This window comes from Camelus bactrianus, chromosome 20 (genome assembly GCF_048773025.1).
Source record: "Camelus bactrianus isolate YW-2024 breed Bactrian camel chromosome 20, ASM4877302v1, whole genome shotgun sequence".
Taxonomy (NCBI): domain Eukaryota; kingdom Metazoa; phylum Chordata; class Mammalia; order Artiodactyla; family Camelidae; genus Camelus; species Camelus bactrianus.
In genome coordinates this window covers 36,046,730-36,594,608 of record NC_133558.1, presented here as the reverse complement: position 1 = coordinate 36,594,608, position 547,879 = coordinate 36,046,730, and the positions used below count along the sequence as shown (strand labels likewise).

Below are 547,879 nucleotides of genomic sequence, written 5' to 3'. Positions count from 1 at the left end.
TTGTCCAAACAGCAGATTTGACTTTCCTCGCTCCCTGGAGTCGAAGGTGTGCCAAGACCAGCCAGTGTCCCCAAGGGGAGGATCTCCCTCGACACCACAATTCAGGTCAATTGGCAACCAACCCTCAGACCCAGGTCCCACGGTCCTGCAGGACCACGAGAATAAGCCTTACTGGCCACCAGGGTCAGGCAATCTGGAGGTGTCCCCTGGCGACAGTGGCAAAAGTCAGGGCTCCAGTTGGACATTTGAGCTCCTTTCTGGGCGAGCTGCGTAAGCTGCAGCCGGGCAGATGGAGAGCAATGCTGGCATCCCCAGCCCACGTCCCACGAAGGCGCTCCCGTAGCCTCTGGATATGTGTTCAACTGAATCCCACCCCTCAGGGTAAACTCCAGGACTAGAAAGTAGGGCTTTCCCAGAAAGGCTGGAGGTGCGTTTCAGGCTGCTGCCCTGGCGTGGCAGCTGGCCACAAACTCTCACTGACTGTCACAGTCCCGTGGGACCCAGGAACTCAGGGCCCCCGGGGCACCCGAGCCGGGTGATGTAGAGCTGTTTCCTGGCAGCAGCTGCTAAGCTCAGGGCACCAGATGCAGGAACAAGGGCACCAGGCACGGATAAGGGCTCTCTCCCGAGCAATGCCAGCTCTCTGAAGCGTGGCAGAGGCGAAACTGGTACCCACCCTCCAAGTCTCAGGAAGGGTTTTCCGTCAGCCCTCAGAGGTGTGTTTCACTGGGAGCCTGCCCCTCAGGCTGCAGCTACAGTGATAAGCTAACAGGTTTCCTTCGCGGAAAGACAGCTCCTGTGTCAGTGGCCTCTTGCTGTCCCTGGGAGTGGTAGCTGTTTGGGAATATTTCTAGGTGGATTCCTGTCCTATGGGACCCACAAGTCTAAGACTACTGGCCACCAGAGCCAGGTGATGTAGAGGTGACCCTGCAGCAACCACAGAAGCCAGGACAGCAGACGAGCTCCTTCCTGGATGAGCCGGAGCGAGGCAGAAAGGGAGCGCAGAGACAGGGCCACGGTCTCCATCCGCAGGGCGCACCTCCGGGGCCCCCAAAGTGCTGAACTGGGAGCCGCCCCTCAGCCTATGCTGCTGGACAAGCAAATGGGGCTTTTGCTCAGAGGGGTTGGAGCTGTGATTCAGGCTGCTGTCTGGGCGGTGGTCTGGGGTGGCAGCTGGCCAAGAACGAACTCTCGATTGTCACAGTCCCCTGGGACCCAGGAACCCAAGAACCCCTGGGCACCAAGCCAGGCGGCCAAGGGGCATCCCCTGGGTGGCAGCCACAGACACCTGGTCACCAGACGCAAAGACTGGGTTACCAGGCATAGGAGATACTGGTGCTCTGGAGGGTGTGGAGATGGTATCCAGCAGCTGGGTGGGGATGGTGGGTGGGGGGAGCGTGGGAAGGTGGCCCCCAATGGGGGAAAAAAAAACAGTAAAAAGAAGAAAAAGAATAAAAAAGAAAGACAAAGAAAAGAGGGGAAAAAGGATTTTTTTTATTTTAAGAAGAAAGGAAAAAAGAGAGAGAGGAACTCTGCAGGCGGAGCCAGGCAGAGGAGGGCAGGAAGATGGAGGTTCCCAGCAGGCCCTGCCCTAGACCAGTGCTTTAAGATGAGCAAACAGTCTCTCTCGCATCAAGTCTGGGCGGTTTTCTAAGGCTGCCTTTGCGGGACCTGGGCTGCAAGCCTTGCAGCTGCCTGGAGGAGGCGGCTCTCAGCGCGCCACAGGCCGTAGGTCTCCGTGTAGGAGCCCCTTGGTCTTCAAAGCCAGCTGCCCCGGGGCTTCTCCCTCCGGGGCCCGACGACAGGGGTAAGAACACTTTGCTCCGCTGCGGCCAGGCCTGAGCCCCCCTCCCTCCGCGGGTCCCCGCGCCTGGGGCGGGCTCACGGACACGCAGTGGCAGCCTTTCCTACTCCCTTCCCTGGGGTTTCCCTCTCGTTTGCTGGCCGTGAAGAGGTCGCCCTACCAGTTTCTAGGTCTTTTTCGGAGGAAATTGTTCCTATACAGCTGTAGATTCAGCGTGCCCCGCCGGAGGAGGTGAGGTCAGGATTTTCCCCATCACCATCTTGAACCCGGTCTTCTAATTCTTTTTAAACTTATTTTTCCTTTTCAAAAAAAAATAACATTTTTTTTTCCTTAAAGAAAACTTTTTTTTCCTTTCTTAAATGGCAGTGCTGGGGATTGAACCCAGGGCCTCATGCATGCTAAGCAAACGCTCTACCACTGAGCTATTCCACTGGGGCTCCGGGATGATTTAGTACCACGCAATTGAAGAGGGGGAAAAAAGCCTCCTGTAAAGGTAGGAAGTGCTGCCTCGTTCCCACGGGGAGATATGGAACTGGACCCAGAGACGGAAGGAGTGATTTCTGCAGGTGCCTGTGGGAAGAGCGGTCCAGACAGCTGCAGAAGTGAGGCTGGCATCTCCGAGGGACAGTGTGTGGGGCGACAGGAAGGACTTGAGTTCAGGCTGGTAGCTGGATCGTGGAGACTTGTCAAGGCCACAGTAAGGACTTTGCATTTTTACCCTGAGATGCAAAGCCCTTGGGGAGGTTTTGAGCAGAAGAAGCCAGGACTTGTAAGGAGAGTGCTGGGTAGGACAAGAAAAGCAGAAGCAGAGAGGACAGTTGAGGGGGTACTGAAATCATCCGGTCCCAGAAAGGATGGAGACTGGGACTGGTGTGGTAGCTGTAGAAGCCGGGAGGAGTAATTAGAATCTGGAAGTAATCCGGAGACAGAGCTCCTAGGATTTGCTAATGGGATGTGAGGCAAGAGTTAAGAGGGCGCCCATGAAGGTGGCCCGAGTACGTGCAAGGAAGGGAGGGACCATATACTGAGCTCCAGCGTAGGAGGGATTCCACGCCAAGGACTTGAGAGCTGGATTTGGGGCAAGTTAACTTCTGAGTGAAATGTCCAGAAAGTGGTTAGAAATATGAGTCCTGAGATGACAGGAGAGGTCCTGGCCAGAGACAGAAATGCATAAGTCATCCCAGCAGGCGATGGTGTTTAAAGCCATGTGGTCAATGAAGTCACCGCAGCGGGAAGGAGATGCTGTAAATGAGACCCCTTGCCCTGCATTATGACCCATCGCTTCTTCATGCCCAAGGTCTACCTGTGGGAAACAGGTACCGATGTGGAGACAGCCACAGCTCTGCTCCTGTCTGCTTTATAAATCACGTTCTCTCTGTTTGCTGAGAAAGGGCCAAGGGAACTTCCCTCTATGTCGTGCAGAAAATAAAATTGAAGTATATTCATTTACTAACCATACTTGTGTAACTTTGTCATCCTTTATTGCTGTACCTGGAAAATAGTCCAAGCAGCTTTGGGAAAGTAAATATGGCAGTGAGACCAAATAATAGATGAAGCCAGATATCTGGGAACATTTATATAAAATGTCATTGATAGAAATGCTTTCTGCATATGAGTTCTTAATAAAAAACAAATTAGAAAGTAACACATTATTTTCTATCCATTCAATATATGTAATGAGGGGGAAAGAAGAGCCTTAATGATCGTATGAAAGGGGAGACATAAAGGAGGCATTAAAAACATTACTGAACGTTAAAATGGTTCTTCAAGAAAAGTCTTTGAAAAACCTTCCACAGAAGTGCTGTTGAGTTTCTGATCATCGCTCTCCCTCACCTTTGGCGAGGTTCAGTCCTGCCTTGAACATCTTGGCTGTGAGCTCCTTTGTATATTATTAAAATGTCTTTCACTTACACAGCTTTATTTTGAGCTAGAATTATAGCTGTTTTCTGTTTGGAAAATTGAAGCCTTTTCTGCATTAGGATCTACTTAGTAAGAAAGTTTGTTTTAGAGAACTGTATATATTAATCCAAAATAATTTATATCGCAAGGAAACAATGTGACTATTAGTCCAAATTTGTTCTAGATGTAATATGAGTGTAATTATTCTGTAGGTGGACAACATTATTATTGGGTTAAGATGTGTTATTTATTGTTAGACATAATCATGTATCTTGTGTTGATATTAATTCTAAAAATAGAATGTATGGATTATTTTCTGATATCTTTCTTTACTCTTTGCTGGTTGCTCTGTTTTCAATTTTATTAGCTTAAAAAAAAAAAATTAGTGCTTCAAATTTTGTCTCCAGAGTCTGAAGAAGTCTTTTAAATATGCTCTGTATTTTATTTGTTTTATTATTCAAGGTTTCTTTCTCTGTTCTCTTAGGGAGGGCTGTGTCCTGGATGATGTGGTGGGAGTTGGTTTAGAAGAGCTTAGCTGAGTCCGTTGTGTGTTTAACTAGAATGAACAGTTTGAAGACGTCTGTTTTCTTACTTTGCCTTTTAAGTGTCTCCTCAGAAAGATGCGGAGCACACCAGTCAAATTAGAAAGACAAATGCTTAATCTGTTTTGAAATAAGTATACTGGTTAACTCTAATATTATCCATGAAAAAGAAATTGAAATTAGGAAAAATCTTGTCCGGAAAGCTGTGTAAATTGAAATGTGTAATTCTTGCTAGTCTAGGAAAAGTAGTTGCCCTGGTTGAAGGTTCTGAGTTCCCACTTATCCAATTTACCTGAAACACACTCTAAAGATAAGAGAGAAAAAAATTAAAACGATGGCTGAGAAAAGGTATAGGAACAATCTAATAGAAAAGTAAGTATAAGTTTGAACAGGCATTTCCCCAAAAAGGAAAAAGTTACGGTCAAGTACTATGTGAAACAGTGTTTACCCTCACTAACGTTTATAACAAGGCAAATAAAGACCGCAGTGAGATCACATTTCACACCAGATTGGCAAATTGTTTTTATCAAAAAGTATTTTAATATTGACCATGGGAGCAAATGTGGATCATTACGCTGCTAACAGGAGTATAAATTGGTAAAACAATTTTGAAAACAATCCAGCTCAATCGTGTAAAGAATATTCACATACTTTACCATCTAATGATTCCCTTCTTAAATATTCACCAAGGAAACTTCTGGAGATCTGAACTAGGAAACTCTACAAGCACGTTTATAACAAAACTGTTTACCTCAGCAGAAATTATAAACGTACAAATAAATATATGTATGTTATTACTAAAAACCTGGACACGACACAGATGTTTATCTGCAGAAAATGGACAAATAAATCGTATTGTACAGCAGGGAAAATGAATAGGCACAACTCTATAGATAAATCTCACACACATAACATTGAAAAAATAAAGTATCTTGTAAAACATTATATATGGCATGATGTAAATTTTATAAATCTGCAAATAAAACAAAATTGAATGATATATGTGTAGGCTTATATATGGGGAAGTCCATTAAAGATTAGCAAGGGAATGATAAAACACAAATTCAAAATTCAAAAAAGATTGTTATTCCCAAAGGGATAAGAAAATGAATGTAATTGAGGATGGGGCTATCTTTAATGTAATTTTTTAGTAGAAATGGCTGAATTTATTCATATTTTAAAAAAATGTATATATACATTGTACTTCAGTTAGCTTTGCTGGATGAAAGGTCAGATGACCTTGTCAGAATTTTATTCTCTAGGAGATAAGGAGTAATTGAATAATTTTAGGGAAGGAGGGTGACATTATCAGAGTTACATTTTTTAAAAATGTGCTTTTATTATTTTTAAAACTTTTTAAACAATTTTATTGTGGCGTAACCTCTGTACAGTAAACTACACATATTTCAGGTGTACAATTTGATGGATTTTGATAGGTGTCTACACCCATGAAACCACCACCACAGTCAAGAGAGCTCACATTTCCAGCTCCTGGGCTTATATCCGGAAGGAAAATATAATTTGAAAAGACACAAGCCCAGTGTTCACAGAGTTACATTTTAGAATAATCTATTCTAACTAATCTGGTGACAGAACACACCTTTCCCAATATAGGAGAATTTGACATGCGTGTAAAATTCTTTCTGTTGTTCTTTCTTGCCCAGATGCATCTCCCACCAGACCTTCTTTGCGCTGTTGCTTATAATGGTTCCAACAATGGCTAACTTCTATAACCAACAGAACTCACAATACAAATAATCTCTCAATGCCCATACATTGGTAAATGGTTCCCTGGAAGATTATTTGTTGAGAAGGGTCTTACGGTACGTTGACACAAGGTTTAAAAAAAAAAAGGGAGGAGACTGTAATCCACCAGCAACGCCAGTGCCTTAGTTCCAGACCTTGTGATTGTCCGTCACTCCTGCTGTGATGATTCTCTAACAAGCCTCCATCTCCATTCTTGTCTGTGAGAAATCGACTAAGGGTTAGGTAAGGTGAGAATAAAATCCTGGGTCCTTGACATGCTGCACAGTGTCCTGGAGTCTGTCTCTTCATTTTTAATTGGGAATAATAAAAATAATGATCTGGCTCTTCTTACGAATATCGGTAGGAGAATTTTCAAGTAATGTGGCATAGTTTCTGGCACAAAGAGAGAAATTAGTAAGTGGTAGCCATAATTCTTGTGGCCAAGAATCCTGAGGAAATGCCATTAAAAATTACCAGGATGTTTGACTGTTGGAAGCAAGACGTCGTAGGTGCAGACAGATTAGCTCCCAGAGTTCATTGCACACAAACTGGCCTTGGAGAGAGAGAGTTTAACCATGGACAATAATATAAAAGCTGTTTTAAACAGCATCACATCTGTAAGATGGTCTCTGAATCAGGAATCTGATCAAGTTTCTGGAATTTCTTTGTTGATCAGGATGTGATGGTTTTCTTAAGATCAGTCTGCCTCTTACATCCTGAACATGTTCTTAAAACTTTCCTTCTGTGCCCCTGAGAGTCCAAGTGTCTCTTAAACAGGCCAGTGAAAAGAAAATGAGGCTGATTCTTTATTTCCTTCAAATGAACCATCCTGATCCTTGAGAAATAAAGATTACTTCAGGAGACAAAACTTGTGCTTTGATGGACGTTACATAAAACAATGCATGAAAGGGTAAGAAATTAGAAAAACCTGATATGTGTTTTTATTCATGATGATTGTTAGGATTGGGGGAAAGTCATAAGCTGATAATGAAAACTGTGAAATTGGAATCTAAACACTTTGAGGGGGGAGTTTATTATTTAGATAATTGGGGATAAATATTTAAATTTCTCCAAACTAAAAGTAATGGCTAAAACTATTGATGTTTGTTCATCTTCACTGTTTACTTTCTGTCAGATCAAATATTTATGGCTCATAACAAAGAATTTTAAAACAAATGAGGAGACGTATTACCTAGAAAAGATTACATATCGAGATTATCCAGCTGCAATTTAGAGACTGGCTGGGAGGCAGGAAGGAGCCCAGGTGAGAGAAGATCTTCTCCCCAAGTTGTCAGCCTTTGCTTCCTGTATCACATTCATGCTGTTGTGCTTTGGTGTCTGCCTGGTCCCTCATTAAAGGGGATGCCCAAGCGTTGGCCTTTCTCCAAAGAATGAACCTTAGTTACTACTTTCTCCTAAATCACATCCCCAAGTTGGCTTTTTGGAAGAGGTGTTTTCTCAGTGGTGTCTTTATGGGTCAAAAGGGGTTTGATTCTGTCTAAATTCATTGTGAGTGGCTTAAGTGATAAATGATATTATATATGTTCAAAAGCAAGAAAATCACCAATAACAAATGTGCATGCTCTTGGGTCCCATGGCGATCAAGATGAGAGAAGAAAGTCATGGGAGAAATTGGAGCAGATTCCTGTGTGTGACAGTGGGAGTCATGGCAGACTGTATCAACAGACCCATCCTCCCCTGTACCCACACCCCTTGTCATTGGCCTTTGAATTTCCTCTCACTAAAAGATGAAGTGTCTCTCTACACTCCTCGCCTTAGAACTTGACCCCTTAACTTACTTTGCCCAATGGAAGATTGGTGGGAATGATATGGAGAAATCCTTGGAAAGTACTTGCATGATTGGGTGTTCTCGACTGCACCTCTACCAATACCATGAAGATATATTTAGGTTAGCTTGCTGTTCTGGGAGAAGGATAAGAAACTCTTGAAGTTCAAGACCTATGGGAACATGAAGGAGTCCAGTCAAGATCAACAGAGCTGCTAAGTCCTGCCCAGCTTAGACCAGCTAACCCACAGGTGACCTGAAGTCTTGTGAGTAAATCTATACTTATTCCTGCATGCTGTTTCGATGTTTGTGGTTGATTGTTACGCAGCATCATTGAGGACTTAGCTTACTGATAGAGCTCTACAAACATGGGGTTGAGTTTTGTTCCAAGGTCGCTCTTCTCTTTTTCAGTGGTGGAACATGCTTGGCTGACAGAACAGAAGCCCTGAGAGTATCACTCTGTTCTAGTTTCTCAAAAATGTTAGTTCTGAGAAAATGGAGGGCTTGCTTTATATAGCTATTTCTAGAAGGAATATAAATGTCCAATATCTCTCACGTTTATTATTTCTCCAAGGGAATTAAACTCAAGGTCTACTCTTAGAATCACATCTTACATTACATTATGATAAAAGTGAAAGAAACCAAAATTGTTTTGTGTTGTACGTGTTAATTTTCAACATGGTTATCAAATCACAAAGGTAATTATTATTCTTTAAACAAACAGCATTTACTTATAGTTGGAATTATTTTCACAATTTCTTTTACTTTAATTTTGCAGTTGGGGTGTGTGTGTGTGTGTGTGTGTATTTCTATATCATATACTTTATTTCCCATTAGTCCTCATGGCAATAAAGAACAACTGGTGAGTTTCTGCTGGAAGTTCCCAAATTCCAAATTGTCACTCTAAGAAGCTGAAGGTCAAGGTATTTCCCAAGAATAATGAAACTTTTTCCTCTTATTTTGTGTCAAGAGAATAATGACTTAGTCACAATTCTTTTAAATCTTTTCTTAAAAATTTAAAATTCTTCAAAAAAGGGGGTAGTTTAGAGTTTAATTATATGATGGAAGGATCCTGAAACTTAACTATTGTCTCTTATCGGCAGATATATTTTGTTTTATGAGTATCTGTATACTATTGGCCATTGATATTTATATGTTCCTCTAATGAACACATGATAATTTTTTTGACAACCATGGTTCATTATTTAGTCTCTGATGGGAGATATATGATGAAAAGTTTCATTTAAAAAATCCTTATAACTGGAGACTTCTCCAAAGTTACATACAGTGGTGACTAAGATACATTAGGAAAGAATCTTCCATGTTATGTCCCTCAAGGGTGGTTGATCTTGGAAATACCATGGAGTAGAAAGACTCCACTTCTCATCACCTGTCCCCATACCCCTTCCTGAATATTTCCTTCTTAGAATAGCTTACCAATTCTGGTCGCTTCTCTCCTTCAAGAGTCCAGCGGAGACATGACTGCCTGGGTCCCTGACACCAGAAATCCCTCCTGTCTCTCCTCTGCTCCACTTAAGCAACCAAATGCCATGTATAACCAGTTACCATTTTTGTTTGGTTCTGTCCTTACTCTATTTATGTCTGGGAAGTGTAAGAGTGTTAATTGAATGTGTGTGATTGGAATTATTCTGTGAGCTTATCATTTAGTATTTAGATTTTTTTTTCCTGTAAGCTTTCCAGATCCAGAATTACTTACTCACCTCTCAGTCTTTGATTTCCTTATATCATTTATGTTGTTCCTTAGTACCAGACTCACAATACCCTAGATCTTTGCCTCCGATGGTCACTTGATTACTGATGATCTTGGATAACACCTTTACTCAGGTGCCATCACTTCCTCACTTCCTGTTGAGCCGTTCGATTCCTGTCTTAAACTATTAAGGAGACGTTTGCTGCCTTCTACTCCATCTCAGTCAGATGACCAATGCCAAATTCCTTACATTTTCCTGAAGGGTCTTTCCTGCTATGTTGTTCAAATCTTATGTTGCAAGAAATAGAAACTGATGATATCTTAGTAAAAAAAATAAGACTTTTCTAGATAGAAAACTAGAAATCAGTGCCATAGGAAATCAATTGATTGCTGGAGACCGAGGCTTGGAAAATGGGCATTTAGAGAGTACTTACCTCTCTGAAATCCTGAAGACAGAATGGCGGGGTTTCTAAAAGGAAGGTGAGGTGAAGAGAGGTCTGATGAACGATGTCAGTGCTTAGCCAAGAGCCCTTTTTATGGTTTTCTGTTTTCCTCACCTCAGGCAGAGAGCCGGAAGTACCTGGGGATTACCTGTAACTAACAATCAGCGGGGCAAGTACGCACCTGCAAGCTGCAGACCCCTTCCGGTGGGCAACTCCAAGGCAGTCCTAGCTCTGCAGGGTGCCACTGTGGGGCTGGGCCAAAGATGCTCCCTGATGGGTTTCCCCCAGTCTCACCCATGCTTGATGTGTTCACCCCCATTGCTGCTGTAACAAAGTACCATAAACTCAGTGGCATAAAGCCACACAAAGAGAAAATCAAGAGTCCAGAATTGGTTCCTTCAGGCTAGTAAAGTGTTTTAGTGTTGTCAACCTTCTGGAGGTTCTATGGGAGGATTGTGTCCCTGTCTTCTCTAGATTCTAGAAGCTGTCTCCATTTCTTGGTTTGCAGGCCCTTCCTTCATCTTCAAGGCCAGTCAAGGAGCATCTTCCAATCCCCCTCAGTCTCTGACTCCTGCCTCTTGTTTCACTTTCAAAGGTCCACTTGGATTGTCCAGGGAATCTCTCTGTCTCAAGACCCTTCACTTAATTGAGCTGCAAGATTCCTTTTGCCATGTGAGATAACATATTCATGGGTTCCAGGGATTAGAATGGGCTACATTTTCTTGGGGGGGGGGGGAGAGTATTATTTGTTTATCATATTTGGCAACCTCCTTCCCTGCCTGCCCCACTCCCTTACTAATTCCCCTATCAGCATTTCCTCAATAAATCACTCACATAAGAATTAATGTCTAAGTGTATGATTTTAGGGAACATGATCATGTACAGGGCATTTGGAAATAAAAAATGGTGAATATCTATTAAAGCCAAGGTCTGTAATTGATTCGGGGAAACTTCCACTTTGCATGTTCCTCCTACTCATAGTTTCATTAAAATCATTGGGACCAATATTTTAAATAAGGAACCCAAACACAATTGTCTTGGAAAACAGGAAATAGAGCTACCAGTGGACCAGAAAGTTTAAACAAACCCTGGAAGCTAAAAAACAGGTGGGATGGAGATTAATGGAGAAAACAGAACAGAAGAATCGAAGCCAAGATTCCAGAAGTGAAAGCAATCAATCCTAATGGAGCCCAAGAGAAACCCTAAGATCAGAGACAATACAAAGACTGCGAGAGGGTCCTGGGAACCATCAGGGAAATTAATGAATTAAATAACTGCTTTAGTCATAGCAGAATCTGAACAGTCCTATTCCGTCTCCCTCCTCCTTTGCCATAGAAGCAGATAACATGACTGACGGCAGCAGCGTTTGCCTCCAGGCTAGAACCTAACACCTTTCTGGGGAGGTATTCTAGAGTGAATGTGGACCCTGTGAGACAGTAGGGAAGGTTCTGAAATAACTCCAGACCTTTATACGTCACACACTGAGAAAATGCTAACAAAGAGAGATCGAGAGAGAGAGAGAGAGGAAAAAAACAAAAACAAAACTTTGATCTGGTAGTGGGATACAGTACATTACTTTACCCCCAGAGTAAAAGTCTCTTTAATTTGATAATTTAAGGGATCTCTAGTCGGATTGTTCCATAATTGAGCGTTCGACCAGGTAGTGATCTGTTGACATGACCCGACTGTCTAACAGAAAACAATAGTTGGCTCTCTTATTTGAGCTCTTGGGAAAAGAGACAACCCAAGCAGAGAGAAAATCCATGAGTTAACACTGTACTTTTTGTGTAAATGTGAACTAAGAACTAAGATCACACATACAACATAAACAGAAGGCAGAAAATATATCCACTCACTCCAAAGGAATTACAAGTGATATATGGAACAAAGGGAATTTTAAATTTCTAACAGGTATATCCCTGAGTTTCCCAACTTTGTACTATTGACATTTGGGGCCATGTAATTCTTCCAGTGGGTGTTCCTTTGAATTGTAGGGAATGTAGCAACATCCCTGACATATACCCATCAGATCAGTAGCAAATCTCATAACTGTGACAAGCAAAAATATCTCCAGGTGTTGCCAATTGTCCCTCGGGAGGCTAACTCACTTGAGAAACACCAGGGGAATTCAGAGAGATTTGAGAGACAGTATATCAATAAAGAAAGACTAGATGGCTGCTGAAGAATGAACAATTAAAAATCAAGACAGAAACTATAAGTTTTTTTTTTTTTTTACAAAATTGAAACAAATCAAACGAATGGACTAAAGGATAAAATGGGTTAGCCTAAAAAACCAATTAGTGATCTCTCTATAAACAAGAACTAATCCAACATGCAGAATTAAAGACAAATGTTCAAATGACATGAGAAGAAATGTGAGAGGCATGGAAGATAGATCTAGGAGGTGTTTAAAAACATGTCCAGAAGCAGAGGGAAGGACAAAAAAATGGAAGAAACCAATCAAAGAGATAATAAAAGAAAATTTCTCCATGTGACAACAAGACACAGTTTCTTCAAACTGAAAGGACCCATCATTGCCCGAAGGGGCAGACTAAGAAAGGCGTACACATGCACGTCTCCTGGTGAAAAATCAAAATCCCGATGAAGAGGGAGAACATTCCAAAATTTTCTCAGTAAAGAGATTAAACTCAAGAAATAGATTGCACACAAATGAGTTAAAGATGAACCAATGGATCAAAAATAACATCGGACACAAAGAATCATACCACATTATCAAGAAAGGAGGAGGGCAAAAAAAAATCATTTAAAATTGCATCATAATCAGAATATTTCCTGTTTATGCATGCCTCATGAAGAGAAAATTTCTCAACTGAAATGGAAAGGAACACTAGAAGAAGAGGATGTCTTCAGATAAGAAGGGTGACAGCTGATTATGACAGCTGATTAATAGAGCTTATGGTGGACCCTGGTGTTTGGGACATTCCCCTGTGGGTTTCAGAGACTTAGTGACATAGGCATGCATTTTCTTTGTTATGGGTTCTATCCCTTTTCTCAATTCTGCATTAAGTTACATTTATATAATCATGATACACTACATTTTGTTTTTATTCTTTATATACTATAATGAATAGGATCATGTCATCTGCGAACAGTGACAGTTTTACTTTTTGTTTTCCAATTTGGATTCCTTTCGTTTATTTTTCTTCTCTGATTGCTGTGGCTAGGATTTCCAAAACTATATTGAATAAAAGTGGCAAGAGTGAGTATTGTTACCACATGACCCAGCAATTCCACTGCTGGTATATATCTGAAAATGGCCAAAACACTAATTCAAAAAGACACATGCACTTCAATGTGTGTAGCAGCATTATTTATAGTTGCCAAAGTGTAAAAGCAAACTGTGTCCATCAATAGATGAATGGACAAAGAAAATGTGGTATATATATATATTTCATGGAATGGAATACTGCTCAGCCATAAAAAAGAATGATATTTTGCCATTTACAGCAACATGGATGGACTTAGAGATTATCATAGGTAGTGAAGTAAGTCAGACAGAGAAAGGCAAATACTGTATGATATCACTTATATGTGAAATCTAAAAAATACAACAAACAATGAATAGGACAAAAAAAAAGCAGACTCACAGATATGGAGAACAAACTAGTAGTTATCAGTTGGTGGGGAAGGACAATGTAGGGGTGAGGGACTGGGAGGTAGAAACTACTGGGTGTAAGACAGGCTATTAGGATGTATTTTACAACACGGGGAATATAGCCAATATTTTGTAATAACTCTAAATGGAGTGTAACCTTTAAAAACTACAAAAATTAAAAAAAAATTAAAATCAGAAAAAATAAAATAAAATGAGCTATTCTTCAAATCAAACAAAACTATCATTGAATTTCTGACCAGAATCCTGAGACAATAAAACTTAATATAAAATATAGATATAACTATTCCAGTTACCTGTTGCTGACCCAAAACCTAGTAGCTTAAAACAACAACAATCATGTTATTATTCTCTCTCACGGTTCTGGGAATTGACTTGGCTTAACGACTCCTGGTGTCTCGCGTGGCTACAGTCAGGTGGTGGCTGGGCGTAGCGTCATCTTCAAGGCTTCCCCACAGGTCTGGGGCTTGATGCTGGCTCCTTGCAATCTGGGTTTCTTCAGAGCGTGGTGGCTGGGTTCCAAGAATGTACATCCCCAGGGAACCATGAGAAAGGTGTGCTGTCTTTTAAGAGCTACCCTCGACAGTCAAGTTACATCACTTCTGCTGTTATCAGGAGCACTTGAGATTCAGGGGGAGGCAAGGGGCATCCCACATGTCACTGAGAGGAGAGGCGACACCATTCTGTAAGGGGGGAGTGAAAGGTCTTATTTTGGAAAATAAAATCTGCCTCAGTCACCAACACACTTGGGATGTAAGTGGAGGAGGGCAATGGAGTGCAGTTTTGGTAAATTCCTCATCTTTTACAGCCACTAAGCAATAGTACAGTCTACATCAAAACAGAGAAATTGAAGTATTACTTAAAGTTATAACTATAACATTGAATGATGTAAATAGCAGAATCTGCCAGTTCTGGGAGTAGGGAACAGGGCAGTGGAGTGGTTTGTTTTTCAACTTTGTCACTATGACTCTTAAATTTTTATATGAGTTTTTATTTAGGTATATAATAGAATACCATAAATTACATAAACTTCTATTACCACAATATAGTTTTATTTAAAAAAAAAACAAAAAATGAGACAAGGTCAATAGTCACCAATTTTATGGCCATTTATTTCATCTCAAACAGCAAAATATTCATTGGGCACTAACTGAATGCTTGTCCTTTGCAAAGGACAGGAGATTTTAGGTGTAGAAACAGAGCTGGAAAGAAAGTTAACATTTATGTGGTCTAATTTCTTAATTTTGCACTGGGAAACTGTATCTCAGGGGAGGCGCTTCCTTGTCCAGGATCACATGATGTTTTCCCTAGTAAAACTGTTACAGGCAGAATTCCAAAGGTGCCCTCTCCAGCCAAGCTTTCCTGCCCTGGGTGGTTTAGTCACAGATGAATTTAAACCCTACAGTTAAGGGACTTTGCAGATGGGACTCTAAGATTGCTAGTCAGGTCACTTTAAAATAGGGAGATTATCTTGCACTATCTGGGTATGCCCAATGTAATCACATGAACAGAAGATGGAAACAGATACGGCAGAAGAGAAAGGCTAGGGAAGGGTGGCGGGAGGGGGACGTAAAGGGTGAGAAGATCTTGACCGACATTGTTGGCTTAGAAGATGAGGAAGAGGGCATGAGCCAGAGAACATGGGCAGCCCTTTGAAGCTGTGAACAGTCATGGCTGACAATCAGCAAGGAGATGGGAACCTCAGTCCTACACCCTCAAGGAACAACCTAAATGACCCTGGAAGCAGATTCTTCCCTCAAGCATCCCAGTAAGAACCTGTCCTGCTGCCTTATTGATGACAGCGTGTGAGAAGGAGAAACCAGCTGAGACTCTGACTTACCAAGCTCAGTTAGTGTTGTTGAAGCTGCTACATTGGTGGTGATTTGTTATGGCATAGATAGAAAATAGATACAAACACTAAAGCTGGAATTAATTCTTCTGACTTTCATTTTATTGTCTTTTCAATGGGCTAAAACTAGTAGAGACAGTATATTTTCTCAAATTGTTTAGTTTGGTTTGCTGGAAAAAAAAAAAAAACAAAAACACATAGACAGCCGAAAAGGAAATGTCCAATGAAGCAGTCCAGCTGACAGTCCTTTGCCTGCCAGACTTTCTCTAGGTCACTCCTTGTAAATTCCTTAAAGCCAGCCTGGGCAACAATACATCCAATACCCACGTTAGGGGACCACTCGCAACCCTGCCTGCTTTGTGTCCACCTACTGTCCCACTCTGGTTTCTGTGCATCTGCATTCTGATATGTCCTCTACTCTCTGGATTTTGACTCACTTCTAGAGCTTCCTAAACTCAACTTCCAGCTCCACTCTTGACCCCTTAAACATCTCTTGTTTCAGTATCCTTCACCGCTTTGGTGATCACTGACTCTCTCTGCCCATCCTCTGAGATCCAACAGATGACCAACCCACCTCCCTCCCAAGTGAGACTATTTGGTCAAAGCACCGAGTTTGACTAAAGCAGTGCATTTTATGATTAGGGCCAACAGTGTGAAAAACAAAAAAAGGCTAAATGATAGAATGGAACTTTAGGTCAGTAGGATATTTTTCACACAGATTACATTTTCCTTCGTGAACTGGCACTTTCTTAATCAGAGTCATACAACATAGATCACAGATACTACACTGAAGGTCATTCTCTCCTCACATGATTTATAGTCAAGTCTGCATGTTAATACTGTGCCTGTGTGTGCAAATGTGCAGAATTAATATACAGTGTGATTTCAATTCTTCTAAATTAAAAAAAAAAAGTAAAACTAATCTGTTTGACTTACATCAAAAATCTGCATTGTGGAAATTTACACAATGATAATGCTGTGTATATAGAAGTAGGAAGTGGCTTTGGATTTTATTACATCCAGAGTAAATGCCATTCATAAATCATTAAAAACAGCTGAGCAACTAAGGATTAAAATATGTGTGTGGAACTCCACTATGTTTGAAAAAAAGCGTTTAGCATCTCCTAGCATTTAGAGACAAGCTTGTCCATCCTTTTCTCTACCCATAAACATCATTTGTTAACTATCCTACTCCAGTCCCAGTCTTTATTTTTATTAATCATATAATCGTTATTAATAACGTTTGTACAGGAAAGAAAGCTATGTGGAAAGCAGTTGTCAAAAAGCCAAAGTGTGTGGTCCAAAAATCTGTGCAAAGGTAGAGTTATCTGTCTGTTTCCCGTTCTTCTTCCTTTATCTGTTAGAGAGAGTTCCCTGGACAGAATTCAAAATGGAAAGGGTGCCTGGTACTTCCTCCTAAGTCATGGTGATTTGATCGTCATTCGTGTTGTAACTGGATTGATTTCAAGTAATTTAATCCTTTAGAAAGGGCAGAGAAAACAAATTCGCTCCTCATTATCAGAGCTGTTCGCCTCAGTTCTGTTGCTTCTTTGAATGGAAGTGTCCTTCCCTTTGACCTCCTCTCCCAAGGAAGAAAACAAGATACACAGAAAATCGAAATGTTCTTCTTCCCTTTGTAGGATTGATGCTTTCCATGGAGTAAAGAGTTTAGAGTTTGCAGAATCTACATGAACACATTTGGATTTGGTCTCAATCAATAGCATAAAGAATTCTAAAGCAGTATGGATTGGATTCTTATGTTTTTGTGTTTATTTTTGCCTGTCTCACCTGCCATAAATCACATTGTTGAGACTGAATAAAATAACTCATTGTTTTTTCATGTGAAAAAATACCCGTCAAATAACATTTTCTGTCACTAAAAAGAGTCAAATTTTAAGCTGGTTTGTTATCCACACATAATGTCTAAGAATTAATCTTCCACTGATATCCATTCTGTTTTGTTATGTAGATAACTGATATCCTTTGAAGGAAAAAATAGCTAATTATTTGCAATTTATTTCTATATTCTATTCACCTAAATGGTATTTTTTTTAAATACTCTCTTTGAGTTAATAAAATCTGTAATCTTAGGAAAACCACAAATAATTAACATATTCATTGCTAAATTTCTATAGAATCATCTCATGGCAACTATATAAAGGAATGAGAGTGATTTCTAAATGTCAATTTTTTTTCAGGACAAATGTCATTAATTAAAAATGCTCATTTACCCAATGAAGTCATTTTCAGTAACTTCCGCAGTTAAAAAATTACACCCTTTGAGAACAGATTTTCTTTAGGATAACAGAATAGGAAAACTGAAATCCAAAGTTGAAAAATAAACTTGATGGTCAAATGCATAATGCCATTGAGGTCATATTTAAAAGATGGTGAGGATTTGATTTTTGTGGTTGGTGAACTATCCCGAGAGAGTTTTAACGCCATGGGTTTAAATATGGAGACTCTGGGAAGCTGACACTACAGAGGGCAATTGGTGGCCTGGATTTATGAGTTCTGTTGATTTAATTGATTTTAAACAACATTTTTTTTTAGTTATCATATTATAGTCATTTTTAGACAAATCAAACTACAAACCTGCTACCCAAATGTATACAAAATAGGATTTACCTCTCAATTAACACCATGTGTTTTTAATATAAACAAATGACATAGTTCTGCATGGGTCAATAATTTAACCATTTAGAATTCATTTCCTTTACTTTAGCGGCAAACAACCCACCGAATTACATGAGTATAATGATAGCTCTTCCTTTTATCTGCTTTTTCTGCATGCGCATCTAACAACAGAAATGTTGTCACATAGCATTGCTAAGAGTATTATTGCATAGGAGATCAGTAATACACGTTCTAAAAAAAGAGAGATTTGACATATATATTTGGGAAATACTGAGTTAAAGAAATTTAAACAGGCTTATTTATTGTAGGGATTCTCAGGACCTTTTGCACAATAGATTGATGTGCATTTGGGGTTTCCAGTAAGAAAACATACAAGAGTATTTGGCAGTGAAATTCTCCTACAAATAGGGACTTTCAAGGGGGTACTTTTCTTTTGAACACTTGTTTTGAAACAGTGACATGAGGAATATGAGTGTATGACTAATTCATTTATTCAGAAATAATTCTTGGACCATCTTGGACCAAAAATAAAACTTGGACCACAAGTTTAGATAAGACATAGTCACTCTCCTCAAAGAGTTCGTGTTCCCCGATTGAGACAAACACACAAGCTCTTAAAAATCATCGTAATAAAAATAATAATATTTTAAAATCGAGTGAGACTTATACAAGAAAGAAGTAGAGAATCAGTAGAAGAAACATAGCCTAAGGCTGCCTGAGGAAGACAAAGGAAATTTCATAAACAGTTGGTGTGTCTCCTGACTCTCAAATTACTTGCCAGAAAAAAAAAAAAGAAAGATGTTTCATGTAGGCAAATATAAAAATGTTTTGCAAGGTTCAGAGCATACAAAGGGTCTAAAACCATAGCTGTACACAACAATAGAAAGTATTCATCCTTCTAAATTCATTTCCTTTCTGCTTAGAAATTCAGCCACTCTTATAGTCTGTAAAACATACTATTTAATTGTTGGTATGTTGAATATATTGAAAAACCAGAAAACATTTGCAAGCTCTAGGCAAGTGATTGGAAACTTAGGTTAAAGAAAGAACCAAATTGTATGACCATTCCAAACAATTACCTTACAAAGATGGTATGAAAATACAGATTTACATGACAAAGGATATAGAAATTTCATACTTGTTTAATTAATTTGATGGCTAATACTGGCCTTCTTACCACATGGTTAAAGGCAAGAAACCCAAATGGAATATTTCATGTGCTGATAGGAAGATTTTTAGACCATTGGTCTTCAAACTTCTAAAAATTGTGCACTCTTATTATTAAAATTTTGTAGTGTGAATGCATATATTGTATATTTATTCATATATAAATGACAAACATAAACCACTGGAACAGCAGACATTAAACATTATGCAGTACACAAAATATACATTTAACAATAAAATAAAATGATCATTTTAAAATAAATAAGATTCTAAAATAAATTGATAAATTTGGAATAAATGTATACATTTGAAGTAAATATTTTAGTAAAAATTTACTTTATTAATGGTGAAAAATAATTTATCAATGCTAATATTGCAATAAGGGTAATTGAATTAATTTAATTATTTTTAGAATCTGCTTAAAAAAATGGATTCTAGTAATTTGAAAATCTGTTCTGATTTCAAGTTTTTTTTTCTTCCAAGCTTGATTTTACAGCTTTCAGCTAGTAAAGATAATTCAAAATGACACATAGATCTAAAAATTTTGACTGTAATTTGGTTATTAAATTTCCATTTTCTTTGATGTCAATCCGTTTTCCTTGCAAACTATTTTGAAGTTGAGCCTTTTAACAATTTTCACAAACTGATTAAATTCTCACTGAAAATCTTCATTTGGAATGTTTTAAAAAGACTTAATAACTACCTTTCATCACAAGTTTTAAAAAATATGTACATATACAATTTTACAGATAATACACATTATTTTTGGCCACAAAATGTAGTAATGATAAAAGCATTTTTTAAAATGAATTTTCAAAATTCTCTCTCATGTTCTTTTAAAAAGCATTATCTTTATCTTGATGGTCACATAAAACAGTTTCCTCACCATGCCCTCTACATATACCATTAGTAACGTATAAATGCTGACCAGTTATTACAGAAAGGGTCAGCAAATTTGGAACAGTTGTCTTTTTTGGGGAAAAGAAAAAACCTAAACCCACACCCAAAATGTTATTCACTCTCACATTTATTTTTCTCTCTCTCTCCTCCCTCCGTATTTGTTTGTGGGGGGAATACATTTTTTTAAAATTGTAAAACATATATACAAAAGTGAGTGAGTACATTTTTGAGATTCCAATCTATGGCTGCCTATTGTAATTAATCAATTTTCACTGCTATGTTGTGTCCCATTGAATAAATACACCACAACTTATTTGTCTGTTCATTCATCTGTTCAATCTGACCTTCATTTCAACTCTATCCCACAAAACCCTACGCTTTCCTAGAAAAAAGTGGCTAAGGGTTGTCGCCAGTGTTCATTAAGGGAAAATACCTATAGGCCTCTATTAATTCAAACCTTGTTAACTAGGTTTTTTTTCACTATCCTTTCACAATTCCTCTCAAATCCCTAAGGTTTCTGGATAAACCAATGGACAAATAAAGTTTACAGTGGCATATGCTTAAATTTTTAAATATGTTTTCTTATTCTTCACTAGTCTGACATAACTACACTGAACACTCATTCATCCTCACATATTCTGGGAAATGTAACTCCTCTTTGTGACTCCATCTTGGTTCCACATGGCTGGGTCAAATCAGACAATTTCATCACCTGGTGCTGTTGCCTTGACTACAGTTGATTGGTACCAAGGAGGAACCCAAGGTAGGCTGACTGGCTGGAAGAGAAACCTTGCCCAGGTTTAACCAATTAGAGCTCTTCTCTCTGCACGGTGGTTGTTGGGAGGGTCCCATTCTTTCCTCAGTGAGTGACTGTGTAAGATGTTAAGCTCCAGATATCATGGCAGCCATGTGGACCAGACCGGCTGAGGCCTTTGGTCTCCAGAGAGAATCGGAAAAAATGAAGCAGTGAAGCAATAAAGATAAAAGGAACAACGCTGTGGCATGGGCTATGACATGGAGGAACCTTGAAAACATTAGGCCAACTGAAAGAAGCCAGATGCAGAGCAGCCACATGTTATATGATTCCATTGACATGAAATGTCCAGAACAGACAAATCCACAGGGGAAGAAAGATTATTGGGCGACGAGGGCGTGTGGGAGAGGGGAGACTGGGGAACTACTGCTAAGAGGTATGGGGTTTGCTTTGGGGTAACGGAAATGTTCTGGATTTAGATAGCAGACAGGGGTTCACAACCTCAGAATTATACACTCTAAAATGGTAAACTTTCTGGTACATAAATTATATCCCAAGAAAACTGCTATTAAAAAATAAATGAAGGAGAGATCGGGGAGCAAGAGGGAAGAAGAAAGATTAATGGAGTTGTGATAACGAACAAGTGGCTGGTTTTCGGTGTGAAAGACTTAGGGACTCTTCTGATTCAAGATTGTGCTGCAAACTGCTCATAAAACAGAGCTGGTTTTCTTTCATTTCAAGTGAAAGACTCTAAGTCATATCATTTTTATTACCCTGGTTTTGCATATGAGGAAACTTGACTCAGGATACTGAATACACTAAATCTAAAATTAAAGGGGAATGTACTGCAACCCATAGCCTTATTTCAATTTATTTTTATTGCTGTCTTTACAAGTTTAAGCCTATTGTAAGTATATTTTTTCACATTTAATATTCACCAATAATTTAATTTAATTGCTCCTTCCACTTCCCAATGTGGAATTATTCCATTTTGGGGTGAGTTTTTCCTCCCTTTTTTCTTTTTCTTTCTTTCTTTCTTTCTTTCTTTCTTTCTTTCTTTCTTTCTTTCTTTCTTTCTTTCTTTCTTTCTTTCTTTCTTTCTTTCTTTCTTTCTTTCTTCCTCTCTTTTTTCTTCTTCTTTCTTTTTTCTTCCTTCTTTCTTTTTTCTTCCTTCTTTTTCTCCTTCCTTCATTCTTTCCTTCCTTCCCTTCTTCCTTTCTTTTTTGCTTGTGCATTAAATCAGTAAACCTCCACTTAACATTCTGCACAAAAGATATGTTTTCTTGGAACCAATTCCTAAAGCACAGGTCCAAAGAAAGACCAGGTAGCAGAAACCAACTCTGACTCATTTCAGTGGGAATTAATACAAGGATGCTTCAGTGCCTCGTGGAGCCAGAGGGAGCCATGCAGCCATTCTGTCGAAGTGTAGAAACCAAGGACTAGGAAGCTCTTGGCATTCCTGTGTGTATTTCTCCTGAGAAATTGTTTCTTTCTTCTCTTCCACTGTAGACCAATCACCCCTGTTCTCCAGTCCACAGAGAACACAGATCTCAGCCATTTCCAAAGATTATACACTTCTTACCCTAAGCTAGAGTTTCTCAACTTTCATGCTATCAACATTTTGGACTGGATAATCTGTTTTTTTTTTTTAAATTGAAATATAACTGACATATAACATTATATTAGTTTCAGGTATTCAACATGATGTTTCAAAATTTATATGTATATATAACAAAATGACCACAACAATATGTTTAGTATCCATCATCATACATCGTTACATTTTTTTCCCTTGTGATGAGAACTTCTAAGATTTACTCTCTTAAGACAGAAACAGACTCCCAGACATAGAAAGCAAACTATGGTTACCAGGGGGAAAAGGGGGTGGGAAGGGATAAACTGGGAGTTTGAGATTTACAAATATTAACTACTATATATAAAAAAGATAAACAACAAGGTCCCACTGTACAGCACAGGGAACTATATTCAATATCTTGTAACCTATAATAAAAAATATGAAAATGAATCTATGTATGTCTGTGTATGACTGAAACATTATGCTGCACACCAGAAAGTGGTGCAACATTGTAAACTGACTGTCCTTCAATAAAAATTTTTTTAAAAAATATTTACTCTCCTAGAACTTTCAAATATACAACACGATGTTATTAACGATAATCACCACATTGCATATTACATCTCAAGGACTTGTTTATGTTATAACTGAAAGTTTGCACCTTTTGACTCCCTTCAGCCATTTTGTCCATCCGCAAACCCTTGCCTCTGGCAACCACCAGCCTGTTCTCTGTATCTAGGAATTATGAATTCAGGCTTTTTGTTTGTCTGCTTTTACATTTCACAAAGCAGTGAGATCATATGGTATTTGCCTTTCTCTGTCTGACTGTTTCACTTAGCATAATACCCTTTAGGGTGACTCATGTTGTTGCAAGTGGAGAATTTCCTTCTTTTAATGCTGAATAATATTCCATCATATATTTATAATGCTATATATATACACCACATCTTCTTTATCCATTTGTCGATCGATAGACACTTAGGTCATTCCAGTATCGTGGCTTTTGTAAATAATTCTGCAATGGACATAGGAAAGCATATATTTTTTCTAGTTAGTGTTTTCATTTCCTTCAGGAAATACCCAGAGAAGATTGCTGGATCACATGGTAGTTCTATTTTTAATTTTTTGAGAAATCTCTGTACTCTTTTCTGCAGCAGCTGTACCAATTGCCATTCCCACCAACAGGGCAGGAGAGCTCCCTTTTCTCTGCATGCTCGCCAACATTTGTTATTTGTTGTCTTTTTGATAATAGCCATTCTGGCAGGTGTGAGGTGATATTCAGTTGTGGTTTGGATTTGCATTTCCCTGATAGTCAGTGATGTCGACCACCTTTTCGTGTATCTATTGGCCGAGAATATGCCCTGTTTGGAAAAATGTCTATTCCGGTCCTTTGCCTAATTTTTAATTGGATTGTTTGGCTTTTTTTTTGCAACTCAGTTTAAACTCTTTGTATATTTTGGTTATTAACCCCTTATCAGATGTACAATTTGCAAACATTTTCTTCCGTTCTGTAGACTGCCCTTCTCATTTTATCGGTGGTGTCCCTTGCTGTGCAGAAGTTTTTCAGTTTGTTGCAGTTCCCCTCATTTGGTTTTGCTTTTGTTGTCTTTGCTTTTTGTGTCAAATCCAGAAAAATCTTCGCTAAAACCAGTGTAAAGGAAATTATCCCCTATGTTTTCTTCTAGGAATTTTATGCCTTTTTTTCCTAAATAAAAGGGAATATTTAGAGCCATTTCAAGATCTGCTTGTAAGATACTGGTTCTATAATTGTGGCTCATCAATTATCACCAATAATTCTGTGTCTTCGAAGAATATGAAACCCTGTAAATTCAGTTAAAATGGAGCAAAAAAGCAAAAATATCATAAGAAAGTAGGCAGACTTAAAAAAGTTTAATATAGGGAAGGCAGAACCCAAAATATTAACTGTGGTTATCTCTGAGTTGTGGAATTCCACGTGAGATTTGTTTGTATTTTTTCTGATTGTTTTTGCAAGTTGTGTATTGGATTTCAATCAGCATAAAGTTATTAACTTTGGGAAGCTAAATTAAAAGAGTATTAATTTAATGAATTCTGTAGTAAAATGCTATTGATTTCTTGGGGAACTTATAACTTGAGTTTAAAAACGATGTCAATCACGAGCTAGTTTCAAGTAAGGCGTGACCCCAGGATGGTTATTGCTCAAGTGAGGAAGAAGTGGGCTGAGGTCTGGTGAACAACCGAATGAAAACAATAGAATTCCTGAAATACTGCAAATTTATTTAGTCTGCATCTGTGTGATACCCAAGTCAAGTCACTTCTGGCAAATCAGACAATCCAGGAGCCAAACTCAATAAAATGTAAAAATCAGCCCCAAGAGGTTTTTGACAGTTGTGAAATCTAACCTGAAATTTCCCTTATCGCTTCGTGTTTGACAATAGCCTAAGGAAATAGAAAAAAAAAAAAGATTTGGCTGGATTCTATATTTCTTTTTCAGAACAAGAAGAGTCTGTTAAGTGATTTTTTAAAAATGTTAGAATAGGTCTCACTGTACCTATTTTTCTTTCTTATCCATTAACTTATAAAGCGAAAGTTCTAGTCTTTCCATGCTATCAATGATCCTTAGGGGAAAAGATTCAAAATATGCTTAGGAAAACCCAAAATACATGTAAAATAAAGTCAGATCTCCTTACTGAAGCCTCTCAGGTGCAGTGAAAATCGGTGCCTGCGAGTCCCCTCAGCAACTGAGCTCTGGTTTGCTGGCTGGCTGGCTGGCTGTTCCTTAAACACATCACGCTGATGCTCCCACAGGGCCTTTGCACTTGCTGCTCATTCTGCCTAGACAGATTTTAATCCCAGTTCTCTCGTGATTGATTCTTTTACATCATTCAGACTTGCGCCAGGAGACACCAATTTCAGGGAGGTCCACCTGGATGGGTAACTTACTTAACTCAGGCTGCCCACCCACCCCAGTCACTCTCTCTTGTTACTCAGTTTTGGTGTTACCCCTGCATCAATCACCACCAGAAATTAACTTGTTTATAAATTCGTTTACTGCCTGTCTCTTCTCAGTAGAAGCTGTATCCCCTCTGAGCTTGTGGACTTAAGCTCAGTATTGTCCACATTGTTGTCCTCAACTGCCTAGAACTGTGCCCTGCACTTAACAGACCCTAAATAATTCTTATTGAATAAATGAATGAATAATCTCTGAATAAATGAACATATTGAGGTATCAATAATAAATATAAAACTGCACATGGGATATAGTATTAATGTGGATATATTTTCCCTAAAACTAAGATTAATAACAATATGATGCATAAAAAGGAAAGGAAGAAAAGCCAATTTAACAATAAAGATTAATTTCGTGAGTTAACACCTTTTAAGTAATTTCCTTCTTATTTAAACTTTTGGCATTTTATCTGACTAGTATTCTCCCCATGAAATCTATATTAAAATAATGTGTGTGTGTGTGAGGGGCTGTGTGGTGGTGTGTGTTTTTTCAGTCTTCCTTTTCTGATAACACAACCGCTCGATTTGGACAGATGGGAGATTTCCTTTTTGCATTCCGTCCACGTTCAGCCCCGGTTTGTTATGGTTTGAAATTCTGAGAATGTTTTACACACGTTTACAAAAGAGAAACATTTGGCCTGCGATAAACGAATGACAAGCAAGATATAAACGCTCGAGGAAGATCCTTTAGGATCCGGGCGGGAGACCTGCACATCTGTCTCCAGCTGTGCAGCCCCTCAGAACCGAAGTGACTAATCCCGCTTGGGCCACAGTCAGTAATTATTTTTACTGTTGATCTGAAGATCAAAGGTTATTCCCAGGAAGTAAGGCGAGGGCACTGGACTTCGCTATCTAAGGACAGTGAGATTTATGAAGCCGTCCCACGGCTCATGGCTTGCGCGTTAACCTGGCGCTAATGCATGCAGATGACAGCAGAAATGTAAACAGCCTTGATGGGATATTCACTGTAATTGGCTAAAAGTAAATTAATCTACTGGTTTGGAATCATCTTTGCCCTTTTGCCTGGCCTCACATCCTGACCCCAAATGTTAGGAAAATCTACAGCCCTGATGTCACACTTTTAAAAGAAAGTTGTGTAACTCCAAATCCTCGCTACTCTTCAGAACTTTTCTTGACCTTCTCATTACAATCATTTTCCATTGAAAACTCTTCCTTTCAGTAACTTCCACAGGTGAGGACGGTGTAATTATCCTTGTGAATTCATGAGAAATCTTAGAGAGGTAAGTGTTCAATATCATGTTTTCATCAAGCAGAATATTATTCCTTGCTGTTGGTTTGTGCGTAATTTTCATTGCTCTCTGATATTACAAGAGACCTTCGTGCAAGGGATGCTTCAATGAGAAATAATAAAATATCGAGGATCTGCTCTATTGGGGCAACTTTTTGAAACATATTCATATACTGTGTCATGCCTGTTTTACAGATAAACACACTCCTTTAAAATTATTTTAACCTTATCTTGTGTTATACACAAGAGGAAAATCATTTATGGCTAAGAACAGATGTATTTAAAATTTAAGAGTGTGTACTTTATATGCAAACAGCAAACTCCTCTTAACTTTAGCAGGAATATTGGAGTCTACGTACAGACTGAAAAGAACGTAGAGATTTGGGCACGTACCTTGGTTAATAGGTATTTTATTCACTTTAATAAATTGCCTTAATGAATTCCTATTTTATTTTGGCATCCCTGAGGAAACACAATCTATTTTTGTCCTCAAAGTTTCATTGCATATTATTTAAAATTTACTTTTACACAATAGTGAATATGCTCTTGTGTGTATTCAAAATATCTCTATTTACCTATCCCCGAAATGATGTCAATAGTATTTAGTTCTCATGAAAACTCTCTCCCTTTGAAATAAAACACTATGACAGTCAGCACTCATCTTGGTGTTTATAATATGTTCAAGGTACCAAGTCGTAGAGGTATTTTTCAGCCTTGTAACTGGCCAGAGCTATCATCTATTTACTATAGTCACAAAACCAATCGAAAAGCCCTCTCCTCTCTAATAGTAATTTACCAGTCTTTCTAGCTTTATTATTCAAACCAAAAAGTCATTTTTTGGAGGGAGAGGGGATAGCTCAGTGGCAGAGCACATGCTTAGCACGCACAAGGTCTTGGGTTTGATCCCCAGTACCACCATTAAAATAAATAAATAAACCTAATTGCCTCCTCCCCCTAAAAAATTATTAAAAAAAAGAAGATACCACAAGCTTTAAAAAAAAAAGTCATTTATTAATGAAATAGGTAGGGAGAAAAGAAACAGCCAAGCAGTTAATTCTCTGAGTTCACCATTTCAGCCATAACATTTGCTCCAAGCAAGGCTTAGCTTTAGAATGTTTGAAGGATTTCTAGCTACTTTCAGGCATTTTTGTCCCTTGCTTGGCAAAGTGCTACCGGTTAAATGGACAGCTGAATATTTATTTTTCCAGAATTAATGACATTTAGATGTATTTTATATTTATTTCTCTTGGACTTGTGTTTCTTTTTTTTTTTAAGCAGAGGATGTTGAAAATCTTTTAAATGATTGCTAATGATTTTTGTGTGTGTGCTTTTTAATTAATTTATTTTTACCAATCCAGAGTTGTTTTTATTTTTATTTGTCGTTTTTTGGCTAATGTAAGAACAGAACCGTCCCAGCAGCTCAGCTTTACAACCCAGCAAGCCCAAGACTGATCTACTGGTGGAGCCCAGAACAGACAGAAGGTCTCCCTCCACCAGTGACTGACCTCTCCTCGAAGCATCAGGACATCTTCCATAGGGCTTGCGGGGTCCCATGATTTCCTTCTCAGTTTGCTGATCGGCAGTAATATTATTGATGATCCCAGATTTATGATCAGTGATTTAAATGTTAATGGGTAGCCTGTATTTAAACACTAGCATGCGGGCATGGAGACACCTTCTTGGAATGGATGGTCACCAATACATGTAGGTGGTGGGTCTCCCATCCACCATTTCTCCCAATGTGACTTGTTACAGAGGATCTGAAATATACGGGTCCCTCTTCAGACAGAGAAGCTTAGTAGCAGATTTTTAACTAAATATAACAGATATTCTGCAGTCCAGAATTTGATTCGTAAATCTGCTTTTTGACTCCTTAATACCCATGATTTTGCGATTTCAGTGGATCATAATTCAGAGGGACTGGGTCTTGACCACAGCTGCTCTTTCTTTGTTGGGTTTCTCTCTCCACATTCCCAGCACAGCTTATGTTCCACCTCAAGAGATTGATCAGCGTCATGAATGTTGTCAAGTAGATGCTCTGTGATGATAAATCCAGGGCAGTCTTCTCTTTTCCATTTCTCCCAGCTCTCTGGACAAAAGGGAGTTAAGGCAACGTGGAGAGAGGAGATGGGACCTGCGGGCTCAGTCATACTTTCCTGGGTGTTAGTTACATGCGTCACCGCAGACCTGAGGCAACCAGCTGCTCTCCGTGGGTTCACTGGTCCAAACTTTCCAAAGTGCCTGTAACTGATGCCATGTATCACAGAATGACAATCCCTATTGGTTGGTTGTTTTCAGCCCTTGTATGTATTAGAGATGGTCAGTCTTTCTGGCTTCATTTGGAATGTCATCCACTCCCTGATTCTTCCTCCCACCCAAGAAAGAAATCTCTATGGGGGAATGACACTCATAAAAATGCAGCCCACTCTGACCACCCCCTTCTTGTTTCTCCACCATTTCTGGCATATTTCCCCAAAATCCCGCATCCAGCTATAATGTGGACATGGCTTACTCTGAAGGACCGTGGCTGAGGTCTCAAATACAGATTTAGTTTTGGATCTACCTGTCAGTCTGCAGATTCTGGCTAATTGCTGTTGAGTGTTAAGCATGATGCTAGACATTTAAGGTGCATTATTTTCTTCAATTCTTGCAACTGAAGATGAGCATTATTGTTCTTCCTTAGAGATAAGTGAATTGAGGGCTCCCCACTCCCCAATAAATAAAGGACAGGATTAGATTCTATATCTGCTACAATTCAAAATGAGTCTTTATAAATGAGACAATATGGTCTCTTGCAAAGTCATAATGATGATTTTAGTGCTTACTTCTGTAGTTCTACTGGCTTAGAAAATCTAGACCACTCTTCAACAAATCTTTAGATTTTTTGTTTGTTTCAATATAAAAACTGCTTTGTGATTGGAAACATTGCATGAAGTATAGCAGACGGAAGTCATGGGTGGCTATATTTTTTTCTTCAAGTCATTAGAATATAAAATTTATTCTTATAAGCTTACACATGAATTTCATCTTCTTGAGAGGGACATTCTTTTATTTGGAATAAACATTTTATTTTTATTTGTGTAGCCCTTATGGAAATTGCATATAACAGGCACTCAATAAATTTAACAAATGTTTATTCAACAAATATCCACTCCAGTTGACTTTAGAAATAGGTCAAGTAATCAAACAACCATTTGACTTTTTTCACAAAATACATCTAACTGCTTACACAGAACGAGTGTATGTGAGCAGAAGATTCTACTGTTCATTCTGTAAGTCACAAACTGAAATCACACTTCCAAAGGACTTCTCTCTATGAGGATTTCTTTGAGTTTATTAAGTCCAGTGAAATACAGAATCTTTTGTAAACGTGAGGAAGTCTACTGCTTACTAAAGGTGGGTGTGGGTGGTGACACGAGGGGACAATTGATTTAGGTAGAGGTAAGGCTGCAGGAGAGAAAAAAAAAAAACAATGCCATGGAACTCACTGCCTAGTGTAATGATTTACTAAGCAGTCAGAGATGACTTCCTACAGAAGGGAGGTCCGCCTACCTCCCCGCCTCCTGCCAAAGGCTCACACACCCGCAGACAGCAAAGCTCCTCACCCAAATGCACATACATCTCAGGTTTTCCCACGTTCAAATTTGCTTGAGCGAATTAACTACACTTGTCCATCCAATAGGCACTCAGCGTCCATGAAGTAACGACTGGCGGGCCCTGTTGGAGCCCTGGAGGTTCCACGACAGATGGCAAGTGGCTCTCAGAGAGCCCGCGTGCATCAGAGGAGACAGGACAGTAAAAGGCTATTCCACACAGATGATGCTGAACGATGCTGTGAGGGGTGAAGACCAGAACACTGAGCAGGGGCGCCTCCCCATCTCACCCAGGATCATCGTTCAGGGAAGGCTCCTTAGAGAAAGTGGCATTTAGGCTGACTTTTGAACTGGATTAAATGAGCCATTTCTGCTGCAGTGTTCAGTGGCTTTCAGGGGCCTCAGCAGATGATGGAACTTTTGTGAACGTGAGTTTTAGTTACAGGAAAGTGATGCTTTAAGGAAAGGCTCCCCGAAGCATCTCTTCATTGTCATGTGACCTTCCTGGACCCGGGAAACTGTCTCTCCTGTTAGACTGTACAAGCCTCCTACCTGGTTGTCTGAGAGCCACTCTGCCTCCTGAAACCTGTTCTCCATCCTGCAGTCAAGTAAGAATCTGGCACATCTGTTCATGGACTTCCCTGGTGAAAAACCTCTCAGTGACTTCCCAGTGCCCTAGGATAAAAAAGAAAACGCCTTCGAATGTCTGACGAGCCCATGTGGTCCACAGCCTTCCCATCTCCCCAGCCCCATCCGGTCACTGTCTGCAGTTGGCAAACCCGCCCTTGCGATCCGTCGTGTTTATCAACCCAGCAGATGGCTGGAGTCAACGCCCTGCCCCCGGCATCTGCCAGCTGCTGACTGTGGGCAAGTTGCCCTAACTTCTCTGTGCTTCAGTTTCCTGTCTGTGAAGTGAGGATAACGATGTCCCCATTTACCTCATGGCGCGAGGATTATACGAGTGAAAACGTAGACAGACACACGATAGGAACTAAGTGTTTTAAACTATCATCATTTATTGAGAGCCTGTGATATGCAGGGCACTCCGTGAGACACTTTGTATATTCTATACATTGTTACATTTAATCTCGATCCAAGCTTTGTTCCTTTGCTAGGTCTATGAATGCCAAAGCCTCCTAGGCATTGCACCCCTCCAAAAAAAAAAAAAAAAAAAAAAAGAGAGAGAGAAAAGAAAAAAAATCATATGCATTTCCCTCCTCTCCAAAAAAAGCAAAACAGAACAAGACAAAACAAAAATCAGCCATGTTGTATTTTATCTAGTCAAATAAATCCCCAGGCATTAGACAAAAAAGTTACTCAATGTATTTCTTCCCATTTTAATTTTTTAAATCACATAGATGGTCTAAAGGTATAATAAATCAAAAGTTTTTAAAACCACTGGCTTCCGAATCAAAAAGCGATCATTGGGCCAATATTGGCGATGGTTCTTGGCAAATTTAGAGAATGCTTCCAAATAATTATCAGCATTTTCTTCCAGAAATGTGTTAAGTACTTTTCTTTTTTTTCTTTTTTTCTTTTTTTTATTTTAACTTTTTTTTTTAATTGAGTTACAGTCAGTTTGCAATGTTGTGTCAATTTCCAGTGTAGAGCACAATTTTTCAGTTATACGTGAACATACATATATTCATTGTCACATTTTTTTCGCTGTGAGCTACCACAAGATCTTGTATACATTTCCCTGTGCTATACAGTATAATCTTGTTCATCTATTCTACACATGCCTGTCAGTATCTACAAATTTCGAACTCCCAGTCTTTTCAAATGGAGAGCCCACTGTTACCCCAAACTTCATCCTATGAAGCTTCTTCAAATCTCCTTGTGGCCAATGTCTCCCTACGTTTCTGAGAAATAATCACAGTTCCTTAATTAAGGATCAGGAAATTTGAAAGTTACTGTCTCACTTTTTAATTAAAGAAAAAGAAGTCCTACTTACAAACCAATCTACTTACTGAAAAGTATCCTGGGGCTTATGTGCACTCCTGAGTTTAACTGGAGCACTTCTCGGAGAAATGCCCTTGTACCTGAGATACAGCAGAAGGCAAAGCTCAAATAAGCAGAGCATCCTAAGAAGGAGCTGTTAAAAAAAAAAAAAGTCACATTACTCAGCATCAATTTCAAAGCTAATTTCAAAGGGGCTAAAATCATCCTTAAGAAATCTTACCAATCACCGTGTCAGTGAATTCACAATCTTCTCCTGATTTTGTCTGTGTGTGAATGTGTGTGTATGTGATTGTGAAGTGAGCTTGACAGCTACCTACAGGATTCTAGAGAACAAAAGCACGCACATCCAAGACATCTCTGTGCCTCTGACTTCCTGCTTCAGCGTCACTGAGCCCAACAGAGTAGGTGCCTATGTTACTCAGTGCTGAAGTGGGCTTGATACCCGGGAGCATTTTCTTCCCCTTTTCTGACATTTGAATCACAGCTCCTGCCTCCTCCCAGTCTTGCTCTCCTGCTTTGCCTGTAAACCTCATTCCTTTAACTGGCCTCAGGGGAAGTCTTCTTGCTGATGTAATGGGGAGGAGGCATTGATCAAACTCCTTAAATAACACAGAAGTTTCAAAATCAGAAGCATGACTTTAGCTCTGTCCTTGCTGTGGAAAACACACACACACACACACACACACACACACACAATCAGGAGAAGACTGTGAATTCAATGACATGCTGATTGGTAAGATTTCTTAAGGATGATTTTAGTCCCTTTGAAATTAGCTTTTGAATTGATGCTGAAAATGGTAGAGTAGGAGGTTTAACATAAGTCAACGCGGACATAAGACAAGAGGACTTATGAATGGGGACCTATATCTAAATTTCAGAGAAGTCTCCTCGCAAGCACTTTTCAAAAGCATCCGTGCATGACTCTTCTCTCTAAAAAGATGAGTAATCCACACATACCATGTTTTCCAACTCCTTTAACGTGGTGGTGAGTGGCCTTTCTGATGTGATTCCTCTTGCGGGAGAACTTCATAAATTCTCCACAAAATGCATACATAGACCTTTAAAAATTGGACAAAGTCTGGAGAGAGTTCCTGTCTATCACTGCTTTTATAACCAGAAAATCCCTGTCTCTTGTTCTGTGGGATTCTTCACTGCCGTCTTGTTCAGGGAGTCATTTCTAAGTTTGAAGACTATGACACCAGTCTTTCCTTTTCTTATCCTCTCTTGGCTTTAAAAACCCAGGCTGAATTCCTGTTCTTCAACACATTGAAAATATTTCAAATGAAAAGGACTCTGTGTTAAATTGAATTTTATCAACTTACATGGGAATACATTACCTGGAAGTGTGCTACAAAAATACTTTTAAAAAGACTTAAAGTTTTGAAAGAATAACAGATTAGTTAATAGATCAATAGCCTTAGTAATCAGAGAAAATATTAGGTCACTATGGAAGAAGCTTCTGAATTTATGAGGCTAAACTGAGGGCTCGAATAAGAAAAGACCAAGAACCTTGATATACTATTTATGGGTGCTTCTTAAATAAGTGATCTGGGAGGTTCTCGTTTGATGAATGAGAATGCCTGTTGTCTTCTAATATAGTTTCACAAGGTCTTTGAGATTTGCAAAACCTACCAAAATACCTCTAAAAGTAGAGATTTTGGTTGAGTGTTAGTGGCAGGATGGATGCTGAGAAAGGACTCTATCAAAGGCAGGGGAGATAGATATCGGACAAGCAGAAAAAGGAGATTATTTACATCTTCTAGCTCTAGAAAGAAGGCTTCCAGGAAGAATAATACTGTCCTACAAAAGAGAGCACTTCCATGGCATAGAAATATTTCTGGGTTCAATGATCATCTTCAAATCTGGTCTGTTTCACTGCGGTAAAGGAAAGGGTAATCTCTAACCTCCACCATTGCACAGAGGCAGAGCAGCCGACTGTGGGAACCGACAAGCGATGTGAATACTGGAAGTACCGCTAATACAATTGATGTCTTCTTGTTAAGTGGTACCTTCTTTGGAAACTCTCCTTTAAGTCATAAATGATCCTGAGGAGTCCATGATAAGGAGGGGGTTCTGGGGGGATCCGGAAGTGCTGAAGTGCTCTGAAGGGGACCATGTCAGCTCCAGCCACTTGCCCGGAGGTTTTAACGAGGCTCTCTCTCCCCTGCTAGTAGGTGTGGGAAGTTACGGTCTGACTCAGAGTTCGATTTTACAATCCCTATGCCTGCTCAGTAGGGGAAGGTGTACCTCCATGTAGCCTTTGAATTGCAATTAGAAAAACCCAATGTCTGCTAAACAGAATGTTTATTAATGTACCGTTTTCAAGTTGCAAATACGGAATCAAAGCATTGAATTCATCTGGGGATCGGAAGACACTTTGGAAATATCCAAGCTAGGGAAACTTTTAGTCTTCCCAGGAAGAAAGATATTTTTATAAAGGAAATGTTCAGCGCTCCATAGCTTTTAACCTGGGTAATACTAAACAGAGAGTTGTGGTGGTTTGGTACTAATTCAATAGCTGAAATGGAAAACAGAGGGAAAAAATAGCTCGAGTTCCAGAGTTTGGGTGTTTTTTCAGTTTGTGAAATGGCCTCAAACCACGTGGGTAGGAAAACCAATACTCTCACTACGACTTCTGTGGAAAGGAAGGTTCTCAGTGAGCTAATTTTACTCAATAACACAGCTCTATTTTTTAGTTATTATCATCAGCCAGCCAGCCATCCATTTTCTTCCCCTTCACCACCTGAGGTTTATCGATCGCAGGTATAATGGCAGTGCTTTGTTCTCTGGCGCATTTACCTTGACATCTTTTATTATCACTGCAGCTCTTTTTATTCTTTTGAAACCGGTAAGAGTTCTCTCTTAACGTGTCCTGCAAGAAAGAGGTGAGATCTTACGTTGGCTGAATTTCCTCGTGTCGTCTGAGTTTTTGTGCTGTTTCCTCTTTGTCGTGAAGTCAGTTTCAGATAATTTCAATGCTGCTTTCTGTAGCTGTCAGTCCAGAAATCAAGACTGAATACATTTGAAATCTTCACACATTTGAAGATTCCAGAGGAAGCCCTTTTTTAGCTGGGCTTTCAAAATGCTTCGTCTTATTACGCTTTGGGAAATGGAAAAGCAACTTGCGTTGGCATTCTACGTGGTGTAATTTGGAGCCTTGATTTTCTGGCTGCAGTTTGCATGCTAAGGATTTGGCAGGGTGAGGCCCAGACCATTATAAATAGACCCCTGGCTTCTGAAATACTGGGAGCATTATGTTCATAACGCAAGAAAGCTTAAAAACCTTGCTTTCATTATAATTGGAGCTGCTCTAACAATCCTGTAGACAGACTGTTTATATGTGGATTTATTTTTCTCAATATTTCTTGGGAAAAGCCTTACATTTTTATTTTGTGGATGGCTGAAAAAAAAAATGGTTCAAATGAAATCAAGATGCGTCCATGCCAGAAAGATGTGTAGGCAATGAAATCTGATGACTTAGAAAGTAGGTTTTGTTCCTCCATCATCTTGGCTTACCACTTACACTATTCACACACACTGGATACCTGCCATATTTCTACTTTGCAGTAGGACGAACTGGCCCAGAAGCTTCCTCTTTACATACTTATGTGGGTGGGAAAGGAAATCCTCTGGAAAAGTGACTCTGGTAAAAGTTTTTGTGATTTCTGTGCAACTGAATCTCAATACTCAGAGAAAATTGTTGTATAAACGGATTTATTTTAAACTAAACTGAGCTAAGGATGGGATATCACACGGACATACTCAGTAACGAATCTGGTCTCCCTTTTAGGTACTTCCCTGAACTATCATGTTTCCCCAGCGTTTCTGCCACATGAGTCTGCACTCATCAGTATTTACATAGTCTGTCCTGATTGCAATTCTCTGACACCAACTAAGTGTCCTACAATTCAGTATAATTCTGACGTTGGCCACCCAGAGTTAGTGCCGACCCCAAAGATTATGGGCAAAGTCCGTCACAAGGCTGCACCACACCCGCCCCCGACCCCCACCCCCCAACTTCAGATCTGCAAGTCTCAGAGTCAGCTACATATCTGACCCACCAGCTAAGAAGATTGAATTTCCCACAAGCCCCACGCAGATGGGACAATTTGCTAGAATGACTAAGAGAACGACCCAGAGCACTATGTTTACGATTATGATTTTATTATAAAGGATACAGATCAGAAATGGCCAAATGAAAGAGAGACATAGGCAAGGTCTGGGCTTCATTGTGGCATCCAAGCGTGTCACCCTCCCATCCTATCTGTATTTCATCAACCCGGAAGCTCCTCTGAGTCCTCTTGTGCAGAGTGTGTATTTAGGTTTCATTAGGTAGGTGTCAACTGAAAAAAAAAGCACAATGTGAAGCCATGAGTTCAATTCTACTGGGGGACTTACTGAGAACGAGAGCCCAGGAGACAGCCTCTCAGAGAGCTCTGAGGATCTGCTCTAAATAGGTTGGGAGTGGGGTCAGGGAAATAACAAAAACTTGGCAAAAGGAGTGCATGCAATGAAGCACACATCTTGGTAGAAGACGGCTGCTGTCACGAGGAACATATGTCTTCATTAATGGTTTCAGTGCTTTTCTAAGTATGGGAAGATGCGAGAAACTGGGTGCATAAAATCTTCTTCTGAAAATGTCTATCTGACGTCTTGTTCTTCCAGTTTTCCCGGAGCACAGGATGCCTCATTCTCAGTCTCTACCCTGAACTCCTTTCCTGGTGTGTTGAAGTTCAACAAGGGCAGTGGTTGTAACCCTTGTAGAGCCTTGAAAATCATCTATAACGTAACGCAAATATCGGTAGCCTAGTCTTCTAGCCCTGATTCAGATTCCAAGGTTTTTAGCCTAAGCCACTGGAAGGATGAAACTGTCCCAAGATGAAGAGGGCTGCAGCGGGCGGGTGCTGAGGCTGAACATCTCAGATCCCGAGATGTATGAGGTTTGAATTCAATAGTGAATCTCGGTAGACACAGAAATTGGGACCTGTCAGCATTTATCTGGCATTTATGGCCTGGGCACTGGATGAGATCACGCAGGGAGTCAGTGTGGATGGAGGAGAGATAATGAAGAATGAGCCCTGGATTCCAAACACGAAGTGTCTGGGGCTGCGAGGTGAAACCAGCAAAGGGAGCTGAGAAGGGAGAGCTGGTGAATTAGGAGGCAAACGAAGAGACCGTGACATCCTGGAAGCCAAGAGGAAAAAGGGTATCAGGGAGATCAAAGTGTCCGGAGAGGCCGTTTAGGATGAGGACCTAGAATGGAGCAGTGGATTTACCTGTGCGGGGGTCACGGGCACCCTTAATGGAAAAGGACGAGGGCAAAAGCTTACTTGGAGCGGGTTTAAAAAGAAGTTGGGCGGGGGGGGGAGACAAGTGTAGACAGCTCCATCCATCACTGCTCCCTAGTGTACATCCTTGTGGGGATGGAAGTTAGAGTCATCCTTTTAAAACGGAAGTCAGAGGTGCTCACTCCTTACTACGATCTTTCCCAACTTCCGGAGGCTGAGCGCCTACGTCCTTGTCTGGCTCCTCCAGTATCTTTCTGGCCTTAGCTCCTACCTTTCTCTCCTTGCCTTAAGCCTCAAGCTTCAGCCCCTTTGTTCTTGCTCTGCCTTGTAGTCGAGATGCTCTTCTTCTGAACGTTGACTACCTTCCATCTTTCCATGAATGTCATTTCAGGGAGGCTTTTGGGGGGCCATTCTCTAGAAAATCGTAATCCCCTCCATCACCTCCCACACAGATACTCACTTTTTGGACTTAACTTCTAAGCACTTATCACTAGCGAACATACTTTATATTTTTAGCATCTTTATGATTTGCCTCTCTGTCCGCCAAGGTTAGCCCCCTAAGGGCGGGGGTATTTTATACACTAGTGTATCCCCTGTATTAAGAACAGTGCTCGCCACCCAGGGGGAATGCAATAAATATTTGTCAAATAAGTAATTGAGAGACATGCCGCTCATCTCTGTATAAAATCAGGCAGATCTCTGTTGTAGTTTTCCCGTAGCAAAGATAAACACCAGCAAATAACATCACCGTCCATTTCCAAATCATTAGGCGAAACATTTACAAATACCTTAAATGGCATAGATGTAAGTAGTAATTGATGAACTTAACACACACAATTGATGTTTTGCAGGAAATTCAAAGGAACATAAAGAACAGATTAATGTTCCTCGACATAAACGTATGTAAAAATGAGAAAATAATACAATTTGAAAATATTTATGTGAAGTGAAAAGCTGTCACAGCATAAAACACGTGATGATTATCTTTGTTTCCATGAAATTAGTAAACTAAACTATTAGCAAGTAGCATTTTTTTTTTAAGAGACAACACTCAGGTACACACTTCCTTGGACTAAAAATGACCTGAAATGCTTTTTTTTCAATCCCGAGGACTGCTGTCATAAAGAAATGTTATTGAATGGTATTACAATATATAAAACAGCAAAAAGAGTTAGATTCCAGGAAATATAAAGATTTCCATAAGTCAGTAAGAAATACTGAAAAAAACCCCAAAACCTAAAAAAAAGTACATGAAGAATATTATAGGCAAATTGCAGAAGAAAAAAGCAGAATGGTTACTAAACTATTGGCAAAATTCTCACCTGTCCTAGAATTCAGAAAAAATGTTTATTAAAACAATAATGAAATACCACTTTATATTCCGATTGACACATATTTAAAATCTGGAAATACCAAGTATTGGTTAGATTATGGAATAAAAACTCTGTGGAAGGAAACTAAACCGATCCAGTCAATTTGACTATTTCTACAAAAGCTGAAGTCACATTTCTATGATGCAGCTTTTCCATGTAAATAAAGTGCTGTGGCCACACTTTAAAACTCCCATTAGGTTGACTTGGTTATAATCTTAGGAAGACAGGACCCAAGGAAGCTGAAATCTAATTAACTGTGTTGCAGCCTGTTTGGAGGCTTTGAAATTAAGAGATGAAAAAATGGTCAGCAGGGAGGTTAGAAACAGGGAGCATAAAGGTAAAAAAAGGTATCAGTGTGCCTCCAGTGCTTCCTGTGAAAGAAGATAGGTGGTCAGTTGGAATAAATTGCTGGCATCACTGGGCTAGGGTCAGCTTCTATTGCACAGTTTTAATTTTGTTTAATTAAAACAATTTTTTATTGAAGCATAGTTGATTTACAGTGTTGTGTTTGTTTCAGGTGTACAGCAAAGTGATTCCATTTGATATATATATATATATATGTAAATATATATATATTATTTTATAGATTCTTTTCCATTATAGGTTTTTCCAAGATACTGAATATAGTTCCCTGTGCTATACAGTAGGTCCTTGTTGTTTATTTTATATATAGTAGTGCATACAGGTTAATCCCACACTCTTAATTTATCCCTCCCCCACCCCACACCTCTGCCCTTTGCTAACCATAAGTTTGTTTTCTATGTTTGTGAGTCTGTTTTTGGTTTATAAATAAGTTCATTTGTGTCATTTCTTTTAAAGATTCCACATACAAGCAATATCACATAATATTTGTCTTTCTCTGTCTGACTTACTTCACATAATATGATAATCTGAGGCCATCCATGTTGCTGCAAATGGCATGATTTTATTCTTTTTTATGGCTGAGTAGTACTCCATTGTATATATATGTGTGTGTATATACCACATCTTCTTTATCCGGTCATCTGCCAATGAGCATTTAGGTGGCTTCCATGTCTCGACTACTGTAAACAATGCTGCTGTGAACACTGGGGTTCTTGTAGGGCTTTTCAGTCTTGTCTCTTTGGACTTTGGGGCTGAATCATTCTTTGTCATGGGGTGGGAGGCTGTGTATTATGCAATGTAGGACGTTTAGCTGCATTCCTGGTCTCCCCTCACTAGATGCCAGTAGTATACTTCTGTTGTGACAATTAAAAAATGTTTTTAGACTTTGCCAAATGGCCCTGGGAGGTGGAAGAATTTGACTCCTCTGTAGAGACTCCTGGATCAAATACTATGATTATTTCATTTGCCATGAAGGTAATAGTTCTGGTTCCATAAATTGGCATTCTTTTCAAAGTTGATATTGTTCTTCTGAATCTTGTGTTCACTAATGAAAATTCAGTGTCTTGATTTTCAAAACTGGGGGCCAGAATGTGACATCCATGTATGGTCACCCTTTCAAGCCCTCCCTATGTAGCTGGCTGGTCTCCTGGATAACTGTCATAGTTCTTTTAATTGTAATAGTAGCCAGTGAGATTTTGACACACTCCGTCCCTTCTAGGAATCTCCTATAAGGAAACAGGAGAAAATTAGGGTGAAGATTTACGTACTGAGAATTCATTGCTATGTAATCCATAATAGCAATTATATTCATTCATAACAATTATTGCCAAAGTGGATTTGAAAATGTTGTTCTGACTTAAACTTTCGCCAGTATCGTGTGAGAATGATTTTATTACTATAAATCTGCTAACAGTAAATCTCATAATTACAATTATTTTTGCCAACTTGACAGATTCTTTGATTTGTTTAAATAGTTCTTCATGTGTTTATTACCCATTTTGGTATCTTCTTTTGAGACTTGCTAAAGTCTGTGTTTGCCCACTTTTTTGGGATGCTTTTCTTTTCTTTACTGATTTGAAAAATAAATTTATTAAGTAAAATTAGGAAGCCTTTATCATACATGCTGGAAACGTTGTTTTCAATGTGTTTTTGCATTACACTTTTGTGATGTTATTGATATAAAACAATTTTGGATTCTTATGTAGTCAAATTATCACTTTTTGCTTTTCTATTTACCACAGTCACCAATACCCATTGTCATATTTAGACATTATTAAAACTGCAGTGCCTGCATAAACCTAATTACAAGTGTACTTTCATTTTCAACTTCTAACTCTCTCCCACTAACACTCCAGCTCCAGTCACTCTCCTTCCTTACGTGACTTTCTAACCATCAACCCCTTTACCTTTCACTCTCCTTTAAGTTCTGTTTTCCCTTCTGACCCAGCAAAAAGCCCATCAACATGATAAGCCTCTAGAAGACACCCTAAGCTCCCTGACCCTCTTATTACATCTTTTGCCTGTTCAAGAAAAACCTCTTGATTGGATTCAACTCTAGCCTGTTTGCCACATGACTCAGTATGATGGGAGAAAAATGTGGCCCTGTTAACTGGTTTCCCAATAAGTCAATGGCCATCAGCTTCAACGGGGACTGATTTCAGCTTACTGAGTCCAAGCTTGAACTGCTCACCTCATGGTAGGCCAATAAACTGAGCAATAAGTTGCTGGGGCAAGGAATATCGACTTTATTCAGCAAGCCAGCAGGCCACGAAGATGGTGGACTAGTGTCCCAAAGAACCATCTTACCCAAGTTAGAATATAGTGAAGCTTAACCTATTTCCAAAATTTAAAAAAAAAATCCTTATTTTCTCACAAAGACATTGAACATTTTTACCTCTGGAAGCAAAACTGTCCTTCACAGATATTTTAAGAAGGAAAATATGAACCTAATTCAATCATCAGATCATTATAATGAAATTCTAAATGAACCTTTGAAAACGTTTCTACCCTGGCTGGCTTTTCTAATTTAAATATTTACTCTACATAATGAGTATCTTTAAGGAATTTCACTCTTAGAGGCTCTTAAAGAGTAATGGCTAAAGTAGTTGTTGACAGTGACTTATTCTACATAACCTGATACATTCTGGGTGTGTGTGTTTGTGTGTGTGTGTGTGTTTGTGTACGTGTGTGTGAGTGCACATTTCTAGGCAGAATTACAGTTACAAATAGTTTTGGCTTTAGATTCAGACCTCAGAAAATGACTTAATTCTGTGCCCTGACACTTTCTTCTGTTAGAGGTTAATCTGTAAACTTCTTTTGGGAAGGTGTGTTGTGGTTATCCCAAAACTTCTTCAAGGAGAGATATTTCAAACGTGTCAAGTCTTAAATCACAAGAGAGCTACAAGAACATATCCCTTTTCCCTAGAAAATTTTGGTCAGTCATGAAAAAGCCAAAGTGTATTCCACAAAGTGCTGAAATCACGCATGGAAGTGATGTGAAACTAAAACCACCACACAATCGGAGTGAGAGGCCCACATTTCTTCAAATAATGGGACTCACCTGCAGTGTGTAGGAGACACCTTTATCGACCATTGGCTTCTCGTCTGGAGCACCCCTGTGTGGCCTGTGTTCTGCTGAGTTAGATGCCCGGGGCGCCTGCCCAGGTGGTCCAGGGTCTGATGGAGCGAGCTGACGTCAGATGAGCGGGCAGGGCCACCTGCTAGCTCCGCTCTTGGCTCTGTGGGTGCTTTGCATTGCTGCGGCCTGTTGCTGGGCATGACCCCTCTCAGCACTTCCCAGCCCAGCCTGTGGTCTGTTAAACACCGAGGATGCCTTCCAGCCACAAAGCCTCTCTTCCATATTCACATCAACTCACAAAATAGCGAGGGGCTCCGTCCGTGATGCCTTTGCTCGGAGTATGATGTTTTCACTTGATTGAGGCCACATAAAAGACAAGGAAATGCTTTTCTACAGGCTGTATTGAGATAAAATACACATCTTCTCGCCTAAAATCATTAACAGATCGTGTGTTCTTTCATGAAGATCACGCTCCTCATTTTAATCTGCAAATCCTGTAAGTTAGACCAAAAATATAAATCCTGACAGTATTAATATCCACCAAATGTTTCACTTCTGTTTCTTTAATTTTAGTGTGGGAAGATCAGACGGCAAGGGCTGTGATGGGCTCCGTCTACAAACCTAAGACATTTCATGTTTCAGAGAGGAGACATTGTAGGCGGCAACAGTGGCGATGGGATGATTTATAACACTGCCGTGTAGAGGATATTAAGAACACAAAAAGAGGAGGCTGTTATTGAAGGAACTTGCCAAAGAGTTGATTTTAAATTACTTTCACAACAGTAAAACTAAAGGGAATGTATGTCGGTAGATTTGGTGCGGTGCCCGTGAGAAATTGAAACAGCTTTCAGCAAGCACTAGCAGAGACGCTGACATTGTGTATGAGACACATTTTTGTGGGGTTTTTGTGAAATAGTTAAGGCTTTATATTAAAATGGAAATTTTCTATCTAATTCTGTACTCATCTGTTAAAATAAAAGATGTTGGATTAGCAAAATATCTAAAACATTTTGTGTATATCTGTCTGGGTTTAGGATACATTTGTTTGAACTGAATCAACATTTCTTAAGCTACAACAAATTATTCATGAGGGAAAGATTTCACTATTTTGGGGTTCTTTAACCTGTCAGTAGTTTTCCATATATGAACCATGGATCCAGGATTGAGAATTCATAGGTGAAAGAAAATGACATTTCCATGCAACGCTTAGACCTGGTCGGACCTTGATTTTAAATAATGTCACCTGGGACCTAAACAGGCACAGATGTTCTAACAGAAAAATGTCATAATAAATGTCATACTTCAAAATATGCTTATAATATTGTTTTTAAAATAATCACTGCCATTTATTCCAAAGATAACTCATTTGAACTTTACCAGTAATGGGGTGATTTAAAAATTGTAATATAATTGAAAATTTTAGGTTATGTTATTACTTACAATTATTCCTTAGAATACGATGATATTTTTAATAATCAGATTTATTTTTCAATGGATTGCACACTTATTCAGATCAAGAATTACTTAAAAACTTTTTACACTGAAGCATTTCATTATGATTTAGTCACATATTTTTCCTTTTTGAAACACTAAGTGGTTTACTTGCTGTCTTTTTGTCTTTCCTTTTCTTTCTTTTCTTTACAATAACTATGAGCTTGGAAGAGGTATTTTTAAGTAATGCTATCGAAAAAAAAAAAGAATGACATTTGGCCCTAAAAATGATTTCTTCTTCTCTAGTTTAATTCTGTCTTTCACTTATGTCTTTATAGGAGCTTGTTTTTAATCTACAGTGTCGCATAGGAAACCAAACTGAATTCTGCACACACGGTGTAATGACCAAGGTGGATGGGTTTCCCACTTCTACAAATACAAGAAATGTTGGATGAACTAAAGTTACTTAAAGGCATAGCTGAAACTGCTACTTCCAGCCAAGATGGAATATTAGGGACTGCATTTATGCTCCAACCTAAAATAGCCAAAAACAGATGAAACATATGAAACAATGTTTTTTTTTAAGACAGTAAAAGAAAGAGAGTGATCTCTGAGCTCTAGGGCACAAACGAGGCAAGTCCTGTGATTTCTCCAGAATATTCCCTTGAGAGAATTTCCAAGTCATGATGCAGGGTGTAGAAACCCAGAAATTTATACCCAGCTAAAATATCTTTCAAAGGTGAAACAAAGACTTTTTTGAAATCTCAAAGCTGAAAGAATTTATTGTCAGCAGGTTCACATGACAAGGAATGTTAAATAAAATTCTCCAGAGAGAAGGAAGATGACTCCAGATAAAAATGCAGATGTACACAAAGGCATTAAAGTTCCCAGACAGGATTGCCACATGGGTAAATATACAAGAATTTTAAAAATTACATCTCTTGAAAGGTAACTGACTGTTTAAACAAAAACAATAGCAATATAATACAGAATTATATGAATAAGGTAAAATGTATGAACCAACATGGTCTGATCATGATGGAATTAAATTAGAAATACATTAGAAGGGATGAACTTAGAAAGACATGTGGAAGATGTCTTAATATGAGGAAATTAAATAATGTGCTACTAAAGAGCTGACATGTCAAATAAGAAGTGGAAAGAAAAATTTGAAATTATTTTTGTCTAGAAAAAGTGAAAACACAAGATGTCATGATTTGTGGAATGCTGCCTCAAAAAGGAGAGAAATATAAAAAGGGACATTTATTGTACTAAGGTTCTCCAATTAATGACCTCAGTTTTCACTTTAAGATACAAACAAAAGAGAGATGTGTGAGAAAGTCAGTAATCCCACAGTAAGATATTACTACACACACACACACACACACACACACTTACATATAAGTAAAATATTTAGCAAAGTACCTGAGACTTTTCATTTTATAAATTTTATGTGTATATATTCATAGAAATATATTTGGAAGTATTTAAAAGTTGGTTGCCTTTGTAAACAGCTGTGTAACTTTTTAATTTTTTCTTGTATTTGCCAATTTTCTAATAGTTATGATTGAACTGTTGTATTTTGCTTTATTTTATGTTTTAGTAATTTGGTCAGCAGCTAGAGTCATTGAGTGGAGTCAATAACCGAAATAATAAAAAATTAAATGATAACAAATCATCTGTTATTTGGAAGGATTATCTTATCCAACCCCTCCTTTCTTCTTCCTATTTTACCATCTATTGTACCCACTCTGATAGTGAGCTAATATTTTTAAAATGTATAAACTTTCATTTTATTTCTATTGAGTTTGTATTTGAGTACTCTTCTATATAATACACATGTTGATTTATAAACAATCATATCTGAATGAAAATGAAATTGAAAAAAAAAATCAAACAAGTGTAAAATCCTTCAAAGTCAACAAAAAAATCTGAACATAAAGCCAAAAGAGATTATAAAACTTCTCTGTGATGCTTCAAAGTAACTAGTTTGTGATTTTAAAAAAAGTGACTTGATTCATTTCTTACCAAATAATCATTTTGACAAAAAAACTTATCGAATTATATAATGTCTTCTAAATTTCTTTTGACTGAATTGCACATTCTTATTTTAGAGTTGGAGACAATAAAACAGAGTAGTCAAGAGATTTGTGTCAGAGAGTCGGTTAGAACGCATGCTTAGTTCCAAATCTTGAGTCGCTTTAATGAAAATGTGCCGTTTTTCTAAAGCGGTAGAAAGCACTGAAAGTTTCATCGGGCAGGAGGGGAACCTTAGAAATGGGATATTTAAGCAAAATCACTGTTGGCAGTGCAGTTGATGGACTGGAAGGGAGACAGTTCATGGAGCTAAAAGCCATTCTTGAGGAGCAGAGACTCATTTTGTGGTTTGCCTTCCGTGTGAGGCCCGAGCTCCAGGTTGGATTTCAGGCAGCAGGGCATTTTTTCTCAAAAAGTTTAGTTAGGGGAACTTTTTAGCCTCTTTATTACAATCGATTGTGCGAAGGAAGGCAGGTGCTGTCAGGACCTTCAGGTAAGCTCGTGTGGGTTTCCTGAAGCCGCGCTGCTTACTTGTGATGTCTGGCCCAACACAGGCATCTCCTGGCAGCCTGGTCCCCTTAAACCAGGGCCTGTGTGTTAACTGGATGCCCACCTGGCCCTGTGCCCCTCAGGGTTCCACGAGCAGGGCTCTAGAGAACACACGGGCATCCGGGTCCAGGGAGTGAGATGCGTGTGTGAGCACTGAGCGCCTGCGTATTAACAGGAGAAGCAGCATCCAACTTACCGTAGAAAATACTAATAAATATTTAGTGATTCTTAGTATTGAGGATCTGTCCCCTCTCTTCCTTTTCTCCTTTCCCCCCTCTCCCATTTCTTTCTAACTTGTTAATACAGAGAATTCTATCAAAGCCGTGTGTCTCTTCTCAGACTTGTACCTTCTAACGGCAATAACACATTGAAAGTCAATGAGATGATTGTTTTTCTAAATTATATAAAACTAAGACTCTTTTTTTCTTTTTCCACTGTAATTTTTTCTTTTATTTTTCAAAAAATTTTACATTGAAGTATAGTCAGTTTACCATGTGATGTTAATTTCTGGTGTACCGCATAGTGATTCAGTCATATACATACAGATATATATATATTCCTTTTCATGTTCTTTTTCATTATAAGCTATTACAAGATGTTGAAAATTGTTCCCTGTGCTGTACAGTAGGACCTTGCTGTTTACCTATTTTATATATAGTAGTTAGTGACCCGGAGATTGTAAAACTAGGTAGGTTTTTGTTTTTTTTTAAACTAAATGACAGTGAATGAGATAGCATCCCAGAAAAACAACCACGTTCTTTCTGCAGCTTCTCTTCTTTTTTGTTCAGTATCACCAGGCAGGTCAGACTTCACAGGCTCGACACTTAACAACACAGGTCTGTTTACCATGACCTCACTTCCAGCCATTGCATATAGGTTGGTCCCCATAAGACCATAAATCAGATTCATTTGTAACTTATTTTTTCATTTAGCCCCTGTGTCTCCTTTCATTCCCCTTGTGGTTTTTCTTGTGTGTATAATAATATGCGTTGAGGCTCTAAAGTTTGTGCCATTGGCCCTTCCCTGTGCCTAGTCAATTCAAAAGTCTTTTCAGCTATATCTTCATTTTTAATTTAGGCGAGGAATCAGGTTAAAAGATTCAGAAGAGGAAGGCAAAGACAGAACAGGAGTGACCTTCCCAGAGTAAATATATTGGATCCTGCCAAATGTTTAAATCCTTGCTTAATATTATCTCAGTTGGAGCTCTTGTATCTCAAAATACCCTCCATCTGTGAGCTGATGCCCTGGCCCAGAGTGGTTGATAATTCTTCACAGGTGGTGGCTTTCTGGCTATTAACATGCCACGTAGGTGTTTTCAGCATGGTATTGTGGGAAAAGTCAGGGGGCCGGAGTGTGTCCCTGAATCTGTTCTGTAGTGTAAGGACAGTGTCCCTGAGTGCCTGCAGGTTGTCTTCATCACCATCAATGATGGTGATCATTGTCAGACCCGAATATTAAGTCCTTACACATGACAGATGGAGGTGTCGAGTCAGCCAACATGCACAGAATATATGCCTTCTGTCACCGCCTTATAGCATAACTGTGAAAACGAGATGGTATGCATGTGGATGGACTTTGGAAACAGAACGTTGCCTCTGTGATATTATCATTTGAAACTTGCTTACTCTCAATTACTCTCAAGGACTGAGCTGTAAGGAGATATGATTAAGTTCTTTGGCAGAATAAATACCTCTCTCTGGGGTCATTTGATGGGTTACCAAATGGGTTATCAAAGTAGGGCTGTCACATTCTGGGACACATTTAAGACAAGTTTTAGTTGAAGAAATACTGTATGGAATTCCCAATCAGAAAAATTTCAGAAATTCTTTTTGGCTTTAAGATAGCAGCCCATACTAAGCAGTTTTTAGTATTGCAAGAAAAAACCGTCTTTGGTTTAAATATGTGAGGTGTGTTTTTGTTTGTTTGTTTTTGTTTTTTCAATTTTTTTTTGGAAGGGGGAGGTAATTAGGTTTGTTTATTTACTTATTTTACTGGAGGTACTGTGGGTTGAACCCAGGACCCTGTGCGTGCTAGGCAGGCACTGTACCACTGAGCTAGACCCACCCCTCCGACGTGTGAGTTTTAACCGAGTAAATTTCTCTTCATGGTATATTTCAGCTTGTAAGAGTATTACATGGGACGTATTTTGTAAAGTCCTATCATCGAATTTTTCTGTTATCTGGGCTTGATAAAACCTAGAAGATAACAATTAGATGACATTTGCTAACACTCAGGCTGTATCTACCACAATCCCACCTCACTCCACTATTGTAACTATGTGCTGACTTTTGCTGAGTCCAAGTACATGAAGTAATAAATAGGCCCCAAGTGCCAAGCAAATACAGACACAGGCACAGCATTTTCCCTGCATATGGGAACCATCTCTTATGAACTTAATTTCATTCGAGATCGGCAGTTTGAATTGTTTCTATATTTCCGTTGTTAAGAAACGATTTCTATCCTGAAAAACAAGCAGCATTCCTGTTTGGTTCTTGCATAAAACCAGTGAGCAACTCACCGAAACATGTTGCAAACTGGAGAATTAAAGTGCACAGCGTTTGCTTCAAACATGTTTTGAGAGAGGGTGCAGGAGGATTGTTACGACCTGGGATATTTCAGGTGCTGGAAAGATTAGTTTCCACATAGGGTCCCTGCTCTGAGGTTATTAAGTGGAGGCAAATGTGCGTAGTGAGTGAGGGAAATATTTGGAAATGGGCCGTGGAGGGGGGTGAGGAGCAGGCAGCCACGCGGGCTACCCTCTCACCAGCAGCGCTTGCTTGGTGCAAGGCTATTTAAATGAACTTAGCCCTCACGGATTTTTAGTGATGTGTTGAAATTTTGGAAGGCGTCTGTTTGAATATTCACCCTGCTTTGCTTTTCTCATAAAAAAAGAAAAAAAGAAGAGACCTGAAGGAGTAGTTGCTTCTCCCCTCTCTTGCCCGTACTTCCCAGTAGCGAAGATGTCACAGCTTGGTATTTTGTTTATCTTTGCCTGTTCTTATGTTGCTCATCAACTGAGCGCAAGACTGTCGTTTCTCTGATGTGCAGAATTGTACTTTGATGGTCATTAAAAGTTTGGAAATGAGTGGTGTTTAGTGTTAACCAGCTGTGGCCTTGAGTGATGAAATTCTAAAAATATGTAGGGCCTTCTCAAAAAAGCATATGCCTTAAATATGGAGAAGTAATTAAACACAGAAGACCAACCTTTAGGCAGAATTGGCTGAAGGTGGTACAAACATCCCGTTCTTGATTCCAGGGATGGCAGTTCAATGCGCTGGAGTCTTTGATATGGAAATGGGAATAATTGCATAGCTAACAATCCTTGAGTGAGCAATAAAATAGAAACATTCCTATTTTATTTTATATTCGGATATCATAAAAATGAGCACACGCACACACAAAGGATGCTGTAATCAGGTTGGATCTATTTAAGGAGTCTTAAAGATTTCAAAAAAAAAAAAAAAATGACAGGAGACAGGCCCAGTGACCGTCACTATGTATGTTTCCTGCCTAAATTTGTTTATTGCTTGCTGTTTCATATTGTTGCTCCTCCAAATGCCTTAGGAACCTAGGACTCCAGGAATCACAATAAGGTAGCTAGCTAGTCATTACAGCCTGAAAAAACAAAACAAAACAAAACAGTCCTGGATCCCTTAGTCAGTTAGAACAGGTCCACCGACACCTGGGAGGATTCCTAATTCATTCCAAGAACGGAAAAAATTCTTTTAATGGTTTCAAGTAGTGTTCACATCAGTCTAATCAGAAAGAATAAAAATAGGCCAGATAAAAATGTGTTTGCATTTTTTTCATTTGCCTCTGTGCAAACAGAAAATTTGTTCTTTTTTTTTTTTTAAATTGAAACACCATCAGTTACAATGTGTCAGTTTCTGGTGTACAGCACAATGTCTCAGTCATGCCTATACATACATATATTCATTTTCATATTAAAATTTATCCTTGAAACTCCCTGGAAATAGTTTTTAGTACATTCTATACTAATTCTAGTGACTAAGTTCTCCCTTACACCTCCGTTTACATGAAACTTTTAATTTAATCAAAAATATTACCTTTGGTGATGCCACAAAAAATACTTCTTAGGCACAAGTAAAATGTTTCTGTTTCCTTCCTGGAGAATGTGTTGGAGTGACTGGATTTTTGTCTTTTATGAAATTGTTTAAAAATATCTTCCAACATTAACCCGTGGATTTCTTCTTTTTTTTTTTTTTCACTTTCAAAAAATATGGGGTCATTATATCAGCCCTACATAGGTCAAACCTAAATTTCTCTTCTTGCCGCAGTTCAAGCCTGTCTCCCCTTCCTCTTGGTTCACTGGAAAAAGAGAACAGCTGTTGAACATTACCCTCTTATAATAATAAGCCTTTCCCTAACTTTCTCTTTTTCAGTTCATTTGAAAACCCCAAGCGCAAATTTTCCTCATAGGTCCTATTATTCTTGCTAAAATCGCTGGATGCAATCTCATTGTCACACTGCCATGGCTGTGCCTGTGTGTGGAGCCCAAACTGGGAAGAGCAGCCTCAGAAGGACCACACTTCATCACAAAGGCATGGTTGCCTCCCGAGCTCACTGGCATAGCATTTCATGCCATTTGTGATAAAAACAGGGGAAAGTAAATTTACAGATTCCGTGTGATTCATTGTGTTTCTTGATTTAGTACTTCCGTGTGTTTTGTTTCAATTAGTTATTCTTATTACTCATGACCTAGATCAAGCTAATTTTTTTTCATTCATTCCATTTCAGGTTAGGTATCTCACTTGTAAATAGAAGTCAGAACGAGTCATGGACTTTCTCACTTTCCCTGAAAATACACCCCATTGATTCACTAAAGTCCTTGTAGGAGTCAGGATATATAAAAATAATGGTATCCATTATTGGTGATCTGTATCCACATCATTTTCATCTACAAACACTGAAAAATGCTAGTAACTTGTCAAGCAATCTTTGCTCCCTTCCTGCTCCCAGACTTCTGGTTCTCCTCTTACTCTGTTTGTATTTGTATTCATAGATGTCAACTGTATACACATGCGTGTGTGTGTGTGTGTGTGTGTGTGTGTGTATACATACATATTTCAGTAGGTAAGAGTGTGGATGGGTCTGAGTTTTACCTTTGGCATTTATTACCTCTCTGATACATGTGGAAGTTCTGAATATTTTTAAACCTCAGTCTCTTCATCTATAAAATGGCAGAACCGAAACTGACCACAATATCACACGGTGGCTGTGAGAATTAAGTGGGATAATACATTTGAAATACTTTGTAAAATATCTGACACACAGTAAGCATGCAGTAAGTATTAATATTAGCACTGCAATTCTTATTCTTATTCTTATCAATACTTATTTGATATTATCACCAAAATAGAGCTCTCTGCTATGCATTACTCATATCTAAGTTGTAGCATAAGAGACCTCAAGGATATTTTATCATGATTTTTTTCTAATCATATAATTTGGTTGTGTTACTGAGTCCAAACTCATTCTGCTCCCTGTAAGACAGGCCAATAAATTGGGAGATGAGGTGCTGGGACAAGGAATAATGACTATATTTGGAAAACCAGAAGACAGAGAAGATGGCAGACAAATGTCCTGGGGAACCATTTCACCCAAGCCAGAATTCGGGCTCCTTTTATACTAAAAAGGGAAGAGGGTCTGGGTGGTTGTTGCAAACTTCTTGGTGTGGAAATCCTTTGTTCTTGCAGCTGTCCACGCGGGTCAGGTCATGATGTTCCTGGAAACCTCCAACAAGACAAATGTTATTCTTTGTTCTGTAACTTTTTATCTCAGTATGAATGGAAAAGTGTTATGCCCTTAAAGGTCAGAGCCTTGAGAAGGGGCTGTCCTGTCTATTTCAGGCTCTAGGCAACATTCTTTTACAAAAGGTGCGGAACCAGCATGACTCAGCACAGAAAACAGAGCCCAGGGTTAGAACCAAAGGAACAGATCTAATATGGAGTCAGATTTGTTCTTCCCCATTACAACTGTTTGCTTATTTAATTCTGTTCATGGTTGTTTACGATCTTCCCACAAATTATTTGTTTGCATTTGTGCAGCTTGAAACACTATCTCTGGCTTGGTTTACTTTTTTTTTTTTTTTTTTTTTTTGGTCACCTTGCATCATTTATCTTTATGTGGGTAGTTTTGGTTTTGTTTTTGAGTTTGATAATCATAGATCACAGAGAGAGGACAATCACCATGTAAAACGACAGATACAAGCTCAGGGAAGCTCACAGGCAGAGGCTGGCAGGATGCCCACGGCTCTGCACAGTATGTCTGCTTTGTTTCTAGACAATGCACTTAGGCTGAGTATAGCTGGATTCCCTACAAAGAGAGGGACCAATTTCCTGCTTCCTTTGATATTATACAGGAGCTGTGAGGAGGCTGAGCCTCCCCAACCAGGGCTGGAAAAATCTGGACTTTCAAATTGACTTTAAAATCTTGTTGGCATGAGAAACACCTTATAATTGGACAGTGACTCCCTAGGAAGTTTGCATATTAGTATTTACATCAGTGGGGGCCTTGAAGCCAATCCTGCTAAGCTACCTTTTTCTAGATCTTCTGAGGAAGAGCTGTTAGGGTCCTCCAGTGCTGAACTGAGTTGTCAGTGATGACTGTCAATTGAGAAAATTGGAAATTTTAGTTCTGCAAAACTTAAAAAAAAATTCCAATATTGTGTACCTAAAAGTTTTCCAAGTTAATGTGTAACATGCACTTATAATCAAATAATGCTGATGGAAAAAATCAGCCGTTTTATGTTTAGCATGCAGAAAAACTTCTCTGGGTCACAGTGGGCTAATGCTTCCAAGACTATGAGCCTGCCAGGGAAAGACGGTAGGGGGTTTTATAGTAAACATTCAAGGGGTGTTGCTGGTTCCAGAGAGATCACATACAGAGTTGTTCTTGTTTTTGCAGATGCAATGGTTCCTTTCCCTCTGATAAGTATGAAGCTCACCTCCAGCTTTGGAACTTTTCTGATTCTTGTGTCTAGAACAAAGGATGCTTAGGGTGGGGGTCCATAGAAAAGAGCTCTAGACAAAAACTGGTGCAGTTTAAAGTCAGGCTGATGAATTCTTCCAGCATTTTAGGCAGCCTGAAGTCTGAGATCTCTTGCTGAAGGCTGGGACCTGCACCTCAGACAACAGAACACAAAGAAACCACAAGGAACTAAAAATAACTGCAGGTATGTGCAGTTAGGTGAGTTATGAACAACGAGATGCACAAAACACCCAACTGCCAATTTTGAGGGGTTGAGAAGAAAAGGAGGGAGACGGGCAGATCACCCAAGCTACCCCCTCCCCTCCAGCCTAATCCTGGTCAGCAAAAGCACAAGAAAAACCCTTTAAACTATTATCTGATCAAGCAATTACAAATACCACATGGTCACTGATGACAATAGGTCCCTTCTTGGTTACAATTGGATTACTTTTCTGTTGCTCATAACAAATTACCACAAACTTCATCATTTAAGTCAGCTTTCACTTATTACCTTGTGGTTGTGTAGACCAGGAATCCAGGTGGTCTCTACCTGGTTCAAAAGAGAAGGAGAGCAATTGTCAACTCATCACAGGTTGGGTGATACTTTGCATTCCGGTGCATTTGTTTCCTCTGCCCACCTGATTCATCCACTTTTCAGAGCCCTCCAAGTGTGGCGTGTTTAGCCTGTGCAGGTTTTATAGCTGTGCTCAGGGAGAGAGACAGGGTGGTGTGTATTTCCTCCCATCATATCCAGAATCAGAACTCCCAACTTGGAGTTCTTAAACATGAGCAATAGAGCTGACTCTGGCTTTTTTTTTTTTTTAAGGTTATTGGATAACATGCGAATGGTTGGGAGTGTTCAAGAATCAGGCTAGAGGCCATGCTCTGGCAACAGTGCTGCGAACGCTGTCATAGAACCTTCTTGATCAGGGACCAGTGGCCATACCACCAGGGCACTTACCAGAAACTCAGATTTTCCACAATGGCTCCTGCCATCAGTAGGAAGTCAATCCCAAATCCAGACCCCAAACCAGTATTCTTCTTAACCTCCAATATCTTTTTGCTCAGGCCACTCCCTTCTAAATCCACACCTCTCGCAGGTGAGTATAGTTTAAGAACATTATGTCACATGCCGATGTGTGCAAATCAAGTCCTGTGCCTGTGTTTTTAACACTGAAAGGCTACAGAAGTGAGTCCCATGGGTTCTACCTCATGGAGGAAAATCCCTCGAGGATCCTCAGGGAGTTCGAAATGTGCTGGGCAACCAGGAAACGTGACAAATGTCTATTGCATTTAGAGTGTATCGTATGAGATGAAAGAAACTGATCCTGCTTTATCTACTAAGAACGTGTAATTGATTTTGCTGGTTAAAGTGCTAGTGTGTTTTACACATCTAGAAGGTTTAAGGAAATTAACTGGTGTTTTTAAGTGCTTTTATTGTGGCATGGAACATAGGTAGGTAAGAAGCCCATTATGTGGACGCTGGTACCATCATGCTTAGAATTCATAATGTCATATGTTATAATACATGACACTATAGTACTGTGCTATAAACCAAACAAACAAGACACACACTCTGGATTCTTGCCCTCTGAAGTATTTATGTCCTAACTGTTGAAGTGAAAAGAGCCTGTGTTGTACCCTCCCTTGTTACTTAATAACTGAGACTCTTGGGCAAGTTACTTAACTTCTCTGCATCCATGCGTTGTATCTATAAAGTGAGGGGGGGTACTATCAGTTTCGAGCTCATAGAATTAGTGAGAGGATGAATCAACATAATTGTAAACCCCGGTACATAGTAAATGCTCAGTCAATTTTAGTTATGCTTAGAATTATTAATGCTTCTTTTTTCTTTAATATGATAATTAATTGTATTCATTTGATTTTCTAAGATACTCAAAAGTACCTTCCATGTTGAGTAAAATTAAAACACCGTTTATAACTAGGGGATAGTTCCTGATTCGTTGTGCCCTCTTGTTTTGTGATTAGTAAATTAAAAGGACTCTGAAGATTAGACAAGTCCACCTTCTTGTATGTGATGGTCTGAGCAGGTAGCCAGAATTGGAAACATCTCTACTGGAACCCTCTTATACTCATCTTCAAACACAAGTCACAACGCTCTTCAAAGTTAAGAAGTGGGACAAATTCAGCTCATGATTTTTATAATCTAGTCTGTGATATGCAGAGGTCCAAAGTTTTGAAAGAGATTGTGAATATTTCTTGGCTTCCATGTATAATGTTATAAAAGAGACTCAACTGCAGTGTCTTTTGGTCCATCCGCCATGTCTTTTTAAGGGTGTTCCACGCAGCTTTGGCAGAGAATGTCACCCAAATTTGAAATGTTGAACTGGTGCAGCTTTCTGAACTGGCTGCTACTCATGCAGTAGGATTTGTTTCCTTTTGGTATAAATCAAACGTGGAAGATGATAACTCAGAGAAATAATTTGTTTTATTGCTTTGGAAAGAATGTCTGTGTGAGTCCTTCATGCTTCGTTAGTAAGAAAATATTAACTTAAAATGAATGAGTCTTTCTATGAATTTATGATCATTTGTGGCCTGATCTCCAATAATAAAAAAATAAAAACTCTAATCTTTACAAGGCTTTAGCATGCGACATTAGATGTAATAACATGCAGGGTTTTTTTTTTCTTTTCACATGGCAACGAGTGAGAAAAGAGAATGTTAACAGCTTTTGCTTAAGGTCTTAGAAAAAGTGCCTTCCCTAATAACTCAGGCACTTTGCAAAGTACAGTAACTGATTTCTGATACTTTGAGTGGATGAAAATGTGGTTTTCCATGAAGAGGGTTAACTTATTACTGAGGACCCTGTGGGTTAATTCTGGAAAGGGGATCCTATTTCTGGCATATCACACAGCTTAGTTAATGCTATTTTAAGGCTCTGTTTGTAAAAATTATTTGCACGGTTGGGCCATGTAGGTTTCATTACTTTTTAGCATACAATTGGGGCTCTGGGGCGTGTGCTTAGAACCAGAGAAGAGGGTTTATAAAAGTGTGTTCCTGTAGAGGGAAATCTTGGGGACTAAAAATTTATGTGCGTAGGGTTTCCTTCATCCTCATAAGTGTATGTTCTAGTCAAGGGTGTAGTAGCTTCTCCAATAGTTACTATGGAGTCACGTGGCCCTCCCTGCAGTTTTCAGTTACATAACTAATAATTTACCAATTTGCCCAACTTCATGGTAGCTATATTATATTGTTTAGTCTTTATAATAAAATATAACCTAGAGCTCAGGAAAACAAACATTTCAATGAAATGCTCCATCAGTTGACCTTGAGAAATTTGAGAGGATTTTTACATGGAGGATTTTTTTTTTTAACAATGATTTCTACAGCTTCTTCATGTAACTAGATCAGTTCAGATGACAATCCTTTGCACCGCGGCCGAGATTTGAGACCGATGACTTTTCAGTAAGTTTTAATTCCAGTGAAAAGCTCAAGAGGATTTCCCAACACAAACAAAAGGAAAGTGTTTGGAGCCAGCCTTGGATGAGGAAGCAGATTCTCCAGCTGCAGAGTTGTCGTGTCGGGGAAGCAGACAGATCATGGGCTGGTGACATTATCAAGAGAGGGCCACCACTTATTTCTGGACTGGGATCCCCTCCTAAATTTTATATTTCCCCAGTCAACTATAATCTGACTAACATCTCCCTGTCTTCAACATAAAGGAGCAGCCTAATTAAGAGAATGTGTAAACTCGAAAATTACTTTGTGGTTGCTGTGATGAATGAAAACATAAATGACTTAATGAGGGAGTGTGTTCTTACTTCACAGTCACACCCTTATTTGAAATAAATCACATCACCTAACTTGACTGTCCACTATACTTTTCAGATTTTATTTAAAAAGATAATTGTCTGCTTCCAAAAATCATACTAAAAACATCAAAAAAACATTTCCCATGAAGGCAAAATGAAAATTTTCGTGAATGATTTAGATACATGTCTATCCTCTTAATACAGACACGTAAAACCATGTAGTAGGCAGCTTCTAAGCAGCGCTGTACGATTCCCGTTTCCTTGTTTTCACTGTTGTGTGTAATCCCTTCCCCTTGAGTATGCTCCATACCTATGAACTCACTTCCAAAGAACTGTATATGGTAGAAATGATAGGATATCACTTCTCAGTTTAACTTCTAAAAGGACCATGGCTTTTACTTGGTCTCACTCAACTCTGATCATTCACTCTGGGAGATACCAGTTGCCATGTAGGTGAGGGGCTGACATGTGTGTGGAGAGACCTACGTGGAAAAGAACAGAGAGCTGCCAGCAACTGTGCAAGTGAGCTGGAAGTGGATCCTTAGCGCTGGTGATGCTTTGAGGTGGCTGTGGTCCAGTGAATAATTTGTACTCATTCATGAAAGACCTTGAGCCAGAGGTGTTCAGCTAAGCCTCATCCAGATTCCTGACCCACAGAAATTGGTAAATACATGTTTATTGTTTTAAGGCTCCAAGTTTAGGGGTGATTTGTTACATGGCGATAGACAGTTAAATCAAAATACTTGTTTTAAATATGTTTTAAAATATGACACTTTACTTTATAGACATAGTTTTAATAGTATATTCACGAAGGCATATGTGCAATTTATCTCTTTAGATATTTGAAGAGTAAGTTTTGCTCTCATTTTTTGCTCTCCAGTCTCCAGTGCCCCTTCCCAGATGTAACCACTGTTACTGTTTCATGTATCCATCTAAAGATAGTCAGTACATATACAGGTAGGTATGGTATACAACTATAAAAAATACATAGGAGCCATCCACATAACTATTATACATGTTGCTTTTTAGCTTACTGACATTTGACTTTAGAATCAAGTTATTAATTGCCTTATTTTTTAATGGCTACAAGCCATAATTTTTTACTATTTATACATACCAGAGTGAAGTTGCTAGAATATATGCTATGAGCATATTCACCTTTGTGAGGTACTGTAAAATTCTTCCTCTTCTCTTTCTTCTTCTTTTTCTCCTCCTTCTCTATTTCCATTTTTGTTGTCATCGTCTTCCATTTACCTGGTTTGTACAACTAGTAAAAGAAAACTGAAAGAAAACAGGGAGTAAGGAAAGATTATGAGATCATTTTTAGCTCCACTGAATGCATGCTTCACAATTCCTTTCATGTAGTATCCTTGAAACATTTATACCATTCTTAAAAATGGGTGTGAATTGAAGACATGGCCCAAATGGCAGAGTGGGAAGACCCTATTCTCACCTCCTAGGTGCACAACAAAATTACTATTTCCAGAGAAAATTACTATTTACAGAATTCTTTACAGATCAACTATCTATGAGAATGGCCTGAAGATTAGCAGAAAAGATGCTCCAGAACTAAAGAAAGAAGGAACCACAATGAGATGGGTAGAGGCAGTGGAGTTGTGGTATAGTCGGGACTCAGTTCAGATTGAATTTTTCTTCTTCTTACTTTGTCATTTGGTTTGTTTGTTTGTTTCTAGGTTTACTTTTCTAGTTTTGAACTGCCCTATGTCATTTAAGTTAGTTTGGAGAGCCAAATATAGATAAACTCTTAATGGATAAATTTCCTGTGTCTAAATTACTTTTTATTTCTAATTTCTAATATTATTTTGCGCTACTCTATACTCCTAAAGAAAGTGGAGCAAAATTATTGAGATTGCAATATTTCCTTAATTGTATCAGTTTTAAGCATCAAATTCTAGGGCCACAGTTACTGAGAGCATGTTTGAGGTGAGTTTTGTAGTTTCAACATTTGGCAGTAGTGTGGGCAAAATAAATCATGCTTTGGAGAGCTACCATGTACCCTTCTCTATAAGCTTCTCACTGCCCTTTGCCTTGGACTCACAAAGCCTTTGTTGTTACAAATGGTTTAGTCTTAATTCTCTACTGGGCAATCTTGTCAACTATGCCATACATTTATGTACATGTGCACGTCAAATTTTAGAAGAAAGATCAGGGGAACAGATGTGTCATTTTAATATTCACCCTGTGCATTCATTATTCTAGGAAGGATACAGGAGTCTAGATGGTCAGATGTGGTCTCCACTCAGAGGGGCGTTTATGAGTTCTCCAGCTGAAACATTTTAATGAGTAACAACAGGAGGTTCAGAGAAGAGATTTCTTGAATATGTATATTTTAAAAAGAGAATTACGTCTGTTTTTATTTTTCAATTGAGTTCTTTAAAGTCACTTTTCAAATGTGTTTCTGTGGGACATGTAATGTCATTATCACATTTATTTCAACTTTTGATGGACAATCGGATCAGGGTTTTAAAAGTTTATATCCCTGTAGGAAGCTCCTTACAGCATCCCTGACTCCAGGGAGTCTGTCAGAAGTGAGTAATGGTGCCGGCAACCCTCTTCCATTCTCCTCCTCTTACAGCTCTTGTTTTCTTTTATTAAATTTGTTAAACAGTTCATCACCTTGGTCCCCACACTTTCTTTCTTTACTATTGCACAGATTTTAAAATGATATTATTTTGTCTGTGATTGTAATGAGAAAAATACATGGGGGACGGGGTGTGAATGCAAGGCACCTCTTTGGTTTGAACTCTCCGGAGGGGTATTACGCACATGTTAGTTTAACACGTCCCCACAGGCAACAACTCATTGCTAAAACTTAAGAAATATGAATCCGTACGCTGAGCCATAAGCTATTTAGCTTACGAGCAGTTGAATTTAAAAGATGTAGACCGAGAGTCCAGCTGTAACACTGGAAACAAAGCATTTATAGTAAGAAGGACAGATGGAAATACCATGGAGCTACCAAGGGCAAAGCCAGGAAACGCCAACCCTCTGTTCTTAGTGAGAACACGTTCCTGTGCATTGTATTCCTAATTCATATCATCCTTCAAAGGTCCATTGATATCCCTACCCAATTGCATCAAGATCTGTGTTGGAAGACTTGTGTGTCCACTATGCCTAGTATTTACAGAATATCATTGACACATCAACCTTTTAGAAATGTTCAAAATGTTTGTTTCTAATTTTGAATGTTTTTTTTAATGGAAATACAGTCAGTTAACAATGTCAGTTTCTAGTGCACAGCATCATGCCCCAGTCATGCATATACATACGTATATTCGTTTTCATTTTCTTTTTCATTAAAGGTTACTACAAGATATTGAACATAGTTCCCTGTGCTCTACAGAACTTTTTTTCAAAATCTATTTTTATATATAGTGGCTAACATTGGCAAATCTCAAACTCTCAAATTTATCCTTTCTCACCCCCTTTCTCTGGTAACCATGAGATTGGCGACTATGTCTGTGAGTCTGTTTCTGTTTTGTAGATGAGCTCATTAGTGTTTTTGATCACTTCTCACTTGTATTCCCCTTTGAGATGTCTTGGTTTTATTTGTATGTGAGGAGGTTCTGAGACATCCTGAGTCACATCACTGAGCAGTCGTGGAGATGAAACACACCTCCTAAAAGCCAGTGTTGTGTTTAGTGATGAGATTTACAGTTCCAGAATCTCAGAGTGGAGTCTGGCTCCACCCAGGGGTTCAGAACACCGTGGAAGCACTTCTGGGTGCCTGCTAGCTGACTAACATCTGGGTCGGGTGCCAAGAGATGCTAGCAAATGAGCTGGATTCCCAGAGCAGCTTCTGTGCTCGGTCCTCTTGGCCACAATCCCCCAAAATTTCAACTTTGCTGCTCTGGTCACACCCCTTGTTACACGTCCCCGTTTCTCTGTGCTTAGGATCAAAAAAGCTGGGTCACAGAATTCTTGACTCAGACCTTCTGCCCTAGCACATGACCTCCCCTTTACTCCATCCCTCCCCATTCCCCTGGAGGTGTAGTAAAGAAGAAATCCTCGTGGGTGCCTGGCAAAGAATTCAAAATGAGGCCTCTTCTCTATGAACTTGAGCAAAAGTGAAACTTGACCCTCTGTACAGATGACGTCTGATTAACAACTGGTATGCATTTTGGGAAGAAGGTACATCATCTTAGTAATTTGATGTGATCATCAATTCAACCACGGAAAATTAAATACAGTACATACGAAATTTAGCTTCTTGTCTTCAGTTGGTATATTCCAGTAAGATGAAGGGAGTTTTCCTAACAGAAGACTCTTGGCTGGGCTTGTAACACTGCGCTCTTGATCACATTTAACTTCCGATGGTCTCTAGTTTTCTGATGTTTCAGACTAAGTTCTGGGTTGGCCTTCACCTAGTCAGTGTTCCCCTGAGCTGACTAATTGTGTGACTTCAAAGCTGGGGCTCAGTTATCTGTTTACCTTTCTATTTGTACATGGACAGAGAGAAATTTGACTTGAAAAAAGGTTCTGTATATACTTCAGTGTGTCTATTTTTGTTGTCAGGTCATATGAATTTTTTTTCTGCACGTTACAGATCCCTAGAATGATGTGAAGACATGTATATTAGAATCAGATCATTTTGTCCACGCAGACAACATAGTTTTAAGTGTTTGGTCTAGGTCGCTTTCTTTCCAGTTTGTAGGGGCATCCAACTGTCCCTTAGGGAGGGTTTGAGTTTTTGTATCGGAAGATTTGCTTGCTTAGAGACTCAGGATATGTGTGCCTTAACAGAAAACCAACTGGCTTGGTTATTTTTAGAATATGCAGAAATCCTCACTGCCAAATTAAGGTTAAAAGGATGCAGAGTTTTCCACTCTCACATTAAACAGTGTTTGATTATGTTCATAAAAGGCCCAATTAGGTGGTGAGCAAGGGAAGTAAAACATACTCAAGGGACTGAAATGATCTTCCAAGGAGTCTTTCTTTTCCAGGATATGAACTATGGATGTGAAATTACCACCTATGGAGGGAGGTGTAACTTACTCAGAGTGCCATGAGGGTTCCCATTATCCCCACCAAGCCAAGCTCTGGAATATCAGCAGATGGATCTACCTGGGGAAGAGGTGTGATGATTTTTACCTTCATTAACTCAGTCATTTGGCTGAAGAAATGTTGAGAAGAATCATATTCATCATTTTAGAGATGTCATTTACCACTTCTGGCTGCATGGATTTAAGACGTCCCAAGTCATTTCTCCAATTCCTTTTTTGTCTTAAATTCCTGCTGGCTTCACAGTAGTGGTCTTGAAGAAAGAGTGCTAAAGTCAAGTAGCAAAAATGTACTCAGGGATCTGGAGGATTCAGACATCAAGCTTCTCTTTGATCTCCCTTTCCGTTCCATGTCTTTTGCTCTTGCTGGGAGTTGCAGCTGGATAGATGTTTCAGCAAACATGGCGCCAACACGCACACACATTTTTCAGCAAAATCTGCATCTACCTTGCTAATATCTGTCATCTCTCTAATGGCCTCCCTCCTCTCAACTGCTGGTAGACCCTGAGTCAAGGACACTGTGAAACTATGAGTCTCTCTCGTGACACATTAACTTTGCTTTCTGTCTTGGACAAGGCAGCTTCAGTGTCATTTTCAACAAAACATTTCACCTTCTTTCAGCTAAAAAAAATAACTGATGGTCAAACCATAGACAAAAACATTAAACACAATTCTTTAATAAGTGGGAAAGGGTGGTCAGTCATAATATATGAGAATACGTAACTGATTTGAGTAGAATGTTTGCTTAAAGACTGGGTGAAACAATTGTCAAAATCAGATAGGTTGATATTTGCAGATTTGTTCAGAAGATAGTGCCAACACCAAGAAAACTGGTTTAAAAGCAAAACATGGTTTTTTTTTTTTGACATGTTTGCTTTTTTTTTTTTTTTCATCTCTCCTTCCCCAAATCCAGTCACCAAGTTTTGGCAATAATATAATTTTAACGTCTTTAATGTTCATACATTCCTCAACCACTTCTAATTGCCTATCATTTAATTAGTCATTCCAGAGCTTTTTAATGGTTATTCTTGCTGTAAAATTTTAATCTCTTTTGTCTGCCCTGCTCACCAACATTGACTTACTCCTTCTAAAACACTATCTGCTTGCATCACTTTATCTTGCTGAAAAGCCCAAAGTTGTTCCTAATGCCTGCTGTATCAAGGTTGAATTTCCCCAATTAACTTTAATTTTTCTTTACATAATATAGTTCTTTTACAGTTTTCTGCCTCTATTTTCCATCTTTTCATCCATCTACCTTTGACTTGCATTCACTTGGCTTCGTCATTGTTTCATGGTCACCATTCTCACTTTACTCTTCATTCGTAAATTATTGCTACTTTATGTACTTGAAATTCTCTGACTGTTGAAACACACCCTTCCTCTGAGGTTAAATACATCTCCTCCATGAGCAATCAGTGACTTGACCAACCCATTTGGTACTACTCCCTTTTTTTGATTCCTGTAACTCTAGGGCACACTCAACCATATATTAGACCGTAGACATTCTTTTATTTCCATTAGTGGTTTTGACCTTTGCCAGATCACAGGAGTCCATGTAATTTTTCCGTGTAATTTGTTGAAGCATACATCTGAATCACACATGCTCCAGGCTGGTGTGGGCTAGTGAGTCACTTTACTAGTAAGCAAACTGGCCAACGCTTCAGTCCTCTGTTTTATATTCACATCATGGTCTTTTGTAAAGTAATAAAATTCAACACCTCCCCCCACCAAATGCAAATCCTTGCCAATATGGAGATTCAAACAGGACTCTAGGTGACTCTCTCAGAGATGTCAAGAGCCTGTCTGTTTTATGTTGTTTCCTCGTTGGTCCACGTGGAGCTATGTGGTTTCCCCAGCCAGTCAATAAAATTCAGGGGAATTTTTTTCTCCAGAAATTTCTAGAAGATTCCAGAGAAGAATATAATATACCTTTACTAAACCAAAATGTATTGATTACCTACCAGGCATGGAACCTGTTATGTATTTTTCTTATCCTCAGGACCTCAGCATCCACTGTGACATGATATGTGCTATAATGTAAGTATGTACAAAGTTCACCTGTCTCTCAATTGATGTGATGAAGAGATCCCTTAGAAAGAAAGGTTAGTACTTACAAAAAAATTAAACTGACATGAATTTTATTATAAAATCTAAAGTGGAACAAGAAACCTACTCCGGTATGGTGCTTCAAAATGTCAAGTGTTTTTTTTTTTTTTTTTTGTATTTTGTATACAAGAAAAATAAATTTTCAGTTATTAATAAATTACATACATTATATAGAGTTTTATTTCAAATTTAAATAGAGATACTAATTATTATTAATTACCAGTAAACTACATATATAATATAAGCAGGTTAAAATATGTTCATTTAATTAATAAAAATGCTATCATCGTGCCCTGATTACTTTAGCTTATTATGAGTAGCCCTATTATTCTCCGTTTCCTCCAATTATAAAAATTCTTAGATGTGATGGAGTAGAACTTTATTTACTTTTCTTGGAATTACCAACATATGGTATGTTTTTGCAAAACTGAAACATAAGGCAAGTCAAAATGGTCCTCTAGCCTTTTTTTTGGTTTGTTTTAAATGTGTCCTATAATAACCTTCATCTTGGCTCAAATGTTGTTAGACAGGTCACTGCTTCTTTACCTGGGGGCTCCTGGACGTACTGATCTATTTCAGTCGTGGCCACAGTGGAAAATTTTAAAAACAAACAAAAACCTCAATGCTTAGGAAACACAGGAGTTCATGGAGATTATTCTCAGTCCCTGGTGTGAGAGCACAGAGGAGGCTAGCAGAATACATTTCCTTGACATGGACTACCCTTTCCTTTGCTACTGGTCAGGATTTCCAAACTACACTGTCAGCCTCACACCTGGCATAGGATGGTGGGGCACATATAAACATTATTATACCACACTTAATTTGTGCATTTAAAATGCATTCTTTTGCTTAGCACATTATACTCAGAACACATGACTCAACTCCAGAGTGAATTGTGCAGGTGGTGCCCAGTAATGGCACAAAGGAAATCAACATTGTCACTTTTTTTTCATAAGAAGTATTTTATTTTATTTGCAATTTACGTTTTTAAATTTAAAAGACAATTGCACTCACAATAGCATCTTTTAGTTCTCATTTAGAATCGGGGAACTTACTGGGAAATGCACTGTGCTGTGAGAGTCCTGGGTACCAAAGCCAGGTCTGAGCTCTCTGTGGGATGGCATCACTTTCGAAAGACAGTCTGTCGCAGCAACTTGGCTTTTGGCAGACCACCCTGATCATAGTGTCTTTACAGTATTATGTCTCTCCTGGGGAAATTGAGCTAAAGCAGTATAAATAGTTCATTACAAGGTACTCATTACCGCCTCGGCTTGGGAGGAATGAAATGCATGTAATTGACCAAATTTAAATTTAAATAGCCCACAGAACCCCCCCCCCACTCTTTTAGTATAGGTTTGCATTTGAAATCTGTGAAGAGGCGTTAGAATTGGTTGCCTTATTAACTCTGTAGAAATATTTCCAATTTATCTTACAAGCAAAATCACGTTTTTGGAGATACTATTATAAGAATTTGATGCATTTACTCACAGTTCTTCTAGACCAAAACATTTTCCGTACAAGCACTACAAGTTGTCCACTGCATAAAACATGAATGCATGGAAGGAGGCATGAAAGCTCTCTCCTCCCCTTCCCTGTATTCCAAAAGCATCCGGTACCCAATCAAGTTCGTCTTCTCCGTGACATCCCTCTTTGAGTCTCCATCCTCCCACCTCCGTGTTGCTGGCTTGCTCTGGAGGCTGCCGATGGTCTCCATCATCCTGTAATAGATCCATTGTTCCTGGAACCCATGTTCTCTGTTTTTCTGGTTTTATCTTCTCTTTGGAGGAAACACCTCCTCTGGTAACTTCCTGACAAAAGTGGAGTGAGAAGTAAAAACTTCAAAACCTTGGGCGTCTGAGAATACCATTAGCTCCTCCCACGTGATACAGACTCCTGGGGTGTATGACTCTGGTAGAGAATTATTGCCCTTCAGCATTTTAAACGCATGTAGCTTTCAGTGCTTTTAAACTTCCGATGGTTTTCAGCTTTTTAATCTCCAATACACTAAAAAGTTACTTTTGTTACTAAAATTAATAAAAAGGTAAATAAAAATTACTTATTTAGCAGTCCTGTAACATTCTTATTCCCAATCATTTGCATATGAACATTTTTTTCCCTTTCCTCTCCTCTCTGTCAACTTTCAAGGTTTCAAAATCATATACCCTCTGTCAGCCTTTTTTAAACTACTGTGCAGTAATCTGGCATGTTAATGTTCTTAATTTCTAAAAAAAAAAATTTGGAGTTACTTATTTGAACACTCCTCTGTTGTTTCTACTCTCTCTTACTTAAACGTCTATTATCGATAATTGATTCTTCAACGGATCCTCCAGTTTTGTTATCCTTTCCTGTCTATGTTTTTCGCTCTGTCTTACTGGTTTTTCTTCTGGAGGATTTTCTCAGTTGTATCTTATAATGTTTCTATTCAGTTTTTCATTTCTGTTACCATATTTTGAATTTCCAATAGCACTTTATTTTCCTTAAAGATTCTGTTTCTACAATTATATCTTCTTATTACATAGTGAAATAGCATCTCTCATGTCTCCAAAAGGTTTTAATCTTTCCTCTTTACTGGTTTTGTGTTTTCCTCCTTAAAACCATTTAAAAAAAAAATCTGTTTTGGTCTCAGTTTTCTAAGTGCTTTTTTCATATGTGAATTAAGATTGTTCTTGACTTTTCTCCCCCCTTGTTAAGAATCAGGTCCTATAAAGTTAGTAGGAATTTCCATGTTCAAAGATGAGTCTTATTCCAAAGTAGGTGTTACAATAGATTGATCAGTTAATGTACTAGTTAGTTTTTGCTGTGAAATGAATCAATCTCAAAAACAAGGAGCTTAAAATCATGAGCCTGTGTGGAGCTCATGATTCTGTGGTTCAGGCGGAGTCTAGACTGGCCCAGCTGACCTCTCTGAGCTGGCTCGCGCCGTTTTGATCAGCTGTTGCACTGGCTGGCAGCTGGATGACTTAGCGCGCCGTGTGTGGTGGCTGGTAGGCGGCCGGCTGAGCATCTCTGTCTTCTCCCTCTCATCTTCCCGCAGGCCAGTTGCTCTTGTTCACAGGGTGGGCTCAGGACTCCCGGTGCAAAAGGATGTGCCCCAGGGCACAAGTGGTTTTAAAGCATCTGCTTTTATTTATTTCTTTTTTAATTGAAGTATAGTCAGTTAATCAGAAGAAAGAAGTTTAACACAACTTTAATAAACTAGACAGATTCTTCATGTGCATGTGATTAGAATTAGTTCATAGTATAAACGTTCTTTAAAATTACGGTGTCTTAGTTCAGGCTGCTATAATAAAATTATCATACTGGGTGGCTAACTAGCAGACATTTATTTCTCACAGTTCTGGAGGTTGGGACATCCAAGGTCAAGGTGGCAGCAGAGTTGGAGGCCCTTTTCCTGGTTTATAGACAGCTACCTCCTCGCTGTATTCTCCACATATGGTGGGGAAGGAGGAGGAGAGAGAGACAGCTTGTGTCTCTTCTTATAAGGACACTCATATTATCAGGAAGGATCCACATGAGGTTCAAATCTCATGACCTAATTACTTTCCAAGGGTCCCATCAGCAAATACCTTCCCTTTGAGGTTTAAGGCTTCAGCATATAAATTTTGAGGTGAAACAGTTCGGTCCACAGCATATGATCATTTTAAATGAAATCCATTTGTGTAATACATCTGCATGTGTCCACATATGAGGCTGTATATACTATTAAATGGAAGAACAGCATGGAGAAAATGTGTATATTTTGGAAAAATTGGATTTATTAATGTCATATGAGGATTTAGTAATATATACATAGAAAGCAACATCTTTTTGTCCACTAAAACAGAAATACTAGTGCTTTTCAATACACTTACGTGCAACTTTAAAAATTGTTGTTCAAGCAGACTTATAATACTCTAGGGTTTCCACAATGTGGGTTTCAGAAATTATTTTAGGTGAGAATAGAAAGAAGACAATTATTTTTCTTTAATTTTCACATATGCATTGGATGAAAAAAAAAAAAAGATAGGAAAAGAGGAGTTATCTTACCAGAATGAATTAGGCTTTTTTCCCCGCCTCTTTCTTTTGATGCAATTTTTCTGACTGGTGTTCTTGGCTGCCCTAGGAACAACTTTGGACTGGAGTCAGCTTGGTGTTCCTCTGACTTCTTCTCCACTCTCAGTAGCTTTGTTTAAATTATCTGATTCTCTAGCAGAAATACAGAAACGTTCTCAGCGTTTCGATCTGGGGCAGGGCAAGGAAGAAATGAAACACCCACACATTTTCTGGAGCCACTGACTTATTCACCAGTAAACTTAGAATTTATCTCTGGCAGAGACAAGTGCAGGGCACTGACTGTCTGTAAAGATGATGGATGTGACTATATATTAATGGGAGCCCATGGAGGAGGTATTAAAAGACACACGATAAGACTTTTGAAGGAAGGTCAGAAGCTAAGTGGTAGCAGTAGATTTCTAGTTGACCAAGGAAATGGTTTAGAGGAGGACCAACTCTGGGTAATAATTGAGAAAACCGGGGAGACTGCCATGATTTACACCCTAGCTGTTTATCAAAATGAGAAGTAAAGGAATGTGTACTAAGAAGATAGGAAGGGATCTTGGTCTGGCAGGCAGAGGGACTGCGTTAAAAGAACAAGAGCATTTTTCAAAATATTGTTTTGCATGTGAAAGGGGAAGTCAGAATTGGAGGGGGCAGGAAGACTTACTCCCTTCAGCTCACAAAGATTGATTGGCAGAGATAGGACCAGATTTCAAAGAATCTTCTCTCTTGCAGGTTGGGTTTTGAAAGCAGCAGAGTTTTGAGGCGGAGTTTAGCTGCAGGATGTTTGTTAAGGGCCCTCCAGGCTGGGGAGGGTATATCTTGGTGGAAGAGTCCCTGCCTAGCGTGCACGAACGAGGTCCTGGGTTCAATCCCCAGTACCTCCATTCAAAGTAAATAAATAAACCTAAGTACACTGCCCCCTCAACCAAAACAAACAAGCAAAAGAAAAAAAAAAATTATCTAAGAAAAAAAAAAGAGTGCTCTTGGGATGAACGCATAGAAAAGGGAAGACATAAATACAGGACTGAACAGAGGGAAAAGCCAGGCCTCCTGACAGTCACAGTCAACCCAGCAGGGAGCTCTGGTCCAGAACGGGCTTTGCTTTGTCTCCAGTTGGCTGAGCTGTCTTGTTAATTTGATGCAGAAATATAAATCAGCCTTTTTAAAAATTTTTTTTTTAGGGTACCTGCCAAAAAATTCTTAGAAAAATTTGCTTAACTCTTAGTTTATACAGTGCAGAAGATGAAATTGTGATTAGGTAGTCCATGAAACACAGATTGACTAATAAAAGAACATTGGACCAGGAATCAAGATATTGGGGTTCAAACTTGACTCTGTCCGTAACTGATTGTGAAAAGTCATGGTTCTTAGTTTCTTTTTCTAAATGTAAGGTGGTCCATTAGAGATAGAAAATATAAAAATGATCTTTTTCTGCACAACTTTTATGGGTTATGTCCCAGTGATGGAGATACTTGTATTGAAAAAAACCACCCAGATAGCTCAAATATTCTATTTTTTTCTAGTTGTAATATTCTTCAAACAAAGCTTTTATATAGAGAGATGAACTTCATTCAGTAGCTTGAATTCTCGTTTCTTATTTCCTTTACTCTTGTCTTAGCTCACCATGAAGCAGAGGCCTTACAGAGCAATGGAATACCCAAGAGGCAGTCCCAGAAACATGTAAAAAGTGATCTTTGTACAGGGTGACAAGCCCATCGAAAACTGGGACCTTTTCCGTCTACCTAATAAGAAAATTATAAATTAAAGAACTTATGCTATTTCATCTCTTTCAAAAAAGTAAACATTAAAAGTGATTCTGCATTATTATTTTTCTGGAGGAAAATTGCAAAGCACATATGATATTGATGAAAACATAATCCTAAATTTGGGGGGCTGGCGGGATAAACTGGGGGTTTGGGAATTGCAGATACACACTACTATACACAAAATAAACAACAAGGTCCTACTGTTTAGCACAAGGAATTATATTCGATCTCTTGTAATAGCCTATAAATGAAAAGAATATAAAAAGATACATATATATCTGCTCATATATAATGAATCACCATGCAGTACACCAGAAATTAACACAACATTGTAAACTAACTCTGTTTCCATTTAAAAATACGTAAATAAACATAATTCCAAAGTTTATATAACACTTAGGAATGATTTCTGGGAAAAAAAAGAAACAATAGTATAACATTTGGAACAGATTTCTAAGTCAGGGACTTGGGCAGATGATTCAGAGAATTGCTCCAGTGATGACAACTGCAGAAACTGGCACTGTAGGGAAGAGATAAGGAGATCATTAATCTTGAAAGATTTACTGGTGGAATTGGTGGGGAGATTTACAATAGAGAGCCACGGTGACTTCTGCAAATCAAAGTAGGATCGTAAGTCTTCAGGATAGACTGGAATTCCAAACTGAAGCAAAATTAGCCATCCAATTAAAAACAATTGTATACATTTGGGAAGGAATTTTCACTATCAATACCTACAAACACATGCACAAGGATGTTCACTGAAACACTGGGGAGGGTCATTGGAAGTGGGTACCATACACAGATGTGTTTCCTTAGGACGCAGAGATAACGTTCCAGGCTGGGGGCTCTGAGCAGCAGATTTTGAAATGGAGCTCAGCGCCTAAGAAGTGATCTTGGAATCATCGTCTGGGGAGGGGCCGGGAGGGGAGGGGGCAGGACTGAGAAGAGACAGCAGTCAAGCTCCAGGGCAAGCCCCATTGGAGCCTCTGGGGCTTATGTGACTAGTGAAGGCTGGCCCATCTCTGACGGACCGGCCAAGTCTTACCTTCGCCCCATCAATCACTGGGCAGAGCTGCCCTGGGGAGGGCGCGGATCCCCGCGGCTCACCCGGCTGCCAGCTGCCCGCTTCCGGCCAACAGCGCTTCCAGCAGCTGGGGCTCCAGATTCCTGGTCGAGAGGAACTGGATGGCAGGTCGCCTTGGCGGCCGCATACACAGCACGTGATGGGTTTAAATATAAACAAATTAAATAATGTATAAACAACAGACATGCTCTATGACGGATTGACCCTTGAGTTTTCCTCTTTTTTTTTTTTTTTTTCTTTTTTCAAACGGTTACTTGTACCCAAGAGGGCTGAAAATGAATACAAGTAAAAATTCTCGGAATACTCTCTGCGATGTCCCCTCCCCATTGTTAAGAAAATAGCAGTTTGAAAATAATCATCTAAGTGCCTGCATTCAGAGAGGCTGAAACCGTCCAAAACTGCCGCAGCTTGTATCATCCTCATTAATTATTCTGTACATTTAGGTTTTCTGCCATTGGGATGCTTTCAAGGAAAACATTTAATTTATTATTAACTTAAAAACCAGAAAAATAAAACCCTTCGAACTGCCAACTTTAGATGCCGGTAGCCCTTGAAAATTCCACTGACTGGTCATTTAGATTTTGAATATGTGCCCCTGGTATAAGTGCCAATGTTTCTATATTCATATTTTAAAATTTCCTTTGTAAAATTACTATAACTCAATAAAAAAAGTTAAAAAATAAATAAAATTATAAATAAAATGTCTTTTGTCTCAATCCAAAGGTTTAGGAAACTAGATGTATAGTCTATGAAAATGTCATTTAAAAATTATGACATATAAACCTGGATAACTTGAACAACACCGATGTTAACTGAAACTTAGCTGAAAATATAAACTCAGTCTTCAGACTTACAACGTGGCTAGTGATTGTGTTTGTTACATTCTTTGGCAGAAGTAAAAGGGGTTTGTTTTATTTCAAAATAACGGTGGAAGTAAAGAATGTGTGTGATTTTCTTTGCCTCAAACTAATTTATATGTAATATTTGTTTTCTGATGAATTGACTTAAAGGTTCATATTTCAGGGTGCCTTTGTCAGTAGGAAACTTGGCAAAGGGATCTGCAGATAAAGCATTCGTTGGTGGTGGAGCCCGCCGCCTCGGGGCCAGTCCCCTGATGCATCTGACTTTTCTTCTATTTAAAAGGAAAAAGGGGAAGGAAAATTTTGGAGGAGAAACTTTTATGAATGACCTGTCTCCCCACCAAACTCTCTAGACACTCCCACAAACTACTTTTCTATGGAAATAGATACTGAGTAAACAAAACTTTTGTATGTACTTATGGAATAGTACATACTCTTCCTATCAAGTTATATTTTTTACATTTTTTTAAACTATTACTATCAAGTTACTTTAAAAAAAATGCTTCTTATGCTTCTGCTCGTTAGTTTACCTCTACTAAGAAAAAACAGAATATTCTTGTTTACCGTGTTGTGTTACGTGTTGAGTCAGTTTACCGTGTTGTGTTAATTTCTGGTGTACATCATAGTGATTCAGTTTTATATATACATATTCCTTTTCACATTCTTTTCCAGTATAGGTTATTACAAGGTATTCAATATTGTTCCTTGGGCCATGTAGTAGGACTTTGTTGTCAATCTATTTTGTATATGTAGTGTGAATCTGCAAATGAATGATTTTTTAAAAGTAAAAGAGAGATTAAATTTGCTTTATAATTTTTGATTTTTCAAGTTAAGCAGGCAACCTAATCACTTTCAGACTGGTGGGATGTAATAAAAGACCAAAGTTAATGATGGGTCCTACGAAGGATGCCACCAATTCTTCTGAAAGAAGACACAAAAGTGGAGTAAGCTGGTGGCATGGCCATTTCTGGCCCCCAAATCATGAAGTGAAGGAAGCAAATACTAAGACCACTGAGAAGGGCTTACTATTCAGAATCTACCCATGTTTGTGTTGCATGAACACAGGAGATGATGTCCACTAAAATGGCGAACTATCTACTTCACTCAAATTGAGCAATGAGAACCCCCGATAAGAACAGAGAAACACAGGAAGCAAGAGCACTCGCTCACAAATGTCTCCCTATCTGATGTTTTAAAATGGAGTTTAATTCGAGATAAAACCTAAAACAAAGTATAACCTAAATAAACTTGAAATAAAGCAGTGCCCAGGACAACACCAAGTATCTGAAATTATCAACTAGGAATGAGTTAGGGACAGGGTATCAACGTTGGAGATGGGAAAAAACTTTTAACTTCTCTTAGTCAGATGATCCCTAATTGCGGCATCTGCAATTGGCTTCATCGTATGGTGATACCAACTGGTCATCCTCCTCATGATCGTTTCTTCAACTGTATGGAAGCCCTTGCTTGTTTTCTTGTTGAGTCTGATTATTCTCGTTGCATCTATTTGCTTTCTTGTAGGAAGAATGAAAAATACCAAATACCCAAGGGCTGATATTACTTATTGAAAACAGAATTCTCATGAATTTCATATAAATGAAATAATACCTGAAATGATTAAGTGCATGGGAAGTTACAAATTTTTAGATCCAGTTGGATGATTATGGACTTAAGCTTATTGATTCCGTGTTTAATTGTGGAAGAAAATACAAACAAGTCAAGAGAATTTACGAATTGTTGGAAATGTATCATCAAAGATTGTGATTTAAAGGAAAATATAGAGGAAAGGTATAGCTCAGTGGTAGAGCGCATGCTTAGCATGCGTGAGGTCCTGGGTTCAATCCCCAGCACCTCCATTTAAAAAATATATATAAATAAAAGAAAATATAATTACAGACTGTATAAAATTTTGAGGCTCTCTGAGAATGGAAATACTCTTAAAACATATCCTATTTTCTTGTATAGTTTTAGTAATTAATTTTTGTGTGTGCATGTGAACAGTGTTCAATCACTTGTTCTCAAACTAAAAGATCTATGAGATTTCTTTTGGTACCAGAGAGTCAGATATAAAATGTCAGTTCTGCACTATTCCAAGCTCTGCACACTTACTTTTAACTGATTTTATTATTTGACCAAGGATGTTTGTAAATTATAATCTTCATGTATCTCATTAAGTAAGCCAGGAGACCTAGTGCCAAATGAAAAAAAAAATTAGATAACATAGCTAGTTCATTAATTAAATATTATTACTCTTATTGATCCTATTTTGAAGTGGAGAAGCTTTCATGGCAGCTATAAGGGAAAGCCAATCGGGGGGAACATTAGGACTTAACAGTTTCCATTTGTCTAGACTGAAAAAGGGTGTGTAGGAAAAGAATTGCTAAAAATAGGAAAACGTACAAAATTTAAATCATATTACTTATGGTTTACATATTTATATTGTATAGCCTTCATTTAATATGAGAAATTAATATTATAAAGCACATGAATTCTGAAATTTGATCAAAGTCAGTGACTAACAGCCAAGTCAATTTTCTTATGCATCAATTAATATCCAGTTCACGAAGAACGTTTTACACTTAGAAAGTGTGCTGACCTACCAATAAAAAAAAACATTTTAGAGTTAAACTGCTTAAATCCCTGAGTGCTGAGTGTTGCAAAAAGGGCCACAGTGAATGGAAATTCATTCCTGTATTCAAATTCTTTGCAGTGTGACTCAGTAGCTTCAAGAAGTTAGCACAGGGAACTATATTCAATATCTTGTAACAACCTTTAATGAAAAAGAATATGAAAACAAATGTATGTATGTGTGTGTGCATGATTGGCACCTGATGCTGTACACCAGAGATCGACACATTGTAACTGACTGTACTTCAATAATAAGAAAAAGAAAGAAAAAAAAAAAAGAAAAAAGAAAAAAAGTCTATTTCTTTACCCTCTGGGTTTGGATTAAACTTGGGACTTGGTCTGGCCAATAGAAGGCCGTGGACTTGGTAGCGTGCCAGTTAAGAGACTTTGTATGCATCCGCTGTTTCTCTTGGAAACTTTCCCAACTGCTATGAGAACAAGCCAAGGCTGTCCTACAGAAGGACAGGAGTCTTGTGTCCCAGCCACTCCAATAGCCCCAGTCAACAGTTAGCAAACAGCCAAGCAGAGGAGTAAGGCCAACCTCAGACAGCCAGCCCTTAACCTTCCCATCGACTGAATACAGAGCCCACTTAAAATTAGCAAGCCCTTTTCGGATCAGCAGAGCTACCCAACTGACCTGCAGACTCAAAATTCACGTTCCACAAGTGTATGGCACTGAAATTTTGCTATTTGTGGCCATTCCATCTGAGTTGCCAGATTTAGCTAATAAAGATCCGAGATGCCCACTTAAATGTGAATTATTTCTAATTACATGTATACATGGCTCCATTTACATTGAGATAAAAATAAAATTTGCATGGGACATATCTATGCTAAAAGTGATTTGTCTGCAGTAAATCACGAGTATCTACATGACGTCCTTCTTTCTTTAATTCTATTTCCCTGATGATTTGGCCCTACTTAACACTTCGTTTTGTTTTGTTTTGTTTTGTTTTGTTTTGTTTTGTTTTCATAATTTGCTTATCAGATTCCTTGCAGGGACAGCCCATGTTTCACTTCCATGTAACATAGCATCTGCGATCGACACGTCCAACTTTTGTTCTCTGGTTAATTCAAGGTCATTGGAGTGAGACAGAGGCAGATTGGCTGTTGTCTACATTGGTCACTGGTCACTGGTCACTGATTGGCTGACTTTCAGAAGCTCTGGGCTCTCATTCATTTGCTAACTTCCAGAAGTTTGACTGGTGGATTTCAGGGACTGTGTGCGGATTCAAAGTTATCTCCATGCAATGGCGGCCACTCGCCATGACTTTGAGCTCAGACCCAAACAGAGTTCTTTTCTTTCACTTCTTTGAACATGGAAAGGAAGTACTTTTCATTCTCATTCCCCTCGGTTAATCTTCCCTTGACCAAACTGCAAGAAAAAAACCTAGGAGATTGTCTCTTAATGGAAGTGATTCAAGGGCCAATTACTGCGGCAGAAAAATAGGTGTGTCATATTTTTGTAATTTTTGGACAAAATCTGAATAAAGGGCATTTAAGGTATCCTATCAAATTTAGTACAAGATAGAAAATAATTAAACGCAAGACACGTTCTGTACATCAGGACACTGGGTGACCTTAATGACAGTTAATAACTGATAGACCCTTCTGCAGCCAAAGGCGGGTGTTTTTTTTTTTTTTTTTTTTTTTCTCTGTGTTTGAACACATCCAGGGAGGAGGCTTTATGTGTCTCATACGTCCTGAAGTCCTGGGGGTTAGATGACCATGCTCCTACTGTGAGAAATCTATTCTTCATTACACAGAACCTTGACTTTGACGCACTGATCCAAATTCTAATCTTTGTTGTCACACCCATCAGTCTCCAGTCTCACCCTCCCACAGTCGATTTTCCCAAACATACCCTCTTAGTCATCTTATTCCTTTCTGAGCTTTGCCTTATGAAGGTGAAATATCCAGATATTCAACTCTATTTCCTTGTCTTACCATACCAGGCTAATAATTCTGAAAAAAAAGAAAAAAAGAAAAAGTGTTTAAAATGCCTTATTTTTGTGAAGTTGTGCTGGTCACGATGATCCGCATTTCCATTTTCGCTACTTAAAATTAGTCCCATTGATAATTGCCACTAGAAATCTTACCTGAAATTAATATTTTAAGCCTGTAGTTTCGAAGGTCATTACTTCATTTTCCCACTGTCTTTGGTGTTCCTTCCCACCATTCCTCAAAGATAACGGAATAAGTGGAAGGATTTGTATTTTTGGATTTCCATAGAATCCAGACATGTAATTTTCTGGGCTGCGAGCCCTGAGCTTTTACAACATCTTCCTTTTATGACTTTTTAATATATCTTCTATTTCAATTCCGTCCTAACAACTTCTGTATCCTTTTCAATCGCAGCTTTGAAAATCTGGGATTAATTCCTATGTAAGAACTGTTTTGTTATGGAAGAAGCTATGTCTTCATAGGTAGAATGCTGCCGTAAATCACATTTAACCTTTTATTTTCATATGTCTTTAGTACTCATGTGATGAAAGGGAATGCCTCACAGAGGCATCATATTTTGAGCTTTCTGAAATAATAGTGTGAATGATTCCAAGATTTTTTTCCCCAAAATTTCTTTATTAAATTATCAATAAGTTTATTGACATGGTGTTTGTAATGAAAGCCAAAAATCACAATATTATAACTTTCTGGTATTAGGGTCCAAGGAACGTCTTGCATTATTCATACCATCTAAATATTGCAGTTTGACCTTGAAAAAAAAACTTGAAAGTGGAAAAGCAAAAGACACTCACATCGTGTTGCTTATCAAGAATCATTGCATTTCACGCATAACATTGTACTTTTTATACATCACATGTTATTTTGATATATTTTTCATTTGGTTGGTCGTGTTTAATTTAAATATTTTTCCGTATTGATAAGTGAACAAGTGGCTTTAGTTACTGACCATGTGCATTTTAGTGTTTGTCATTAATTTTCAATGTCTACGTATGAAATAGAATTGTCACAGCTGTTTTAAATGTATGATTCTTAAGCTGGCAGGGAATGGTTGAATGCAAAATTGAGCTTCTAGTGATACAAACTTTGTGAACTAACGGCTGATAACAGATTTGAAAGAAAAAAAATTTTAAGTACGTATGTCATGTATTAAATACGTATGTAGATACAGAGGACAAACGTGTTTGTGGGGATTTGGGGGTAAGTGAAATAGGTGAGGGAGATTAAGAGGTACAAACTTCCAGTTGCAAAAAATAAATGAATCACAGAATGACATGTACAGCATGGGGAATATAGTTAATGATACTGCAATATCTTCGTAGGGTGACAGATGGTAACTGTCATGGTGGTGATCGTTTTGTAACGTATAGAAATATCAAAGCATTGTGTTGTACACCTGGGACTAACAGTGGTGTAGATCAGTTATGTCTCAATGAAAAAAAATATGTAGACGCTGGGAAGAGATGCACCCAATTAATAATGATGGTTATCTCTAAGGGGTGGGGATTTTGACTCTATGCTTTCATGTGTTTCCAGTTGTCTGTAATGAATATGTATGACCGCAAAAGTTAGGGTTTTTGTTTAATTAGAAAGAAACCAATAAATGTCATTAAAAATGAAGATCAAATTAAACTAGTTTAAAAGTAAGTATGAACGTAGGTAAACAATATGTTTCTACTGTAGAGCACAGGGAACTCTTTTCAATATCTCGTAGTAACCTACAGTGAAAAAAGATACGGAAAGAAATCTATGTATGTACGTGTATGACTGAAACATGATGCTGTACACCAGAGATTGACACAGCATTGTACACTGGCTATACTTCAATGAAATAAATTTTTTTAAAGTAAATACATAATTGAAATTTAAATATATGGGGAAATGTACTTGAAAGGATTTAAAAATGCAAATCTATGCAGTTCCCAAACTTCTACTAGGTCTTTATTAAAAGTCTTGCCAGACATTTTGAGTCACGTCAGAATTTCCTGATCTTATGGTTTAAACAAAAATTGCACGTAAGCCCTCAATATAAATTCCCATTACTATTGCTGGGTTAAGAACCACCTCGAACTTGTAGAGCTGTAAGCGACCATCACTGCTGCGTTCGTGGATTCTGCGATTTAGGAAAAGGGCACAGAGAGGACAAATGTTCCTTGCGCCACAAGGTTGGGAGCCTCAGCTGGGAACACTCAGGGATGGCTGTGGCCCTGAACAGCTGCGGCTGGGAGATTTACTTCCAAACGGTTTCTTCACTCATATTCTGGCATCTGGGCTGGATGTGTTGACTGGAGCACCTGCGCATGGCCTCCCCACGTGATGGGGAGTCCTCGGAGCCTGGGGGCTGGGTCCTGAAAGGATGTGTCCTCTCAAGAGCAAGTGGTAGAAATGAATCAGGCAAAAACTGGGTAGCCTTTTCTGACCTGGTCTCTGAAGTCACAGCGCATCCCTTCCACAGGGTCCTATTGGTTAGAAAGGAGGCAACTCAGGTTGGCCCTGAGTCAAGGAGTCAGGGCAGACCCCACCCCAGGGCTGGGGTGTCAGAGAACTTATTTTAAAACCGCTGCAATATACAAGTAATAGGCAACTGTACACCAGCAACATTCTTTTTTTTTTAAACTTTGAAATATCTAATACATCTTTGTTATGCACAAACCCTAAGATGACATCCAATGGTTCCCACCTCCTGGGGCCACATCTTTGTGCAGTCCCCTGTCTGTGAGTGTGGGCAGAATCTGTGACTGGCTTCTAACAGACACAGCAGGTGATAGAGTGCCATTCCTGTGGTTACATGATGCTGTAGGAGGCGCTGTCTCTGCAGACAGCAGAGCGCCTTCCCTGCGGGCTCAGTAAAGTGGGCAGCCCTGTTGGAGATGCTCTCCTGGACTCTGGGACCAGGGCAGCCTCCAACCTCCAGGCAGCAAAGACCAGGGCTTGTAATCATTTGACCATAGAGAAGTGGGTTCTACCAACAATCCAAACAAACTTGGAAGTGGGTTCCTCCCCGGCCAGCCCCCAGCTGAGAATACAACCCATGACCTTGCTCACAGCTCTGTGAGACCCTGAGGCAAGGACCCAGTTAAACGGTGCCCAGAGCTGTGTGGTGATCAATGTGTGTTGCTTTAAGCTGCTTAGTTTCTGGTAAGTTGTTCCGGTGCCACAACCCAGATACGATCTTATTGCAGGTTCCCACCTGCGCTGTGCTTTTCAATCGTGTAGCGTGGCTGTACGCTTTTCCAAATTGAGACCCTTTTGAAAGGTGCACTAAAAGTAATTCAAATTATATTTGTGTATTGACCCATAGATTGGTCACTTACAAAATAGCTTTTCAAAAAATAGTTCCAATTTCCTATAAAAATAAAAATATGCATCCATAAGTATTAAAGCAAATAGATTTCATTGTCGTGATTATCTGACCATTAAAAAAAACCCAGTTTATTCATGAACCTAATCGATTTGTCAGTATATCTTTCTTTAATAGCATATAACTGATACTTTCTGAAATGTGTGTATATGCTTTTTCAATAGGGACTTAACGTCAAAATATTCCATAACGTTTCTACATTCATTTCCAAAGTTATATATTTTGTTCAGTAAAATAGAAATTTTAACTCTTTATGAGATTCTTCTCAGTGGGACATAATACTTCTTTAATTGAGAAAATATTTTTGTACAGTTGCTGCTTGGTGAGCCCAGAAAAAGATCTTCCAAGTAGAAGATATCCCTAAAGCCTAGTTTTGTTTGAATTTTAAAATATTTTAACCCAACTAACTATAAAATACTCTTTTAAATTGCATTTAGAATACTTTTGCTCTGACAAAATAATTTGCAAAATAAAACCATCAAGCAAGTTGTCTCTCTGAGTATTTGTTATTCTTTTCAAATTCACCATCTTTCAATATAAATATCAATATCTGATTCAATATCTATTTTGTTGAATATTTTCCAAATTAAATGTGTGAACTTCCCATTTAATTTAATTCCCATATAGAATATGAATTTATCCAAGAAAGCATAAGAATTTTATCAAAAGATTCTTCTCCAAATTCAAGACATCACAAAACTCAGTTAAATGATTTCAGTTTTAAATCTTATACATCATTGAACTTTCACCACTTAGCTTGAAGTAGTCAAGATAAATATTAAGGAATTCTCTTTGCAAGCTTTATTTTCTCTAATTGCGATTTCCAAAATTTTCAAAAGTTGTAGCCTTGGGCACTCTATTAATTGGACATGAGTCTTAAAGTTTTCCAACTCTTTTTGAACAAAATGCTGTCACAATTTAGAGGATTATTTCACAAAAACACTCAATACATATCAGAGATTGAGACTGATGTACAGAGTTGTTCACAAAGGTTCTAAAATTCTAAAATCAGATCAAAGAGCATCAGTGAAGAAGGAATGTTATATTGTTGTACTGCAGTGTTTCGGGTTTTTTTCCAACATTTACTTCATTGCAAAAAGATTGTGTTTCAGTGGTTTATTTCCTAATATGTGAATGTTTTGACATCTATATCTTCGATTGTGATTAGTAGAATGTTTCCTCAGTTTCATGAATTATTTGCGCTTCACAACCAATTCCAAGTACATTTTTTTCTCCGTAAGTTCTTTAGTAAGAATACTGCTTTTGCTGTACTGTTGCGCTCTGCCCCACTTTTTATTTGTATTATCACTAGAAGAAAATTATCTTCAACGCTGAACTTTTAGCTGAACTTACAATAGCATTCACAGGAAAGTCAGATCTGTTCCCTTGGTGGAGTAAATTTCAACAGCTTGGCTTCGATTCTGTGAGTCCCGCGAAAAGCAACATCAAATGTCCGTCAGACTTAGCTGACCTGCTTTCTGTTTGAAATCTCTGAAGACAAGGTAACAATGTAAGGTGTCACTTACAGGTTCTCTTCCTCATGGAGTTAATACATCAACAGTCCTCTCTTTGGTATCTACACGTGCCAACACGCACGCACAGAAACACTAAAAAGTCTTTCTATGCAAATAGGCAGGACTAATTTAGAGGAATAATTTATCTAAACGGAAAAATCATGCTTTATAGATGGATAAATGCTCCACTTCTGCGCTTGCATGTGGTTGAGATGTTGTCCCTGGGTATCCTCTTCTTAAAATGGCAATGCTTCTGTTGTAGATTTATGTCCTCTGATTTTCATACAGTCCTCATGGTAGACAGTAACTACTGAAGCACATCTTGTTCAAATTACAAGGGCATCCTCAACTTTCTTGAGAAATGGAAATTCAGAACAGATTCATTTAAATGCACATTTCTATTTTCTCAAGCAGTTGCTCTCCAAAGATTTTGTTTCAAAATAAAAAGTCCTAGCACAAATTAAAGTCAATAAACAACTGTAAATTTACATTGCACAACACATTTTTTTCAAACTCTCACGATATCTAGAGTGTTTGCTACCCCACAGCAAGACTGCCCAGCCTCTGTTTCCTTACACGATTTACGCAGGCTACGCTTAGCCTTTAATTTTCAGTATTTCCCTCTGACCCAGGTGATTGGTATCCTGACAGCTTCAGGCATCTCCCAGCTCTCGGATGGGGTCATGGGACAATGAACTAGCCGTTGAGACTAAGGGACCACCAGGGGTAGGTCGGTAGATTTCTTCTCTCAACATCGTCATCCAAGACCAGAGAGGATTCGCGGTCCACAGCTGCTTCTCACAAAGCACATTTTACTTTATCAGCTGGCACCCTGCATGCTGTCCTTGAAAGGGAGATATCTCAGTTATCTGTTGCATCTGGAAAAGATCAAATAAAGGCTTGTGGCCGGTCATCTTACAGATTTAACCACGTGTTAAAGTGAGAACGCCCGTCTCGGAACAAATGTCTCACACACTGCGAGATGAGGTTAAGGAAGACACTTGGAACAAAGGAGGAGGTTGACGTAACTCACTCTGGCTTATTTTAATACAATTATTAAATAAGTTCAGGGAATTCTAAATAGTAAGGGACACCAGGACAAGCATAACCCAGGAACTGAACGAGGCAAACTGGGAAAATTGGTCTTACTGTCACAGATGCTGTGAAAGGCTTGGGGTACCAGAGATTCGAGCTAGTGCGAAAGGAAGAATGAAAAGAAATTAGCTGTCTAAGTAATAATTTAGACTCACTGGATTCAAAACCATTTTTATAACTATTAATTCATTTCTTCGTAAGTCTTACTCTCGGTTGCCAAGAATTACGTAGGTGGTACAAAATTTAAGTGACCAAGTACATCTTTCCTACTGTGTCAGATAAGATAGATTTTCTCATTTAATGCATCCATCTACATACGACAAAGATGAATAATATATGTGGTGATAATTCCACCACTTCACAAGGGCAGTATATGTAAGTGATACCAAGACAGTTTTGGTGCCAAAGTACTTGGGTTTATAAACCAACTAAATAATTTCCTAGCTATGTGATTTTCATCAAGGTCTTTAATCTCTCTGTGGTTTTGAGTTTTCACTAAAATAGAAACAGTAAAAGGACCTTCAGGGCTTGTTATGAGGAATAAATGAGTTAACATACGAAAAACTGTTAATATATTACATGGAGATAATATATACCATGTATTTAATATTATATAAATTAATTGTGCTTGATTAGATTGGTTACTATACTATATTCCTTTTAACAATTTATCGTCAGCCTGAAATAAATTAAAAGAAGGTTTTAGAGCAACAAAGGAATCACATTTTATGAAGACACAAAAGCAAAACTTTTATAAATTATGCTGTAGGATAATTTTTATTTCAGGTAAAAAAATAGTATTTCTAACACACAGTTCAGACGGAGGGGTGGAAAAAGAAATTCAATTTTTGCTGACTATTATTTGTAGTATAAATACTGTAAATAAATAAGATAAAAATGATATTTGAATGCTAAGGGAATAGGGTCAATGCTACAAATTTTAACCATTTTCTCCTAAATTAATTATAATAAAAATAAATGGATCCTCGCTATTTGAATGATGATTATAAAGTAGTAAAATGTGTAAGCAACTTATGCTATTCATGGGTCTCATTCTCATGACTATGATTTTGTCAGCATGCGCTCTCAGGAATCTAACTCCTGACTCCTATATCTCTATGCCTGGAAATCTGGTCTTTGATAGAATTTCAACAGCTCAGTGAACAGGACTAAGGGAATGAGGAAACTTACTTATCTGGAGAGATTCTGAATGCCTCCTTTTCTAAAGTTTAAATGTTTCAAATAAGGGAGAAGAACTTAAACCCCAAATGATCCATGATTTTGATGGATTTCATTCTATCTTGTGTGATTTCAGCAAAGCAGCTGTAATCTGACAATTTAACATCCAGGCTCCGAAGTCAGACTGTTTGAGTTGGAATCCCAGCTGTCTTCCTAACTAGCCATGTGATGCTAAATGACTTAGTTAAATTCTCTGTGCTCAGACTGTCTCATCTGTAACGTGGGAATCTCGGAACCTTTCTTGTGAATTAGATAATATGCACTTAAAGTACTTAGATGAGCTCCTGGCCCCTGATAAGGTCATGTTATCAACATCCTTGTCATTTCAACCACTGGTGACTTGTGCCTCCCAGGGGACATTTGGCAGTGTCTGGAGATAATTCTGGTTGTCACAGCTTGGGGAAGACTACTGGCACCTAGATGGCAGAGGCCAGGGATTCTGCTAAAATTCCTACACTACACAGGGCAGCCCCCCGACCCCCAACCAAGACTCATCAGGCCCCAAATACTAGTAGGGCTGAGGTTGAGAAATTCTAATTTAAGTTATTCTAATCTGTTGAAGGTGAAGTTTAAAGGCCCCCCAAAATTTACAAAATGTTGCAAATAATGCCAATTAATCACAACATTAAGACTTCCGCCATCATGTAGGCTGGGTTTGGCCAACCCACCCAAGTGTGGCCCCTTCCTCGTGTCTTCTCTTGTGCCTCAAACTAAACGTGGAGTCTGCTCCCTTCTTTTCTATGGTTCGCAACTCATATGATCACTTGGCCCTTATCAACGTGCTCCTCTGGTGCACATATTTGAACAGCATCATATTTCACGCTTAAATTAGAAGTTTTTTTTGTGTGTTAAAGCCTGCCTTCTTTGTCATTCATTACTTTCCCCTTACAATGTCCTATATTCACTATGCAGTTACTCAATAAAAATTTGAAGAATATGCAAATTCTATAAATAATGTTTTCTTATCTTACACTTTCTGACCAAGATAGATCTGTGGCATCTAATATTTATAATTAGTTCGTTTCTTCCAGTTTTTGCCACTAGAACATGAGATCTTTAACATCCAGAAGACATATGTACTTGTCCATTTTTATTTTCCCATCAGCTATTGAGTATTAAATAACAAAAAACCCCCCAAAATTTCTTTAGTGAATTGAACTAATGCTCTATAAAGGTCATTACATTTGGGTTTGACAGATCCCGCTAACCGAGGCAACATAATATATCCATTCTTAACAGTGAACTGATTTGATTTGTAAAAAGGAAAATGATAGGAATCTAAGATTAATTGAGCACCTACTACATGCAAAACAAAATGCCAAGTGCTTTGTACTTGCAGTCAATGTTGACTTGCTGTTCATTCAACAGTACTTGATACAGAGTCAAAGGCTGATACACCCCACGGATAGGAGTTAATAAAATTTACCTGTTAAGGTCACATTCACTATACTCCATCAAAATGTATCAACTGATTGATAAAAACATTTTTCAAACAGGGTCTGAGTCCGAAGGTTGTGTAATAAAAAGACACATATCTATTGGCAAAAATTCTGTGCGCTGCAGCCATCTATTGAACTAATAACAGTTAACGAACAGTTCATGTCTGTATCTTTTATTTTACAATGTAGTTGCCAGACTTAAAACTTTTGGATCCTTTTGAATTAGTGAAAGCGTAAATAGGCACCTACATCTGGGGAAATGTGGTTTGCAGCTTTGTTCTGATTTCTGTAACTTATGCCAGGTATCCATCACCTGGGGTGGGGTGCTACTTTGGTAAAATAGAGCTCATTACTTATTCTCAAAAGAATGCTCTATTTCAGAACAAGGCTATTGCTAGCAGAACTTTGATTTTCGGGACCAAACGCCAAGAATGTTTTTAAACACGCTGTTATCCTTCCCATCAATTTAGATCAGCCAGACATAACATATGTGAGAAGTTATCCAAATTTTTCAGCAGTAACACTGAGATGATGAAAGCTTTCCTCCCCCTTAGGTATCATTCGAGTATCAGTAACCAAGTTGTTTTCATTCTTTCTTTTTTATTGTTTAAGTCTGGAGCACATTACCCTCATGATTCTTGCCAAAGTTCTATGGCATCAGCGTTGGAGACTCACCATATGTGTTTCTGTTCCCTGCCCAGTAGGTACCATGGCTACACGCCAGTTTGCCAGTTATTACTATTACAGTTTTGGGTTTTTCACTTGCTTCTGATTCTATCCATCCTGGCATTTTATAAACCCTTAAATGGCTGTGTTTGAGACCAAAGGGACTCCCAGGATTACCTCTTTTAACTGGCCCTTCTCTCCTGAGAACTTGCCACTGTTTTTGAGAGGCTTTGCTTAGGAGATAAGCCATGAACGACTCTGTAATTTATTGCTGTCATTTTATATGGACAAGAGGTAAGGAGAAGGATGAGAATCTATGACTTTGCTCTAGTTTTCTCTCTTGTTAATTAATCAAGATGTCAGAACTATATTGTAAGAGTCTCAGGCTCTCTGAGTTAAATTGAATGTTCTTGGTTCAGTTCAGGATCACTTGGTTTCTACCTTTACTTTCTTAAAGGCTAGAGGAATTCCAGAATGTATTGAAAAATACGTGGAAACAGTATAATCCCAGAAAACTTTTCAAGTTAGAATTCTGATAAATATGGAGGACTCCACTGCGGTGAAATCTACCTCTCCCTCCCCTCACACACTGTCATCAAGGACATACCTGGGGGTGTAATACTGCCAAGAGGCTCACAAGAGCTCACAGGTCCTGATGATCAGAGACTGGGGCTTTAATCACATGGGAAGTTCCTTCTAAATCAATTGCCCTCTGAGGGTAGGGAGTGCAGTGAGCCAAGATCATGGGCCACTGGGGCCCCAAAGGCGGTTCCATGAATGAGAAATGGAAAAAGTTCACCCGAGTCTGCGAGTGAGAAATTAAATCCCTGCAAGAAAACTGAAGTCAAGTTACCTTGTGCATGGTTTTATGTTCCAGATTCGTAATAGCTTATGGTACCCCAAGCGAAGATGTTAACAAAAAAATAAATCCTAGAGCCGTCAGACTAAATTCACTAGAAATTCTGGCCAAGCAAATGTAAAACCATTCTTTAGGGGTATTCCAATTATCCAGACAAGATTCCCATAGAACTACCCCTCAATAAGAAACAAACAAACAAAAAAAACCCAAACCAAAAAACTTTCACCAAAGATAAGGTTATGCAAGCAAATCACCAACCAAGGAAATAACTGTATAAATAAAGCAAAACTTGGTTAAAAATATAAATAGAAATTGGCAGATGTACAACTGTAGTAGAAGATTTCCACTGCCATGTTATTTTTGGAAAATTAATTAGGTAAATATTTATACAAACATTCCCAAGGTCACAGTCTAGCTGCCCATCTCCCTCTCAAAAATAACTAAAAGGCTTCATAATAATAATAATAATAACTTCAGAAGATTATTGAAAAATGACTTCTATATTCATATATGGTAATATTGCATTGTCATTAGTATCATAGTTTTAGAGAATTTAAATCAATGTTAAATAAAAAAAGCAGAATAGCATGGATAGGAAAATACTAATTCCTTTTTATTCTCTAAAAGAAAATATATTAAAATATTTCTAGCATTAGAATGGTGGGTGACTTCACTGACACCTTTATACATCTTCTGTATTTCCCAAAGTGTTTATAAACAAAGAAAGAGATTAGAATCATAGAACAGCATGGGAAAGACTGAAACTCGGGGAATTACACATAATTTGATATTTCTGGAGTGAAGAATGTGTTTAGAAAATGGGCAGGAGGTGAGGTTGGAAAGGTAACTAAGAGTCTCACCAAGAAGAAAAAGCTAAGTATGATTTCAGGAAACAACTTGTCTGCAAAAGTTGTGGGAAATCTCTAAGAATGTTAAGCTTAGAAGTATTGAGCAGATACGTATTTTCAAAAATTTCTCAGGCAGTACAGTGTAGATTTGTGAATGCGAAATAAAACCCAAAACCAGGCTACAGTAGAAATAATAGCATTAACTGGGTGTCTAATATGCATCAGGGACCATGTGTTGAGTACTTTATTCTGGCTCGTTTAATCTTTGCAGCAGCTTTGGCAGGTAGGAACTTTTTATCATTGCCCCTTTATGGATAAGAAACGCAGGCTAATGAACTTGCTGAAGGTCACTTGGTTGGTAACTGGTAGAACCAGGCTCCTCCCATCCCAGATAGTTAACCAGCACTTAGATTTCCCCCACTGCACTGGGGTGGTGCCTTTCCAAGAGGAGGAGAGCAGAAAGAGGTCCCTAGAAGAGAGAGCGACGATGGGTGGTTCCCGGATGGTAACTAACATCTCTGGTTGACAGATCAGATTTGGGATAAGAGGCTAAGGAGGAGAAGGGAGTCCAGAATAATTAAGGAGAGGCAGGTAAACTTGAATGTTCTGGCATGAAACATAAAAATGACTTAAATTCACCAGCAAAAACAGGCAATGCAGTTCCTTTGAGTGTGCAATGAATTTTGGTATCTTCTTTTATTTGAGTGATTGAGATGCAGTGACATAGAAATATCTGAGTCCAAGGATGCCCTGGAAGTGATACTGGGTGCACATCAGGATATGCCGCAAGCTTTTTGATTTCTAACAAGCGATCCCTTGGCTGTTCTGACGGAGCCCGGGTTTCCTTGGTGGCGCGTGGGGACAGAGAGCTGATGGCTGGCGCAGGGGCTTGCTGGATCAGTTCTCGCTTCACCTAGAGCCTCTCAGACTTGCACCAAGAGGGGTATGCATTGAGAATTTTCATCTTAATCATTAAAACAGGAAATACGTACGCGAGTACTAATGGTTCACACTTCTAATTTAAAGCTTTTTTGGATTTATACATTTTAAGCATCCATAATTAGCTTTAACATCAAACTACCGTCCAGCGAAAGCACACCTATTTTCATTCTTTTTTATTTAGGAGATGAAACGTTCTTAAGACGGTCCTTTTATGGTCACTATTGCTAATGGTTTTGGTATTTATAGGAATCATAGTTTAAATTTTTGAGATTATAGAACTTTGTATATGAAATGCATTAAAATAAAACTGTACTAATTATTTTCATGTTAATAAGGTTTCTCTGTTAAAAGACTATATTACCATGGCGGACTAATTGAGATATGAAATTTTCTTTCTTTAAAAAATATTTTCATGTTTATAAGGCTTCTCTGTTAAAAAAAACTGTATTACTATGGTTAAGTAATTGAGATATGATTTTTTTTGTGGGAGGAGTTAATTAGGTTTATTTATTTATTTAATGGAGGTACTGGGGATTGAACTGTTAGCAAGCACATACTCTAATCACTGAGCTATACCCTCCCCTCTGAGAAATGAAATTTTCTAAAGGCCTTCCCCATTTAGAAAGCTATTAAGCAGTAAGGTTTATTTCTAAGTGTTCTTTTTCTTAGTAGCAGAGGATCAGACAATACTTAGCTTACCTCAGAGGTCACATTCTCCAAAAGTTTAGACTGCAATATTAGCTGTCAAAACTTTTTCAAGTTTTGAACGATGGACTCCATGATAAAAGTTCCCTTGTTAAATTACCATTTTGCAAATTGGGTCCCTTTAAATTCTCTCAGATACCAAGTTCCCTCTTATAGAATTAGAAAAGGGAGAGAGAACAGTGGTCCTGGGCATTGATGCAGCCTCTATGCTGTGTTCCAACTGTGATGGAGAAACAATTAACAGCAGAGTTCTGCTGAGAACAACTTATAACAGAGATTTAGCCATATATATCTATATCAAGATTGATCGATCGATCTATCTATCTATCTATCTATCTATCTATCTATCTATCTATCTATCTATCTATCTATCTATTTATAAAACAGTCATGTTCAGATAAAGAATAACCAGAAGTTTGGGTGCATTAGAGAGGTTTAAAGGCTTCCAATTGCTGCATGACCTCACTTTCGCAGCTGAGATCCTATCCTCCACGTAAAGCATCCTTGATCTAAGAGGTCTAAGATCCCCCATCCTCTCTGCCTTTCCAGTGCTGCTCCACTGAGGACCCACAGCATCTCTCCCATTCTTTGTTTTTTCCTGTCCTTTAATGGCTTTATTTCTGTGGAAGTCTCACCATCCTCACAAGTTATTAATGATGCTTTGTTTATTCTGGGTATTAAATTCCTCCCAAGTGTGTTTATACTATGTTTTACAAGGTAGTTTAAAATTCTTTCATCTGGTAGTGCAACCACGTAGGCGTCAGTCAGCTCCTAATTTATATTTGCTGCAGCAACCAGTCTGGCTGACAGGTACCCTAGCCGTGCACGTGTGGCTGCACAGGGCTACTCTTTTTTTTAAAAAAATTTGAATAGTATATTTTATTTAACCCCATATATCCAAAGATGATTATTAACATGCAATCAATATAAAATATGATTAATGAAATATTTTATATTCTCTTTGGTACTACGTCTTTGAAGCCTGGTAGTTTTTTCACACCTACAGCACATCTCAGTTTGAATTAGCCACATGTCAAGGGTGCAGTAGACACATCTGACTTAGATGAGACAGGTCGAGGGCCTTTAATCACTTGCCCTGAGAGTGTTATTTTTTAATTGAAATATAGTTGAATTACAATGTTGTGTTACTTTCTGGTGTACAGCGTAGTGATTCAGTTATAGATACATACATAGTCTTTTTCGTAATAGGTTATGGAATGTAGTTCCCTGTGCTATACAGTAAGGACCTTGTCATTTATCTATTTTATATATAGTAGTTTGTATCTTCTAACCCCAAACTCCTCATTTATCCATCCTCCTTTCCTCTTAGGTAATGATAAGTTTGTTTTCTGTATCTGTGAGTCTTTTTGTTTTGTAAATGAGTTCATTTATATCTTTTTTTTTAGATTAAGTACAAGGCTTTTCTTGATGACTGCCTGTTCAGTTGCAGGTGCTGAAGACTGCTTGAGTGGGTCAGTGGAATGGGTGCAGGTGTGCTTGTGAAGGGCGGGAGGTGGGGAGATGGTCTGTTCCAGGACCATCTTCCCAAGCCGTCCCTACCCAAGACTAGTCCTATTCTAATGACATAAGGATGTGTTTACAATTTTTAGTTGGAGTGACTTGAACCCTTATGGTTTCAGTAATTTTGTGCCATGTGTGTCTTTAAGCAACTCAAGTCCATTTCCGTGCTTAACCTGAGGTACCCACTTACCAACTCACTGACTCGTCAAGTTATGCGTGCTATCTCCCTTAATTTACCACCTTCTGGATTTTCTTTATTAGACTGGTGTATATACGTGTTTTAAACCTTGCAACCTGCCTCATACTATTTAAAAATCAAGCTTGTTGTTCGGGAAGCATAAACTCGAGTGAGTTCCACGCAACCTACACTGAGCAGGAAAGGCGGTAGCTGGGAATGAGCAAACTGTCCACGACAGGAAAACACAGGCCCTCTTCCTTTTATTTAGACTTAACCCTTTCCTCCCCGGGGCGATCTGAACCAGGTGAGAAGTCTCAGAGGGGCGTGCGCAGATGCGATCAGCCGTGCGTGCTGGCCGCCGTGCGGAGAAGGCGCCGCGCCCGGAACATCCTTTCTCCGGGCGCGCGCGCGCCTCCCCTCCGGGTTCCCGGGGCTGCGCATCCGCGCAGGTGCCTCCGGGGCGCCCCGCCGCTCGCGCAGCCGCAGTGCGCAGAGCGGGGTCCGGGCTAGGCGCGCGCGGGAGGCCGGCGCAGGACCGCAGCGCGCGCGCGCCCCGTGTCCCTCTCCTCCCCGTTGCTCCCTGTCGCCGACTGCAGCCCCGGGCCCCGCCATGGGGAACGTACCGTCCGCGGTGAAGCACTGCCTCAGCTACCAGCAGCTTCTCCGGGAGCATCTCTGGATCGGCGATTCAGTGGCAGGGGCGCTCGACCCCGCGCAGGTACCACCTCGCGCCCAGGGGGTCCCCACCCTCTCGCCCACCGCCGGCCGGCCTCTTCCCGTCACCGCCGGGCCTCCTCTCCCAGTGCTGTGTCCCCTCCCACCCCAGGGCCCTTCCTGAGGCGTTTCTATCCTGTCAGGCCTCACCCCTTAGAAGGGTTCCCATCACCTCTGTGCTGTGAACTTGCAGAGCTGATCCACTGAAACGCCTACCTTGGCCATTTGCAGGTCGCCCGAAGGAAGCTGTACCTTCTCTGTTTTTCCCTTGGAAAGGCTGCATGATAAAATATCCAGCACTCCTCGCAGGATAGTCCCTTTATTTTCAGTTCCCATCCTTGTTCTTGTGTGACGAAGAGGACAATTTTGTCAAAGTGTGAGGCAGAAAAAGGAACAAAGCCAACACTAGGTTAGGGAAACACGGCAGGATGAAATCACCCATCAGGTCATTAATTATCTGTTATGTATTTATGCTGCAACACACTTGACCAAGCTGGGGGGAAAATGGTGAATAACAGAGATTCCAGACCAAATTTCTTCCCATATGATTCCTGAAAACCCATTGTAAGACAACTATTAGTTAAGGTAATAGGATCCACATACTTGCGGTTTAACGCACTCTCAACCAGAAATGGTGGGTAAATCAAGAAAATACAATAATAAAGAAATTACTCTTCTTTTTAAAGAGTTTAAAATGTAGAGATTCACAAAGATTCCAATAACAGTGATAATTGTTAAGTGAGTGTTAAAACATGGGCAAAGCGAGGGACACTATGAGGGTTTAGCCATTTTTGTTTTGAATTTGCTGGGTGCAAAACTGTTTATTCCTGATGCAATCATGAAAAAGTGATATCTTGTATTAGTTGTACTATTTTAGTGGGTAAGCGTAATTTAACCTTGTGACTTTAAATCAACGATTCTAATGTTAGGTATCCAGTTTCCTGTAGTTTTTACAGTTGGTGTATTTTCAGTTCGGGTGTCAATAGGCGAAATTGTAATCTTAGTTCTGCAAATTAGAGTCGAGCATTTGTGGCTTCTTTCAAAGTTGCTTGGCTCCTTGTTACTTCAAAGATGGCCGTGATTATCTGACTTAAAGCCTGTTGCTGACAGTGTAAGAAAAGGCAAATTATTCTTTGACATCTTCTATGTTCACTTGTCTTCTCTTCAAATTTCCTGTCTTCTGATTTGATCTTGGTATCATAACTTTTCTTTTAATTTCCATATTCATTCTGCTACGTAATCGGGAATCCTTACCTCTCAGCCCCCAAGTCCGAGACTCTGTATGACTTTGTTGTTGTGTTAATACTTCTTTCCCCACCCCCATGTTCTTATGCCATGGATTTTGGGGACAGTGATAGAGGCTGGGCTGCCAGATGAGGATGTCGACTTTGTCCTGTTTGGATGTGGAAGCAGGGTAATTGAAAATGACTGGGATGACGGATCCAGGAATATGAGGAATAGGACCTTTGGACATTCATCAGCCTAATGAACGCCCTTTTTGGAGAAATCATTATATTTTCTCTAAGTATTGCCTTTTAAAACCTGGACTATTTACCTGAGAAACTCCTATTTCATTCCTTAGACACAGGTGAATATCACTTCTTTTGCCCAATTCTTTTCTCCTTCCAGAGTTACTACTAGCCTTTTTTCTGTGCTCTCATGGCCTTTTATGCATAAGTCTGTTTTAATTCCAATGGTGTTGAATTGTAATGTTTTATGTCCTGTCCTTGAATTCACAGCAGCATTGACACCTGATACTTCACTGTTTGGAGTTATCTCATTCCTTGGCTTTTTCTTCTTCTTCTCCCCCTCCTCCTTCTTTTTTTTTTTTTTTGAGGTTAATTTGTGCTTTCATTTGCCAGGGTAACTTAACTATAGTCGCTTGCAAACTTTTTTGACCTAAAAAATACATTTCACATCACAACCCAATAAGCACACACATATAATATGTATATATGTGTGTGTGTGTGTGTGTGTGTGTATATATATATATATATATATATAACTGAAAACCAAAGTCTTGCCCAAAATGTCTACCCTAACACTGAGTGTTCCCGTTTTTAATTTTAAGACTTTTTTGGGGAGCAGTTTTAGATTTCCAACAAAATTGACAGGAAGGTACAGAAATTTCCCATATACCCACCCCTACACACACGTATGTGCGCAATTGTTATTTTTATTTACCAGAGTGGTCATTTTTTTAAACTAAAAATGAGCCTCCATTGACACATCATAGTCACCAAAGTCCACAGCTCACCTTAGTTTGGACAAAAGTTACATAGATGTCTACCAAAGTATTTTCTTGGCTCTACAAATCTTCTGTCCTCCAGAATGGCCTGTGGAATCTTCTTCTTTCTTCCCTTGAAAAGAGGTTTAAAGCCTTTATGTCTGTAAGACCACTCATGGCCCACCCACGCACGGACCAGACAAGCGCTAGGTGGCAAATTCCCCCACTAAATACTGTGGCTTTTCTTCCAGTATTGAGCCCTGTCCCACTGGTCCTGGCCAGCAGGCATGCGGAGGTGCAGGGAGACACATGTAGGGTATGTGTTCGTAGGAGAGCCCCAAGTTTGGTGCCCCTTGTCACAGTGAACCCACATTCCTGTTGGGTGTATTGTAAAGACTGGAGCCATTTCTGCAGCCCCCCTGCTCTAAGTACACCCCTCCTTGGTGTCTGTTTAACACACCCTTACTCCCTAAGCCCTGCCTCTGTTTCTTCAGGCTGGAACTGGACTGGCTCAGTGGCCTGTAACTGTCTGGTAAATATTCAGATCCCTCATGACTCTTTTATCCACACTCACCGTTTCCCTTACTATTTGTGGACCCATGTCTTCCAAATGTGTGTTCACATCTGTCTCTTAATTTCCAGTCCTTATGTTCAGCTGCTCACCAGACATCATTATTTGGGTATCTCAAAAGCAGTTCAAGCTCAATATCTGCAAAATTGGATTCATGGTCTCCCCTTGCCAACCCCAGACCGTGTCGAGGATTTCCTGTCACAGGGAATGCCAGCACAGTTCATTCAGTCCGGGAAGCGCAAACCCAAAATTCCTCTCCTTCCTTCCCCCATATCCCAAGTGTCACAAAGTCCTGCAGTATTACGTCTTGAATTTTTCTCAGCTCCATCTGGTTTTCCAACTTTACTGCTGCTTTCAGTTTTATTATATTTTATTTTATTTGATTTTATATATATATTTTGTATCTGGCTTTTTATTAAGCATGTTTTCAAGATTCATCCGTGTTGTAGCAGGTATCAACACTTCATTCCTTTTTGTGGCTGAATAATACTCTATTTCATGGATCGACTACATTTTGTTTAGCCATTCCGCTATTGATAATTGGATTGTTTCCAACAGGAAATGTGGGTTTTCCAACTTTGTTCTTTTTCCAGAGGGCTTGGGCTCCTCTGGGTCACTTGCATTTCCATATTAATCCAGGATCAGCTTGCCAATTTCTGCCAAAAAGGGCACCTGGATTTTTTTTTTAATTGAAGTAGAGTCAGTTTATAAACAACAAGGTTCTATTATATATAGCACAGAGAACTACATTCAGTATCTTGTAGTAACCCATAATGCAAAAGAATATGAAAACAAATCTATGAATGTAGATGGATGATTGAACTATTAGGCTGTGCACTGGAAACTGACTTAGCATTGTAAATTGCTGTCAATTTTAAAATGGCATTCTCTCTCAAATAAACTGCTAGACTCTTGCAAACCTTCAACCCACTGTTTCTACAGCTACTTGGGAGATGTCCTCTGTTTCAAGTAGCATCTTGCTGTTCTCCTGTTTCACAACCTTTGGGGAATTCTCACTGCTTTTCGGAGTAGATAGACAGCAAAATTTCTGGTGTATTCTGGGAAGCCTCACATCACGTCTTCATTGCATTTCTCTGCAGCATCACCTTCAGCTCCGCTCTCTTGCTCTTGCCACAATGCCCTTCTTTGAGTTTTCTGATCATCTTTCCTCTGGAAACATCGTCTTTACTTGTTTTTCTCTTTGCTGGGAAGATTCTTTTCAACCAACGAACCTTGAGATCTCAATTCCAACGTTGCTTTCTCATGAGATCTTTCCCAGACTCTCAAGATAACATTCTCTGTTATCTCCTATTGCACAGTGCACTCTTCATGATGTATAATATGAATATATATTTATTTTCACGACCATTTTGTGTTTAATTCCCTACCTGACCCCAAGCATCGTAACAGCAAGACAAAATGCCACCATAGGATTCTCAGCAAGGACCGAAATGTCTGATTAGTCTTTAATGGCCAATAAATACTTGTTGAAGGAACAGATGACTGAATGTTTACCCCTCTAGGCCATAAGCATCTCAGGTTTATGAGGACCGTGGAATCCTTCGTAGCACTTTTCAGAGTCCAAAACAATGATTGGCACATAATAGTCCAGTGCTAACTATTTGTCATGCGAGTGGCCAAGGTGATGAGTATAAAGACAGCTGTCAATCAATTTGGTCTTAGGGCTGGTAGATGGATGTTATGACTGCTTGTGTCTTGCCTGTTTAGCTCATGGAACCTAGTCATACTTTGATGGGGAAGAGAGTTGAAAATGGATTGTAGAGGCTGTTGAGAGATGAACTGGGCTTAACCATTTCTCCACTGTTCAGTCTAGCCGAGGGAATCATGGCAGGACCCCTAAGATTTGAAATCATTGTGTTGAAGTTGGGACAGACAGGATGGTCTATTTAAAAAGAATCTTGTGCCAGACAATATGAGATTTAAAATCTAGACCTTTTTCTGCCCCAGTATATTATTAAGATAAAATTTAATATTGTGCATGCACGTGTGTGTAAGTACAAATACACACGTTTGAAGTTTAACATTTTATTACCAAGTATAAAATGGGTCAATGTGAGTGAAAGGCTTTTACTACCACAGCTCAGCTAATTAAATTCTTTAGTTCTGTATTTCTTTTTTTTTTTTGCTAATGATACTGGTTTTGCAGAAGATTTCCTTAATAGAGTAGGAGGTTAAAATTGATCCTCCTGTGATTTAAGCTGTCTCTTAGGGCCAGTTTTACTTTCTCTGTTTGTCACTGTTAAAATGAATATGATGAAGTTGGCTTAACTGATTGATTTGAACATTTTGGTTGAAATTGAGGTTCCTTGTAAAGTAGCCCTTCTTTGATGACCAAGTGCTGCTTAAGCAGTGGCTGAACCTCTTTGCAGATGGATACGCCATCACGACAGTAAAATCCCCAAAGATCTCGATTCTGTCATAAACAACATTTGAAACCTATTAGATCTGAAAAACAAAATTGTAGATCGCGTGAGATTAAATTTATAGTCATTTTGCCTTCTATCCTGATCCTTGAAGTTCCATTTGCTTGGAAAAATGATGATCCCAACTAAAATGTCTCTTGAATTTAACCTGGATGTGTAATATTTTTGCTCAAATTTAACGAAGAGGTTAAAGTGACTGTATACTTTACAGTTTGGATCTCTGCCGCTGTTAATACATTTACTGACTACCTTAGGATAAGTGGGGAGGAATTTTCAGAAAGGGACCAAGCTACCATCCACTGTTTTCTCTTTGCCTCAGGTGTTCTTTGGTCCCTGCCCTTCCCTTTTTCCCTCCTTTTCTCCTATAACTTCTTTTGAAATTCTGTAATTCTATCATTATTATTATATTATTTTCGCCTGCATTAGCTTGTTAATTATACACTGTTTTTACAGTACAGTTGTTGCTACCTATAAGATGTCAATCTACAACCTTGACTTATTAAAACAGTATATAAATTAGTACATTGCAACTTATTAAAAATGTGGTAATTTAACTCCTTTTACTGCCTTCTGCTTTTTACATTGTTTTTGTTGTACATGTTAATTCATTATATGGTATATTTGTAATATATATTTATGCAGTCACTATACATTCATATTTATTTACCTATTTCCCCTTTCCTTAGTTCTTCAGTACTTTCTTCACCTTCCTTCTTTCATCTGCAATGACTTCCCTTCAACTAGAAGTATTTGCTCTAATATTTTCTTTAGTAAAAATCTGGTGGTGATAATTTCTTTCAGTTTTTCTTTGCTTGAAATTATACTTATGTATAGACCCACATGATGTGCATAAATATAATGAATATTGAGTATAAATCTATATTCCATAAAATGAATATGTTATGGCACAATGGCGTAACAGCAGTACGAAATGCAGGTTTCTCAAGGAAGACAATGGAAATCGGAGACAAACCAGAGAGAAGTCAGCTGTTAGTTTTATTTTTGGTTCTTCGCTGATAATTTATCTTTCCTTCCTCTTTTCCAACAGTGTGACTATGACGTGTCTGGAGGTGATTTTCTTTCTATCTGCTAATGGTTCATAGCACTACTTCCATCTGTGACTTGATGACTGTTGGCTTCCATGTGTTTTGGAAAATTTTCAACCAGTTCTATTCAAATATCACTTCCATTTTCTTTTATTAATTAATTAAGTAATTATTTTTACCCCCACCCTCCTTCCTGACTTGGACCGATGATTTGAAGATTCTTAAAACATTCTTTGTGCCCTGTTTCTTAGACTCATTTTTAAAATCTTTTCTTCCCCTGTTCAGTCTGAATTTTTTTCTCATCTGTATTCTGTTTCGCCAGTTCCCTCTTTAGCTTTGTCTAACTTGCTGCTAATTTAATTTGAGTTTTACATTTCAGTTATATTTTTTAATTAATGCATTTCTGTGTGTTTTTAAAAACCAATTTTTAGGTCTCTGCGACAATTCTCCCTCTTATCAAGAATTCTTGCATATTCATCAGTTATTTTATGTGCCATGTTTGATAACTCCAATATTCAGATCTCCAGTGTGTCTCTCTCATGTGTCTTCCCTTGGAATGCTTACTGATTTTTCAGTTTAGTTTAGCCCCTGACATGAAAATACTGTAGACATTATTTGAAGCTCTGAGTGATACTGTCCTTCTCCAGAAAGGATGACCTTTTTTCGCCCCCAGTTTGCCCACCCTCTACATCCTGCCTCTGTCAACCACCAGTCTGTTCTATGAGTTGAGATTTTTTAAGATTCCACATATCAGTGAGATTATACAGCGTTTGTTTTTCTCTGTCTGAATTATTTTGCTGAGCGTAATGCCCTCAGGGTCCATCGGATAGCAGATGTCAGGATTTGCTCCTTTTTGTGGCTGGATAACATGCCTTTGTGTAGACGTACACCCATACACCACATCTTCTTTATCCAGCCATCTGTCAGTGGACATTTAGGTTGTTTTCATATCTCAGCTGTTGTAAATAGTGCTGCTATGAACATGGGGTGCACATATCCATCCAAGACAGTGATTTCCTTTCCTTTGGATAAATAGTTAGAAGTAGAATTGCTGAATCATAGGAAAGTTTTATTTCTGATTTTCTGAGGAACCTCCATACTGTTTTCCATAGTGGTTGCACCAATTTAAAATTCCCATCGACAGGGCACAAGGATTCCCTTTTTGCTACATGCTTACCCCCATGTGTCATTTCTTGTCATCTTGATGATAGCCACTCTACAGATGCAGGAAGGCTTGATTATCTTTGCTTCCAGCAGGGAGTCAGTGTAATGGTGGCTTACTTTACGTCAATCAGATGTTTAGCTGATTTGAGGCTGGACCTGCTTCATTTGTGTAGGCTTGTCTTTTCTCGTCACTCTTACTTTTCCTTTTGTCACCCTTCAGGGGTCCTAACTAAAGGACTTGAACTCAGAACATGCCCTCCCCAACCTCTCGGCTCCTGGAGGAGCTGATGCTTGTTCTGGCTTCTCATCTGATGGTACAGAGTTGGCCAGTGACTCAAGAGGAAGAGTCATGCCGAATGTTGGACCCACCACTTTCTGTTTTTCTTCTGTTTAGTCGATTGGCCCCTGAAGTACACCCTACCTTGACAACCCCTAAGGCTATCGAACAAGTGTTTTTCATTAATATTTGGACCAGATTTTCTGGTTCTCAGTGAGACATTTGTCCTGAACAAGCTAGTTGAAAGATTAACAACATAACAAGGAAAATATTTTAAAACACCAAATTTGCAATATAATTTGAATTGTAAAAATACATTCATTTGCCATATTACAAAGCTTTTGAAGTGGTTACATTCCAGGTAATAGGCAAACTGTTGAGAGTAACACTTCATGTATTTATTTTTCCAGCTTTATTGAGTTATAATTGACGTGTAACATTGCATAAGTTTAAGGCGTACTGGTTTCATACACCCATATATTGCAAAATGATTACCACCGTAGCTTTGGCTAACATCTGCATCACATCACATAATTACCATTTCTTTTTGGTTATGAGAACATTTCAGATCTGCTCTGTTAGCAACTTTCAAGCATATAATATAATATTATTAACTGTAGTATAAATTAATCACTATGCTGTACATTGGGTTCCTAGAACTTAGTCATCTTATAGCTGGAAGTTTGTATAAAGTAACACTTTGAAGTTCAAAAGATGAATAAAAAGATTGGCTGCTTCACGAAAAAGTAATATTTTATGGAAAAACTGACTTACAGTGGTTTTCACTGTAAGTACAAATTGTGAAAGATAAAGAAGATATAATACATAAAAATTAATCTTATGCTTAACTTCAGAATCTGGCTTTAGAGAAACAATAAACTATTTACTTCCTCTTTATGTATGACGTGGTTCAATCAAATTTGTTGAATGAATGAACCAATGAATGATTAATGCATAGTTTCTTTATAATATTTTATATCTATGGTTGTAAGATTATTTCCGATCTTTCAACTTTTATGGGCATGAAGTTGGTAAATATATTTTCTTCTTTTTGTTAACCTTTTCTTTATAATCTTATCTTTTGCTTTGCCTTGATTCATTCCTGGTTCATAGTCAGTATGGATTAGGCACTGCCTAACTGCCTTAACTGCAGGAACTCACTCAGTCCCTGTAATCCATTTTATAGAGATAGTAACTGGGATGCAGAGAAGTTAAAGATCTTGTTTGTGGTTAGTGGCTCATGATCTAGGAATTGAATTTGGGCTGCTAGAATTCCAGAAACCCCAGTTTTCACCACCGTACCAGTGCTTCCTGACTTTTCTGGTGATACGAATCAACTGAAGTGTTCATTAAATGGGGTGGAAATCCAGATTCAGTATCTCTGAGTTGGAACCCCCTCTCACTGCTTTCATTTCACCTAATTTTGGGAAACGCTGCGCTGGGCGATGCTGTATCCGCTTCTCCCTGTATCTGCCGTCAGAGGGTCTGCTGTCTGCTCACGTTTCCTCTGGTCTGTCTTTCCAGAGCTCCTGGCTCCAGCCCATGAAAGACTCCTATGAGTTTCGACTTCCCTTCTGTCCTCTTTGAGGGTGAGACTAGAGTTCTGCCTGGACGAGAATTGCATTGGATACAAAAGGAAAAACAACTTGGTTTCCAATAAATTTCCTGTTCTCTTCAATCTCCGATACTCTCTGTCCTTGGGTTTGCTGTTGGCTCCCCTGTCCCTTGCTTTCTCTCCTTCCAGCTGGCTTTCGCATCCTTCTCTCCCCCCACCCCGTGTTCTTGTTTTTTCATTAGCTCTGAGCTCCTCCAAGTCTTCCGGCTTCTCTTATGATTATTCACTCTGGGCTGTAACTTTCTCTGACCCTTTCTTCTTTCGCCGTTTTCCCCGTCCAGGTTGAGCTTTTATGTCTGTTTCTTTTTATTTTTCCCTCATCATCAAGGGGCTAGACTGCACAGACTTGGTGGGTCACGCCTGTGTAGCAGGCGGTGTTCAAAAAAGATAAAGCAAACTCATATATTTGGGGAAGATCATTTTAGCAGAAGTTCTGACCCAAAAGTGATTGTCCAGCATGCTTAAAGACCTCACAATAAAAACAACACAGAGAAGCCCACTTTCCACCCGCTGGTCCCCCTTTGTCAGCCTAAGTAGGCGACGCGAATTGGCTACTCTGCAGGTGAGACATTTTTAACCTCTGGAAATGTTTTGTTTGGTAGAGATAACACTTAAAAGAGAAGTGCCTATGAATGCCCTAAACAGGATTTTTCCTCTTTACTCATAGATTTACCCATGTCTGGATATTTGGTTCTGTGACCCTTGCTGGACAATTACGTGGGGATATTTTAATGAGACCCATTAGGACATTTCTGAACATTGGCCTATTTTTCAACAGCATAGAGCTTAATCATTGTTCAGCAGGCAGGAAGGTGTCTTGATAAATTACCAGGAGGTTGCCATTTTCCCTTTCAGACCATCTTCCTTTTCTTAGTGATCAGAATTCATTCCTAAATGAACACAGGTGTTGGGGGATTTTTTTTTTCTCTCCTGGATCTAAGCATATTTATGAGCCAATTTTCATGCTCTTTTCTTACAGAAAATAAATATTGATGACCAGATCTTTTTCCTAAACACATTCATTTGAAAATCAGACAGATTTTTTTCTTTGAATTTTACTCGGGGCTCATTTAAAAAGTTACTCAGCTTTGTAAAGGTATATATTTTGAACTGCTTTTTAAAAATATAACTTATAGAAAAGCCAAGTAATAACAAGAGGAGAGAAGCTCTCTGAAAAATACAACATATAAGCAAAAGCTGTTGTTTCTAGGCATTGATGAAGGGGCCAGAGCTGTGAGTGCCATCGTGCTTTTGAGAAGAGGAGCTGGTATTTCTCTCGCTGGTCCAGAGGGCAGGAGCGCTGTGCTGCAGCGCTGACACTTGGTGGTGAGGATACGGCGGGACAGGAGTGTGCGGTGTCAGGAAAGGGAGAACCAGCGTAGACACTGTCTCAGGAGCGCAGTCCACACCACGGTTTCATCCTTCACTGCTGGCCTCCTCTGAAAGCTCGTTTCTTCATTCTGCTGTTGATTTGGGTCGCTTTTTCCCCTCTGCAATCCCTTCTCACAGTTCAATTAAAAATTCACAGGCCTGTGCATTTGTTCTGATTCAGTGCCGGGGGAGTTAGTGATGCTGATCATAGACGTTATGGTAGAGGTGGATTTCAGGTCAGGTGGGATTTGGATAGATAACAAGGCATTCCTGGCCAGAAAGAGATGATTGAAGGCAGAATTAATGTAGTGAAATTATGGAGAATTATTCATTTAGTTATACATATACACGTGCCTGAGGTAACATATGAGTCAGTATGTGCATCACCGTCTGTATCAGTCTGTCTGTCTATCTGTCTGTCTATCTATCTTTATCTATCTATCTATCTATCTATCATCTGTCTCTCATATGTCTAATCTAATCTTTCTTACAGGAAAAAAAATAACTTAAAGGCCCCTAATCTTAAACATTGCCTTATTATTACTTCGTTGATTTGAAGAGGGGTGCTCACTTTTTACTAGTGGGGAAACTTTTTTTTTTTAACTATTTCTCTTACGTCCTTCACTGCAGCCCCAATTCTTGAATAGTGCTTAGTGGACCCATTTATATTTTCTACATTGAAGCAGAATTCTAAGGTTGAACAGATTGAAATACCTCTTTGTTAAATACATAATATTTGCAGTGCTAAACTGAGGGCTTCTCAATGGGTGAAACTGTATTTTATTTATGTTTCCATTATCTGGAAGGCTTAAACGCTTAGATCCTGTTAAATGTTTGTAGGATAAAATAGTCTTGTATATGCTAAGTAAAGCAAATATTCATAGTATAAACTTCAGGTGGTTTTAGCCAAATTCACTGACTTTCTGGTTGGCAAAAATATGTATTTAATTATGTCAAGATTTTTTTTTTTTTGTAAAATAGAATCAGTAGCTTTCACTCGTACTGTTTTTCATATTGAACTAAAATGTCTATTTTTAAAATCCTGTATGGATTTGGGAAGTTTGAAAGCCTCTTCTTCTCTTTCACGGCTGTCGTTGTAAAGATCAAAAAAAGTAGAATCTAGCTTGCCATTCACTTTCCATATCTGTATTTTTATTGAGTTAATTCACACAGTGTAGGATATGCCTCTTCTCGTAACTCTGTTTTACAGGAGAAGGACCAGGGACGTTGGGAATATAATGATACCCTCAGGGTGAGGCGGTTTCTCTATTACAGGGTGCGAGCTGTGGTCTCTGGTTTTGGATTCAGCCTGGGCTGAGCATCCCCACTGATAGTAAGCGCGTCGAATGTCACCTGTTGCTTGTAACTTTCCATGTCATGCTGCCTTGGGCTTGTGAAGTAGGGAAATGCAGATGGAAGGAAACTCCAACTACATAAAAACGCCTTTAATGTACGTTTCCCTATGTGAAATCAGCCTTTCAGAAAGTCTCCTTGGCGAACTTTATTAACAACCAATGGGGTCTAGGAAGCTTGGCAAACGAGGAGGCAAGAAACCCCAAGGAGAACGTGTCCGTCAGACGTCTTTCCTTCTGCAGTTTCCTTCCAAATGGTTTTGGATCTTGAAGGAAGTGGAGTGGCCCCCTGCCACCACCTCCTTACATCTGTAACCCACGGGGTATGCAGAGTCTGGCATTCGCTTTTTAAATTCTTTCCTTGATCTGTTTCCATTTCACTGTGAAATAGAAGCCGATCGGAGGTTAATGTCGAAGTCAAAATATGAATCTTATTTTAGTTAGACATAGTTTCTGCCTTTTGAGAATTTTTATATGCGTGCCAAGGATTCTCTGATTTTTTTTTTTAAATGCTATGTCACAGTTCAGACCTCGTATTTTACAGAAAGCCAGGGACCTGGTCAAACCAAAGCCAAGGGCAATTTGGATCTCTCTGCCTGGGTAGGAGGGCTGTGTTCAAAAGACATTTGCAAGACCCTTGGAGAAACAGATGTAGTTATTCTGAGTTTCACCGTGAATGTCTGCTCTCGCTTAGTCCCCATTCCCTTACGACAAGATTTTAATATTTAATTCAGTATAATTCTGCCAAATGTATTAGGAAATATTGAAAGGAACACATCAGCTAAAGGAGATGGAACGTAAGCTTGCGAAAATACTCCTCTCTTGAGAGCCGGATCTCCTAAATCGATTTGCTCTCTGAAGAATGTATACAGATGTTGACCTTTTGATGGAAATGATGTAGTAATAACTTGTTAAGTAGAATATCAATCATTTGTCTTAATGCAAAAGTATGATTTAGGGGCAGGAGTATTACTTTAGCATACCTGCACTAGATTTGCAACTGACTTATTACGTGGGACACATTTAAGAATATAGGAGAGGCATAATATTATGTTAACTGTCAATAGAGTATTTTTACCAGGAGTTTGGGAGATTATATAATGATGACAGCCGTGTTGGTGGTGGTGATGGTGGTGGTGATGACACCAACCTCTCTTCTTCTTTTTTTTTTTATTGAAGCATGTAATCAGTTACAATGTGTCAGTTTCTAGTGTACAGCAGAACTTCCCAGTCATGCACATACATACATATACTCATTTTCTTAATCTTTTTCATTAAAGATTATTACAAGATATTGAATATAGTTCCATGTGCTATACAGAACAATTTATTTTTTAATCTATTTGTATTCATAGTGGCTAACAGTCAATAAATTTTGTCACCCGAAGGGAGCACAGCTGGGACCCACACTGTACCGAACAGGGTTTCATACACTAGTAGACTGCTCAATTCCTTCCCCAACCTTCTATTCTCAAGGAGAACAAATGAGCAGTGGGATACTTGGATCAAAGTTGTATCCAGTTGGGGTCAGTCTGCAACACTCCTGCCTCACTCAGGATTTGGTTGGGACCCAGCTGGGGAATAGTCCCACATCGATCTCCTTTAAAAGAGGCAAATAACTTAGAAAAGGTCTGCAAAGTGGTTAACATATAGCAGCTTCCAGAAAGGACGAAAGAAAGTGAAAAGTACCGAGAATATTTAGCCTTGAGTGTAGAAAGCAAAGGGGCAGTTTTATAACCCATACAGAAAGGGTTATCCTACAAAGATGAGTGTTTCTGTTGCTTTTTATTTAACCCAGGAATTAACTGAAACAGGAGGTTGAGTATCAAGGTGAAATTTTCTTAAAGGAGGGCTGTTAAATACTTGGAAGGGTGGTGATTAGATAAACCCGTTATCGTTGTCTTAAATGTACGGTGGCCACACATCCCCTTGGCTTGAGGTGGTCCTGATTCACGCCTGTGGCCCTGGGATAGTGAATACTGTCCCGTTTACTTTCAGCGCACCCTTGTCTGGATCATACTATGTGACCCTCTCGCTGAAACTTCCTGCTTCATTTACTTTGAAGAAACACAGACTTAATCACACACCGCCTCCCTTCTTCCCCGACCAGAACGCAGACTTTTCACACTGAGAACCCAGGTTCCCATCTCTGCCCCTGCATAGATTTCTCATGGTGCCTCCAAGTGACGACAGTGACCAAGAGCAGTCACAGATAAGCAAAGCCAGAACCCCCCAGATCCCAGGACGTGGACCCCGCCTAGAGGCTAAGCCTTTTCCAGCTTCTGCGTTTCTGTGGAACATTTCTGTGGAAATGAGGGTGAGGTCCAGGCAGTGTCCTGGACCAGGAGTCCTGTTTCCAACCTGGCTTCCCCTCCGAGCAGAACATTTAAAAATCTCCTATCCCTCAGCGGGCCCACCATCCTCAGAATTATCCAAACCGCTGCTCCTTCCCAAAGCCCATCAAAGCTCGTTCGACCTTGTAGACCATCTGTCAGGACTGCGATCTTGGTCATCCGCGTGCTACCTCCCTTCACCTTGAGGGAGCCCTGAACAAATCTGGGGCCGTATCTTTCACCTGCCGATGGAACCACCCCGAAGACGCATTTTAGCCACCTGGGGTTCCTCAGAGGATGAAATGATTGTCCCAAGGGAATGCCAGTGCAAAGAGCCAGACGCTGGCCAAGACTGGACTGGAGGAGAAGCCAGCGACATATTTCAGTAGCATTCAATGGGGCTTTTTGTTCCAAAGTTTTATTGTGGAGCACATACTACTTATCTGGCCCTCCATTTTTAAAAAAATTTATTTATTCACTTGTTTATTTTTTATTTTGGAGGGGAGGTAATTAGATTTATTTATTGATTTGTTTAATGGAGGTGCTGGGGATTGAACCCAGGACCTCGTGCACTCTAAGCACGCGCTCTGCCACTGAGCTCTGCCCTCTCTGCCACAGCCCTCTATTTAATTTGACCAGTTAGCTTGTCCTTGAATGTGCCCCCGCAGATTTACATTTTTTTTTTTAAAATGCAGAAAAAGAGCCTGTCTAGAGAGGTGGTGGGAAGGTTAAGTGTCTGTGGTGGGGGCTGTAGCCCCCAGTCCCCGCCCCCTCTCCCCTCTGGGTGTGACCGTTCCAGTGAATTCTGGACAACGGAGCAAAGGAAAAGGTGTCACTTCTGGAGAGAAAGGGCACGAAGCAGGCGTGTTTCTCGCATGCTCTCTCTCCCCCTCCTCTCAGTGGGCAGGACCAAGCAAGAAGGAGCCTGGGGCCCTGAGTGGCCAAATCCTCCCGACCGGACTTGGGCAAGAATTCATCTGTGATGGTTTTAAGGCACCGACAGTGTGAAGCTATGTGTCACGGTGATTACGCATCCTGCCTAATCAAACCCAGTTCTCAGACTTTGAGCCTGGAGTGGAGGTTGAGCCTTGTGTTTGCAGAGTTTCCACAGACTGAGACTCAAGGGGCTTTAGTGGGCTGCTGGGAAGAAAGACTGGGGATAGAGTCGGGCACTTGTTCCCAAAGTGCTGCCTTATCTTTCTAACTGCTAACTTTTCCGGATGCTCAAATAGCTGGCATCCCGAAGAAAAACTCGTATTCAAAGAAAGCTTGGTTTTGTGTTTCAGGATAAACTTGAGTCTTCTGGGGGAGAAATAAACTAGCTTAGAGCCCGTATCCTCTAAACTAAATAGAGAATCGTATTTATTCACTCCTACCTTCCTTCCTTTATTCATTCATTCATTCTTTGGCAGTGGGGAGTGGGGAACTGTGAGTAGGTGTGAGGAACGGGCAGGAAGATGGGATCGTGTGAACCAGTGGAAAGCAACACTATCTTCCACATGATGAACGAGTCACCATCGCTGCTGAAGTCAAACCACTTGCTTGATCAAAGCCTTGGATTTCCATTTCCAAAACCCAGAGCTTTCTCAGGACTTTAAAGGACGGCCAGTATGATCAGGATGAGCCTATAAACGGATAGTAGCAGGATGTCTTTCCAGCTCTGAGAGACGCTAGCCAGTGGCTCTGAATAACCGGACGTCGTCACTGTCTCTTCTGTTCCTCACGGCCACGTCCCAGTACGTTCCGTCTTATGTGAGTTGCATGTTCCGTTTCATATGATACCTGTAAGCTGCTCTGTCCCATTTCCAATTCCAGCTTTTTTTATACGTTCAGCTGTGATCTACGGTTCATTCTGTTAAGTCCTTGCCATAATCCCTCTGTTCCATTTTATATATCCACCTTCAGTGCTTTGTCCCCTCCCTCACATCCTAACACCTTCACTTAATCGCCTTTTAATCATTTGCCTGAAAAGCAAACCCTCCGGCACTTATTGTTTCCTTCCAGATGCTGCTAAGGAATGACTCCCCAGGCACCTCACCTACCATTCCATGCATGTTCTGTTGGCGGGGCAGACTGGGATTCCAGCACTCCAAAGCTTTTAAGCTCTTTCTTTCCAAGAAAACTCATGGCTAACACCATTATTTCCTTACAAAAACAGCAAACATCTGCAGACTGAAACATCAAAACGAAGAACAAAAATTGTGCACTGTTCTGCTCAACTTGGATGCACCCTTTATCGGACATTTTCGGCAATAAATCAGTGCTCTCCCTTTCAATTTCTCTTAAAAGAGGAAAAAAAAAAACAACAAAACACAGTGGCCATACACAGTGGCCGATTTTCAGTTTCCCCTCAGAGGAAGAGTTAACGAACAGGTTACACGCAATGACTAATTATTCCTTATGCCTTCCAGCTAAGCAAACTAACCTTCTATTTGGAAAGCTAACTTCTCACCGAATCCATCAGGTTGCTCAGTAAAGTTGCCTTTTCTTCTGTGTGTAAACAGTTCATTTCAGCTGCATTGCTTCATTTTAGTCAATAAACCGAACTATCCCAACAAACTGCTTACTCTAAACACACAGGATGCAATGTTTATGAAAATCGTTCATTTCTTCCACACTCTGATATTAACAACTTTGGGTATAATTAAACTGTATTATCTAATAACCTCGTTTTTAAAAGTTTGCTCTCAGTTCTACAATCTCAGTTAATGTAGGTTCCTTTTTAGAAATAAGAAAAGAAGGTCCCTACAATTTAAGACTGAGCCAAACCTCCTAATTCCAGCTGTTTCCTGCATAGAGCATGATGGCCTTAAGTCATCTTTTGTTTAGACTCTTCCTTTAGATCAGTATTTCTCGACCTTTAACATGCCTGTGAATCCCCTGTAGAGCTTCGTGTTAGCACGGTTTCCTGGGACCATCTCCAGAGATTCTGATTCCCTGGGTCAGGTTGGGCCATGAATTTGCAGGTCTAACCAGCTCACAGATGATGGCGGCGCTTCCGTTCCAAGGACCGGAGTTTGAGAACCACTGCTCTATCTTACGCCAACTTAAAAAAAAAAATCTATGTGATTATGCTTAAGTATCAGTCCACCGTCATCAACTACAAAATTGATAAGATATATCACTCCCTACCCACTTCTCCCACTGGTAACCATAAGTTTGTTTTCTATGTCTGTGAGTCTGTTTCTGTTTTGTAAATGAGTTCATTTGTGTCATTCTTTTTTTTTTAGATTCCACATATGAGTGATATCATATGGCATTTTTCTTTCTCTGTCTGACTTACTTCACTTAGTATGACAATCTCCAGGTCCATCCATGTTGCTGCAAATGGCATAATTTCATTCTTTTTTATGGCTGAGTAGTATTCCATTGTATAAATATACCAAATCTTCTTTATCCAGTCATCTGTCGATGGACATTTAGGTTGCTACCATGTCTTGGCTGTTGTAAATAGTGCTGCTGTGAACAATAGGGTGCTTGTATCTTTTTGAATTAGAGTTTCCTCAAATATATGCTCAAGGGTGGGCTTGCTGGATCATATGGTAAGTCCGTTTTAAGTTTTTTTAGGAACTTCCATACTATTCTCCATAGTGGCTGCGTGAAACTACATTCCCACTAGCAGTGTAGGAGGGTTCCTTTTTCTCCACACCCTCCCCAGCGTTTACTGTTTGTGGACTTTTCAGTGATGACCATTTTGACTGGTGTGAGGTGATACCTCATTGTTTTGATTTCATTACCCTTATATTTGAATGTCCCAACTGATGTGGTTTCTAAAAGTTCTGACAGATTTTGAAGTCAAGAAGCTTCTACATTTCATTAAATATAGTGGCACTTAGAGTAACAGTGTACTCCAAGAATAATGACAAAATGAGTAATTGAGTTACTTGAAGGCATTGCAAAATCTCTTTGGCTGAAGGGTGGGGGTCAACTGAAACCTTATTGCTGAGGGATGAATGTCTAACCATTCATCTGCCAGCTCTGGATTCCACAAGATCTATGTTAAAAAAAAAATGTAGATCTTCTATAACCCCAAACTACTCTTGGAATTTGAAAGGAGTCTCCCTGGGGTGAAAGAAGAAATTAAGATCTTGCTTGTGAAGAGGAGAGAGAGGGCTGTTTCTGGTACTCTGCTCTCTCAGCCTGTGATGCCAATCAGAATTATTACTGTATTTAATTTGCCTTTTACATTCATATTTTTTCCATAAAAACATTTCCAACAAGTAAATAGCTGTGACCGCCACGCTCATTTATAGCACCAGGCTGCCAGGTTTGAATATGAGCTCTTATTTACTCTCCTGATGAAGTGAGTACCTCTCTGTTGCCTCTTAAAGGTCCAAACTGAGGTTGACAGTGCCAAGTGGAACAGGATGGGTGGAGTCGGGGGTGTCGGCTCTGGAAGGGGATAAAATTGTTGGCAGGCTCCAAAGTGGGCTAATGTCTCTTAAGTATTTTGAGCTCCTCGCTGAAAGACCTTGAATAATTTCCAGGGATTATTCTGATTATGTCAGGTAATCAGCTATCAACAATAATTCCTTTCATTGTACATTTTAGACAAGTAGGTACATTGTAAAATGATAAATGGGAAACTTTTAAGCTAGCCTGCTTTCAGAGTATTAGAAAATGCTTCTCATGTCTTCAGGGGAGCCTGAAGAAAGGCAGAAGGTAAACATTGGTCAAGCACTGTGCTACATAAATGCTTTCTATTTTCAGTCTTATTTAATCTTCACAAAAAAACTAAACAAAAACAAAAAACAAACAAAAATACTCAGAAAAGAGTCAAATTCCCACTTTAAACAGAGGAGAATGAGGACGAGTAATTAAGTGATTTTCTCAGTTCTGAGCATCAGAACATGGAAGAGCCCAGTGGTTTGTCTCCAGGATTTTTTCGCCACCACGTTGGCTGACTTACCGTGCTTTCATTTTTTTTTTTAAATTCTTATTTTTTATTGAACTGTAGTCCGTTTACAATGTTAGTTTTGTGTGTATGGCAAAGCGATTCAGTTATACATGTACATATGTGTACACCATCATTTTTTGTAGTTTTTTTCTCTTTGCTTTTTGTATTGACGTATAGTTGACTTACAATGTTGTGTTAATTTCTGATGTACAGCATAGTGATTCAGTTATATATATACATGTAAATATATTCCTTTTCATATTCATTTTCATTATAGGCTATTACAAGATATTGAGTATAGTTCCCTGTGCTGTACAGAAGAAACTTGTTGTTTATCTATTTTATATATAGTAGTTAGTATCTGCAAGTCTCAAACTCCCAGTTTATCCCACTATCTTCCTCCTTTCCCCTCTGGTAACTATAAGTTTGTCTTCTGTATCTGTGAGTCTGTTTCAGTTTTGTAAATAAGTTCGTGTCTTTTTTTTTTTTTTTAAGATTCCATGTATAAGTGATATCATATGGTATTTTTCTTTCTCTTTCTGGCTGGCTTCACTTAGTATGATGATCTCCAGGTCCATCCATGTTGCTTCAAATGACATTGTGTCATTCTTTTTTTATGGCTGAGTAGTACTCCATTGCATATATACCACATCATCTTTATCCAGTCATCTGGCCATCTGATGGACATTTAGGTTGCTTCCATGTCTTGACTACACCTTCATTTTTTAGGAGACGTCTAAGATTTACTTCCATAATGGTGTTAGAAACAAAGCTACTCGAGGAACTGAGGCTTTATTTTGGGAATGTTTTCAGTAGAATAACTCTTTAAAATTGATCTGTGTACCAAAATGGGCTTTCTTTTCTTTGACCGAGTTCTAGCATATGGTCTTGCATATGTTGTGTCCGGTCAGAACTAAGTGAATGAATAAATGAACAGAACAATGATTACCAGCACCTCTGATTTGCCTCATGGCTATTGTGTGTACAGCACTATGCTTATCTTTGCCCACGCTCTGTGTAACTATCATAAGCTCCATTTTATAGAGGAGTCAGTGAAGGCTGGATTTTTGTCTTGGGTGCTAGGTTCAGTCATTGATGATAGTGGATCCTTAGAGATCCTTAGATAGTGGTACCTCCCTGGATAGTCGTATCTAACTGATCTATGTACCTGGGGAGGAGATCCTGGAGGAGGTGGCTGTGCTGTGGAGCCAGTCCCCCATACTTGGACTCACGGTGAGAGACCGCCATGTTTGATTCCTGTTTGTCCGCCCTGAGTCTGAAATGGAGGAGTGGTCGTATTCATGCTTGACATTTTGGCCAACACAGTGTCCTACAGAGGTGGCTTGGCTGTGGTGTTCATCAGACTGTTTGGTACTTTGAATTGTGTATGGAGTATTCAGCGATCATTTTTACTTTGTTTTGTTTGTTTTTAGATGTCTGCATTAAAAACATGACCCCAAAGTCCCCTGAATCACTTTTATAATTTCTTAAGTCACATTCATTGAGTAGCTTTTCATCTCATTAGAATTTTGGTGAACTGTTCTTTGATGTGGTGGATCAGTGTGATGTTCTGCAGAAAGTCCAGATATTTCAGATCCCTTGAAACATTATGGTGGATGGTGGGAGAGTTACTGTAGCCCTGGGAAAATCCTGTGAATGTGTGATGTTGTTTGTCCTAAACAGTGGGAATTGTGTACGTTTTCCTTCCCGTTAAGGTATAGAAAAGAATGGACTCTCTCGATCAGTGGCTACATGCCTGTACCTGAGGCAGAGTTAATTTGTTTTCGTAAAGATACCACCTGCCGGCACAGACACTACCATTGGGATTGAGTTTGATAGTCCACTGTCAACCTTCAAAATCTTAACATCTTTCGAATTTGGTAGAGGTTGTACTGGTGATTAACATGGATTTATCAGAGAGCAGAAAAGTGGTGGCCAGGGACTAGAGGGTGGGGAGAATAGGGGGTCAGTAAAGGGTACGAACGTTCAGTTATAAGATGAATCCAGTCTGAAGATCTCATGTGTAATGGATGACATGGTGACTGTAGTTGATATCGCTGTGTTATGTAATGGAAATTTGCTAAGAGGGTAGGACTTAAATATTCCTACCAAAAAAAAAAAAAAAATGAGAGGTGATGCATGTGTTACTTAACTTGATGGGGGAAATCCTTTCACCATGTGTACATATATCAAACATCACAGTGTATACTTTAAATGTCTTAAAATTTTGTCCGTTCAAACTCAATAAAACTGAAAAAAAAATGGGTTTATGATGGGGTCATCATGCCTGCATCCAAGTACCTAAGTACTTGAGGATGGCAAAAATCTCTGCCGGTTTTCCTAGTTCTCCCAAAATTGCCTTTTGCGTCTTTTTTTTGTTGTTTCTTTCTGTTCCTTTCCTTTTCTTCTTTTGTTTTCACTTTTCTTTTTTTTTCCTCTTTTTTTCCTTTTCTTTTCTTCTCTTTTTTCCCCCTCCCTCCCTCCATCCCTTCCTTCCTTCCTTCCTGTCTTGGCTGAGTGGGAGGAATGAACAGTCTCAGAAGCCTCCACTTGCCCCCACGATGTGACAAAAAAACTAGCTCCAGGATAGGCCTTGTATTATAGGTCAAAGAATGAGTGTGTGGTCCAGGATGATCTGGCTGTCAGATATGTCTGTTCCAAAGATACGTTCAGGGACTGGAAAATGACCATAGGGATGTAGGGCTCCAGGGCTCCGTTTATTATGTGGCCCTCCTACTCTCCATGCTAACAAGGGGTGTAATGACACTTTGCACCCCAAGTATTAATGTCAACTGGGACCTTGTGTCCAGGAGGCTGGAATGTTTGGTATCCCCTTTGCACAGTGTAGTCTTACTCAAGTGATTGACTGCAGGTCCCTTGGAAACTTCCTCGTGGGAATCAGCTTTTTCTAGGTATTTGGTTTTTCGGTCTGAAAATGGGTCAGATATGTACACCAGGCAAGGGGATTTCTGCAGAGGTGATGAACCTCGGCTAACTCATAACTGCCTCCTTGGTTCATTTCAATTGTATTTTTCAGCGTGCCTGAACCTCGAGACGTTTTGGGCGGCATAACTCCGTTCTGGAGGCCTGTCCTGTGCACTGTAACAGGTCTAGTGGTATTCCTGATCTCTTCCAGCTAGATTCCAGCAGTGCCAGTGGTTGTGACAACCAAAAATGTCTCCAGACATGGCCACATACCCCTGGTGGGGCAAAACTACCCGCACTGGGAACCAGTACATCTTTGAATAATCTAAACATGGCTGCAGGTTTCCAGGGAGTGGTAGCGTCCTCAGCTATTTCCAAGGATGAGAATCAGCTGAAAAATCACCAGCAAATGACCTAGCTCCCGAATCCCATTTTAGAGACTGCTTCCTCAGTTGACTTCTGGCCCCAGCTTCCTTAGGTCTGGTTCCCAGGAGACAAAGTCTCAGATGCAGATTTGTGTGCAGGAGGTTGTGGCCTTGATTCAGTACCTCTGGGGAAGGGAGGGAGGTGGGACCAGCAGAGGGAGAAGCGGGCTGTGATGTGGTCATCCCCAGAGGCCTCCGTCAGTCCCCCAGGCCTCTCCTAGGCTGAGTTGTCCTCCCTGGGGAAAAGGAGCTGGGCTTTTATGCCACTCCATCAGCCACTCATTGGGTGATCACCGGGATGGGACATGACTTGGGGTAAGGTGGCTTTCTTTAGCTGAGGGCAATTCCTGAGGAAGGGTTCAGGGAGATGCCAACAGCTGCCCAACCTCTAGCTTCTGGAACATCTCAGTCCTGGAAGGGGTATCTGAGCAGCACACCGCAGCAGCACACCCCCATGCATAACAGAAGTCAGCATTTCCAGTGGTGCAGACTTCACCTAACCTCGCTAGCCTTCGGCACCATTTCATCAACCTCTTATTCTGCCATCTTTAGCGCACATCAGTTCATTTGTAACAGATATCGAAAACCCTTTACACGCGGTGAGGTGTGAGGGACCATCATTTATTAATTAGGTAATCTGTTTTGGTACTAATGTGTATAACCATGCCAGTGCTCAGGCATTTTGACTGATTTTTGCCAATCAGAAAATGCACATTACATAAAGGAGTCTTTTGATGGAGAGGCTTCATTAAGATCTGAACATTTTTATTTGGAGTTTGAATGGATTGGGTGGATGGCTGAATAGCATTATTGAACTTCAAAGAAGACTATTATAAAGCTGAAAACTCAACACATCTATGATGTGATTTTCCCATTTGCTATTGTTATACAACCAACATAGCATAACTAAAAAGTCATGTATTGCTTTTTTGTCAGTAATAACAACCCCACTTAAGAATTTAAAGCAATGAATTGTGTCTTCTTAACCAAATAATAAGCCAGGCTTCTCCAGCAAAAGCACTGCTGTAACATTTGCGAGTATAAACTCTAAAACTCTGACAAATTTATACATCCCAATAGTTTTTTAAACTTTGTGGTTATAAGGTCATGCTGCCTGTATAACTAGCTTAATATAGTTAGTGGCATTTTCTATTTTAAACCACTCTTTTCAGAAATTTATTCTAAAAATATTTCCGTGATGGAACTTGGCATATTATATATCACATTTTATCCTGGGAGATTTAGCCTTCCCAAATATATATACACATATTTTCAATCAATTTGACTGCTTCTGTGTTTATGGAAAGCAAAACAATCTTAGCGGTTTCATAAAAATGTTATTCGTGAAGACCCTGAGGAAAAGGAAACTTTTCATATATAAAATATTTCAAGTCAAACTTTTTCTCGTGATTTTCTAATTAACACTTTCATTACTATCCTACACTTTAATACAGTAACACTGATAATAGTAATGAAAAATTTATAGATCTGGTTGGCGGACTTTTCCATCAAGTTTATTTTGTTTTTATTCTTAAGTTGCCTTGAATGCAGGAATAAATAATTTCATTTCTTGAAACTCAATAATGTCAGTTACAGCCACCATTTAAAGAAACATAACTGTGCATGCTCTGTCAGTGCGTTGAAGTTGTTCTGTTTTGAACTTCTATGTTTTTGTTGATGCCTCTGCTGGTTAGTTTATTAAATTCTTCCATTAAAAGTTACTGTTCTTGAATTCTTCTATTTGTTTCTCCTTATATGTGCTTCGTCTTACTTTCATTTTGTTTCTATTATTTTATCACCATATTCATTTCCTAAACTGTTCACATTATCTGTTTCAGCATTCTCTATTTTCAGTCCTCATACACTATTTTCTTTAAATGCAGCTATGTTCTTGTGTTAAAAGAATAATTAACGGATAATTATGAAATATATATGTATGCATTTATTACTTCAAGACACCTTTAAAAGTGGGACTTATTTAGCTGGGAAGTGGCTTTATGTGGTGCAGATGTTAAGAGCCTTATTTTTTTTATTTCAATAAATACATTTCAATCTGCCATATAGGATAGATGATCCTTTTATAATATTCTTATGCTTTTTGTGTGACTCCTCTGGATTCATCTAAGTGTTCATAAAATTTATAGATTTCCAGAGGGAATTCATATTTAAGCATGCTGTATTTCTACATGGACACCCAGCACTAATTTTCCATCCAGTGCCAAGAACAGATTATTACGACACATACGTACAGAGGAGTGTTCACATTTTAGAACTTGATGTTAATCTCAGTTAAAATGCTGACTGAATGCAGCTGGGAACACAGTAGTGCACATTACCCTTCTGGATGTGCAAAATTGCTGAAAGGTGAAGTGGACACCTTCCTTTACCTTTTGATTCAGTAAAGTATGATGTGTTGTTCAAGGAGTTTAAGATGGCTTAGTTGTATATTACAAACTTATTTTCACTTGGCCACAAATCAGTTCTTCTTAAACTGCCCAGGATTGCCTTTGAATCAACGTTGGGGCATGAATATTCCGAAAGAAATGTTCCAAATATCAGCTTTGCTGATTCAGCCCTTCATCCCAGAAAGGCACCAGAGAGAGAACCATCTTTAGATTGCTCCAGAGAACCAAGGTTCCGGTGAACATCCACTCCATCAGTGCATTATGTGTTTCCAACTCTGTTTGGTTAAAAGAGAAATTAATACTCTAGGAAATAACAAATAGCACAGTGTGGAGACTTTACTGGAAAATGTGCATATTTCAGATGAGATGGCAGAGTTAGATTCTTTCAGAAAAATGGACGTCCCGTGCCCCCTTAAAAAGTCCAGTTTAATTTCAAAAGCAAATCATGCAATTTCCTGATTCAGACTTTTCCTCTGTGTAGTGGGAACATTTGGTTTGGCCATGGTAGCCATTTTCCAGGGGAATACTGGCTATGAAACAAGATATTTCAATATCCATAAAGATTTTATTTGCACATAGAATTACTCCTCAAGAAATGAGGTGAGTAGAACATAAAAGATTCTGTCTAGAAATTTCTACTGTGGATCGTGTCATTTTCCTAGGGGAAGAAAAGTGTTTGTAGACTGAATAATAAATAATCATATATGTCACCACCAGGAGGGTCAATTGTGTATATAGAAAGCACCCATTATGACTCTTGGGAAATTATATATATATGTGTGATATAGTATATATAAAACACATATAATATAGTAACATACACACACACACACACACACACACACACACGTGTTCCTTAACGATTTCAGAGAAATTCCCATCAAAATACACCTTCCATTTAATTTTATGTAAAATTGAAAAATGTGAGTTGAAGGAGTCCATTTATGTTTTGCCTAAAAGAATGGTTCATTATTTGTTTTTTCAACCAAAGCTCAATAGTTGGTGATGTATTTAATCTCATCCTAAAGAAAATGAAAACAGGAGCCGGGGGACGTAGCTGGGTAACCTTAGAAAGTCATTTAATTCCTCTTTCAGGCTGCCTGCCTCACAGAGTAGCTTCGCAGATGAAACGTAGATAGAAAAGTGCTTTGCAATAATAAAGCGACGTATAAATGCAAGATCGTGTTGCTTTTGCTGCTCTTCTATGGAAGTGAACCATTAGAAATTTGATGCCAAATGCGGGCACACACTCAGCCCCTATAACGTGGCTTTTTGAAACCCTCACTCTGGATAATACAGCTTTTGTGTTTTCACTAGAATCACACACTACTCCACGTTACACAGGATACAAGGAGCTCAGTGACGGGCCTTTTAATGCCATAAAAATAAATTGAGACCATAGACCTGTTTAAAGATGGTGGTGCCCATTTCTGCAGACTACTTTTAACACTTGCAAATCTCAAACTTCCAAATTTATCCATTCCCACTCCCTTTCCCCGGTAACCATAAGAGTGTTTACTAAGTCTGCGAGATCGTCATTCTAAGTGAAGTCAGCCAGAAAGAGAAAGAAAAATGCCACATGATATCACTCTTATGTGGAATCTAAAAAAAAAGGAAAGGGAAAAAAGGACATTATGAACTCATCTACAAAACAGAAACAGACTACTTTTTAAAAATGCAATTCCTTGGAACTTAAAATACAAGTCATTCGTCAACTCTCATATACTCAGTGTGTAAGAAAAATGCCAACCCCTCACTGCCCCCACTCTCAGAAGGCCGCCCGGAGATCCCTGTGTTTAGATTTACTAAACTGTAAACTTGTTACGGCTAGAGATTTCTGTTTGCTTGGCTCATTTCCATATATTCAGTAACTATAATAATGCTGGCTAATATGTGTTTTATAGAGGAAAGGTCAACATTACTTCTGTAAATTTTAGATGTGAATTCATTCATTCATTCATAACAGTGTTAGTCAAGTGCTTACTATGTGTCCATTCTGAAGGTTTATAATCAAAAATGGGAAATTGGCAAAGAAGGAATTACAGATATATTTTAAAAATCTCTACAGATGTTATGGGGCCATAGAAATGAAATGACGGTTGACCCTTGAGCAACACAGGTTTGAACTGCCCGAGTCCACTTACACGTGGATTTTTTTCCAGTAGTAAATATACAGTCCTGCCGGATGTGATGTGCAGTTGGCTGAATCCGCAGGTGGAGAACCACAGCTAGGGAAGAACTGTGATAGGAGGGAACTGCATATACACGGGAGGCCAGCTGTATGTTATACACACATTTTTGACTGCATGGAGGGCTAGTGCCCTTAACTGCCGTGTTGTTCAGGGATCCACTGTACTTAATTCTAGATGGGGAGGTCAGAAAAGTCTTTCTTGAGTAGATTGTCAGTTGAATCTTGGATAATGAGGAAGAGTTTTGATTGCGGACAACAACAGTTTGGAGAAACAGCTCTTCGTGGCTCTCTCACATGTCTGCGTGTCTTATTAGCTCCCTTTGGAAGTACCTTCTCAAGATGTTTGTGTAGCCAGCAGCCGTGGGTATTAGAGGTAGTGTGTCTTCCTGGAGCAAAGGGCAGGCATGCTTACTGCCCATTATGACAGGCTCAGGTTCCCCAAGCACAGCTCCTGCAAGGCTCAGGGAATTTGATGCAAGCAAATGGTGGTGGTCCGGCTACTGCTGTGAAGGTGAAAAGGTCTCTGATTCAAGAGTCGCATATCTTCCGCCTGCTTCCAGGAAACAGTGGCAGTGTTCCTTACTAGCTAGCGTGTGGGGTAATACCCCATGGGTTCTGACAATTTTGTGGATGAAGGTGGGATGCTGAGAAAGACATGACTTTTGGAAGAGGGAAGAATGAGGGCTTTTCAGGTGGCTAAAGGAATTTGAGGGAAGTCCAAGGGGATTGGTAATGAACAGATTGGCCAGATTTTCTAGTCAACTGAGCAACAGATGGTCTTCTGCTTTATTGCCTGATAATGATGAGGAACTGAGAAGATGGTTACCGTCTGGTTTCCGGGAAGGCTGAATGATGCCCTGGTAGTGGTGACTTTCCTCAGGGAGGGAGGACTTCCTTGGCCACCCAGTGGTCAGCCTCAGGTCCACCCATTGTGAATAACAGCACTAAGATGAGTCTTATGTGGGCAGAAATTTCTCTTTCCTCCGTCCCATAGTTACTGGGAGTATAGAAGGAAGAAATTTGGCCAACCTTATGGGAGGAAGCCAGGTGAATCCTAAGAACTCTGATTGGCTGAGTTGGGAGGTGAGGGGGATGGGGTAAGTAATGCTTGCTACTAAAGAAGTGTAGTGGGCTGAACGATTTGGGTCACGGAAAACCAGGATTAGGGAGAATATTTGAGGGAGCTAGAGCAATAGACTGGGTGGGAAAAGGTGACAATTTTAATGAAGCCAATGATGGAAGAGATTCAGTAATACAATCCCCAAGTAATTATTTAGCACAGGCTAGGGCTGGGTATTGGGTATACGCCAAAGTAGAACCCGCGATAAATATACCAATTAGATGGAGATGGTAAGAGAGTTTGGAGCAGACAGCATGTGGTAGGGGACTGTCTGAGGAGAGGCATGAGGTGGGGGAAGAGTCACTGAATTCTATGTGCCTGTACATGTGGGTGGATTTGTGCAGCGAGCATTGCATTATTTACGTAAAGCTGAGCTGCTTAGAAAAGTCAGTGCAGAGTAATGCCCAGAAAGAGACTAAAGATACCAAGAGAGGGCTCTTATGTCACAAACACTCAACAAGTCTCTCTTGACTCTATTGTTTATTTATTTATACGGCGTTGAAAAGGGGAAATTGTTACTCTTGGAATTTACTGAACACGTTTTAACTTTCTTCTGATTTCTCTGGTGTTTGGGTAGAGGGGATACATACCCGTGTCTAAAAAGACAAAAGAGTAGCATTAGATTCAAGAAGAAATCTAAAATATTATCCAGTGAGCACATATTCTGCTTTGACTGAAATGGCCGTAAGTTGGTGGGGGTTTATGCTGTAATTTCTTTGCTTGTCACTTCTGCTAGCTACAGCAGTCATGCAGACTGAGGTCCCAGGATCTTTCATTGTACTCAGGGTATTGTCATCACCTTTAAAAAAACACTAGTTTTATTTTATTAGACGGGGTGAAATATTGCTGTTTAATAAAGCAGTATTCTTCATCCATGGATGCCCCAGACTAATTGCTGTTGAAAAGGCACTTACAGGAAATAATCCACGATATTGAGACCTTATGGTTTAAGATTGCCTCGTTTTTTTGTTGGTTTTTTCACTCCTGCAGTTTTAGGACTGGAGGAAAGAAGAAAAAGGAATGAGCATGTCTGATGTTCTCTACCTTCCCCTGCCATTCTGGTCCTTTATTGCCAGGTTGAAATGATGTCCGTCCTGTAAACGAGGCATGATTTCGTGATTATCATCCAAAACTGAGCCTCAAGCTGAGGAACCCTATGCATCCCCGCTCAGCCCTCCACCCTCCCGACCACATGTATCACAGCCTGTTGAGGAGATGCTGGAAGGAGAAATTCTGTTTCTCCTTGGTTAATTTCTGCTTATTGAATTGTCCGATTTCATGGAAATTGGGGAGGGTGGTGTGTAAACACTGTAACAGGGACCATCTGGATTCCTTTTGCTGAGTTCGTCAGCACAGAATGCTCTGAAAACTAAATAACAGCTCTGGACCCTAAAAGGGCCAAGGATCATTTCTCTGTGTGATGGAATCAACCTGGGTCCTGAATCCAAAACAGCACTTTATCACTATATGCCCGTGATTGTTACGAGGACAGTGAGACTACACGAACTGGTTAGCCCAAGTTCATCATCCCTTATGGAAGGCAAGACAAAAAAAAAAAAAAAAAAAAAAAAGCACCTTGAAAGTATAGTTCCTGCTGATCTAGGTCAATCCCATCAGCTTTCCATTTGAAGACTTTGATGATCGGTTATCCACATCTCACTGGGCTCAGAGATACCTGGAGGTTTTGTTTGTCCAGTCTGAAATTATGGAGCCTCCTTCTAATTTTAACTGCAATGTGAAGTTGAGAACGTCAGTGTCTGCTTTTCTTGTTTTAACCTAGTGTCCTTCTAAAGATGGTGTGTCCATGGTACTTATTTCAGGGACAGAAGTTCCAGAGTTCATACCCTCTGTGATTTCAGATTTGGCAGAAGATAGAACAGTATGTTCCACTGGGCTGGAACCAGGCTCTTCTCAGGGAGTTCAAGAATTAGGTCCTACAGCACAAGGGCATCTGTCCTTTAGGAAGCTGTATATAGGTGTTGGTTTTGCCGTGTAGCACAAGAAAGAAAGAAATGACACATCTTCCCTAGGACATGCCAGGAAACTGGATTCACACTCGGCAATTTCAGGGCATGGAGTGTGGCATCTGTGTGACTGTGCTTGGTAGAAGCCTGTGAATACAAAGATCTGATCTTTTGAATTCTAATAACCATGGTGAGTTTATCATCACAGGCAGAATGACTCAACAAATGGGTTCTTTCGACTCTGAGTGAGGCACCTTCTCCACGGTTCTATTAATTAATAAAAATTTATGTTTTGGATTCTGATCATCATTAGACTGAATATGATTGGGTTGTAAGAGAAAGATGACCTCACGTTGCTTGTAACGTAAACTTGATGTCTGGATTACGTCATTGTATTGATTTCTTGCCTTTCTTAACTTTCTAGGCTGAGGACTTAGTCCGACAACATGAAATTGTTTGAGTTTTCAGATAAGCCAGTTTGATGATTTAACAGTCATCTATTTTTCTTGCCTTGTGTTTTCCATTTCAGGAATCGTGCCAGTTATCTGGACTTCCTGAGTATGTTAAAATAGTAGAAGTTGGACCTCGGGATGGGTTGCAGAATGAAAAGGTAGTTTGATACTTGTTTTACATAGTTCATTTAAAATGCTAAATCTAAATATTAGTATTTATTAAGATTCTAGAGACGTCTATGGCGTTCACATATTAGATGATTATATTTGTTCTCAGTTGCTACTTGAATTTATAAATCTTAAAGAGTATTTGGTTTCAAGTAGGAATTAATTTTCTATTTGTGCTTCAGTAGACCTTATGCAAATTACTTATAAAACCTTCTTTTAATGTTTTCCTAGGTTATAGTTCCTACAGATATAAAAATTGAATTTATCAATCTACTTTCCCAAACTGGCTTGTCTGTAATAGAAGTGACCAGCTTTGTGTCTTCCAGATGGATACCACAGGTACGTAAGTCCATAATTCCTTAACTGGCTTCTTAATTCGACATTGCCAAGACTTATTGAACAGTGTGATAGACATTATGATATTAACTTGATAGAATACTAATTTGCTGTGTTCTTACAAAGTATTAGCCCATGCAATGAGATACGATTAAAGAAAAACTTCTTTAATGAAGTGGATCAATTACGTCCTGAAAAGTTATTTGGAACTCCATCCTAACCCGACACGGGTGTATGGTCCAGGGTAACGAGTAGAGGATAAGACTCAATAGCAGTGTGGATTCCTGTCCTCCGTTAGCCATTGTACTGATTTGATGAGTGGTCTGAATATCCCCAGGTGATTTAGCTTTTTTGTCTGTTGGAAGGAAATGATGATGAGTGTGACCTGATACCTTCCCCATGTAATCCCACATTAAGTAGTGAAAAATATAAATCTGCACTGTTTTTTAATGCTTATATTTGCTAGAGTTTTATATATATATATATGAATATATATATAAAAGATAAGATAAAAGAAGTCATCTAGACTCTTCTCTTGAAGAGGATAGAGGTGTATCCAGAGGTGGCTGGCATGTGGCAACAATCATCACTACTGAGACGTGGCTCTGATCCTAGAAACGTGATTAGTAATTAGCAAACAGTGGCACCTCCCCACCAACTTCTCAATCTGGTTCCCACTCCTTGGATCGTTGGATTCCATGGACCCTGTTTTTATTCCTTGGACCCCGTTCTTATTCCTTGGACCCCTCAGTCTCTCCCCAGGACTTCACTTCCCTGATTACTTTTTCATCCTGTTCCCTTGGTTGCCATTCTTCTCTGTGGCCCTCCTTCCCTGACTCCCCTGTTGCTCTTTTCCTGCTGTCCCTGACGTCACGTCACCACCACCAAGTTTAAGGCTCTCTTGAGATCCTGCAGTAACCTTCTCCACCCCTGCTCTCCGATTTGCCGACCCTTCCAAAGTCGGTAGCCCCTGCTGAGAGGCTGACAAAGCTGTATTTCTAGTCATGTCCTTTCTCATAAGCTTCACCTGGACATGCCACTAGCGCCTGAAATTCAGCAGTTTCAGAATCAGACTCATTAATGTTCATCCTACTTTATGCTAATAGCCCGATCCTTCCCTTTGGAATCTTGGATTTGAATTCTCCAAAATCTGTCTTTTGTGTCTAGTCAGACTCAAAAATTCTTCCTCCTCAATCTAGCCTATACTTGGCTCTTTATTCCAACTCCATTGACGCATTGGTAATCCACACCCTTAGTGACTAATTGTTGTGATAGTCCCTTCAGTGAAATTCGTAAGCACCATTTTCTCCCTTACTTATGTATTTGCCCCATAGTCTCCCAGAGACCCCCACCTCCTCAAACTCCCATCCTCAGCTCTTTTGAAGCTCCCTTCTCCCTGTTGAAAAAGTCTGGAGACCTGGCCTGGTGATGGAGGCCTCTCTACCCGGCCCCTCCTCCCCTTTCCAGCCTTCACTCTATTCCCCTACTTCCTTCTGCTGAAGCTCCTGTCAAACCAAACTGCCTCGTGTTCCCTTGCATCCTGCCTCGTTATGTATACTAGCTTATGCACAGCTCCATTTCTGCACTGCTCTGCACTTGTAACAGGATGATGTAAAAATGCTTCAAACACTAAAGCCTTCTTAATTGCAAGGCGTGGGAAGCGACCGAATCCACAATAGGATTGGTGGTGCTAATCATACATCACTTTTCAGAGTCAGTATTCAAACATCAGGGTCGCTCTTACTTATCCTCACAACAAATTTAACTTTTCTTTTTCTTTCTTTTTTTTTTTTTTGTTAGGGGGAGATGTAATTAGGTTTATTTATTTATTTAATGGAGGTACTGGGGATTGAACCCAGGACTTTGTGGATGCTAAGCACGTGCTGTATCACTGAGCTCTGTATACCCTCCCTGCTCTCCAAATTAACTTCTCTTCATCCCAGTTGTCACTGTTTACAATCATACCTATTTTTGGTAGATGTGTTCCAATTATCTGCTTGCTAGACTAGAAGAGTTACGGAGGCAGTGACCCTGTCTTTCTTGCTCATCACTGTATCCTCAGTCTTTGGTACCTAGTAAGGAGGTGCTCAATAAATATTGTGCAATGGATAATGAGTCCGTCAACCTGAAACAGCAATAACCCATGGCTGAATTCTTTGGCACACACAAGTAAGTCTTACTTTTGTCCATGTACTTGGTCTTGTGTTATAAAGGCCTCTGATATTTCCCTTAGGAAGACACAAGTAGCTTGATGAGATTAGACGTGTCTCCTTGACATTGTCATTTTGTAGAATGACATTATTATTATTTTACCCGTGGTCATGTGAGACCCTTTAACATCTTTACATCTTAATGACACTGCCTCTGTCTTTGATTTTGTCAGGGCTCTTTTCACGTATCTGATCAGTGTTGGAGAGAGACACTGGATAAGCTGGTATAACTTTAGGAGAGAGGACAAGGTAATATTAGTGGTGACCCACCAAAGCTATATTTCAGATTTTACATTTTGCTCTTCCTCTTCAAGATACTTTTATTTCCCCATGGTTTTATACAGCTGCCTAGAAAATCTGCCTCTTTACTGCAGTGATGCTGAGGGTCACATTCTATTATTCCACGATACCAGAAAGTATTTGATAGATAATTCTTCAGACTGATCTAGGACACCCCCAGGGCCGTTTCAAAGGATGAGGCTGGAACCCTTTGTGGAGGGGCTTCTCTTCTTTCATGGCTACTTAATAGAAAGAGGGACAGAACAGAGGGAGGGCCGTCCCTGTGTGAGCAGTAAGAGGAACATGCCTTCTGGCCTCACATTAAGTAGAAATATGTGATGGGACCATAAAAGAATATGATTCTTTCTGGAGCTTGGTCCGGAGGTGAATGCAGGACTTAACTACTGAGATGCACTGAAGTCTTCCTAGGCTCAAAGTATTATCGAATACATGATGGAATTCCCCACTCAGCTCGTGAGGACAGCTGTGGTTGAGGCAGAAGTACCTTTGTGCTATGTTCCTGTCAATATTCTGCCTGGAGCTAGGGTAAGTGGCTTCGCCTCTTTGATCCCTGGAAATTCCAGCCGTGATGCCTGCAGCATGGGAGGGCTTAGGGCGGTAAAGCCTGTGAATGGGTCCCTGTGTGTGAGCGCCCGGAGCCCAGGCTCCCAGACAGGCTCACCAGTGTTATCTGAGTGAATGCTGGGCTGATGGATGACTGACTGACTGATCGTGGGCTCCACGCAAGTCAGTCCCCTTTTCCTTAAAGACTAAAGTATATGTTTAGTTTAAATATTGGATCAGGCCCCCATCTGAATAATTAAAGGTATTCGTTCTTCAAATACTAAAGAATATGCTATATTCTGCTGGCCTCATGACAGGCCAATAAATTGGGAGACGAGGTGTTGGAGCAAGGAATAACAACTTTATTTTGGAAAGCTGGCAGCCCGAGAGGATGGAGGACTAATGTCCTGGAGAACCATGTTCCCCAAGTCAGAATTCAGGCCCTTTTTATACTAAAAAGGGGAGGGGGTGTGGTTGATTATTGCAAACCTCTTGGTTTTGGAATCCTTTGCTCTTGTAGGTGTCCATGTAGGTCAGGTCATGGTGTCCCTGTAAACCATCAAGAAGACAAATGTTATTTTCTGTTCTGCAACTTTTTATCTCTATGTGAATAAAAAGTATTATATCCTTAAAGGTCAGAGCCTTGAGAATTGGCTGTCCTGTCTATTTCAGGCTCTAGGCAACATTCTTTTACAAAAGGTGCAGAACCAGCATGGCTGAGCCCGGGAAACAGAGCACAGGGTGAGAGCTGAAGAAACAGATCTAATATGGAGTCAGATTGGTTCTTCCCTATTACAATCTGGTTACATACATTCCAAACCAAAAAAAAAAAAAAAAAAAAAAAGTGTTTTAAATAAATCCCTAAGCCAGAGATATTGTCAGATTCAGCTTCCAAAGTTATCTGGTCACCTACTCCATAACACATCAAGGGTTTTCCAAAGGGCAATATTGAGAATATCCCATTTCTGCAGCTGGATTTTCTTTTTTTTAAATGTTTTGTAATTTTAATTTTTTTTTATTGTAGTCTAGTCAGTTTACAATGTTGTGTCAATTTCTGGTGTATAGCATAATGTTTCAGTCATACGTATACACACATATATTCATTTTCACATTGTTTTTAATTATAGGTTATTGAATATGTACTTATTCAATAATAATAATACATTAAAATGAAATAAACATAATAAATTAATAAAAATAAAATAATAATATGTATTGAACATGGTTCCCTGTGCTATACAGAAGAAACTGTTGTTTATCTATTTTATATGTAGTGGTTAGTATCTATAAATCTCAAACTCCTAATTTATCCCTTCCCTTTCCCTTTTCCCCCCTGGTAACCATAAGTCTGTTTTCTGTGTCTGTGAGTCTGTTTCTGTTTTATATATAAGTTCATTTGTATCTTTTTTTTTTTAGATTCCACATATAAGTGATATCATATGGTATTTTTCTTTCTCTTTCTGACTTACTTCACTTAGAATGACGATCTGTAGGTCCATCCATGTTGCTACAAATGGCATTATTTCTTTTTTATGGCTGAGTAGTATTCCATCGTATAAATATACCACAGCTTCTTTATCCAGTCATCTGTTGACGGATGGATTTTCTGTAGCAGTGCTTGGATTCTAGATTTCACTGAGCTTGCCTGAGCGAGCATTTTCTATTGTTGTAGTAGAGGTTATTCCATCATGTGACTGCTGATTTCATTGTTTTATACTAAAAAAAAAGGCCTTACATCAGCAGAACTAACTCATTATGTTAATTTCTCTTTTGAAACGTTGTTATCAAAATGTCAGACACCAGGCTCATCTAACGTAACATGTGACATTTGTGCCAGAATGACGTCAGTGCGTCAGCTGACGTGTGATTGTCTACAGTAGTTTCTACTGTTTCTAGGCATCGCGCGTGTGGCTCTCAGTTGGGATTCTGTTCACCCTCTGCATCTTCTTCTGTTCCTTTCCTTTAAATGTGGGTCATGGGAAGAGCCCCCCAGTTTATGTTTAGATGGCTGCTAGCTCGCTTATTTCTTTTCTTAGCTTTTTAAAGCGTTTTTACAGCTTCCCTCCTACTGTTTGGTTTGGCAGTAGCTTTCTAACAAAAGCGGCTGAAGGAGAAGTTCTGTGGTAGCAGGGTGCCATATAAAACAGGATCCCGCACCTATAATCTAAATGGCCAGAGATGATAAAATACCTGCCGTTAAAAAACACGTCTTCTTTACAGCCTATCTGGAGAAAGATTTCCTTAGAGTGACATATAATCTAAGAACATTTGAAATGAGTCCAGAGAGCCCTTCCCTTCAGTGGAGTGAACACCAGGAACAGCAGAAAGAAAAGGTGTTTGTAAAACTTGATAGGTTTACTGCCACTTTGGAATGTGGCTCTCCCGTCATAAGCTGTTGAGATCGTTATACATAACAATAATTTCTGACCGTGAACTGGGGTTTCACATTCACCTTGAATGTAGCCATTTGGTTTTAAACAGGTCCATTCATGTGCATGATTCAAGTGAATGTCGTTGATTTAAAAAGAAGAGTACATGAAAGGTACAAGACACTATGTTTATGTCTGTCCCATGCAAAGTCTCAAATTAATTTTAATTAATTTTTAACTGTTGGAATGGGTGGGGTCCCAAGTCTTGGCAAGTCAGCAAGGGGCAGAAATAGATTTTCTCTATAAGAATAAATAGAAATATACATAAAGGTGGTGACAATTATTTACAAATCAGTGGCACACTTAATAAAAATACGGCGTAAGCGCAGCGTAAGCAAGAAGGAATGTGCAGACTTCACCCTGCCCTCCTTTTAGTGTGTGATACAATTAATTCTCTATTGGTAATGAAAACACATTTACTGGGTTGGAGTTTAAGACGGAGCTCTATAGTGATGAGTTGCAGGAGGCTGTAGCTTCTGCTCCCTGGGTCCCTTCCTGGCTTCTCTTCCTTGCTCTGCTCTTTTGAAGGGGGGTGGGTGTGCGGGGAAGAATCAAAGAAGGGGGTAATTTAGCAGAGATGTTGATTGTGTGTGTGTGTGTCTATGAGCCAGGGAGGGAGAAAGGGAGTTGGAGAGCTTGTGTGTGCACACAGAGAGCCCCCAAATTCTTTTAAGTGTCCTGGCAGGGTAATTCCATCATCTGGGCAGTGTTCCAGACTCTCATCCACTACATCCCCGATGAGCTGGCCTCTGCCTCCTGCCCCAGGAGGATGCTGGTGAAGTTTACAAGACCGCAGGTCCCATCCTGTGGGGTTCCAGGAGCCCGCTCTCCCCGATAGGTTAGTCTGGATTTCCTGATAGCACTGCAGTCTGACTTTTGGAACATGGTGGTTGAGAGTTGCAAAGCTGAGGGTTCCACGAGGCAAAGCAAAAATGGTCCGCCTTTTATAACCAAGCCTTATAAATTTTATAGCATCGCTTTTCCATCATGTATCAGCTGATGTAGTTACAAAGCCACTCCATTTCACAGGGAGGGAGTGCATGCCCCCTCTTGACTGGGGAGGGGCACACGGCTGGGGGAATCTCACTGGAGCTGTTTTTATAATCAGTGACACCCATGTCTTTAAAGATGACCTAGTAATTCATCTAGTTATGTATGCGCTTTTAATTGAAGAATAAATACAGTTCATAGAAAAGCAAGATCTGTGTTCTGAACCCCCAAATTCCAAAAAAAAAAAAAAATAGATGCTTTAGCACTGTCAGGGCTACTGATATTTACCTTGCTCCTACCCACCCCCTGCATAAAATTGTGTTGACCCACACGGAATTCAGGCTGGTATTTGAGTGATCAACCTAAAATGCAATATTTTAAAGTTGTTCCGTCCTACAGTCACATCATTGTAATCACAGAGGACAGGCAAATTGCCTAAAGCATTTTCACACATTTTTAAAATCCCTTTGTCTCTCTCTCTCTCAGAAAAGAGCATGGATATATGAGAACTTTTTTTTTTTTTTTAAATTGAGGTTGTACATTTACAATGTGTCAGTTTCTGGTGTACAGCATCATGTTTCAGTCCATAGATTCCTTTTCATCTTCTTTTTCATTATAGGTTACTACAAGATAGAAAATAGTTCGTTTGATTAAGATTGTGGGCACTACATTTTCTTTTTCTTTTTGAACTTGTTTAAGGTTATGCTTTGCAATAAAATTGAGAAAAAAACGAGTTGCTAACATTTGTACATCATTACTTAGCATTCAGCAGTAAATTATTCTAAGGTAGTTCCCCTTCTGTAAGCGGAATGCAAAGCTTATAATGAAGAGCAATAATGTCAGCAATTCTGATTAAATTTTCCTTTTTTTTTCACATTGAAGGTATAATTCAATATTTATTAGACATTTTTCCCCATAAGGTCAAAACCTATGATTATAGTCAATGATTTATTATACTTGGTATGCACTGCTTTTCTAATGACAATTTGATCAGTTACATTTTGACTAAAAAATTGGATTTTTTTGGTTCTTAGATTTATGGAAGGTACCAAAAATGTTAAAATGAAACACTTTATCTCACTTTTTAATTCAGTTATCTTGACTTTATCAAATTTTCTCTAAGTTTTCTCATGAAAGAAACTTTCAAAGGCATTTTGATCATCTTAAAATTCCATTTTTGTGTCCAATTAAAATTCTCTTAAAATGTGGTCTTGTAGAGTTATCAGTGTGCATCAACAGTTTGAAAGGTCTGCATATGGTATAAATGCATAAAAGCTGGCTAGAGATACAGTTTGGCACAAAAAGCCTTGATTCTAACTTTTTAATGGTGTTTTCTGCATTATTCTGATTAGTTTCTTAATAAACATGGTCAGTTTTATTTTAGTATGAACCCATTCTCTTGATACGACTCCACACTAAGCCACATACATGCAGTTCACTTTAAGGGAAACAGAGTGTGTCCCGTGGACTAGACTCCCAGGAACCAAAGTTCTTCTGACGTGGGACAGTTAGGACCTGCTCATGTGAAGAATCACAGACAGCCATTCGTGAAAACCAGGTTTAAAGTGTTAAGATCTTAAATGTGGACTGTTTTCGTTAGTTTTAAGTACGTCAAGTTTTCAAGAATTCAGGATCCTTGTACATTGAACGCTGAAAATGAAACTTCATACTCATGATTTTTAAGTAGATGATGATTTTAAAAGACATTTTTGTTAATGTTTGTAAAGAATTATGATTTCCAGTTAATTTTCTTAAATAAAAATATTTCTTGCTAATTTCTAGATACACACACACACTAAATACTGCCTGGTTAAATTGCTAGAAAGGTCTCTAGGAGTAATGTGTAGTAAACATAGGAAATTAGATAAATCTGAATACTAAAAGTACCATTCCATTCCAAAATCACATTAACAGTAGGTAGGTTTTAGATTTCAAACTGACACATTCATGAGACATATACATGCTCACATTTCCTGTCTTCCACATTTGATAAAATAAAAGGAATATAAATTAATATTTTTCACTTGGAGTAAATATAAAGCATGTAATTTTTTACACTTAAAATTTTTTATCCAAATTCATTTATCTTGAATATTCAGTTTATCAAATGAAAGGCTGATGGGAATTACATGTTTAGGATAACACTTGTGAATTTTAGCTCTTTGTTTCTTGTCACTAAATGGGACATTCTTTTGAAGAATGCTGCTCATTTCATAAACATCTTGGACAACTTCAAACTTGTTACTTCAAAGATTCATAGGTTATAGTTGACCCACTTTAATTGTTCTAGGTTTGACATTCATGTTTGCTTTGTAAACTCCCTAATTAAGTGATCTTTGACATGTCAACATGTTGAAGCAAATTTATGCTAAAACCTGGGAACACGAATACTGTTTACTCCAGATCTTGTACTGCTGGGATGTGGGGCCCACCAACTGCTCTTAGAGCAAGACGGATGCATCTTGTATTGAATTCAGCTTATAGTGTGTAGTAAAAATATATATTTCTTAGTAATCCCCAGAAAGTTATGTCTTCCCAAGTCCTCCGCGTTGCAAGTTTCCTGAGCTTGTACTGACATCGTGGTACCTGATGTTCAGAAACCCGCAGCCTACACATTTACTGATGGAACAAGAGAAAATCTGAGACCTGACTCTTATTTATGATATGATTTGGCAAAGTATTTGCATCTCTTTCTGCCTTGGAGTCTTTCCATTTATTCACTCACCCATTTTCTGCTTTCATTGTGTCTGTATTAAAAACGACATTGAACTCTATCTGTTGGACTCAAAAATTGAGTAATGTGTGGTTTTTAGCAATAAACTCAATATCTATTTACTAAGCCTACTGTAGAGTCAAAATGGGGAATGGGAATGGAATCACTAAAAAAAAATTCAAACTCGGATATTGGGGTTTTAAAACCAAGTGAATTATCTGTAAATGAGATTTTATATATATATATATATATATATATATATATATATATATAATCAATATAAATAGAAGCTAGTAATCAGAATACATTGAACAGTTTTAACTGCCCAGCCTTTCAGAGTTTTGTCTTCTGTACTGGACCAGACAGAGATCTTCAGATGCATACGATGCCAAATCATGACGGTTTGACCTTCTAAGCTGTTGTAGTGATGGCATCGCTTGTCAGGGTGATAGGAACCTTTTTTCTGTGGCGCTTTCTTATAGTCAGTGAGCTAGTCTCCCTTCCTTTCCCCTCCTCATCAGTGCAACTCTTTACTGTGGGCAGGGGAGCTTCCAGAAGGAAGTGTTAGTATGGAGGGGAAACTCTATTTACAGCCACTTAGAATGAACACAATTAGGTCCTGTATTTAAAAAAAGAAATCACTTCGGCTTCCATGCATGAGAAATAATGACGCTGACAGTGTTATTATCAAACACAGGAGCATGATATATGAGAGGAAACACAGCTGAATGGAAAGAAAGTTAGACTGGGAGCTTTGAGACTTCTTGCCCCGACTGCGGAGTGATGTTGGGAACATGATTGTTTTGACGTGGGAAGACCAGGCGGGTGGTCACAAAGGGGACTGACCTGAACTAACGCATATTTGTTGTGTTTGCCTTAGGAAACTGGGAATTGTTACCGAATAAGATGGCTTTGGTTTCTCTGTCTGGAACGTTCGTCTCCCAGTTTATAAGCCACAAATCCATCGGGTAGATTGGGTTTAGTTTATAATTTAAAAATGAATATCTGTAGACACGCATAGGTGACGATAAATGTCTTTCAGGTATTCGCAGTAAAAGAGTGTGGGTCAGATGCTGCTGGCTTTGGTCACTTGTGAGAAGCCTGAATATGCCTTCCCATACAAGGCAGCACAGAGGTCCTTAGAACACAATGGTGATGTTGAATAGGGAAGCACGGGAAATTAGACACCAGCCCAAATTAGTTTTAAGGCTTCTGGACTTAAGAAGTTTTGTGAATAGGGTGTCAGATCACTTAAGCAGTGGCAGCCGAGACAGGGTATTGGGTAGGGAAAAAAAAAAAATCAAAAAAATTAGATGTTCAATTTTCCAGAGATTTCCTGTGTTTATTATTGTAAGGCTGTGATTTATTAAAACTGTCTTACTTCTTCAAGCAGACCAAGATTTCCTCTGTGCTACTGAGGCTAAGATATATGAGGTTCGTGTAGACAGTCTGTGAATGAGACGGGGTTCTGGTACCCAGGCTGCAAGGCTGTTCGTAGCTGGGTAGAGCGTTTTCACCCATGGTCGTCAGGAAGAGCTCGAGTCCCACTTTTTTTTCTTTTTACTGAATGTTTTACCTTTAAGAGGAGTTACTGCTCAAATTGAGTTTTGGGTTATAGAGTCTGAAACTACATTATGTACATTTTTATTGTGATCTGGGGCATGTGTTGAAGAAATTGCCCGTGCTGGGTCCACCCTTCCGCTGTACTTCTGCATAAAGAAACTTTAACCATAGGTGATGTCTCATCTGGCCAGTGGTGAGAGTAGACAAACTCCCGATGTTGTTCTGAAGGTGACAATATTCTGCTGAGTATTGTCCCGGGTGATGGTGGGGTTAAAAAAAAAATCCTTCAAAAATGTATTGTTAAATTTATTTATTTTATTTTTTTGAGGTGGGGGAGGGAGGTAACTAGGTTTATTTCTTTATTTACTTTTAAAGGAAGTACTGGGGATTGAACCCAGGACCTTGTGCATGCTAAGCACGCACTCTACCACTGAGCTATACCTTCCCCGTCCTTCAAAAATATTTTTAAAAAGTTATTCAGCAGAGTGTATTAGTGAGCAGAGGAGAATCAGGGTTATAGGTCCATGAGTGGAAATTTATTTCCTGGCAAAATTTTAAGTGGTTTATTAAGAAGAGACTTTGAGTGGGGGGGTGGTATAGCTCAGTGGTGGAGGGCATGCTTAGCATGTACAAGGTCCTGGATTCAGTCCCCAGTACCTCCTTTCAAATGAATAAGTAAAACGAATTACCTCCCCAAAAAACAACAACAACAAAAAAAGTGGAGACTTTGTAAAGATAAATATACCCGTAAATATTATGGATATACCAAGAATAAGACACGCCAGACTGACCTCCCTTGTTTCCTGAGGGTATTTCTCGAGTGATGAGGAAGGAAACACTGTAGGTACCATGGATGTTTGTTTCTGACAGGTCCTTGACCACTTTGATGATGCTGCTAAGAGCAAGGTAGGAAATTTCATCAAGACTGGTAGTTTCCAAAAATTGTATTTTTTTTTTTTAATCCGTTGAACTTTTTCACCCCGGAAGAAACTTTATTTAGAACCCCGATATTTCACACAGGCAGGAAAGTGACCATAAAATATTTGTATAAGATTCTTCCCAAGGTCCTGGAAGGGGCCCTAGCAATGTGCTTACCTGGTCACGTGTTTTAGTAACATTTACAAAAGTTAGATCCTTTGAGTTATTTTTCTTAAAAAGGCTCCCTCCGAAATTGCAATCATTCCAGACCCACAGACCCTGGGGTCACCTCTGAATAAAAATAAAATGAGGCTTCCCATATTGAAGCATGGGTGGAGGGCTCAGATGCATCAATCTGGCCTCCCTCCAGTCCAAAGGCAGCCTTTGTGACTGAGTCCACTCTGATTCCCAGACTTCGATATCTAACATCTCCCTAGAAGTTTGGGGAACAACAGATTCCTGGGTCCTTCCGCAGAACAGAATCCAAATGGGTGCGGAGGAGTCCAAGAAATCTGTATTCATGTTAAAGAACATCAGATAATTTTGATGATAAGTCCAGTTTGGGAGACACTGGATTGGATGGTAGATAAAACTTTGATATCTCAAAATTAAGAATTACTATAAACATTCAATTAAGTATCTGGGGTTACTTCGTAATACTCTTTTTATTAATTGCGGTAAGAACATTTAACATGAAGTCTGCCCTCTTCACAGATTTTTAAGTGTATAAGTACTGCTGACACAGGGAGAATATTACACAGCAGATCTAGACCTTGATCCTCCTGCATTATTGAAACTGTACCCATTGTCCCCTCCACCCCCAGGCTCTCACAACCACCGTTTTGCTCCCTGCTTCTGCGTGTTTGACTATTTTATGTAAGTCATAAGTGGAATCCTTCAGGCTTTGTCCTTTGTGACTGGCTTATTTCACTTAGCATAGCGTACTCAGGGTTCATCCAGGTTGTTGCCTATGGCAGAATTTCCTTTGTTTTTTAAGGCTGAATGGTATTCTTTTTTTTTTTTTTTTTGAATTGAAATAGCTTCAGTTACAATGTGTCAATTTCTGGTGTACAGCATCATGTCTCAGTCATCCATGTATATATATACATATATTCATTTTCATATTCTTTTTCATTAAAGATTATTACAAGATACTGAACATAGTTCCCTGTGCTATACAGCAGAAACTTTTAAAAAATCTATTTTTATATATAGTGGCTAACATTTGTAAATCTCAAACTCCCAAATTTATCCCTTCCCACCCCTTTTCCCCCATAGCCGTAAGATTGTTTACTGTGTCTGCAAGTCTGTTTCTGTTTTGTAGATGAGTTCATTGTGTCCTTTCCCCCCTTTTTTTAGATTCCACATATGAGTGATATCATCATACGGTATTTTTCTTTCTCTTTCTGGCTGACTTCACTTAGAATGATGATCTCTAGTTCCATTCATATTGCTGCAAATGGCATAAGTTTACGCTTTTTTATGGCTGAGTAGTATTCCATTGTATAAATATACCACCACTTCTTTATCTAGTCACCTGTCAATGGACATTTAGGTTGTTTCCATGTCTTGGCTCTTGTATATAGTGCTTCTGTGAACACTGAGGTACACGTATCTTTTTGAATTAGGGTTCTCTCTAATTATGTCTAGGAGTGGGATTACTGGATCATATGGTAAGTCTGTTTTTAACCTTTTGAGGAATCTCCATACTGTTTTCCATAATGGCTGCACCAAACTGCATTCCCCCCATCAGTGTAGTTGGGTCCCCATTTCTCCCCACCCTTGCCAGCATGTATCAAAGGCTGAATGATGTTCTGTTGTCTGCATATGCCACGTCTTCTGTATCCATTCATCTGTCCATGGACATTTAGACTGTTTCTGTATCCTATTGGAAAATAAATTATGCTGTGATGGACGTGGAAATGCAAATATCTCTTCGAGATTCTTATTTCAGTTCTTTTGGATACATACCCAGAAGTGAGGTTGCTGGAACACAGGGTATTTCTATTTTTAGTTTTTGGAGGAGCCCCTATGCTGTTTTCTGTAGCAGCTGTGCCGTTTTACTTTCCCACAAACAGCGCACAGGAGTTCCATTTTCTCCACATCCTTACCAACACTTGTTATCTTGTGTGTTTTTATGCTAGTCATCCTAACAGGTGTGAGATAATGTTACATTGTGGGTTTTTTTTTTTTTGAGATATAGTTGATGTATAATATTATATTAGTTTCAGCTGTACAACATAGTGAATCACAGTTTTTAAAGGTTGTGTTCCATTTATAATTACTATAAAATATTGACGATGTTTCAATCACAATGTGATTTTTGAATTGCATTTCCCTGATGATTAGTGATGCTGAACATTTTTTTGTGTATCTTTCAGCCATTTGTGTGTTGTCTTTGGAGACAAGTCAAGTCCTTTGCCCATTTTTTGGCTGGGTTATTATCATCATCATTTTTTTTTTTTTTTTTTTTGCTGTTGAGTTGAGGGTATTCCTTATACATTTTGAATATTAACCGTTTATCAGTTATATGGCTTGCAAGTTTTTTCTCCCAGTCTGTGGGCTGCCTTTTCACTCAGTTAATGCCTTTGCTCTCTAGAAGCATAATAGTATACTATTCAGATAATGACAGAGCATTAGTAAGATGTCTAAATACGTATAATGTGGAGTGTCCATATATAATCACCCCATGATGGAGTTAGTAGCAAGTGAAATAAAACCTCTAAGTATATGCCTTTTACATTCTAAATTTTGTGACCCTTTGCATATCTTTGAGATGCTTCCAGATTGTGCACTAAAATTGTGATTATTTGAATCTGTATCAGTGTTCGGATACCTGCGAAATTGATTCACCCAGGGTACGTACAGTCTGTTTGGTTAGCTAAGTGTTTCTGTTCCCATATCATGGCCAGATGATGGCAAATCGTGTTACCAACCAAATAATGGGGATTTTTATGATCTTAAATGAAAAGTCACAGCAGAATCTTAAATATATGTTAATTCAAACCAGATGTAGAAAGGTTTTCTTAAAATGTCAAAATGAAACTGTAAAGGGATAGTCCTGTTATTGTTTGAATAATAGTTAAACTTTAGACATTAAAATAATACCAAGATGGAAGTATAACATAAACTCCCTAAGAGTTAGAAAAAAGCAGAGATTTTGTACCTTTAATTGAAACCTGCTCTATTTTTATTTTATTTTATTCATTGTAACAAAATTATATCCTATCATGATTTCCTAAAGCTCTTTACATAATTGTGTCTTTATTGATCAAATTTAAACAGAATACTGTTATTTCTTAAATAACCTCATTATACTGTGGCTATTTTTTTTTTAAAAGAAGGAAGTACTGATTGGTTGGATTCTAATGAATGTATTTATCATCATTTTATTAAGATATCTTCAATGATTATCAAAGTTTAGCTTTCATGACCTGGGAATTTGGTTCCTACCATTTCTTCTTCTTCTGTATTTCTCCTGATTGAAGCATCCATGAAGTCACTGTTTCATTACATAAATTTCTACATAATGTTTCAGAATTTTTGTCAAATGACACATAGCATGAAATCATCACTTCCGTGTTAGTATGGCCTATATTTCTTGAAGATTAAAATATGCCTTGTCCCCTTCATGCTGGGATAACGCTTTCAGAGCTTATCCACATCTGTATGTTGGTTAGAGAAGCAGTCCTCCCTGATTTCTGCTATCCTATTCCTGTAAATGTGTCTCATAAATATTTAAACATATTATATTTATTTAGATGTAAGTATTAGTTGTATCAGTGAGTGTTATTCTCTAGTAAGAGAGTATTGTTTGAGGTGTCATTACGGTGTCCTAAAACTGGTAGTAGCTTGGCTTTTCTTTCTGACTGCAGTTAGGAGTCAGTGCTCCAAACTTTTTATGGTGATTTGTGAGTGCGTATTTGTGTATCCATGTGTATGTGTGAGGAGGAGAGAGAGACAGAGACAGAGCTCACACTCTACCTTCAGGCACAAAGGCTAAATTCATAGATTCATAATGAAACCTGTGTTGAAATACGCACAAATGGCAACTGTCTTAAAAGAAGCTATAAATTAGTGAAGATTACACATTGAGTGGAGTCCTCTCCCTTATACCAGCCACAGTGCCCTATTGGTTTTTCTCTGGGAGCTCTTCTCCCAGATTTGTTTCTCTCCAGTGGAACTTGTCGCAGTCTGGATTGTCAGCATGGCCTGAGAATTGCGTCTCTTCTCTCTAGACTGCCCTCGGCACCTCTCCTAGGTTAACTTTCTGAACTACTGCATCCGTGCCAGTCTTCTGCTAATTCAGCACTCAACTCTTCATGGCTCTCTAAGATCTTCACAATAAATCCTGAGTTTCTAACTCAAAGACACATCACAGTGCGTGGCCCTGTCTTAATCTGTAATCTCTTCCCAGATTATTTACCAATAATCTTTCCTATGGCTGCACCCACCGCTTCCTCTTTTCCAACCCTGTTGACTTCCCAGTGTGTCAGCCTTTGTGGCTTTGTGATGAATCTCTTGAGGATATAGTGGTGTACATAAACATTTGCCACGTTCACAAAGTCTTAGGGTTGGGATTTGGACAGGGTCCAGGCCAGGCTTTCCTAGTCCACGATATCTGGGACCGCAGGCTGACGTCATCTGAAGCTCCTTCAATCACAAGTTTACGGGGTGCTGTTGGCTGTTGGCTGGGGGTCTCACTTCCCCTCCACGTGTGCCTCTTTCTGTGGCGTCTCTGCTGAAGCCAGTTCTTCTCACAGCAGATCAGCTGACTTTCCAACGGTGGCTTCCCCCAAGAAGGAAGCCATATAGAGGCTGCTGTACCTTTCTTCCTAAGCTAGTCGCTGGAAGTCACGGGGTATTATTTCTGTGTGCTCTGTTGGTCAGAGCACCCACAAGCCTGCCCAGGGGCAAGTGGAAGGAAAAGATAGTCCATTTCTGGATGGAGGTTCTCAAAGTGCATGTGGGATTGGAAGTACTGTTGTGGCCATTTTGTAAAATTTTAATGTGCCATTTCAGGGACGGTAATTTGTATCCCATATAGTCATTTCCACTTCCCTGGACTGTTATAGTTATACTTCAGTACACTGCCTACCTTTTCCCCGCTGAAACCCTTTAAGCTGTCCTCTCAGTCTGTTTCATTGAGTTGTGAACTTTTCAAATGCAACTGTACTGCAAATCATTCAGTGCAAGGACTTTATTTTTCCTGCATTTTTATTTCCCCCAGGGCTTAGCATAGGGCGTTAGACATAGAAGATGGTCAATAAACCTCTGGATTAAAGTCACATACGCTTAGACTAAAAGGAGGCTTGGCTTTCTTGCAGCGTAGATGACTGTGGTGGATAATCTTTGTAAAGGATGTGGCTTTGGGATGGAGGATGGTGGCTATAATCCCTAAGAAATAAGTGAGTGAGAATCACGTTTTAGACAGAATTAAATGTGTCTGGGCCGAATGAAACACAGAAACTTAAATGTCAGCGAGGCATGATGGCAGGTACTTTTTTTGCATCTTAAATATTTAATTTTAAACTTAAAATGTATTAAAAATTTATTGAATTCATTGAAATGATATTCACTGAAACTATTAAGTTGAATTCTACTGGCATCTAACCGAGAGTCATGAAGACCAATGGACCGATAAGAGTACATACATGCTGCAACATTTCATTTCATATTTTAAAAAATGTGTAATGGATTAAGAAAAGCATTTATACTTTAATTTACTTTTATTTCACCTTAAACTAAAAACACTGTGCTTAGTTTAACAAGCCAAGGTGTATAGAGAAAAAAAAACCAAAACAAGTCTTTCCTCAACCACTCCTGTACGAAGATACAAATGTTGGTTCGGTACCTGTTTTTACAGCTTTCTCCATGTCCATTTTATGTGCTTTTCATTGCTTATATATTATTCCTTATATTTATTGTTCATGGCATAATTTATTATTCTTCGATATGCAAAGCTCATGGTTATATCAATGGTAATCTCTCAGTGTGATGATTATGGGGTTTGATCGTCAGTTACTGCTCCAGGAGGCTAAATTATAGACTTTGTGGCAAACTGGTGAATTTGATATTTTAATCCAAAGTGGGTTTTTTAAAATAAATTCATAGAAAATATAGAAAAAAGAAGTCTTGGCAGGATGAGTTAAATTTTTCCTGTAGTGTGCTCTGTTGTATTTATTTGTTCACGTTATGAGAACAAAGAGTAATTCGATAAAAGAACCACATAAAGTGTTATGACTATTACTAACTAAAACCAATAATGTCATAGGATCTCAGACTTGTTCAATTATTCTAATGGATATGTGTAATTTACATTTTACTAAACATTGTAAAATTTCATAGGTTGAAAATTATTTGGACATAAAATTTTCACGTGGAAGGAAAAGGCATAGCTTGTTGCCTTCCAAACTCCCCCCTCTCTCAGGGGTGTTGCAGGCTTGGCTGTGAAATGAAAGGAGGCGAAGAGAGGTCAATTAAGGGAAAACACCAGAGTTCAGAATTCCTGACTATCTGTAATCCTGCACTTAACCAGATGCTGTTCTGTGAATACGTTAAACCCAGATTGAGTTATTACGTGTTTATGACATTGAGAACTCCTTAGCTCTAACTACATTGGCACGGTTTTGTTATTTCAAACATTAATTTATAGAATATAGTTGCATGCATAATTATAACCTTCCTGGAAAGCTAAAGACACGCTTGACAGAATGCTTAAGGTAACATTTCTTTCTGTAACTATGGTGTATTTAAGATGGCTGATCACACAGAAGTGATGAAAGGCATTCGTCAATATCCAGGAATCCGGTACCCCGTCCTGACTCCTAATCTTCAGGGTTTCCACCGTGCTGTAAGTATGCTACGAAATTTTTCTAACATTGATATGCTTCTTAGTGTTGTAAAGACCTTTACAAAGTGAAAACGGTGTTATACGTGACTCCCTTGTTATCTTGTGTGAATGCTACCACTAATATACTCACATGGGTTCGTGGAGTTGGCTGACCTCATGGCATTGCTGGGGACTAAAATGCTCCACACACGTGGCTCTTCCAGCCTAACCATTCAACAATCAAAATACAGGAATACAATTAACCATTTTTTAAAATGTATATATATATATACATTGTAAACTGACTATACTTCAATTAATTATCCATTTTGATAAAGTGCTTTTGCAAGTGTATTTTGTTCTTCCCTCTTAAAAAAGAAATACAAAAGATAACACACATTTCTCAATAGGTATTATGATCATTAATATTATAAAGTAGCAGGTAGTTATTTTTGTCTCCTTTTTGGGGTCAGCTTCCCACTGGTGTCGTCCCCGCCATCTCCGTGAAGCTAATCACTGTCACTGGAACTGCCTCTAACAACTCTCCTTGTTTGTCTTCTGCCTTGTTTCTCCCAATCTTTATGTGACTTAGGAATTTAGAAGCCAAAGAGCTTTAATACTTACGCATGCTAGAAGAAACAACGCAGTTTTAAGTAAAGGCTTGAGGTGTTATGCTTACATGACTTCATTGTAAAAGTTTGACAGCAGCAATTTCTGGTGTTAATGGATGTTTTTCACGTTTGTATTTGGGACTGTGTTCCATGAAGTTGGGGTTGGGGCTGCTCGTTGATGAATCTTATTAAATCACTTTTCTGTTGTTTGAGTTGATGCATTTTTACTGCACTATAAAGAAAAAAAAAGAGGTCTTTTAAGAAATTGTAAATGCTAGGAGGAGGGTATAGCTCAGTGGTAGAGCACGTGCTTCGCGTGCACGAGGTCCTGCGTTCAATCTCCAGTACCTCCATTAATATATATATAATTGGGGAACCTAATTACCCCAATTAAAAAAAAAAACAAAAAAAAGTTTTAAAAAATTGTAAATACTGCTATCACCTGCTCCTAACACAGTAGGAAATGAAAGATATGAGAGGACATCCTAAGGATATCGTAGGAAGTAATGAAACAAATCTTGGCTTGGGTGCCCGGCAGGCAAGCCTGTGTCTGAAACGCAGCTCCAGAACTTTTCCTCGCTTTGGGACTTCCTGCTAGCAGCTTAGCCTCTTTGGGTCACAGTTTTCTCATCTGAATATCAGCATAATAATACTTAGCTTACAAGATTGTTTGTGGATTAGAAATAGGGCATGAGAAGCCCTGGCAACAGCACTGGCCCTTCGTAGGTGCTCAATAAATAGGATTTTAATTTGAGAGGCTAAAAATTTATTTTGGATGGAGGAGTGGAAGCTAATTGTTTTTTAAACGTTGGAGGAACAATAACAGATTTTTTTTTTTCTTAATGTATGAATAGGGTATCAGAGAGAAAGGGGAATCCAGACACTGTGCTAGAGATACAGTAATAGAAAGTTTTAAAAATCCAGCTGGAAAACTGGGAGGCTTATCCTTTGAAAACAAGTCACTGGGGAAGCCTAGGGGGAGGAGGGAAGAGGGCGAAAGAGGCAGAGAGAGAATTGATTAAGTCAACATTTTGGATTTCAAGACGGGCGAGAGGATTAGACACACAGGAGTTTGGTTGTAGCGGTCAAGGTATGAAACAATGGAAGTTGGGTTAAGAGAGAGGTATAAAATTCGGGGAACAATCTAAATGATGATTTGGAAAAACATTTCTCTGTTGGATTGTAAGAAGAAGAGAAAAACAGAAAGTGTTTACTACCTTTTATTTTAATAATTGGTATAAAAATAATGTTTTCCTTAGATATTAAGTGGTTTTATTGGGGTGTTAGTATTTTCTATAATTAGGGTTAAAGTATTTCCGAGGATAACTCTGAGGAAAGGCAAAATTAAATTGGAGCATCATCATTGTGTTTTTGTGCCTCATAGATTTATGAATGTAGTAGTTTGTGGAATTACTCTGTTACTAGAAAATATTTTTACATTTCGAGAGTGTTCATGATGGTTTTACCTCTTCTCTTCCCATTTGGATCCCTTCTGTTTCTTTTTCTTGCCTGATTGCTATGGCTAGGACTTCCAAGACTATACTGAATAGAAGTGGTGAGAGTGTATGTGGCAAGTTGAGAGAAATCTAATTCTCAATTCTAAGGGAAATGTTCAAGAATACAAGTATCCCGTTGTAGAGTAGTTAATATTTCTCCTGCTGCTCCATTTATGTGCTTGAAATTATTAGCTTTTGCCTTAATTATATTTTTCAGGTTGCTGCTGGAGCCACTGAGATATCAGTTTTTGGTGCTGCGTCTGAATCCTTCAGCAAGAAGAATATCAACTGTTCAATTGAAGAAAGCATGGAGAGGTTTGAGGAGGTCGTGAAGTCTGCAAGGCACATGAATATTCCAGCACGAGGGTACCTATGAAATCCCACAGATTCCATTTAGTTAATTAACACCTATTTTTTTAAACTTGTTGCTTACCTATTTTATATATATTAGTATCTGCAAATCTCAAACGCCCAATTTATCCTTTCCCACCTCCTTCCCCTGCGGGTAACCATATTTGTTTTCTATGTCTGTGAGTCTGTTTCTGTTTTGTAAATAAGTTCATTTGTTTTTTTAACATCTATTGTTAGAGCTCTTTATGGATTACGTAGACACTGCTTTACCACTTATAATAATATACATAGGATATCTTATTCAAACTTTATGTGATCAGGGCCATCATTATTTGCATGACTGTAGCCATTTCATTAATATCAGTTGATCATCATGATGGTGTGTCTAGCCTGGGGGGTAAGATGCATTTGAGATCAGAAGGACTAGCACGACTGACATTACTCATTTTATTAATACTGAATTATCCAAATGCAGCCATTTTTGAATCTCAGCCTAGTATAAATTGATAGATTGGCATAAACTCATACTAGCGTTTAGAAAGGAATCATCTAATGTGGTTTCCAAAAAAAAAAAAAAAATTTAAGAACCATGATTTTCTTCAAAGAATATTTTTTGTGTAGAAATTCAACAGAGTACGTCAAACGTAAAATGAGCTGCACTGGGGCATTGGGACCATCACTCCGCCCATTCACCCTTCCCCCTTGACAGCCAACTTCGCGCTCTCTCTGTGTGGCCCCAAAGCAAAGGTAGGTGGGGAAGGAGACAAGGAGAAACCTGATGCTGCCAGGCTGGCAGGTGAGCATCCCGTGCAGACAGGCTCCACACCCACGTCTTGGAAATGTGTAATAAATTCATTGTCACTTAAGAAAGAAGTTGTTTCTATGGCATTAGCTAATTTTCTATTTTTTTAAATTATGGAGATACGATAAACACACTATATATCCTCTTCATAAATTAAAATGCAGAGCACGTGTAAGAGAAGGCTGAGCGCTGTAACGGGGTTTAGATGAAATGGTGCTTCCCTTGGTTGAGGTGAGCAGCGTTCACGGCGGTGAGAAAGATCCAGTCGTTAATGAGAAGGACAGGCGGATCCAGTTTGGAGTGACGGCACTGGCAGAGGGCTGGCATTCAACCAAGGTCATCTGGAGTGCGAGCAGGGTTAGATTACACCTTAGTTAATAACCATCTTGTCGGTTTGCTTACTTTTTTTTAACTTCATTTTCTTCTCTCCTTAGTAAGTTTCCAATGTGCGTTTTTAAAGACACAAAATTATTTTTTGTAACTAACATACATACATAACATGCAGAGCACATACAAGAAAATCTAAAAACCGAGATAGTGTATTTCTGTAGACAGAAAATAAGGGATGTCAGTTCTTAAGGCAAAAGGCACATGACCACTGTCAAAAAGGAGAGATATACTACAAATTCCTAAATTCAAACATCCAGCAGTGGTTTTGTCTCCCTTCCCTTTAAAAGAAAAGGAAAAATGAAAATACTGTTACTCTATTTCTATTATTTATTCTATTTAAATGTGGAATGTAGGTTTTTAGAGTTAAGTAATTCTCATTGGAAACTTGAAAGAATACAAAACTATAAGAAGTCAGGTGCAAGGTGCAGCTGGGACATTCAAATAGGAATTTTTTTTTTTTAATGTTGAAAGATGGATGTGCACAAATTGTATAATATCAGGTTTTATCATTTTCATTTTTATAAAATAAAACAGGTAAAGTAACAAGGCTAGTAGAAACCCTGACTCCTAAATTCTGATCGCTGACCATTTACTATTGTCCTGTCAATAAAGAAACTTCTAACCAGGGTACAACTTAAGAGTTTTCCAGGCTTTGGTAAGAGTTACAAGATGGACAAGAAGTGACCCAGAGTCAAATGAAATCAGCAGAGTAGAGTGGAGACTTACCATAGAGTTATCCTGTAGACAAATGTGTGTTTTCCAATGCAGATTTCCCTTCCTTTGGAGCATGAATCCTCGATTTTCTGAAAGACTAGTCAATTTTAGAAATACGCCTTTGGATGTATGTAAGTTCACTATTTGTGCAGTTGAAAATTATCTTCTTCTCCCCCAAACTTTTACAGAGTTTAAATTAGATTTTATTTTTACTGGCAATCTAGGTTGTAGGCACTCATGATTAAAAGCCATACGCAAAAAAAAAAAAAAAATAGAGGTGGGGAGAGGCTAGCTCAGGGGTAGAGCACATGCTCAGCATGCATGAGGTGTTGGGTTCGATCCCCAGTACCTCCATTAAAAAAAAAAAAATCACAGGTCATTAGTACTTGTTTAAGAACCATTCTCAGCCGACCAAGACCGAAGTCGATGCTCCAGCTTGTCTTATCATGGCAACAGCTGCATCGACAGGGATCATTGTTCAGAAAAGGTAGGTCGCCAGCTGTCAGATCTGAAGGCCATACACCAGGATGCATTTTATAAATGCTCACTAAAGCCATTTAAGCTTTTGTAAAAATAGTAAACTTTCATATGGTCTAAATAGCAGCCTTTATGAAAGTTACGAAAGCTTTTGTTCTTTCCTCTCCTCTCCCGAACACACATGTGCACATGTGTATGTGCACATTTTTCATACGTGTATGGAACTTTGCATAACATCTGGGACACATTGGGGAGAGACGCCAGGCCAGGTCGTGGACATAAAAATGCAGAGTCAGCTGCACAGACCTGCACAGTGTGAGTGAGCAATGAAACGTCTACAGTTCGGACTTCATTCTTTAATGTGTAACTCACAGAACACATGTTTAAAAACTCTAGGTTATTTTTCCCTTATCCGCCTAAATTTTTAAAACATGAAAAAGGCAAATAAAATCCTGTTATACAGGGAATCGTTTTCTCTCTTTTTTAATCAATGGTATTTATTGAAAGAAGTATTTCCTGGTTTGTCAAGATCCTTTTGAAATTGAAATGCCTCAGAGGTGAAGTAGGGCTGTAATATATCATGTAAGATATTTAGGTTTTATTCCTTTTCTGTTTGAAGTGGCTATCAGCTTCTCTTTACTGAAGTCACAAGAATCACATGCTCTCTCTTTTTGCGAAAATATGAATTTAAAAAGGAAACTATCAATAAGGTGATATTATTGATTATTACTAATTATTATTAATTTCACTGTTAAGACGCTTATAAGTATGTTATAACTTCACAAGGTCAGCAGTTGTATATATCAAAGCAAAATGTTTTTACACGTTTACATCTTCGGTTTCATCTTTAAAGCAGCCTAGCATGGTTTGATCCATGCTTAAATTTCTGAAAGTCTGAGCCTATCAAAAGTTGAAAGAAGTGTATTTGTAGCATTTTCTCCTAGGAGCCAAACAAAACTAGCCATCCAGTGTTTAAAAAAAAAAAATACAAAGTGCAAAAATGTTTAACTGTAAACCGTAACTGCTGAATTTCTTCTCAAATTCCCAGAAAAAGTAGAGGTGCAAAATCATGAGAACAAGAAAAAAAAGGCGAATCGGTAATTAAGCCAACGTAGATGACCATGGGTAACTTTTAGGTGTGGAAAAACAAGGACAGCTTTAGGATGCAGTCACGTTTGCTTTCATCATAAATTCTTTACAAAAGGTGATGAATATTTATCAGTATTTCGGGGGAGATAGGAATCAGGTTTTCGAGGAGGTAGAATGCATGGAGAGGGTGGATTTCATACATCTCTTCATTTACTCCTTCCCTCCTCACCTACTTTCTTCCTACTCAAAACCCATGGAAACCTAATTGGTGTTTTAACGCTACTGAATAAAATTGTATCATTTATGTTAGTGACCAGTTTTTCAGATGAAGGTCGTCCAATGTTAGGAAATCCTTCCTGTGCGTAATGATTTTTTGACTGGTCGCCTAGCTCCATGGGTTTTCTAGCCTTTAAAATGGCAATTATTTCTAACTGCTGTGAAGCAAGGACAGTCTTTCTAAAAATGGTCAGTTTTCACTAGTGTTCCCTTTGAGAGAGAGGTTCTCTCTCAACACATTTCTTCAAGAACCTGCAACCTACTTGTTTGTTAGCCAGAACATCCCCTGCCTCGTGCAGAATGTCACTTTGGACCCTGACCGTGTCACAGCAGCCTTACTGAGTGAGAAAGTGAGCCTCCGTGTATAAGCCTGTGTTTTAAACACACAGTGATGAGCAGGCAGTGTTTCCATGGTGATGACGCGGCTACTTTCCATTGGATGATCTACCCCAGTGGAGTTCACTGGCCCACATGGTACCATCTTTTTATAAGTGGACAGCTTACTGGTCAACGTTCCTTTCCAACTCCTACTGTTAAGCTGAGGCTTTTGCATTGGTCTGGAAGAGCAATTCAAACCATCATCTACCAAAATGTGGCCCAGGAAACTCTAAAAATGAGACACCTGTGAAAATTCTTTCCTTTCATACATATGGCTTCTTTGAGTTACACTTTTCTTAACCTTGCATGTTACTCTGTCATTGCTGTGTGGCAGGATAACATGTACCCCGCTAAAGTTCACATGTGTGAGTTGTGTTTGTGCGGTCACGTCTAAGTCGGCTTCGTGGAGAGCTTTTGAGGAAAAAAGGTGTTTTGTCATTTCTCATGAAAGTCACATTTTAGAGCCAAAGGAGAATTTTAGCAGAATCACCTCTTCAGACCAAAAGACAGTCATTTTTTCTTAAATTATCCATGGTGAAAAGTGCATAATAGGCTCTCAAAATTTATTTTTAATTGGCTTGTTCGTAAAGGAATGTTATCTTGCATTGTTCATAGGTTGATATATTTTGCACGAGGGCATCAAACCCACTCCTCAATTTAAATGTCTTAATTACCTTTAATTGACATCAGGTGCCATCTCATCACCCTTGGCATTGTTTCTCTCTTCTGAGGATAGCAGCCGTTGACTCTCCACTTCAAACGTCTGTGACATTTAGTCAAGGTCTTTACTCATTCTCTTGGTTTCCTTTTGCCTGATTGATCGGAGGAAATTGGGCAAATTGTGGGAAGGTGGCCTGGGTACAGCCTAACTATAGGTGATTTTTCATGATTCGGTTCAGCTAGGTGAAGTCGTTAAAGACTTGAATGCTTAACCTTTTTTTTTTTTCTTTTTGCACAGTATTAATAAATGGCCTCAGCAAGCACAAATAAAAATAAAACTGACATTTCTACCCAGAGTTTATTGTAACACTGTGCTTTTTGCTGATTTTAGTACAGTTGGCTTCAATATGGTTGGTGATTTCTTTATTACTCTGTTATCCTAAATAATGTTTAAAACAGGGCTCCAGGTGTGAACTCCCAAATATGTGCTGTCATCCTGGCTACAGAATTGAGAACATTAATAACTTAGATCTAGCTATCCATTTATTGTAAAGATTAGGAATGTCAAAGAAAATTTTCCAGGAGGTTAAAAATGACATGTTCACTAACGTTTTCTGCATTGATTCATTCAAGAGATGTTAATTGCTTTATGTAATGCCCTGTATTGTGATGTTAAGTGGAATATGAAAATCAGCAAGTAGCCTAACTTCAAAGAGTTTCCAGCAGGCTGGGGAAGTAAAAGGTATACAAATAATGGTTCTGTGATCACAGAAGCCAAGTACTTTAAAAGAGATACAGATAAATCCTATTAAAGCACAAAGTGATACTGTAGGAAGTTTCTGTGGCGTGATTTGTAGAAACTTCATAGAGAAGATGTCCATAAAGTGACGTTATTACAGACGGGTAAAAATACGGAAACATAAGCTGAAATAATGACCTTTCCAGGCAAGGCAGGAAATCTACCAAGAGCAAAGGCAAAGTGAAGAGAAATCTCTAGAAATGTTTGGGTAACATGAGAAAGTTCGCAGTTACCGCAGTAGGAGCTTTTGAGGCTGTGTGATGAAGAGAGGTGGAAAGTAGAGGAGGTTTCAGACATTGCTGAACTTGAGCACCAAGTTTAATATTATTTTGGCGGTTGACACGGGTGTGCAAATGAGTGAGTGAATGGCACGAGACCAGAGGCCGGGAGAGCATGTAGGAGACGTCTGCGCTGTCCTGGAGAGGGTGCTCAGGCACCATTCTGTCCACCATGTGGGTTGGCACTGGCAGAGCTCACACGCTGTAGAGGCTGCCGGGGAATGTTAATGAGTATGTTCTCAAAGGTGACCTTCAAGTGATTTAGCAGCTGAAAATTACTGTATCTTTTTGGTTTTTTTTTGCATACAGTTTCCTGTGCTATATAGCAGGTCCTTGTTTTCTGTCTATTTTATATCAAGATGGCAAGTGTAGGGGACCCAGAATGGAATATATTGAGCTTAGTTAATATGCCCTGTGAATGTGTCAAGCAGTCAATCAATTTGTAATGTTCACAAGAAGATTGGGAGTTGTGTTTCTGGAATTATCTGTGTAATAATGAGAGAGAAAGAAAGAGACTGTGAGGGACTGAGCTGACACAGAGACCCCTTTTCTGGTCCCATTATGAACACATAAATATAGCAACTTGTAAAACATATAGCCAAGCTCGGGAGAGGAAGTCCCCAGATTTCATCAGGAACATGTGGTAAGGATGCTGGTTGATGCCACTGGAACACGGGGGTATCTATTCCAGATATAATCCCTGGTGGCTTGGAAATGGGATTTTTAAAGTGTACACAGGAAAAGATAGATGTTCTGCTAATGCTTGGATTTAGAGCTGACTCTTCTTGGAGTCTGGAAGCACCTCCCTGCCAATGCAAAGTCACTGAAACCTGTGCCAGTGTTGTGGGTTGTGGATTTATGACATATGAGGATTGTGGAAACCCAGATTGAGAAATGAAGGTAGAAATCTGTCTGGGAACTGGTAAAGTCTGCAAGGCAAGGGAAAAACGAAATTAGGTCTCCTTTATAAGAACATTTAAATAACTCAGGCTTCTCATGGAACATCCAGAAAAACTAAAATCACCATGTAAAATGTACAGATTACAGACCACATGAAAAAACAAACTACCCTAAGACAAATTAGCAAAAAAGAAAAAAAAAAAAAGAAAAAAAAAAGAAAGAAAAAGCAGAGGGACTTTAGCAGAAAAGTAGGCAAATAGAATAATCTGAAAAAGAGATTGTAAATTAACCCTTAAAATATTCATAGAGGCAAAGGAAGAACACAATAAAAGAACAGGGCTTTATGAAAAAAAAGAATGAAGATTTGACAAAAAGAAAAGGAAATGAAAAAGACGTGTTAAAAGCAGTAATTGCATTGAACAGCGTATTACGTACAGTTGAAATGGAGATTAGTGGTCTGAAAGTAGGATTTGAAGAAATTGCTCTAATGAAGCACAGAAAAATAATAGAAATTTTGACAGTGAGATGAAGAGACAATGCCTAATAGAATTCCCAGAAAGAGGAAGCAGGAAAAATATATTTCAGAGATAGGTTTGATGAACCAGTACCTTGAAAAAAAGAAAAGCATTAATGTCAATATTGAGGAAGTACAGCAAGTCCTGACATACTTATGGTAAAAGACAGAATATTAGATGTAAACAAATAGTCCTAAAACATAAGAGGGAAATTACTATAAAATTGCTTTGAAAGTATTCATTAGACAGCAAAATAGTCATCAGCAAAAACTGAGACCTGGAGAGAGTGAAATAATATGTATAAAATGATAAAACTAAACCAAACAAACAAGCAAAACAAAACAAAACCCTGTCAACCTAGAATTCTATACCTAGCCAAACTATTACAAATTAATAAGGGTGAAATAAAACCGTCGGTTGACGAAATAGTCTGCAAAATTCGACCCTTGCTGAAAGAATTACTAAAGGATATAGTTCAGTGAAAAGGACAATGAATCAGGAGTAAGGAATGAAATGAAAAAATAAACGGAGACATTGCAGGCTGGGGCTTAGGCAGAATGCATACTATTTGGGATAAGTCTGAGAAATTTAACCACCAGTCAATTAAAAATGGATAAATGCTGTGAATGTCATGAGTCCAATCAAAGGTAGAGGCTTTGGGGCAGCAGTGAGGACGTTCCTGAGATTAGATACTCTCATGTCTGTGTAGTTTCACTTTTACATACAGGCATCAATCAAACGATCCAGGTAAGGAAGTCTTGCTAATAGTTGCATGGTTTTCAATTTTGGTAGCGTAATGGAACTTTGAAAATTATTTTAATATGTCAGTGGTTAGAGTCTTTTCCCCAAGTTTCTGATTTAATTGGTTTGGAGTGTGCTCTAACCATTGGTGTCTGTTTTGTTTTTTAAGCTCCAGACAGCCAGGGTTGAGAACCACTGTAATGGATGATTAGAGAAGAGAAGTCTAGAAACTTGACTTTCGCCACTAGTCTAAGCAGAGTTTGCAGCCTGTTTTCTTCATGACAGAGGGCTTATCACACTCATGAATGTGCCTTGCTTTTTACCAGCCATTGACAGGCTTTTTCTGTAAAGAGCCAGACACTAATGCTTTGGGCTTCGTGGGTCAGACGGTCTTTGATGCAGCTACTCAGCTCTGCTGTGATAGTGCAGAATAGCCATGGATAATAGGTGAACAGATGGGCCTGGCTTTGTTCCGATAAAATTTTATTTGCAAAAGAATGACGAGCAGGATTTGGCCCATGGGCCATAGCTGGCCAGCCTCTGCTCCAGAGTGGTAAATTAGTCAATGAACATAGCTGAGAACCATCGTGTTCCCTTGGGAGAAAAGTAGCCCCATGCATGAATAGGTTAAAAAAGGGTGGAAGAGAGCACATGAAAATAAAGATGCAGTGGAGAGTGAAGACCAGGCAGATCATAGGCCCGGGGAGGATTCAGATGGGGAACTTGAGCGAGTGAAAATGCACGTGGAGAGTTGGGGTCATGGCATAAAGGGGTAGCTGGGGCCAAGTTTTCACGTTCCAGTTTAAGAGAATGCAGGAGAGATATGCTTGTTCAACCGTGTCTTACATTTGTTATTGGGTTTTTGTTTGTTTGTTTGCCTTTTTTTGGTTTTCACATTAGGAGGGGCAACATGCAAATGGATGGCTTGAATTTCCTTTTTTAATCACATTTAGATATTTGGAGTTCAGAGTAAATGCATTCTCTTTGCAACATGTTATCTATAATCATTGTATCTGAAGTGAAAATATTTATCCGTTTTCACCCCTAGCCACCTTCTCCAGTGCTGTGTCCACTTAAGAACATTTTCTTTTCACGTATCTTGATTAGATTTATACAAATTATTCCAACGTTAAGCTCAGATTATATAATTGGAAGAGGAGAGAGATGGATTTGTTTTGTTTTGTTTTTCTAAATATGATTTATGTAATCCAGACTTTCTTAAACAAAGACAGGTTTTAGGAACATGATGCATGCAGTCTTACAGAAGTGTATATTCCAATAGAGATTTTCTTCCTATTATGATATGACAACATAACCCTTTTCTGATTGAAATTTTATGTTAAGGCTTAAGGTGTAGACACTTCAGAAGGCAAACAACTTATTGAAGAAATTACCGTTTGTTAAAAAAATGTGTATCATCTCATAACAGGCTCTTGAATTTTCAAATTCACACATGAGAATATGTTTACATCTTAAACTTCTAGGAAAGGCACAAACTTTATGTAAAAAAGCAACAAAATTTTAAACCTACCAATTTATTGAAAAAGCCATTCATTTTATGAGAGACCGAAGAAAAAAAATGCTTCTCAAGAAACTCATCAAGAGATGGGTTTCCTGTTCAGCACGGCTTTCAAATTTTACTTGAATTTATCCTCTTTTTCTCCTTCTCTGTGCTCATAACTGCTTTATGGCTGAATGGAACTGCTTAGTTATTTTAATTCCAAAACCTAACTTTTACTCACATTCTAATACTTTGAAATCAGGTTATATCTTTAGGATCAATTGTTATGCATTGAGCTACTGAATGTATATTTTAAGTTTTTACTCCAAAACCTGTTGTGAAATTCATAGAGTGTCTTCCAGTTGACAGCATCTTAAAATCAAGGAAACTCAGTAGTAGTTCTGCTCATGTTTTTGCCTCCATCTTTCCTTTGACAGCCACTTCTGGAGTTCGCAAAGGGTGACATTTCTGGAAAACAAATCTGATCTTGTCACTGCCTCACTGAATGATTATGAATGTCTCAAAATAATTTTGAGTGAGCTCAGTATTTAAGCTCCATGGTATAGCATGCAAGGGACTTGCTTGCTAAGGCCATCATATTCTGGCCCAAAGAACTGAGCCCAAGTCTCCTTTCCAGCATCCCTCTCTCCCTCATGCAAATTGCTTCATTCCTGACAATCAGACTCACGGTGCATGATTTTAATATAGGTGTTGTAAAATCTCTGAAAAGAGTTTAATAAATTGGGATCGGTGTTGAGCTGAAAATAACTAAAGCAAGCTTTTTCAAAAGCTGAATACTTTAAGATGGAAATGCATCATTGTCCTTGCAGGAAAGGCTTGACTTTTTAATATTGGAGTAAATTGTAGAGGCAGCTTGTGAAATATCTGTCTTGGGAGCCTTTTAAACACAGACTAGATGCTCTTCTGTTTGGGGTGATTTAGGTACATCCACGAGAGATAAACAAGATGAACTTTGAGGTTGTGGCCAGTTCTCGGGGTTTGGGGGTGATTAATGGCTGTGTCTACATGGGGCCAAAACAGCCAGACGGAAGTGAAGAGAGAAATTCAGTTAGTCATCTACATGGTCTCTCTGTGTGATTCCAAAGACCTGGAGATTTCACAGTTGAATATAGATACTTATTTTAAAAAAAACAGTATATTTCACTGATATTTTCTGCTTTGAATATTCATCCATTGCTGTAGTTTAAGCAACCCTACAAGATAAACACTTATCTTACTCCCATCTGCCATCAAATAATACATATAGCATCATAATTATTAGAAAAATTAAAATGAGTTGAATTGAAGTATGGAGATTCCTCAAAAAAGAAAAAACAAAAAGTAGACTTACCATATGATCCATCAATCCCACTCCTGGGCATGTATCTGGAGGGAACTCTAATTTGAAAAGACACATGCACCCCAGTGTTCATAGCAGCACTATTTACAACAGCCAAGACATGGAAACAACCTAGATGTCCATCAACAGATGATTAGATAAAGAAGTTGTGGTGTGTTTATACAATGGAATACTACTTAGTCATAAAAAAGAATAAAATAATACCATTTTCAGCAACTTGGATGAACCTGGAGTTCATTATTCTAAGTGAAGTAAGCCAGAAAGATAAGGAAAAATACCATATGATATTCATGGGAAATCTAAAAAAAAAAAAAAGACACAAGGGAACTTAATTACAAAACAGAAACAGACTCACAGACATAAAGAACAAACCTATAGTTACCAGGGGTAAAAGAGGGTGGGAAGGGATAAACTGGGAGTTGGTGATGTGCAGATACTAATATATATAAAATAGATAAACAAGTTTCTACTGTATAGCACAGGGAACTGTATTCAATATCCTATAGTAAGGTATAATGAAAAAGAATATGAAAAGGAATCTGTGTATTGTACATGTATGACTGAAACATGATGCTGTGCACCAGAAACTGACCCAACATTGTAAACCGACTATACTTCAATTTTTAAAAAAATGAGATAAGTTGAAAATGTTTCAAATGGTTTTGGCCTAAGAATATGATAATAATGAAAAGACAGAGTAAAGTCAATTTTCTTGATGACGTTTTGGCCATTTCTTTATTTTTATAAAGTGAAAATTAGGAAATGGCTTACCCACTGTACGGATACTTACACGGCTGTCTGTTTCACTTTAGGTACGTATCTTGTGCCTTGGGATGCCCGTGTGAAGGAAGCATCACGCCGCAGAAAGTGACTGAAGTAAGAGATTCATCCAGTTTTCTAGTTCATGGTAAAATGATGTCTGTTATTTTAAAAAGTGGGCTATTTTTCTTCCCACGAATTGCGTCTGCACCACAAAGACTGTGGAGAACTGTGTATTGGAAGACACGTTGGCTCACTTGGTGAATAGTTTTATTTTAACGCTCAAGACCTATATGTTGACTATCACTGATCAGAGTTAGCATTCAAGTCTTATCCTTTGGGTGCTCAAAGTTGGAGCGAATAAAAGCATCTCTTTCGTCTTCATGTGGGTAGAGCGCACTGAGTGACCTTTTCACCTTCCGTCAGAGTGCTGCCAGGGCAGCTGGTACACACACTTGAACTTCTCCTTGGGTGCTCAGGTGGCCTCCCTTGTTGTCTCCTGCGTACGCTGGCATTTGTGTGTGTTCCTTCAAGATCCCATAGCTCTCACTGCCGAGAGCTTGCTAAGTTGCTGTTACTCCAGAGCAATTTCACAGCAATACATGGTAGTCATGAAGGACCTGCTTAGTGAAGTTCATTTTCTACTCCCTGTTCCTGTTTCTTAATTGATGCCAATGAATACAAAACTCTCGGTCTTTGAGATTGGGTTGGATGCTCAAAAACTCATTTGTACATCATGTAGCGTATTAGTGTGCACCTGTTGTTAAGGTTAATTTTTATAAGCTTAGTAATGTGCTTCTGAAGCCATGAAGAAAGCATTGTGAGAAACTGAAGGAACTCTCAGGTTGGCTAAAGCCATTCGTCTCCTGTGCATTTATTTGAACAGCAGATTTTTCAAATGATAGCTACCCCGTGGTCTATCAACGAAGCAGGCGTTTGCACGCAGAGGCAGACGTACTATAGAGTGAGGAAGGTTAAGCTCTGTAGTCCTTTGCTGGTGTGGGACCCTTTAAAGTCTCTGCTATTATTTTGTATTCCCAGTTATATGTTCTTTTCTTAAAGAACATTTCCAAAGTTGTGGAACTGCAGGCTCCCCAAAACCTGAATCCAACTCTGCCCACACCCGCGAGCCCTTGCTTCCCAGCCTTGCGCCTCCCACCAACTCTGGATGCACCACACGTGCAGCCTCGGGCTCTCCACTCCTGCTCCACGATGCCTGGGGTGTTGCTTCAAAAGAAGTCATGCACCAGGTGGATTGGAAGCATCAGGAATTCATGACCAGTGACCTCGCCTGGGCTTTCTGTGCTGTTCCACGACACTGTGTGGCCAGCTCCCTGTCTCACTCTCCAAAATGACTATTGCAAAGTCTGTTCCCTGTGTTCAAGCCCCTAACCCTTCCCCTTAATTACCCCCCTCCCCCAATGCATGCAACTGCAGAATCCTCCCATTAACCTTGAACATGTCCAAGCCTCTATCATCTGGAAACTTCCTTCCTTAAGTCAGCATCCCTGTCTAGTTTTTGGACCGTCTCTCTCCATCCTTTCACGTCTGAACCTCCTTCAGAGGGCTGTCTGCAGCAGTGGAGGGGAGGTCCCTCTCTCCATGTGCCACCAACTTTCCACTGCCCTCCAAGATGACATCTAGACCATTCTCTCAGCTGAAATCCCTCTTTGTAAGATCACGACTTGGCACTTGGGGCAAGAAATGCGAGATCATATTCAATCCTCATCTGGACATCTCAGCAGACGTTGGAGCTGGTGACTGTTCCCTGCTTCCTGATTCCTGTAGCCCTTGCATTCCCTTAGGAATCTCCTCCAACCTCTTAGCTTGTCGCCTCCTCCTCAATCTGACCGTTAAGAAATTCCAGTATTCCATAGGCAGTAGGTAGGGGAGAATCACCATTATGCCTTTTTAAATCCAAATTTCCATCCAATGGTAGTCTCCTGCCAGGAGTGGGTAGCCCTTCTGAGTGCCCTCCATCCTGTTTTTGATATTGGATTGATACTGCCTTTCTCAAATAGAAATCCGATTGTATCTCCACTACCCTACGTTTTGTTAAGGCTTTCTGTTGCTCTCATGATAGAATCCTCAACCCAAATCCTAAGCCTGGTTGGTCTGCAAGGCTGTGTGTGCTCTGCCCTGAACCTACCTCCCAACTTTATGCAGATCCATCACCCCTTGGTTTTTGCTTTCTTGTCACGGCTGTCCTTTGCGTTTGGCCCCTCTGCCTACTTGGATGCCCTTGGTATTTCATATTTCAGCTGCCTGGAGCACGTTAGCCTCTGTATTTGATGCTCCTCCTGGAACCTTCTTCCTATACCTTTGGCCTGCAACCTCTTCAATCAGTTAATGCTGGCTTAGTCTCCAGCTGTCCCTTAGGTTCCTCCTGCTCGATAGATTGAGGTCAGTTTGCTCCGTGTTCTTAGAGTCCCATTTCTTTGTCCCCAAATTATCCTTTTAGCGAGGTTGACACATTCCCAAGTGGAGCGGATCTGTCCGCGCTTGACTCCTGGCTCCTTCACAGCATGACCCATCGTGACCTCCGTATACCTCTCAGTCCCAGCACCTCGCATGACCGTGGGCATCAGACAGGCACAGAAGAAACACACCAGACGGGAGTTAGCGGTCGAGCATGTGACAGATTTTGCACCAAGTGTTATGTATAGATTCTCATTTCATTTTCACAACCAAACCTGCCCTTGTGAACATCATCATGATTACTGTAATTAAGAAAACTTAAGTAGTTAGGCTTAGAAAACGTGCTCAGTGACGGTGTGTTAACGTCTTTATTTTATGTAGTAGGGACTGAGGCTTAACAGGGTTAATCTCCTCCCCAGTATCACATGCCTAGCCTGGGTGGCAGCTGAGACTGAAAACCAGGCCTGTGTCTGATTCCAGAACCCACATCTTGGCCAACACACTAGGCTGCCTTCATGCAAATTCATGCTGCTCTTTGAAGGGAACATCAGTTATTTGGCTCGAAGGAGACTTGAAATTTCCTCAGCACAAGAGCATCCATTTGTGAGCCAGAAAAAAATTAAGCCAGAAACCTTAAGTGTCTCTACCAGCTACAGAGCTGTGTGATTGCTATCTCTTGACCACGAGTCTAATGCCTTGAGAAATACTAGTTCCACAGTATATTTGCGATGCTTCCATTTGATTGAAGGGCTGAGAAAATAAGCCTCCCAGAACTGAAATTGTAGCTTATAATTTCATAATTGAACATGTAGATAGATATGACTCCAAGGCACACTTGAATATGAGAAAAGGATAATTAATGTCCTTCAAGGTTTTGTGTAATGTCTGGGATTTAATGAGCAAAGAACAGGACTGGAAGACGAACATACGTGTTTTCCGGGGATCTGCAATTGATCTGAGGTAGTGATGCTTATCTCTGGATGACGTTTGCTGAGGAACAGCAGGATTGGAGTCTGTTCCTGTCCTTTGTCTCACTAGCTGCTCACTCTTCCCGATAGGTGTCTAAGAGATTGTATGGCATGGGCTGTTACGAGATCTCCCTGGGAGACACGATTGGCGTGGGGACTCCGGGAAGCATGAAGAAATTGTTGGAAAGTGTCATGAAGGAAATCCCGCCGAGGGCTCTTGCTGTTCACTGTCACGACACATACGGACAAGCCTTAGCGAATATCCTCACGGCCCTTCAGGTACTTTGTCGTGGTTGTGTGTACGTGTAAAGGTGGGTGGACTTCTTTGTCACCTAAACGTATGAAGACCTTTGGTGAAACGATCTTGATAAATTGCTATGACTGTAACGTTGAACCAGTGCCTGTCACATGCCAAGCCCTCCGGAAATATTTGTAAATTGTGCCTCTTTTTAGAGCAAGGATGTCTCATAGGACCATTCATCTGATTTGAGAAAAATCCCCAAATGTGTTCATTTTGGAGGATTAATCCTTTTAGAGCTATGTCTGCCGTTTTTGACTCCCACATGCTCTCGGCCCTAAAATTTAATAACTGAACTCTGATGGCCTTTGGGGAGGGCAGAGCCCCGAGAAGGCAGCATGAACTGCTGTAATCACGAAGCTGAAGCTCTTTTCGATAATCTGGTGCTCTGTGATGAGACCAGATGGTGCTGAAATGTAGAATATTTTGTTTCAGATCTTTTCCTGATGTTGGCCAGCACTCTTTTTGGAAGAACCCCTGGTTTTTATCAAGTCTATTCTGTGAAATGATCAAAATCAAGAGATTTAAAAAGTTGGGGGGATTAAGAATTGCTTCTTAAATGCTCGTGATCACGCAGTTCTTTTTAAGGTATTTTACTTCAAAGAATAGATAGAAATTTCATCTTAAGGTTATTATTTTTTTAATTGATGTTCTTTCTTAAACTCGGCGAAAAATAGATTCATTTGATGTTCTTTGAACCCAAGATTTTGACAACTGAAGATAAGAGCGTCTGAAAGCTTTTCGGTGAGGCTGAAAACCAGTGTGTGAGGCTGAATGTCACAGTCCCACCGTGTACAGCTTCTTGGCAGAAGTTAAAAAACATTGTGAAGAGACACCCCCACAAGGGCTTATTTTGACTTTGTAACATATGTGCACAAATCCTTATTTATCCTCTGGAAGCAGGCAAAGAACATCGTATTGAATTAGGAAAAAACCCCGATATCCCACGGACTTTGGGGCGTGGGAGTTTTTGCAATGTTCCTTCTGGATTCTAGTTTCTAAAACAATAGGGAACTCGGCATCACTTCAGGATTCTGTGTCCAGCTGCAACTGTAACTTAAGTGTTCCTCACCGGCAGGTTCCTGCAGAGGCCTGTGTGTGTGTCGGTGTGTCTTTGTCTGTGTCTGTCTGTCTCTCATTTCTCTCTACGGCCATATCCTTTATATACGGTAACACTTGGAGTAATATTTTATTCAAGTAGCGTATTTATTATCTAATGAGTCATAGTTTAGTGTTTTAGGGATACAGAGCTACAGTGCAAAACCTGGGAACCCAGACGTCTGATTCTGGAAACTTTTCTGCCTCTTGAAATTGCCCTGGTGCCAAATATTGCAGTTACCCCACTATGATTGTAATGGTTAGGGAAGATCTATCTGAGGAAGAAAGGTTTCAGATCAGATATAAAGAACAAGGAGAAACTAACCCCAACCAAGGGTGTGTGTGTGTGTGCGCACATCAGTGTGTGAGGATGAAACACCAGTTGGGCAAAAGGCCTTGGGAGGGGAGGATGCTGTCCCGGGGTGTCTGTCTGTCCTGTCACAGCCACAAGGAGCAACCTGGGACCCCAGCAAGATGGGGGGCCCAGGTGAGAACCTGCATAAGGCTGAGACCCCGCAGGTCACACACCCTCAGTCAGAAGGGTGAACCAGCACACACGCCACCTCACAGAGGGAGTGGCCGGCCAGCGCGGTCATCCTCACAGCCTCGGCTGTGGGTGAGGGAGAAAGAGAAAAGCTCCCTTCAGACTTCATCACTTTTGGTTGATGGTTATGTGGATTTCAGGTTCAGATTCTCACTGCCAGCAGAATGGGAAGGACCCAAGCAGACAAAATATTTTCAAAGGGTTGTGGGTCAGTGGCGCCTACAGGTGTTGGGAAGGATATAAATCTTTTCTGAAGGAACATATCTCCAATTTAAGCTGAACTGTTTGGTGTGCATGTGTGCATGTGTCTATGTGTTTGTGGGTCTGTGTATGTCTGTGCGTGTATACGTGTGTCTGTGCGTATATGTGTGCGTATGCTTGTGTGTCTGCATGTCTCTGTGTGTCTCTGCATGTCTGTGTGCGTGCACATGTGTGTGCACGTGTGTGTATATGCGCATGTCTCTGTGCGTGTGTGTATCTATACTTGTGTGTGTCAGGGAGCTCCTGCACGAGTTCACAGGAAGTGTGTCCACAAGCACCTGTCACTGTGTCTTCTGTTCCTTTACTATGTGCACAAGCTCTAAGTATGTATGGGGGTGCCGAAGGGTAGGGGGGTGCGGCGGAGAGCCTGGGGAAGCAATAGTCCCCCCAGCGTGACCTTGTCACGCTGCCCGGACCTGGGGTTGTAGTCACGGTGCAAACAGGAGGAGGAGAAGGGGGTGCCAGCGGCTTGGAGCGGAAGCGCCATGACCTGGTGCCCAAGAGGCCAGTTTAAAGGCACGATGGAGGAAATGGTCAAAGAGCAGAGACCACGCAGGGAGCTAAATGCTGGAGCTCTGGGGTTTGTCTTTTCTGCCATCTGCGTTCAAACAGTGTCAGCCACTTCCGTCCAGTTTGATAAGCCGGTGACACTGTCAGGGAGAAATAAAGGAATGTATGCTGCTCTCTCTTTGGAAACTGTGTGGAGCTGAGACAATCTTTAAACGTTCTGGAGCTTTTCTGCTCAGACAGACCGCTGATGTGTGGACAGACCGTGGGATGTCCCTGCAAACACACGCGTGCTGGTCGCAAGCAGCCTGAGTGGGGCAGAGTCCTCCAGCGCCCCCTCCCCTTCCGCATCTCCTGTCCCCTCTCTCCCATGACAGCAGCAAACACAGAATACCCAGGTTTACCTTGAGCGGAAGAGGAAAGAAAATTATCTTGGGAAAAACTGCCAGTGTTGCAATTGGAGGGAAATTGCAGAAAGTCCCAGTTCATTACGAGCAGGGCTCACCTTGGCTTTGGGAAGCAGTGAACAGACTTCATTCTTTCAAATGAAATCTTTGAAGTGGCTTCTAGTAAAATTGGTGGTGGTTGTGGGGTGGATATCATTTGCTCTCATTTAGGGGTTGAGAAACAGTTGACTGCACTCCCAACTGGAAGTTAATATTAAGGCGAGGGGACATGTAGTAAGTGGAAACTTGGCCACGATGCTAGGAAACAAATGAGAGTTATAAATGGAACATCCCCACTCAGTCTGGAAAGCGCACGCTAATCGTCTAACAGAGGGATCTTTCTTGGGTTCTGTTGGATTTTTTTTTTTTATTACTTAAACAGATGACTTATGGGACTGCACGTGGTTGTATGGAAGTCAAAGATTCATAATTATCAGATATTGCTTAATATAGAGAAACAACTCTGAGCCTATAGATTGGAGTGTGGAATATTTATAACCACGCCAACCCAAAAGAGCAAGAAAATTAGGTGACGCAACATACAGCATTTCAGTGATGGAGGAAACGTACACGGCCAATAGACTTGTCTTAATTTTTGATTTAAAAATTGAGTCTCACCCTCCTGCGTATTCCCAGGGACCCACCGGTGAACAAATTGTTTAATCTACTTAAGACCAAACAATTGCACAGTCTCTGTTTTTCTCCATTCCGAGTCTTCGTAACTCGGTAAAAAAACAGAGTTGAAACAAATGAGAGCCAATACCGCAAATAACAGCCCTGCATTAATTGGTAGCAAAGAGACAGAGCAGAATAGGCAATATTTAGCTTTTCCCTAAAGAAATACCATGTGCCTTTTTTTTTTTCTCTTAAACGTAACAGACGGTTAGCTAATGTGCCTTTGCTCATAATGTTTTCCATATGTTTATTATTCTCTTTTGGAAAAATAAAATTATTTACCTAATTTTTACAGCAAAGCTTTCATTTTTTAATATTGACTCTTACTAAACCATGTTTAAATGCTACCAAACAGCACGTATTTCCTCGTGTGATTTGTGTTTGAAGTTCTCAAAGAGTATGTTCCAGAATTCCAGTCCTGTTCTCAATTCCGTATCTGTGGAATGGGTACAGGGAAGGCTGCCTCCTTAGATCTTACAAAACTGACATGAGCTGTGGTGCTTCTAGAACATTTGTCTTGGTAACAGTGAATTTGGTGAGTACTTAATATTATTACAGTCATTGCAATTAATACTGTTACTACTGCTGATACACTAATAGCAAAAATAGGAACGCTTATTATTCAAAGTATTTGTGAAACTTTATGACTCAAAGCATTGCTTTGCAAATGTGTTAATTTGTAAATACATGCATTAGATGTTGCTCATTTAATTCAACATCTGTTATTAAAGAGCTATGAAATCGATGAGCAAGAAAGAAAGCAAAAAGTTAAAAATTGGATGTCCCTACAGAGGTTTTTACAAAATGCATCATTAATTTATTCAACAAATATCAATTTTATCAGACACAGTTTTAGATGGTAGGTTCAGATGTAAAATCTCTGAGCATTCCAGCTGCGGAAAAACTGTTTTAGTTTAACTTAGTATTTCCAGAAGCTTTTTGATTATGAGATAGGGCTTGTTTTTTTTTGTTTGTTTGTTTGATTTGGGTTTTTTTTTTTTTTTTAGCTACACAAGTAACTTCCTCCAGCACAGTATTATGTTAGAAAATGTTCTTATAGAAAGTTGGACTGAGGTGTGGGTGATCATCAAAAAACAAAACAAAACAAAACAAAACAAAAACGAAAGAGGGCAACTAACACAATATTGTAAATCAACTATATCTCAATTTAAAAAGTATTTTAAGACAAAAATAAATAGTTAAAAGAGAGCAAGGAGTCCATTAGAGTTAGACACATTCCAGTTTTCAAGTGCATATGAAAAAGGGCTTCAAGCCACAAAAGTCAGTGAGAAAAAGATGAATCAAGTTCCTTTCTATTAATTTTTTTCAAGTGGCTGGATCACTTTTTACCAGTGAAGAAAAATGAGGAAACCCTTGAATAATTTGGTTTGCTTTTGTTTATCTCCAACCTCTTTTATTAATATAATCTTCTCTCTAATTTTTGACAACAGGTAATCAGTTAGTTTTTGTGTTCAGAGATAATATAATTTTTAGTTCTTCTACATATCTGTAGGTGTTGAGGACAGTTGGAAAAAAAAAAACTGCTTCTGAGCTAGACGACATTTTAAAGTGGCATTCAAGTAACCAACATTTAAAATACCACACATGAATTTGATGGTAGGATGCTAAAATTGGAAGTATTTAAATCTTTCTGTGGTGGGTTATGCTTAGATCATAAGCTTGAAGCTCACCAAATAAGAAAACATACCCCAGATGGCTCTGTCTCTTACACCGCAGTTAATCCATGAAGGTCACTAGGCAAATGTTACAAAAATTGATCTTCAGGGTTTTTCTTCCTACTTAAAAAACTCGGTTAGGCAGAAAAATAGAGTAGAAAAAACACTGACTTGATCTGCAGAAGGTTTTGTTTTGTCTGTTTTTCTTTTTAATGATGGTTTTTGCTTTCAGCTTTTCACCATTGTGTATAGTGTTAGCTGTGGACTTGTCATATATGGCATTTATTATGTTAAGATATGCTCCTTCTATATCTAATTTGCTAAGTATTTCATTTTTATCATGAATGAATGTTGAATTTTGTCACATCCTTTTTCTGTAAATATTGAGATGGTCATATCCATTCTTTTCTTTCATTTCATTAATGTGATGTATCATTTGATTGATTTGCTGGTGTTGAACCATCCTTGCATTCCAGGGATAATACTCACTTGATCTTGGAAAATTGTTTTAATTCTTTTCAGCTGCTGCTGAATTTGATTTGCTGGTATTTTATTGAGAATTTTTGCATACTTATTCATCATGGATATTGGTCTGTAGATTTCTAGTAATACCCTTTTCTGGCTTTGGAATCAGGGTCATGCTAGACTCATATGGTGAGTTTGGGAGTGTTCCCTATACTTCAGTTTATTGGAAGAGTTTGAGAAGGATTGATGTTTATTCTTCTTTGAATGTTTGGTAAAATTAACCAGTGAAGCCATTTGACCATGGGCTTTTCTTTATCGAGAAATTTTTTTATTATTGATTCCATCTTCTTAGAAGTAGTTGGTCTATTCATATTTTTTATATCTTCTTGATTCAGTCTTGGTAGGTTGTATTTTCTAAGATTTTTTCCCTGTTTCTCTTAGGTTGTCTAGTTTGTAGGCATACTACTGTTGTTCATAGTAGCCCTTTATGATCTTTTGTATTTCTTGTTATCGGGTATAATGTCTTCTTTTTCATTTATACTTTTGTTGATTTGAGTCTCCTCTCTTTTTTGTTGGTTAGTCTAGTTAAGGGTTTGCCAGTTTTTAAACTATTTCCAAAGAACCAAATCTTAGTTGGCTAATCTTTTCTATGATTTTTCTGTTTCATTTATTTCTTCTCTAAACTTTATCATCTTTTTGCCTTCTGCTGACATTGGGTTCTGCTGACATTTTTATTCTAGTTTCTTGGGTGTATGAGTTAGGTTTTTTAACTTGGAATATTCCTTGCTTCTTAATATAGGTGTTTATCACTAATATTTTTTTCCTAGAAATTCTTTGGCTGCCTCCCATAAGTTTTGGTATGTGGTGTTTCCATTTTTGCTTGTCTCAAGATACTTTTTTTATTTCCCCTTTAATTTTTTTTTATCCATTGGATGTTCAGGAGAGTGTTGTTTAATTTCCAAACATTCAAGAGTTCTGCAGTTTTTCTCTTGTTGGATTTCTAATCTCATACCATTGTAGTGAGAGAAGATTCTTAGTATGATTTCAATCTTCTTGACTTTGCTGACTTGTTCCGTGGACTCACACATATTCTATCCTGGAAAATATTCCATGTATGCGTGAGAAGAATGTGTATTTTGCTGTTGTTGGAGAGAATGTTCTGTATATATTTTTAGGTCCATATGGTTTATAGTATTGTCAAATTCACTGTTTCCCTTTTGATAAAAGTCTCCAATTATCACTGTATTGCTGTCTATTTCTCTTTTACCTCTGTTAAGTTCTGCTGTATATATTTAGGTGCTCTGATGTTGGACACATAAATACTTAACAATTGTTATATCATCTGATGGATTGACCTACTTATCATTATACGAACTTCTTTGTCTCTTTTTACCATTTTGGTAAAGTCTGTTTTGTCTGGTGTAACGATAATTATCACTGCTTTTGTTTGGTTACTATTTGCTTTAAATATCTTTTTCAGTCCCTTCATTCTCAGTCCATGTGTCTTTAACTAAAGTGGGTAGAAGACAGCATGTCATTGGATCTTTTTTTTTTTTGATTAAAGTAATTATTGATAGATGAAAATTTACCTTTTTGTTAATTATTTTCTAGTTGTTTTGTAGATTCATTGTTACTTGTTTTTCATCCCACTGGCTTTTTTTGTGTCTTGATATCATGTAGAATTAGAACACTTAGACTTCTTTATCTTGTTTTTTTTGTGTTATTATTACAGGATTTCCCCTTGTGAATATGATGAAGATTACATAATATCTTAAAAGGTTAACACTCTATTTTAAACTGAAAACAGCTGATTGTCAGTTGAATTACTGTGCTTTACTCTTTTGCTTCTCCTTCCCTCACATTTTTATGTTATTGATGTTACAGTTTATATATTTTTATATTGTGTGTAACTAATAGCAGATTATTGTAGGTATGGATATTTTTACTACATTTGTATTTTAACTTTAGAGTTGTAAGTGAATTACACATCAGCATTACCATATCTAACACAGAGTCCAACTTTGATCATATTTTTGCCATTACCAGTAAATTGTATCATGCCTTTTTATGTTTTTGTGATGTTAATTAGTGTCTCATTACTTCCACTTAAAGTATTCCCTTTGGCTTCTGCCTTTGGAATTTTGCTGAGAAAGACCTTCAGTACTTCAAAATTTACCTGTCTTTTCTTTGGCTTCATTTCTTATAATCCAATCTTTCATCCAGCTGTACTGTATTTTTATTTATGCTGCAAGGTAGGAATCTAGATTTTACACAAACACACTGCTATCCATTCAATACGTAACCTGTTATTTCCTCAGAAAGACAAAATGTTCAGCTGTGACACATGCTATGTTTTTATATTTTTGAGTCTATCTCTAGAGTTTCTATTCAGTGATAACATTAGCAGATATTTATTAAATTCTGTGTTTAGCATGAATTGTTTTGTCTTTACCACAATCCTAGGAAGTAAATTTTTATAACTTTAATTTTTTATGGGGTGCAACTGTGACTTATCAAGGTTAGGTTGGTTGCCCAAGGCCCTCTGTTTGAAGCATAGTAGAGCAAGGATGCCAACCCAGTTTATCTTCTCTCTTCCTGTCCCTTTGGTCATTTGTTTTGTGTAAGTACCATACTTTTACTTAACATGGCTTTATATTAGATCTCAAATCTAACATGGCATGACCCTCTTATTAGTCTTTTCATCAAACCCTTTTAAATTATTTTTATATATTTGTTTTGTCTAATTGAATCCAAACTACATTTGTCCAAAACTTCTCCTCCCAATATCCATTTCATTCAATACTGTAGGAAAATGTAGATGGGATTGACTTAAGAATACTGTCTCCCCATCCAAGAAATTGGCAGGTTTTTTTCCCTTTATCCAAGTTTTTGTTTGCATAAAAATGAAATTTGGTTATTTCCTGCAGGAAGAAGGCCAACAAATTTAGGTTTCCTCCCTGGTTCAGAATGATTGTAATATGTGCTGCTGTTTTTCTTCTTGGTTTTGAATTGCTTCTTCCTTGATTTCTATCAGTCTCTCTTTCTCCCTTCATTCAGGAATTATGTCTCCTACTCACCTCCTACTCACCTCCAGGCTCATTTCCTCATTAATCAGTTATATCTTTTCAAATTTCTCAGAACATGCTTGTATTGAGGTGTGTTTAAAACATTTAAATCTATTTATATGAAGTGTACTGATACCTTGAGCAATTTCTTGGGGAAAAACTTTCCTTGCAGGATATGGAAAGTAAGTTTGTGACATCAATTTCCTGAGGTTAAAAAAAAGTTGAGGTTTGAAGAGGTTGCTTTGAGAATTAGATTCTTCTACTTTGATCTCATAATAACAACAGATAACTAAATAAAGCTCACATTTCTTAGTAAAATGATTTCAGTTCAGTAAACATTCTTAAAGGAAACATTTGCTTCAGTAACCAAAACCCACTGTTTTCACTGAAGGTCCAAATTAAAAGAATACTGTTTCTATTCTGTAGGGAAAGAGAATCTTATTTATTTTTCTACACAGACATTTTGGAACATTTCCCTTTGAAAATACACAAGACTTTATAGATAACAGACCTTAGAGTGAAAAGTATTAAGACCCACTTCAGCTGTGAGAAGGCCAACAGAATTATCCATTGCAAATGTACTTTAAAAAAAAGAAATATTAAAAAGAAGGGGAGGTTTTGTTTTTTTTTTTTTTTGATCACTAAGACATAACCTCAACAAAGAGGTAAACGCAACCTTCTAAAATTGATCCCACTTTATTGTTGCCTCATTTGCTTAAAAATAGAGAGACACAACTCTTCAGGGTTGAGGGTCCCCAGAGTGTCCAAAACCATCTTAATTTAAAAGTTCATTGTGATTTACAAATGTTACTAGCCTGGCCACTGCGGTTATAGTGTTTATTTAAAACTACAGTGTCTTACTGGAAGATCAGGAAACAAGAAATGTGTTCCTATCTGAAATTCTAGGTGAGTGAGTTCATGTGTGGTCTAGGTGGGAAGACACAGCTGAATTAAGATGTGACAGTGAAACCACTGTTTCTTTAAGGAGATTTTATATGTGTGTTGAGCAGAAACGGAAGAGGCAATAGGGAGGAGGCAGCAGAAGAGGAACCCCTCTTGGCCACTTGACTTGAGATGTGCAGTTGAGAAGAGAACGTTAGTAAGGAAATATCTCAGGTTAAATACGTATATTGTTTTTCCCTTCAGTCTTGATGCACCAAGTTAGACAAACAGAGAAGTAGGTAGAAAGGCATTGATTGTTTACTTTCTTATGTTGTGAGAAGCTACATGAAAGTTTTGCTTTGCTGTGGATTTTAATGAAGTGCTAACTTGTTTATCAAAGTGAGTTCATTGTCTTGCCTAACAAAAATAGGCTGGAACTAAGTTACAAGGAGCCTTGAAACCAGCCCAGGCTCTCCAGCTCGCACTTACAGGTGTGTGATCTTGTTTGCACCTTGTGTCCTGCTTGCTTGTTTCAGTCTGCAAGCACTGAGTCTTAGAAACCTGATCTAAATTTTTGAAGGAGGAGACAGTGGTAGTGGGGTTAGGTAACGATAAACCACAATGATATGTTACAGTACATTTTAGAATGGCTCGTCTATTAAAAAGACAAGAAATAGCAAGTGTTGGTGAAGATGTGGAAAAAAGGGAACTCTTGGGCACTGTTGGCGGGAAAGTAAATCAGTGCAGTGACTAGGGAAAATGGTATGGAGGTTCCTCAGAAAAATTAAAATAGAGCTATCATAGGATCCAGCAATTTCACTTTCTGGAATTTATTAAAAAGAAATGAAAACACTAACCCCCAAAAGATATATGAACCCCCATGTTCACTGTGGCATTATTTACAAGAGACAAGGCATGGGGACCTGTGTCCATCAACGTATGGATGAATGGATGAAGACATTGTGGTATGTGTGTACAGTGGAATGTTACCAGCTACAAAAAAGAATGAAACCTTGCCATTTGTGACACTGATGTAACTCAAGGGAATTATGCTAAGTGACATAAGTGAAACAGAGAAAAACAAATGCCGTATGATCACCCTTATATGTTGAATCTAAAAAAAAAAAAAAAGAAAAGAAACAATGAAAGAAAGAAAAAGAAAACAAGCCCATAGATACAGAGAAGAATTTGGTGTTTGTCAGAAAGGGGAGAAATGGTGAATAGTTTTGTTTTTTCTTTTTTTTTTTTCTTTTTAGTTAAAATACATGGAATAATTTATAATAAAATAAAATGATATCTTTGATCCTTTTTTGAAATATAAAAGAGAAAGCCCACAAAGAGCATCAGTGGCCGGCACTGCCTCCTGCTGAGCCCACGCAGGGATATTAATTCACTGCCGAATAAGCCTCCGGTCTGCCTGACCAGGGACCCTTATCAGAGCACCACCCTGCAGCCATCTCTTGGTGGCCCTTGAACAGAGAGCACAGCCTGTGGCTTTCCCAGGCTGCAGAGCAAAAACTGTGTTCTCACCTGACCAGGGAAATTAGAGCACACTCTCGGTCCCCAAACGATGAACTTTACAGACCCTGGGTCTTCTTCTGCTACCTCACAAGGGCAGGAAGTTAATTCATAGCCCCGCCTACTGGTCACGACCATCTGGTAAGCCTGATCAGGCAGCCTGGCAACCACTGGGTGCATCTTATGGCCTCTCTTGGACAGGGAACCAGGCCTGTGGTGGTGCACACCACCTCACTCCCAACCTCAAGCTCAAACAGTTGAGTCACCCCAAAATAGACATTAATAGCAGGTCCCACCTGGCCAAGGATGTTACCAGGGGACAGGCACAGAGTCCAGACTGAGCCAACTGGTGAAGAATTGTCTCTGACAAAGCAAACTGCAAAGTCTGAAAGAGGAGCCCACTCGCCCAAATGCACAGATACCAGTGTAAGGGATCGGGGTCAAGAAAAATCAGGGACATATGACATGACCCAAGAAAACTAATAATGCTCCAATAACTGTCCTTAAAGAAATGGAGACCTGTGAATTTTCAGACAACAAACTCAGAATAATTCTCTTAAGGAACTTTAGTGACCTTAAAGAACATATGGACAACTACATGAAATTAGGAAAACAATGCCGGAACAAAACAAGAAGTTCAACAAAGTACTGGAAACCATCAACACAAGAAAGAAAAACAGAAATCTGAGAGATGAAAAACACAGCAACTGAACTGAAATATTCAGCAGCGAGCCCTCAGATCATACTTGAGCATGTAAAAGAAAGAATCAGTGACTTGGAAGACAGGACACTTGAAATTATCCAGCCAGAGAGCAAAAAGAAAAAAGAATGAAGGAGAGGATGAAAAAAGCATAGGGAACATATGGGACATGATTAAAGAAACAATATTCACCCTATGGCAATTCCAGAAGAAGAAGGAAAAGAAAAAAAGGACAGAAAATGTATTTAAAGCAATAATGGCCAAAAACTTCCATAGCTTGAGGAGAGAAATAGACTTCCAAATCTTAGAGGCCCAAGGACCCCAACTAGGTTGACTGAAATAGATTGACTGAAATAGAGCTACACAAAAATACATTATAATTAAATTGTCAAAGGTTAAAGAAAAAAAATTTTAAAGCAGCAAGAGAAAAGAGAGAAGTTGCATATAAGGGAACCCCCATAAGGCTGAAATTAGTGGATTTCTCAACAGAAACTTTTTAGGCCAGGAGAGAATGGGGTTATATAGTCAGAATGTTTAAAGAAAAAAAAAAATGTCAACCAAGAATATTATACATGGTGACGCTGTCCCTCTGAAATGGAGGGATAAAACTTTCCCAAAACAACAGCTGAAGGAATTCATCACCCCAAGTCCTGCTTTACAAGAAATGCTAAAGTGATTTCTTCGAGGGGAAGTTAAAGGACTCTAATTAACACTCAAAAACGTAAGAAAGGAGTGTAAAAATCACTGGTAATGGAAATATGTAGTCAAAGTTGGAAATGAGGGTGCCCTATTCACTTATAATGCTAGTTTAAAAGTTAAAAAAACAGTAGAAATAACCACAAGTACAATAATCTGTTATTAATTACACAATATAAAACGCATGTAAATTGTAACATTTTTAACCTAAAATGTGAGGGGGAGAAGTGTGAAGCTTAGGAATTTTATGGCAGTTACAATGTTGTTAGCTTAAAATAGAGGGTTATAATTTTATGTTGTTTTATGTAAGCTTCCTGATAACCTCAAGGAAAAACCTGTAGTGATTACACAAAGGAACATGATAAAGAAGTCATAGCATACTGGGACTAGCGACCATCAAAACATAAAAGAGCCAGTGGGACAAGAGAAAAGGAACAAAACAACCTGAAACAGTGAAATGGCAATTCTGAGTCCTTACTTATCAATAGTTACCTTAAACATAAACGGATTAAAATCTTCATTCAAAAGACATATAATCGTCGAATGGATTTTTTTAAAAAAGGACAACAATATGATGATTTGGAAGAGGGTCACTTTAGCCTCAAAGACACACACGAGACAAAACAGCCTTTACATTTTAAATGGTTAAAAGAGACAACAACGTACATTATATAATAGTAAGTGGGTCCGTTTGTCAAGAAAATATAACAGTCGTTCAGTTGAATATACAGGTAGAAAAAAGAAGTCTTAACACTTGCCTAACGGTGTACACAAAAATCTAATCCTGGTGGATTGTATACCTAAGTCAGGAAAAATCAGCATGAGAGAAAATATTTTGCATAAACAAATTTATTACAGACAATATAATAAGGGGCTAACAAGGTCAAAAAAGATTGATACACAGGATAATTAAAATTAGAATTGTCTGTCCGTAAAAAGGTACATTATGAAATCCTCATGTTAACTCCACATGTAAAGAGCTTGGAAATGGTTGTCCTTATCTTTAAAACAAGAAAAAGTTGGGCAAACTGAAACTAAATGACTTTTCTTGACTTTTCCTGGACCCATCAGGGAACTGAGATTGCAGGGCAGACTTTGACTCTGAAATCTGGAGAGGCAGATGAATCCCAAGGTGCACAGTGGAGCTCTCCTCACTGGCTAGAAACACTTAAATGATAATTTTGACAAATTGCTGAAGGTTGAGCGTGGGTAAGCATGAGAGTGAGAAACTCCTGGAGCCAAAGTCTCAAAAAAGTCATCACTCTTTTATGAGTTTTTACCTCAAGAAACCGCATCAGGTTTTCACAGGGAGGATCTGAGAAGGATCTTCTTGTGGCTCAGGCAGGAAGAGGGGAAGAAAGCCATTGTGTGATGTCACCAGAGCACTCTCCATCCAAGGCCTATTCTCTAGAGGAGCAGACCTTATCAGAGCCTTGTCCCAGCTGCAGCAGAGCACTCATCCCACTTCAAGCTCTGCTAGACTTCACGTCTCACCAAAGCAGTAGGAAAGATCGATACTGCTGGAGGAACCCTTGTGAAGTTTACCTCCTAAGACACAGGTCACACAAAAGCCCGAGATTCCCTCGTGAGATTATAGAATGCTTCCAGTCCCCTGTGCCTTGTCACTGCGCCAGCATGTCTCCTGTATGGAGAATGACAGCTAAAAGGGCTGCAGGCTCTCCCTGAGGAGGAGCACTTAGGGAAGCCCACAGGGGCGGCGGAAGGCAAAGTCAGGGAAACTTGAGACATCTGAAGCTTCTGGCTGTTGCAGCTACAACAAACAGTAAACACAGCCAAACTCTGAGCCAGAATAACAAATTCTGGCACTTATACTACCTCTTTACCTCGGGTCCTATCATTGGAATCAGTATGTCTGACTTTCAACATTAAAAAAAAAATCACAAGGCAAGCCAAAGGCCAAGAAGAAAATACAGCCCGAAGAGACAAAGCAGACATCGGAACCAGACTCAGGTCCAACACAGATGTTAGAATGTCCAGACAGGGAATTTACACTAACTGTGAGTAATATGGTAATGGCTCTAATGGCAAAAGTAGAAACATGCAAAAAAAAAAAAAAAAGAGGTGGAAATATAAACAGAAAGATGGAACTTCTAAGAAAGAATTGAAAGGAAGTGCTAGAAATATAAAAAAAATTTCATAGCAATGTAACTGTAACAGAAATGAAGAATGCTTCTGATAACACTCACCAGTAGACTGCACATGGCCAGGGAGAGGGCAGCAAGGTTAAAAATAAGTCAATAGACATTTGGTAAAATAGAAATGTAAACAGAAAAAAATGATGAAGAATCAAAACAGTCTATACCAGAACTGTGGGGTGATTTTCAAAGGTATAACAATTCTGTCACTGAAATATGAGAATGAGAAGAAAAAGAGACCAGAGTAGAAGAAGTATTTGAAGCAATAATAGCTGAGGATATTCCAAAATTAATGACAGACACCATGGATCCAGGAAGTCAGACAACACCAAACAGGATAAATACAGAAATATCGATAGCTACCCATAGCATATTCAAACTGCAGAAAACCAAAGACAAAGAGGACATCTTGAAAGAATTCAGAAGAAAATTAACAGCTTACATGTAGAGAAACAGAGATGAGAATTCCACTGGAGTTCTCATCAGAAACCATGCAAGCAACCATGGAGAGCAGAGGGAAATATTTAAAGTGTTCAAAGAAAACCCACCAGCCTAGAATTCTGGAATCAACAAAATTACTTTTCAAAAGTGTTCAAGTGGATGTGGTTAATATGAAAACTCTCTGTACTATTTTCACATTTTCAGAAAATCGAAAGCTACCCTAGCAGTAAAAGTTTATTAATAAAAACAAGGAGAAAACCATTATGAAAGTGAAAAGACAAACCACAAGGTAGGGGAAAGATATTGGGAGTTCATGGACCTAACAAAACAGTAGGTTACTGAATATATATAGAACTCCTATTAATCTATGAAAAAATAAAGATTAGTAACCCAACAGAATAATGAACAAATGACTTGAAAAGACATAAAAGGGTGTGCTAATGGCCATTAAGCTATCAAAAGTACTCAACTTCATTTGTCATCAGAGGTGTAAATTAAAACTGTAGTAAGATACCACTATGCGACCACAAGAACTGCTAAAGCTTTCAAGTCTGCTCAGGGTTGGCAAGAATGTGAAACAGATGACACTCTTGGGGATGCCACGGGAGTTTCAGTTGGTGTCACCACTTTATTGTAACATATGCATACTTTAGAAGCCAGCAATTCTGCTTCTAAATCTATGCCAGCAGAAACGTATGCACACATTCACCAAAAGATATGTTCAAGAATGCTCATACTACTACTATTTCTAAGAGCCCAAACTGGAAGCAACTCAAATGAACATCAGTAATAGGATGTATATATTGATGATGGTATCTACATTTATCACTTACGAGAACTAACAAAGCACTGCTACATGCAACATGGTTGAGTTTCAAAAAAAAAAAAAAAAAAAAAAAGATGATGAACAAGAGAAGCCAGACCTGCCTGAAAAACTATATCTTAAATGGTTACATTTATATAACATTCAGAAATATGCAAAACCAATCCATATTGATAGATATTAAGATGGAAATAAGATAATTTGGGAAGGGCATGAGGGGGGCGTCCGGTGCTGCTAATCTCTTTTCTGATGCGAGTGGTGTTTTCACTGTGTGAAGTCATTGATCTGTGTACTTATAATTTGTGCTCTTCTCAATATGTATGTTTTACTTAATGAGTTCCCTTAAAAAAAAAACAAACACATGTATGCAAACTGGAAAAAAAAAAAGCAGGAAAAGGGTCAAAGGACTTCATTAAGTATAACGTATAAAAGGAAATACAAATGCCACATAAAATATATTTACCCTTGTAATTAATCAGAAAAAATGCAAATTAAAACACATGATTCCACTTCATGCTGGTATATTGGGAAAAATTTTAAAGTCAATCAGTATTAAGTGTAGGAATTGATGTGGATTTACAGAAAATCTCACGTGCCGCTGGTGAGAGTATGTGGTGATGTGACCACTTTTGAACAAGTTTGCCTCTTTATAGATTTTTGTGTGTACCCTGCAATCCAGGAATTTTCCTTGGTATATACTCAGAAAATCTCTTGTAGATGCACACAGCGGGAGACATGGCAAAAGAGTTTGTAGCAAAATTGTTCGTAATAATAAAAACTGAATCAGTTCCCATTTCCATCTCAAATTAGTTCACACAGTGAAATATTCCGTAATCAGCAATATCTAGAGATCTCTGCAGTCACATGAGTGATCTCAAAATTGTGCGTGGAGAAAAGCAAATTATTGAGGAATACATAAAGTAATATTCCAGATACGTGAAGATTAAAAACAGACAAAATTAACAATCCTACTATAAAGCAAAGCAAAATAATGAATAAAAATGCAGAATTTTCTGTGCAGCGGGGAACATGCTGTCAAGGAGAGCTTACAAGGGGGATTAAAAATATTGGTGATCCTCTATTTCTTAAACTGTGTGCCAAGAAGAAGTATGTTTTATTTAATTATGTTTTAAACTATCTACTTTAAATATACTTTTTACGTTGACAATCACAGAAATTAAAGAAAAAAGGAAATATGTCAGCATAACCACATTTGGACTTCTGGCCATGATTTCTTGAACCAAAGCAATCAATTGGAATAGAAAAAACATTATCGTTTTGACTCCTAGAGTTATTTTAGAAAGTGGTCGTCTGATATCTTTCAGCCCATGGTCATTTGAGAACACAGTGGAGGGACCCATCCGGTAAATCACCAGGACTTGTTTACACAACAAAAAAATGTGGCTGGTAAAATGGTCGCGACTGATGTCTCTGAAACCGGAGACCGGAAACATACAGTGGAAATGAGACCCTTTACTTTTCTTGCGCCAACACAAACAACAATTACAGCACCATGTGAGAAAAGTTGTAAGAAATATTGCTGGGTTTCAGTGGTTCAACCAACTCAGCAGATTTCTGTAATTGTGGCAGATTGGACCCCCAAACTTTACAGTCTTCAGCAAAAAATGGCTCTTAGATGTTAAACTGATCCCTGATAAAACAACCCCGGGGTCATGAGAAGGCTGCTTTGCCAATTTCATTTCACTGTGGGACCCGCCGACATCTGGCTCAGCTGCGGAAGCCGGAAAACTTCTTTAAAATTCTCTTGACAGTAAGAATGGACATGTGGAAAACATTCTAATCTGTTAATCTTTGGTGCTCCTGAAAAAGGAACATTTGGCTTGATAATTTGTGATAAATAGGAAATCTCCCGATCTAGTTGTTAAATAACTTAATGGCATTGGAGTAAAGGATCGAATTTTCATGTCCCAAATGTACCCAAAGACGGATACGCACCTGCATCAAGCCCATAATGTAAGAAGCCCCCTGGATTCTGGGTTTCCACTCGGACCTTGTAATTTGTCCCCTTTTACATTTGTTCCATTTGGCCAGTGAAAATTAGTGAATGGTAGCAAATAATCCTTTTCCGTGTCCTCTCCCTCCCCCCTTCCCCTCTGCAAATTTGCTGTCCTGTCTTATCACTGACTCCCTATTTTCCTCTCTCCCTCCCTTCCATCGCATTAAATATTCCAAATAATCAAGGAGGTACAACAACATAAGAACTATTTTCATATATTTATTTATTTGCCTGTTGTCAGTAAGTGACCTTGTCATCTGGCTTCAAGGTCAATGGAGTGTAGAGGCTGCCTCTGTCTTGTAGTGACCACAAGGTGCATAGAACAGCAGTGCAGTGTAGCTACAATTTAGATTTGAAATTTCTCCCTTCAGCTTCCATGATGGTTCAGTCTACCTGCTGCTCCAGGTTTCATGTAAGCACATTCCCTTGCTTTGAACTGATATATGAGGGTTTTTTTAAAAAATTTTTTTAAAAACAGTTTTTTGTCTTCTTTTTCAGTTTTTTACTTTTACTAAATCCTTTTTTTCAGCATTAATATATATTTTTTCCAATGACGAAAGTTATTCTAAAAGCCCCAAATTGAAATGCATAAAATGAATTAGTGGATAAAAATGAATTAGTACACACAACTGCGTATCGGTCCACATAATTTCCCATTTGATCCATGGTACTCAAGAAGTTTGCTCTTGCTGTGTTGACATCCTGTGTGGTCTCTAGTCAAAATAAATAGGCAAAGAGATAAATACACTAGTTAATGTAAAATAATAAAGCACGGTTATGGCTTCTGATAAACTCATATTTTTTTTTTCTGGTCCTTTCTGTCTCAAGTATCTCTGCCCCCAAATGGGAGAGTGGAGCGTACTGGTTGCAGGCATGGTGTCTCAAATCTAAATGTCTAGGTTCCAATTTTGACTCTTTGACCTTGGGCAAATTATTTAGTGTTCCCATGCCCCGTGTTTTCTCACATAAATTTAAGGCATTAGCAGTATTTGCTTGTGAGTGGTTGTGAGGATTAAATGGATGTAGGTCCACAGTAGGCACTGGGCACATTAGCTTTTCTCACCCTCTTCCTTTTTTGGCTCCGTTCCTCACTAACCGTCAGTCCAACCTTTATTCTAGAGTCAGGACCATCACTGAGCCCCTCCACCTTTCCACTGGAGCTTGGCTTCTCTCAACCCCAAGTCTAAGATTTAGATAGATATTTAACTGGATGTGGCAATGTCACATTATGAAAGGACTTTTCTGCATTCCCCGCAGGCATTCCAGGAATTCATCAGACATCTATTGAGTACCCTCTGTGAGACACTTTTCTTTGCTAGGTACTAGACTTGACTGGCTGTCTTGTAACTTTGTGGTGTGTATAGGTGTATGTTTGTGAGATGATATTGGGACATTCAGATAATCCCCTAACATTAAACTTGAATCCATTGTTATCTTATAAAGCATATTGTCAGACACAAGAACTCAGTTCTGCTTAGTCTCTAATGACTCCATCGTGCCCTTAATATCAAGTCCTCAAAGTGGATCCAAACCCTTTGTAGGCTGCCCCAGCCTCATCTTTAGTCTGGTTCCTCTTCAACCCCAAGTACCCGATGGCAGAGTTTTTCTCATAGGCTAATTTTTACAGTACACATCTGGCCCTCTCTACCTCTGGACAACTTCTATTCATATTTCAAATCACAATTTAGAAACACTTCCTGGAGAAGAAGCAAGATGGCGGAGTAGAAGGACGCTCGTAGCTCACCCTCTCCCACAAATACACCAAAACTCACATCTACAGACCCACTCAGCCAACCAGAGCACCTGCTGAACTCCAACAGAACATTGCCCTCTTCAAAAGACAAAGACACCACGAACCTGATAAGAAAAAGGAAAAAAGAAAGAAGAAAAAGCAAAACAGTGCAGGACCAATCCCGCAGGGAGGGAGCGGCAGAGGAGGACTGGCGCTCATTTGCTGGGTCTCCCCTCTCCAATGGAGAGGCCAGCAGGACAGAGGGGGAGCTTCCGAGGCTCAAATATGCCCTGAGCACCTCTTGACCGACAGAACTGCATTAAACGGGCACAAAGGGTCCCCGTGACACCCAGCCCGAGATGCGAGCTGACAGCTGGGGGCAGGGCCAGGCTGCCCAAGCCAGGCAGAGGACGGGGGCGGCTGCACTGAGGCAGCCCCGGGGACTGCAGGGGGCTGTGCAATGTGGCTGGGAGGGGATACGATGCAGAACAACCTCGGTCCCCCATAAATTGTGAAAAAAGCGAAGCAACACTGCTGGTGTGCCCTGGGGGGAGGGGCGCCACAGCCTTTGTCTCCTCAGACCTTCATCGCCATTACTGGTGCTTCTCTGGAAACAGCCAGTGAGTTCAGGAAACCGGGTGAAGAAACAAAGACCTCTCAATAAAATCATTAAGAGCACACTGTTTCCAGGAGAACTAGATAACTGATGCTCCTTAAGCCACAGTGCCAGAGATATGAGCAATATGAAGAAGCAGAGGAACCACTCCCAATTAAAAGATCAAGAGAAATCCCTTGAAAGCACAATCAAGGAAATAGACATTGATGGCCTACTAGATCAAGATTTCAAAAAAGGAGTGATCAAAGTACTGAAGGAAGTAAAAGAAATAGTGTTTAGAGATATAAAACATGTCAAAAATGAAACAGAAGCTATAAAGAAGAACAAAGTAGAATTAGTAAACTCAAATTTGCTGAGATGAGAGCTGACCTAAAGGCTGTACAAAGCAGACTAGGTAATGCAGAGGAACGAATAAGTGACCTAGAAGACAGGACAGCAGAAAGCACCCAATCAGAAAAGCTGAGAGAAAAACAAATAAAAAACAATGAAAACAATATAAGGGACCTATGGGATAATATAAAGCATGCCAATCTACACATAATAGGGGTTCCAGAAGGGGAAGAAAGAACAAAGGGGATTGAAAAGGTATTTGAAGAAATCATGACTGAAAACTTCCCAAACCTAAAGAAGGAGTCAGATATCCAAGTACAGGAGGCTCAGAGGGTCCCAAACAGGAAGAATCCAAACAGACTCACACCAAGATATATCATATCAAGATGACCAGAGTCAAGGATAAAGAAATGATCCTAAAGGCAGCAAGAGAAAAACAAAGAGTGAGTTACAAGGGAACCCCCATAAGGATTTCAGCTGATTTCTCTACACAGACACTACAGGCCAGAAAGGAGTGGCAAGATATATTCAAAGTCCTGAACGAAAAAAAGATGCAGCCTAGGATACTCTATCCAGCAGGGCTATCCTTTAGAATAGAAGGAGAGATAAAGAACTTCACAGACAAGCAAAAACTAAAAGAGTTTAGCAACACTAAACCCATGCTAAAAGAAATATTGACAGGTCTACTTTAAATAGAAAAGAAGCAGGATGCTACAAAAATGAGAAACTCATAACTGGAAAGGAGATAACTGCCATGAATTAAAAAAAGAATAAACACAAAATTGTAAAAGAAGACATCTAAATCATTAAGAGTGGGAGTGGGAAGCAAGGAAAACCACTGTGGAAAACAGTATAGAGATTCCTCAAAAGACTAGGAATAGACTTACCGTATGACCCAGGAATCCCACTCCTGGGCATATATCCAGAAGGAACCCTACTTCAAAATGACACCTGCACCCCAATGTTCATGGCAGCACTATTTACAATAGCCAAGACATGGAAACAGCCTAAATGTCCATCAACAGATGACTGAGTAAAGAAGATGTGGTATATTTATATGATGGGATACTATTCAGCCATAAAAACCGACAACATAACACCATTTCCAGCAACATGGATGTTCCTGGAGAATGTCATTCTAAGTGAAGTAAGCCAGGAAGAGAAAGAAAAATACCATCTAAGATCACTCATATGAGGAATCTAAAAAAAAAAAAAAAAAAAGCAAAAAAAAGCAAAGCATAAATACAAAACAGAAACAGACTCATAGACATAGAATACAAACTTACGGTTGCCAAGGGGGTGGGAAAGGACAGACTGGCATTTTAAAATGCAGAATAGATAAACAAGATTATACTGTACAGCACAGGGAAATATAGACAAGATCTTGTGGTAGCTCATAGCGGAAAAAAGTGTGACATGAATATATATATATATATATGTTCGTGTATAACTGAAAAATTGTGCTCTACACTAGAATTTGACACAACATTGTAAAATGACTATCACTCAATTAAAAAATGTAAAAAAAAAATTAGAAACACTTCCTGAACGGGTGTTTCTGGTCCATGTTCTTGTACCACGTGGTATATGCCCTGTTTTATTGCTGTCCACACAATATCTCTATTGCTCATCTTTTAAAATTTTAACCTTATTGAGGGATAATTGAGAAATATTATTGTAAGATATTAAAAGGTACATCATAGCAATTTGATATATGTACATATTGTGAACGGATTTCCCCATCTAATTAACACATCCGTCACCTCGCATATTTACCTTTTTTGATGAGAAACTAAGTCCTATTCTTAGCAAATTTCAATTATATAATGCAGTGTCATCAATTATGGTCACCAGGTTTTACATTAGATCCTCAGACCTTGTTCACCTTACTGCTGAAAGATGTTTTACTCTTTTACTAACGTCTCCCCATTTCCCCCAAACCTGACCCCTGATGACTACTTTTTTACTCTCTGTTTCTATGAATTCGATTTTTTTAAAAAAAAGATTCCACATATAAGTGATACAGTGCAGTATTTGTCTTTCTCTGACTCATTTCACTTGGCATAATGCCCTCAAGGTCCATCCATGTTGTCACAAATGGCAAGATTTCCTTATTTTACATGGATGAATAATTGTGTACCTACACCATTGTGTACATCATGTGTATGTATACCACATCTTCTTTATCCATCGAGGATGTGGAGAAAAGGGAACCCTTGTGCATTGTGGGTGGGAATGTAAATCGGTTCAGCCTCTATGGAAAACAGTATGGAGGTTTTTCAAAAAAGTGAAAATGGAGCCACCATATGATTCAGCAATCCTACTTCTGGGTATATACCCAAAGGAAAGGAAAACAGGATGTCAGATAGATGTCTGCTCTCCCACATTCATGGCAGCATTATTCATCACTTATTCACATGCTGATGCTCCATCTACTGCTAAGGGGAAACTATGAGTGTCGCGGTTAGTCACAGCTTCTACACAGGGTCTGGCCCATAGTATAGGCTTAATGTTCAATGTCTGTCTTCAAAGATGGATTACATATTGCTAAAAACATACAGTTTCAGTGGAAATACTCTTCCTGCCATCAGTGATGAGGAATTGTTTTACTTGATTCCCTTGTAAACAAGAAGATGACCACTTGGTACCACAGTACTCCAGGATACAAATTAGCAAATTCTTGGAGAGTCTTTGAAAAAGGCATACAATTCAGAGGCTGTTTGTTTTTAGGTTGGCTGATTGTCCTTAAGCAAGCTCTGTCTTTAATTCAGCTCTAGTTGGTGTTGGACGTAAGATGGAGCAGGAATTAGGTCATATCCGTTCAGTAGCATGGCCACTTAATCCTCAAGGTCTGTACAAGAAACTTGAACTGCATCTTGGTTGAAACGCTTGCCAAAAAAAGGCTGAAAATATTCCCATAGAGAAAACATATCGCATATTATATGGAGGTGATAAGGTTGAACTACAGGCATGGGAAACCAAAGAATAAGTGTTTTTTTTTTAATATGTATGTAAGAGCTTCTTAAGATGAGTTGAAGCAATAATTTTATTCTAAAAACATGGGTTCTTGGGGGAAGCAATTTCTTCTAAGGAGAAAGAACTAGTAACTGTAGAGGCAAATCACTAGGCAGAAAAGACATAGCTGAAGGAGGTCAGAAACTGGGGGAATCTACAAGAAGTTTTGTGTTGCCAAAATACTAAGTTCAAGACAATGGTAACATAAGGACAATGGTAACATGAACATAATGTAAGATGGTGATAACAGATGAAGCTTTGCAATGTTTCCTGATGTCAGAACACAAAAGACCTCACCAGTAATGGTAGGAATCTTATCCAGTCAGTGGTGGAGAGCCACAAAGGATTTTAAGCCAAGAAGTGATGTTTGTACTATAGATCTATATTTTAGAAAAATCTTTCTGGCTGATCTGCAAGGGTGGATTTAAGGGACATACAGCAAAGCAGAATAGATCATAGACTCAGTGAACCAAGCAAATTTTCAGGTTAAAAATATTCAAAATAGCAATGTTCCTACCCAGAAATAATAACTAACCAAGATATAATTTAAAAAGTACAATATTAAAGTTGGCAACAAAAATACAAGTACTGAAAGAAACCAAATATGTATTCAAATATATATTAAAATATTGATGTAAAATGTGTATATCAAGTTAACAATGGTATTGAAAGAAATACAATAAATAAACAGCTAGATATATCTCATTTTCAGAGATGAAAGAATTTAATCCTAAAATGGCAATTGATTCAAGTATTGATTTCTGAAGTTTGTGTTAATTTCAGTGACCCTAATTGCCTTGTTCATGAAACTTGATAATGGAATCTATAAAGACCATACATGATTAACTTTCTCCAACATCATCCTTCATGATGAAGTTGGACAGTTTTTCTTCATAGAATAGGAATAAGTCACAGATGTCCACTCTCACCACTCCCATTCAGTCTAGTGCTAGAAGTCTTAGCCACAGTAATCAGGCAAGAAAAGAATAAAAAGCATCTAAATAGGACAAGATGATATGATCTTTTATATTGAAAATCCTAAAGACTCCACCAAAAACCTTGCTAAAACTAATTGACAAAAAACTAGGATACAGAACACAGTTGCATTTCTAAACACTAACAAAAAAAAAAATCTGAAAAAATGAAACAATCCCATTCACAATGTCAAAAACAATGAAACACTTGGGAATACACTGAACTAAAGAGGTGAAAGTTCTGGAAACTGTGTGACTTTGATGAAAGAAATTAAACACACACACAAACAAGTGGAAAGATCCTGTCTTCATGGGTTGGGAGAATTAATATTGTTATAATGTCCATACTTCCCACAGCCATCTGTAGATGCAGTGCAATCTCTATCAAGATTCCAATGGCATTTTTCACAAAAAACAATCTAAAATGTGCATGGAGCCACAAAAGACCCCAATAGCCAAAGCAATCCTGAGAAAGAATAAAGCTGGAGGCTTCATGCTTCCTGACTTCAAAGTGTACTGTAAAGCTATAGTAATCAAAACAGTGTGATGCTGTCATAAAAATAGACACATAGACCAATGGAACAGAACTGAAAGCCCAGAAGTATACCCTCACATATTCAGTCACCTAACATTGATAAGGGAGCCAAGATTACTCAATGAAGAAAGGATGGGCTCCTCAATAAATGGTGTTGGGAAAATTGGAGAACCACATGCTGAAGAATGAAATTAGACTCCTGTTTACACCACTCACAAAAGTTAACTTGAAATTGATTAAATGCTTAAACACAAAACCTGAAACCATAAAACTGCTAGAAGAAAACAGAAGGGAAAAGCTCCTGGACGTTGATCCTGGCAGCAATTTCCTGGGCATGACACCAAAAGCATAAGCTACAAAAGAAAAAGTAAGTACGTGTGGCTACATCAAACAAGAGAGCTTTTGCACAGCAAAAGAAGTAAAGATGACAAGACAATATGGGATGGGAGAAAATATTTGTAAATCATATATCTGGTAAGCATTTAGTATCCAAAATATATAAAGAGCTCATACAACTCAATAGTAAAAAACAAAGCAGCTCAATTTTTAAAAAATGAGCCAAGGAACTGAATAGAATCTTTTCCAAAGAACTGGAATGGCTATCATCAAAAAGACAAAATATAACAAGTTTCAGAGAGGGTACAGAGAAAAGGGAACCCTTGTGCACAGGTGGGACTGTAAATTTGTGCAGCCACCATGAAAAACAGTATGGAGGTCCCTCAAAAAATTTAAAATGGAACTGCAGTATGATCTAGCAATCTTACTTCTGGGTGTATATTTGAAAGAAATGAAATCATTATCTCAAAGAGATAACTGCACCCCGTGTTTATTGTAGCATTATTCACAGTAGCCAAGATAAGGAAACAACCTAAGTGCCCATCTACAGATGATGGTATGCGTGTGTATGTGTTTGTATATGTCTGTGCATGTGTGTGTGTGAATGGAATATTATTTAGCCATGAGAAAGCCCTGCCATTTGTGACAACTTGGATGAACCTTGAACTTTGAGGGCATTATGCTAAGTGAGATAAATCAGAGAAATACAAATACTGTGTGATGTTACTTACTTGTGGAACCAACCAAACAAACAAACTCAGAGAAACAGAGTAGAATGATGGTTACCAGGTGCTGGAGGGTAGAGAAAATTTGGAGCTGTTCATAGCGTACAGAGTTCCAGTTATAAGATCAGCAAGTTCTGGGGATCATTACCCATCATGGTGATGATAACTGAAAGTACTGTATTATATACTTGAAAGTTGCTAATTGAGTAGATCTTAAATGTTCTCAACACAACGGTAATTATATGATGAGATGGAGATATTAGCTATGCTATGGTGGTATTCATTTTACAGTGTATAAATGTACCATATCAACACATTGTAACCCTTAAACTTATGTAATGTTACATGTCAATTACATCTCAAAAAATCTGGAAAAGAGAAAAAAAAAAAAACCCGCAGAGGAGTAAAAGGCAAAATTAAATAAGAAATATATTAGAACGAGATAGGAGACCGTGCTTTGTCAAGTTTTTCTCAGCAAAGACTTCATGATACAGCTGTCTCCAGGACAAATTCTATCCAGAATCTGAAGCAGGCACTCAAGGAGTGGGATGATGACCAAGTCTTCAGAAGACTAGCAAGCAGGAGAGGGGAGGGGAGGGCCTGGACTCTCAGTGTCAAAGCTCCCACTCTGGTAGGAATTTGGTTTCATGGAAACCACACAAGGGAAACTTACTTTACCGTTAATGCTGACTGGGTTATTAATCCAAATGAATTTGCCTTATGGTCAGAAAAGAATTTGCCTTACAATTGGGCTCATCTATTACCATATAATTTGTTTCTGTTTGGACAACAGAAAAGTAAATAAATCACAAAAAATCACATTAGTCCGTATCATGGTTGCAGAATTGGACTTTTTCATCTTTCATTTGGTCCTTTTTTGTTTGAATTCTTCCTGCAACTAGGAGTTTAATTTTTTTCTTTAATAATCTTGTGAGATTTTTTGTTGTTGTTGTTACCAGTAACTCATCTTCATGAAAATATAATGAAATAGATAGATTTGATTATGTTTTCAGTTAATACCACATGTTAGCAAATTAAAAGAATTATTTTCTCATGGAATTTAATATTAATAGTGTTCGTGGTCATTGTCTCTAGAAATATATCTCTGGACACAAATCTTAATTCTAGGTGATCGTACAAAAAACCTTATTACAATATAATATTTATGCTTTAAAGTATATAAAAGAGTGAGGAATAAACAAGCTAAAATAAAAATAAAAATAAGACATTTTGGTCTAAAGCTTGTGTGGTTCCTGATTTCCACCCATTTTGTGTTCTCATTTTTTTTATGATCCTATCCATTAGAGTATCGCCCTGGAGGTGAGACTCACCTTTTGAGTATCCTCGTGTTCTCTCGGGGAAGCAGGGTTATATGGAGAAGGAAAATGAACGGCTCCATCAGAAACAGCACAAAAGACAACACTCAACTCTCTTTCAGTGATGATTCCATCTGGAGAGGTGCCTGGGTGTTACCACATTTAGGGGGGAAAAGTAACTGTTTTGTTTAAGATACTTGAAAGTCTCCCATTGTGCAAATGTTTCAGTCCAAAAAAAATTTCTTTTTAATGTTTCTGTTGTTCTGTTTTGAAGTACTTGTATCAGAATATATTTCATTGTCTTTCAGGAGCATGTTGAAAGTGTGTATATTCGAGCATAGCTGTTCTGGAATTTTCTCCTCAGTGGAAAGTTCTAGAGTGAGGAAACGAAGGCATATGCATAAATAAATTATGATTGATAACATCCCTTTTTTATTTGCTCTAAAACAGCTACTTGAGAAGGAGGGTATATAGCTCAGTGGTAGAGCCTGTACTTAGTATGTATGAAACCCTAGGTTCAATCCCCAGTACAGCTGTTAAAAAATAAAAATAAAAATAAATAATTTAAGTAAATAAATCGAATTCCTCCCCCCAAAAAAAAAACCTGAAAAATAAAATTAAAAAAAAAGATTAAAATAGCTACGCAAGTTTTCGCATTATAAGGACTACTCGCCACCCCCCCCCCCATATCCTTTTCCTCCTCAGGCAAAGATTGCATGAACTCAACACCCCAAACCTAGCATAACTGGTGAATTTTGACCACACATACTGTTCTAGTTAGGGAGAGATTCTTTGCACCATCCACGTACAATTTCGCTCCTAACCAGTGTTTTTAACTGTGATGGAAACGTTGTTATGTCTACCCATTCTGCAGTGCACCACTCCGGAGAAGCCTGTGGGCTGACATGTGCAAGCTGCGACACGATGTATAGAAACCTGATCCACCCCAGCCATGCCCACCACGAGGAAAGCGCGCGCCATCAGTTCCATCTTAGGTGGTCAAAACAAGCCTGAGACCATTCTGCGGCAGCTTATCCAAGCACAGATCACAGTGGCTGGCATTTTCGTTGATCAATTGCTTGCCAGTTTGGATCAGTTTAAAGGCTTTTTATAAGATTCTGTTGGCACCACATTATGGATTGTATTTTGAAACTTAAAGCGCTAGATAAAATTAAAATGGCCGTTGTTACTTGAGGCAGGGGTTGAAAGCGGATGTAAGGGGGAGAGAGGATGGTTCACAGGCGGAGAGGAGGAAGCTATCATGTGGTGCAGTTGACAAAAGGCGCAACACAGATGAGCACACGTGGTCAGCACAGGAAGACACGACGTGATTTGGTAGACGGTTGCAACAAACAAATGTGGGGGTTTTGAGAAAGGCCAAGTCCCAAGAGAGCAGATTCCAGCATTTGAGACAAGAAGTAACTCATGCTTTAGAAAAGCAAGCATGAAAAAGCAAAACAGTCTTTCTTACCACACGTTTTAAAATATATATGTTATTTTCATATAGTTTTCCTTTTGACAGAGGTTTGCATGAGGATACCCTGAAGGCTCCAGAATCACATGCATTTAGAGCATATCTGATGGGGTCGAAAAATTGTCTTGATTTTCATTCACATGGATGGTAATGAATCATCCCAACTTTTGTCCCGTAAGTAAACAGCCAGCCCAAGTGATATTCTTATTTAATTTAGCCACTATTTAGCTTCCTTTGCCAGAATTAGAAATATCATTTAATGATTAATGTGCTGTAGAGTAGTTTTGCACAGTTGTGTATTGTGGAGCCAGAATGGGCAATTTCTTATTGACTATCTGGAGGACTTCAGTTTATTTAAGGCCAAATAATCCAATCAAGGGTACCTACATTTAAAATGTATAAACTACTTTATAGGATATGTGCCAAAACAAGGCAGTTTTCAATAAGTGAATGTATTAGTCACAATAACATGAAGGAAACAATTAGTTGTGTTCTTGTTCTTACCATGTTCCAAATATTCTCCCCAAACCTTACTGTATTTCAAAATTAGAAAATCTTCCCATATTTGGTTTCAGCACCCTGCCCCCTCCATGACTAATTAGTGGGCATCAAAACACGAGCTAAACCTTTTGTGATAGCAGCCATATTTGGAAGATAAGAGTGTTGTTTATTTGGAGAACTACAATGTGGTTTGCCTTTCTTGGTTCATTGTTTTGAAATGTGTCACTCACAGTTGGAGATTTTGGAAGGCTGGGGGATGAGTTCCACATTTCTTCTTTGATCTCTTTTCCAAAAATCCATTTACTCTCAAGCAAATTAAAAAAATCTTTACTGCTTTAACGAATGGCTAGATGACTAAAAAATTTAGTGGGTCATTATTTTTAGGATGTTGGCATTGCTTGCTGACAAAACAGAACAGAATAGAGTCTACAAATTAGCTTGTATTTAAAAAAATTTTTTTTTCATATTCAGGGTATAGAGTGAAATGGTTTTGGTCCTAAACTCTGTAGCAGCGCCATAAAGATGGAAGTCTTCATAAAGCACATTAAGTTGTTTCTCGTGAGAAGGTACTACATCTTCTTTCTGTTTTACATGTCTCAGAAATGTCCTACGTTACTTGAAGAGCTAAATGTTTAAATGTTGCTATGTTGTAACAATAAATAAAGAATGCTGATGTATCTTCCTACTAAATTTCAGAAACTGCTGGGTTAAAAAAAGACTAACTGAAACAAAAATGTTTCAACGGGCAACAGAGCTCACAAAAGCTAAAGATAGGAAGTTCTCCCACCTGGTGGATAAGTGTGACAATGAAGCGAATTCAATATATTTCTTCTCGAAAAGTGTTCTGCCCGTGGATCAGATCGACATAGACAATTTCCAGTGTGGTTTCTTTCTTTCGTGAATTTTTTTTTCTCTAGCAAAAGGATACAGTGTTTTCTTCAGATTTCTAGAGGAATCCATGACTTATGAACTATTCAGAACTTTGACTAGAAGGGTTTTCTTTGTAGGGAGAAGTGTGACAATTTACAGCACAATAAACATGCTACTGTACGTTAAACATACATCTTTAACTGTCATACATTGTATCAGGAGAAGAATACCTCAGAAGGACAAAATATATTCATTGAATCAACAAACATTTACAGACTGCCTGCCCACCACGTGCAGAACTGTGCCATAAAAGTATGGTGTTGGGCAGGTGTAAATATTAGCACCTAGAATGCCATCTTGTTAAAACTTTACAGGGAGCTTTTAAGCATCTCTCGTTTCCTTTATAATTAAGAGAGTAACCATGAACTCTGATCTGGCCCTTTTTTATTTTTTGAGAATTTTTTTTTATAGACTCTAAAAGTAAGACTTCAAAAGGAATTACTTCAACAGCTCATTTTCTGATGTGGAAAGTAAGGCCCAGAGAAGTGAAGTGACTTTTCTAAAGTCAAATATCCAGTTAATCAGGAACTAAATGCAAAACCAAAGGCCACTTTCGTAGGATTCCACCCAATCTTGTCTGGTTTTGAATAGTGTTTGTAAGTATGTGTTTGGTGAAAGGGACGAAAACTTGGGTAAAATTACACTTATGTGCTTTCTATGAATTTCAGTTGTCTGGTATTCATCTCTGGTAGAGTGAAAATGACTCTTTGTATACATAAACGATTCAGTTTAGAGCTAAATACCACCTTGAAAATAATGTTTTTGGTTTTAAATAGATCGAAATAAAATAGCTAGCCCCCTTTTTTTTGGCACAGATAGCTTATACTATGCTATACGTCTTTCTGTGTAAAGTTTTGGATTTCTCTCATCCTTAGTGAGATCTGATGCCTGGAAGTGGTCGTCCCTGTGCAGTCTCTAATACAGCTGTATCTTAGGGACGCATGCACGTGTATGTGGGATGGCTCACAAACTTTGATATAAATTCCTCCTGGACATACGAGATGATGTGAGTAATTGATACAAGATTAGGTACTGGCCTGAAATACTGAGCAAGAACAGACAGACTTCTATTAAGAAATGCGATAGTATTTGCAGATGTCCTGTAGACATTCGCTGTAACGAAAGTGGGAATTCTAAATTAAACTGTTATTGTGCAATAGCCCTGAAATATAGCTAAATATAAATATGTGTATCTCTACATATATTTATATGTAGCTATAAACATACTCAATAATGTAACAGACTAAAATCTTATAATAATATATAAATATAAATATATAGCCCCTTATATATATATGACACATATACATCATAATGCTGTCTTAAAAATCCGTTCTATCAAACACTTAGAGTCAATTATAACACCACAAACTTTTCTTATTTTTGTCCCCCATAATAAGTTGTCCATAGAAATCACTTAATAAATATGTTTTAATAAATAGTGAATAAATAATATTTGGGATACTTCTTAAGTTGGTGTTACCCAGCAGGAGGGCTCCAGCATCGTATCAGGGCCAATGTTGAATATCAGTAAATAGGAAACTGTTATTAACAAGTTTAGTCACTGTCATTGTTGTTTTTAGGGTTTGTTTTTTTTTTTAAGGACTGCTCCCCCAAGCCCCACACTCTGTAGAATCTTCTTACTCTTCAAGGCCAAGTTCAGATGTCATTTCCTCCATGAAACCAGCTCTGATCAACACAGCCTGAAATAATTTCCTCCCCCCTTGAACTCTTGTAATTTTTTTTTCTAATTGACCTGAATTAGACTAATTTCAGTTTGTCTTCCTTTTAGTTTAAATATTCACATATACGTCACGTCTTTTCTGCTAGGTCATAAGTGTTTCCAAAGACTGCATCTTACGTGGATCGGTATGCGAAGCCTCTTGTGAGTAAATAATGAGTAAATGTTGGCTCGTTGCCTGATTGATCTTTTTTTGACAACTGAATGTGCTCCACGGTAATTTGGACAGAAGACAAGGCCTCCCTGTAAAGTTAGAGCTTATTCAACTGATAGACATTTATGAAATTCATGTCGTATTGTCTGGCAGGAAACTAAAATCTCTTGTAGTCAATACAGGAGACTTTTTGCCCAAGTAAACGTATTTTATTTGACAGGAAAGCATTAAAATGATGCCAGTTAATTTGTGAATTGCTTCGTATGAGCTTTGGCTCGGACCCTGCTCCCTAGGTGTGTGGTTTATGAATCCAAAACAGCGTGGCCTGTCCCACGGCGGGGTGTTTTGTGATAAGGAAGAGAATGCAGTGCACAAAGGTATTTTCTCTTCTGTTCCTATCATTGGAAAAATGCTGGCTGGGGCATGAAACTGACACACTGGCCATCCCGACCTGGTGAGAGATGGGTCCGCACCATCTGGCCCTGATGATGCTTTTCACATGGTCTCCCTGGTTCTCTCCACGCCAGTCACAGTGGTCTCCTCCTGCTCTCTGAACACCCTGAGCAACCTCCCTGCCCAGCACATCCGTTCTGCCCTCGTTCACTTTGCCTTGCTATTATTTCCGACAAGTTCATCATTCACTTCCCTGCTTCATGCAGGCTTCAGCCCAAAGACTCCTCAACAGAACAGTGTTCATTGACAGAGTGACCTAAGTTACCATCTCTGCCCTTGCCTTCCTGGATCCTTGTTGCTTGACCATCTTAAGTGGTTTCTTCTCCACCGCCCAGCGGGCTCCACGGGAGTACAGGGTTTTGCCTGTGCTATTTTCCATTATTGTTTACCTGGCACCCAGAAAATTGGAGAAACTCAGTCAATTATCTGTTCAGTGAGAGTCTGAGCAGTTGTCATTACCAAGCATTAAATCATGTTTTAAGTCTCCTAAAAACAAAGACTTAAAGAGACACACGAGAGTTTAACACTAATTCATTTTTGATGGTATTGGACTTTTTTTTCTTTTTTGTTTTAATGCAAGTATAGTTGATTTAAAATTTTTTGTTAGTCTCTGATGTAGAGCATGGTGATTCAGTTATATATATATATATATATATATATATATATATATATATATATATATATATATATATATGCATTCTTTTTGTATTCTTGGACTTTCAATGGAATATATTGAGTGACTTCTAAAAAAGGTAGCTAGTGGGTATTTAGTACTTGGTCTGCTCACACTATCGTCCTCCTTCTCTAGGAAACTCTCCTCTCTCTGCTCCAACCATGCAGTTCTTCTGAGGACCTAGAAATTGCAGCATTTCCTCTCATACCCCTCCCTCTCCCATCCTGGGTGTGTTCCACGCTGCTGGCTTCAGTAACTGGCCCAGGGATGGACATGTGATTCAAGGAAGAGCAATGGAGATTCCTCTCCCAAGACTCTTCTGGCTGGAGCTCATGAAAAAGTGCTCACATGTCTTGTACAAGACCCTGTAACTCTTGGCTTAGTAGACATGAAAGAATAAATGAAAGAATAAAGGCAGGGGGGACAGAAATGATGATGAGGAGAACGAGACAGAGGCGGTGGGTCAGGAGGAGAGGGGAAAAGGAAGTGAAAGGAGGGGAAGGAGGAAAAGCAGTGTTGGGGTCCTTGCTCTAGTTTTTCTCAAGATCCGCTCCACTGAACGCCTTCCACAGTCTGCTTAAGTGAACCAATAAATGTTCCCTCTTTTTTTTTGTTTCCTTAAATAATTCATCCTAGTCACCTTGATTGATACAGGATACAATATAGTAAAATTAATGGATGGTATCTTTAGCAGGTGTTTTTAGAATAAATGTAGGGAAAGACATATTTTTTCACATCTGTAATGACTATCAATAAATGGCAAGAAAATGACCTGCAAATGCGATTCAGGGAGGCTCTCTCTGCAGGAATCAGAGCTAAGGAGATCTGGGCATATGTCTTTCAGGTGAACTAAACTGATGTAAGGATAGAACTCAAAGCGTTAGAAGAGGATGGGCAGCATAGTTCTTCACGTGTCTTCTTTAACGGTCTCTCAATCCGCCTTTAACAGAAACTAAGGAGAAGCAGATTCACAACGAGCCTGCACAAAAGGGATCCTAGGACTTGTCAAGGTCCAGCCGGAAAGCAGGCGACATAGAAGCAGTTATGTAGGCACTTGGTTACACAGGCGATGGGAGACTTAGAAAACTCAGTTCAGACAGTGAGGCATCCTAGAGGTGAGCAGAGCCCGGGTCAGGGCGGGGCAAACCAGACTCCCAGGGTGCAGAATTTGGGTGGCACTCATTTTCCCACTTGTCTTGCCCAACGCAGAGAGTCAAGTGCCTCCTAATACCGTGCTCCCCAGGCGCCTCTCTTATAAGGAGACACCCCTGAGATGAGCGGCAGCAAGGGGCCACTCCTGGAAACAGTAACGGAGCCCCTTGGCCAGAAGGGTGGAGGAAGGGGCCAGTGTTCCGGGAGCACGGCACGCGGAGTCCCCAGGAGGGAGCTGGAACCATGGTCGGCGGGAGGCTTTGGACTGACGGGGGAAACGCGGGCTCTGCTGGAAGCAGCAGCCGGATTCTGGCTCGTCCATCTGTCAGAGCCTTCCGTTGGCTGAAGCCAGCAGGAGTCCAGCTGATAGGGGAGTGTGGGGGATGCATCCTGCAAGGATCTGTGAGAAGAAGCAGAAAAGGGATGGACAAGCAAGACCCCTTGGAGCAAACGGCTTGCCTGTCACAGGGCTGTGTCTCTGGAGAGCAGGGGTGCAGGTGGCACCGTTCTTGTTCTGTTGCAGGGGGTGAGAAGCCTCACTTGTATTCCCATCCAGATAGGAGATTTGGCCTCATCAACCTGGTTTTCTCTCTTCCTTTCTTTCTTCCTTTCTTTCTTTCTTTCTTTCTTTCTTTCTTTCTTTCTTTCTTTCTTTCTTTCTCTCTCTCTCTCTCTCTTTCCTTCCTTCCTTCCTTCCTTCCTTCCTTCCTTCCTTTCTTCCTTTCTTTCTTCCTTCCTTCCTTCCTTCCTTCCTTCCTTCCTTCCTTTCTTCCTTTCTTTCTTCCTTCCTTCCTTCCTTCCTTTCTTCCTTTCTTTCTTCCTTCCTTCCTTCCTTCCTTCCTTCCTTCCTTCCTTCCTTCCTTCCTTTCTTCCTTTCTTCCTTTCCTCCTTTCCTCCTTCCTTCCTTTCTTTCTTTCTTTTTTTGTCATGATCGCTATTTGGTGCATTTTCCTGCATAGCCCATAAGTGATCTTTTTTTTTCCCTCTAAATGTTATCTAGCCAATGAGGGAACTAGCTTTTGAACTGGACTCTGATCAAAAGATGTCTATCTGCTGTTCTCTTTTCATTCTTAACTAAGAGTGGCATCGAATCTTTGGTGCTTAGAAGTGTTAAAGTTAAAAAAAAAATCCTAAAATATGTTGCAGGTCATATGGACGCTTTTGTAAGCCTGGTGGTACTCAGCTGCCTTACCACAAGGACCAAGTATGTGTGGGTTTGGCACCTTGCAAGAGGATCTTCAGCAAAGCGTTTTTCTTTTCAAACTATGTTTTATATGACTTTTTCTTGGCTTGTAGCACTGGACATCTTAGTTGTATACCATCTGGAGACCTACTGTGTGTGGTCTTCCCAAGAAGAGGTCACTGTCTTGCGTAGATTCTGCCTGTCATACGTTCTGAGGGACGGACCTACTGCAGTGATGTGTTGTCTCGACTACAACAGGAGAAGCCCTTCGTCTTAATTTTGTTTGGTTATGTTGATAACTTCATGGCAGAATGAGATATTACTGAACAAGCTAAGATCAACATGCGTCTGTCAGAAGCCTTAGGATGGGTTAAAACCCTAGAGGCGAGCAAAGCCAGAGTAAGGGATTCCTTCAGCAGCCTTTAGATTGTCCTTTAATACTTTTGGTGACAGGGAGATCATTATTTTGAGAGTGAACCCATTTAAGTTTGGGGAGCATTGAAATGGCTGGAGAGTTATTTCTCATAATCAACCCAAGTCTACCTCTGCCTGTTCTTTGGAATCGTACAGAACTTGTGTGTTTTCTTGACCACGTAATGATCTTGAACTGTGTAACTGCAACGATCATCTACCTCTGAATTTTACCCAAGATAAATACCCACAACTGCCTCAAACACTGGTTACATCGTGTTTTCCAGATATGTCGGTTTGCTCCAAACCTCCTTCAGCTCCTACATATTTAACTGATTATACCTCCTTTTGTTTCCTACCTTTTTTGAATAACTAGCTTTAACTGGAGAAATACCCCCCCCCTTTTTTTTTGGATTTTTTTTAAATTGAAGTATAGTCAGTTTACAATGGTGTGTCAATTTCTGGTGTACAGCATCATGTCCCAGTCATGCATGTACATATATAGATTCCTTTTCATGTTCTTTTTCATTATAGGTTACTGCAAGATATTGAATACAGAGGGAACTATGTTCCCTGTTGTTTCTCTGTTTTACATATAGTAGTTAGTATCTGAAAATCTCAAACTACCAGTTTGTCCCTTCCCACCCCCATTCTCCGCTGGTAACCATAAGTTTGTTTTCTGTCTGTGAGTCTGTTTCTGTTTTGTAAATCAATTCATGTGTGTCTTTCTTCCTAGGTTCCACTATGAGTGATACCATATGGTATTTTTCTTTCTGGCTGACTTCACTTAGAATAACGATCTCCAGGTCTATCCATGTTGCTGCAAATGGCATTGTTTCATCCTTTTTTATGGCTGAGTAGTATTCCATTGTATAAATACATCACATCTTCTTTATCTAGTCATCTGTCGGTGGACATTTAGGTTGCTTCCATGTCTTGGCTATTGTAAATAGTGCTGCTGTGAACATTGGGGTGCATGTATCTTTTCAAATTAGAGTTCCCTCCAGATATGTGCCCAGGAGTGGATTGCTGGGTCATTGGGTAAATCTATTTTTAGTTTTTTGAGGAATCTCCATGCTGTTTTCTGTAATCCCTTTGCTTCATTTTAAATACTCCTCACCATTGCCTGGATGCATTGCACCAATCTTCTAACTGGTATTTCTACTTAGATATTTCTCAACTTTCTACCTCAGTTATCCCTTCCTTGCTGATGAAATCAGACTGAAACAAAATGCTGACAGTGGCACAATTACTCTTAAACTTTAAGTAGGTCTTTAATTCCTAGAGAACCAAGTTCAGCTCCTAAAAAAAGGTAATCAGGGCCGACCCTGAATAGGAGGTGTGCTCCAGCCACACCCAACCCTCCCTACAATAAGAGTCTTATTAAAATCTCGGGTATCCTCGGCTTGTTCAACATCTCTACATTTTCTCAAGCTCTTCCCTCTCTGTCGAATAGCCCTTCCCTCGCCATCCCCCACTTGTCAGCATCCTTCAAGGCCCAACTCAGAGCCAAACTAGTCATCAAACTTTTCACCATACCCCACCTATCCTTGCTTCACTACAAGAGAGAGAAACTGTCTCCCTGATGTTTCTAAATAGCTTCATTTATAATTCTCATAATAGTTACCACACTCTACTTTGTATCATAGTTCTTGGCATTTATGAATATCGTCTCTGCCAGGTCATTAAATGAAGGGTGTGTTAGTTACTACTGTTTATTTCCAAGCAAAAGTGGCCAACTCAAGCTACCTTAAACAAAAAAAAAACGAAAGAAAGAAAGAAAGGAAGGACGGAAGGAAGGACGGAAGGAAGGAAGAAAGAAAAGAAAGAGAAAGGAAGGAAGGAAGGAAGGAAGGAAGGAAGGAAGGAAGGAAGGAAGAAAGAAAGAAAGAAAGAAAAGAAAGAAAGAAAGAAAGAAAGAAAGAAAGAAAGAAAGAAAGAAAGAAAGAAAGAAAGAAAGAAAGGAAAGAAAGGAAAGAAAGGAAAGAAAGGAAAGAAAGGAAAGAAAGAAAGAAAAGAAAGAAAAGAAAGGAAAGAAAGAAAGGGAAAGAAAGGAAGAAAGAAATTTATTACGAGGTTACAGAGATATGTCACAGAAATCTCTTAGAAGAAATCACACACACAAGTCAAAAGCAGAGATTTGAAAGCCTTTCCACAGGCTTCTGATTCTCCGCTCTCACCTCTGACCCAGTGCGTATCACGATGCAAGGTCATGGTAAACATCTGGTGACTCAGGCTTCTTGTTTATCAAATGAGGGTGATGACAGGAGTACCTGCGTCTTAGGATTGCTGTGTGCTTTAAACCACTTGGCCTAGTTCTCATTAAATATTATTCCAAAAACAAAGGTGGGGAGGAAATGAAGGGAGGTCTCAGGAAGGACTGAAAAGCTGTTTGGGATTCAGGCGACATTTCTTTATTCATTTATTATTTCGTTCCACCCTCTACTGTAGACCGACTTTCTCTGCTCCCCATTGCTCGTGGAAACAATTGCTGGTCCACGGGTGTATGCTGTACGTCTCACCTCCTAGAGAGATTCTGTTGTCTCTGCTCCACAGTCTGGGGGAAGAGCCTGCGGTTCATGCACGTTAACTGTGTGAAGCACGGACTATCCTGTGCCTTCTCGAAGCCTCAGTTTCCTCATCAGTAAATGAGCATAAATTCCTGCCCACTTCATGTTGCTTTTGTGGGGCTTTACCGTAAGTGAAGCATGTGGCACAATACGTGTATAAAATCAGCACTCTGTAAATGGTCGCTAGTTGTGTTTATTATTTTCTCAGTCTACCAAAATCGTGGATTTCCTTGTTGTCTGTTTTTCCATTTCCTTATTCCTTTTTTGTGTGTACACTCCCATTTCTATCTCAACTGGAAATATACTAAAGGAAAGTGCAAATATCATCGGTCTCATGCTGTGTGGTGAGGCTGGGAGGAGGGGAGCTTGGAGGAAGAGCTTTTGGAAGACGAGAGATGGTCAGTGAGAAGATGGTCATCAATCACATCAGCTTAGTCGTCCCCTAACAGCAAGGGGTACGCCTGCATCACGGTTTACGTACCGACTTTGGGGGCTACTTCAGTGTATTGAAACACTGGGCTGCACTCATGGATGCCAGCTGTTTGTGATCGTGGTTTACAGAGCGTGGCATGTTCACGATACACATGAATGACGAGATCGTTGGTACCCTAACTCGGTATATGGCGACTCTTTGGAGTGCTGGCTGAGAAGCGTCTTAGGACAAAATTTGGGCTCCCTGGGAAGAGTCCTGTGATCAATTAGTGACCCAGTCTGGCCACTGGCGGGGAAGTAGTGCCTCATGTATAGATAATCATAACCCTTTGTTGTAGAGAATGTTAGCTGTGAGGAACAAATGGAGGGGGAAAATATTAGAAAAATGAGTATATTTTTAGTATTTTATCCTACATGAATATTAGTCTTTTCCCCCATAATTTAAATCCCAAATTGAGTAATTTCACTATCAGATATTTACCTCTTTAGGGGGGAAGGTATAGCTCAGTGGTAGAGCGCATTCTTAGCATGCACAAGGTCCTGGGTTCAATCCCCAGGACCTCCATTAAAAATAAATAAATACATTCTTAAAAAAACCTAATTACTCCCACCCCAAAAAAACAAATTACTCCAGATATTTTTAAATTAAAATTTATTTAATTGTTATTTTAGATTACATCTAACAGTATTACTGACTTTCGAAGAAAAATTTGGTCTTTAAAAAAAAGGGGGGGTAAAAAAGTTGATGTCATTTCGAAAAATAACGTTACCAGAAGTCCCTGTGTTCCTTGAGATTTTACTAACCTCAGGACCTAAAATTTTAGATTTCGTTAAATATTTTGAAATCATGCGCATATAGAAGATGATAAATGTTGGAAAGTGATTTCTTTAACTTCTCTTCTTATTGTATGCCTTTGTTTTGTCTGGGGAAGAAGTTCTTGCAGCACCAAGAAAGAGTTGAGGTGACACTTTTCTTTCAGTGAGCATCTAACCACTATGCAAAATTGACAGCCCTCGGGGCTCCCCTGACAGGCTTATGGTACATCTTCAACTTATTTGCCATTTTCCAAAAGAAGTGGCCACGCCATGTATTATCCACCTCCTTCAGCCTTAAGTTCAAGCCCACGTCCGGGAGCTCAAGCAGATGAAGCTGAATTCACCAGGCTCCTCGTATCCTGGGCCACTGGGTTAATAGCTTTGGTCATGAGCTTTGAGAACGTGGGAGCCAAGGACACCCCCATCCTTTGAGCCCTGGGTTTATTTTAGTTTGGGGAGAATTAGTTCCCTGAGCTCAGAGAGAACTGTTTGTCATTTGATAACAGTGAGCTACTTCTCAGTGACAGACAAGATAGAGAGTAATTTTAGTATCTAACACCAACCTCCATGAGCTATAGGAGTTTGTGAGTGTTCCAAAGACACACAGAACGCACTGTAATAAACGTTCTCAAGTTAGAGGAAGAATGATAAAAAAAAATATGCTGACTCTGTTGAACCACAGTTTATGAGTTAGACACCATTTGTAAAAGTTTCCTTATTTTAAAAGGAAGAAAAAATATTTATTTGAATAATATAAAGCTATTTGCTTATGTAGTTGCCATCTTCTGGGCTGGAACACAGTGGCATTGAAATGCTTGACTTGAACTTGGTGGATTTTGGTGTCACATTGCCACCTTGTGGTTAGTCATCTGAAGACATTTCCTTCAAAACAAAACCCAAACACTGTTTTTGCAATGTGTGACACAGAAAGCCATTTGTGCTGTGTGTTCACGCACAGACACACACACACGCGCGCGCGTGCACACACCCCAGGAATCTGAAAATCTGAAAGCAGTGTCTTCTGTTTGGGGACACGGGGAAGGGACTATCTAAGAATAATCTTTTAAAGCAGACAGTCTTATATGGGAAAACCAGTCTAGTGTTATTGAATATACATGGGTAGTCTAGTAAATGCAAGGCATTTACTGTAATACCATGATTTCAATACTAACGTTCAAATATGTTTTCTTTATTTACCGTAAAGAATGGATAAAGTGAAGAAATAATGTTTTTCTTCCTGCTCTGTTAAGAACTTGTTTACATCATATTAAATACCATTTCTCATGGGATAGAGAATTAGCTGTAAAGAAAACATACCTAGCGAAATCAAATTTTCTTAGATGACTCTGACTAGAAATTTCCAAAGCAGCCTGTTTAGAAATGAAATCATCCAGCTTAGTGCTTGGGTACCACTCTCCGCTGAGAAGACCTTTTATTTTTCTGGGGAACAGAATGGCCCATTTTATAGAAGACAGAATTTAGAGGATATTGTGTGGAAAGTTATATTTTTAAACTACTGTGTTTTTTTTTTTTTTTGAAGAGAGACTTTAAAAGGACCTAACATCTTAATATTCTCCTTCACAGGTAATGTATACTTGAATAGACTCTCTTTAAATTTTCTTATTTAAACTTTAATCCTACATTTTGTTCTTAGAATTGATTCAGTTAATTTGTGACTAAAGTCATAGAAAGCCAGCCTGTTCCAGAGCTAAAGTGATGGTAGGAAAGAGAGAAAGACCATTTTTTTAGGTAGCTTTTCCCCCAGATCATGTTACCTTTATGAGATTATGTCTAAAATCACCTTGCAGTCTTACGCCCTAAAAAAGATCAATTAGTTGCAAAATAATGACGCTAATCAAGAAATTCATTCGAATTTATTTATTCTCATTCTCATTTACTTACCATCATTACACTGCAGGCCGCAGTTCAGAGAAAACTTTCTTTTTCTAATTCTATATGTAATTACATTCACGGTGGGGCCACTGGGGAAAACAAACAGGACAAACAGAATTAAAATAGAATAAATTACCTATAATCACACCACCCCAGTGATCACCACTGTAAACATTTTGGTGTATCATCCAAATTCAATTTTTTTTTTTTAATTTTGGAAATGGAATCATGATTGTATACACTGTTGTGATATCTTGTAACCTGTTTCTTTCCCTTAACTATGCATTTACATGGCATTTATCAATCCATTTAATAGCTACACTTTCATTAATTTAAATTTTTCCCCACATTTTAACCTATCGGTGAAGAATACTTCTGCCTGTTTGATGTCATGGCAGACTCCCAGAGGCGAGCCAGCGTCTTAACATTTGTCTTTTCCAATGATTGGACAGTTCTGCAGATTTCACTCTCAGAGAGTAATTCCTTATACTTACTATTTCGAGTCATGGCAAATGTACATTATCCTAAATGGACCAGTACTTTAGCTGGTCAGTACTTAACACCCAAATATGATTGAGCTAGGAGAGGGGTTGTGGGAATGGAAGAAGAGCAGTGGACACCTTCCCATGCTGAGGAGTAGAATGAGGAGAAATGGAGGTGCAGAAGCAGACAAATTTCAGGTGTAAACTTGCTTTAGGTCCCAAGAACATGCACGGCTTTTGGACTCTGGTTCTGCCCCTGTGTGCTTTACTAAACAGCCTAAGTTTCACAAGGGAAAAATCTAGAAGAGTTAACTTTAAATGTGCAGCCCCCTCTGCAGGTCAGTGGCTAAATCTCAAATAACTTGAGCAAGAAAACATATAGAGTATTGGATTATAACCCAACGTACTAAATAAATACCCATGTGTCCTTCCTGATATAAACACATACTTGGGGAAATAAATAAAATATAGAAGAATAAACAGATCTCCTATATGGGAGATTTCTAAATACTTTTAGGTACGTATTCTCCATTCCTTAAGTGTTAGCTGCGTGTAGTGACTTTTTTCCAGATAGTATGGAAAAGGGGGCGTGTGGACGTTCTAGAGCAGAAACTTGGCAAACACTGCCTCAACCAGGTGATCAAGGTTAATACCATCATTGTTAACCGTGTACCCTTGAAATGATGTGTCAAGAATGGCAACTTCACGCCTTGTCTTCCCTCCTAAAACTTCCGAACTCCAATCTCACTGTGAGAAAAACATCAGACAAACCCAAATGGAAAGACATCATACACAGCATATGACAGGTGCGACTCAAAATTGTCAAGATCAACGAGGACAAAGCAAGTCTGAGAACCTGTGACAGCCCAGGGCATCCCACAGAGACAAGACAACTCTTTATGTAACGTGGTACCTGGATGTGTTCCTGGAACAGGAAAAGGACATTAGGTTCAAAACTGAGACATCTGACTCCTGTATGGACTTTAGGTAATAATAACATGCTTGTCTGATAGTTGTAAGAGAGGTACCACAATGACATAAGATGTTACCAATAGAGGTGACTGTGTGTGTGTGTGATGTGAGGATGCTCTGTACTTCCTTTGCAAATTCTCTGAAAATCTAGAACTCTTCTAAAATAAAGTTTATCAAAAAAGAAAAGGAGAAAGACAGAAGGTGTGATTCCCCAGAGCAGCATCTGGGATCGCCTCAAAAAATTCAGATTCCCAGGGCCCCGCCCAGAGCTCCCGACTTAGACACTCGGGGGATGTGGCAGCAACGTGTGATTCGGATTCTGTGATTGACAACGGCTGAGCTAGCAGTTTGGCCAAGAGCTCTGCTTTCCAAGGGCTTCTTGTTTTCGATGAAGTCCTGTTACTTTTCCTTCAATATTCAGATGAATCAGATGTGACCTCTTGGTGGCTTCCGGTTGCCCAACTGTCACTTTCCACAGAGGAGTGCTGGGCTCGCCTCTCTTCTCTCGTTGTTCAAGTCTGATCTCCAGGGTCCTTTTCAGATCTGTTGTGCTCGTGTCTTTCACAGCCTTTCCGGGCCACACAGATCTCTGCCTCGGATATCCTCGGACACAAAACCTGAACCACGAATCACAGCACAGTGTGAATTCTCTGGAGACAGAGGTGGCCTCGGGCATACTGTGTGACATCTCTGTGCTTGATGTCCTTCATCTCTGATTTGGGGATGAGGGGAAAGTACCCACCTCATGGGGTTTCGTGAGGATTGTGAGTTAGTATCATAAGGTGTTAATAAGAATATCCAGCACTTAGCGAGGACCCTGCGTGTGTGAGCTGGTGCCACTGTTAGTGGTGGGTGTCCTGCCTCTCAAATGTCTCTTCACTTCTCCCAGAGCAGCAGGGGTTTGTGTGGACAGTAATGGCTCAGTAAAGATTGAGTGAACTGAGCCCACAAAATACAACTTCAAACACAGGGACAGCCCCCTCCCACCCCACCTGTATTCTAAGGCACTTGGATTTTGAGTTGGGATGTTGGAAATATTTCACGTTGGTTGTACAATGCTTTTAGAATAAAGCTCAATTTGAAAAGAACCACGCACCCTAATGTTCATAATAGCAGCACTGTTTTCGGTAGCCAGGACATGGAAACAACAATAAATGTCCGTCGACAGATGACTGGATAAAGAAGTTGTGGTATATTTAAACAGTTGAATACTACTCGGCGATAAAAAGAAAATTAAATAATGCTATTTGCAGCAACATGGATGGACTTGGAGATTGTCATTCTAAGTGAAGTAAATCAGAAAGAGAAAGAAATATATCTTATGATATCACTTATAAATGGAATCTGAAAAAAAAAACACAAATGAACTTGTTTACAAAACAGAAACAGACTCACAGACAGAAAACAAACTTACGGGTACTGGGGAGAAGAAGGGCGGGAGGGATAAATTGGGAGTTGGAGATTTGCAGATACTAACTACCATATATAAAATAGATAAACAAGTTTCTTCTGTATAGCATAGGGAACTATATTCAATATCTTATAGTAACCCATAATGAAAAAGAATATGAAAACAAATCTATGTTTGCATGTGCATGACTGGGACGTGATGGGGTACACCGGAAACTGACATACTGTAACTGACTATATACTTCAGTAAAAAAAAAATAAATTTTACACATACAAAATGCTAAAAAAAAAAAAAAAGAAAGAATAAAACTCAAAATTAGGTTGGAAAATACAACCTTGGTGCGTATTAACCCTCAAGATTACCCCCACCTTCATTCTGTGATCGATGAAAACACCCTTTCGATTTTGATCTGAGCGGATTCTGGTTCCCGAGCCCCTTAGCGGCGTGTCTGTTAGCCTGAAAGATGAGATTCTTCAGAACAGAAAGCAGCACCCCAGGGACCGTTCCAGCAGTGGGTGGGGAAGTGAGTACGCTTGGATAATGGTTCAAATGTTCTGTATTTGCTCTCCGGAGCAGGTTAAATGGAAAGGCAACGACTTAGCATGCCATAAAGAGACGAGCCTTGGGTGTTTTGGTTTGTTTTCCAGATGGGGATTAATGTGGTGGACTCCGCAGTGTCGGGGTTAGGTGGTTGCCCTTACGCAAAAGGTGCTTCTGGGAACGTAGCCACTGAGGATCTGATCTACATGCTTAATGGCCTGGGGCTCAACACAGTAAGTCAACTTAGCATATTTTAATATTCATGCGCTCCTTGCAGATTCAAGCTGGAATGCGTCTCCGATTTGGGGAGCAACTTTGAGGTCAAGTTTTACTACACTTTTGCTATTTGCTAAAATGCACGGTGGGAAAATAACAATACAGATTCTTTGGGCGGGGCTGGGGGAAGCGCTTCCTAAAGTAACTTAGTGCTATAGCTCGATCATCAGTGACGCTGCCATTTCACATTTTTTTATAGTGCTTCGTGACCTCCAAAGTGCTTTTTCATCCACCGTCTGGTTCAGTTCCACACACTCTGTGAGGTGGAGCCTGTCTCCGCTGATCTGATTGTTCTTGCAGTTTTGTCTTCTTGCCTGGCTATTTCCCTCGGAGGAAAACTGAGATCTTGGTTTCTTCACGGTGACAACTGGGGCTTCTGGAGGAGAGCCCAGGGCACTTTTAAAAAAGGGCCAGTGGAGGAACAGAGCTTAATAATACTCAGCATGTGAGACACTGGACGGCCAGTCACGTCTCTTGACAAGTGGTACCTGAAGGAGTCACAAGCTCTATAATAACACTCACCAAAATCAGTACCTTGTTTTGCCACATGCTGAGTTAAAATGACTTGCTAGTCTGTAAGGCAGATTGCTTTTTAGGGGAAAAGTGTCAAAGGCAAGGAAACGGTTCACAGATAGTAAGAAGCTCAAAATGGTTTTGAGATGTGAAAGCATTTATCCAGGTGGAATAAATGGAATTCCCCTCTCCAGCTCTCCCCTCTACTCAGTGATGCTAATGCGGCTCCAAACCTTGTCCACCTTCTCTGTTTCTGCACCATTTGGTTTCTCACCTCTACCCCTTCCCTCTTGTTTTCACCACCTCTTGAAATGTCCTTACTCCCCATACTTGATTTCACCTGGAGACTGAGGCACCGCATCCCCCAAAAAAGCACCTTCTAGCATCTCCCTGCTCGTTCCCCGGACCCCACTGTTGGGTTCCTGCCCTAAGCGCCACCTTCAGTGCCGCCTTCTGAATCTACTGCAAGGTTGTCACGAGCTTCTGTCTGTCTGGCTCCCCCTGCAGGCAGAGGGCTTGTATTGCAGCTTATTCACACTGTGCCTAGAGACGCTTGATCATGTTCCTTGAAAGACTGACACGACTTGGCCCTAAGCACCAACAGCTGTTGCCTCTCTTCTCTGATTAGGAATAAATACTATTTCACTTACAAAGTAGCACGATCATTTCCATCATTTCCGTTAGAAATGTAAGACCATGGCAGAAATGGGAGAGAAGTAGAAATCCTGCCGTGAACACTGAGATGACTGAGTTGAACTCAGCTGGTGCTTAAGGCGTGTCTGGCCTTGTGGGTCCAAACGCAAATAAGCCATGTCTCTGTTCCTAAGAATTTCACATTTCAAGCAGGGTTGTTACATTGGACAGCGGCTAACAAGCCAAGGTTCTCTGTGGAAGCCGTGTTCCTGTGGCTCCCACGCCTAGTCAGTTACTGAGAGCCACGGATTCGACTTGTCCAATATTTTGTGTGTTTGTTCCTTCCTTACTATTTTTTTCTGGGACTACATCAACACAGATTCTGACCTCTTTCCTGGATAATCATCCTCCGCACTGGTCCTCTGACTTCACAGTGCCTTTGAATTCCTCCTCCATGCCACCATAGATTTCATCTCAAACACAAACAAAATCCTTCTTTAGTATGATGCCAACAAATCCCACTGCATAATTGCTATCCATGGAATTACTGGAAAGCAAAGAACATGTAATTCAGAAATGGAAGGCACACGTAGCTAGTTCTTCACAAAATTTCCATAAAGGAGTTTAAACCAAAACGTGCCTAACAGTTCTACCTACAATTGTTACCATGACAAAACCAAAGCAAACGTTCATCCTTGAAGAACAACTTTATCATAAAAAGAAGCAATGAAAATTATTTATGTGTCATTTTACAAAATGTTTTTGGTGATTCTTAAATAGAAGTAAACTGTGAAGAAACCAGGGCTCTGAAAGTGTCTGGAGAGAAGTAATTAGCTCTGCGAAGATGATGATCATACGTCACGGGTGTGAAAAGCCCCTGTGCATAGAAATACTCGTCAATTTTAAGAAAATGACAGACTTACATAAATTTTAGAGAACTTAGTAGCAAGGAAAGCCCTGAGTCTGTTCAAGTTTAAGTTCATGCTCTTTCTAGTCCATGGTGAGGGAGGACACAGGAGCTTATAAAACGCTGCCTGGGGGCAAAGCCCTGGTTAATGCACCTAACACTCCACCTCCGCCAGTGACAGCACAGACCCCGGGTGGGGCGCGCCCGGCTGGCCTTTGGCTACACCAGACTCGAGATGAGGCGCGTGCCTTCAACTTGGCCTTCATGCCCCACTGCCTACCTGTCATTCATGGATTTACCAAAGCCTTTTTTGATCCTGCTCGTGCCTTCAGACAGGACAACCTCTCAGGCAGACAAGTTCCAGATGTGTGCCAAATACTACTTCATTTTACTTGACCTGCCACTACCTCCTTCGATTTCATACTAGTAATCGTGTTTCTGAATGTGGCTAAAAATTACACACTCGCAGGGGGAGGGTGTAGCTCAAGGGGTAGAGCACATGCTTAGCATGTATGAGGTCCTGGGTTCAATCCCCAGTGCCTCCTCTAAAAATAAATAAATAAACCTAATTAACCTCCCTTCCAAAAAATAAAAAAAGAAAAAGGAAAACATAAAAATTACACACTCACTTTTCTTATGTGCCGTGTAGCTTTACCAGGTTCATTTCTTTATACAGTAAGAGGTTTTTAAATCTTTTTTTTCCCTAAGTCTTTATCTATAAACTCTTCCAAACCATTGTCACTTTAGTTGCCCTTCACTGATGTTTTGTAGAAAGTTTCTGGCTCTGTCATTGTCCCTCCTAGAGTTTAGCTCTCAGCCCAAATCACACCGAGTCATTCAGGTGAGGCTAGCCTGTGGGTCTATACTAGGGTCAGACGCGAGCTATGTCTTCACAAAGCAGGAAGAGCTCAGCTTTGCACAGTGGCGGTATGGTAGCCAGGGAGGTTTATCCGAGGCGCGATTATTGCTAATTGAAAATTTTTCCCATAAAGCAGAAAAAGCTAAAAATCTACATGATTCATGAAGACAAATGTCTCCCCCAAATCAATAATGAACATTTTCTTTAATGATTTTAAATGGTTAAACTACTGATAAAATTAAAAGGAATCTGTTTTGTCTGCTCTTTCCCTAACCGCCCCCCCCCCTTCCCACCTGGTACCCGGTCTTGCCTTCCCCAGGGTGTGAATCTTTACAAAGTGATGGAAGCTGGTGACTTCATCTGCAAAGCTGTGAATAAAACTACAAACTCTAAAGCAGCACAAGCCTCCTTCAGTGCTTGACTTCAGTGGATGCGTGACTGAAGGCCAACAAGATTGATTTCAAGTGCAGAGATCCGCCTGAGAAGCGTGCCTGTCAACTCATCCTGAAGTGCGATATAATAGACAACAGAGGACAGAGGAGATCCTTTGAAAAAGAGTACTCCTGGATAGATTGCGAGGTAGACGCTCAGTCTTCAGGTAAATGGCAAGCCGAGGCCCAATAATAAAATTTGTAGACATGAGACATGCTTGGAACTTGGAGAAAAGTCTACTCTTTCGCGCGTATAGAAATAACTTTTTAATTTAGTAGACGTGGAAATGGACTTCAGGTTTTCCCTAAGTGTCAAATACTGTGTTAATACTTAATCAAGCTGGCTTAGCACAGTGTACGCACTGTCAGTAGTTTACGAGCTCCCGCGTAGTGTGCAGAGTGTGTGGCCTCCATTCTGTGTGCTGTGCCTCTGGGTCTCAGTTTCACATTCGCCAAGTCAGTTAAATTATGGACCAAGCGCCCGAGCTCCATCTGACCCTACATAATTTTTAGCAATAGAACTTTGATTTTTCAAGTATGCTAACATCTGTTCACTATTTCAATGGCTTTACCTTGTTCCAAGAGGTGGTGGTCGATGGCCAGATGCCATATCCTGGAAACAGATTACCTCCCATGTTTGTCACGTGCGTCCAGCTCATCATACTTTCTTTTCATCAGTTGTAGTAAAAACCGGCGTGGTGTGACTCAACTATCGTGAAATGCGAGGTACGACTTTCATCCCGATGTCTAACTTGCGGTGGTGAGGCCAGGTTGCTATGTGTACCATATCCACTTTTATAATGTTCAGATCACTTCCAGATTGTCCGAGAAAGGTCGCTGTCCTCCTAAGAATATTGAGGCAGTTATTAATTTATGAAAAAAAAAAAAACCCTGTTTTTCATTGACTCAGGGGAGTTTGATTACATCACATCATTCTGAGGGGCGTTGACTTTTTATGGTTATTTTTAATGTTGAAGTGGCTGAAATATTACTTTTTATAATAGACAGCGTTGCCAGAAATAGCAGAATGTACCATTTCAAAGTTGAGAAGAGGCCCAGGAGGGCTATGTTAAGAAAAAAACATTTCTGGCAAATCCTTTGGGAACAGCACTGCTACACAGGGTTCTGAAACGAAGGTTACACTATTTCCGTAGGCTTCTCCGGTGATTCTGGGCGATCTTATCTTTGAATAAATTTGAATATAACTAGGAATATGAAAGTGAACATTGTGGACTTGCTCTTAAATATTCATCAAGACCACAGGAATAAAAAGAAATTCGAGACAACGAGAGAAAGTGCGGATTACCACGAAGTCAACTTTAAAGATTGTACATCGGTAAGAAAAGAATCACGTGGGAAACATACTGGAAGTTGACAAGGAAGGGTGACATCACTAGGGACCTTTTGGGAAATGCAGAATCCGGGGCTCCACTCTGGACGAACTGTATCGCAGTCTGCATTTTTAAAGAAGATCCTTGCAGGACTTCTATGCCCTTGAAAGACTGAGAAGCAGTTGCCTGTTTGACACCTCCGCTTGGGTATCTAACGGGTGTTTGAAGCTTGGTGTATTCGAGATTCCTGGTGCCACTTCCTCTTGTGCGTTGTGTCCTGTTGTAGCCTGTTGTCTCTTCTCAGCTCCTGGAACGAGTCAGCCTGGGACCCATCACAGGTCCTTTACCCAGTTATCATCTCTGCCCGTTATGTTCTTTCCCTGGTCATGACTGGCGCCTGGTCGTTCAGGTCCCGGCATAAACATCACCTCCTTAATGAGTCTTCCCCGACAACTCAGTCTAGAATAAGGCCTCGGTTGCTTTCTCTCCCATCAGCTTGTTTCATTTTCATTATTTAGTCTTTAACTCTTTATTTGCCTATCTAGTTGTTTATTTTCTTTCTTTCCCCCGCAGAATGCATGCTCCAAGAAAACAAGGGCTTGGCTGTGTTCATCATTCCTTAGGGCCTGGTGTAATCCGTGTTTAATACACAGTGGTTAGGAGGGAAAAAAAATAGAAATGAGTTTAATTCAAACAAGAAGAAGGGAAGAAGGAGAGTATGTGACACAGATGTCCCCTCACCTGCCGCCTTCCTCCCCTTGGCTTTGTTTCCTGGCTCCATAAGGTGGAAGAGCCATGTGAACAGGTCATTGTCAGGATTTCTCCAGGAGGCTTGAATCCAGCAGATTTCACCAGTTTTCAATATGTGGTATCCCTCACGAGTATTATAGAATAAAGGTAAATTAAAGTGAGTGTTAGAGGCAGCCATGATGAAAGGTTAAAAATAATGCGTCAGTTGCAGGAAGGAGACACCAAAATGCCGAGCCCCAGGAGAGAGGCGGTATAGTGGACTTCACTCATCCATCCATCCTGAGTGGTCCCCCGGCATCATCTGATCTGTTACTCGATGGCTATGCAACCTCCATCAATTTACTGATACTTTTAAACCTCACTTAAAACCTCTCTTCCTTCACCTGTAAAAATTAGATAATAATGTTGGGAGGACCTCATGAAATGATGCTTACAAGCGTTTGGCAGGGTGCCGGCCAGTGGTCAATAAATGTTACCTCTCATCATTTTTATTCCTCTTTTCTATGGCACTGCCGTGGAGGGGAACTTCTTTTCCATCATGAGTTGTTTAACCCTCAGGGAGGCTGTGATAAAAGATCACCCTGTATTCTGTCCCATGTAAAGGGTGCATTGTCTTAGAGGGCGTATGGTGCTCCCGAAAGAGACAGCTCAGCCGTAAACCCAAAACCATGTAATCTTAAATTGGCCGCAAAGTCCCATGTGTCACTTATCACACTGCATCACTGAGCGTTGCCTTCTGAGCTGCCTCTTTCCCGTGTTTCGCGTGACTGTAGTTACAGTAGGAACGTGTAATGAGACTTCTGCTGAGCGACTCTGTCTAAAGGGCATTCTAGCAAGCTTAGTCTCCAAACCCTGCATCACCTAAAGTCAGAAATTCCACCAACATTAGGAATTTATTTCCACTCTTTTGGCAGCTGCACAAGTGAGCAGGTGGTGGGTTGGTTTCTGCCACCAAAATGGAGTTGCCAGTGTTTCCTTGATGGGCCACGGAGGTAGGGCAGACCTCTCCCTTCTCCTCCTTCTACGTGCTTCCATTGTGAAGTTGTGTGCTTAGTTGAAGAAGACGATTCTTTGTTTGCATGGGAGCCATCCATCCTCTGACCTAACTGAGCTGTCGTGTCAAGCTTATGTGGCTTTGGGAAAGAGTTACACCCTTCTAGGAATTGAGAGGTAATATCTCAGAACTTCTGGTGACTGTTTCATCCAAACTTTCCTTTCTCCAGATAGTCCTTTAATGCCTCAGTCACTGGTAAAGTTGACCAACAACACATCATGGGTCACCAGACCACTGTCCCGAATCATCTGAATCCTGAAAAGCTGCCTCTGAGTCAGAAGGTTTCACAATGGCTTCTGTCTGTACATGGATGCTAATGCACTGGCTTGTTGGGCAGACATTCTGGGTGCTTTCTGAGAAGCCTGTGTCATTACAAAGAAAAGAAACACTGCCTGCTCTTCCGTTTTCCCCACGAGTTTCACCCAGATGTAACCAGATCACCTGGAAGTCAGCTGACAAAATTCACATTCTGAATATGTGTATCTTCCAAAGGAGCAGGAAGCAGTGGAATCGGAAAACCAGTGTCTGGATCTTTCTTTCTTTCCTTCCTTCCTTTCTTTCTTCCTTTCCCTTTTAAAAATAGTTTACTTGGAAATATTTCCATTATTAGAGTTATTTTTGCCAAAACAATGTATGCCCCCCCCCAAAAAAAAACTTGTCTTCTCACTTTAAAACAACATTGGAAAGTGATTCTTTTACTTTGTCTAAAAATCTTCTAACAAGACCCCCAGTAGTTTTCTTTTTAAAATTCATTTGCTTAAAATATAAAAATCCAATTTCTCCTGGTAAATTTGCAAGGACTGTTTTATACACACACACACCACACACACACACACACACACACACACACATATACATATAATGTGATCATTACACATGTAGTAAAGTGCCATGAAGGAGAAACTCATCTTTCTCTAATGGGAGATGGTAGAGGATGTGACCTTGCCAAGTGTTTCCATCCACAGGACATGAGTGAAGAGATGAGACCTGCAGGAAGAATTAAGTTACTAAATATAGAAGAGGAGGGAAAGGGCCATTTTACCTGAAAGGACCACGATGTGTAAAGACCCTTTGGAAGGAAGGGGAATGATGCATCCAGGGAACTCAGGGGAGGCTAGTTTGACTGAAGCAGAGGGGAGACAGGGGAATGGGGGTGGTGGACGCAGTTGGCTAATACAGAGTTTGTAAGTGATCACATACAGGACTTCAGCTGGGCAGACACTTGGGAGTTATGTTTACAGCCTCAAACTTCTACAACCATGTGCTCAGTGCTAAGACATAGCAATCACCCTTTGCATCTTCGTATTTATTTGGGAAAAGAAAGCAGAAATTTAAAAGGGACTAAATTGCTTAACAGGAATTAATTTTGCCATGGGATATGTCACTATTCCAAAAAATGTGTCCCAACACTTGACTCGTTAGATCTAAATAAATATAAAAAGGTGAGAGATTATCTTTCCTCCTATTGACTATCTGTTAAGGACCATTTGGAATGAGAACCATATTTTTAAAATTTTTAAATTACCTTGATACATTTGTAATGCGAGGAAGGGAATGAATGGTCAACTCCTTTCCCATTATTGGTCGTCAAGTTGATTTTCTCCTGGAGGTGAGGGGCTGTAGTAATTATTGCAAGAGGAAATTATTATCTTTGAACAATACTCAGATGTGAGCTGGATCTTTGGATCAGGATACTCAGATGTGAATCAGAGGGCAAAATTGTAAAATATGCCCTAGAAAACAAAGAGGGTATAGTAACAAACGAGAGATGTGCAGTGAAGGCTAAAGAATGAGTAACTGTCATGACTTGATGTTGTCCTGTTCTGCCCTGGATGATAAACTAAATATGCAAGAGCCTGAAAGACTATGTTTTTGGAACAATAAGAAAAAGAAAAGATGAGATTATCCTCTTGTTAGGTTTCACCTGTCTTTGAAAAATGTTTCGTAGACTTAGGGTTCAGTCCGGGAGATTGTTTGAGAATGGCTGGATCATTTACGTTTGGGAGAATTTATGCATTTGAGAAGAGCTTTTATAAGCCCTGGTCTGCAAGCCTTAAGTTAAAATTCCATGTCTTGTTGCCTAGAAATGTCATTTAGTCACATAAATTATGGGTTTGAATTTCTTTGTGATTCTCAAAGCACCAAAAACAGTTCTCACAAACTGGTTGTGAAGTTCTTTATTTATATGAAGTTATCTTTTGTGAGTTTGTAGGCCTTTTTCAGGAATATTGGCTTTGTTCTAGACAGTAACCTGTATTAGAAGTTTTCAAATCTACAGTTCTTTGTAGAATCATGTCAAGGTGAGCCAACAGCAAGTACTTAGGGTGGAATTAATAAGAGTTTTTATTGATTCAAGGTGCTTTGCACCAGCTGTCAGACATGGACCAGACTCCTTAGCTATTCTTTACTCTGAATTCATAAAGAATTACATCCCCGTAGGACAGTTTTAATTGGAAGCACATTTTCCCCCCATCAGGCAAACTCAGGGTCACAACAGGTAACCTGAAAGATTGTTCCACCATATGTTAGCCCCAGAAAATATATTCCCTGAATATCACGCTTCACGAGGGTCGAAGATTACATAAGTCTTAAGATAAACTTCCCATCAAGTCAGTTTACCATAAACCGAATGGTTGGGTTTCAGATGAAGGCAAGATGCAATTTAGATTCTGGTGTACATTAGGAAAATGAAGATTACGTTATCCACCTGGTCGAGTGCCTGTGACTTTTATGCTAAGCTTCAGAGTGAGTATGCTTCAAGATATTCATGGATGAACATAATATATGGTTATATGTTCTGGAAACCAGAAAATGTAAGGCTTTTTGTTATAGTGAAGTTAAATTTATGGTACTATTTATTTTCGTAGACTTTAGAAGAAGTCTATTAGTAACATCATTTCAGTTCTCATAAGAAGAAATGGAGGCTATTTTAACAAAGTGTAGTGTTCTATATTAACGATTACTTGTAAGTGTATGTGAAATAATTTTTGAATGTGCATGTGTAATCCATTAAGTACTAAATATAATTCTTTTTACAGTTCATGAGGAAATTTTTACAAATTTCAAGCCTTCAAAAATGGTAAGCCTCAAGATGTAAGTTTTCAGTTGTGATAAAAATATTTCCAACTCCCTGCTGTATAATTGCCTGGGCATGAAGAGTTATCATCAAGACTCCAAATATCTACCTTCTGTTCTATAGTATAAATTAATCCTAGTATGTGTTTGTCAGTTTGGGCCATTATAACAAAGTACCACAGACTGAGTGATGTATAAGGAACAGAAATTTATGTCTATCACTTCTGAGGTTGGAGGTGTGGGATGAGGATGCCGGCATGTTTGGGGTCTGGCAAGAACCCATTTCCAGGTTGCAGATTGTTGGCTTCTTTCGCTATCCTCACACGAGGGAAAGAAAGCTAGAAAGCTCTCAGGGATCCCTTTTTATAAGGGCACTAATCCCATTCATGAGGATTCCACCCTCATGACCTAAATGACCTCCCGGTGGCACACCGCCAAATGCCATCATGTTGGCGATTAGGATCGCAACCTGTGACTTTTGAGGGGTACAACCATTCACTTGACAGGAATATTGAAGTGGATAAATCTGAATGTTGCTTTCCTATCAAATCCAGGATTCCAAGTAAAGAGAGTCCAAAGAGACGTGCTTCCAGAATGGTTTAATGCTGCCATGGTGATGATTAATTTGTGACAATATTTGTGTAATTATTTAGTTTAAGTCACCCCCCCTCCTTGACCTTCAGCCCTTGACTGTCACATTAAGATCCAGCACAAGAACTGGTATTTGGGAGTGTCTCAGTATTTGTTGAACTAATGATGGCGTCTTCATCTACGCTCAGTGGCACTGTAAGAAACCCCACTGTGCGTAACAATGAGCAGACAAGAACAATTTTTGTATGTAAAAAAGAATTAAACAACAAAGTCCTACGGCAAAGCCCAGGGAACTATATTCGATACTTTGTAATGACCTATAATGAAAAAGAAATATGAAAAGAAATATATATATATATATATATATATATATATATATGTTATGTATATAAACTAAATCACTATGCTGTACACCAGAAATAAACACTGTAGATCGACTATACTTCAACTGAAAAACAAAACAAAACAAAAAAACGGAAGGAGGGAGCTTACATCCTACCCTATTCTCAGTTTATTTGCCTGGCCCATGCAGACCCTTGGATGTGCAATTCTTGCGAATGATCAAATAAAATTCAAACTACTTTAAAAGAAAAGAGAAGAAAAAAGAAAGAAATGGCTTCCAGAAAACCAGGAAGCTGACTATTCAAAAACCCAAGAACGGTTGTAAGGTGGAGAAGGACTGTAGTCAGTGATGGGTTGATGAGGAGGTCCATGGCTTAATTTCATTGTCCCTGTACTAGGTTCTACTTCCGTGTGTGAAAGGATGGCATCTTAAAAAATACCAAGGCAGTTCATCCATTTCATCTCAATTCTGCCTTTGGTTCTCAGACTTACCTTCATGTTCATAATTTTTATATTTCGGAAATCTGGTTTGACTTTTCTCAGCCACCCCAGTTGACCCCCTCATTTTATTGGTTTTCTAAACACCTACTGATAAGTGCCTCCAGGCTGCAGGTTAATTAGCTCCTAATGGGAGAAGAACATTGGCTCATTTGCAGCTGCTTTGGTCCATTGGCTGCTGGCTCTCCAGACAAGAGGAGTGGAATACTCACCACCATTACATTGGATTTTTTAAAAGCACATGGGCTTGTAATGTGGATCATTTAGCTTCTTATTGGATTTTTATATTTAAGTATTCACCCCCCTCCTTATCTCAGAGGGATTATAGAAACATAGGCAGTGCAATAAACAGGGGTAGAGACTAGGTTTGGAGGCAGAAAAATCCAGTTCCAATCCCAGTTCAGCCTTTTAGCACCTGGGTAAACCTGAACAAATCTCTTAATCTTGCCAAACTCATTGCTGTTCATCTATAAGAAGAAACACCTCGTACATACCAAACAGATCTCAGATGAGTATTAAATATATGTCTTAGAAGACTGCCACGTTCAGAGTAATTACTTAAATAAATGTTACCTGTTTTGATAGACTGTATTGTTATCCCCAAGTATCCCCTGAGCCTCTCTGGAGGAAGATTATACTTCTTGCCTCACTGATTCAGGCGGCCATTATGACTTACCTTGGCCAATGAAATGTCAGCGGAAATGACATGTGTTATGCTGGATGCGGGTTTTAAGACCCAGCATGTACTTTGTCATGATCTCGAGTATCCCCCTGGTGATATCCCAGAGAAAAGCTGCTTTGTCAGCCTGGACCTCCCAGTGAAGGCAACAGAGCACAGGCAGGGCTTCCCTGTTATGAACCTGTAGCATGAGCAAGAAATAAACCATTGTTACTGTAATCCACTGACATTTTGTGATTACTTATCCCTGTAGGGTAACCCAGCCTGTCCTGTTTGATACACTTATCACTAGGAGTGAGACAGGAGGGAAGGGGCAGGGCACAACCATTTAAAGAATGACATAGCCGTTAGCACCAAGATGGCGGAATATTCAACTCCCAGTAGACCTTGAGCTTCACTATATGCTCATGGCCTGTCTGGCCTTCTGAGATGGCCTGCACTCTGTGTATGGAGTGTGCACCTCCCTGAATAAATCTACCTTCGCTCCACTGTGGCTCGCTCTTGAATTCTTTTCCGAGGGAAGCCAAGGACCGTCACTTGACAAGATGCATCCCAGGGACTTGCCCAGACCTGGCACACGACCATCCTCTCATGACCCATTTTCCTGCATTAGGAATATTATTATAAATAAGGTAGATAATGAAGGCAAATTCAAATATGTATTGGAAAATAAAAGTATCATAAAAGTGTACAATCAGGGGCACATTCTAAAGGTTGGATGCAAATGAAACTCTGAGATTTCTAGCAGCCACATCAAAAGGCAAACATATTTAGACGCTAGATTCAGTGTCCATTAAAGAGACATAAATCAGTTACTAAGAGGAATCAAAACGACTTCTGGTTCAGAAATCTCAACTATGTCTCATGGACTTTAACAAAAGGACTATGTGTGACCTGTGAATTAAATCCAATGGGGGTAAATTGTTTAATTTGGGGTCTTCTCTGATTGAGAATTTTAATGACCTGCAAAACCACAGTGAAGCAACTACAATCTCCAAAGACTTAATCTAAATAAACCTACAGGAGGTCCCTGCGTGGCTTTAATATTTGGGATAGTCCCTGCTGTAACAGGCTCTCTCTTGCCTTCTGCCTGAACAGAGGGAAGATAATATAAAAAATGGAAAAAGAGAAGCAGGGCCAATTTGTGATGTCCTTTGGCACCTTGTTCTCTTTTTTTTTTTCCTTTTTCTTTTCTCATTTCCTCTCATCACCTCATTTCTTTTCTTCTCATTTCCCTTGTCCTTATTTCTGCTTTAATAACTCCAGTTTTCAGTTGAACCATTGTATGCATGTAATAAGAACATAATGGAAATTCTTAAGCCATCATATTTTTTTCTTCATTTTCCTTGAAGCATGATTCTCTACAGGTCCAAAACCAGTGAAGCAACAAGTATTCATTACTCCTGAAAAAGTGTGGGTACAGTCTTAGAACAAAGAAGTCATTGTTCAGTGGGAGCTTAAAATCTAGCCTTTTTAAGCACTTAAAGAAATCAGGGCATTGAAAGCCACGCTTTGTTAAGAGAGCAGCGTTTTCTAACTTCTAAAAACTTCCTTGTGCGTATCGTGATCCAACTCTGGTAGACTTGAGTCATAAAGCTGCACTGAAAGTCTGAGTGTAAAAAATATGGAGGATGCGGAACAAGAAGAGTCCCATTTAGACAGCAGCCTTGGAGAGATGTGGGGAGGAGAAAGGCAGAGGCAAGAGGTTCAGCTGTGGCAGCCCATCCCGACTCCTTCCTAACCACTGCCACCCCCTCTCCCGCTCACCACCCTGTCCCATCCATGGCAGGTCTCATGAGGGTTTGGAACCAGGGCAGAAGTAAGGAACAACCCTTACACTCATGTAAGTTTCGGGAAAATCCCAGTACAGGCCTTCCTTCCTTCCTCTCAGCGAAGCTGTTCATGAATTACTTTGCCAAATCTGCACGGCACTGGGATGCTAGCAGGAAGGAAGCCATGGCGAAGGAGGGACTTGAAGTTACAGCCTCAGGAAAATACTGCACGATATAGCAAAGAGCACAGAAAGCAGCTGGTCATTTTGCTCTGCAGAGGAATGCAGGGGTGCTGAGATCCTCTCTGGGGAGCCAGAAGAGACCCAGGCTTAGAAGACCAAAGCCACTGTATAGGGATACGTCCCAGCTGGAAGCCTGGACAAGGAGCTGTGGTACCCAAAGCATGAGTCCTCAACAGACTCTGCTACCATGTGACCAGAGACCAGATGGCACAGTCACTCCACAGCAGAAACCAGCAAAGATAAGGGAGGCGGCATGTCCACCTAGGTAGGCTCTCCTTTCACAAATACACCCCCTTGCAGAAGAAGAGGAGAAAAAGAGCTGAGATGTCCCCTAATTGGGGATTCAAAGTTAAGATAGCTGATTGGCTTTCCTAGAGAACTGAGTTAATCTGAATAAGCATATTGATTACCTTTCTTGGCAAATGTAAGTTTCTCATCGTCAGTGGGGACAGAGGCTTCTGAGACCAGACCGTGAATAAATACACATAAATATCCATTGCCTTTACATACCTGCTCTAAGATGTTGTAAGGCAACGGTGTAATGTTTGGATCCTTGACTGTCTTTTAAGTTGCTTTGATTACTCAGAACTGTTTTCACACGTTCCTTTGTTAGATCAGTCACCAAGCGAAATATTAGAACTGCCACTATCGTAAATTTAGAGTCGTAATAACATATAGAATGTCCCCAAGCCACATACTCAGAGCTACAGAGGGTAAGAATGATGCCTTATAAAATGGTATCCTTACAGATAAAAGGGACTGTTTGTCTCCTTCAACCCCTAAATATTCATTTTTCAATGTTTTATTCTTTGTTTACTTTTGCCTCCCAATCACTCAGGGAAGCTGAGTAAGTTGAAATGCAGGTGGCAAAAGCCAGCTTCCCCAAGTGCTGCCCATCCAGACATGCATTATGTCAAACACCCCACACTGATGATGCCCCCATACCTTAAAGCTCAGTCCATATCTCTGGTAGACCCATAACCCAAATCTGGTTATTCTTACTGATTTTCTGAATATTTATGTAAAAATATGAATTATTTCCTAATAATTCTCTTTCTCTTCTTTCCTCCTGAATGATTCAAAGGCTCAAACATGTAGAATCTGTTTTTGGATATGATTGCAAATCAAGATGAATTCTTTTTTCTCAAGCTTTATTGAGATATAATTGACATAACAACATTGGGTAAATTTAGAAGTACAGTGTGGTGATTTGATACACATATATTGAGAAATAATTGCCACACTAGGGTTAGTTAACACTTGCATCACCTCACATGATTACTGTTTCTTGTTTGTGGTGAGAACATTTAAGATCTACTCTCCTGGCGACTTTCAGGTATAAAATACAGTATTGTTAACTAGAGTCACCATGCTGTACATTACTGCCTGGAACTGCCTGGAACTCATTCGTCTTGTAACTGGAAGTTTGTACCCTTTGACCAATATCTCTACATTTCCTCCAGTCTCCAGCCCCTCGCAACCACCATTCTACTGTTTCTACAAGATCAACTTTTTTAGTTTCCACATATCAGTGATATCATACAGAGGTTGTCTTTGCTCTGCCTAACTTATTTCACTTAGCATAATGCCCTCAAGTTCCATTCATGTTGTTGCAAATGACAGGATTTTCTTTTTTATGGCTGAATAATATTCCAGGGTGTGTGTGTGTGTGTGTGTGTGTGTGTGTGTGTGTGTGTGTGTGTGTGTGTGTACACTTTATTCATCCATCCACACATGGACACTTAGGCTATTTCCATCTCTTGGCTATTGTGCTGTAATGAGCATGGGAGTGCAGATAGATCTTCAAGATTCTGATTTCATTTCCTTTGGGTATATACCCAGAAGTGGAATTGATGGATCATATGATAGATCTATTTTTAACTTTTTAGGAACCTCCTTACTATTTTTCATAGTGATTGTACTAATTTACATTCCCACCAACAGCGTGAGAGGGTTCCTTTTTCTCTATACCCTCGTCAATGATTATTTCTCATCTTTTTGATTCTAACAGCTGTGAGGTGGTATCACCTTTGATGTCTCATTGTCTTCAGGCTGATAGTTTATAGGCTGAGGAATGCACTTATTTTACTTTATAAGTTATTTCACTTGAAATGCATTTGTGGAAGAGAATGGGATATGAAATGACTAAACGAGTTGACCTAAGTGTTCATAAGAACAGAGGCAGTGCCTCATTGTTAACCATTTCACAGTTTGCTGTTGCTAACTGATTTCTCCTTTTCTGAGCTTGTTTCCCTCCCATCCTTCATAAGACTTGAAAAAAAAATTTAGAGGAATAAAGATAGGAGAGGAGAAAGAACAGATGGCAGAGGATTAATACCTGTGATGAAAGAAACTTACAGCATTTGCAAGACAACCAGATGAGTCTATAGAATGATATTTCCTTTTCTTTATTACCTAATCGTATGGCTGAAATAAGAACTAACACGACGGGTAGACTATCCCCTATAATTCTTACAATAAATAATCCTTGTGTGTTTCAACATTGCCACCAGTAATGCTGAGGACGCCCCGTTCTGCTCACTCCTGGTCGTCATTCCGTCAAGGTTTAAAACAAACATGGAAATGCTAGATAAATCTTTACATTCCAATCAACCACTGTGCTCTGTCAAATCTCTCAAAACTTATCTTCAAATAGAGGAAGACTTCTATTATGGAGGAGCTAGGGGCATTAACAAAGCGTGCTTTCCTATTACATATCTTTAAATTCCACTATTTTAGTCCAATTGCTTATTACTTACAGAGACTAATTTTGAGTCAGTGATCCAAAAAGAATGAGTGTCTCTGAAGACTGCTTCTAACAGACATCTGCTCCTTCTGAATTTCCTCTTTGTGGAAATTTTGTTTCCCAGTGTTTTTCTTCATATATTGTATCTCACCTTTACCTTTAAGCATTACCCTTCTGTCCTGATGGTACCTTATTTGGCATCAGGAACCCCTGGTGTCTCTCTTATTACTACCTGGGAAACGTTCATTTAGCCTTTCCATTTCATACTCTGTCCTCCACTTCTTTGCTCAACACTAACATATTTCTAAAAGCAATTTGACTTCTTTTCTTGGTTTTCTAGAGAACAGCTCATGTTTTTCCAGGCGTTAGCGAGCCTGAGTTCAATGGCAGGGATTTAGAGATGGAAATATCTATATTCTTCTCACATAACTTAGAGCGTTAACAGCCAATGGCATATGTGGAGCTCCTTGAGGGAGATTTGTGGCTCACCTAATGGTTCTTCCCTATTTTAAAAGATAAGGGATGGCTTTTCAATTACTCTGAGTAAACATAGCCAAATGTCAACTTCAAATTTAATTTAACATAGGCAATTTAATCTGAAGCAGGGTGAGCAGCAAGAGATATGAGACCAAACAGGTAGAAAGTGTTTGACATTTAATTGTAAATACATCGCTAATTAATGGTATGCCCTGGTTCTTCAATATTTGTACCTCCGTGCCACTGGAGAGAAAACGACCTCATATTTACTCTTGGCAATGGGAACTCATGTGATTGCAGACAGTTGAAAAGCATATATGTATCAGAAACTTAATAGCATCTTTTCATAATTTTCTAATGACAGTAATATTCTGATGTCAAATCAGGCCAAAAGTAATAATATAGAAAGCAACGATTATGATGTTACTTTATTATTGCAGAAGTTCATAATAATTAGCATAGAAAAATTAAATTTACAAATAAAACATACCACTGAAATGCACATTGATTTTTCAGTCAGTATAGTTACTTTAAATCTTTATGAATATAAAATAAAGACATCAAAGAAGTAAAGTTCCACACTCTTCAAATTACAGAAATCTGAAGATACCACTTCTGATTTTTAAGACTAATCATCTAATCAAATATATTTAGAAACTTAAAGTCAATGCGAATGATTTAGTAAACGATTTGGAAATGGATATACAAATAACAAATGCACTGGATATTTTTATTAGCATTTTCCTTTTGATAAGGTAATAGGAACTTATGAAACTGATCAGGAAAACCTCTGCTAATTATAATAGGTCATATTATGATGCAACTAATTACTATTATGTAGATTCACATTTATTATGAAACAAATCACACAGAGTATAACTTAGAATAATAGTTTTTGCCTTCAAGGGTAATTCTGTAATTCTGTACCAGTGTCATAAAATATACCACTGTATAATTAGGCTTGAATATTTTAAGAAAAAAATAAATCTAATGTCATACCAGACTATTATACCTTACATTATGATACTTAATACTCCAGGATCAGTAAATCCATCTTAACATTTTCTTTTGATGACGGGTAGGATATTCCGCTGACTGGCTACCCAGACTCGCTTTAAAGACGGTGATTGTTAATGATCGGTGACTCTTAGTGAATGAATCATGAGTCCTCCAGGTATTTGGATTGGCGAAGGATCTCTCGTTTGACTTGCTATTCTGAAGGTTCTATATAAAAGTAAAAGTAAAAGTTAACAATATGCCATTGTAAGGACTTTACAAATGTGTGTGCGCTTATATTTTTGGTTGGTTTCTGTGCCTGGAGGGGAAAGTAATCAAGCTTTTAAATGTAAAGTTCCAAGCGTAGAATATTCTGGTGAGTATCATGTACATGTAACTATGATCTCCAAGTAACCATTTTCAAAAAGAAAAAAAAGAGTCTTTTTCTCCCCGATTTTGGGGTGTTAGGACAGAGGTTTTGTTGTTGATGACACTGTTGTTCTGTTTTGTTGCTTCCTTCCATGACGGCTTTTACTTTTGTCACTTTCGTTTACTTAACCCTAGACCTGGATCTTTCAGATTACATGTAAAGATCAATTTTAAATTGTATGGAAAATAACACATAACTAAATATAATATCCTTAGCAGTATGACTGGTTTGCTTTAAAATACATATTCAAATATATTTAAGATTTTTGTCTCTAATGCTCCCATTGTCATCCAGTAAAAGAACATGCCTTTCTGTGCAGGCAAGGAGGTGAAGTAACAGCTGATATGCAGGGAATTTTGATTAGCCATAGACCTCATTTATCTGTGGCACCACAGTAATCTGTAAAAAAGCATGGACCTGTGTGGCAGATGTGAACTTTGTACACTATGTGTGTGGCTAAGAAATAAGATTGAGAACCTTTAAAATAAGATTTTAAATTACCTCCCTCCCCCCAAAATTAAAAATAAATAAAAACAGAAATAAAAATACTTGACCACACCTTGATTATTTAAAATAAAATAAAATAAGATTTTTGGCTAAGCTAGGAAAATTTTTGTGTTCCTCTCAAACAATACCTCTGTGATGGAAGATCTAAGCAGGCCCAGTCAGTGAAACGTGCTCACAAATATTTTAAACCAAATAAAGGAACGTTTAATAAAGTCCAAATGCTATTTTTTCCCCCTCGAAACTGACTCTAATTATTTAGCCTTTAAACTACATCTTGGAACCCAAAAGAATATCTTCTCATGCAAATACAACTTTTAAGGCCTTGGAGAAAAGCAATTTGTTTGGTACTGGTTTTGGTAAGCATCAAATTAAATGGTTAGAGGAGTATGTTGAGCTGGGATTACACTTAAAAATAAGTAAGTTTGAAGGTCTGTAGGCAGAGCACACATTCATCACGTGTCCCACCCCGTGGTACTGCTATTATCTGAATTCTGTAGGGGATGCTGGTTGACCTAAGCCAAGTTGCGTTCAGCAAACCCAGTGTCAAGCTAACGAGGTCCTGTTATACAGGGATTCCCCCCCCCCCTTTTTTTCAATCTGAAGGAAAACGTGTTCAGGGCTTCTAAACACTAAAGAGAAAATTGTGGGCTTAGACCAATGTTCAGTCTAGTGCCAAACTTCCACTGGAAGTTTCAAATCCACGTGGTAACAGATGTATTCAGAGCGCCTATCCTAATAGAAAAATCTTTGTAAAATTTTGCTCTATTTAATGGTCTTTAAACTTCCTGTTTCAGACAGCTCTGTTGCTTGATTAAAACAATATTAAAATTAAAAAAAAAAAGACTCCCCACTGAGTCTTGTGTTCGATCTGTGAGTCATCAAACCTTGGGGTCTGAGGAACAGCATGTGTACGTGGGTCACAGGGTTTGCAGTCTTCCCCTCTGAGTGTCATAAGATAAATGTCCGCCACCTCTTTGCCCTTGGGCCTAATTCTACTGATCAATATATGTGATATGTGTGTATACACACATGTGCACACACACTATATATATATATATTTATTCATTAATATTTATGATACTCAACTTAGATAAAATATACACATTTGGATAATGAGTAAGCAAGTGAACATCACTGATATTTAAATATGTGGTTACTTTTAAAATTAAAAGTAAGCCACTGTGCACCACTGTATATCTATTTGTAATGTTATATAAGTGGAAAAAATTTAAATCCTAGACATTTGGAAATCTAGGGGAGGATGTGTCTCTAACCCAAAGTCTCCCACGCCTGCTGGAGCATTTACTGCATTCACCAGGGGGGCAGCCGAGAAAAAAGAAGATTTGGAAAGAGTAGATTAATGTCAGGCAATCAGTCTTTCTAAGGGTACCCGGTGAGACCTCATTACATGTCTCATTGAATAACTATGTATTAAAACATGAATAAAACTCATTAGCTCATAAGAAATTATAGTGAGAGTAAATCTTTGGGTCAATATAAACTGTGTGACGTGCCCAGGAGGTGCATTCTGTGAGCTGACAAATCCTGCAAGTGATCTGAGTAAGGATGATAGCAATGTTCAATTTGGATGTCATAGGAAAGCCAGGGGAAAGCCTGGTAGCAGTTCCATTGGAAGAACAGTGCCTGTGTGCTTATAAAGTGCAATGTGAAGGACCCCCCTGTGACCACAGTGCCCTTACACGTGAAGACTGAGAGTAACGTTCCCTTGGACCTCGCCCACACCAAAGAGTTGGTTTTGTATGTCTTAACGGAGACGGTTTCCTCCTGAGCCCTGCATTAGCCCTGCCACGGTGACCTGTGCTGTAACTGGACTGGTCCCCTTCAAGCCCCTCCCTTCTGAGCTGCACCCAGTTACCTCATCTTGAACATAACCAAGAGAAGGATTCCGCAGGTGATGGTCATGCACATGACAGCGTAGATGACTTCTCCTAGAAACAAAAGAGTTTTAAGAATGACTGGATTTTTAGAGAGAATAAATACTGAAAATATTTCAGAGGATTGATTTTTGACTGACCATTGAAGGGGGAGTGAAAGCCACTGAGAGTTATTTCCTTCGCACGTTTACTTTTATGCAACGCAATGCCTTGGACATTAGACAGAGTTGGATAATCTGAAAAGAAATCACAAAAAAGGAGATGAAAGTATTTAAGGTCATGCATTTCTTTTACCTTGTGGGTTGTAGCTTGCTTTATGTTACATTGTAAGGCAGGAACTTATTTCCACGGAGTGATTTTAATAAAATATGATAGATTATGGCAAAAGTGGGAGCACATTTCTTAAATTTTGACAGCTTTTTTTCACTCTTTAATCCAATAATTTCCTAATAGAGATTGTTTTTTCAAACCATGATTAGAAAAAAAATTACATTTTATAAGATAATTCAATGTACCTTATATATAAACTGGGCGGAAAAAACCCAGTAATTTTAGGCTGTCCATTGGGATATTGAAAAAGACTCCTTCTTTACAAGAGTAATTGTTTGAATGTACTTTCAATGAAACCCCATCGCCCTAAGACCCACTGGATTTATGAATTCTCAAAGTACACAAAGGAGAGTCGCTAAACCAGTCTCCCTGTTCACCTCTCTACGCAGACACTTCAGTATTTAGTTTTGCTTATTTTCCCTATTCTGTGTCACTTTTTTTAACCCCTTCACTTTCTGTTGATTTTACCTATTTTTGCTTTAATTAAGGGACCCTCTTGGCCTCTCTGTGGCCCTAGTCTTCTTGGCCATGTTTTGCTAAACACATTTCCACCCCCCCTTCCCAATTCCTAAGACAAGGAGATGTGGTCCTTAGAATTTATAGATGGATCTATTTTAGGTGACTTCTATTGATAACTCTGGATTGAGATCACTCTTAGTTTTGACTCGATTCAACATAAATATGAATGTCAAACATGCCAATAGAATCAATTTCTTTGATGATAATGATTCAGGTGGGTTTTGAGGCTTAAAAAAAGAGGAAAATGAGGTAAAGCCTCCACTGGAGAGAGGCTTTGTTGGCCTCTGTTGTAGATGTTTCGTGCATTTTTTGAGACCTGGAAGTCTAAGTCTGAGTGGATAGTTTTTTGCAGAAGGGAGTGTATCAAATAGCAGAGCATTCCATTCAGTGACAGCTTAGTGACAGTAGGTTCTGAGCAGGAAGGGAGATGAGAGCACATCTAACCAACAATTCAGTCCTGTCCCCACCCACAGCTGATGCTACTTGGAAGCCAAAGTTTGGGGTCCATGTTAGGAATAATTGGTAGAAAGGACAGAGTCTTTCAGATCAGTAATAAAATTCTCAGGGTGGGTCCAGGGGAAGCAGCCCAATATAAGAGCTTGGAAAAGTAACAGGATTTTGTCACTGAAAACTCGTTCTCCAGGATTCTGACCTCTAAAGCAGTGAAGACATTTTTAGTTCAAGATTGGTTTAATCCCCAACTCCCATTGGATTATCATATATTTATAAAAGTCTGACTTATTTTGGAACTGAAACATCCACCTCTTCTGAATGTAAAAGCAATGCAGATAAACCTTGTGATTTTTTTTTTCACCTTTGTGGTTATAACATAATTTTGTTATTCACTCTAAAGTCAGAATGGAAAAATCAAGCTATTTCAAATAAGGCCATTTTTATAACGGTGGTCCTTTTGGGGAAAATAAATTTCAATCAAATGAAGGGTATAGATTTTTAGTGAAATACGTGACGATAATGAAATTTTGTCCTTAAATAAGTTTGGACTATTAAAGAGAAATTAGTTTTCTTCTTCATAGCTCTATGGCATTTTGTGACATTCATGCAGATTCCTGCCCTAAATGTAAATGCATATACTGTCCATTGGCTGATTATTCCAATAATGCTACAGTCTTCCTTTATGAAATTCTGTCCCTAAGTACATTTCGCCTGGTTAGGTACCACGATTCATCTTTGTGTAAGGAAAAGGGTCTTGTTTTGATAAATTAGGCTATCATTTAGATATATAACTGCCCAAAGTAACTGTTAAACGTTCACCTCACAAAACTTAAAGAATCGTCTCATTCACTAAATTTCACTCACATGGAACTCATTAACGAAGTTATAATAGATCAATGACAGAAATGCTAGCGAATGATCCCAGTGAAATTTTTAATGTGACTAGCAATCACTCCACAATCCTAAATATTGCACCCTAAGAGGATACCGAATATCAGTTAGAGAGATTAATGTTACAGAGAGTTTCTTGGCTACTGAAGCCCGACAGACAGTCTTCCCCCACCTTTTATAAACAGTGAGGTTTACTGTGTTTTATAACCACGAAATTAAAGTCGGCAGAGTTAATAACCAGCCTCGGTCCCACACCATCTGCTGTATTTATAGATAAACACTGTCAGTGACTTGTTTATCTTAACTCGTGCCCTAGAGGAATTAAACACTATTATGAACTCCATTGTGAAAACCCTGTACATTTGATGGGAAATCAAGATTAATTTCAGCCTTACAGTAAGAACAGTTTTAAATAGTAGTCTCCCCAGATGAGCTACGGAGATGTGATCATTTCTCCTTTTTGCTCCCAAAAACCTTGTGCAGCAGCGCCTAAGAGTTGATGCAGACCAAAACTCTACTTTGTATCATTTATGTGAAGTGTAAATGCATTGTAACAAAAATGTGGTGGATCAGACACAGGGTAATGGTTTAAAAATAAATGTCAACATTCTTGAAATAGAAATTAAACATATCACAAGCTGCAAAAGCTGTAAACCTTCAATTAAAGTTTTAATTAAAACATAACCTGGAAGAGGTTGGAAGAGTGACTGGAAGAAAAAAACCTGATGAAATGAACATTTTCATAGAATAATGCTTCAGATATATTTTTGGAGCTGTCTTTTTCATTGTTCATGTATCCCATGGCATAGTTAAAACGCCACTGTCCTATTTCCATGTTTGAATAAAAGAGTGCCAATCCCATGACAACATCCTAGTGAGAATGAAACTTCAAGGATGATCTTCTTGAGTCTTCCAGGGTTGGTGTTATTTCTAATTTGGTCAATATTTTCTCATCTGAAGGGATGACGATTTCAAAATTAGACACGAGTTTTGAATTTTTTCACCTAATGATCACGAGTGAGATCCCATATATTATGAACCCTTTAGATCGTTAGAGAATGAAAACCTCCTTCTAACGGAGCTCAGGGGCGTTGCTCTGGGAAGAAGGGAAATATCCATAAACAAGTACAAGTTTGAAAAACCAGTACGTTAGTAAAATGAGAAGCTGAGTATAAACACATACATCGTGGGTCTAACACCATTAGTACTAAAATGTGTGTTGTAAAAACTAAACCAACTAAATAAGATGCTTTTTATAGACGGTGATAACATGCCATCAATGAGGCATATTTTATCTAGTTCACAAACGTCAAAGACGCTAAAGTGATGTCTTAGATTTATGTTCTAACACTGTGGCCAAACACACGGTGGTTGCCAGGGGCTGGGGGAAGCGGAAACTTAAGAGTATGAGTAGAAGGGTATGAAGTTTCCAGCAACGCAAGATGAGGAAGTCCTAGGAATCCGCTGTACCTCACAGTGCTTATTGTTAACAGTGCTGAATTGTTCGCTTACAGTTTTTCTCAGACAGTAGCACTTAGGTTAAGTGTTCTTATCAGTCACAATAATGGAGGTTGGCAGGAAATTCTGGAGGGGATGGATATGCGTGGGGTATAGACTGTGGTGATGGTTTCCTGCTGTGTGGTTATCTTCAAACTCATCAAGCTGTCTGCGTTAAATATGTACAGCTTTCTGTACATCAAAAACAAAAGCAAAGCAAAAACAGAAAACATATCAACGAGTAACTATGGCTCCTTCGAGAACATCTGCCCTGATCCTTTGCTGAGAGCCGGAAGCTCAGTGTTACCAAGGGACCATACTGACAAGTCTAGCATCTGCTCTCTGACCCCTTGGTTGAGTGCCTGCTTGGTGATTATGGCGAGTTTCAACTGCACTACTAAAATACCTTGAACGTTCTACAATTTTCTTAATAGTTTCTGCAAATAAGGAAATCATCACTGAGGCAGCAATCCAAGTGCAAATCATACTATTTCTGATAACTAACAGTGGACTTGATCAGTTAAGTATTACTGTTTTAGAAGGCAGTGCTTTTAAAGCTTGAAATTAAAAAAAAAGAAATCTGTCACTGGTAGCTTTGGGCTCATACAAAATAGATCTAAAATATAGATTGAAAATAGGGATAGAATATTCGTGGCTAGAGTATATTTCTGTAAATACACAGGTGTGGATGTAGGGTAGAGCGACAAAATTGGATGAGATTCTTGGAGTATCTAATTCAAACTTCCAGCGCAGTGATCAGTCCTGCCTTATTCTTTTATTTTATTTATTTATTTTTGGTGGAGGGGATAATTAAGTTTATTTATTTATTTGTTTTTAGAGGAGGGACTGGGGATTGAACCCAGGACCTTGTGCATGCTAAGCATGTGCTCTACCCTCCCCCCTAATTCCGCCTTATTCTTGACTGGCATCACCATTCCAAGAATGAGCCGTTTTATACTTTGTACCCTTCTGTTACCATTGATGATCAGTTCCAATTAAAATAGAGTTTAAAATATTGATTTTAATATATAATTAATTTTAATTGAAATATATTTTAGACTGCTCCTTTATCACCTCAAGATGACAAATCTACCTTTTTTGTTGTTGGTATCACTGCCTAGCCCTCTGGTTGCTCTGTGTGTGTGTGTGTTTGTGTGTGTGTGGTGTGTAGATCACACTGGAAGGGGACCACAGAGAGCAGTGCTTCTGAAACATTGGTGGGAATCTTCTGTTTAATCTTCAAATGCCTGTTTGGATTCAGTAGGTCAGGGATGAAGCAGAGGTTTTGAATTTTCATGACTTCCCAGGTGATGTGGATACCACTGGCAGAATGTCACACGTGTGTATAGAATGAGAGATGCGTGTTCACACTCATGCAACACACAAAATGCTCTACCTGCATGAAGATGCTGCTTAGCACCTGACAAGGCGCTTTGACCAACACTTTAATTTTATACAACAAGCCAAATAGAAATGATTAGCTCAACTTAAAGCGACTCGGGCTCAGCGTCGTTGTCCAAGATCACAGAGTTGATAAATAGTGAAGATGTGGTAAGTAGCAAACTTTTCTACCAATTATATATAATATATATATATTTTTAAACACCTAATGGAGACCACAAAAACACATAAAAAAACATTTTCAGGTTATCCAGCTTTCTCCAACATGGCAGCCAACGGGATTACAATAAAAAGCATTTAATAGTACGATCTGACGGCAAATGTTCTGCTGAAATTCACAACAGAAGACCTAAAATCCAATAGCTAAAGCATCTGAGATGCCTCACATATACCTGTCGGATTTATCAACTTGCACACAGCTCCGAAATACACTCCTCATTTCAACGCGGTCAAATAACTCAATCACTTTAACCTTGGCATTTAACAGAAATATATTAAAAATGAATGCTGCCATTTTCAAGGTGATTATCTTAGACTGGGCCATCAATAGGAGTATTTTCTGTTTTTACAGATGCAGGCTTAGGATCATGTGTAAAGCTTTCCAGAGTATTCCCCAAGCAAAGGGCACACAAAAAATAATACACAAAAGATCAGTGTAACCATATAAAATCAGACTTGGCTTTTTTTTTTTTTTTTTTTGGTTGCTATAATCTATGTCTACATCAATACAACCTGAGTCTCAGATAAAAAATATAAAGTAACCCCTCTTGTTTAAATCTGCTTATATCTGGAATGAGTTTAATAGAAAAAAAAAAAAAAACAAACAAACGTGTTCCCAAAATTGAACAGTAATTTTTACCTTGAATTATATAATTTCAAGGAGAACTGGTGATAAGACAATTGTAACAGAAGAATGGGAACATTTTACACCATATTTTACCAATTTTATAAGTTTATGTTTTCATAAATGAAGGTTTCTAATGTACCACATTTTTTAATGAAAAAGTGTGTGTGACAATACCATTAATTGTCCAGACGTCATTTGGAACTGAGTAACTGACTAATTGTCTACCCTTTTGGAAATGTGTAAGACTTTACCTGGCTGGTGGATACATTTATTTTTTTTTCATAGGATGGAAAACACCCAGGAAAAGAGAGTTAGGAGAAAAAAAATAAAAGGCTAGAGATACGTTTTTGGAAAGTCTTCACAGTCATTTGCAATGATGAGATGATCCAGAGGGTTTTGTAAGTTATTGAGTTTTAAAATGGAAAAAAAAAAAGTGTATAACTGCAGTATTTCTTCACTGCACATACATTTGCAAATCTTCAAGGGAAAGTTGAATATAAAAGTATGAAATATGCTGCTAATTCTCTTTTGCAGTCTCCTTGGGAAAAGACACCACATCCATCTAATTTATAGTATAACACGGCTGTCACGATGCCACACCCATGCATTTATCTAATGGCCAAAAGTACATCTCAGCAGCTTTCACATTTGAAAAAGCGATCTGTCACTGTGTAGTGACATTTATATCATTGCATAATGCGCAGTTCCTTCTCACCCCTAACTGCCGCTAGCCAGGGGTCTTCACATTAATCACACATTTTTCACATATTATCGCCGTCTCTTACAATGTGAATTCACTGTCCCAAGTGCAGTGCTCACGGTTACCCAATCAACAAAAATCGGTTCAGAAAATCTTTCCCCTGGCGATTAATTCTAGCAGTTAACGTTTGTTCACTGAGGGACAGAGAGAAAGCTTCTTGGCCATTGGATTAGGAGAGATCTAAGGGCAAATTTTTGAGAATTTCTCGGAGCTTCAGTTTTCTCATTTGTAAAAATGGGACTAGCAATGCCTATGTTTGCGAGGTATTTTTTGAGGATGAACAGCTATATTAAAAGTAATAGTAGAAGAAAAGAACACTTGGGGACTTCGATGAGGAAGAATGTGACTTTGTGGGGCAGCAAGGAAGGAAAAAATAGGATAAGAGAAGGGGTTCCTTTGGGGGTGTGTGTGTGTGTGTGTGTGTGTGTGTGTGTGTGTGTGTGTTTTATTTTTTTTCTCCTTCCCTTTCCCTTTCTTCCCTTCTCTTCCTTGTCTCCTTTCTTTGGGAAGCTCTTCCTAGGCCAATTTACTGAAGCAAAAACCTTCTGTCATTTTCTATCTCAGAAACCTGATTCCAGATGAACACAGTAAATTTAAAGTTAGGAAAAACGGAGTTGTCTAAACTGTCCCACGAAGCACACGTTCTGCAGAACACTTTTCTGTGCTAGACAAATCAAAGAGCCCATAAGTAAATGACTTTGGAAAATTCTACATTAGACAAAATAAATTATATGCTTTTTTTTTTTTTTGCTGCAAGTATTTTCAAGATTTTTACTGTACTAGTGGGGCACACTTTATTTAAATTTATTTTCTCCGTGGGTTATATTTGGGAATCCATTAAAAAAAAATGTGATGCACATGAGAACAGCGTATTCCCAATAGCGGTCTTGCCTTAAGCCTGAGTCTATGAACAGGTGTGAGAGCCTCAGCTGTCCACCCAACACGTGGCATCACCTAGAAATCAGGCCTGGTGTCTGAAGTCACTGAAGTTTGGAGACTGGGTGTGACTGTACCAACCCAGCAAAAACTGTCTAATTCAAGAGCAATACTATTCCACAGATGAAAACTGTCGACACATGGTAGAGGAGACATGGTAGATAATGTTCCTGGTGAACGTTAACTCTCATCTCTCCTCTCATTCATCTATCAACTGAATGGTAAGTAGAGGGAGAAGATAAAAGGGAGAAAAGCTTAAAGAAAGGTGAAAAAGAAAGATAGTGGACTTGGAGAAAGGCGGCGAGAGCACTGAAGAACAAGTCTTCACCTTGGGGTTGGGAACGCTTTCCTCTCTTTGTGGGGAAACATGGGGCGGTGGGAGGTGTGGTCTTGGCAGTTTCTCCGTGCACCAACGTCAATGTCAAGTTCACCTTATTCTTAAAAATAAGTATGAGATGCAACATCATCATCTCTACTGGGATTAAATTATACCTGAAGCAGAGAGGGGCTCATTATTGTTACTCAAAAACACCTTCAGCTTGCATTGCAATACAAGATATTGGCCCTTGTAAATATGGATTTTCCAGCTGCTTCATCACCTTAAATAAGCTCACAGAGACATAATGAGAATTGGAAATAAAGAGAGGCTACCAGTAAATACAGACAGTAGAGCAGAGTGTAGAGCAATATGGCGGAGTGGGAAGAGGCCCGCCTTTGGCTTCAAGCCACAGATTCAAGTCCTTGCTCTAAAATTCGCTCAATGTGTGACTGGGTGTACTTCAACCAACCAACCAACCAACCAACCAAGTCCTTTTGTGCCCAGGCTCTTATTCTATTAGATGAAGACATTCATATTTATTGGCTGATTGTGAGGCTTAAATGAGACAAGACATATAAAGTATATTGCCGAGGGCCCACAGAGGAACTATATATATATTTTTTTAATTAGAAAAGTATGTTTTGAACGTGGTTGCATATCGGTATTCACTTTGGAGCATTTAAAACTGAATTCCTTGGCCTTATCATGATGGGTTTTGATTTAATAGGTCAAGGGAGAAGAGGGGATAACGTACTAGACATTCATAATTTCAGAATCTCTCCTGACACTTTTAATGAACAGTCTAGATGGAGAACCATTGGGTAGAGAGGAGAAGACACACGATTTTGGAGGTGTTTTGGAGGTGTCTGGAGACAGAGCAGGTTGTAAATCACACCACTGTGGGCTTAGTGGACTAGAACTTTGTAGTGAGAAAGAGAAAGAAAGAGGTCGGAAAGTTTGGTTCAATAGAGAAAGACTGAAAAGAATCAAGAGTGTAACCAGCTGTATGTGTCAAGCCAGCTTCTCCGATTGAAGAAAACCCTGTTTGGATCAGTAAGAGATCTTACCGGTACCAAGTTCCCTTTCAGCTCGCTGGCAGTATTAAAAGACCCCAAAACAACTAAAAGCAGCAGTAATCCGTGGTGGAGGAGGGTGCTGGAATGGAAGTGTGGGCCAAAGAACAGCGAGAAAAATTAACTGGGTCGAAGCAGCCGCGTGGAAGTGTTGGAAGGAGCTATTAGGGTTGTAGACATGTGCTCAGTGTACGTTTCCCCTGTAATAACTACCATATGTACTTTACACAAAATGCCATTGTATGTCTCAGGCTGTCTGTTACGCTGGGGAGAGGGGCAGAATGGAGGTGCTGGTGCTGGATCACAGCCGGTGGGGAAACTGAAATCATCACTAAGCAGCATCTTCCTGCACAGACCGCAGTGACACACAGCACTGGGGCACCGAGCTGAGGTGCCCTGTGAAGAAAGCCCTGCACTCTGATTCACAAGGCTTCTTTCCTTTCAGATGGCCTTGACCCCAACTAACGCAGGTGTACAAGCAGGGATGAGAGGCGTCTGGCCTCTTTCTGCAGCCGAGTTGTTTTGAATGTCCCTTTCACATGCCTAGGGCGTGTGGCCACCTGAACACGGTGCTAATGCAAGGGCAGAGCATCCGCCCTGGAGTTCTGGCAGACTCCCAGCGTGCTGCAAACTAGGGAAACTCAGTGTTCAGCCTCAGCGGCAACCGAAGGAAGCCATTCCACCCTAAGCTGGAAGCCAGCAGAAAAGAAGGAGGCAGAGGGAAGTCCTCTGGCACAGACCCACACTTTAAAAGCAGCACCGAACACTCACGCTGCCCAGCAAGGCAGCTTCCATCCACTCCACATTCTTTTATCGAGTTTGAAAACCAGTTTGTCTACTGTGATTTGTACCACAAGCCCCAAATAGATGCTTCCCAAAGAGTAACAGATGAGAAAAATAAAAAGTACGTTGTACCCAGTCTTACAGATTACTGGACACCAATATGATAGGAGAGCCTTCTTACAACTTTGAGATTAAAAGACTACTTACTGATGTTCACAAGGCTGTACAAGGTTGTCTTGGACCCATGAAAAGAACTCTAGAAGATGGTTTGAGACAATCTGATAGTAATAGAAGACGAATGATTGTCATTATCAATGGATTCTCAACAAATGTCTACTCCAGGCTTACCTCCCTCATGTCTAAGTACCGAGTGTTATTTTTTTTAGAGTCCCCCTTTAAGATGATATCCAGCATGTAGGTGCCAGAGCAACACCTATTACGTGCCCACATATGGTGTTTTATGGGAATTCATCTGATGCTATTATATTGTTGTCACAAGAACACTTGGCTCTCTAAGCCAGGAATACACATGCTCACAATAAATGATTTTTATGGTTCCACACACACAATCATGATGCACAGAAAGGATAAAGGAAAGGCTGCTTATTTCATGCAGCTTTGGCACTAACTCCATCCCCAATTACAGGCAGCGAGGGGATTGCATGGAGCCAATGAAAGCATAAGGGTGGAAAATGGAAAAGATAGCACTGTGCTCTCCTATACTGGAGACTGATACTGTTCAAACTGTTAACGGTATTGTTTTGTCGTTTTACTTCTCCCCATGATCTTAAATGCTCCTTCCTTCTCTAGTAGATGCCAAAATGTAGTTCTCATTCATCAGTGGCGACTCTTTAATCTTCCCTTCCTGGCTCAGAGCAAACAACAAAGGGAGTCACGGATGATTGGTGGGAGCTTTCATGCTCAGTGGCAGACTTTCCACTCCCCGCCTCCCCGCCCTTAACAACAGCTAAGCCTTTAAGGGTGGAGTTGGGAGAAAGTGAAGGTAGGAGACAGCTGCCCTCCTGTTGTTTCTGTGGAGGGTTTGTACACTTCAGTATTTCCAGATGATAGCTGTGCGTGAAGCAGTTTCTGCAAACGAGGAAGCCAAGCCAAATTTGCTGGGTTTCAGGTCTGCAGGCAAAATTTAAACCAGCTGGATTTTATTGGGAACTTTTGCATGCGAGTAAACCTAGTGGTGAAACTAAAGCCAGAGTTTGTCTCCACTGGAATGGGGCCACATCCTTAGGGACCGCCCCTCACCCCTGTCTCTTCCCTTAAGGGAGTTCTGAATTTTGAAAGTTCCTGGGAGAAATCTACCAGATTACTCCTTGGAGTATCTGATTGGAATCGTAGCCAATGAGGATGGAAGGTACAACCAGAAACGATGTCTCTCTTAGTCAAATCTTCAGAGGGATGAGAGGAAGCTATGTCTCTCTCTGTAACTTGATTTTAAATTACCCCCAATTAAACCAGCTAATGACTTCCTCTACACATGTGCATACAAACACAAAAGCCAACACATACATATATTCACTTAAACTCACACACACACACACACACACACACGCCTGATCAGAATGGCAAATAACACCAACATACTGCCTTCCAGCAAACACACTTTCAAGGATCCTTTTGTTACACTTGTTCCCCGGGAAATGTAACATTTATAATCAATTGACAATTATAAATTTCATATCATTAGATGTGCACAGAGCAAAAGTTTCACATCAGATTTTGACTGTGCCTGAAGTGAAAATTACCATGTTCCTTGCTAAAAATATGCAGTTTTATAGACTGAAACATTGAAGTTAGCAGCAGCAAAGAAACATGTCCCATTACGATTATTTAATGAGTCTGGGGTACTTTATTTATAAAGCTATTTAGAATGTGGAAAACAAAGCAATAAAAGGTAATTCAACACTAGAGAAAACCCTTTTACTCCAAGTATCAATTTAGATTTTTGAAAGAATGAGTATTTTTCCAAGGGCAGAGAAAAAAAATGATACAGTCTTTCATAAGATTTTAGTATAATCATAGGAAGGAAAAGTTCTTGGCAGACTACTGGTCTTCTTGGCATTAAAAAAAGAAAAAAAAAATCACTCGAGAGCTGGTCCTATACAGAGGAAGCATGGAGGTTGTCTGAAAATGTACTGGCCTTAAAACATATCATTAGTCACCTGATCCAGAAATATCAAAGCACATCTAATGTCAGAAATCATCTATTTCTGTCAAACGATTACCGAAATTTAATTTGGGAGAAACCTGGGGTCTAGGGTGAGTATGACTGATTTCCTCCGGACTCCCTGGGGTGTTTAGGGACCGACCTGGTTTCCTGGGTTCCTGTACTTTATGTTACAACATAGTACACAATTTCAAGCATCCTTTTGTTACATACACATGTTCCCTGGGAAATGTAATGTTTACAATCAATTGACGATTATACATTTTACATCCTTAGATGAAAGTTGAATATAACGGTTGTTAAAAAAAAAAATCAGTTTCTGGTGCCCCAAATTGCCTTGTTTGAATTCTGCCTCTGTTGCCTTCTGTGTGACCTTGGGTAAGTTACTAACTTCTCGGTGCCGCAATTTTTCTTTGATAAAGAAAGAGTATCTAGTTCATATATTGCTTATAAAGATTAATCAAACAACACATAAAATGAATAGATTAGTGTTGAGCACTAATTAGTGTAAGCCTTCAATTAGGTCACAGGGCTTGGAATAAACAAAAGACAAGTAGGTTAGTGTCCATCACCAGGGGCCAGCGTTAAACTGGCAATCAGTACATTTAGATGTTTATAAAACCTTCATCTTCAGGATACAGTATCTCATATAGCTTCAGCTTTCTCCATGTTATTATTTCAAATTGTTGAGGTGAATTTGCAAGCAGATCCATGGAAATGTTCTTTACAGTTTTGTCAAACGGTAGGATTATTCTCAAGACTTTGTCCAGACACTATGGACATGAACGCAGTGTTTCTGAGATCTGCTCCTGGCCATTAGTCATTCTTTCTGCAGTTTCCCTGAGGCAGGTGATAATGCACTTGGAGTACCCCAGCACCTGACAGTCATTGCTTTTCCTAAAAGGTGATGTCAAATGTAGAGCAAAATGCACAGGAAACCTCATCTGTTGGCTTTCCCTCTCTCCTCTAAAGTTGACGCCTTCCAGGACAGCCCCCACTTACACCGTCATTGAGTGTGGACCATTCCCCATAGTCTAATCTGGAAAATGAGTCTGACTTACTGCTCTCCTTGGAAGGGTGGGCAAAATCCAGGGTGAATTTAGCAGGGCTGAGATTTTTTCTGTGTAGAGTTCTGATGTAGACTCCAGCTCCCAGGACACAACGTCCTTTAAAGTTGCAGAAGCTGGCATGGGAAGCATGACTTACTCAAACACATTAGGGTTTCATATCAGAGGTTCCAACAAGGAACCTTATCTAGCTGATCCCCTGCCACCCCCCGCCCCGGCTTTTGGTTTCTCGCCACCTCCACGCATAATTTCACCCAGTGCAGGGCTCATGTTCTGCGCTGCTGTCTGAATATCAGGGGTGTGGGCTGCAACTCCAGAGATGACACCGCTCTGAGGTTTTCTGACTTGGAATTTTTATCCATCACATCAGTGGTTATCCACGTGGACAAATGAAACTGTGGGGCCAGTGAGAGTTCGTTCAGTGATCCGTGTTTACTTTTTCATGTTAATAACGTGACGATCTTGGTACTAATACATCTGGGTTATATTAATAATTTATTTGTGCCTAATAAGAAACAGCATCGCCTCACCCTTCTTTAATCAGAACCAGCGCCTCTCTAGCTGTTGACCCTGGGGATAGCTCATCGAGCGGGGATCAGTGGGAGGTGGTGAGATCTTTTGCTCCACTGGCTTGGTAAGCAAACTGAAACACATTTAGGAGTCATGACTCTAGGGATGGTGTCGTTTTTGGTGTTCCGAAGCCAGTTCCAATGGACGAGCGACCTGCACACCTTACAAGAAAGTCTTAGGACACCAGTTGAATGTCCTTCCTACAATTCAATTCAATTCATGTCTGACACCATCTACCCAGAGATTGCATCAGATTCCAAAGGTCCTACGAGACTGCCCTCCTCCCCACCACACACTGCAGATGCCAGCCGCAAATCTAGTTGTTAGCCTGTACTTCTGACCTACTAGCTATAAATCAGAGGTTCCCAGGGCCTCCTCCTCTGGTTTGATTAATTTGCTGGCTGCCTCACTCAAAGAAACATTTTAGTTACTAGACTGCTGAAATATTATGAAATGATATAATCAGGAACAGGCAGATGGAAGAGATGCAAGGGTCGGGTGGGGCAAAGGGCTCAGAGCCTCCATACCCTCTCCAGGTGGACCAGTCTCCCATCACCTCCATGTGCTCACCAACCTGGAGGCTCTAGGAACTACCTTCTTTAAGGTTCTCATAGAGGCGCCATTACGTAGGCATGACTGGTTAAATCATTGACCATCGGTGTGATTCCAGCCTCCTGCCCAGCCCCTCCCCTCCCTGGAGGTTGTGAGGGGCAGTACTGGAAATCCCACCCTCTGATCCCTTGGTTGGTTGCCCTGGCAACTGGGCCTTTCATTTAGGTTACCTAAAGGCAGTCCAAAATTCTCCTCATTAACATAACAAAAGACACTTTTGTTGTTCTTATCACAAGAAATTCCAAGGGTTTTAAAAAGAGGGTCCTGGATCAAAGACCAAATACAGTAGACCTTTGTATCTTGGGTTCCACATCCGAGGATTCGACAAATTGTGGATCAAAAATATTTGTGGGGGGAAAAAATTCCAGGAAGTTTCAAAAACCAAAACTTGAATGTTCTGTGCAGTAGCAAGTATTTATTTATATAGCATTTGCATTGTATTTACAACTACTTCTAAGGCATTTACATTGTATTAGGCATTATAAGTAATTGCAAAGAACATTAATAAACAGCAATCACAATTAAATAGAGTCAGGAGACCAGAAGGACTGACTCCCGGGCAGAGCCCAAGGGGAAGAAGAAAGACTCTTCTTTCCTGGCAAGGACTCAGCCAATGAGAAGCCACGCACTCTGTTTACTACAGCCCTCCCCACTTCCTTTCCCCTCTGTCAAAGCCTCTCCTCCCCTTGCCCTGCGGGAATGTGCATGTGGCTTGCTGTGATTATAGACCCAGAATATCTAGTTTCTGAATACACCTATCTGAGTCTGTTTGTTTCAGGTCAGCATAATCTAGAGATGATTAAGCCTGTATGGGAGGACTGCATAGGCTAGAGGCAAATCCTACACTGTTTTTGGCAAGGGACTTGGACATGCATGATTTGTGATGTCCAAGGAGGATCCTGCAATCAATCCCCTGCAGATGATGAGGGATTACTATATAAAATCAATGTCACAGGATCTCAAAGCAACCCGTGTTCAAGCTTCTCCAATGGAGGTGCATACATTTATACTTAAAGTGATGGTTCAAGTAAGAAAACATTGGCCGACTTTGGCTGATTTCAGGAAATACTCAATGAGAACTTCAAGCGAGCGGCTCTTGTAAGATCATGAACAACAGAATGGAGTCACTTACGTCAAAGGGACCTAACACGGCGCTGGGAGGCCATTAAGGAGTTGGAACTTACACACATCCACCCCTGAATGCAACGTAAACTCGACCTGGTCATCCTGAGACCACCTGGAACCTGTCTTCTCTACTCCCTAGAAACCACAGCTTAACAAGCAATCTCCTGCTGGCAAGTGGTTGAATCCCTGCCAGCACCAACTGCATTTCTATAAAGGTAACCCAGGTGACTTCTCTGGGACGTCTCTGTGTCGCCTGTATGAACCCTGCCATTTTCCACTTCCCTCAAAGCACGTTTGAGTTGCTGCTCTAATTAGTGCCTCTAAAATTGCCATCCTTAAGACTGCAAGCAAGCTCTTTTTCTTATTTGCAGCCTTTGCGTGTCTTGGTTGACGTTCTTAAAGGGTGGTACCCAAGGAGACAGGATCTGCAACGCCTGCTTTCCCTAATTCCATCTCAGAACTACTGAATCAGACACTTGAGGGTGAGGACCCAAGAGTCTGTGTTCAACGAGCCCGCCGGGTGATTCCCTTCCCGATAAAGTTTGAGAATCATTGCTCTAAGCCACTCTCTCAAGGAAGGCTCAGGAAATGACAAGGATGTCTGCTTGAAATCTTTCATGACATGGTGATGTCTGCTGTCCATGAAAAATGGAATACCAGGTTGACGCGATGTAACAGGCTTGTTAGGTTGGTCTGTTTCTCAGTAGCAGAGAGGTTATGAGTTACGTAAGTTATTTGATATATATTAAATTAGATTTTTCTTTTCTTCTAAAAGGTCTCTAAGAGATCATCTAAGTCCGCGCTGCTTAAAAAGCAATTCCTGGACAAAGAGCTGTAGCATTTCCTGGGAGTTTATTAGAAATGCATATCTTAGGCTTTTACCCAGAACTACTGAATCAACCGCTTGCATTTTAACTAGAAACTATATGATTCTTATACACATTAAAGTTTGTGACCAGTTGTCCAAATTCATCCTCTGCTCTAAAATCATCCAAGGATTTATTTAAGAAGCCACTAAAAAATAACAAAAAAAGAAGTTACTCATCCTGAACAAAATAAGACACCTTAGATCTTCCAGAAACTAGTCTCTCCCATCATCTGTGTGGCATCTTAATGATTACACAAAAATTATTGATTTGCATCCTTTTCCAAATCCCTTGAAGTCTATAAGTAAGAGTTAATATTTACTGAATTTTATTATGTTCTGGATGTTTCTTTACATGAATTAACTGATAAAAATCTTTGGACCAACATTCTGGGTTGGGATTAATATTCCATTTCACAGGCAAGAAATTGAGGTGAAAAAAAAGTAACTTGTTCACAGTTACTTATCCTGTAAATGACGGAAAGATTATTCAGACCCAGACACGCTGGTGCCATCTTGCTTCATCAACATGAAGTTCTCTAATAAGGTCAATGAATACTTCCAAGCGTGGCATCCGATGACGAGAGGTATTGTTGCAGATCATGGTTTTTAACCAAAACTCATGATTGGGGTGGAGGAGGAAGGGAGATGAAATATCCTGTGTATGCTTTAGCTTTGAAAGCTAATAACAGTTAAATACATGGATATATCCCTGTGGCCCAAACCCAAAGAACTACCCAGACTTCCAGGTAGCATAAAAGCCTAAAGTTAGTTGACTGTGGGTGAAAAAACTGAATTTGGATATTAGGTGGGAACTAAAGTCATTCTAAAGAAATAGTTAATTTGTTTTTATTATTCTTCGTATCATTAACTTATAACACACATGCCTGTTCGCTAAAGAAGTCTAAAGACTTTGCAACTAGTGAAAAACAAGATCCTGAAGGAATGATTTTTTAAGAGGAAAAACACACATTTATACGTGAGGGTCTATGAATTTGATGGACTACAAATTCACTGTGGAGCCGGTTTAATCCAGAAAATACAAAATACTGGACTATGTAGGGGCTGTGTTATAAATATGAATACCGAGTAGAGAAATGATGTTGAATGTTCCTTGGAAAACCAGCAGACTTTTTTTTTTTTTTTTTTTTTTTTTAGCACCTGGACTGAATTTGAAGGAAACTGGACTTGAATTAGAGTTTTGTGTAGGAACCAAGAAAAAGTCAGTGGTTTTGGCTAGATGAAGTGATTTATTTGAAGCCAAAACTTAACATAAAGCTCCTGGAAGACTGACCTATATGAATTGGCTATAAGAGAAAGTGATGTGTGTGTGTGTGTGTGTGTGTGTGTGTGTGTGTGTGTGCACGCGCACGTGTGAACGGATGAGAGATAAAGAGAGAGAGAGGTTTTTGCAATGAAAATGCCTTTCACAATTCCCTTAGCTCACTGTTTAATTTACAAAGGGAATCTGCATTCTTCCTTTCCCAGACAGCCAGTGGTCAGACGACAATAGAAATTAAAGCAAGAGTTTACTGAAGTGAGTTGGTGACTCTATTAATCCATTTTGCACCATCTTTAAATAATTTTGCAGAAAAATAGGTGTAAAATTTTATGCACGTTAGAAAAAAAATGCATAAAACTATGTATTCGGTACCTCTAGACCTAACTGGGTGTGTTTAAAGAACTTCCTATAAAAGTACTCACTCATGGTGTGCTATTTTTAGATCGAGACCCTTCACTGGGAATAGACAGATGAAATATTGTGAGGCAAGACGAGCCACCACCAAATTAATAATGGAGACCAAGAAGATGAATAAGACAGTCCTACTTTCAAAGTTGACATCGAAGAGGAGCCCTCAGTAGACAGAAGGGTGAGAAATAAGGCTACAAAAAAGAATTAAGTTGTAGATATCGCTCCTAATCAGAAGGGCTCTTTTCTTAAGTTTCTCAAAAGATCAGACACATGTTTAGGAGTTTTTATATGAATACTTCACAAAAGCCAAGTAGTTTTGCAGATCTACTTGGGGACAATTTTCTTTCATCCCTGTTACTTACGGACAGGGTTACCTGTATCCTCTAGTTCATTAAGAGGATAATACACATTAAGAGCAAAAATGTGTTCAAACCAATCGCCTGTTTCAGCGTTGACACCATCCAAGGGTCAACTGTAAAAATTGTTTCCTACTTTTCAGGCTTTTTGAAAGTAGATCTGTAAAGAGGAAAAGTATTGGAAAATAGAAGGAGGCTGAAATGTTTTTATTCATGTGGGCAGGAGCAGTCTTGTCCTGTGAATTCCTGATTCTCTTGGTCAAATACTTGAATAGAAAAATTCCAGCATAAGTGGAAACACAAATGAGTGAGGCTCTTTAAATAGGGAAGCTATATTATTAGGAGGGTTCTGATAAGGGGGCAAAAAAACAGACAATGGTGTTCAGAAAACAGTGTTGGCTTAGAGATGTAATAGACTTTGGTTCATCTATCCATCCATCCATCCATCCATCCATTCACTCACCCGTTTTTGAGCAGCTAATGTGTACCAACTGTGTCTTCAGGCAGTGGGGTGAAGCAGGCCACCCTAAGGGCTGCATGGTATTAAGTCGTGCCTCTCTGAGCACAGACGTTTCTCATTCCCTGAGAGGTGTGAGCTAAAAGCGGCCCTGGGACCTACAGCCAGTGACTGGGCTTTTCCCACATGTGGATTAGAGCAGTGGTTCCCAAACTTGCTTGAAAATCAGAACCACCTGGGTGATTTTTTCTAAACAAAGACAAATTTCTGAGCTTCACCCCAGATCTACTGAATTAGAAAAATTGAGGTCCAGGTCAAATATCTATATTTTAAGCAAATCTCTAGATATTTCTGAGGATTAACAGGTTGGAGAGCCAAGAATTCCATGTCCATCTTCTCAGTACTTTGGGGTTGTCTTTGTGATGATCAGTTTCTTCATTAATAGTGGAAAAAAATAGTGCTCCTAATACAGTTGGGAAACCAGCTGTCTTTAGTGAAGGATTACTATAGAAGCTCCTTAAAATCTGTACGGTAAAACATACAGAACATACAGATGTTTTTGTAAAACATCAGAAAATGAAGCCCTGTGGTCCAGTCCTGAATCCGGTGCCAAAAACAATGGCATTCAAAGGCAGGGCAATTAAAATGTATCAAATATTTGCTATATAACAGGCACTTTATACACGCGATCTCATTCAGGCTCTCTGGATGAATACAGTGTCTCTGGCAAGCCCTAAGAGAGGTACAGCCGAGACCCCTTGGATTCTAGAGCAAGGCTGTGCCATCTGCAAGAGAACCCATTTGCCATTTGAAATATAGCTCCCAAGACAGAGACGTGGATAGAAGTCAGGACTGATGGGCAGTGGTAGATGGCTTCATCACAAGGATGGAAAGAGCATCCTTGTAGACAAGGGAATGAGGTGAAGAGGGGAGTGGAAGGACCATGGCTAGAGGCATAGAGTGGGCGGGGCTTTCTGTCTCAGGTTAATGCCCGGCAGAGAGTATCCATCTCAGAACATCTCAATGACCAGAGAAGCTGGTGGCCTACCGGGTGGAGGACAACCACGCCCTCTTCCGCCACCCAATGCCTGTCCGCTCACTGGGTGTGAAGGGAGTAGTTGTGTTGGCAAGATGGCAGCCAGGCCTGGGCACCCAGACTGGATTCCCTCTCCCAGGCTCCCCACAGACTGGCAGCCCATGCTGAACGCCAGCCCCCCCAGCAACAGCAGAGACCTGGACGGAGACCGCAGTTTGGCAGGTTGGTGGCAGACTGATGGCACCATGACCCTCCCACCCTGAGGGAGGCAGCGATGCATCCCTGCTGGCGTTTACCCCTACTCTGGAGGTGGGTTTGCCTTTCTTCCTTACCATCCAAATACCTCCCCCACTGCCTAACCTATCTGTGCAGATGCAACCTGCCAGTGCTTCACCTTGGACCTTACACCTCCTCCATCCCTCCCCAGAGCTTTTCTGCGCCTGCAGCACGCCCTGCACGCTGGGCTCCACTCAGCCTTTATGGACACACTGTACACAATTTCCAGGGAATCAAGGTTCATGGGACTGCCCCTGAGAAGCAGGAGATGGAATCCAGACAAAAATGTCTTTCCTGTTCTTCTGCCACGAAGATCGTCCTGAGATGCATTTCTCCAAGCACCTTGGAAGGTTCCCAAAAGGAACAGGGCAACTTGGAAGAGCTGAAGTGATAATGTGGGTTCGTTACTCTCAACTTCATTGGACAGAGTCTTAAAGATATGGGCTCAGGAAAACACTGGCTAGTTTGCCAGCAGAGGTCAGAGCGATTAAAATGAGGACTCTACAATGGGAACACAGACTTTCCTAGACCCCAAAGAGTGAGAGATAAGACCGAAAAAGATCTCCAGTATTGAAAAGCCCAGCATTTCTGAGTTAAACAAGTTGACTCAACTATGGAGCAAAAATCAGATTAAGGGTATTGCATTTGAACTTGAGTCAATTGTTTAGATTAGCTTAAATCATTGCATTAGAGAGAGAGCAGCATGGGGCTGAGGAAGCAAGAACATGGGCAGACTGGGGAACTAAGTCAAGAACACATTTTTTTTTTTTTTGATTGTGGATACTGGCACATGTAACTGACTAAAAGCAAGTAGATTAAAAACTTAACACCTTTTTAAGAGACGATGTCGCTAAGGAAGCCACTGGTCTGTTTGCAAAAAATCTGTGACTGCTAAACTGTCAGACTGTCTGAGGATACAGTTTAGGAGAGCACCAGGTTCCCCAAAAAGAGCATCCTTCATCCAGCCTACTTCAGACAAGGCTCTGGAGGAAGATGGATGAGGAAGAACCTTCCAGAGGGCATGATGACTGCCACAGAGGGGGTCCTTCCCATTTATCTGAGGAAATCCACACTGTCAGAGGCTTCAAACACCTGCCAGGCAGGAGCTCATTACTGGATGCTCTGACGCTTCCATTTTTTTCCTTATTTTGAAAGGGAGATTTTATGCCACCCCTGTTAATATATAGATGTGGGCACGCATGCCTGTGCGTGCTTGTGGGTTTGTTATTTGTATTGGGGGTGGGTGGCAGGGAATAACCAGCATTTGTCGTTCATGGGCTGCCTGCCCGTTGCACGGCGCTATGACATCCGGATTGCACATCTCATGATATCCTGGTCTTTGAGCTTGGATGCAAATTTGGGAAACTGTGGGTCTTCTCCCTTGGGGAAAGTGTAAGTGTGTTCTCTGTGTGGACAGAAGAGGGAAAGAAACATTTGGTAAGAGGAAGGGTGAACTGTGGCAGGGTTCTTGTCAATTCGTCACCATACTTTGCTTCTGGCAGAAAGCTGTACTCCAGTTTCTAGCCTCTCTTGCAGACAAGGGTGGTCATGTGACTGAGTCGTGGTCAGTGGGAGGCGGGTGTGGGGGACGTTTGCTCCTTCCACTACCAAACTATAAAATGCCCCTTTGTGTCCACGTGACATTCTGTATTCTGTCCTACCCTGAGTGGAGTGGAGTGGAGAGGACTTTGAAGTCCGCCCTAAGGCAGAGACACATGATGGGAAGAGGCTTCTGCTCCGAATGACCATTCCTTACGCTGATTGGAATTTTTGTTATCAAAGAACAGATGCCCACGGTGTGAAGCCACTGAGGTCTGGAACTTGTCAGTCATATCAGCTAGCACAATCCTAAAATCCAAAAGAAATTGTCAAGGAGAGGGGCAGATCATCAAGTCTGAAGCTTAGAAACGAGATCTGCCCTAAAGATCATAAATGAACATAAGGGAGAATGATGGAGCAGCCATGCACGAGAGCGCTGAGGGGAAGATTCTGGCGTTAACTCTGGTAGAAAGTCTCCATCTGAACCTTGAGCACCACAAATACTAATTGGCCAATTGGATAAGCCCACAAGGTAAACAAGAAGAAGTACCATAGAATTAAGAGCCAAGAGTGATTTAAAAAATATATCAAGAAAGAGCGTTAAACTTTTGTTGAAGGCGGCTTAAAATTCTAGTAGAACAAGGAACTTCCAGAATCCCTGAAATCGATGAGGCTGGTAAACCGTGGGAACGCTCTTTTCGTGAGGACCAGCCTGGATTCCGCAGATCCGTGTGTGAGGGATGAAGAAACCCAGGCAGCTCTTGGGAAACTTGACTGTGAAGAAGACGAGATAGCTGTTAAGTGGCAAGATTTTTTTTTCCCTTCTCATACAAATGGGGATCCTTAAGAATGCTGAGAAATGGATAGAGTACTTCTACTTCTCATAGAACGGCAAACTGTCACCACGGCCAATTGCTCTTCCACAAGAGAGTGACTAAGAAGTACTGAATGATTTCAAAGGTAATCTTCCAATGGAGAAAAAGCATTCACTAAAATCCAACATTTGGTTTTTTTTTTTGAAAGGGATTTGCAGTCTAGGAAGAGAATTTCTTTATTCTGATACAAAGAATCTGCAGAATGCTTCCAATGAATGTCATACTTAATGGTGAAATAGTGAAAGAATTCCCTGTAAGATCAGGAACAAGACTGGCAGGTTCACGACCATCATTAATAGTTAACGTTCTCCTGTGGATCCTATACGTGGAATAGGGGAGACAAAGAAAAAAGGACCTTCCCACCCGCTGCCCCGCCTGTAACCGTAAGTCTGTTTTCTATGGGAGTTCAAGATTTGCAGATACTAACTACTGTATATGAAACAGATAAACAGCAAGCTTCTACTGTCTAGCACAGGGAACTATATTCAACATCTTATTGTAAGCAATAATGAAAAAGAATATGAAAAGGAATATACGTGTGTGCATGTATGATGCTATACACCAGAAACTGACACAACATTGGAAACCTGATTATACTTCAATTAAAAAAAAAAGGAAAGGTGTATGCATTAAACAGAGGCAACAAAGCTATAATTATTGAAGAGCATAATCTATGTAAGAAACAGAAAAGAATTCAAGAAATTGTTAAAATTTGTGTATGTGCTGCTGTATGCAAATTCATATATAAAAACGAACTGAATTTCTGTAGTCCTACTACAGAGTTTGAAAATAAAATCCTATGAAAGTATAATTTGCAATTAGCCATTGCAGTATTTAGAAATCCCTAGAAATAACTGTAGCCAAATCTACAAGAAAGATATCATTGAGAAGTCATAGTAAGAAAAATATTAGTAAGAAATATAAGTAAGAAAAATATTATTGAGAAGTTTTTTTTTTTTCTCGAGAAAATAATGAAAACTTGTTGAAAGACATCAAAAGAAAATCTCCATGTACTGGAAGTCTTAATATCATTAAAATAATAAGGTGGCAAGTTTCTGGCAGCAGCTCCCATATGCCCCATTGGACTTCATTTACAAAACACAAAATCAAAGATAGAAGTATTGAGGATTTCAACACAGTGGCTGCAGAACACAAAATGCCGCGCTCAGGGCTCGTCTGAGGCAGAGAACTGGCCACACACCCACGAAGCTGGCCCTGCTGATACCCAGGTCCTGCCTCCCTATAATGTAATTTTATTAGTTTATTGGACATCAGAAATTTTAACCTCTTGGTGATTCTCATCTTCAGTAAAGATTGAAAATCACTTCCCTAGAGAATATCAGGCATCTTTATATACACAGTGATGTATCATGCATACATGGACCAGGGTATGGTGGGTTACCTCCGAGCTGGGGTGGAAGGAATGTGATGGAGAGGGGCACTTAAAACACTTAAAAACTAATGGCAGAACTGTGGAAAACAGTATGGAGATTCCTTAAAAGACTAGGAATAGACTTACAATGTGACCCAGGAATCCCGCTCCTGCGCATGTATCCAGAGGGAACCCTACTTCAAAATGACACCCGCACCCCAATGTTCATAGCAGCACTATTTACAATAGCCAAGACATGGAAACAGCCTAAATGTCCATCGACAGATGACTGGATAAAGAAGATGTGGTATATTTATACAATGGAATACTATTCAGCCATAAAACCCAACAACATATCGCCATTTGCAGCAACATGGATGCTCCTGGAGAATGTCATTCTAAGTGAAGTAAGCCAGAAAGAGAAAGAAAAATACCATATGAGATCGCTCATATGCGGAATCTAAAAAAAAAAAGCAAAGCATAAATACAAAACAGAAATAGACTCACAGACATAAAATACAAACTTGTGGTTGCCAAGGGGGCAGGGGTGGGAAGAGATAGACTGGGATTTCAAATTTGTAGAATAGATAGACAAGATTATACTGTATAGCACAGGGAAATATACACAAGATCTTACAGTAGCTCACAGAGAAAAAAATGTGACAATGAATATATATATGTTCATGTATAACTGAAAAATTGTGCTCTACACTGGAATTTGACACAACATTGTAAAATGATTATAAATCAATAAAAAATGTTAAAACAAAAAAACTAATGGCAGAGCGCTGTATCTTAAACTGAATGTTCGACATCTTTATTCTTCATAGTTATTTTCTTTGGCAACTATCAATCCCTTTAAAAATCTTTTAAGACGGCAATGGAAATCATCCTGTTCGGGAAGAATGGATAAATATTCAAGACCCAGTTAAAAAGTTTCTCCCCTTACGTAACCCAGATAACATGTCGCTGGGTGCAGATCTGAGCCTGGGACTATGATCTACCAGGTCATCACTTTTCCATAGGAGACTACGGATTCAGGCAACAGTGATTTTTGAATTCTTTCCATTTCTGTGGTCTTAGCCAGTCTCTCTGTCTCTCTCCCACTTCTCTCGTCCCTCTCCATCCCAACTGTCTCCAATTCGCTCTGTGCTGCAAGACACTGGAGAGAAGGGAGGCTGGGTGGCAGCGGAGGTTTGCAGTCAAGTGCAAATTGGTGGCCGAGGACCAGTGCGGTCCTGCAGGCAGGAACTGACATGGGCTCTTTGGTATGTTTTCAAAGTCCAGATCTGAGACCAGAAAGAAGAGGTCTGCCTGGGAGGGCTGGGGAGAGCGCTGAACAGACACAAGCTCGCTGTCTTTACTGTTTCACAGGCGGCAGGACACGGTGGGATGCTCTGGGCCAGCCTGGGCTGGGATCCTGCACCCACCATGCCCGGAACCTGGAGGCTGAGCTGGTCATCTCACCTCTCAGCCCCCTCACCTCCCGGGTGACAATCCAGAAATCATAGCATCGAGCTCATGGGATGATTAACATGAGATGAGAAACGTGAGCAAAAGTAAGCACTCAATAACTTCTAGCTACTCTATAATTATTTATAATTATTATAAGACTCTGACCTGGATACATCAACTCACGTTACTTCCAGACAAATTCAGGTTTCAAGCAAGTGCTTTGCAAACTTCCCAGAGTAACACGTTAGGGAGTCATGACGTCCACTTTGTAGGTTGTGCTCAGCGTTGGGCAAGAAATATAGGGGGAGGGTATGGCTCAGTGGTAGAGCGAATGCTTAGCATGCACAAGGTCCTGGGTTTAATTCCTAGTACCTCCATTAAAATAAATAATAACAAATGAGTTGATAAATAAATCTAATTACCTCCCTTCACCAAAAAAAAAAAAAAAAAAAATGGAGTGGAATCATGATAATTTTTTAAAAATGGAAGACATTGCATGTAAACATCTGATGTAAAATGCATTGCTTGCTGTGGTCTGAGGGCAGGGGAGTTTGAAAAACAATGCTTCTAAGCCAAACACATGTGACTAGTGGGAAACTCTCCCCAGCTGTCCGGTATGTTCGACTCAGTTCTGCCCCCTTCAGGTAAAGTGAGCAGAAGCTGAAGGCTTTGGAAACCAGCTCTAATAATGGCTACTTTAAAAAAAATTTTTTTTTTTTATTGAGGTATAGTTGATTTACACAGCAAAGTGATTCCGTTTTATATGTGTATATATATATATATATTCTTTTTTTAGAATATTTTCCATTATAGGTTTTTACAAGCTATCAAATATATTTCCCTGTGTTATACAGTAGGTCCCTGTTGTTCCTCTATTTTATATATAGTAGTGCGTATGTGTTAATTGTATAATATATGTTTTTGAGAATGCGTGAGCCTATGAACTGGGGTGACATGAGAGGTCGGGGCAATGAGAGAGAGTCCAGTCAAAAGTCTCCGTGTGCTACTACTCCCCAAGTACACAGGGCAGAGGATGAGAGTGTGTTAGGACTAGCCAGCCCTAAGGATTTGGCTTGTGTCTTTATGCAAAACGTTTCCCATTAATTCAGTGACCCAGAACTGCGACGGAAGGCCTTTCAAGTTCCTTTAATTCTGTAAACCTGTCCCTTAAAATTCCTACTTTTAGTGGATCAGGTTTGAAGCAAAACCCTCATAATGTTTAGTCTTACTAAGAGAGTGAAGAAAAGAGAAATCAGTTTGAATTCTCATTTTCCTAAAACCTTACGTAGTATGTCAATGTTTATGGATTTGGGGGTCCGTATCTACTATCTCTCCATGAATAGATATATTTTTTGCTCTGTACGGGATAGAGTAGCCAGATACAATGAAAGCAAAACATAACAATAATTAAAACCATGTGGGAGGAATCAGAATTAGGTTGCTTGGAATGGCATTCTTAGGGAATTTATGCCTATGGAACTGAGTTATCACTAGCTTGCAGGAACTACTTTTTTTTTTTCTAGATACCGTTAAATATGGAGAAACCACTTATAAATAATCATGATAATGTAATTGCATATATGGCTGTTGGCTTAAGTTACTTTGTTTGGTATTTCCTTCTGTAACATTATGAGCCATTCCTTATAAATACCTTTACTTCCAACAGAATTAGCCACCTAATAATAATCAGAGAGGAAGATTATTTAGAAATTACCACTCAGCATAAATAATGCTGCAATTTTCCTCTTTGTATCGTGATTTCTACTGAAATCTGTCTGTAGTGCTAATTATAGAAACTGTAGAAATCCCACAGAGAGCTCTGCTGGAATCAAAATCATGCACTCTGGGTTGTATGTCTATGACTGAATACATAGCAAATCACAATTAAAAAATTTTTTTTTAATTGAAGTACTGTCAGTTACAATGTGTCCATTTCTGGTGTACAGCACAATGTCCCAGTCATGCATATACACACATATATTTGTTTTCTTATTTTTTCCATTAAAAGTTATTACAATATTGAACATAGTTCCCCATGCTCTACAGCAGAAACTTTTTTTTAAATCTATTTTTATATATAGTGGCTAATAAGCAGATCACAATTTTGATCATGTTGGCTAATGTGTTATCTCTTTAGTATCTTTAAAGAAAAACAGAAAATAATTAAAAATGTGTGTATGTGTTTATAGTTAGACAGATATAGATATAGATATAAAGATACTTGCATAGCTGTATGTGTCAAAATTTGCATAAATATAAAGTTTTTTTTTGCAATAGAAATGGTAAATATCTATTATTCCCTCCTGGAAATGGTGCTCGTGAGTTTGATGGTTACGACGAAGGGCCCAGGGGCCAGAGGTGTTTTGGGACTTGGTTGCAGGGACTCTCCCTGAAGGTGGGTGATGGAGGTGTCTTGAATGCTACATGATTACATCATCAGGTTTTTTCTATAAGACTCACAGACAAATCCCTCTCAACTACTTGTCCACTTTGAGACTGGACAAATGATTTAAGTTCCTAAATCTCAGGGTTCTTATCCTTAAAACAGAGTGAATAAAAGCTTTAGAAAATGTGTTTTCCATCCTCTCACTACAGGCAGATCAGCAGATATATTAAAGACCAAGGGGAGATAACCAAATCCAACTAAACCCAAGGGTAACTATGCTTCACTGAGGTTGGGACAGCCAACTAGCAGATTGTTAACGACCCCAAGGAATCCAGCTTTGAACGTACAGATCCTTGACATCCCTTCTCACAGTGACTCTGAACTTAGCCATGTGACTTGCTTTGTCCAATGGGGCATTAGCGAGCACAGCAGGAGCAGAGGTTGGATAGTACTTGTACGTGGCGCTTAGCTGCTGTGGATGCCAGCACCACCACGAACAAGGTCCAGAATCTACTGCTGAAGGGGTCACATGGAGGAGAACCATGCCATGCTTGCCAACCATGCTTGCTAAACACCATCTCGGACAGTCCGGCCTCAGTCTAGCCACCGGATGACTGTAGCCATGTGAGTGACCCCAAACAAGACTATCAGAAGAACCCACCCAACTGGGCCAAGCCCAGTGAGAAGAACTGTGAGCAAATAAGTGGTTATTTCAAGCCACTGAGTTTTTGGGTTGGTGTGTTACTTGCAACAGATACCTGATACATCCAGTTATCTGCTAGGATAAACCTTTTACGCAGTGAACCTTGAAATTAATAAATGATAACTAGGAGTGACCAATCATCTAAATTACAGACATGTACCACTTGCAGATAAATGAGTAAAATGGTCAAGATATCATCAGAAAGTAGAAAACGGAACAGCAAACATAAAGTTGTCTTTGCAAACAAATTTTCCATGCTGGATTACTACTTTGTGTTGTGTAGACAAAAAGAAGAAATATATATATTCTGGGGGGTTAACTTACTGAAACATGATTTTCTATGAAGCATATGCTGGAAAATCTTGCACAAAGATTCTTCACTTTGGGTAATGGTCCTACAGGTGCACCGCACTTGGAGGACTGTCCCAAGAGTACCAATGTAAGCTGCTTTGCAGTCATCACTTCCGGAGCAAGTGAGGTCCTGCTTGCTTAAAGTACTGATGCAGACCTCATCCTCATGGCATCTTCTAGTCACGCGCGGCCAGCACTTTGCCTGAAATGGTCCATAGCGCCTCCTAGAAAGAGTCAAGAAACGAATTAGTCTCTGAAAGTATTATTTCACATTAACACATGGTGCTGCCTCGCCTAATGGAAGATCGATGTGAAACAAGATGCTTTCTCGATGCTTCAAAACATAGCTGAGAACTAAGTTAGCACCTTCAAACATCGCACTAGAGAGCATGGAAGAAAAAGGAGAGAAACCATATGAATTATTTTCCTTCTGTGATGAAAGACAGAGGCTGGGGGAATTCCCTGGATGAATATGCCTTCATTACTAATTTTATTTCAGTGGGTGATGATTTGCAGTGCAAACTACTTGGGAGATTTATTAGCAATAATTTTTGACGCAGACTGTGGTTTTGAGATTTGCATTTGGCTATTGTCTCACACCAAGTGATCTCGGGAAAGATTCTTGACCTTTCAAGACGGCTTTCCCACAGGATGGGAGGTGCTGCACTCTTTCTTAACATTTCTTAGCTGACTAATGAGAATTAACAAAATGCTCTGAGGGTCTCTGGCAGCATGTGCTAACGCGAAGCAAAGCATGAGTTTAGTTAATGGCTGAGATAATCCATTAGAACCACATCCATTCATAACTTTTCTACATATTTCATTCTTGCTGTACTAAATTTAAATAACAGTCTGGGTAATGTACAATAACTTTATATTTGAAATGTTCACAGTAAGAAGATATCTATTCAGTGGAACCAAAGATATTAATCTTCTTCTTTAATATTTATCACCTATAATTACTTTTTGCCCTTTCTTGAATAGGTCACCATCAAACATGCATGAAAACTCTCTGAGTACCTGTCATTTGTCCTGAGTTTATTTGCCCTCGTGATGTTACTCTGCTTAAATCCATACATCATGTTATTTTCAATAATCTTGTGTTTTAAGTCATTTTAAAGACATTAGCTTTTAAATATAATGGCAAAAAATGAACATATCTTAAAATGTATATTTAAGAAATATATCTCTAAATCAACCTGTATTCAAAAAATTATATTTAAGAAAATATTACAAATGTTTTGAGCATATAATTCTGAATCCAGAAGAACAAATATTAAAAATTTAATGCAATTAGGGTTATTTATAAGATGTTATCTAAATGTACGTATTGAAAGTATTGATGGTCATTTATGAGGTTGATAATTGCCATTTATTCATTCTTAAATATGTGTTTTACAAAGTTTAAATTGCATGATTTATCTACTCATAGAAGTTATTTCATTCAAAAAATTAGTTGTTCAACACCCATTTATGATAAAAACTCTCACCAAAGTGGGTATAGAGGGAACATATCTCAACATAATAAAAGCTATATATGAAAAACCTACAGCCAGCACAGTACTCAATGGTGAAAAACTCAAAAGCTTCCCACTAAAATCTGGGACAAGACAAGGATGCCCACTATCACCACTCCTATTCAACATAGTCCTGGAAGTCCTAGCCACAGCAATCAGGCAAGAGAGAGAAATAAAAGGGATCCAAATTGGAAAAGAAGAGGTAAAAGTGTCACTATATACCGATGACATGTTACTATATATAGAAAACCCTAAAAGGTCCACACAAAAACTACTAGAGCTGATCGAAAAATTCAGCAAGGTAGCAGGTTACAAGATTAACGTTCAAAAATCAGTGGCATTTATTTACACTAATGATGAATCAACAGAAAAAGAAAGTAAAGAAACAAGCCCCTTTAAAATAGCACCCAAAGTAATAAAATATCTGGGAATAAATCTAACCAAGGAGGTGAAAGAATTATACACAGAAAACTATAACCATTGATGAAGGAAATTAAAGAAGACTTTAAAAAATGGAAAGATATCCCATGCTCTTGGATTGGAAGAATCAGTATTGTTAAAATAGTCACACTGCCCAAGGCAATCTACAGATTTAATGCAATCCCTATCCAATTACCCAGGACATATTTCACAGAACTAGAGCAAATCATAATAAAATTTATATGGAACCATCAAAGACCTAGAATTGCCAAAGCATTACTGAAGAGAAAGAAAGAGGCTGGAGGAATAACTCTCCCAGACTTCAGACAATACTACAGAGCTACAGTCATCAAGACAGCATGGTATTGGTACAAAAACAGACATATGGACCAATGGAACAGAATAGAGAGCCCAGAAATGAACCCACAAACTTTTGGTCAACTAATCTTCGACAAAGGAGGCAAGAATATACAATGGAATAAAGACAGTCTTGTCAGCAAATGGTGTTGGGAAAACTGGACAGCAGCATGTAAAACAATGAAGCTAGAACACTCCCTTACACCGTATACAAAAATCAACTCAAAATGGATCAAAGACTTAAACATAAGACAAGATACAATAAGCCTCCTAGAGGAAAACATAGGCAAAACATTATCTGACATACATCTCAAAAATGTTCTCCTAGAACAGTCTACCCAAGCAATAGAAATAAAAGCAAGAATAAACAAGTGGGACCTGATGAAACTTACAAGCCTCTGCACAGCAAAGGAAACCATAAGTAAAACAAAAAGTCAACCTACGGAATGGGAGAAAATTTTTGCCAATGAAACCGACAAAGGCTTGATCTCCAGAATATATAAGCAGCTCATACGACTCAATAAGAAAAAAATAAACAACCCAATTCAAAAATGGGCAGAAGACCTAAACAAGCAATTCTCCAAGGAAGACATACAAATGATCAAAAGGCACATGAAAAAATGCTCAATATCACTAATTATCAGAGAAATGCAAATCAAAACTACAATGAGGTATCACCTCACACCAGTCAGAATGGCTGTCATTCAAAAATCCACAAATGACAAATATTGGAGAGGCTGTGGAGAAAGGGGAACCCTCCTACACTACTGGTGGGAATGCAGTTTGGTGCAGCCACTATGGAAAACAGTGTGGAGATTCCTCAAAAGACTAGGAATAGACTTACCATATGACCCAGGAATCCCGCTCCTGGGCTTATATCCAGAAGGAACCCTACTTCAGGATGACACCTGCACCCCAATGTTCATAGCAGCACTATTTACAATAGTCAAAACATGGAAACAGCCTAAATGTCCATCAACAGATGACTGGATAAAGAAGACGTGGTGTATTTATACAATGGAATACTATGCAGCCATAAAAACTGACAACATAACGCCATTTGCAGCGACATGGATGCTCCTGGAGAGTGTCATTCTAAGTGAAGTAAGCCAGAAAGAGAAAGAAAAATACCATATGAGATCGCTCATATGTGGAATCTAAAAAACAAAAACAAAAACAAACAAACAAAAAACAAAGTGTAAATACAAAACAGAAATAGACTCATATACATAGAATACAAACTTGTGGTTGCCAAGGGGGTGGAGGGTGGGAAGGGATAGACGGGATTTCAAAATTGTAGAATAGATGAACAAGATTATGCTGTACAGCACAGGGAAATATACACAAGATCTTACGGTAGCTCACAGAGAAAAAAATGTGACAATGAATATATATATGTTCATGTATAACTGAAAAATTGTGCTCTACACTGGAATTTGACACAACATTGTAAAATGATTATAAATCAATAAAAAATGTTTAAAAAAAGAAAATTAGTTGTGAAATTTTACAAAAATGATGAACTGAAGAATATTTAATTAAAAATGAATATATTATAAAGTACATTATAAAGTACGTTGGTATATTAGTTACCTAAATTATTTGTAAAACATTAAATATGGCAGAAAAGTTTGCATTATAGAAATGTTGTTTTATGTTTGAGATGTTTTGGTGGGTAGCTATTTCATTATCCCTGTTCTCTTGATATTCTGCAACCTTTTCTTCTGGTTTATTATTTGAATCATAAAGTATTTTAAAGAGTAATTTTTTAAATAGAGTTGATTATTTGGTTTTTAGTTTTGCTATAAATTTCTGGTTCCATTATAAAATGTAAGAGAATGTGGTCTGTGTACTTCTGCACAGAGAATATATTATATTTGCTTCTGTGACCTAATATACAATTAAACTTTGTGATTATTCCCCAGCACTTAAAATAAACATGTGTATTATGAAGTTTGCTTTTATAAAGTATGTAAGATTTCTTCTAAGCAAATACTTTTTTTCACTACATTCTTGAGTTCATACATATGAAAATACAATGTTTTGTAATTTCCTGTAAACCCTTAAACATTTCTAATTGGCAAGGCATAATCTCACCTCCCTGTATTGGACAAAATTAAAATGGCAACTGGCTTTTCTAGCACCTTCTCTGGCCTTTTCAAATAAACAGAGGAGTCTCAAAACCTCTCACAAGTTGAAGAATCTGGTACAGGGATGGGAGATGTATTTTAAGATCCAAGTGCTCTGCTTTGCCCCAAATACAGGGGCTTCTACAGGGATCCTAAATGATAAAGTCTTAACATTCTCACCGAAGAAGTGGTTTTTCATTTGGAGACTTTTTTTCCCCCATCTGAATTGCATTAACACTAATGTAATCTAAATACTGGAAATCTCCCTCAGGCAAAATCTGCTTGAGAAAAATGACAGCATTCATCTTTTCATCTTGACAACTAATGGTGTGTAATATTTCCATCACCTTTATAAAGGGGTCATTAAGGGACTCTTTGCACATGGTGGAAAGAAACAGAAGACACACTGTCCTTACTCCCTGAACCAGTATATGAAAGATAGAAATCACAGAAGAAGAGACACGTGTAGGCATATCAGGACGTGATAAAAGCTAAGTGAGTAGAAGATACTCGAAAGTGGAGGGAAGGAGATGACATCTTCTGGGTGCATATCGTGTTCCGGAGCCTGCACTAAGCACTTCGGAGACGTGGTGGAACCCAGGGGTCCTTGTTGAGGAAAATCACCAACTCTGCACCCGTCAGTCTGAGAATGTGCTGATGCCAAGGTAAGGTTAATGCAAGAGCGTGTGTTTCAGAGACCACACGGGACTTCCTAAGGGCTGGACCAGCCTATCCCCTCGTTTGCCATCAAAATATTTTATTTTCCAGGGAAGCTCAGATAAGATCATGTTGTGAAAGTTGAGTACAAATAACTTCAAGATAATGAGGTGGACTATCTGGGGCCCTGGCAAGAAAAGCTGGGTGCTCATCCTTGGGGAAATCTAGCATTTTTACAAGAATTACTTTTAAAAAAAGTGTTCCCTGGTTGGTTAAAATGTTGTTTGATTTCACAGTTAGTGAAGACAGATGATAAACAGTAATATTCTCTTTGTGATATGAGAAAAATAGTATAATCAAACGTTTTTTACCACATTTCATTGATTGTACAAGATACCATTATTTTATTACAACTAAAATCGCTTGTTAGCAATCAAGTTATTGTCTTAATTTAACGGTTTTTGTTTTTGTCATTGAGCTTAAGACTCATTCCAAATGTGGTAAGGATATTAAAATGTGCAAAAATTTGCATCTCTGAATCAATGAAATGCAATATTTCACTGAATAAAGATTTTTTGAGACATAAATGAGTTTGAAAAATTCAGCTTGCACTGTAAAAAATATTTTAATGATTATTTATTATTCACTCAAGAGAAACAATGTAGTAAAACCTGAAATAACTTTGCATGACAAGTTCCTCTAATAAAACTTTCTCAAGAACTTTGGCATTCTATAGAAGACGTTGAAGCAAAAAAAAAAAAAAAGACGAAAAAAGAAAAAATCAAGGCTCTAGCAACCTGCTGAGATCTTTAACCTTTATTTACAGAATGCGTGTTACAAGAAAGCCACTCCCTTTGTTGACAAATGTTTACAAGATCTGCAGCTACTTTGCAAGTTAGGATGACTCTCCTGTAGGAGTGAAGACAGTTAAAAGACCAAAGGAAAGCAGTTTATCAAGAACCAGCCCAACAGGGAAGTTGACGTCATTGAGTCTCATTCGCCTGTAGGTAAAGCCAGGTGTCAAATAGGACAACTCTCGCCCTGAGCTATCCCGCTGAGCCCCTCCTTCACACTAAATGCTGATTTTGATCTTTAAATGAATTTGCTCCATGTGGAGTTTTATTCATTTAAACACCATTAAATCAAATAGTCCCTGCGGGAAGATACTGGGGGAACAAATTAATATGAATTATCTTGGGATAATTATCCCAAAAAGAAGCAGAAGATGGATCCAAGAATTGTACAATTTATGGCTGGTTCTTAAGTAAAGCACCGCCAACGTGGTAACACCCATGTTACAGATAGTTTTGATTCATCAAGAGCATTCTGTAGTCTCATTCTCTACTCCCTCTTCTTACTGGGGTCTCAGGAGCCCCACTTCACTGTGGATTTCTTACCACACAACAGACTCGCCCTGTGTCTATAAGGAAGCATATTAATGAAGATCATAGCAAGGAAAAGAGAAAGCCGGAGAACTGGGTTCCATTTGTGGTTCCTGGGAGGAGTTACCTGCAAAGGTGAAGTCTAGTCTCAGCTAGCAGCCAGGGTGGAGGTCTTAAAACGTGGGCAGATCACTCACACCTCTGCTCAGATCCCCCCAGTCTCTCTCCGTTTTATCAGAGTAGAACTCATCTCCCGTTGCTCTCCGCCTTGCACGTGTCACCCTCACTGCTTGAGGACGTGCCCCACACGTTTCCTCCTCCATTTATTTGGTGTCTCTTCTTTCCAATCTTTACCAAGACAGGTTCATTTCCTCACTTCTTCAACTCTGGCAAAATGCTCCCTAACGGGACCACCCCCATTTGTGTTGCAACTCTTTCTGCTCATTTACAACTCCCCTCATTCTATGTGTGTGTGTTCTCCAGAGTACTCATTACCTTATACTGCAATACACATTTTCCTTATTTATTATATATTCATCGCTACCAGACCATTAGCTCCGCGGGGCAGGCATCTTTGTGTCTTGTACCATGATGCCTAAAATCGTAGTAGGTGCTTGGTAATTATTTTTTGAATAAGCAAACAAATGACTAGCATCGCTGCCCAGTGAGAGGCTGGGAAGAGGAGAAGGGTGCAGTCCTGACACCACGTGCGCTGGGGATGACCTGCTCCTTCCTCATCTCCAGCCTAAGATTCAAATGCTTTCTTTTCAAGTTGGAAGAGTCACTTTGTCCAAATCCTATGACATCTAACAGCCTCAGTGGACCAGACCCCCCCCAAAAAGCAAATAACAAAATGCGCGTACAAGCTGGGTCTGTTAAGAAATTTATTAGTCTAACTTGAATGGATGATTTTAATAATGCGATTTCATGAGTACCGAATCCCGACAGGCTGAATTTTTTCTTTTTTATCCTAAAAACATGTTCTGTAGTTCTGCGTTTGAATTTCAAAAAGGATACATGTGTACCAGGGATTTGAAAATGTGAACTGTCTGGCTTTATTTACATCAGGGTGGACGAGGGTGGGGACGCTAGCTAATGTAATGAGAGCAAGTGTTAGGGCTGGGCTGTAACAAATAAGGTGCCAAAATAAGGTAAGAAATGCGTGTTTTTGCTCACCTGCATAATTCATCATTTTGGCAGCTGTGAATTACATCGAGGCAGGTCGGGGCTGGAACTCTGCTCACCGCACATGGCTCGCTGTGAAGAGCTTCTCTGGACTGCTGACAAGGGATGTCAGACTGAGCACAGTCACACAGAGCCAACATCTGGGCAATGTTAAAAGGCGCATTTTGATAGAAGAGCCGTATGGCCGCCTGGCAGTGTTTCACGTTGCACGGATTTCCATTTGCTGAGCAAGCTTTCAGGTACAGGGCCAACTGTGCATTACAGAGCATGTCCCCTACACAGGTCTCTGCCACCTCCAAACAGGACCGGATCCCTCGGGTTCCTAAAAGCAACGATATGCCCAGGACGTGGAAAAGTAAACAAAAAGCAGGACAGGGAAATCTGCAAAACACTATGAGAAATCCATGAACAAAATACAACCATGTACCCCTGTGCTGTTTTTGGCAAACTCTCCTTTCTCTTTTTTTTTTCTCTTTCTTTCTCTCTTTCTCTTTCTTTCTTTTTCTCTTTCTTTCTCTCTCTCTCTCTCTTTCTTTCTTTCTTTCTTTCTTTCTTTCTTTCTTCTTTCTTTCTTTCTTTCTTTCTTTCTTTCTTTCTTTCTTTCTTTCTTTCTTTCTTTCTTTCTTTCTTTCTTTCCTTTCTCTCTTTCTCTCTTTCTCTCTCCCTTTCTCCCTTTCTCTCTCTTTCTTTCTTTCTTTCTTTCTTTCTTTCTTTCTTTCTTTCTTTCTTTCTTTCTTTCTTTCTTTCTTTCTTTCTTTCTTTCTTTCTTTCTTTCTTTCTTTCTTTCTTTCCTTATCTCTCTCTCTCTCTCTCTCACTTTCTTCCTTTCCTTTCCTTTTTTTTTAGAGCTAGTATGAACTTCCTGGGACCTGAGTCGTGGACTATTTGGACCATATTTCATCTACACTGGATACATCTTCTGATCCAGAAGTGATGGAAGGGTGTAGGGCCAAAACTGAGCTGAAGGAAAAAATAATCCTTCAGTCCAAGTTTCTCAAATGTAAAACAATAAATCTTCAGAAATTGGATTTGAGCTGTCTAGCTGTTGGTGAGCTCACTGGCTCAGTTCAAAATGATGCTTGTTCTGTTGGACTTTTTATTTGGGTAGGGGTGGGAATCTTGACTAAAGGCTCCATGTAGTTATTCCAACATATAAAAATGTTTGTAGATAGATGCAAATGCCCACCCCCCCACATATATACAAAAATAATTGGTCTCAAAGAATTTAATATATGTGATCCAAATACCTATGAAATTTAACAAAGATCTAGTCTTTGGTTTTAACTAGCAAGTATTTCTCTGTATAACTGTAAATAAATAATGGATGGGCAAAACTGTTGCTTTGAAACACTGATGGAAGAAATGCAATGATTTTGTTGCATGGTGTAATATTAGAACGATTAAAAATTCACACGATTCATTTTGTAATGGCACATCTTTAAGAAGCCTGGTGGGGGAGGGTATAGCTCAGGGTAGAGGGCGTGCTTAGCATACACAATGTCCTGGGTTCAATCCCCAGTGCCTCCATTAAATAAATAAATAAATAAATAAATAATAAATAAATAAACAAACAAACAAACATAATCAACTCCTACCCAAAAGAAAAAAAAAAAAAAAAAAAGACAAAAAGGAAGCCTGGTCACTACATTTTAAATTATATTGTCCAGTATTTGCTATGCAGATCAAAATTACAATCTAGAAACATTTCCATGATAGGAAAGAGTCGTTAGATTCCCCTTGAATTTATTATCCTCTTTCACGTTATCTAGAAGGAAAACAAGGAGGCTCATTTATTAGAGGACAATTTTCTAGATTTAATAGAAGAATGTGGACAGCCTTTATGACTGAGTAAATCCAGCAAAAATAGATATAAGCTCATGCAATGCTTATTTAACCCTCGATACTCAAAAGAAGTGAGGTGCGGACGAAGAAAAATAATGCCCTGAAATAGCATCAGGTCGGCCTTACAGCCCTGCTCTGAGTATTCAGTTACGTGAACATTTAAACAAATGCTCACGACCAGGCCATGTGCGTGGAAGTAAACAAAGAGCCTGTCTGGGGAGAAAGCACAGAAGGAATATTGTCTGAACCAAAAAACTCTGCCCAGTAAGGTCTTAATTCGATTGAAATGCAATTTAAAGACTCTTCCTACCTCTGACTATCTTAGCCTACCAGCGTTTTTAGGAATTATAATGATAGAACTGACCAACCCCCCTTGAATGGACGTGAACTCTGTGACCCTCTAATTCTAGAACCTTTCATTCAAGAAGCATTGGTTGGGTCCCTGCTCTGCACCCGCTGTCGTATTGAGGACAAATCTGCAGTCCCTGTGGTTGAGCCTCTATGGGAAACAAAGACACATAAACAAAACCAAGATAAAAAAATGCTGAGCGCTGGATGTGCATCCCACCCTCACACCATTGGTATCCTGGTCGTTTCCCCTCACTGGATGCTGACCCCTTTGGTGATCCCGATTCCCATTTCCTCAGTGCCTGGTCCTTTTCCAGGCATTGCCTGCATCTCAGGGAAGTTGGCACACACTCAAGGGGACAGATTTTCCCAGGGGACAGCTCACATCTAAGGACCAGTCCACACAAGGGGCTCAAAGGAGCAGCCCCCTTGCCTCCATGGGCGGCATCTCTAAAAGGCCATCCCAGGTCCATCCACCTTTCCATGGAATCAGCTAAGTTTCTTGCAGTCGTTGTCTTGCATTTTAACCTTCTCCCTCCACCTAATCCTGTTTTTCTCATTTCTTTCTAGCTTTTGTGCCCGAGCCCTTGGCCCAATACATTTTCTGTGTGCAAACCTCTGTCTCAGAGTCTGTTTCCAGGGAAACTAACCAAGACTCTCCTCCATTTAGAATGTAAGGTCCTAGAAGAGCAGTATTTTTGATGATGTTTGTTTGTTTCGTTTACTGCTTTTCCCCCCAAGTCTTAGGACATGGTGGGCACTGAAAAGAAATCTCTTATCAAATAAATAAATAAACATGACTTACTATATTATCTATTTCTTTAATTTTTTTAAATCCCTTAAAAATAATAAGCGTCTTAAATGAAAGGCAGTTTTGTTGTTGTTTTTCTTTTAATCCTGCTGCTCAGGACTTAGGATTTAGCACATTGTAAATGTCTCCTAAGTATTTGTTCAATGAATGAATGAATGAAATTAATATTATATTTATATCACTTAAATGTATATATAAATGATATAAATATATAAATTTCATATGCTTATTTATATCCTAATACATATTTTACTACGTTTTTGTAATTAAATGTATTTTTATTATGCTTATAATGTTTACAACATGATTTTATGCAACACGTTAAAAATCTTTTAGCAATGACCTCTTTCTTCATAATTCCTTTTAGATACAGTCATAATATTGAGTTCTTTCATTTTAATTCTCTAAGAGAAAGACAGGCAGAAATGACAGCTGGAATCAGAAATGAAATATTCTTTCGGTCACCTCCTATTTGTGATGACACTTAACATTCTTCAATTCTTTGGGGTACCAACCTGAAACGATATCTAGGTGGAATCCATCCTCATCATCGTCACTGAAGGCTGGAACTTGATTCATTGGAGCATCCTGTACACAAACGTTCTCAAACAAGCTTTCCCGAATTTGAACGCACTCTGCTTCCGGAGGGTCACTGCACTGACAGCTCCACAGGATTGTCTGTTTCAGACTTTCTCTGAACGCTGCGCACAGGTAGCGTCCATCAAGGGTCTTGCATTGTTCCGATTCCCTCCCACAGGTTTTCTTAAAATTCTCGTACGAAAGAGCACAATGTTCAGATTCCTGGCAGATCCGCGCTGCTATGGTACAATCACTCTTTTTTCCAGTCGTGAGTGATGTGTCTTTCCGACGGAGCCATTGTGTGATATTTGACTGTGAAGCCGAATTTGAAGACAGTGCTGATTCTTCTATAAATAAAGTTTAAAAATCGACTAAAACTCAAATAAGCTCACCTACTTATTACCTTCTAATATTTTCTAAAAAGCATATAGACATATCTTTAAAAAATATTCCAATATCTGCTGTCTTTCAAAAATCATTGAAGAAACTTATTTTAAGAGAGCTACTACAAATGATCTTGAATTTTTTTAATGGAATAAAGACATGAATGTGACATAGTTTATGGAACTAAACATAATGACAAGGCTCAATTTCTTTGAATATTTTTTCCTCATCATTTACTTTTGTCTTTTTATTACGTTTGAGTGATGATTCATAGAAATCAGGTACAAATTCAAATACTTATAAGATAACCCATTATTCCTCCGAATTTCCATTTCCTCCTTAGAAATATACTGAAGTGTTTCCCCACTGATTTTCATTATTCCCCCTTTAAAAAGCTTTTTTAGACAGTTTTTGCCTATTCCCCTTGCCCTTACCCTCTCATGAAAATTTAATTCCACAGATATGCCATGTATCCATTTCGAGACTGTATGTGTATCTGTGCTTCATACACAATAAAGAGTAAGATTTTTTCACTCACCTTTAAGAACCAATTTTCACCCCTTGGAGGTTATACCTCTCATTGAGAATTCATGTTCTCTGAGATAGTTTCAATTAACCCATAATTATATAAACTTTATAGAAAGAAGATAAGAAATACAACCTCAACTTGCTTAACATAAGCTTTCAGAAGTGTACCATCTACTTCTTATTTTTTTTAATTGAAGTACAGTCAGTTACAATGTGTCAATTTCTGGTGTACAGCACAGTGTCCCAGTCATGCCTGTACATACATATATTCCTTTTCATATTCTTTTTCATTATAGGCTATTACAAGATATTGAATATAGTCCCCTGTGCTGTACAGTAGAAATCTGTTTTTTTTAAAAATCTAATTTAGACGTTGTACTTAATATTTGCAAATCCATCTACTTCTAAAATATCTCCTCCTCCCTTGAGGTAGTGCTTGTGGCTCTCACAATGAAAACTTCCTTGACCCTACCATTCTTTCCCACATCATCTTTTTCCCCTTAGGGGTATCCTGCTCTTAAAAAAAAAATTTCTTTTTGTTTTATTAAATGAGCTTTTCTTCTACCTTCAATTTTACAAATGCCTCCTACCTAATGCAAGATAAAGGTAGTATAATCAATTTCAAGATATGAAAATGTTAAGCTTAAAAACTGCCAGGACAGTCTTGTTAGCGCCGTTCAAAGTACTGCCTCTGTACCGGATGTGTTTTGAAACATACACTACGATAATGTTTTGTACATTTTTCAAATAACAGCTCACGTGGATTGTTATAATTATGTAAATCAGGCTTCTCTACTAGAGCAGAGACCACCTCTCCATCTCTTTTGGACAGCAGATGCAGGCTTGCACAGATACGATGTGTGTGAATTAATGCTGCCCTCATATAATTCATTCTATTATATTGGTAATTATATATTTTGAAATAATCTGTGAACCCACCTAAATGTCCACGTCTTTTATAATACACATATGTGTGGAAATTTATACATATTTAAATTTAACAGCATAGGCTAAATAAAATAATCTGGATAAATGTCAACTTTGCTATGGTTTTAGCTGATCAACAGCTGGAACTGTTGGGGGAGGAGATAGCTCCGTGGTAGAGTGCCTGCCTAGCATGCACAAAGTCCTGGGTTTGATCCCCAGTACCTCCACTTAAAAAATAAGTAAATAAATAAACCTAGTTACCGCTTCCCCTTTAAAAAAAAAAAACAGGGACTCTCTTATCTATCTTTATATTGATTCTCCAGTGTTTACAAGATCTCTGCCCATATTAACTGAATAATAAATTTTATGAATGAATACATGATTTATATGCTCAATATATTTAAATTTTTAAAATATTATTATACATTTATTGATCATTTACTAGCTGTCAGACACTATGTTGAATGTTTATCATATTAAGAAAAAAAGGAAAAAGAATGAAATGTCAAAGCTGATTTGTTCAAGAAGTTTACAATCTGTCAATACAGAAGAGAAAAGAGCAAACCCAGATAACTTTCAGTGGTGAGTAGATAATCCATTTGTGCTCTAACCATGCAATGGACTACTGCTCCTCAACAAAGAGACATGTTTTGATGAATCTCAAATGCACTGTGTTAAATAAAAGAAATCTGGCTCAGAAGGCTACATGTTATGTAATTACATTCATCTGAATTCTGGAAAAGGCAAGATTAAGGAACAGGAAATTGTCCAGTAAGCTTACCATGAATGATTGGAGAGGCTGGGCATGGGGACCATTCAAGATAAATGAGAAGTAAACCTTTCTGTCTTAGAAAGTGGGGGAAGGATGACTTTGAAAAAAGACGGGAGAACTCTGTGCTAACAGTTGCATTGCCAAGCTGACCACTTTTCGGAGAGGGGACCTAGGGACGTGGAGGATCTGGAAATTGATCACTTTAGGATTATTTGATCCCACATATCCCTTGGAAAATGTTTACATGCCCTCAAGGACATGTGCCAGCTTGTATGATTACCACCACCTCAGTGTTAGGCTGGCACCTTGAGGAGGCAGTAAATAAACGCCTGTTAAAGGATTAAATGCTTCTATCCAAAAGCAAGCATAGTCCTAGGTGAATGGTTATAGTTTGATCTTTCTCAGGAGACCCTGAGTTTACCAGGGTCTGGTAAAAGACCAAAAGAAATGGTACCTTATTTATCTTCTACCTTTTAAGTCTTGTGTAAAGCCATAGTGAGCCTCACAAATGCATATATCGACGAGTGAATCTGTAATTCTAATGAATTATCATTGAATGAAGCTTGAAATCTCCAGCTCACATAAACTTAAATTACATGAAGAATTAATCAAATCACCAAAAAAAAAAGGAGTTTATCAAATTACATAAAAGTGGTTAATTTTGAAATAATATTTTTCTTTTTCATGACTGTAAATATTCCATCTAACAACGTAGTACCTGATTCATTGATGCGTTTCTTCCCAAGCAGTTTGTTAACAGTACAATAGAGGTCATCAGAACAGAGACAATCTTTAAATTGGAAGTTGCTTTCCACTAAGGACTGGATGCTCAGGTTACAGCTGGATGGCTCCTTCATCCGGCGGGGGTCTCCTGGATTTCACAAACAGGTAACACCTTAGACATTACTCTGAATGTAATTTTTTAGTTCCCTTACCCAAGCTTTGTTAAAGCTTTGGGTAGTCCCCCACCCCCACCGCCAAAGCTTTTAACATTTTCATTTTAGTAATTCATTATTATAATGAAATTATCTGGCTTTGTTACAGGATGTCCATATAATGGACTTTTCAAGTGAAAAATCTATTTCTACTGTCATTCCCCCAATATTTACTTTCTAAAATAGATTAAAGCTTTCTATATTTTAAAATTGCATTGCCCCCACTTAGAATGCCAATTTTTGTTCTTTAATAATAATCAAGACTGCCCTTATAGGAGGCGACCAGAATGCTCTATAATCGTAGCATTTTGTCAGTTTAGCTATTTTATTAGCTATTTGGTCTGAATCTGCTATGTTATTTTACATGTCATTCTAAGATTACAATACAAGACATCGAGTGGCTCTAAATTTATCATGGAAAATGAAATCGTCCTGATGCTCAGCAAGCACTCAATAAATATCATTGAATAGTGAGCCTTTCATAATTACCAATATTTCATTTTCTGCTTTAAAAAGCCATATTCATCGACCCAACCATTTTATGTTATTCATTTCTCTGAATAAAACCAGTTGAGTACATTTCATTTGTGTATTTGAGAATATTTCTATTTCAGCGCCATGCATGGGAAAACGGTGCAAATATTATAATTCACTGCAAGTGAATAGCTATTGGTATACGGAAATAAATAAATATGGAATAATTCAGGACACACTGAATGTGATATTTTATATTGCCTCTTAAAATGTAACAAGAAGCTTCACCATCAAAACAAATAACAGATTTTTTTGTTTCTATCCTTTATTCTCATCCTAAAATTGTTGTGTTATTTGAGCGAATTTGCCTTTGAAATTCTTCCCCTGATCTGTAATGAGAACGTTGGATGAGAATGTAATGAGAATGAATGTTGGATAATTTGGGGGGAGTATGAACATTCGTGTACTCCCTTCAAGGCAGGGGTGAGAAGGAAATCTCCCTCCTGTCCCCTACGTCCTATGTAAGTTCCTTGAGATCTTGTGGCTGGGCAGGAGCTGATGGTGGAGACGGTGAATGTTGGTATCATCCGAACTATGGGTTGTTGCCTCTTAACCCAACACACTTGTCCTTACAGCTTTGGGAGGAAGAGACCACACAAGCAGACAGGCAAGGGGCTTGAGCATCACAGAATTTACTCTATGTGAAATGGCTGAAGAAACAAAATGAGTCATGGAAGAATGTATTTTTATTTTCCCCTTTGGTTTTCTCTTACTGAATATGCCAGAAGGTATATCAGATTTGATGGTATTCTAATATTCATTATATGAGTTGATAAAACTTACTTTATGTTAGAATAAGATATTTTGAAAAGTTTTGCCATTATAGTATCAAGGTTAAGGTCCCACTACGTAATTGGTGTATCCACTTTTAGTGAATGGGTCTTAGCTCTGATGTTCTCATTCAATATATATTCAGCTACTTGGTATATTTAGGAATTTTTTTTTCTTTTAAACAAATGACAGCGACTCTTCTGTCTTCACATTCTCTACCCATTGGACCTGCCCTCAAATGTTTGGACATTTGATGCAGGAGGTAGAACAAATAAAAAATAAAAATATTTTAATAATATAAATTTTATTATACTTTATTTATAAATTTTATATTTAATGATATAAATATTATCTTAACTTGTTCTGGACAGAGTTGGAATGGAAAATAGTGAATATGTTGCAAGAATATAAAATTCATGTTACGTACATGCAAATAAATCATGTCTGAGCATCACAAATGTCATCTTCCTATGTTATCACTGACATATTAACATAGAAGCAAAAGGACATTTTATCTGAAAAATTATCGCCATGCTTCTGAGAGGCATGTATGTAATTTTAACATTATACATGGTGAGATAAGTATGATAATAATAATTTCAGACAAGAATAATCTGAAATATTGCATACAGCTAATTTATGCTTTAAATAAATTCAATGCATCAGAGCCCTTGAGTAATTTAAGAATACTCTTTTGTAACTAAATTCACTAATAAATAATTGAAGGTGAATCGAATCACTTGAATACCAAGATTGCACATAAGGTATTTAGAGAAAAACTGACTTCCTAGGATAGTCAATCCTATGTTTATCTCAGTAAAAGGACATTATTTGAGTGTATTTAAAACAACTTGCCCCACCTGGTACATGGCAGGCATCCTCCATTTTTCTCCAGGCGCCTTCGCATCCGTTAGCATCACTTAGGCAGCGTTCTCTTAAATACGTGCAGTCAGTGGTTTGGGAAGTGGACTCACTTTCCAAGCACAGCCCCACAGCTTGAGTAACGACAACCACAGAACAACAAAAACAACAGCAATGCGACAAGACGGCAGTTATTACGTACTTCGGAATCTGAGTTATTAACGATACGGAGCAGAATAATGAAACATCAAATGGGATAAAATCATTACCAGGCTGGACGTGGACTGTAACCTCTCCTCTCACTGTGGAGCTCTGCGTCTCTTATGTAAGATTCTGAAATAAAGAGCCTATATTTGCTCCCTCTTCCTTACTATTCATTTTTCAGCGTGTACTTTATTTTTATTACTATTGCGCCATTGAAACTGCTGTTTGAAATTTCCTACTCATCTTCACAAAGTCAAGTTTGACAGGTTGAAGACTTCCTCCTGCCTCCTTTTATCGCTGGGCATTCTGTTGTCATTTTGTTCTTGAAATCTTTCCCCTTTGGCCACCCCCTCTTCTTATGCTCTTGTCACTTGCTCATTTGATGTTTTCCGCCCCTGGTTAGACTCCACCCCAGGATCCTCTGATGATTCTGTGAAAGTATATTTGTGGCTTGTGTTCTGCCCTCAGACTTCTCTCATTTCTCATTTCACGCGTTCTCTGTGGACGATTCCACGTCTTCGTGGTTTTAACTAAAATCTCTAGACTGATGATTCTCATATGTCTCATTCAGTCCCATTATTTTCCAATTAGAGGTGCTGTTACCCCCACCTGGATGTTCCAGACACACTTCCAGACAATCCTATCATTAGCATTGTCTTCCTCATCACCGCCCCCTGCTGGACCATCTGCTTCATCAGTAATTCCACCGTTCACAGCGGCACCCAAACTAGGAACCTTGGATTCATGGTGGGCTCCTATCCTAGCCTCAGCTTCCCTCTCCCATCCACACTCTGGCATAGCTCATTGACTCCTATTTTGACTATCTGATCAACCCATCAGTTAGTCAGTCTGCCTCCAGTTCCATCTTATTCAGATAAATTCTTTATACCTGCTAATCTACCATTCTAGTCCTGCCGTGTCTCTGCCCCATCCTGTGGATGGTTCCTCATATCATGACTCTCACATTCTCCACCGTGTGCAATCCGGAGGTCCTCAAGCATTTACAGTTTCTCAAATGCTCCATGCTCGTATCTCTGAACCTTTACTGTACGGACACCCAGCAGGGGTTCCTTTTTTTTTTTTTTCTTACTCTGGAATAACCCTCTTATTTTGTCCTTTAAGATTCAACACAATAACTACCTATTTGATGGAAACTTGTCCTAATTCAATACCCCTTTTCCTACACCTAAATGGAATTTAATACCTCTTAGCTGTTTCACTACAATCTTGGGTACTTCCAACCACAGCATTTATCGCTCTGTAACAAAAGTGTGTATTTCTGTGTTTGTCTTTACACTGGGTTCTAGGGTTTTACTCAGCAGGCATTAGGGGTAATTCAGAATTGTATCCCCATCATCAATACAGTGATGCATTATAGATATCCAATAAATGCATGTTGACTTACACCACCTTGAATAGTTGTTTATGAATGAGGTATACATAAATAACTAGGAATGCCCAATAAAAATAACACCTTCCAGATATTTACAAGTTATTTTGGGTGGAAAAGTCTCCAGCAAGGTTTCTAAACGTATCAAGAAAGTAGCAATGTTAAGCCAGTACAGTGTACTAAGGACTCAGACAGATGCTGCAGGTATACAAACTGACTCTTGCTTAAGCAATCCATAGAAAAATATGGAAATTACAATCGAGTTATAGGGACAGCATGCTAACTAAAATCAGGAGACCTCCAGCTATGTCGTAATCAGCCAAATTATTTGATTTTTTTTAAACGAGGTTAATTATGAATCCCCTGTCACAACACAGAGTTATAGGCTTCAAGTAAAGCCAGTAACATCTTTTTGAAAAAAAAAAGTTACCTCTTTCCAAATCTCTTCTCCTAAGGAGAATCCTTGACAACTGATTGGATCGTATGTGCTACTGGCTGGACCAGTGCCTCTGGCGATTAGCCCCGTGGGTGTAGCTTGGTCACATTTTTCTTGCTGAGGACTGGAGTGGAAATTGACATATCAGCGTTCTGGGTTTTTTTCAGTGTGTTCACGGGCAACCTCATCTAGCCAAGCCCTTGCTCTAGGTTAGCGAGCCTAGAGGAAGAAAAAGAGAGCCACCTGGATTCTGGCCCAGGGTTACTTGCTTGCATACAGCTCACCAAAGATCCCAAAGTAGGGATTTTTAGGTCAGAAGTTTAAGAAACAACTGGAATTTTATTTGCCAGTGACCATTACATCTTGTGAATAGCTCCCTCAAGACACTTCTAAGTGATGCTCTCTTGGGGAGATCATCAGAGCCTCACTGATATCAGTGCGATGATCATGAGTGATTGCTGCATGTTATCCTTCCCCAGTGAATTTTATTTTCTTTCGTATTTAAAATTTTAGGTTGAACCACCAACTTGATTGTTTCTTTTACAGGACTTCCCACACTTTCTACTCAGATGAAATAACTGAGTCACTTAGGAAAACCAACTTAATGATTTGGCCCAGAAGAAGCAAAATAACTTTAGCTTTCCAAATCTTATCCATTCCTGACTATGATTTGTGTATTTAAATGTACTTAAGCCAGGGGTTTTCAAGTTCCTCCTGAAATGGTAAGTGAAACACAGCTTCTATTTTAAACTAAATAAGATGGAGAATGTTACACATTTTATCACCTTCTTAAAGATGCAGAAGGCTCATTAGGATATTAAATGCTCCTATTTAAAGACTGACTGTGTCTCACGTTTCTTTGGCTACAGAACTTTCCTACATCACCAGGCCTGTTTAAATGATGCTGAACAAATATTCTGAAGAATGCACTATGGGAAATACTGGTTAAACCTCACGAATAGCACAGTTCTGGCCCCGATCGTGTTAGATACGATTTCCTTCCATCATGCAACCTAGTGTCGAGGTTAATTTAGAAGTGAAAGTTGAAAACAAGAGGGCACCGTTGTCTTTTCAACGAGGGCCATAATGAAGCTGCAATGTATTTTGTGTGCTTTGCTATATTGCTGTCTGACCTACAAAAATTTAATTCTCCTAGAATTCTCCTTAATAGAAATAAGGAAATATTATTAGAAATAAGCACAAGGAGCAAAATTTTGGAATGTTAAATAACTATTATTTTAAACCCCCCCAAACCTGAAATTATATAAAAAGATTCCTTTCCTTGCCTTAATTTTCTTTGACTAGATTTATTTTGATTCTCTTTTTCTGTTCATCATAATTCAAAATATCCTTCTTTGTTTTCTTGCCCACAGTTACGCCTTTATTCATCAGCGTCTATTAGCACAGAGAAAGCAGAAAATACACAGGCTTCGTTTTAATGAGTGGATTATTAATATCGAGCTATAATTACAGCTATCCTTTTTTCTGAATTCAATTTACAGATTCTACAAAATGCTGATGAAAATATAATAGCTTCTTTAATAACACACATAGCACGTAGATCTTCATAGGCTCTAAGTATAAACAAATTCTTTTTTACTAGCATCTTACAATACATTCGCTCTACCCAACACAAGAGAGATAAATTCACACTTATCTCTAGGTCACAAAAATGGACTAAAATGTGAAGCATTTGTTGTAGTGTTGTGTTACTCGACTAACTGACTCCTACTTAATAAATAGGAACACCTAAAAATCAGGGAAACTGAATGATTTCAATTAATCTCATTTTAATTTAATTTCAAAGAAAAATAGATAACGATTCATAATTTGTCATATTATAACTTGTAAATAGGTACTGGAAGGTTTCATTTCTAAAAGGCTCTAGTATATTTGTAAATTCTGTACATCTTCATAAATTACTCAGAGTGATTGGATGATTCTATAAAAAAAAAAAAACCAGAAGCAACCTGAGAGTTGAATGCAAGTCTCACATTGTGCATTTTCCATAGTTACTAATGAGTAAAAGTAGGTGAATAAGCCATGTTCAAGCATAAATTTGTAATTAGGATTTTATATTATCAGGCTCTGTTAGCTTACCTGACAGTTCAGTACATGGGACAGCATTCGGTGCATGAAGAACTGGGGTACTATAAACCCGAAGCATCAGTCACTTACCGAAGAAAATGAAGACCATCATGGTGGACACCTCGGGGCTGCTCACCTGGAAGAAAAACAGACGTGTTTACTCCCACCACCTTCTTAACAGTAACTGCCCAGAATAAGGCTTCGGCTTCCGCTCTTGCTTCCGAAGAGCATCACTGATTCAAGTCAGTTTCCTAAGTCATCGTTTCCTCACCAATCTTTCCTGAGCTGCGAACTTTCCTAATTATGTCCAAATTCAATTATCTTCTCCTGAGTGTACTGAGCTCAGATATTATGCTTCCAGGAAAGCCCAGGAGCCAGATACTAAGAAATGATACATACTCTGCACAAACAGGAAAAAGGTGGGTTTTTTTTTTCTATTTTTTAAAATTGAAATAGGTTTGATTTATAATGTTAGTTTCAGGTGTATAGCAAAGTGGATTCAGTTATATGTATATATATTATTTTTCAGATTCTTTTCCATTATATGTCATTATAATAAATTGAATATGGTTCCCTGTGCTATACGATAGGTCCTTGTCATTTATCTATTTTACATATAGTAGCATGTATCCATTCTTTTCCCTTCATCTAGAATACTAAACTGTGTCAAAGCCTCCCCACATAGGTCAGAATTTTCCTAGACACTTGAGAATGCTCATGTTGTGAATCACTTTTTTGTGACATTTCCTTTGTTGCCTTGGTCCAGAATATCTTTGAGGGTTACATATAATCAATTACTAATAACTCAGGTAAAATGAGGACAGAGTACTGATTTAACAATGTGGAAGGCATAAGTGGTGATAATAAGAGAATTATCTGTGGGGAGGATTGGGGGAGCAAAAATCTAGGTTGAATGGATTCAGGATAAATCGAAAGCAGGGTAATTTTTGATAATAGGTATTTTGTCTTTCAAGGAAATTGGCTATAAAGAGAAACAGAAAATTGGGACCTTATCTGGAGAAGGATGTGAGGTCAAGGGAGAGATATTGGAGATATTAGATTATATTTGTTCTACCCTAAAGCACTTTTCCTGACTGCAAATAAAAATCAAATGAGCTTGTGGGTCACATCTGTAATGTAACTTCGGCTGTTTCCTTTAGTTCTCTGTCTCTAAATTAGAAGCACCCCACAGAAGCTAGCTTTCTCCTCTCCTGGTGGTGTTGTTTCTAATGATTTTTTTCTCACCCATATTCTACATCTGTCTCCTGCTTTTACTGGAACTGTTAACATATCTTTTTTTTTGATTGAAGTATAGTCAGTTACAATGTGTCAATTTCTGGTGTACAGGACAATGTCCCAGTCATGCACATATATACATATATTCATTTGCATATTCTTTTTCATTAAAGGTTATTACAAAATATTGACTATAGTTCCCTGTGCTATACAGAAGAAATTTGTTTTTTTAATTTACTTTTATATATAGTGGTTAACATTTGCAAATCTCAAGCTCCCAAATTTATCCCTTCCCACCCCTTTCCCCCAGTAACCATAAGATTGTTGACTATGTCTGCGAATCTGTTTCTGTTTTGTAGATGAGTTCATTAGTCTCCTCTTTTTTTCTGTTTTTGATTCTGTGTATAAGTGATAACCTATGGCTTTTTCTTTCTCTTTCTGGCTTACTTCACTTAGAATGACCATCTCTAGGTCCATCCATGTTGATGCAAATGGCATTATTTTACTCTTTTTTATAGCTGAGTAGTATTCCATTGTATAAATATGTTTATACAATGTTAATATGTCATTTCAAACAGATCATCTTATCTTCACTTTTCCTCTAATTCCTTCCTGAAAAAAGACTTTGTCTAATTAATGAAATCATCATAAAAACTTTTCCAACAGATTTTCTTTCCCTCCTACTAGAGATTTCCAAATATACTCAACTTCTTTGTTGATATACAGTTTATTTCCAGCTCATGTTTTCCTTATAGTTGAATGACTACAAATAGAGCCTGGGACTGATGGTATGTGAACCGGAAGCATCCATGTAATGTGGCCCTTTGTCCACGGGAATGCTCAAAGCCAACTTGCCTTTGGAGGCCATTTCATTGCCTTTTTCTACAGAGTATTAGTTTCCTGTCCTTTTATTTTCTCTCATTTTCTCATACTTGACATTTTTCTTCATGTTTACCACTTTTTCTATTGTTATGTAAAAATCACCCCAAAATTTAGTGTCTTAAAACAACAATAATTACTATTTCTCGCTGTTCCTGTGGGTCTGGAATTTGGGGATAGCTTGGCTCGGTGCTTCTGGCCCAGGAGTTTCCTGAGGTTGCAATCAGATCATTATCTCAGGAAGGACAGTCTCGAAAGCCTCTTCATCACTTGTCTGGTACCTCAACTGGGAAGCCTTGAAAAGCTGGGATTTCTTGAATTCAGCTTCTGTCTCTATGTAGTTTTTCCCCATGGTCTCACCAGCAAAACAACTTCAGGATAGCTGGGCTTCTTACAAATGCCTTCGGGGCCCCCACAGCACATGTCCCGAGACAGTTAGATGGAAGCCATTATTGCCTCTCATGAGTCAGCCTCTGAAATCACACAGCATACCTTCACTGCATCCTATTGGTCCAGGGAATTACAAAGTTCTGCTTCGTTTCAAGGGAAGGAGACATAGATCCGCATCTCCTGATGGAGGACCATCCAGGTAGCATTGAAAAAAAAAGAATAGCATGTGGGTACGGAAATATATTGATGCATCTTTGAAAGAGAACAATTTGCCACACCTCCAAGCACACCAGGCTCCTTTCTTTCCAAATCTTGTTCCTCCTTCTAAGTATTTTCTTATACATCAGTATGCTCCCCAGTCCCCTATGATTTTCTTATTCTCACTCTTCTCTTGGCTTCAGTTCCTTGCCTGCCATCCTGAAGCTTATTGTAAGGAATTTTTTCACACTGTTTGATACCCTCAAATGCCTTCTCCTTGTTATTCTTAAATGCACTAAATGTGTCAAATAATCTCTGCTTCTGAACTACTGAATTTTTAACACCTTTATTATGGTATGATTCCTGTACAGTAACTACACATATTTCAGATGAATTGGATGAATTTGGATGAATTTGGATGAATTTAGATAGATGTCTACACCCATGAAACCACCACCACAATCAAGATAGCTCACATTTCCATCACTCCCCAAGAGATCCAAATTTCAAATTCCCAATTTACCCCTTCCCACCCCCTTTTCCCCCTGGTAACCATAATTTTGTTCTATATGTCTGTGAGTCTTTCTCTGTAGGTAACTGAACTCCTGAATCTTACGGGAGAAAGATCTCCAAATCTAGGGCGATCATCCTTCGTACCAGATTCCTGGGACTTCCGTAACTATGTACCACAAACTGGGTGGCTTAGAAGAACAGCAATGTAGTATCTCACAGTTCTGGAGGCCAGAAGTCCGAGATCAAGGTGCAGGTGGGGCTGGCTCCTTTTGAGGGCTCTGAGGCAGAGTCTGTTTCATGCATGTTTCCCAGCTCTGGGCGCCCTGCCTGCTACCCCTGGCATTCCTTGGCTTGTTGAAGCATCACTGCGTCTCTGCCTTCACCTACATTGTCAGTGCCCTTGTGTGTGTTGTCTCCAAGTCCCCAAGTTTTCCCTTTTGAATAAGGACTCCACTCATATTGGATGTAGGATCCACCCTAATTTGACTGTTTCTGCAAAGACCCTATGTCCAAATTAGGTTGCTCGGGGCTAGGACTTCAGCATATCTTTTTTGGGGAGTCACAACTCAGTCTGTCGCACCCGTTTTATCCAGGCCTTCAAGCAGTCAGTGCTCTCAAAAACCAATCTCCATTCTTAAAGGAGGTTCTTGCAAAATTAACCACTTTTCTAAGATCTACCTTTTCACAACTCTCTCCTATCAGCAGAAACGGTGTTCGGCTTCTAACCCAAATCTCTCCTATTTCCTAATTTAATTCCTCTGACATTTAACTTCTAAAATTCAAAAATTAGTTTATTTTCATCATTTTTAATATGTAATAATGTAATACTCCATTTTTATACATATAGGTATTGTCTATGCTTTGCTTTTCAAGTCTTCTCTCTTTTTTTTTTTTTACTATTTTTGAATTAGTAATGTCATTTCAGTTTTAATTTTATTCTAAATCAAGTATTTATTTAAGAGCACGTGTCTTAAGTTTTTAGGCTAATATGTATTTAGCATGTACCATAGACCAGCAGTGGTACTGAGTGGTTTTTTGTTTTGTTTGTTTTCATTTTTATTTTTTTATTGAAGTATAGTCAGTTACAATGTGTCAATTTCATGCCTCAGTCATGCATGTACATACATAGATTCCTTTCCGTATTCTTTTCCGTTATAGGTTACTGCAAGATATTGAATACAGCTCCCTGTGCTCTACAGTATGAACTTGCTGTTCATCTATTTTATATACAGTAGTTTGTATCTGAGAGTTTTATATGTAGTGAGTCATTTCACCCTCAGAACAACCCTATGCTGTAGAAAATGTTACTCTTTTAATATTATAAAGGTAAGTAACTTCCCACGTTTTTCACCACAAAACTAGTCTAACTGCATACTTTATGTTCATAACTGCTGTATAAGACTGCTTCCATTTATATCTCATATTATTAAATTATTATTAAATTGGCTTCTCCTATCTCTCCTGGCTTTACAGCTCTGAGCAGCCAAAGATAGTATCAATTATTTCAAATGTTCCAACCTCTCAAGAGGATCACTTACACTTCATTTTGTAGGATACAAAATATAGTATACACATGTATGTTGTAAATGTATACACATGCATATATTCTCATTTTTGTTTGATGTATTACTTTCGGTAATAAATGTTAGTGTTGTCTGATAGTTTGCATTTTATCAAGCTTTTTAAATGTTTATATTACCTTTCGCTAATATAGTCTTTTTATTGAGATATATTTGACATATAACTTTGTGTAAATGTAAAGTGTACAAGCATTGATTTGATATTTACATGCTGTAATATGATTACTATTACAGCATAAGCTCACATCACTATTACTTCACATAACTATTATTTCTTGTGTTGAGAACATTTAAAATCTAGTCTTTTAACAATTTTTAAGTATACAACACAGTATTCTTTTCTTTTTTTTTTTTTTTACTATAATCACTAGACTGTGAACTAGCTCTCCAGACCTTATTTATTTTTTATTTGCAAGTTTGTACATTTTGACCGACATTGCCACGATTCCCTCATCTCCCAATCCTAGCAAATACCACTCTTCTCTTCTCTGTTTCTATGAGTTTGGGTTATTTAGATCCCATGTATAAGTGATACAGTACAGCATTTGTCTTTCCCTGTCTGATTTATTCACTTAGCGTAATACGCGCAAGGTCCGTCCATGTCATTGCCAATGGCAGGATTTCCTTCTTTCTCGTGGACGAATAATATTTCAGTGTGTGTGTGTGTGTGTGTGTGTGTGTGTGTGTGTGTGTGTGTGTCTGTGTGTGTGTGTGTGTGTGTGTGTGTGTGTGTGTGTGTCTGTGTGTGTGTGTGTCTGTGTGTGTGTACCACATCTTCTTTATCTTGCCTGGTTGCTCTGGCTAGAAATTCCAGTACTATGTGGAATAAGAGTAGTGAGGGTGGGCATCCTTGTTTTGTTCTTGACCTTAGAGGAAAGGCTTTTAACCTTTCACCACTGACTGAGACTTACGGGTCTGTCATACGTGGCCTTTATTATGTTGAAGGTTTGTTTGTTTCTTTGTTTGTTTGTTTTTGGTGAGAGGAAGGTGTATTGTACAAATGCATTTTCTATTTTATTACTCAGCCCATTCCTTCTCATCCTTATTCTCTTCTGTTTTTAGATCTTAGTTTAATTATCATTTTAGTTTAAGTAATTTTTTTTTGTTATCTTGCTGGATAATATTCTCCTGGGCTCTTTAAAATGTCCCAAAATATCTTGCTTTGGTTTGACCCACTCCAGATTTGTGACTCACAGACTTCTGCTCTTGCCAACGCAGGAATTTCAAGAAGGTCTGAGAGCCTTCAGGACTGAGGGGTTGAAATGAGATGTTGAATTTCAATCGGCAGCAGGGTGACCCCCTGGGAAGAGCAGCCCAGGTGTAAGCTGGACCACAAAAGGGCCTCTACGACTTGGGCCTGGGATGGGTTTGGATGGAAAACGCTGTTGGATATTCCAATCACATGAAGAGACAACGTGGCCTCCCCTCTAGAAGACACGCCCACCCTCACAGACGCACACCGGCAAAGTGAGGGGAGAGACGGGAACCCTCAGTGAGCATGCTGCAGAGCAAGGCCATGGCAAGTCAGGGAGGAACTGACCAAGCAAGCCGCGGCGGTCCAGGTGCTGGCAGAGTCTTGGCCGTAAGACCAGCAAATTAGCGTCAGTGTTTGGGTGCCTGAGGCAACATAGGTCAGAAGGAGGGGTGGGGGTCATTGATTGGGGGTAAAAGAGTAAGAACAGAGCTCACGGAGTGAATCTCTACCTAATTTTGCCTCACCCATAAACACGGTCAGAAGGGGCATTTTAAGACGGGGAGGACACGTTCACACGCGCATTTAAGGCATCGCGGCTACTGGTGACAGCACCACCTCTATAAAGTGGATGGCGGCTCGGGTCCATCGTAAATAGAATTAAACATTCATGTGGCCTCTGTGTCCCCCACATCTTCATCCAGATATTAAATCTAATGTTTATTTCCCAGCCCCATTGCCACCGCCTTGGTGTAGATCCAATTGTTTTTCTTCAGGTTGACTAGTTCCCTAAAAATCTACCAGAACTAGACTTACAATGTCTGGTTCTTAAATTCCCCAGCCACAGGGCTATTAATACCCTCTCCAGAACCCCAGTCTAATCACATGACTCCTCCGGATAGAATTCCTGACTTGTTCTCCGTTGCATAACACGAGTTTCATGTCTCCTTGAATATTATTAAAGTCTTTAATGATCCACTCCTTCCCACCCATTGAATGTCATTTCTTGCCACGGGCGCCCATTTCCCTGTAAATTATGTGCAATTTGCTGAGGTGGGGCATGTTGTTCCACGAGCCCTCCTCCGTGGTGGGTGGGTGCCGTCTGCCCAGAACGCCATCCTCAGCTCTGCCTTCAACCGCCAGCAAATCCTCCTCCTTCCAAAGCCACTTTTCTCTAGAGAGAGAGAGAGACAATGTTTCATCCTGTCTCATAGCTAGCACCGAAAAGGGAATTGTTTTAAAGTTTATTTACTTTCTTCCTCACGGAAGGGTGAGCTTCCTGTGGGCGGGGACTCCTTTTCAACTGTGTGTCCCTTCTTAGCACAGTGTTTCCAGCGGCAGTAAACACCGTGTTATTTCCTGCATGACCATTGTCTCGTGTTGCTCCTAACACTTGGTGGAATTGCGTGAAATGAGGTACAACATGGGCTAGGAGTCCTTCATCCACTGACTTGGGTGATGAAGGTTTATTGGATGTGTGTATCTCATGAGGCCCTGTGGCCGGTGTAAGGGCTGGCACACAAATCTTATGATTATAGCTCAGTTCTTGCCTTCAGATAACTTATGTGCTAATAGGGAAGAAAGTGCCTACATCAAAAGACCCAAATCTACAATTTATTACACACACAATGAAATCAGAGAACACAGCCCCACCTGGGGATACATTAAAGATGGATTTTAATTTAACTGGATTTTAAAAAAACAACTGCATATCTGACAGCTATAAAGATACTGATTCTTGTCATAAGACTTACTGTGCAAAGGACAGGAGTGAGTTCTATAAGTTCTTCTAATTATTTCCAGTTCATTTCTGAAAGGCTGTTTATAGTATATTTAGAGTGTATTTAGATTAAATCCAAAACGACACTGTCTGGAGGTGACAGAATGAGTTTTGCTTTGGCTTATAACTTTTTTGTTATCCAATATTGTTAGTTGAAGATTTGTAACCTGTAAATCTTGGTAAGAGCCTGGAATGCGGCTACGTGAACCAGAAAAGAACACCGTGTGCTTTAACTCTCATGAAACTGGGATTGTGTTAACACTTTTGCAAATAGGAAGCCAGAAAGGATAATGATGTGAATAAGATGCTGCCCATTCCAGGCAGAGAGGAGTACAGATCACAAAATAATCTCCTCAGGAGATCATAGATTTGGTGCTAAAACAAAGAAGTGAACAGTTGATCCCTTCAGGGCCCAGGCAATAAGTCAGTGGTTAAATTTGGAGACAGGAGGGAAGAGGGCAGGGCACAACCATTGAAGGAATGACACAGCCATTGAGGATAAGACATAAACTGGTTAGAATCAAGATGGTGGAAGATCCAACTTCCAGTAGACCTTGGGCCTCATTATATGCTCATTGTAATACACCAGCTGCTAAATGACATGCCCACCACTGCTATGACGGTTCCCAGGCTGGCCAGAAAAGGCCACAAAGTGGGTGGTGGCCCAATTCCTGGATCCCCGCCCTTTCCCCAAAACAGTTGGAATAATCCTCATTTGTTAGCATACGAAATTACTTGGTCTGCAAAAATTAACATGGCCCATCTCACTCTCCTAGACAAACCCATGCTCTGGGGCCCCCCTTTCTCACCTTTTGAGATGGCCCTCAACCTACGTATGGAATGAGTATCTCCTAAGCCACTCCCACTTTCCAAGACGACCCCGTCTCCCAGGGCTGCCTCTCTGGCCTTCCAAGATGGCCTGCAATCTGTCTATGGCCTGTGTGTCTCCCTGAATAAATCTACTTTCACTTTTCTATGATCTGCTCCTGAATTCTTTCCTACACGAAGCCAAGGACCCTCACTTGGCGAGGCGTGTCCCAGAGACTCACCCGAGACCTGGGACTTGGCCACCCTCACACGCCTCCATTTTCCTGCCACAAAATGCCAGTCTAGACCAGCTGAATCTGAATCACTGAGCCTCATCCAACTAAAATGATATATTGTGATGCCACCAGGGATGTGCATTTTTAGCAAGGATCCCAGGGGATTCTGAAGCCCAGATGGGTTGGGGGTCCCTGACATGAAAGCTTGTCCCATAATAATTTTAGCCTGGAAACAAAGTGTAATCAAATTCTGCAGCCATTTAAAAACACCCCAGTGAATCATTCACAGAATGCCCGGCTTTAAGCATCACTGCCTTGATATTCCCTCCTGGACCACCTGCTTGAAAAATGAACACTAACGTGATTGGATGATAACTCTTGCTGTGTGGCTGACTATGCCTCACACTAACTAAAATCTTAGGGCAGGAACACCCAATTGTACAACTATTGGTTGATGGCTTTGCTGGGGCATAGATAAAAAAAGCAATGATATTTATCTAAAATACTGTATTTAAGGCCTTTTTAGTTGCTGGTAGTCAGAAAGCTATTTCAGTGATATATTCTGGCTTCTTCTAATAGCAACATAATTTTGCCACATGTGTGTAAAATATGGGCTTTTATTCTGCGCTCTGTAACAGGCAAAGGGATCCTATATTCTATTACCTTTAAATGTGTATTAAGCTAAATTCTTCAAATGTTTAAAGGAAGACGGGCAGAACTCACTCATGTGTCATTCCATTGGAAAATCTTGTCGGGGGACTACTGAACAGATCCTGACTTTTGAGAAAATGTTCAGTTTCAGAGCCAGGATAAACATCAGAGCAGACTCACTTGCAGGCTTTGATAGGAATGGGGAGATGGTTCTGGCTCCTGAACAAGTTGTGATTAGGGCTGCTTTTAACCTGCATGTAAGTTGTTGATGAGTGATTTCCATGAAAAAAAAAATCTCCCACCAGAATACTAGAATGCTGTTAGTTTCTGAACCATGGATTTCTGCTCATGGGATGGGGAAACTGTTTTGTCTTTTTCAATCTTCTGAACGCCACGATCTCACTCCCTTCCACTTATTTGCAAAATAAGTCATTGTAAGGGCAGCGTTTAAGGTCAAGAAGATAAGGAGGAAATGGCCCCTTTCAACAGCAGGAGTATAACAACCATGGGGTAGTAATTGAAGCTAAATACTCAGATTCAGTAAAATCTGTAAAACAAAGTAAAACGAACAACGAAAAACAGGTTTGTAGATGCTTCCTTACAGATACATCCTAAAGATACATCTTAAAGACCTAGACTGTATTTTCACATGAGGAAGCTGGGATTTGAGAATTAGTAGAACTTAGGTGCAAGAGAGGACTGCATACTTTGTAAAGAGAAAGGTGCAGTTTTCTAATAAAAAATATTTTAATTAATTAAGTTGATCCTTAAAAGTCAAAACATTTTGACAAAGTGTATGGAGAATACTCCTCTTAGAATAGGAAAAAAAAAATGCAACATGATTAGCTTTATAATTGGATGAAAGGTGCTCACGCGCCTTGTCACGATGCAGAGGACAGTCAGGTAAATTCCGCTATTAATAACAGCTCCGCGGAAGGAACAAAACACAGGATTGGTAAAGCAAGAGTGTCAGCGGCAGCTGCGTTTGGAATGGGCAATCTGCTATTTTCAAAAGACGAATAAATATGGAAATTCTTAATAGCTAGCCAAGAAGAAAAAGGAGCTGACCTACTTCTGCCCCCCCGCCAAACACACACAGTTAAAAGTGAAGATCAGACAATGAGAAGTAAGCGTTGTGGAGGAGTCACAAGATCAAATTAAGCAAAGTTATACGGTCCTAATAAGGATTTTTAAGTAATGAAATTATTTTCAGAACAGCTTCTGACGCAAGGGAAAAAAAAGCAAATAAGGGCTCGTGGTTGCAGACACGGGGTAAAGAAAGTGATGTAGCGAATGCCGGGGCCGACTTTCCACCTGGAGATGTGCGTCTGCAGAGTGCATTCCCGGGGAAGGCAGGAGAGGCTGGCTCCACCTGCCAATGTGCTAACTCAGTCAAGTTTTACGCCTTGCTGGGCTCATTTATTTTCACTGCTGAAAACTGTCATGATCTTCATCAGAGAAAAAGTAAGAATTTTTTTTTAATTCCTAATGATGGCAATACCACTTGGTGATCTCATCTTTCTCTGGGTTGGAAGGAGGTCCCAGATAGGACCGAGGAACTGGGCTAAAATAAAAGGCTAAAGAATCCACTAGTCACTTGGGTTGAGGAGGGAGGTTGTAGTGGGAACATAAGCATGAGATTAAAGGATGGATAAGGAGCTGTTGGCTCAGGAGAGAGTTTTGCATTTCGGTGGAAGATCCATTGTCATTGTAGGAGGTAATGAGGTGCAAGGTGGCATCTAGGATCCACATGATGCAAAACTCCAAGAGTGGTTTGAGGAAGAAGAGAATCAAAGCCCTGCGCGTTAATGAGAATAAGGAAATGTGAATGCACTTCCTGGGTGCATCACCCTCACAGATCCAGGTGCTAATGGATATGAGTGAAGAGCGGTCAAGGGGTGGATGATGGAGAGAGGTCAACCGTGGTGAAGCCCTCAAGGGGGCTAGGTTTCCCTGCTGGGTGGAAGAGTCATGATCCCTGCTTAGGATTGGTGCAAAGGAGAGCCCTGGTGCTCCCCACCCCCCACTTCCATGGTTGTAGGAGAACGGGAATTAGCGTGGTTTTGGGTGAAAAAAAGGCATGAGTGGTGTCGACCCTGAGAACATAAGGCATTGATGACTCACAGTGGAAGAGGAGCTCCAGAGGGCACATGGAGAGAACTGGGACAAAATGGGACAAAAGTATGAGCTTGGGAAAGAACTTCTATGCAATTGTTATTAATGCATTCATTCAGGAGATATTTATCAAGTGACTTCTTTGTGGCAGGCACTATTCTGAGCCGGGGATAGGGCAGTAAGTGACACAGAGCAGGTCTGTGGCATCAGGGACCTTAGAGGCTCATTAATTATTTACCAGGAATTTTAGAGGAGATCAGTAGTTTATAGACGTCCCCTTTCAGTTGTCCCAGATTGCTGTAAGCATGAGTGCCTGTAAAGTCAATCAACAAACAAACAGATAAATGATAAACAGAAAGAAAAGAAAGAAAAGAATCAAAGATAGAAAGGAGGAAAGGATTTTAAAAAGTAATGGTCTTAGGTAAAATGCTGTTTGAAATAGGAGAAACATGAAACCTAGATATTTCTAAAAGAGTGAGGGAAGCTAGCCACCAAACTGAAAGATATAATTTAAGAGAGGAGTAAACTAAATGAAGACGAGAAGTCTTTAGAAGACTGGGGTATGAAATTAATATACTCTGTGAGATACTCTCAGACTAACTCAATGAGATTATCTATCATCTATCTATCTATCTATCTATCTATCTAGCTAGCTAGCTAGCTAGCTAGCTAGCTAGCTATATATTTATATACTGTTGATCTCTGTACAATATTGGAGTTGGGGGAGCCCACCCCTATGCAGTCAAAAATCCACATATAACTTTATAGTGGGTCATCTGTATCCACAAATGTAGTATTTGCTATTGAAAATATCCTAGTATAAGTGAACCTGTGTGGTTCAAACCCGTGTTGTTCAAGGGTTAGTTGTACATATACAGAAAAAAAGATATATGTATATAATATATATAATATATATTCTTAAATTTATCATTGAGCTTAAAATAGTCTTAAAAGTTTTAAATATAATGACCAAGAAAAAAATCCATTAATTATGTAAATACCATGTTTACTAGTCTAGCAATAAATTTAAAATCACAAGGTCATCCTTTCCTCTAAGACAAGATCTACTGTTTATGCCACTCAGTTGCATACGAGTGTTGTATGTGTTGATGATAATCTAAAATGATCATTTTCCCCTTTTCTTAATGGGTATTCTGCATGATCCAGACACAGCTTCATTAAACAAGTTCCACGCTGTCCACTCAGACTGTGTCAGGAGAGCTTTCAAATCCGCGTCCCTGGGAAGGGCAGCGTCACTCTTTCTGGAGATGTTCTAGTGTCACATCTGCAGTAAATTAAGCTCTGTGCTGCCATGTGCTCTTAAGGATTCCCTAGTCCCACAAATATTTTTTGTGTATCATTCTCCCTTTGAGAATTCACTTAACTCAAACATTGTGGAGTTCATTAGGAACTGCTTACATAATAAGCAACCATGTTGTTGTTTGCAGCTGAGTTTTACTTCTCTGCTATTGCATGGAGGCCAGACCTATGGACAGAATTGAATAGATGTTCTATTTCCAAGGTGGTATGAGCAACAACTCCCTCAAGTGCACGTCCTGCTATAGCTTTGTCCTAAGAGCCTTGACTTTGGGATCCCTTCTAAGTTGAGGCAGCAAACTCACTGGGCTTGAAAAGAGAGCTCACCCAGATCCAGAAGACCACAGACAAACATAGATATCACAGAACAAAAATGAGATTTGGGGGAGGTGTAACATGATAAATTTGATTATGTAAAAATGTTAAGCATGTTTTCCGTTTTCCCTGAGCTCTGCCTTGTTGGTTCCCAAATTAGCCATTTGCCACTGGCTCGGCTCAGGAGATGACTCAAGACAACGAGTCAGACCTTAGCTACCTACTAGCTGGGACTGGACTGAAGAAGTCCGGGGAGCTCTGTCAGGAAACACAGGCTGTGGAGGGTGGTCTGCCCTGCCTGGGGGGTGGGGGTGGGACTGGGGGAGGGACTACAGCTGCAGAGTAAGACAGCAGTGTAAGCCTCCAGGTCACGGCCAAAGGGTGCTTTGAGAACTTCCACCCATCCCTGGCCACTGACCATGAAGCTGGGTGACCTTTCTTCAGGGCGGGCCCTGGGAGGAGGTTTGGCCAAGTACCTAGTCTGTGACAATGGATTACTTAAAGCAAACATCCTCACTGCTAAAGTAGCTGGTCTTTTTGGGGGGGATTTTAGCCTGGGAGTCTTATGTAATCTTAGAAACCAGCTCACATTTGAATCTCATTTCCCTGGAAAGAGTCGAGTATTGACCTTCCCGTTACTTTGGCTCCATTTCGATAAAAGTTAGAATAAACAGCGCTGAAATAAAAATGGATTTTTAAATTAAAATCCGTGGCAGTTGATTCTGTAATTTATCAGAATCATTTCAGTAAATGAAAAGCAGAAAATAGACATTTTTAAATGTATCAATGCACTTACAATATTCCTAAAAACTTTTGATATCATGACCAAGAAAGCAATGACTTATTTATGTAAATACCATACTTACTAGTCTAATAACAAATTGAAATCACATGGTCATCATTTCCTCTAAGTTAAAACAAGATTAAATCTCTTAACTCAAATAAAAGCTCCAGAATTTAATGTTATATGTATGCAGTTGTACATAGCTTTTTATGAAATATTTCTGTATGAATTCTAACCATCTTTATTACAGAATCTGCTCTTAGAAACAACATTAGAACCCTTTTATGCCATGATTATCCCTGGTTATATAAACTTATTGGGAAAAATATTTTGGTCATTAAGCACTGCACCAGAGGGCTTACTTAATTCAATCCTTAACTGCAACGATTTGACACTAGTTATGAGTGAGTTTCCAACTTATCTAATGAACAACGAGATTCTTCATACAATAGAGGCCAGTGTGAATGTGATGGTAGAATTCTCAATACGGTTTTTACTTAAAAACTGCACCACCAGCATCCTTCACAGTAGCTGGTGTCCAATCACATTGGATTTGATAAGAAACTTCATGAAGACACAGTGAATCAGGCATAAAGAACTTGAAATGTATAAAAAGAACCATTGAACAAGTGACCGGATGTTACACACGCAGGATACAACAATTATAGAAACACATTTTGTGACAAACTTACAAGGCATTCTAATTCCAGAGCTTATAAAGAGCTTTGAGCTCATAGGAATACGTGGCCGGTAGGAGGGGTTTTTTTTTTTGCCCCCTCTTTAATTGCAATAGTTCTCTAGAAAACAATCCCCTTTGAATTTGGGGTGATAACAGTGTTTTCCATGCCTTTGTCCTTCATTTTCTGTGTACATAAGGTGAGAGAATAGACTTAAATTAGCAGTATTTTCTCTGATTACATATATTGTCTCTAAAAAGGACCTACGGCTTTGCTTCATGCCACTTGAAAACTAATTGCACATGACCTAGTAGAATTTGCTCTTTTTGAATTGCAACTTGCAGCAAGTAGAAAAGTCTTCTGTTGTAAAATTAACTGGACATGAAAAAGCTTTCTAAATTACAATGACTGCCCAGCTTTTTGGAAATAATTATCTTTATGATTCATAATATCAAGTGCAAAACATCTATTATTACACTAGTATTAAGATCGTAATAGCCCTCCTCACAATTTGTGTCCAAAACATCTTTGAGGTTTGTCATTCTGACATTGTCATTCAGCTTTCTGTATATTCAGATTACATTCTATAAACACATTTACCTGTATCTTCATTAAAACAATGTACACCGGGAGTAAAATTCAATATTGTTGTGCCTAAGACTTTTGCAATGAACTGATCAATGAGTTATAACAGTTATTTAATATCCAAGAAATGCTCCAAACCTTGGAGACTTTAGAAGTCATTTTCCTCAGAAATGCAGTCATCGTTTTGCCAAGAATGAATGAATTTGAACATCAGTGTAGTCTTAGGTTTGTAGACATTCAGAAATAACGAAGTTCAAGTGGATCCTCTATTAGATAGAAATGATCACATTCTTACTGATCACAAAGCTTCAGTCACATTCATGACAGTTTATGTCAAATCTTTGAAGTACAGCAAAACGAGAGAGCGACACATTCTATGCGCCGCATAAAACAGCCATAACACACGCCTTTCAGAAGTCTTCTCATTTGTGTTATTAGCACATAATGAGGTAAGTAGCTGACTCTTTGCTCCATAAGACTGGCCAGGTTTGGGAACACCTGTCTCTCTCCCATTTGTCCCATCAAGGTAGTGGCACCAAATCCGGACCTTTTAGGAGGATTCCTGTTATCAATGAGCTGAGAGCCGTGCGCACAGCCTGCTCTTCCGTTCCCATGTTCCTCGCCAGTACTGCTGTGTGTTGGTCTGCGTTCTCCTTCCAGCCAATGCTCATTCTTAGACATGGTCTGCTTCTATACACTAGACTCGAGGAAGTGGAAATTAAATTGGAGATTTGCAAGTTTTCGTTAGAAACTCAACTCATCCGGGTAACCATACAGAATGCCAGTGCGTCACATCCAGTCCTGTGTCACGCTGCACGTGGGACACAGTGGCTACCATTTCATAAACCATCAACTCTTTGAGTGAGATGACTCTGAGTGACTTTCAGCATGGACACTCAGCCTTCTCTTCCAGACCTCCCGTCAGGTTGACAGTAGTGATGACGGTGGTCCCTGTTGGAGGTGCCTGGCAGTGAAATACTTTATTTCTCAGGGGGTCATCAAGAGGTGCCAGGTGGTGGCGTCCGGAGCAGTGGTTCTCAAATTTGAAGGCCCTTCAGAATCACCTGTAGGGCTGGTTAGCACACAGATTGCTGGGTACCACCGCCCAAGTTTATGATTCAGCAGATCTGGGACAGGGTGATATCTGCATGTCTAAGAAGTTCTCAGGGGATGCTGAGATGCAAAAGTCGATGGGTTAGGAACCATGCTTTGAGAATCACTGATTTAGAGCAAAGGGATTCTGACCTGAGTCTGCTCTTAGTACAAAAGGACAACTATTCCCCTGTCTGAGCCTTTCTCTCTCCACCTCTGGCTGTCACTTTCTTGCCCTCTCTCTCTCTCTCTCAATCTCCCTCCTTCTTAAATGACAAATAACTAGATATATTAGGATCTAAAAAATTTAGCTCTTATGCTGAGATTCTACTTAGCTATTAAGGCATCTTATCAATATTCTTTGAAGTTATCTTCAAACGAAAGTGCCAGGTTCCATTGCAATCTGAAAATTTCTCTTCTCCTTTCATGCAGCATAAATAAGACAAAAGGTTCCCCACTGTGCAAAGGGGAGAAAGGAGCGAGTTACAATGCTTTGCTTTCATGGATATCATTCTGATAATTAGCAATATAATTTCAATAACCCTCATATACAAGGGTGGTTTTTGCTTTGAGTAGTAGAAAGCACAAGGTAATTCCAAATTCTAAGACATGAAAACCATTTGTGGATAATTTGATTATATTCTTTCCGAAAGTGATGAGTTGAAAAAAAGTAAGAAAAGAGCAAGCTGATTTTTATGTTCTGTGAAAATCTTTTTCAAATATTCCCTGTATCTTTTGTTTCCATAAAATGAGAATGCCTGCTACTATAATATGAAAAGAAAAGCAATTTTCCACCAGCATCTCTTTTACTTTTAATGTAATTTTAAAGTGAATATTTGAATCAGATTAATTTTGCAGAGAAGCAAATTTAAAATAGTCAGTGCTCTGAATCCCGGATCTTACATTTGTACAAAATACACTACATGCCTCCTCATTTTTATGTGAGTTAAGGGCAAGCCCCTCCAGTCTCCTGATCCCCTGGGCTTTAGCCACAGGCCCAGGTAGAATTCACTAACATTAGCAGAGTCACTGTCATTAAATAGAAACAAAGAAGTGCAACCTTGCTGCCCATGTCAGGGCGAGGACCACCATCACTGGTTGCTCTTGTTCCGTGTATGTCTGAATCATCACCCAGAATGCCTTGCTGCCCTGCAGCTTCTACCAACACGCGTCCCTTGGTGGACTGAGGTCTCTTGAAGGCACGCTCACACCTACTCCTACCTCCTGCCCTAGCACCTAGCACAATGGGTGTTCTGGTAGGTGTTTGATAAGTGTTTACAAAATTTAAGTAAATGCAAATATTTACCATCAAATCTCCATCACATTAACAGGTCTAGTATGGGACCCTAGTATGATTTGGTAGTCCACAGCTCCTTTTATATGTAAATTGCACTCAGTTTAATCTAGCAAGGCCAACAACTTCATTTTTATTGGTGAAAAGAACACAATAATGTAATTTTCTCTTATTCTTAAATGTTGAAATCTTTCCTTAGAGATGGAAATTATATATTTGCAGTTACTCCAAAATTTTTCTATAAATACAGTCTCTTCCGGGCCACAGGATGAGATAAGAAATGTTAACAATGGTAAGGTTACAAACCTAAGAAAATTATGTCAATGAGTTAGAAAATTAATGGAAAATAAAGTTTAATAGTATATATGTTTATATATTTTGAAAGATAGCTTTTGAGTTTTCCAATATAATATGCTACTTTGTATATAAATATATTCTCAGATGTCACAACATAATGACACTGAAAAAAAAATGATTTTTTTTTAAAACTATAAAGTCAACTAACACATCTCTTGCTAATCCAGAGTTATTCATTGCTACTTCTTTTCACAGCCAAAAGAAAACCAATGGGTAAGTTTTGATAACTTTTACCAACCAATTTGAAGGTGAGATTAATTAATTAATTAGAATTGGAAACGTTCCAGCATTTAACTGACACAAATCATCAGACATGAAACTAACAGCGAAACAGCCTGCAAATAAATTCAGGTGGAGGTTAAACTTCTTACATATTTAAATCAAAAGGTAAGAAATGATTTCAAACTGACTTTATTTCCAAAGAGCCATAGATAATTTTCTTTAAAAAAAAAAAAAAAAGGATCCCCAAAGTAATTTCAACTTCTGGTCATTAGGATAATAAAATTTCTGTGTACAGAGATTTAAAAAAAGAATAGTTGTATTCAGGCATCCTTGTCAGCGGAATAAACCATCTACCAGTTTGGGGGCGGCCCCACGCCGTTGGCGGCTGGGACGGTGCTTATGCTGGTCAGCACGACGTGTTCGGACAGTTTGGATATGTTATCAAAGTTGCTGACCTGGGTGGTCAGAGACTTTCGGCTCTCGGTGCTGGTGCGCCCCCGCGCTAGCCGGTCCTCCTGGCGGTGGTGAACCCCAAGGCAACAGCAAGAAAACGCAGCTTTAAATTCCTCTCGAAATTTTCCTGGCAAACCAGGGAGAAGGAAAGGAAGAATTCTGTGTTAATATGTTTTAACCCATCACGAACAGGGGACCCCTGAGGGGGCTCCCTTGAGCCTCATTTACAGTGAGACGCCACCTCTGGCAACGGTGGGGGAAACAGGGAGAGGAAATTGCGTGCCTGGGAGCCTGGTCCACGCCCGAGACCATGAGGCGGTTCCGGAGAAGAGCGAGGCTGCTTTTCACGCCTGAGGTTTGTCTCACTCTTTTTAGAGGCAAACCTCAAATATTTATGCATGCCGGGTATTTTCAGTCTAGTGAGAACTATAGTAAAGTTTACAGTATCACTGGTTTAACTGCCTGGTGATAAATAACGGCGAGAGCGAGCACCACAGCGCTGGGCCCAGAGACAGCTAATTACTTCGAACACGGGGACACCTACGCTGTGCGCAGCCAAAACCGGATGGAAATGACCCCCGCGCTGTACTCGGAAGAAACGGTTCTGTTGACACAATCAGTTCAACAGACTCCTTAGAAAAACACATTAATCAGCTTGAACATTTCTGAAGTTGCGTAATCTGAGTAAGGCATCACAAAAAAAAAAAAAAAGAAAGAAAGAAAGGAAGAAAAATAAACACCCTTAGAAGTTTTTCCTTGTCTTTCAATTATTGACGTGAAACTGGAGAGGTATAAAGATGGAACACTCACCTTTTAAGGCTCGAAGGGCAAATGACAGTGTTGAGGATCACTTCTTCCCTCTAAAGCTTTACTTACCAAACTGGGCTACTGAGTGATTAAAACCAGTGCTCAGTGGTTGTCAGCTGCCTTCCTGCCTCACTTTTTTTTTTTTTTTTTTTAATTGAAGTACCGTCAGTTACAGCGTGTCAGTCTCTGGTGTACAGCTCAACGTCCCAGTCAAGCGTAGACACACATATATTCGTTTTCATTACCCGCATCATAGCATGACTTGGCTCTGTGGTTTCCGCTTCCGACACGCTCCCTATATGACCCTCTAACAGGGTTTCCCTGCTCAGTGCGAGGCTCAAGGCTTTAGTCTTCCCTACGCCCGTGGCAGGTGCTTTCCACTGTTTTCCAAGCCACAGCTCCACCCGGCCCCTCCTTGCCTCAAACAGCAGGCGAGCAGTGGTCTCCAGTTGTCGCAGTTTTAAAAGCATCTTTATTTTGGAGACTGGGGTTGAATGTGGCAGGGAAAGAAACAGCTGAATACAAAACACACCTCACAGAGACACCACCTGATTCACCGAAAGTTGAAATAAAGCAGGTATATGCCATGATGGGAAAAGATAGTTATTAAAAAGCCTAACTGACTGGCTGTTCGTCTTTTTTTTCATAACCTATATAACCCAGAATGCCAAAGATGAAGTTGGAAAATGCACAAACTTTATGAAACATGCAATAAAACGAATTGTTTATTCTCTCATATCAAATGACCATCTATTTGGAGAGAGAAATGAAAAAGAAACAGCCAACCAGTTGGAGAAGACAATGTAAAGATGTAGCTAATTAAAGCACAATTCAAAAGCTGCTCTGGCTAAAATATTTGTAAATAAAACAATAGTAAGTTGAACGATTTTTACACTTATATTGATTCCATCGACAGAGGTGGGTTAATTCAGTTGCCAGTGTGTGCACGTTTGTGCCATTTCGCTTCTGTGTTATTTAGGAGAAATACAGTTTTTTTGCGATCAGTGAGAAATCTTGAAAGAAACCCAAGAGATGTTACCCAGAAGAGAAACATAAATACAGAGACCTAAGAGTGGAAAGGTTCCAATTCCATTAGGCTGCACATGTTGGCAAAGAAATGATGTAAGCAAGGCTGTTTCATTGTCAGATAAAATTACTTTATATTATTGTAAATTGTAAGTTTAATGTGTGACTAGTGAGATTCTGCGTTAGTTTTCACAATTTTTACTTTCCTCCTATTTTGATATTTCTTCTCAATTTTATGGAGAAAAATACTTAGATGATTTTCTCCGATGAGTTAGGTAACATGTGTTTCATCCCATCAGGGGAAAAAAAAATACTCAAGATCACTCAGATTAGGCAAAAAAAATTCTCATTGTACGCAAACTGAGCTTTTCATACCGCTCAAGGGTTCAAACCTTGTGGTCACCGATCCCTCACCCCTGGGTTAGAATTGTGGTCTGTACGAAGAAACAGTTGAAAACTCACCACTGAGAAAATTATAAATAATTGGGTTCGCAGCACTGTTGGCATATACAAGCCAGTGTGAAAATGTGAACCAGGCATACACAGTCTCTCTGTCTTCAGTATGGGTAAACATCCCAAATACTCTGCAGGAAAAGACACAGTAACAGGAAATTCAGTGTGATTCTCCAAAGTCCCTTTCTAAAAAATATATAAATATTTATTTCATGTTTTTCAGTATCACCAATTAATAGCGACGCGTATGACTTAGCTCACATAGCCATTCCTTGAGACAATTAATATTCCTAGAGGAATCTTAGAAACTGTAAACTGTCTTACTATTTGAACTATTCGTCAAAATTAAAATTAGATTTAAGCCACATCGTTTGCACTGTGCCACATATCGGAATTCAGATAAGTCATCACATTAAAATATGAATGTGTGCTTGAATCTGAGGCTAACACATCTCGACAGTTTAACATTTTTTTTTTCAGTTGTATTGAGGTATAGTCAGTTCACAATGTTGTGTCAATTTTTGGTATACGGCACAATTTTTCAGTCATACATGAAGACATCAAAAGTCCTTTTTAAATAATTGAATTTAAGGGGGACAAAAGCCCTTGATGGCAGCTGTCTGACTGCACTGCTCTGCTACAGGATTGACTATGGACCGGTTTACGGTACCACACAGTGGGGCTAGAATAATTTCAGCACCTGAACAGCACCTCCTCGGCACAATTTAGTAAATCAAAAGCCAAATCAGGTCAGAGATGAAGGGGCTATCTCCCTTGTAAACCACAAATGCAACGAGAATACAAAAGTGGAACATCTAGCCATCTCCCTTCTTTCATTCTGTTTCTAAACCCAACTGAGCAGCGTTTGTTAATATTCCATTTTGTGTGCACTTTCAAAGCACTCCTAAATTGCAATCCACGTGCACCTCTTCCTGCTTTCATTCGTGCATTGATCAAATATTACGTTTCTTTACTGCTAGTCTTCCAGCCTTGCTGAAATTTGGCTTCTGGGACTTCTTTTTAAACATTTTATTTATTTATTATTATGTTATTTAATTACTGTATTGTGGTGGGGAAGGGGTAATTAAGTTTGTTCATCTTTAGAGGAGGCACTGGGGATTGAACCCAGCACCTCGTGCATGTTAAGCATGGGCTCTACCTCTTGAGCTATACCCTCCCCCCAGGACTTCTTTATAACCAGAGAAGGATTAGTTTTCGGTAGGCAAAATTCTGGCAATTCCTTAAAATACATGAGTTTTAATGCTTTTACTTATTGTTTTAAACACTGACAAATATTTTATTATTATATCCTTCAAGGTCATTTTAAAGATTTGTTCCACACTTAGAAATATTCTGTCTGTTAAATTCTGTTCACTACACTCAGTAGGCAACTTGCAACTATGCAATACATTTGTAGGCTGAGGATTAGAAAGCATTTTCTGCTAGAGGTTCTGTCATTGATTGTGGAATTTGTGCCCATGATTAGGAATGCATTTTTAGAATAAAGTGATGTTCTGTGGACTCCCAGAGTTTTACAAAAATTAGTATGTTATGATCCTCTCTCTAGCACCTTTGGAATCCTTGATAAATCAGACCTGCTTTAAGGAAGTTGGTTTTGACTGGTCAGGGAAAACATTAAGTTTCAAGGAAAAGAACTTAGGAACTTTTTTTGTAAAAGAAAGAAAACACAAATGTAATATGCAAGGGCCCACAAAGAGAAGCATTTGAAGAAAACATGTGTGTGTGGTAAAGAGAAAAAAACAAATTTCAAGGTTATTTTTAAAATTGTATTTTGTGACAAAGAGCAGACAGAATGCTTCGAAAAAAAATGAAAATATTTTAAATTCAACACGGACTTTCTCCTTGGAAAGCCGTTTATTTTCCTTGGAAAGGAAGGTCTGTAAGTCAGAAGAATAGAGAAATATTACGGACAAGTAAGTATTAGGAATAAGCTAAAGGGAAAGTGCAAGTGTGGAGACGCAGGAAATCCAAATGAGTAATCCAGAAAGCAGTAAATCCAATTTTCATTGAGTTTAGGCTGAATAAAATAAAAGTACAAAAAAAAAAAAAAAGAAAAAGAAAAAGAAAAAGAGAGAAAACCTATCCAGTAACATGGCACATTTATAACATTCTTAAGAGCAGAAAAACATGATCCAGCCACGGACTAGAATACATTTGTGTGGGATTTCTGTGGGCAAGAAAAATAAGAAGGAGATCGTGAAAAAATATTGCAAAGCAAAATAATTTTCATTCTCCTGTGAGCCGGCATGCGTCTCAAGGACCCAAGCTGCTGCAAATCTTAGACTGTGTCTGTACTAAACAGCCTTGCTGAACAAAAGTTCATTTTCGATTTCTTTTCCATTGAAAACATCGTTAAGCAACCCCAAACAAGGGCCAAAGAGAAGAAGGAAGCTTTGCAGCTGGTAATAGCACCTTCAGTCTGTGTGATTCCAGCCAAAGCTGCCTCTCGCCAGGGTCCCCAGCTGTGAGGAATAAGATGTTGACCCTGAATCAGGGCAATCCTAGTTTTAGTCCGAAGCATCTGATAAACAGAATTAGGATTACCTTGGGACCAGACTATACGCAGCTATTCTGATGTTTCCCAGTAGAGGTGGCTGGCCAGAAACGTGTCCCACTGCCCTGCACTGGCTGCTCTGGTCGCTCAGTTGTTTGAACTCGCTGGTGTGTCTGCAGTGTTACAGATAACGTCCCTTCTCTCACTGAAGAATTGTGTGCTGATTTTTATTAATGGTCCCCCTCAGCTTCATTCAGTGACTTCAGGAAGTGAGTTTCCTTTCTTTCTGTTTATACATTCAAAACACAGTGTGTACCAGGGGTCCCTTTGTGTGTGTGCTTGTTCACAGATGCACTGTTAAGTAGAATGAGAATGCAAACAAAATTCTTATCTCTGTGTCCTTTAGATAAAATTCCGTCACTGTTCCCTATGTCTTTGAGAAACCCATTTGTTGTGATCAAAAAAGGACTCCAGGCTGTAAATAAGGGTTTTGTTTTGTTTTGTTTTTAAGCATTAGAACTTTTTCAGCATCTAAGGCTTAGCAATTAGCTTGAAGAGGTTAAGGGAACATCTGTTTTGCGTCTGCCATTCAACAGAGAGTTTGCATGGAGAAGAGCATCTAGCATGTGAGCGCTCTGAAAGGCGGTGCGCCTTACCTGCTGGTAACAACAACACATGAAGTTGTCTGTCCTGAGAAGCTATGTGGGCAGATGGTTTAGATTTTAAGAAATGGCAGGTCTCTTCATTTTCAAGTGATAGGCGAACTTTACCTCTTTAGCACGTTGAGGATGCTAATTGGTAGATAGCAAATTGCAAACACCAAAAGCACAACCATCAGCATCCGGGCTGTTTTCCGTCTGGCTCGGATCTGCTTTATTTCAGCGGCCACGGCGCTAATCCTGGACTTGGTCTGCGGTCCTGGCCCCCGAGGCTGTGAGACAGGCTGCAGGGGCTTCCATTTCCTCTGAACTACAGAGGACGTGCCAGGGATCTGAAAGGAGCGGAGAACCTTAGTTGCTATCTGATTTAGGAAAGGTCCACTTCGGAGGAGTAATGGGAGGACACGGTAAGGAGAGTGTCCGAGACACCTGTGGTCTGGGAGGTTGGGAGAGCTAATACAGTCGAGTGACACATAGGAGTCTGGGTGGGGGAGAAAACAAATTGCAACATCACCAGCTTGTCAAGGTAAAAGAGAGCTGCAAATGGAAAAGATACCTCTTTATAAAAAGAGAGGCTGTACATGCACACAATGGAAGAGTATTCAACACTCGAAAGAATTGAGCTAAGAAGCCGTGGGAAAATATACAGGAAACTTAACTGCATATAACTCAGTGAAAGAAGCCAATCTGAAAATCTACGTATGATGAGATTCCAACTATAGGATATCCTGGAAAAGGTAAAACTACGAAGACGGTAAAATTACCAGGGGTTGCCAGGGGTGACGGGGTGGAGGGATGAGCAGGCAGAGCACAGAGGAGTTTCAGGGCAGGGAAACACGATGCCGTCGTGATGGATACATGTCATTATACGCTATACAATGTATTTGAATATGCTCTTCAAACCCATAGAAGGTACAACTTCAAGAGTGAACCATAGATTTCAAAATTGTAGAATAGACTACACTGTATAGCACAGGGAAATATACACAAAATGTTATGATAACTCACGGAGAAAAAAATGTGACAATGAGTGTGTATATGTCCATGAATAACTGAAAAATTGTGCTGAACACTGGAATTTGACACAACATTGTAAAATGATTATAAATCAATAAAACATGTTTAAAAAAAAAAAAAAGAGTGAACCATAAAGTAAACTATGGACTTTCGGGGACCGTGTGTCAGTGAAGCTTCAACAGTTGTAACAAGTGAGCCACTCTGGTGGGGGGATGTTGCTAATAAATGGAGGTAGTGGAGATGGGAGCTCTCTGTACCTTCCGCTCAATTCTTCTGTGAACCTATAACTACTGCAAAAACAAAAGGAAACTTAATTTTAAAAATAGAAATTAAAACGGGGGAAGAAGAGCCGAAAAGAGATGACTACCCTGTTATCTGATTAGGATTCTGATCCAGCTCAGATACCTGGAGTTTAAACGGAAGGAGCACGGTAACCGGCAATGCCAACAGGCACCTGAATGGATTTTTTTTGTGCATCAATACTGCCACCTGCTGCCGGATGGAGAAATAGCACTCAACAACCGCTTGCTTTTTATTAGGTTTTTCTGATTCTCAGGTTTGGTCAAAGCAAACCTTTGAATAAAAGAAATAAAGAGAAAGTAAAATAGTCTGGCATTTGCTATATGCTGTTTTAAAATTGCTTGAAGCCAATTTCGTGGTCACTTTAAAATGAACATCAAAACAAGGAAGATCCCTGTGGTCTTGCATTAACATTTCAAACAGCTGGAATTTGTAGCAACAGTGACCCAACCTATTCTTTTCCTTTTCTTTGCAAAGTGATTTGATAATAGCAGGGAGTCCCTCCAAGTGTAATATTTTCTTGATTATAAGCTCATGAAGATTGACAGGGCTTAGTGAGCACAACAATAAGATTCAGCATGTGTGATTTTTTTAAAAGGAAAATGTGCCAACAGGCACACCGTAGGGCCGTCCTAGTTCTATTAGGAGTATTCAGTTGTTGCTTTTTTTGCCCTGTGCTGCAAGCCAGGACAGACCAATGCGTCCCTGCGGGCTCTCAGAATGGATGATGGGTGAATCCTTATACAAAGCAAGATCCACGTCTGTTAGATTATCTTTAATTGGCGAGGAAAATTTTACTTTGACTCCCACACAGATGGGTGCATCCAGTGCTCCTCTGGAACATAACTGTTCGCTCTCAAAAAAGCAGCAGAAGAAATTAATGAAAACCTGAAATAGAAAGTCACCTGATTGATGATTTCTCTTTAGAATCATGTGGACTGACCTTTCTGCATCGTGGTGGCCCCACTCAGTCTTCTTAATCCCTCAGTTAAGAATCCTTCCTCCTCGGTGAATTTGTTTTTAAATAGGCATTTTAAAAGGTAATTGAGCAGAGGAGGGTGTAGCTCAGTGGTAGAGTGCCTGCCTAGCGTGTGTGAGGTCCTGGGTTCCATCCCCAGTACCTCCATTTAAATAAATAAATAAGTAAATAAATAAATAAACAAACTTAATTACCCCCCACCTGCAAATGCAGAGTAAAAAAAGCTCCAAAATTAAAAAAAAAATTTGAGAAGAAGCTGCAATGGGTGTTGGAAATTTCCAGACCTCTAGCATGCATGAATAACCCTATTAATGTCTGCTAAATGGCCCTTAACTATTCCCTAAATGATCTCTGAGAGATCATTTAAACTTTAGCGATCTATTATTCAGTGCTCCCCTGAGGGGGAAAAAAAAATCAATATCCTGCATCTGATGACTTCTGCAATCATTAGAAAGGGTTCCCAGAAAGAGAAACCATCACGGGGAGTGCAGCTCTGGTCCCTGCAAGCATAAAGAAGATAATAATGTTTGCTCTTAGATGGTGATCTAAATACGGATGGAGGATGGTTAGTCCTGCACTTGTTTAAGGAGACATGCGACCCCTTTCACTGGTAACTTGTTTGTGTCTAGAGAATTCAGCTTAGTATCAATAGAAATCACTGATATTAACTGAGCGCCAAGAACTAAGAGCAATCTTCAGTCATCATTAACGCATCCCTAGAAGTAGGTGACTGTGAATCCTGCTTTATAGATGATCAGGCAGCCATTAAGAAGGGTTCAAGTGACAAGTCAGAATTTGCACTCAGGTCTGTCTGATTGCAAAGCTCATGTTTTCCCGCTGTGATGCAGTTTCCATTTATAAGCTTCAACACTGTCTTATATAGAAGTTGGCAAACATTTTAATATATGCCTAGTGTACATAAAAGTAATAATAGTCATACAAAAAGACTTTGGGAGATCCATACTACGGGGCTTGATTTATAGCCTAGCATATGATCTAGCCTGGAAAATACCCCATGTACACATGAGATTAATGTGCATTCTGCTGCTTTAGAAGAAGTGTTCTATAGACATGTTAAGCCTCGTTGGTGGATAGTTTTTTTTCAAGTCATTGTTAATCTTCTGCCTAGCTTTTCAATCCATTACTGAAAGATGAGTATTGAAGTTTTCAGTGATTATTATTGAATTGTCTATTTCTCCCCCTAATTCTGCTAGTTGTTGCTTCATGTATTGGGGCTTCAGTTCCTAAGTACATATAAGCTTATAATTTGTATGTCTTCCTGATGGGTTGATTTATCATGATGAAATATCCCTCTTTATAGTAACACTTTTTAATAAATTTTCTTTTATCTAATATTAGTACGGCTACTTTGGCTTTCCTTTGTTTACTGTTTGCACAGTAGATCTTTATTCATCATTTTACATTTAATCTATTTGTGTCTTTAAATATGAGGTATGTCTTTTGCAGGCAGCACACAGTTGAATCATGGTTTTCACTGTTGTTTGTCTATTCCACCCATCTCTGGGATGTTTCGTCCATTTACGTTTAGTGTAACTACATATTGAGAGAGTATAATTTACATCTATCCTTTTGCTATTTGTTTCTATATATAGTGGTCTATTTTGTTCCTCTATTTCTCCACTGCTACTTTGTTTTGTGTTAAATAAATATTTTCTGGTATACCATTTTAATTCCGTTGTTTCTTTCTGTACATTCTTTTTGAGTTATTTTCTTAGTAGTCTCCCTGAGGATTACAATGAACAACTTAAACAATCCGTTTGGAGTAATGCCAACTTAATTTCAATAGCATGCAAAAACATTGCTCCCATGTACTCCCTCCTCTTTCCTTTGAATGACATCTTTATATATTATAAGCTGAATATTCATGATTTTATAATTTTTTAAGAGTATTTCTTTTTTTTTTTTTTACCTTTTTTTATTGAGTTACATGGTTTTATAATTATTGCTTTATGGTGTTGTTTCTTAAGTCAAATCAGAGAAGAAAAGAATTTGAAACAAAAATACATTTATATGCACTTCTATGTTTACCTACACAGTCACTTTTACCGCTGCTCTTTGTGCCTCTGTGAGAATATGTGTTACTGTCATTTGATTCTGCCCCTGCAATTTTACAATTTGCTGTTTATTTCCTCATATTAGACTGAGTTATCTCCTAATATGAATTACTTCTTAAGTTATTTTTGAAGAATATTGAAGAATAAAGGGCAGTAGAAGGAAATGTGATAAGAATTAGAACAAGGAAGTTCTTTCAAAGTTTTAGTCCTTGGAAAATTGAAATTTAGTTCCAGACTCAAGTATCAATTACATCGCACCCCCCGTTTCTCACATAGGGCCTACCAGACATATAATAGGTGCTCAGTAAATATCTGTGGACTGGATTAACATGAGTTCACGTGATGATTAAGATTGAAGCGTTAAATTATATGAGAGCTAGAACTGAAAAAAAAAAAAATGCCAGCAGATGCACAAAGCTGAGATTAAGTGGGTCTTAAAAAGAGGCATTTTAGAGAAGAGTTTCTAGCGTTTCCAGACCGAGTGACTTCTCTGAGTCACGTTGTCAAATAAAAAGAATATTTAAGTCATCGATTAGACCAAAGCACTGGATAACTCTTTTAATGAGGTTTCAGATGCTTGAGAAAGTCAGACAAGGACTGACACTTTGTTCACTAACCATCTTACACTTACAAATTTCAAAGTATGTGACCGAGTCCATGCATCTCCACAACTTTAAGCAAATAGGACAGTTCCTCCAGCCGAGGGATCACTTGCTGTGGCCTCTGGCATGCGCAATGCCCTGGAACTCTGTTTACTGACACTGACAGTTGGAAACTGAGAGTTGCTCAAGCAGAATTCTGCGATAATCATCCATTTGGGGTTAATTTGCTTTATCAGGGCTGCTACAGTGAGCTCAGTTGAACTTATCATTGCCATCACAGTCTGTTTTGTAAATGTTTTGGGTTTCATAACCCAAGCATTTTACTGCCAATCTTCCAAATCATGTGGCTTGAACTAACTAGGGCAATTCATCATCAAAAAACAAGCAAAAACAAAAACAAAAACAAAAAGTGGATTATTTCTAAACCCGCAATACAGTTTTAGAATTTGTGAAATGGAGAGCTATGACAGATGGAGAAGTAAAAGGGTTGAGGTTTGGTAATGATCTAATTATTTAACAAAGTTTTTTTGAATACTTTTCTGTGCCCGGTAATATGTTAAGGGTTGGGAACACTATGATGAACACGACAGATTTACGTACACCCAAGGGATTTTAAAGTTATGTCATCTGTAAATCAATGAATAAGCAAATTTAAACATCTATTTAATGCACACTAACCAGTCAAAATATGAAAATACGGAATGCCCTTAACTCTGAATATTTCTAGACTAAAAATCAATCTATGTCTAAAATATCTTTATTCCCACATGCTCATAAGTGTTTTGTCTCCTTGAAGAATTTTTTTCTTCTAGTTTTTCTATGCACTTTTTTCTAAGTAACTGGGCAAATGGAGTCCCCTAGGTCCTCTTCTGTCTAAACTTTCCCAGCACTTTCTCTTATTCCTCCACTAACTTTTTCTTATAAAGTACAAATTGAGCAACTGATGTGTGCTAAGAATGTACTAACTGGAGGAATATAAGATGAAGGCTGGCATGTACTGTCTCCATCTAATAAGTGTATCAATCCTGTCACGTGGATGCTACACAATCCTGCTTTAACTATGACAAAAGGGAGGCACAGAAATTTAAGTAATTGACAAATTCATGCATCTATTAAGTTACAGTGTCAGAACTGAAACTCACACAATCTGGACCTTGAGGCTATGTTTTTGACTTCTGTATTATGTCATTTCTGGCCATCTACTCCCTAGCTTGTAAGGAGATCTTTATTTATTCATGCTCAACCATGTGACTAGTTTTCGCCAATGAAAAGTGAGGAGAGTTAGCATGTGCCAGTCTGAAGAAAACATTTTAAGAGGCATTGTTCATTTCTTCCAGCTTTCTCGCTCTTTCCCTTGGCCCCAGAATGCCATCTCCAGGAAGCGCTGGTCCTTCAGACTGAGCTCTCAAATGAGGGGACAAGGCGAGCCCAGCCACAGCCTGTTGTCACCACTGATATGGAACATGAGTGAGAGAAACTGTTGCTACAAATTACATCTTTTTGTTTTGTTGTTAATAGCAGAGTAATCTGGCAAAAATGGACCAGTAGGACAATAGTTACCAAGAAGTGGGGTGCAATAGAAAAAGACACCCTAAAATACGTGCAGTTGACTTCATGGCTAGGTAGAGAGTGTTGAAATCATCACTAGAATCTGGAAATCACTACTGATGTTCTACAATGATACACATTAGCTATTTTAGTTACGAACGTTGTGGAATGGAATGCATGCTAATAAGCATTGGCACTGGTTGCATTTATAAGGTCATAAAAGAAGTGACCTCCTTAAAAAAGCAGAAGAAAAGAGAAAATTGGGAATTGTGAGACAAACAGGGTTGAAAATGCAGCTGCTGCTCGTATGTAATGAGTAAAAGATGATCTTGAAAATGGCTTTGAGTAGCAAGGGTTGAAAAAGACCCAAATTAAGACTCATTCTCAAAGACCAAATAAAAGGTTGATGAAATCCTTTTAATGAGTGAAGTGGCTCAGTAAATTCTTTCAGTTGGATAAAATGTGTCAGAGCAAACATTTAAAGTCATGGCTTTCCACAAACCTGATAAGCTCAAAATACTGGCGATAAGTTTAGGAAAAGAGAGGGATACATTTCTGAGAAATGTGGCATTTTAAGATACAATTTTACAAGTACAAGAAACTGAGTTATATTCTTTGTCTGTACCTTTATAAACCACTACATCTGTTTGTTGGTGATTTCATTTGAATCACCAAGGTTCAGCTTAAATGTTATGTGCTCTGAATTAGATCCACCTCCACTAAGCTGTTCTCTGATCTCCTATGTGTATATTTATCAAGGTAATTTTCACATTGCAACTGACTCTTTCCTCTAGACTATAAATGCATCAATGACACAGACTGGAGCTTTTAGCTTGTTATCAGGTATGCATGCAAAAGAAATATAAATGTTTGATGAATGAATAACTGAGTGCATACATACATCCACTGACATAGCAAAATTACCTAACAAATTTCAGTAGTTTTAAATCAACATGATAAGCAATTCTTAAAATTCTCAATTCTGCCCAATTCTTCTATAATTCTAAAAAAAAAAAAAAATAAGATCTTTGAAGTTGGAGATATAACCCATATAATAAAAATGTATTACATAAATTTCATCAGAAATAATGGTGTCCTTTACAAAGTCTCAAGAAACTTTAAAGGAATTTCTATTTGTTATTTCTCATAAAAAGTAAAATTCATAATATTATTCCTAGGCAAAAATCAAGTCAGTTAATCACAGAGGTTTAAAATATAGTCATTAAGGCAGTTTATAAAATGCATTCCCTAAATATCACCTTAAAAAATGCCTAGACATATTCTCATGTTTGAGAAGAAAGCACAACTCTTTGCTAAGCACACTATGTTGGTTCAATTCACTCTTAAATTTTGTTTTTAAGGACTTTCTAAAGAAAACATGTGAAAATTATTTGAAATTACTTACCTGTCGGCACCAGAGTTTACGAAATATTTGCAGATAAGCCAACACCATGAGACACAGTGGTGCCATGTATGTCACCAGGAAGAAACCAATGTGATACATTTTGGGGTAAATTTCACCTGGAATGGAAGTCAAAACAATAAAATCTTATAATTCATAGGGTTTTTGTAAAAAAGGTACATCTGTCAATGTTTTTCCTTTAAAATCCACATTTACCTTGTCTATGATTTCACTGGCATGTTATGTACACAAAAGGAAAAATAACTTATAATATTAACTACTTACATTTAAGTACTAAATACGTCTTAATTTCACTTAAAATACTCAGAGAGGAATAACAATTAGCCATTTCTTAATTTGTGCTATCATGGTCTATCCAAAGTCAAGTGTTCATTTATCAAAAAGCCCTTTTTTGTCTTGATTACATCTGGCTAATGAATAAAAATTAATTTGGACTGCTCTAATCTTGGATTTACAAGGAGAGACATTACTCAATCAAAACTTAATTGCTAAAGCAATTTGTTAAAACTGGAAGAGACTGTGAACTAAGTTGCTTCCTTCTTATTTCTCTCCAGTTGTAGTTCCAAATACAAATATGGAAAATTTGGGAAAAAAATAAATACAGCAAACTTTTGATAGTGATTCTTTTTGTTGACTTACTGGAACATATACAAAATTCCTCTTTAATTAAGTTGTCTATGTGTGTTAATGTATGTAGGCATGTACTTTTAATAAAAATGAGATTTTTAGGGTTCTTTAAAATTGATTTCAAACCAATATGGATTCTTTTTTTGATATCCATCTTACTTATCAGGCATAACGGGGTCTAGGATTGTAGTGATGTTTTAAATTGATCATTAATTCTATGTATACGGGTGAAACATATCACAGATTTGCACTTTTATTAACAAGTCAATCTGTTGAGTGGGATTATGGCTGAATATTAATTTTTAGCTTTTCTAAAACATATATATTGCTGACTTTAACGTAAGGGAGATTTCCCTTATAATAGTATTTGAATATATTACAATGATCCAGTTACATTTACTTAAATATAACACAGGAAACAATATATTCTAGATGGAGTCTGTGGATACTGAATGCAATAATTAAATACAATTCTAAGTGAAGGCTAATACAACAAAGGGTTCTTATTTTAAAGACTACATAACTTATTTTGACTCCGATGTTGGCATTGGGGTTGGTTCTACACTGTTATCACCTTCAAGCATTTTATTCTTTTTGTTACTTCAGAAAGTGTGTGTAGGGGCATGGAGACTCAGAGATGAGACCACACGTGGTAAAAGCAACTTATACTCAGGATTAACCAAGGATAATTATGATGATGACCACAATAATTGATAACATTTATTGAGCATTCAGTGAAATCTTACTGAATGTACTTTAAATGTATCTATGAGTTAAATCTCCTCTAGGATCTTGATTTCGTAGACTCGTCTTCAAGAGTTTAAATAATATCCTCCTTACTCTTACTCCTAAAACTTGGTCTTTTTTCTCAGATAGATGCTTCTCCCCACTACTATCTTTAGCAGGGACCGCAGGGTGCACGTGCTGTTGAGAAGTCTTAGAGACCAATTTGAGGTGTCATTTTTAGCTCACACCTAACTCATCAGTTTCTATCTTCCTTTCAAGTTTATCCTATAAAACAGGCTGGTTACATAAAAAGTGAGAATCTGAGCCACCTGCCCGGAGGAATGACACCCACCCCTTCCCTTTGAAGTGCCCGCAGCCTGTTCAGCGTGGGGGGAGCCGATTTCAAAGGAGCCGGAGAGGGACCTCCACACTTCCCAGACACCCGAGTGGCTTTGAACTTTTATTTGTTTTGAAGAAACTGTTCCCTAAGCTTCCCACATAAAAATATACCTTTGAAGCTTACATATCTGTGAATCCCTGATGTCTGCAACAGACTAAATTGAGTGAGTGAAGGAAGGGAGATTTGATAGGTCATTTTTTTTTTCTTCTATAGCTGTGGATACCATCTCTGTGGTGATAATCTGGAGTTTTAAACAGATGGGAAAGAAAGCTCATCCTGCAATGGGTGTATTTATAAATAGTTGGGAAAATATGTCATTGGCTAGTAAATGCATCTTGTGATCATGAACACCAGCAAAGAGAACCGTTGATCAAGCAAAATATGGGCTATTTGGGGATAGATCAGGGTAGATAATATACCCTATGCATGAGGATAGGTTGTTCTAATAAAGAGATTATTATAGATAATTGGGGAAACATGATAGTCTTAAGTTCTTCATTTCATGCTGAGAGTCTAAGCTAACTGAAAATCCAGAAGCACCACTGAAAGTTTAAATTGTATGGGTTGAAACTGTCTTTGAATTCTCTCCACTTGATAAGCAATATCTTCAATACATTTTAAGACATTCATATGGAGCCTAGCAAGTAGCTACATGAAATTTGTTCACTTAAGCATTGCCTCAAATAGAAAACAACATTTTAATGCTTGGCAACCATTAACGATTGGTGTCTCCACCCAACTGATAAACAGGCATAATCTGAATAAATCCTCGTATATATATCGAACCAACAAATAAGGAACAAATGCTGATCTTCCCTTAGTCTTTGAAATCAAAGATTAAAGAATAATGCCCTATATTAGATTTAAAAAAAACCCCAGTATCTCAGATAAGTTAAGGTCCATCACTGAGCCAACATGTTAATATAATTTTCTAAAAATGGCAAAAATTTTCTCCTTCTCACACCTATCAGGGATTCAACAGACAGGTAAATTAAATATAAGTTCCCAGGTATTTAATTTGGACTGACTTTTCAAAGTTTAGGTATCCATTAAAGTTCATTTGAATCTTTAATATATTTTATTATCTTCTCCCTAATAAATGTTTTCAATAAATGTTTCTATTAATACACACACTTATTTGTATACTTTCCGAATCTCATAGTAGGCCAGACACCATAATTATTATTGAAATTAAAGAAGGGTTCCAGCATTATCATTTTTTCAGACCACCAAAGGATAATTCGGCATTAAAATGCCAAAAGGGAAAGAGATTATAAATCCCCAGTGTCCAAAACAATGTTCAACAAACAGTATGTGCACTTTAAATGCTGGATAAATGAATAGTAAGACTTAGACCTTGGATTGAGCACAAAAAGGAAGTCACTTGCTTCCAGTAGGCTCCATCCTGTGAAACTATGCATTCACAAACCAAGCAATCCAGAAAGTATGGATATAATTCTGGAGGAATTTTAAAATTTCAGAAGTGGGAACTGATGCGACCAGGGCCAAGAATGAACATATCCAAAGGCAGATTTTCAAAGACCATTACAGTAAATACTAACCCATTTTGTTTGTTTCTGAGTGTGAAGTGTATCTGCCAAGAGCTAATGGCTTGTAGTCTTTTTTTTTTTGAACACGCCATTGGCAGTGATGAACGTCGTGAGTTGCAGAAACAATGAATCCATACACTACTACATATCTGTGGTAACATTTTCAGCAAGATAAGAGTTCTGAGTTGTTTGCGCCGTGAGTGAGCCACATTTCCAAGACTTTCCCCAAAATGACTTGATAGATATGGATCGAGTGACCACATGCTTTCCTGACACTTTCCACGTGGTGAGGTTGTAGGATGCAGGACGAAGATGCTATCTCAGTTGGCTTTTATAACTACATTATTGATTTAACTTAGGATAAATGTAAGAAACACAGTCCATGAGTCAATCTCAGATAAAAGTTATTCCACAACAAATTTTTAAAAATTGGGCTAAAGGGTATTTTGACTTTCACGATGGTTGAACTTTAAAGAGCTGACCCTGTAAAATACAATTTCTTACGGTGATTTTAGGTTGTGACTTTCATACATGTGTCCAAGCTTTAACATTTTAAGTTAAACATAGACTTATAAATAGCTTACATTAACAAAGCTTATGCCATGTAAAAATCATTATAATAAACTAAGTGTCTAATGATCAGAATAAAAACTTGCTTTGAGTTTTTATTATTCTTCTTGAAAACATTGTTATTAACATTTCTTCTAAGACAGGAAAAGAAAATTTCATAGATTTCATCATTTGATTTTGTGGATGATCAACTCAATTCAGTATCACTTATCTTAGCCTTCAGAATCATTTGAAGTTAATTATAGGCTTTCAAATACTTTTCCTAAGGGATTTCTAAAGACTGGGTTTAAAATTTTAGGTCTTTGACACTAATTGCTTATTTCTTTAAGGAAAAAAATCCCTTCTATAGCTAGCTAATAAAATGTGAGAGGTTAAAATGAGTTTTATATATTTATATCTATTGCTCAAAAGTCATTAGAAAATGATGTGGCTATTTACTTAATTATGATAACTGACAGGATTCCCAGCTCTACAACCCTTTTGTTCACGGGGGTTAAAGCTACTTGATTATTCAGGTCAATGCCAAAAAAAAAAAAAAAAAAAAAAAAAAAAAAAGCAGGGTGGCGGGGGACAAGTTTATAAAAGTAACCCACAAAATTATAAGTGAAGCTAGTTACCAAAATGCTTTGGAGAAAATTCACAGTTGAATAATACTTGGGTATTTTAATCTAATTACCATCTCCATAAACTTAAAGAAACCCAACTTATGAGTTCGAAGCTTAGATTTAAATGTGCACGTTTGCCTAATAATGTTGAGCAAATAGTTTAATTTATGGTTCGGTTTCATGATGATGAACTAAAGCATTCTGGTCAAGAGATGTTTAGGCTGTTTTCCGAATATAATTCATTGCATGGGAATTGTTTAAGAGACATCTCACAATTGGTCCCCAGCCCACCTTTCGCAAACACAATTCTTTAAGCTGTCTACATTCCAGAAACTACAAATTTGAACCCTCTTCCTTTCTTCTTCGAGGGATGGTGCCCATTGTGTGGGTTTTCTTGCTTCCTAGGACACCTTTTTTCCCTCTTCCTTGCCTGGAAAATCCCTGCTTATTTATTTATTTATTTATTTATTTATTTATTTATTTATTTGGTAACTTTTAGTCATTTAATAGGCCAAATTATTAAATCATACATTGATGGAGAATTACACTCATGCTAGTGAATCTCCAGATTTTTTAAATCTTTGTTAATTGAAAAACAATTGAAATATTTAAACAATAAGAACACAGTCACATTGAAAGGCAAAGCAAATTCCTTCCAAGGGACCATAGTTCAAACCCTGAGTAAATGAACTGCTCAATGAGCTGCTTCCTGCTCATCTTTAAACTTTGTTTTTTTGGTGGAGGGAGGTAAATACGTTTGTGTATTTCGTGGAGGTACTGGGGATTGAGCCCAGGGCCTCATGCATGCGAGGCACGCACTCCACCACTGAGCTCTTACCCTCCAGCATGCCACTTTTCTTTAATGGTTTGCTGAAATGTTAGCAGCTCCTTGTAAACGTCTGTTCAAATTTGGCCAGGACTGAGTCTGCCCTCTAATTTGTGTTCTTCACGCTTTATATATAAGTGTATTAAAATGCTAATCACACTAGAAACCTTTATTTATTTGCCTTTCAGCCTCACTGTATACAATGTGTTCCCTTAGGCAGTCTATTTTTCTCCAGGTTGGGACAATTCCTGGCATAGCCTAAGTACTCAAGATGTTGTTTGAGCATTAAATAAATGGGACTAAAGACATTTAAGAAATATTTCTATCATTTGGGGACTTTCCATCCATTTTGTTTTTGTCTGCAGTGTTAGTGGGGAAACTTGGGAAAAACCGAGGAGGATCCAGAAAAAAATACAGCAAAAGAATTACAGTGTTAGAAAGGAAGGGAAAGAAGGGTAGATCTCAATTTCAGAAAGGGGCATTAATATTTTGGGGTAACACATAAAGCAAATAATGAAATTACAGGTCTTTGGATAATGTATGGAATAATTCCAGTGTCTTTTAAATCTTTTCTTGCTGCAGAAAACGCATGCCTGAGTGTTCCGTTCCTGACTTTTCCTCTTTTCAGAGTTCTAATAAAAATACCAAAATACCATAAATTCAAAGATTCAAACACTTGAAAATACCCGATCTATAAGCAATCCTTCGAGTATACTGCTTCTGTTGAGACATCTTTCTAATTAAACAAACAAACAAACAAACAAACAAACAAAAAACACTTTCCTAGTGTTTACAGTCCCTAAATATGAGCCACTGTAATATCATTATACAGAAATCAGCAGATTTTTTTTATTTAAATTTCATGTGATAATTTTGTAACCAGTGCTTGATATGCTGAAATGCAGGATTGTTTTATTTCCTTTCATTCTTTGCTGTGTCCAGATTTGTGCTTCACCAGGCATGGATATAAGTGTTTCCACTGTTACAGAAAAACCTCTAAGACGTCGTTGAGAAATTTGAACCAAAGGCGCATAAGGCCTCCAAAGTTCTGCTTGTTTAAATTTAACTACTGAACGTAGATCAGATGGGAAACCAAAAAGAATTCATGGTAAACATACTTCTTTTTCTTTATTTGATTTTGATGTCCTCATTAATTTTTTTTTTAATTAAAGTACAGTCAGTTATAATGTGTCAGTTTCTGGTGTCCAGCACAATGTCCCAGTCATGCATATACATACATATATTCATTTTCTTTTTCTTTTTCATTAAAGGTTATTATAAGATATTGAATATAGTCCCCTGTGCTATCCAGAAGAAATTTGCTTTTTATCTATTTTTATATATGGTGGCTAACATTTACAAATCTCCAATTCCCAAATTTATCCCTTCCCACCCCCTTTCTAAATATAGTTCTTATATCAGAAAATAATTATGCCAGTGATAAGAATGCACCAGTTTAACATGTTGTGAATAGAGAATGTGTATTTAGCTAATTTGACTCAGAAAACAGCATAGGTCCACAGGCAGGGCAATCATATTCCCAGGCTGGAAAGGTTTAAAGTGAAAAATCCAGTTGTATTTGAAGCCCACTGGGGAATCTGACACCTGAGGCAATATAATGTTATACCATGTTATAAAATGCATTCCAGAATATATACTTGGATGCTTATAAAGGAGCCCTTTTTGTTTTAGAGAATTTAAGAAAAACTATCATAACCAAATCTGAATTGTGGAGTAAATTCTTCCTTCCAGTTGACCGAGATGAAGGCTGCACAGTCGTGCATAACGTCTCTAAAGGACTGCGACAGGTGGAAGTACTCTGTGAAACGGCTTTGCGTTTCAACTTGGTGTTCATGCATTTGCAAAACTATCTTAACAAATGCCAATAAAATACACAAAGGCCGGCTTTACAAGGGCCATGCCCTTCAACTTTTCCATTTGCAGCCATCATGTAAACGTGAGCTTGGACTTACCGCCCCAGTGCTCATCACAGACTGTAAAGAGGGTGGTTTTATTGGCCAGTCCGGGCAGCATGCTGCTGCACTCCATGACGATGGCCTGAGGGATCATGATGACGCAGGAGACGACCCAGATGATGACGATGCTGTTCCGGGCCCGCTTGGCCGTGCTCTTAAACATCAGAGGGTGACAGATCGCGTACCACCGATCCAAGGCAATGCAGCTCAGGGTGAGCACGGACACCGACACTGACACCGTCTAGAGAAGAAGAGAACGTGGTGCAAGGGAAGCGCCAGCTGTTAAATGGGTCACTCTCCGAGTTTTTTCCGTATTAGAAAGGTCAGTACACAGATACCCAGGTTCAACGTTGTTGTCAAAAAAACACGTTTCTTGTACTTACAGAAGAACATTTTTTTTACCTGTTTCTATAAACAGTGGCTAATATTTGCAAATCTCAAACTCCCAGATTTCTTCTATAGAGCACAAGGAACTATATTCAATATCTTGTAATAACCTTTAATGAAAAAGAATAGGAAAATGAATAGAAGTATGTATATGCATGACTGGGCCATGGTGCTGTACACCAGAAATTGGCACATTGTAACTGACTACTTTAATTTAAAACTTAAAAAAATGTATCTCCTGCAGGCTCTTTCTATTTAAAAAAATACCCTGCCAAAAATATTAGAAATGTATTAGGAAAAGGAATATATATTCCCAATAAACATAAAAATGTACTCTAAAAGTATTGAAATCTTTTTTTACGCCAAGTGTTTTAATTGATAACTTGGCATTCTTTAAATAATTACAATCATCATTTTGTCCTGAAACTTTTTCCATTGATAGGGGAAGTCTATGAAAAAATAAAATAAAATATATATGTTTAGTATGAACTGGAAAATACTCTCTCCCTTAAAGAAAATAATATGATGACTTGTCTTTCTTTTAAATGATCATGCAAGAATCTGACTGCCATTGCATTTCATGAGCATTTTTGAATTATGAGTATCTCATTTCCTGTTTTAAAATAACAAGGGCTATTTGTACATCAGTTCATTTCCAACCTGTTGCCCCCAGAGAAAGACATGAGCCATGGCAACGAATAATTCTCCATGTGGCTCTCCTTCCCATAGCTTGCATTGCTGGTATAAGCCAACTGGCCTCTAAAATTCAAATGTTTACCCAATCCAGATTTCTGCATAACTAATAGCACCAAAAACAGTACTTTAAGAAAATGGTAAAGGAACATATCAGACATGCCTGTTCCCACATGATCAGTTTATGTGACTAACTGATAGTTAATTACAGTTATGTAATTAACTGTTAAGTTTAACATACATTCTGTACTGGGTGATGGGACCATTGGCTTTAATATCACTCTCAAAATCCCCTCTTTATAAAGAAGCCTCATTCTCTTTTCTGTTTTTTTTTATGAAATACAGATTTCTATTTATTTTCTTCTCAACACTTATCACATAGGACCATTATTTGGTTTAATTAATTTATTTATTGTTAGCATCTTGATTGGAACAAAGATTGAAGACAAGAGGGACTGTTTTGTTCACAGCCGTCTCCAGTACCTGGTGCAGCGTTTGATGTGTTTAACTTTTTTTTTTTGAATTAAGGAATAGTTGTAAGCCTCAGTCTAAAGTAATAGATGTGGCCTAGTCATCTTTCTCTATTTTTCTGTCCTAGTTATATTGATTCCATAATACATGGATGGGCAGGTATCTCCACTTCTTACATCAGGACCATCCTTGCTGAGGCATTGACGGTAGGTGCGGATGAGTGAGAAGGATCGAAGCCAGTCCAGCACAGGAGGAAAGGCTTGGGCTGAGCATCAGGGAGAACCATCTGTCCTCACTCTCCCACCAGCTCAGTGCACAATGGTGGGTGAATTAAATGAGTGAAATGGACAGGATAGGATTCTCACCAACTCTGATTTTTTTTGCGTCTTTTTGGGGAAAGCAGCAGGGTGTGGTTGGGCTCCACTCTGCTACCAGGACTCCTGGGTATGCACCCCATGTCACTTGCTAAATGTGTGGTCTTGGGGCAGTTGCTAAATGTCTCTCCGCCTCAGTTTTCTCACCTGTCAAATTGCGTGGTAACAGTAGCTGACCATGGACTGGTAGGAAGAGTCACTGGAGATGTGAACTGCCTAGCCCAGGGCTGGGCCATGTATGCCGTGTGAGTGTTTGTTATTACTTATTATGATGACAGCAGTGACAACGGTGATTGCATGGTTAGTTACCTCTGCCATTCCCGAGCGTGGAGTTCTAGCTTTTAATTGGAACAGACTGCTTTTCCGTGAAGAACAGTCATAGGAATTACAAGTAAAGCTATGAACTATGCTCAGTTCTTGGAGGTTAATTTCATTTTTGTGTTATCTTAAAGGGGTGAACTCTACCAGAGCAGGCTTAGGTTGGTTGCTGGCTGCTGGGAATTCCTTGGTTCTGGCTTAGAGTACATTGACATCGCCTTCAGCAGCCCCCGTCTCCTCCCACCCCCAGTCCTCCCCTGAGAACGTGTCAAGCACCCTGGGCCCTTCCGTACTGCTGCCAACCAGGGAACAGAGCCGTGGCGGCACCGATCTGCACAGGTGACCTTTCATAGCTCTGGGCCAGGGCTACATTTATCCTCTGTTGCAATTAGCGATGTAAACTGCTCCTCAAGGCTTCCTGATTTATGTGTCATGAATTCTAATCAACGTGGGTGAATGGGATAGAGGTAGCGTGGTTCAAATTCGGAAGTCATTTCTAGCATTTCCCTCTACTGTTAGGTACGAATAATCAGTTCAGAACAGTGCACTTGAAAGACTGCCATCCAGTGTCCAGAGCCAACAGTGAGCAAGGTGCAGTGCCTTCTCTGCTGTGGGGCAGCACGAGACAGTACACTGGTTCGGTTAATCTAACGGCAGAATCCATTGAATGAACCCTTGGCAACCAGGGATTTAAGAGTCACTGTTTGCTACTCTACTTGCTAGTGTATAATATACTCCAGCAGACAATTAGCATCCAATTTCCATGATTTTCTTGAAGGGGGATGTCAATTTGCACATTATCATAAGTGATTATAAGTGAGAGTTTTGTTGCCCCTTTCCCCTTCCGGGAGCACACTTCCAGGTGCCTTTCTCAGTTAGATTTTGATATTTGCTCAAATCAACCTGATAGTAAATCACTTGAGAAATGAACGTGGTGCAAATTATGAACATTGTGAGTGAGGTGAAATGACATGAAGTGAATTTTCTTCTGCTGCTGGTGCTTCATTGTTCGCTGGTACTACGGACACCCTGTGGTCGGGGCCGTGTTGGAAACATTCTTTGGTAGAGAAGGAACTGGTTTTATGCTAGCATGCAGATATCAAAAAAGGACTCAGAGATCCATAAGAAATGGAAATTTTGCCAACTCCCAGGTCTGGATGACAGGCGCTGATAGTCTGAAAGGTGGGAAAGGGTGACCAAGAGAATGAGGGATGCTTTCCCACCATGCAACACGCACCACCCACATCTCAGCTGATTTTTGTGCTTCTTTTCTTGGCATTTCCCATGCAAAGCCTCTTCTGCAGTTACAAAAAATGTCACTCTGAGAAAGCAGCCAACTGCTCCTCTAAGTGTGAGAAGGAAAGTGAAATATTTTATATTTTTTCCAGAAATTCATGATAATTATTTAGCAAATAGCCCAATAAATATTAGTGGTTTGGGACCTGTGGAGTTATTAAAGCTATAAGAGGGTCATTTAAATTATTCAGCTAAGTTTTATTATATTTGTGAAATTTTTAGGATTTTGTGAGAATTTGCTGACAGCTTATAGTATATCACTCATAAATCTAAAAGTTGTATTGAATTATATGTAGAAGAAAAAGAACACATAAATAATAGAAAATTAGCAAATGTCCGAAGAATCTTAAACACAACCAAAGAACCTTACAAATTCGGCTGGGCACCCTGTAGTATGTTTTTAAATCCTCAGTAGGACATAAGTGTCATATCAGGGACCACTGGTTTCAGAATATCACAACGAAGGGAAAAAATGACTCAAATTTAAATGATTGGCTTATTGCACGTTGGCACGATTTGTTCTATTTGGGGAAATTCTATGGAAAATGGACCATAAACATTGAGAGAACTTGCAGATACCAGTTTACCAGTGCACCAATGTTTTTGTGCATTTACAACTTTCCATCAAGAAGTAATGTTGAATGAGGTCATGAATGGGTCTAGTCTTTTCCCTCTGATTCAGATCTTGTACTTAGTAACAATTTTGTCCTTGACCTGTGGAGAAGAGGATCCACCGAGGGGTTGACTAGACTAGACACTGTTTATAGAGACGCAGGTGGAATCTACCAAGAGCTGAAGATGTTCATTCAACTGTAAGACTTGTTAAGTTGTGCTGCTCGAACGAATACTGCCAACAATGAACATTAAGAAAAACTTATGACCTATGTTGCTTGCTGGTTACATACAGCTTTTAATCTATCCTCAACCATACCTGGGAGAATCTAGACTACCTGGTCCATAAAAAGCTATCACTGTGCATTAGAGCAAGGTGATACCCCTTCCCCCAAACCCCACTCCCATTAGGGAATCTTCTGGTTTGTAGAGAGAACATGAAATATTCTCTCTCAGCCTACTGAAGATTTGGGACAACTTAAGCCATCTTGAAACTTAAGAGGATCTCCTAGACTTCCTCCTGGACGGTGACTGAAACCAAGAGAAGTAAAAAAAATCTTGCTGGAAGCACCAGAGATGGTGAAATATTAGAATTCTCTGCTATGTATGATTTTCCCAGTGTCTCCATGCAAAGACTATAAGACCCATTGCTTACCGATTTTTCTTTGTTGCTCAATGTTCTATTTCTCTCCAAAAATTTTTTGCTATAGTTTATTTTTGTGACCTACTCATGGCTTTCAGCCAACTGACACAAACTAACCTTATAGTTAAGCTTAATGCTTGCAATGCAACTTGCAACGCCCATGGCATTTGCCACTTACTAGTCTATCAGTGATGTCTGACCTAAAAAATTACTACTTTTCTTTATAATAGATCATTGAAGAACTATTGAGCTAAAGATCTCTTCGTAACACTTCAGATTCAAAAGCCTAACTAATAGAATTTCTAGGAATGAGCTATTTGTTGTGTCCCTCGACTTTTGTTTGGTTAAGAATTTATTTTTTTGGAGTATTAAGATCACAGCAAAATTGCAGAGAAGGTACAGAGATTTGCCAATATCCTTGCTCCCACATAGCCTCCCCCATGATCAATATGCTCTATCAGAGTGGTACTTTCGTTACAACTGAAGAACCTACATCGACACATTGTAATCACCCAAAGTTCATAGTTTATATTACAGTTCACTCTTGATGATATACATTCTGGGTTTGGACGTGTATCCAGCATTATACTGTCAGACATTATACTGCCTTAAAAATCCTCTCTGCTCTGTCTGTTCATTCCTTCCAACCCCTGGCAACCACTCACATCTTTCCAATTTCATAGTTTTCTGTCTTTTCAGAATATGTCATATTATTGGAATTAGGTTGTACATAGCCCTCTCAGATTGGCTTCCTTCACTTAGTAATAAATTTTATGTTCCTCCATGTCCTTTCATGGGTTGATAGCTCATTTCTTTGTATTGTCTGGTTGTACCCCAGTTAATTTATCCATTCATCTACTGAAGGATGAGTTTTGGTAATTATGAATAAAGCTTCTATAAACATTTGCATGCAAGTTTTTTGTGGACATAAATTTTGAAATTTTGGGGATAAATACCAAGCAGTGCAACTGCGGGCTCATATGGTGGGACCATGTTTCATTTTGTTAATAAAAAAAATGTCTTTCAAAGTGGCTGTATCATTTTGCACTCCCACCAGCAATGAATGAGAGTTCCTGTTGCTCCACATCTCAGCCAACTTTTGGTGTTGCCAGTGCTCTGGAATTGGGCCAGTCTAATAGGTGTGTAGTGCTATCTCATGGTTTTCATTTGCATTTTGCTGGTGACATATGATGAGGAATGTCTTTCATACGCTTCTCTGCTACCTGTATATCTTCTTTGGTGAGGTGTCTGTCAAAGTCTTCAGCCCATATTGTAACTCGGTTGTTACATATTGTTTAACTTTAACAGCTCTTTGTATATTTTAGTTAAGTCCTTTATCAGATGTGTCTTTTGCAAATATTTTCTCCCAGCCTGTGCCTTGTCTTCTCATTCTCTTTACACGGACTTTTGCAGAGAATTTAACTGCAGAGTATTTGATGGTAATAAAGTCAGCTTGTCACTGATTTATTTCAAGCATCATACCTTCGATGTCACATCTAAAAAGTCATCAAAATACCTGAGGTCATCCAGGTTTTCACCTATGTTATCCTTTAGGAGTTTAATAGTTTTGTATTTCATATTTGGGTCTGTGATCCATTTTGAGTCAGTTTTTCTGAAACGTGTAAGGCCTGTGTCTAGATCCCACATTCCACCTACCCCAGTTATTGGGAGCATATTTTCATTTCCTCCAAATATTATGATACCATCTGGGAGACTGTACGGAATAAGAACTTGAGGGGTGGAGGATGGTTATGGGGACACCAGTACAGAGTGGCCACCATTTCACTCACTGTCCAGTCGCTGAAGGAAATTCTTGTCTTTTGGTACTGTGGCTATGGATGCTAGCCTGGGAATTTTTTTCCCAAAGATTTCAGAGCTATCAGAATACCAGTCAGAACATACTCTCTGAAAGGATTTGTCCTTAATTTCTTGTAGGGTAACTAGTTATCAAAAAATGGCTTTGAGAACTGAACAATGAAACATGTAATGACGATGACGATGGCTGATGTTTACTGAGGACGTACTATGTTTTCATAAGGTCACAGTCTTCCAGAGAGCAATCCCTATGCCACGTGGCTTATACAAATTATCTGCGTAGACTAGCACAAGCACCACAGGAGACAGCTACAGTTAAAACGATTAATCTTTTAAAATAAGCGAAATCTCAAAGAGCTTATGTATTTGGCTCAAGTGTATACAATCGAATGGCAGGACAGAGATGCTAAACTTGGTAGTTTGATTCAGAACCTACACTCCCACCTGTTCACTGTACCGCTTTGACCACACAGCTCTTGATTTCTCAGTATTTAATCAGACCCGTTATAAAAACAGACAGTCCTCAATTATTTGAACTGGGAAAGGCTTGATCATTGATTTGTTCAAGTTCCTTATTTTGTAATCAGAAAATCTCATAATCAAGGAAGTAAAAGGTTCGTGTAGCCTCTGTTGATGACTTGAGAATTCTGATGCTTTTTTTTTTTTAACCCAGAACTTACATGGTTCACCCAGAAAGTCTCTAGTATTACTTTCCTTAGGTTTGCCGATTCCTTGGGCAAGTATATTTCTCTCTTAGTTCACGAGGTAATTTACCAATGGGCCACGACTGTAATTGAACATGACTAGACTTTGTGGGGGGGTTTCAACAAAAAAGGGTAAAAGGCAATTAATTACCTGTAAGTAAGGAATCACCTTACAGAGGGACTGTCCGAAGAACCAGGTCTCAGTGATGTCCACAACCAGCGTGGCTGGAAGGCAGGTGATGGTCACGAGCACGTCCGCCAGGGAAAGGTTGACAATGAAGTAGTTGGTCACCGTCCTCATGTGGTGGTTCTTCCACACGGCCACGCAGACTGATTAGGAAAGGAGAAAGGAAGAGCAGCTGTCATGTACAGGACGCTTGTGCGCCCCGGAAATTCATGTGTTAAAATCCTGACCCCTCAGGGTGATAGTATAAAGGGGTGGGTCTCTGGGAGATGATTTGGTCGTGAGGGTGGGGCCCTTGTGAGCGGCATTGTGTTCTTGTGAAAGGAACTCCAGAGAGATCTTTTGCCCCTTCCACAGTGGGAGGATACAGCGAAGAAAAAGCTGCCGTTGTGAACCAGGAAGTGGCTCTCACAGACACTGAATCTGCCTGAGCCTTGATCTTGGGCTCCTCAGCCTCCAGAACTGTGAGAAACAAACGTCTCTTGTTTATAAGCCCCCCAGTTTACACTGTTCCGTTACAGCGGGCCGGGCAGGCTAAGACAGCAACTAAACCAAGAGAATACGTGCTGTTGAGGAAACACTGTCAAGCTAATTAGCACCCCTACAAGTCCACAAACAGATATTGCAAAGGGGAGGTAATTTAAGGCTGTGCTGTGTTTTCACTGAATTGGTCGATCTGGGTTAATGCTGAATATATAATCCATTCATTCAGTTATTTTTTTTTCAATTGAAGTATAGTCAGTTTACAATGTGCCAATTTCTGGTGTACAGCACAATACTTCAGTCACGTAGGAACATACATATATTTGTTTTCATATTCTCTTTCACCATAAGTTACTACAAGATATTGAATATAGTTCCCTGTGCTGTACAGTAGAAACTTGTAGTTTATCTGTTTTATATATAGTAGTTAATACCTGCAAAAAAAAAAATCATTTCATTTACCTTGCAAAGGCGTTTCTCAGTGGATCATAAGGCTGTATGTATTTTTACTTAATTTCGAATTTTGTTTTCCAGAAGTTAGAGAGCATTCTTTGATTTATCTTTCTACTCCCTCAGTGGTCAGCATGTAGCAGATACTCAAGAAATAGTTATGGAATTGAGAAGAATTAGGGGCTCACTATCTTTCAATGAACTGCAACGTTGGACTTACCCATGACATTGACCCACATCTGCTCCCAAATTCTGCCTTTGGGGACTTTTCAAGGATGAAGTGGCTTAAAGACAACGGTTGACAATTATTTAGTCCCTATTATTGCCATGGTAGGTGCATGGTTTGTATCCTTACGTCATTTCATCTCGATGCCGATTCAAAGGGGAGACATTACCGGTGTTTTATGTATGAGGTCATTAGGCACAGGCAATTTATGGAACTCGTCTAAGGACAGATGGCTTTTTAATGCACAGAAGCATCCTCACAGCTGGGCTTACACACCAAGGGAAGAGCTGTTCTTCCCACCGTAGCGGTTGTCTTCTTTTGTGAAAATGGACGACTTATAAAGAAAGCACATGCAAATTCTAGAAACTCAGTCCCCTCTCCGTTCTATTACTCAACGTCTCTGAAAGTCACCTCAGATCAAACACAATTTCCAACACTTCCACAGCCAAGCCTTCCTCGACGTCTCAGTATATCCCCACTCAGCTGCCCCCTCACTTACCTGGTTTTTTACAGAAAGAACGTCTAGTTCCCTGATTCTCCATCTCCTCTCTGTCTGATGTACCCAAAGGTTACACAGTCCCTGGTTCCAGAATTATACAGGTGTAAACACTGCTGCTTACATCTATTGATGGGTTTGCCTCATTGAAAGTAACGTGGATTTACTTGGGACATCATAAACCTGCCACTGCTGTCCCCTGTGCTGTCCCCTGTGCACCCAAAGGATGCTGTGATTAGTAACCTTATATAGCAAAGAAAGAAAAGCACGTTTAGTTACATTGCAGTCACTGAATGAGGATTTCTTTTTGACAATTGTGTACCAAGTATTATGAATTTCTCATGTTGAATAAATGCTGTCACTAGCTCCTGAAGCTGAAATTACCCAACAGACATGAATTTAATGAAGTACCTGAAATTCTGAGGATTTAATTTTGAAAACGTCTCATCTTCCTTGACTCCAGCACACAGGCACCAAAAACTCACGGGAGCTTTTATTAGTGTAAATGACAGTCTCTATGGATGGGAAATGCTGCTGCCAAATCATTTATTTCTCAGAAACATCTGGAACACACACACACACACACTCTCACAAACCCATCTTAGCGGTTGACTTGTTATAGGAAATTGACAAAAGTACCACACTTCTGATACTTGGCCAAGTAGTGGTCCAAATGGTGCAATCTTGGAACTAAAAAAGGAGACTTGAAAAATACAGTGGCAGCTGTGGTGTGACTCCCAGTTGTCCATATTTTGGAGGTGCGGGATGGCAAGAATGTCTAACCAATAGCAAAGCAAGCAGATCTTCAACCAACAGTTCTACAGCATTTCCCACGTGCCCCGTCCTTTTCTAAACAATATAAATTAGTAACTAGTTTAATCCTCATCATAACATTCTAAAGTGATTACTATTAACATCCCGGTTTAACACGTGGGTAACTAGGCCAGGGAGGCTGTGGAACCTAGCTAAGGACACAGGGCTAGGAAGAGCGGAGTTTAGATTTAGTCCCGCCCAGCGTGCACATGGTCCTGTGGCACCTGTCATCTGCTGCTGAAGCAGACGGTCAAAGGCTCCTGCCGGCGCCTCTCTGGCGGGACGTGAACGTAGCTCACGGACTCCCGGAGTCGGAGATCGTTCAGTCTAACCTGCCGTCGGAAGCGCGAATCGCCTCTGCAACATTCCTGATTCCTTCCACTTGAGCATTTTTAATAGTAGGGAATCCACGACTTGCTTAAGCCCTTGATTTCATTTTGCGGTGACTTTGACTACTAGCACGTTCTCGTTCGTGTTGAGCTGAAATTGTTTCCCTTCCAGTTCCATCCGCGGGTTCTTTATTCTTTCCTGGAATCCAGGAAATAAACCTTATCTATTTTTTTCCCCCTACATCGTACCTGTCGTAGTTTCCCAGCACGGCTTCAACAGAGTATTAGACACTGGATGTTTTAAATCAGCGTCAACGTATTGTCCCCCAGTTCTGGAGGCTAGAGGTCCAAAGTCAAGGTGAGAGCAGGGCTGAGCTCCCTCTGAAGCCTGCAGAGAAACCCTTCCTTGCCGCTCTCGTGGTTTCTGGAGGTTTGCTGGCAGCCTTGCCATCCCCGGGGTGAAGCTGGGTAACTGCCGCCTCTGCCTGCATCATCACACGGCGCTCTACTGCGAAGCTGTCTTCACATGACCATCTTCTCACAAGGACACGAGTCATATCGGATCAGGGGTCCATTCTACCCCCGTGTGATTCATCTTAACTAATCCTGTCTGCGGTGACTTCATTTCCAAATAAGGTCACATTCGGATGTATGGGGGGATTAGCGCTTTAACATTTTTTTGAGGCGGGGGGGACGGGACACAATTCAACCTGTAACTGTCTGCTCTTTGTCCCCTAAAAATTCACATTCTTCCCTCGTGCAAAATACAGTTCAGGCCATCTCAACGGTCCCCAAATCCTTAACCCATTTCAGCATCAACTCTAAACCCTAAATCTCAGCTAAGTCAAGAAGGGGTAGGACCTGGGGTATCATGCTTCCCACAGCAAACTTTCTCTCCGTCTGTGACCCAGTGATCTCCTTCCAAAACTGCGGTGATGGGACAGGCACAGGATAGACGCTCCCATTCTGAAAGGGAGACATTGAAGGAAAAAGGGGGTCACTGGTCTAAAGCAAGTTTTTTTTTTTTTTCCAACTCAGCATGCAAAATGTCATTAAATTTTAAGGCTTAAGGATAATTCTTTGTGGCTTGACGCTGTGTTCTCCTAGATCAACAGGGCGATGGCCACCACCGCTCAGCCCTGGGAGGCGGGAGGGGGCGCCCTCTGAAACCTCTAGGGAAATCCTTCCTTGCTTCTTCCTAGCTTCCAGCGGCTTGCCAGCAATCTCTGGTGTTCCTTGGCTGGCAGCTGCCTAACACCAACGGCAGCCCCCGTCATCCCCTGGCTTCCCCCGGCGTCTCTGCTTGCACTTGGCCTCTTCTTAATAGGACACCAGCCGTATTGAATTAGAGACCCACCCTACTCCAGTATGACTTCATTTTTAACTAATGACATCTGCAATGACCCCCATTGCCAAAGAAGGTCATATGCTGGGCTACCGGAGGTCAGGACTTCATCATATCTTTTCGTGGAGACACAACTCCACCCCTAACAGTGGCCAGTCCAATATTCAGAGCCCACCACTGTGACCGTTCCCCAAGGCTTGCCTTACTCAGGCTACGTATCTACATATCTCCAGAACCCTCATGTGTATAACTGCAGGGTTTTGCATCTCACATCACCCGGATGCTTTTATTCTGAGCACACTCCGGATTACCAGTGACAGCTCTAAATGAGCCATCTGCAACCGCACGCACGCTTCCAGCTGTGGTCTAGCCGGGACGGCAAAGAACGGGACGATCGTTTTCATCAATCTCTCTCCATTAACATAGCCTGAGATCTCGTTGGCTTTCCTAACTGCCAAATCACAGTTTTTGAATCATATATGTGTACACTTAACTAGAAACTGGTTTCCTTGGGTAGACATTTCTTTGCCACTGAATCTTTAGGAGAAAAAAAAGGAAAAATAATCTAGAAAGAATACTATGAGGACAATTGGAGAAATCTGAATTTGGACTTTATGTTAAATGATATTCCTGTGTTATTTTAAAGCATCTTAAGTCTCGTGTTCACATTATGTGCATTCAAAGTTCTAAAGATTACGACAAGCCTGTTTCCCAAGACTTTGTTTCTTTGGGTCAAACATCACCAGATCCTTTACACACAGTAGCAGGAGTTTCCTTCTCACGACTCTGGTCTGTTTGTCATGAAAATGCTACAGGTTACCAGAGGGTATCTCTAACTGAGCTAGCATTCCAGAACTGCGCACACGTCATTGGCACCCATCTCCTAAATCTGGCTTGAAAAAAAAAAAAACCCTCTTGATTATTCATTCACCCATTCAAAATATTAAAGGTACAAGGTGAACACCTCCTTCTCCTGAGAGCACAACGATTTTGCCATCTTTTCCTGTATTCTCTTTCTGGACTTGATATTTTTCTGAAGGATAAACTTCTTCCTTTTTCTCCCCTGGAACCTGTTAAAACCCCCCAGGTATCACCCACTTGTGTAATTTTCTTTCTCTTTCTGCTGCAAATACGTGGCCGGATTGTGGTTCCCATTAGCCAGACTATTGCAACGACCTCGTGATAGTTGGCTCCGCACCCCACACATTTTCACTCCGATCCGTTTCATCTATTCATCCCAGTCACTCCAATTATATTAATTCTTTCATTTCAACAGGAGTCGCTCCTTTTCTTCTGGATTAAGTACAAAATCCATTCTGCCTTTTAGTCCCCGTTGAACACCCCCTCTGTATGTTGCAACGCTGCCTGTAAAATACTCAGAGCTGTGGGGCAAGTTTGACGTCTCACTTCACATCAAACATAGTCTCTGTCCAGGCTGTGACTAATGCCACCCGTCTGTTTGGAAATTTCAACTCTCTTTCAACCAATTAAATCCTACCCGCCCCCGCCCCCACCCCCGCCCCCAAATCCCAAACCGATCAAACAAAAAAGTTTGTTTCATGAAATCTCCCAATTAGTCTAACTCAACATGACTTCTCTCTCTTTTTTTTTTTAAAACCCTGTTACATGTTGCGTCTTTCCTGGTCATGAATCACATTCTAAAAGTATTTATGGATTATTATGAGTACTTGTATTTTTTCTCTTATTTCTCTACTCATACAAAAGCTCTTTTTTCATTTTGAGCTGGTCTTTTTCTTTCTCATACTCTTCTTGGTTTCTATAGCTTTTCTCCCAATACAAACACTGTCTAGAACTCACTTTGCAATAAACAAATATTCACAAAATTAATTTGCTCATCAGCTTACAGTATGTTGCTGCTCCTGGTACTGTACATTTGCCCATGAGGTTCTTTAAAAGAAGAGGAAAAGCCCCAGTGGCTGAACAGAGCATTTATTTTCTTCCTTTTGAGCAAAGTCTGAGAGCTAACAGAGAACGTAGCTGCCTGTCTGTTATTTTCTTGGCTCTCAATTATCCACGAACTGCTTTCTGATGAAACTTAGTAGGTCGTGGAGCATGAACTTGGTGCTATTTTTGAAATCAGTTCTCTGAATGATCATGAGACATCAACGTTACCGTCAGTTTGGGGTTAGTCTGCACTGAGAAGTCTGCCTGCGTGAACCAGGAAGATGTGAGGGATGGGAGAGCTCTTGGTGGTGAAAGGGGGTAACAGGAGGCAGGAATGCAGATTGAATGAAATTTCACCCCTAACACGGACTTTATTGAAACAGAGCTTTTTGAGATGCAGAGGTGCCAAGAAGATAAAAATCCACTTATTCCCTTGTCTTCCACCTCTCATTGGATCCGACCTCTCTTCTTCTGGAAGAATCTGATGACATACAGCTCCTGTCTTTGTTCTGCAGGACCGACAGATGGAATCTGACTGCAGCTGTGTGAGACCATCTACAGCTGGTGGTGCAGAGAGGGATTTAAAAAATAATATAAGGACGTGGTCTTTAAAAAAAAAAAACCTTAGCCATGTGCCTGTTACTCTATGATCCAGACATAAGAGTGACTTTCAAATAGGAAAAAAGAAACTGTTAGTATAAAAAAAGGCCTTTGCAATTTTGATTTGCACTTACGATAAACTGGTTTTTGTTTTGATATCTATCCGGCTACATATGGACAAAGCTAATTTCTCTCTCCAATCAGTCCTTGCACTTGGAATAATTTAAACTATGGTGATATACTATTAATCTGTTGGTGACATTGCAACTTTCATTAAACACACACTTAGGTCTTGAGCTGCCAACTAAAGATTGATATCATGATGTCAAGAGGGGACTGCATGGCATATAATGAGTATGTTACTGAGCATCTTGAAAAAAAATCTGTATTAAATATATCAAATTATTTTAAACATTTTCAGATTTTTTTTAACGTTGAAAAAAAGATACAGATGTTACGCTAAGTGAAAGAAGCCAGATACAAAAGGACAATGATCGCCACTTATCTGAACTACTTAACAGTAGGCAAATCCTTTCAGACAGAAAGTAGAATGGTGGTTGCCAAGGTCTGGGAAGAGGGGAGAATGGGCTGTGACTGTTGAAGGGTAAAGAATTTTAGTTTTGCAAGATGGAAAAAGTTCTAGAGATATATATTGGTGATGGGTGTACGACGATGCGAATGCACTTAGTGCCAATGAATTGTACACTTAGACATGGTTAAAGCGGTACATTTTAAATTATAGGCACTTCACCACAATTCAAAAAAAATCGTTTTCCATGAAAAAAGGGGCTGTAAAATGGGAAATAAAACTTTTGAACTAACAATACTGTTCCACAAAAATCGTAAACACAGAATGAAAATTCCAGGAAGACAATATTAATTGCTCATTTTATGACTTTTTAAGAACTCATGAACAGCTAAAAGAATACAAGAAAACACAAGTATTCAAATATACTGCAGTTCCAAACATATTAGTGGCAGTGCTGAAGAGAGCAACCACATGCTTTTTAATATATGATTGAAATTGTTTCTTTGTGAAATGAAAGTGCTGTCTGCAGTACACTGTGATACTATAATTTAGATAATATCTCAATGAATAATTATGCAATTTCTTGACTTTTAAATTTGATTTACATGGCTATGTATATAGATATGCAAGATAATTTCTTGATTCTTATTTGTTATATTACACACATAAAATAAACATTCCACCTTTTGCCACAAGGTGTCAGTGAAACGCCTTGAAACTGCTTACCCTGTCGGTTAAGAGAGAAAGTTTTAACATTAAATTAATTGTAAAGTTCTTTATAATGTATAAATAAATGTATGTGTTTCAAGTGAAATTTTCTTGGCCAAAGAATCTCTAAGGAAGGATACAATGGCTAACATATTTTCAGTTAAATACAAACGAATGAGTCAAGATGAGATGAAACGATTTTTTCTAAGTGAAAAGCAACAACAACAAAAAAACAATTTCATACACAGAGAAGACAGCCTGTATTTAACTCCAGTAAGGAATCTATCTTGAAAGCAAGAATGGTGTCATCCAGAACCGTTTCAGTGTGTGGATTTAAGACACAGGCAAGGTGACTACTGGTGTGGTCCTCACCTTCATTGCACCCCGCCATCCTGCATTGGTCCTCATTTCTTGTTAGTTTTGCTTCCTTGTCTTCTTGGGCTAATATGCCAATAACTCCTGACTCAATCTCCCGTCTCCCACCTCCACACCTCGGCATCTCTGAATCTCTCCGTGTGTGCTCAGGCAGCAAGCACACAAAGGTGCCCTTTCTTTTCCTGCAAATCTGAAAGCTGGGACATTGCCAAGAAGCACATTTGTGGAGTAAAATGTGCACACACTCCCCCCACCGAGGTTGCCTGATATTAAGAAAAAGCAAACTTTTAAAAAGTTGCTATATAAACACAGCCAAGAATGTTCGGAATGTATTTCAGTTTTTGTTTCCTTAAGAAAATATAAACTTCTACGATTTGACAAATACGTTCTCATTGGCACCTGCTCATTATTTTAACACCGGCAGGAATTCCCATGTCACTGTGGTGTTGATACCAGTGTGGTCGTGTGGGGAATAATTAAGATACCACAATTAATAAATCATCTGGGAAGGGATCCAGAAAGAGATATCGTCACACCGGCACAAACGTGCCGGGAGAAACTGCACCGAAGGATGATATAAAACAGAAACGCAAGGGAAATAATAATGCACAGGAATCAAGTCGGAAAGAAATTCTTCAGAGGGGACAGTGGGTGGCTAGGCTTGACTTCAGCTGCCTGTGAGTGGCAGGGGAGGGGCCCAACCACAGGTGACAGCAAACTTGTGTACAGGAGCTGCCAGGGACCAGAGCAGCGCTGACATTAACAGGGGTATCCCTGGGCTTTAGTGGGAAAAGTGAAGCAGGAGGAAAGTTCCCTGCTCCCAGCCTCTGCAGTACTATGAAGGGCTACATCTGGTAGACCTTAAAGGAATTTGGTGATGGGAGTAAGGCACCAACGTCCTGGTTACCCACATCTTTTTACTCTTTTCAGGTGAGTCACTATGAGTGTTTGTCCCCAGTTCAGCCTCTCAAAATTGCATCTGGATCTCTGCCATGGCCCCAGAGCGCTTCAGGGACATCTGATCAGTCCGTGTCTTTGACCCTTTTGCGCTAACTAGCACACACAGGCAACCTCTCTGTCCCACGGCCCTGGACTTCTGTTGAGCTAAATTAATTTCAGACAAAATGTTAAGGCAATTAAAAATGTTAAATTTGAACACGATTTTAAGGCAAGAAGAATTACTGGAGCTAAATAGGGAAATTTTATGATGATCAAAGGATCAATGCACTACAAAGACTTCTCAGTTCCAGTATCATAGCCTCAAAAACATACAAAGCAGACGATGGTACAACCAAAGTGGCAATTATAGAGGGACATTATAATAAAGCTTTGTAAGTCACTGACAGAATAAACAGACAACAAAATCCATTTCAGATTCATGGAATTAACAAACTTTACCTAGTATATTTATATATTTATAATATAAATCTTAATCTGTATCTATACGGAATATTGTACCCCAAACTGAAGAACACACATTGTTTCAGAGTTTGCATCGTACTTGGACCAAAATTTACCACATTCTGGGATATAAGCAACTCTTAGCTAACTTTAAAATGTGGAAGTCATAGCGGATATCTTAACTGAACTCAGTAGAATTAAGAAAAAATTCAACAAAAATATTGGAAAAGATCCACAAACGTTTGAATTTTAGGGAATGCATTTCTAAATAACTCATGAGACATAAACTAAATTATAAAATAAATTATTTTGAACTGAATGGAAATTAAAATACAAACTTTCAAAAACTGTCAGAATGAAGCAAATATATACTTAAAAAATAAGAATAGCCTTAAATAAAGCTAATGGAAAACAAAAGCTGAAAATCAATAAGGTAAGTATTTGTTTTAAGAAGTTAAGGAAAAAAAACCCCAGAAAATTAAGGCAAAAGAAAGTAGAAAGAAATAAAGAATAGAAATAATGAATTAAATAAGAAGTATGCAAGAATTTAAACCAAAAAGCCAAAAGGTTTTGTAAAAACTAGTAAAATTATTAAGTTCATAGCAAGATGAGTAAAAAACAAAAGTAGATGTCACAAATATTAATATCAGAAATAAAAAATAGAACTTTACTACACATCTTAAGTACATTAAATAAAGTATGGACAATATGAGAAAAATGTGTCATTAAATTAAAAAAATTAAGTGAAGTAGACAATTTCCTTAAAAATACAGCTCATCACAATTGATACAAAAAGAAAAACAAAATCTGAGGTGCCTTGTATCAAATTTTATATCAATTCAAAAAATCGAATCTATAATTGTAAAAAAAAAAGAAAACCACTTTCCACAAAGAAAACTCCAAATCCATATGGCTTCATTGATGAACTCTTCTAAACATTAAAGAAAGAAATTAAAAATTTTAAAATATCCTATAGAATTGAAGCAAAGAGTACACTTTCCAATCTTTTATGAGGCTAGCAAAAACCTTGATACAAAAGACCTGAATAAAATATTTCAGGAGAGAAGTCGTGATCTCAGGAGCTCTTTTGAAAACAAATGCTAAACGCTTAAACAGAACATCAACCAAACAAATTTAGTGATATGTGTAATAAGAATAATCCATCACTATCAACCAGGGGTTTATTTCAGGATATAAATTTGGTTTAAGATGCAAACACGGGAACAACATTTGATATAATTCAGCATCCACTGATAAATACTTAGCACACCAGGAATGGAAGATCTCTTTCTTAATCTGAGAAGTACTATCAACAAGGATTTTACTAATTCTCATAGTCTTCTCCCCAAAGATCAGAAGTGAGTTTGGGACCGGACAGACTGGGAGTTCGAAATTTGTAGACACTGACAGGCATATGTAGAATAGATAAACAAGATTATACTGTGTAGCACAGGGAAGTGTATACAAGATCTTGTGGTAGCTCATGGTGAAAAAGAATGTGACAATGAATGTATGTTCATATATGACTGAAAAATTGTGCTCTACACTGGAAATTGATACAACGTTATAAACTGACTATAACTCAATAAAAATTAAACACATTTTTAAAAAGAAGAAAAAATTTAAAAATAAATTTTAAAAAGAAGAAAAAAGAAAAAAAATAAATAAAGTAAGAAAAAAAAAGGAATAAATGATTTCTCCCGATGGTCGTTTCTATTCAGCATTGTGCTGGAGCAAGTGCAATAAAGTAATAAAAAGAAATAAAAGTCATAAAGGTTAGAAAGAATGTAGCAAAACTTGTCATTACTCGTAGAGAGCAAAATTTTGTAAATAAGAGTGTGGAAGAATCTCCAGGTAAACTATTAATCTTATTAAATGACTTTATCACATTTGCTGGTAGTGCACTGTAAAGTATACAAAATCAGTATGAAAATATACAACATGCATAGAGAAATCAAGTTTGTTTCTATAAACAAACAAAAAAACACTTAGAAAATGCAATTTTAAAAGCTGATGCCATTTATAATAGTGTCAAAAATATTGAATATCTAGGAAACATTTAATGAGAGATGCATAAACTTCTACATAAAAAAATCATAAAATATTATGAAAATACTGAAAATCATCCAAATAAATGGAAGGATAACTCATATTCATGGACTAGAAGAATGCATATTACAAGGATCTGAATTTTCTCTAAAATTGTTGTATAGATTCAATGCGTTGTCGTTGTCAATCAAAATCTCATCTTTTTTTGGCGAAGACTGACTGACAAGCTGATTTTAAAATTTCTGTGAGCATGCAATGGGCTCAAATTAGTCAAAACCGAATTGAAGAAGAACATATTTAAAAGATCACACTCTATCAGCTATCACATCTTATTATAAAGTTTTAGTAAACAAAACAGCACAATGTTGGCACTAAGAAAACACACTTAAAAGTCGAGAAACTGACCTACACATATATAAATTGACAGGTATGGAAAAAGTGCCCTTCTGCATCATGAGAGGAGTCTGTCTTCTGTAAATGGTGCTCAGTAAATTGATATCTACATGGAATTAATGAAGTTTGATTTCTACATCACACCATATACAAATGTTAATTCCAGGTCAATTGTAGATCTAAATACAAAAGAGGAAAAATAAATCTCCCATCATTATGACCTCAGGGTAGATAAGCAAATTCCCTCAAAAATATTAAACATAAAGGGAAAGTTTGATAAATTAAACAGCCCTAAAGCCAAGGTACATCAAAAGAGTATGAAAATAGTGCCACAGAGTAAGAGAAGATATTTCCAGTGTGTTTATTTTAAAAGGTCAGATTGTGTAATTATTTCTGACGGTTAATGGGCTTTGTTGTTGCTGCTGTTATTGTTTTTGTTGCTTTTAACTTCCTTTTTACTAAAGTATCGCATATGTGGAAAAATGTACAAATACGTCACTAGACAAAATGTACACGCTGTCAAGATCAAGTGTACAGGAAGTGTACACAAATGTACACTTGGTCTCAAGTAAGACCAAGATATAGAATATGAGCAGAATCCCCAAATCTCTCTTCACATTTCCTTTCCACCAACATATATCCAGAAGGAAACCCCTGTCCTGACTTGAACACCAGAGGCTAATTTTTACCTGTTTTCATCTTAGTTCAAATGGGATCAAAATGCATGTGTTACTTTGTGTCTGACTTTTCATTCACCACTGTGTTCGTGAGATCATCCATGTTTTCTGTGTGGCTGTAGTTCTGTCATGTTTGTTGCTGTATAGTATTCCAATACATGATTAGACTACCATTTACCTATATCTATGAGCATTTTTTTGACTGGTTCTAATTCAAGGCTATTGTAAACAAGGCTGCTACTAACACTCTTGTGTGTGCCTTTTGATGGACATGTGTATGGGTTTCTTTAGTTAAATATCTAAAAGTCAAATTGCTATCTGAAGTATGCATACAACCACCATTACAGCATAATTGCTGAAATGTTTTCCAAAAGGCTGTTGTGCTGCAAAATCTTATTCTCTCCAGCAAGTATAAGTGTCCTTAGTTGCTCCAGGTATTTGTCAATACTTGGTATTGTCTGTCTTTTTTGTGTGTTAGATATTTTGGTAAGTCAAACTTAACGTATTTTTATATATTCATTGGCTATTTGGAAGTGGAAGGGAACATTACTTCCCAGGACTTTTGTCATTTTAAAGAACTCTTATTAAAAATTTTATGGGGCAGGTTGATGGCTACAGTGGGATGTGATTTCTCTCCAAATTAAGATGATGACTTTCTGGTTTAACCCTGGACTTGTTTTAAAACTAGAGATCCTTCAATTAATCCAGCCATTTCTCTTCCCCTTTTTCTATAGTACTTTTAAACGTTTGTATTTTTCACCATCTAATTCAGTCTCTCTTACCTGAAACTACACATCATTTTTCAGACTCTATATTTTGCTTTTTATTTTCTAAAGTCAGGGCCTCCATTCTGAATATAGCAGATGCCCAGGGAATGGTTGCTAAGTGATTCATTGGTTACATGAAATTTGCATGACTCATTTTATTTTTGACATTAGAGAATTTATCATGACTATTTGACCCTGGAGAGGAAAAAGAATTCAATACAGGTAAATCATAGCACCTACTTCTCCTCTGCCACTCTATATCATTTCTGCTCACATAAATCCCTGAAATAGTGTCTGAGAGTGTCTCAGATAAAGACTGAAAATGACAGAATGACCTTTTTGATACCAGGATGGACCACATTAAAAGTGTTTCCACCTAAGCTGGAGACTGAAGGAAAACCTTTCTATCTGGGCAGAGGCACCACAATTATGAAAAGTTCAATCTCTGTTACAAACCACGTTGGTTTCTATTTTATGGTCATTTATATTTAATGAATGTAAGTGGACCTGCTACTTATTATCTTTACTAAATAATTTTAAATCATATTTCCCTGCGTACCTCTGAATATAGTTGCACTGAGTAAATTAGTGCAAGGAAGGGTCATTTGCATCTCCTCAAGATGTTATAATTTTAAGCTTGTCCAAGATCACGACATTCATGAAGTTTAGTAATATTGTACACTAACCCTTTTGAAAAATAGATTTATTAATTTTCAAAAATGTGTCTTTGCCTCCCCCTTGGCCTTATAAAATGCATCTCACTTTTCTTGGATCATAAGACATTCAGTTCTCCAAATCCCCGCTAAAAGTGTGGAGGAGGTAAAACATTGTTTTCTGAAAGGAAGAGAAGAAAGAATACAAAGAGAGCCTACTTTTCAAAATCATCAATTCATTTGTGTTAAAATTATTCTCTTTAAACAAAAATATATTCTATAGCAGTAAAGATCATATGTTTCGGAGTAAAAAACCTAATTCAAATGCCAGCTTTGGTATCCTTTAACCTTGGGCAAATTACTTAACCTCTCTGTGCTTCAGCTTTGACACGTATAAGATTGAGACACTTGCATCTATTTCGCAGGGTTGTTTTCATGAATGTAAAAGTCCTTGGTACAGAGTTTCAGGCATGAATGCACAGCAGATGTTGACTAAAAATTATATATTTTTTGACAGAGTGAAACAATCAAATTACCCACAAGTTATCCATGTCATCCAACAATAGAGACTTCTAGCATTGGCTATTTTAAAATTTTCACTGGAGATCACGATCTTTATTTCTGAGTTAAACTTGACCTGCCATCAATGATCCATAAGTGATCAACAAACATTTCCTAGTCTTAGGGCTCACACTGAATATGGTAAGATGACATCCTTTGAGACAGAATGTCAGAGAAAGTGAGATTTTTAAAAAATTCTCATTGCAGGGAAATTTAAAAAAAAAATTTCTTTAAATGTGTACCTGGCTTCTCTGGACCAGAGTGACTGCAGGAACGGCTGCCGCTATTCAAAATTCACAACCCGTGGATTCAGTGAGAGGTCCCAAGGAAATAGGAATTGTGCAGTGCATTTTAATAAGTGAATATGTAAAGACTGTATTAATTAATTGGCCATTTAACTATGTAATATTCATACCCCAGTGAATAGGTTTGAAAGTGAATCACATGCAAATGAATGTAGAGTTCACATTGACAAATAGAGCATGCTCTCTGAAGCATCTCTTGGTGTTTTTAAGTTTTTAATTATACGCTGAGGCCAAATGTTTCTGTCAGAATAGAGCTTTGAAATTTAAAAAAAAAGGAAATAATTTGATATACAAAAATGTGTTCAGGAAAATGGGTTAGGACACATCTGTTCTGTGGAAGATGGTGGACAATTAACAAAGATGGAGAAATTAATCACAGGAGGAGGAGCAAAGTGGAGGTGAGGAGATTATGAGTCTCATTTTGAACGTGTTCAGTTTGATGTGCGTCAGGAACATCTACCAGAAAATGTGCTGCAGTGTTGTTAAATTTAGAGCAACAATAACAGAATGCAGGATTAAAGACAGAGACTCGCCTAAGATGATGTATTCCGGGGAAGGCTTGTCAAGACAGCTCACGTTGGCTTGCCTTTAGTTCGTCAGTCACCACCTCATAATTCTGCAAGTCTTGGCAGTCTTTTCCTTTGAATGGCTGAGCTCTTTGCTTTTTCTTCTTTTTCTTTCATTCATTTTGTTGTTGTTCAAATAGGACTTCATAATAATGGAACCTTCTACGTTAGGGTCACACATTTCTAATTGGAAAAGACGCAAAGTAGACTTCTGTTTAGAAATTAACAACCCTGACACTTACTTGTCAAAGTGGGGGATCCTTTTCCTTCTGTTTCCCATTAAAACAAGCAAAAAAAATGACCCACTGTATACTTTTCCACAGATAATCTGTTCTTGCTTCTCTTCTTCAAAGAGAATATTAGTCTCTCCACCCATGTCTAATTTTGCTACGGTAACTTCAAATACTGAAAATCAATATTTAAATTTTTGCTGGTTAAAGACTAAAAAGCACCCTTAATAAGAAGGTCTAAGACTATGTCTATTAGTATAAATAGAAATGATTGCTGTTTTTAAATGTCATGCATTTTTGACTAGTTATCGAAATGTGTATAGATCACGGGGGTAAGCAGGAAATTGATTGGACCTTGTTTTTCAGAAAAATGGTGTCTTTTCCCCCAGTGCCTACTCATACCACATCTCAGCATGACACTAGTCTGGAAGTGGCATGGAAAAGAGCTTAAGGGCATAGGAGTTATGAGAAATAGCAATTACCTGGGTTGATCATGGAAAATGTTAAATTCCCTGATCTTTCTCATTGACTCACAGCCTCCATTGTGCAGAAATGGCGTATATTCCGTGCCCTTCCAGGCGTATGTGCTGAAGCTGGGATCCGGAGTGAGTGGTTGGTTCTGAAGCAAGGAAAGTACAGAGGCTCATAGGTGGAATGGGCCTTGGTCTTGCTGGCCAGACAAGAACTAGAAAGGAAGTCTTTGAAATGTTTGTTTTTTTTTTTTTTGCTAATGACATTCGGACGACTGAGCCACACTTGAGATTTTGCCCGAATTCTTGTTCAATAATTCATTCTTTCAACATATATTTATCGAAGGTACTATTTGGGTTGGCAGAAATAACTGTGTTTTAACCTAGGATCGTTCATTTTGTGCCAAAATACAAAACGATGGACTGCGGTTTGGATTCTTTTTATGTGTCTCCAAGTATCATGTATTCATTCATATTAAGTGGAAAACATTATATATGTCAGTCACAATGCCGAGGGCTGGAGAAATCTGATTTCATTCCTGCCATACTTCTCCCTCCACATCCTGGAAGAGATCAGTTCAGGAGAAATACTGTGATTTCCCATAACTCATCTTTTTGTTAATTCATATGAGATATTATAATTTCATTTCCAGTCATTTAAATGGATTTCATTTAAAGTCATGCATAAGCTCATCTTTTCTTTAATTTGTATCATGCATTTTGAAACCAAATCAAGATGTTTCTCGGTTAGGTAATCACTGCTGGAGGTCTGTAAACTACACTTTAAGTAATGAAGCTCTAAGGACCTCAAATTCTTTTCCGTTGTTGACTTCGTGATTATGAGTTTTATTAGAGATATTAGTGCAAATATCGCCTATGAAAACAAACGACTTAAGTTTCTGGTCTGTTAGTTAAACCTCGGTAGTTGATTATATCTTTATTTATACTACAGAATTTAAAATGGGATGGAGAGGACTTGAAAAGCTTTCAGTTGTTTTATTGTTAAAAAAGTCATCTTAGGGGGAAAAAAAGATAAAGAAACTGAACTGCTTAATCTAGAGAGGTTTAAGAAGGCAGATGAATTTATTGTCTAAGACAATTGTTTCTACTTCTCACGGCAAGGTGAACTGGACCTCAACAGAAAAAAGAAACGGAGGTGAAATCTCAGGGGCTGTTTGTCTGATGGCTGCAAAACAATGCAACACGTTATTGGAAAAATGTTTGGTTCACTTATAATGTCTATCAGCATTATAGCTAGTGATTTACTGAAGAAGTCTTGTGGTTCCAATGGAAAAAAGTGGACGTGACGTGTATTATGACCCCAACCTCTCAACAGTCACAGACTTTGAAGCGCAGGATGTCTTACCTTCCAATCTACATTTCGAATTAAAGATGCTATAAAACAGCATCACAAACTGAATTTCCAAGCCCAGGGGGACCAGATCCCATAGCACCGCATACTGAACTTCAGCATTTAACTTTTGTCTAAAAAGCTCTTATATTCTTTCAAAACTGGAACGAAATCTTCTTTGTTCTCCAGATTTAACTTCCTCCTTTGAATTCTTACATAAAAATTTCATTTTTCCTGTCCCTATTCTGCTTGGGGTATTGTCTCCTGGTCCCATCATTATTCACATTATGCTGTAAGTCCGCGTGATCTTTCTGCTGTGGTTTTGTTATTTTTCACTGTCCCCGCCCGTAATATTCTCACCACTCCAACCATGACTTTCACATTTGGTCAGTGTGAATGGACTCCTCCCTCGCTGTCTGTTTGCACCACAGTGCAGCCAACAAACTAACCTACTGGATCATCTTCCAGACTCCAACCAGTGCCCAGATAATTTCCTGCCTCCCAGCCTGGCAAGTGACTCCCTGTTTGGATAAATATGATTGTTATGTCCATCTTTCTAGATCTTCTCTGAACGCTCTGTTGCAGGACGTTTCTACCTTCATTGCATAGATTTGTCTACACTCCTAAATCTCAATTTCATTTTGCTTAGTTCCATTCATCTTTCCTCTTTCTCCTTCCCTTGTTCACAATATAAACTGACTTCTCATTTTCAGTCCCACCAGGTATAGCCAAGAGCATCTACTTTGAGTCGAGTTCTACACACCATGAGGAAACTAGAGATGTGTACAATGGAGTGCCTGTCCTCAGAATAACATAGTTTACAACTACAGGAATGCACAAGGACGGTTAATGGTCAAATATTTAATTCTGTGTGACTGGCTAGGCACATTGTACAGGAATAGCTTTTATGCAGTACCGAATTCCCTATTCAAACCCAGATCTTAAAACATTAATCACGTTACAGGATATTAGAATGGGTTTTTATGCGTGTGTGTACACAGACACACGCATTCACATATACACACGTGCAAAAGATGGAGGAGAGAAACTGGCTTTGGACAGAACTGGATTCTAATTCAGGTTCTAATATGTGACTTCCGTCAACCTAATTCCAGTGGGGTCACTAATTCTTACCCACATGAAATTAACATAAAAATTAATTGAAATATACATGTCGATATCACTGTGCCTGACTCCCAGTAAACACTCAAGAATTATTGCCCAACTGAGTCAATATGATCCACTTACCACTAGGGTATAACCTTGGCTAGTCACTTAAACCTCTCTTAAGTCCTGTCTGTAACACTGGGATAAAAATGGTACTGACCTCACAGAAATCTGTGAAAGCTAAGTGAGAAAATCCAGGAAACAGAACGATGCCGGGCAGCTGATGGGAATACTCAGGAAGCACCAGTTATAATAATTAATAGATTTTGCCAATTCTTCCTTGTTTTACTTCATCTACATTTCAAAATTTAAATTCTATCACTTTTATGAAATACATATATTACACTTGAAATAAGAAAAGCTACTTTTAGTAGGGGAAAAAAAGTTAGTAATCTCCACGTCCTGTTTTCATGAGTTCTTTGATGCTGCAGAGAGTCTTCTGGGATTTGATGTCACTCTGCAAGATCATACAGCTCAGAGATGGAACAGAAGCGCAGTGAATTCCCATGTCCCAGCCTTCTCTCATGCCATAAGGGTCAATTTTTTTTTTCTTTAAGACTCCATCTTAAATAAGTAGAAAGCACTTTCAAGCACTTTGATTCATATTCTATTATATTATATGGGTTTAACCAAGGTCGTGAAATCACAACGGGAAAAAGAAGAAGGAGAAGAAAGGAGCAAATCAGGAAGAAAGGCATGTAGACCAGCAGCCTCTGTAAAGATACATGCACTGGTCACATTTGCTAGCCACTGCTTTTGTAAATCTCCCAAGGATTCTGGGACCTGGCCCCTCCTTTTACACGTTGGTGCCCAGTTAGGGAAGAAGTGTTATTGGTTGGGGGGACCAATTGAAACCGTCTTGTCAGTAATAAGCAGATGAGGGAGGTCTTTCCAGACATTTCAAGTACAAATACATATATGTAAGGAAAAGAAGGTCAAAGACATTTAATAGCAGTTGTACTTAAAAGAAATTATACTTAAGAAAAATCATACTTTTCTATTAAGAAATTACAAGTTATGATTTCAGTTGATTATACTACAATGTTTAAGTGCATTTGCAGCTTAATAATTATAACATCATTTTTTTTAACAGGAACAGTGTTTATAATTGCCAAGATATGGAAGCATCCTAAGTGCACATCAATAGATGAGAGGATAAAGAAGATGCAGCATATATATGTCATGGAATACAACTCACCCATAAAAAAGAAGGCTATTTTGACATTTGCAGCCCTTCATTCACTTTTTTTTTCACTTCAAAAACCAGAATTTTATAACTGACATAAACATTTCCATTGTATCAAAAAACAACAAAATACCTAGGCATAAACTTAACCAAGGGGGTTACCTGTACTCTGAAAACTGTAAAACATCGATGAAGGAAACTGAAGGTGATACAAAGAAATGGAAAGATATCTCGTGCTCTGGGATTGGAAGAATCCACATTATCAAAATGTCCGTACTACCCAAAGCAATCTATCGACTACAACATCATTCTTCATACATCTGAGAAGCTCATGTAAATAGAATTATTGGCATCACCAGGTACTTGAACATTGTTGCATGAAGGAGTAGGGTGACTGAGTTCTGTTCACATTTTTATCCTCTGTGTCTTGCACAGGTTCTGGAACATAGTAGAACTTTTCAAGAAGCATTTTCTGAGTGATTTCCTTTGCCTGGAGGGACCATGCTTGCAAGAACTCATGCCTCTGGCTCACCGTTTGGGATGAGGGCACTACACCACTACTCTGGACTATCTTCAATGACTCAATTCATAGGTAGGTAGGAGCGAGAATGAGAGGAATAAATTTTATTTAAAAAAAATTAGAGTTAAAAACATAAGGATGGAGATGAAAGAACACATGCACCCTCTGTAAAGTCACATTTCTGTTTGTGTGTTTGTGTAATCAAGGTGTGGAGACACTTTTGTGAATATAGACCAACAGTATACACTCTCGATAATTTTCACGTCCTAATTCCTAACTTCCTTTCATTTATCTAAATTAATGTTTAGAAATCACAATTGACTTAAGATAATAGAATGTTTTAAAATAAATTTAAATTAAGACTAAAGAATGCTCATGAGAGAACTCTAAATCTGAAAAGATACCTCAACATCCAAATTAGGGATAAGACCACACACTTGAAAAAAATGTCAGTGACTGTCTCTACATTGTGAGCTTCAGAAAGTGCACCCTTTTGGAAATACGCCTTTGCTCAAATATTACCAATGCTTACTAGGCAGAGATCTGGCTTAAAGTTAACTGCAATTAATGGTGCTTAATATGAGTAATTCCCTTCTTACTCATAATGAATAAAATCATTGTCAAATGGTCAATTAGGTAAAAGTTGAGTACGTGATGTATGTGAATTGAGTGTAATTACATTTTACACCAGGTGAACTGCAGAAATTTTTTTCTTTAGCTTTCTCCATGATAGCCAGATTTTTAATTAAACCTATAATTTATTCAAATTTGGAAGGGTCACATGCCATATAGAAATTTGAAAAAATATAGTATAAAAAGTATTCTAGTGATAAACTTTCAACAGGTAACAAACCTAGAGTTAAGTTTGGAAATAAAAATTAATATATACCATAAGTAACAGAAGTCATGACAGTCAGAAAAAAAAAAGATCCCCCTTCACCCGCATTAATTAAAAATGATTTTGCAAGTATAGTTTACTTCTAAAAGTTAATTAGAGCCAAAGGACACCAAACAAAGAAAAGATATCCCATTCCATGGTGTTCAAAATTCCTCCAGAATGTTCCCCAAGCAATGCTGTATTTTTAATCCATGCTTGATAATTCAGAGAAGACAGAAAGGAGAATTGACTAAGGTCCTATTCACCAGAGTAACCAGATGGACTGTTGTCACAGAATTGACCACATTTACTAATTGCTTGGCATCACATAGAGACAGCTGAAAGGCTCCCCAGTTGCTAAGAGAGAATCCAGCAAAATGTCAAATATGGTGTCAATAATCTAGGTAAATTAACTAACAGTTCAGTTACCAAAAAAAAAGTGGGGGGGGGGAAGTAAACTAGAAAAAAATGGGTCATTAGAACAAAAAATACTTAATATACTTTGCTTCAATATAAATTCCCTAAAATGACAATAGAGATATAGTGACAGATTAAACAGACTCTACTGTTTCCCTCTCTCTCTCTCCTTTTTTTTTAGCAACATCTTATCTGGACTCAAGTTACTACAAGTACATTTGGCAAATTCTTGAGCAGTTGTTTTTTAAATTATTATTGTGATAAACACATCATGTGAAACTATTCTCTTACACTTTTAATGTAACCATGTGCCCGTATATGTCATGTTAACGATATGCCTTGTACAGTAAAACTAAAACGTTTTCATAACACACGGCTGAAACTCTGTACCATTGAGTAGCAACACCTCATCTTCCCCTTCCACCAGCCCTGGCAATCCGTGCCCTGCTCTCTGATTTTACGTGTTGGCTTGAGAAGCAACACAGAAGTGGAATCATGCAGTATTTGTGCTTCTAAGATTGGATTATTTCACTCAGCATCATGCCCTCAAAGTCCATCCATGCCGTAGTGCATAATATACACAAGGCTGGGTAATATTCCATTGTATGTACATGTCGTGTTTTCTTTATCCACCTCTTGGCTGTTGTGAATGGACAGGCCACAATGAACATGGAAGGGCAAATATCTCACCTAGATTTTTGTTTTCAATCCTTTTGGATAAATACACAGAATTAAGATAAATACACAGAATTATCATAGGATAGTTCTATTTTTTAATTATTTGGGGAACCTCCATACTGTTTTCCATAGCAGCTGCACCATTTGACATTCCTGCCAATAGTGTACAAGGATTGCAATTAATCTACCACCTTGCTGACACTTGGTATTTTTATTTAAATAATGGCCATTGTAGCAGGTAGGAGATAATGTCTCATTGTGGTTTTGATTTGCATTTCCCTATTGATGACTGATACTGACTGTCTTTTCACACACTTGTTGGCCAATTGGATGTCTTCCTTGGAAAAAATGTCTACTCAGGTCCTTTGCCCATTTTAAAATTGAGTTTTATATATATAGGTGTTCCTTCTATATTTTTCTATAGTAACCACTTAGATACATAGTTTGCAAATATTTCCTCCTACACTTTTTAAAGACAATTTTGGCGGGAAGTTTAGGTTTACAACTAAGTTGAGAGAAAGGTACAAAGATTTCTCATATATGCTCTGCCTCAACTCATGCATATAGTCTCACCTATTATAAACATCACTCGTCAAAATGATATAATTTAGCCAGGTGAATCTCCATTGACACAACATAATCATCCGAAGTCCATAGTATACTTTGGGATTCATTCTTGATACTACATATTCTGTGGTTTTGACAAATGTATGATGTATCTGTTATTATGCTATCATACAGAGTATTTTCATTGCCCTAAAAATTCTCTGTATTCCACCTGTTCACCGCACAAACTCCTGGAAACCACTATCTTTTGCTGTTACCAAAGTTTCACCTTTTCCAGAATGTCATGTTTTGGAAATCATAGTATTTAGCCTCCTGGGATGATCTTCTTTCACTTAGGAATATGTATTTAAGTTTTCTCCCCCTATTTTCACGACTCGATAGCTCATTTCTTTCTTAGTGCTGAATAACATTTCATTGCCTGCCTGTGCTGTGGTTTACTTACCTACTCACCTACTGAAGGACACTTTGGCTGCTTCCAAATTGTGGTAACTATGAATAAAGCTGATACAGGCATTTGCGTTGAAGATTTCGCATGGGCATAAGTTTTCAACTTACAAAGAGTTCAGTCCTTTATGTATTTTGGATAACAATTCTTTATCAGATGTGTCTTTTACAAAGATTTTCTTCCAGTCTGTGCCTTGTCTTCTCATTCTCTCGACAATGGGTTTTGCAGAGCAGAAGTTTTCAATTTTAATGATGTCAGCTTATCAATGATTTCTTTCCTGGATGGTGACTTCGGTGTTGTAACCAAAAATTAATCAACATACATCTGAAGTCGTCCAGGTTTTCTCCTGTATTACCTTCTAGGATTCTATACTTTGGTGTTTCACATTTAGTTCTGAGGGAAACCTAGCATGGCTGGAGGGCAGAGCTGGAAAGGAAAGTCATAAAAAATGGGGCTAGATCATGAAGGGTTTTTAAAAATACCAAGGCATTTGGGATTTGTCCCCACTTCATAACACATAAAGGCAGGCAGCACATAACTCCTGAATTAAATAAAATACTAAGTAAAATGGATATTGTAAGAATAGGAAGGAAAAAGGTGGGTTTTTTTCCAGTCAATACAGAGTATTAATTCCAAGTGTTTTAGCAGCGACATGAATTATATTCCTCTGATACTTTGCACGCTTGTGAGGTTGAAGGTCCAGAATATTCACAGTTTGAAATTTACTGTACCTTTAACATTTTAATTTATTTTCAGTGACCTCTTAATCATATGCCATAAAAAGATAGATTTGATAATACTCTTAAGAAGTAAAAATAAGGTCAATGGATGTCCAAAAGTGCTTTTAAAGCCAAGAGAACGTGGCAAGGTCAGGCTGCACTGGTCAAGGTCTTTTTGTTGCAAGTAAAAGACACCAACTCTAGCTTATGAGAAGAAAGAGAAATATGTAGTAAGGATGCAAGCCTGCCTTGCAGAAGCCAGAGACATGTTTATGTGTGGCCACAGGAAGGGGCTGTGCCCAGGAACCAGAAAGCCATCATGGTTGACTGCGAAGGTCTCGTTCTCCTTCCTGTCCTCACGTAACTAGTCTCCTCTCGGCTCTCCCTGCGGACTAGGTTCCCGAGATGCCCTCTGTGATGGTGTATGAATAGCCATCTTGTTCTAACATAAGTGATGGCAGAGACAAGCCACATCTTCTCAGCCCATACTATAAATTTTAAGAGGAAAACATCTGAGTGGCCCCAAGACAGATGTCCACTCTTGGTTTATTCAGTGATCATCAGAATTGCTGGGTTGTAGAGTTCATATCTGCTGGCCATCCAATCCCGTGCATTTGGGGAGCAGGTCCCCCCCAAAAGGTGTCACTTTGAGCTAGAAAGAGTCCTGAATGTTCTATTAGAGCATTAACTAAGGACTTCTCCTATTCCAATAATTATGTTATTAATTGTATTTAGTCATTTAAAGTGTGTAGCTATACCATGTCTATTAACATACCTGACTAAGAAAGAATACATTTTTAATAATCCTATATATCTATGTATTTTATTTGTTAACATAAGAGAAGTTATACTGAGTTAGATAGTTCTGAAGGAAGTGAAACTAAAGGACATTTTGTGGAGAACTGTTCCATTCAATTAGGTATTCTGTAGTCTTTTTTCAAGGAATTTTCTTGATAAAACTTTTTCAATGACACCAAAATAACATGATTAAGCCTCCTTTATTATATGACTCATTAGTATGTGAATTCAGATTAAACCTAGAGATTAAATCGTATCTCTCAAGCATGTCAATAGTGATGGAATAGAACCCCCTTAGGCGATTCCACTTTAACGGATTTAAAAAACAGTCTGGTTTACCTCATCATCATATCAGCATGGTGCAAAACTTAATATGCAAATGTTAATTTGAAAAGATATCTATAATAAAAGAATCCTGGTAAGTAAAATAATTATTTTTCACCTTGCAAATATTTTTCAGTACTTGCCATATCATTACTGAGAGATGCAGTACCCATCTTTGTGCCTTGAATTAAAACCCAAAGGACATGATTTAAATGACAGTGTAAATCAAGATAGTCCTTGCGTTCTAAGTACTCTGTGTAGCTCCCTGTGAAGTAAGTAATACTTTGGCACAAGTGTCAGTTCAATGCATGGTTCTTTCATTTACATAGTTCATCTGAGTCTGATGTTAATTAAAACACAGCTCATCACTGAGCTCATCTAAATATACCTATAAATATTTATCATGGCTGGATTCCACTCAGATTTCATCTAAGGTCCTGAAATGCACATTGCAGCAGAAATGGGAAACATGACACCAGCTTAAAATGCGAGGTGCAACTTCGTCCATGTGATTCACAGCAGAAATCAATAGATGACATGGATAATGCCCTGGAGTAACCTCCCTGTCCCCGTCAAAATACACATCCCCGCAGGGTTGGATCTAAACAATAACATGGCGAATTTATGAGTAATATATTCTTAAGTAGGGTTTACAGATAAAATTCAGAATTCTGCTTCTTTGGTTAAACAAAAAATAGCTCTTGTTAAAAAGGTTGAACGTGGCCTCATTCAGGTGCAAATCCATGGTTGTCTGACACTTTTCCAAACGTAAATCTCAAGCCACACCCAGCATAGTGATGTCCTGAAAGCTTAGCTAGATCCAGGGAAGACATATTAAACCAAGAAATGTTGGCATGATTTTAAAAACTAAATTTGTTCTCAGATCACATAGATAACAAACTGTTTCATTTGGCATCTGGAATTTTAGCAAATTTTTTGAATGAATGCAGATATATTGACATTCAGTGATGGTTTATTACATGCCTTCTCTTGATATAGGATACTTAAACAGAGGACTGAAAAAAACAGAGTTATGCTATTTTTCTGTTAGAAGAAACTTTATAAGTCACCTTGTCTGACTTCCCACTCCAGGTAAAATCTTTGGCACAATAGCCCTGTTGCAGTGAATTGTTTAAACATTTGAAGGGTTTAGGAGCTGATGTCATTATTTCAGCCTATTTCATCATTTTTCAATTCTTAGAAGTTCCTCCCGATTGTGACCTAAAATTTTCTACCTATTGCTTCTACCTTTTTGTCCTAATACAGCTTCATAAAAGTATCAGTTTGGTCCTTGCCTCCTAGGTGTTCATAATCTAATTGGATTTTTAGGTTTATTTCAAATGGCAAGTTTCAAAGAAATCACATCCATATTTTTTCAGACTTTGGAAACCATTGAAAAGAAAGATAATACTTGCTAAATTCATGGAAAATTCAAATTCTCATTAATTTCTACATTTAACCAAGTTCAAAGCAAACATTCTGTTTTCCATATTATATATTTCACTTAGAACACCAACAAATACTTTCATAATTGAGTTTTTTTAAATTTTACATAATTTTAATTTTTTTTAAATTTTACAAGCTTTACAACACATGCTTGTGAAAATACATTTGCCTTACTTTATTAGTGAAATTTATTTATTGATGAATATAAGTTGGACAGAATTCAGAATTAATTTCCAACTCTGCCAAAAAGGATTCAACATCAACAATCTATGAATTTCCATATGTAATTGCAAGGGTTATTTCATTTATGAGACAATTTGGAAGTCATCTCTGATTTTCCCATTTGATAGAAAAGCAAACCAAAGCCAAGAAGGATAAGCATATTTTATAAGCTTGCACATCTTGTAAAGACAGATACATAATAGAGCCTCCTGTCTCCTAAACAAGTTAGCATTTTCTTTCTTTCACTGCATGATAAATCCTGAACTTGGAAATTTACCCTAAGTTAATGATAATACTTACACAGGAAAACATGATTTTAAAATAATCATTCAATTATTTTTGCCTCTTTTGATGTGTCTTTTCAAGAAGAACAAGTTCTGTTAAGTTTTTTATGAACTTCAATGATAAAATCTTTCTGATGCCTAATAATCCATATTAAACCTTTTATTTTTTCAATAAATGTCACGTATCTGATTTTTGCAGCCATTATTTTTGTTCTAGGTAGATAAGCCAAAGATGTGAGCCTAAATTCTTGGTTTGTGGATATCTTTTAAAAGCATCAGTGGCTTTGCAAATACTAATAGGTAAATGCCATTTTTCACCATATTCGTTGCACTCATTTAAAAAAAAATAAATGAAATGCTTATTAGATTCTTAATAGTCTCACCCAGTTTCCATTACCCTCAATTTCTGCCTGAAAATCTGTACCATGTCTCATGCTTTATCTTAGCTCACCTTTTGAACATATAGCTAATTTCATAAAATAAATATATACAGGAGATTAAATATTTTTCTCTCAAAGAAGAAGAAAATTCCCAGGTGCCATCTCAGTCATGAATCTTTTCTTGTTTATAATTGTCTTACCATTTTACATTTTCGTAATTACTGCTAGTGGTTCTCAAAGTTTCCAATTGTTTCAGATATTATGAGTTCAAATAAATATTTTAATTAAAAAGTAACTGGTAATTTGTATAACTACACCCACACTTGTATTAAAACTGGTGGAGCCATAATCCATTCTCACATATTTAAGCATCCACTTAGCTTCACTTGGATATCTCACAGACATCTGAAATTCAAGTACCTGAAAATAAATTTTGATATTCTTGATTTGAACTCTCCCAAAAGAGTTCAAAAGAAGAAGATGATCATTCTCTAAAATTTGGGAAACCTTATCAAACATGTTGATCTTAATTGCTAACCTCCTCAGCTCAACTCTTTGTCTACACAGGCAAGCATGCAATGTGGGGGCCAACAGGAGGGAAATGGGATTCTTATTTATCCAAGTGAAAAATTGCAAATAGGGGTAGAGCAAGGGAGAGAGAGATGCCATCAATACTTGCTGGGTGACTTAAACTTTTTCAATCTTTTCATCTCAACTTTATTTCAAGATTAAAAACTGTAGCTAATTCTAGTTGAGTTAGAGTATCTCATAGTTTGTAGAGAAAAGGTTTCAATATTAGCCCCAAATGCCCACCCTATGAATTTCATAAATTTAGATGGGTACTGTGCTCATAAACTTGGCATTGTGGATTGAGTTTGAGAAGGAAAAGTTGCCAACACTCAAATGGACAGCAAGGGAAGGTAACACCTCTCTGGAGTTCACCATTGGTGGGGGGCGGTGAGGGGAGGAGCTGGTTACCACTCCTCAGATTAAAAAATGAATGGTGGGGGTAGAGGGAGGAAAGATGCATGAGTAAAGGAAAAAGAACACTGGACTGAAGACTCAAAACCAGGGCATAGTTAAAAATTTTTCTGAGAAGCAAATGAAAATCTTGGGAAAAATTTTGCTTGAGTTTTTCCAAAACTGGAAGGATGGTGTCCTCTCTGGAAGAAGAATAAGGACTCATGAATGAGCTAAGATGAAGGCAGAGAAAAAAAAAAGTAGAAGAATTAAAAATAAAACAGAGTGATGTCACCATCATAGCGGATGAGACAACCTCTTTGTCTCTCTCTTTCAATCTCCAACTAGTAAAACACCCACGAACCCAACAAAGGTAGCTTGACCAATGTGCCAGAATTCTGGAGAACTCCATGGATCTGTACATCTAAAGGTGGGTGGACCAGAGCACACAGAAGAGGTGGAGCTGAGGGAGTTAGTGGAGGCGGTGCCTGCCATCCCAACCCTCTGACCACAGCAGTGTATCAGAATAGATGTTTAAAACATTATTGGAGCATAAATGTTAAAGGGGAAAAAAAGTGGAAAAATAACTGCAGCTACTTCAGTTTGGTGACAAGCTCACAACATAAAAAATGGATGGTCTGAGATAACAAAAACATAAAAGGTGAAGAGGAAAAGGACACGCGAGACATAGCTTTTGGGTTATCTCAGCCTTCAACATATCTTCCTCGCTAAGCTTCATCATTTTCTAAGCTTTTGTTTTAACGTAAGAGATGTGCCTCTCTTCGTGTCCCTTGAAAACTTAGAGACCGTGGTGGGGTTGTTAATTGGCTTAATTTCAATACTGTTGTTTCTCAGGGAATAAAGAGCCCCCAGGAGATGGAGAGAGATGGGGAAATGGTCAGTGACGCATTAAGAACACACACAACATTTATTGATTACGTTCACCATCTTAAATGGGTGTGGTTTCTGGCAACCCCAAATAATTACAATAATGACATCAAAGAGTACCGATCACAGGTCCCCGTAAAAGTATAATAATTATGAAGAAAAAGTTTAAAGTATTCTGAGAATTACCAAAATCTGACACAAAGACACATAGTTCGCAAATGCTGTTGGAAACAATGGTGTTGACAGACTTGCTCAACGCATGGTTGCCACAAACTGTCAATTTTTTAAAACTACAGTATCTTAGAAGCACAATAAAGCAAAGTGCAATAAAATGAGATATGTCTGTAGCCATTTACATTCATAGCACAAAATGTAGATTTTTTAATGTGTTCAGTCAGGTCCCAAACCCTTGACAGTATGCAGTGAATAATGTTTTGATGGATTTAGATTCTTGACTGACTGATTAAAACTTTCCCTTATGAATTTTTCATTTCATTTACACAAACAGGGGAGAAACCTGGGATTTTAATATAATATTTTTCTCACATCATCAATTAGAGTGAATATTTTGTTCCCTGGCTTTCAACTATCCTCAAATTACATCTTCTTATTTATTTTTTTTTTCAAAATAAAGCAAAGGTAATTATTTTAAAGTGCACGTAAAAGACATTGAACACTATTATCCTTAAATGCATAATTGTATTTTATATTTACTTTTCCATTGCTTTTTTGATAGAATGTAATATTAGAAAAAATCAATTTAACACATGCACTTGAATATGTGTATTGGATGGATAAAGAGGTGGGATGAGGTAAATAGATTAGGAGAAGAAAGGAGATGACTCAAAGACTTAAAAAAAATAGTATTAAAGAGTTAGAAAGAAACCAAAGTCATGAGTCACTTTTTTTCTAGCAACCACGTGCATCGCCCAAGATGGAAGGCCACTGTTTACATTCCTGAAAGCAGCCAATCTTTTCCTTTCTAAATATCTTTAGTTAAGTAGGCTCCAAATATTCAAGATGCTGACCCATCCTTAATTTCATGACATGTTGCATTAAAAAAAAAAGTCAAACCTACAATATCCTCATGCTTAAAATTAGACAGATGGGCTAGATGATGAAGGGAAATTCTTCCTCAAAAATTTTAGCAGATATTGTGCTTTTTGACTTCCAGAATCCATTCCCCTTTCTCCTGCTAATAGTAACCTGACTTTTCTTTTGTGAACCACCATCCCCAAGCCTCCTGCTCCTCGTATATGTGCACCTGGTGCTGTTGGCCCTGTTTCTGGGAGTGGACATGTGGTTTCAAGCTGGGCCATCAGAGCATCATTTCAATTTAGTCATGCTGGTTAAGGGTGGCAGCCTGACCCGGGCAAAGCCAACTATGTTCAATCCAAGTCAACCCTGGGATTTAGGCTTGAGTAACCAGCCAAAGAGGAGGACTTTTTTCCATCGGAGTTGACCCTAGTGTGTCACAGGCCTGGAGTTGTTGGCAGCCATCTTGTCCCAGGAAGCTTGAAGCCAACAGAGAAGAGAGAAGAGTCTGGAGTTGGAAACAGAACAGATCCTGATGGCAGTTTTGGGACCTGTGAACCCAGGTATCCACGAAATGCATCCTGAACTTTCAGTTCCTTGAGCCATTAACCCCCTTCTACCCAACACAACACACACTCATTTATTTCTTTTTTTTGTTAGCTGGTTTTCTGTGTTTTATCATTTTCAGCAAAGAAAATCCTGGATGATGCAGTGGTTCTTGGACCCTGACTCCACAGTCTTGCCCGATTCATTATCAAAATGCAGTGAGGGAGGGCAGAAAAGAACAAAGCAAAGCGGTGATGCTCAGAGGACTGGTGGGTGCTAAGGTAAGTGATGGATCAGGTTTGGAATTATGGTTGGGGTTAGAGGCAGGATTTGGGTTTGTGTTAGACTAAGAGGTAGATTTGGGGTTAATGTTAGGGTTAGAGTTAGAGATAGTGCTGGGGTTAAATTTAAGGTTAGAGTAAGAAATGGGTTTGGGGTTAGTTTTAGAGTTAGTCATTCAGTTACAGATAGGCTTGGGGTTAATGGTTTAGGGTTAGGCTTAGGGATAGTTTGATGTTAGAGACTTTAGTGAGAAACTAAACTTGAGAAGTTAGTTTAAGATTAGTGTTAAATATGTGGCTGTGGGTAGTATTAGGGATGGGATAGAGACAAGGGTTGGGGTTACTTTCAGGGTTGGGGTTACTTTCAGGGTTAGGATTACTGATAGGATTGAAATTAGGGCTACAGGTAGGATTTGGGGTTTTTGTTAAGGTTAAGGTTTGAGGTAAGTTTCACATTAGGTTTAAGATTAGTTTGCTAAAGTTGGGTGGATTTAGAGGTCAGCCTGATTTTTTTTGTTAGGCGTTAAAGGTAGCTTTGGATTTAGTCATAGGATTAGATTCATAATTAGCATTAGAGTTAGATTTCGGGTTATGTTAGTGTTAGGTAAGAAAAGGGTCAGGATTTTTTAAGGTTCTGGTTAGAGGTAGGATTGGGGTTAGTGTTAGCATTAGAGTTAGATCCGAGATTAGTTTAGATTCAGGATTATAGATATTAACATTAGAAATAAGTTTGTTGCCGCTATTAGGGCTGGAATTACAAGCAGAACTGAGATTAGTGTAAAGGTTGGGATTCAAGATCCAGGACTGTGTATAGTTTTAGAGTCTTGGAGAGTAAATTTGAGGCTATATTTAGTGTCAGGTTTAGGGTTAGAAGTGAAATCATAATTTGTGTTATGGCTGGGGGTTGACGTAGATTTGGGATAAAATCTAGTGTTGGGGTAGGTTGGGGTTTGGGTTATAATTAGAATTAGAGGTAAATTGAGGTTAGGATTATGGTTAGGGTTAGGATTATGGTTAGGGTTAGGATTATGGTTAGGGTTAGGGTTAATGTTAGTTTGGTTTGAGGTTAAGGTTAGGTTTATGGTTAGTGGTAGGATTAGAGATAAGTTTGGGGTTAGTGTTAGCGTTAGGGTTGGAGATATATTGGGGTTAGATTCATGGGTGGGTATAGAGGTAGGATTGTGATCAGTTCAGACTTAGGTTTAGAGATACGTTTGGGTTTAGTTTCATGGTTGGTTTTCAGGTCAGATTTAGGAGTTGATGGGGTTAACGGCTTTGATCAGAATCTAGTCGTGGAGTTAATGTTAGATTAGTTTACAGGTAGGATTGTTGATGCTGGCTGTGGTTAGGGTTGTAAGAAAGATCAGGTGTACTGGTCTTGTTACAATGTGGTTAGGTATGTGTGCGGTTCCTGGGGAACAGCACCGTCCTTGACTCACTTAGTCGGGGCTTCCTGATGGACCACCCAGGCCATGAGCATGTGCATACCGTCTTCACCCTTTTACATAAACTTAGAGGAGATCAATCTCTGACGAATGTACACTATGTCAGAAAATAAAGGTAGAGCTTCTCACTTTCTTTCTCCATTTTTTTCCTTTTACTCTCATTTTCTTTCTCTTTCTTCCTTTTCACGACCTGTAGGATGTGGGCTGATTCCTGTTTGAATCCATACTTTGCAGTCCAACCACCCAAATCTAATGAATGTCAACAAAATAAAGTTCATCTCCCTTGGAAGGAGGGAGGTCTTGGGAGTCCAACAATATCACCAGGTCTCTCTCCACCTCTCGGTCTGTGTCTCTGCTGGCCTAATTCTGTTACTGTAGGTGATTTTCCTCGATGTGTCCAAAGAAAGGTGTTAGGCAAGTCTAAGTCTAATTATCTGTAGTAGAAAACTCTTAAATGAAAAAAAAAAAAAAAAAGGTTCACTTATCTCCCATAAATGATACGTATAACCCAACAGAAAAACATCTATTTCCATTTGAATCAAGTTATTAGCCCTTGGCCAAGCATGGTGGTTGGGGGTGCAGATAGACTGGCCCTTTCTGGCTCTGAGGAAGTGGGGTCCTGTGATTGACAGTTCCTTCCCCCACCCCACCACGTGGACATGCAATGGCAAAGTAAGTTTCCCCAAAGGCAGGGCTCGTGCTGAGATGCGCAGAAGAAAGAACATCGTTTCCGGGAAGACAAAAAGCAGCAGGTGTCTGTTACAGATCCCTATGCTGTAGTGACAGCTTTACCTCTGGACAGTTTAGGCATTGCTGAGATATAGAGGATCATGTTTCTTTGCATCTTCTGTCTTCTTACTATGCCTGTATCTGCATCCCTGATTCTGTCTGATTTAAATGTAAGCCATTCCCTTTGGTTTCTCTTCAGTAGTGCGTACCCAGAACGTCTTGATACAGGACTTTCCTCAGGATACGGTTACCTAGATACATTTCAAAAGTTTTAAGTCTGTCTTCAAGTCATTTTGGTATGCTTTTCCTTTATTTTATTATTTTGGGTTTTTTTGTGTGTGTTTGATGTTTTCCTTCCTGAGGTGTTTCATATTGTGACGTTTCCATCTTTTAAAAAAAAGTCAATATCCTATTGGCTTTTCATTTTCTCTTCATTTACTGTTTCTGTTCTATACTGTTACTGGGCACCCTCGCCATTCATTCTTCTCTTCCTGCCCTTTATTCTGAAAGCGAATGACTTCATAATTACTATTTCCACAGTAATTTTGGTGCTAATTTTGTTGAAAAACATGACTAGAGGTAACAATGTGTCTCTGTCTGCATTGTGAGATTTTTAAAGATTTTATATGAATCACTCCATGTTTGTTTTTTTCCCTAATTTTATCTTTCCATGTGATTATACTTTCATTAAAAGTCCTACTTTTTTTGTCTTATAGATATCCAAGAGGCCAATATTTCTCTCATTAAAAAAGCACCAGATTTGTGATAAAGAACTGTCATTAGTATCTTATTGTTTTGTATCCCAGTAGTCATATTTCTAGCCCACTCAGTGACAAAGACACAAAATTAACTATGAAGCTTACAAAAATGGAATATTGGGAAGCTGAACAGAACAGAACAGAATCTCCCAAAGTAAATCTCAAGTCTATTTCGATGACTTTGTCATCGTGTTTGTTATAAAGTTAGACTTTATGATTAATATTTTAAGTCCTATAGTGTTTATAGTGAAGTAGGAACAACCCATAGTTAGAGAACAGTTACCATCTCAGATATATTATCTGATTTGAAATTTGAAACTGAGTGTTCACATTTAATTATATTTCAAATCATTTTCAAAATTCCAGTAACTGATCAGGGTTTCCGGATGGCGAAATGGGTTATAATACAAAAGCACACGTATGAAATGAATTTTCTTTTACTATTGTTGAATAATAAAGCAATATTCTCTGTTAAAGGGAAGTCAATTACTTAGCAACATAAAATATTTCCTCCTATTGGAATTTCAAGTAAATGAGCTTGCAAGTAAACAATATTTCCAATAATATCATATACATCCTAAAGCTACTGCAAAGAAGTAAAACCCAAACATTTAAGCTAGCTATTGGAACTCCCGTTTTAAGATTTGTAAAATTCTACTTCCTGTTCCTAATACGGTTGTTAATCATTCAAATGTAGGAGATACAATTCTTTTAAGTCAGTTATCTGTTGACCATGGAAAATAAAGGTAATTTAGACAAATGAAACAAAAACTTATTTAAGGTGCTACTTTTAAGTCTGCTATGGAAAAAAATAAACCTTTGCCTGGTGTTATAGGGGCAGACAGTTGACTTAAGGTTTTTCACTCATTTATGCTCCATGGTTGAGGTGATAAGTTGAGAATCAGTCTTAAGACATGAACAGGGGAGGAAAGGACATGTGAAGCCAGAAAGGCATGGTTACCACTTACACTTTAATGGGATTAACTCTGTACTGCTGGGTTCCTACACGGCTCAAATTAGTGATGATAACTCTGAATGACTTACCTTTAAAAATCAATTTAAAAGAAAGGAAGCATAAAACAACCAAACTATTACATTTGATGAGAAATTTGGAGATAATGACACTTTGAGCAAGTGTCAGAGCTAAGCAGGAGGCTGCAATGGGGACGACGGGAGTTCCTCCGCAAACCTTGCTTCGTCACCTAAGGGTTGCTTGCTGCTGGGAGTGGAAGGGAAAACAAACTCTCAAGGACAAAGGCTTTTGTGTGTGTGATTCTGAGGCTACCAAAAGCTGGAGGTGGCCAAAATCTCGTTTGTATTCACCCTGCCTCTATAGCACTTTTTGCTTCCTATTTTGTTCCTCCTGTTACTCACTGCCCTGATGCCCCAACCTCCCCTGTCATTGTGTCCTTTTCACCCATTGTATACCCATGGTCCTATATTTCAGTACCTCTGTTCGTATCTCTTTAATAATAGATAGCACATTGCCCTTTTCTTCAATGCACACATTTCTGTCCTTTCCGGGAGACTATTCACTCCTTGGGGACAATGATGATATCTTCTTGATCTCTGGTCCTTCTAGAGTCAAGAAGGAAGCCTGCCAATAAATGCATGATCAACAGTCGTTTCATGAGTGAATGGACGGATGGATGCTCGCCCATTATTCAGATTTAATTTACATCCATTCAGCAGTGGTTCACCACCCACACTGGATCTTTGCAGAGCATCAGGGTCCAGGCTGCACAATGTTGACACTGTCTCTCAAGAAAATGGTCCTCTATGACCTTCCAAACAAATCCGTCCCTACAACCCTGCAACCACAGTCCAGAAACCTTCAATAAATTTTCTTCACTTCTTAAATCTGAGCACAGATCATGTTTTCTTATACTCACATACCGCCAAAAGTAGAAATTTAAGCATTTAACTATAATGTTGAATTTAAAAAATGAGCATTGGAACTACAGCATATACCCTGTTCCTTTGTTATACTCAGGGCGTACAGACTAACATAGAATTTAGAGACTCTCTGCAAAGGAGGAAGACAGTCAGATTTACTAATGAATGAGTTTAAAAGGTTTTGTCAATCAACACTTATCTTCATTATCGATACTCTAAGTAAACACAAAATAATAATTTTCAGGATCTGTTTGTGGGAAAGTTGAAGATAATGGCTTTCTTAATAAAAGCCAAGACAGATTCTAAATATTTTTGTTGAGATGAAAATGGATGCTTTAAATTTGAGTAGACTGAACTGCATATAAATTAGAATCAAAAGATCTATGACTAATGTCACTAATCATTCCTTAAAATACATGTCAGAAAACACAGGATTTTGTGTGTGTGTATATATATAGAAAAGAATTAGACTTTTATTTTCCAAATCTGAATACATATTCCAAATCTGAAGCCCAAAGTAAGAACCTTTCTTCTCTAACCTACTATAGCCAAATATACTGCAAGTCTTATAAATCTTTCAAAACATTTTCGCAACACCCACTCCTTGGAGGTAGAGTATTTGCAAACTCCAATGTATTGAAGAAAAAGAGAGGAAACCAGCTGCCTGAAATGGATCAGATATGGGTTGCTAAGTGTCATTATTTCCTCCATGTTTCCAAACAGAGGATTAAGGATATTTCAGTGAAAAATTGCATTTCTAAAATCTTAGAGTGGACAAGTCCTTGGAGGAGAGTTTGTATTCATTGTCTTAATCCATGTCCGTTCAGGGTTTCCATACCTTCCATATTATTGCTGAAAAGTGTTTGATGTTTTTAGAACGTCACATAACCCTAGTATCTTCTCTATGACCAACAACTGACGTTTGTAATTTAATAAATCAGCACCACTGCATCAAAATCAAAGCTAGGCCTTTACATCCTTCTGTGTGGTTGAACACCTTTTGTTTTCATTGCAACTTTCCAATTCTCTCCATGACATAACTGAGGGACCACATTTATTATGCATAGTATTATGTGTAGAGCTTATTTAATGGTTTAAGAATACACAGTAAAAGGAAGTACATTTTGCTTTAATCCTGAAACAGTGACTCCATATAGAAAAATCATAAATTAGGAAATACTAGAGGAAAAAAACCTTTTCATTACTGCTTTTTCAATTTTTCTCTAGAATGTTCCTAAGCCTTTGCAATACTAATTCTATATGCAGTGAATTCTGCTTACCATGCCAGACTTCTGAAATGTCCTTTTTTTTTTTTTTTGTAAAATTGTATAACAACAAATGTGTACTGTTTACTACGATAATAAATTGTCACTGTGCCCACAGATACTTTGGCTTAAAATATTATCGCTAAGTATGACTTCAAAACTATCACTGAGAGTAATCTGGGGGCTCCCACACCTTTAACCTTTCCTTTCTCTCCTTTAAGTCCTCCTATTGGTCTTTTTGGCTCATTTTCTTGTTTTTCTGCCTAATCCCATTTCAAGGCAGGTCTTTTAATCTTCTCTCCTGTGATAAGTCTTTATTGACACAATGGAATTTGTGTCAAATGTGAAAGCACCTGCCTTTCATGTCGGCCTCTGAAAATAGGAGGGAGGGTCTCAAAGGAGAGCAGACTTACCTCTGCTCTTCCCTGTAACAGGGAAGCTGACATTCAGGGTACTGGGACCCCATCCGAAATGTGGATTCTAGAGTTACCACCTCCAAAATTCTGACTCGGTAAGTCATACGTAGGCACTGAAGTAAAAATTATTACCATGAACCTCAGTTTCTGGTTTTCATTTTTGTATTTTAATGCACAGTTCAAGGTGACCCTTTTTGAGATTTAAACAAATAGAGCTGTGATGATTTCATGCAGGAAAAAAAACCAAGAGTCCAATAATCTGTAAGAAATACATTTTTTGAATTCACTGTATAGTTCCTTCTAGAGGCTTCCATATCTGTGGGGAATATGTTAAAAGGTATGAACATAAAGGATGATGTTGATTATAAATCTCGGGTTTATTTCACTTGGCTTGACCTTTTACTTGAACTCCTGATGGCACATTCAAATGTTCACAACACACCTACGTGTACTAGCTCAAATTTAGGCTGTCTGACATCAAACTTTGATCCTTCCCTAGATCAAACCTGCAGCTCCCCCAGGATCCCACATCTCAATAAATAGTACCACCACCCACCTACCTGGCATAAAAATGTTGACTTCCTTCTTTCTCTCACACCCATATGCAATCCATCAGTAAATCCTGTTGGGTCGACTGTCAAAATATATCCTAAATATCACCACTGGAGGATAAATTTCCTACAAGAATGAGTTTTGTCCATTTTGTTTGCTGCTATAGGCATACAATAAAAGTTTTGAACCTATGAATGTATTTAGTGTTGCAAAAAAGATCTTCTCACTCAAGGTACCCATTAAGACATTTATGTTCCTTTGTATACTTTAAATTATTCTGGAAGTCTAAATAATTCTCACATAAACTGTGTATGTTGCCTGCAGACTCACAAAGAAAAAAATCTCTCAGTAGCGAACTAGCTATGAATGGCACAGGGTGGGGACAAGCCCTACTTATTACTGGATGTCTTCATGTGTCATATAGATACCGCTGTAACAAAGCAAACTCAACCCGCCTTGGCGAAATTCATCCCGACCTCTCCACTCACAACACTTGATTTGCTTTCTGTATTTCCTGTCTATGTTAAGAAAAAACACAAATGAGACAATCATTGTGCTTTCTTTGGCCAACACCTTCTACTAATCAGAAGATTCCGTTCTGTTCCTCTCAACTCCCCATATCTGGTGAGTTGCCAATTTCTATTTCCAGAATGTCTCATATTTGTTTCATTTTTTTCATATTCCATTCCACTGTGTTGGTTTTATCCTCATAATCACTTTCCCAAAGATTCTTAACAGGCTCCTGACTGGCCTCCCACTGCCTGATCTCATAAGGCCAAGCCATTCTCACCATTTTCCCAGATTCATCTTCCCTTTGGGAAGTTCTGATTCATTAGGACTCATTTTTAAACAACTACAGGGATTTCAAACTTTTAAAATACAATCATAAATGAATTGGATAAAGGAGTTGTGGTATATTCATACAATGGAATACTACTCAGCCATAAAAAAGAATAAAATAATGCCATTTGCAGCAACATGAATGGACCTAGAGATTGTCATTCTAAGAGAAGTAAGCCAGAAATAGAAAGAAAAATACCATATGATATCATTCATATGTGGAATCTAAAAAAAAGAAAAAAGGGGACACTAATGAACTCATCTATAAAACAGAAAGTGAGCCGCAGATACGGTAAACAGTCTCATGGTTACCAGGGGAAAGGAGGTGGGAATGGATAAATTTGGGGGTTTGAAATTTGCAAATGTTAGCCACTATATATAAAAATAGATTAAAAAAACAACAAGTTTCTTCTGTAGAGCACAGGGAACTATATTCAATACCTTGAAATAACCTTTAATGAAAAATAATATGAAAATGAATCTATATATGTATATCATGCCTGGGGCATTGTGCTGTGCACCAGAAGTTGACACATTGTAACTGACTCTACTCCAACTGAAAATTTTTTTAAAATCCCATCCACCATGATAAAAAATACAGGTAAGCCTTGGCAGATACGTACAAAATAAAGTAGTCCACAAAAGCAATGCTGAGCATCAAAGGAGATTCCTTGAAGTCTCCATTACTTGAAATTTCCCCCAAATTGTCTTAGAGCCTATGTTTTCCCGAACTTCCCTGAGTGACATTTTCATCCCAGTTATTTATAGATCTGAGAGCAATCCTAAATTTATTCTTACTACTTCATCTACTTAGGTGTGATTTCTTTTCATCCTTTGGAACTTTTCAAAATTCTACACACATGTCCACAAAACCTCAGACAGTACCTCCCTGTTGGGGAAGTACTTCCTACCCCAGGTCAGATCCAACTTTTGTGTTTTTATGTTCTAATTCTTAGCATGTGCCTCTTCAATAACCCTGATACTACGGACTTACATGTCAGTCTCTCCCACAAGATTAGAAATTCCTTGTAGGTCAGGACCATGCCTCGTTCGCTCTGTATTTCCTCCACAGAATGTAATAGGACAGGTTACATGTTGTGGGTGTTCAATAAATGTTTGCTGAATGAAATAAGAAAAGGAAATAGCTCCAAATCAGATAAGTCCTAGAAAACCGGAGTGTTGGTTCAGGCTGCTTTATTGTCATGGGTGATTTTTCCTGCTATGATTGTATGGAAACCTCTGCTTCTCTATGTTGACTTTACCTCCATTTGGATGATAAAAATATATTTGCATGACTTCCAACCAAAATTCTGTCGATCCTGTCACTGTTGCTGATGAACACTCAGCACTCAGAGAAGTCTCATGAGCTCCTATTTACCAGAAGATCTATGCCAGGCTTGATTCTTCCTCTGGTCTCCGTGGTCAGGTACCTACAATGAGTTTTAGGTCACTGACGCAGTGTTGATTTGTCACTGAAACTCTGGTCCCTTTCAGTTGAGTTTACAAAGAAAACATGTGCATGAGAATTTGTGTTTTCAGTAAATTACACGTGTGTTTTTCCAACTTGCTGTGCACACTAGCACAGATGCGCTAGCAACGACAAAATGAAAATGGAGAACAGAGCATTATATTTGCCTACTGAGGCCAAGTGGTAATATGTAAATATATTCAAACAGTGAGCACAGTAAAGGCTCTCTAGTACTAAATTCTACTCCCTGGGAAGAGAAGTGAATGAGAGCCTTTTCACATAGGTTGTTATGGGGTTAGCTAAGGTGGTGGGTGACAAATGCCGTTGCTGAAGAGTTGTGTAATTAGGGCCATGTAACAGCTCCGAAAAGCCTAGCGTGCAAATTCTACTGTAACTCACTTGATTCACAATAATGAGAAACATTGATAGCATCATTTATCAACTGGCCACAGGTCTTCTGGAATTAGCAACTCCTCCCATCTCTGGGCAAGACTGTGCTTTGACTTTTCAGACTATATAATTTGATGGCTATTTCTGGAAACAGAGAACCAGAATTAAGGCAAAGAGTTTATTGTTTCTCTTATTTGCCATTAAATGAAGTGCCTGGAACTATCCAGCTATTACCAACATTGCTATTGGATTCCACCTAAAAATGTGATTTTATTTTCAACTGCCTGCACGGTCGAGTGTGCCAGAATCGGCGTTAAGTCACTGATTGTGGGGAAATGGCAGGGATTCCTAAAGCTGAGGCTCTGTGGGTATTCCTGAAACATCCGGGGCTCTTATGGGGATATGATTGCCCGCTGCCTCCTTTTTTTTTTTTTTTTTTTTTTGCAGAAAGTACGGAGTCATGGTAACATTTAGTCTCAGTTCTCTTATCCCATCCAGGACCCAAATGGACACATGTTACCTTAGAGTTTTACACAAATATTAAAAAAAAAAAAAGGCTAACAATCAACTTTGAAACAAAGAGGGCTTACGTCGGGGCTTTGTTCATTACACGGGCTTTGCATGTTACACGGGGTTTGCACGTTATACGTTCTCCTCTGTAGCAGCAGAAGCATAGCGTGTTATTTGGAAGCATATTTATGTAACTTCCTAGGGAAAAAAGAAAAAACTGCCACAGTTTGTAAATCTCATTTGCTCTTCCAGAAGATGGTTTCACGGTAACATCAAAAGGATTACAGTGCTGGGGAGAGATTTTACAAATGGTCTCCCACCATCATTACTTTAGTAACTAAATAATATTTATTTTAATCTGTGTGTACCTGAAGATATTGAACAAAACGATCACAATCATAATTCAAATTATTGAGGTTCCTTTTTTTTTTATAATTGTATATAGAAGAAATTTAAAGAAATTGGATATAAATTTAAATTGATACAAATAAATTCACCAATGCTGATATGAAAAAAAATGTACTTCTCTCTAAAGTATTCCAGCTGCAAAGACAAAAAATAAATAAAGGAACTACTCTTGGGGAACTTAACATGTTACTTAAGGGAGATGACAGGAAAATGAACAGACAAACCAGTAGTATCATTGCTAATAGAAATCAGTTCTATGACAGAAATGAAATGGGATGGCAACCTAGGTGGGTAGGGACTTCGAGACGTTTTCTGAAGATGCGACAATGTCAGCTGAGCCGGAACCACTCGGGAGAGGGTGGGGGAGGGGTGCTAGGAATTGCGAAGACTCGAAAGCAGGAATATATTGAGTCTATTCAAAGAAAATAAATCATGCTACAGGGGTCAGTCACCTAAGGGGTGCTCCTTCTTACATGGGTGTTAACTCAAGGACGTTCTCAACCCTGGTGTATTCATCTTCTCTGCTTCCCTATTTCATTTACACAGAGGATAGTGGAAAATAGGTCTTGACTTTGGCAAGGTCAAGGCCTTAGATCCAGTGTTCTTGGCATTTCTAAAGTTTGGAAGGTAGCTTCTTAACCCTGCATAAAAATACTAGGATGCATTAAAATCATATCTATCATATAATGCAACCCCCAAAACGTGTGCGCACTTGCGTGCATGGGTGTGAGCATACACATTTTTATTTCTGTGTTTTTAAGTCCTTGAATTCTTATCTTCCCCCTTTCCCCTGAGATATTTTGGTTTCCTGTCAGTGACTAGTTGCAATGTTCATTAAGCCTGGGGAAGAGAAAACACATAAATTCATGAACTAGGAGTATTTTACTGGCTTTCAGGAATCGATGAGTCACTGTCACCCTCTCTGATGACTTCAAAGAACAAGGCTTTCTAGGCCTCCCGATGTCCAAAATATAAATCAAGCCCCAGCACATAAATGTCCCAGTAATTATGAAGTGCTTTTCATGCAGCGGCCGGTGAGGTTTGCTGGTGCATTTGTTTTTGAGCTTTCTCACATGGGGGGAATTTTGATATTAAGTGTTCTAATTGGAGAGATTAAGTTTTTAGCTATTTTTTTTCATAGTGAAAAGTTGACTCATTTTCACCCAATGACAACGTGGCTTCATAGGCACTTAACTGTACATAATTCTCTACTTCTGTCCCAGGAATACAAGCACAGTCTGCACATTTTAGGAAAGACAAATTGGTTTCAAAATGGTATTTATAAGCAATATTTTTTTTTTTTACCAAAGTGGATAACTCACCATATTCATTCTGAATTAATGAAACAAATGATTATAGACAGTGCTTTTCTAACCCCAATTCCAACAATATAGTGGTAAAATCAAGGCTCCACATGGTTGTAAAACATGTGCTTGATAAATTCATTTTATAGTCACTCAGTAGGAATAAAAACTCACTGAAAACCTGGAAAAGAATGTTACGATTTTTAATCAATTTTAATAACAATTTAAATACAATTTTAATAACGGTGCTGTATTCCCATTGTGAGCTAACAATAGCAAATAAAAGTTTTTAAAGTAACCACAGTTTAAGAAACTTTGAAATGTTAGTGTCAACTTGTAATGTTTCCTGTAATTCCTCAAGGGTTCTGTAATATCTTCAATGATTATTTGAATGATAAAAGTGCCATTTAAGATACATTATCAAATGAACATATTCAGAAAGTGGCAAGTAATCTGGAATTTAAAAAAAGGGGGACTTAGGTGGAAAATATGAAAAATTTTCACTAGATCTCAAATTTGTCATCTTTTGGGTTTTACTGTGAGGCCAAAAAATGATCTAAAGTTTAAAATGATGGATGGCTCAGAGTATAGTGATCCATTGAAACCCCCAAAATAAGTTAATACAAAAATAATTTACATGAAAAGCTGTTGAGACTATTGGAAAATATTAACAGAGCACAGGAAATTCGTAAGTACGGCTTTGAAAGAAGCGTGAACAATATTTAAAGAGAAATTACTTCTCAACTTTAAATGTTCAGCAAAGCAAAAACAGCAACAGTTTTTTCTATATTGTAATCTTCTTCCTTTACTTTGCTCTTTTTTATTTCTTTCTTCTCCATTTTCTCACTTTTTTCTCCATTCCTTCCTTGTACAGCATGTGGAAAGCCTCCCAGAGGTAATTAGAGAATTTTGATTTTCTTTTATTATCACTCATTTTTCATTACAGTAGGTTTGATGTCTGAGCCCCAAACTGGACGCAAATCCCAGGGTGAAAACTTCGTGGGTCTTCCAATGACAGGGCTCCTGGCAGCATCTTTGAAGGGTTCCCTGTAAGCCACAGTGCCAGAGCAAGCTGAGACCTTCAGTCTCTCGTAACCCATAGAAGGTTCCGGCTCCATCTCTACACTCTCCTCGCCTGCACTTGGAGTCACCGCATTGCTTAACAGTCTCCACGTAGCTCAGGCTATTTCACGCCTCCGTGGTTTTGCTCATGTTTCCTCTGCCCGGAACATCCCTACTCAATTTTCTCCACCTGTATAACTAGAATTCATGCATTAAAACTCAGTGGAAGTGTCATCTCCTCCTGGATCTGTCTCTAATCCCCCCAAATAGAGCTAAGCATCTTTTTTTTATGCTTCCACGACATCCTGTAACCCATCTGTCAGAACACTTGCCATGTGATGTTGAAATCTCCTGTTAATATGTCTGTTTCTTCACCCAGAGTGTAGGTCCCTTGGCTTCTGTTATCTGTGGACCCTAGGTTCTCATCGCAGCACCTGCACCGAGCCTCCCAATATTGTAAGTTACCTCCACTGGCAGAGATCGAAAATGTGAAGTGGGTGTATGTGGCCGTTTCTCTTAGCCTTATTCCATTAAGTACTTGATTCCTCTAAATTCCCTTTTTCTGAGACTATGCAAGTTAGAAATACTTGTAACTACTGTGTGGTTCCTGTGACAGAGACAGTGTCCTCTCACACTTTACAGCCCCCCGGTAGCTAGGTTGATGCAATGCGATTGGATCTGGCCAAAGTGACTGTGGGCGTGACTGACACGTGTTGCTTTTTTGGCAAAGGTGGTTAATATCCAGCATATTTTTTTTTCCAGTTCACTCTTTCTCTTCCTATGACAACTTTAGAGGCTGTGAAACAACATATTCCCAAATTTAAAGACTTAAAAGAACAAACATTTATTATCTCACAGCTTCTAAAGGGTCAGGAATCTGTGAGAAGCTTTGCTAGATAGCTCTGTCTCAGAGTATCCGTCATTAAGTTTTGGTCGAAGTTGGGTATGGGGGTGGGAGGGTACTGTCATCTCAAGGCTCAATCTGGCTGAAGGATTTGCTTCTAAGATCATGCACGGGGTTGTCTGCTGGCCACATTCCCTCTTTGGCTGTTGCCTGGAGATTTCAATTCCTCACCCTGTGGGTTGCTCTCAACAAGATGGCTTACTTTCTCCAGAGCAAGAACTCTAAGAGCAGGAGAGAGAGTGGGAACTCCAGGCAGAAGCTGTAATCTTTCATCACATAATCCTGACAGTGACATCCCATCACTGCCGCTGTACGCTCTTGGTCACCCAGATGGCTTCTGGCAAAATATGGACGGGGACTACACAAGGGTGTGGATGCCAGGCGATGAGGGGTCACCAGGACCCATCTTGGAGGCTTGTGTTGAGGTGGCCCATGAACATGGAGGACATACGGACCTCGAGTCATTGGACATAGCAGACTCTCCAACCCCCATTCGATGTTAAGTAAACGAGGAGTAAACTTGTGATGCTCAGCCAGTGAGCACTTAGGATTTATTTGCTACTAACTCACAGTCCACCTTTCGGATCAATCAAGCTCTCCGTGTAGTCATTCTACAGAAAGGGACCGTGATGATTGGAAGGACTTCAAGTGCTCCAGGACTTGTATGAGTAACTTCTTACTTTATATGAAGACATTGGATTTATTTATGTACTTATTTGCCAGCTTTGTAAATCTGGCTAATATACACCTGCGCTAAGAACATTGACAAAATCAGGCACCGATGGGATCACCACTGTCTATGGACAGACAAGGGCAGTGAGAACCCTTGTCCTGGCCTCTTGGAATACAGGGAACCGGCAAGCTTTTCCCAAACTGACACACAATCCCTTGATATTTCAATGTATTCAAACTTTTCTTTTAAATTGATGTCAAATCATTTCAGGTACATGAATTTTTTTTCCCACTAAAGACAATCTAATGTATTAGCTTGCTCTGCAGAATAAATGAGGCAATACATGTGACAATGTCTTCTGATGAGTAAAATACTATATAAATATTAAACGTTGTTCATATGCTTGCGATATCAAAGGTAAATTGCTGGAAAAGTCTCAATGATAATAATCCAAAAATATTTTCAGGAATAAATCCTTATTTATTCCAAACAATCTTGGTTTGTTTGTTTGTTTGTTTGTTTATGGGGAAACGGTTCTAAGGGCAAGGGGTTTAATGCTAATGAAATGTATATACATTTCATTTCTTTGGTTAAGAGATGGTCTTTTGTTGAGAGCAAAGATGAAATGAGTAAGTTCAATCCAAAGAGTCGGCTATTCAGAAGACTAGTCACAAATATCATGTGTGTCACCCAGTAGCCTCTCTCCAAGTGTTCCACTGTCAGGGTCTAAAAGGCATTCCCCATGCTGTGTAATGAGCAATAGCTCTTGGGACATACATAACACCTTTATGCTCTACAAAAACTATTACATGATTAAAGATTGACCTATTGAATCAAATCGATAGAAATTTATGATTTTTTAAGTTAATATTAATTACATCAGAAAAAGAAAACAATAAAATTTTTGAGTAGTTTGAAAACCAAGAGGGAAGTAAAAGATCTTTAGATTATTTGAGATGGTAAATGTTTAGGCCCTCAGTCTTAAAAGGTGTCTAAAGACAGCACCTTCGATAAGAAAGTAACCCGCAGCCACAATCATCTAACGTTTATCCAGTGAGTCACCCCCCTCCCCACCCCACAGAGGCAAAAGCATTTTTGGCAACACCTATTTTACCTTGAAGTTTTCTCCTGCAGAGTAACCCTAGCCTGACCTTGATTAGCTTATCACATGAGCTCATCCTCCGAGCCGAAGAGCTTGGTCTGTCAGAGGAAGAGCATGGCAAGCCGCCAGCCCAGCTCTGCGCGTCGTCTGGAGGGCACACTTACGCATCCTTTCCGTTCTCTCTCCTCTCCCCTGAGTCTCAGTCAGGATGGGAAGCGCGGGACAGAGACAGGATGAAGTCATAGAACATGGGTGAGCCACGACGGAGCCTGAGAAAGCCATATTTGAACCCTGGTGCTGATAGGTCCTGTCGGACTAAACGTTGGAAGATGTTAAACAGCTTTTTGAATTTCGTTCTTCTTATTTGTAAATCAAAGCTATTCATCTCCTTGTTATAGATTTGTTAGGAGGCAGGAAGGAAATACATCTATTTATTATGGAACCTTGCTTCCAGGACTTGGCATATGTACATGCTCAATATCCTGCGTGTCCTTTTGCAGTGAGAAGAGGGACTGGAGATGTAGAAATAGCCTTTGCTTCACTCATCACATGTCACTGACTGACCCTTACCTAGTGAGCCATTGCTTAACACAGCCAGCATCCCTGAGGGTTTTGGGGTGTCGGAACGCTGCAAGAAGAAAGATGGAAAGAGCTCCTTTCATTAGTGAGGTAACAGCAGTGGTAGATACTCCTGCAGTTTGAGGATCTGAGTGAGAATTCTAAGCCCTTAGAATGCTAACGTAGCTGCAGTGCATGACGATTTGCAAATATATTCTGAAATTTGAAATAATAAAAATTCATATAAATATATACAATATATATGTTTGACCTAAAAAAAAATCAAGAAAATTTTCAAAAACTTGATGTATTTGTATTTGAGTGTTAGATTTAGCCCCTGTTAAAAACTGGTGTTATTTTCATTATTTCACTTTCCTCATTTTTTTTTTCAAATAGACAAAGAACCCATTACATTTAAATTATCTCATTATTGTGTTATCTCATTATTGTCTGTCCATGATGAATGTTGCTGTTACCAGTGAGACAGCCATTTAAAAAGTTATCACTGAGATTCTGTTCATGTCAAAAACATGATTTATTTTACCGGGTACGACTAAGTGGTTATGAGTTTAGTAAACATGTGGAGGCATCCGTTTAATTCTTATTCAGCTAAGCATTCTCTGCATTCTGCAACTAAAATCGCACACGTTTAAAACTTAATGGTTAATACGACCTTTTATAGTCACCATTCCTGGCCTCTGACGGGTCTTGGCAGAGATGAGTAATGTATTATCTGCAGCCTCTTTCTGCTTGCTGTGTAGGAAAGGGTGAGTTTTATAACAACCACAGCGCTGAGATGGGCATTAGGACCAGCAGAAAAGAAAGGTCTGTTAGGCTTCGGAGTAGCGGGAACTTGAAACTGCCATTTCCATGCCCGGAGCATTTGATGTGATTACCTCTGTAAGGAGCCACCGTGTTACAGACATTCCTCCTTTCCTCCTATCCCACCTACCCAGCTTACATTTCTTAACAGGCAGTGTGTTGCAACTGAGTGAAATCAACGTATTACACCTGCGCGCGTACCTGCGCGCGCGCGCGCGCGCCTGGGCTGGTTAATGCGTCCATGCTGGTGCAGCCGCTCACACACGCTTCACGAACTCTGAGTGACTCGAACTGAGTCCAGGCACATTTCAACAGAGAGAAAGGGGTCAGGGTAGTGAGGAATGACTTTCACAGAGAGGTGGGAAGGCAATGATAAATAGTCAGTATGAAGACACCGAAAACCTGTTCGCGGGATGGGTGGGTGGGTGGAGCCGGTGTCGAAGAGTAACAAGAGCCACCCCACTGTGCTGACAGCTTTCAGGAGGAGTAGAGGCCATAAAGAGATACAGACTGGCCGTGGAGGCAGACAGTGGCTGCCAGTCCCATCAGGGAGTGGGAATCAAGGCATAGAAATTGGCATTTAGTGTCTACTGTGTCAAGAAAAAAAAATATACATATATACATATATATATGTATATATATATGTATACACACACACACATACATATATATTTGGATGTCTACTCTACCAGTCTATGTATTCATATATCCCAGCCTCATAGGATTTCTACAAGGCAGGCGTTATCAAGCACAATTTCAACTGGAAACGCCACACTTGGAGCGATCAGTAGCTTGCTAATGGCCACATCAGAAGCAGGAAGCACGGCTGGACCAATGTCATTTGTTGAAGGTTCTTCTCATTTTTCATATGAAGACAACCATAAGGAGGGTGGACACAGTCCAGGTGAAAACCGTGATCTCTTTGAACGCAGAAGTAAAAGAAGCAGAGAATTGGTCGTTTCCTCCAGATGTTTAAAGCTTGAACGGACTAGAACCCATCTCTCCATTCCATTCAGGGAATAAGGAGTAGGAATTACATCAAATATGTCATTCCTTGAGTGTCCCCAAGAACCCTCTCCCACCACCACATTCATTTTCAAAACCTAACATTGCTCAAAATGTCCTAGTCAAGTAATTGAATGCATCTACTTGGCTAAAGTTACAAGACATACTTAGGAAACGGTTATATGGGACATAATTTTGAAGATGCTGGAAAAACACTGCTTCCAAAAAGAACCTGTCCCATCTTCCTTCCTGGGACTTAAGATTCTATATTTAGACATATGTCTAATATATGTCTTTCATTAGAGGACATAAATTCATGAAATTGCATGTAAAGTAATTTTTTGCTATATTTTGGGTGACTTTTGTCAATATTTTTTCCAGGAAACTATTTTCCATCTCTGGAAAGAAGCATCTGATAAAGGAGAGGGAATATAATAAGAGAGAGGTTCCTTGGAGAGTAGAAAAAGCAGTGGGTATGATGAAGAATTTGTCATTCTGCTCAGGGTATGTATTGTCAAATCACTTCACCAAAGGGCATTGTGGGGGAAATGGCTTCTAACTGATTACATTATATTTGTAATTTCAACAAGGTTGAGATTTTCCAAGTCATCAGTTACATGAAAGTGCAAACTGTGAATGGACCTGAAGGGTCAATGATTATATCTGTTGCCTACACTGTGGTGTTTCACCTTCATACTCAACGTTGCCTCTTTGTCTTGAGTGAATAATGTGATTTCTTGTCCTGCCACTCTCTGCATAGAATTACTTATACCAGGGGGGCAAAGAAAGCAATTCTCGATCTAATCCGTTTTGCAGATTTGACAGTGACTTCAAAGAGCAGGAAGTTGTCTGTGAGTAATGACACTGCTCATTTGTTTAAATGTCAAACTTAAACCACATCAACTTTCAGGGCATATGTCAGTAAAGAATATGGGTTTCAATTCAGCCACAGAGGATTTCAGTGTCAGTGGGTCCTAAGGAAAACAGCTGTCAGTTTCCTCAGAGCGGAGGGTTTTGAGTAAATCTTTTTTTTTTTTTTTTTTTTTTTAAGCTAGATAAAATTGCCCGTTTCAGCACTTGGTGCTGTGGACAGTGCTCTCTCCCTTGACATTATGAAACAAGTAGCCTTACTATAGAGGTGTTTCCTTCTTGAGATTGAAACACTTCTCAGGCTAGCAAACATGCACCTCTAAACGGTGCAATTAAAATATGAAGACTATGCATCACAGATCTGTGAAGCCAGAATGAAATAACAGCAAAAAGGAGAAAATTGTATTACAGAGATTAAGCCTGAAATAAAATTAGGGAAGGAAAATAATTCTGATTTGGAGCTATTCCTGCAAAACATGTCAAAATTTTACTGCAATGCAATAATGTTCCTCTCTGGATGGGTTCTTTTTTGGGGGGAGGGGTGGAGAATGACAGAACCATTAACCCCTCATGGTAATTTATTAACAATGAACATAGATGCAGGGAAAAACAGGAAGTACATTTAGTAGGCTTGTAGACACCAGGGGCAAAGAATTCATTCTCTATATACTTTCTAGATCTACAGTTGAATGTCAATGGAGAATTCTGGAGCTAAGGTCAGAAGAAATGGAACTGAATTTAAATCATGTTCCTTAATAGAGTCATTTCATTTCTCTAAGTTTTGCTTCTGTCCAATGTGGGTTACTCTGAGGTTTAAGTGAGAGAGTGTATGTGGAGAGATCTGGCATACAGTAGGTACTCAATAGATGTTCAATATTGACTATTCCTTTGTCATGAAGTATTAGCATAATGCAGTGAAACGTTGCTGTGCTAGGAACCATGCATCCTAATTGCTGTAACTCTAAGGACTCATGACAAGAAGGAAGGAAACAAGAAAAGCATCATGATGAACAGACTTATCTTTTCAATAAATGGCCCTAGTCATGTGGATTTCCATCTTCATCTACCTTGTTTGCACCCTCAAAAGATTTATGATTGCCTTTTTTAAAAAAGTAACCAAATAAAAATAGCCTGAAAAAAAAAAAAAAGAAAGAAAGAAACAGACTAAAGTTCTCAGAAGATTCTTACATTTCCTATCAAATCATATGCTACCAACTCTCTCAGGAGTGCCTCTCAATCACAGACTGCCAACTACTCCGCAGGCTGAATTGGTGAGGGACACACTTTGAATGCTTCTTACCCAGACTGACACACTTCCGGAGAAAAGGGAAAAATCAGTGCTGAAAGCCTGATAATTCCCTTATCATCCTCCGCAGCAGCTACGAACTCTTTGCTTTGGATTTCAAAGCCTCCCAGCCTATTTAACCTCGCTCACCTCCCGCCTCCCACCCTTTTTATAGCTGAAAACCGAGAGCATCTTGTCCTGTCATTTTCAACAGAGATTCTCTCCACACTGCCCTCTGTATTTAAACGCCTCCCACTCTCCATTCATCAAGGTGCACGCTCCTTCCATTCACAATTCTTGTTCAGTGGTCCCTCCCTTCCAAAGGTCCTTTTAAAAAGTGGATTTCCCAGCTATGCTACTTTACTCCGTCACCACAGCCACCATATCGCTGCTACATCCGCTCCCCTCCTCCCCTCAACCATCGGCAATTTTGCAGAGGTGGGGAGTGGGCGAGGAAATCTGTGTTTGCACACAAACCTAGACAGGGAAAAACAGAGCCTAGCACTAAGCTAGGTTTCGTCTGTGGGAAGGGAAAAAATCGGTTGCAAATAATTTCCTAAGCCTAGAAGCAAGCGTGCTCTGCAAAATACATTGGTAGAGTGAATAAATGAATGAATGGGTGGCTGGATGAATGACTGCGATCTCCTTGGTACTTTTCTCAGATGCCCCTCCTTCTCGCTCACTGCCGGCATGGTTCCTGTTTAATTCAGCTTCCGTGCGCCAGCGCACCCCCTGCCCCCTCCTCCGTCCCCAGTCCCTGCCCTTTCCTTACCACCTCTAGACAGAGCCTCAACCTCCTGGCCAAAGGGCACTGTGCTCAGCTCACAGCCCAAGAGAGCTTGCTCCTTAGGGGCACAGCTTTGCACCCCAGCAGCTTGACCTCTCCCCAAGACCCCGGAGTCACCTGGCCACGTTCCGCAAAAGGATGACTGATTTCCCCACACTCAGCCAAATCTACCTGGAGATCCCTGCCGCTGCCCCTCTCCCGGCGCTTGTAACCTGGGTGCTCGGGAAGGAAATGGGGCTCCCCGCTTCTCTCTCCAGAAAAAAAAAAAAAGGGTTCACCATTCCAAGGCTCAGTGAAATCAGAAAACTTTTTTTTTTTTTTAAATAGAAAACCCCACCCTGAGCGCAGCGACCTCTTTGTTTGCATCCCAGGGGAGGAGGGGGTCTTTGCAGCCGGGGGGTGGGGGGCGGCGTGGACCTGGCAGCTTCCGCGGGGGGCCGTCCGGGCGTGGGGGGACGCTCACCCAGGACGTTCCCGATGAGCGCCACCACGAACACGACGATGTAGCCGGCGATCAGGACCCACTCATACTCTTTCGGGTGCAGGTATTCCCTCCACAGGTACCGCAGGAATTCCTCGTCGTCATAGTCGGTGGGGTTTAAAAAGGGCTCTTGAGTTTCATTCAGCTCCGGAGCGGATGACCAGTTGCGACAAGGCGGGGAGTCCTCCAGTTTGGCGCCGGACATCACGGGCTCGAGTCCGGGGCGGCTCAGTGCTGCAAGCGGCTGGGCCCCTGCCCCATGGGCGCCGTGGTCTGCGGCGGGGAGGCAGCGCCGAGCGGCGAGCAGGGGCTCCGGAGCCGAGGATGACGTGCGAAGTCCCCGGGCCAATGCCTCCGGGCCCGCCGCCGGGCAACCTGTGCGGCGGCTCGGCTGGCTTTGCAGGCGACGCCGCGCCGGGAGGAGCGCAGGCGGAGTGAGCATCCAGGGACCGGGCGCCGGAGGCTGCCGTGGTGGCACGGGGAGGGGAAGCCACCTCGGCTGCGCTCGGGCGCAATGACTCCTCATCTCAGCGCTGCGTCCGCAGCCCACAGCCTCCTCCCGCGCCCGCGGAGAGCTGGGGCTGAAATAAAGGGGGGGAAAAAAACCAAGTAATGAAAATGATTTTAACCTATGTGTCTGTGGGCTCAATCTCCTCCTTTTCTACCCGCCCCCCACCCACACCCCCTGCATTTCCCAAGTGCAGTTTCTGTAAAGACACGGGTAGGTCTGTGGACATGACAGGTCTGTCCGCACATGGTTAATGTAGGGTTTGCGGATGCATTTGTGTGGGTAATGTCAACAGAAAGTAATGCGAACGGGGAGAGGGGGGCGGAGGTCGCTGTGTTCCTCGAGCCGGACAATGAGCAAGTCATTTCAGGCAAGTATTTGAACATTCGCTTGGCTTTGCCGACTTAGCACTTGCTGAATCTTTCGGGCATCTCCTCCGCTCCCCCCCCCCACCCCATCCCCACCGCAATGGGGAGGGAGACAATTTTTTTTTTTAATTGAAGGATATATACCTCTCTGAAATTTGCATTTGCAACAGCAAGCGACAAATGAAACACAACAGCAAATCCTTGAAAGACACCAAGGGTCGTAACTGTGATCATAGTTAAAGTCGTCAAGCAAGGAGGCAGCGACACACCCAACAGCACTGAACACGTTCTCAGTAGGATGCAGTGGTCCAAGCCGGGCGAGGTGCGCTCTTGGGGGAATCCCACATCCCGCTGGTCTTTCTTCTCATTGACTCGGGATTGATGTCACCTGCCATTCTCTCAGGGACTGATTTTGTCCCTAAGAATAGCGTTTTGGGATTCCTCAGAGTGTGCATTCCTGATCCTTTCATTTTCAATAACCATGATAGGAATTTTGCCTTTGATTGATTATAATCCTGGACTTGGAAGCCCTGCAATCATCTAGCCTGAACTTCAGCTTCATATTAGAAGCCTTCTGATAATATTGTTAATGTATTCCCACCTAGTTTGGAGGTGTCCACCACAATTCACTGTCACCACCATCATGGGACTGCTCTAAAGTTTAGAAAACTGTTCCTTATTTTAAAACAAGGTCTTCAACCAACATTTGCCTTTCTCAGTCTTTTACCCTCAATTCCTAGTTTGCATCTTGGTGCTCCACACAATACATCTTCCACGTGATAATCCTCACATATTCAAAATAAGCATCATCCCCTTCCATGCATCCCATATTCACCTTTCCCCCAATCATTTCCATTGTTTTCCAAATCACACTATCTCCCCAATCTATGTTCCGTTGATCTCCCTTTAGAGAACTGGCAATATCTTGCCTAGTATGCAACTGAGAGCAAACACAGTAATCTACTTGGTTTGGGTCTTGCCAGTAGAAAACGGACACTATTCTTTGGAGGCAATCGATATATTTATCTAATTATTTTTTCAAAAGTCACAAGACACTGTTGATTCGTGTTGAGTCTTTAGTTGACCCCCCCACCCCACCACCAATCATAATTCTTCACATTTGTTTTGTGTTTTATAGGTTACAAAATCCTTTTACATACACTATTTTAAACCCTTCTGAGAGGCTGGCTATTATTAACCCAGTTTTACAGATGAGGAAAGTGTTCCTGGAGAAATTACATAATTTATCAAAAATCAAATGACTAATTGGTGGCAAAACCATCAGTTCTTCTGATCCCAAATGTCATGTTTCCAGGAAATACCACCATGGTATTTTCCCAATCTGCACGTGTCAAGTTTCTTTTTAAGAGAAGGAACCAAGTAGGCATTTTGTTTTTTTGACAAATATTTACTTAGTGGTCTTATTTCACTCTTAGTAATACAGGTTAAACAAGGTTACTGCTTTCATGCATTTGACTGTCTGGTGAAATCAGAAAGGAAACAAACCAACCAATAAATACATAAGAAAAATATGAGAAAGGGAGTATGTGCTTTGATGAACCTCCAACTGGAGGAAGTGATGGTGATTGGAGCATCCCAAAGGCCAAATCAGAAATAGATGCTCAAAAAGGTCTGTGACATGTGAGTGGGATATTCAAATGATATATGCATATATTAATCTAATTTTGTGAATTTGAGGTTTAACCAGATGGTCTTAAATGTTGATGCTTTTATCCAAAGCCTTAGTCGTTTCTCTAGACCGCTTGGCATCAGTAAATTTGACAAGCAAGCCCTCTGTGACGTCATTCACGTTCACGGGTACAAACTTGCTAACTTTATCCTGTGGCCTAAAGTGTTCCTCTGATTTATTAATTTCATCATTTCCTCCTCCCTGTACTATTCCTTTTAAAATGAGAAAAGTTGTCGCAGCTGTATTCCAACTCATGTTCGTTAATTTCTGCAAATTCCTTGCCATTGAGAATTCATAAACAAGGACCCCACGTGTAATTCCCATGGACTCAGTGCTGTTAGCCTTCATTTCGTGGCTCTTCAGCTGGTCAGTACTTCGGTCTGCTCTTTTGAAGTCTTCTACCTGCAATGAATCATCACTCTTGACTAGACACGTCGATAAGGAGAAATGAGAATACTTGTAAGATTTTGTTATGATACCTGCTTTATGCTGTGACAAGCGTGGGTTTATCTTGATCCTGCAAGTATTCTATTTCCTGCTGTCTGTGCTCTATCAGGTGATTGCTTTTAAATATGGGATACTCCAGTGCCGTACAAAAAAATTCACTCAGATATACACATTATCATGTTTTCTCTTATACAAGCACATTAGAGATGAGAAATATTGCAGGACATATTTTGATACCTTTTAGGACATTTGAAAAGAATGTTTTGTTCTGTAGATGTTATTCTCTTCGATTCAAAATCTTTCTGCTGGAGGGAGGCAGAAGCAGTCAGCCCAATATCACAAGACAGGAAAGGAAGTTCCAAATTTGTCGTTCCTCTGACCTCTTAAGGCCGTTGTAAGAATGAAATGAATTGATATTTTTAGAGCAATGTCTGGTATATAGACAGGGACCTGAAAATGTTTGCTGGCTAAAATTTTAAACTATTTGATTGCATGATGTGAATATTATTTGCCATACATATTAATTACTTTATGTTAATTTTTTTAGAAAGAAACATAACTCACAATTGTCTGAGTAATTCTAACTACCCAGCTTAATTCTCTGTCACTTTTATTTTAGCTCCCCTACTAACATGAATATGTTAGAAATAAGAAAGAAAAGGAAAAAAAAAATCTCTAAGTCAGATTTTTGTTCTCTCTGTGGTTGTAGTTAGGTTGGGCAGAGATCTCAGGAAGTGTGGGCTGTCCCACACTTTGAATCCTTATTTCTGATGAGAGACCATACTTTTTGCAGCCCTATGATAAATTGATGGCTCCGTCTCAATAAATGTTTCTGAGTACCTCCTGTGTGCCCGGGACCACATAGCTAAGAGCTAGGGACATAATGATTAATAAGACATAGTCCGGCCTCAATGACCTGACAGTTCGATGATGAATTAGAAGCGTCATAATCAGAATCCCTCGGAGTCTCTAAGGTAGACGGAATTACAGAGTGTCATGAGTACAGGAAAGAACACCTAATTCAGCCTGGAGAGTACCACAAAGGATGGCTCCCCCACAGGGAAAGGCACTCTTGGGCTGACCCCTTGGAGAGAAGGAAATTAGTAAGTGGATAAGGATGGGAGGTGTTCAGTAAAGCAAACAGCATCACCAGCAAGCTTGGAAGCAGGAGAGAGCACCAAGCGTGTGGGCAAAGCCAGGCAAAGGGAGGAAGGCCAGTCTTTACAGCCATCCCCAGCAGTGATGTGGAGAAGGGGTTGGAGAAGTGTGAGACTGAAGATGACGGCGGAGGAGGAGGCTAGGAGGATAATCCTGCCATCAAAAGGAGACTGAGGTTGTGGAGATTGAGGCAAGTTGGGTATCACTGCAAAATCTAACAGTTTGCAGAGACGTCATGCAGAAGGCAAGCATCTTGCTTTATTCCTGCCCCTTGAGGAAGGCTGACTGCATGATAACAGAATGAAGTTTACATCTCTGTTGCTGTTTCTCTGTATATTCTGAAGATTAAATTAAAGGAAGGAAGAGAGAGGTGTTCCACGGCTGGCATCCTGGTTATCTGAGAAGAAGCTGTTTTCCTTCCTTCATTCCTGCCAGAAAGAAAATGGTTCTTTTATCTAAAGAAATACAAATTCATTACTTCAAGTTGGAACATTCTCGGTAATGACTGTCCTGAGCTTCCATATTCCCAGAATAAACGTGTTAGTCTTGCAGGATGCTGTCCGACAGCCCTGGGTTCCAAGTATCACATTTTCTTACAATATGGCCTTGAGCTAAATCTTTCTGGAAAAGTCCCTGAATCACAGGGGATCTAGAAATATATTTTATTCAGATGAAAAGGAAGAAAGAGCCTTCTGATGATTTGTTCCCATGAGGGGGTAACTCTTCAGTGGGTTCCTGAGAATGAAATAACCTCTTGCCCTAAAAAGATTCTGACATTAACAATCACCATCTTTTGTCACGAATTACTACAAGACCTGTCTGTCTCCTCTGCATCTTTTTCTCTCCATCCTTCTTTCACCCCTTGTCCGCTTTTAATTAAGTTTCCTTTCAGACAAGGTTCTCTGTGTTCCTTCTTGCCTCTTATCCTGAGTTATCAGGTCTGACATTTTAACCCTCATGGTTCTTTGATTCAGCAATATTGGAAGCTTCTACTGTAGTCCTATCTCGTGTTGAGCATAGACAGATACTGTTCCTCTCTTATTAAGTTTTTGTCTCTTGAAAAGCATGGAGGAGTAGGCAAGTAATTTAATTCAGTGAAGCAAATGCCCTTAGGTGTACACCTACAAAAATCTGAGCGTACAGGAAGAGACATCCACTATCTCAAAGTCGGGTCAAGAAGACTGTCAGAAGGAGGTGCCAGCTAGGCTCAGAACTGAAGAATGAAGAGTGGTGACCAGATCACGAGCGATTTGGGAGGGACAGTGGGACCCGAGGGATGCAAGGGACTTGTCTGAGAGACAACGTCCACAGTCAGCCTTCATCCCGCTTACATCAGGCAACGTATGTGCTCAGCACATTGCAGGCATTAGCTCAACTGAGCGCCACAGTTCTAGGAGGCAGGTCTTTGAATTATGACACCAAATCTACAGATGAATAAAGTGAGACAGAGGGAGGTTCGTAACTTGTCCAAGGTCACACAGGTAGAAAGGAGCAGAGTCTTGGAGCAGACTTGTCACAATCCAATTCCATATGTATGTTTCTTGTTTGTCTGTTTGCTTTGCCTTCACTCTATTCTGTTTCCACAGTAAACAACCCAAATCTTTTCAGTGTGATCAGCTCTTTCCTTTATTAACATGAGTGATGTGCAAAGTTCTGATTCTGGAAAAAAATGCATTTGTAAAATTAGACAAATGTCATATATTTCAAACATTCCTATTAAAATTTAAATAGTGTTGAAGAGCAGAATGGCTGGGAAGATTGGTATATCCCTTAAAGGGAGGTTTGCCCCAAAGTAAGTCAATCTCCTTCTATGTTCTTTCAGGTATAAATGCTTTTAACCACACTCTACACTTACAGGCATAAAGATTTTCTGATTCATCATTGTGGCCCCAGAATTCAGCACAGCAGCTTCTATGAAGCTCCTGGTCAATCACTTACCTGTTAATGATGCCTGAACTGAATTGAAGGGAGGAATTCCTTTCCAAACAGGTATATTTTGTGTAACATTTTTGGTTATGTAAAATCCATATTTACATAAAATACATATCACCTTGAAAACTACTTACAAGCGTTTTTCTGTAACACTGGAATAAATTAACATTATGCACGTTGAAAGCGTCTTAACTTTCGCCACCCTCACATGTCTCTGCAGTGAACAGCTCTTAGGCCTTGGCAATTAAGACAAGTGTTTCTGAAATAAAACACTATACACTTGTAGAAGACATTTATTACCCATGGCTGAATATCTTCCCCTAAATACAACCGCAAATCTTTTGTCTTTTTTTTTTTTTTTAAGATCTTTAGTTATGATGGGAATTGGAGTTGATTTAAACATAACTGACTGATTTGGGAACTAAAATCTAAAACATTATTTAAATAAAAATTTGGCAAATTTTTCTAAATGTTCTAAAATGTTTCTGTCCATTAACTGGGCTTGTTATTTGGTATTTCATGTAAAAAGTAGAAACCAGGCTTTAACACTTAGTAGAGGCAAATCAGAAACAAACAAATAAAACCAGTGTAACTGGACAGTGAAACCACGGCTTGATTAATAGGTCTAAAGACAGAGTGTCAAGTCAATAATTGAATGTATTGCCAATAGAATGTGAGTTGATAAGTGTGTTTTGGGTGCATCCTGGGCACTGAGATGGACCCTACAGAGACATCAGGAGAGGTGCTGCCGTCGGAGCCTCCACCAAAGACAGGTCCTTATTAGACGACACTATTTAGTATGTTTTATGGAAGACAGTGTTCAGAATGAAGAGACATAAATTTTAGTGAAGTGCCACATGGAAGTGTTTTAACCTTATCAGGCTTTCTAAATAATTTCCAGTTAGAAGTTTTGAGACCCAAGTACATTGGTCTTGTTTAAATAATGTACTCCAAACAGTCTGAAAATAAGTATCTTGTATAAATATAATTAAAGACAGATAGAGAAGCAGGACAGGTTAACTTCCCCCCTCTTTCAGAATATACTTTAAGTCGTTTAAACTCATTTCCAACTTCCAGTTGTAAAATAAATGAGCCACAGGTGTGTGATACAGAGCATAAGGGACGTGGGTAGAAGTGCTGTGACACCTTTGTGTAGGGAGAAATAACTAACAGACTCATCGTAGTGACAATTCTGTTATGTACATCAGTGTCGGATTGCTGTAATAAACCTGAAACTAACATAATATTGTATGTAAGTATAGTTCAGTAAGAATAAATAAATAAATCCAAACTCAACCACCACTCTCAGCAACCTAGATATAGAAGTGTCCTTGCTTAATCTTATAAAGGACATATAAATATATATATAAAAGGTAACATTATAAAATTGCTTTAATACGTCTATTTTATTATTACAATTTTAAAAAATTGTTTACATGGTTGAGACATCGATCTCATAATGGCAAATATGAATGATGACTGGCACGGTCTATTTGAAACTTGCGTTTAAAGACTTTATATTTCTTTTAAAATTTATCGTTCATTTACGGATGGCAGATTTGGCTTTGTCAAGATGTTCTGATATGTCCTCATTTGATCTTTCTTGTATTCATGCTTGATAGAAAGAAGAGAACAGAAAGCACAGCTAAAATTAACAATAACAGCAATTTCCCTACTTGACTCTCTACCCTCAGTTGGGTCCACTTGCATTTATTGGTAAGATCCTGAACAAGAGCGGCCACGTCCGCACTATGGCAGAGACAAGCCCGCTGTGTGGTATGAAAGGCCGGTGGGTGCCCACATGAGTCTAAATATTAAATGCATTGATGACCTCTTTTGAAATAAAATAACAATCATGAGCAAACAGATTTCAGACTCTTAGCATCCAAGTGGTTTTCTTTTTCCCTACAAAATAAATTCTGTATTTGGTTGAATGAAAATACAGCAGAACTTCGGAAGAATTACAAACATAGGAAAGGACAGGGAGAAAAAAGATTCAAAGGTCAATGTGACAGGGAAGGTCTCTTTTTTATAAGGTCCACTATGTTCACACTAGAGTAATCAACTAGATAACCATCCTTAGGCTACAAGTATTCATGCAAATAATTTTGAATAAAAGATATTAACTTTCCTCATTCACAACAATATCGAAGTTTACCACTCAAGGATAAAGTAGGAAAAAAAATGTTTCTGCCAGAAATGGCTGTTTTGTTTTCTTACAATTCAGGGTCTCGATAAAACGACACTTGAATGCAGTTATCCCTCTAAGGAGATGGTTCTTAATATTCAGTGATTCCCCTACACATGTAAGTATGTAATGAAATGCAGTGGCTTCTATTCCCTTTAAATTGTTTGCATAAACATACATACACACTAGGTGGAACGCATCCGTGGATTTCCAAGTTTGCAACCCCAACCCTGTAGAGTCTCAGCAGTTGGAAGCATCTCAGAGATACACCATTTTCCTGCCTTAAATTAAGGACCAAGACTGAAACTGCGTAGGAGGAGGGATTTGCTTTTCCATCGCAACCCAGTGTCAGTTGCCCTAGCAACCGTCCTGCAGGCCACTCTAGCCACCTGCTTCTGGAACAATTGTTTCACTCAAGTTTGATGTAAACACCTGAAGGAGACTGTGTAGGTGGGGGAAAGGTAAGGTGTCAATGCCTGAGAGTCACTTGATAGAAGAGGAAAGAATAACTTTCTCTGTAATTTCTAGTCAACAACTGATACTCTGGTTAAAAACTATTTGTGTATACATGTGCACATGCAGACTTAACAGTATTTTTATTAAGACAACTTTATTAGTCCAATTAAAATATATTTCCCTGTACATTCACTACAAGAGAGCCACAATATAGTATTTTCATCACTTATGTACATTTCTTGGTGAAATATCATGGATTAATTTATATTCTGTACTTTTATGCAAATATTGATTCATAGACATACTACACGTATAATGAGTAAGTCATAATAACCAAAATAACTTCTCTTTTGTGAGAAAATAAGCATGCAATAGTTTTAAACATCTCCTAAACTGGCACTTTCCCCAATGTACTGCCTACTGGAAATACCTAGGAGTTTTAAAAAAATCACAAAGCTCAGGTAATATCTTATAGTGATTAAATCAAAATGACTTGCAGTGAGAGAGCCACGCACCAGTAGGTATTTAAAAAATTTAATTAGTAAATATTTTATTTAGGATTTCTGTATCTATGCTTACAATTGAAATGGACTCACCTTTAATGGAATATATTTGACATACAGCATTATGTAAGTTTCAATTGTACAAAGTATTAATTGGATCCATTTACATGTTGCAATATGATCGCTATTATAGCAATATTTAGCACCTCTATCACATTACATAATTATCCTTTCCTGTTAGTGATTGGGATAATGTTTAGTCTCCTGGCAAGTTTGATGACTGTAGTACAACACTGTGTTTACATGCAATACACTGTGCATTAGATCTGTATGACTTATTTAGTACTTGTTGTGAGTTTGCATCTTTAAACACATCAGTCTTAATCCCCTCACCCTTCATCCCTGGTAACCACCATTTTGCTCTCTGTTTTTTACGAGTTTGACATTGTTAGATTCCACATATAAATGATGTCATACAGTGCTTATCATTCTCAGGAAGGAAATAAAGATCAGAGGGGAAATAAATTAAAGAGACTAAAAAGATAACAGAAAAGATAAATGAAACTAAGAGCTGGGTTTTTTTGAAAAGATAAACAAAATAGAGGAATCTTTAGCCAGACTCACCAGGAAAAAGAGAGGACTCAGATAAATAAAATCAGAAGCGAAACAGGAGATGTTACAACTGATACCACAGAAATACAAAAGATCATGAGAAATACAAAGGAGCATATAAACAACTATACACCAACAAATTAGACAACCTAGAAGAAATCGATAAATGTCTAGAAACATACAACCTACCAAGAGTGAATCATGAAGAAATAAAAAATCTGAACAGATCGATTACTAGTAAGGAGATTCCATAAGTAACCAAACACCTCCCAGCAAACACAAGTCCAGGACGAGATGATTTCTCTGGTGAATTCTACTAAACCTTCAAGGAAGAATTAATACCCACCCTTCTCAAACTCGTTCCCCCCAAAATAAGAGGAGGGAATACATTCAAATTAATATTATGAGATTAGCACTACCTGGCTACCAAAACTAGACATGAACACTTCAAAAACAGAAAATTATAGGCCAAAATCCCTGATGAACAAAAAAAAAAAAAAAAGAAAAAAAAAAAAGAAACACAGGTTGCAAAAATCAATAAATTAAGAAAAATAAAATTTGGCATGTCAACTGAAACAGTAGGTAGAAGAACAGAGTGCTATCAAACAAAGAAGGAATTATCTCCCAACCAATGGCTGTTGCATGGAAGGGTTGCAATTTAGAAGTAAAAGGTATAGGGCTATTCTGGTTTATGTAAATGGGGACAGAGAGCTCAGAAAGACTGGATACCAGTTTTTTGTTTGTTTGTTTTTTAATGAGAAAGGGTATCATGTTCAGGGAATAAAAAGAAATTTATTGTGACTATAGTGTTGTGTGAGAAGGATGAGGAGAAGGTGGAAAAGGAGGTTGGGTGAGACAGTTGAGACCTTATGTGCCACGTTAGAGAGCTAAGTCATTTCCCTGGGTGTGTGGAATTATCCAACGTTGTAACATGGCAGCAACATCAACAAAAGTGGTTTGGTTTTTTTTGTTTGTTTGTTTGTTTTTGTTTTTGGAAAGGATACTGAGTTTTCAAATGGACAAATGAAATAGGTTGAGGGAAATCAATAAAGACCAAGTAGAAGCTTATTACATTCATGTCAGAAATATAAGGACATAAAGTACATCAGTGATAAAATGAACAGGAAGGAGGGAACACATTTAAACAGCACTTGGGAAGTAAAATATGCAGAGCTTAATGACTGGCAGAGTATAAAATGGAAAGGTGGTGAGAAAGGCGACACAGCATACTAGCACTTTTCTTTGGGGTAATATGCTAATGATGACGCTAATCACTGAAATGAAGAAAAAGGAAGAAAAGGGAAATTTGGATGGAGAGGATATTGGTGAGTTTAATTCTAGTATCTTACCCATGTGGAAGATCTTAGCATTGCTCTTAAGAAGACAATGGTATATACCAATCCAGAGCTCAGAGAAAAGCCTGGTCTAGCCAAGAAGTTCCATAAGTCATTCACGAACCTAGATGCTGAATGTATCACATCACTCAGAAATTGATGAAAGGCAGACCGGAGCCTAAGATCCTATAGATTACCAATATTTGAAGGACACATGGAAGAAAATGATTCTGCAGATGACACTGAGAAAGGGCTATGATTAAGTGAGAGACGGGACAGGAAAGAGTAATGTCACAAATGAAGTTTTATAAGAACTAAGAGGAATTACGTGCCAGTCAAGGTCTACTGCTGTTCAGTTTTACTGAACGTGATCCATGACTAATGAGTGAGTTCTGTTCCTTTTTGAAGGGCCTGATGATGACATAAAACTAACACAAAAGCCTAGATATGATAACAGAAACTGTTAATGACTAACCCAGTGCTGCTTAAAACTTAGCTTTAATCCGTGTCACAGAACAGTTAGAGTGAGGCTGTTAGGCAAGATAGGTACCAGGCTACCCAGGCTCATAGCTTGGCTGCATCCACTGAGCGTAAGTGACTCCCAGTGTGGTACTTACTTCCTCTGTGTCTCATTTTCCCACATATTAAATGGATGTCACCGTGACCCACCTTCATACAAGTATTCTGTGGATTAAATGAGACCTTAAGGGTTAAGAATTTAGAAATAGCTGGCACAAATCACATGCAGTAAATAAATGTTAGCTATTATTGTAAATAAAATATTTCTTTAGCTTGGCAAGAACCATCCAAGATCATATCAGTCACAATTACAATTCAAAATAAGATAGAAAATCAAAAAAGAAATAGATCATCTTCTAAGTAAATCAGTAAGTTTCTGACAAATCTTCCTTTTGAACAAATTATAAAAATTTTTTAACACTGTGTTAGGAAAGGCAGAAACATTTGAGATAAAAGTGTCAATAGCAGGATGCAAATGGTGGGTCCTATTGTATTGACATAATTATAGAAACTCCAGGAAAGCATTATATTCTGTGTTCTAGAGAAAAATATAAAAGAAGACATGGTAGGTAAAGATGGCAGAGTTCCTAAACTAGAAAAACCAATGTCTAGAACATACTGTAAGAAACCAAGAGATTCAAACTCTCTAAAATGTATACATTTAATATGTACGGTTCTTTGTATGACAATAATACCTCAACAAAGCTGTTTTTTTAAAGGAGAGTTTGACAAATGACATTTCAAGCTATCTAGAACATTCTTTTATTTATTTATTAAAAAAAATTTTTAATTTCTTTCTGTTTCTGGCTTACTTCACTTAGAATGATGATCTCCAGGTCCATCCATCTTGCTGCAAATGGCATTATTTTATTCTTTTTTATGACTGAGTAGTATTCCACTGTAGAAATATAGCACATTCTTTATCCAGTCATCTGCTGATAGACATCTAGGTTGTTTCCATATCTTGGCTATTGTAAATAGCGCTGCTATGATCATAGGGGCACATGTATCTTTTCGAATTAGAGTTCCCTCCAGATATACACCCAGGAGTGGGATTGCTGGATCATAGGGTAAGTCTATTTTTATTTTTAAAATTTTTTAGAACTTTCTTTAGTTATCTGTTAATTGATAAACGCTGGAAACTGCTATTCTGCTAACTTTAAAAATGTTCAAAACTCCCTCCGATTATCCAGGAATAATAGCTTTTATACATAATATTTTACATATAATGCAAGGGTCTCTTTATTTATCTGTCTGTCTATCCACTTACCTACTTACCTATCTACCTACATATTATCTGCCTCTGTCCATTTATGTGTAGATTGTACCCAAGTTCTGAGATGTTATGGAGACAGAAGTATGTGCATTTCCAAAATGTCATCTCCTTATTCAAAATACTCTTTCTGTTGACCGCTTTTAATGGGTTTGAATCATAGGTGTTTCCTTGAGTAGGAATCATGTGGATGATGCAGAATTACGGGTCTGGTAACACACACAGCTGGAAAAATATACATTACTATTAAATCTTGGTGCGTCCATTTTAGCTCTGGGCTACTTCTTTAACTTAAACATGCAAAGTCAAACATCTGGAGAACTCTGTTGCTCCCTAAAAAAGAAAAATAACCTCCTTGTCCTCTATCACCTATTTATATTTTGAGGTTTCTGAAAGCTTTTGACAAGTTTGTGGCCAAGAAAATAAACATGCCATTAACGTCACTTTAAAAAAATTAAGTGGTCAGTTGAAATGTACTCTGAAAAATGCCATCAATTTTCTTAAATGTTCTTTAACTAATTCCCCTTATGAAATTGCTTAAGATTTGGTGAAGATAAATCTCACTGTTTAATTTACTTTATGTACTGTTTTGACATCCATCACATCCTGATTTTACTCTTTGGTTACCCACATTGGAATTTACTGTCCTTTTATTGATGATGATAATGTGAAATTTTACTGACATAATTTTACAATGTACTTCCCCTTTCTTGGTAGTCTATGTCTTGTTAGTTAATGAAGGAAGAAGAATCCTTAGATATATTTTATATTTGTGATAGCTTTTATTCCTGTTTATGGAAATAGTTTTTTGAACCTATCTCATATTTGTGATGTTCTAAATGTGTACATATCAGTTAACAGTCATCTGTAATATGCTATCTGTTAAAATAATTTGTTATTTATTTGTTCAACTTCTGTCTACCTGTGATTGTTTGGGAATAGATGCTTCCTTGGAAGGAGATGCTATAGATTTTTAAGCATCTAACAGCTTGATCTTGTGAGTGTACATTTGCAAGACTATCCTGCATTGTTTTTGTAGGCAACAATGAGTCAGCAGAAAAAAACTGAAATTAAAGTGGAAAGGCATAGGTTAATTTCCTGGTTCTACAACTTACTTCTGTGTGTCTACTTCTGGTTCTACATCATAAAATTATGATTTCTTTCACAGTGTCTGTGTGTTATGTGTATTTTTTAAAAAAGCATATAATATATAAAGTGTATTTCATAAAATCTAAATATTCGTAAGTACTATCTGTGATTGCACAGGGCAGGTTGTGATGCTATCCAAAAAAGGCTTGATGACAGTGAAGGCAACATTTTAAAAAATAGCTTTCTTTTCCTTTCTTCCTCACCTCTATCTGTTCCTTAAAAAAACAGGAGTCATGGTGGAGTCATCTCCCAGGAAACCAGGGCAAGAAGATCTGAGGGAAGCCGTTGGAGAAAAGACTGAAGCCAATTATGAGTACACAATTAGTCAGATACAGAGCAAGGGACACCCTCACAGACTAGAACTCTTCAAAACCAGGCGGGAACCCCATAACCAGCCATTTCAACTTTTCTGTAGGCTTTAATGTTTACAAAACAATGAGAAGAAAAGGAGAGTGGGCAAATAAGATGGAAGGAAGAGTGGGGACATTGTGGGAGATCTCCTGCTGGCTTTCCGGTCAGTCAGAAAGAGTTAGATTACATTAAATTCTACAAGAATCAGAAGCGCCATTTCATTACGCTTTGTGGTTTGTCTGGACAGGGAGGAGTCAGGGTGTAAAGGCGGGGACAGGTGTCTGAGTGCCCTAAGATGCAGTGGTAATCCTTAATATAGTCAGTTAAACCACCATGGCTCAATTTCATAATGAAAACAGTGACATTTCACAGAGATAGATAGATAGGTAGGTAGATAGATAGATAGATAGATAGATAGATAGATAGATAGATAGATAGATAGATAGATAGGAAGGCAGACAGACAGACAGACAGACAGACAGACATATCTTTAAATTAACCCATCAGCTTTAAGTATGCCAAATTGGTCAATATTATACCTCCTGAATTTCAAGGAAAACAGCCTTTCTAAAAAAAACTCTTAAATGATCATCTTTAGATTCTACTTATTTTACTTGGAGTACTGGGTAGCAAGATTTAGCTGTAGTTTAGAACGATGTCTGGTTCTTTTTTGACCAATTGGGAGAAAACAAAGAGCTCTTTGCTGAAAATCAAATCTGGACTGATAATTATGCATAATAATGCCTGGCATTTGCAGAGCACCATGCTTTGAAGTTCATGATTTTCTCAGTGCTTTTATTATGCACTCTACTTTGATCCTGACACCATTATAGGTGGAAGGAAAGTCAGGTAACATTCTATTTTACTGACCAGTGCAACTGACTCTTTAAAGATTTCAGAACTAAAGTTCTTCAGGAGTCTTAAACAAGCAACCAACCAGAGTCACAAGGTTCAGCCCTACCAAGTCTGGGCTTCTTGAGTTTCTGGTCTTTAGTTAATGTGCCCCTTAAGTAACAGTCATTAAATATCTTAGTCATATGGAGGTGGGCTTTTGATTCACCCCAGTTGTCTCCTAGCTGGTCTCTCTGCTTGCACATGAATCCTCTTCATTCTAGTCTTCACATTGGGCCAGGGTAGTCTTTCAAACACAAATTTAGCCACGTCCCTTCCCTCTCTCCTACCTCAAACCTTCAATGCCTGTCATCATATCTAAAAGTGAATCCATGATTCTCATTCTGATCTAAGAGGCCCTCCAGGATCTAGCTTCAAGGACCCTGCGTTCAATTCCTCCTGCCAAGACAGCTACATTGCTTCTTTCTTAAATACACCTAGGGCACTCTGACCCTGGCTTGTGGAACACTCTTTCTGGATGAAAATGCAATTTGTGCTTCTAAATCTGCACTTTCAATTTTGTTGTGATGATTCATTTAGGTCTTTGCTTACTCTCAACTCCTCAGAGAGGCCCTCTGTCTCTAAAGAGCTCCCCAAACCCACGCTCATCTCCTATCCCCTTACCTGCTACATTCCCAGCCCCTGGAGAGGTGCTTAGCAAAATTAAGTCTCAACAAATATATGTTGAATGAAGGAATGAATAAATGAATAGGTAAATCCAGGTGAGAGGGGAGAGATACAGTCAAGGTTGGGTTTTTGCCCATGTTAGGCTGTCCATATGGAAATACTCACAAATGTGCTGGAGATGTGAGTAACAACTTGGTTTTTAAGCACTTTCTTTCCAGGAAAATGACACATTTAAAAATTTTTGCTCTAGAAAAAATTTAAAGATAAAGATTCTATTTCAGAAGGAACTAGTTCCTATAAAGCAGTGTTTATAACCAGAAAACACAATTTTTTCTCAGTCTAGTAGCTTGAACTAACATACTAGGACAATGAATGCATAGGTCCATTGCTTTGCATCACTGGCCAGATATTTCATCCAGGAGAGATTTGATTTTAATGAATTATACCTGTCTTCATTTATTTGATTTATTTGTTCATTGATCTGATTGGTTTAAATTGCAGAATCTCACCCACACACATTTGTTTAAAGGAGCTCATGTTACTTGCCGGAGACAAATATGCAAGCTAAATCTGACTTGAACTGGATTGAGTTTCATTATATTGATCCTATGGAATATCTTTATAGGCAAATGTTTCAGGGCAGAAAAAAAAAAAAAAAACTTTAACTGTTTCATCTTTCCAGCATACTTGAACACTTAGAACTTCTTTGTTTATTTGTTCTTTCCTTTTTTTCCCACTACCAATGACTTTTTCACTGACCATATAAAATAGATTTAGATAAATAATTATAAAAGTGAGCATTCTTCTCAACCATAAAGTGAACTCCAAGTTTCTTGTACCTGCAAAGAGGAAGAAAGAGCAGAGTACACCATGTTTAGAATATGAGCAATAAGAACCAGGAAAGGAAGAAACTCTACCGGAAAGCAGAAAGTTCCTTTGGCCACATTTTTTAATGGCCAGACGCTGGTTCTTATGTTTCCTAGAATTTGGACTTTCAAATTTGCAATAACAGCTTAGTTTTATTTTGGTGCTTGACAGTCTAGATTGTGTTTCATAAAAAAAAAAGTATCCCATTGTTTCCTAGCAATTGCCCAGTAAGGCAGGTGTAATATTTATACATTTTTACATTCAACCAGCGCGAGGCTCAATGAATGGCATAATCAAGAATCAAAGCGAGGACATTTGACTTTGCAGTCCACCTTTTTTTCCCATTAAATCATGCTGTGTTTCTTTGATTTCTAAGACATAAAATTACTCTGGTCATTTACTTAGCTTCTCTCTCAAGCTTCCTGAGTTTGGAGCAATACTGAATGATGACCCGTCCTTGTGATTGCCTGATACTTCTAGCTACAAAAAAGAAAAATAAAAAAAAGCATAGCTCTGTCTACCTGAAATAATACAGTAGATCTTGGGAATTTTTAATGCCTTGCTATCGGGAAAAAATAATTAATAAGCAAACTTGCTGTTATATTTATTCCTTCTCTCTTATGGACATTGAGTTGGATCCATCTAAAACCTTAGTTTCTAAACAAGGATTGTCAGTAATGTCAGGACAATAAAGACAGTTGTTTGCACATAGTGTACAGAAGGTTTGAGCTGGCTGTCTTTCAGGCGGTTGGCACATTAAATGTGGCTGGCATACATGATGTGTTTGGGTTTAAGTGTACTTTATGCCTTGATTCTGTCATTTGTAGAAACATAAATTAATTGCAGAAAACCTAGGTATGGGAACTTATTTCATAATGATTTTTTGTATATATATGTATTTTGAAGTATAGTCAGTTTACAATGTTGTGCCAATTTCTGGTGTACAGCACAATGCTTGTCACACATGAACAGGCATATATTCATTTTCATATTCTTTTTCACCATAGGTTACTACAAGATATTGAAAAGAGTTCCCTGTGCTATACAGTGTGAATTTATTGTTTATCTATTTTATATATATTAATTGCTATCTGCAAATCTCTAATTCCAAATTTATCCCTTCCCACCCTCTTCCCTTCCTGGTAATCATTAGTTTCTTTTCTATGTCTGTGAGTCTGTTTGTGTTTTGTAAATAGTTCATTTGTCTTTTTTAAATTATTTTTAATGCTCATTTGTATTCCTGTGAATATTGTTCACCCAACATCACCATGGCAGAAGTACTTACAATCAATTCTCCTCCCCTTCTAGACTCGCAGAAGGCTGAAACATCCCACCAGGTGATGATATCTGGACAATGCTTTGTGAGAAGAAATGATAAAGTATTTAATTGCTGGTATGTGACCCTTCAGTGCTCTATTCCTCTGCCTTATCAACTAAGGAGAGACATTGTGGTCCAGAAGGCATAGATTCAAAATAGAGCTACATCATCAGCCAGGGTCTCCAAGTGGAGTGGGACACCCCACCAAGCCAGGTGAGCCATGTAAGCAAGAGTGCAAAAGGGGTTTGGTGATCAAGCTCCTGAGGTATCCTAATTAAAATTTCTAAGTTTGTAGTCAAAGGAGCATAGGTATTGGATTGAGAAAATCTGGATAACATCCAATTTAACAGCTTGCCAACTTGGGTTAGTCACTTAAATTTGTTATGTTTCATATTCTACCTTTCTCAAATAGGGAGGGTAAAATATTTCCTATCTACTTGAGAGAATGACTATGAAAATCAAACTGCATAGTGTAAGTTGTCACTCTGCAATTTATGTTCATACATGTAGTGACATATTTTTGATTCTTTTGAAACTGTGATTTCCCAATTAAGGGAACTTCTCTTCCCAATCACCTACATTCCATTCCTGTAGAAAAGGTAGACAAGAAGACCAAAAGCAGAGTGTGGGAGTGAAGAGGATGCCATGTGTGTTTGTTGATTGGTTGGTTTTAACCCATTATGATAATCATACTGAGGCTTTGCTAATTACATTCAAGATTTCTTAGAATGACGTATTCTAGACTCAGGTTCAATTCCACGACATTCAGCTATTTCAAATTTGTCATATGGTTTCCTACTTTCACCAGCTTTGCACATCAGAGAACTAAGACACTCCTTTCCATGTCTTTCTGCACAATGTAGAATGCCAAGTAAACTAGGTATTAAGAGAACAGGAAATATTTTCCCTTCCAAGATATAGATTTCAGAAAAGAGCCATTTGAGTTCCACTTCTACCATGAAAACTAGCCAAGTGGTAGTTTTATTCCTGATGTGATAAGCCCCATATAAATATAAAAGCAGAGCAGAGCCCTGCCTTACATAGGCATACATCAGTTGGTTGACTAGGCACACACCGGTCATATCCATGTTTAATATATGTACATAATGGGACATTTGTGATATAGAAATAAGTGTAGAGATATGTACATCTGTCTTTTCCTTCTTAGAAGCTACAATGATTCTTCACCAATAAATACGTCTACTAACATGAAAATGGATGTTAGTAGTGAATTCAGATCCAGTAAAAAATTCCTGACTGAATTTCTTACTGGATCTGAACTGAAGAACGCTTTGAAATGAATATCACATTTTTACTTTGGACATTTGTTATTTCTGACTTGATGCCCACCCCCCTTTCTGAATTTTATACGAGCCTCCAGAGTGAGTGTGTATGTGTGTATACAATCACACACACACACAGACACACACGGAAGGAAAGCAAGTAGGAAGAATATGCCTGCTGGCTTCAATGTTGCACGCATGAAAATGCGTGAGGGAAGGGACTGCAAACGTGGGAGCAAAGAGACCGGAAATGTCAAGCTTGATAGGTCATGCCGAGGGAGAGAATTTACTCTAAAAATAAGTCCTACCATTTAACCTACGGCTGTTAATTTGATTTTATATTCAGCATGAATAGGTTGTCTCTAGATTGTAGTGATTGTATCTAGATTGTTATTCCGCCAAGCTAAGACTTCTCTTGCTCAACGGAGCTCAGCATTTCAAGGCTCTTAATCTGTGACTGTCATTCATGACAGCTTTTTTCGTTAGAGTGTAGATTTTTTTAAATTGAAGTATAGTTGATTTACAATGTTGTGTTAATTTCCGGTGTACAGCACAGTGATTCAGTTACACATATACACATACATATATTCCTTTTCATATTATTTTTCATTATAGGTTATTATAAGATATGGACTATATTTTCCTGTGCTATACAGGAGGATCTTGTTGTTTATCTATTTTATATATAGTAGTGTGTATTTGCAAATCTTGAAGTCCCAATTTATCCCTCCCCACCCTCTTTCCCCTCTGGTTACCATGTTTGTTTTCTGTGTCTGTGATTTTTGTCTCCGTTTTGTAAATAAGTTCATTTGTGTCTTTTAGATTGCACATATGAGTACTCTCATATGGTATTTATCTTTCTGCTTCTGGCTCACTTCACAAAGTGTAATGCAGCACTAATTACAATAGCCAAGACATGGAAGCAACCTACATGTCCATCAACAGATGACTGAGTAAAGAAGTTGTGATATATTTATACAATGGAATACCACTCAGCCATAAAAAGAATACAGTAATGCCATTTGCAGCAACATGGATGGACCTGGAGATCGTCATGCCAGTTTGTAAAGAGTTGTTTGAACGGAACTGCACAACATGTTTCTTTGACCCTAGTGTTGTCCAAAAGTCTCCTGCAGCTGAAAAGCAGTGGTCATTATGGACCTGTGGAGGCTAGGTAAAAAGCTGGTTTTCCTGCCTAAAGGATGACTCACCAAAATCAATTGTACCCAATCATAAAGAAATGCACCACCAAATGCTCTTCTGTTTGTTCGTTCTCATGAACTTCTTATAAATGAGAAGTCAAAGAGTTGGTCCACAGTTGGGCTCCCTTCCTCTGCCCCTTGACCATCTCCTTCCTTCGCTCACAGGTGAGGGCTGACCCCAGGCTGTAAGGGGCGTCCTACTGGAGCGTCTCAGCTTTGAACGACCATTCACACCTAACGTTCCCGGCAACATTTAATTCTAATGTGCTTCCTTGTTCTTGATGCTCTTCAGGCGACAACTCTGTGATTCACCCACTCCAGGGATGCACAGTGACTTAATAATCCCCTGTCCTGTGCCTACCACACATGGAAAATCAACAACTACATTGTTTCTCAATCAGTCCAGACATCTGTAGGATTTCATCGCACTTTCGATAGTCTTCAGCAGTCGATCAGGGCTAAAACCTACATGCTTCTCCTAAGTTACTCATTCTCACTTAAAATATGTGTATTCTAAAGAGTTCAGGAGACAAAATAATGCATTTCCAATATGTTTTATGAGTATTCATTATTAAGTACAGCAAGAATGTTTGTGTGTCTGTGTTATATGTACATATATATCATTTATTTACTAAAAAGACTCATCCTGATGGCAGTCCTCGACTTCTGTATATGTTTACTCAAAATTATTATGAAATAAAATGCTATCAGTGATTGTTAATTTTATTAAAGAGACACTTATATATGCTTAAAAATAGCCACAAATACATGTGCAAGTTACATTATTTATTGAGTCTACAGAAAAAGCTGGGTGAGCTTGTAGATTTAAGGTCACATTATTATTCTTTTTGCTCCCCAAACTCATCATAGTTGGGTTGGTGGTTACATTTGCCACACTGTTTTGTAATGACTTCCTTTCCTATTTCACTGACTCTCCTTGGAAGCACGAATGCCTCACTTCTCTTTGCATCCTCAGCAAACGTTTATAGAATAAATATAACTGGTTGAGTGAATAAGAGATTTTATTTTTTAACAGGTGGTCTCATATTATGCTGCCACTGTGAGATTAATTCTACTCTCAGCACCTCCAGAGCATGTTAATTTTCTTATCCCAAAGAAGTTTTGTACCAAGACTCTTTTCAAATTTATATTTCACCCTAAGAACATTTCCTCTTTTTTGGTGGGCGGGGGGGGGCTTGTTGAAATTATAAATAAACCGACCTAAGTGTTAATTCTCTTAATGAGTCAATTTAATGTTACCACTTAGTATAAATTGTGAAATTAATATTTAATAGCTATAATCTTTAAAACCATATAAGTAACTAAATTGGCTTGGGAAGCTGTAAAGATTTTAATTCTTGCACAAGAATGTTAACTTGCAATCATTTTTGAAGGAGTTTAAAACTCACTTTCAATAAATTAAATTATCTTTCAATCTTCTGAGAAACATCTGGAATCTGAATTTTTAAAATAAATTACATTAACACTTCTCTGCACAACCCGCATACATTCCCACAACAGGGAAAATTCTGAAGTCAGAGTCTTGTAGAAGGTGAATTACAGCATCTATTATCACTAATAATGTACGTAAAATCGCTCACGATCTGCCCTTAGGGGTGTGGATTTCTTGACATCATCAAAACAGAGATTTTTAATGGCAGGAAATGCTGACATGCTGTTAGATATATTTGAAACCATTCCTTAAACCTTGTTGATTAATTGCGTGATGCTAGATTTTGCAAGTCAACCTCACTCTTCTCGAATCCTCAGTGTAGACTCACCACTTGGAAACGTATTTTATTTTGAAATTGAGCTAGTACTGGTCCTTTCTAGTTCCTCCTTTGGTGTCTAGAATTTGTAAACTCCTGATGGTAATTATTCACAAATCTCAAGGACATTCCTTTTGTACATGAAGATTTGTCCAAGTCAGAGATGCTGTCTTTGAGCAAATAATTGACCTGATATATTTTTTAAAGAAGAATATATTTTAAAACCTACAAGTGTCCAAGGGATTTTTCTGGATGGAAAGATTCCAGGTGACTTTAACTTTTTTTCTTTTTGCTTGACAAGGTTTTCCAAGTTTTGTGAAATGAATACTCATTAATTGGATAAGAAAAATTAAAATTAGTTCATAACAACTGTGGAGGTAGACAAAGATGAAAACTTACAATAGTGCTAAGAGTGCATGTACTTCCTCTATACCAGATCCTTAACTCAAGTATTTCTTATAGCATACTGATGGAATGGATACTATTTTTCAAAAAACAGTAGTATTTATATGTTGCTTCTGTGTATATGTGTGTTGTGCTGGTGGGGTGGGGGTTAAAGACAAATAAAGCAAAGAAAAAAATCACACAGTATAAACTGAAAAACCCTGGGATCTGCGGGAACGCTGCGTCTTCAAAGATGAGGCTGGATTTCAAGGCCATGTTCTAGGGGCCTGTAAAGAACGTTAGTCTTTACCCTAAGGAAAATGATATGTCCTCGAAATATTGTAGCAGGGAATTGATGCCATTAGATTGTCACTTTCAAAATATCATTCCAGCTGCAGCATGGGAAACGCACAGAAAAGAGACAATGGATGAAAAAGACCCAGAGCCCAGGTGGCATATGGTGATGGCTTTGAAAAAAATAGAAATGAACCCAGAAATCCATTGGAGATAAGAGTTACAGAATCTGGTGCTGGGATGCTTCTTAGGAATAATGGACAATAAAAAAATAAAAAGAAGATTTCCAAGTTTCCTGCTGGTACAGGTGGCTACATGGTTGTGACACTGACCGCACTGCAACCCTGGAACAGGATCAGCATTGGGAGCAAAGGCTGCAGATCACGTGTTAGCCATACTGAATTTCTGCTGCCTTTGAGATTCGCAAGTAAAGAGCTCAAACAGGAAGTTAGATACAGAGATCCAAAAGCCAGAGGAAGGTCTTGGGTTAGAGATGAAAATTGTTAAGTCACCAGGCATAGGGCAGTGCTCCGGCATAAGTGAAGGTGAGTGTAGTGTAGACAAGGTGAGGGAACTGTATTCAGTACCTTGTGAAAGAAAACGAACAGGATATAGACACACATAACTGAATCACTGTGCTGTGCACCAGAAATTAACACAACGTTGTAAATCAGCTACACTTCAATAAAAAAAATCATTTTAAGGAGTATTGATGGACAAGGTAAGGGATTAAATCTCATTCGAGTCTAACTCCGCTGACACTTAAAATGGGTTTTGAAGCATTAGTGTTAATGGAATGGTGACACGGTGGCATGAAACCTCCACGGTGGTTTCCAGGGAAATACTTGTGGGTTGGTGTTACTAAAATACAAAGTGAGAGAAAAGGACCAGGAATAGGGGAGGGTAAGTAGATTAATGAGCCACAGTCAGAGTGAACTTGCTCTCAAAGGCAACCCGCATGGGAGCCAGGATGCCATCGGGCAGGAGGAGCAGGGCAACTAAAGAATTTTGGCCAAGAAGACACACGGCTAGATTTGTACTTTAGATGGAACACGCTGGCCGGAGCTTAGAAGGTGAATTTAAGCGTCGAAAAGACTGGAATGAGGAAAACCTGATATGTGGCTGTTGCACCTGTCTGGACAAGGTGCTGAGAGAAAGGATCATTAGAACAGGGAGGAATGATCCTGCGTTTGTCAGGAGTGGGGAGGGCAAAGGAAGAGGCTACAGCATGACTTGCCGGCTCCTAGCTCTGCAGACTATGCAGATCTCTCTCGGCTCCATTCACAGACGGTGGCGCATGTGGGGAGGAGTTTCCACTTCGGACACGGTGACGGAGCGTGAGCGAATCAAGGGGGTCATTAGCCAACCAGTTAACACCTGAGTGAGAAAACGTGGGCTGTAATTTGAGCGGTTAAGAGGTATTTAGAAGTCGTCAGCATATAAGCAGGTGTCAAAAGTAGGAGAGTTAATGAAATTGCATCATTAGTATCCACAGATCAGAGGGGCCAAGATGGTTTATAGGGAATGTGGATTTTAATGGTTAGGCAGAGAAAGAGATGGTCAAAAACAAAACATTGTTTTCCTAGGTCAGTCTCCCAAGGCAATAGAAAGAAAAACAAATGAGACCTCATTAAACTTAGAAGCTTTTGCACAGCAAAGGAAACCATAAACAAATGAAAAAAAACCAAAAACAACCTATGGAATGGGAGAAAATTTTTGCAAATGATGCTGACAAGGGTTTAATTTCCAGAATATAAAAGCAGCTCATACAGCTCAATAACAAAAAAGAAAAAAACCCAAACAGCCCAATCAAAAATAATGGGCAGAAGACCTAAATAGACATTTCTTCATTATGAAGACATGCAGATGACCAACAGACACATGAAAAGATGCTCAAAATCACTAATTATTAGAGAAATCAAAACTGCAAAGAGGTATCACCTCACACCAGTCAGAATGGCCATCGTTAAAAAGTCTACAAAAGATAAATGCTGGAGAGGGTGTGGAGAAAAGGGAGCCCTCCTACACTGCTGGTGGGAAAGTAAATTGGTGCAGCCATTACTGAAAATGGTACAGAGATGTCTTTAAAAAAAAACTGAAAATAGAGTTACTATCTGATCCAGCAATCCCACTCCTGGATGTATATTCAGAGAAAACTCTAATTTGAAAAGATACAAGCACCTCAATGTTCATAGCAGCACTATTTACAACAGCCAAGACATGGAAGCAACCTAAATGTGTATCAAAAGATGATTAGATAAAGAAGTTGATGTGTGTGTGTGTGTGTGTGTGTGTGTGTGTGTGTGTAATGGAAGTGTGTGTGTAATGGAATACTATGCAACCATAAAAAAGAATGAAAGAATGCCCTTTGCAGTAACATGGATGGACTTACAGATTATTATACTAAGTGAGTCAAGCCAGACAGAGAAAGACAAATACCATATGATGCCACTTACAGGAGGCATCTTTAAAAAATGACACAAATGAACATATTTACAAAACAGAAACAGACTCACAGACATAGAAAACGAACTTAACGATTATCAAAGGGGAAAGAGGAAGGGAGGAATGAATTAAGAGTTTGGGATTGGCAGATACAAGCTACTATATAGAAAACAGATAAACAACAAGGTCCTGCTGTCTAGCACAGGGAACTATATTCAATATCTTGTAATAACTTATAATGAAAAAGAACATGAGAAAGAATACACATAAATATGTATAATAGAATCAAATATGTATAATAGAATCGCTATACTGTACACCAGGAAATAACACGACGTGGTAAATCAACTATACGGCCATAAAAAATAAATAAATAAAATAAAATTTAAAAAATCAAAGTTCAGAGTTGTCGAAGAGAACCATGAGAAATCAAAACTTTAAAGAGCGTGGTGCCAAGAGTGTCGGATGTTCAAGAGAAGCTTTGTGTTTGGAAGCATGGTGTGTGGGACATTTGCACCTACCATGTCGTTTTTGGATGCTTGCAAATCTCTTATGATGCCGTTATTCTATGAAATTGAACATAGGGAATTCTAGTAGCTGTAGTGGTGTAAACCCACTACACCCTACCCCTCCTGTTTATTACAATTCAAAAACCTTAGAAAATATAACAATTTAAAAACTGAGGAAACGAACAAACAAAAAAATCGAAGCACCTACTACCTGGGTATTCCAAAAAGTAAATAAAACAGGGAAATTGTGGTGGGGAGTCAAAATTTGGAGGCACAACTGACAAGAGAGTGAGTTTTCCATTTTCTTTCCTCTTGGGGCTTTTATCCCGAGAGCAGACACAAGTCACAGAGAGTCACATGGTGGCTTAAATCTCAAACAGAAACTCACGTTTCCACACAGAGGAACCAGGAAATGAACCCCTGTGGATGGAGAGTGTGTGGAGAATGGTTGTGACAAATTCAATAGCTCTATCATTAAACAGAGTGCTTATCTGAGATTTAGAAGACCCTGTTCTCATCCCTGGTTCACCAACTTAGATCTGTTTGATTGACCTCTTTGAGCATTTATGTTATCTTGTGAAAAAAGTGGCTATCGTGACACTTTCGTGTTTAATTTCTCAAAACTGTGATAAGCATCAATTATAGCCATGTACCCCAGCACTTTAAGAGGTCACAAATTTGTACTTCAATATATTATTGGTATCACTCAGACTTACTTTCTGTTGGTTTATCAACTTTGACACTTTTACGCTATAGGTCCACATTCCAGACCTTATGGAACAGGGTCCAAGTTCAAATAATTATCGCAACTTGGCTTATCTCGAAACATTTAATGCAACTGTGATTTGACCAGCTGGCATCATACTGTAGACATAGTTTTTCCCTTGATTCTATCTGTCCTTTACATGCAGTTACAGATGTGGTGTGGTGATCTCTGCTGTCAGGTGTTAAAACATCCGTGAAGCCCAGTGTGTCGAGAGTGAGGAAAACCCATTTATCGATGATGGGCGTCTGCTCTCTGTGGCCTGTGACTTTTTCACACTTTCCTTTTCCTACATAATTATGGTTCTGAGAGGTTTGTGAACCAACCTCGTCACTCAGAACGCCGCCATTTAGACCATTAGTACCTTTCATTATTCTGACCTTCTGCATCAGCGCCGCTGGAATGAGAGTTGATTTTTTCCTCTTTATAGTGCCATTCAGAATAATTACTGGTTTTTGTTATAATCATTGGGAACCAGATGTCCAGGTCTAATTGAAAAAGAGGTTAAAATATGTTTAAGGGCAGATATAAAAGAAGAGAGAGAGAGAGAGAAATGGGGGAGGAGCAGGCGGAAGAGAAGGAAGAAAGAGGAAGAGGAGGAAAAGAAGGGGAAAAAGTGGGCGGGATTCTAAGTGTTGGGTAATCCAACTTGCTGGAGCTTGGTGGAGACATTGTCGTTTGAGCAGAAGTCGAGTCAGAGTGAGAAGGGTCTCTTCTCAGAGGGGCGGACTGTTAATAGCACCAAAGAGCAGAGAAAATGTGAGGTCATCAGAGCAGAAAAGGGGGGGTTTGCAAGTGTGCAAGGGAGTCCTTGGAGCGCACGTAGCTAGCTGGTTACTTTCTTTTTTTTTTTTTTTCTTTTTTTTTTTTTTGTAAAATAAGTTCATCACTTTATGAGGCAATTTTTAAAAACTGGTGCCTTCAGAATAAAACTCCCATAAAGCCATTTGATTTCACGTGCAATTTTGCTCACATCATATTTTAAAAAATGCAGTAGCTTCACCTCGCATCAATATTAATTTTTGATAATAATTCAAGTGTGAACATTGATCTTTTTTTCTAGTATTATTTAGCGTTTCTATTTTAGGCAAAGTTACTTAAAATTGTATTTTCAGCTGAAAATAGGTGGTTTAAATTAGGAAATTCAGTTATAGATTTGAAATAAATGGAAACACACAAAAATCACGAGGGATATTCAAAAAAGCTCCTGAGGGGTTGTTACAGCCATGGTGTTTTTCCAGAGGCCACCCAGGTGCGTAATAAGAAGATGGAAGCACTCATCAAACCACAATGAATAGACGGTTGGAAAAATCAGCAGTAAATTTAGAAAGGCAAGGACATACTGAAATGGATATTTGAAATATTGGTCTCACTGCTGTGAAGTTCAAATGCACATAAAACTTGGTATCTTAAAGGAGAAACCTGAAACAAAGCAAACATTTTGTGAAACTATCCGTCTTGCAATAATGCTAATTTATACATTAATTTTTTCAAATTAAGCTTTTTAAGGTATAATACTATGTAAAAAAAAAAGTGAAGAGGGGAAAAGTGTCTAAGTACATGTGCTATGATACTTTATTTGCAATAATGCTAATTTATACATTAATTTTTTCAAATTAAGCTTTTTAAGGTATAATACTATGTAAAAAAAAAAGTGAAGAGGGGAAAAGTGTCTAAGTACATGTGCTATGATACTTTATGTAGAAAAAAAGGAGGGATAAATATATTCATGCAGCTTATGTATGTATCTATGTATCTATTTATTACTATGTCTGTCCCTCTTATGTATAGAAAAAGAGAGACAGAGACAGATCTATATATTCATATATGTATAGATTATATCAGAAATAAAAGAGCAGAAGCTGGTAACAGTAGCAAAGAAGTCCCGGGTGGGGGGGAGACTTTCTTTGCATCCTGTATCCTTTTACACTGTCAGCAAGAAGGCTAGTTTCCATTTCAAAATAATGATACAACATAAAGCCATATAAATGAACACCTAAACTCATAATTTTAAAGAAAAATCACCAGACATATTTTTGCACCTGCGAATAAGACATCTGTACTGAAAGCAAGATAATGACGAACACAAGTAAATCAGGAATCAATGATTTTCTTAAGTGTCCTTTTCAGTAACTTGCAGAATCACCTTTGGAAGGAAAAAATAGCATAATAAAAGGGGCTCTGAATACTTCTTGAGATGTGGAAAGGGTCAAATCTGTTTTGAATTGAACAAAAAAATCAAATATGTTTTTGAACAGCCACACTAATCACAGGCACTTTTACTGCCTTAATGGAAGATGCTAAAGATGAAAGAATTAGAGACATCAAGATACGTGCAAGAGATGTTTGACAGCAGGTTGGCTGGATTTAACCCAGGGTTTTGTTCGACCTTGCTTGATATATTTATCACGATGTCTGAGAAAAACTGAACTTGAAAAATACTTGGTGGTTAACAAAAAGTTAAACAATCAAAACTGATATTAAATCAACATATGTAATACGTTATCTTTCCGAAATCAGAATATTCCTTGGAACAATTTTTAAATCCTGTTTGTTCAATCAGTATTTGCCAATTTGACTTTTTAACAAATAGGAAAAAAATACATAGCAAATGAATTAAATATATCTTCTGAATGTTCAACTTGCACCATTTCCTAAGACCTCACTTCAACATGCTCACCTTTTGAAAATTTTCCAGTGAGTCAAAGGGAATGGTTAAAACAGTCCCTTTTGTTATACTTAATGGGCTGTTTTGTACAAAACAGCAACCTTGAGATCTCATTCTGCTGTGACTTGGCCAGAGAAGGAGCTGGTAAGAGTTTTAAACTCAAGGTTAAATGGTTATCTGTCTCCATGGAGGAAAGTAATCAGCAAAAACAGCTAAGAACTGTATGAGGTGAGAAACACCATGGATTTTAAGAATGGAAATTGGCCCAGAGTTGACATACTCGGCAGTTGACATACTTGGGGCTGGGAGGGGACCCTGAATTCCATCAATACTACAAGGCACTGTAATAATTTTTTTTTAATTTTCTTTCTTTAAATCTACAGTTATCAAGATCACTCCAATGAAAAAGAAACTTTGGATTCAGATCTAGAAAGGTCTTTGTGGTCCTATATGTAATTTGGCTGTTTAAAATCACACATCAGAAGACAACATCGTTTATCACTCATATGTGGAATCTAAAAAATAAAAGACAAATAAACTTATATATAAAACAGAAACAAAGTCACAGACATAGAATACAGACTTGTGGTAGCCAGAGGGGTAGGGGGGTGGGAAGGGATAAACTGGGAATTCGAGATTTGCAGATACTAACCGGTATATATAAAATAGGTAAACAAGTTTATACTGTATAGCACAGGGGAATATATTCAATATCTTGTAGTTTATGGTGAAAAAGAATATGAAAATGAATATATGTATATTCACGGATGACTGCAGCATTGTGCTGTACACCATAAACTGGCAAAACGTTGTCAAAAATTGTCCGCGATAGCTTAAAAACATCCTTTGGTCCCTGCCATTCTAACGTAGTCTCGTGTTCATGGGAGGAGGTGAGCTCTGCATCCTTCCATTCTGCCATCTTGGTCTCCTCTGGGATCAGCGGTCTTTGATGACACTACTGTAATTGTTTTGAGGCGCCATGAACCACATCCCTCTAAGATGGCGAACTTAATAAATACTGTCTGTATTCTGACTGCTCCACCAACCAGCTGTTCCAGCATCTCTCTCCCTCTCCTCAGGCTCCCCTACTCACTGAGCCACACCAATATTAAAATTAGGCCAATTAATAATTTTACAATGGCTTCTCAGCGTTCAAGAGGATGAAAGGGTCAACAGATGCAGCGAAATTCACTGTTGTCTTACTTTAAGAAATGGCCGCAGCCACTCCCACCTGAGGCAACCACCACCCTGAGCAGTCAGCAGCCAGCAGGACCCTCCACCAGCAAAAAGATTATGACCCGCTGAAGGCTCAGATGATGGCTTGCGCTTTTCAGCGATGAAGTATTTTTAATTAAGGCATGTACATTATTTTTTAAACATAATGCAGTTGCACCCTTAATAGACCACGGTTGTGTAAACACAGAATAACTTTTATATGCAAGGAGAAGCCAGAAACTGCCTGTGACTTGCTTTATGGCAGTGTTCACTTTATTGTGGCGGTCTGAAACGGAACCCGCAATGTCTTTAAGGTGGCCTTTACTGTGATACCAAAACAGGTAACAGGAATTTTCAAGAGGCAGCATATGCTGAGTGATGAAATCTCCATGGGGGTTCAGCTTTGTGCTAGGCAGTGTGCTGGGTGTTTTGCAGAGGGCATTCCATTGAAACGTCAGTTGCACATGCTTTTTCCCTCCCAGTTACACAAGCCGGAGCATCCCTATGTGGTACATACCATTTTATCGCCAGTATATTTTATTTTTGTCACTATCACATACTATTTTATCCAGTCTACATAGTCACATACTATTGTATAGCAAGTTAGTGACTTGCCTAAGATGGTAAGCGATGAAGCCAAATTTGAACCAGGAAGTCTGACTACTTGTCCTAACCGCTAACAAACCCTGTAGCTGGAAACCCCTGAGATGGGTAGGAGACTCTTGTTTTAGTGATACATCATTTAAGACAATAATTTGTTAATCAAGAAGTCCTTGGGAGCGCTCCCGCACACTTCTGGTTTGGAACCGCCTGATTGGAATCCACTTTTGCACAAATAAACGTTTAAGAAAATTTTAATATGCCCCAGTTCATCTCTTAACAGTTCTACTGTCAGAAGAGGGCACCAGAGGGGCCCCCTGACGGCCCCCGGGAGCAGCTAGCCACCGATGTCAGCCCCTGCTGCGGCTCTCAGTTGGCTGCTTTGTTTCCGCCTCTGGAGGTGGCGGAAAGCCCCTCTCCGATCCTAGAGTCTAGCTTTGCAATGTTCTCATTTATGGGCTTTCAGACTTTATTTGAGCATTCCTTTTTCTGGACTGGGTCCAGAAATTGGCCGGAGTTGGACTCGCTTTGAGATCTGACTGGGTCTGACTTAGAAACCAGACCGGGGCTGTTGTGTGCCCTTGTGAGGCAGGAAGGGAGCGGGGCACAGCCCTTCAAGGAACGCTACAGCAATTAACATCAAAACGGTGAAAGATTCAACCCCCAGCAGGCCCTGAGGCTCAAGGTGGTGGGAGATTCAACTTCTAGTAGACCCTGAGCTTCATTATATGTTTATTGTAATATATTAGCATGGTGAATAACACGCCCACAGGTGCCATGGTGGTCCCAAGGCTAGCCACAAATGGTCAAAGGGTGGGAAATGGTCAACTTCCTGGGAGTCCCAGCCCCTTCCCCAGGCTAGTTAGACTGGTCCTTCCATTTATTTGCATATGGAGCTACTAAAGCCCATAAAAATGGGCAACTCTGCCCCTCACGGCCTCTCTCTCTCTCCCCCCACTTCCGAGAAGGCTCACACTGTCTATGGAGCGTGTACCTACTTTTAATCTGAGCACCCAACCCCACACCTCCTGGCCTTTCTCTTGCGTTTCAATGTATCTCTCTGAATAAATCTACCTTCACTCAACCGTGGCTCGCTCTTGAATTCTTTCCTGCCCGAAGCCAGGGACCCACTCTTGGCAGAGCACGTCCCAGGGGCTCTACCGAAGCCTGGAACACGGCCCTCCTCACGCCCCACATCCGTTTTTCCTGCATCACTTGGGTGAATAAAATCCTGTTTTGAGGCTGAACACATACGTTAAAGTCACCAAAGATAATCTTGAATTACACTGGCCACAGCGGAGAACTTTGAACCATCTTAAATAAGCTTAGCATTTACAAAGTGTTCGAGAAAAGGGGGTCCCAGCCAGGCAGTAGCCACAAATGGTAGCAGGAAAATCATTTTTCTTCCTCCACAGTTTCTTGTGTCCATGGGGTGGTTCAATACTTTCAGGAGTATTTACTGGTTTTCGTGGTTGAAATCTGACAAGATACTTGAAAGATTTTTTTTTTTTTAATAGCTCTATGGTCAGAAGTTGGCCACATTGAAAGCTGATATTCAGAGCCTGATAAAAACATTTTTTAAGCCTTCTCTCCTAAGCTAAAATGAAACTTTGTACCCAGAGGGAAAGAAAAACATTCTGAAACCATTGTCGGTGGATTTACTAAAACATTCGAAAGAAACACAGCTTTAAATCTGGAACATAGGATTCTTTTGATGTCCATCTTATATGAAGATCTTCTCCCTGTTATAAAGCAGCATATTGAGGATCATGCAGAGGGAGAGCTGTGTCAGAGTCTTGCTGTCACTCAAGTTGCCACCCAATTCATTGAGGAATTAAAAACAAGCTTACGTGTATCCCAGATCAAGTCTTTACAGGAACAGAAATGGAGCTCTGGAAACAATTTAAAGACATCTATCCTTTTTATCAGTCTCCAAACTTCCCCTTTTCTTCTCAAAAGGTGTGCAGATATTATAAAAGATCTGGATTTAGGAAATAAAAGCCCTTTTTGGAGAAAATCACATTCTTTGTGGCTTTGAGATGTAAATGCCCTACCTGGTCTTCTTTTGGAACCCAGAGCCATCTTACGAAATGTCAACTTCAGGGAAGTAATTCTCATAAGACAAACCCTGAATAAATACAAAAAGATGTCACAGAAAGTCTGTGGAGAAGGAATTTTGGAAAATAAATTTTATGAGTGCTCAAGCTGACTATAAATTGGAATGGATTTGTTTACATTTTTAAAGACTGTTTTTTTAACATTAAAATTACAATGGTACAAAATTAGAATTTGTGGGCTTTTTTTTTTTTTCCTTTGCTTTTAGTAACTACAGAATTTTACTGGAATATTTGTCTTCTCTTGATAAAAGATTTTGGAAGGTTTTATTTCTTTACCTTTTGGGTAATCTACCTGGAAAGCAAAGGTTTTTTTTTTTTGTCTTACCAACATATGGATTTCTGATAACATTAAGATCATAAACCTAAACTGGATAAAAATGTCCAGAACTAATGGAAAAACTGGATTCAAGCAGACTGAGAATTCATAATATGGGATTGAGTAAACTAATGAGAATGATTATCATTTTTTTGCAGCTTTTTCTTTGAAATATTGCCAGTAACAATGCTTTATTTTTTCAGATTTTTTCCAAACTTCATTTCTTAAACTATCTGTGATTTACAGTAATCTTGTAGAGTACAATTCAGCAAACAGAAGTAAAATGATTACTTTTTCTGCATACCTAATCCCTCCAGAAGTCAGAAACCTATTAAATATGCTTATTTTCATGGTTATATAGTTATTCACATAAGGTCAATAAAAATCTGTTTTACTTGTAAGAGGATACAATTGGAAACACTGATTGTATTATCAAGGCTTTGACTGGAATTGTTTGAGAATATGCATAAAATCAGATATGACCAGGCAGTTTTAAGGAACTAAGGTTGATTTGATGGCGCCAATAAAAGTCCCTTGGAACAAGTGGCCTGGTACCTTGTTTAAAATGTTCCCAGCAGCCTTCCCGGGTGAGTTAAGGGAGTTCACTTCCTGACAGGCGCAGGGATCTCAGAATATCTTGGGGACCTCAAGGAGGGAGAAATTCACCAGAATGCATAATTATTGCAGGCAAAGTCTGATGGTGAGTTCTTGGCTTGGCTTGTTAGCCTGGTGAGGCTTTTAAAAGTTCAACCTAAGATTCCTTATGAAAAGTTCCAGCAAAACAGATTTTAAAAGAGCTCAGTCACTATTCTTACTGCACTTAGATAAATAATCAGGCCAAGTTCAATGACACTAGACTTACTTTACAAACAAATTAGCTCTACTAAGTTCATCTTTGATAGAAATGAGGGTGAACTAAAGAGGAAAAAAAGTATAAGGGCAACCAGTATAAAATTATCCCACAACCACGTGGGTATCAGAGTCCAGCCCCTTCATTGCCTTTGGTGCTTTATTATATGTCTGTAAACACAGTTGGATCCTGATTTCTTCTAGTTTCCTCAAGTACCTGGCTACGACTCCCCAGACTACTGTTTCCAGTTGTCTGCCACCCGTCTGATTTGGAATCACTAAGAACAAAGCTGCTCTTGAACCTTTTTGGAAGGGACCATATCAGGTCCTCCTCACCTCCCAGACAGCAGCCAAACTTCAGGGACTTGACCCTTGGGTCTACACCCCCCCACCATTAAAAAGGGTTCCTCCAGACTCTTAGAACTGCTGGAGCTCTAAAATTAAAATTGACTAAGGAAGTCTCTCCTCAAAAGCAGATGGCATCTTGAGACAAACAGCTCTACCAAGGTCACAAATCAAGATCTCCATCTCCAACAGGAGACTTTTATTCCTTCTGCCTTTTTGCTACTTCCTCTTTCTCTCCAGTAGTGCATGGAAAGGCAGTCTTCCTTAGCTCTGGCAATCATTGCTGAATCTATTCTAAAGTCCATAGCTGCACAACGAAGTCCCTAGGCTTTTTTCTAAGGTGATTTTAAACAACAGAATTGCTTTAGATTGCTTATTGGCTAAAAAAGGAGGGTCTGTGCCATAGCGAATACCTTTTGCTGCCGTACCTTGATCAACAGCTTTGGTGTTGTATCAAATACAGGGAATTAACAAACAGTCTACTAACCAAGTTGATTTCCCTTCAAGGACATTCCTTGACTTATTTCGTACCAACTGGTTTGGTTCACACGAGCCCTGGCTTAAGAATACACTTCAGTCTTTTGCTATTATCCTCCTAATCGTCATCACTGCAGTCTCCCCAGCGTACTGTGCCCTCTCAAAGATCTTAAACGCATGTTCACAGCCATCAGCTCATGATATGGTCTCATTGCACTTGGAGAAACAGAAACAAGATTAGCAATGAGATGAAGAGCAAAAACAGCTCTCCAGGTCTCCTGTCATAATTCAATAGTTTCACAATGAGACAAAAGCAACTTAGCTCTGAGGACCGAGAGTGCTGCCAGCACTCAGTTTGGGGTCAGCTTCTCGTGAGTGAAGGGATGACCGAAAGGGGGAATTGCTAACCTAACTGAACAAGATGGCCTTTAGACTGAGAGGACTCTCACGCGACGGCAGCCTACGTGAAACCCAGAATCTCAGCCTGTAGGTGTCTCAGTGTTACAAAATCAAAATGCTAATGACAGCTGATCCCAAACAGCCAATCTATTAATTCCTCACTCAGTCTTTTCTCTATAAAAGTGTCTCCTCCAGCTCCTGACGGAGGAGCATTCTTCACCACTTCCAGTTCAGTGCTGCCCAATCCCAAGTGATTTTTACTTAAATTAACTCTTAAAATTGAAATACTACAAGTTTTGTGATAAGACTTGAAACTTCAAAGGAAATTTTTTTTTTTTTTTGATAAAAAAGTTTGAGAAGCACTGCTCCTGGCATGATTATTACTAAAAATTTATCTCCCTTTCTGGCCCATTTGAAATTTGAGGGAGGGTATCAAAATATAGATAATTTTTCCACCACATGAAAACATGTGTCTTAGTCAGCCTACCATTTAACCTAGAATTTGAGCCACATTTACGAAGCATAAAGTACTCAAGAGCATTTAATGATAACACGCAGTGACATCATTATGCCTAAACGTGGCTTTAAAATGAAAAGAAATGCAACCATTCTTTCCTCGAGTTCATGCCTTTCAGATTTACCATTAATACAGAAGAATAAGAAGCCATTTCTTCTAATACACAAACTACATGGCTTTTTCATCTCCCTTTCTGTGAAATAAATGACTGCTTCATAAAGAAGTATTTTTTTTCTGAGAATATGCTATAATTTATTTCTACTTAGATGTAAGCAAAATAGCATTTCTCATACACCATAGGATTTGCATTTTGAGGCAACTAAGGAGGAAACGCTAAATGCATGTGGCAGATCAGCACGGAGCATACACAGCAAAGCTGTTACTGAAGTTGTACAAAAAGCATGAAAAAAAGGAATAGCTTAGGATCTTAGGTTGTATAATATATTCCACTTGAGATTATGCACAAAGGCTTGGAAAACCACTCAAACCCGCAATATATTTTAAAACTTCAAAGGACAAGAAAAAAGCACGTAAATGGTTCTGTTTGCCTTTGTTCTTGTTTTCCTGAGCTGTGAAACAGGACTCACTGAATCCCATCAGGAGCCATGCCTGCAAACCACTGAGCTAATAGGAGTACCATGGAATCCCAAAGAAGTAAAGCCTAAAGGTGTCATTCTCTATGCCAGACATTATTAACCGTTTCCCAAAGCTTACATGAAGCCTGATGGAAATATCTTATTTGGACTATACAGTGTTGACTTTTTAAAAAAAAATGAAATTATTTACCAACATTTAAAATGAAGACTTTTTACAATTTTCAGATTCCCTTGGCAAATCAGGTGATCTGGTAACGATGATCTCCCCCCATCCCGCCCCCCGGCAGATAGAGCTGAATAGGAAATGCCCCTCTTAACTTCTGGTCATCTTCTTCACTCCTTCCCCCCAGATTGCCTTACTTCTTCCTCCTTCTTGCCTGTTTCTTGCAAGCATTTGTGTTTACAACCCTTGCCTTTACCCAAGTTCTATTCTCGAATTTTCACATTTTTGTTCCTGGCATACCTACCTTCTGAGACCACACGTGTGGGTTTTCTACAATGAGCAATGCTCTGACAACAGCTGGGTGTCGTACAGCTCAATTTAACTCTGGCCCAAAAGTTAGTTTGGACCCTGCAGGTTATGGGCTCAGTCCTGTAACGTTGCCCTCCTCCATTTCAAAAGCCAATCTTATTTCAGGTTGTCATCTGTGCCTCTGACCAGCCAGCGGTAAATTGCAGAGGCTCCCAGGACCCCGCCTCCTCAAGTTTGATCATTTGCTAGAACAGCTTACAGAACTCAGGGAAGCATTTACTTAGCATTTATCAATTTATTATATAATAAGATACAGATGAACAGCCAGATAAAGCAACACTCAGGGTGCAGTCCAGAAGACTCCTGACCACTTTGCCAGCACGTAGACGTGTTTACCAACCCAAAGTCCTCCAAACACCATACTTTGGGGATTTTTATGGAGACTTTCTCAAATAAGCATGATTGATCATTAACTTAATCTCCAGGCCCTCTCCTCTTCCCAGAAGACGGGGTGGAGATGAAAGTTCCAACCTTCCAATCATGGCTGGGTCTTTCTGGTGACCGTGCCTTATTTTTAAGCCATCCAGGAGTCCACCAAGAGTCACCTCATTAAAACAAAAAGATTCTCCTATCACCTAGGAAATCATAAGAAATTTAGGATCCGTGTGTTGGGAACTAGGCTTAAGAACCAAATAACAGAATGGAAAATGCCCTTATCACTTAGGAAATTATAAGGGTTTTTGAAGTTCTGTGCCAGGAACCAGGGGCAGAGACCAATATACATATATTTTTCTATTATTTTGCACTCATACTAAGTGTTCTTTCTCAAAAAAAAAAAAAGGACACTATTGGAGGTGATGAATGTTTATGCCTTGATTCACACAAGTGTGTACACATACCAAATTCATCAAACTGTATGCATTAATTACATGTAGCTTTTTGTATACAAACTATATCTCAATAAAACTGAGAAAAAGAGTACAAGGCAATGCCTTCTTGGCAAGAACATTCAATAAATGGGTAGCATGCAACAAGAAAACGTGCAAAGAAGTAGTACACAAAAGGGATGCATTATAATTAAGTTGCATTCGGTTCAGAGACTATATAATTTACTAAATTCACACGCTGTCTGTATTTGGGGAAAAGGTTTTAATTAAAGAGGTGTTTTGCTTTAAATTTTCAAATGATTCTGTCACAATGCCATGAAAATTCTTTTCTTTTCTTTTCTCATGTGCCATTTAAATGCAATATAACATCAGTCTCCAGGCATAAACATTTAAATAGGTGTCTAGCCACTACCTAATTTTTTTTTTTGTCTCAAAACATTTTGATACAATTTAAATTCATCTTTTTGTTTCCCTGGTGGATTTGGGATAATGATGTCAGATGATGTAAATTCCATGATGAGAAATAAACCAATGGGCCATTAGAGCCACTGAAAAGTAGCTATACTAAAACTGTTTATCATCGCATATATGTTTGGCTTGTGTCATTTTACGTTCTTTATTCTGCTGTTGATTCCTGTGTTTCTGCAAGTTTTTCTGACTCTACTGTGATTGGCAATCCTCAGAGATTTCTTTATCTAAGATTATTACCTGTGGACTGGTCTCCCCTCCAACTGACAAGTGGTTTTAGATGAGAGCCGTCTCTGTCTTAGGCTTCTAGAGCTTTCGTTTGCCAGAGTCTCTCTTAGGTTCTTAGCTACCTTATATCCTTTTTGGAAGAAGATGGTAAGTAAATACACACATGAAAACTTATACTTGTCGATTTCCCTAGGATATTTTAATGCAACATGATCATAATTTATTTTTCATGTTTTAAAATTAGATTTTATTTGTTAAAGCCGTTTTAGGTTCACAGCAAAACTGAGCGGAAGGTACAGAGTTTTCCCACATGTCCTTGTCCCCATATCCATCCCCCTCGACCTTTGAGCCCATCTGTTACAGTTGGTGATCCGACACTGACACATCGCTGTCACTCAAAGCCTGTATTTGACCTTACGGTTCACTCTCGGTGTACATTCTATGGGTTTGGACAAATGTGTAACGATTTATATCCATCATTACAGCATCAAGCAATAGTTTCACTGCCTTGAAAATCCTCTCTTCTATGCTCTACCTGTTTATCCCTCTCTCCTCTCCCCGACCCTCAATGCCTGGCAACCCCTTCGTTCTTCTTGTCTCCATGTTTTTTTGCCTTTTACAAAATGCTTTATTGTTGAAATCATACACTATGTAGCCTTTTCAGACAGACTTCTTTCACTTACTTATACACATTTAAGGTTCCTCCATGTGTTTTCTAAGCTTTTCTAAGCCCCTTTCTTTTTAGCAGTGAGTACTATTCCATTGTCTGGTAATACCAGTTTCTTTATCCATTTACCTACTGAAGGACATCGTGATGGCTTCCAGGTTTTGACAATTATGAAGAAAGCTGCCATAAGCATCCACGTGCAGCTGTTTTTGTGAACGTAAGTTTTCAGCACTTCTGGGGAAATATCAAGGAGCCTGATTGCTGGACCATGTGGGGAGAGTACGTTTACTTTTGTAGGGAGTTGCCAGCATGTCTCTCACAGTGGCTGTACCACCCTGTGTTCCCCAAAGTGAGGAGTAATTGTGCCTGCTGCTCCACGTCCTAGGTAGCATTTGGTGCTGTCAGGCTGTAGACTTTGGCCATTCAAGTAGAGCCAAAATCCATTTATTTGAATCAAAATTTATATGCTTCTTTGTCACCAGTATATCTTATTTGGTGAGGTGTCTATTAAGGCCTTTGGTCCACTTTTCTTTGAGTTATTTATTTTCTTATTGCTGACTGTAAAGAGTTCCTTGCATATCTTGGATAACGGTCCTTTGTAAGAAGTGTCTTTTGCAATTATTTTCTCCCAATCTGTGGGTTGTCTCATCCTTCTCTTGGCAGTGTCTTTCACGGGGCACAAGTGTTTGCTGTTAACGAAGGCTGGTTTGTCGGTTTGTCAATTATTTCTTTCATGGATCATGTCTATGGTGTCCTATCTAGAAACCCATCCTCATGAACAAGGTCATGTGGGTTTCCTGAAGTGCTCTCTTCTAGGACTTTTAGAATTTTGTGTTTTATATTTCAGGTCTAGATTAATTTTGAATTAATGATTGTGAAGGGCATCTGCTCTGTGTCTAGATTGCTTTTTTATGTGAGTGTCCAGTTGTTCTAATACCTTTTGTTGAGAAGGTCCTCATTGCTTGGTTGCACAGCCTTGCTCTTAGTGAGATGAGTTGACATATTTATGTGGGTCAGCTTCTGGACACCCTATTCTGATCCTCTGACACTTTTGTCTGTTCTTTCATCAACACTACACTGCCTTGATTTCTGTAGCTTTATAGTAAGCCTTGAAGTCAGACATCTTCAGTCTACCGTCTTCATGTTTCTCCTTCAGTGTGGTGCTGGCTATTTTTAACATAAAATTTCAGTTTTGCTTTGCTTTTGTTGCTATTTTTAAGACCAACGTGAAGCTGATTTGCTTTCTCTAATGACTTTTTTTTCTTTTATCTTTAAGATTCACTTTTTAAGCTGAATGTCTTAGATGTCTGAGAGTTAACTGTTCCTGGTAAATTTTCTCAGATCACACACTGGGCTATATATGCATTTAGAGATTCAGATTTTCTTTTATTTTTGGAATATTTTCTTGGACTGAGGATTTAACATTAGAAATACTCTATTGTTCAATTTTAAATATGTTGCGCTAAGTCTGTGAAATCAAAAGTAACAGTAAGAAAAAGATATTAGGTTTTTCTCTCTCTTATGGTCATGAGTATACAGTGTAATTTTCCAGAAGCTGCATCATGTATGATATTTCAACAGATGAAATACTGAAACTGATATGAGAAATGAACCGATTTCTAAGCCAGGCATTACAGAGATTTGCAAAATGGCCCAAACAAGTCCTTTTTTCTTTCTCAAGTTTTTATTTAGAAAACATAATTATCATTCATAAAAATAGGTTATTGGTGTGAACATACAATGGGTTTTTTGTTGTTTTAAATACATAAATACATAAATATTTTTTAACTATCTTAATTTCCTTTATGGCAAATATCAAGAGATTTAACCCACGTAAACAAAGGCTCTCTGGGCTTCTCAATAATTTGTAAGAATATGAAGAAGTCCAGAGACCAAAAACTTTGAGAAATGTCACCGTGGCGCATTAATTCTAAGACTTGACAATCCATTCTGCTTTTTTTTTTTTTTAAGTTAAGTTTTTTTTTAATTTTCTCTAATTCTCTTGCTTGCCTTTTTAAAAATTGAAGTATAATGAATTTACAATGTTGTGTTAATTTCTGGTGTACAGCATAGTGATTCATTTATATATATACATATATATGTATGTATACATTCCTTTTCATATTCTTTTTCATTATAGACCATTACAAGGTATTGAATATAGTTCCCTGTGTTATACAGTAAAACCTTGTTGTTTATTTTATATATGTCAGTATCTGCAAATCCTGAACTCCCTAGTTATCTCCCTACCACCCCTTTCTCCCCTGCTAACCATAAGTTTGTTTAAGATGTCTGTGAGTCTGTCTGTTTTGTAAATAAGTTCATTTGTCTCATTTTTTTAGACTCCATGTAAGTGCTGTCATATGGTATTTTTCTTTCTCTTTCTGGCTGACTTCACTTGGAATGATGATGTCCAGGTCCATCCATTCTGTTTTAAATTCCTAAGTTTAGCTTACATGTTCAGATCTTCTTCCAATACTTTAAGGAGCACAATTATTCTACAAACCCCACAGGTCTTACTCGCTGGCTCTGGGTTAAACCACCTTTGTCACCGACCTACTGGTATACCTGGATAGCGTTTTGGTGAGGCACCTGGCATTGAAGTCTCAGAATGTTAAGGAAGTCTGTCCACATCCCCAAGCCAAAGTACATCCTCTAAGAAGCAAGCCGACTAGGTTTGTTACAGCGTAAAACAGGCATGTCCTTCCCTTGCCCAGCACCTGCCCACTTCCTTCAGAGTCAAAGCCAAAGTGGTGAGATGACCGAGAGGGCCCTGGCCTCTCTAGCAGCCTCTCTGACGGCTCTGAACCCTCGCTGCTGCCTCTCCAAGGACGCTGGCTTCCTGGATGTTCCTTGAACACCCCACCTTGGCCCCTGAGGTCCTCTGTCTAGAATGCTGACTCCTGACAGCCACAGGCTGGCTCCTCGCTTCCTCAAGTCTTCATTCAAAAGTTGGAGGCCACCCTTTCTACCCCATAGAATGTAACCTCCTGGACATCTCATATTCCCTTTCCTACCTGAGGTGTTCTCCTTGTTAGCAGCGATCTCCATTTAACACGAAATACACTTTTATGTCTTTTGTTTATTGTTTAAGATAGAGTCAGTGAAAGCAGAGAGTTTGATGTTTGTCCGTAATGATTGGACAGTCTCTATTGTCTATTGTTGATTCTCACTGTCGTTTCTAAGAAACCAGATCCCAAGTAAGTGAATGGAAGGAAGAAGGCAGTTCATCACCACGAGGGGGCAGCACAGATAGAGGGAGGGGAGGAACTGGAGAAAGGACACCACCAACAGGAACAGAAGGGAGTTTCTGAAAAAGGAAGTCCCCAATCTCTGGGTGCTGCCCTTGGGCTGAGGAGAGACTGTGGTGGGTGCATCTGCGTGTAGGGGAGAAGGGAGGAGCGTCTGAGAAAAGCCAAGAGCTTCCGGGGGTCCAGGTGAGAGAGGGCATTGAGTGGCCTTTTTGCATTTTTAAAGCAATGTCTTGGAGCAGAAATGAAAGAACACTTGCAGAATTGGAAGTCGCTTGAACACCAAGGACTGAAAGTAATTTCAAGATGGTTCTACTCGAGGGCTGACAGATAAAGAGGAGCAGGGGAAAAGTAACAACAAGAGGGGACTGGTGGGTAAAACCCTGACTAGCCTCAGGTGATGGGGGAAATAAAATAAACTACAGACGCAAAAAGGAGCCACATTGAAGGGAAACAAATGTGGCATCAGTCAGTGGCCAGATACTGATCCAGACCTGTTTCTGCCTCTCTGGGTGCCGAGGACCACCTGCCCGGAGCTGAGGATGGATCCCTGCTGCGCTGGCCTTAGATTTCCCCTTCTCACCTTCCTTCATCCCAGACTTCACTTCTTCTTCCCCGCATCAAAGACTGCGTGGCTGGTTCCTTAGGGTGTGTCCCTCTGACGTCTCTGTACTGCCCCGTCCCTCCTTCCTCCTTCAGATCCCCGTGGCCAATTCTTTTGTTTCTTTCTTTTCGGTTTCCTTAGTTATCTTTTCAAAGTCCCTAAAGAAGTGAATCACCTTCATGAAGCCCAGGAGAAGGTCCCTAACAGTGTCCTAAAATACGGACATTTTTCTCGGTATACTATAAATTTCTGTTATCAGTACTACAGTTTGTCTGAATTTTAATGGCAAAAAAAAAAAAAAAAAAAAGAAAGAAAGAAAGAAAAAAGAAGACACTAATGAACTCATCTACAAAACAGAAGCAGATTCACAGACATAGTAAACAATCTTATGGTTACCGGAGGGAAAGAGGTGGGAAGGGATAAATTTGGGAGTTTGAGATTTGCAAATGTTTGGCCACTGTATATAAAAATAGATTAAAAACCCAATTTTTTGTCTGTATAGCACAGGGAACTATATTCAATATCTTGTCATACCCTTTAATGAAAAAAAAAATGAAAATGAATACATGTATGTACATGCATGACTGGGGCATGATGCTGTGTGCCAGAAATTGACTCATTGTAACTGACTATACTTCAATAAAAAAATTAAAAAAAAAAAATAAAGGCAATTACACTTGCAAAATGCTAAAGACCCCACACTTGTGGTGTCACATCCACACCACTGGGATTCTAGTGGAGGTGTGGACCCCAGATTCATTTTCATTTGTAGAGAAGAAGACACGGCCTCCATTACCTTCCCTCTGGAGTGGTATGCAATGAAATAAACCACCTGATATTTATAGCAATGCCTTTTTTTTTTCCTACATACAAACCACCTTTAACTGAGAATTTTGATCCTTGTTCTATGGAACACTGGGTTCTCAGTCTCATTGCTGAATTGGGGAATTGGACTGTTAAACCTGCCTCTGTGACCACGTTCAATGTCACCTTTCAGACTGCTTTTCAGCATGAGAGGTTTCTGCCACCTGTCCTCCTTGCCTGCTGCCAAGTCTAGAACATTAGGTGTTGCTTTCTGCCCAACTCCCTACCTTGTCTGACCACGGAGACTGTTCACAGGCTGATCTGCAGCCTTCAGCCAAAAGCCACAACGGCAACCTCCTCAAATGTGGTTTGAATCGAGCATCACGAGCACAAATGTGCCTAAAAAGCCAGTGAGTAATTTTATGTGCTTGTCAAATTAAATGGCTATGCATTTGCCTTTGATGAATGGCTTTGACCTTGCGTATATTCCCTGCCCAGACTACCTTCAGGAACAGAGTCAGCTAGATCTCCTGCACGCATGCGCGCGCGCGCGCGCGCGCGCGCGCGCACACACACACACACACACACACACACACACACACACACATCCTTAGAGGTACTGAAGGGAGTTGATTTTTTTCAAGCTGAAGTCTTACAGGCCCTTTCCACATCATTAGTCTCAGGGCTCTCTATTTAATTTTTGATGCAACTTGTGTTGTTTCTTTGCAAAGCTATAGCTCTCTGCAATTTAAAAGTTTCACCCCACTCAAATTTAACCTCTCCATCTCTGCTTCTCTTATGACCACACAGTTTCCATGACTGTCACTCAACGACAGTTCATGAGATGGAGCCTCGGTGTTTTGTTTTTTTGTTTTTTCTTAACTTTTTTTATTGATTTATAATCATTTTACAATGTTGTGTCAAATTCCAGTGTAAAGCACAATTTTTCAGTTATACACGAACATATATATATTCATTGTCACCTTTTTTTCTCTGTGATCTACCATAAGATCTTGTATATATTTCCCTGTGCTATACAGTATAATCTTGTTTATCTATTCTACAATTTTGAAATCCCATCTATTCCTTCCCACCCTCCGCCCCCTTGGCAACCACAAGTTTGAATTCTATGTCTATGAGTCTGTTTCTCTTTTGTATTTATGCTTTGTTTTGGTTTTTTTTGTTTTTGTTTTTTTTTTAGATTCCACATATAAGCAATCTCATATGGTATTTTCCTTTCTCTTTCTGGCTTACTTCACTTAGAATGACACTCTCCAGGAGCATCCATGTCGCTGCAAATGGCGTTATGTCAGTTTTTATGGCTGCATAGTATTCCATTGTATAAATACACCACGTCTTCTTTATCCAGTCATCTGTTGATGGACATTTAGGCTGTTTCCATGTCTTGGGAGCCTCAGTGTTTGTATACAGCATTATTTCCATCCACTCTTTTGGATTATTTCACCCTGGTTATTCCTACAGCCATGGTGTGTTGTCATCCCTCTTCTTCACAAGAGCAACACCGTGAATCCAAGGTCCAGTGAGCACACCTTAGGTGCCAGTGAACAGACTGACAGCTCTAGGACCTCATTATCTGTTACTTTGTCCAGTCATTTGGTGCTAAGCATAGCAGGCAAGAGTGTTGGCAAAATCCATTTGGGCAACTTGACACAATGTCCTATATCCATATGGTGGATTGAGCAGAAGCACTGCTTTGGGACTCTAAAATAGAAAAGTCTCAGAGAGAAATATATTTTAAGGAAACTTCCTTAAATTACAAATATATTTTATCTCAAATACTCAACTCTTCTACATGACCAACGGAGTCATGGCTCCTTCTGAGCCAGGCACTGAAAGAGAATTTGGAAGGACTTGAAGACAAATGTTATGTGAGGAAATCACCAAATAAAAATGTGCTAGAAAACAAATGGATTCCCTGAAGTCATTTTAAATGTTCACAATGGGACAAAGTAGACACACCTTAAGAAATATGAAAAACATGGTGCTACTTATCTTATCTCCTAGAAATGTTAAATATTTATGATAAAAAAAATGTTCAGAGCAGCTAGGAAGTTCAGAGTGATTAGCTCTCTGCAAGCAGTGGTTGCTTCATGCACAAAAAGAAGCTTTATCTGCACACATGAAAATCATCAGCAAAGAACTCAGATGCATAGTTCCACGTTCTTCCATTGGGTTCAGAACACTGTGAATAATAAGGGTGAAGGAAGGAGCTATTTGCTATTCTCTGCAAAGAGATAAACAGTGGGAGGGACTCATTTCAGAGAGATATAAAGTGAAACTCTTTCTTAAAAACACAGCAACTAGGAAAGCTTCCAGCTGGTGATTAATGGGCTCAGGAAGAAGGCTGACGAGGAAGATAGCTTTGTACTTGCAGTGACTCCAGAGAAAATATTCCCCAAAAGCTCTTATGGAGAAAGGGAGACATCCCAAATTTGGACCAAAATGGGCCGAAATGGATCAAACTCTGTTAGGGCTGGGAGGGGTTGGGTAATGATGTAAAATAACTTTCCATTTCTTTGAGGGGAAGAATCTGAATATTTAATCTCTACCTGATGTATAGGAGTCCTCAATAAATATGTGCGGAATGGAAGAAAGAAGGAAAGAAATACAGAGATACAAGAAGGTATTGCCTCGAAGGATACACCAAACTTCTGTGAAATTATTGGCCTTTTAAGTAAGTGCTGGGCCCCACCCCTCACATTTCTGGGACAGAGAAGTATGGAATAGAAAATAAGTACAAAGAGAGCTGTTTTTCACTTTGTTTTATAACCACAGCAAACAAGTACATCGAATGCCTGGTACAAAACGACACGGTGAAGAATCAAAGATGGCGGTGCTCCCTTGGGCAAAGCTGAAGGCGTCAGTCCCTGGTATTCGGAGTGGAGGCTGTGGTTCTGGCTCTTGGATGGACCACTGGGTGTGTAGCCCAGTCCTTGCTTTTAACCAGATCTGGACAGAAGAATAGCCACTTGGCCCGGTGGTTGGTTTCATGTGTCGTGTAGCTACTGAAGTTCCTCCCCAGGGTACAGGGCCAAGTAGGGTGTACTTCTTGTCCAGCTTTTTCTTAATAAGGGAGGAGTGTATCTCCACATCTTCTTGCCTGTCCCAGCTAATGACGGTCCTGGTCAGCTGGTCCCTTTTCCCTCATCTAAGTCTATGGAAAATAAAGCTAAGATTCACCTAGATTTGTTTTATCTTGGGACATGTTTCCAACTGGAAAATAATGTAAATTGTAGTGCTTCCCTATTCCAACAGTGAAACAATGTCCTAATGTCTAATTGAAAATTGAGTATTTTATAATGTTAGTGAACAATTCAAAAATCAGATACTAAATTCTTTATATCTCTTTCTCTATGATGTAATATTTTGGTTCACTTTTTGAACAAAATTTTGAACTTTTAATTTTTGTTCAATATTTTTGTTTGACTGATTTGAGCTGCCAACAGCACTGCCCTATTCTGTGGCTGTTACATATACCTCCATCCTCACATTGCTTTTGGGGGGATTAAATGAAATAATATATGAAAATAATTTATGTCATATAAATATAATCTAAAAATAAAATGTATTATTAGAACATTTTATGAGCTATAAGTCACACACAAAATGTGTTCTCATTTGTTAGCACTCTGCGTAATTAGGCTGACATCTTGGATATAATTTCAACCTTGAATGTCTGCTCTTGTTGAACTGATGATTCTCCGTTATTACCACTGGTATGTAAATTTCTCTTATAGTAATTACTCTGTCCATAAGGGCTTAAAATCAGAAGCAGAGCTGTCCACTTGTATCAGCTCTCTCCTTCCCTGCTGCTTCCCAGGAGGACTGCAACCGTCTGGGAGTCAGTGAAGGTGCAGAGGAAGTCAGAGTGTCTAGCCCTCCACAAGAACAAGGAAGCCAAGCCTGGATGTATCCGTTGAAATCAAGATGTTTTTATTGTACTTAGTCTTAAAATTTTCAAAGATATAAAAATGATTGCAATCTAATCACTAATCTGTTTAGCCTCATCGTATTAGTGATTACAGCTAATGAAACGGAACGTGAGAGCAGCAAGATCTTTGCACACATTGTAAGATTTATTGAGGTCTTATTATGTGAAAAGACTTGTTCTAAGTGCTTTACATATGTTAATTGGCTCGATCCATTTGACTATCATAAGAAAGAATATAACTTTCATCACCAATTTAGAGGTGAAAAATAAAAGGCAGTAAAAAGATATTTTATCTAATGTCACATAGCTATTTGATGACCAACCTGGACTTCAAAGTCCCACTCATATAATTTGGCTCCATAATCCACACTCTTAGCCACTAAATTATATTAGCCTTCTTTTTTTTTTTTCAGGGAACTGACTTTTTAAGGGAAACGGTCATCCAGCTGACCAAAGGTCCTCTATAACACTTTCAAAACCTCCACTGGAGACTTCAGAGGAGAAGGAAGAGGCATTGTGTTGTACGTGTTTACCCATCACATCTCCAAATATCTCTGCTGTTTCATCATTCTCTCAAATGACATTTCACACGTCCTTCTAGAAATGACCGCTAAACCTGGTTTATCTGAAAGCTAAACCTGAAACAAGCCTTGCAAATAGAACCACGGACAATTGAATATATATATAATATATAGTTTTCACATCCTTTTGTCTTTGGTGATACTCTCTAATTTGTATATGCTGTACTGTATTATAATAAAATGTAAATCCTCTGTCTTTGTGTGTGTGTGTATATATATATATTATATATATATATATATTATGTATATATAAATTGGAGAGAATGAACAAAGACAAAGAATGTGAAAGCTGACAGTCACCTCTAAGAGGAAAATAATGTCACAGTACCACAAACTGGGGTGTAATTTAATATTTTAAGTAAAAATGTAGAAGGATGAGTCATTTTCTCTAGTGCCAGATTTCCTTGATAAAAAATAGATGACAAACTGAAAAGCGACTCCCTCTAGTCCAGAAAGCCACAAAGCCACCATATGGGAAAAAAAACTTATTAATGCACTTGAACTCAGACACCAAGAATAGACTCAGCCCTGAGTCACATTAGGTCTGAACGGAAAAAGGCACCAGGGGGAAGGGAAAACACTGATTCAGAAAGAATTCTGAAGACCTGTGACATTGGCTGCCACCTGTGTTGTTTCGGTTTGCAAGACATCACACAGCATCTCAAAGAGTTATCGCCTGTGTAGGTTTTGCACCAATATGGTTTCCAAAGCGGCGACGAAAAGTGGGCTTATGTAGGGTGGTGTGGGTAAAAATACTCGATTACTCTTTCAATGATTAGAGTGATTACATGATCTAGGGGCCAGGGCTTGTGGAGTTGTCGTGCTCTCTGGAGAACCTCAATCTTCCTGACTACCCCTGTTGAACACTTTGAGGAGATTTAAAAACTTTCTGTGTCCAGATTGCACCCAAGAACAATTAAATCAAAATCTCCAAGGGCGGAAATCTATGAATCACTGTTGGAGGCTGTCAAGGTTGAAAGCTATTTCTATGTAGTTCTTTCTTTAACTTGCATCAGAATCTCTTGGAGGGTTTGTTCAAACACCAATTACTGGGCCCTGAGCCCCAGAGTTTCTGACTCAGAAACTGGGTTGGGACCTAAGAGTTTGTGCTTCTAACAAGTGCCACAGAGCTGCTGCTGTTAACTGCGAGACCTGCAAGATAAAAAAAAATTGACTTCTGATATCGGGGGAACCAGGGCTATTGTTAAGAAGCAGTTAGGTTGAAATTGATATGGATTTGCTCCAGTCTAACGTGTCACCCAAGTGCTCAGGGAGCCCTGCAGAGCTTGGGACTATGTATGTGCTTTGCCTGCACGAAGGCTAAAACAGAACCTCTTTCGTTATCCCACCTTGACCTGCCACTGGGTATCCCCTTGGGAGACTGACCTTCCAAACTCATCGTCAACTCAATATCTACACCATATTGGAAATCACAGCACAGCTCTAAATATTTTGCCTGTCTATGACCTTGGAGAGCAATGATGAGGTATGAAGTTGTAAGTTAGAGCTTTAGAAAAGTTGAATATAATTACCTACCATACCCACCCCCCCCCCAGCCCTCAGCAAAAGGCTACGGGTGCCTTCCAAAAACTTACCAAAAGAAAAGCTATCTAATCAATTCTTTCAAATTCTCTGTCTTCTGGCTCTTCTTTTAAAATCATTTTTAAAAATTTTCTAGCCAAGTTAAAAATTAGGGAGGATAAGAATGCACTATAGCTTGATCATGTTTGTCTTTACAAAAATTTGAATAATTATTTCTACAATCAGTATCAATTTTTTCCCCTTTTCTTGACTTCTCTCCAAAAATTATTTCTGGTAGTTGAAATATACACCAGGCTTTCTAAAATAAACACATATTTCTCTGCCATCTTTAATCCCCTGCATCTTCGGCGGCTGTATATAATGGTACAAGGATCATAGAATACGAATTAAGAATAAATTTTAAACTAATTTCAATGACATATCCACTTTTAAAAAGAAAGACATAGACTAGATTCACCGTGGTTTTAGACATACAAAAAGAATCCTACAAAGTTTAAATAAAGAGCATTCCTGTGGTTCTCAGGGTTCCAGGGAGATGATGTCCCCTGGAAATGCGTAAAAGTTAAATTTGAAGACTCAGCTAAAAAGAACAGCCACAGTCATATATTGCTCTGCCTATTCCACATGCCTTTCTTAGGTGAGGGTGTGTCTTTTTAGTTTCTTTGAAAGATGGAGAGAAAGGAGAGAATTAATAATTCATTATTTTCAGACTTTGGTAGAAATAAAATGCCGAAGTAAGAAGCCAAAATGCAGTTTTATTGACTAAGCTGACCCTTTTCTCTAGTGTTTCACTTAGGTGCTCGGCTAACTCAAGGGAAATCCAAATTAAGTGGGTAAGGTGTATTATTTCTCATCATAAAACAACAGCACGGACCTAACTTTCTCATAATATTTAATTAGGAACACATCTGCAATCCAATAAGAAAAATTTAACACTGACTCTTGTTTATAGAGAGAATATGACTTTGGGACATTATGCTGAATGCATCTTGCAAATACGTTCTAGAGTTGTCAGTATATTTCACTCCTGAGAGTGAAAAAAATAAATAGCATTCTGAAGGTTTGCTCCTTTTTTCAATAGAGTTTCTATTCAGCATTCATTTCCTTTTTGACTAATTGGATGCCTCCTTATTTGTCAGTTGTCTATTGAATTCTGTTCTGTATGTTTCAAGGGGTTTTGAATGTAAGCAAATAATGACTGAGAATCAAGGCACCGGCATCCATAAACAGTGCTTTCGTTTATTTGGAAAGATGCCAAAAGAACAAGGCACTGGAAAGACACGCAAATTATGAGAAACTTCACTGGAAGATTTTGCAACTCCTAACGTAGTGTTATTTCTCATATTTAATTGACCACTAAGTCCTTTGAATTCTATCTCCAAAAATGGCTCAATCCATTACTTACCTCTACCATCATTTCCTCCAGGCAATCATTTTTTTTTTCTTTAGAATATTTCTGGAGCCTTCCAATCCATCTCTTTGACTACACTTCTGTTCATTCTCTGCACAGAAAGCAGACAAGTATTTTCTGAAATACTGTCTTCCTTTGCTTACAATCCTTAGATGGAGTGTTTCTATACCTAGCAAGAAATCCCACAGGACAAGTAAGATCTTTCTCTCTCTATCATTTTATTTCAAACCACCTGTGCTCTTTCTAAGCTCCAGCCACCTCATCCTTTTATCACTTTCTAACGATTTTTTTGTCCTAACTCAGGATTTTTGCTAGGCACCCTCTCTCTCCCATGCTTTGCTTGGATGGCTTCCTCTTTCCATCGAAATCTCAAATTCATTGCCATCTCTGGTTTGTCTTGATCATGCTGTTTAAAGGATTCTCTTTCATATTTTGTAAGCCACTATAGTATTTTTTCTACAGTCTTCCTTTCGTGAAATTTTTTCATAGCAGCAGTTGCATTTTTATTATTTGAACTTAGGAATCACTTAATGCTTAATGACCATGACAGAGCTTACCCCAAGTTTTAATTGTTTGTTTATTTGTCTACTTGTTATTGTCTCTTCCATTGAATTATAAGCTCCATAAGGCAGGTAACCATGTGTTTTTGGTTCACCTACTTATCTACAGGGTAGACCTAAAAAAATCACCTACAAAAACATGTCAAATGAAAGGGTAAACTTGAAGATAAATGAATAACGTCTAATAATAATGAAATAGTAACATAGACTCATTTCTCCCTTAAATATCAAAGTTCTCAGTTTGCATCCATCTCTTGACTTAATTACAATTTCTAAGAAAAAGAGTTAAAAAACAAACTAAAACAAAAAGCTGCTTTTCATTAGCCAAAACTATTCTGTTTAGATTGATAGTTAGATGCTAACATACAGTTAAGTCAACTGGGTTATGGAAAAATTCCATATTCCAGTAGATAATGTTTGCCTTCTTTTGAAAAGCTATACCTCTATATAAAATAATGCCTTTGTGCTCTGATAGAAAAGAGTATATTAATTGGTTTTACTAGTAATTTAGTTTATACGAACAAGTCTTCAGTTAAAATTATCTAAGATAATGCTTTATGTTCTGAGGAAATCCATTATGCTTTCAAATGAAAAATGAAAATAACTCTCTGAAAAAGGTTATTAGCGCTTCATGAGATGTAAAATTTTAGAGGCATATTCTTAGATTATCTCATTGATGGAGTCTGTGTTCTACACATGTATCTATAAAAGCGTATCAGATAGGAAGAAAACATATCATGATTAGCATTTAGAGAGATTTCTGAGAAAGATAGCTGAGAACTTCACAAGGTACCTTGAGAAATCACACCCATTAAAGTTTGGGCTTTAGCTTTGCAGACTTGGAAACTGGGTTTAATCTTTTATTTATTCAAAACAAATATAATAAGCAGACCCAACATGCCTTCTTCTGTGCAGATATTCACACACACACACACACACACACAAAGATGAATGTGTATCAGTTCCTCCCTCACTTACACCTGCTACAATCAAACTTTTACCTCCTCCCCAGCTGCATCTCAGTGACGTCACCCGTGACCTCCACGTGGTTGAGCACAGTGGTCAGATCTCAATCCTGAATCGACGGGACTCATGAGGAGTATCTGAAATAATCAATTACTCCTCTGTGTAGGGAACAAGTTCTTGACTTGGTGTCCAGGCCACCACACTTAATTTCTTGACTGGCCACTCTTTTGTTCAGTCTCTTTTGCTGAGACTCTTTGTTCCCTTTATCTTATCCTTCACCTTTAAAAGTGGGGATTTCCTAGGGCTTGTGTTTGGATCTCTTCTACTCTTCGTCTGCCCTCATTTTCTCGGTGATCTCACACTGTTGAGCATCCTTAACTACCACCTGCATGACGATGGCTTCCAAGTTTATGTCTCCATTGTACATTTCTTGCATGAAATTACGTCTCTACTTGGATGTCTACTAGACATCTCAAAACTGATTTCTGTACTAGTTTGCTAGGGCTGTCATAACGACCAACAGAAATTTATTTTCTCACGAATCTAGAAGCTAGAGGTCTGATATCAAAGTGTTAGCAGAATGAGTTTCTTCTGAAGCTTCCCTCCTTGGCTTATAGACAGCCGTGTTCCTCCTGTGTCTTCATGTGGTCCTCCTTCTGTGTGTGTCTGGGTCCTGATTGCTTCTTCTTACAAAGACGCCAGTCATATTGGACAAGGCCCCACCCTAGTTACTTTATTTTAATCTGTTACTTTTTTTTAAAGGCCCTACCTCCAATTATAGTCACAACCTGAGGTACTGAGAGTTATGGCTTCAACATAAGAATTTTGAAGAGACACAATTCTCAACATAAGAATTCAGTCCATCACGATGTCCAAAACTCGATTACTCAAATTCCTCTGCCAGTCTGTAGGATGCTAGTCTTTGCCAATTAGGATGTGCAAATTTTGCATTTTGAGTTGCTGTGGAATCATCCCTGACTCTTCTTTCTCTCTTATTTCCATAGCCAATCCATTAGTAAATCCCTTTGACCCCACTTGCAAAATATATCCAGAGTCCAATCTTTTCTCGGTGTCTCTACTGCCACCATATTGGTCAAGCTAACATGTCTTCCCTTGATTATTTTGATAGCTTCCTAACTGCTCAACTTGCTCCCAAGATGGTCCTCCTCCAGTCTATTCCTAACACAGCACCTAGAGTGAAACTTTTCAGAATGAAGTAGGTGGGATCACATCTCTTCCTAAAACCTCCCAGGGTCTCACTTGTCACCGAGAGGAACATCAAATCCTTAAAATGCCCAGTAAGACTCTCCATCATGTGACCTCTTGCCTCTCCCACTGCACTTCTCCTCACTCACTTAGCTTCAGCCTCACTGAACTATTTGTCATTTTAAAATTTCCAGGTACTTTCCTGCCTCAGGCTTCAGAAAGCCTCCGTGCAAAGACCATCAGCGAAACCTGTTGGTCACAGGAAGCTGGATTCATTAAACTTGGTGAATGTGAGACAGTACTGCCTTGGCAGAGTCTCAGAAGTGTCTCAACAAGAGCGAGTCAGAGATTTGAAGGCTCGATTAGTCATAGATTGGCTTTAGGGCAAAAGGCAGAAGTGGGTGAGAATTTGTAAATTACAGAAGTTGCTAAACCAGGCAGAAGCCTTTGGAAGCAATGAGTCCTGCTCTATCAGTTTGTCTATGATTTTATCTCGAAATATATGAATATGTGAGTCTGGACTAGTTGATGTTCAAACAGTCAGAACTTAGTTTTGTGCTGTATGCCAGTTAACGTTCTTGCATTTTACAAGTCAGAATGGGTTTGCGAGTTGTGGTTTCTGGCTCCTTCCTGAGTCTTTGCGCCAACTTTTTCTTCTTCTGTAACAACCTTCTTTCAGATAGTCTCGTGGCTTACCTCCTCATCTACTGGGTTTTCTCAAGTGTCACCCTGCTAGCGTAGATTATCCTGACTATTCTATTTAAAAATCCAACTCTCTCCACCACTTCTACTCCCAATTCCTTTTATTCTGCTTTGTTTTTTCAATAGCACTTACTGCCTTCTAAAAGCTAACGATTTTATTTTACTGGTACGTTCGTTGTCTAGCTACCTGTCTGAAGATGTAAGCTCACTGAAAGACAGGGAGTTATTTGATCTTTGTTCATTTATATCTCAATTAAATACTGCCTGATACAGAGAGGTGCTTACTAACTACGTGTTGAATGAATTATTGAATGAATAAATGAGTGAATGAGACCTACTGAGCGCTCTTTAAATGACTGGTAACAGAGTTCCTTTAAAACAATTATGGGCGGAGGGACTGATTCAAACTCTCCAAACGTGCGAGCATTGTTAAACTAGGGTGCTGTCCTATTAAATACAGTAAGATATGAACTCACACTACTGAGATAACTAGTGAATGCTCAGTACTAAGCTACTGACTTCACGCACGTTACCTGATAAGAAATTCTGGGAAAGACACATCTAATAGTTAGTGACAGAAAGTAGGTCATTAGTTCCTGAGCTGGCAGTGGGTACTGACTGCAAAGGTCACAGTGGAACCTTTTAAGGTGATAGAAATGTTCTGTATCTTGACTGTGGTCCTAATTGCAAGGGTGCATACGTTGCTCAGAGTGGTCAAATTCTACGCTTGAAATTTTGTGTGAAAACTATTCCTGTATACATTTAATTTGATTTAAAAAGAAAACAAACAAAACTTCCAATCTCTAACATGTCGAGCTCATTGCTACTACTTTGCCGTGCTCACACAAGACATGCACGCTGTCTGTCTTATGTTAATCTCTCAGGGTGCCTACTCTTTCACAGTCTTAGAAATAAAGGTTTACCTCTACTCTCTGCAGAAATAATGAGTCTAACTCAATTGGGCAGAGCGTTTCTTAAGTTTCTGCCACGAGCCATTAACTAACCATCTCCACCTAACAGACGGCTGATTTTTACTCCATCATTGAAAATGATGACACAAGTGATGGTAGGAAGACATTATGATTTTTTGATTAGAAAATTTTCAAGCCATGCATGGATATAGTGTTATTTGAATGTGGACTTGGATTAGTGGTAAATGTATATTGCAAACGTGGGTAACTACTAAAAAAAAAAAAAAAAAAGTAAAAAAAAAAAAAACGTGAAAAAAAAAGGCGTATAATTGATATGCTAAGAGGAAAAAGGAAATGGATTTATTTAAAATCCTGAATTAAATCCACAGAAGGGAGAAAAAGTAGAAGGCAACATTAAGAACAAAGAACAAGAGTGGAAAGCAGAGAACAGTAAGGAGTATGATTGCTATTAATCCAACTATGTCAAACTGTAACATAAATAACCTAAAATGTGAAGGGTGGTGGTAAACCACAAAACTCTTGCATGTGATCAAGGCTAAGTTGTTATCAGCTTAAAATAAGATCTTTAATCCTTGCTTAATCCTTTTTTTCCCATTTATCTCAGGGTCAGAAGTAACTGTGCGAATAACAAACCCCAATTCAGGTCCAAGCTGGAAGCAGTCCTATGATAGATTCCTACTGCTTAGCATCATATTCATTTAAAGAATAGGATATCTCTTTTGGCCCTTCTATATCTAATTTTCTTGACATTTAAGCTCAGAGAAGGGAATCACCTTTAATTCTGATGGATCTTAAAAGGGAATTAATATTCTGATCTATACTGAGGGACTTTTAATCACTGAATTGCCTTAAACCACATCATCTTTATTAAAAATCTGGTCCTCTGTCCCTGTCCATCTTCTCTAATTCCTGTGGCATTTTTCAAGACCAGATAAGAAGGATCTATAAACTCCTTAAAGAGGAGTACTTTGAATAAACGTTCTTCACGTGGAAAATATGTTACGATGAATGATTCTTTTCCTTTTCTGTGTTCGTGGTAGTTGGCTGTAGTAGTGAGTTAACAAGACCTGTAGGTTGATTTCGGGCTCAGAAAAGGTTCTGAGATCAGTTTGGGGTCTTTTCCGTGAGCTTCACAAAAAGAGTGAAGCTGGGAGGGCCACGTATTTGCCGTGATCGATCGCTCAGATAATCTTCCCACGTGTTTAACTCAGAGGACTAGGACTGAGGCTTACTGGAATCTCGGCAAGAAACAAAGCCTAAGCGCTTGACCAGCTCTATCGTAAAGCTGAGTGCGTGCGGACCCTAGCTTACCTAGGGCTTAAGAATGCAATTGACTAGGGGGAGGGGACAGCTCAGTGGCAGATCGCATGCTTAGCACACACATACGAGGTCCTGGGTTCAATCCCTGTACCTCCATTAAAAACAAACAAACAAACAAACAAACAAACAACAACAACAACAAAAAACCAACTGCAGCATGGAAAGGGCTAGGGAGACAGCGGCTTAGCTGGGTCCCTTCCCCCAGGGCCTGATTTGACAACTACAGGAAAATTACTTAGGAAGCAAATGGCCTTGCTGGTCATCTGATTGATTTCTCTTGTTTTTATCCCCCTAGAAGTGATTTGCATTTAAGAGGACAGGACATGGTGCTTTGGCAGAATCAAGGGTTAGCTAAGTAGGGGCAGAGCCTAGTAGGAAAATTGGTCGTGAAGTAAAAACTGAGGTTAAGAGGGAACAACAGAAATTTGGAAAATGCGGCCAAGCAGAGTAGGGGACACTTGCGGTTCGGTGAGCTGAGCACGTCAAATCGTGGTTATAGTAAATACTTTTGCCCCAGGATCAGTTCAACTCAGTCCCAGACTGCCTCCTGCCAGCCCTCTCTCCCCGGCCTCACACTGGATTGGACTGCAGGGTTGGGGATCTTACTTGGGGTCCCCGGAGGTCAGTCTAAGCCCCCGAGAGCGGCATGTTGGCTACACTGAGAAAAGATATGCTTTTCTGAGCTGACCACGTGACGCTACCGTCACGGACCTAAACTTGGAGTAACTGTTTTGATGGGATCTTCACTTTTAACTGTGGAAGAAGACGAGGTTCAAGACAAACATTTTTGCCTCCACACTTCATGCCGCTCACTATAGCATCTCCAACTCACATCAGAATACAAGCAACCTTACTGAAATCATTTTGATTTTCTTTTATTCCTACGTAAGTACAGTTTTAAAGAGAGCAGTCTATAGACGACAGATCCAACGCAAGCCCCTGCCAAGTGCTGTGGAACACGTTTCACATGAAGGTGGGCTTTCTGCATATTCGCTGCAGTAATTCTCACGTGTCTGTTTCTTACAAGATTATGCCTGTGTTGTAACTCTTTTCCCACACTGTTGGAACAATGTCTATAAAATAAGTGGTATACCGTGGCTACTAACTTACAAGGAAAAAGTAGACATTCTGTATTGTCAAATACAATATGAGTGAGGGAAGACGCCTGGGCTCCCCTCCGCCCACGGACGCATTGAATGTCCAGCGACAAACAGAACAATCTACGAACTAGCTGAGCCACTCCTATACATAAGACAGATGAGGGGAAAAAACCCACATCCGAACAGCAAGAAAGGCTGAGACAGTCTTGCTTTAAGCCACGCACCCTCCTAGACACAGAGCCGTATAATTGGGAGGGACCCTCCAAATCCCAGATTCTCCCTGAAGAACAAAGTATGTGGATTCCACAATTATCACCCCCAACTTTTCAGACTGTCACCAAAGGGAAGGGTTCCCCAAACACCTAGCTTTGGCTGCTGAGGAGGCTTGAGACCCACAAGATCATAGCAAATAGAGGCAGTTCCTCACGGTGAACCAGCGCCTGCCCCAGCTACACCCTCAGGGCTCAGGCAGCAGGCGCACTGTCCTGTCTCTCAGTCTTTCTTGGAAAGAGCTTCATACTTTAAAAGCTGCTGCCTGAGGGCCAGGCTTCTAACTTAGTGGGCTTTGGGGGCAGGCTAAGATCCTTCCCAGAGCCCTGGGAAGCCAAGGGCCACCTCTGCCTTCCCCCTCCAGCCTGCTCCAAGTCACCAGTATCTCTCTGGAAGGAGCTCCAACACCCAACTGCACCCTCCCTCGCCTTTAAGGCTGCTCCCTAACGGGTGGGTCCCCAGATTGCCCCGCCCTAGTAGCCAACAAGGCTTAATCCCCAAATCCCACAGGACTACAGCAAACAAAGGAGGGTACTTACTGGGTGCCTGAGCCCTCTCCATCCCCGAAGGCTCAGTGCGGAGAGAGCGGGTAATAAACACCCGTCTCCCAGTCTTCTCCCAGAAGAGGTTTATTTAGATACTTTAAAAGGTGCTGGATAAGGGCCAGGTTTCTAATTCAGCAGGCATCTAGGGGCTGCCTGCCATCATCACAGTAACCGGGAAGGCAATGGCTACGTCTCCCGCCTTTCCCTGCAGCCTGCTCCAATAATAAAGCCAAGTCACCATTATCTCCCTACAAGATGCTTGTACACACATCTAACACCCCAGCCTTGCTGGCTGCCACTTGACGGATGGGCATCCTGAACACCTGGACACTCTCCCACACGTGCCCCCATACACCTGGGGCCAGCGCAGGGGAAACGGGCAAAAAATGCCCACGTCCCAGTTTCTCCCTGACAGGGGCTTAGTTAACTGCGCACTTTCCCATCTGCTGCCTGAGGGTCCAGTTTCTAACCAGCCGACAATCAATATAGAAAAGCCGGTTGTGTTTCTGTACATCAGCAACAAACTGTCAGAACCACTTACCATAGCATCAAAGAGAAAAAAATACTTAGGAATACATTTAATCAAGGAGGTGAAAGATTTGCACAGTGATACCTATAAGGCATTCGCGAAGGAAATTAAAGAAGCAGAGCCAAGGTGGCGGAGAAAAGAGACTCACAGCTCGCCCTCTCCCCGAAAGATACCAAGAATTACATCGACAAACCCACTGAATCGCACAGAGCACCACTGAGCTCTGGCAGAGTGTCTCTCACTTTAAAATACAGAAGGATTTTCACAAAATCCAATAAACAACAAGTTCATACTGTAGAGCACAGGGAACTATATTTAATATCTTGTAGTACTTACGGTGAAAAAGAATATGAAAACAAATATATGTATGTTCCTATATGACTGAAGCATTGTGCTGTATACCAAAATCGACACAACATTGTAAACTGACTAGACTTCAATAAAAAAAAAAAAAAATATATATATATATATATATATATGAAATTAAAGAAGACACAAATAAATGGAAAGATATTTCATGTTCAAGAATTGGGAGAATTTATATTGATAAAATGGTCATACTACCCAAGCGATCTATTGATTCAATGCAATTCATACCAAAATTCCAATGGCATTTTTTACAGAAATAGGAAAAAAAAAAAAAGAAAAAGAAAAGCCTTACATTTGTATGGAACCACAAATGACTCCAAATAGTCAAAGCAATCTTGAGAAAGAAGAACAAAGCTGGAGGCATCACACGTCCTAATTTCAAGCTGTATTTCAAGCTGCTGTAATCTGAACAGTATGGTTCTGGCATAAAAGCAAAGAGACCAATGGAACAGGATCAAGCCCCCAAATTAACACACAATGTATGGGCAACTAATCTTTGACAGAGGCACAAAGAACACACAATGAGAGGAAAGCCTCTGTAATAAATACTGCTGGGAAAACTGGTTGTCTACATGTAAAATAATTAACTCAAAATGAATTAAAGACATAAAGGTAAGACTTGAAACTGTAAAACTTCTATAAGAAAATATAGTGGGGTAAACTCCTTGACATTCTTCTTGGTAACATTTTTTTTTTTTTGATTTTATACAAAAAGCAAAGGCAACAAAAGCAAAAATAAACAAGTGGGACCACATTAAACTAAAAAGCTTTTGCACAGCAAAAGAAACCATCAACACAATGAAAAGGCAGCATATGGAATGGAGAAAATTTTGGCAAACTGCCAGTCTGATTAGGGATTAGTATCCAACATATACAAAGAACTCATAGAATTCAATAGCAAGAACACAAATAACTCAATTTTTATTGGATTATTTGGAAGCAAAAGATCTGAAGAGAGATTTTTTTCAAAGAAGACAGTCAAACAGCCAACAGGCATAGGGAAAAGGGCTCAACATCACTCATCATTGTGGAAATGCATATCAAACAATACAAATGCTGGGAAGACGTGGGAAAAAATAAGGAACATGTGTACACTGTTGGTGGGAATGTAAACTGGTACAATCACTATAGAAAACAATATGATGGTTCCTCAGGAAATTATAAATAGAATTCCTGTATAATCCTGTGATTCCACTTCTGGGTATACAACCAAAGGAAATGAAATCATCTTGACAAGATATTTGTACTCTCACGTTCATAGCAGCATTATTCACAATAGCCAAGGTATATGAACAATCTAAGCATCCTTCTTCAGATGAATGGATAAAGAAAATGTAGCATATGCATGATAAAATAATATTAAACCTTAAAAAGAAGGAAATCTGTCATTTGTGACAACATGGATGAAACTTGAGAGCGTTATGCTAAGTGAAACAAGTCAGACACAGAAAGACATGTACTGCATGGTATCACTCATATGTGGAATCTAAAAAAGTCAAATAAAAAGTCAAACTCATTGCTGCACACAGTTTCCATTTAGAGCCAAGCGATGGATGAGCTAAATCAGCAAGAGCTTTTAGGTAAAATTGAGAGATTATGGATGTGTTTATTAATTTGACGGGGGAATTCTTCCATAATATACATGTATATCAAATCATAACATTGTACACTTTATCTTACAATTATATTTGTCAACTGTACCTCAACAAAGTTGAAAAAAAAAACACGAGAGAAAAGAAGAAATCATGGTGTGTAATTGCTCAAGTCTGAGAGTTACTGTAGTTACTACAATCATTGCTCAAAATTTAGTCGTATGAGAACCATCTGGAGATCTCTCGCTTTTGAGCCATACCACAGTTACAGAATTGCAGACTTATTAAATTTAGAAAATTACCTTCAGTGAGATAGTTTCCCTGATTGATTCTTAGAGACCTAATTATGAATATCAAATATGAACTCTGCAGAGAAAGGAACTAGATAAATTATTTTAAATGGAGTATGACCACTTTAGTCCATATTTCAAAGAAATTATTATCTCTGCCTTTGGAAATTGAATTGCTGTTTGTAAAAATGAATGTGAAAATGCCCAGTGAGTAAAACGTTTTCAGTGTCTTTTTAGCAATGGAATATTGGTTTGGTTTTCTTGTGTTTGGTTGCTACGTGTACACTTTCATCTATGCCATTAAAATGTGATAGCTCTGTCTCTTTATATTCTTTAATTTACTGGAGAAATTGTGTGGCAAATTACATAACTATTAGAAGATGCATAACTTTTAAAGAGATGGATATGTTCATTCGATCTACTAAAATATATTTTAACTGGTTATGCATTACAGAAAAAAGCATTCAAACAAATGACATGCAGATTATCACTAGTACTGTGACATTTGTTTATTCTGTATGAATCTCATTTGGGAGTTTTATTCGACCGCTCAAAAAGAATGTGTTTTTTTTTTTTTTCATCATTAACTGAATTCAGACCGATTATTTTAAAGAAAATAAAACTGAACATTACTTCTTCTGTATACAGTACAGGGCTGGGCGTCTTTGTTCTTTTCTATTTCAAACTCTGTTTTAACAAAGCATCAGGAAGGAAATGAGATAAAAGGCTATCTTGAATTTATAAAATAATTTTCTTCCCCGGAACTCAAAATTACTTGCATTTATTCCTGCAGGATGCTTGTCAGGCTGCCAGTTTCACTGTGTTATCTTATGCACTGAGATGTACTGACAGAATGTACATCAGCTCCTCCTGCCTTCTCACCAAAGGAGCCGAGCAGAACCGAGTGGATCTCTATGAGGTGAGTCGGATTTAGTTTTCGACACAGTGAACCTCATACACTACATATGGGATTGTGTTTGTGGGAACCCTGTCAAAGTAGACACCATCGAAGGATAAACATTCTGGGAAGTTGCTTCTGAATTCTACGTATTTGGTACTTTCTTGGGTAAAGGGTCCGACCAGTGGCTGGACCAGTTTGGCGCCACGCATCACTCAGTGAGCACATTTCACTCTCATCAAACACAGCTCCCACCTATTTTTATTGTCTTATTGTTTTCACCTGTCAAGGTCCCCTGACTATGAAGATTTTGGCACCAATGTAAACATCCAAAGAGTGAGACATCAAAACTAGTCCCTGCTTTTCATAGATCTGTTTAAAACAAAAATGATGTCGATCAAGAAACATTCAATCAGCTAACACTGAAATCCTCCTGCAAGCCAGAAACTACTGCAGCATAATTTCATTTGACGCTCAATACAAGCCATAGAATAGATTCTTAAAACTTAGACATTGAGAGATCACATAATTTGCCCATGGCCACAGCCAGTAAAATGCTTTCCACAGGCAAGTTCAACATTGCCCATTTCTGACTCATTTCTGACCAAGGCAAGGAATACATGGGCAACGAACACAAACACATCACTAGCAATGCACAGAGTGAGAAAAAAAATATTCATGGTGGAAAAATGTAAGAATTTGAGGGGGAGGGTACAGCTTAGTGGTAGAGCACATGCCTAGCATGCATGAAGTCCTGGGTTCAATCCCCAGTACCTCCACCAGGTAAATAAATAAATAAATAAACTTAATTATTCCCCCCCCCAAAAAAAAGAATTTGCAATGGAGTAGACACAATGTCTTTGCATCAGAGAAGCCATCTTGGGTTGGGCACCACTCCATGCTAAACAGGGACCTCACCCTTGGACTCAGGCTTGGTTCGAGTTTTGTGATACCTGAAGCATATTCAATTTTGGGACCCCCCCCCTTAAGGAAAAGATTGTATAAGTATGAATAAATATAAGGAATAAAAGTACATATTTATCATGAATAAGAAATCTTAACAAATCCTTAAAAGTTAAACCACCAAGCATCACAAAATACAGAAAAAATAATGTGTCAGTATTGCTAATTGATAACCCAATACACCTGTCAAATACTTCATTTCCTGTGCATATTCTTTGACTGCCTCTTCCCAGGACAATGATTTTATAATATTATTTGCTAAAAAGAGAACAGGAAAGTAATATTCAAGTGCTACCCTGGCAGAGTTGATGGGAAGTCGGGTGTGTTTTTACAAATGATTGATTCAGAAGTGTCCCTCTGTGCTCCATTTCTTTACTGATGATGCTACGTCTGCTTGGAAAGTGCTTCTTGCCTGGAGGCAAGTCAACAGAGAACTACGGTGGCAGCTGCTGGTCCAGTTCAGCCACATCCTCCCCGTGCCAGCCCTCACCAGGCCATTGGTGTGTAGGGTCTGATGTAGCCATGAAGCCTGGTCATGGTAACATCTGAGCAAGGGGCAATGCAGCAGACTCTAAATCAATTCCTTCGTCTTTAAGTCAAGGATGAGGTCCAGATGCATGATGAGGTCCACCAGGCAGAGATCTAACTATTGGGGGTAAAGTTGGCAGCCTGTTGGCCTGTCCTCAGCTCCAGGGACACCATCATGGTACAGAGGGTGGTACCCAAGCTGGGCAGGATGCCATGCTCCCAGCGCCTCTCCACATCCACTATGGAAAGAGCTCCAAGCCATGATTCATTAGCTTCTTGATAAAGCTACCTGTGACTGTAATTCTTTGCATATTTATAGAGAAGTAGGAATTGGCAGGTAACACCCTACAGTTTTTGCAACCATGGAAGTTTCCTAACCAGGGGAATAGATTGTTAGAAAACAAGAAAATCCAGGTGAGTCTGAATACAGCATTACCTTTATCCTAGATTCTCCTGTTGAACCAGCTCAGCTCTGCTGGCCAAACTTCTGCTAGGTTATCAAAGCTTAAGAGAGAGAGCTAACAGGGACATTTAGGAATTAAAAATGAATCCCTCTTTAATGCTATAGCAGAGAATGGAATTTAGATCTTGATAGACCACGTCTGGCTCTCCCATTTACTGTTTATAAAAATGCGAGTGATACATACTGTTGAATAGAGATTTAATGAGATATTGTATGTGCAAATGCCAGCGCCCTGCTTGGCCTATGCATTTTTTATCGAGACCAATATTTTCCACCCTTAGAATGAGTTTTATTGCTGTAAACTTGGCAGGCAGGGCTCCCGGCTGAGCACAGGAAACTCAAATATGTATCGTCAGAGCTGACATCCATCTCTGTCTGCTTTATCTGACACCTCATTTTCGGGTGTAGCGTGTAGATCCCCACTGGATTTGCATCCTTGCTGAAACTCTCTGTTCACCTGACTAATTCTGAATGTATTTGTGGTGAGGAAACTTGGTATTGGTGACTCAGTGATATGAACACTTCTTGTTGTGTATGACCCCTGCTACTTTGTTCAACCTACTAAATTGGATTTCCTCAGCGTTGCTCCTGGCCTGCCTGAAACCTAGAATTACCCAAGTCCTGTAACACCAAGGGGCTGCTACCCAGCTAAGCCATTTGACTTCAACTGGTACATTTGTGGCCTCCCTCCTGCTGGCTCCCGCTGCCAAGTTCTCAGCAAGTTGGAGGGTCTAATGCAATCTCTAAAGCCAATTCCCAAAGAGGTACACAAATCTATTCTGAATAACAACAGGGTTGAACAATATATATTAACTCCCTGGATGTCTATACAAACCACACCTACTTGAAAAAAATTGTAAAGGCCAAAATAGTGCTAAGAATTTTGCCTTCATTATCTGTTTCATTCTTCATCAGAACTCCACAAGGGAGCTAACAAAATTGTTCCCATTTTATAGATCAAGATTTGGCAAACTATGGCCCAAAAGTCTGGCCTGACGTCTGTTTTTGTGTGGCCCATGAACTAAGAATGGCTTTAAAATGTTTAAGTGTTTGAGACATAATAAGGAAGAATAATATTTTCTGACATGTGAAAATTACATGAAATTTAAATTGCATACTCGTAAATGAAGTTTTATTGGAACAGAGCCCCATCCATTTTGCTCCATAAGTCAGAACTGAGTAGTTGCCATCTTGACCCCATGGCCAACAACGCCTAAATATTTACTATCTGACCCTTTATAGAAAAACGTTGTTGACCCCATTTACAGGGGTTAGAAGCTAAAGATCTGAGAATTCAGTAACTTACCCAAGTTTACCCTAAAAGCAAGTAGTGAAACTAAAATAAAATCTGAGTCTGATTGATCCAAGAGATCATGTCTTAACAACTCTACCCTGTTGTTATAATTTTGGGTGTTAAGGAATTCAGTGAATCTCAGGCACAGGAAGGAAATCACATTTTTTTAAATTAGATTTTTTGGTGGGGGCGGTAGGTAATTAGGTTTATTTATTTACTTATTTTCAGAGGATGTCCTGGGGTTTGAACCCAGGACCTTGTGCATGCTAAGCATGTGCTCTACCGATTGAGCTATACCCTCCCCTTGGAAATCACATTTTAATGACTCTTCAGGCATCTTTTCTATCTCGACCATTGCAGGGAGGTTTGGCAGAAGGTGACTGCTACCACTTCTGTAAAATGGTGTGCGGCTGAATTTAGCAGGAGCGTGTTTTGCTTTGCTGACATCTGCATGGTGCAGTGACGTTCTGATTCTATTCCAAGTGGAATGTTTGCCAGTCCCCATGTTATAATCACGTCTACTTCGAATCTAACTTCAAAAGCACAGCACATATGCTAGGTTTTTGGAATTGGATGAAAGGTATGGGACCATGCCCAAGAAATAATTACAAATGATTACTCAAAATTATACATTCAGTTAATTGCCAGTAAAGAGAGAGAGAAAAAAAAGAGACTCCCTTCCTGGTTTCAGAAGCCAGAAAGAGTGGCAAAAGATTCAATCCATTAAATAAATGGGGAAAAAAATTACCTCATCAGAAGGATTATCTCAGGGCAACATTTTAATATTCAATATTCATTTTGAGATCAGCTTTGAAATACCTATATAATACTATTTTATTTGCACTTTAACAACAGTTAGATTTTAGATATAATGACTTGAGATAATTGCACAGTCTTTTCTTTTTTTTCACCATAGTGGTTCATAATACTACTTTTCAAGGATGCTGTTTCATATATGTTAGAGGGTACAAGGAGGGGCACGAGGGATTAAGGGACACTGTTCTTAAATCTTTGCAGAGATGCTTCGACTCTGTCTTGCCATAGACTGGGGCACAGTGGCAAAACGCTCATTAGTATTGCGACGATACACTGACTTATGAATGAACTCATTCATAATCAGGATCACATGCTACTATCATGGTCAGTGGTATTAGGATCTTTGGACTGAAACACTTAATCTGCATTTATGTCATGGCTGCCCATTCTGGAAGATTTCATCCTCCAATTATGTTGGATCTCAGGAGATCTATTTTTGTGACTTGGCTGTAGAGGTAAATGACACATCTTGGAAGAGCACTGCTTTTAATAGGCTAGTGTTTACTTTCAGTGGGGAAGTAAGAAAGACAAGGGTTTTTTTTTTTGTTGTTTTTCGTTTTTTGTTTTTCCCTAGGTGAGAAGAAAAGACCTATGTATTAGAAAATTATAAAGGGCAGAATAACTCACTAAAAATTAAAGTTGTGCGTCCTATTTCCAGTTTCATTTGCAAGGAGATGAGAAGTTGCCACGCCATCCTAATAACAGGTGAAAAGCTGTACAGACCGAAAAATCACAAGCTCTCTTGAATCTGTAAGACAGAGGAAGACACTGGGGAAACCCCTCCCCCCAAGACTGGAGAAGCACCGGAAGGTGAACACCGGAAGTCCCGCCTTCCTGGGGCGGGGATCACCATGGAAACCAGGGCCGGAGTAGGAAAACCTGGACTGGAATTGAAGGATTGCTGGAGCCTCAGTGTGAAGGCCTGTGAGAGTTAGAAACCCCAGGGGGGCCCAGGCACTGGGCTGGGGTTGGGGAAGGGGGGATGGTGGGGCCACAGTATGGGGAGATTTGCTCTCGGGACAAATGAGGTCCCCAGAGTCTAACCTGCTAGGGTATTATCAGAGCCTAAAAAAACCTGGGTCAGAGATTCACCTAAATCCGGACCACTCTAGCCATCCTGTCTCACTTTAGAGGGGTAAAAGCTGAGAAATACTTGTGAAGTTCACCGTCCAGAGGCATAGGCTCATTGTAACCCTCAAAGCTGATCTCAGGACTGTAGAACGCCCCCCACCCACCCTAACACACACACCTTAACGCCACATGGCTAAAGGTCTATTTACCCCAGTTCCTTTTCCCCAATACCCCATGTCTCCTAGGAAGATAAAAATTGGCAGGCATACGAAAAGGCAAAAAACACAGTGTGAAAAAATTGAGCAAGCATCCTACCAGACGTGGCAGGGACCTTGAAACTATCAGCCTGAGCCTTTAAAGCTACCGTGATTAATATGCAGAGGGCTCTAAGGGATCAACCGTCCCAGCATTCAAGAACAGATGGGCGATGTAAACAGGGGGATGGAAATCTTAAAAAAAGAATCAAGTAGAAATGCTGGAGATGAAAAAACACTAACAGAAGGAGGAATGTCTCTGACGGGCTTACTAGCAGACAGGACACAGCTGAGGAAGGGATCGCTGAGCTAGATGATCTCGTGACAGACTCCTAGAAAACCGAAAAGGAAAGAAAATTAGGACTATAAAAACTAAAACAGGACACCCAAGGACTGTGGGACAAATACAGAAGGTATAGCATATGCATAATGAAAATCTCGGAAGTAGAATAATGGGAGACAGGAACAGAAGAACTATCTGAACCAATGAAGACTGGGCATTTGCCAAAATTCAAGTCAGAAACCCAACCCGAGATTCAGGAAGCTCAGAAAAACCCCAAGCAGGAGCAATATCAATAAAGCTACACCTCAGCATACGATCTTCAAATTAGAGAAAATCAAAGTTGAAGGAAAAACATTCTGAAAAAAAATGCCAGGAAAAAAAAAAAAACAACAAAACGTTATCTATAGCAGAACAAAAATAAAGTTACATCCAATTTGTCCCCAGAAACTATACAAACAAGAAGAGAGCAGAGTGAAATGAAGTGTCGAGAGGATGAACCCGTTTTAAGACGGACCAGACTTCAAAGTAAGGAGAGTTACTGGGGATAAAGAAGGGCATTAAACCATGTTCAAGAAGTCAGTTTTCTAAGAAAACAGCAATTCTTAGTGTGTACGAACCTAACAGAGAATCAAACTCCATGAGGCAAAAACTGATAGAACCGCAAGAAAAACAGGTGAATCCACTATTGTAATTTGAGACTTCAAAACTTCTCCATCAGAAACAGACAGATTCAGCAGGCAGGAAATCATTAAGGACAGAGGTGAGCTCGACACCACCACTGATTAACTGGATATATTGACACGTCTAGATGACTTCCCAACAATAGTAGAATACACATTTTGTATCAAGTTCACATGGAACATTCACCAAGGCAGACCACAGTCTGGGCTGTGAAACACACTTTAACAAATGTAAAATAAGAGAAATTACACAATGTCTGCTCTCAGGCTACAATGGAGCTGAACTAGAACTCAATGACAGACAGATAACTGGGAAATCCCCAAATATTTCAGGATTAAACAATACACTTCTAAATAACACATGAGTCAGAGAAGAGATCCTAAGAGAAATTTTAAAATATTTAAACTAAAATAAAATGAAAACAGAACTTTTCAAAATTTGTGGGATGCAGCAAACACAGCGCTTAGAGTGAAATTTATAACATTATTCCATTTAGTATTTTGTCTACATGTCTCGTTGCTTTTTTGTCTTTTTTTTTTTTTTTTAATCATCGCTGTTTATTTACTTGGGTCATTCTGCTGGTTCCATACATTGTAAACTCTTTGAAGTCAGATACTGAATCTTAAAAAGGTATTTTCATTTCCTGCTGGAGGGGATTAGTGAAAAATTATCAGCTTAAATCGAATAATACATTCACTTGTGGAAATGTACATTAGAAGGAAAAATGTGTGCGTTTGTTTGACAGGCACACAGAGGCTCTTATGTGCCACGTGGTTTCTTGTGTTAAACCAGTGGAAACCTGTCCATGTTCATGTATAACTGAAAAATTGTGCTCTACACTGGAAAGTGATGCAACATCGTAAACTGACTATAACCCAATAAAATAAAATAAATAAATAAATAAAAATAAAAATAAATAAAACAAACAAACAAAAAAAACCCAAACCCATCCACTTTTGATGTCTGATTTGCTTTTCTCACTTGCAAAGACAAAGATGAGATACATATGAAGTGGAGAGGAGAACGTATTTTCTCTAGGAGAGGGTAGCTACAGAGAAGAGGATCTTCAGGGAGAAGTAAGAAGGTTAGATATGAAAAGAACTCGCATTTCCAAGGCAAGGAAGGTCCAAGATGCAGTGCTAGGAGCATTGGAGAGAGTGCCCCATCTGAACAGGGTTTTCTGTATTATCTTCCTTCCCGGTACACCCACGGCATCCAAGCACGTTCCCCTCCGTCTTCCCTGTCTCTAATACTTACTAAACATTTAGGATAGGCAGAGCACTGTTCTAGAAATCATAATATTTTGTATTCAAAGTGCCTCAAATTAATTTTGCTGAAGCGGTTAGATGACTCTGTGTTCAAATTAATGGTACTAAATCTGGCCTGAGCAGATTTTGTGGTTAAAACACTAATGGCCATGCAATGCACTTTGAATCACGATCAGTTCATCTAATGAAAGATGAGTCAGTTCTAAAACATAGTTTTTTTTTTTTTCTTTTCTTTTACAGGCTTTGAAAGCTAATTGTTTCAGTTCAAATCTGATTCTACCATTTACTAGCTTCTTGTCCTTTGAGATCATTTGGAAAGTTCTGTAAGCTTCGGTTTCATCACTGGGTAAATACGGAGGATAGCAGAATTTAGCTACTAAAATTTCTGTGAGGATCAGTTGAAATAATGCATTTAAAATCTCTACATATTATAAGTACTCAATATATACTAGTTATTAATACTATTATAATCAATGTGGATCTGTTGTGCAGCTGTCCCTATCATGGGACTCTTGATCTGTGGAGCAGACATTTTTGAACAGATAATTAATGATGATAAAATATGAAATAACTGGACTTTATTTTTAATGAGCGAGTATTTGCCCATTCAGGATGAGTCTGCCAAGCTCATGAATCTTTGATATCCTCTCTCTATACTTAACAAAACACAGAATCGCCAGTTTTGAGGTGTTTTCCTTTTTATGTTTATGTTTTGTTTATTAATTAATTTATTTTTAATGGAGATACTGAGGACTGAACCCAGGACTTTGTGCCTGCTAGACATGCACTCTACCCTGAGCTATACCCTCCCCCCTGGTGGATTTCCATTTTTATTTTAATTTTTTACTAGTTCAAAATAGCAAGATGTAGTCAAGTATATCTCATCATTCATCAGTTATTTAAATTTAATCTGAATAGACTATATCAACCAATGGTACGTTGTAAAACTCTGATTCTAACGTGTTAAGTCTTATAACGGTGGCAACGCAATTACTCAACATCCGTTCACTGTGATTATATGACATTGAGTCAAGAAGTGAGGAGTGGGCCAGTTTAATTGGCTAAAATAGTTCATTCTATCACTAGTTTTGAAAATGAGGTTTTTGTAAAGAGTACCTTATTGGTTTCCACTCAAATTTATTAAAATTATCATTGATGTTTGCAGTTTCAAAAAAAAATTTCAGAATTCACATTTGATGACCAGGCTATTTGACGATGTCTTTCGTTCGGTAAGGTAGCCAGATCGAGATGAGGACAGTCAGAGAACTCCAGAGCAAGAGCAGATGAGCTCCCTTGTCACTGAATAGAGTAAAACAGAAAAAAAAAAAAATCATTTTCAATTGGCAAATTAAGTTACATTTTGATGATCTATAAATCATATGGATTATATAATTTCCAATCCAATGTCAAACATTAGTTATCAAAAATAACATACATTAGCACAAAGGTAAATAACATTTGCCCCAATCAGGAAAAGTCATGTAAATATGACCCTTCTCGTCTGAATAGATACAAATATAAATGTCTCTCAGAGCTGAGTAAGCAAACCTACTTATTTGGCTTAGGTGGTTAGTAGCTAACTTGGCACAAGTTGAAGAGGGAACATTTTTAGTGGAAAATTATTTAAGTTTGAAGATGGAGGAAGCATGATTTTTCTCTCACATAAAGTCGTTTATCAAATATAGGTAGGTCCCAGGAAGTGTGTGTATATGTGTGTGTGTGTGTGTGTGTGTGAAAGTTTTATAGATGGCAATGAGGTGAAGGAGGCAAATCATTCCTAAAGAAACAAGTATTAATGTTTTCTTTCTGTAGAATATATGAAACACTGTGATTTCAATATTAAATTCTGGTAATGGAAACTTTCCTGAAATTATTGAGGCTTAAGAATTTTCACAAAGCACTGAGAAATTTAGCATTCAGTGGCTCTCATATTGTGATCCCTAGGCTAGCAGCACGGACATCATCTGGGGACTTAGAAACACATATTTTTAGACCCCATTTCCTACCTACTGACTCAGAAACTCTAGTGGTAAGAGCCAGAAATCTATGGTTTCATGAGCTCTCCAAGAGATTTAGAGGCACACTAAAGTTTGAGGACCTCTGGGCTCAGTCAATTCCTCACAAAAGGAAAAAACCTGCCATATGTGCCAAGAGGTGCGAGAGCAAACACATAAATCATTGATTTAAGTAGAATGTTGGCCATCGATGCCTTATCTGGGTACTTTCAGGTCCTGTCTACTTATGTGATGCTTTTGACTGAATTAGAGAACAGTTTATACGTGGCCATACCCGTTCCAAGTTCTCTCCTTAACAAACTCAAGTTCAGCCTCTCTTTGGTCTTTGAGATAGATTTCGATCCTAGTCAGGGATATTCAGATCACTCCAGATCAACCCTTTGAGGGTCAGTGTCATGGCGCTCACTGCCAATCTGACTCACCATGTTGGCCGGTTCTACTTTATCAAGTCATCAAATCAAGCCTCTACTTCCAGTAAGCAGTGAACCATATATACTCCTCTTCTCCTCTTTCCACCTCTTACCACTGCAGACAGGACATCCACCCAAGGATGTGCTTCTGACCACCCTCCTTTTTAGCTGCTCTGCAAGGGTGGTTTGACTAGTCACAAGATCAGTAAGAGAGGAAGCCATTAAATGGGCCACTTCTCACCAGCATGCAAAAATCTGTGTGTTTGTATGAGGATGAAATATGGCGGGGCAGGAAAGAGGAGGGGCAAGAGAAGCAGGAGTGTTGTACGAGGCATCCAACATCCCCCCAGGTGTAAGCATGAGCACTGCATCTCAGCCAAGCCCTGAATGTGGTACAGAGTGGTTGCCAACATCTCACATGCTGCCTTATTAAAGAACGTATGTATGTTCCTACACGTCTGAAGCATTGTGCTGCACACCAGAAACTGACACAACATTGTAAGCTGACTATACTTCAGTAAAAATATATTTTAAAAAACCCGAGAAGGCACAAGGAATAAAATATAGAATCCAAACAGTAAAACCGCACTCCGCTGAATCCTCATTTCTCAGATCCAGTCACCACACTCCTCTTTTGTTTTCTGAACCCAGATTCTTGCTGGCTGCCCACCAAAGACCTCCAGTTTTAGAAGAACTTAGTTGCTTTAATAAGTCCCAACATTGACTGGAACTTCTTCCTGAAACTGTCAGCAGTCGGCCCCCGTAGCCAGCGGTAACTGTCTACACCAACGACTCCCAGGCAAATCAGCAGTCTACACACTTCCCACACCAACCTTTGGGGACCTCCTCATAGTCCTCGTTAGCGCTGCAGAATGGTGAGCTCTGTTTTAGACTGTGTCTTGTGGCCTCTTGTTCCACCTCCAATATTCTCATCTTTCTGGCTGGAGTAGCTGGACTCTCCCCATGTCCCATTAGAAGGGATTCTAGCTTCTAGCTCTAGGTCTCAGATCTTTCTTTACAATTCCGCTGTCATCAGTCAGTCCAGGTCTGGTCCTATTTTGAAATATAATAACGTTACTTGGCAAGTCATATCTGGAGAGATGAGATCCTTTGTGAAAAGACTTCACTGTTGAGTCTGTGTTTCCATCACGTGCGATCACCCAGATAAAGAGAAATTCAAGAGAGGGCATGCTTAGCGAGTTATCAAAAGCTTCCTTGGTCATTACATTCAGCCCAAGACAGTTTTATGGTTGTGAGAAATCTGGGTGTGTGTTAGATACATTTACAGCCTTGTCATAAATGTGGAAGTGTGTAAGCTACACAGCCAGCATCTTAGATTTAAAGCAGAGGTTTTTCAAGAAAGTTCTCTGGAAAAGTCTCACTATTTAAAACATATAATAAATAGCAAAATAAATGTATTTTCAGTAGAGTAGCTTCATTTATTTTGTGGTGACTAGTGGGAAAAAATAAGGCTAAAATCACAGCATTTTTACTCTTTTTTTCCTCTCTCTCTTCTCTTTATTTCTCTTCTCTTCTTTCTATCTCTCCCCGGACAATCTTACTCAGTGTAATTATCCACTTCAATTATCCACTTCGATGCAGATTACTTTCTCATCTGTCCCACTCTTCTCCCCTGAGCCCCAGACACACACCATTAATGGCTGCCTATAACCTGGTGCCTCCCGGACATCCGAAACATAACACAACTCAAATGACTCATCACTCTTTGCCCCCCACCCCCAACATACAAACACACCCCAAGCCTGCCCCTTCTTCTAGACACCTGATCTCAAGCAAGAAGTCTATGCAGCCTTCCAGGCTTAAAAACTGGAAATTATCAAAACTCATCCCTCTAATAAAAATCATGTATTTGGTTATCATTTTTTTATTCCAATTCCAAAATATTTATCCATTTTGTTTCCTCTTATTCATCCCCCAATATCACTGCATTGCTTCATCACCCATTAAAATGTTCTTAGACGGCTGCAGTAGCTTCTAAGTTGGACTCTCCATCTCTGTTTCCTCCCAATGCATTTTTAGTATCACTTTCTCAGATTAGTTTTTACAAAAAAAAAAAAAAAAAACTTGTAAAGGTCATTCCAAACTTAAGAGCCTTCAAAGATATTCTCACTGCTTCCAAGATATACTGTAGACTTTATCTTGGCACATAGGGTTTCTTATCATTTGGCTCGAAAGCTTCTTTTCTGACATCCACTGCTCCTTATTTTCACCCTCATAAACACTAAGGTCAAACCACACAAATCTCTCCATTGTTTTAGAAAAAATACCAGGCCTTTTATCCATTTCTTTCTCTGTACCTGCTTCTTCTCTGCCTAAAGTAGATTCTCCACTCTCCCTCACTGGCATCAGTCTCTCCACTGTGGCTTCTCACATAGGATATTAATTGTTTATTTGCGACTCTTTGCTCACTAAATTGTGCTCCTGGGGGGAAGGGATGATGTGTGCACCATAGGTATCTAGCAAATAACAGACATTTAATTTCAGTGAATAAACACATAAATGGTCCAAGGCAACGGGCACTGTAATTACATTGATATACGAGGGTCTCAGTGGTAGGATGAGGATGACAAGTCCGTGAGTAGTAAATTGTTCAGGACGTGCACCTTTGGAGAAGGATGAAAAATCCGGAAAGATATCATTTTCTCATTTTTTTGAATTGCAAAATGAAGGAAAAGTTGATTCTACATTTAAAGCAACCCAGAGAATGCTACTTTAGAAGGGAAAGGGAGTGGGAAGGGATAAATTAGGAGTCCGGGATTTGCAGATACAAACTACTGTATATAAAATAGATAAAAAAAACAAGGCCCTACTGTATAGTACAGGGAACTGTATTCAACATCTTGTGATGGCCTATTATGGAAAGGAATATATATATATATATGTATATATATGTGTGTGTGTGTATATATATATATATGCATCACTATGTACAACAAAATAAAAATTAGCACATTGTAAGTTAACTATATTCAATAAAAAATAAAAATTACAAGAAAAGAAATGATGTCATAGATTTCCCACATCTAATACTGAGCGAATCCGCATATGTTAGGGATATCCCCTCTGAGTGAAATGTACATGGTGATCATGAATGACACAAAGAAACACATTTGGGATCTTTGATGATATTAAGGAATAATTGACAATAACATTGTAGTTACTTTAGAAGAAAATCCTTACATTTTAGTTATACGTAATGAAGACACAGACGTGATAATCTGATGTTGCTCCAAAATAATATGAAATGATGAAAGTTAAGAGTGTGGAGGAGACAGGTTTATCTGTGGGTTGATGGATGTTCAGGACAAGTGGTGAATGATGAGCATTCATTAAAATATCCTCCCAGGTGTGTATATGTTTGCAATTCTCTCAAAAAGTCAAAACAGTTTTTTTCCATCATGACCAATGCCTCCACACGTGCAAACAGTTAAAGTGATATCAGACCTACTTTAACTGATCAAATGAATGTACGAAGTAATGAACACCTGAGTACCACTAAGTTTTTGATATTAACAAGCCATATAAAAATCAAAAAAGTGACAATATAACAATTTGGGAGTACATTTAAGAACCAAAAGGATTCACAAAGATGAATGTATAAACTTACACATTGTATTTTAGTTTCTAGCCTTCTATAATGGTTCTTAAGTGTTTACATAATTTCCACAAATGGGTCTATAATCCTTGAGGCTTGTACTCCATCATGTGGAAGACAGTATTTGATGTATGCTAGGTAACTTAATATTATGCATTAGTTAATAATACATAAAAATTAATTAATATTATATGCATATTGAGTTAAAACCCCAACTCATCTTATCTCTTTAATTACTTTGACTTAGGGAGATATGAAGACAAATAATTTCTAGGTGTGGAGAAGAAAAATTATTTGTTAAGTAATTGAAAAAATAATGGTTTTTGTGACTACACATTGCTTAACATTGTGGGAAGAAAAACTAGTATGAATTTGGGTGAATCAACATGGAGCCCAGTGTAGAAAAATGTATAACTAATCTAAAATCCGTAATTCAGAGTGTGTAAGACTCAAGCCCTGTCATCACATTGTAAACATAGGTTTTGCTGTAAAATTGAGGTACTTTGTTATCGTGGTAGGTGGTCTGCCAGAATCCCAAACATTCTTAGGATTCCATGATCTGAAGTAAAGATAACTTACAACCAACTGACCAGTTTCATCAAACATTGAGATCTTACAAGTTCTTAAACCATTGCATTTAGGATTCTAATAAGAGTAAATGATAATCTCTCATTTTGTCTGTTCCAACAGTTGTTACTCTGTGCATGTCAAAGAGAGGCAGTTCTGGGCCATGTGCAGTCAAGATGGCACTGGAACCAGTAAAGACAAGATGGCACTGGGACATGTGAAGACAAGGTGGAGCTGGGAGCAGCCCCCGCAGATGGCCTGCTCTGCCTCCAAGTCATTCTGTTCTAGCCAGTCTCTGACCTCTGGTTTTATATTTCTCGGAGCTCACACAAAAACATTTTAAGCTAGATGACATTTAAAAGTGTATTTTACCCTCATATATTCTAAGTTTTAATTCCCAGCATCTGGGAATTTGTCAAACTTTGGGTTCACTGGAGAGAACTACTAAGAATTTGAAGGTTATTACTGACTTTAGCCAAGCAACCAGTATTCAAAGCAATGCTAGAGGAATGGTAATCCTACTGTGCTAATATTTGCCTGTGCTTTTCTTTCAAGGGGACTTAGATTACAAAGTAGGTGTGTTTAGTATTTGCATACTCCTATGAGGTACAAAATACTGCCATTTTCATTTAATATGAAGGATATCAAGGACTAAGACGTTTGCTGTCAAAAAGTGGTTTGTCAGAAGACAGTTGTGACAGTCAGCTTTCCACTTGCTCTCTGCTTCTATTTTTATCTAGTTTTGTTTTAAAACAAGGTCTTTCTTCTTATGATTAGAATGCAAAATGCATCTCTCAGATTTTTTCCCCTGGAAATCAAATGAGATTAGCCCTTGCAGTCCCTTGTCTATGACAAGCACTGTAAAAACTCTTGATGCAATAAAAACTGTTTGATTTTTGAATCACATAAAACCTATTCTAGAAATGCCTTGCCAAGTTCAGTAAATATTTTTTCATACTTGACTTAGCAAATATGTAATCGAATTTTCTTCTTTTTTGGGGGGGGTGATTATGTTCATTTATTTATTCTTGTTATTATTATTTTTTTAATGGAGGTACTGGGGATTGAACCCAGGACCTTGTACACGCTAAGCACTGCGCTCTACCACCGAGCTATCCCCTCCCTCTTCTTCTGTCTTTATAGAAGCAATGTTATATTCTGCTTGGCAGAGGAAAAAAAACCAGACTTCAAATATTTCACACTCCCCATTTATGGAAACACTTCTCATTTTGAGCTTTATGGTAGACTCTTATTATTTAGAATACTTATTTTAATTTAGTGATTATCTAATTTATTTAAGCCTTAGTAGTTAACTAAAATAAAATTTGGTAGCTTGTAAAACAACCAGACAAATAAACCAAAAATACACCAAGAAACAAAAACAAGAAGGACTTTGTTTCTCTAAAAAATTTTTAAAAAAACAAACTTATTTACGAAACAGAAACAGACTCACAGACATAGGAAACAAACTTATGGTTACCAGGGGAGGGAAGGGGGTGAGAAGGGATAAATTGGGAGTTTGAGATTTGCAGATACTGACTACTATGTATAAAACAGATAAACAAGTTTCTACTGTACAGCACAGGGAACTATATTCAATATTTTGTAGTAATCTATAATGAAAAAGAATATGAAAATGAACGTATGTATGTACGTATATGACTGAAGCATTATGCTGGACACCAGAAATTGACACAACATTGTAAACTGACTCTACTTCAGTAAATATATACATATATATATACACACAAAAATTTTTATTATTGAAGTCTAGTTGATTTACAATGTTGTGTTAGTTTCAGGTGTACAGCAAAGTGATTCAGTTATACATATGTGTGTGTGTGTATACATGTATTATATATATATATTCTTTTCAGATTCTTTTCCATGATAAGTTATTATAAGACACTGAATACAGTTCACTGTGCTCTACAGTAGGTCCTTGTTGTTGTTTTTACTCTTTTTAATAAAAGTGAAATAGCAGAGAGCATTCTTTCAAATTGATTCTTTAGAATCTTGTCACAAACATTTTGTGTTCTGTTGTGGATATGTGACTGATACGACGTGCATTTCCTAAGCCATTCTAACTCAGTAGGAATAAGGGAACGGTAAATTCCCATCTGAACTTGATCTGGTGGGATCTCAGCACCCCGATTTCCCATTTTCTAGGAGTTCCTAGAGAGATTCACCATCCTGGCCACCCCATGGTGTCTGCTCTTCCCTGCTTTGGCCCACTGTGGTCACACTGCCATTACTGGTACAATACACCAACAGTAAGTGACTGTTCTCATTGTCTCTCTGCAAAGAGTTTCTTTGTTGCTATAATCTTGCAGCACTGGCAGAGAGGCTGCTGTTGAAAATGGGAGGCCATGGGCAGGTCCCTGACACCTGACTGTCTCCGTGCAGCACCCACGGAGAATTCACAGAAGCCGTTCTCCGTGCCTTCCCATGTTGATCGATCTACCTTGATCGACCACCTCAATGACTAACAGTCACCACCTCCTTCCCTTGTGGGTTAGTTGCCTTTGAACTGAATTTCAGCAGACCTACTCTTTTCCTTTACAATTCATTCTTCATTAAGGGGCTTTCTTTCTATCAAAAACAAATGTCCTTAGAAGGCAACTCTCCTGGATCTCTAAAGATGCCCAGATCCTACGGTCAACATGGCTGAAATTAAAACTAGGACTTCAGCCACATGAACCCACCTGTGCCTTTTAATACAAATGCCTTTTCAGATAGTTATAAAATGCACATATTCACATATGGATATTAATGGACCATACATTTACCCACTACAGGTAAGAAAATGCGTAGACTCAGACATACAACAATTATCTGACAGGAGGTTTGCTGGGCACTAGTACATCAAGGCACAAGTTTAGATAAATAGCCTTCAAGGGGCACACGCAATGCTGCTGCTGGTTGGGGCGATTCTCAACACACTCATGCAAACCTGCTGCAGCTTCTGATTATCCAGACAGTCTTTTCTTTTGCATCAAAAAAAGTCTACCGTAACCTACACACCTGGAACAATGTAGGTTCCCAGCATGAGTGTTGAATGAATAAATGATCCAGATTGTTGAAACAGACTATTATGGGAGAAATGTCCAATTAGACTTGTCTTTGTTGACTCAAGAGGAGTCCTCTCCACATCTCTCATTTCTGGTTTTAATTCTACCTCGCGTAATTCTTTTCCCCAGCCAGGATACGAACTTGCTTCTTTTAATGCCCTTCTGGTTTCTTCTAGTTCAGTTACCTCAGGGTGGTCTTTGATTCCTCAAACCAACTGAACCTATTCCTAAGTTTCCTTTCGGATGGCCCCCACGGTAAAACCTTATCTGTGTCCCGTACTATCCCACTGAACTAGAATTTTTTCAAACATTGATATTTTGGGTGAAGGTTAAAAAAAAAAGTGAAAATTTGTTTTTACTAAACTATTGAAAATTATACTTACCTACTTAAAAATCACATTTGTTTTTAAAAGGTCACTATTTAATTCCCCATACGCAGTGTTTCAACTGCATCTTAAATCTGTGAAATAAGGGGCATCTTTTTTCCCTAAGGAAATGCATTTTGAGTTTTAAATAATTTTCAAACTCTGGGTTTGTTTAATGTCACTAATTGATGTAATACAAATGCACTTGCAGAATATTTACAAAATGCTACAAAATTCTACAAAAGGCAGCTATCAATATTTTAACAAAATATTCTCTATTTTTCAAAGTCACAAATTATTTAAAATAACTACTACATTCCAGTAGAAGTAGAAATAAAAGGAATGAGTGTATATAATATTATTAAGGGAAGAGGATTGTCAGTGGATGTCAAATATGGGTAAATTATTACATGAAATATCATTGTTAATCAAAAAACTAAGTATATAAGAGATGAGTTCAAAATTCACAAGAAATATTCAAAAATGTGTAAAAATCTAAATTCATGATATAGTAACTAAGCAAAAAACATCAGCTTCGGTGGAGAAATCCAGGGTATGAAGATAAAAAATAAACAACTTACAATATATTGATTTTGTATAAAATTATTTAATGTTCATTTATTAGATGTAACAACAAAAGTTAATTTGGAAGAATATTTATTTGCTAACATTGCACATATATAAAAAGTTGACTCTCTTTGGTTTAGAATTTCATCTCTTTCGTTTTAAATATTCTAGAACCAAAATGAATGTTATGATAAATTTTTTATTAAACAGCATCACACATTGTCACACATAAAGTGAAACAGTGATTGTACTTTATATCCCTTAGCCATCTGCACATTAAAATTCAGCAGATATGCACCAAAGACAAATATCTGTGAAATAGAAGCTGAGTAACTGGATAATCTTGAAGAAAGTACTATTTGAGTACAGCCAGATTTCAACCTTCCTCTTTGCTTATCTGAATCACCACAGATACCATCTTGATTAACTAAAATATTTGCTTCCACAAATGTAGACTGCCAGCATACACCCAGATTTCAATACATCACATCAGAATTATGGCTAATCCCAATCCCTGAAATAAAAGGATGCCAGTGTGTTTGGGATACAGGCACTTAAACACTTCGGAAACTATCTGCCAAGAGCTACTTCAAAACCATACCTAATTTCTTGAGTTCTGCTTACAAACTAATGTACTATGTAGAGTAAAAATTGCCTTACCACGCTTTACTATGAAAATACATCTAAGTGACATTAGCTTTCCACCAATATTAATATGGGGAGAAAAAGAAAATATATTGCCGGAAATGATTATATCCATGAAGTTTGGGAGTGTCTGCTGAAAATTCAAAACTCTTGAGTAAATTAAGTGAGGCATTATGCACTTGCTCAGTTTAAATCCTGCAGTTTCTCAGACACAGAAATTTTGGAAAGTTACTATCTATAGATGTTGACATAGAAGTTTCTGGAGGAAAAAAAAAAAAGAAAGAAAAAGGAAAATAATCCAAGAAAACCATCAGAGGGGAATAAATTTGCTGTGTTAAAAGCCCAAGCTACCCATCACAGGGGGATGCCCTTCCAGCTCCAGCAGGGATGGGAGGAGCTCAGGAACTACTTAAAAGCTATTGATGTTTCCAGAAATGATGGCAGCTGCTGTACAAAAGGGCAGTAGGCTTTTACATGTAATCAAACATGATTAAAACTCTAGTCTTCATGTATTTCAGCTTTACGTCATTCCATCGCATTACTCTAAATTTCAGGACTTACAATTTCACAGCTGCCTAATGACAATTGGCCCGTTATCCCCTTAGCTCTGAAATATGCCTCATCTAACAATAACAAAGGTGGGTAATACTACAGTCATTCTGGTTTGATTAACTCTGGGTTCTGCCTTCGATAAGCGGGTAAAGGATTATGGTCCAGAATCACAGTAGTGAATTTCTCGAAGAGCAAATTGAAAAATCTCCTTCACTCACTAGACCTCAATTCTAATGCTTTTTAAATAATCTGATACTAATCTATGAAGATCATACAATTTCCAGATGACTCTAAAAATTAACATCCCAACAACCAGAAACATTTTTCTTATTGCAGCTGAATTCCTTATTTGATTATAAGGAAATACACATTCCAAAGGCCATTTTGTAAAAAAAAAAAAAAAAATTCAAATATTTTGTAAATATGCTGGGCTACCTTTCCTGTGAAATTGACTGTTCTTTCTTAATGTTTTATTTTTATGGTATTAAATTATTAGGAAGGATACAAAATTTCAAGTCTATTCTATTCAGCTTTCCAAAACAAGCAAACTCAACACTGTAGTACTTGGAAATTCTCTACGTTAAACGGGAGTTTAAAAATCTACTTTTATGGTGAAATTTAGTGCTATATTCTGGATTTGTGCATACGAAATGCTATTGCTGTATGGTTCCTTGTATTATTTCTGCAACTCTTATAAACATTTGAGAGCAAAAGAGAGAGACAAGTCCTTTCAAAGGCAGTTCCTCAAGCATAGTAGAGTAGAAGCCAGCAAGGTATAGTATGATATGGTATTAAAAATACAAGCTTTCCTGTTCAAATCCCCATTCTACCAATTAAGCGCTGTCCAGCTCTTGGAAAGTTATGGAACTTCTCTGAGGCTTAGTTTTCTCATTTACAAAAAGGAGGTACTTCACAGGGTGATCGTGAGTACCTAATGACATAATGTATTTAACATTGAGTTCCATTTCCTGCTTAGTTCCCAACCTAGCAGACATCTGTCTCCAGCACAGAAGCAGGTTCACTTCCGGTTCCTTTTCCCTTCCTCTCGTTTAAGGTCAACCGGAAGGGGACCAAAATGGCCGCCTAGCAGTTAAAAGTGGCTTCCTAGGTTTCATTCAGAAAGCAGTCTCACCCTCTAAGGTTATTTTAAGTCCTGTGTGTCCTCTGTTGCTTGGTGGAGTTGGACTAAACCGTTCTTGGTGGGTTGCTGTTGAGTCGGGACATTCAATTCTCAACAGTTTGGGTGAGCAGGTTGAACACATTTGGGAGGCAATCTGATGTGACAGAAAGTTACAGACACTTTAGCACCACCATTTATTGGTTATGTGGCTTGAGGTTTTACCTCTCTGAGTCTTAATGGCTCAGTTATCACCTCAACCACCATCTGTAAGTAATGAGGACAGTGATACCCACAAAATATTGTCGTGGGGAGTTTAGATTCTGGCTCAGGACCTGGTCTATGAATGTTAGGTTTTCTTTTCCCTGCTGTCACTTTATTCTGTCACTTATCATGGTTTTAAAATACTACGGAAATTATTTTAATGACGTATTTTAGTGCCATTATTTTAATTAGTTAATAATGGCATAAATATTAGTATTTGACTAAATCTTGAATTTTTAAACAACACACTGCCCCAGATAGCAACTTGGAGTTAAATAATATATTTAAAGTGTTGTAGAAACAGTTTCTGCTTCTCAAATGATGCATTGCTTCTTGAATCGTGTTCTTTGTCGATGAAGCAAAGCCAAGTTCAAGTCTCTGTCATGGATTTGGAGCTTTTATTTCATTACTCTAAGAAAGGTTATGAACTGAATATCATCATCAAATTCAGATACAGAAAGGTTTCAGACTTTCAACCAGGCCCCAAGGTCATGGAAGAACCATTCCAGGTACCATGTCTCATTTTTCATCATGGTACTCTCATGGAAATAGTAGGCATCCATCTGTATTTGGCACAGTATACAAAAGAGCAAAGACTTTTGCAAGCAAAACACCTAAGCACTGTCAAACTAATTCAAGATAAAAAAAAATTATGCATTTCTACAATTTTCCTTATATTAGAAAAAGGAGAGGAATAATTCAGGATTTCCAAATTCCTGCTGGCTTGCTACAAGTTTGACTATAAAAATTCAGCAGCTGATGAGTGAATGGAGTACGGGCTCCTTTGGTTCAGAGTAATAAGAACATCCTGCAAATAAATTTCTCTGATGGATTTGTACTCCCTGAGGCTGATACTTTGCAAACAGTTCAGGTAACAGAAAAAATGTGCTGAGCTGTATGGTTTAAATGGTACTGTTGCTGCCAAACCCAGCTGTATATGCCCCACAGAAAAATTAATAAAACACTAATGAAATATAACAACTTATCCTCTAGAATTTAAAGTTAATTAAAAACCACAAAGGCTTTGTCCTATTTTCTCATCATTTGAATATCTGAAAACTGCATAAGGACGTATTATAAAGGGCCACTAATCATGTTATGATCCTTTTTCTTTTTTTTTTTTAAAGGATAGACTTTGGAATGAACGGTTAAAACCCACACACCATCTCTCCTCTAGTTTCCATTTAAGACGTAAGAAGATCTTCAGTCTGAAGAAAACAACTGAATTATATTTATCTCACCATTACCACTTAAAAATCATGTGTTCGTAGATATTCCATCTATAGTGCAATTAAGCACAACTAACTTTATCACATGTAACAATAACTTTACTGTACATTAGTAAGTTGGTAAACATATACATCATACCCCAAGTTCTGCCCCCATAGAAATTTATTAGCATGTTCAAAAATCCAGAATGTTCTTAGGACAAATATTTATAGCCACATTCTTCTTTGTACTTTGAAGTCTATTTGTAATGACAGCATTTCATTTATTTTTGTGTATGAAATTGCCAAACTTCTGCATTAGTCCTCGAAACTTGTTTTCATTCGGCTGATACGAGTGGTAAACACCAGTGTTGTAATTAAGCATTGGGCTGGACCTGCCGTAGCTGTTGGGGACCGCTGTGGGTTTCACCTCCGGGCGGGGTGTCCCAGTCTTCGGCATGTTGCTTGTGGGCTGAATGGCGCTTTCAATCTTACAAAATGGCTCAAAACGACTGTAAACGCGCCGGTCCATGGAATGCGATTTCAGAAGCTCATCATTGGGCTTTGGCCTTGGAGAAGCAGCTGGTTTTCTTTCTGGCACAACAACTGCTTTCATCTCCTTCGAATCTCGGTATTGGATCTGCTCGGTGTTGAATCTCGGGGCAGAGGCATCTCCTGCTCTTTCCGAGAACTTATTTTCAACTGGACCTGCAGAAGGTATGATCTTGTTACTTTGATCGGATGGAGAATGCATCCCCTGAGACGAACGAACCGCTACATCTTCTTTACTCTTGTGGATGCTGCCTGGAGAGTTGGATGAGGAGGAACGCTTTCTTCTAGGAGACACATCCATTTTGGGTTCTGATTTTTTTTGTTTTTGATTCTCTTCAACTTCAGAAAGTAAAGTGTCGGAACTACTACACATTCTATAAAAGGCAGGGGCTTTATTTTTGGAAAGATTTTCTTTCTTTTCTGGGGCAAGGCTAAGCAGTGACCTTAACTTCTGAGACCCCTTTTTCAAAAAACTCGGGGAGCCCTTCACTTCTTTCCTGGAAGTGAGTTCTTTGTTAGGTTCCTCTTTGTTCACGTCATTCAAAGCAGCAATGGAAACTGACTTGGTATTAGCGCCGCTGGGAGGGTCTCTCTCCATCACCTCCTCCTCGTCCTCCTCTTCCACCCTCTGGGTCACATTGTGCATGCTTTTCGAGCTTTTTAGCAACTCCTCTTTGGGTTTTTCTGGTTGTCTAACTCGATTTCTGGTAAGTGTACTATATACGTAGTGCTTACTACTTCCATGATCAAAATTGGCTCTTGAGTGGTCAAAGAACGGGAAACTTCGCCTTTTCAGCAGATTCTCATTTGGTTGGCTCTTTAGATCTTCTGTCTGCTTATTCACGCACAAGGTTGTATACAAACAGCTGTTCGGCTCCGTCGGGCCGTTTGCAGCTGGGTCTGAGCCCGCTGGGTGGCTTTCGGGAACCGGCAACGCGTGCATTTTCGGCGCCTCCGGCTGCGGCGCCAGCTTGGGGGTGGATTCCAGCGCGGGCTTGTCCGGCGGATGCTGCGCCCCTGTCGGGGTGTCGGGGACCTCCTTCGGTGTGTCACTGCCCTGGGAACCAACGACAGTTGAGTTCGAGGAGTCAGTCGTGCAGCTGCTGACTTCCTGCTGCTCGGGTAGCGTCGGTTTAAACACAAAAGAGGAGCGGAGGCGGGAGTGCGCGTACAGGGCGCTGGCTTTCACGTTCTCGGGGCCCTCGTAGCCCTCGAACCGGTCGCCCAGCGCCGACCCGTTGGCCTCGGGCGCCGCCTCCGAGTGATCGTTCAGGTAGGACTCGATCCTCCAGTTCCGCAGGAACGACTTGGTGGTGTGCTCCAGCGTCGGCATGCGCTGCTGCAGAAAGCGGATGTGGTTGTCGGTGCCGTTGAAGGACCTGCGCACGTTGGAATTCCTTTCCGCGAGGTTCGCCGTCTTCCTCTGGGCCAGCCGGTCCGCGAAACTCTGGGCGGGCGCGCTCTGGCGGCCCGCGCCGCCGCCCCGCGCCGAGGACGCCCCGCTCAGGCTGTCCGGGGGCCTCTGCCAGGGGCCAGGGGCGTTCGCGGCCCGGTTCAGCGCCCTGTGCAGCAGCAGGTACGGCGCCGTTTCTGGCTGCTCCCCCGCGTAACTGTGCCTCTTCCAGTTTTCACTGATCATCTGGTTGGGTCGATGCTGACCGACTGGATTTGGACCGTTTAAGTTTGGCACAAAATGAGGTTTGTAGCCGTGATTTCTTATGTGATGATATTTGTCATGCTCATTGAGAGTATAGATGCCTCTGTTTTTGAAGTAACTAGAATCGAGTTTGTGGATTTTGTCTTGTCTACCGAAAGGGTTTCTTTGGCTGGAAACGGAAGCCAAGGAAGACACTGAACGCTGGTAAGTACCGTTTTCCCAGAGCGCTTTGCTGTGTTTCACCCTTGCTGACTCCTCCTGAGCAAACGAACTGGGGACGCAGGACCTGGCATACAGAGTCCTAAACTCTTCATCAAAGCACTCCACAAGTTGCCCTGTGATTATCTGAACCATGCTGAGGTGAGCTTTTTCAAATGACCACATGTAGCTGCAAAAAAAAAAAAAAAAAAAAAAAAAGGCACATTTAAATTTTGCTGACAATATATGGCCTTACTAAGAACAATGTGTCGTTTAAGGTTAACAAAAGAATATTTTTTTGTTGATTTTCCTTGGCTACCGTAATTTAGAATATCTTCAGTCTTCCTTGCAATGCATATATCTCCCCACCTCCACAGTTATATTTTAAATGACAAAGCAACTCAAGTCCTGGCTTTGAATCCATTCGTAATTTCTTACTCTACTTTCCAGAAAAGTAAAGAAAAGTCTGCTGTATATTTTGACTCTCTGCCTCCTAAGATTTTATGGAGTGAAAAATGACATTTTATATACAGCATCTTGGCAGGGGGCAGGGCAAGCTAGTATCAGAGGAAAAGTTGGGAGACTTCTGCTGAGCTGTCAATTCCACATCAGCCCGGACCTCAGTTTCCCATGTCCAGAATGAGGATACGAACAGCATGGTTGCTCAATTCCTTGTGGTCCTAACATGTCACGCTGCAAGGCAGTCTGTGCCAATGCACGTGTCTCATCCCTGTGGCTTACGTGTGAGTGTAGTTCCGGCTGCCGGGGGTTGTAAACAGAGACAGGATCTGTCGGCAGCAGCCTCCACCTCTAAAGGTCATACCTCACTTCACTCAGTGTACACAGTAAATTGAGTGCTCACAGTCCACGCCAGTCAGAATGCCAATTAAGGTCTTTCCGCAGAGAATACAATTTCCAGGAAACTGAAGTTTATCATGACTTTCTAGTGCTTTGTGGAACTTCTAATCTGTTTCCTAAGAGTTTAGAGGTGACAGTTATCTTGAAGCTCCATGTATAATTTTAAATCTTATTTTAGAAAATCTTGAGACTATAACATACAGAGCCACTGAGCTGAGAAAGCAATTGCTAATATGCGATATCTCAAATAATGTACATGATATAACAGAGGTGAATCTAAAAGAAAAAGGAGGCAGAGACATTCTCCACCATGAAGGAGCTTACTGTGTATGCAGGGAAGACACTAACCAAGGCAGATGGAATTTTTTTTTTTTTTTAATGTGCAGAGTAGTAATCTAAAGTACATACAACTTAAGAATCTTCTTATTCTGAGATGCTTCAGTTTTTTCTAGAATGCTTACTGAATGCATGGTCCAAGAAGGATATTTCTAGGTACTCTTTATGCACGGATGTGTGGGTCGCCAGGGCGACTTAAAAGAAATGTTACACAAGTGAATTGCTAGAGGAATTTTCAACCCAACTGAAGCTGTGAACACCAGATTTGTTAGAAACAACTAAAGGATGAAGAATCAGCTATCAAAGATGAGAACAGCCCCAAAGACAGTGAGAGTTTAGCAGGATTTTGACAGAGACTAGCTACCCAGAAGTTCAGACTTGAAAAGTGTGGGAGGACGATTTGCGTGGAAGAAGAAAAACACGGGAAAAGGAAGGAAGCAATGGTGGCCATGTTTTGGCTGAACTCAGAAAACCAATTATGTTTAGTGGAAGTCAGAAGCTATAGAGGAGTTTAATGAACTAGTGGGGGAAATCTGGAAAGCAAAGCAGAGAGAGCACAAGGTTTAAAAAAAATAAGCTTATCACAGTCTCTCTCAGTCAAATGTGTGGTCAGTACTTCACTAAATGTCTTCCAGGTTTTCATATGACAATTTCAAATGAGGATATCCAATTCAAAATTTGACTTACACACATTGATAGAAATGTATGTGTTTTTATCCCTTCATCGTTAGTATCAGGAAGTGACAAAACACCTGTTGTGTTTTCTGGATAAAGCTGTCTTTAGGATGCTTGAGCTATTACAGTGTGACATGTTGAGAACAGACAGCAGACCTTTCTAGTAATGCTGGGAGTTTAGAATATGAAGACATTTTATGGCACAGAAATCTGAAGTAAAGAAGAAGGCACTCTGAGCAGATCAGCCGTTGTCAGCAGGAGTAAGAAAGGGCGGAGGCAGAGGGAGGCAACACAAAGTGACAGAGAAAACTTGTGCGGCGGGAAACGCCTGTGGTTATCATCTAGATGGTGATCATGGTTTCACTGGTCAAAACTTACCAAACTGCACTCATTAAATAGGTGTAGTTTATTGTATGCCAATTACACCTCAATAAAGGGGTTACCAAACGTGGGGGGAAAGAAAAAAGAAGGCGGCATTCTGAATCTGCCTACGGATAAAGCAATTGCAATAACAGAATAGGAGAGATGAAGGCTATTCTCAACCAAAAGGAAGTAAAATTTGAACCAGTTTCTACAAAGACGGGGTCACAAAGGTTCCACCAGTTCCTGTTATGATATTTGTTAACAATAAAAAAAGGTCCCTGATAATTAGTCAGAAAAAGACAAAAATGACAAGGGCTGACAACCCTCAATTAGTTTAAAGAAATCTATTTGAAATTAACATGAAATAATAAGGAAGGTAGAGTCGTTAGACCATCGTTTTGATGCATTTTAATCATCTGAGGTCCTAGGAAAGCCGTATTCACTTTCATAAATAATGACTTACATTTTGCCTCTGGCTTATGATCTAGATAGAAAGATAAAGAGTTTTTGTTGCTGTTCGTTTGTTTGCTTGTTTGTTTCTCCCAGCACCAGTCTTCAAGTAGCCCTGTTACAGTCATATAAACAGACAGCACCTGCTAATACCCAGTGATAGCACAACAAAGTCGGCATGAATTTATTGTTGAAGATCATCTTAGAAGTCAAGTTAAATAATCAACCTAGAAAGCACTCATTATGATGAGCTTAAACTAATAAACACCATCCAGAAAGTCAAGTGAGCTCCCGCTTTAATTACACTTGCAATGAAAACATCTCTAAAACCAAGTGGGTCTGAACAAATAGACACACATATAATGAGTCTTTAAAAGAGCTCATTCACTTCGAGCACGAGTTGTAATTTCTGCTCCAAACAAGCTCTCCTTTAAAACTCCAAAAAGGATGTTCAGAAAAGGGTCTGGGAGCTTGAAGGGAAAGTGAGCTGATGTTTAACAGCTAAAACATAGCCTCTGACACTTCATTCTCATGACAAGGACACGAGGTAAGATGGATGATTAGGTTCCTTTTACAGAGGAGCAAACTCAAGTGCAGCCAAGTTAGGTAACTCGCCCACGACCAGCGCCTTCAACGTGTCGCCTCCTTCTTGTGGGCTTTTTAAGTTCTTAAGAGAAGAGGCCAGAGTTCCCCTTCACATCCTGTTCACATCCACATCTCTTCCTACTGTCTTTAGTGGTGAGTCTGCTCTGCTCTGATGACCCAGTGGTTCACATGTTTATTGGTGTTATTGGCTGCCCGTTGATATAGCCCTACTGTGTGTCCCATTCAGGATTGATGCCTGGAATGGATAAGGGAGAATTGGGGCTGCATCATACTTTGGAGACAGCTGGACCTGGACTGCGCCAGTCCTGGACTGCCTCTGGCCGTTAGCTGTGATGTCTTGGACAAGTGACTAAACCCTCTGGAACTTCAGTTTCATCACTTATCAAATGGTGATAAAAACAACTGCCTTGCAGATCAGTCCAATAAGGGGTAAGAGTCTGGGAATGAAACCTAAGAGCCAAGCTAGAAGAGAATGGATATATGCCAGCCGGGGTGGCTTGGAAAGATGCCAGAGAGTAGATCTGGGGGTGAATAACCTTGTCTACTGTCCACCATGGCATTTTTAACAGTTGGACTCTTAAATGGTTTTTCAGCAGTACCATGATGACAGTTTGATAATTATCAGATCCTTAATAATAATAAATCAGAGTAGTCCATTAGACTGGTTGCTCAAGGTGATAAACCACTTCTATTTTTATGAACAATTATTATGGTTCATACTGTTTTCATGAGGAACAGCAACATTTCTTGCATTATAGAGCTGTAGGAAAGCTGAGATACTAGTCAACTCCCTTATTTTAGGAGGAAGAACTTGAAGCCCCAGGAAGTTCTGTGACTTGTCCAATGACTTAATGTTCTTTACAGCCACAGCCACAACTGAAACTCTAGTCTCCAAGCTTCCATGCAAGGGTTTTTCTTTTATTTTGTAAGAAATAACTAAATAGATGACATCAAAATTTGAAACTAAAAAATTCTAGAAATGACTGGTAATGCTGGAGGTCAATGCCGTGATCTTACCTGTAGGAACCGTACATAACTTTCTGGCAGTCAATGAGCAAAAATTTCTGTTCCAGTTTTCCATGAAATTTTGCTCCAGTTTTTGAAAGATAATCTTGGCCTTTTACTGTCCGCACTCGAATGTTCTAGAATAGTATGTAAATACAAAGTCAAAATTATGGCTAGAAAGGGGATATTCTGAAAAGCAAGATAAGTGTCAATATAAAAAAAATTAGTCACCAAAAAGTATACATGAAATAGTTTTTAAAACCAGGCAACAACAACAACAACATAGTGAAGGGCAAATTTTAAAACACCACCCAAAAAAGTAGTACTCAAGGAAAACAGTCGCTTAAAATATGTATTTTAACATACCTTAAATAGGAAATATTACTTTATATTTACACAGAATGGATTTGTAAGTCACTTAGGGTCCTATTGCAAGAAGTTCTTGCAGGTTTTAGTCGCCTGATATCAAAATAACCAAGTGTAAAATCCAGCCTCCTTTAAAAGACTCAGATGTAACTGAAAACACTGTGCCAGATGATTGCAGTGAGTCACACCCGCTGAATGTAAGAATCACTCAAGCCAGCGGCTTCAAGGCTGGGCGTGCAAAACCGAAGCATTAATTATGACCAGCAGCAAAGTTGACTCAGAAGCTTAAGTGCCCCACCATCAAGAAAAGCATCGTGTAAAACCATCGTAAAGATGGTGAGGTCACATTCTGAAAAGTACAAGGGGACATTTCTGGGATCACCTTAAGTATCCGGTATATATTTGCAGTAACATAGCTTCACATGCCCTAGATTGGACTGAGATAAGATCCTTGGGGGAAAAAAAAAATAAAAATAAAACAGGAAATTCTTACCCTGAGACGCTGAACTTGACAGCCCTGTTTCTCAGTCATACTTAGGAAATGATTAAAGTTGGACTCATCAAGCAGAATGTATACAGAGATCCCTCGAGTTGATGCCTCCACTATTTCTTTGAAAATGTCCACATCTGTGAATATATCCATCACTAAAGCAATGACCTGTTAAAGAGAAAATAGGAAACAATGTTAGACACCCCATAGAGAAAGACCTAGAAATTGCTTGCTTTCAGCAAAAACCGGATAAAATAGAAAATAATTCAATACATAGTGTATATAAATGTATACACAAATATTTGTGCAGTTTTCTAAAATAGAAGACAAAAAAGGATATTGAAAATAAACAAAGGACAGCATACAGATCTGTTACACCAAGTAACTGCCGACCAGCTTTAAGTCAAAGGGAAGCTGCACTTCAGTAGAAGGTTGAGTGAAGCGTGAATCCAAATCTTGGTGATCAGGGTTTCCTGTCGGGTCGGTGGAGGGGATGGCAGGTAGCAAGTGGAAATCAGGGCTACAGTTTTTCATGGGAAACCTTTCCAGGGAAAAGCAAGACTTCTGGAACTAGTTCTTAAGAATGAAAGTCTTGGAGAACTAGGGCAGAGAAAAAAAAATGTTCTAGAAATAGAAATATAGCTAAGAAAGGATCAAAGATAAGAAAAGGTATAAGAAGACTTGAAGACCAGAAAATTAAATCCATATGCCTAAAATTAGTTTAGCAGACAGAACAAGTAAAAGGGAAAAAAAAATGGACAAAAGGGAGATATGATTAAAAAGGTAAATGCAGAGGGAAATATCTCAAGGATATCAAATTAATATCCCCTAAAATGGAGAGAGTCCAAGTTAACTGTGGGAAACAGAACCATTATTGACTGAGAAGCAAGGGGAGGGAAATGATGCTGAAAGCAGGGGAAATCTATTCAACTGACCACCTACTATGCGCCAGACAAGCAGGACAGAACCCCTGCCCTTTGTGAAGCTTACATTCTAATGCGGGAAGAAACCACAAGCAAAACAGAATAGATACGTTATGTGCTAAGCTATAAGATGATTTTTATTGGGGGAAAAAATGGAGCAGCACAAGGGGGATTGTAGGTCCCTGGAAATTGAGAAGTAGGGGTTTGCAGTTTTCAGGGTGGGTCTCTGAGATGCTGAGAAAATGTCCTTTGAGCAATAACATAAAAGAAATTGAGGAAACCAACAAGATGGATATCCTGAGAAATGGTGTTCCAGGCAGAGGGAACCAGCAAAGCTAAGACCCAACATCATGTTCAAGGAACAGCATGGGTAGAAATAAAATGAGAAAGGGAGATGGGAATCAGCACCTTGAAGGCATTTTAAAGCCTTTGGGTTTTTTTTTTTTTTCCCTCTGAATAAGGTTGTGAGTGTTGAGGCTTATTATTGAGTTAATAATATGGTCTGATTTATGTCTAAGAAAGGATTGTTCTGGCTATTGTGTTAAGAACAGACTTTAAGGCTGGGAGGCAGGGTGGAAACAGGGAGGCCAACTAGAACTACTGGAGCAATTCCAGTGGGAGGTGCTGGTGGTTAGGACGCGCATGGTCCTGGTACCAGCCACCACCAGTGATGCTGAGAAATGGTCAACACTGGATATTTTGAGCCAAAAGGACTTCTGGATGGACTGAATGTGGAAAAGAGGATGACTCTAAGATCTGGGGGCTCACCAACCTGAAGAGTGGTCATCAGTTGAAACAGGTGAGGGTGCAGCTGTACCAAATTTTAGGTAAAAGATTTAGAAGACAAGTTAAGTTTGAGGGTCCTAGATATCCAAGTGGAACATTGAGTAAGGAGGTCTAGGCCAGAGATATCAACTGGGTGTCATGGTGTAGAGATGACCATTAAATCCAAGCCATCAAGAGAGACTGGATGAATAGTTAGAAGGTCTAATAACAAGAGGAGGTGCCAGCAAGAGAAGACTAAGAGAAGTGGGCATCCTGGAAGCCAAGTGAAGACAATGTATCAAGAAGAAGGGTGTCCTCCAGAGTGCCGTACCCTACTGCAAGGCCAAGTGACGTGGGGATTAAGTAGGCATCAGATTAGGAATATACAGGTTATTGATGAGATCCATGGTGGAGTTTTCTTGGAGTAGTGAGAGCAAAAGCTTTACGGGGGGCAGGGGTCTAAGAGCGATTGAGAGGACAGATACTAGAAATAGCAGGGACAGGTGACCCTTGTTGAGTAATTCAGCTACAATCAGAAGCAGAGAAACAGAGCAGTAGCTGCAGGTAAAGCTGAGACAAAAGAAGTTGTATTTTTTGTTTTAAGGTGAAAGAAATAAGAGCAGGACTGAATGCTAAGGAAATGTTCCAGGAAAGAGTGGGAATAAATGATGGTGGGAGGTGGGATGGGGAAATAAGGAATAAGGTACAGGAAGGTCTTTGAGTGGGCAATGAAAATAGGATCGAGTGCAAAAATAAAGTCATTAGAGCACAGGGAATAAAACCCAGTGGAAGATCATCTCTGCCACCAAGGCAGAAAGCCAGGTATGAGGGTGCAGATGCAGGTGGAAGGGCAGACGTGGTCATGGAGTGATGGCAGTTCTCCTCTGAACGCTTCCATTTTCTCAGTGAGGCGGAAGGCAAGGTCTTCAGTGAGAAGATCCTGGATTATGGAAGACATGTTTGAGGTGTGAGGAACGGGCATGAAGCTGTCATCTAGGGTGGTAGAAAAGGGGACAGGTGTGCAGAACATCTGTGTGTGTGCAGAGCAGCATTCAGGACTCACTGGATCAAAAAGTTAAAATGAGACCGGTCCACGTGGTTGTGCAGCGCTCCTGACACGGACCAGGCAAAGAGTTTGGTTTGACCATGGATGCAGTTCTGGCCAGAAGAGTATGACGAAGTGAGAGAAGGAAGGAGCACTGAGGGTGGGTGTAGGGTGGAGTGGCTCAAATGATTGACCACGGCATTGAAATTAGGTGAAGAGAGAAGAGAGGATGTGGTGGATGCTGAGGCAGTGAAATGGGGGTAGGATCAATGAATGTGAGGTCTTGCTGGCGCCAAAGGACAGTTAACTATGAAGGAATTTTAACACTGACAGTAATATAATCATAAAAAGATAAGAAAGACAGTGCTGTGTGTCAGTCTTTCTTTTCAGCCCGTCTAAGTCCCACAACAAGCTGGCTGGGCAGGAATTATTCTATTTTGTTGATAAGGAAAGTGATTCAGAGAGTAACTTGGCCAAAGGTTCATGGCTGGAGAGCGGAAATGTGAATTTTAAATAAAAATTTAAAGACATGTCTTATCTTTTAAATATACATTCTAATACAGGTTACACATAAAATTGTATGTCCCCTTATATTTACTTCACATTATAAAAGGTGAACCAGAGTTGGCAACCAATCGATAACTGTTGAAGCTAGCTGGTGGTACACGAGTGTTCTATACCATTCTCTCAACTTCTGAAAATTTCCACAGGAGGAAATTAAAAATAAGCAAGTAAATAAAGGAACATTGGGTACTAGCAGGTAGCAGAGGTACCAGAAGTATAAATAGAAGTGGTCAGATGAGGATACAGGATCTACGGCCACAGACTGGGATGCTATCAAGGACATAACTGGGAGTCAATGGCTCAGACACATGTAGGACAAGATGGCGGGAGGAGAGATGGGAAAGGAATTGGTCTTTAGAAGCATCTCTTATATGTTGAAATTGCCAGCAATTGAGACAAGAGTGGTGCTGGAAAGAGCAACAGAGACCAAGGAGCAAACACTGTCAAAGAAATAAGAGGGAATGAAGTGCCCTGGGGATAGACACGTGACAATGCAGGTAGGATCATGGAATGGATACATGGCAAATGTGTTAGAAGATGAAGAAAGGCATGGATAATAGAGAAACTCAGCTTGATTTACTCCAATAGGATGCTCAAAGAAGACACTGGACCACACTCAAATTATACAATTGATGACACTCTTCAAACTACCAGGAAAACACATACTCAGTCAGATTTTCTTTAGAATGAACAACTTCAATCTTTCCAATGGCTTCCCATGATCCTTTCCTTATTTATAAATGGGCAATGAGGTGCCGGAAGAAGGAAGGACCTAGTGATAACAACCTCACCTGTGTCTCATACATACTCTGTGAAATTGAACACGTGAAACACCTTTGAATCACATTCACAAATTATTAATTAATGCATTTACTATGCAGTAATGAATGGTAAGGACATTGAGATAAAGACATAAAAATGTCCATATTATAAACTTGTTTTACAGGATAACTTTAAAAATATATACGTCTGCAGCAGTCTGGCACTAATTATTTTTAACCACAAAGGAATTTTAATTTTTTTAAATTAATAAATTTATTTATTTTTTAACTTTTTTTTATTGAGTTATAGTCATTTTACAATGTTGTATCAAATTCCAGTGTAGACCACAATTTTTCAGTTATACATGAACATACATGTATTCATTGTCACATTTTTTTTCTCTGTGAGTTACCATAAGATCTTGTATATATTTCCCTGTGCTATACAGTATAATCTTCTTTATCTATTCTACATTTTGAACTCCCAGTCTGTCCCTTCCCACCCCTCACCCCCTTGGCAACCACAAGTTTGTATTCTATGTCTGTGAGTCTGTTTCTGTTTAGTATTTATGTTTTGTTTTTTTTTTCAGATTCCACATATGAGCGATCTCATATGGTATTTTTCTTTCTCTTTCTGGCTTACTTCACTTAGAATGACATTCTCCAGGGACAACCATGTTGCTGCAAATGGCATTATGTTGTCGGTTTTTGTGGCTGAATAGTATTCCATTGTATAAACATACCACCTCTTCTTTATCCAGTCATCCATTGATGGACATTTAGGCTGTTTCCATGTCTTGGCTATTGTAAATAGTGCTGCTATGAACATTGGGGTGCAGGTGTCATTTTGAAGTAGGGTTTCTTCTGGATATATGCCCAGGAGCAGGATTCCTGGGTCATATGGTAAGTCTATTCCTAGTCTTTTGAGGAATCCAGAAAGGAATTTTTTAAAAATAAAGAAACTATTCTACAACATGGTATTTGTTTAAAAAAACTAATCAGCCTATCTAAAGAATTTATTTTATTTTATTTTTTTGGTGAGGGGTGTAATTAGATTTATTAATGTATTTACTTTTTAATGGAGGCACTGGGGATTGAACCCAGGACCTTGTGCATGCTAAGCACGCACCCTACTGCTGAGCTCTACCCTCCCCCTAAGAATTTATTTCTAATTTGCCAGATAGTCTCAAATAACCAATTTCTTGGGACTGTGGAAATAGACAAAAACACATTTCCAGAATAAATAAAGGTTTTTGTTTGTAAAAAGTAACTGAAGTCACTCAGCCAATGGATGGTTCTAGCACATCAAAGATAGAACAAGTGGCATTCTCTCCTGCGTGACAGATAATACAGTGCAGCAGAGTTCAGGAGGCCAAATCACACATCTTTGACAAGCTTACCCGATGTCAACCGAGTCGGGTAACATCGGGAGTTCTGCTTTCCAGCACCTCCAGTAGAGATCTTGGGAAATTATGTAAAGTCTAGAGAAAATTTCAGCTGTACCAAGAAAGGCAAAATAAAATGTAGCTTTTTTTTTTTTTTTTTTTTTCCTGAACAGTGGGTTACATTTCTGGAAAGGAATGATCATTAGAAATGAGGAATACCAAACCTGATCTGAAGGTATCACATTCCCAGCTAGTTAACTAAATTGCCCTGTGCTGTAGAAGTAACCACAACGACTATATATAATGGAATGAAAGTGATAATACCTCATTAGTATAAGGCTTTTCAAAAGGTACCTTAAAGGACTTTGTAAGTCATTGCCGAAACCAGTTACACTAGATAATATTCACTAAACTACTATATTATATACTTTTAAAATACTTCTCTTGCTTCTTCATTAATTAGTGTTTTATTCCTGTTTGATAAAGGAAAAAGTAAAGAAATGAATGCATTCATCAGCAATGGGAGACTTAGACATTTTTTAGAAAGATATTCTGGATCACTTTTAAGATCTGAGTGAAATTTGCATCTTTTAATAGTTTCAGAGACCTTGACTCAAGGATATGAGTTTCTACTTATCTTTCTCATAGTAGTAAATTTTCCTGAAGTGACCCAGACACACTGAATTAAAATAATGTAACCTGATAATAAATTTATGATAACATCATATTCATGACACAATTTAAGGCCATTTTGAAGAGGACACTAGAGCTGTTAAGTAACACACTGTAACAGTAATTTGGAGAAAGGAAAAAAAAAAAGATGTTCTGTATGTACGTGGTTCTTAGGAGTGGGTACCCAGCAGAATGAAACAGACTAACAGGGCTTCATGGATAAGCCTTAAATAATGAATAAATATTATTTTTTAGCCCCCGAAGCTGGAAGGCTAGCATTGCAGACACAGAGGCACAGATAAGATTGAAGATAACAGTAATATTTTAATAAATGTTTATCAAATTAACGTAAAGTTAAACACAAAAATCATCCCACTTGTGAGTAGGGAACAAATCTACTTAGGATTTATACAGATTACAAAGGATCTTGAAAGGGATGTGACACATGGTTAGACTTGACCTTGAGAGCCATATAAACCTTGAAATAGAAAACACCTGAACAAAATAATATCTTGGGAAATGTATCTGATAGCAACATTCATATTGAAAATATATAAATTCTATGGAATCTTATTGACTACAGAGCATTTTTGTTGTAATGTTATGCTTATAAATGCAGTGAAATCATTTTTTTAAATGTGAGGCAGTGATAAGAAAAATGAAAAGCATGATCGATTTGATAGAAAATGTTTACCACAATGCTGACATGGAATTACTTGCATTTCCTTAGGAATATGTTTCACCATCTTCAGAACTTTAATTTTGAAATCTATATTGGTTTTTTTTTTCCATTGTAATCCATTAGGATCGAACACTATTAGCAGTATGCTTTTAGAAGACCTAGATACTGAATGAAACGGAAGTATACCTTGGGTTAATATTCTGCAGCCTTGGAAAGGTCATTATCACCCTCAAAATTGAAAAGATGAATATTATACCTTTTATGCTTCAAAATACTAAGCATTACTGGAAAGGATTCAGACTTCCTTGGAAATTACCTGCATATATACAGAAGGATTTATTTTTTTTCCCAACAGAAGAAAAGCTAATAAGGAGTTCAAATTAAAAAAAAAATCAACAGAGCTCTTTAATAACTGTATTTATAATAAAATTCAACACAACTAGAGAATCCGTAAGAATTGAGTAAGAGAAGTCAAGAGAAATAACCACTTAGGAAATAGATATTTTCTGAGTCTGTAATGCTTGTTGAAAGCAATGTACTAAATGGATTTCAGAAAAAAAAAAAGGGAGCCTGGTATTAAGAATAAATGCTTTTTGCTCCTTAGCTTTCTACAGCCTAAGTAAACACGTCCATTTCATGTGAAATTTTATATGTAACATACAGTATGCACTATAATATTGTTTGGTAAGTGTCAGCCTTACACTGAATACCAATATGTTTTAGTCTAACATAGAGGCTTTACTTAGAGAAGTTTTCACAAGACTGTAAAATGATTTTGTTAGGCTAAAACATACCTGATCTTTCTGAATAGATGTCTTGTAAGTATTGGGTTAGTTAGATCTTTCCATAATGAACTCCACGTAACTTGAATGCATTTACTGTTATTCTCAGCTCCCGAAGTAGGGATCACTGAACTACATCAGGTGTGCAATAGATTTGTATTGAAATTCAGTGGCTCCCTGAAGTGTGTTCTCATGGAGCACATAGTTTTATGAGAGGTTTGTTCCTAGAACCATAAATCAATGTGACATCTGCTATAATAAAATTATGACCAAGCTCTTTGTTTTTTCTGTCTATTTATCTATGCATTCATCCATCCGCGTCTTTTTTTTTTCTTTTTTGCTAACCATTGAAAATTAAGCATTTGCAGGCCTACAGGAAAAACGGGGTGGACACCAAAAGAATTAAATAAGGAAGATGTAATACAGTTAATGGTACATGATCTCAGTGGTGTCAGAATGGGATGGGATGGACATCGGAGGAAGAGCTTCCCTTAGAATTAGGTTCTACAGATGTGCTGAGAGTGAAGGGAAGGAGAGAATGGGTGGTAACAAAAAGAAGTGTTTGAATGGAGTGCAGTGTGTTGTTAAGAGGGAGGAAGGGAAACAGATCAGGTGATGGTCACTGGAAGCTCTTAGCATATACTTCATCGTTGGAGGTCAAGCTTTCCTCTGGGGCTATGGTCAGCGAAGGCTCACACTTTGGGCTCGCATGGGTATGAAAAAGATGGAGCACAGAAAAATAAATAATAAAGTATGAAGTCAACAGGAAATTAAAAGAGTTACTGCAGTGTAACACTGAGAGCCTGACTGAAATGTTTTTCTAATGTAAACTTGAGGTTGACATTTTGGCAAGTTTTTGAGACATTTTTCCAACAATATTCAACAACTGTCAAAAGACATTTATGTAACAGGGAAATTTCAATATTGACTAGATATCTAATATTAATGATTTTTTTTAGGTTTGATCATTTATGTCTTGTAAAAAAAAAAAAAGCCCTTATTTTTTAGAGAATTATACTGAAACAGTTACAGATGAAATGAACCAATGTGTCATATGTGATTTTCTTTTAACATAATTCAGCAGCAGTGAGGTTTATGCAGGAGACAAAACTGACCACAAGTTGGTAATCACTGAAACAGGGTGGTGGGTACATGAGGATTCATTATTTTATTCTCTCTTCTTTTATATGTTTCAAAGCTTCCAGAGCAAATGACAAGTAATCAGGAAACTAAACTTCCACTCCATCCATCTTATTCCTTCTTCTCATTCTTGTCTATTTTTGTCTTTTTAACTCAGACCTCATCCTTGCTAAATTTTCCTATTTTTGTGCTCGTTTCTCCTAAATCAGTCTTCAGTGTTTCCTTTTCTTCCAGAAATGTCTGTCCCTACACATCTTTCTGAACCTGGGATCTGCCACTTTCTAGCTAGGTGAACTAGAAGGAAATTAACCTCTCTGAGCCTCAGATTTCTCATCTATAAAACCAGGTCAGTAACTCCTACCCTATAGGTTTGCTGGGAAAATTGAGAGGATGTGTAACAAGTCCTTAGTCTGTGGTCCACAATAGAGGATGGCAAGCATTATGAGCACACAGAAATGATCATTAAATAGTTGCTATTATAAATAAAAGTGTGGGTGATAACATAGCCTGAAGAATGGGCATTTTTGTTATAGCTGAACAAAATTTTATAGTAATCCTTAATTTAAGGAGATGAGTAAAGTGTTTCTCATTTCCCATTCGTTTCTCAATTTATAATGCTGACTTTAACAAAATATTGCCCAATAATTAAAACCATTACAACAAAACAGAACAAAACTTTCTCTTCCTACTTTAAGAGGCTGCATTCTTTACTCGAGCAATAATTGTTTCTCTTCAATGTCAGCTATAAACAACCAACCTGACATAAAAAAATCAAACGTCCTGCTTGGCAAAAAGACCACAGGTCTTACCTATGCAACAGTCATTTCTACTTGAATATCAAGGAATTACACAAATGTCATGAAATACTGCAACAGCGTTTTTGTATTTAATGTTAACTCATTCCTGTCTTTACCCTAGAGTAAAATGATATGTACTTAATCCCCAGTTTATTTGACGACTCTCTTGGATAAATTTTTTCACCACTTACTTCTGAAAATCTTGTATTGTTTTTCACTTTGATGCCTGAAACTCGAAAAGTGGCACACGTTCGGTGGTAGGGAACAGTCATTCTAAAAGCTAAGAGACAGGGGAAAGCGTTTAATTTTCCGAGGACCATCAAACTACATTGAAAAGAATGTATCCTCTTCCACACACTCCAGGTTTCTTAAATATCCTGAACATCTAATGATACTCATTCTATATAAATAAACAAAACACAGACACAAAACAGCACACGTTTTTCAGCTGGACTACAGCAACAAGATGCAGATTCCCTACTGTATTAGCAAGTATTTTATTGTGAAGTCTTCATTAATACAATTAAAATCCCACAGTGAAAATCTTTACTTTTTCTGCTGGGAAAATTCTAAGGTATAATTTATTTATTTTCCTTCATTAGATTCTGAAGAAGAAATCTGGCAGAATTCTAGCTTGGAAGTCAGTTTCTGTTTATTAATTATTTTACATCTGAAAATTGAGGTTGTCTCAAAGTGAAACTGCCTTTATCAAAAGCGGAACTAATCACATTTATTTCAACCATTTGCCTTAAATTAATCCAAACTGGTTTATCTGTAAAATTAAGGAAGTTCTTCCCTGTCCTTATATATCACCCTTGATTAATACTCTACATAAATCTATCATTTGAAAAATAAAATATATTTCATATAAATATATTCTTAAGCAGCTAGTAAAGCTGTAAATACAGTCAAAACAGAAGCTAATGATTAAAGAAACGGGAACAAAATGAGATGAAGACAAAAGTGGACAAAAACTATATAAAAATTCTCTTGAAATAGTACATTCAGTTCGGTAATTCCTATACCAAACCTATAAAATAGCATTTTAAAAGTCATTTAAACTTCAAGTATTTCCAAAGACAAATAATTTTATCTTTATTTATAAGGACACAAATAACATTTAAAAAGGTACTTTCATTCTAACAAAATTCAAGTTAAGAGTTTCAACCTGGGCAAATGCAATAATTTTGGAACAGTTTAAATATGCCCGTAATTTAGGTTTTATTGAGACTTCATTTTTGGAAATAGATCAAATGGCAAAAAAAAAAAAAAAAAAGAAGAAGAAGAAAAAAATAAAAGTACACCAGATAAGCATCAAATATTCGGATAATCATAGAAGAAAAATTATCCAGCTCATTAAAAATGTGAAGCAGTTCAACAAGAAATCTAGTCTTAAGGTTTTATTATTGAGCTGATCGAAGGCAGCAGAAAGTCGGCCAGCAGATAAGGGGACGAGAGTAACCTGTCGTCTGGGAGGAGTGCAGAAAAGAGTTATGCAAAATGCTCTTGTGAATTTAAACATCTGACAGAAGGGAACATTGTCAATAACATATTAATTTCAACTTAAATTCAAATTCCTGGGCATCTAGAAAGGATTCCCAGCCTCACTTTTTCAGATAGGCTAATTATTCAGATGATAAAAAGATCATCTCCCTGTTTTTTTTAGACTTTCTGTTAAAGTGTCCTTTTATACACTGAACTCAGTCTTCCTAAGTAAAATTCAGGGGCATTTCTTTCAATTCTAGCATCTGGATCAGAAAGTAAACAAACAAGTTGTTTGCAGTATTCTTAGGACATGAAAAAATGTATAAAGTATTTTTCACAATTCTGCTCACACACACACACAGGCTGAGAGAGGGAGAGAGGAAGAGAGATTGTCTTGGTTTTCTCTACCTCCAGGGGAAAAATGACAAAAAACAGACAAAGAAAAGAAAAATTGCAATCATTTCACAATTATGCCGGGGACGATGGCATTTTCCTTTCAACTTGGTATATGCATATTTTTACAAACCTGAGATATTAGTTACATAATGTGCCTGCTGTACATTTGTCATTATAGAATACTCTCCTCTTTTGCAAACTGTCACAACATCACATGTTCAGAAAAGCCAGCTCTCCAAAGCAGTGTGAAGCACGTTTTCTAAACCCAGAAACACCAGCTAGAAATCTGTTGCCAAGGTCCAGAACCGGATTGGCAAAGGAGATTATAGCATCCAGAGCTCCGGCAAGAAAAATTTCCCGAAGAGTTTTCAGTGTTGAGAAATTTAGGAAAAGACTATTTACAGAAGCATGGGTGCAATGAAGGGAACCGACTACAGACACAGAAGCCTGTCACTCAAGCAGGGACAGAACGAGGGAAGAAACAAACAGAGAATGAACTTCTCTCCTTCTGGTCTTTGCTCCCCTGCTGGCACCTCGACCTGGACATCCTCTCCTGATTGGGAAGGCAGGCGGCAAGGGAGCCCAGTGATGCAGTCTACAGCATCAGCCCCTGAAAACCCAAGAAGGGCCGGGAAAGGTGGAAAACAGGTCTGGGAGGGGTGCGGGTGGAGGATAACGTGCTCAGAGATGTCAAAAGGAGGCCAGGTGTCAGGGACACCTAGGAAGCAGGTGGCAAAAATAAAATGTGACTATTAACTGGGAGTAGACTTCCAGATAACTTCCGGATTTCTGGAGTGGGTGACTGAGTGGTTTGTGTTGTCAGTGAGGTTGGAAAGACGGAGGGTTGGCTTTGGGTCTGTTGAGTTTCAGCCATCTATGACAAAGCAGGGTGGAAACCCTTTCAGATTGCGGGTTGTCAGGGTCTAGGATTCAGGAAAATGCTCTGGCCTCCAGTTTTACAAATTTCCATTCTATCATTCAGACTAACTGTTTAAAACTACGTAATTTACAGAATCATATAAAATAGATAAACAACAAGGGCCTACTGTCTAGCACAGGGCCCTCTATTCGATTTCTTGTAGTAACCTATAATGCAAAAGAATCTGAAAGGAAAGAAATATATGCATGTATATGTATAACCGAATCACTTTCCTGTACACCTGAACCCAACATTACAAATCAACCATACTTCACTAAAAATTTTTTTTAAATACATAATTTGTAGAATCAAATGGCATTCAGAAGCATTCAAGGTCTATCACCATCTGAGTGACTTCTCTTCTTAGTTTCTCATCTCACTGCATAGTCTGTGCGTCCCGCTCTGATAGCCATGTTCTTTCACCTTCTTTCAGATCATGTTTGTGTAGTTCCTTTTGTCTAAAGTCCCTGCTTTCTCTTTCTCTCTGAAAATCCAACTCATCTCCCAAGGCTTAGCTTTCCTGCAAACCCCTTTCACAAAGCCTTTGCCCATTCCCTGAGCCTAAATACACTGCAGCCTAATCTATGCTCCAGCTACAGTTTGAACACATTTAGCAGAGCATTTATTTCATCAGCCTTGTGGCTTACTGATCACTTTCAAGGGAGTAATTAACCACTGGAGGGTGGGGAACGTAGCTCAGCCGTTCTGTATCCCCATCAACTTAACAATATCACTCAACAAAATTTACGAAATTATTCATGCTGTTTCTCTGTAGCATCAAGGAGAGTTATTTTCAAACAGTAAACAGGCAAACATTTTTAAATGAATATTTACATCTCTTATTTTGAGTTCCTAAAAAAAAATCCCTGTGATTTTCGAAGTCAAGCACTGTCTTAGAAATCTCTCGGGGTATTTTTCGTTTAAAATTTACTCAGTTCTGGGACGGAGGTGTGCTGTAGCAGATGGAGTATGTGTACACCTGTATTAAATCACTGGAAGATCCCTAAAGGTCATCAGCTTGCTATTCAAATGAAGGATGTCCCGAAATATATCGGCACAGGGAGTAAATGTAGAAAGCGTGGATCCCAGTAAGTTGGGAATAAGAACACTTGCACTGTGGAAGGTGTTAATATGAATCCCGTTTCTCAAAACTCCGTTAGAGTTGGGCTAGACGAGCAGGCTTTCACAGCAGTGACATCAGAAGAAATATACTAAGGATCAAGGAAATGGAGATATTTATTTAAAACCACACAGTAATTGATGAAACTATGACTAGAAATGAGTTTCTTCTAGTTCAGTACACTACCGTCCTGATATCTGAAGCCAGCCTCCTGCCTGACTCAGGGGGAGATGGGGTCTCCAGAACGTGGCAGCCGTCTCTTCTGGTAGCATCCAATTTGATCCCAGATGCATGGTTAGTGCTTCACTGATAGTGAGAGATGAGGAATAGTTTGATGCAACGTTGTATTCTTGGAATACAACTCTGTCCTATGTGCTGAATCTCGTCTAAAAGTTCTGACAAGCTCTATAATATTATCCTGGGGCTAAGCTAGTATTAAATTCTACTTTGTCTCTATAATATATCTAGAGCTATGTCTGAAACCATTACAGAATAGAATCTTAATGTAAGAGGTTTTATTCCAAATGTACATAAAACCCACCTTACACCTGCCAGAATGGCTATTATCAAAAAGAAAACAAGTTAACAGGCGTTGGTGAGGATGTGGAGAAAAGGGAACCCTCCTGCACAATTGGTGGGAATGTAAACTGGAGCAACCACTATGGACAAGAGTATGGAGATTTCTCAAAAAATTAAAAATAGAACTACCATACGATCTAGTAATCCCTACTCCTAGGGTATTTATCCAACGAATATAAACAGGACAATTCAAAAAGATATACACAACCCTATGTTCATTGCAGTGTTATTTACAACCACCAAGATATGGAAGCAACCTAAGTGGCCATCAACAGATGAATGGATCAAGGAGATATGACACGCACACGCGCACGTACACACACACACACACACACACACAAACACACACACACTGGAATATTACTCAGCCATAACAAAGAATGAAATCTTGCCATTTGTGATAACATAGATGGACCCAGAGGGTATTATGTTAAGCGAAGTAAGTCAGGCAGAGAAAGACACATTCACTTATATGTAGACTCTAAAAAAGAAAACAAATGAACAAACATAACCAAACAGAAAGAGTCATAGATACAGAGAACAAACAGGTGGTTGTCAGAGGGGAGGGGGTTGGGGGAAGGAAAGAAATAGATGAGGAAGATTGAGAGGTACAAACTTCAAGTTATAAAATAAATGAGTCACAAGTATGAAATGCACAGTGTGGGGAATATAGTCAATAACTACATAATATCTTTGCATGGTGACAGATGGTAACTATATTCATCTTGGTCATCATTTTGAAATGTATAGTAATATCGAATCACTATGTTGTAGACCAGGAACTAACATAGTGTTGGAGGTTGATTATACTTCAAAAACAAACTCAAAGAAAAAGATCAGATTTGTTGTTACCAGAGGTCGGGGGCTGGGGGAGAACTGGATGAAGGTAGCCAAAAGGAACAAACTTCCAGTTATAAGATAAACAAGCACCAGGGATGTAATGTACATGATAAATATAATTAACACTGCTGTGTGTTACATATGAGAGTTGTCAAGAGAGTAAATCCTAAGAGTTCTCATCACAAGGAAAGGCTATTTTCTATTTAATTTGGTATCTATATGAGATGATGGATGTTCACTAAACTTCCTGCAGTCATCATTTCATGATGTATGTAAGTCAAATCATGACACTGTACACCTTAAACTTACACAGTGCTGTCTGTCAATTCTATCTCAGTAAAACTAGAAGGAAAAAAAATGTATATAAACCCACTGTGGATGGTTTCCAGTACATGCATGAATTATATGGGATATGAAAATTATGGCTAGAATTTTTTATAAACAAGTATAGCTGAAAAGCAGTTATTTGAAAAATCAATCTCACTAACTTAAAAATTAAAAATCAAAAGTCATCAGAATAAATCAAATGTTCATCCATGCTAAAAATCCATAGAATATTTAAGTAAGACAAGGTTTCAGTCTTTAAACGGGCTCTTCTCTTTGGTGGCTGAACTGTAGGAACATTTAGGGATATTTCTCAAAATGGAAGCACCTTGTCAGGTAAGGAACCAGACTGCAAAAGTGTATGGAGAATGGCTCAGGAAAGACATTGCTTAGTTTGTAATAAAGAAATGGAGGGGAAAAAAATAAAGTGAGATGAGGGTAAAAGGAATTGGAAAGTGAATGAAATCACTGACTGCAATTAGCAGAATGTCTTTTACCAGCATCTTCACCAGCACTTGCTAGGCATTTTTTGTTTGGTTTTGTTTTTGTTTTTGTTGTTTTCATGAAATCCCAAGAAGGCAGAGATTTCCATTTGGTCACTAAATGAGGTTAAAAACAGCTGCCTTGTATTTCCCAAGTGTCATCCCACTTAATTTTCCTTCTTCCAAATTTTGGTAAAGAAGAACCTTAAATAAGTAATAGTAATTTTTTTTTTTTTACCCCTCAAGTGGATTTTCTTTCATGACCGATTCTATGTCACAGCTGTTTAATCCCATTCCTTTGAAAAAAAATCACATGGAGACGCAAACTAAATATGTCAACATAATAGCTACATCATTAAGTCTCTTTTCTGAGATTCCTCCAAACCCTAATACATTCTCTGAAGTCTGGTCCAGTGTGTAATTGGAATCCTGCATAGAATAGAATAAATTCATTTGTTGAGCAAAGGCATGAATTAGATCAATTCTGACCTCTGAAGTACCTTCAAACTCTGAGATTCTATGCTTCTTAAACAAACAAACAAAACAACAACAACAACAAAACGTCATCAAACATTCTCTATGAAAACATCACCAAGACTTCTCTTCTACTTCCTCCATCTCGCGACATTCGCTCCTCATGCTGCAAGCTGAGGAGATGTTAGGGATAGATGTTGAAAGTCAAGATCAAGTGGGAGGAAAGAGAGTAAGGACCTAAAGAGAACAGCATGGAGCCAGCGGAACAGCCACTGACGTCCCCCGGAATCACCAGCCACATGTGGATTTCAGCCACGTTCAACAACGCTTCGGAGTCGCCTGCTTGTTTTCTGTGAGAACATCTCCCAACAACTGAGATCAGCAAATAAAATTATACTCTTTAAGAAAAATAACACATTCTTCAATAGCATTTGATTGGTAAAACAACCACGAGAGTAATCTTCTTTAGTTTGATTAAAAATAGAATAAGACTAATTTAGATAATGGCTTTCCTCCACTAAAGAAACAACAATAAAAGGCTGAAATACGTTTCTAACATTTGTTTGTTACCGTTAACCAGCACCGAAGAGAAGGCACCGCCTGGAAAGGGGCACACAGTGCGTAGTAAAAAGTAGGTTTTCTCCACATAACTGTAATGGGCTTTACATTTGATGGTCCTGTTTACCCTAAACACAATACAATAATAGAATAAAATGGAAATGAGCACTTGATAAAAGAGAATGCATTTCAGTAGAACCAAAAATAACATCTAATCAAAAAGGTTCATATATACACATTGGTTGGAAGAGACAGTATAATACGTACACTGTGAAAGGCTATTTCAGTGTGTTGCTATTTAGTCATATTTTCACCAGATTTTAAAGATCATTCTATCAAATCATCATGTTTTTAATTGACGTATAGTCAATTTACAATGCTGTGTTAATTTCTGGTGTGCAGGATAGTGGCTCAGTTATACATATATATTCTTTTTCATATTCTTTCTCATTATAGGCTATTACAAGCTGTTGAATACAGTTCCCTGTGCTCCACAGTAGGACCTTGTTGTGTATCTATTTTATACGTAGTAGTATCTGCAAATCTCACACTCCCAGTTTATCCCTCTCCACCCACACCTCCCCCCTCAACCATAAATTTATTTTCTAAAATCATCGTGTTTTTAAAATCGCCTATTAACTGTGGGAATAGTAAATATCTTGTTTTGCTTTGACTATGTACTATACTAGACTGAGTTCTAAGTCTAGAAAAAAAGTTGATTTTTTTTTAAATTTAAATTTAAAAATGATAAAATAGGTAAGGCGGCGCCAGCTTAATTCAGCCCATGGGGTCAGTGTCACAGATTACTGGTACTTCCATCTGCTCTTAACAGTGTAAATGAGCTAGTGCATTTCCAGATTGAACCAGACTCTCTGTAATTCGTGGTCGTCTGAAGATTCCATTTAAATGGAATTTCCGGTACTCAGTAAAGAGGAGACAGGAGGGTCATTTGAAACAAAAGTTTCTGATTCTTCGTTTAGTCCTTTTGGCACAATGACACACACACACAGAGAGCTTCATCTCGGAACGAGGAAGGGGGCTGTTTTCTGAGCAGGGATCCCTGGCTCCGGTCAGCGGGGATGCAGCTGTGGGAGGCACAGGTGGCGCCAGCAGTGATTCAATCTGCCCTCCAGCCTCCTACTTTCTCAAATAACCATGCTGGGCTGACCATGCCCTTTCCTCCATCCCTCCTTCTTACTTTGGGTGGAAGCACAGAACTTGACTCTGAGGAAACTCTGTGACATTGGCGGTGGCCGGCAGCTGCTCCTCAGATCTGTGTCTGCTAACTTCCCCCGGGGCTCCTGCCTCAGGGGGCTTTTCCATGCCTCTCCAGAAGGGTCTTCCTTTTCCCTACAGGTCATTCATCTCCCCTCCCTCCCTCCCTCCCACCCCCTTCCCTCCCCTTCCTCTTTTCCTTCCCTCCCTCTCATTTTCTCATCTCTTTCCCCCTCTTTCCCTGTTCCCTTGGATGGATGTTGTCTTTGCTTCTTTCTACTGCTTGGCTTCTCCAGAAGTCGGTCTTGGTCTCCCCTTGGCACGCTGCCCAAGTCGGCCCTCGGGAGACTCCTGGATCCGGAGCCCCACCCTGGTTCTTACTCTTTCCCGGCCTCACTCACAGTTCTAGTGCTCAGGTCATCGGCTGGCTCGGTCTCTGGATCTCTTAGTCTAAGGTCTCAACAGTCAGACATTTGTCAGTCAACAGACCGTCTCTTTCGGCCACCCACAGAACAAACACTGCAGACTGGAATGGGCAGAGGCGGGGTCAGATCCGTTTGTTTATTTTAAGTTAAAAAAAAGAATACACTGGGCTCTTTCTCTGCCGGACCTAAAGAGGGAGTAAATCCAGGCTGGAGGAGAGGGCAGGGCACAGCGGAGGGGTGTTCATCTTCTCACAGGAGCCGGGAGGCAAGAAGCGAGGTTAGAACAATACTTAACCTTTGGACAACAGTGCTTCTAGGTAGAAATGGCAGCACCCGTGCATTCATTCAGTAGGGGGCCCTCGGACTTTTGGAAGACAATGCGACTCACTGCTTTTGGAGAAGTTTTGTTTGCTCAGGTGGACATGCTGTTGGTAACTACCTGGGTATGGACCATCACTCCCTAACACCATCACATAACTGAGAAGACCAGCTAGTCTGCAGAGCATCTTAGAAGAGAGAGAAGCAGTCTTTCACTTAGGATTTTTTTAAGAACATTGACTCATGACTCAACAATTGAACACAGAACAATTCAAAAAAAAAAAAAAAAAAGACTTTAAACTCTTTGAGATTAGTCATAAGAACCTTAAAATAAGAAGCAAATAAATACTTTGGCCAAATGGGGTGGGGATCAATAACCATCCAGGGCGCCCAGGAGAGTTTTGGTCTAATGACTCTCTCCCAGTCACACCGGACAAGGGGTGAGACTCATTCCTTAGTGAGGAGGAGCTGGGAAGTGACTTTCAGAACTTACCCTATAGATGTGTGATCTGTAAGCATTTAGAACAATGGTTCCAATATTTGCCTGGAAAACGAAATGTAAGTTCATGGAAAAATTCAAAGAAAAGTGTCACTGAAAGTGAAATATTCTGCTAGAATATAAAAATAGACCAGTTAGAAAAGAACGGACAATAAAATGAAGGAAGGAAGAATGCATTAAAATATACCAAAGATGCTGTTAGGTAAAGAGGATTTTAGAACAGCTGAGAAAGAACAGTGTTATTACATGGATGGAGTTAGGAAATACGAAAAGACTATTACCCCCCAAAGAAAAATGGTTAAAACCAATACATGTGGCCAATAGACCTATGAGACGTGGTACAAAAATTCAATAACAGACAGTCCTGTGAATTCACTGGCATGTTTTCCTTGTCGTCCTGTCAAAAAACATTGAAGTGACTGACAAACACTCCACATTGGCAGGTGGTGAGGGAAAATCTCAGGGGCGGTGGAAATTGAGACAACTTTCCTAGGTGACAATCTGGTGATGTTCTTTACAGCTAATAGGTACCAAACACATCCTTTTACCCACCCAACCAATTCCCCGGACAGATGGCACTCAAATGTAGAGACGTATATTTGCATGTTCACCTCTGCACCCTCGGTGACTGCATACATTGTAAACAGCCGGCATGCCCAATAAATCATACGGCATTACCACTACAGTGCATCCATATAACGGAAAACAGTAGTAAAAATAAGCCAGGTTCAAAGCAGTATGTGGGATGTTAACCCATTTATTGAAATATAGAGAAACATATACATAAGGAAAAAAATCTACAAATAAAACCACCAAAATTATTTCAGGTTATTTTTCATTATCTTTTATCTACCTTGCTATTGTGCTGTGTTCTTATAAGTGAGACTAGTTCTATTTATTTTGATTATCAAAACGTATTTGTTTTAAGTATTTATGAAATCAAACTATATAAAATTTCACCCTGGAGTTCAGTCATTCTGAATAAATCATTTTGTTTTGTCCTCAAGGCTGACGTTGAAGGACCCCTCAGGATTCTTGTGCGACACAGAACAAATATGGGAAATAGTACTCCTTGAAAAATTCTATCTTAATGAGACTTGTTTTCTTCTCCCAAGTGAGCTACAGGTTCTATGTATATAAGATTTTGGAGCTCGCTAGTAGAGAACTAGAAATAAAATGAAAAGAACAGTCTGACTCATACAACATAAAGGAGGTTTGCCCAGAATTCTACAGTTCTTTTATCTCAGAGCACATACCCAAAGGTTTGGAAATGGTCGAAAACAAGATGGCTGTAAGGATTAAACAGGGCACGTGGCCTCCCAACAAATTAATTAGAATTCTCAGAGAGAATATATATGATCGCACTAGAACTGAAGACTGAAATCATGGGAGACCCAGACAATTCCTGCTAATGGATTGACAGATGAGAAGAAATCCCATGTAGAAGATACTGGATTTAGGAAATGTCTACCTCTGGAAGTTGGTCAAAACAATGGATGTGTGACCTAGAATTACCAAAAGTGAATTCATGATTGATAGATTCGGAGCTCTGAAACAGAACGTGGGGGGCTATTGGGGGTACAGTCTTCCATTTGGGAGGGGCAACATTGTGGAACAGTTACTCTATGTCACAACAGGCAGTTGGATGTCAACGTCAGAAGCAAAGCACAGAGGTATAGAACACAGTGTCTGACCCAATAAGACCCTCCCTTTGCCAAGAAGTAGATGAAATAAGAAACAATTGTGCCGAAAGTGATTCAGGAAGATGGTGGCAAATTCACAAATCACGAATGGAAATGAAGTCAGTCTTAACCTCCCTAGGCAAGAGCCAGGGATGGGAAGACAGCTGACCTCTGAAGACTGGAAAGGGAGGCAGTGGAGGGACTCCTGGAAGGAAACACAGTCTGTCAAGTCGGCTACCTGTCACACCAATGACACACCTGTCACTAAACATCATTGACCTGTCCGAGGGAAAGGGCTTAATTAATTTAAACTACTTCTTTATAAAGCCAGTTAATAACCATCATCTGACTGTAAAATACTGACTTCTCTCCAAAGTCATTCCAAGGTAGAACTTCATGCCAAACAGCCTAATTTCAGCTAGCAACTGTTATTTCTTTTCTTTATGTCCGATACTCAGGGACTAAATCAAGGAAGCAAATGCTATTTTTATAAGAACCTACATAAGTTATTTGACTATCTTTCTACATCATGCCAACGCTGTGTCATCACAACATTTTAAACTTCTTTCAAGTGGGTGTACAATGTGTTATATCTTCTTTCCAATGACAAGAAATCCTTTAACATAATGGTCTCAGGGGATGAGACGATTGTTGATCTTACTGGTACCAGGATTTCACCATACTGGTTTCAAGAGGATAACAACACACAATTTTGCATAACAGAGAGCAACACTGTCAACCTGATACAGTCTTACTGAGATTCTGTATTGAGCTGGGTGTTTACTATGAACATGAACTTCAAATGTTTATTTTCAGAATATGGGATGCCTTGACATGTGAGTGTGTGTTAAAATTCTCTGATGCAACAGTCGTGCTGGGAGACATATTGCCTGAGGAAGTCAAAGCCAGGACCACAGACTCGTCCACAGCACCTGTAAACGCCCTGGCAATCATTAGGTTCCAGTCTTTGGGACAACCGTGCTAACCTGGGTCAAGTTTCTTAACTTCTTGAAAACCTCAGTCTCTTTATCTGAAAAATGGGAAAATAAAACCCACCCCACAGTGCTTTCGAGGATGGAATGGAAACCTCCTTTCGAGACGTGGCGTCATACCTAACGCACAGGAAAAGCTCAGTGGTCGAGCTGAGATTCAAAGCCATGCCATCTGGATCCCAAGTCCACGTTCATAACCCCGCCCTGAGCAGTCACATACATTGGCATATTATGAAGTTTCTTTCTGAAGTGGTACAATATCAGATCGATGATTTCTAAGACTTTTCTGGCCAAACAAAGCCATGCTCCATTAGCATCCTAAATTCCAAGTGTCTGCTACCCTTTCTAATATGCCATCCACTGAACTCTTAAGAAATGGGTTTTGTATCCTATTTCAAAAAAAACAAAAATGTTCATTCAAACACCGGATGGCTGAGGCAGACCCCTGTAGAGTTGTTTCTTAGGTCCCCTAAGATGCCACATATTCTTAATTAAAATCTCTTCAAGCATGTTCCCTCCCATATAAATCACCTGCATAAAATATAGTGCATTTTTCACATTTTTGGCAGGTGTGTTTTTTTTATTGGCAGACATCACACACATACGTTAAGTTATGGAAAGTAGGTTATATTTCCCCCAATTTACCTATGACCGTCATCCTAAACAAAACCAACAGACTCATCAGAATCCACACAGACGACACGAACCATCTGACCACTATTCTACCAGGAAGAAAAAAAAAAAAAGCTTTTGTATGGCCTGGAGCTTGTAAATTCGGGACAGAGCTACTGCCTCCTGAATTTAGATACAGAACATTAGGAGAGTCACTTAAATCCACAGACACCACAGTCACCCCAGGCCACTGCTGACATATACTACAGCGCTTATGGGATTAAAACGCAAGAGACACGCTATTAAATATGAGCCTAGAAAGAGCTCTTCTCTCTCACCCTTAAATTAACCCCTAAATTAACAGACATATATAAACGTCCAAATGGAAAAGAACAGTTTCCTTCTTGGAATAATTAAAGGGCACTGCTCTCCGACCACCATAAAACACACTGATTCAGGGTAAAGAGAGGTGACAGGAAACCAATTATCTTTGAGCACTTGTAACACTTCGAGTAATTAGAGCGTCAAACCACTTCCGAAATGGAGACAAGGGGGAAGCCTCCGGGAAGAAAGATTGAGGCTTCACATGCATGCACGTGCGCCCTGCAAAGGACTCCTTGGAGACTCCTTTTATGTGTCTCTTCATATAAATATGAGCAAAGGAGAATTCTAGATGCTAAATTTTAGACAGTTTTTATAAAAAAAAATCACTTTCCATCTCCAATCACTTTGTTCAGATATTCGACTTTAGGTCTGACTTAGCAATTGGCTCTGCACGCCACTTGATTTAGTAGAATCATGATATTTTAACTGGTCCACAGAGGTTGGACATAAGTCAGAGTGGGACATGTGACACTTAGGATGCTGAGAATGCCTTTTAAGAACCGCCAGGTGATGGGAAGCATCTAGCTAGGTTTCTCCCAAGGCATAAAGTGTTCAGTTACTGAACTGATAGAAATTTGGGTCGTATTTTAAGCGCTGATGTGTTTACCGAGTTTACTAAACAGTTTAGACTTGTAAAAATTTGCCCTAATACATCAACGGTAAAATGTATTAACAATGAACTGCAATACGAATAGACTGTGTCAAGGAGCCGGTCAAAAGAACTCTCAGCAGTGATCTCATCTCACTAGCAGAAATCAGGCTTCCTACAACAGTTATCTACTGCTGCATGGCAGATTACTCCTAAAACATAGTGGCTTACCCTAACAATTGTGTCACGGTGTCTGTGGGTGGAGCATTTGAGAGCAGCTTCCCTGGGGGGTTGACTCAGAGCCAAGCTTGCCGTCACCGGAAGCTGTCTGGGAAAGAGAATCCACCTCCTTGGTGGTTCACTCACACGTCTACTGGTAGAAGGTCTTCGTTCCTCGCCCCACGGGGCTCTGTATAAACTGCTGAGGGACCCCATGACCCAGCAGGTGGCTTCCCCCAGAGCAAGAAATCGAAAGAGAGCAAGGGGCAAGCAGGATGTCTTTTATAGCCTGGTCTCCCTTCTGCCGTGTTGAATCCATTACAGGGATCCACTCAGTCTAGTCCACACTCAAGGAGAAAAGAATTTGGCTCCGCCTTTTGGAGGAAGGACCGTTGAAGGGTTGTGGACATGTTTTAAAATTAGCACATGTAATCTTAAGATTTGGTGCTCCCAAATATATACATTACTAGTAGGTAGAGATGGAGAAGCGAATTTCTGGAAGAGGAAAAGGCACAATTATGTAAATGTAGGCAATGGCAAAAAAATCTAGAAAGGCAGGTTCTGGATGTGGTCAGCACTTCTGTGGCACTTGTAGAATGCAAAGATATGAAGGTTCGTTATCAGAAAAGGATGACACACTCATCAATCCTTCTGGCAAGTGACTGGAGGAAGACTGGAGAAAGCAGAATTAATACTGTAGCCAGAGGCGTTAAAGGGACGGTTGCCGTTAACCATGAAAAGTCGAGAGCAGAACTTGGGTGGCAGCAATGGAGAGAATGAGGAGGAGGTAGACGTGGCCAGGAGTCCAAGACTCAGTGCCCGCTGACAAAACTGAAGGTGCAAGATGTGAGAGGGTGGAGCACATGGCTAGCATGCTGAGGTCCTGGGTTCAAGCCCCAGTACTGCCATTACATAAATAGATAGATAAATAAATAAACCCAATTACTCCTCCTCTGCCTCAAAAAAAAAAAAAAGTAAACATTTCCTCTCATGCACAGAGAGCTACCAAAGGACATAAAGCGCCAGGAGTTAGAAGGATTGGAAAAGAATGAAGAGAGATGTCCTAGAAACCACTGGGAAGAGAAGGCGAGGTGAACGGTGCTTACAGAGAAGAGGAAGAGATGGGGGTTGCTGATGGGTGGCTGGCGTGTCCTGACCACGTGAACAACAGTGGCCAGTGAGGCACCGGGTGAGAGAGGAACAGAAGAGAGACCCAGACTGCAGGGTTGGGAGGAAAGAGAAACAAGAAGCAGAGACACTGGATGGAAACTACTTCCTAAGGACATATAATGATCAAAAAGTGAGAGAGAAAGAATAGTACCAAGAGATGGCACAAGACGGAGGCAGGCAACTGACTCAGTGTTGTAACTGCAAAGCAGAGGGCGATAACCCCAAACGCAAAATAAAGACAGAGAAATCAAAGGAACAGAACTGCAGGGAGGGGGGTTGAAGAGCACAGATTTATTTTTTCTCTAAAGAAAACAGATCAGAAGAGCGGATCGCTGAAATCAGGCTTTTAAGGCGGAAACACTGGAAGTGGAAAGGGATTTACCTAGCATGTCCCCAGTCAGGAAGGGAACCTCAGGGAACCTTCATCCAGGAAGCTGCTCCTGGCCTTCGAGGAAAGGAAAGATGTTTCAACAGTTTTAAATGCTGAGCTCTGTAATAAACATGTGTCATTTTAAAAATTCTCCTATCGCTGTTTCTTCTGATGGTGATGACTCCACAGTTGAATATGATGTCACACAGGCTGTCATAATCCGTAAGCAGAATCTTCAGCAGTAACCGGGAAACGACACCGCCACCAACAACCTGGACTTTCTACTTCTGGGGTGGACTGGAGAATTTCACGCGTGAAATTCATTCATCAATGCGTGTATTCTTTGGGTCTCATTTCCCAAAGTGTTATTTTTAAATAATTGTTTCGGCTCTAGTTTCTTTGATCTCATCTTTAAAAATAAAACAGTGCGGACGTAACACATTAAAGTGAATCTAAGGTCTGAGAAATCTGGGACTTTGAGCTCCTACGACTTTGCTACTGTGAAGCTATGTAAATAAATCCTAAAAAACTCTGTTGATGGAGTCAAAATGGGTTTACTCTGACAACCTTTTATTTTAGAAACGAGCTGCATGGTTTTTCAAATTGGATTGTTAATGGAGATAAACTATTGGAAATGTAACTCAGAAAAAGGCCAGTATGTGCTTGGCTCAGTGAACACGTTTATTGTTTGAATGTGGAAGATGTTTTTTGAAAAAAAGAGGAAGTGAAAATACATTTGAAAAAATTAACCCTACATTTCCCCAAACCTATGCTTTCTAGAATACAACTTTGATGAATTTAATGTTATAAAATTCTTGTATTTGGTGTCACTTAAGGCTATTCATTTTCATCTTGATGTTTTGAATAGACAATGGTATTATATACTTTTGTTTAAAAATTAACTTTAACAGAAATAGGTAAAACATAAAAGTTGTATATACAAAAAGTTTATATGTAAACTTTGCTACTAAATCATATTTTGCTATATGTGATATTTATAATATTTACAATACCATTTTAAAAAACCACACAGGTTTTTTTTTTTTTAAGGCTTTAAACCTAGGAGCAAATAAACCCTATTAAATTTCCTGTAGAGTTTAACATTTATAAATGTGTTTTAAGAACTTGGAGATCTCTAAGATTTTTAAACACATGGAACTGAAAAGTATGTACACATAAAACTTATGTAAACATGAACTGCTCGCCTTACATAGACAGAATATCTACACGTAAATATATTCTCACACGTATACTGTTTTTAAAACATAACGATTTTATCACTTGGAGCTCAGGTAGACACAACCTGATGAAGATAATGGTTGACAGAATGAGTCTGATGGTGTGTAATGCATGGAGAAATGTTGGAAAAAGGATGAGGAAGAAAAATTAAATGCAGGATGCTTTTCATCCATAAAAATGTTGGAAACTCTTAAAATAAGGGTAAAATAAAAATAGCCTTTAACTGAGTCACTGAATGAGCAATATCTATATTTCAAAAGTAGACATACCTTTTCAATAATTTTTTCTAAGCATTAAAAGAGTGATAGCTTATTCTTTATTTTTATTTTTAACTCCATTGATATATAAGACGTGTAATTTTTTTCCTTAGATTCTTCTTCATGTGAAGATTTTGTGATATTTAATCATTCTAATTTGTTCAGAACTAAATGAAAGGAATTCCTCTAATACAAGACTATGATGGCCTGCATCATATGAACTTTCTTACTGGAAAGAGTAAGGGCTGGGGAAAAAAAAAATGAAGGCAGTGAGGATTCGTGGAGCCAAGATCATAGATAAAGGAGGAACGAGGAGGCAAGACAACTGTTTCCTGTCACTTTCTCACCTAATTTTTTTTTTTTTTTTTTTTTTTTTTTTTTTTTACATTTGCCAGTTCACAGAGCAAGGCACTGAGAACAGATCAGTAAGCTGGGGTGACGAGCTTCTGGCAATTTCAGATGGATGAAGGAAAAAAAAAAAAAAAAAAACTGGAGTCCAGCACCACCAAGGCAAAAAGGACTTAAGACTCCTAAGGCAAAAAGGACTTAAGACTCCTAATCACAGAGAAAAGGGAATCCCAATATAGTGGACTCCTGATTCTACGCAGTTACTGCCCTTGGGATGTTTGCCAAGTCTTCAGTTGCTCGCTGAGTTAAAGGATGAGAAACCAAAGAGAAGAAAGTTGATCGGAGGGTAAGGAGCTTAAGAAAGTCTTTGGCAATCACGCTAGGAAGATAAAAGCCGGAGTTCGGATTCTTCCACAAAAAAGAGGCTCCTGCAGACACCTCCAGTGACATCCCAGAAGAGCTACCCTAGAAGTCAGTGAAAACTGGAGACAGACCACTATTCTGTAAATGTCATCCTTTTAGCTCAAACCCTGTACGGAATAAATTAATCTACCCTTACTGTAACTGTCACCCTAAAGAAAACTAAGTCCTCTCTCATGGAAATACTACCTCTGCAACCTTTCATACTAAATATACAACATCCAATCAAAAAGTTCCAGACACGTGAGAGGACAGAACCAAATAACCAAACACCAAGAGCAAAACAAAACAAAAAACAAAACACAGATAACAGAAATCAATTTATAGGTGATCCAGATACTGGTATTATCAGAAACAGACTTCAAAATATCTATTATCGAGGCATTCAAGAATTGTATGGCTGAAGATCATATGTTAACTCTATTTTCAATTCTTTTGAAGAACCCCCCATACTGCTTTCCATAGTGGCTCCACCGTTCTACGTTCCCACCAACAGTGCAGAAGGATCTCGATTTCTCCACTTCCTTGCCAATATTTATCTTTTTTAAAATAGTCATTCTAATAGGTTATATGGTATCATATTTCCTTGTAAATTTGACTTGCATTTTCCTGACAATTAATGATGTTAAGCATCTTTTCATAAATACACCTGTTGGCAATTTGTGTTTCTTCTTTGGAGGAGAAATGTATGTTAAAGTTGTTTGCCCTTTTTTAGTTGAGTTGTTTATTTTGCTCTTAAGTTGTAAGAGTTACTTATATATTTTAGGTGCTAACCCCTTACCATACATATGGTTTGCAAATATCTTCTCCCATTCTGTAGGTTGCCTTTGTCATTCTGTTGATTGTTTCCTTTGTTATGCAGAAGCTCTCTAGCTTGAGGTAGTCCCCCTTATCTATTTCGCTTTTGTTGGCTTTGCTTTTGGTGTCATATCCATGAAATCATTGCCAGGATCAGTCTCTTTCCCCCTGTATTTTCTTCTAGCAGTTTTACACTGCTGTTTCTTAACTGTTATGTCTTTAATTCATGTTTAGTTTATTTTTATATATGGTGTAAGGTGGGCTCAATTGCATCTTTTGCATGTTGATATCATTTTCTCATTTGTTGAAGAGACTATCCTTTCTCCATTTTGTATTGAAAGAATCTCAACCTAATAAAAGCTATATATGTAAAAAAAAAAAAAAAAAAGAATTGTATGGCTGAAAAATACCAATACCAAAATTAAGAATTTGACAGTTGAGTATAATAATAAATTATACTCAAAGAAAGGATTAGTGACTTAAAGATACTTCTGTGGAAAATATCCAGAATGAAATACAGAGGGAAAAAATTATGGAAAACACAAAAATGAATATGAAATATATACAGGATGTGTTTAAATTAAAAAAAAATTACGTATCTGTAATTAGGATGCTTAGGGGGAGCAGAAATTAAATAGGAAGAATCAACATTTGAAGAGCTGTTAGCAGAGATATTTCAAAAACAGCAGAAAGACATTAAGACACAGATTCAAGAAGCACTACTTCGAGGAGAAAAAAAGTGAAAAATAAAAACTCACCTAGTAACATTATATTAAAGCTACTGAAAATGACAAATGAAAAGAAAGTCTTAAAAGCAGACGTATAAAAAGATACATTATCTTTAAATAAGTAATAATAAAAGCCAGCTGAACTTCACAACTGCAATGACAGTTTGTGTTAAAAAGTTGCAAGGACTGTTTACATTCATGCTATATTCAACATTGTAATGGAAGACCTAGCCATATAATAAAATAATCAAAAAATAAAACAAGTTACCTGGATTGAAAAAGAGAAAACTAGCATTACTTACAGATATGAAATAGCTAAAAAATTCCAAATCAGCTATACATGAACTATTGGAATTAATAAGTGAATTTATCAAGTCTTTGGATCCAAAGTCAAAATACAAAAAAAAAAAAATTATATTGTATTTCTATGTACTAGCAAAAAAGAAAAAATAGAACAAAAAGTTTTTAAAATATTATTTCTAATAGGATAAAAAAGAACAAATAATCATTAACATAGCAAATGACGTAAAAGCTCTACACAGAGAAAATACAAAATCTCACTGAAAGAAAGTAATCATAACTAAAGAAAAAACATTCCTTGTTCATGAAACGGAAGATTCAATATTGTAAAGTGCAATTCTGTTCAAACAGCTCTACAGATGCAATGTAATCCCAGTCAAAAGCTCAGATTTTTATTTTTATTTTTTATTTTTTTTGGAAAATGACAAGAGAATTCTAAAATTCCTACAGAAAAGCAAAGGATTTAGAACAACCAAGGCAATAGTGAAGGCCAAACTAGAGGACTTACACCACCAAGTAGAGATGGTCCCTATAAAGCCATAAAAATGACAACAGTGTGGTCTTGGAGCAGGGATAGGAAATTGATCAATGGAACAAAACGCAGTGAGAAATTCACTAATGTAAGTGGTCACTTGAGTTATAACATCAGCGGTGCTGCAGTACAGCGTGGAAGGGATGCTCTTTCCAATAAGCAGTGCTGAGTCACCTAGACAGTATTTCTACAAAAAATTAAAATGGACCCTGACCCCCATATCACACTCATAAATCAGTCCCAGAAGGACTGGCAAACCTAAATATGAACGATGAAATAAAACTTCTAAAATCTAATAAAGGAGAACATCTCGATTTTAGGGGAGGCAAATATTTCTTCCGGGAAACCCCAAAAGAGCTAACCTTAAAATAAAAGATTAAAAAAGCAGGCTACATTAAAATTAAGAACTCCCGTTTATTCAAATAAATATCAGAGTGAAAAAGGAAACCGCAGAAGATATTTGCAAGGCATGTATCTGACAAGGAATTCATACACAACATAGAAGTTCTTAGAAATCAATTTTAAACCAACAATGTAATTTAAAAAAAAAAAAAAAAAAAGAGAGAGAGAGAAAGAACGGGAAAAGAAACCCTGGGCCCTTGGACAGAATGGAGACACTATCTCACCTAAAATCCAAGGACAAATATGAAGATGGCAGTATTATAGGGGCGACTTATCAAAAACCGGCAAAGGAATTGATCAGAGCCCAACCTAACAAGTAAAACTGAACATAGATTTTTAAAGATGAATGGGAGGCAAAGAATTTGGGACAAGATGCTCCAAGGAGGGGAATAACCATGTAAGAAGGAAGAGGCTGGCAAGGAAGAAGACCCAGACGATGGCAGTTCAGTGACTCCGCAGCATCAGGTGCCGGGCGGGGGTGTTGGAAGGAGAGGAAGCAGAGAGGTAAGGATGCAGGTGAAGCCTCCTGCAACAGGAGCCCCACATACACCGGGCTTGTCCTGCACTCTACCATCAGGCAGATCGTGAGGACCCCAGTGTAACAGGACCTGCACAAAAGCGTGGTGAGAATTCAGCAGTTTGCCTGGGGACAGCAGGGAAGGTCTATGGGAGGCCATGCTGACCTCACCGATGGTTAAGTGCTCTGTCTGGGTGCGCTGCCTCGGGTCCAGCACAGGCAACTGCCTTTCCTACTCTAAATCCTAGTATAATTACTTAACCTCTTCCCTTCACCTCTGCAAGGAAGCAACAGAAGCTATCGATCTCAGAGAGCTGTTGTGAATACAAATATTAGTGCATAAAAAGAGCTTAGAACACTGCCTGGCGCGTCCCAGTCAAAAAACGCCAGATATGATTAATGTCATTAACAAGCGTAAACGCCAGATATGATTAATGACATTAACAAACGTAGTCCTTCCCAGTCGAGAAGGAACGGACGTGATCCAGGAGGCCGGGGATGGAAATCAAGATGCCTGAATGCTTTCTCTCTGTCCTGAGAGTTACTGCTCATGGGGGTGACGGCTTTTTGGACTTTCTCAATTTCCAACTCGCTCATTTGTAAAAACACTACCTGGTCACAAACCCCAGATTCTTTTTTTTTTTTTTTCTTTTTCCTTTTATTTTTAGTAACTGTTTTCGAATTTCAGCAGGCTTGATTATGACTATCCAGGATGACTCAGATACTGAATTTTTTTTTCGCAGTTATGGATTTTCCAATAGCCCGTATTGGATTGATATTTAGCCAAATGGCAGTGTTTCTCCATTTTCACATTTATTTACTTGTTCAAAATATTTGTTTGAATTCTTGGAGGGGAAATTGATAGGTGATGATTAATAAGACATTAATACAGCCCAGTGGAAAGTTTTGGTTTGTGGGGGGGGAAAAAGGATACTTACTGATTTTTCTGCTTCAAGGGTAATTATTGAGTAGCTAATAATCACGTAAAAACAGTTATGAGGTTTCCTTTGTTTCTAAAGGAATAGGAACCTGAGACTTATCATATCGGCAGCGAGGGCGTGCCAAGGGGTGGGAGGAGGGGAGGGGACAGGTGGAGGGAGCAGGGATCCGCCCTGCCCGCAGCAGGGGCTACCCTGGTGAGAACAAAAACAGTATCACTGGTGTGACTTAACTGACAGTCGCCAGCAAGTGGTGTCATAAAAAGCAGGCTGCGCTTCACTCAGTCTGATCATTGTGTTCAAATTCCCGAGAGACAGTGAACTTCCTTATTACCTGCACCCAGAGCAGGCGGCTCCCCCCACCCCTGTTTTATGCCCTGGCTTATCAGCCCAGGACATCAGGTATTTTATTATGGGAAAAATTCTAAGTGGAAAAAGCAGGAGGCACATTTTTCTATATAATCACCAGTATGATCTCAAGTATTTCACATAGGAACATTCCATTTCAGAGACGGATGTAAGGTATTAAAATGCACGCGCGCGCGCACACACACACGTGTGCATATGGTTTTCTCTATATCCGTGTTTCTCTTACAAGGAAGACAATGTCTAAATTTTATTTCCTTAACCCCTTCCTGTCTGCTTTCCCATATTTTCCATAAGGAATCTATGTACCGATGGTCAGAAAAAATAAACCTTTATCACATATATTTGTTCAACTGGTAATCCAGGTTTGCCTATAAATGTTTTATGTATCTACCTCAAAATGTTTCTACTTTGAAACTTCAGCAAGTATCTCTATAACACTCTGATGCTTAAAGAGGAAATAGGTGGGAAAAAAAAATCCAGACCCTTTGTAGCACATAGGTCAGTCACATAGTGTCCAGACACCCCCAACATCTTATCTATACGTCTCCCAGGAATCTTTTAACACATCCCCCAAACATCAGACTCTAAACCACTTGAAGTGTTTCTCTTCCCACTTGTTCGACCGAACAGAGTGTCTTGAACACAGCAGGGCTTCCGTAAGTACATATAACATTAAACTACGTGCATATACTTGAAACTGTTTGCACAGAAATAAATTTTATTGACTTAAAATCAGATAATTAAGACATTTTAAAAGTAGCTTTAAGACCCCCCACCCCTCCACCAAATCACCTTCTTTAAGACACAGATTGAGTTTTCTCTTCCAGCAGGAAATTAAAGGTATCTTCTCGCTTCGGGAAGACATCTTGCTTTGTACTGAATTTAGTGAGCCCCAGGTTTCTGTTAGCCGTAGGTGAGTATTACCCAATTTATGTTATAATCTGTTTTATATTTCCCTCTATGTTTTCACTAATTGACAAAATGTTAATCTGTCCAACATCCAATGTGATTGTATCACTGACTTACTCAGAAACACCTCGTGACCTTCACCGTCCTTATCCGCAAACCTGGACTGAAGGACCTTCACAACTGAATCTCAGTCTATCCCTGCCTTCCTTTTCCCAGCCCCACTCTACTCCCTCCGCATCCCCTGTTGTCTGAAGTGCCACGGTCTCCACCGTACACCTCCTACGCCTCAAAACTTATGATCCAAAGCGAGCTCTGAAGAAAGCTGACGTCCCAAGGGACACTTTCCCAAGTTCTGGTCTTCTGTCACATGACTGGCAAATGGGGGTGGGAGGTTCTGCTTGTCTGCAGGTGGCGGAACTTCCTGCTTTATCAGGTCCTGGCCCATCAGCCAGTCTTCTTAACACACTCTCTGTTTATCTCCTCCTTCATGTCTGAATCTCTGCCAGGTACTTCCAAGGCTATCCCTCACCTCTGCCCTGAGGGTCAGGGTTACCTCCAAGTCCAGCCGATCTGTATGTAGAGCCCAGTGTGAACCCTAGGCTCTATTCAGACAGGTCTGTAGGTCTTGGTGGCTGGGGTCACCCGTCAGCCGTCTCAGGGCTGCGGTCAAAGTGACAACCTAAAGGTCTCTGTGCCCGGGTCTCTGCCCAATTCCTGACTCCATCTCTGATGACTCTGAGGCCACCTTCAAAGGACGAGGCCATCACCCCGGTGGCTCAGGCCAGCAGTGTTGCAGTGCTTTTATATTCTTCCACTTACTTCACAGCCCACATTTTACTGCCTTCAAAATGTACCCCAGATCAGACCATCACTGCTACTACCACCCTGGCGATCAGTATCAGCTCACATTTGAATTATTTTAATAGGCTCTGAAATGCCTGTTCTTGAACCCAGAGAGTCAATGTCCAAGACTGCAGCCAGAGGGCTCCTTTCAAAATACAGCATATTTCAAATTAATCATGTCATTCTTTTGCCCAAAATTCCCCAGTGGCTCCCCATTTTACACAGAGCGTAAGCCAAGGTCCTTATAACAGTCCATGAGGACCTCCGTGGTCTGGCCCCCATGGTACCTCTCTGAACTCACCTACTCACCTCCTCTTTGCTTTCTGCACCTGGCATCCTTACTGTCCCTCTAACACATGAGAAGGGCTGTTCCTGCCCTGAAGCTCATCCTATGTCTCATGTGCTCCGCCTGCAAATGGACACCTAGCTCATTCCTTCTTTCCTCAAACCTTGATTCCAACATCACTGTCTTGACCAGGCCTATGCTGAGCACCCAATTTAAAATATTCTGGGCATGTATCTGAACGGAACTCTACTTGGAAAACATACATGCACCGCAATGTTCATAACATTACTATATATGATAGCCAAGACATGGAAACAATCTAAACGTCCAACGACAGATGGCTGGATAAAGAAGCTGTGGTATATTTATATAATGGAATACTACTCAGTGATTACTGCTCAGCGATTATAATGGAATACTGCTCAGTGATTAAAAAATAATAAAATAATGTCATTGCAGCAATACGGATGGACCTGGAGATCATCATTCTAAGTGAAGTCAGCCAGAAAGAGAAAGAAAAATACCATATGATGTCAATTATGTGGAATCTAAAAAATGACACAAATGAACTTATTTACAAAACAGAAACAGACTCACAGACCTAGAAAACAAACTTGTGGTTACCAGGAGGGGAAAGGGGTGGGAAGAGATAAATTGGGAGCTCGAGATTTGCAGATACACACTACTATACATAAAATAGATAAACAACAAGGTCCTACTGTAGAGCATTCTATTCAATCTCTTGGAGTAACCTATAATGAAACCTATAATGAAACCTATAATGAAAAAGAATCTGAAAAGGAATATATGTATGTATATGTATGATTGAAACATGATGCTGGATACCAGGAATTGACACAACATTGTAGACTGACTATACTTCAATAAAAAATTAGAATTAAAAAAATAATAAAATCATGAGCAAACAGCCACCACCACTCTCAGTCCTCCTTACTTGACCATTCCTGTGTTTTGCTTTGTTTTTCTCCATAGCATTCCTCATGTATTACACTTATTAGCTGTATCTCCCTACTTGTATATAAGTGCCATTCACAGTCAGGAGCTTTTCAAATTATATATATATTTCTTTATTTTGGGGGGTAAGAGGAGGTAATTAGCTTTATTTTTAGAGGAGGTCCTGGGGATTGAACCCAGGACTTCAAGCATCCTAAGCATGTGCTCTACCATTGAACTACCCCCTCCCCCAAAGTCAGGGTTTCGTTGCTCCTTTATTCTCCTATGTATCCTCAGAATTGAGAACTGTATCTGACATGCAGCAGACATCAAACACATATTTGCTGAATGAATGAGTTGCCCGCCCTACTCTTCTCCTGTTAAGGATGGCCACAGTCACGCTGAGCCAGTCAGCGTTGAACCCAGCAGAAGCCAAAGGACAACCTCATTGGCCGCCCTTCTCTTATGTCTTCGAAGTTTTCCTCTATTTGAACTCAGAGAACCCAATTCTTTCCAATGCCTCCTGACCTAGTCCACATTCTAGGTGCTACACCCCATTAACGGATCATAACCTCCTGTCAGTTCCAGGAATGTCATTTCTGACTTGTAACAGTAACCCCCCAAACGCCCCTGTGCCCGGCCCACGGAGAAACTGCTGCTTCCACATCTCCACCAACTGGTCTCCATCCCAGACCCATAACACCCCAACTTGAGAATGCAGCCATGGATACTTTACGATCATGACCCTTTTTGGATCATTACCACTGACTGAGCGTACCTGTCACAAGAAAGCAAGATTATTCATCAGTAAAATACAGATAATAAAAATACCTATTTTACAGGGGTGTTGTGAAGGTCAATGTAAGGTAAGGCATGTAAAACGCTTAACAGGACATGACATGTAACAGTAACAGTACACGTTGCTCTCAGTAGATTACATAATGTGAATGCACTGCTTAAAGTCAGATGCTAGCTCCAGTCCTGATGATACAATCCAACCAATTTTCTCAAGGTAATTTGAAGAATGACTAAGACGTGAAAAACTGTTATAAAAGGATACGCTGCATGATGAATCTGTGGCAACTGCAAGAGAATCCTTTCAATAAAAAATGTCAGCCTGGTGTGATAGACCATCTCAAAAAGCCTCAAAACAGCAACCCTCCAACACATGTCATATCTCCTTAGGAGGACAGATAAGCAAAAGAAAGATTACATCCCTTTAATCTCATGAAAGTTGACTTTTGATAAGATGCGTCAACTCGGACCTGAGGTTCTAAGCTTATCATCTCATTCAGATGCAAACTACATTTTATTTGTAACATTTTAAACAAGAATGCCTGCAGAGCCAAGCCTGGTTCCCCTCATTCATGATTCCCTGGCTCCCTATCAGAATACCATCTGCCCTTTCTCCTCTGCAGATTTATTTTTCTGGCTTGGCCCTAAAGGCATCTGAGTTTGCAAGATCGTTAAGTTCTATCTCAATGAAATTTAGGTATTATTTAAATTTTTTTTTTTAGTTTTTTTTTGGGGGGGGGATGGGAGGTGTAATTAGGCTTATTTATCTGGAGGGGGTACTGGGGATTGAACCCAGGACCTTGTGGATGCTAAGCACACACTCTACCACTGAGCAATACCCCCATCCCAAGAATTTTTTCAACTCTTAATAGCTGTGCATAAAAAAAGATGTCTTTACTGCACATACTGAGCATAAAATATATATCTAAGCTGTCTTCTCAGTAGGTGCTGTTTTCAAATGTACATACTTTTTGTGGAATCAATATTTTCCCATTTTGAACCTTTTAAGCCATAACATTGGGGAAATGCTGGGTTGCTCTCTAATGCAGTGTGCATAATCACCAAGAACTTTCAGAAATGTGTCTGAGTCTTTCCGGGAAACAGACATTTCACCAACAGCTAATAACCCGAGCAGGCACTCCTGGTAAGATGCTGTCTTGTTAGAGACTGGACTTGGTTAGTCATGGCTCTCACTTTTAAAGAAGAAATCACAGAGATGCCAAAATACAGGCTGATGGATTTTTTTTTTTTTTTGACCAAATAAAGGTCAGGAATAATGTAGTAAGAGGAGAAGGAGGTGAAGGAAGAGGAAACAGGAGGAGGAGAGGTCCTCGTCGTCTCAACAGAGTCAGCCACATAAAGTCCAAGGATGCTAGGACTATTAGCATCTCAACGTTCCAGACGGGAAAACTAAAGCTCAGAGAGACTGCAATGTAACGTCTCACAGAAACAGCTGTCTGAGTTGGGATTCAACCCCGCCTTCACTGGCTCCAAGGTTCACAGCCTTCCTGTCATCTCAAGAAGCCTCTTTGAAAAACAGCATTATCTGAAGTTGGGCAATTCAAAACAAATAAAAAACAAACAAACAAAAAACCAAGGCTGTAGCTTTTTGCCTGTGTAAGTTATGAAGTCAATCAAGGAAGCTCAAAAATCCATTTTGCAATTAAGGTTCTTTCCTCTTTCCTCTCCCGTAAATCACCAGCGTTATCGGCAGTGGTGGAACACAGAAGCAGGGGATGGATGAGGAGAATGTGGACTGTGTCACCTCTGGAGAGCGTCGGGAATTTGGCATAGGAAGAGTATGTGCATACATACAGGGTCACAGGGAAGGTGCGAAGTCACTCCAATTTGAACACGATTTTTAACAAGATTTCTCTCTTTCTCACTGTCTTTTTCTCACACACACACGTATATACATATAAAGCATTTTATTCAAAGAAGAGGTATTCAAATTAACGTCACAGGATACTAATGGCACTGAATCTGACGAAGCAAAAGCTCTTTCCTGGAAGAAACTAATTTTGACTCAACGAATGAAATATTCACAGTAAGCGTGGGAATAGGGAGGGTGCAGAGAGGAAATTCTTGCTAAAAATTGGGACGATCAGGAGGGAGAGAACCCAAGTCTAATAAAGGCACTGATGGACCCACACATTTATTTCACTCAGCTGCCAGGGATACGCTTGCAAGCAGTGGCGGTGAAGGTGACACGCTGTGACAGGATAAATATTATTCGCATAGTGAACTCATTCAGCGAGGAGTCTGTGATGTTGCAATCGTCTTGAGTTGGTAAGCACTATTAGAGATCCGGGTAGGAACATCAGGTTTAAAAAACACCAAAAGGTTTTGCCTCATATCTTTCATTAAATAAGTGAAGATGCCCGGGGAGGTATAATGACTAGTTCAATCCATAACTAGTTAGCAATCAAGCCTCTAGTCTCATTTATTTTTTTAAAAACTTTTTCTAACGTTCTAGATATGTCTTTTTTAATATTTGATTTGTTTTGTTTGTGGGGTCTTTTTGTTTTTGTTTTTGTTTTTCTTGGCTGGGGGGAGGTAATTAGGTGTATTTATTTAGTTGGTTATTTTAATGGAGGGACTGGGGATTGAACCCTGGACCTCGTGCATGCTAAGCAGGTGCTCTAACCACTGAGCTGTCCCCCACCCACCCCAGATCTAGTCCTACTTTTATAACACAAGTCACATCCCAGGAAGAGTCCCCACCATCAGTTCACCTTCCCTTTGCCGCCATGGGACCAACTGGTAGTTAATGTTTCTTTGTATTACTAAGATCGCCCTGGGCCATAACAGCCACACCCAGGAATGGTAACTCGGGGAGGAACCAAGACCTAAGCACAGAAGATGCGGGACAGAGCACCTCAGGAACTACTCTGCCCTAATTCTCACTAGACTTTTGCTTCTGTGTCTCCCCGACTCCGTATTTCACAAGAGTTCAGAGTCACCTCTCACAAAAGAAGCCAGCCTAGAATTAGGAAGCAGAGAGGCAAACAGCATTCTGGTTAAAAACTTCCATATTCAGGACTATCAGAAGCTATTACTTTATGGATATCTATCTCTGAGTGGCTAGAAGAAAAATGACTTTAATGAAAGATGACTTTTTCAAGTAATTAGAAAGGCTCCTTTCATAAGAGGTATTCACAGTAATTAGGAATAAATGCATATATCATCTTGGGAACACCTCTTGAAAGACAAATAATTGCCTGGGAAAAGTCTTGTTAGATGTTACCAGACTTATAAATTTGAACTAAATGTAATTATGTCAACCACATAGTGAAAAATAGAAAGAGGTTAGAAAAAGAGCCAGTAAATAAAAATAAAATCTGCTTAGTACACAACATGTTACCTGTAATTGGATTTTCCTAAAAGAAAATTCTGAAATAACCAAATAAGTAAATATACAAAAGGGGGGGAAAAAGGAAACAAAAGAAAAAAAATTAAAACCTGTAAATAACTTCTAAGTGACAACTGGCAAAAACAAAATGAATAAATAAAAATAAATCTATGGATTTTTGAAATACAATAAGATTACATTCTGCTTCTAAAAGCAGAATGATTCAGAGATTATATGACTGTAGGTAAGTAAATGCATATATACATTAGTGAAATTCAAAAACAAAGTATTTCCAATCAAGAGAGATGAGATGGAGTACCACTTTTATTTCCTCTCCCAAAGGCCTGGAAGGGGAATTTGCTGGTTATGATCAGACTTCAAATGTCTGGATCTCTAAGAAGATTGTTTTTGGATTCTTTTCATTATTTTAAGATTTTTCCACTATATGACATTTATTTTCATAAGCACCTTATCTCAATTGCAAACACAACAGTGGAAAACGAATTTAAATTCTTCTCTGAGATGGTTTCCTGGGTTCTGCTTTGCTGGTTCCTAGCCCTGCTTGTTAGGACCTCATCTCTCCAAAGAGTTTCACAATGTGGATTGACAAACGACTCTCCCTGCAAAACGTGGAGGCGGGAATCTTTACCTTAGCCATTAAAACGAACATTATTCAAGCACTTTATGAAAAGAAAAAAGATCATCCTCTTTATAATGCCATGGTAACTGATTGGCCAAGAAAGAGAATCTGTCCTCTGAAGATTGTTCAAGAAGAGGAAGTTTATCATCAAAATAAGCTTCCATTGATTCTGAAGGTTTATAAGACCCTGACTTATCTGCTGAGTGAATAATAGTCACAAACAGCAGAGAGAAAGTTAAAAAGACAATGTCTTCCCACAAGCTGACATTTCATAATAATATTTGTTCTTCCTATTTTAACATTTTCTGCAAAATCTTGCTCAGTTATGAGCTGAATAGTCTCAAATTTTGTAAAAATGGGGTCAGTAACTTTTTCTTCCCTGGAGTGCTGGAGCCTTCAAAAATCTTCCAATAAACATAGTGACATAGGAAGCAATTTCCAAAATACTTGAGGAATATACACCCCAGGCATTTATAGCCCATTTGACCTTAGTATTTATTGTACCTGGTTAGAAACGAACACCTTCTCCAATGCTTTTGGAAAAAACAAAACCAAACCACTAAGTTATCTGTTATGATTTATATTCAATTTCAAATATACCCAATTTATAAAGTTCAACTAATTCTCTTTCTTTGAATTCAGCTTGGATATGGACATACAAGGGACTGTACGTACCCTGAGGATGCATAAAGGGAAAACTCTTTCTGATTTTATGCCACTTGGGTTTTGTGAAAGAGAAGCAAAAGATGATAATACGGTTTTACAGCCCGGACTTTGAGTTCTTCAATTCGCTAATTCAAGTGGGAGTTCCCAGCAGACAACGATCAGGATATGGCTTTTAGAGGCTCCCTAAATAAAGAGCTGCCACATTAGGTAGAAAAAAAAAACATCAGAAGGTCATGGCTAACGTTCAGTTTCCGTGAACAGGAGCCCAAGACCTCATGGCAGCTCCTGAATTTCATTTTGCATCACGGAAACACAGTGTCCCACAGGCAACTAGCTATGGTGCAGGTTCACTAAGCCAATGACTAGGCTCACCACGGTACAAACGCAAACACGAAGCTTCACTGGTGTACTTTTCACTTAACACGGTCATTCAGGAACGCGGCTCCCCAAACAGAAATTTACACACATTGGTGCTGGACGTTTGTCATTTCATCTTTACAGGGACTCATGTATTGTCTTGACTTTTGCTCTCATTTTACAAAATCCAGCTGTAAAGTCTGTTCGCAGGCGTAGGATGGCCCGGTTTTTCAAATTCTCATGGTTCAGTTCAGAAAACTGAACTGACAGTTCAATGTGTTCACTGAAAGCTTGGACACCTACCGGGGTGCCTGACTCCATGACTAATTTTTAACAACTGGAATAGATTAGTGCTTCCGTTAATGGAATCCTGCTAAAGGAGTTAACAAGGCTAAAAAAAAGTCAGGGTATTTGAGCTTAAGAGGTTTGGGGGTGGGGGGGGGACACCTTACTTTTTGCAAAGCCTGCATTTGACCTTAGCCCTGTAATCCTGGGTGACACAAACTAGAATGGGGGGGCTCTTAGTTATCTGTCTTGCAAACTTGCACGTGGGTTTCAAGGGTCCAAAATGTCTGTACTTCATAAAAGCACGCTTTCCCCAGCATCTCTGTGTCTTGTTGACATGAAAGAAAGCAATGCCATGTATGCGTGCATCCTAAGTTCCCTTTTGGATCTAAATTTCTATACTGTGTCGTTTCTGTAATGAAGAAATAGACACTTCATAAGTGAACAATCGTAACTGTCTTCATCCATTTTAAAACTCAATAAACAGCCCGGGATATTTGGTTGTAGTTTCCAAAGGGCCTACTAGATTGATTAAAAGGACATTTCTGCAGATTTATCTGAGCTCTAAAACAGAATGTCTGAGGTTTATCAACCCACATAAATATTTAATGAAGAGTGCCAAGTCCCTCAGATGCTGAGCACCTCCAGAACTTCCTCCAGAATTTTACACTCTCATGCCTGATTTTATACTGTTTCCACACAACTCAGGAGGAAAATAAAGAAGTCTATGGTTTATTTAATAGGATCGGCTAGATCCAGAGCAAGAATTAGGGCTCAGTCCTGCTGAGAACTGAGAAATTTTTACCAGATTTACCAACAACATACTTCCTTTCAGAGATTAAGGAAAATTTAAGTGATTTAGACTATGAACGCATCATTATCTCCTTCCTGGTCCACACACCTCAACTTTCATGCACGAAGGTCTCTCAAGTGGACGTACATTACAAGGAGAATGAAATTCTCCACGTGCAGCAGGGACCTAACCCCACCCTCTCAGATATTTGCAAAGCACGGGAAGAACCACCTTCGCACGTATCCAGAGGTGTATTTCCGGAAAGTGATTGGCATGGTCCACGCACATAAAGACCCTTTCATTAACATACATATACATATATATCTGATACACTACTCTGATGCCTTCCAGATGTTTCAAAGTTTTCATTTAGAAATAGAAATGTTACCTTTCTGGCTTCTTTTATCATCTTCCGAATCGTCTCCTTAATTGTAAGTAGCTGTGCTCTAGGTGGATGGAAGAGGAGATCAATGTGGGTGCCCCCCGAGAGTCCAGGCATCACACACGGCCAGCCTAAGTCAAGGTTTGGAGCTTCCACGTCCGACTCGATGGGCCAGTAAGTCCCCGAAGAGGAGGTATCGTCGCAGGAATTATCAGGGCCATGTGCTGTACTTGGCGTCACTTTCTGGACATTTTTCAAAATATAATTAATCTCTTCCTCAGCTAGAAAGTCTGACACTCGTTCCTTGGCAAGAAATTCCTGGTACGCATCCAATCCGTGTTCAATCAGCGTGTCAACGGCCACTCGATACCATTCCTTGTAGTGAGGTTCAATGTAATTGTCTGATTTACACTCGTCATTCAGTGACGAAAGCATTGATGAGGTCTCCATGCTGGCAAATCTCTGACAACAGCACTTTCAAAAGTCCATTCGCGCAGTGACGGGCGGTATCTGGGTGTTTAAAAAGAAGGAAATCAAGATCCGTTAGAATGCTGTAATCAGATGTTTTATAATCCATGTCAATTGTCATTTTTACTTCAACTCATTTTCACTCCCAGTAGCTCAATATCATGTACATTTCAAATCCAGAGTGGCATGACTAATCCCATAATTCATATATCCATCACAAATCAGCCAGATTTCTTTCTACAGACTGCTAGTTGATATTGTTTTTCCAATGTACCTCTAAATTTAGTTTCTCAGGCAGAAAACCCATCTTCATTCTGTGACATCCCGACAGTCCATCCTTCTGAACTTTAATCTGGGATTACAGATGGTAGGATCAGTTTCTATAAGCCTTTTTGGTTTGGGTATCAAAATATGTTAAAATTGAATTAGAATAAAACCAATGCCTGGCCAGCCGTTAATACAAATTTTTACTGAGTAAATTGTTAGGCATATATACTGATGAAATATTAATGAGATGAGGAGACAAAAACGAACACACGAAACTGTCTGTTACCCCTTTGAACAAACACATATATTGCTAAGGGTCAAGATGAATACTGTGTGTGGTCAGTGCTTTCAGAATAAAAGCAAGTAAAGATCAATATAGAGTAAGAGTGATGAATAGTCCTGGGCAGGAGGTGGGGTTCATCTGAACCCGGGGTGAGTCGGAATACGGTCAGGAGGCAAGAAGGAACATTTTCATCCCACCTAAGAATGTAAAACATAAGCAAAAGCACAGAGCAGGAACGGATTTGGACATAAGCAGTTAATTAAAACAAAGAGAAGAACCTTGGTCTACTGGAAATCAGGATCCCTTCATTAGGGGGAGGAGGTAAAGTTGAACAGATAAAATGGTGCCAGGTATGGAGGGACACTGGAGATTTTTGTGATTCAACAAAACTTGCATTTAAAACAATCAGTCTGTCAGTGTCAGGGGAGTGAAGGGGAAACAAGCAGCTAGAAGAGCATTTTGGTATTCAAACCCCCAGTGAGGACGTGACAAGGACATTCAAGCGATGGTTCAAAGCACGAACTCCTGAGATTTGATGGCTTGATAGCACAGAGGTGACAAGGCAATGGAGGACCTCAAAGGCAATTCGGATTTCTCTTAGGACTCAAAATCTGCCTAGCCAAGCTCACGCCCCACCCCTCACAATGCCCACAAAGTTGTCATTCATTCTCTCATTCATTCACTGCGTGGGATACTGGACTGGACCTTATTTCAATCAAATCAGGGACTTTGCAGTCTTTTGAAGTCACGGTCTCCACTGGGTGGATTCATACAAAGTACAACTCTGTGATGTGCTACAGGCACTGAAAGGCTGATTTGACCAAAAACATCTCTGACAGCAGCCCCGCCCTAATTTACAACTTTCCATTTAACTCAGTCTTTTGGGTCTCAGGACTACGAAAAGTCAAACCTGTTTTGGGAGGGTAACCCAGGAAGCCATCACCATTGATTACATCCTTACCTGAAAAGATGTAACGAGAGTCACTAATCCTAGACAGGAGTCATGAAGGAAAGGAAATGCGGCGTTTGCATTCTGAGCATCTCATTCTTCCTGCCCCAAATGGTATTATGGTGGAGCTTTGGGGTAACACGCTCTCTCTCCTCCATGGGCAAGAGAAGGAAGAAATACCAGGCTGTCTGCTAGTGTGAGAGACATGGTATGAAGGAGTAACATTTGTTTCTTTCATTACCTAACTAAAATGAATCTCTTGACACACACCAGAGATCCAGTGCAGAAACTTTCATTAATTTCTCAACTGATGCATAAGGTGCCACCTTTCTGCTAATGACATTTTGTTCAAGGCCGGTGGTTCTCAGCAGGCGAGACTTCATCCCACCACCACCTCAAGCAAGACAAATGTCTGGGGATGTTTTTAATTATAGATTAAGATTGTGGGGAGGCATGTTACCGGCATGGAGTGTGTAGAAGCTGCCAGACTTCAGTGCCGAGGACAGCCACCCACAGAAAGGAGTTATCTGGTCCAAAATGTAAATAGTGCCAAGGCTGAGAAGTCTTCATCAAGTTCAACTCCTACACTCACCTCTCATGCATGACATCATACTACTAATTAATGACCTTTCCGATGTTCATCAAACACATGTTTTTGCACATAACACTCATTTTTAGCAAAGAAATAAGGTTTTTATTTGCTTGACAGGTTCAATCCATTTGATGAAAACATACCTCATAAGGTTCAGTGAAGTGTGGGTTTCATCGGATAATCCCAGCCCACGAAGGGACAAAAATCCAGCGATCACATGAAAATCACATCGATTATTGGTGATTGTGAAAAACGGGAGGTAACTGCTGATCGCTCATCAAAATCCTAAAAATTTTTTAAACTTAACTTTTGAATTCCTGTAGCATGCCATGTTAAGCGCCTATGACTTATTTGGAAATTAAAATGCCTAAGGTGCTTTAAAAAAACCATACCCACTTCTGAGCTTTCCCGATGCAAATATGTACTTTGCAACGAAATGAAATTCATTCCTGAACTATGTGTAAGCTGGAGAAAACAGAGGTCACTAGGATGATGAAAGCAAAATAAATCCATGAAGACACAGAGGAAGCGTTAATTGTGGAGGAAAGAAAAACAACTGAAAATGAGAAAAAAAAAAAGCGAACCACTATAGGACTAATCCAATATGATGCAGAAAAACACATCGTAGGAAAAAATGCAACAGCACTGAAGTTGAGATTTTATGTACAAGAGTTAAGATAAGAAATAGAGGGGGAGAGTATAGGTCCGTGTTAGAGTGCGTGCTTAGCACACACGAGGTCCTGGGTTCAATCCCCAGTACCTCTGCTTAAAAAGTCAATAAATAAATAAATCTAATTACTTCCCCTCCTCACACACACACCCCTCCCCCCAAAAAAATACTTAACAAAAAAAAAAAAAGATAAGAAATAAACACACTTGATTTATTCCACTGGAGAGGCTCTCTTCAACCACTGCCCTAGTGTAATTCATTTATTACAAGAGCTTTTTACAAGGGGTACCTGTGAAGGAACTGTCCACAAACAAATTTTAATGGATGGAGAACGAGGTAATTATACCCACAAAAATGGCGGCTGCAATAAAACAATACCTGTGTTTAGCTACAGACTTAATACAGCACTTTCAAGGGTTCAATCACTGAAGGGATTTACTGGAGAACAAAATTAATTGGGTGTCCCTTTAAACATGCAAAAACGCATGGCTTGCCGAATAACCATTAAAAGCCCCAGGAAGGGTATTCTTTTAACATACAGGATAGAGTTAATGAGGAGAGAAAAAGAAAATGTCGCCATGATACAAAAGCTGAGCAGACCACTAGGCCGCCTGCCAGTTAAGTGACCCATTCAGAAAAACAGCCTTGTAAAGTACGTGATTCAAACCCTGGCCTCAAAACCACTATGCACTGCATTTGATATCAAATTCTTAGGGTCATTTGCAGACAGTATAAGTTCCAAAGGTTAAATTTGAAAATACAAAAGATATAGACAACATAAAAAAAAAAAATAGATTTCTTGGAAAGAGGGTACACCTGAGTGGTAGAGGGCATGCTTAGCATGCACGAGGTCTTGGGTTCAATCCCCAGCACTGCCGTTTAAAAATAAATAAACAAATAAACCTAATTACCTACCCCTCTCCTCCCCCCAAAAAAACCACCCAAAACAATAAAAAATAAAATGTGAAAAAAATAGACTTCAATTCTTGGGCCACTCTGAAAAACAGTCTGGCAGTTTCCCTTACAAAACTAAATGCAATTAACACCATGCACTTATGCAGACTATGCAATTAACACATGGGGCAACAACCGCACTCCTGGGACTGAACCCAGAGGAATGAAAGTTTATCTTCATGCAAAAACTTGTAGGTGAATGTTCACAGCAGCTATATTCACAATAGCTCCCAACTGGAGACAACTCCAAGTCCTTTAATCAGGTGAATATTAAACAAACTGCGGTACACGCATACCAGGGAACACCAGTCAGCACCACAGTGAGTCACCTTCTGACGCCTGCACCAACCTGGGTGAATCGCTAGAGGATTATGCTGAGTGAAAAACGCCAACCCCCTAAGATTACACGCTGCATGATTTCATTTCTGTAAGTCTTCTTTATATAATATTCTTGACATGACAAAATTATAAAAATGATCATGTGTCAGGAATTAACACGCATTACTACATATAAAATAGATAAACAACAAGGACCTATTGTAGAGCACGGGGAATTCCATTCAATTGCTTGTAATAATATATAATGAAAAAGAATCTGAAAAGAAAAAAATATATAGGTACGCATATGTATAACTGAATCACTTGTCTGGACACCTGAAACTAACATGGTAAGCCGATGACACCTTAATAAAAATTAAAAAAAAAAAAAAAGATCAGACTGGTGGATGCCGGGAGATAAATAAAGGTTGTGGTAGGAGATGGGTGGACGTGGCTGTAAACAAGAGCGATTTTCCCGGTGATGGAAACGTTCTGAATCTTGACAGTGTCAATATCAATGTCCTGGGTGTGATAGAGAATTACAGTTTTGCACGATGCTACCACTGAGGGAACTTGGGTAAGGATACAAGGAATCTACAATCTTAACTGCAAGTGAATCTACAATCATCTCAAAACAAATTGTACGGGTGAGAACATGCCTTGAATAGAAAACAAAAAACAAAAACATCGTATAGCAGGGAGGGTGACAGCTGTGTGTAGGGTCACACTGGGAGGTTCAAAGCCTGCTTCCCCAATTATTGTGAAGCTCTTTGGACAAAGGACCTCAGCTTGGTCACCTACAGAGAGAAGGCTGACAGCCCTGTTCACGACATTAGGTCATTCTAACGAATAAATAAGTCCATGCCCTTACAGTGTTTAGCCTTTACCATAATCATCATTATTCTATTATTGCTCTTTTACATGTTAACAATCTGTTACAGTATAATTACTATAAAGATACAAAAACATTTGGTCACAGAGTCTTTTAGGATTCAAAAAAAGCTAGTGTTTTCTGTCATCCCATTTGCAATGTCATTCCCTGTTTTGGCAACTGCAGTATTAAGCAAGCAGCCAAACCTAGTCTCAATTTGTTTATGGTTTCTGATCAAAGAAGATTCGATGAAAAGGCCTGGTCAGTGGGAAAAGGCTCCAAGGAGAAGTTACAGCCTTCTTAAATGACTGTCTGAGGTTATGATGACGTCTTACGCAAGCAGATGGCCCCACATCAGGTCTTTGACTGAAAGATAATACCAAAAAGGGCAGAGTCACCAAGGTCTCTGAGTTCTTATTCCCAACTTCTGTCGTAGGCTGTTTTGATTCAACTACTAAATGCTGTTATGGGTTCAACCGTGCCTTCCAACAAAATATGTTCAAGTCCAAACCCTCAGTACTGGTGAATGTGATCTTATTTGGAAAAAGCTCTTCTTTGCACATGTCGTCAACTTAAGATGACGTCATATTCTATTAGGATGGGTCCTAGTCCAGTAAGACTGTCCTTAAAGGAGAGACAAGACATAAATGCGTAGGAAGAACTCCAAGTGAGTAGAGAGGCAGAGACTGGAATACCCATGATTTCTGGGAACACCAGACCTAAGAGAAAAATCACAGACAGACTCTCCCCTAGAGCCTTCAAAGAAAACGTGGTCCTGAGGAGACCTCGATTTCAGACTATTAGCCTCTAGAACTTTGAGGGAATAAATTCTATTGTTTTAAGCCAAAATAGGTGGTATTTTGTTATCACAGCACTAGGAAGCTAATATACGGACACATAAGATTATCTTTGTTTTAAACCTTAAAAAATGTAAAACAAAGGAATTTAGTAAAAAATTAATGTACAATCCGTAAGTAATTTCAAGTGTCTTTTTTTCTGGTTTATATGCTATTATAAAACCAGTTCTCTGACATAACTTCAATGGCTAGCAAATTTCATTAAGGAACATTTTACAGTCTTTCAAATATTGAGAAAAGAATGCCTCAAATCACTTTTTTAGTGGCGGGAGGACTGACTCGATGATATACATCAAAACGTCTACTTAAAGAAGGCGAGAAAGTGTTTTATGAAAGATATCTCAGAACATCCCTGTCTTATAAAACCATGGGGTAAAGTGCACAATGGAAAATCATAATCAAATTTTCTTCAAATTCTTAGCTGCCAAGATTATGTTTAACTTCAATTACCAGAAATTTAAGGTGACAATTAAAACATTAAAGAAGCTACTATTAAATTAAAAATTGACTGTAATACTCAAGCTGCCAATGGCAATCTGATACCTAATTTTGGCATCCAATCTTATTAACAGATTTTAAGCTAGCTTCGTAGTAACATATAACAAAATGGTCCAGTAGTGCGGGTCAAAGCAAGCGAAGGGCTACATGCATCCGTGGTACAGGTGGTCACAGAGGGTGGGGATCGATGTCTCATCTCCACGCACGGGTCACCAACAGAATCACCCATCTTTATCAAACTCATGAAAAGGACCAAACTACCCAGCTCCAACTCATTTTATAAATCCCAAATGAAAATGACATTTGCCCAAAGTCTAACCATGTCTCAGTTTCCTTAATCTCCTTTAATTAGAGGATGGGGGGATCACGTTCATAGCAAAATAATTCCAGGGTTTGTTTCTATCGGCTGCCCTTCTATATATGTACATCCCCAGTCTAAACTGTAGTTCAAAATGTAAGAATATATAAAGGCCATCTGTTTACATTAATGACATTAAAACATAATCATTCACTACCATCTGGAAGGATGTACTGAGTAACTCTTGTAGAGAAATTTGTAGGAAAAAAGATAAACCTTTAATGGAGAGAACATATACTCAACAGTCTGACTGCAGAGGAGTATTTCCATGCATGGCTTCAAATGCAGGTGAAATTACAGCAAATTACTCATTGACCAGCATCTAAACTATTCCTGAACTATGTTTTATCATGATATTACTACTCCAGGAACGCCAGTGAATGGAACAGGTCATCCTGATGGGCTGTAACTCATGCTGTGCCAAAGGGCTCCGTCTTGGCTGTGTCCTGATCATTGTGTTTAACGACTACTTGGGTGAATAAATAGAAAAGGCATTGATTCAGTCTGCAGAACTGAACAACAGCGTATACAGAAGACGCCAGAATCAATATTCCCAGTTACCTCAGAGTGATGAAATAATTGATCAACATGAACATGATTAAACCCCATACAATAAATTCAAAGGTTTGAATTCACATTATAAAACTAGCTATACAATTACTGGATTGAGTAAGGTCTGGGGGCAGAATGTGCCCCAAAGAATAGTTGAAAAACTGGAATGTGTGGTCTAAAGGGAACAGTAAGGGTGACCTGTAAAAGGAGTCTTCAGTTACGCGGAATGGGGAAGTTGAGTTATTTTAAGGGCAAATGACAAATCACAGGTTGGCTCACTGACCCAGAGTGGGAAAGATGGCCCAGTCTGGACTTCGGTTCCAGCACATCTTGCTTGTAAGCCCCGCTCAGCCATGTTGTTTCCAAGCTCTAAACCCCATGTTCCCCACCAGGAACACAGGTAAAGTAACAGTCCTGATGGCCAAGGGTGTCTATCAAGTCTAGATGAGACAAAAGCCTTACGCTCCACCCATCATAAAAACTGCTAGCGATGGTTAGATAGTAACATATGGAAGGGTTTTATTTAGTAATAAGGCCCTATTTCTCTCTTACTTTCTTACTGAGCATGCTCTTTCCACACGTAATCAAGCAGAGGACATATTTTTGGACAGAGTCCTACAACGTGGGACCAGCTGGGTTCCGGGGCACCCGTAGCTTTAAAATTCTAACACGGTATTTATTTTTGCCGCTGAAAAGATCTCAGATTCCCACAAACGCACTAACTTTGCTTGGAAGTAGAGGGGTGCTTAGGGAAGCTTTTTTTTTACTCAGGATTGACAAAGACCTGCCTACGCTCTCTCTTCCTGGATTCTCCTGAGTCAGCCTTCAGAGTTCAGCTTCATTTTTTTGGAAGCTAAATAAACAACATTATACACACCCATCTGCAAACGCCGGATAAATAAACAAACAAACAAACAAAAAAAAACCCCAAAAGTCAGGAGATGTTTCTAGTAGTTCTTTTTAGTTACTTTTTAATTTTTTTTTAATTTTGGGTGGGGGGGAGGTAACTAGGTTTATTTATTTATTTGTGGAGGACTGAACCCAGGACCTTGTGCGTGCTAAGCAGGCAGTCTACCACTCTTCCCTTCTAGCAGTTGTAATAGCATGCAAAAAAACCGCTTCTGTTAAGTAGGATGTTCTACAGACAACAAGCAGGCTACCAAACTACATAAGAGCAAAGTTATAATCAATGAAAATCCATCTGAAACCAAAAGGAAACACACATAGAAATGAGAGTGGTTGTCTTGGGGTGGTGGTTCCGTAGGTGATTTTTTAAAACTTCTTTACATGTTTCCATATTTGCCAAATGCTTATCAGTTAATATGTCTGGTTTGTATTGCATTGGGGAAAAAGGAAGTTAATAAACGAAGTACCCCAACAGTTTTTTTTTTTTTTTTTTTTTAATATCTTCCTCTTTTTTCATTCACGGATTAAGTTGACTGTAACAGGTCATTCAAAGCCCTGCATATAAAAGAGCTTAATCATTCTTACAGAGCAACACATGAACAAGGACAAAATGTCCAGAAAATACAGCCTTATGGTTACTGGGACCATAACGAAAAGGAAAGAAAAACAAAAAACAAAAACTACACGTAGTTGATGAGGTCTTAGTAAGTTGGTTAGGCAGACACAGGGTCACCCCCAACTCTCAGGGGCCAGGACCAGACATGGAGCAGGGACTGCCCGCTGCACTTCAGGGCACGTTATCACATCTCATCCATCACTTAAAGGGCTTACTCCCCACCTTCTTCCCTGGCCCGGGAGTGCTGCGATGGAGCAGACTGCCTCTGCCAAGCACATTCATTAACGCTCAGGATGTACGTAACTGTTAAGTGATAGGCTATTCATATCCTGCTCTAATAAGTTACTGGAACACAATGAGAGTTGATTAAAGTATGAAATATACACTTTTTAAACAGTGCTAATACCCGTGCAGAACTTTTTAAGGTTGAAGCACACATTTATGTTAATGGAGGTTAGTTTTTGAGAATACAAAATATTATCTATTTGTAAAGGGCTTTGAAAAGAATTATTAGAAACCTGCCGAGCGCTGTGAAAGTAAACAGATAAATCCATGGATCTCTGTCAAAAACCAGAAACACTAATTTCAAATGGGCACACTGTCAGAAGACTGGGTGTGTTACCAAGTGTCGCTTGGGGATTCTCCCCAAGATATGTGTTCTGCAGACTCACAGACATAGTAAACAATCTTATGCTCACTGGGGAAAGGGGGTGGAAAGGGATAAATTTGGGAGTTTGAGATTTACAAATGTTAGCCGCTATATATAAAAATAGATTTTTTACAAGTTTCTTCTGTGTAGCACAGGGAACGATCTTCAATATCTTGTTAATAACCTTTAATGGAAAAGAACATGAAGATGAAACTATGTATGTCTATGCATGACTGGGACATTGTGCAGTACACCAGAAATTGACACGTTGTAACTGACGGAGCTTCGATAAAAAAATATAAATAAATAAATAAATAAGCTAGTTTCAAAAAAAGATTCATGTTTTGAAATGTGTACCTATGTCATTCTCCTGTGCTGGCACTCGCTGTTTCACCCGCCTGAAATGCTCCTCCTTCTCACTCCTATCTTCTCATATGTCACCACCACAGAGAAGTCTTCCAGACTGCCCATTTTAAAAAGAATCCATCCCCTCTGCCATCCTTAATTCTTTATTTAAAATAACTTACAGCACTTATCACTATGTAAAATAGCCAAGGTACCTGTTTACCTGCCACTGCCTGTACCCCCCTCACTGGAGGAGATGCTCCTGGAAGGCCACCAAGCAGGTGCATTCTAATTCATCGGTGCCCCCACCCTTTTGGTTAGCCCGCACCACCGCTGTCTTGGATAAGGTCTGTTGTCTTACAGTCCTCCTACGTCAGGATCTATGTTCCGTTCTTCCCTCCCCATGTAAAGAAAAAGGAGAAATAACTAGGAATCAATTTCTGTCTCTCCAACCATCCATCCCCCCAACTTGTTTGCCTTGCCTCTCCCCCCACTTCACAACACTCACCCTCAATTCCCTGATCCCACAGGAACTGAGGCTGAGGGTCCTTCAACCTCAGTTTTTGAACATTAGGAGAATTCATAGCACAGACGATGTATTCAGATGGAAACACCACAGGCGACGAGGGTCACCTAGAGAGAAATATTGAACCCTTGTTATATGCCCTCCTGTCCCACCTTTCGGGTCCATTTAAGAAAATAAAAGGTCCATCTTGGTACATGTTGACATTTACAGAGCGACAGGGGCTGTAAGAAAACATAATTATGTGTTCCAATGTGAACTATAAAAGTGGCTCTCCAAACACATTTAAGGAAAACTACTTCGTCTATGAAAAGTGAAAGTTTGTAAATAAAATGTCTTCAGAAAAATGTATTTTGCACAGGTATGCTGGGGAACAGCTCTCAAAAGTCAAGGTGCTATAAATATCGAGTGGCAAAAAAGCAATCTCAGACTACTAAAAAGGACGGGCTTAAAAATAGTAATGATGTGGAAATTGTGAAATTGGATACAAACATTTATTTAATTAAAAATGCCAAAAATGTAAAATGTTAATAATGTATCTAGCCTGGAACAATAGTAGTTCTAATTTGTGTAAAAAGGCATATTAAAAAAAAATCAGAACCTCTAACACGATGCCCAGCAGTCTTTTATCAGTCTTTTCCCTCAGGAGTCATTTAATCAAGTCTGCTTAGATCACTATATTACAGTTGAAAGAAAGGGCTTCTCTTTTATTTTTTTCCCAGAAACTCCTCCCCAAAAAGTGGTTGGAAAGCAAATCCACACTAGTTCAGACCTTTCATTGTTTTCTAAATAAGCTTCTCCACTGGCTCCTTCCTTTCACTTGTCTATAGCCTCGCACACGTGGAAATGAGTCAGTAAGGCAGAAAGAAGGACATTTTTTAATGGGTAAAATGCTGCTGGCTTTGTAAAACGGACTGGCAGGTTTTGTGGATTACACATGGTCAGGAATCTGGGTCCCCTGTGATCTCTCTTCCTAACTGGGCTTTCATGCCTCTGACCGTGGTTCTAACCTGGGAGACTCCAATGACAAAGCTGATATTTATAAAGCTCTTCTCACAGCCGCCTGGATCAGACCTGAACCAGAAAACGCACCTGGCAGCTCTCTGTTTTGTTTCTCTTTGTCCTTTGGGTCAGTGTAACAGGGAGGGAGAAGAGGAAGGTGTGGCCATGTGGGGACCCGAGCCTCACTGGTGATGTTCTGCTCTGCATAACGTGTGTGTGTGCGCGTGTGCATGTGTGTGTGTGTGTGTGTGTGTGTGTGCAGGTGTGGAAACCTTGCTCTCCCCACTCCTCTTCTGCTCAGACTTCCAAATGATCTCAAAGTCAGGGCTCCTCTCTTAGTCTTAACTTCTCCCCAATAGATGTGGCTGGTACTTAGCAATCCCTTTGATTCTTTTGTATATGTATTTTTGTTGAAGTATAGTCAGTTTATATTTATACTATAGTCAGTGTAGACTTGTTGTTTATCGGATTTTGTGAGAATCCTCCTGTATTTCGAAACGAGAGATGCTCTGCCGAGTTCAGTAGCTGTTCTGTGCAACTCAGTGGGTTTGTAGGTGTAATTTTGGTGTGTTTGTGGGAGAGGGCGAGCTGGGAGTCTCTCTGCTTCACCATCTCCTCAATCCAGCCTTTAATCCATCAATTAACAAATATGTCAACTCACTGCCCAGGAAGTCTGTCAGCATGTCAATACATAGTCTCGGTGACATCATTTCCTTCTTTTTACTGGCTTATTTGTGATTTTATTTGAATATTTTATTCCAACTTGAACTTACAAGTTTTTGGAAAAATAGACACGTGAAAGTCTCCACAGTAGTGATAAAATGCTTATCTAATAAACGGAATATAACCAAAGAAAAGATGGAAATTATAGGTTATGCCAAAGAAGGCAAACCTTTAGTTTTAATCACATGACCATTGTACCCGTGTCACACTGGGAAGGCAAAGAACACATTTTTTTCAAATGCACAAAATGCTAGAAACGTATTGTTAAATATTGTATCTAACATTAAAGGGTAGCTGGTCATTTTACTGATAATACATTTTGGCTACTAGAGAATGAAATTCCTCTTGTAATATGTTTAATTTTTTATATAATTGGATTTTACAGATTTTTAGAAATTTATACTGTACCAAGATAGAGACCCAGACTGAGAGGGTGAGATGACAGATAGAAATGAAGAAAGATAAACAGATAAGTAAGTGAACAGATGGAGAAACAGACAAACAAATAGAAGCAGGGAATGGGAGGGAAGGGCAGAGAAAAGAAAGGTGAGGTAGGAAGAGAAAAGAAAGGATGAGAAGGAGGAGTAAAGACCTGAAGAGAAAACTGAGGAAAAGAAAGAAAGGGAGGAGAAGGAACAAGAAGGGACAAAAAGAAGCCAGAAACGCTAAGATCCGACAAAAAGTTTCAAGGGACAGTAAGAGATTAGAAAGCAAAGGAAGGGTTGAGACGGGGAAAAAAAAGAAAAAGAAAAAAGAAATTATCAGGGAACACTGTCAACAGTTCCTTACGCTGAAAACACCTTAGCTTTATTTCACTTTTTTCCAAGAAATAACTCAGAAGTTACCTTTATTTGAAAAAAAAAAAATGCTTTTTTAAAAAAACATCAGGAAACAGCTGTTGCATGAGTCAGATGGGAGTGGGTATATTTGGAGCAACGTGCTGTCTAGAAGCAAAGCCGTCACTGCTTGTGCGTGTGTGTAAATGACAGCCCAGACAGACATCCCACGGCGACTGACTCTGTTACAGCCAAGGAGGTGGAAGAAGCCTCTTTCTAGTGCTTTGAAAACTGCCTTTTCTTCCCCAAGTGAGTCATGCTTATACAATCCGAGAAGCCACCTGCTAATAAACAGAGAACTAAAAGCCTTTGAAATGAAAATCTGACAATGGAAGTGGAAATAATGAGATTCCAGTGATACCTGAGGGACACCTGAGTTACCGTGATTCTGCGGTACCCTCAATAAGAAGCGATCACACAGAACTTGAGAGCAGAACGGGGTGCACTGGGGTGATCATGCCCCAGACCCTTCCCAGCTCCAGTGGAAGACCTGAGAAGCCAAGAGAATTGAAATACTTTGTCCGAAATCGCCCATGACTCAGGTCCGCTAGGGTGAGATTTCACAAAGTCCTTAATGAACATATACAATCCCTGCTGGGATCTTCAGAGAGCAGGAAGGAAATACTAAGTAAAGGGATTGGAGCCATTAATATCTGTTTGTGCTTATAATTATTATCAGGTCCCTGACTGTGAGCATCCGGAGATCTAAGAACAAAACCTTGCTACCCTCATATTCCCAGAGTAGAACGCATTGCTGGGTGCGTAACAGTCAACGCGTGTACGTTTAATGAGTGGCGAGGGCACCAGACAAAGTTATCACCTTTAAACATCATGACTACACAGCTTTTGTAGAAACTCCTTCAAATAGGCCAGTAACATGGGGGTTACACTGGACCCTATGCCAGTATTCAACGGGCTGACCAGTACGACCTGACCTTCCCCAAGGATGGGTGCAATCTACAAACTGTCTGACACATAGCTCAAAAGATAAACGGCACGAGCCTCTAGGGGACATCTGGCCTCACTCCTAAGGACAGCGTGAAAATAAGACAAAACACACACTGGGTAGTCATTAGATGTCCCCAGAGGAAAAGGTTCCTCACGTCAGTCATGATCATGTGTTGAAGTACTTCCTACCAGACATGTGCCCAGTGGGTTGAATATTCCTTATTGCATCATTTCTCCCAATCTGCTCATCTTCTTCACATCACAGCTGCTGAAAACATCTTTGGCCTCCCTGATCCTCTGCGCCTACCTCCTGTCAGTGTGAGCCTCCTGACTCCTTAATAAACCTTCCTTCCCTGGAGCAAACTTGCTCTAGCTCAAGTTCACCTCCACACACACCCCTTCAACTGGAGCCTTCCCCCATCTCCCATGTCAGGAGCCCACAGCACCCAGTCTCCCACCACTGGCTGCGCCAGTCCCCATGGGAGCCCTACTCTACTCTTGTGGGCTGGGATGGGTACCTCAAAACAGTGCCAAAGGCCACCGGCTCACCCCAGGGGAAGGAAGGGCCGCCTGAAGGCTCCCTCACATTCTCTCAGTGAAATGTTGGTGGATTTAATGATTGATGGAGCTTGGACCCTACTTGTATCAAATTTAACCTATAGGATCCTTAAAAGGTATCACTGAGAATTCTGTTTCCATGGTGGGCATGGGGTGGGGGAACGTAGTCTGATTTTCAAATGACAAATTCACCCACAAAGTGCTAAAATGCGTCCCACTTCCAAATCAGAAACAATTCAGCGAACAAAAGTACAGTTTACACATTGTGTTTAACAGACTCGGCGAAGTTGTGGAACATCCCTGGAACACCCCTATTCGGCAAATTCCAGGGGGAGAGACATGCAAACTTACCTAACTAGCTGAGCAGGGACAACTTGTAATCTTACAAATAATTAGTTAAGTGCAGCTAAGTGGAGCCTTTTCCAAAGGGCTCCTCCAACCAGATTTACGTTAGAGAAGAGGCCTGATTTACCGGGATCACATTTTCAACACATGATTCTCCAAACCTGAAGGATCTTCATTATGTTTTGGAAACTCACAGCTGTACAATGGAATTGAACGTGACACAGGGAGCCTGGGTAAGTCACAATCAAGAAAACCTCCACCACAGACTCTAAGGGGGAAAGAATAATAAATGAATTACCCTGTCCCAAAGAGTTCCATCAGTTACAGTTAAAGTAATGCGCTGCAGAGAGTAATCAGGGAAGACATCACGGAGTCAGCATCAGAGGTGTGGTTTGCCTCCATCACCCTCCGTGATCCCTTTCAGCAGTTGTTCAACTGGTGGTGCTTCCCACAATCAACTCAGAAGCATCTGGGACCTAGAATGTGCCAGGATCCACCCACCCTCGAGGGCAGACTCTGCCGGTATAGCCAGCACCTTTCATGGGTGTGGACACCACGTGTACTGTCAGCCCAAAAGCAAGGGGTGGAATTTAAAACTGGAAGGTGTGGGAACCTCTATCATTCCAAGAAAGTGTAGGAAGAAAGTGAGAAATCAAGCAGCACGAAGACCCTCCGCACCCCCTCCCCACCCCCAACCATCTCACTCTTTGGTTATTTTGGAAAAACCAAGAAAGACCAGTTTTCTCTTCTAAGTCCCATTCATCGCAGTTCCCTTTCCTAATTCTTGTCAGCACTGACTCAGCCTCCATCATGGATTTCCCTGGGGCTCTCTCATGTGTCCAGGGGTGAGAAAGGTAAAGAGGGGAGGTGCCTGCCAGGAACCTGGCAGAATGTCTATCAAGGGGGATTCTGGAGTGGGGGAGGGTGTAGCTCAAGTGGTAGAGCGCATGCTTAGCATGCATGAGGTCCTGGGTTCAATCCCCAGTTCCTCCTCTAAAAATGAATAAACCTAATTACCTCCAAAAAAGACTGCCTAACAAAAGGGGGGTTCTGGAAAGAAGTCTGTTGGACACCAACGTCTCGCCTTGACTGCTCACCACCAGCGCGGCTCTTTCTTAAAGTTCTGGCCTCCTGGGCTCTTATCTCCACTGGGCCTGAGATGCTGTAATGTACTTTATTTATTTATTTTTTTAATTGAAGCACCGTCAGTTACAATCTCTGGTGCACAACATAATGTCCCAGTCATGTATAGACATACATATATTCGTTTTCACATTCTATTTCATTAAAGGTTATTACAAGATATTGAACACAGTTCCTTGAACACAGAAACTTTTTTTTGACTCATTTTTATAGATAGTGGCTAACGCGTGCGATTTAAGAGCTCATGCCTCCGTGCGCAGCCGACACGCGGTCCCGCGCTCCCACCACCACCTCCAGTCTCCTCCCTATAAAGCATCACCGTCTCTTTACGCCCGTGTTTCCAACAAGTGGCACAGGCAGTGTCTGCTTTCCCGCTTACGCAGGTAACAGTTCTCCCAACATGGCAGAGAATGGGCTAAGGTCTCCATGTGACTTCCCAGGAGCCATCTCCTCTCCTTCCAAAGCCTCCGCAACCCGGAACAGTGGTTTTGTAAGTCTGACAGGAACCAGAGTGACCTGGCGACCTCGTCAAGGTCACAGACTCAGGCTCAGGGGGACTGAAGTTGGAAAAGCACTAATCTGGGGGCAGATGCGGGATCGGATACCAACAGGAGAGTGCGTTCAGGTCTGCTTTTATTTTCCCTTTAGAGTTCCCTCCCCCACGCGGGATCTGAAGGATCTAAACGCCGGTGCACCCGCGGCTCCCGCCTTTTCCCCGCGCTCCCCTCCCCGTCCAGCCGCACTTCCTCCCGGGAAGCGCCCCCAGACTCTCCCCACCGCCGACCCCCAAGCAGAAAGGAAACTGATCAAACGTCCACCGCGGGCGGCACCGGTCCCTCGGGGACGCGAACCCAGCCCGCCCGAGACGGAACTTTCCAAACTTTCCAGCTCACTCTCAACTACCCGCTGAGGGAAGAGAAGTAGATGAGAAAGAGGAACCGAACCCTGCCATGCGCCAGTCCGATCCCGGCGTGCGCCCCCGGGAGGTCCGCGCCGCCCCCTCCCCGCCGCCCCCGGGAGGTCCGCGCCGCCCCCGGCCCCTGCCCCCCCCCCGCCCGCCTGCCCAGAGGGGAGGGGAGCCGGGCCCCCCACTTACCGCGGGGAGCGCCCCGAGCCGCGCGCAGCCGCGCCCGCGCCGACGGTTCGCCTCCCAGGAAGCGGAGGGCGAGGGAGGTGGGGAGTCACCTGCGCGCGTCGGACGGCGGAGGGCAGCTCGGTCCCGCCCGGGCCGCGCCTCCTCCCGGGCCCAGGTGCCGAGCCCAGCGAGGGCGGGGTGGGGACCGGCCGCAACAGGTCCGGAGTCGTGTCGCTCCAAAGCCCGCGCAGCCAGCCAGCGCCCCGGAACCTGTCTGAACTCAGACACCCAACCCTCCACCAGCCAAGTAGAAAGCCTTTCTTTCCTGTCCGCCCTCGGGGCGCCCCGGCAATTGCAAGTACCGACATCCCGGCCGGGCGAGCAGAACCCGGAGGACGGCCGCGCTCACCTGGGCCGGGGGTGAGCTCGGAGGAGCGGCGCCCGGCTCCCATCCCCCGTGCATCCTCCGCTCTGGAATGTGCTCGGGGGAGGCGGGGGGCGGAGGGGTGAGAGCCAGGGTGGGGCCACCCCCAGGGAGGGGGCGGGCTCGGCTCCCGGGCGGTAATTCCCCTCGCAGCCGGCAATGCGGACTCGTACCCCCCGTCCGAGTGTGTCCAGGCTTGGAAGACAGCAGGAAGCGGAAGCGCGGGAAGAAAGTGCTTGTGAATTTACCTACTTATAAGAAAGAAGAATTTAAACATCATCAAAGATGTGGGACCGACTTTGGATTGCCCTGGTTAGTGGCTTGCGATGAAAAGGCGCTATTTGAAATAGGAGTGCCGGCGCGAAAAGCAGGTCACTCCAGGCGGGGTGCAATGGAGCGATGGTATGGAATTGGTTTTAATACAAAGTAACTGCAGCAATTAATAAAATTCATTGTACATTTCCTTGTCTACATCTCAGTAAATCTGTTTCAAGTGTTTTAATAATTGTATAATCACGGGGTCTTCCAAGATACAGCCATTTGCAGCAAACGTTTAAAATGCAACCTCGTACGGGGAAGAAGGAAACACGCGTATGTTAAACTTCTGGCTTGATGTCTATATTACCCAAAGCTGGAATTGACTTTTGCTTGCATTGTTTTGTGAGGAGGTGGGTGACTAGATTTCCTCATTGAGTTCTGCTTGGAGGAGGTCCCTGGGAATTGAACCCGGCACCTCCTGGGTGTTGAGCATGCGCTGTACCACTTGAGCTATATACCCTTATCCCTGGAACTGACTTTTAAAATGACTTTTATAGCTATTTGGCCCCGAATAAAACACTTGGGGGAAATGTTAACCTTAGAGATTTGAGTTATCCTCTGCCTGATGAGTAGCCTTTGGAGAATGAAATTTACACATTCTTCACACTGAAACAGAGCAAAAGTCAAAGGTAGGAAGTAGAAGTAAGTCCCAGCGCAGCGCAAGGCTGAACTTCCAGACCGTGGCGTCTGTGATCTGTAGTTTCCTTTTTTCAGCAGCATGTGGAGACTTCTCTGGTTTTACACACTTCACTTTTTTTTCTTGTTTTTACTAAGTTCCGTGTCTCAACTTTTAATGTTTTTGCAGCTCTGGTCTTCATTTTTGGCCTGCAGTCCTCTGGCTGACTCAATTTGTGTTCTCTGTGTGGATCCTCACTTGCTGGTGTTCAGAAATAATGCTGGATTAAAAGAGCAATATTTATGAGCATTCTGAAACAGCTTTTGTAAATATACACTTATCGTATTTTTTTTAAGCAGGAATATGTAAACTAAACAAATTAAAATGGGCCCGTGGGAAGTTGAATTTTACTAAGATATGCATTCATGCATAAATCAAGTGAAATCGCCAGGAAGGATATCTACTAAAATGTTAATTATTCAAAGCAAATAAAAGGAAAATATGAGTGAGAGGAAAAATCCATTAAAGGCGTTAATGCTCAGGGCTTTCCATCCTTCACGCGATGAGAGAATATATAAAATTGACCTGATAACTTAAGGAGCCTACAAGTTAGGTGAGGAGAGGGGATGCCGGCCCAGGAAAGGGGAGATAATAGCACAAGCCAGGAATTTTCAGTGGAAAGGCCCTCCGTGCTGAACCAGGTAAGAGGAAGAAGTGATGAACTGCTGAGATCACTGGGGAGTCCTGAACTTCACAGAGTGGTTGGAATTTGAATTGGGTCCTGATGGACGGAACAGGCTTGGCAGGAGAGGGAAGTTGATGTATAACTAGACGCTGAAAGAACAGAGTTCAAGGCTAGGCGTGAGAAAGTAAAAGGGAATTCTGGGACCATACACATCCGTTGTCACGTGTGGCCATGGGCATGGCGGGATGTATTGGAAGGTAAGTTTAGGAATAAAGTTTAGAGAGGTTTCCTCACCTATAGGGTGAGAGCAATGTTATTTACTGCCTAGGACTGCTGTGAGAATTACGAACTAAAAATTGTATCTGTAAAACCCGTATCATGGCATGACGAGAGCTAAGACCACAGTAAGTGGCCACTATCATTATACTGAAGCTCAGATTGTGAAGAGCCCTGACGGCTACATTGAAAAACACAGACCTGTCTCTACTGATGGTGAAATAATGCCTAATCTAACAAACGATTCCGTTTGGTATAAATTCTAGGGATAAATTCTCGGAAGAGCTGGGGTGTGAAAAGTTTGACAAGGGTGAGGCAGTGAAAATGGAAAGGAGACCAGTTCAACAGCCAGTGAGACTGAAAATCAGTATGATTTGGGAATCAGATTGGATGTGGACGTCAAAGGCAAAGAAATAAGAAACAGGTGGAGTTTCAAGCCACTGAAAACTATCAGTGGAGGGAAGGAAAAAAATAAGATAACCATGGGTGTGAAGATAGGAAGAGGCAGGAACAGGGTCATGGGAAATTTAGTTTTAAGATACTGGGGACCTCTCTAAATCTATAGGAAGGGAGATGTCAAAGGACGGAAAGAATAGTGGTAAGGAACTAAGTCCAGATATGGGAAAGCAAACATAAACCTGTCTTTTCACATGAAAACTGCCAAATAAATTCTCAACTCCATGATTTTTTGTTTTTCCTTTTCAAATATTTTTTTCGGTGGGGAGGTAACTAGATTTATTTATTTATTTGGTTTTTCAGTGGAGGTACTGGGGTTTGAACCCAGGACCTCATGCTTGCTAAGCATGCACTCTACCACTTAAGCTACACCCTCCTCCCATTAAACAGATAGATTAGATTGAAAACAGGAACCAAAAGTAGAATTTTATAAATAATACATAAAAAGTAACAAGATTGCACTCATGTTAAGAGGCTCCCAAGACAGTATCTATTGATCAAACCTCAAGTCAGCCTTCACTCCTTACTTACCCCATTCTACAAAATTCAGGCTGAAGTCCAAGAACGAAGTAGTGGAAATGTTACATTACATTCATCAGCTCTCGGTTTTCCTATATGGAGTGCGATTACACAAAGAGATTCAAAAGCAGCCTTATGGAGGGGGAGAGTGCAGCTCAAGCGGTGGAGTGCATGCCTAGCATGCATGAGGTCCCAGGTTCCATCCCCTCTACCTCCTCTAAAGTAAACAAGTAAATCTAATTACCTGCCCCACCCCAAAAATTTTTTTAAAAACTCTCCCAAGAGCAGCATCAGGTATTTTTTTTTCCAATCCTCAAAGTACTTACAAATTAATTGAGGTAACAACCTGCATATGAAATAGACTCACACAGTTACATACAGATGCACAAAAATACACATAAAGATAAAAGATACAGAAATCCTAGAAGAGACAAAGCAACTAAAGTTTATTGGAAAAGAAGAAAATTATATTCTTAGTGACATTTTTTTTTCCTGATTGTTTATTTTGCTTTTGGCAGATGTGTTTCTTCAAAACTTCTTAGAAAAATGACAAGCTATTTCAATGGGTTACCGTAGGGTCTCAGTCATTGTTTGTACACAAAAGGAGCCCTAAGCTTCTGGATCTTTCAAGAGCTTTAAAATAAACATTTTAATACACTTCAAGGCAATGGCTTCCAGGCAGATAGAGCCACTGATACAGAAAGAATGTCAAAGCTAACAATAAAAAGCTAGATATTTTTGTCAATAACATTTTCCCCAGATACTTTAGGGGAAATTAAGAAGCAATATTCCTATGAGTGTTGGAAAAACCTACTGCTGGATGAATCATTGCATTAGTTTAATTGTCTTATGATATTTCATGTACCAGTACTGTGGAAATTACTGAAATGAACCTCATAATCATTTTCTCTCTCTGCCACATTTAAATTGTTACATAAAGTGTTATGTAAGTGTCATTAATTCAACACACATTAATTGAGAATTTTGGGTAGGAAAGGCACCATGTCAGGCACTGATCAGGGCATGGATGGAAAAATTAATAAAAGATAGTAGATATGCCTTGGAATTTCTAGGTTTATCTGCATCTTTGATTCTCATGTGTGTGTGCTGCATGTGTGTATAAAGATGGAACAGCTTAAATATATAAATTGAAGTCCAAAAAAGATGGTGTGATTCCTTATGAAAAGAGGTGTAGAAACAAATGTAATTAAATATAATTAGGTACATATGTAGATGAATAATTGTTTTTCTGGCTTTTTTTGCATCACTAAATTCCTTTAGATGGATGGGAAACACATTATTCTACTTTGTGCTTCCTCCATTCCTCAAAATTACAGTGTATTGCTGTGTAATTATTTTTCAATCTAGAAGTATCCATAAAAGGTTAGATAATTGTAACAAATTATTTTAGGAAATGAAGTAAAGAGAAATAAATTGGTAATTAAAAATGCAGAAAACCATCATCTTTTATTTTTAAATAGCTAAACGCATTAGATCCTATCTGGTCATGAGTGTATTTTTCTCTTCTCTTCCTCTTGGGCAGGTCAAGTGTGAAAATAATAAGTTTCATGACGCACAGAAATAACTTTAAAAATCTTGCCAGTATTTACTGGGAAAACGTATCATCATGGAATTAGGCACCGGGGCGGAACATGGAGTGATGCTGACAGAAAAATATTAGATATAAAGTACTGACTATTTACTGATTATTATAGCTACCGCTTTTTTTTTTAAAGTGTTTTGTTACCAGTATTTGCTAAGGCAAATGAAAATTGTCCAGTTTAGTATCTTTTAAAATGCTTCACCTAACTTCTGAGAAGTCATTTGTTAGCTATTTTTCATTGTTATGGATGAATATAAACAGCCACCTGCAAGGGCAGTTTAGAGTGGCGAAATGTCACAGCCGTTGTCACCAATGCTATTCACATCATCACGGGCCTCCGTGGCTGTCCTGCGTTGCATGAGTTACTTAGCAGAACAGCAGTAGCGAGCATGCGCCGTGTCCTCAGTCACTCACCACCTGGACTGGATTTCACAGAGGTCAGCTGAGATCTGGGATAGAATTTGTACTTCTGTAATCAAAACAGCGAGAGAGAGACAGGACGAGGAGGGGTGGGAGAAGACTGCCAACTCCAGCTGCCTTTTCTGCAAGGTCTGTTTGGGGATGTCTGCAGTCCTATCTCACTGCCTCCCAGACGCCTTTACGCCTTACTCAGTGGCTCTCCAGCCTGTGACGCCCTCTTGTTCCTTTCTGCGTCTCTGCGGGATCCATCACCCAAGACCCATCTCTATTTCCACATTGCCTAATTCTGGTTTTGACTGTTGGGTGCTCTTTAAAAATGCACAAGCCTTAAACCCTTTACTACTTCTCTGCCAAAATTACGTGACCTTGTAACATCCCTTTCATTGATTTTCAGGGCTCTTACTGACGTCTTCTGGTATCATTTAATCTTCCCAGTGACTTGTCTTCCAATCACATCGGTGGTTCTCACTGGAACACCAACCCACAGGGGACATTTGGAAACTGTTCCAATGATTGAGGGCTCTCCTGGCATTTGGTGGGTGAGGACCTGGATGACATACGTCCTGTAACGTGTCCTGCACAATGGAAAATTACCCCTTGTCTTGTGCAAGTAACAGCAGTCTTGCCAGACATAACGAGGGTGAAAAACCCATTAATAATTACTTAAGACTAGAGTTTCTCTCTTCCACATATGCATACAAGATTTTTTTGCAACTAAGTTTAATTTTTTGCAAGTAAGTTAATTTTTTCTACTTCTAATTTTTTTTTAATGTAAAAATACAGTTTTAGTACACATTGCACTGTAGGACTCTAGTGACAATGTATTTTGCTTAATGGAGATATATGCCAAGAATTATTCTTTATTTTGTACATCGCAGCACCGGCAAAACCGCATCCGAGTTACCGATAAAACACACCCACCTTTCCTGGCCACCGCAGGTCCAGTATCTGATAGCTTTTTCATGTTTCCTTGTAGAATTATGTGCAAATATTTACAGATGAATATTTACATACTAAAAAAGTATTTTTTTAAAGAATTCCTTGTACTTAGATTACAAATTAGGGCATGAAATTACTTTTTAAAAATACATATATATAAGTTATTTTGTCAATAATTTTCCATTTATTTTAGTATAAGGAAGAGATATTAACTTTCAACCTTATTTGTTCAAAAACATAGAGGGATATTGAGTCTAAGAGTTGAGCTCTACAGAACCAGATTATACCCTTTCACGGAAAAAGCAGGGTGGTCAGGAGGGGTACGTGAATTGGAAAACCAGGTTGTCTTGAGTAATTCCTTGTAGCTGGCATGGTGTCTTAGATTCTAATGTGCACATAGTAATGAAGAACCAGCCCAGCGATGGCTGAAACCAGTGTGTGATGACAGAATAGTTCCAAGGTATAAATCAGGTACTGAATGACAACAACGAAGTCCTTAATGTGGTCTGTTGCGTGGTCTGGCCTGTCTACTTCTCTAAACATCTGGCATCTCCACCTCCCTTCATCCTGTACCCCCTGCCCTCACTTTCTGAGCTCCAGCCCCATCAACCTCCTGTCAGCCATCTGTTTACCCAGATTCTCTTCTTCCTCAGGGCATTTGCACGTGCTGTTCCTTCTGCCTGAAAAGCTCAGTGTCTTCCCCTGACTTCGCCTCTGTTTCCCTTGAGGAAATCACTCTCTAGAATGACTCCAGTGTTTTGTTTTGTTTTTTTTTTTTAATGCATGTTTGTTCGTTTGTTATCCTGGCTCAATATTGCTTCATGGAAATCCCTCTACGTCCAAAAGCAAAGCTCTCACTGATTCTTTTGTGGGTGCATGATATCCCTTTGTGAGGGGGGTAATCCTATATTACAGATGTGGCATTTCCCTACTGAAGAGAATTTATACCTGAAATACCATATTTTTCCACTCTTCACCATTTTGCAATAAGCATCCTTGTGCATGGATGAAGAGTCTACTATGAATGCTTCCTCCAGAGTTAAATGCAGCCCTTCCTTCCACAGGGAAGCCTTCCTGGCTTCTCAGACCAGATCAGTTCTAGGCTGATCAATCTTCATGTGGTTCTTCTTCCTAAAAATGATCATAATTATAATTTTAAGTTTATTTATGCAAGAGCTCAATTCCTCTATTTCCCAGAGGACAAGCATCCAATGGTTTCAGTACATCCCTGCAGCCCTAGTGCTTGGTAGGGTCACAAAAAACATACAAAGGATGAAGGACAGAATGGATGAAGTATTACACCTGGCAGCATCCTCCCTTTAACTCTTCTAAGTGATGCCTGCACACTCTGCCTTTTGTCTCTTACCCACTTCTATAGCTGACATTCCCTCTTCTAAAAATTCAGTTGATACAGATTTTAAAAGGACACATGGAAGAGACTGTGAGCTTCAAGGACCTGACTCCTCTATGGCTCAATATTAAACTTCAAATACCAAAATTGATCTTTTGACCCCTGCTCTCCTCATTAGAGTGGAATTACTCGTATTTAAACACAAACAGACACGTTTTTGAACAGTGTTATGTTCTGCCTTAGCCACCCACCATACTCCAACCAAAAATATATTTCCCCAGTGCGGGTTAGACAGAAAGCTATTTAAATAGACTACACTTCATTTAAGCAGATGTCCCTGCAGGCTCCAATTCTGCTTACAAACATAAGCAAAATAAAACCCACCATCATTATGATTATTAGTTGGAAAAAAAGGAGTCAAGGGTGAATGTTTACCCAAGAAAAAAAATTGCAAAACCATATAGGATTCTATTGCTGTAGACAGATGACATTGTTATTTGTTATTACACAAAGAACAGGTTTTTTAATTTAAAAAAATCTATTATGAAAATCAATTGGGACATGAGAGCACCAGGAATGAGAAATGGTGAAAAGAAAATAGAAATCCAGATGGAACAGAGATTGAAATCCAGTAACATTACCGAAGTTTACGAGCCTAAGTTATAGCGCCTTCTGACTTTCATTCACATCCTGGGTTTGTCCTGACCCCTCAGCATGGCATCTTAAATTCCCATGTCTCCAAATTCATACCCCTAAATCTGGCATAATTATAATGATACTGACCAACCTCAAAGAGATGTTAGGTAGCTTAGAAAGCCTGCAATTAACATACAAAAGTCTGATACTAGTATGGTTATCATTACCCCAGACATTCCACACCTATTTCAAACATCAAAGTCCAGACAAGCTCTCAGATGAATTAGGATAAAAACATGGGCTTATTCGCCACATGGCGAAATTCCATTCTGATGGTTCACCTTCAGGACTGCATCCTGAAAAGATCGTCTGATGTTTCAAAATACACACCCCCCTCCTCCATTAGGTTTTCAGCTAGCCCAACCTGTGGACTAGGGGAAGGCGTTTGTCTTAAATTAAGCCAATCTGAGCTTCTCTTCAAACTTAGAGACAACTTCAGCATGTGTCCAGAGCTATAAAATCAGTCTGTGAGTAGCCATACTTAGTCACGTAAAAACAAAGAGAATGAGCCTGCAAAGAGGATGAGGACACAGAAGCACAGGGCAGAGTACAGACAAAAGGCGGAAATGAGTCTTCATGGCTTTCCACTTCTGAGGTCCAGATTCTGTTGTGGGCTGCAATGCCATCCTGTCCCTGGGCTTGCGAGAGATCCCACCCATCCTCATACTGTACCTCCCCCTCCTCCATTTGTAAATACAAGCTGGCTACTTTCCATCTACGGAATTCTAACCAATGATCTATTTTAGTATCAGGTGAAGGGCTGAGAATAATAAACTCTCAGAGAGAGTGGAACTTGCTGTCAGAAAAGGATCATGTCTGGGCGGTGGGGGGTTGAGGGGGGTTCCCATCCCAAAGGGAGAAACTGATGGTCCACCCCATTACAATGAAGCATTTGACTGAGCTATTATCTGTTGGATCTTAGGCTGAAAGCTTATCAAAGATGGAATGTTAGTGGAAACAGTAGCAAATAACCATATATGTGAAAGTGTGTTGTTTGCACCTTGAGATGTTTAGTTTTAACACAGGATACGCTCCAGACCTCCATTCACCTATAAGCGCATGAAGAAAACCTGGGTCAATGATTTAAAATATTTCAGATCATGACAAAAAAAATTAATCATGAATCACATGAGCTGCAGGAGGTGGATACACCAGGTCCTACGGGTAAAATTGATGCAATGATTTAAAAAGTACAGAATTGAAATATTGGGTGTCTATGTATCAAATCTGCCCCCCCCACTTCCCATGTCTTTAAAGCAGTCTTCTAATATTTGTTCTCGGAAGTAATCATTTGTTCCCGGAAGTACTAATCTTTGCATTTCATTGTAATCACTACATCTCATTCCATCACTACATTAGGCAGTCAGGAGGAAGGGTCAGGACCGGGTCATGATAAGAAAGGCTCCTACCTCATCCCTCTGTTACCCACCCATGGTCTGTGGCTGAGCTCAGTCAGCAGAGAAAAGGGGTGCTGGGGGTGCCGAGCACTGGTCCCAGCTCATAATCACAGGCGGGGAGCGTTCATGGTAAAAATAGGGTTTGGAGAGTGTCCTGACTGGCAGTGTCTTGTGGGAATGTTTCTTAGCAATTTGAGCGCCCCCCCCACCCCCCAGAATGAAGTCAAAAGACAGCCCAGGAAGTTTCAGGGCAGTGGGAGGGTGAAACTCTGAGGAACAGTGACCCATAAAAACAAGTATCACTTGGGTGACTCTCAGAGCTAGGAAGGAAGTGGTGATTGCATACCTACGTGTGTGGCCACACACACACACACACACACACAGGGGAGCCTTCCTCGTGCTCCTCTCGGGGAGGACTCAAAGAGCACTGCACAAGGAAAAGATCAACATTTATTTCGTGAAGGATCCCTTCTGTTTTTCCCCCACCATTGTTTACTGGAAACGCTGGCCATGATGAAGGCTGTAACTTCAGGTCACAGTATACCAGGGGGTGACAATCCATCCCTGGACAGATTGAAAATGAACTAGAGAAAGAATGAGTTTCACTGAGACAAATTCAATTTATTGAAAGCCCCTCAGATGTTTTGGTCCAACCAGCACCCCGTTTTTTGGAAACCTGTATTTTTCCTAGCCCTTTTGGACCTCATGGGACAGAGAACCCCAGCACCTCCTCACTCTCCCCCTAGTGTGACATTTGAAATAATTACAGCACACTAGGTGAAGACATTTAATACTTGGTCATAATGTGAATAATGGGCAGCTAAGGTTGGAATATATGAATGGATTGGAAAATATCTTATCAGCATATCTGCCTTTGTGGAGCCATTTTTCCCCCACACTTGAGGTTCCAGGGGGAACTGTCAATCACAGAGTATGTCCCTCCCCTCACCTGTATGCCCAGACTCAGAAGTAAACATGTGATGCAGACTTGGCCATGGGCTGAACTCCATTTTCCTTAAATAGACCAACTGGTCCTGGGTGAGCTTATGACAAGAACAAGATCATTCATGAGTCTCCCCTTGGATTCTATATTTAAATAATGGAGAGAAAACTAGGAAATACACTAAGAATCTAACAGTGACCCATCTTCCCCAGACACACGAAGGAAGTCCAACTATAGTAGGGGATACCAAGGTTACAGTCAGAGGGAAGCAGTAAACGTAGAGATAGATGTACTAGAAAATTGTTTAAACTCTGAAGTCTAGTTGAGTCTGAATCTAGAGTCTAGAACAAATAACTTGACCTAATAAATTTCCCTTTTAGTTTTAAGTTAGTTTGAGTTGGTTCTGTCCTAAAGACTCCTGATACAGTCCCAAGGGTATGCGTCTGGGTGAAGGGACGAGCATGACTTCAGGTTTTCCCCAGCTATGGAGTAGTCAAGTGTTGGTTGTTATGCATCAGACAGTTGACTTGGGGGTAGGACGTCTTTGGATATATGGCAAGGAAAGACACATACTGGCTCAGAAACCAAGAGTAGGACACAGCATGACTTTTTGGCATTGCTAACAGTAATGGTCCTTCCTCTGGAAACTTGCCAAGCATCCTGGGGGTGAGGTGACAGCCATCTTGAAATTGTGTCAGCTCCTCGATGCTGACAAGGTCAGGAAGAGTTTACTGAACCAGGCTGGACTGATCACACTTTCTCTCCTATTTAGAAATGGTCTTGAGAGTTGCTAGTTAGTCACAGTGTGGGACTGGAACCACCACATGGAAACTCGGGGGCTGTGGCAACGCCATTTCCTGTTAAAGAGGAGAAGCAGAGAAAGCCATCATGCAGAAATGGAAAACTGATGCAGATGTGCAGAAATAAACAAGAGAAATGGAAAGAGAATTTTGATGGCTCTCCTGGGCTTCATCTCATTGTCTTCTGCAGCTCAATGCTGTTCCAGCCCTTATGTTACTCCTCCCACTCTGCAAATTCAATTAAGCTTCACTGTGTGTTTATCCAGCCATTGCTTGGGTTCTGTTCACTTGTAACTGTAATGATTCAAAATAAAATAGCTGTGTCATCATTACCATAATTTGGATGGCAAGGGTAGTAATAATGTTAGCGAACATTTATCGAGCATTTTTCATAACTTTCTACAACATATTATATAATCTTCACTATTACCTCATGAGATAGATATTATTTTTAGCCTCAATTTAAATATGATGAAGTGAATGTTGACATACACTGTTACCTCTTTGGTTGAAAAATTATTCAGGCAAATTATTACTATAAATTAAAGAACTAAAAAATACTGGTTTTCCTTTCAATAAGCTATGATATTGTATTAAATGTCCAACAGAAAAGTGAAGCATAACCCCAGGGACAGAGTAAGTTCTTTTTTTTATACAGTTTTTTTTTTTGATATGGGTTATTTACTAGCATAAGATGATAATTATTAAGAAGTAAGTTCCAACCATCAGGTGGCATTATAAGTCATTTTGATAAAGACTATTATTTGATTCAAAAAGTCTCCCAAAACAACAAAGAACATGCTATCCTGCTGACACTGAGCCTGTTTAAAGTTCTCATAGAAAATTCTGTGAATACGTTCAGAGAGAGAACACTTAGTGTGTTGTGTCTTCAGTACTCGGTTTTGTTTTCCCCTGGTATTTTTCTTACTTGAAGCTCTGGTTTTATATTTTAAACAAATGCTTACATGACTCAGACAATTTGATGTAACATGAAAGAACAACTTTGCCCCTAGCGAAACGGAACTTCCGTGGGCTGCCTAAATTAAATGTCTGGGAGAAAAAAAAAAATTAACAATAGGGAATCTCACCTATGACATGAGCTCCCACAATATAATTCAATATAAAGCCAAGATTTCAACCTGATACCATTGTATCTTCTCTGCATTTCGTGCACTTTTATGTAGTACTCATTAGCTATTTTTGAGACAATCAAAGTAGGCTGGATCCAGTTTTGAACTGCATCCAGGGGATGACTTGTGTATGATTCAGAATGATTTCATTTCAGAAACCTACCCCTATCCTAGTTTCTTGCTGTCACTATGCCAAGGGTGGCTGAAATGCCTTTTCATTGTATTACTGCAATTGTTTTCATGTCTGGCCCCCCATTAGACGGATTACCTTAATACCAGAAACTGTGCCATCCTTACTTACCTTTCTTTCTTTGGTGCCTGGTGAGCACTTAATAAAAAAGGGTAAAATATCTATCAATATTATACCCAACAGAGGATCATCCAGGGTTCTGGGGCACTCACATAGCTAAGACACAGCTTAGCTGACAGGGTACAGGAGTAGTCTGACCACCTATTATCACTCTCTCTTTGCTGCTTTCATCTAAAGACTTCCTAGAGTCTTCAAGGAATCCGGGTGCCTAGGAAGTCTGGAGATGGGAAGCTCTAGAGAATCCTTAATACGGTCAGCTCTCTGAGTCCTGGTGAGTGTGGTGCCCGCATAGGTCATCTTCCCAACATAGCCTGGTCACTAGTTTTTGTTGTCATTGTTGTTGTTTTTGTTTTTTAATCTCTCCTCCAGTAATCTTAGCCTGCAACCTACGTCAAGAACCAAGCCCGTGGTCATACCGTAGACTTTGCCATTACCCACGGTGACACCCTCTCTGTAATGTTAACTTCAAATATCACACTCGGATCACTGCCTTCATTCTTCTGTTTGTTCCTACTAGACTTTGGATATCTAAAACCTTACACCCATGGGCCTTCAATTCACCAGCTCTAACATCTTCTCCCTCCTCTTTGCCTCGTGCAGTTCACCTCTCTCCTACCTGACTTGGATTCAAGGTTCATCATGACGACCATCCCCTTATATAAACTCTTGATTTCCACGATCCTCTTTCCGTCCAGTGTATTCTCCTAGCCAAGTGCCCAGTCCTGCGTGAATATAGCCCTCTACCTCTTCTGCACTTACACCAGCAGAGAGACTATGGCTGGAGAAAAACTCACCACCATGCTGACTGGACCCAGTTTCCATTTATGACCACGACTTCCAGTGGCTCCCCCCTACTGCCCTTCCCCTGTTCAATTCCCTCTTCCCACTGTTCTTCCTGACTCTTTCCCATCTTCTCTTCTGTCCCCAAGCCCCTAACATCACTCTCAGCTAAAGACTTTGTATTCTGCTTTACTGAGAATACTGAAGAAATCAGAAGAAAATGTCCTGACATTCCAGCAACCACATATAAAAACCTAAACAGGAAATCACACTCTGACCTGACTCCTGGGAAAGGCCAATCCTTCCACGTGTGCACCAGACTCCGTTCCCTGTCACCTGCTCCACGGCAGGACATGGCTTCCTCTCTTTTGTGTCTCTATTCCACTAATTCTCTCTATTGCATCTTTCCCATGAATGTATGAACATGTTATAGTATTTTCCATCTAAAAGAAAATGAAAGAAAAAATTTGAAAGCTACTTTCTCACTTTTCTGCTCTTCTTTACAACAAAGCTTCTAAAAAGAGTTATTTATACAGGAAGTCTCTAATGTCTAACTTCTCACCGTTTCTTGAGTCCATTTCGGTGAGGTCTTCCCCATCCCCACCCACTTAACATGGACAGCTCTTTCAAAATCATGCATGGCACTCAAGTCACCGAGTCCAGTGGTCACTTCTTGATTTGCATTCAATGGGATCCATCAGCAGCGTTTGTCACAGTTGATCACTCTGTTCTTGAAACACAACTCCTTACCCCACTCCCTTTGGCCTCCAAGACACCTCATTGGCTGTTCCTTCTGAGTTTTCTTTGCTGGGTCATCCTCATCTCTTGGATTTATAAACATTGTTGCTCATCACCTAGTCTTTCTACCTCTTCTTTATCCGTATATATTCCTTAGGTGATCTCTGATGAGTCCATAATTTTATCTCCAACCCAGTCCTTTTCCCTGAACTGCAGAATCATTTATCGGATGCCCCTGCCATATTTCAATTTGGAAATATGACAGTATCTAAAACGAACATACCCCAAATTAAGTCTTGGTTAGGTTTGCCCTTCAAAAACACAACAAAACAAAACATCTTGTCCCACTTGCAATCTTCCCCAAATCCGTAAATACTGATTCCATTCCTTTTTATTTCAGCTAAAAATACAGGTACATGCTTGATGTCTTCCTTTATAATAACAACCTGCATTCAGTCCACCAACAAATCCTATTGGATCATCCTTTATCTATCCTGAATCTCACTACCTATTATTTTTCAACTCCTGCAGAATCCTGGTCATTTCTTACTTGGACTATTGCAGAAGCCTCCAAAACTCATTAATCTGCTCTCCCCTTTGCTCCTATGTTTGCTAAGCTTAGCTTCTGCTTTATTTAATAGGAATACACAAGCAATGACATGAACAAGATAGAAATTTCCAGGAGGCTCCGTAGTCATCTGGGACCTGGTACCTTCCATCCCGCTGTTCCTGGTACCAATCTAAGAAGTCTGCTCCAGCCCCGGGCACCTGTCTGCACTTTGTGGAGCACGGAGAGAAGATAGCACAGCAAAGAGGTCGCTCCCATCCTTTAAGGAGATTCACTGGGAGTTTTCACATAAAATTTCGACTGACTTATTATTACCCAGAACTTTGTGACTTGGCCTGACTATGAGAAGTGGGGAGTATAGGATCTCCTCATCAATGTGTCGAACTACTAACCAGGGTTCTGTTACCAGAAAAGAAGAAAGAAAACATTAGCAGATATCCAGCAGTTTCTGCCACATTTTTGCACTGTGTGTTCTTCAGCAGCTGCAATTGTTTTCAGCAAGAACGACCATCCAGGCATCTAAAGGCTATATGATGAGAAAGACACCATCACCTTCATTCTTGGAAGAACCTCTTGTTTGTTCTCCTTACCTTGGCTCCCAAATGTCTATTCTTACAGAGCATCCAGAGGGAAATTTCAAAAATATATCTGACCTTATCATTCTTCACCATAAAACTATCCAATGACATCTCATCGTGTTATCAGGGCGGTTGCCCCAGGATCATACCCCTGCCTCTCCGTTCATTAGAAGCCAGTTACTCTTACCCAAGTTTCAGGAGGCAGCTGCAAAGAGAAAAACAAAAATCTAACCTAATTGGTTAGAACCAACTAGGCACAAGATGGCGGAGGATTTGACTTCCGGTAGACCTTGAACCTTTTTAAACACCCACGGTAATCCATTAGCGGCAAATGACACACCCACCAGGGCCATGACAGTTGACGATTGCCATGACAACTGGAAAAGCCCTTACAAGGATGGAAAAGGAGAGTTGCGTCAGTTCTGGGTCCACACCACACCCCTGTTCTCAGTAACTCATGAATATTCCTCCCACTCTTCCCAGTTCCCTCCGTGTACCTCAGCCCTCCTATGGTGTCTCTGCTCAGATTGGGTTGCCAAGTTAATTTGCAAACTAAGGTCCTGCTTCTGCATTCTTTGGCCATTGAATAAAGCTTGTGCTGGTACGGTCTCTGCATTGGTTTCATTATTTCCAAATCCAGTCGGAAAAAGAGCCTCTCTGACCCGGGACAGGGGGGCTCAGCCTGGACTGGGACCTGAGTTACTTGGTAACAATCCGACTCAGAGTAGCATCCGAAATCCTTACAACAGCCTGCAAAGTCCTGCGCGAATTTCCCTCTGGCTGCCTCCCTGATCTCATTGCCATTGACTTTCCCCACTTGCTCACTGTTCTACACACACAAGGTCCTCCCTGCTGTTACTCATAGATTTCACACACAGACCCACTGCAGGGCCACAGCACTCACCATTCCGTTTGGCTGGAACATCCTTTTCTCAGTGTCCCTGTGGTTTACGACGCATGACTTCCTTAGTGAGTCTTCTGCAAATGCTCTATACAAGAGAACATCCCCTGGTCACTGTCTAGTCCCTTTTACCCTTTTATTTGTTCCTCATCTACATATTGTATTACATTTTTGTTTAATTGTTTTTATGATTTTTTGTGGTCTCTTCCCATTGTCACGTAGCCTTTTCAAAGGCAGGGATTTCTTCACATTTGTTCACTATTCTATCTAAAAACACCAAGAACTGCATTTGGCACCTGGAAGACGTTCAATATTTAATAGGGAGTAAATTATATTTATTAATAGAAGTTGGGACAAAGTTAATATCTACTGTAGAAAAGAATGTTTTCAGTTCATTAACTTTAGTTTTCTGCATACCTTTAGATGAATATTAATTACTCATTAAATAATGTTTTTATATGGAAGGAAAATCTGCCACCCCAAAATGTGTCTCTTTGGCATGAGGATTAATTTAGGCTGTTTTAAAAAACAAGACTCAGGACATTTTTCTAGTCACCTCCCCCTTAACTGCATAAAAGAATTTAGATAAAGCGCCGGTTTCCAGAATAGACTTACTACCAGAGCTATCTGGAAAGAACACGGGCTAGGCGTGGTGGGAGAAACTTGGCAGGACTCAAAGATCAGAGTCCACTCTGCACCCCATTAGCCCTGCCTGGCCCAGCAAACATTTGTTTAGGAAACATTTGCCTTTTATCTCTGTGTGAATTGCCTCCCTCCCCTTTGAAGTCCCCAACCATTACCCCCAACATCCTCTTTTGTCTTTAGCTGAAGATGACATTTAGGTGAAGGTTTTAGTTCATTTTGGAGAGCTCGTCTTCCTGCTCTGTCCCATGTATACGTGTTACTAAACTTCTCTTTGATTTTCTGTTGTTAAAGTCTCATGTCAATTTAATTCTTGCATCAGTCAAAAGAACGTAGAAGGATAGAGGGAAATTTCTTCCTCCCTGACAGCTTGAGGGGTAAGAGTCGAAGGGCTGCTACATAAATTCTCTTGATCATTCGGTCTCCTGGTATGAAACATGACAACTAAATACCTCCCATTTCAAATGTTCATGAACTTTCAATAGATTTTCCTTGTCAAGGAGTATTGCTCAAGGAAGAATCGTTCTCAAATTTAATGAGGCTTCTTAGAGTTACACACAAATAGACTCACTAAAGCCACATTTTTCAGAGTTAGTGAAGACTTTTAGAAATCTTCAGGTATATAAATAATGTGATTGGTGACTTCAACCTTTGATGGGGGCATTGAAAGAGATTTTTATAGTACTGCCTTTGACAATTTTCTATTAAGAGTACCCAAAAAGTTTCACGATTTCTCCTCAGAAATAGATGTTTGGTTGAAAAACTCCCCTGTATTCTTTATGAAGTGTCTCTTCATAAATTACTACTATACTGAGACTAACTTGATTTAATCTAATTCAATACTTGGCTTATATTTTCATACCTTAGGCTGCTTGGTTGTCTGTTAGATCTTGGGTCTAAAGAAATTAAATTTCTTAGCTGAATTCAAAGTTAAAAACTACTTTCCCTTATGTCTCAGTCCTAAGTGGACTTTTTTTTGCTCTCCTTTTAGATTGGATTATTAATTAAAATATATGAAATTTATTTATTGAGTACTTACCATTGAATCTTTAGCCCAATGCAGGAGATACCATCAGTCCATCTTGAAGATGATAATCTAAGACTCATACAGTCTTTTCATGTATTTAAGATCTATCTGTTTCTTATTCTGATAATTTTTAATTATCTCCTTCTTCCACTTTTTCATTGGTTGTTAATTATTTTCTTAATTAGTTGAAGGGGCTTTTTTTCTATATCAGGGGAATTAACTCTTTGCCTGAAATTTGCACTTATTTTCTAGTTCATCTTTAGGCTGATTTTTCTTACGGTGATTTCAGCCATGTTGGAATTTAAAAATTTTTCATTTTTGAGTGGTCCAATTCATCAGTATATTATTTCCTGACTTCTCTTTTTGTTTTGTCTTGTTTTTGTATCATATTTGGAAAGGGCCACTTCATTTCTGAGATGAAGAAAGAATTATTCCCACGCCAATTAGGATGACGACTGAAAAAAAAAAAAAAACTCAGAAAATAAGAACTGTTAGAGAGGATGCGAAGAAACTGGAACCACTGTGCATTGTTGGTGGGAATATAAAATGATGCAGCTGCTGTAGGAACCAGGAAGGAAGGTTCTTAAAAAACTAAACAGAGAATTACTGTAAAAATCCAGCAACCCCACTTCTAGGGGTAGACACAAAGGAACTGAAAGCAGGGTATATTAGTCACAATAGCCAAACAGTGGAGAAAACTCGAATGTCTTTCAACAGATAAATGGATAAACCAAGTGTGGTATACATATAATGGAATCATTCAGCATAAAAATGTAATGAAATCCTGGTACCTGGTACCACACGGATGAACCCTGACAACATTGTGCTAAGTGAAATAAGCCAGACACAAAAAGACAAATATTACATAATATTCTCTTTGTCTGTGGTTCCTAGAACAGTGAAATTCATAGAGACAGAAAATAGAACAGTTGTTGCCAGTGGCTGGGGGAGGCCCGGTGGGGAGTTCCTCTCTAGTGGGTACAGAGTTTCAGTTTGGGATAATAAAAAAACTCTGGAAATGGATAGTGGCATGGGTTTCATAACAATGTGAATGCCTTTATTTCCACTAAATTGTCCACTTAAAAATGGTTAAAATGGTAACATTTCTATTATGTATATTGTACCATAATTTTAAAAAATTATCCCATTTTATCCTTTAATACTTCTATAGTTTCAGTTTTATATTAGATACTGGTGGCAAGAACCCAACCAATTTTAAGTAAGAAAAGAATCGGAAGACACTTCTTTATTCAGTTTTATACTAGTTTGTTTAACATGAAAATCAAATTTAGTTTTTAAATACTCATAAAAATTTCATTGTGGAGACTTTCCTGAAATGTGTGTTTGAATAGAAGCTAAAGTAAAATCTGCTCTTATTCGTTGTATCAGTGATTTTACCTCAAAAAGGGAAAAGGAGGACTTACCTTGCAGGTCTACTTTTTGCTAGGTATTATCAAAATTGGAATTGGATAAGCATATTAAAAGATAAATCAGGGCCAGATTTTTATGTCCGTAAATTCTCTCCCTTTAGAAAATGTCAAGTTAGTTACATCTCTGGTGTTATGGTCTTTATTAGTGGAACATTATATCTAGCTAAAATTAATTTTTTGAAAAACTGTAAGAGAATTTAAGAGTGATTTTAATCCCTTTTATTTTTTTTTCAAATAGAGAAGTGCATTAAAAAACTGCATTTCTTCAAAGACTGCAACTTCAACTATAATGACGATTGTTTTTACCCAGGAATTGCAACCAATATTTTTATATAAAACCCAAGGTTTCCATCTTATGTGATCTTAATGCTCCAAGGAGTGATACAGAATTTTCAGAAATTACTCAAAATGCACATCTACTAACAATATTAGGTCCCAAGTGGCAAATACAAAGTGATCATGTGTGAGAGTGGAAAGAGATAAAGTCAGAGAAATTTCTGGAGCCAGATAACCTAAGGCTTTGCACATTCTGGTAAAGCCTTTGGATTTTTATCCAGTGTGATAAAAGGAGATAACAGAGGGAGTTTAGCAGAGGAGTAATTTATATTAAAGGGATGTTTGGACTGCAGCGTTTGGAAGGTTCTGTAGAAAGGTAAGGGCAGAAGCAGCTGGACCAGTTAGACGGCTATGTCAGTGGTCCAAACAAGGCAGGCTAGTTATGTGGTCGAGGGTGGTGGCAGGGAAGGTGTTGAGAAGTGGTTGGATTTAGGGTAAGGTTTGAAGTCAGAGTCAGTGGGATTTGCTCAAAGATTAGCTATAAGATGTTAGAGCAAATTTGGGAGTTTGAGATTTGCAAATATTAACTACTACATATAAAAATAGATCAAAAACCAATTTCTTTTGAACAGCACAGGGAACGATATTC

General features: G+C 39.2%; 4 protein-coding genes, 1 long non-coding RNA gene, 2 other non-coding genes and 1 pseudogene across 9 annotated transcripts; 4 read left to right on the top strand and 4 right to left on the bottom strand.

Annotated features, from left to right (window-relative positions):
• Positions 1-91,449: 91,449 nt before the first annotated feature.
• HMGCLL1 (3-hydroxy-3-methylglutaryl-CoA lyase like 1) lies at positions 91,450-208,098 on the top strand. The gene is given in 10 exon segments (XM_010973914.3): positions 91,450-91,673; positions 122,526-122,606; positions 122,848-122,955; positions 141,376-141,471; positions 143,775-143,923; positions 155,601-155,664; positions 159,024-159,173; positions 159,176-159,212; positions 204,676-204,801; positions 208,076-208,098. Coding segments are annotated over 9 exon segments (804 nt in total). The 5' UTR covers positions 91,450-91,565; the 3' UTR covers positions 204,687-204,801; positions 208,076-208,098.
• LOC123613957 (small nucleolar RNA SNORA11) lies at positions 94,204-94,333 on the bottom strand. The gene has a single exon (XR_006721397.2). It is a non-coding gene; the product is annotated as a small nucleolar RNA SNORA11 (small nucleolar RNA).
• On the top strand, positions 142,342-142,414 carry TRNAA-CGC (transfer RNA alanine (anticodon CGC)). Its single transcript has one exon. It is a non-coding gene; the product is annotated as a tRNA-Ala (tRNA).
• Positions 207,808-207,985, top strand: LOC123613959 (U4 spliceosomal RNA; annotated as a pseudogene).
• Positions 208,099-221,693: 13,595 nt separating the features above from the next.
• Positions 221,694-275,470, bottom strand: GFRAL (GDNF family receptor alpha like). Its single transcript, XM_010973912.3, has 9 exons — positions 275,449-275,470; positions 271,240-271,374; positions 268,858-269,010; positions 263,642-263,713; positions 261,940-262,255; positions 254,275-254,525; positions 225,713-225,808; positions 225,554-225,626; positions 221,694-222,968 (listed from the first exon to the last, which is right to left on the bottom strand). The coding sequence occupies exons 1-9, from the start codon at positions 275,468-275,470 to the stop codon at positions 222,875-222,877; spliced, it is 1,212 nt and encodes a 403-aa protein (XP_010972214.2). The 3' UTR covers positions 221,694-222,874.
• A 16,064-nt stretch (positions 275,471-291,534) lies between these two features.
• On the bottom strand, positions 291,535-375,369 carry HCRTR2 (hypocretin receptor 2). Its single transcript, XM_074347945.1, has 8 exons — positions 375,147-375,369; positions 322,180-322,358; positions 314,713-314,956; positions 307,418-307,533; positions 299,603-299,823; positions 296,327-296,448; positions 293,933-294,158; positions 291,535-291,577 (listed from the first exon to the last, which is right to left on the bottom strand). The coding sequence occupies exons 1-8, from the start codon at positions 375,367-375,369 to the stop codon at positions 291,535-291,537; spliced, it is 1,374 nt and encodes a 457-aa protein (XP_074204046.1).
• An 81,132-nt stretch (positions 375,370-456,501) lies between these two features.
• On the bottom strand, positions 456,502-527,924 carry FAM83B (family with sequence similarity 83 member B). 3 transcript variants are annotated; one of them, XM_074348945.1, is made up of 6 exons: positions 527,429-527,797; positions 520,763-520,887; positions 510,108-510,611; positions 467,827-467,991; positions 466,980-467,104; positions 456,502-462,864 (listed from the first exon to the last, which is right to left on the bottom strand). In XM_074348945.1, exons 3-6 carry the CDS (start codon positions 510,549-510,551, stop codon positions 460,548-460,550), a joined length of 3,051 nt encoding a protein of 1,016 aa, XP_074205046.1. In that variant the 5' UTR covers positions 510,552-510,611; positions 520,763-520,887; positions 527,429-527,797; the 3' UTR covers positions 456,502-460,547. The 3 variants fall into 3 exon arrangements, with proteins under 3 accessions (XP_074205046.1, XP_010972213.3, XP_074205045.1); XM_010973911.3 differs by lacking the exons at positions 520,763-520,887; positions 527,429-527,797 and adding an exon at positions 527,817-527,924; XM_074348944.1 differs by lacking the exon at positions 520,763-520,887.
• Positions 527,925-528,109: 185 nt separating this feature from the next.
• LOC123613912 (uncharacterized) lies at positions 528,110-543,525 on the top strand. The gene is made up of 3 exons (XR_006721342.2): positions 528,110-528,233; positions 528,955-529,090; positions 542,450-543,525. It is a non-coding gene; the product is annotated as an uncharacterized LOC123613912 (long non-coding RNA).
• The last annotated feature ends 4,354 nt before the right edge of the window (positions 543,526-547,879 follow it).

Excerpts from the sequence above, each read along its gene's own strand:
- GFRAL (XM_010973912.3), bottom strand. The coding sequence starts at position 275,470 with ATGATGGTCTTCATTTTCTTCG. Across the intron at positions 271,375-275,448 it reads GATGGTCTTCATTTTCTTCG|CTGTGGGGCTGTGCTTGGAA; the intron begins GTAAGTGACTGA and ends TCGTTACTCAAG. Across the intron at positions 262,256-263,641 it reads TCATGGAAATGTTTCTAGAT|GGTCCTGTTTGGAGGTGGCA; the intron begins TGTAATTTTGAT and ends CCCGAGGGATCC.
- HCRTR2 (XM_074347945.1), bottom strand. The coding sequence starts at position 375,369 with ATGTCCGGCGCCAAACTGGAGGACTCCCCGCCTTGTCGCAACTGGTCA. Across the intron at positions 296,449-299,602 it reads ATCCTCAACGTGCTAAAGAG|AGTATTTGGGATGTTTACCC; the intron begins GTAAAGTTCGCC and ends CTTTTCCTGCAG. Across the intron at positions 294,159-296,326 it reads TATTTATAATTTTCTCAGTG|GAAAATTTCGAGAGGAATTT; the intron begins GTGAGTTTTCAA and ends CTGGTTTGCCAG.
- FAM83B (XM_010973911.3), bottom strand. The coding sequence starts at position 510,551 with ATGGAGACCTCATCAATGCTTTCGTCACTGAATGACGAGTGTAAATCA. Across the intron at positions 467,105-467,826 it reads GTCAAGTTCAGCGTCTCAGG|AACATTCGAGTGCGGACAGT; the intron begins GTAAGAATTTCC and ends ATACTATTCTAG. Across the intron at positions 462,865-466,979 it reads GTTATGTACGGTTCCTACAG|CTACATGTGGTCATTTGAAA; the intron begins GTAAGATCACGG and ends TTTTTTTTGCAG.